Source organism: Homo sapiens, chromosome 7 (assembly GCF_000001405.40).
Source record: "Homo sapiens chromosome 7, GRCh38.p14 Primary Assembly".
Taxonomy (NCBI): domain Eukaryota; kingdom Metazoa; phylum Chordata; class Mammalia; order Primates; family Hominidae; genus Homo; species Homo sapiens.
Genome location: NC_000007.14, coordinates 100,507,134 through 101,032,516, shown reverse-complemented (window position 1 = coordinate 101,032,516; position 525,383 = coordinate 100,507,134). Strand labels below are relative to the sequence as shown.

The 525,383-nt window shown below is 52.4% G+C and overlaps 22 protein-coding genes, 10 long non-coding RNA genes, 1 other non-coding gene and 5 pseudogenes across 122 annotated transcripts in view, besides 125 other annotated features; 18 read left to right on the top strand and 20 right to left on the bottom strand.

Moving 5' to 3' along the window:
* Window positions 1-12,436, bottom strand: part of MUC17 (mucin 17, cell surface associated) — a 38,779-nt gene extending 26,343 nt beyond the window's left edge. For both annotated transcript variants that reach the window (NR_133665.2, NM_001040105.2), the window contains exons 1-3: window positions 12,300-12,436; window positions 1,296-1,397; window positions 1-916 (exon numbers count right to left, since the gene is read on the bottom strand). The exon at window positions 1-916 is cut by the window's left edge and continues 11,303 nt beyond it. Coding sequence is in view for 1 of the 2 variants with exons in the window: in NM_001040105.2 (NP_001035194.1) it covers window positions 1-916; window positions 1,296-1,397; window positions 12,300-12,381 (1,100 nt within the window). In the remaining variant the exon portion in view is untranslated. The remainder of the gene's footprint in view (window positions 917-1,295; window positions 1,398-12,299) is intronic.
* Window positions 13,536-13,685: an enhancer, noted in NCBI's record as "active region_26397". NCBI's record gives its function as "activates an Ori minimal core promoter by ATAC-STARR-seq in GM12878 lymphoblastoid cells {active_cell/tissue: GM12878}" and the evidence as "EXISTENCE:reporter gene assay evidence [ECO:0000049][PMID:35858748]".
* On the bottom strand, window positions 13,581-62,952 carry MUC12 (mucin 12, cell surface associated). Its single transcript, NM_001164462.2, has 12 exons — window positions 62,828-62,952; window positions 26,998-41,886; window positions 25,945-26,046; window positions 23,756-23,883; window positions 23,358-23,422; window positions 20,070-20,221; window positions 19,627-19,698; window positions 19,375-19,537; window positions 18,443-18,604; window positions 16,826-16,902; window positions 14,854-14,942; window positions 13,581-13,922 (listed from the first exon to the last, which is right to left on the bottom strand). Exons 1-12 carry the CDS (start codon window positions 62,892-62,894, stop codon window positions 13,881-13,883), a joined length of 16,008 nt encoding a protein of 5,335 aa, NP_001157934.1. The 5' UTR covers window positions 62,895-62,952; the 3' UTR covers window positions 13,581-13,880.
* Window positions 13,735-14,029: a silencer, noted in NCBI's record as "tiled region #8701; K562 Repressive non-DNase unmatched - State 10:DNaseD". NCBI's record gives its function as "represses a minimal TATA promoter and a strong SV40 promoter by Sharpr-MPRA in K562 cells {active_cell/tissue: K562}" and the evidence as "EXISTENCE:reporter gene assay evidence [ECO:0000049][PMID:27701403]".
* Window positions 14,876-15,025: an enhancer, noted in NCBI's record as "active region_26396". NCBI's record gives its function as "activates an Ori minimal core promoter by ATAC-STARR-seq in GM12878 lymphoblastoid cells {active_cell/tissue: GM12878}" and the evidence as "EXISTENCE:reporter gene assay evidence [ECO:0000049][PMID:35858748]".
* MUC12-AS1 (MUC12 antisense RNA 1) lies at window positions 14,909-18,197 on the top strand. 2 transcript variants are annotated; one of them, NR_120520.1, is made up of 3 exons: window positions 14,909-15,102; window positions 17,250-17,319; window positions 18,078-18,197. It is a non-coding gene; the product is annotated as an MUC12 antisense RNA 1 (long non-coding RNA). The 2 variants fall into 2 exon arrangements; NR_120519.1 differs by having other exon boundaries at window positions 17,227-17,319.
* Window positions 15,096-15,145: an enhancer, noted in NCBI's record as "active region_26395". NCBI's record gives its function as "activates an Ori minimal core promoter by ATAC-STARR-seq in GM12878 lymphoblastoid cells {active_cell/tissue: GM12878}" and the evidence as "EXISTENCE:reporter gene assay evidence [ECO:0000049][PMID:35858748]".
* Window positions 16,578-17,246: an enhancer, noted in NCBI's record as "H3K4me1 hESC enhancer chr7:100658552-100659220 (GRCh37/hg19 assembly coordinates)". NCBI's record gives its function as "activates a minimal SCP1, AML or CMV promoter by ChIP-STARR-seq in primed H9 embryonic stem cells {active_cell/tissue: H9 hESC(primed)}" and the evidence as "EXISTENCE:reporter gene assay evidence [ECO:0000049][PMID:30033119]".
* Window positions 33,489-34,341: an enhancer, noted in NCBI's record as "H3K27ac-H3K4me1 hESC enhancer chr7:100641457-100642309 (GRCh37/hg19 assembly coordinates)". NCBI's record gives its function as "activates a minimal SCP1, AML or CMV promoter by ChIP-STARR-seq in naive H9 embryonic stem cells {active_cell/tissue: H9 hESC(naive)}" and the evidence as "EXISTENCE:reporter gene assay evidence [ECO:0000049][PMID:30033119]".
* Window positions 34,342-35,195: an enhancer, noted in NCBI's record as "H3K27ac hESC enhancer chr7:100640603-100641456 (GRCh37/hg19 assembly coordinates)". NCBI's record gives its function as "activates a minimal SCP1, AML or CMV promoter by ChIP-STARR-seq in naive H9 embryonic stem cells {active_cell/tissue: H9 hESC(naive)}" and the evidence as "EXISTENCE:reporter gene assay evidence [ECO:0000049][PMID:30033119]".
* Window positions 64,170-82,983, bottom strand: MUC3A (mucin 3A, cell surface associated). Its single transcript, NM_005960.2, has 12 exons — window positions 82,832-82,983; window positions 71,872-80,676; window positions 71,580-71,765; window positions 69,251-69,366; window positions 68,765-68,829; window positions 67,674-67,822; window positions 67,170-67,235; window positions 66,651-66,813; window positions 65,958-66,131; window positions 65,774-65,865; window positions 65,566-65,618; window positions 64,170-65,396 (listed from the first exon to the last, which is right to left on the bottom strand). The coding sequence occupies exons 1-12, from the start codon at window positions 82,890-82,892 to the stop codon at window positions 65,355-65,357; spliced, it is 9,972 nt and encodes a 3,323-aa protein (NP_005951.1). The 5' UTR covers window positions 82,893-82,983; the 3' UTR covers window positions 64,170-65,354.
* Window positions 65,933-66,142: a silencer, noted in NCBI's record as "silent region_18473". NCBI's record gives its function as "represses an Ori minimal core promoter by ATAC-STARR-seq in GM12878 lymphoblastoid cells {active_cell/tissue: GM12878}" and the evidence as "EXISTENCE:reporter gene assay evidence [ECO:0000049][PMID:35858748]".
* Window positions 66,163-66,302: a silencer, noted in NCBI's record as "silent region_18472". NCBI's record gives its function as "represses an Ori minimal core promoter by ATAC-STARR-seq in GM12878 lymphoblastoid cells {active_cell/tissue: GM12878}" and the evidence as "EXISTENCE:reporter gene assay evidence [ECO:0000049][PMID:35858748]".
* Window positions 67,710-68,688, top strand: LOC124900622 (uncharacterized). The gene is made up of 3 exons (XR_007060456.1): window positions 67,710-67,797; window positions 68,251-68,414; window positions 68,558-68,688. It is a non-coding gene; the product is annotated as an uncharacterized LOC124900622 (long non-coding RNA).
* LOC105375431 (uncharacterized) lies at window positions 70,202-90,458 on the top strand. The gene is made up of 3 exons (XR_007060457.1): window positions 70,202-70,244; window positions 85,766-85,950; window positions 90,181-90,458. It is a non-coding gene; the product is annotated as an uncharacterized LOC105375431 (long non-coding RNA).
* Window positions 73,043-73,543: an enhancer, noted in NCBI's record as "H3K27ac hESC enhancer chr7:100551103-100551603 (GRCh37/hg19 assembly coordinates)". NCBI's record gives its function as "activates a minimal SCP1, AML or CMV promoter by ChIP-STARR-seq in naive H9 embryonic stem cells {active_cell/tissue: H9 hESC(naive)}" and the evidence as "EXISTENCE:reporter gene assay evidence [ECO:0000049][PMID:30033119]".
* Window positions 80,891-81,436: an enhancer, noted in NCBI's record as "NANOG-H3K4me1 hESC enhancer chr7:100548721-100549266 (GRCh37/hg19 assembly coordinates)". NCBI's record gives its function as "activates a minimal SCP1, AML or CMV promoter by ChIP-STARR-seq in naive H9 embryonic stem cells {active_cell/tissue: H9 hESC(naive)}" and the evidence as "EXISTENCE:reporter gene assay evidence [ECO:0000049][PMID:30033119]".
* Window positions 81,487-82,465: an enhancer, noted in NCBI's record as "H3K4me1 hESC enhancer chr7:100547686-100548665 (GRCh37/hg19 assembly coordinates)". NCBI's record gives its function as "activates a minimal SCP1, AML or CMV promoter by ChIP-STARR-seq in primed H9 embryonic stem cells {active_cell/tissue: H9 hESC(primed)}" and the evidence as "EXISTENCE:reporter gene assay evidence [ECO:0000049][PMID:30033119]".
* Window positions 82,466-83,444: an enhancer, noted in NCBI's record as "H3K4me1 hESC enhancer chr7:100546705-100547685 (GRCh37/hg19 assembly coordinates)". NCBI's record gives its function as "activates a minimal SCP1, AML or CMV promoter by ChIP-STARR-seq in primed H9 embryonic stem cells {active_cell/tissue: H9 hESC(primed)}" and the evidence as "EXISTENCE:reporter gene assay evidence [ECO:0000049][PMID:30033119]".
* Window positions 88,367-88,916: an enhancer, noted in NCBI's record as "OCT4-NANOG-H3K27ac hESC enhancer chr7:100541229-100541778 (GRCh37/hg19 assembly coordinates)". NCBI's record gives its function as "activates a minimal SCP1, AML or CMV promoter by ChIP-STARR-seq in naive H9 embryonic stem cells {active_cell/tissue: H9 hESC(naive)}" and the evidence as "EXISTENCE:reporter gene assay evidence [ECO:0000049][PMID:30033119]".
* Window positions 98,605-99,106: an enhancer, noted in NCBI's record as "H3K4me1 hESC enhancer chr7:100531037-100531538 (GRCh37/hg19 assembly coordinates)". NCBI's record gives its function as "activates a minimal SCP1, AML or CMV promoter by ChIP-STARR-seq in primed H9 embryonic stem cells {active_cell/tissue: H9 hESC(primed)}" and the evidence as "EXISTENCE:reporter gene assay evidence [ECO:0000049][PMID:30033119]".
* Window positions 103,122-104,078: an enhancer, noted in NCBI's record as "OCT4-NANOG-H3K27ac-H3K4me1 hESC enhancer chr7:100526059-100527015 (GRCh37/hg19 assembly coordinates)". NCBI's record gives its function as "activates a minimal SCP1, AML or CMV promoter by ChIP-STARR-seq in naive and primed H9 embryonic stem cells {active_cell/tissue: H9 hESC(naive and primed)}" and the evidence as "EXISTENCE:reporter gene assay evidence [ECO:0000049][PMID:30033119]".
* RPS29P15 (ribosomal protein S29 pseudogene 15) lies at window positions 103,922-104,178 on the bottom strand (annotated as a pseudogene).
* Window positions 104,079-105,036: an enhancer, noted in NCBI's record as "NANOG-H3K27ac-H3K4me1 hESC enhancer chr7:100525101-100526058 (GRCh37/hg19 assembly coordinates)". NCBI's record gives its function as "activates a minimal SCP1, AML or CMV promoter by ChIP-STARR-seq in naive H9 embryonic stem cells {active_cell/tissue: H9 hESC(naive)}" and the evidence as "EXISTENCE:reporter gene assay evidence [ECO:0000049][PMID:30033119]".
* Window positions 115,624-115,733: an enhancer, noted in NCBI's record as "active region_26394". NCBI's record gives its function as "activates an Ori minimal core promoter by ATAC-STARR-seq in GM12878 lymphoblastoid cells {active_cell/tissue: GM12878}" and the evidence as "EXISTENCE:reporter gene assay evidence [ECO:0000049][PMID:35858748]".
* RN7SL549P (RNA, 7SL, cytoplasmic 549, pseudogene) lies at window positions 125,945-126,226 on the top strand (annotated as a pseudogene).
* Window positions 135,276-135,355: a silencer, noted in NCBI's record as "silent region_18471". NCBI's record gives its function as "represses an Ori minimal core promoter by ATAC-STARR-seq in GM12878 lymphoblastoid cells {active_cell/tissue: GM12878}" and the evidence as "EXISTENCE:reporter gene assay evidence [ECO:0000049][PMID:35858748]".
* Window positions 135,523-142,523, top strand: ACHE (acetylcholinesterase (Yt blood group)). Of its 10 annotated transcripts, none has more exons than NM_001367919.2 (5): window positions 135,523-135,964; window positions 138,265-139,352; window positions 139,699-140,183; window positions 141,179-141,348; window positions 142,182-142,523. In NM_001367919.2, exons 1-5 carry the CDS (start codon window positions 135,787-135,789, stop codon window positions 142,301-142,303), a joined length of 2,043 nt encoding a protein of 680 aa, NP_001354848.1. In that variant the 5' UTR covers window positions 135,523-135,786; the 3' UTR covers window positions 142,304-142,523. The 10 variants fall into 10 exon arrangements, 8 of the variants coding, with proteins under 8 accessions (NP_001354848.1, NP_001354847.1, NP_001289551.1 ...); NM_001367918.1 differs by having other exon boundaries at window positions 138,262-139,352; NM_001302622.2 differs by lacking the exon at window positions 135,523-135,964 and adding an exon at window positions 136,388-136,458.
* Window positions 136,192-136,812: an enhancer, noted in NCBI's record as "H3K27ac-H3K4me1 hESC enhancer chr7:100493326-100493946 (GRCh37/hg19 assembly coordinates)". NCBI's record gives its function as "activates a minimal SCP1, AML or CMV promoter by ChIP-STARR-seq in naive H9 embryonic stem cells {active_cell/tissue: H9 hESC(naive)}" and the evidence as "EXISTENCE:reporter gene assay evidence [ECO:0000049][PMID:30033119]".
* Window positions 136,192-136,837: a biological region, named in NCBI's record as "H3K27ac-H3K4me1 hESC enhancer GRCh37_chr7:100493326-100493946".
* Window positions 136,578-136,727: a silencer, noted in NCBI's record as "silent region_18470". NCBI's record gives its function as "represses an Ori minimal core promoter by ATAC-STARR-seq in GM12878 lymphoblastoid cells {active_cell/tissue: GM12878}" and the evidence as "EXISTENCE:reporter gene assay evidence [ECO:0000049][PMID:35858748]".
* Window positions 136,788-136,837: a silencer, noted in NCBI's record as "silent region_18469". NCBI's record gives its function as "represses an Ori minimal core promoter by ATAC-STARR-seq in GM12878 lymphoblastoid cells {active_cell/tissue: GM12878}" and the evidence as "EXISTENCE:reporter gene assay evidence [ECO:0000049][PMID:35858748]".
* Window positions 139,084-139,822: an enhancer, noted in NCBI's record as "H3K27ac-H3K4me1 hESC enhancer chr7:100490316-100491054 (GRCh37/hg19 assembly coordinates)". NCBI's record gives its function as "activates a minimal SCP1, AML or CMV promoter by ChIP-STARR-seq in naive H9 embryonic stem cells {active_cell/tissue: H9 hESC(naive)}" and the evidence as "EXISTENCE:reporter gene assay evidence [ECO:0000049][PMID:30033119]".
* Window positions 139,823-140,562: an enhancer, noted in NCBI's record as "H3K27ac-H3K4me1 hESC enhancer chr7:100489576-100490315 (GRCh37/hg19 assembly coordinates)". NCBI's record gives its function as "activates a minimal SCP1, AML or CMV promoter by ChIP-STARR-seq in naive H9 embryonic stem cells {active_cell/tissue: H9 hESC(naive)}" and the evidence as "EXISTENCE:reporter gene assay evidence [ECO:0000049][PMID:30033119]".
* Window positions 140,843-141,575: an enhancer, noted in NCBI's record as "NANOG-H3K27ac-H3K4me1 hESC enhancer chr7:100488563-100489295 (GRCh37/hg19 assembly coordinates)". NCBI's record gives its function as "activates a minimal SCP1, AML or CMV promoter by ChIP-STARR-seq in naive H9 embryonic stem cells {active_cell/tissue: H9 hESC(naive)}" and the evidence as "EXISTENCE:reporter gene assay evidence [ECO:0000049][PMID:30033119]".
* Window positions 140,843-142,309: a biological region, named in NCBI's record as "NANOG-H3K27ac-H3K4me1 hESC enhancers GRCh37_chr7:100487829-100488562 and GRCh37_chr7:100488563-100489295".
* Window positions 141,359-141,408: a silencer, noted in NCBI's record as "silent region_18468". NCBI's record gives its function as "represses an Ori minimal core promoter by ATAC-STARR-seq in GM12878 lymphoblastoid cells {active_cell/tissue: GM12878}" and the evidence as "EXISTENCE:reporter gene assay evidence [ECO:0000049][PMID:35858748]".
* Window positions 141,480-141,637: a silencer, noted in NCBI's record as "fragment chr7:100488501-100488658 (GRCh37/hg19 assembly coordinates)". NCBI's record gives its function as "represses an EF-1alpha promoter that drives an FKBP-Casp9 reporter gene in an ReSE screen in HepG2 liver carcinoma cells {active_cell/tissue: HepG2}" and the evidence as "EXISTENCE:reporter gene assay evidence [ECO:0000049][PMID:32094911]".
* Window positions 141,576-142,309: an enhancer, noted in NCBI's record as "NANOG-H3K27ac-H3K4me1 hESC enhancer chr7:100487829-100488562 (GRCh37/hg19 assembly coordinates)". NCBI's record gives its function as "activates a minimal SCP1, AML or CMV promoter by ChIP-STARR-seq in naive H9 embryonic stem cells {active_cell/tissue: H9 hESC(naive)}" and the evidence as "EXISTENCE:reporter gene assay evidence [ECO:0000049][PMID:30033119]".
* Window positions 141,799-141,858: an enhancer, noted in NCBI's record as "active region_26393". NCBI's record gives its function as "activates an Ori minimal core promoter by ATAC-STARR-seq in GM12878 lymphoblastoid cells {active_cell/tissue: GM12878}" and the evidence as "EXISTENCE:reporter gene assay evidence [ECO:0000049][PMID:35858748]".
* Window positions 142,729-142,778: a silencer, noted in NCBI's record as "silent region_18467". NCBI's record gives its function as "represses an Ori minimal core promoter by ATAC-STARR-seq in GM12878 lymphoblastoid cells {active_cell/tissue: GM12878}" and the evidence as "EXISTENCE:reporter gene assay evidence [ECO:0000049][PMID:35858748]".
* UFSP1 (UFM1 specific peptidase 1) lies at window positions 142,802-143,796 on the top strand. 2 transcript variants are annotated; one of them, NM_001015072.4, is made up of 1 exon: window positions 142,802-143,796. In NM_001015072.4, the coding sequence occupies exon 1, from the start codon at window positions 143,246-143,248 to the stop codon at window positions 143,672-143,674; it is 429 nt and encodes a 142-aa protein (NP_001015072.2). In that variant the 5' UTR covers window positions 142,802-143,245; the 3' UTR covers window positions 143,675-143,796. Both variants share the same exon structure in this region, with proteins under 2 accessions (NP_001015072.2, NP_001417873.1).
* On the bottom strand, window positions 143,853-157,414 carry SRRT (serrate, RNA effector molecule). Of its 10 annotated transcripts, none has more exons than NM_015908.6 (20): window positions 157,189-157,414; window positions 156,805-156,944; window positions 151,104-151,232; window positions 150,712-150,858; window positions 150,276-150,464; window positions 148,278-148,447; window positions 147,965-148,149; window positions 147,679-147,777; window positions 147,477-147,594; window positions 147,147-147,304; window positions 146,755-146,816; window positions 146,576-146,654; window positions 146,082-146,270; window positions 145,549-145,722; window positions 145,317-145,470; window positions 145,004-145,197; window positions 144,658-144,814; window positions 144,374-144,475; window positions 144,134-144,260; window positions 143,853-144,043 (listed from the first exon to the last, which is right to left on the bottom strand). In NM_015908.6, exons 2-20 carry the CDS (start codon window positions 156,924-156,926, stop codon window positions 143,968-143,970), a joined length of 2,631 nt encoding a protein of 876 aa, NP_056992.4. In that variant the 5' UTR covers window positions 156,927-156,944; window positions 157,189-157,414; the 3' UTR covers window positions 143,853-143,967. The 10 variants fall into 10 exon arrangements, with proteins under 10 accessions (NP_056992.4, NP_001122325.1, NP_001122324.1 ...); NM_001128853.2 differs by having other exon boundaries at window positions 144,374-144,463; NM_001128852.2 differs by having other exon boundaries at window positions 147,147-147,301.
* Window positions 145,980-146,713: an enhancer, noted in NCBI's record as "H3K4me1 hESC enhancer chr7:100483425-100484158 (GRCh37/hg19 assembly coordinates)". NCBI's record gives its function as "activates a minimal SCP1, AML or CMV promoter by ChIP-STARR-seq in naive H9 embryonic stem cells {active_cell/tissue: H9 hESC(naive)}" and the evidence as "EXISTENCE:reporter gene assay evidence [ECO:0000049][PMID:30033119]".
* Window positions 150,737-151,574: an enhancer, noted in NCBI's record as "H3K4me1 hESC enhancer chr7:100478564-100479401 (GRCh37/hg19 assembly coordinates)". NCBI's record gives its function as "activates a minimal SCP1, AML or CMV promoter by ChIP-STARR-seq in naive and primed H9 embryonic stem cells {active_cell/tissue: H9 hESC(naive and primed)}" and the evidence as "EXISTENCE:reporter gene assay evidence [ECO:0000049][PMID:30033119]".
* Window positions 156,933-157,162: a silencer, noted in NCBI's record as "silent region_18466". NCBI's record gives its function as "represses an Ori minimal core promoter by ATAC-STARR-seq in GM12878 lymphoblastoid cells {active_cell/tissue: GM12878}" and the evidence as "EXISTENCE:reporter gene assay evidence [ECO:0000049][PMID:35858748]".
* Window positions 157,199-157,864: an enhancer, noted in NCBI's record as "NANOG-H3K27ac-H3K4me1 hESC enhancer chr7:100472275-100472939 (GRCh37/hg19 assembly coordinates)". NCBI's record gives its function as "activates a minimal SCP1, AML or CMV promoter by ChIP-STARR-seq in primed H9 embryonic stem cells {active_cell/tissue: H9 hESC(primed)}" and the evidence as "EXISTENCE:reporter gene assay evidence [ECO:0000049][PMID:30033119]".
* Window positions 157,303-157,362: an enhancer, noted in NCBI's record as "active region_26392". NCBI's record gives its function as "activates an Ori minimal core promoter by ATAC-STARR-seq in GM12878 lymphoblastoid cells {active_cell/tissue: GM12878}" and the evidence as "EXISTENCE:reporter gene assay evidence [ECO:0000049][PMID:35858748]".
* Window positions 157,573-157,622: an enhancer, noted in NCBI's record as "active region_26391". NCBI's record gives its function as "activates an Ori minimal core promoter by ATAC-STARR-seq in GM12878 lymphoblastoid cells {active_cell/tissue: GM12878}" and the evidence as "EXISTENCE:reporter gene assay evidence [ECO:0000049][PMID:35858748]".
* Window positions 157,865-158,529: an enhancer, noted in NCBI's record as "NANOG-H3K27ac-H3K4me1 hESC enhancer chr7:100471610-100472274 (GRCh37/hg19 assembly coordinates)". NCBI's record gives its function as "activates a minimal SCP1, AML or CMV promoter by ChIP-STARR-seq in naive and primed H9 embryonic stem cells {active_cell/tissue: H9 hESC(naive and primed)}" and the evidence as "EXISTENCE:reporter gene assay evidence [ECO:0000049][PMID:30033119]".
* Window positions 159,063-165,130, bottom strand: TRIP6 (thyroid hormone receptor interactor 6). The gene is made up of 9 exons (NM_003302.3): window positions 164,911-165,130; window positions 164,529-164,656; window positions 164,284-164,409; window positions 163,651-164,022; window positions 162,054-162,147; window positions 161,774-161,943; window positions 160,796-160,974; window positions 159,773-159,893; window positions 159,063-159,345 (listed from the first exon to the last, which is right to left on the bottom strand). The coding sequence occupies exons 1-9, from the start codon at window positions 165,017-165,019 to the stop codon at window positions 159,214-159,216; spliced, it is 1,431 nt and encodes a 476-aa protein (NP_003293.2). The 5' UTR covers window positions 165,020-165,130; the 3' UTR covers window positions 159,063-159,213.
* Window positions 164,343-164,442: an enhancer, noted in NCBI's record as "active region_26390". NCBI's record gives its function as "activates an Ori minimal core promoter by ATAC-STARR-seq in GM12878 lymphoblastoid cells {active_cell/tissue: GM12878}" and the evidence as "EXISTENCE:reporter gene assay evidence [ECO:0000049][PMID:35858748]".
* MIR6875 (microRNA 6875) lies at window positions 164,410-164,481 on the bottom strand. The gene has a single exon (NR_106935.1). It is a non-coding gene; the product is annotated as a microRNA 6875 (primary transcript).
* Window positions 164,883-165,032: a silencer, noted in NCBI's record as "silent region_18465". NCBI's record gives its function as "represses an Ori minimal core promoter by ATAC-STARR-seq in GM12878 lymphoblastoid cells {active_cell/tissue: GM12878}" and the evidence as "EXISTENCE:reporter gene assay evidence [ECO:0000049][PMID:35858748]".
* Window positions 165,393-165,482: a silencer, noted in NCBI's record as "silent region_18464". NCBI's record gives its function as "represses an Ori minimal core promoter by ATAC-STARR-seq in GM12878 lymphoblastoid cells {active_cell/tissue: GM12878}" and the evidence as "EXISTENCE:reporter gene assay evidence [ECO:0000049][PMID:35858748]".
* On the bottom strand, window positions 165,505-205,648 carry SLC12A9 (solute carrier family 12 member 9). Of its 13 annotated transcripts, XM_047420627.1 has the most exons (17): window positions 205,470-205,648; window positions 198,370-198,502; window positions 181,188-181,265; window positions 179,879-180,483; window positions 178,139-178,361; window positions 177,763-177,897; window positions 176,680-176,811; window positions 175,341-175,649; window positions 173,575-173,682; window positions 173,356-173,467; window positions 172,475-172,632; window positions 172,285-172,367; window positions 171,255-171,379; window positions 170,933-171,125; window positions 170,606-170,780; window positions 169,690-169,836; window positions 165,505-166,798 (listed from the first exon to the last, which is right to left on the bottom strand). In XM_047420627.1, exons 5-17 carry the CDS (start codon window positions 178,317-178,319, stop codon window positions 165,912-165,914), a joined length of 2,745 nt encoding a protein of 914 aa, XP_047276583.1. In that variant the 5' UTR covers window positions 178,320-178,361; window positions 179,879-180,483; window positions 181,188-181,265; window positions 198,370-198,502; window positions 205,470-205,648; the 3' UTR covers window positions 165,505-165,911. The 13 variants fall into 13 exon arrangements, with proteins under 13 accessions (XP_047276583.1, XP_047276584.1, XP_047276582.1 ...); XM_047420628.1 differs by lacking the exons at window positions 179,879-180,483; window positions 181,188-181,265; window positions 198,370-198,502; XM_047420626.1 differs by lacking the exons at window positions 179,879-180,483; window positions 181,188-181,265; window positions 198,370-198,502; window positions 205,470-205,648 and adding an exon at window positions 179,499-179,804.
* Window positions 171,109-171,610: an enhancer, noted in NCBI's record as "H3K4me1 hESC enhancer chr7:100458529-100459030 (GRCh37/hg19 assembly coordinates)". NCBI's record gives its function as "activates a minimal SCP1, AML or CMV promoter by ChIP-STARR-seq in naive H9 embryonic stem cells {active_cell/tissue: H9 hESC(naive)}" and the evidence as "EXISTENCE:reporter gene assay evidence [ECO:0000049][PMID:30033119]".
* Window positions 171,829-172,328: an enhancer, noted in NCBI's record as "H3K4me1 hESC enhancer chr7:100457811-100458310 (GRCh37/hg19 assembly coordinates)". NCBI's record gives its function as "activates a minimal SCP1, AML or CMV promoter by ChIP-STARR-seq in primed H9 embryonic stem cells {active_cell/tissue: H9 hESC(primed)}" and the evidence as "EXISTENCE:reporter gene assay evidence [ECO:0000049][PMID:30033119]".
* Window positions 172,986-173,486: an enhancer, noted in NCBI's record as "H3K4me1 hESC enhancer chr7:100456653-100457153 (GRCh37/hg19 assembly coordinates)". NCBI's record gives its function as "activates a minimal SCP1, AML or CMV promoter by ChIP-STARR-seq in naive H9 embryonic stem cells {active_cell/tissue: H9 hESC(naive)}" and the evidence as "EXISTENCE:reporter gene assay evidence [ECO:0000049][PMID:30033119]".
* Window positions 173,487-173,987: an enhancer, noted in NCBI's record as "H3K4me1 hESC enhancer chr7:100456152-100456652 (GRCh37/hg19 assembly coordinates)". NCBI's record gives its function as "activates a minimal SCP1, AML or CMV promoter by ChIP-STARR-seq in naive H9 embryonic stem cells {active_cell/tissue: H9 hESC(naive)}" and the evidence as "EXISTENCE:reporter gene assay evidence [ECO:0000049][PMID:30033119]".
* Window positions 179,568-179,877: a silencer, noted in NCBI's record as "silent region_18463". NCBI's record gives its function as "represses an Ori minimal core promoter by ATAC-STARR-seq in GM12878 lymphoblastoid cells {active_cell/tissue: GM12878}" and the evidence as "EXISTENCE:reporter gene assay evidence [ECO:0000049][PMID:35858748]".
* On the top strand, window positions 179,903-195,203 carry SLC12A9-AS1 (SLC12A9 antisense RNA 1). The gene is made up of 2 exons (NR_146550.1): window positions 179,903-180,003; window positions 194,938-195,203. It is a non-coding gene; the product is annotated as an SLC12A9 antisense RNA 1 (long non-coding RNA).
* Window positions 180,168-180,317: an enhancer, noted in NCBI's record as "active region_26389". NCBI's record gives its function as "activates an Ori minimal core promoter by ATAC-STARR-seq in GM12878 lymphoblastoid cells {active_cell/tissue: GM12878}" and the evidence as "EXISTENCE:reporter gene assay evidence [ECO:0000049][PMID:35858748]".
* Window positions 180,388-180,587: an enhancer, noted in NCBI's record as "active region_26388". NCBI's record gives its function as "activates an Ori minimal core promoter by ATAC-STARR-seq in GM12878 lymphoblastoid cells {active_cell/tissue: GM12878}" and the evidence as "EXISTENCE:reporter gene assay evidence [ECO:0000049][PMID:35858748]".
* Window positions 194,481-195,400: an enhancer, noted in NCBI's record as "H3K27ac-H3K4me1 hESC enhancer chr7:100434739-100435658 (GRCh37/hg19 assembly coordinates)". NCBI's record gives its function as "activates a minimal SCP1, AML or CMV promoter by ChIP-STARR-seq in naive H9 embryonic stem cells {active_cell/tissue: H9 hESC(naive)}" and the evidence as "EXISTENCE:reporter gene assay evidence [ECO:0000049][PMID:30033119]".
* Window positions 194,884-194,963: an enhancer, noted in NCBI's record as "active region_26387". NCBI's record gives its function as "activates an Ori minimal core promoter by ATAC-STARR-seq in GM12878 lymphoblastoid cells {active_cell/tissue: GM12878}" and the evidence as "EXISTENCE:reporter gene assay evidence [ECO:0000049][PMID:35858748]".
* Window positions 194,974-195,023: an enhancer, noted in NCBI's record as "active region_26386". NCBI's record gives its function as "activates an Ori minimal core promoter by ATAC-STARR-seq in GM12878 lymphoblastoid cells {active_cell/tissue: GM12878}" and the evidence as "EXISTENCE:reporter gene assay evidence [ECO:0000049][PMID:35858748]".
* Window positions 195,401-196,320: an enhancer, noted in NCBI's record as "NANOG-H3K27ac-H3K4me1 hESC enhancer chr7:100433819-100434738 (GRCh37/hg19 assembly coordinates)". NCBI's record gives its function as "activates a minimal SCP1, AML or CMV promoter by ChIP-STARR-seq in primed H9 embryonic stem cells {active_cell/tissue: H9 hESC(primed)}" and the evidence as "EXISTENCE:reporter gene assay evidence [ECO:0000049][PMID:30033119]".
* Window positions 196,321-197,240: an enhancer, noted in NCBI's record as "NANOG-H3K27ac-H3K4me1 hESC enhancer chr7:100432899-100433818 (GRCh37/hg19 assembly coordinates)". NCBI's record gives its function as "activates a minimal SCP1, AML or CMV promoter by ChIP-STARR-seq in primed H9 embryonic stem cells {active_cell/tissue: H9 hESC(primed)}" and the evidence as "EXISTENCE:reporter gene assay evidence [ECO:0000049][PMID:30033119]".
* Window positions 202,603-203,398: an enhancer, noted in NCBI's record as "H3K4me1 hESC enhancer chr7:100426741-100427536 (GRCh37/hg19 assembly coordinates)". NCBI's record gives its function as "activates a minimal SCP1, AML or CMV promoter by ChIP-STARR-seq in primed H9 embryonic stem cells {active_cell/tissue: H9 hESC(primed)}" and the evidence as "EXISTENCE:reporter gene assay evidence [ECO:0000049][PMID:30033119]".
* Window positions 204,195-204,990: an enhancer, noted in NCBI's record as "H3K27ac-H3K4me1 hESC enhancer chr7:100425149-100425944 (GRCh37/hg19 assembly coordinates)". NCBI's record gives its function as "activates a minimal SCP1, AML or CMV promoter by ChIP-STARR-seq in primed H9 embryonic stem cells {active_cell/tissue: H9 hESC(primed)}" and the evidence as "EXISTENCE:reporter gene assay evidence [ECO:0000049][PMID:30033119]".
* Window positions 204,994-229,952, top strand: EPHB4 (EPH receptor B4). Of its 2 annotated transcripts, none has more exons than NM_004444.5 (17): window positions 204,994-205,538; window positions 208,244-208,314; window positions 208,586-208,873; window positions 209,850-210,246; window positions 212,221-212,376; window positions 212,628-212,960; window positions 213,873-213,997; window positions 215,160-215,325; window positions 218,496-218,598; window positions 218,801-218,865; window positions 219,309-219,422; window positions 219,523-219,770; window positions 224,937-225,152; window positions 225,948-226,097; window positions 226,823-227,016; window positions 227,196-227,351; window positions 228,927-229,952. In NM_004444.5, the coding sequence occupies exons 1-17, from the start codon at window positions 205,487-205,489 to the stop codon at window positions 229,054-229,056; spliced, it is 2,964 nt and encodes a 987-aa protein (NP_004435.3). In that variant the 5' UTR covers window positions 204,994-205,486; the 3' UTR covers window positions 229,057-229,952. The 2 variants fall into 2 exon arrangements, with proteins under 2 accessions (NP_004435.3, XP_016867305.1); XM_017011816.2 differs by having other exon boundaries at window positions 213,819-213,997.
* On the top strand, window positions 211,253-211,490 carry RN7SL750P (RNA, 7SL, cytoplasmic 750, pseudogene; annotated as a pseudogene).
* Window positions 216,919-217,418: an enhancer, noted in NCBI's record as "H3K4me1 hESC enhancer chr7:100412721-100413220 (GRCh37/hg19 assembly coordinates)". NCBI's record gives its function as "activates a minimal SCP1, AML or CMV promoter by ChIP-STARR-seq in naive H9 embryonic stem cells {active_cell/tissue: H9 hESC(naive)}" and the evidence as "EXISTENCE:reporter gene assay evidence [ECO:0000049][PMID:30033119]".
* Window positions 225,239-226,438: an enhancer, noted in NCBI's record as "CDK7 strongly-dependent group 2 enhancer chr7:100403701-100404900 (GRCh37/hg19 assembly coordinates)". NCBI's record gives its function as "activates an origin of replication core promoter dependent on BRD2, BRD4, P300/CBP, MED14 and CDK7 cofactors, with strong dependence on CDK7, by STARR-seq in HCT116 cells {active_cell/tissue: HCT116}" and the evidence as "EXISTENCE:reporter gene assay evidence [ECO:0000049][PMID:35650434]".
* Window positions 225,239-227,074: a biological region, named in NCBI's record as "CDK7 strongly-dependent group 2 enhancer GRCh37_chr7:100403701-100404900".
* Window positions 226,359-227,074: an enhancer, noted in NCBI's record as "H3K27ac-H3K4me1 hESC enhancer chr7:100403065-100403780 (GRCh37/hg19 assembly coordinates)". NCBI's record gives its function as "activates a minimal SCP1, AML or CMV promoter by ChIP-STARR-seq in naive H9 embryonic stem cells {active_cell/tissue: H9 hESC(naive)}" and the evidence as "EXISTENCE:reporter gene assay evidence [ECO:0000049][PMID:30033119]".
* Window positions 227,075-227,790: an enhancer, noted in NCBI's record as "H3K27ac-H3K4me1 hESC enhancer chr7:100402349-100403064 (GRCh37/hg19 assembly coordinates)". NCBI's record gives its function as "activates a minimal SCP1, AML or CMV promoter by ChIP-STARR-seq in naive H9 embryonic stem cells {active_cell/tissue: H9 hESC(naive)}" and the evidence as "EXISTENCE:reporter gene assay evidence [ECO:0000049][PMID:30033119]".
* Window positions 229,645-230,347: an enhancer, noted in NCBI's record as "H3K27ac-H3K4me1 hESC enhancer chr7:100399792-100400494 (GRCh37/hg19 assembly coordinates)". NCBI's record gives its function as "activates a minimal SCP1, AML or CMV promoter by ChIP-STARR-seq in naive H9 embryonic stem cells {active_cell/tissue: H9 hESC(naive)}" and the evidence as "EXISTENCE:reporter gene assay evidence [ECO:0000049][PMID:30033119]".
* Window positions 230,348-231,051: an enhancer, noted in NCBI's record as "H3K27ac-H3K4me1 hESC enhancer chr7:100399088-100399791 (GRCh37/hg19 assembly coordinates)". NCBI's record gives its function as "activates a minimal SCP1, AML or CMV promoter by ChIP-STARR-seq in naive and primed H9 embryonic stem cells {active_cell/tissue: H9 hESC(naive and primed)}" and the evidence as "EXISTENCE:reporter gene assay evidence [ECO:0000049][PMID:30033119]".
* Window positions 232,696-232,990: a silencer, noted in NCBI's record as "tiled region #9506; K562 Repressive DNase unmatched - State 12:CtcfO". NCBI's record gives its function as "represses a minimal TATA promoter and a strong SV40 promoter by Sharpr-MPRA in K562 cells {active_cell/tissue: K562}" and the evidence as "EXISTENCE:reporter gene assay evidence [ECO:0000049][PMID:27701403]".
* Window positions 232,995-233,054: an enhancer, noted in NCBI's record as "active region_26385". NCBI's record gives its function as "activates an Ori minimal core promoter by ATAC-STARR-seq in GM12878 lymphoblastoid cells {active_cell/tissue: GM12878}" and the evidence as "EXISTENCE:reporter gene assay evidence [ECO:0000049][PMID:35858748]".
* ZAN (zonadhesin) lies at window positions 234,720-298,922 on the bottom strand. 5 transcript variants are annotated; one of them, NR_111917.2, is made up of 48 exons: window positions 298,869-298,922; window positions 298,296-298,490; window positions 296,745-296,797; window positions 295,888-296,034; window positions 295,437-295,708; window positions 295,168-295,255; window positions 293,904-294,056; window positions 285,815-285,979; window positions 284,876-284,967; window positions 284,302-284,380; window positions 284,047-284,193; window positions 281,621-281,892; window positions 281,251-281,335; window positions 279,288-280,805; window positions 277,107-277,291; window positions 274,174-274,315; window positions 273,867-273,986; window positions 272,672-272,796; window positions 271,981-272,126; window positions 270,159-270,302; window positions 268,601-268,711; window positions 268,321-268,490; window positions 266,963-267,165; window positions 265,851-265,992; window positions 265,260-265,507; window positions 264,506-264,686; window positions 263,796-263,907; window positions 262,543-262,637; window positions 260,497-260,673; window positions 259,024-259,232; window positions 258,652-258,796; window positions 256,942-257,189; window positions 256,684-256,848; window positions 255,953-256,077; window positions 252,767-253,071; window positions 247,683-247,894; window positions 246,376-246,520; window positions 244,381-244,628; window positions 243,170-243,299; window positions 241,404-241,575; window positions 240,369-240,551; window positions 239,973-240,112; window positions 238,499-238,697; window positions 238,259-238,397; window positions 237,181-237,321; window positions 235,052-235,151; window positions 234,894-234,940; window positions 234,720-234,810 (listed from the first exon to the last, which is right to left on the bottom strand). NR_111917.2 is itself a non-coding variant. In NM_003386.3 (48 exons), exons 2-48 carry the CDS (start codon window positions 298,346-298,348, stop codon window positions 234,785-234,787), a joined length of 8,439 nt encoding a protein of 2,812 aa, NP_003377.2. In that variant the 5' UTR covers window positions 298,349-298,490; window positions 298,869-298,922; the 3' UTR covers window positions 234,720-234,784. The 5 variants fall into 5 exon arrangements, 2 of the variants coding, with proteins under 2 accessions (NP_003377.2, NP_775082.2); NM_003386.3 differs by having other exon boundaries at window positions 240,038-240,112; NR_111918.2 differs by lacking the exon at window positions 238,499-238,697.
* Window positions 237,943-238,490: an enhancer, noted in NCBI's record as "NANOG-H3K4me1 hESC enhancer chr7:100391649-100392196 (GRCh37/hg19 assembly coordinates)". NCBI's record gives its function as "activates a minimal SCP1, AML or CMV promoter by ChIP-STARR-seq in naive H9 embryonic stem cells {active_cell/tissue: H9 hESC(naive)}" and the evidence as "EXISTENCE:reporter gene assay evidence [ECO:0000049][PMID:30033119]".
* Window positions 247,293-247,792: an enhancer, noted in NCBI's record as "H3K4me1 hESC enhancer chr7:100382347-100382846 (GRCh37/hg19 assembly coordinates)". NCBI's record gives its function as "activates a minimal SCP1, AML or CMV promoter by ChIP-STARR-seq in primed H9 embryonic stem cells {active_cell/tissue: H9 hESC(primed)}" and the evidence as "EXISTENCE:reporter gene assay evidence [ECO:0000049][PMID:30033119]".
* Window positions 287,192-287,241: an enhancer, noted in NCBI's record as "active region_26384". NCBI's record gives its function as "activates an Ori minimal core promoter by ATAC-STARR-seq in GM12878 lymphoblastoid cells {active_cell/tissue: GM12878}" and the evidence as "EXISTENCE:reporter gene assay evidence [ECO:0000049][PMID:35858748]".
* Window positions 307,121-307,300: an enhancer, noted in NCBI's record as "active region_26383". NCBI's record gives its function as "activates an Ori minimal core promoter by ATAC-STARR-seq in GM12878 lymphoblastoid cells {active_cell/tissue: GM12878}" and the evidence as "EXISTENCE:reporter gene assay evidence [ECO:0000049][PMID:35858748]".
* Window positions 307,452-307,686: a silencer, noted in NCBI's record as "fragment chr7:100322454-100322688 (GRCh37/hg19 assembly coordinates)". NCBI's record gives its function as "represses an EF-1alpha promoter that drives an FKBP-Casp9 reporter gene in an ReSE screen in HepG2 liver carcinoma cells and phorbol 12-myristate 13-acetate-treated (for megakaryocytic differentiation) K562 erythroleukemia cells {active_cell/tissue: HepG2 | K562(+PMA)}" and the evidence as "EXISTENCE:reporter gene assay evidence [ECO:0000049][PMID:32094911]".
* Window positions 308,817-312,049, bottom strand: EPO (erythropoietin). Its single transcript, NM_000799.4, has 5 exons — window positions 311,524-312,049; window positions 310,814-310,959; window positions 310,469-310,555; window positions 309,674-309,853; window positions 308,817-309,539 (listed from the first exon to the last, which is right to left on the bottom strand). Exons 1-5 carry the CDS (start codon window positions 311,534-311,536, stop codon window positions 309,384-309,386), a joined length of 582 nt encoding a protein of 193 aa, NP_000790.2. The 5' UTR covers window positions 311,537-312,049; the 3' UTR covers window positions 308,817-309,383.
* POP7 (POP7 ribonuclease P/MRP subunit) lies at window positions 325,031-326,396 on the bottom strand. The gene is made up of 2 exons (NM_005837.3): window positions 326,213-326,396; window positions 325,031-325,696 (listed from the first exon to the last, which is right to left on the bottom strand). Exon 2 carries the CDS (start codon window positions 325,684-325,686, stop codon window positions 325,264-325,266), a length of 423 nt encoding a protein of 140 aa, NP_005828.2. The 5' UTR covers window positions 325,687-325,696; window positions 326,213-326,396; the 3' UTR covers window positions 325,031-325,263.
* Window positions 326,788-327,057: an enhancer, noted in NCBI's record as "active region_26382". NCBI's record gives its function as "activates an Ori minimal core promoter by ATAC-STARR-seq in GM12878 lymphoblastoid cells {active_cell/tissue: GM12878}" and the evidence as "EXISTENCE:reporter gene assay evidence [ECO:0000049][PMID:35858748]".
* Window positions 336,358-337,161: an enhancer, noted in NCBI's record as "OCT4-NANOG-H3K27ac-H3K4me1 hESC enhancer chr7:100292979-100293782 (GRCh37/hg19 assembly coordinates)". NCBI's record gives its function as "activates a minimal SCP1, AML or CMV promoter by ChIP-STARR-seq in primed H9 embryonic stem cells {active_cell/tissue: H9 hESC(primed)}" and the evidence as "EXISTENCE:reporter gene assay evidence [ECO:0000049][PMID:30033119]".
* Window positions 337,700-339,193: a transcriptional cis regulatory region, noted in NCBI's record as "candidate enhancer chr7.3567 targeted for multiplex CRISPR interference". NCBI's record gives its function as "positively regulates GIGYF1 gene expression with high confidence in K562 cells {active_cell/tissue: K562}" and the evidence as "EXISTENCE:mutant phenotype evidence [ECO:0000015][PMID:30612741]".
* Window positions 337,849-338,008: a silencer, noted in NCBI's record as "silent region_18462". NCBI's record gives its function as "represses an Ori minimal core promoter by ATAC-STARR-seq in GM12878 lymphoblastoid cells {active_cell/tissue: GM12878}" and the evidence as "EXISTENCE:reporter gene assay evidence [ECO:0000049][PMID:35858748]".
* Window positions 338,267-353,010, top strand: GIGYF1 (GRB10 interacting GYF protein 1). Of its 11 annotated transcripts, NM_001375766.1 has the most exons (28): window positions 338,267-338,407; window positions 342,962-343,215; window positions 343,799-343,925; window positions 344,002-344,066; window positions 344,210-344,313; window positions 344,407-344,536; window positions 344,634-344,729; window positions 344,901-345,012; window positions 345,111-345,219; window positions 345,471-345,511; window positions 345,698-345,868; window positions 346,084-346,337; window positions 346,438-346,543; window positions 347,036-347,173; window positions 347,371-347,468; window positions 347,623-347,794; window positions 347,901-348,067; window positions 348,180-348,280; window positions 348,360-348,497; window positions 348,599-348,699; window positions 348,885-348,967; window positions 349,073-349,213; window positions 349,287-349,505; window positions 349,740-349,927; window positions 350,035-350,195; window positions 350,282-350,445; window positions 350,524-350,653; window positions 350,746-353,010. In NM_001375766.1, exons 5-28 carry the CDS (start codon window positions 344,279-344,281, stop codon window positions 350,796-350,798), a joined length of 3,108 nt encoding a protein of 1,035 aa, NP_001362695.1. In that variant the 5' UTR covers window positions 338,267-338,407; window positions 342,962-343,215; window positions 343,799-343,925; window positions 344,002-344,066; window positions 344,210-344,278; the 3' UTR covers window positions 350,799-353,010. The 11 variants fall into 11 exon arrangements, 10 of the variants coding, with proteins under 10 accessions (NP_001362695.1, NP_001362692.1, NP_001362697.1 ...); NR_164719.1 differs by having other exon boundaries at window positions 347,901-348,063; window positions 348,177-348,280; window positions 350,524-353,010; NM_001375763.1 differs by having other exon boundaries at window positions 350,524-353,010.
* Window positions 338,449-338,548: a silencer, noted in NCBI's record as "silent region_18461". NCBI's record gives its function as "represses an Ori minimal core promoter by ATAC-STARR-seq in GM12878 lymphoblastoid cells {active_cell/tissue: GM12878}" and the evidence as "EXISTENCE:reporter gene assay evidence [ECO:0000049][PMID:35858748]".
* Window positions 338,719-338,838: a silencer, noted in NCBI's record as "silent region_18460". NCBI's record gives its function as "represses an Ori minimal core promoter by ATAC-STARR-seq in GM12878 lymphoblastoid cells {active_cell/tissue: GM12878}" and the evidence as "EXISTENCE:reporter gene assay evidence [ECO:0000049][PMID:35858748]".
* Window positions 340,601-340,770: a silencer, noted in NCBI's record as "silent region_18459". NCBI's record gives its function as "represses an Ori minimal core promoter by ATAC-STARR-seq in GM12878 lymphoblastoid cells {active_cell/tissue: GM12878}" and the evidence as "EXISTENCE:reporter gene assay evidence [ECO:0000049][PMID:35858748]".
* Window positions 353,160-353,289: an enhancer, noted in NCBI's record as "active region_26381". NCBI's record gives its function as "activates an Ori minimal core promoter by ATAC-STARR-seq in GM12878 lymphoblastoid cells {active_cell/tissue: GM12878}" and the evidence as "EXISTENCE:reporter gene assay evidence [ECO:0000049][PMID:35858748]".
* Window positions 353,348-358,777, bottom strand: GNB2 (G protein subunit beta 2). Its single transcript, NM_005273.4, has 10 exons — window positions 358,594-358,777; window positions 356,195-356,340; window positions 355,944-355,982; window positions 355,718-355,824; window positions 355,102-355,165; window positions 354,857-355,019; window positions 354,699-354,765; window positions 354,218-354,419; window positions 353,903-354,119; window positions 353,348-353,822 (listed from the first exon to the last, which is right to left on the bottom strand). The coding sequence occupies exons 2-10, from the start codon at window positions 356,249-356,251 to the stop codon at window positions 353,716-353,718; spliced, it is 1,023 nt and encodes a 340-aa protein (NP_005264.2). The 5' UTR covers window positions 356,252-356,340; window positions 358,594-358,777; the 3' UTR covers window positions 353,348-353,715.
* Window positions 356,178-356,757: a silencer, noted in NCBI's record as "silent region_18458". NCBI's record gives its function as "represses an Ori minimal core promoter by ATAC-STARR-seq in GM12878 lymphoblastoid cells {active_cell/tissue: GM12878}" and the evidence as "EXISTENCE:reporter gene assay evidence [ECO:0000049][PMID:35858748]".
* Window positions 356,768-357,007: a silencer, noted in NCBI's record as "silent region_18457". NCBI's record gives its function as "represses an Ori minimal core promoter by ATAC-STARR-seq in GM12878 lymphoblastoid cells {active_cell/tissue: GM12878}" and the evidence as "EXISTENCE:reporter gene assay evidence [ECO:0000049][PMID:35858748]".
* Window positions 357,678-357,757: an enhancer, noted in NCBI's record as "active region_26380". NCBI's record gives its function as "activates an Ori minimal core promoter by ATAC-STARR-seq in GM12878 lymphoblastoid cells {active_cell/tissue: GM12878}" and the evidence as "EXISTENCE:reporter gene assay evidence [ECO:0000049][PMID:35858748]".
* Window positions 357,958-358,167: an enhancer, noted in NCBI's record as "active region_26379". NCBI's record gives its function as "activates an Ori minimal core promoter by ATAC-STARR-seq in GM12878 lymphoblastoid cells {active_cell/tissue: GM12878}" and the evidence as "EXISTENCE:reporter gene assay evidence [ECO:0000049][PMID:35858748]".
* Window positions 358,598-358,777: a silencer, noted in NCBI's record as "silent region_18456". NCBI's record gives its function as "represses an Ori minimal core promoter by ATAC-STARR-seq in GM12878 lymphoblastoid cells {active_cell/tissue: GM12878}" and the evidence as "EXISTENCE:reporter gene assay evidence [ECO:0000049][PMID:35858748]".
* Window positions 359,028-359,107: a silencer, noted in NCBI's record as "silent region_18455". NCBI's record gives its function as "represses an Ori minimal core promoter by ATAC-STARR-seq in GM12878 lymphoblastoid cells {active_cell/tissue: GM12878}" and the evidence as "EXISTENCE:reporter gene assay evidence [ECO:0000049][PMID:35858748]".
* Window positions 359,118-359,247: a silencer, noted in NCBI's record as "silent region_18454". NCBI's record gives its function as "represses an Ori minimal core promoter by ATAC-STARR-seq in GM12878 lymphoblastoid cells {active_cell/tissue: GM12878}" and the evidence as "EXISTENCE:reporter gene assay evidence [ECO:0000049][PMID:35858748]".
* LOC105375429 (uncharacterized) lies at window positions 366,091-375,956 on the bottom strand. The gene is made up of 3 exons (NR_133946.1): window positions 375,827-375,956; window positions 372,775-372,849; window positions 366,091-366,415 (listed from the first exon to the last, which is right to left on the bottom strand). It is a non-coding gene; the product is annotated as an uncharacterized LOC105375429 (long non-coding RNA).
* Window positions 375,957-376,068: 112 nt separating this feature from the next.
* On the top strand, window positions 376,069-389,420 carry ACTL6B (actin like 6B). Of its 2 annotated transcripts, none has more exons than NR_134539.2 (14): window positions 376,069-376,187; window positions 376,638-376,714; window positions 376,931-377,096; window positions 377,398-377,498; window positions 382,382-382,479; window positions 383,694-383,788; window positions 383,855-383,961; window positions 384,984-385,073; window positions 385,233-385,294; window positions 385,432-385,546; window positions 385,686-385,766; window positions 385,871-385,966; window positions 386,165-386,268; window positions 389,191-389,420. NR_134539.2 is itself a non-coding variant. In NM_016188.5 (14 exons), exons 1-14 carry the CDS (start codon window positions 376,163-376,165, stop codon window positions 389,269-389,271), a joined length of 1,281 nt encoding a protein of 426 aa, NP_057272.1. In that variant the 5' UTR covers window positions 376,069-376,162; the 3' UTR covers window positions 389,272-389,420. The 2 variants fall into 2 exon arrangements, 1 of the variants encoding a protein (NP_057272.1); NM_016188.5 differs by having other exon boundaries at window positions 386,182-386,268.
* Window positions 382,103-382,647: an enhancer, noted in NCBI's record as "H3K27ac-H3K4me1 hESC enhancer chr7:100247493-100248037 (GRCh37/hg19 assembly coordinates)". NCBI's record gives its function as "activates a minimal SCP1, AML or CMV promoter by ChIP-STARR-seq in naive H9 embryonic stem cells {active_cell/tissue: H9 hESC(naive)}" and the evidence as "EXISTENCE:reporter gene assay evidence [ECO:0000049][PMID:30033119]".
* Window positions 382,648-383,194: an enhancer, noted in NCBI's record as "H3K27ac-H3K4me1 hESC enhancer chr7:100246946-100247492 (GRCh37/hg19 assembly coordinates)". NCBI's record gives its function as "activates a minimal SCP1, AML or CMV promoter by ChIP-STARR-seq in naive H9 embryonic stem cells {active_cell/tissue: H9 hESC(naive)}" and the evidence as "EXISTENCE:reporter gene assay evidence [ECO:0000049][PMID:30033119]".
* Window positions 390,965-412,097, top strand: TFR2 (transferrin receptor 2). Of its 2 annotated transcripts, NM_003227.4 has the most exons (18): window positions 390,965-391,040; window positions 391,289-391,541; window positions 391,645-391,831; window positions 398,961-399,101; window positions 399,177-399,288; window positions 399,394-399,516; window positions 400,319-400,435; window positions 400,572-400,711; window positions 401,465-401,628; window positions 403,145-403,264; window positions 404,211-404,293; window positions 404,381-404,444; window positions 404,543-404,610; window positions 404,697-404,773; window positions 404,856-404,940; window positions 405,026-405,253; window positions 405,614-405,754; window positions 411,391-412,097. In NM_003227.4, the coding sequence occupies exons 1-18, from the start codon at window positions 391,008-391,010 to the stop codon at window positions 411,658-411,660; spliced, it is 2,406 nt and encodes an 801-aa protein (NP_003218.2). In that variant the 5' UTR covers window positions 390,965-391,007; the 3' UTR covers window positions 411,661-412,097. The 2 variants fall into 2 exon arrangements, with proteins under 2 accessions (NP_003218.2, NP_001193784.1); NM_001206855.3 differs by lacking the exons at window positions 390,965-391,040; window positions 391,289-391,541; window positions 391,645-391,831 and having other exon boundaries at window positions 398,867-399,101.
* Window positions 399,105-399,164: a silencer, noted in NCBI's record as "silent region_18453". NCBI's record gives its function as "represses an Ori minimal core promoter by ATAC-STARR-seq in GM12878 lymphoblastoid cells {active_cell/tissue: GM12878}" and the evidence as "EXISTENCE:reporter gene assay evidence [ECO:0000049][PMID:35858748]".
* On the bottom strand, window positions 399,415-410,395 carry LOC124901709 (uncharacterized). Its single transcript, XR_007060454.1, has 3 exons — window positions 409,963-410,395; window positions 401,292-401,361; window positions 399,415-399,594 (listed from the first exon to the last, which is right to left on the bottom strand). It is a non-coding gene; the product is annotated as an uncharacterized LOC124901709 (long non-coding RNA).
* Window positions 399,545-399,664: an enhancer, noted in NCBI's record as "active region_26378". NCBI's record gives its function as "activates an Ori minimal core promoter by ATAC-STARR-seq in GM12878 lymphoblastoid cells {active_cell/tissue: GM12878}" and the evidence as "EXISTENCE:reporter gene assay evidence [ECO:0000049][PMID:35858748]".
* Window positions 404,557-405,319: an enhancer, noted in NCBI's record as "H3K27ac-H3K4me1 hESC enhancer chr7:100224821-100225583 (GRCh37/hg19 assembly coordinates)". NCBI's record gives its function as "activates a minimal SCP1, AML or CMV promoter by ChIP-STARR-seq in naive H9 embryonic stem cells {active_cell/tissue: H9 hESC(naive)}" and the evidence as "EXISTENCE:reporter gene assay evidence [ECO:0000049][PMID:30033119]".
* Window positions 405,320-406,084: an enhancer, noted in NCBI's record as "H3K27ac-H3K4me1 hESC enhancer chr7:100224056-100224820 (GRCh37/hg19 assembly coordinates)". NCBI's record gives its function as "activates a minimal SCP1, AML or CMV promoter by ChIP-STARR-seq in naive H9 embryonic stem cells {active_cell/tissue: H9 hESC(naive)}" and the evidence as "EXISTENCE:reporter gene assay evidence [ECO:0000049][PMID:30033119]".
* Window positions 405,562-405,621: a silencer, noted in NCBI's record as "silent region_18452". NCBI's record gives its function as "represses an Ori minimal core promoter by ATAC-STARR-seq in GM12878 lymphoblastoid cells {active_cell/tissue: GM12878}" and the evidence as "EXISTENCE:reporter gene assay evidence [ECO:0000049][PMID:35858748]".
* Window positions 405,617-405,911: an enhancer, noted in NCBI's record as "tiled region #4647; HepG2 Activating non-DNase unmatched - State 10:DNaseD, and K562 Activating DNase matched - State 5:Enh". NCBI's record gives its function as "activates a minimal TATA promoter and a strong SV40 promoter by Sharpr-MPRA in HepG2 and K562 cells {active_cell/tissue: HepG2 | K562}" and the evidence as "EXISTENCE:reporter gene assay evidence [ECO:0000049][PMID:27701403]".
* Window positions 405,682-405,821: a silencer, noted in NCBI's record as "silent region_18451". NCBI's record gives its function as "represses an Ori minimal core promoter by ATAC-STARR-seq in GM12878 lymphoblastoid cells {active_cell/tissue: GM12878}" and the evidence as "EXISTENCE:reporter gene assay evidence [ECO:0000049][PMID:35858748]".
* LOC124901710 (uncharacterized) lies at window positions 405,767-407,963 on the top strand. The gene is made up of 2 exons (XR_007060455.1): window positions 405,767-406,167; window positions 406,287-407,963. It is a non-coding gene; the product is annotated as an uncharacterized LOC124901710 (long non-coding RNA).
* Window positions 417,140-420,355, bottom strand: MOSPD3 (motile sperm domain containing 3). Of its 7 annotated transcripts, none has more exons than NM_001040097.2 (6): window positions 420,276-420,355; window positions 419,521-419,787; window positions 419,248-419,323; window positions 418,811-419,040; window positions 417,486-417,650; window positions 417,140-417,365 (listed from the first exon to the last, which is right to left on the bottom strand). In NM_001040097.2, exons 2-6 carry the CDS (start codon window positions 419,723-419,725, stop codon window positions 417,334-417,336), a joined length of 708 nt encoding a protein of 235 aa, NP_001035186.1. In that variant the 5' UTR covers window positions 419,726-419,787; window positions 420,276-420,355; the 3' UTR covers window positions 417,140-417,333. The 7 variants fall into 7 exon arrangements, with proteins under 7 accessions (NP_001035186.1, NP_001350345.1, NP_001035187.1 ...); NM_001363416.1 differs by lacking the exon at window positions 420,276-420,355 and adding an exon at window positions 420,043-420,135; NM_001040098.1 differs by lacking the exon at window positions 420,276-420,355 and adding an exon at window positions 420,032-420,087.
* Window positions 419,935-419,994: a silencer, noted in NCBI's record as "silent region_18450". NCBI's record gives its function as "represses an Ori minimal core promoter by ATAC-STARR-seq in GM12878 lymphoblastoid cells {active_cell/tissue: GM12878}" and the evidence as "EXISTENCE:reporter gene assay evidence [ECO:0000049][PMID:35858748]".
* Window positions 420,115-420,384: an enhancer, noted in NCBI's record as "active region_26377". NCBI's record gives its function as "activates an Ori minimal core promoter by ATAC-STARR-seq in GM12878 lymphoblastoid cells {active_cell/tissue: GM12878}" and the evidence as "EXISTENCE:reporter gene assay evidence [ECO:0000049][PMID:35858748]".
* PCOLCE (procollagen C-endopeptidase enhancer) lies at window positions 424,342-430,154 on the bottom strand. Its single transcript, NM_002593.4, has 9 exons — window positions 429,966-430,154; window positions 428,979-429,087; window positions 428,300-428,558; window positions 427,302-427,426; window positions 426,705-426,841; window positions 425,887-426,101; window positions 424,994-425,065; window positions 424,710-424,880; window positions 424,342-424,580 (listed from the first exon to the last, which is right to left on the bottom strand). Exons 1-9 carry the CDS (start codon window positions 430,058-430,060, stop codon window positions 424,414-424,416), a joined length of 1,350 nt encoding a protein of 449 aa, NP_002584.2. The 5' UTR covers window positions 430,061-430,154; the 3' UTR covers window positions 424,342-424,413.
* Window positions 426,648-426,737: an enhancer, noted in NCBI's record as "active region_26376". NCBI's record gives its function as "activates an Ori minimal core promoter by ATAC-STARR-seq in GM12878 lymphoblastoid cells {active_cell/tissue: GM12878}" and the evidence as "EXISTENCE:reporter gene assay evidence [ECO:0000049][PMID:35858748]".
* Window positions 426,748-426,817: an enhancer, noted in NCBI's record as "active region_26375". NCBI's record gives its function as "activates an Ori minimal core promoter by ATAC-STARR-seq in GM12878 lymphoblastoid cells {active_cell/tissue: GM12878}" and the evidence as "EXISTENCE:reporter gene assay evidence [ECO:0000049][PMID:35858748]".
* Window positions 427,536-427,685: a silencer, noted in NCBI's record as "silent region_18449". NCBI's record gives its function as "represses an Ori minimal core promoter by ATAC-STARR-seq in GM12878 lymphoblastoid cells {active_cell/tissue: GM12878}" and the evidence as "EXISTENCE:reporter gene assay evidence [ECO:0000049][PMID:35858748]".
* Window positions 427,866-428,245: a silencer, noted in NCBI's record as "silent region_18448". NCBI's record gives its function as "represses an Ori minimal core promoter by ATAC-STARR-seq in GM12878 lymphoblastoid cells {active_cell/tissue: GM12878}" and the evidence as "EXISTENCE:reporter gene assay evidence [ECO:0000049][PMID:35858748]".
* Window positions 428,253-429,045: an enhancer, noted in NCBI's record as "H3K27ac-H3K4me1 hESC enhancer chr7:100201095-100201887 (GRCh37/hg19 assembly coordinates)". NCBI's record gives its function as "activates a minimal SCP1, AML or CMV promoter by ChIP-STARR-seq in primed H9 embryonic stem cells {active_cell/tissue: H9 hESC(primed)}" and the evidence as "EXISTENCE:reporter gene assay evidence [ECO:0000049][PMID:30033119]".
* On the top strand, window positions 428,479-443,116 carry PCOLCE-AS1 (PCOLCE antisense RNA 1). The gene is made up of 9 exons (NR_038910.1): window positions 428,479-428,679; window positions 429,351-430,177; window positions 430,834-430,897; window positions 431,665-431,794; window positions 432,328-432,477; window positions 432,715-432,846; window positions 439,443-439,692; window positions 442,186-442,287; window positions 442,435-443,116. It is a non-coding gene; the product is annotated as a PCOLCE antisense RNA 1 (long non-coding RNA).
* Window positions 431,400-446,189, bottom strand: FBXO24 (F-box protein 24). 7 transcript variants are annotated; one of them, NM_033506.3, is made up of 10 exons: window positions 445,853-446,189; window positions 442,442-442,540; window positions 442,160-442,343; window positions 440,615-440,850; window positions 439,500-439,734; window positions 437,976-438,134; window positions 437,294-437,415; window positions 436,811-436,942; window positions 432,316-432,486; window positions 431,400-431,983 (listed from the first exon to the last, which is right to left on the bottom strand). In NM_033506.3, exons 1-10 carry the CDS (start codon window positions 445,889-445,891, stop codon window positions 431,618-431,620), a joined length of 1,743 nt encoding a protein of 580 aa, NP_277041.1. In that variant the 5' UTR covers window positions 445,892-446,189; the 3' UTR covers window positions 431,400-431,617. The 7 variants fall into 7 exon arrangements, with proteins under 7 accessions (NP_277041.1, XP_011514324.1, NP_036304.2 ...); XM_011516022.1 differs by lacking the exon at window positions 445,853-446,189 and adding an exon at window positions 445,768-445,831; NM_012172.5 differs by lacking the exon at window positions 445,853-446,189 and adding an exon at window positions 442,724-442,904.
* Window positions 441,759-442,559: an enhancer, noted in NCBI's record as "H3K4me1 hESC enhancer chr7:100187581-100188381 (GRCh37/hg19 assembly coordinates)". NCBI's record gives its function as "activates a minimal SCP1, AML or CMV promoter by ChIP-STARR-seq in naive H9 embryonic stem cells {active_cell/tissue: H9 hESC(naive)}" and the evidence as "EXISTENCE:reporter gene assay evidence [ECO:0000049][PMID:30033119]".
* Window positions 445,511-445,630: a silencer, noted in NCBI's record as "silent region_18447". NCBI's record gives its function as "represses an Ori minimal core promoter by ATAC-STARR-seq in GM12878 lymphoblastoid cells {active_cell/tissue: GM12878}" and the evidence as "EXISTENCE:reporter gene assay evidence [ECO:0000049][PMID:35858748]".
* LRCH4 (leucine rich repeats and calponin homology domain containing 4) lies at window positions 446,388-458,506 on the top strand. Of its 23 annotated transcripts, none has more exons than XM_047420384.1 (18): window positions 446,388-446,636; window positions 450,058-450,202; window positions 450,350-450,476; window positions 450,635-450,740; window positions 453,731-453,867; window positions 454,052-454,118; window positions 454,201-454,358; window positions 454,605-454,695; window positions 454,777-454,853; window positions 454,959-455,020; window positions 455,128-455,244; window positions 455,363-455,431; window positions 455,512-455,615; window positions 455,740-455,823; window positions 456,194-456,279; window positions 456,509-456,646; window positions 456,735-456,812; window positions 457,213-458,506. In XM_047420384.1, exons 1-18 carry the CDS (start codon window positions 446,417-446,419, stop codon window positions 457,408-457,410), a joined length of 2,064 nt encoding a protein of 687 aa, XP_047276340.1. In that variant the 5' UTR covers window positions 446,388-446,416; the 3' UTR covers window positions 457,411-458,506. The 23 variants fall into 23 exon arrangements, 22 of the variants coding, with proteins under 22 accessions (XP_047276340.1, NP_001276863.1, NP_002310.2 ...); NM_001289934.2 differs by having other exon boundaries at window positions 454,006-454,118; window positions 454,259-454,358; window positions 458,161-458,506; NM_002319.5 differs by having other exon boundaries at window positions 454,006-454,118; window positions 454,259-454,358.
* Window positions 446,391-446,820: a silencer, noted in NCBI's record as "silent region_18446". NCBI's record gives its function as "represses an Ori minimal core promoter by ATAC-STARR-seq in GM12878 lymphoblastoid cells {active_cell/tissue: GM12878}" and the evidence as "EXISTENCE:reporter gene assay evidence [ECO:0000049][PMID:35858748]".
* Window positions 446,861-446,910: a silencer, noted in NCBI's record as "silent region_18445". NCBI's record gives its function as "represses an Ori minimal core promoter by ATAC-STARR-seq in GM12878 lymphoblastoid cells {active_cell/tissue: GM12878}" and the evidence as "EXISTENCE:reporter gene assay evidence [ECO:0000049][PMID:35858748]".
* Window positions 447,052-447,565: an enhancer, noted in NCBI's record as "H3K27ac-H3K4me1 hESC enhancer chr7:100182575-100183088 (GRCh37/hg19 assembly coordinates)". NCBI's record gives its function as "activates a minimal SCP1, AML or CMV promoter by ChIP-STARR-seq in primed H9 embryonic stem cells {active_cell/tissue: H9 hESC(primed)}" and the evidence as "EXISTENCE:reporter gene assay evidence [ECO:0000049][PMID:30033119]".
* Window positions 447,566-448,079: an enhancer, noted in NCBI's record as "H3K27ac-H3K4me1 hESC enhancer chr7:100182061-100182574 (GRCh37/hg19 assembly coordinates)". NCBI's record gives its function as "activates a minimal SCP1, AML or CMV promoter by ChIP-STARR-seq in primed H9 embryonic stem cells {active_cell/tissue: H9 hESC(primed)}" and the evidence as "EXISTENCE:reporter gene assay evidence [ECO:0000049][PMID:30033119]".
* Window positions 448,225-448,913: an enhancer, noted in NCBI's record as "H3K27ac-H3K4me1 hESC enhancer chr7:100181227-100181915 (GRCh37/hg19 assembly coordinates)". NCBI's record gives its function as "activates a minimal SCP1, AML or CMV promoter by ChIP-STARR-seq in primed H9 embryonic stem cells {active_cell/tissue: H9 hESC(primed)}" and the evidence as "EXISTENCE:reporter gene assay evidence [ECO:0000049][PMID:30033119]".
* Window positions 448,345-448,504: an enhancer, noted in NCBI's record as "active region_26374". NCBI's record gives its function as "activates an Ori minimal core promoter by ATAC-STARR-seq in GM12878 lymphoblastoid cells {active_cell/tissue: GM12878}" and the evidence as "EXISTENCE:reporter gene assay evidence [ECO:0000049][PMID:35858748]".
* Window positions 448,477-448,771: an enhancer, noted in NCBI's record as "tiled region #8670; HepG2 Activating non-DNase unmatched - State 16:ElonW, and K562 Activating non-DNase unmatched - State 2:TssF". NCBI's record gives its function as "activates a minimal TATA promoter and a strong SV40 promoter by Sharpr-MPRA in HepG2 and K562 cells {active_cell/tissue: HepG2 | K562}" and the evidence as "EXISTENCE:reporter gene assay evidence [ECO:0000049][PMID:27701403]".
* Window positions 456,645-457,198: an enhancer, noted in NCBI's record as "H3K27ac-H3K4me1 hESC enhancer chr7:100172942-100173495 (GRCh37/hg19 assembly coordinates)". NCBI's record gives its function as "activates a minimal SCP1, AML or CMV promoter by ChIP-STARR-seq in naive H9 embryonic stem cells {active_cell/tissue: H9 hESC(naive)}" and the evidence as "EXISTENCE:reporter gene assay evidence [ECO:0000049][PMID:30033119]".
* Window positions 457,199-457,753: an enhancer, noted in NCBI's record as "H3K27ac-H3K4me1 hESC enhancer chr7:100172387-100172941 (GRCh37/hg19 assembly coordinates)". NCBI's record gives its function as "activates a minimal SCP1, AML or CMV promoter by ChIP-STARR-seq in naive H9 embryonic stem cells {active_cell/tissue: H9 hESC(naive)}" and the evidence as "EXISTENCE:reporter gene assay evidence [ECO:0000049][PMID:30033119]".
* A 110-nt stretch (window positions 458,507-458,616) lies between the features above and the next one.
* On the top strand, window positions 458,617-460,289 carry SAP25 (Sin3A associated protein 25). 3 transcript variants are annotated; one of them, NM_001168682.3, is made up of 6 exons: window positions 458,617-458,920; window positions 459,138-459,220; window positions 459,305-459,411; window positions 459,504-459,657; window positions 459,766-459,863; window positions 459,946-460,289. In NM_001168682.3, exons 1-6 carry the CDS (start codon window positions 458,775-458,777, stop codon window positions 460,228-460,230), a joined length of 873 nt encoding a protein of 290 aa, NP_001162153.2. In that variant the 5' UTR covers window positions 458,617-458,774; the 3' UTR covers window positions 460,231-460,289. The 3 variants fall into 3 exon arrangements, with proteins under 3 accessions (NP_001162153.2, NP_001335609.1, NP_001335606.1); NM_001348680.2 differs by having other exon boundaries at window positions 459,117-459,220; NM_001348677.2 differs by having other exon boundaries at window positions 458,617-459,220.
* Window positions 460,685-461,355: an enhancer, noted in NCBI's record as "H3K4me1 hESC enhancer chr7:100168785-100169455 (GRCh37/hg19 assembly coordinates)". NCBI's record gives its function as "activates a minimal SCP1, AML or CMV promoter by ChIP-STARR-seq in primed H9 embryonic stem cells {active_cell/tissue: H9 hESC(primed)}" and the evidence as "EXISTENCE:reporter gene assay evidence [ECO:0000049][PMID:30033119]".
* Window positions 461,116-462,324, bottom strand: IRS3P (insulin receptor substrate 3, pseudogene; annotated as a pseudogene).
* Window positions 462,239-462,438: a silencer, noted in NCBI's record as "silent region_18444". NCBI's record gives its function as "represses an Ori minimal core promoter by ATAC-STARR-seq in GM12878 lymphoblastoid cells {active_cell/tissue: GM12878}" and the evidence as "EXISTENCE:reporter gene assay evidence [ECO:0000049][PMID:35858748]".
* Window positions 462,698-463,369: an enhancer, noted in NCBI's record as "H3K4me1 hESC enhancer chr7:100166771-100167442 (GRCh37/hg19 assembly coordinates)". NCBI's record gives its function as "activates a minimal SCP1, AML or CMV promoter by ChIP-STARR-seq in primed H9 embryonic stem cells {active_cell/tissue: H9 hESC(primed)}" and the evidence as "EXISTENCE:reporter gene assay evidence [ECO:0000049][PMID:30033119]".
* Window positions 464,297-493,314, bottom strand: AGFG2 (ArfGAP with FG repeats 2). Of its 4 annotated transcripts, none has more exons than XM_005250306.3 (13): window positions 492,950-493,314; window positions 483,602-483,695; window positions 482,006-482,121; window positions 479,017-479,170; window positions 478,259-478,424; window positions 476,782-476,907; window positions 475,891-475,923; window positions 470,138-470,258; window positions 469,835-469,923; window positions 469,571-469,654; window positions 468,555-468,683; window positions 468,214-468,299; window positions 464,297-467,585 (listed from the first exon to the last, which is right to left on the bottom strand). In XM_005250306.3, the coding sequence occupies exons 1-13, from the start codon at window positions 493,168-493,170 to the stop codon at window positions 467,526-467,528; spliced, it is 1,479 nt and encodes a 492-aa protein (XP_005250363.1). In that variant the 5' UTR covers window positions 493,171-493,314; the 3' UTR covers window positions 464,297-467,525. The 4 variants fall into 4 exon arrangements, with proteins under 4 accessions (XP_005250363.1, XP_047276263.1, NP_006067.3 ...); XM_047420307.1 differs by lacking the exon at window positions 492,950-493,314 and adding an exon at window positions 486,012-486,086; NM_006076.5 differs by lacking the exon at window positions 475,891-475,923.
* Window positions 464,787-464,946: an enhancer, noted in NCBI's record as "active region_26373". NCBI's record gives its function as "activates an Ori minimal core promoter by ATAC-STARR-seq in GM12878 lymphoblastoid cells {active_cell/tissue: GM12878}" and the evidence as "EXISTENCE:reporter gene assay evidence [ECO:0000049][PMID:35858748]".
* Window positions 472,413-472,462: an enhancer, noted in NCBI's record as "active region_26372". NCBI's record gives its function as "activates an Ori minimal core promoter by ATAC-STARR-seq in GM12878 lymphoblastoid cells {active_cell/tissue: GM12878}" and the evidence as "EXISTENCE:reporter gene assay evidence [ECO:0000049][PMID:35858748]".
* Window positions 472,733-472,782: an enhancer, noted in NCBI's record as "active region_26371". NCBI's record gives its function as "activates an Ori minimal core promoter by ATAC-STARR-seq in GM12878 lymphoblastoid cells {active_cell/tissue: GM12878}" and the evidence as "EXISTENCE:reporter gene assay evidence [ECO:0000049][PMID:35858748]".
* On the top strand, window positions 486,021-489,050 carry LOC124901708 (uncharacterized). Its single transcript, XR_007060453.1, has 2 exons — window positions 486,021-486,109; window positions 488,885-489,050. It is a non-coding gene; the product is annotated as an uncharacterized LOC124901708 (long non-coding RNA).
* Window positions 490,310-490,399: a silencer, noted in NCBI's record as "silent region_18443". NCBI's record gives its function as "represses an Ori minimal core promoter by ATAC-STARR-seq in GM12878 lymphoblastoid cells {active_cell/tissue: GM12878}" and the evidence as "EXISTENCE:reporter gene assay evidence [ECO:0000049][PMID:35858748]".
* Window positions 492,954-493,253: a silencer, noted in NCBI's record as "silent region_18442". NCBI's record gives its function as "represses an Ori minimal core promoter by ATAC-STARR-seq in GM12878 lymphoblastoid cells {active_cell/tissue: GM12878}" and the evidence as "EXISTENCE:reporter gene assay evidence [ECO:0000049][PMID:35858748]".
* Window positions 493,304-493,583: a silencer, noted in NCBI's record as "silent region_18441". NCBI's record gives its function as "represses an Ori minimal core promoter by ATAC-STARR-seq in GM12878 lymphoblastoid cells {active_cell/tissue: GM12878}" and the evidence as "EXISTENCE:reporter gene assay evidence [ECO:0000049][PMID:35858748]".
* Window positions 493,304-493,964: a biological region, named in NCBI's record as "NANOG hESC enhancer GRCh37_chr7:100136176-100136677".
* Window positions 493,463-493,964: an enhancer, noted in NCBI's record as "NANOG hESC enhancer chr7:100136176-100136677 (GRCh37/hg19 assembly coordinates)". NCBI's record gives its function as "activates a minimal SCP1, AML or CMV promoter by ChIP-STARR-seq in naive H9 embryonic stem cells {active_cell/tissue: H9 hESC(naive)}" and the evidence as "EXISTENCE:reporter gene assay evidence [ECO:0000049][PMID:30033119]".
* Window positions 498,840-499,184: a transcriptional cis regulatory region, noted in NCBI's record as "candidate enhancer chr7.3530 targeted for multiplex CRISPR interference". NCBI's record gives its function as "positively regulates VGF gene expression with high confidence in K562 cells {active_cell/tissue: K562}" and the evidence as "EXISTENCE:mutant phenotype evidence [ECO:0000015][PMID:30612741]".
* On the top strand, window positions 501,858-502,155 carry RN7SL416P (RNA, 7SL, cytoplasmic 416, pseudogene; annotated as a pseudogene).
* Window positions 504,783-504,912: an enhancer, noted in NCBI's record as "active region_26370". NCBI's record gives its function as "activates an Ori minimal core promoter by ATAC-STARR-seq in GM12878 lymphoblastoid cells {active_cell/tissue: GM12878}" and the evidence as "EXISTENCE:reporter gene assay evidence [ECO:0000049][PMID:35858748]".
* LOC107986829 (uncharacterized) lies at window positions 510,481-522,753 on the bottom strand. Its single transcript, XR_001745301.2, has 4 exons — window positions 522,716-522,753; window positions 521,381-521,535; window positions 515,761-515,924; window positions 510,481-512,633 (listed from the first exon to the last, which is right to left on the bottom strand). It is a non-coding gene; the product is annotated as an uncharacterized LOC107986829 (long non-coding RNA).
* Window positions 522,754-525,383: the final 2,630 nt, after the last annotated feature.

Below are 525,383 nucleotides of genomic sequence, written 5' to 3'. Positions count from 1 at the left end.
GTGGTCACAAGTGTGCTGGTGTCAACAGGAGTTATTGAAAGTGTGCTCATTTCAGAAGTGGCAACCGGCATGGTGCTGGCAGGCGTACTTGTTAATGGAGTGCTTCCTTCAGTATAAGTTGAGGTTGGTATGCTGGTGCCTTCAGCCGTTGTAGGAGATGAACTGGCTTCAGTAGAAGTGATCACAGGAATGTTGGTGGCAGCAGGAGTTGTTGAAAGGGTGCTAGCCTCAGAACTGACCACCAGCATCACGCTGAGAGGCATTCTTGTTAATGGAGTGCTTCCTCCACTAGGAGCTGAGTTTGACAGGCTGGGACCTTCAGCAGTTGTAGGAGATGAACTGGCTTGAGCAGAAATGGTCACAGGTGTGCTGATTTCAACAGGAGTTGTCAAAAGGGTGATAGCCTCTGAACTGGCCACCTTCATGGTGCTGGCAGGCATACTTGTTAATGGAGTGCTTCCTTCACTGTTAGTTGATTTGGGTATGGTGGTGCTTTCAGGAGTAGTAGGAGATGAACTTGCCTGAGTAGAAGTGGTCAGAGGTGTGCTCATATCAACCTTATATGTTAAAGATGTGTAGGCCTCAAAACTGGGAAGAGGTGCAGTGCTGACAAAAGCCATTGTTGATGAAATGCTTTCTTCACTTGGTGTTGACATGGGCACGTCGGTGCCTTCAGGAGTTGTAGGAGATGAAGTGTCTTCAGTAGAACTGGGGAAAAGTGTGGTGCTGTCACTGGTAGATTCTGAAGTTGTTCTGGATTCTGTTGGTGTCATCCTGGTACTGGAGACACCAGGAGTGTCTGAAGTCACACTGGACTCAATCGAGGTCATCTCAGGGTTGGTGCTGCAACTCAAATACATTCTTGGCTCCACGACATTTGTAGATGTTGTACCTGTGGCGGTGTTTGCCGCAGAACCTGTTTAAGATACAATGATATTTTGTTTAGAAGTTTCTTAGGGTTCTGTATGTCAGGAGTGATTGTTGTAGTTGGGCTTTTTACTGAAAATGTGTTCAGATAAGGGATGTCATCCGTTTTCAGGAAGAAGTGGAATTAGTTTCTCCAGTGTGTTAGTCTCTCCTGCCTTCCCTTCTATGCAGTTAGGAATTGAACTCGACCCCTTTCCTCCACAGTCCCTGCCTGGGTGATTCCACATCTGCCTTGTAATTCCTGGCCCCAGATCTCAAGCCGTCACACACTGTAAAATATGGCAGCTTCACCAGCCTGGCAGGGGTCGCTCTAGCCCTTTCGCAGGTGAGCCACCTTCCCAGATAGATCTTGGAGTCTGTTGCCTTACCTGTCCTAACGTGCTGAGACAGCTGCTGGCACTGACGGTTCAAGACGTCCCCTTGGGAGATGCACCCTCCTCCATCCCACACAGCCCTGTTCACACTGAGGTCTGAAAGAGACAAAGGGGAGTTAGTATCCCAGAGCCATGATCTTCCTTCATTCTCTTGAAGACTCTGAGTCTCTACTCCCTGCCCTGGAAAGTCCCTGGCCCCTGAACCAGCCTGCTGATTTTAGTTAGAAATCAGCCATCAGGACCCTGCCCCAGAAAGTAAAGCAAGAAGATGGTACAGGGGATTTGCTCCCCAGCCTGGAGGAGGTCCAGCAATGTCAAATTGTGCAGGTGGCATGTGCCCGTAGTTCCAGCACTTTGGAGGCTGGGGGGAGAGGATCGCTTGAGCCCAGGAGGTCAAGGCTACAGTGAGCTATGATTGCACTACTGCACTCCAGCCTAGGTGACAGAGTGAGACCCTGTCTCTACAAAATTTTATAAAAATTAGCTGGGGATGGTGGCACATGCCTGTAGTCCCAGCTACCCAGGAGGCTGAGGCAGGAGGATCACTTGAGCCCAGGAGATCATGTTCATAATGAGCTATGATGGCACCACTGCACTCTAGCCTGGGTGACAGAGTGAGACCTTGTCTCTAAAATGAATAAATAAATATTTTTTAAAAGATAGAATATGACCTATTAGAATAACATGCCAACTGACTGGGCGTGGTGGCTCATGCCTGTAATCCCAGCACTTTGGGAAGCTGAGGCAGGTGGATCACGAGGTCAGGAGTTCGAGACCAGCCTGGCCAACATGGCAAAACCCTGTCTCTACTAAAAATACAAAAATTAGCTGGGCATGGTGGCATGTGCACCTGTAGTCCCAACTACTTGGGAGCCAGAGGCAGGAGAATTGCTTGAATCTGGGAGTCAGAGGTTGCAGTGAGCCAAGATCACACCACTGTACTCCAGCCTGGGTGACAGGGCAAGACTCAAAAAAAAAAAAAAAAGCCAACATTGTAATTGCTATTTGAAATATATAAGTGAGTGGTTGATTTAGATTTGTGATTTTCCATTAGAACATTGCTAAGATTGTAAACTGTTAAAACATTTAAGAGAACTTAAGGTTCAACACACGTAAACATTTAATTAGACCCGTAGAACAATCTATGTGTGGGAAAGTTTTAAAAATATATACATTTAATTTGTTAGATTTATGGAATTTCTTAAGTACTTGGGAAGTTTAATTTATTAATCAGACAACTGAAGTCCTTCAATAGAAAATACAATGTACAGTCACATATTCTTAGCTAGAAAATTTACTAAAAAAAAACCTAAAAGAGGTCGGGCACGGTGGTTCACGCCTGTAATCTCAGCATTTTGGGAGGCCGAGCCAGGCGTATTACCTGAGGTCAGGAGTTCAAGACCAGCCTGGCCAACATGGTGAAACCCTGTCTCTACTAAAAATACAAAAATTAGCCGGGTGCGGCGGCGTGCACCTATAATCCCAGCTACTCGGGAGGCTGAGGCAGGAGGATTGCTTGAGCCTGGGAGACAGAGGTTGCAGTGAGCTGAGATCGTGCCACTGCACTCCGGCCTGGCCAACAGAGCGAGACTCTGTCTCAAAAAATAATAATAATAATAATAAATTAATTAAAAAACGGAATGCAAAAATTCCCAGCACCCAACAAGGTAAAATTCACAACATCTGGCATGAATCATTACTGAGTATGAACAGTCAAGAAAACATGAACGATGGAGAGAAAAATAATCAACCTATGGAAACCTACCCAGAATGGACACAGACATAAGAATCTTCAGAGAAAGGCATTTAAGTAGTATGTGTGTGTGTATGTATGTATACATGTATGTATGTATGTATTTAGAGACAGAGCCTCGCTCTGTTGCCCAGGCTGGAGTGCAGTGGCGCGATCTCTGCTCACTGCAACCTCTGCCTCCCAGGTTCAAGCAATCCTCCTGCCTCAGCCTCCTGAGTAGCTGGGATTACAGACACCTGCCACCGTGTCCAGCTATTTTTTTTTTTTCTTTTTTGAGATGTAGTTTTGCTCTTGTTGCCCAGGCTGGAGTGCAATGGTGTGATCTTGGCTCACCACAACCTCTGCCTTCTGGGTTCAAGTGATTCTCCTGCCTCAGCCTCCCGAGTAGCTGGGATTACAGGCATGCGCCACCACACCCCAACTAATCTTGTATTTTTAGTAGAGATGGGGTTTCTCCACGTTGGTCAGGCTGGTCTCGAACTCCCGACCTCAGGTGATCTGCTGGCTTCGGCCTCCCAAAATGCTGGGTTTACAGGCATGAACCACCACGTCCGGACTTATTTATTAATTTTTAAGAGACAGTGTCTCTCTGTATCGCCCAGGCTGGAGTGCAGTGGGGCAATCATAGCTTACTGCAACCTCAAATTCCTGGGCTCAAGCAATTCTTCCACTTCAGCCTCCTGAGTAGCTGGCACTACAGGCATGAGACACCACACCTAGCCAGTTTTTTAAAAGTTTTTTTTTTTTGTAGAGACAGGGGTCTCACTATGCTGCCCAGGCTGCTCTTGAACTCTGGGCCTCAAGGGATCCTGCTGCCTCAGCCTCCCAAAGTGCTGGGATTACAGGTATGAGCCACCGCATCCAGTCCAAAATAGCTTCTATAACTGTTCCATATGTGCAATAATCCAATAGAAACATGGAAAAATGTGTATATAAACAAACAGAACTTCTAGAGATAAAAAAAATACACCAGATGGGATTAAGGACAGATTAGACATTGAAGAAGAAAATAAATAATGATGTGAAGGGATGGCAATAGAAACTATCCACACTGAAAGACGTAAAGAAAAAATGATCTGGACGCGGTGGCTTATGCCTGTAATCCCAGCACTTTGAGAGGCCGAGGCGGGCAGATCACAAGGTCAGGAGTTCGAGACCAGCCTGGCAAATATAGTGAAACCCTGTCTCTACTAAAAATACAAAAATTAGCTGGGTGTGATGGCATACACCTGTAGTCCCAGCTACTCGGGAGGCTGAGGCAGAAGAATCACTTGAACTGGGAGGCAGAGGTTGCAGTGAGCCAAGATCGTGCCACTGCACTCCAGCCTGGGTGACGGAGCAAGACTCCATCTCAAAAAAAAAAAAAAAAAGAATTAAAAAAAAATTTAAGGGTGAGGTGCAGTGGCTCACACCTGTAATCCCAGCACTTTGGGAAGCCCAGACAGGCAGATCACTTGAGCCCAGGAGTTCGAGACCAGCCTGGGCAACATGATGAAACCTCCATCTCAACAAAAAATACAAAAATTTGCTGGGCATCATGGCATGCACCTGTAGTACCAGCTACTTGAGAGGCCGAGACAGGAGAACTGCTTGAGCCCTAAAGGCGGAGGTTGCAGTGAGCTCAGATTGCATCACTGCACTCCAGTCTGGACAATGGAATGAAATCCTCTCTCAAAAAAAAAAGAAATTTTTTTTTAAAGATTATCAGTAAGTGTTGGGACAACTTTAAGCAGCCTAATATATAGGAGTCCCTAAAGGCAAGGAGAAAAAGGGGTAACTAAAAAATATGTGAAGAAAGAATGGCCCCAAATTTTCAAACTTGATAAAAACTATAAGCCCACAGCTCCAAAAAATTCAACAACTCCAAACACAAGACACATGAAGAAAACTACCAGGGCTCTCAGATTCTACAGATGTTAAAATGGAGATCTGTAAACAACTTCATGCCAATAAATTTGACAACTTAGATGAAATGAACAAATTCTCTGGAAGACACAAACTAGAAAAGCTCACTCAAGAATAAATAGATTGGCCAGGCATGGTGGTTCATGCTTGTAATCCCAGCCCTTTAGGGGACCAAGGGGCGGTGGATCACTTGAGACCAGGAGTTCGAGACCAGCCTGAGCAATAGCGAGAAACCTCATCTCTACAAGAAATATAAAATATAAAAATTAGGGCTGGGCATGGGCCCTAGGTGCCCCACCCCCAACCTCACTTACTACCTTTCATCCACACTGGATTCATGCAAATTAGTATAATATAATATAATATAATTTCTTTTTATTACTTTTAATAGACATACAGATGGGGTCTTGCTATGTTGCCCAGATAGTCCCAAGCTCTGGGTCCAAAGTGATCCTCCAGCCTCGGCCTCCCAAAATGCTGGAATTACAGACATGAGCCACTGTGTCTGGCATATTATCTTTCAATAATGAAAAAATAAAATAGGCCAGGCATGATGGCTCACACCTGTAATCCCAGCACTTTGGGAAGCCAAGTGGGGAGGGTTGCTTGAGGCCATGAGTTTGAGACCAGCCTCAGAAACATAGCAAGACCTCGTCTGTACTAAAAATAAAAAAAATTAGCTGGGCATGGTGGTGCGTGCCTGTAGTCCCAGGTACTCAAGAGGCTGAGGTAGGTGGATCACTTGAGGCCACAGTTTGAGATCAGCCTAGGCAACATGGTGAGATGCTACCTCTACTAAAAAACAATTAATCGGGCGTGGTGGTGCTTACCTCTAGTCCCAGCTAATTGGGAGGCTGAGGCGGGAAGACCACTTGAGCCCAGGAGTTCAAGGCTGCAGTGAGCTATGATGGCACCACCGCACTCCAGCCTGGGCAACAGAGCGAGGTCATATCTCTTAAAAACCACAAGAAATCTTTGAACGAAGGGCCTTGCATGTCCATTTTGCTCTGGGCCCTAAAATTATGTAACCAGTTTCGTCTAGAACCAGATGAGAGGTCTCAGCCCCATTATCTCAGCACTATGAGCTGCATGAAGTCGCTTAGTCTGTGGGGTGCTAGTGGCTGGGGTTGGCTACCTAAGACAGAGTGTGCCAGGGATGGAGTGACAAGGCCAAGTTACCAAGGCCAACGAGGCTTCATGGATTCCATAGCCAGCCCTCCTTATGGCAAAGCCAGGCCATAGGCCCAGGCCCACAGCAGGACTTCCTGGAAACAGCATACCCCTGTCCCTGCCTGGGCCTGGCCCCTGCAGGTAAATCCAGGCAGATATAGGAGGCCAAGGGCTCCCCGTGAGCACCTTCACTCCACTGTGCCCGGTAGGCCCTGATCCACTGACCCCTAAGAGGTGGGAAGAGGGTGGAGTCAGAGGGAAGTAAAAAAGCTTTGCAGGGGTGAGTATAGGAGACAAGGGGAGAGAAGGGACTGGGACTTGGACAGTGTTATTGGGGTGAGTCCACCACACACAGCAAGCACTCAGTTCCACAACATCTACCGTGTGGGCTCCTCCATAACTGCTTTCTTTTATTTTTATTTTTTCTTTCTTTCTTTTTTGAGACAAGGTCTCACTGTTGCCCAGGCTGGAGTGCAGTCTTGGCTCACTGCAATCTCCGCCTCCTGGGTTCAAGCAATCCTTCAACTTCAGTCTCCCAAGTAGCTGGGACTACAGGCATGCATCACCATGCCCAGCTTTTTTTTTTTTTTTTTGAGAGAGAGATCTCGCTCTGTCACCCAGGCTGGAGCGCAGTGGCATGATCCTGGCTCGCTGCAACCTCCACCTCCCAGGTTCAAGAGATTTACCTGCCTCAGCCTCCTGAGTAGCTGGGATTACAGGGGCACATAACTACACCTGGCTAATTTTTTTGTATTTTTAGTAGAGGCGGGGTTTCACCATGTTGGCCAGGCTGGTCTCGAACTCCTGACCTCATGCAATCCGCCCGCCTTGGCCTCCCAAAGTGCTGGGATTACTGGTGTGAGCCACTGTGCTTGGCCTATATTTTTTGTAGAGACAGATTTTCACCATGTTAGCCAGGCTGGTCTTAAACTCCTGGCCTCAAGTGATCCGCCTGCCTTGGCCTCCCAAAGTGCTGGGATTACAGGTGTAAGCCACCATGCCAAGCCTCTTTTTTTTTTTTTCTTAAGACGGAGTCTCCCTCTGTCACCCAGGCTGGATTGCAGTGGTGCAAACATGGCTTATTGCAGCCTCCACCTCCTGGCCTCAAGTGATCCTCCTACCTCAGCCTCCCAAGTAGCTGGGACCACAGGCGCACACCACAATGCCTAATTTTTACATTTTTTTGTAGAGATGAAAGTCTCCCTGTGTTGCCCAGGCTGGTCTCAAACTTCTGGGCTCAAGCGATCCTCCCACCTCAGCCTCCCAAAGTGCTGGGATTCCAGGCATGAACCACCCATGCCTGGTCCTCTAATTGTTTTTATGTTGGCTCTGTTCTCCCCAAACCCATTAAATTTTTCTTTTTTTTAGAGACGTGGTCTCCGTCTGTTACCCAGGCTGGAGTGCAGTCCTCAAGTGGGGTGCTGGTGGCCGTGGTCAGTCACCTAAGACAGAGTGTGCCAGCCTCCCAAAATGCTGAGATTACAGACATAAACCACTGCTCCTGGTCAACGATTTCTTTTTTTAAAAGAAGGCCTGCTCCCTCCCATCAAGATGGAGGTGGAGGTTGCAGTGAGCTGACATCACGCTACAGCACTCCAGCCTGGGCGACAGGGCAAGGCGCCATCTCAGAAAAAAAAAAAAAAAAAAAAGGAGGAGACAGAGCAGGGAGGAGGTTTGGGAGTGAAATAAAAGATCAGTGCTCAAGTGCTATTCTCCATTAATTTTGACCAATTACAGAGAAATAGATTGTTCATGTTGAAGCCAAAGCGTTCATCTGATCTCAGAAGGTTAGGGCAATGGGTTGGGTTGAGGCCCCGCAGACCAGGCAACTACCTCCCCACTGGAGGGCCATGGGAGGTGGGAGGATGGGGATGGAAGAGAAGGAGGCAGAAGCAGTTGCGGTCACAACCCCCCTTCTCCTCACTTGTTTCCTCCCTTGCCGTTTTGTTCCAGCTATTAGCAATTTCTTCTTTTTCTTTTTTTTTTTTGAGATAGAGTCTCACTTTGTCGCCCAGGCTGGAGTGCAGTGATGCCATCTCGGCTCACGGCAACCTCTGCCTCCCAGATTCAAGTGATTGTCGTGTCTCAGCCTCCTGAGGGGCTGAGATTACAGGCTTGTCACACCATGCCCAGATAATTTTTCTATTTTTAGTAGAGATGGGGTTTTGCCAGGTTGGCCAGGCTGATCTTGAACTCCTGACCTCAAGTGATCCACCGCCTCAGCCTCCCAAAGGGCTGGGATTACAGGCATGAATCACTACTCCTGGTCAGCAATTTCTCTTTTAAAAAAAAAAGAAAGCCTGCTCCCTCCCATCAAAAAGTGGGCAAAGGCCATGAACAGACACTTCTCAAAAGAAGATCAACAAATGACCACCAAGCATATGAAAAAATGCTCAACATCACTAATCATCAGGGAGATGCAAATTGAAACCACAATGAGATATAGAATATATCCCAGTCACAGTGATCGTTATTAAAAAGCCAAAAAAAAAAACTGCAAATAGATGTTGGCATGGATGTGGTAAAAAGGGAATGCTTATACATTGCTGACAGGAAGTAAATCAGTACAACCTCTATAGAAAACAGTATGGAGATTTCTCAGAGAACTCAAAGTAAATCTGCCATTTGATCCTGCAATCCCACTACTGGGTATCTAATGAAAAGAAAACAAGTCACTGTATCAGCCAGGGGCAGTGGCTCATGCCTGTAATCCCCACACTTTGGGAGGCTGAGGTGGACAAATCAGTTGAGGTCAGGAGTTCGAGACCAGCCTGGTCAACATGGCGAAACCCCCGTCTCTACTGAAAATACAAAAATTAGCCAGGCATAATTTAGCCAGCATTACAGGTGGTGGGCGCCTGTAATCCCAGCTACTCAGGAGGCTGAGGCAGGAGAATCACTTGAACCTGGGAGGCAGAGGTTGCAATGAGCTGAGATAGTGTCACTGCACTCCAGCCTGGGACAGAGTGAGACCATGTCTTAAAAAAATATAAAAACCAAAAATATTTCTTTTTAATTTTGAAAGGTCTGCTCCTCATGCCCCACCCCGGCAGGGTCTCCCCTCATTCCTTTCTGTTGTGAGCTGAACTGAACCCTAATCCCCAGTGCCCCAGAAGTTGGCCTTATTTGGAGATAGGGTTTTTGCAGGGGATCGAGTTAAACTGAGGTCACTAGCATGGGTCCTAACCCAACACAGAGACAGACACACCCACAGCGAGATGAAGTAAAGATGGAGGCAAAGCGTCTACCAGCCCAGGAACGCCAGAGATTGCCACCAACCACCCGCAACCAGGAAACAGGCCTGGGACAGACCCTTCCCTGGCGACTTCAGAGGGATCATGGCCCTGTGACACCTCGGTTTTAGATTCTGGCCTCCAGGACAGCAAGGCAATCCATTTCTGTTATTGTAAGGCACGGAGATTGCTGTGCTTTATAATGACAGCCCCAGGGAGCAAAAACTACAGTTTTTTCTGGTCCCCTGTGGTTGCAGGGGTGGGTTTGAGGCAAGGAGAGTTAGTGCAGATTCCTGGAAGGCTCCCTGGAGGAGGTGGGTGTTTTTGATTTTTTTTTTAGAGACAGGGTCTCACTCTGTCATCCAGGCTGGAGTGCAGTAGTGCAATCACAGCTCACTGCAGCCTCGACCTCCCAGGCTCAAGCAGTCCTCCCACCTCAGCCTCCCAGGTAGGTGGGACACAGGCGTGTACCACCATTTCCAGCTAATTTATTGTAGAGATGGGGTCTTGCTATGTTGCCCAGGATGGTCTCAAACTCCTAGGCTCAAGTGATCCTTCCAACTTGGCCTCCCAATATGCCTGGATTATAGGCATGAGCCACTGCACCTGGCCTGGGAGGAGAGCCTTGTTGATGGGAGTAGGGAGCTGGGGTAGACATTTGAAGTTTCCTTAGAATCTCTCAGGAGGGTACTGGGTGCAGTGGCTCACGCCTGTAATCCCAGCACTTTGGGAAGCAGAGGCAGGTGGATCACCTGAGATTCCGAGTTCAAGACCACCCTCGCCAACATGGCGAAACCCCGTCTCTACTAAAAATACACAAATTAGCTGGGTACAGTAGCGTGCATCCGTAATCCCAGCTACTCGGGAGGCTGAGGCAGGAGAATTGCTTGAACCTGGGAGGTGGAGGTTGCAGTGAGCTGAGATGGCGCCACCGCACTCCAGCCTGGGAGATAGACTGAGACTCCTCCTCAAAAAAAAAAAAAAAAAAAAATCTCTCGGGAGGAGGACAAGAGTGGGATGGTGATGGAAGTGCTAGATGGGGACAGAGCCCTAGACAGGGATGGGGGGAGGGCAAAGGGATACCTGCCATGGACAGGTGACTGAGCACCCAAGCCTTGGTGGCCCTCATGCTGGGTGTAGGGATGAGAGGGCATCTGTGATGGCAGGGCCGGGCTGGGCAAACAGACAGGACATTGTGTTTTGTTGACAAGCAATATAACCAGGTGATCTGCAGGATGAGAGGGTGTGTCTGCTGGGAAGGACCAGGCTGAGGCCACTGCAGCTCTCTCTCTAGACCCACGCCCTGCCCTGGTATCCCCAGCCCCATGACTTCAGCAGGGGTGAGGCTCTGGGTCCCTGGAGAAGGGACATGGAAAGGGTCAGAGGCTGCCCAAAGCTGGCCAGGGTCCCAAAGGACAGCCAATGCCAGGCACAGAGACGGAGGAGCCACAGAATCCTGGAGAGTAGGAACAGGGTCTGAGAAGTCACATTCTACAAAGGCAGACTGAGGCTAGGGATGAAATCAATGATAACACGCAGAAAGTGGGGAGAGGCCAGGAAGGGGCCAAGGAGAGGTGGGGAGAAGAAGAAAGAGAAGAGAGGGGGAAGGAAGGGGCTAGAAGAACCCAGGAAGAGGGAAGGGAGGAGCAGAGAGAAAGAAAGGAGGGGGCCAGGAGCGGTGGCTCACCCCTGTAATCCCAGCACTTTGGGAGCCCAAGGTGGGAGGACTACCTGAGATCAGGAGTTTGAGACCAGCCCGGTTAACATGGTGAAACCCTGTCCTTACTAAAAATATACAAAATCTAGCTGGGCATGGTGGCATGTGGCTGTAATCCCAGCTACTCAAGAGCCTGAGGCGGGAGAATCGCTTGAACCCGGGAGGCAGAGGTTGCAGTGGGCTGACATCACGCTACAGAACTCCAGCCTGGGTGACAGAGCGAGGCTCCGTCTCAAAAAAAAAAAAAAAAAAAAAAGGAGGAGACAGAGGTGAGGGTTGGGGAGGAAAACAAAAGATCATGTCTAAGATGCTGTTATTAGAGATACATCACCAAGGGTCTGGAAGGCACAGAAAGTGCAAGGAAAGGAGTGTTTTCATTACAACGAATGGGCTGGCAGATCTGGGTGAGATTGCCACAGGGTGACATCTCGAGGGGCAGGGACCCTGAGGTCTATGGGTCCAGTTTCTGTCTTGGTTCCCCTGCGCCCTTCTCTGGGGGCAGGTGAGGGGCAGAGGGAGCTCCCAGAGAGTCCAGCTGGAACCCACTGTCATCCCTCCTGCTCTGAGCCCCCCGGGGTCCCTGTGGCCATGAAGCCCAAAGCGGCTGAGCTGGAATGATCCTCAGAGGTCCTAATGCCTTGTCTTTTGGGGAGACTGAGGCAGGAGATGAACTGAGCGGCCCCAGGGTGCACAGCTGGTTCATGGCAGGATTAGAATCTGGGGCTCCTGAAACGCCATTTTGTGCCCATGTGGCTATGTCCCGGAAACATTCCTGGGGCACACAGCAGGGTGTGCTGGTGTGGGAGGTGACAGGGACTTGGCGGGAACATTCACTGGGTAAGGATAGACTCTAATATGGGTTGAACACCAGTCTTGTGCCAGGGATCATGCCTCGGGGGGGGAGCTCTTTTCAATCCTAGCAGCTGCCCTGAAAAGCAGGTGTTATTATTCTTACTTTCCGGAGGGGAGACTGAGGCTCGGAAGGGGAAACTAAGGCTCAGAGACCTCAACTGGAAGAGGCTCCAATGCCCTGGCTCTTCCCCCAAAGCTCGCTGGGGAGAGAAGAGAAGTCCAGGGGGTAGGCACAGGGCTGAGCTCCAGGCAGAGGGCACACCCCTATTGGTGTCCTGGAGGCAGCTCTCCCTCGGGGATGGGCAGACAGAGCAGGCTGGCCCCTGGGATGGGGGCCTCTTGGGCAGCGGGGCGTGGGGGTCACTCACCCTGTTCTGCAGCAGCTTGTGGGGGCAAGAGCGAGAGGACCAAGGTCAGCAGACACAGCGCCATGGTCCCTGGCCTTGGCATCGGAGCTCTGAGCACGTCTCACTTGCCTGTCACCCCCAGAGGAGCTGGCGAAATGAGCCTCAGAGAAGGAAACTGATAAATAAATGGGTGCCAGAGACCTTTGGTCCCTGAGACACTGGGGATCAGGGGCCAGCCTGAGCCTGAGTCAGTCTGGAAGCTTCCCTCATGACTTGGGGCGCAGGGCCTGTTTCAGGCCAAAGGGCAGAGGGAGGGGGTGCCTCTCCCTGGCCCGGCAGCCCATAGGCATGAGGGTTATCAGCTTTATCACCCCAACAGAGGGGCAGCCCAGAGGGCCTGTAGGAGCCAGGGGGGAACTGATGAGATCCCCCGACCGAGGGTGGTGGGAGATGGGCAAGAGGGACTGGGCCTGAGCTGGGAAAGGAGGAGGGTACCACCTGCATTTGACCCTAACCCCTAGCAGGGACACCCCCTTTGTCTCTTTTCTAACCCTTCTTATTGGCCGGGTATGGTGGCTCACACCTGTAATCCCAGCACTTTGGGAGGCTGACGCGGGAAGATCACTTGAGATGAGGAGTTTGAGACCAACCTGGCCAACATGATGAAACACCATCTCTACTAAAAATACAAAAATCAGCCAGACTTGGTGGCGGGCGCCTGTAATCCCAGCTACTCAGGAGGCTGAGGCAGGAGAATCGCTTGAACCTGGGAGGCGGAGGTTGCAGAGAGCCAAGATCGTGCCTCCGTACTCCAGCCTGGGCAACAGAGCAAGACTCTGTCTCGGCAAAAATAAATAAATAAAATAACCCTTCTTATTGTCCTATGAGTATGCCCTGAAGACATGGCCATGCCTGGGCAGGGAGTTCTTGGGTTTGGTCTGTGGGTTCCGAGGTAAGCACAGCTCCCATGGCCATCTGGAGTGACCCTGCCTTGTGCAAGCTCAGCAGAGCCAAGTGCTCACTCCCTGGCCAACTGGGGTTGAATCTGAGGTCCTCTCCTGTCCCCAGAACCTGACATTAGGCTTTTCTGCCACAGGGACCTCAGCAGAGGCAGGCCTAGACCTGTCCTGACTGGAGCCGGGGAGGGGGCTCCCTGCAAAGACACAGGAAGGGGCCCAGAGCATTCGTTCCATGCCCCATTCAGCAGCCAGTCCTGGGAGAAATCCCATCCCAGGAGGGCTCTGACCCCTAACCTGACCCCAACTGCAGAAGGAGGAGAAGGAAACCTCTCACTTCTCATTCTGAGCTTTCAGATTTGCTTTTATTGGTAGGGAAATTCCAGAGTGGGGAGCCACCCAGGAGGAGACAGGGGTGCCGAGGCTTCTGGGAGTCTGGAAGCTCCCGGATGGAGAGGCTTACAGCCCCCAGCCTTCCCCAGCAGGAGCACAGGCAGGGGACTGGCCAAGTCTGTCAGCTCAGAGCAGGACCGGCTTCAGGGCCTGACTTCGGTCTCCTCTTGACCCGCCCCGGAGGCTTGTGGTGGGCTCTGTGTTTGCAGCTCTCCTGAACAGAGCTAGATGAGGGTGGGAGGCCCCCGTTGGCTCACACAGTGGATGCTACCATCTCCGGCCTCTGGATGTGGAGCTGGGGGACGGGAGAGAAGAGGTGAGGCCAAGGGGCAGACCCGGGAAAGGGGGAGCCCCAGGAGGAAGAGGGAGCCCTGGCGGGGAGGAGGGAACCCCAGGGGGAGGGAGGGAGTCCCAGGGGGAGGGAGGGAGTCCTAGGGAGAGGAGGGAGTGGCGGGGGAGGGGGGAGTCCCAGGGGAAGGGGTGGCCCCAGGGTGAGGAGGGAGTCCTGGGGGAGGAGGGAGTCCCAGGAGAAGGGAGGGAGTCCTAGGGGGAGAAGGGAGTCCCAGGGGTAGGGAGAGTGTCCCAGGGAGAGGGAGGGAGTCCTAAGGAGAGGAGGGAGTCCTGGGGGAGGAGGGAGTCCCGGGGGAAGGGAGGGAGTCCCGGGGGAAGGGAAGGGGTCCCAGGGGGAGGGAGGGAGTCCCAGGGGGAAGGGAAGGGGTCCCAGGGGGAGGGGAGGGAGTCCCAGGGGGAAGGGGAAGGGGTCCCAGGGGGAGGGAGGGAATCCAGGGGGGAAGGGAGGGGTCCCAGGGGGAGGGAGGGAGTCCCAGGGGGAAGGGAAGGGGTCCCAGGGGGAGGGAGGGAGTCCCAGGGGGAAGGGAAGGGGTCCCAGGGGGAGGGAGGGAGTCCCAGGGGGAAGGGAAGGGGTCCCAGGGGGAGGGAGGGAATCCCAGGGGGAAGGGAAGGGGTCCCAGGGGGAGGGAGGGAGTCCCAGGGGGAAGGGAAGGGGTCCCAGGGGGAGGGAGGGAGTCCCAGGGGGAAAGGAAGGGGTCCCAGGGGGAGGAAGGGAGTCCCAGGGGGAAGGGAAAGGGAAGGGGTCCCAGGGGGAAGGGAGGGAGTCCCAGGGGGAGAAGGGAGTCCCAGGGGGAGAAGGGAGTCCCGGGGGAAGAGGGAACCCCAGAGGAAGTGGAGCAGCCTCAGGGGGTGGGGGCAGCTCGCAGCTGAGTCACCTCTGTGCCAGAGTCAACAGTCTCCAGGGTGGGCCGGAAGTTGTTGTAGGCGTTCTCAAGGCCGAATCTGCTCTCCCTCAGATTCTGGTCTGTAGGGAGAGGCCGTGATGAGTGATGGGAGCCTTGGTAGGGGGAGGACTAGGGGGCAGAGGGGATTTCCTCTGGCAAAAGGAAGAGTCAGCCCGGCATCTGCCCTACGCCCTTTCCCACTGCCGACCACCCCTCCGACCCTGCATCACTGGGCTGCGGGTAAGTGCAGAGCCTGCCTGGGGAGCCGCCCGCTGGACCCCGGAACAGGAGGGAGCGGAGCAGAAGCCCCCCACATGCACGGGGTGGAAGCGGGGGCCACGGAGGAGCGTGCGTTCAGCCCTGGACTCAGGGGTGAGGTCAGAGTGGAGCGGGAGACAGGGCTGGCTCTGGGTCAGCAGGGCCGCCCTCCTTCATAGCAACGGTAACCATAGCAGGCAAAAAAGCTGCGTCTGGAATCTTCTTCCAGCATCCTCCCGGAGCACAGCGATCACTTACTTCCTGGTCCCGCAGAACCACTCACTCTCTGGACTCCGGGGCTCTCCCTGCACCTCTGACCCCTCTTTTCCTGCGTCCTCCTAGATCGGGGTCCTCATGCCCTACCTGTCCTTCTACGGGGGCTCCTGGGGGGGGGTTCTCCTTTCACCCTCCTCACTTCTCACTCTGCATTCTCCCCGATGAATGGACAAACCTCTATTCCAGTACGTGGTTCAGGCTGCAGACCCCTCCCGGAGATTCAGACAGGCACGAGCCTTGCAGCCTCCTCCTCAGCACCCACCAGCCCCCCAACTCAGTGTGCTCCACCGGCTGCTTCTCCCCCATCCTTCGGGGCCCAAGGGTCAGCTCGGACAATCCCGGAAATCCTCCCTCACTCCCTCTCCCTCTCCCACCCACTCAGCCTCATCTCCACCAGGCTGCGTCTCCTCTCCCTCCCCCCACCCCCTCAGCCTCACTTCCTCCACCTGGTCTCCCTGCTTTAGTGCTCCCTGAATGGCCTTTTGAGTAAAAAAAATTCAAAATGTGACCGGGCATGGTGGTTCACGCCTGTAATCCCAGCACTTTGGGAGGCCAAGGCGGGCGGATCACCTAAGGTCTGGAGTTCGAGACCAGCCTGGCCAACATGATGAAACCCTGTCTCTACAGTCTCTACTAAAAATACAAAAATTAGCCACGCGTGGTGGCATGCCTGTAATCACAGCTACTAGGGAGGCTGAGGGCAGGAGAATCGCTTGAACCTGGGAGACAGAAGTTGCAGTGAGCCAAGATTGTGCCACTGTACTCCAGCCTGGGTGACAGAGTGAGACTCTGTCTCACAAAAAAAGGTGGGCGGCCAAAGCCCCTCAACCCCCCACCCCATTCCCAAAGCCCTGCCAACCTCACGTCCCTCACTCTTTCTTTGTGAGATTGACCTGCCTTCCCTTCCCCGCCAAAAGCAAGCTCCTTCCCAACTGCAGGCGTTTCTCATGCAGTGCCCCCTGCCTGGGGTGCCCTTTCCCTTGTCCTCACTGGGATAAGGCCTCCCTGCTTACTGGGCTCCCACTGTGTTGAAGGAGGAAGCACACCTGCTTACTCACCTATTCAAGAGTCAGTCTCACCTGGGGGCTAATCTGACCCCCTATCCCCACCCAGGCTGGGTCAGGTCCACCCCTCTGCTCCCTCTGCCCTGGGAATGGCCCTATCACCCCGCTTAGCTGAGTGTGCACTGGATGCCCTCACTGAGTTGGTCTCTGGGGGCAAGATCTGGTTCTCAACCACTCCTGCACTCTTGCACACAGCAGGGGTGGTGTCTGGGTCCGGGGCTGCAGCGGCAGGTAGGGAACGGGCTGTCAGTCACAGCCACCCCAAAGGGGGGCTGGACCCCACGTCACCCCCACAGGCACAGGCACCGCCCTGCCTTTCTTCACCCTCCAGCTCTGCTCATCTCCTTGCCCTTAACTAGAGGTACCTTCCCAGATGGCCGTCTTCTGGAAGATGCCAGGGGTGCCTTCCTTTCGCCACTCTTGAGGCACATCATACTGTTCCCTGCAGACAGAAATGCCTTGAGCAGCTGTAGGCAAGGAGGCTGAGGAGGGACTTGGTGGACCCTGACCTTCAGCTTCCCTCGAGGGGACAGTCACAGCCACACCCCGAGTCAGAGATGGCAGCGATGATGGCAGAGAACAAAAAGTAGCATCACCATGGCTTCCCTTCTACCAAGGCAAGCACTGGCCAGGCCTCCTGGCTGCCCCTCACTCCCTTTAGTGGCCCTCAGTTTCCATATCCATGAGATGGGGGCGTAGGGTAGCTCCCTTCAGTTGCTGACTTCGGGTCAGGTACTGTGCCAGGGTTTCCCAGCAACCTTCACAGGTGCATCTTATCCCATTTTACAGCTGGGAAAAGTGAGACCCAGACGCTCCATCTCAGCTTCCCCATGTGGTGCTGTGCTCTGTGGTGGCCAAGGTGAGTGATAACTAACTACAGGGAATGTCATTACATAGTCTAATTTCCACACATAAGCTTCTGTTTCCATTCTCTGTGTTATGGTTTGAATGTGTCCCTTAGAGTTCATGTGTTGGAAATTTAATCCCCAAGGCAGCAATGCTGAGAGGTAGGACCTTGAAGACATGATTAGGTCATGAAGGTGCTGTCCTCATGAATAGATTAACATCATTATCTCAAAAGTGGGTGTGTAATAAAAGCGAGTTCAGACAGCCAGGGGTGACAGCTCACACCTGTAATCCCAACAACTTTGTAGGCTGAGGTGAGAGGACTGCTTGAGGCCAGGAGTTTCAGACCAGCCGGGGCAATATAGTGAGACCCTATTTCTACAACACATTTAATTTAATTTAATTTAATTTAATTTAATTTAATTTAATTTAAGGCCGGGCACGGTGGCTCACACCTGTAATCCCAGCACTTTGGGAAGCCAGGGTGGGTGGATCACTCAAGGTCAGGAGTTCAAGACCAGCCTGGCCAACATGGTGAAACCCCGTTTCTACTAAAAATACAAAAATTAGCCAGGCATGGTGGAATGCACTTGTAATCCCAGCTACTCGAGAGGCTGAGGCATGAGAATCACTTCAACCTGGGAGGCGGAGGTTGCAGTGAGCCGAGATCATGCCACTGCACTCCAGCCTGGGTGACAGCAAGACCCTGTCTCTTAAAGAAAAAAAAAAAGTGAGTTCAGCCCTCTCTTCCTCTCTGTCCATGTGCTGCAGACTGCCATGTTGCCATGCTGTGATGCAGCAAGAAAGTCCTCACCAGATGCAGCCCCTTGATCTTGGACTTCCCAGCCTCCAGAACTGTGAGCCAAATAAACTTCTATTGTTTATCAATTACCCAGTGGTGGTATTCTGTTATAATAGCACAAAATGGACTAAAACACTGCCAAATTGATGTATCCTACAGGAAGGCCGCCCTTTGCTGCACCCAGGGCTGGGAGGGTCTGGGCACCCCATCTGGCCTCAGCTGACCTCTCTGATTGCTGGCCTGGAAGGAGCAGAGCCTTAGGACATTCAGACAGTGGCCACCCCAGGATCTGTCCCCTCTGTGTGGGCCTGCGGTGCTGGCCTCACAAGCTCACCTGTGCCGTTTTCTCTGGGATAGGCTGAATAAGATGATTAGGATGATCAATGCGAGCAGCAGCACCGCCATCACAGCCCCCACGATCCCATACACGAGGCTCTTGGCGATGTTGAATTCACAGGTCTCTCCCCAGTACCAGTGTGTGTTCGTATTTGGGCACCTGGGGACACAGACAAGCTCACGCTGATCCCCTGGGATCCCTCACATCCAATATCCCAAGGGTTAACCCACTCTCCTAAGCACAGGAAACCAGATCTCCCTCACTCCAACGGCTGGAGCTCAGCCCCCAGAGAGCCTGGGTCCCTGACTTCCTCAGGCTGATGGGCACTGAGGGAGTTGGGGGGACCTGGAGACTGCAGATCAGGAATTCAAATGACTAGGGCTCAAGGGGACCTGAGAGTGTTGGGTGTCTCGTCCCAGACACGTACCATTCACCCACCTAATCTCTAAGCATCTGCTACCTAAATGGGCCTGTTATCATGGTTTTTCTTTTGCACCTTAATTTATGGTCTGTGGACTTAGTGCTGTGGCTGCAGCTAGAGGTAATCTTGACAGCATGGCAGAGATGACATAAGGGAAATTAACAATATAGACAGATATAGAGATTGAGATAGAGATACAAAGATAGAGATAGAGATAGAGATACAGACAAAGATAGAGATAGAGATAGATTTGGAAATTGACAGCATGAACTTTCTCAGGAAGGGATTGCCCAGCTTTGGGACCTCTATGTCTATAATCTACTCCTACTCCTCACTCTTGTGGGTGTGGGGGGTGGGAATGAGATTACAGGGGAGAGGTATGTCCAGGAGTGGGGAGGAGGCACCTCCCAAGCTCTACTCAATCCCCCAACCCTGTGGGTGACTGCTGGGGAGGGGGAGGGCCCTATCACCAGGACAGAGTGGGTGCTGGGCTTATGGGGACACTCACAGGCAGCGGGGGCCACTGCGTTGCAGCTGACATGTGCCCAGGTTACAGTTCATTTGCGACTTCGTTCCTTTGGTGCACTTGTTCACACAGGCCAGCTTCCCATCCAAGACATCCACATAGTAGAACTGGGTATATCCTTCGGCAGCCTTCTGGGTGCATTGCTCTGAGGGAGAGGGGCGGGCAGCATGCATGAGCCTGGCCAAAGCATCCCAGCCCCCACTCTTAGTGCCCACGCTCCACGTAGTCGCTTACCCTGGAAGTCAAAGCCCGGAGTCACCGATGAATCCACGAAAGTGTCCTCTTCACTATAGCACAGTATGGCCTCTGCCGAGAGTGGATGGGAAGGAAGATGGAATAGAAACACTTCCCTCTGCCTCCCTGGGGGTAGCCAGGCCTCTCTCTTCTATACCATGCCCTCCCCTGGGCCAATGCCCGTGGGAGTCTTTGCCCACCCTAGACATGCAGCTGGGCTTGTGAGGAGGCTCAAATGGGGATATGATAGCCTCAGCCTGGGACCGAGAGGGGGCTGTTGGGAGCAGCTTTGGGATCTGGGGAAGGCACCCTGGGCCTGGCTTCTGGGTTCCTGTGGCAGAAGTCTTGGGAGTACCAGAAGAAAGAAGACGTAGAGGAGGGAGAGGTCAAGGTCACGATCTCCAAGACACCCACAGGTGTCAAGGGGTTTTAGGTGAGCTTACTTCTGCAGGAATCAGGATCAAGAAGAGTTGTTCTAGTTTCATTCATAATCTTGGCCTTTACAATCTCTGCCAGGTTTTCAAACAGTTCCTCATACTCTAAAGTGTAGTCTGCCTCCAGGATGACATCGTTCTTGACCACGATGCTACCGTTGCTGGAAGTGGGAATCGTTTCATCAGTTACCCATGTCACCACCCAGCCAGCAAGTGGAGCCCAAGCACCCAGAGTGGTAATGGGAGATGAAGCTGCCATGTGACCCAGAGGTGAGAAAGAATACAGAGTCTTCCCTCCAGCAGCTAACCACCCAGACAGAGGGAGGAGAGCGAAACGATTCAAGATCTCACATATCAGTGATCATGATAAATGCCAATGAGTGAAATTCATCTCTCGCAAAATAGTGGCTCTTGGATGAACAAGTGGAGAAATTTGAATCCCTGTGTCCTGTTGATGCGAAAGTAAAATAGTGCAGCTGCTATGGAAAACAGTATGGAGCTCCTCAAAAAATTTAAAATAGAATTAATGCATGATCCAGCAATTCTACTTCTGGGTATATATACAAAATAACTGAAAGCAGGTCTTGAATTTATATTTGTACCCTTGTGTTTTTAGTAGCATTATTTACCATAGCCAAAAGGTGGAAGCAAACCAAGGGTCCATCAACAGACAAATGGAGAAACAAATGTGGTCTATTGTGGAATATTATTTAGCCTTAAAAAGGAAGTACAGGGCAGGAAGTGCGGTGGCTCATGCCTGTCATCCCAGCAATTTGGGAGGCCGAGGTGGGAGGACTGCTTGAGGCCAGGAGTTCAAGACCAGCCTGGGCAACATGATGAGACCCCATCTCTACAAAAAATACAAAAATTAGCCAGCCAAGTTAGTGCACGCTTGTAGTCCCAGCTACTCAGGACGCTACGTCAGGAGGATGGCTTGAGCCCAGGAGTTTGAGGCTGTGTTGAGCTATGATTGCACCACTGCACTTCAGGCAACAGAGCAAGACCCCATTTTTTAAAATTTAAAAAAGAAAGAAAAAGGTAAGTTTCTAACCTAGAAGCTACTCCTTCAATAGCCAATGATGCAGCTGGGGGGAGAGATCTTGAGACAAGGCAAGTCATCTGTCACTGTCATTTTGAAAGATAAGTCAGTAGTAGGACTCAGGAGGACTTGGACAAAAAAAATCCTGAGCCAAAATGGAAAGACCAGGGTGCCGACGCTGAGCCAGGGGCAAGGTTGGGGCACCGGGACCCTCTCTTCCCTGCTGCAAGGACACGGCACCCTTGAAGCACCCTTCCCACCCCTCTATCTGCCTCTTTCCATTCTCCACTGGGGGCTCTGGCTAGATCTTAAATGTTGGTGCTTTCCAGCTTCATTCCTGGGACACCCTCGTTTTGTGCCATGACCCTCCCTCACCCCCGACCTGAGCCATCTCTTCCTACTCCCAGGACTTCCAGTGACATCCAACTGGGGATACCAATGCCTGTGTCTCTGATAATACCCTTTAGAGGCTGGGTGTGGTGGCTTACGCTTGTAATCCCAGCAATTTGGGAGGCCGAGGCGGGAGGATCACTTGAACCCAGGAGTTTGAGACCAGCCCGGGCAACATAGCAAGACCCCATCTCTGCAAAAATTACAAAAATTAGGCTGGGGCAGTGGCTTACACCTGTAATCCCAGCATTTTTGGAGGCCAAGGCGGGCGGATCACTTGAGGTCAGGAGTTCGAGACCAGCCTGGCCAACGTGGTGAAACCCTGTCTCTACTAAAAATACAAAATTTAGCTGGGTGTGATGACATGTGCCTGTAGTCCCAGCTACTCGGGAAGCTAAGGCAGGATAATCACTTGAACCTGGGAGGTGAAGCTGCAGTGAGCCGAGATTGCACCACGGCACTCCAGCCCAGGCGACAGAGCAAGACTCTGTCTCAAAAAAAGCAAAACAAAAAAATTACAAAAATTAGCCAAGCACGATGGCGCAGGCCTGTAGTCCCAGCTACTCGAGAGGCTGAGGTGGGAGGATTGCTTGAACCCGAGAGGTTGAGCCTGCAGTGAGCCATAATTATGCCACTGCATTCCAGCCTGGGCAAGAGAGCGAGACCCTGCCCCCGATCCCCCCAAAATAAGACCCTTTAGGGCACATTCCACTGCTGCATCACGCAACCACTCCATGTGGCTGGGCCCTGGGCACTTGAAACTTGATGTGATGCACACTGAACTCATCATCTCCTTCCCCCATTCTACCCCTCATGACATTCCTCCACGCAGCACAGGGCACCCCACACCTCCAGCCGCCCAGAAATCTGCCCTCGTTCCTCATTCTTCCCTCCCTCCTCTCCTGCAGCAAATCCCAGGTCTGCTGGTCCTGCCTCCCAAAGACCTTTCACACTGGACCTGTTTTCTCCTTTACTGTCACCTATCTGGTGTAGGCCACCATCATCTCCAGTACAGGCTTCTGCTTATGCAATCTCTACCCTACAGCCAGACTGAGCTATCTACTCTGCAGACCAGACACTATCCCTCATGGGTCTACACTGCTGATGCCAAAAGTCTAACTAACTTGGCATGAGCCATCTTTCCAGCCTCCTCCCCCATCACTGCTCCTTTGCTCTTAAGCACCCAGCCGTTCTGAGCGTCTTTAGGTTCCTGGAATCTGCCCTCCTCTCTCTCCCCTCTGGGCTTCTTCTCATCGATTCCCTCTGCTGCAACTGCCTCTCCTTCCCTTCCCTCTCTCTGGATCATTCCTCCTCATCCTTCAAGCCTCAGTTTTGCTGTTACATTTTTTTTTCTTTTTGTAGAGATGGGATCTCGCTATGTTGCCCAGGCTAGTCTCGAATTCCTGGCCTGAAGTGATCCTCCCCCATTGGCCTCCCAAAGCATTGAGATTACATGCATGAACCACCACGCCCAGCCTGTTGCCAGTTTTTCCAGGAAGAATTCCTTCTGCCACACCAAGCTTTGCTTTTGGGACCTCTCCCAGGGCACCCTGTGTGCCCCTTACTGAAACTCTAAGCAGACTGCTTAGCCACTTTTCCATCTGTGTTCTGCCACTCTGAGCTCAAGGAAAACTGGGACTACTGTGTTCCCAGCACCCAGCAGGGGGCTGGCTTTCAACAAATGTGTGTTGAGTGGATGAATGAATGAAGAATGAAAGGTGTCACAGCCCCCAGTGTTCCCTAGCGGCTGCAGGACTCTCTGACCCAACCAGTATTGATATTCTAGCCATTCATGATAGGAGGAGGCAGGAAAGCAGGGACAAGGAGGATTTCCCCACATCTATAAACCTGCCCCCCAATATACTCACAGCAATCTCCGAATGTTCACCCCTCTATACTGAGGAAGATTGTCGCCCTTCAAAACGACATCCATCTGAAAGAAACAAGGCAGCGAAGGTCACACAAAGCTAGAGCATGAAGACTCTCCTGTTACCCTTCTTGAGGCAGCCCTAGGCACCTTTCTGTGGAGCCCAGGTAAGCTCCCATAGGAGGAACCACCAACCCAGGAAGCTCCCTCTGCCATAATGTGGGTCATGTGGGGCTGAAGGCTGGAAGCTCTCAAAGGACCTCCTTTCAAGACTTAGGGAGACTGGTAGGGAGGGGGCTCATGAGCAGAAGAACTCAGATCACTAAGTTGGGGTGCACCCCCCAATTTCCTCTCACGTGGGACATCACCCTGGGGTGTCTGGGTGTGCCCTGGTCTTACCCGATTCTTGAAGAGGGTACTGAAGTTCTGGTATTCCTGGGAGGATGCGTCATTCATCTTTTCTGTGAAATTTCTGTAAGTCACTTTCACTGTCATACCTAAAGTGGCGTTGAGTTTTTCCGGGGTTTCTGTGGGAAAAGGCCATGGTATGCGTGAGACAGCGACCTCCCAATAATGTCCCCCAGGATTGATACATTCTCTGCCTGTGGGTGTCTTGAAGGTGAAAGAAACTTAAGAGGAAGGTGGGGTCACTGTTCCCTGTCTCCCAAAACCCTGAGGAGCCAGTGGCCAGGAGGGAAAGGGACAGAACTAAGTACAGAAGCCCTTTGATGAGGGGGGCAGGTGAGCTAATGGAAAGAGCCCTGGGCCGGGTGCTGTGGCTCACACCTGTAATCCCAGTGCATTGGGGAGATGGGAAGACCTACCTGGGCAACAAAGTGAGACCCTGTCTCCACGAAAATAAAAAAATTAACCAGGCATGGTAGTGCACGCCTGTAGTCCCAGCTACTCGGAAGGCTGAGGCCAGAGGATAACTTGAGCCCAGGAGTTCGAGGCTGTGGTGAGCTATGATCTGCACCTCTGCACTCCAGCCTGGGCCACAGAGTGAGACCCTATCTCAAAAGAAATGGAGGTTCCTAAAACTAAAAATAGAGCTACCGGCCGGGCGCGGTGGCTCACACCTGTAATCCCAGCACTTTGGGAGACCGAGGTGGGTGGATCACGAGGTCAGGAGATCAAGACAATCCTGGCTAACACGGTGAAACCCCATCTCTACTAAAAATACAAAAAAAAAAAAAATAGCCAGGCATGGTGACGGGCACCTGTAGTCCCAGCTACTTGGGAGGCTGAGGCAGGAGAATGGCATGAACCTGGGAGGTGGAGCTTGCAGTAAGCCGAGATCATGCCACTGCACTCCAGCCTGGGCAACAGAGCAAGACTCCATCTCTAAAAATAAAAAATAAAAATAGAGCTACCATACAATCCAGCAATCCCACTGCTGGGTATATACCCAAAAGAAAGGAAATCAGTACATTGAAGAGATCTCTGCACTCCCATGTTTGTTGCTGTTCACAATAGCCAAGACTTGGAAGCAACCCAAGTGTCCATCAACAGATGAATGGATAGAGAAAATGTGGTACATATACACAATGGAGTACTATTCAGCCATCAAAAAGAATGAGATCCTGTCAATTGCAACAACATGGATGGAACTGGAGGTCGTTGTTAAGTGAAATAAGCCAGGCACAGAAAGACAAACATTGCATGTTCTCACTTGTTAGTGGAATCTAAAAGTCCAAATAATTGAACTAATGGAGGCAGAGCGTAGAAGGATGGTTACCAGAGGCTGGGAAGGGTAGTAGGGTGGAGGTGAGAGGGAGGTGGGCATGGTTAATGGGTACAAAAAATGTATAGTTAGAAAGGATGAATAAGACCTAGTATTTAACACGACAGAGTGACTATAGTCAATAATAATTTAATTGAACATTTAAAAACAACTAAAATAGCTGGGCGCGATGGCTCATGCCTGTAATCCCAGCACTTTGGGAGGCCGAGGCAGGAGGATCACCTAAGATCAGTAGTTCCATACCAGCCTGGCCAATATGGTGAAACTCCGTCCCTATTAAAAATACAAAAATTAGCCAGGCATGGTGGCCCATGCCTCTAATCTCAACTACTCAGGAGGCTGAGGCAGGAGAATCACCTGAACCCAGGAGGTGGAGGTTGCAGTGAGCCAAGATCGTGCCATCACACTCCAGCCTGGGAGACAGAGCGAGACTCCCTCTCAAAAAATAAAATAAAATAAAATAACTAAAATAGTACCGTAGGATTGTTTGTAACATAAAGGTTAAATGCTTGAGGGAATGTGTACCCCATTCTCCATGCTGTGATTATTACATATTGCATTCCTGTAACAAAACATCTCATGTATACTCCATAAATATATACATCTACTATGTACCCCTAAAAATTAAAAATTAAAAAAAATCGACCACCCCATTTTTCTACCTTCTACTTTTGTCCCTGAAGGCAAAGGTAGAAGGTTCATGTTCTCCCTACAGTGTTGCTGGGAAGAGTCACACCTCCTCCACCTGCAAGTGAGGCAGTGGCTGATCCTTCCAACACTGCCATGCTGTTTTCAGGGGTGAAAGGGCCTGCAAAGAGCTGCAGGTCTCAGAAAAGGTCATTACCTACAGGGAAGGATTCCAGAGGGGACAAGCACTGGTAACCAACGTAGCCTTGGGGACAGACGCATTGTTTTCCATTCCAAATTTGTCCTTCCTGGCACAACCCTGTGGAGAGATAGAATCCACAGCAGTCACCGTGGGAGCCCAAAGAGCAAAAACACGCACTCCCATTCCAGGTCCAGTCACTCAGCATCGCACTGGAGAGCAGGACGATGCCAGATGACCGCACAGCAATGAAGATGCCTCTGCTGCCACCTCTGCCCCCGGGAGATAGTAAGAAAGGGAGGAGGAACAGCAGAGAGTAAGGAAACAAAAGATACAAGAGGTCCAGCTATGAAAAAAGCACTCTTATGTACCAAAAGAAGACAACTCTACCCATGGGATCACCTGGAACAGGGAGGAGAAAGAGTTGGAAATGTGAAACAAAACCACAGGAGGCCAGAGCAGATGCGGATTCTCATGATGACAGACAGAAGGAGGCCCGGCGCGGTGGCTCACACCTGTAATCCCAGCACTTTGGGAGGCTGAGGTGGGTGGATCACTTGAGGTCAGGAGTTTGAGACTAGCTTGGTCAACATGGTAAAAACCCGTCTCTACTAAAAATACAAAAATTAGGTAGGCATGGTGGTGGGCACCTGTAATCCAAGCCACTTGGGAGGACAAGGTAGGAGAATCGCTTGAGCCCAGGAGGCAGAGGTTGCAGTGAACCAAGATCATGTCATTGCACCCCAGCCTGGGCAACAGAGCAACACTCTGTCTCAAAAAAAAAAAAAAATCCAGAGAAGAGGGGTTCATGGAAGGATGAAAAATAAATACATAAATAAAACCACCCTGGAGTCATAGAGGAAGGAGAGATTGTCATCATACATGTGTGGGGACCAGTGAACGGCACATGAACACTGGAAGTGGTATCGAACCCAGAAACTGGATAATCGGTAGACCCAAGTAAAGTGGAAGACAGAGGAAAAGAACCAAGAGAGGTTGTAATGGATGAAGAAGACTCATGGACAGGCCTGGAGAAGAAGCTAAACGTGGATGAAATGGAAAGAGCAGTACCTGGTGCTAAGGTTTCCAGGCTTTCAGTAGACACAATTGTAGAAGTGAAGCTTGGACTGGTGTGGAAGGTGGTAGATTCCTCAGTGAGGCCTGATGTGCTGGAACTCGCAGGAAAGAGTGTTGTGTAAGTAGGGGATGGGCTGATGTAGAAAGTTGTAGGTTCTCCAACAAGGTCTGAGGCTGTGGAGCGGGCAGGTAAGGGTGTTGTTCCAGTTGCGTCTGAGCTGCTGTGGAAGGCTGTTGATTCCTGACCAATGTCTGTGGTTGTGAGGGTGGCAGGTAACACTGTGTGAGTGAAGCCTGGGCTGTCAGGGAAGGGTGTAGATTGTTGACTATGAATGGACATTGTGTTGCTGTGAGAAAACGCTGTGGTTTCAGTTGAGCCTGGGCTGCTGTAGAAGGTGGTAGATTCCTCACTAAGGCCTGGCACTGTGGTGCTGGCAGGTGACACTGTTGACAGAGCTGAGCCTGGTTGGCTATGAGGGGTGGTAAATTCTTGAGCAAAAGATGAAGTTGTGATGCTGCCAGGGGACAGTGTTGTCTCAGTTGAGCCTGGCTTACTGTGGAAAGTTGTTGATTCCTGACTGAGGCCTGAGGTGGTGGTGCTGGCAGGGAACGCTGTTGTGTGTGTTGACTCTGCTTGGCTATACAAGCTGGTGGGTTCTCCACTGATGCTGGAGCTTGTCATGCTGGCAGGTGAGAGTGTTTGGTCTGGTGATCTGGAGCTACTGTAAAGGATGGTAGATTTTGCACTGAGGCCTGGTGTTGTGGCAGTGCTGGCTAATGTTGTTTCCATTGAGCCTGGAGAGATATAGAAGGTGGTAGATTCTGCAATGCGGCCTGAGGTAGTAAAATGGGCAGGTAAGGGTGTGATTCCATTTGTATCTGGGCTGCTGTGGGATGCTGTTGATTCCTCACTACGGCCGGAGGTTGTGGAGCTCTCAGGAAAGTGTGTTGTTGCAATTGAGCCCGGGCTGCTGTGGTAGCTGGTAGGTTCTTCAACAAGGGCAGATGTGGTGCTAGGAGGTGAAGATATTGTGTGTGTTGTGCTGCTGTGGGAAGTTCTTGATTCTTCACTACGACCTGAAGCTGTGGAGCTTTCAGGGAAGTGCATTGTTTGAGTTGAGCCCGGGCTGCTGTGGTACGCCGTAGATTCTTCAACGAGGCCTGAGGTTGTGGAGCGGGCAGGCGAGGGTGTTGTTGCAGTTGCAACTGGGCTGCTGTGGACTGTTGTCGATTCCTCACTACGGCCCAAGGTTGTGGAGCTGGCAGAAAAGTGGGTTGTTGGAGTTGAGCTCGGGCTACTGTGGAAAGTGGTAGATTTCTCACTGAGGCCTGGCGTTGTGGTACTGCCGGGTAACGCTGTCGTTTCCATTGAGCCTGAACTGATGGGTGAGGTCGTAGATTCTCCAAGAAGAACTGAGGTTGTGGAGCGGGCAGGTAGGACTATTGTTCCCGTTGCGTCTTGGCTGCTGTGGGATGCTGTTGATTCCTCACTACGGCCTGAGGTTGTGGAGCTGTCAGGGAAGTGTGTTGTTGCAGTTGAGCCCGGGCTGCTGTGGTAGCTGGTAGGTTCTTCAACAAGGGCAGATGTGGTGCTAGGAGCTGAAGATATTGTGTGTGTTGTGCTGCTGTGGGAAGTTGTTGATTCTTCACCACGGCCTGAAGTTGTGTTGCTTTCAGGGAAGTGCATTGTTTGAGTTGAGCCCGGGCTGCTGTGGTAGGTCGTAGATTCTTCAACGAGGCCTGAGGTTGTGGAGCGGGCAGGCGAGGGTGTTGTTGCAGTTGCAACTGGGCTGCTGTGGACTGTTGTCGATTCCTCACTACGGCCCAATGTTGTGGAGCTGGCAGAAAAGTGGGTTGTTGGAGTTGAGCTCGGGCTGCCGTGGGAGGTTGTAGATAGCTCAACAAAGGCTGATGTGGTAGTAGGAGGTGCAGGGGTAGTGTCCTTCGAGTTTGGCCAGCTCTGGAAGGTGGTAGATTCTCCCTGACGGGTTGTAGAGCCGGCAGGGGACAGTGTTGTGTGTGGCGATCCAGTGCTGCTGTGGACGGGTGTAGATGCTTCAAGGAGGCCTGAGGCTGTGGTGTTGTCAGGTAAGAGTGTTGTTTCAGTGGAGCCTGGGCTGCTGTGGAAGGTAGTAGATTCTGGACCAAGGGATGATGCTGTGGTACTGCCAGGGGACAGTGTTGTGTCTGTGGAGCCTGGGCTGCTGTGGGAAGCTGTAGATTCCTGACTGACGCCTGGCATGGTGGTACTGCTAGGGAATGCTGTTGTGTGCATTGAGCCTGGTCGGCTGTGGGAGGTGGTGGATTCTTCACTGACGCCTGAGCTTGTCGTGCTGGCAGGTGAAAGTGTTGTGTCCGGTGATCTGGGGCTACTGTAGAAGGTGGTAGATTTCTCACTCAGGCCTGCTGTTGTGGTACTGCCAGGTAACGCTGTTGTTTCCGTTGAGCCTGAACTGATGGGTGACGTTGTAGGTTCTCCAACAAGAACTGAGGTTGCAGAGCGGGTAGGGAAGAGTGCTGTTCCAGTTGCACCTGGGCTGCTGTGGACTGTTGTTGATTCCTCACTACGGCCCAAGGTTGTGGAACTGGCAGAAAAGTGTGTTGTTGGAGTTGAGCTCGGGCGGCTGTGGTAGGTTGTGGATACTTCAACAGGGACTGCTGTGGTGCTGGGAGGTGAAGGTGTTGTGTCACTTGAGCTTGGCCAGCTCTGGAAAGTGGTAGATTCTTCCTGAAGGCCAGTGCTTGTGGAGCTGGCAGGGGTCAGTGTTGTGTGTAGCGAGCCAGTGCTGCTGTGGGTGGGTGTAGATGCCTCCACGAGGCCTGAGGTTATGGTGTCGTCAGGTAAGAGTGTGGTTTCAGTGTCGCCTGGGCTGCTGTGGAAGGTTGTAGATTGTTGACCAAGGGATGAGGCTGTGGTACTGCCAGGGGACAGTGTTGCCTCTGTTGAGCCTTGGCTGCTGTGGGAAGTTGTAGGTTCCTGACTGAGGCCTGAGGTGGTGGTGCTGTCAGGGAACGCTGTTGTGTGCGTTGAGCCTGGTTGACTGTGGGATGTGCTGGATTCTTCGCTGACGCCTGAGCTTGTTGTGGTTGCAGGTGAGAGTGTTGCATCTGGTGATCTGGGGCTAGTGTAGAAGGTGGTTGATTTCTCACTGAGGCTTGGTGTTGTGGGACTGCCGGGTAAAGTTGTTGTTTCGGTTGAGCTTGGACTGAGGCGTGAGGGTGTGGATTCTCCAACGAGGCCAGAGGTGGTGGAGCGGGCAGGTGAGAGTTTTGTTCCAGTTGAGCCTGAGCTGCTGGGAAAGGTAGTTGATTCCTCACCGAGGTCTGCGGTTGTGAGTGTGGCAGGTAACCCTGTTTGGGTGGAGGCTGGGCTGCCGGGGAAGGCTGTAGATTCTTCAGTGAGGCCCGAGGTGGTGCTGTCCTCAGTGAACAGTGTTGTGTGAGTTGAGGCTGGCCGGCTGTGGAAGGTTGTAGGCTCTTCACGACGAACTGAGGTTGTGGTGCTGCGAGGGAACACTGTGGTTTCAGTTGAGCCTGGGCTGCTGCTGTAGACGGTGGTAGATTCCTCACTGAGGCCTGGCGTGGTGGTGCTGGCAGGTGACACTGTTGAGTGAGTAGAACCTGGTTGGCTACGGGAGGTGGTGGATTCTTCACCGACGCCTAGGCTTGTCATACTGGCAGGTGAGAGTGTTGTGGTTGGTGATCTGGGGCTGCTGTAGAAGGTGGTAGATGCCTCACTGAGGCCTGGTGTTGTGGTACTGCCAGGTAACGTTGTTATTTCAGTTGAGCCTGGACTGATGCGTGAGGTTGTAGATTCTCCACGACCTGAGGTTGTGGAGTGGGCAGATGAGGGTGTTGTTCCACTTGCATCTGGGCTGCTGTGGAATATTGTTGATTTCTCACTGTGGCCCGAAGTTGTGGAGCTGGCAGGGAAGTGTGTTGTTGGAGTCGAGCCTGGGCTGCGGTGGTAGGTTGTAGATTCTTCAACAGGGGCTGTTGCGGTGCTAGGAGGTGAAGGCGTCGTGTGAGTTGAGGCTGGGTGGGTCTGGAAGGCGGTAGATTCTCCCTGAAGTCCAGGGCTTGTGGAGCTGGCAGGGGACAGTGTTGTGCGTGGTGAGCCAGTGCTGCTGTGGACGCGTGTAGATGCTTCAACGATGCCTGAGCTTGTGGTGCTGTCAGGGAAGAGTGTTGTGTGAGTGGAGCCTGGGCTGCTGTGGAAGGTTGTAGATTCTTGACCAAAGGATAAGGCTGTGGTACTGCCAGGGGACAGTGCTGTGTCAGTTGAACCTGAGCTGCTGTGGGAAGTTGTTGATTCCTGACTGGAGCCTGAGGTGGTGGTGCTGGCAGGTAACAGTGTTGTATCCGTTGAGCCTGGGCTGCTGTGGGAAGTTGTAGAATGCCGACTGAGGCCTGGCGTGGTGGTGCTGTCAGGGAATGCTGTTGTGTGCGTTGAGCCTGGTCGGCTGTGGGAGGTGGTGGATTCTTCACTGACGCCTGAGCTTGTCGTGCTGGCAGGTGAGAGTGTTGTGGCTGGTGATCTGGGGCTACTGTGGAAAGTGGTAGATTTCTCACTGAGGCCTGGCGTTGTGGTACTGCCGGGTAACGCTGTCGTTTCCATTGAGCCTGAACTGATGGGTGAGGTCGTAGATTCTCCAAGAAGAACTGAGGTTGTGGAGCGGGCAGGTAGGACTATTGTTCCCGTTGCGTCTTGGCTGCTGTGGGATGCTGTTGATTCCTCACTACGGCCTGAGGTTGTGGAGCTGTCAGGGAAGTGTGTTGTTGCAGTTGAGCCCGGGCTGCTGTGGTAGCTGGTAGGTTCTTCAACAAGGGCAGATGTGGTGCTAGGAGCTGAAGATATTGTGTGTGTTGTGCTGCTGTGGGAAGTTGTTGATTCTTCACCACGGCCTGAAGTTGTGTCGCTTTCAGGGAAGTGCATTGTTTGAGTTGAGCCCGGGCTGCTGTGGTAGGTCGTAGATTCTTCAACGAGGCCTGAGGTTGTGGAGCGGGCAGGCGAGGGTGTTGTTGCAGTTGCAACTGGGCTGCTGTGGACTGTTGTCGATTCCTCACTACGGCCCAAGGTTGTGGAGCTGGCAGAAAAGTGGGTTGTTGGAGTTGAGCTCGGGCTGCCGTGGGAGGTTGTAGATAGCTCAACAAAGGCTGATGTGGTAGTAGGAGGTGCAGGGGTAGTGTCCTTCGAGTTAGGCCAGCTCTGGAAGGTGGTAGATTCTCCCTGACGGGTTGTAGAGCCGGCAGGGGACAGTGTTGTGTGTGGCGATCCAGTGCTGCTGTGGACGGGCGTAGATGCTTCAAGGAGGCCTGAGGCTGTGGTGTTGTCAGGTAAGAGTGTTGTTTCAGTGGAGCCTGGGCCGCTGTGGAAGGTAGTAGATTCTGGACCAAGGGATGATGCTGTGGTACTGCCAGGGGACAGTGTTGTGTCTGTGGAGCCTGGGCTGCTGTGGGAAGCTGTAGATTCCTGACTGACGCCTGGCATGGTGGTACTGCCAGGGAATGCTGTTGTGTGCGTTGAGCCTGGTCGGCTGTGGGAGGTGGTGGATTCTTCACTGACGCCTGAGCTTGTCGTGCTGGCAGGTGAGAGTGTTGTGTCCGGTGATCTGGGGCTACTGTAGAAGGTGGTAGATTTCTCACTCAGGCCTGCTGTTGTGGTACTGCCAGGTAACGCTGTTGTTTCCGTTGAGCCTGAACTGATGGGTGACGTTGTAGGTTCTCCAACAAGAACTGAGGTTGCAGAGCGGGTAGGGAAGAGTGCTGTTCCAGTTGCACCTGGGCTGCTGTGGACTGTTGTTGATTCCTCACTACGGCCCAAGGTTGTGGAACTGGCAGAAAAGTGTGTTGTTGGAGTTGAGCTCGGGCGGCTGTGGTAGGTTGTGGATACTTCAACAGGGGCTGCTGTGGTGCCGGGAGGTGAAGGTGTTGTGTCACTTGAGCTTGGCCAGCTCTGGAAAGTGGTAGATTCTTCCTGAAGGCCAGCGCTTGTGGAGCTGGCAGGGGTCAGTGTTGTGTGTAGCGAGCCAGTGCTGCTGTGGGTGGGTGTAGATGCCTCCACGAGGCCTGAGGTTATGGTGTCGTCAGGTAAGAGTGTGGTTTCAGTGTCGCCTGGGCTGCTGTGGAAGGTTGTAGATTGTTGACCAAGGGATGAGGCTGTGGTACTGCCAGGGGACAGTGTTGCCTCTGTTGAGCCTTGGCTGCTGTGGGAAGCTGTAGGTTCCTGACTGAGGCCTGAGGTGGTGGTGCTGTCAGGGAACGCTGTTGTGTGCGTTGAGCCTGGTTGACTGTGGGATGTGCTGGATTCTTCACTGACGCCTGAGCTTGTTGTGGTTGCAGGTGAGAGTGTTGCATCTGGTGATCTGGGGCTAGTGTAGAAGGTGGTTGATTTCTCACTGAGGCTTGGTGTTGTGGGACTGCCGGGTAAAGTTGTTGTTTCGGTTGAGCTTGGACTGAGGCGTGAGGGTGTGGATTCTCCAACGAGGCCAGAGGTGGTGGAGCGGGCAGGTGAGAGTGTTGTTCCAGTTGAGCCTGAGCTGCTGGGAAAGGTAGTTGATTCCTCACCGAGGTCTGCGGTTGTGAGTGTGGCAGGTAACCCTGTTTGGGTGGAGGCTGGGCTGCCGGGGAAGGCTGTAGATTCTTCAGTGAGGCCCGAGGTGGTGCTGTCCTCAGTGAACAGTGTTGTGTGAGTTGAGGCTGGCCGGCTGTGGAAGGTTGTAGGCTCTTCACCACGAACTGAGGTTGTGGTGCTGCGAGGGAACACTGTGGTTTCAGTTGAGCCTGGGCTGCTGCTGTAGACGGTGGTAGATTCCTCACTGAGGCCTGGCGTGGTGGTGCTGGCAGGTGACACTGTTGAGTGAGTAGAACCTGGTTGGCTACGGGAGGTGGTGGATTCTTCACCGACGCCTAGGCTTGTCATACTGGCAGGTGAGAGTGTTGTGGTTGGTGATCTGGGGCTGCTGTAGAAGGTGGTAGATGCCTCACTGAGGCCTGGTGTTGTGGTACTGCCAGGTAACGTTGTTATTTCAGTTGAGCCTGGACTGATGCGTGAGGTTGTAGATTCTCCACGACCTGAGGTTGTGGAGTGGGCAGATGAGGGTGTTGTTCCACTTGCATCTGGGCTGCTGTGGAATATTGTTGATTTCTCACTGTGGCCCGAAGTTGTGGAGCTGGCAGGGAAGTGTGTTGTTGGAGTCGAGCCTGGGCTGCGGTGGTAGGTTGTAGATTCTTCAACAGGGGCTGTTGCGGTGCTAGGAGGTGAAGGCGTCGTGTGAGTTGAGGCTGGGTGGGTCTGGAAGGTGGTAGATTCTCCCTGAAGTCCAGGGCTTGTGGAGCTGGCAGGGGACAGTGTTGTGCGTGGTGAGCCAGTGCTGCTGTGGACGCGTGTAGATGCTTCAACGATGCCTGAGCTTGTGGTGCTGTCAGGGAAGAGTGTTGTGTGAGTGGAGCCTGGGCTGCTGTGGAAGGTTGTAGATTCTTGACCAAAGGATAAGGCTGTGGTACTGCCAGGGGACAGTGCTGTGTCAGTTGAACCTGGGCTGCTGTGGGAAGTTGTTGATTCCTGACTGGGGCCTGAGGTGGTGGTGCTGGCAGGTAACAGTGTTGTATCCGTTGAGCCTGGGCTGCTGTGGGAAGTTGTAGAATGCCGACTGAGGCCTGGCGTGGTGGTGCTGTCAGGGAATGCTGTTGTGTGCGTTGAGCCTGGTTGACTGTGGGATGTGCTGGATTCTTCACTGACGCCTGAGCTTGTTGTGGTTGCAGGTGAGAGTGTTGCATCTGGTGATCTGGGGCTAGTGTAGAAGGTGGTTGATTTCTCACTGAGGCTTGGTGTTGTGGGACTGCCGGGTAAAGTTGTTGTTTCGGTTGAGCTTGGACTGAGGCGTGAGGGTGTGGATTCTCCAACGAGGCCAGAGGTGGTGGAGCGGGCAGGTGAGAGTGTTGTTCCAGTTGAGCCTGAGCTGCTGGGAAAGGTAGTTGATTCCTCACCGAGGTCTGCGGTTGTGAGTGTGGCAGGTAACCCTGTTTGGGTGGAGGCTGGGCTGCCGGGGAAGGCTGTAGATTCTTCAGTGAGGCCCGAGGTGGTGCTGTCCTCAGTGAACAGTGTTGTGTGAGTTGAGGCTGGCCGGCTGTGGAAGGTTGTAGGCTCTTCACCACGAACTGAGGTTGTGGGGGTGCGAGGGAACACTGTGGTTTCAGTTGAGCCTGGGCTGCTGCTGTAGACGGTGGTAGATTCCTCACTGAGGCCTGGCGTGGTGGTGCTGGCAGGTGACACTGTTGAGTGAGTAGAACCTGGTTGGCTACGGGAGGTGGTGGATTCTTCACCGACGCCTAGGCTTGTCATACTGGCAGGTGAGAGTGTTGTGGTTGGTGATCTGGGGCTGCTGTAGAAGGTGGTAGATGCCTCACTGAGGCCTGGTGTTGTGGTACTGCCAGGTAACGTTGTTATTTCAGTTGAGCCTGGACTGATGCGTGAGGTTGTAGATTCTCCACGACCTGAGGTTGTGGAGTGGGCAGATGAGGGTGTTGTTCCACTTGCATCTGGGCTGCTGTGGAATATTGTTGATTTCTCACTGTGGCCCGAAGTTGTGGAGCTGGCAGGGAAGTGTGTTGTTGGAGTCGAGCCTGGGCTGCGGTGGTAGGTTGTAGATTCTTCAACAGGGGCTGTTGCGGTGCTAGGAGGTGAAGGCGTCGTGTGAGTTGAGGCTGGGTGGGTCTGGAAGGCGGTAGATTCTCCCTGAAGTCCAGGGCTTGTGGAGCTGGCAGGGGACAGTGTTGTGCGTGGTGAGCCAGTGCTGCTGTGGACGCGTGTAGATGCTTCAACGATGCCTGAGCTTGTGGTGCTGTCAGGGAAGAGCGTTGTGTGAGTGGAGCCTGGGCTGCTGTGGAAGGTTGTAGATTCTTGACCAAAGGATAAGGCTGTGGTACTGCCAGGGGACAGTGCTGTGTCAGTTGAACCTGGGCTGCTGTGGGAAGTTGTTGATTCCTGACTGGGGCCTGAGGTGGTGGTGCTGGCAGGTAACAGTGTTGTATCCGTTGAGCCTGGGCTGCTGTGGGAAGTTGTAGAATGCCGACTGAGGCCTGGCGTGGTGGTGCTGTCAGGGAATGCTGTTGTGTGCGTTGAGCCTGGTCGGCTGTGGGAGGTGGTGGATTCTTCACTGACGCCTGAGCTTGTCGTGCTGGCAGGTGAGAGTGTTGTGGCTGGTGATCTGGGGCTACTGTGGAAAGTGGTAGATTTCTCACTGAGGCCTGGCGTTGTGGTACTGCCGGGTAACGCTGTCGTTTCCATTGAGCCTGAACTGATGGGTGAGGTCGTAGATTCTCCAAGAAGAACTGAGGTTGTGGAGCGGGCAGGTAGGACTATTGTTCCCGTTGCGTCTTGGCTGCTGTGGGATGCTGTTGATTCCTCACTACGGCCTGAGGTTGTGGAGCTGTCAGGGAAGTGTGTTGTTGCAGTTGAGCCCGGGCTGCTGTGGTAGCTGGTAGGTTCTTCAACAAGGGCAGATGTGGTGCTAGGAGGTGAAGATATTGTGTGTGTTGTGCTGCTGTGGGAAGTTCTTGATTCTTCACTACGACCTGAAGCTGTGGAGCTTTCAGGGAAGTGCATTGTTTGAGTTGAGCCCGGGCTGCTGTGGTACGCCGTAGATTCTTCAACGAGGCCTGAGGTTGTGGAGCGGGCAGGCGAGGGTGTTGTTGCAGTTGCAACTGGGCTGCTGTGGACTGTTGTCGATTCCTCACTACGGCCCAAGGTTGTGGAGCTGGCAGAAAAGTGGGTTGTTGGAGTTGAGCTCGGGCTGCCGTGGGAGGTTGTAGATAGCTCAACAAAGGCTGATGTGGTAGTAGGAGGTGCAGGCATAGTGTCCTTTGAGCTTGGCCAGCTCTGGAAGGTGGTAGATTCTCCCTGACGTGTTGTAGAGCCGGCAGGGGACAGTGTTGTGTGTGGCGATCCAGTGCTGCTGTGGACGGGCGTAGATGCTTCAAGGAGGCCTGAGGCTGTGGTGTTGTCAGGTAAGAGTGTTGTTTCAGTGGAGCCTGGGCTGCTGTGGAAAGTAGTAGATTCTGGACCAAGGGATGATGCTGTGGTACTGCCAGGGGACAATGTTGTGTCTGTGGAGCCTGGGCTGCTGTGGGAAGCTGTAGATTCCTGACTGACGCCTGGCATGGTGGTACTGCCAGGGAATGCTGTTGTGTGCGTTGAGCCTGGTCGGCTGTGGGAGGTGGTGGATTCTTCACTGACGCCTGAGCTTGTCGTGCTGGCAGGTGAGAGTGTTGTGTCCGGTGATCTGGGGCTACTGTAGAAGGTGGTAGATTTCTCACTCAGGCCTGCTGTTGTGGTACTGCCAGGTAACGCTGTTGTTTCCGTTGAGCCTGAACTGATGGGTGACGTTGTAGGTTCTCCAACAAGAACTGAGGTTGCAGAGCGGGTAGGGAAGAGTGCTGTTCCAGTTGCACCTGGGCTGCTGTGGACTGTTGTTGATTCCTCACTACGGCCCAAGGTTGTGGAACTGGCAGAAAAGTGTGTTGTTGGAGTTGAGCTCGGGCGGCTGTGGTAGGTTGTGGATACTTCAACAGGGGCTGCTGTGGTGCCGGGAGGTGAAGGTGTTGTGTCACTTGAGCTTGGCCAGCTCTGGAAAGTGGTAGATTCTTCCTGAAGGCCAGCGCTTGTGGAGCTGGCAGGGGTCAGTGTTGTGTGTAGCGAGCCAGTGCTGCTGTGGGTGGGTGTAGATGCCTCCACGAGGCCTGAGGTTATGGTGTCGTCAGGTAAGAGTGTGGTTTCAGTGTCGCCTGGGCTGCTGTGGAAGGTTGTAGATTGTTGACCAAGGGATGAGGCTGTGGTACTGCCAGGGGACAGTGTTGCCTCTGTTGAGCCTTGGCTGCTGTGGGAAGTTGTAGGTTCCTGACTGAGGTCTGAGGTGGTGGTGCTGTCAGGGAATGCTGTTGTGTGCGTTGAGCCTGGTTGACTGTGGGATGTGCTGGATTCTTCGCTGACGCCTGAGCTTGTTGTGGTTGCAGGTGAGAGTGTTGCATCTGGTGATCTGGGGCTAGTGTAGAAGGTGGTTGATTTCTCACTGAGGCTTGGTGTTGTGGGACTGCCAGGTAAAGTTGTTGTTTCGGTTGAGCTTGGACTGAGGCGTGAGGGTGTGGATTCTCCAACGAGGCCAGAGGTGGTGGAGCGGGCAGGTGAGAGTTTTGTTCCAGTTGAGCCTGAGCTGCTGGGAAAGGTAGTTGATTCCTCACCGAGGTCTGCGGTTGTGAGTGTGGCAGGTAACCCTGTTTGGGTGGAGGCTGGGCTGCCGGGGAAGGCTGTAGATTCTTCAGTGAGGCCCGAGGTGGTGCTGTCCTCAGTGAACAGTGTTGTGTGAGTTGAGGCTGGCCGGCTGTGGAAGGTTGTAGGCTCTTCACCATGAACTGAGGTTGTGGTGCTGTGAGGGAACACTGTGGTTTCAGTTGAGCCTCGGCTGCTGCTGTAGACGGTGGTAGATTCCTCACTGAGGCCTGGCGTGGTGGTGCTGGCAGGTGACACTGTTGAGTGAGTAGAACCTGGTTGGCTACGGGAGGTGGTGGATTCTTCACCGACGCCCAGGCTTGTCATGCTGGCAGGTGAGAGTGTTGTGGTTGGTGATCTGGGGCTGCTGTAGAAGGTGGTAGATGCCTCACTGAGGCCTGGTGTTGTGGTACTGCCAGGTAACGTTGTTATTTCAGTTGAGCCTGGACTGATGCGTGAGGTTGTAGATTCTCCACGACCTGAGGTTGTGGAGTGGGCAGATGAGGGTGTTGTTCCACTTGCATCTGGGCTGCTGTGGAATATTGTTGATTTCTCACTGTGGCCCGAAGTTGTGGAGCTGGCAGGGAAGTGTGTTGTTGGAGTCGAGCCTGGGCTGCGGTGGTAGGTTGTAGATTCTTCAACAGGGGCTGTTGCGGTGCTAGGAGGTGAAGGCGTTGTGTGAGTTGAGGCTGGGTGGGTCTGGAAGGCAGTAGATTCTCCCTGAAGTCCAGGGCTTGTGGAGCTGGCAGGGGACAGTGTTGTGCGTGGTGAGCCAGTGCTGCTGTGGACGCGTGTAGATGCTTCAACGATGCCTGAGCTTGTGGTGCTGTCAGGGAAGAGTGTTGTGTGAGTGGAGCCTGGGTTGCTGTGGAAGGTTGTAGATTCTTGACCAAAGGATAAGGCTGTGGTACTGCCAGGGGACAGTGCTGTGTCAGTTGAACCTGAGCTGCTGTGGGAAGTTGTTGATTCCTGACTGGGGCCTGAGGTGGTGGTGCTGGCAGGTAACAGTGTTGTATCCGTTGAGCCTGGGCTGCTGTGGGAAGTTGTAGAATGCCGACTGAGGCCTGGCGTGGTGGTGCTGTCAGGGAATGCTGTTGTGTGCGTTGAGCCTGGTCGGCTGCGGGAGGTGGTGGATTCTTCACTGACGCCTGAGCTTGTCGTGCTGGCAGGTGAGAGTGTTGTGGCTGGTGATCTGGGGCTACTATGGAAAGTGGTAGATCTCTCACTGAGGCCTGGCGTTGTGGTACTGCCGGGTAACGCTGTCGTTTCCATTGAGCCTGAACTGATGGGTGAGGTCGTAGATTCTCCAAGAAGAACTGAGGTTGTGGAGCGGGCAGGTAGGACTATTGTTCCCGTTGCGTCTTGGCTGCTGTGCGATGCTGTTGATTCCTCACTACGGCCTGAGGTTGTGGAGCTGTCAGGGAAGTGTGTTGTTGCAGTTGAGCCCGGGCTGCTGTGGTAGCTGGTAGGTTCTTCAACAAGGGCAGATGTGGTGCTAGGAGCTGAAGATATTGTGTGTGTTGTGCTGCTGTGGGAAGTTGTTGATTCTTCACCACGGCCTGAAGTTGTGTCGCTTTCAGGGAAGTGCATTGTTTGAGTTGAGCCCGGGCTGCTGTGGTAGGTCGTAGATTCTTCAACGAGGCCTGAGGTTGTGGAGCGGGCAGAAATGTGGGTTGTTGGAATTGAGCTCGGGCTGCCGTGGGAGGTTGTAGATGGCTCAACAAAGGCTGATGTGGTAGTAGGAGGTGCAGGCCTAGTGTCCTTTGAGCTTGGCCAGCTATGGAATGTGGTAGATTCTCCCTGACGGGTTGTAGAGCCGGCAGGGGACAGTGTTGTGTGTGGCGATCTGGTGCTGCTGTGGACGGGCATAGATGCTTCAAGGAGTCCTGAGGCTGTGGTGTTGTCAGGTAAGAGTGTTGTTTCAGTGGAGCCTGGGCGGCTGTGGAAGGTAGTATATTCTGGACCAAGGGATGATGCTGTGGTACTGCCAGGGGACAATGTTGTGTCTGTGGGGCCTGGGCTGCTGTGGGAAGCTGTAGATTCCTGACTGAGGCCTGGCATGGTGGTACTGCCAGGGAATGCTGTTGTGTGTGTTGAGCCTGGTCGGCTGTGGGAGGTGGTGGATTCTTCACTGACGCCTGAGCTTGTCATGCTGGCAGGTAAGTGTGTTGTGTCTGGTGATCTGGGGCTACTGTAGAAAGTGGTAGATTTCTCACTGAGGCCTGGTTTTGTGGTACTGCCGGGTAACGCTGTGGTTTCCATTGAGCCTGAACTGATGGGTGAGGGCGTCGAGTCTCCAACAAGAACTGAGGGTGTAGAGCCGGCAGGTAAGACTGTTGTTGCCATTGCATCTGGGCTGCTGTGGGATGCTTTTGATTCCTCACTACGGCCTGAGATTGTGGAGCTATCACGGAAGTGTGTTGTTTCAGTTGAGCCCAGGCTGCTGTGGTAGCTTGTATGTGCTAGGGCAGCTGTGGTGCTAGGAGTTGAAGATTTTGTGTGTGTTGTGCTGCCGTGGAAAGTTGCTGATTCTTCACTATGGCCTGAAGTTGTGGAGCTTTCAGGGAAGTGCATTGTTTGAGTTGAGCCCGGGCTCCTGTGGTAGGCTGTAGATTCTTCAACATGGCCTGAGGTCGCGGAGCGGGCAGGTGGGGGTGTTGTTGCAGTTGCAACTGGGCTGCTGTGGACTGGTGTCGATTCCTCACTATGGCCCAAGGTTGTGGAGCTGGCAGAAAAGTGGGTTGTTGGAGTTGAGCTCGGGCTGCTGTGATAAGTTGTAGATAGTTTAACAAAGGCTGATGTGGTACCAGAAGGTGCAGGCGAAGTGTCCTTTGAGCTTGGCCAGCTCTGGAAGGTGGTAGGTTCTCCCTCATGGGTTGTAGAGCTGGAAGGGGACAGTGTTGTGTGTGGCGATCCAGTGCTGCTGTGGACGGGCGTAGATGCTTCAAGGAGGCCTGAGGTTGTGGTGTTGTCAGGTAAGCGTGTTGTTTTAGTGTAGCCTGGGCTGCTGTGGAAGGTAGTAGATTCTGGACCAAGGGATGATGGTGTGGTAGTGCCAGGGGACAGTGTTGTGTCTGTGGAGCCGGGGATGCTGTGGGAAGCTGTAGATTCCTGACTGACGCCTGGCATGGTGGTACTGTCAGGGAACGCTATTGTGTGCGTTGGGCCTGGTCGGCTGTGGGAGGTGGTTGATTTTTCACTGACGCCTGAGCTTGTCGTGCGGGCAGGTGAGAGTGTTCTGTCTGGTGATCTGGGGCTACTGTAGAAGGTGGTAGATTTCTCACTCAGGCCTGCTGTTGTGGTACTGCCAGGTAACGCTGTTGTTTCCATTGAGGCTGAAGTGATGGGTGAGGTTTTAGGTTCTCCAACAAAAACTGAGGTTGCAGAGTGGGAAGGGAAGAGTGTTGTTCCAGTTGCACCTGGGCCGCTGTGGGATACTGTTGATTCCTCACTGTGGCCTGAGTTTGTGGAGCTGTCAAGGAAGTGTTTTGTTGCAGTTGAGCCCGTGATAAATGTGACTGACACCCCATAGTCACTAAAGGTGGTAAAAGGGTCGCTTGAACTGGGTGTGGATGCAGAAGTTGTATTACCTCCAATACTGGTGTTTACTGTTGAGCCTGTGATTTGAGAGAAACCAGAGAAAGTGCTATGATTTATGACTGTCTCCTCATGTTTGGTGGCAGTCAATTCTGACACATCCGGGCTGGAAGACACCTGGTCAGCCCATGGTATTGAAACTCAAGTTTCCCTTTTGGGGGCATAGGAAGTGTCAGTTGAACCTGTAGATTTGAAGAAATTTTATTGATGGTGTAGACTAGCAGTCCCCAACCTTTTTGGCACCAGGCACCGATTTCATCTAAGACAATTTCCCAAGGACTTGAGCTGTTGGCTATTGGGGGAATGGTTTTGGGATGATTCAAGCACATTACATTTACCGTTAGATTCTCATAAGGGGGTGCAGCCTAAATCCCTTGCATGCACAGTTCACAGCAGGGTTAGTCCTCCTGGAAGAATCTCATGCCGCTCCTGATCCGACAAGAGGCAGAGCTCAGCTTCGCTGGCCCGCTACTCACTTCTTGCCGTGTGTCCTGGTTCCTGACAGGCCACGGACCAGTTCTGGTCTGGGGCCAGGGGGTTGGGGACCCCTGTTATAGACCCTTGTGCCTTCTGTGGAATATAACCATTTGGCTAGCGGGCAGGGTGTCACTAGATACTTTTCTGAGTCTTGACTGTAATTTGTAACTTGAATTTTTAGGGCCAGGTGAGGTGGCTCCCACCTATAATCCCAACACTTTGGGAGGCCGAGGTGGGTGGATCACTTGAGATCAGGAGTTTGAGACCAGTTTGGCCAACATAGTGAAACCCCATCTCTATTAAAAATACAAAAAAATTAGCCAGGTGTGGTGGTGTACACCTGTAATCCCATCTACTTGGGAGGCTAGGGCATGAGAATCGCTTGAACCCAGGAGGTGGAGGTTGCAGTGAGCTGAGATCATGACACTGCACTCCAGCCTGGTGAAAGAGTGAGACACCATCTAAAAAAAAAAAATGAACTTGAATTGTTAGTAGTATGGCTCTGGGTTTTCATATCTGTATGGTTGTGGAGAACTGTACTTATATGCCTCTGTCCAGTATTGCCTGCTCTTTCCACCCTAGCCACACTGGGACATGTTCATCTATCAAGGTGCTCAGGCATCAATTCCAGCAGAAGGTTGTACTCCCACAAATGCCCCCACACGCGTTCCTTTTGTTCCTCACATTCTGCATTTTGCAGACCTTATATTGTCTGGTTTACACATCATACTTGTCCATTTTCACACTGCTGATAAAAACATACCCAAGGCCAGGTGTGGTGGCTCATGCCTATAATCCTAGCACTTTGGGATGCCGAGGTGGCAGATCACTTGAGGTCAGGAGTTCGAGATGAGCCTAGGCATCATTGTGAAACTCATCTCTACTAAAAATACAAAAATTAGCCGGGTGTGGTGGCAGGCACCTGTAATCCCAGCTACTTGGGAGGCTGAGGCAGGAGAATCACTTGAACCCAGGAGGCAGAGGTTGCGAGGTTGCAGTGAGCTGAGATCGCACCACTGCACTCCAGCCTGGGTGACAGAGTGAGACTCTGTCTCAAAAAAAAAAAAAAAAAAAGAAGAAGAGGAAGAAGACATACCAGAGACTGGGTAATTTATACAGAAAAAATGGTTTAATGGACTCACAGTTCCACATGTCTGGGGAGGCCTCACAATCATGGTGGAAGGTGAAAGGCACATCTTACTTGGCAGCAGGCAAGAGAGAGAATGAGAGCCAAGTGAAAGGGGTTTCCCTTTATAAAACCATCAGATCTCGTGAGACTTACTTATTCATTACCACAAGAACAGTATGGGGGAAACTGCCCCCAATGATTCAATTATCTCCCACTGGGTCCCTCCCACAACACCACAACACATGGGAATTGTGGGAGCTACAATTCAAGATGAGATTTGAGTGGGGACACAGCCAAACCATATCTGGTCTGACAAGTCTCTCTTCCTCATCCTTGACATCTGAGAGACCCCTTTGACCTCTAACCCTGCAGCTGCCACCAACCCAGGAAAAACAGAAGAGCTAAGGCAGTCACCCGTTCCATGGACAATTATCTCTGTCCTTTCTCTCCAGATGCATTTACATACACAAGAGCTAGCCACCTCTATTAGGCCTTTCCTGCATTGCTATAAAGAAATACGTAAGCCTGGGTCATTTATAAAGCAAAGAGATTTAATTGGCTCACAGTTCTGCAGGCCGTACAGGAAGGATGGTGCTGGTGTTTGCTTCTAGGGAGGCCTCAGGAAGCTTCCAATCATGGCAGAAGGTGAAGGGAGAGCAGGCTGGTCACATGGCAAAAGCAGGAGCAAGAGAGGCAAAGAGGGTAGGGGAGGTGCCACACATTTCTTTCTTTCTTTTTTTTTTTTTTTTTTTTTTCTGGGACAGCCTGTCACCCAGGCTGGAGTGCATTGGCGCGATCTCGGCTCATTGCAACCTCCGCCTCCTGGGTTCAAGTGATTCTCCTGACAGCCTCCTGAGTAGCTGGGATTACAGGCACCCACCACTGCACCCGGCTAATTTTTGTATTTTTAGTAGAGACAGTTTCACCATGATGGCCAGGCAGATCTCGAACTCCTAACCTCAAATGATCTGCCTGCCTTGGCCTCTCAGAGTGCTGGGATTACAGGCGTGAGCCACCAAGCCCAGCCAATGCCACACACTTCTTTTTTTTCTTTTCTTTTCTTTTTTTTTTTTTAGACGTAGTTTCACTCTTGTTGCCCAGGCTGGAGTGCAGTGGCGTGATCTTGGCTCACCGCACCATCTGCCTCCCCAGTTCAAGTGATTCTCCTGCCTCAGCCTCCCAAGTAGCTGGGATTACAGGCATGCACCACTATGCCTGGCTAATTTTGTATTTTAGTAGAGGTGGGGTTTCTCCATGTTGGTCAGGCTGGTCTCAAACTCCTGACCTCAGGTGACCTGCTCACCTCGGCCTCCCAAAGTGCTGGGATTACAGGCGCGAGCCACCGCGCCTGGCCCACACACTTCTAAAAGACCAGATCTTGTGTGAACTCAGAATGAGAGCTCACTCATCACCAAGGGGATGGTCCAAGCCATTCAACAGGGATCTGCCCCCATTATCCAAACAACTCCCACAAGGCCCCTCCTGCAACACTGGGGATTACAACTCAACATGAGATTTGGGTGAGGACAAATATTCAAAGGCTAGCATCACCCTTCTTGGAACACTGCCCCCTCTACCTGGTCATCCTGCAGCCCTCGTAGCCTGCCCATGGAGTGCCTCCTGCACCCTGGTTCAGGCCCACTCAAAGGGCTACAACTGTAAAAAAAATCATTAGCTAGGCTGGGTGCAGTGACTCACACCCATAATCCCAGCACTTTGGGAGGCTGAGGCAGGCAGATCACTTGAGGTCAGGAGTCCAAGACCAGCCTGGCCAATATGGTGAAACCCCATCCCTACTAAAAATACAAAAATTAGCCAGGCATGGTAGCATGCGCCTGTAATCCCAGCTACTTGGGAGGCTGAGACAGGAGAGTCGCTTGAACCAGGGAGGCAGAGGTTGCGGTGAGCCGAGATTGCACCATTGCACTCCAGCCTGGGTGACAGAGCGAGACTCTGTCTCAAAAAAAAAAAAAAAAAAAAAAAACCATTATCTTGGCCCTGGACTGGAGGGGCTACTGTATTTTCTCTGTGCCACTTAGAACATGGGACAGTACGTGTAGGATTCCATTTTCCTATGTAAGACGGACATATAATCCCTGGCTTTCTTCATCCTGCCTATGAAATGAATCAGATTGTATATGCACAGAATCTGTGATGGAAGTGCCACCAGCCCAGGAGTTACTAGGAATTCTACAGGATGACATATAAGGGACTTCCTTGAGAGGACAGGGTGTGTGGCCTCTTGTCCCATCTGTCAATCTCCGAGATGCCAGGAGCTGCATTTTTCTCACTTGTCTCAGGAAGGCCAACCTTGGCCCCTGGCAGAGGAGACGGTTCAGTCCTCCAGAGCAGAGGCACCCTCTGCCATCCCAGATGGCCCCAGTTTTACCGAGTCATGAAAAAGACACACAGTCACAGGGAGAGGCTAGGAGCTGGACCAAGACGGAAGGCCGGGGTGCAGGGGTAGACAGAGCACTATCAAATCATTGATCAGTGCAGTTCAGGTGAAAGGCAATGATGCCTAAGATTTTTTGGAATTCTAACTTCATGAAAAAGATGGAAAAGATTGCTTGGTGTTTGGGGGAGATTTTGGGGTTTTGATGGCTTTTTTTTTCTTTTTTTTTTTTGAGACAGGGTCTCACTCTGTTACCTGGGCTGGGAATTACAGTTCAACATGAGATCTGGGAAGGGATAAATATTCAAACTATATCACCATCCTACTTCTAGGCTGGAGTAACTGCAGCCTCAAACTTCTAGGCTGGAGCGATCCTCCTGCCTCAGCCTCCCAAATCGTTGGGGCTACAGGGGTGTGCCACCATGCCCCACTAATTTTAAAATTTTGTTTTTTTTAGAGATGGGATCTTGCTATGTTGCCCAGGCCAGTCTCAAACTTCTGGCCTCAAGTGATTCTCACACCTCGGCCTCCCAAAGGGCTGGGATTACAGGCTTGAGGCACACACCGGCCACATGTTTGTTTTGAAGTCGGTGGACTTTTGTGGTTTTGCCCAATCCTCTCGTTTATGAGCTAAGTTTTGTCTAGTTCAACCTGATGGAAGTGGAGGGGCTGAGCTCCAGGGGCTGCCAAGGTGGAGGTGGGGCATCTCTGAGCCCTGAATACAAGGGTCAGAGAGGATGGCAGAGGATAGGCCGGCACCAAAGTGAGGGTGGCAGGGTTCAAAACAGGCTCACGCAGGCGTTCCTTCCCACAGGCTTCCTCCCTCACTTGAGTGAGGGACCCCTCTGGCCTCCTGGTCTCTGAGGTCACCTTCCCCAATCACCTCTCAAGAACCTCCTCTGTGTCTCGTCCAGAGGCCACCACAATCCTCAGCCACCCTGCCTTTCTGCACCCACAGGAAAACTCAGCCCTCCAGCTGAAACCGCCTTTGCAAAATTATGACTGAGACAGTGAAAGAGATCTCACATAACTGGCTCCACCTTGCTTCTAACCTCCAAGCTGTCCTTGTTCATTCTTGGGAGTAGGCTGAACTAACTTTGGAAGAAACAAAGATGGTAACAGCCCTTTCCCAAAGCAGACTTTCTTCTTGCCTGGGGACTAGATTGCCTTGGTAGGACTAACATTAGCCACAAGATTAGAAATGATGGTTTAGGAGCCATGCAGCTGGAGGCTATAAGATTTTTGACCCTCCCTAAACTGCTCCTAAAATCAGTGCTTGAGATATTTTGCAGACCCCGCACTTGATGGATCAGCTGGCACCACCCAGATGGACAAACTGGCTCAGCTGATCTTGTGGCCCCCACCCAGGAACTGACTCAGTGCAAGAAGACAGCTTCGACTCCCTGTGATTTCATCCCTTTGCAATCAGCACTCCTGACTCACTGGCTCCCCCAACCCACCAAGTTATCCTTTAAAACTCTGCTCCCCTTGGCCAGGTGCAGTGGCTCATGCTTGTAATCCCAGCACTTTGGAAGGCCCTCAATCACCTAAGGTCAGGAGTTTGAGACCAGCCTGGCCAACATGGTGAAACCCCATCTCTACTAAAAATACAAAAATTAGCCAGGCGTGGTGGCGGGTGCCTGTAATCCCAGCTACTCAGGAGGCTGAGGCAGGAGAATCTCTTGAACCCAAGAGGCAGAGGTTGCAGTGAGCCGAGATCGTGAGCCACTGCACTCCAGCCTGAGCAACAGAGTGAGACTCCATCCCAAAAAAATAAAAAGGAGATCCCACGGCCAGCAAGATCCAGACCAAACCAGTAAGGGGTAGCTCCTCAGTGCTAGGCATGTCCGTTAGAGAGAAAAAGTATCTTTAACATAACCCTGTATCATAATCAGCTCATTACAGCTCACCTACGTGGACTGCATATCATGCCTGGACTTAAGATTATGAGATGGAGGCGATGCGCAAGCACACAAAGGCCAAAGTAACTAAATGACACACCTATCAATCAAAAGGCAGATGCTGGCTAGAGATTAGACGGCCTTGGGAAGAGAAGTTAAAAAAAAACAAAAACACATAAAAAGATGAAAAGTGGTCGGGCATGGTGGCTCACAACTGTAATCCCAGCACTTTGGGAGGCCAAGGCAGGAGGATCACCTGAGGTCAGGAGTTCGAGGCCAGCCTGGCCAACGTGGTGAAACCTTGTTTCTACTAAAAATATAAAAATTAGCCGGGTATGGTGGTGGGCGCCTGTAATCCCAGCTCCTTGGGCGGCTGGGGCAGGAGAATCGCCTGAACCCAGGAGGCAGAGGTTGCAGTGATCCAAGATCATGCCACTGTACTCTAGCCTGGGTGACACAGCGAGACTCTGTCAAAAAAAAAAAAAAAAAGATGCAAAGTACACCAAACTGATGCTGATCTCACCTCACAGAGATCAGTCCGCTCTCCCCTCTTTGAGAGTGTAATACTATACGTAACAAACTTTTGCTGCTTGCTTTGCTATTTGTATGTGTCATATCCAATTCTTTGTTTGGGACACCAAGAGCATGGTGCCATCTGGTAACACTGAGATCAAAGGTAGATGTACCCCCCGCCCCTCATGGGGGCTCCTAGACCCTCAGTACAACGAGGAGACAGCAGAGGCCCACATGAAGGCAGGGCAGGGCTCAATGCAGCAGGGTGGACTTTCCTGCCTGTCATCAAGGGAGGCTTCCAGGAGGAGGTGATACTTGATTTGTCATTTTTTCCTTCTTCTTTTAAAAATGGGAGTCTCTTGGGTTTACTCATAAATTTTACTGGAATTTTTACGTTATAAAAGTAGAATGTGTCTATTGTCACAAGTCAAACAATGAAAAAGCATATAAAGGACGTTTATGGTTATCTCCATAACGACTCATGAGGTATGAACAGGGGTGGGGAGAGCTGGCATTTATTGGGTACAGAGCAGATTCCTGTACTCGCCCTATCACAGGACACATTAACTGGAACTCAGTGATTCTGTAACTGCCTAGGAATGTCTTTGCCCTTGTAGGCTGTGAACTCCGTGAGGGTAGAGAACATTTCTGCCCTGTTCAGTTGGCCCTGTAGAGGCTTAATTAGACTTTCTCAGTGAATGAGTCAGTGCATGCTGGGAAGTCTAAAGCCTGCTTTTTCTTAGTTACCAAATATAAACATCACAACATCACAACAAGTCTGCAAGGTGGACATGGCTATTTCTTTTTTTTTTTTTTTTAACGGAGTCTCGCTCTGTTGCCCAGGCTGGAGTGCACTGGCAGGATCTCGGCTCACTGCAACCTCCATCTCCCGGACTCAAGCAATTCTCCTGCCTCAGCCTCCCAAGTTGCTGGGATTACAGGTGCCCACCACTGTACCCGGCTACTTTTTGTATTTTTATTAGAGACGTGGTTTTGCCATGTTGGACAGGCTGGTCTTGAACTCCTGACCTCACATGATCCACCCGCCTTGGCCTCCTAAAGTGCTGGGATTACAGGTGTGAGCCACAGCACCCAGCCGCTATTTCTATTTTACATAGGAATCAAGGTTCTAAGGATAAATAATTTCCAAGGTCACTCAGATTATAACATAGAATTCAAGCACATTCTAAAGATGGCTTTTGACCAGGTGTGGTGGCTCATACCTGTAATCCCAGCATTTTGGGAGGCCAAGGTGGGAAGATTAGTTGAGGCCAGGAGTTCAAGACCAACCTGGGCAACATATCAAGATCCTGTCTTTACAAAAAAATTTTAAATATTAGCCCAGTGTGGTACATGCACCTGTAGTCAGTTCCAGGTACTCAGGAGGTTGAGGCAGGACAATTGCTTGAGCCCAGGAGCTCAAGGCTGCAGTGAGCTATGATTGCACCACTGCACTCCAGCTTGGGTAACAGAGAAAGACCCTATCTCAAAGAAAACAAAACAAAAAGGCCAGATGTGGCAGCTCATGCCTGTAATCCCAGCACTTTGGGAGGCCAAGGGGGGAGGACTACTTGAACCCAGGAGTTTGAGATCAGTCTGGGCAATATAATGAGACCCCATCTCAACAAAAAATTAGTCAGGCGTGGTGCTGTGTCCCTGTAGTCTCAGCTACTTGGGAGGCTGAGGTGGGAGGATCACTGGAGCCCAGGAATTCAGGGCTGTACTGAGCTATGATTAGGCCGCTGCACTCCAGCCTGGGCAACAGAGCAAGACCCTGTTTCTAAAAAAAAAAAAAGAAAAGAAAAGAAAAATGACTTTTACTTTTAGCCCCAATAAAGGGCTAGAGGAATAAAGAGGAGAAAGGGAAGGTTTTCAGGGCAGAAGAACACCATGTGTGGGGTCCCAGAGGTGAGTAAAAGTGCTCACTGTCTGTTTGGGGTGAGGGAAGACAGTAAGGCAGAGGGAAGCTAGGAAAATGGGTGTGAACCAGCCTAGAAATGGGGTTTGGACTTGACTAAGTTCAGTAAAAAGCCATGATCCCAACTGTGCCTTAGAAGCTGTGCCCTGGAGGCTGGGCACGGTGGCTCACGCCTGTAATCCCAGCATTTTGGGAGACCAAGGCAGGCAGATCACCTGAGGTCAGGAGTTCGAGACCAGCCTGGCCAACACGGTGAAACCTCATCTCTACTAAAAATATAAAAATTGGCCGGGCATGGTGGCGGGCACCTGTAGTCCCAGCTACTCCGGAGGCTGAGGCAGGAGAATCGCTTGAACCCGGGAGGCATAGGTTGCAGTGAGCTGAGATCGCACCACTGCACTCCAGTCTGGACAATAAAGTGAGACTCCGTCTCAAAAAAAAAAAAAAAAAAGCAGCAGCAGCTGTGCCCTGGAAGCCACAAGGAGAAGGGGCAATGGAGGGACAGAGGCTGGTGAGGCCAAGGCAGTGACATGGTGGGCCACTGAGGGACCCAAAGAAGGCAGGGACACTGTGGAATGCGGGGGACCATTCCGAACATACCTGCTCTCTTTTGCCTTTGTTCCTGGATTCATACCATTTTCTCTCCGATTTGTTACCATTCAGTTTGTCCTTAACCACTCACATCTCCACAACAGTTGCCCTCGCAGGTCACACCAAGCTTGAGCTCTAAGTGACCGAATCCCCATCCATCTTATCCAGCTGCCCTTCCTCTTTCTGAAATCTCACATTCAGTTCCTAGGACACCCTCACCTCCTGACGCTCCTTCTCTCTGGCTCCTGCAGCCCTTGCCTGCTCACTAAGTGGGAGCCCCAGGCTAAAGCCCTCGGCTCTGCCATCCCCGTCGTCCCCTGGGCTAGCAAACTCCACCAAGCCCAGGTTCTTCACTCGCTGCAGGAGGGACAAGGGAACCATGCTCTGGGTGAAGAGATTCAGACCCCTCCCAACCTGGGATTCTGGTGGCAACGGTGTCCCCAAAGGATGTCACAGAGCAAGTGCGGCGGTCCTTCTCCAGTTCAACCTCCAGGGTCAGGGTGCTCCACAAGGAAGCTAGGCAAAGGAAAACTGAGCTTCTTCTCCAAAGAAACTCAAATAGCCAACAAGCCCAAGAGAAGGAAAAAGCATATAAATTTCACCAGGAAGCAAAGAAATCCAAAACACAGCAAAATATGATTTCTTCTTTGTCAGTCAAAGATAGACGTCCATCATGATAGATGACTATAGTAGCTAGTGTTGGTTGGGGCCTTTTCATGTGATGTTGACTTGGCATCATAGTTCTAAAGGATAATTTGAAAATATGCATCAGGGACCATTGGAAGAGTCATACCATTTTTTTTTTCAGGAGTTGGGGGTCTCACTCTGTAACCCAGGCTGGAGTGCAGTGGCACAACCTTAGCTCACTGCAGCCTCAAACTCCTGGGCTCAAGTGATCCTCCCACCTCAGCCTCCAGAGTACCTGAGACCACAGGCCCCACCATACTCAGCTAATTTTTTACGTTTTGTAGAGATGGGGTCTCACTATCTTGCCCAGGCTAGTCTCAACTCCCAACCTCCAGTGATTGTCCCACCTCAGCCTCCCAAGGCACTGGAATTACAGGCATGAGCCACCACACCCAGCTGCTGATATCATTTTAACGATGACATTCCTAGTTATTCATCCTAAATTAATCTGATGCAGATATAAAATAAAATTTATACAAGAATGTTTATTGCCTCGTTACTTATTATAGTAAAAAACAGAGGTACACATGTCCAAGAATAGACAAATAGGGGACTGGTTATATGACTGTGGTGTTCCATAGAACAGAATAGTAATCAGCCATTAAAATATAAACCATCCATAGAATAAATCTAAATACATAGAAATAAAATGTTAACAATGTTTATCTGAATGTTAAGGTTAAGGGGGTATTTCTTCAGGCTGGGCATGGTGGCTCACGCCTGTAATCCCAGGACTTTGGGAGGCCAAGGCGGGCGGGATCACGAGGTCAAGAGATCAAGACCATCCTGGCCAACATGGTGAAACTCCATCTCTACTAAAAATACAAAAATTTAGCTGAGTGTGGTGGCACACCTATAGACCCAGCTACTCGGGAGGCTGAGGCAGGGGAATCACTTGAACTTGGGAGGTGGAGGTTGCAGTGAGCCGAGATGGCACCACTGCACTCCAGCCTGGGCAACAGAGCGAGACTCATCTAAAAAACAAAACAACAACAACGAAAAAAAAAAAAGAGAGAGAGGCGAGTTCTCAATGTGCCCCCAGACTGGAGCGCAGTGGTGAGATCCTAGCTCACTGCGCCTGGAACTCCTGGGCTCAAGTGATCCTCCCTCCCTCCTGAGTACTGGGGCTACAGACCTGCACCACCACCCCTCGTTTTATAATTTTTAAAACACAATAAATGTGTGTGAATATATAAATGTATGTGTGTACATGTATATATGTTATATATATATACATGTTATTTTACTTTATTTTTATTTTTTTGAGAAGGAGTCTTGCTCTGTTACCCAGGCTGGAGCGCAGTGGCGTGATCTTGGCTCACTGCAACCTCTGTCTCCCAGGTTCAAGCGATTCTCCTGCCTCAGCCTCCTGAGTAGCTGGGACTACAGGCCCCTGCCAGTAGGCTCAGCTAATGTATTTTTAGTAGAGATGGGGTTTCACCATGTTGGCCAGGATGGTCTCGATCTCTTGACCTCGCGATCTGCCTGCCTTGGTCTCCCAAAGTGCTGAGATTGCAGGCATGAGCCACCGTGCCCTGCCTATATACATTTTATTTTATTTTATTTTATTTTATTTTGCTTTATTTTATTCTGTTTTATTTTATTTTATTATAGGTATGCCTTATGTCACCCCTTGGAGAACCCATGGAAAATCATTCACTGGTAACAATTTCCAAGCTGGCACTCCCCAGACCTTTGTAGTCAAAATGCTTAACAAAAATTGCCTATTTGCCTACATTGCAGCCACTGGTCATTAAAGATGCCAGCTCCCTCTCCTGCTAAGCAGGTAAAGTTTGGTAGCTTTTTTCTCTGTGAGAGTAATGACATGGTATCTCATTAAATGAATTAAGTTGAGTCCTTTCTTGCCCATTTACAGTGTTTACTGCTTCTACATTCCACATGTATTTGGATTTTTCTTTAAAAAGATTAAGGTTAGGGACAATGGCTCACACCTGTAATCCCAGCACTTTGGGAGGCTGAGGCAGGAGGTTTGCTTGAGGCCAGGAGTTCAAGACCAGCCTGGAAAACATAGCGAGACCCCCATCTGTACAAACATTTAAAAATTAGCTGGGCATGGTGGTGCACATCTGTAGTCCCAGCTACTTGAGAGGCTGAGGCAGAAGGCTCACTTGAGCCCAGGAGGTCAAGGCTGCAGTGAGCTATGATTGTGCCACTGCACTCCAGCCTGGGCAACAGAGAAAGACGCTGTCTCTAAAATAAAATAGATTATTATTTAATTAAGGCAGCTGGTTTTTCAGGCAAACCTTTCACATCGTGGCATGCTTGGGGACACACATTAGAAGGTTCTTCAAGGACAAGTCTGAAGACCATCACCAAGCTTTGAAACTGTCTCCTCCTGCCACCTCCAGGACATATTTCTGCTTGTGACAAAATCAGTCAATGAAGTCCCCAGTGGCAGCTCCCCTGAAGAGGCAGTGGCAGTGTGGGGAGCCCCCACGGGGTGTGGAGGGAGGGTCCTTGCTATGTCTCCAAGACCAACCTGTACACCGCTGTGTGACCTTGTGCAATCCAGCGAACCTCTCTGAACTTCCATTTCTCCCTCGAAAATGAGAGTAAATGATGCCTGTTCTTGCCACCCTGATCACTCTAGAATATTCTACAATGTTATGGGAGGCACTGGGATGAGCTGGGGTCCCCCAGTTCTAGGTGCACATTCTGCTCTGCCACACAAGAGCTAGATAGCCTGGGTCTATTCCTTTAACATAAGCTCATTGGCTCCTGGCTGAGTTGTAGAGGTAGAGATAGAGCTGGGGCCACCCCAACCCCTGCACACACCAATGGCGGTGGATGGACTTCTTGGCTTTCTAGTGCCAGCAGGCACTGTCACTGCTTCTTAAAAGCAAGAGCCACCAGTTGAGGCTAAAGCATGGTATCGCGCATTGAATAGGATCACCCCAAAATATATCCTCGAAGTCCTAACTCCTGGTACCTGGGAACGCGACCTTCTTTGGAAACAGGGGCTTTCCAGATGTCATTAAGTCAAGGATCTCAAGATCAGATTTAGGATGGGCCCTAAATCTGCATACTTGTCAGAGAAAAGAGAGAGAGGTGTGACGTACAGGAAAGATGCCCAAAGACGATGAGGCAGAGATCGGAGTGATGTTATCACAAGCCAAGGAACACCAGGCGTCAACAGGAGCTAGAAAAGGCTGGCCAGGCACGGTGGCTCACGCTTGTAATCCCAGCACTTTGAGAGGCCGAGGCCAGTGGATTGCTTGAGCCCAGGAGTTTGAGATCAGCCTGGGCAACATAGCAAGACCCCGTCTCTACAAGAAAAAAAAATACAAAAATTAGCCAGTCTCATAATCCAGCCTCTAAATAACGAGATAAACATTTTTTTAAAAAGGAAGAAGCTGGCCAGGCACGGTGGCTTATGCCTGTAATCCCAGCACTTCGGGAGGCCAAGGTGGGTGGATCACGAGGTCAGGAGTTCGAGACCAGCCTGACCGACATGGTGAAACCCCGTCTCTACTAAAAATACAAAACTTAGCCGGGCGTGGTGGCGCGTGCCTGTAATCCCAGCTACTCAGAAGGCTGAGGCAGGAGAATTGCTTGAACCGGGAGGCAGAGGTTGCAGTGAGGCGAGATCGCACCACTGTACTCCAGCCTGGGCAACAGAAAGACACTCCGTCTCAAAAAAAAAAAAAAGCTAGAGAAGGCAAGGAGAGATCTTCCTCTAGAGAGTTTGAAGGGAATGTGGCACTCATGATGACCTTGACTTCAAGCTTCTGGCGTCCACAACTGTAAGAGAATAAATTTATGTTGCTTGAAGCCACCAATAGTGTTTGTTAATTTATTGTGGCAGACCTAGGGAACACATACACACAGGCATCCCCAATTATAGCAAGTGGTAAAAAATGGGGACCCTGGAGCTGGAAAGCTTAGGTTCAAATCCTGACTCCTCCAACTGATGAATGGGTGGTATTGAGCAATTTCTTTTTTTTTTTTTTTTTTTTTTTTTTTTTTTTGAGATGGAGTCTTGGTCTGTCACCAAGGCTGGAGCGCAGTGTCACGATCTCGGCTCACTGCAACCTCTGCCTCCAGGGTTCAAGTGATTCTCCTGCGTCAGTCTCCTGAGTAGCTGGGATTACAGGAACCTGCCACCATGCCCAGTTAATTTTTGTACTTTTAGTAGAGATGGGGTTTCACCATGTTGGCCAGGCTGGTCTCGAACTCCCGATGTCACGTGATCTGCCTGCCTTGACCTCCCAAAGTGTTGGGATTACAGGCGTGAGACACCACGCCCCACCGAGCAAATTATTTATCATCTCTGTGCCTGTTTCCCCACGTATAAAAACCCAAAATCAGTAACACATCCTTCTTCTTAGGAATGTTGTAAAAGTTAAATGAGATAATATTATAAAAGTGTCCAGCACATAGCAAACCCTCAATGAATATTTGCATTTTTTTTTTTTTATAAAGAGTCTCGCTCTGTCGCCCAGGCTGGAGTGCAGTGGCACTATCTCAGCTCACTGCAATCTCCACTTCCTGGGTTCACGCCATTCTTCTGCCTCAGCCTCCCAAGTAGCTGGGACTACAGGCACACACCACCATGCCCGGCTAATTTTTTTATTTTTAGTAGAGACGGGATTTCACTGTGTCAGCCAGGATGGTCTCGATCTCCTGACCTTGTCATCCATCCGCCTCGACCTCCCAAAGTGCTGGGATTACAGGCATGAGCCACCACGCCTGGCCGAATATTTGCAATTTTTAATACATATATATATTTTTTTATTTTTAAGAGGTAATGTCTTGCTCTGTCACCCAGGCTGGGTTGCAGTGGTGTGATCCTAGCTCACTGCAGCCTGGAATTGCTAGATTCAGGAGATCCTCTCCCCTCAGCCTCCTGAGCAGCTGGGACTACAGAGACACACCACCACACCCAGCTAACTTTTTTATTGAAAAAATATTTTTGCCCAGGCTAGTCTCAAACTCCTGCCCTCAAGCGATCCTCCCACCTCGGTCTCCCAAAGTGCTGGGATTACAGGCATGAGTGAGCCACCATGCCTGGCCCATTTTTAATATTAATATGATACTCAGACTATCGGGTCTCTATTGACTTCTCCAACTGTGGTGTGGGTGTCTCTTGGCCTTTCCACACCCCAAATAGTTATGGGTGACCCCAGCTCATCCCACTACCACCCCAAGATTTGATCTTCCCGAGGGAATCTGATTACCAATATCCCAATTCTCTCCCTAGCTCTGTGGAAGTTCAGACAATGCAGTTCTGAATTTGTCTAAGGCCTTTGAGCATCTGTTAATATAATACTTCCTTCCTGTCCTACTCAACTACCACCAAACTCAAATGCTGCCTCTCCCTGTACCCTCATCAGCCCAGGTGGAAGGGCCCCGGAGGCCCCCTCTCGTAGCTCCAGCAGCAGATTGGGCTGTGGCCTTTCTGCCCCAATCCCACCTCATTAACTCTACTATAAACTGTTTATTCACCCTGCCTTATCCAGAGCACCTGCTCAAGCAGAGCCAGCCTTTGGTGTTTGCTGAATAAGTTTATTACTCTTTGTATAAAACTGCATTCCTTGTAATTGCGTCAATTTTTACATCACTTGAGTTTCAAAGGTTGCCCCTTTGTCTATTGTGAAGCAATCTGTTCTCACCTCCACCACTCTCTTCCCAATTTTATAGGTGTTAACCATTTCCACCCCCAGCTTCACCTTTCTAAGCTAAAGAGCGCTGACCCCTTCAGACCCCTGGCCCCGCCCCTCCAGGGCAGACAGTTGGTCCCTCTCCCCTAGCCCATCCCCTCCTCGACCCTTATTAGGAACACTGTGCAACTTCATGTACATAAAACAGGATAGTGGTTCCAGTCATCGTGTGGATCCCTGGCATTTTTCTGGCATTTTCTGGCTTTTGTGTCCTCTGCAGCAGTTGGAAAAGGTAGAATTCTAGACTGTGTCCCCATTCCAGGAGCCTCAGGCCACCAGGACAGCTCCTCCCAGAAACCCCACAGTCATTCCACACTCAACAGGCCCAACTGGAGACCCTTGTCTTCCACCAAAGAGAGGCTCCTGTCCTCCCGGTCAATACAGCCTCCTGGACTGTCCATCTCCTATTCCAGGGTGGCTCTCGGTGCCTCTCAAGAGGCCTCTTTCAAACGAAGATGGTAGAAATAAAAACCATAATATCAGAGATAAAGAGTTCTTTTCTGATTTTTAAATTTATTATTATTATTATTATTTGAGACAAGGTCTCTCTCTGTTGCCCAGGCTGGAATGCAGTGGCACAATCACAGCTCACTGCAGTCTCGACCTCCTGGGCTCAAGCATTCCTCCTATCTCAGCCTCCCAAGTAGCTGGGACTACAGGCGCACACCACCACACACAGCTAATTTTTTTCTGGTATTTTTTGCAGAGACAGGGTCTCCCTATGTTGCTCAGTCTGGCCTCAAACTCCTGAGCTCAAACAATCCTCCCACCTCAGCCTCCCAAAGTGCTGGGATTACAGTTGTGACCCACTGCACCTGGCCAAAGACTTCTTTTCAACAGGATGATCAGCAGATAAGACACAGTAGAGGAAAGAATTAGTGAAGATAAGTCAATAAAAACTGAAAATAAGTCAGTTTTTATCTTCAGTCAATTGATAAGTCAATAGAAATTATCCAAACTGAAACACAGAAAGGGGTGGTGGGGATGTGTGCAGAACAGTATCCAAGAGCTGTAGTCCAATATGGAATGGCCTAACATACATCTCATTGTAGTCTCAGAAGGAGAAGAGAGAGAGAACAGGGCAGGAGAAATATTTGAAGACAATAATCACTAAGAATTTCCAAAAATAAACAAAGGGCCACAAACCACAGACATTATAGTCTGGGTCAAATTCCTGAAAACCAAAGATAAATAGAGAAAAGCTTTTTCTGAGACAGGGCCTCACTCTGTCACCCAGGCTGAAGCGTAATGGTGCAATCACAGCTCACTGCAGTCTCGAATTCCTGGACTCAAGAGATCCTCTCCCCTCAGCCTTCCAAGTAGCTAAGACTATAGGCATGCACCACTATGACTGGCTAATTTTTTTTTTTAAGAGATGGGGTCTCCCTATGTTGCCCGAGCTGGTCTCGAACTCCTGGGCTTAAGGGATCCTCCTGCCTTGGCCTCCCAAGGTGCTGGGATTACAGGCATGAGCACCACACCCAGCCTAATTTTTTTTTTTTTTTAGAGATGGGGTGTCACTACATTGCCCAGGCTGGGGCCTCCCAAAGCACTGGGATTATAGGCATGAACCACTACACCCAGCTGATGAAGAGAAAATCTTGAAGGCAGCCTGTCTTAGTCATCTTGGGCTGCCATAGCAAATACCATTGACTGGGTTGCTTAAACAATAGAAATTGGCCAGGTGTGGTGGCTCCTGCCTGTAGTTCCTGCACTTTAGGAAGTTGAGGTGGGAGGATGGTTTGAGCCCAGGAGTTCAAGACCAGCCTGGGCAACAAAGCAAGACCCCCATCTCTTAAAATAAATTTAAAAAAATAGATTTATTTCTCACAGTTCTGGAGGCTGCAAAGTTCAAGACCAAGGTGCCGGCTGATTTAGTTCGTGGTGAGCACTCACATTTTCATACCTCCTCAGCCTGTAGTAGGGGCTGGGGCAATGGCACTGGACCCATCCTAGAAGCCCAGGACAGCTCCACTCAGAAATTTCACCATCACCCCAAACTCCACAGCCTCAACTGGAGACCTTTGTCATCCAGCAAAAAGAGGCTCCTCTCCCAGTTAACACAGCCTCCTAGACCATCTATCTCCACGTCCCCCAGCCAACCATCAAGTGGAGCCCCCATTTCCAGGGGAGTTGGGTTCTCAGCTGGGCCTTCATGTCCTCCTCCCAGGATAGCTTTGGGTGCCTCTCAATGGCCTCTCTGATGCTGGTCTGCCCTACAGAGGCATCCCCAGCCCTACTCAGCCCACAGAGGTTCCTGTGATGTCTAAATATCTTAGCTTGGTCTTACTGCTCCTGTCATCCACAAATGCACCAGCACCACCACACTCTCCCCAGCAAACATCACGCTCCATCCAGCAGATGCCCCCTCATCTTTCAGGGCATTCCTGCACCGTAGCTCCCCTGCAGACCTGTGGAAATGATTTTTCTGCCTTCTCAGAGTGCTCTTCCCTTGCTCGACTGTCTGCTTCTCCAAAACCTCACCAGTCCACAATGTGCCCTGGAGTACCCAGAAAAGCGTGCAGAGAGTAGGAAGAAAAGCTACAGATGCTGGGCCAGATGCGGTGGCTCGCACCTGTCATTCCAGCACTTTGGGAGTTCGAGCTGAGCAGATTACTTGAGGCCAGGAGCTCAAGACCAGCCTGGCCAACATAGTGAAACCCTGTTCTACCAAAAACACACAAAAAAATTAGCTGAGCATGTTGGCGCACACCTGTAGTCCCAGCTACTCCAAAGGCTGAGGCAGGAGAATCTCTTGAACCCTGGAGACAGAGGTTGCAGTGAGTGGAGATCATGTCACTGCACTCCAGCCTGGGTGACAGAGGAGACTGTCTCAAAAAAAAAAAAAAGCTACAGATGCCACTGATCGTCTCTGATCTGACATCTGAACTGCTCCCCAAGGACCCAGAATCCATTCCCAGAGCAGGGGATGATTTGCAGAGAACTGGGTTCCTCTAGAGGGGTGGAGGAGCGCTGGTGGAGAGAACTGGGATCCTCTAGGGAAGGAGAGGCGCGGGTGCAGAGAACTGGGGTCCTCTAGAGGGGAGGAGGGGCGCAGGACACAAATCCACTGTCAAGTGGTGGCCGTGTTCATTATTTGCTGTGTGGACCCAGGCAAATCACTCATCCTCTCTCTGAGTCTCTACATATCCTCATCTGCCCCGACTTCCTTACACAGATCTCCTCATGAGAATTATATGAGCTACCTGCTGGGAAATGGCTTTGTGAACAGCAGAGCCCTCTGCAAGAGGAGGGCAGGGGGTCTCTGGATCTAATCAGATCTTCCGGAGCCCTCCGGAGTGGCCCTACTTGCCTGGCCTCACTCCCTTCTGCTCTCTGCACTGGCCATAGATAGATGTTTTTCTGACTGTTTTGCACACTAAGGGATTCACCTGTGTTATCTTTGACACACAATTATAAGCACCTGAGGAACGGGGGTTTTTGGTTGCTTGGGGGCCGTCTCTAACACACGGCTGGGTACACAGAGGCAATGCCACCTGCTGACTCCTGGGGCCTTCATCATCGCTGTCATCACCTCCATCACCCTCTCCTTGAATAATCTGACTACAGAGATCTGCTAGGCCAGGCCTTGGGAGCAGGGATGGGGAGGACCCCTCCTAAGACCCATCCAGGCCCACAGTTTCCCACTTCTGTAGGTGAACTTAAAGGGAATCTATGTCTTATTAATAAACTCTCATAATGTCCCCAAATCCACAGAGTTCGTCACTCCAGCCCTTGAAACTCTCCCATCAGCTCCTCCCTGCCTGTACCTCTCTCCCAACATGTCCGGGTGGGGGTAAAGGAGGTCTCATCTGTCAAGGCTTGGCGGGCAGAGGCAGCCTCGGAGGGCCTGAGTCCCTGGCTGGGAGGATGGTGGAACTTCCCTGGTGGGTTACCTCGAAGGTGTCCTGCAGGGCTCCAGAGACCCCCACCCCAGCTCCCCTGCCCCCTCACCACCCCTTCTGCCCACCCCACAGCCTTCAACTCAAGGTCTCCCTCTCTCGCCTCTCCTCATCCCTGTCCACCCCTGCCAGAAAGGAATCAGAAAGTCTGTTCTGTATGAGGGAAATCAGCGGGTCAGAGTCATCTCTCAGACACAGCCACGACCAGGCTGAGCAAGGACCCCTGAGCCTCTGTCTCCTCCTACAGCCCCTCAGCCACGGTTTGTTTTTTTTTTGTTTGTTTCTTTTTTGTTTGTTTTTTTTTGAGAGAGTCTCGCTCTGTTGCCAGGCTGGAGTGCAGCAGTGCAATCTCGGCTCACTGCAACCTCTGCCTCCAGGGTTCAAGTGATTCTCCTGCCTCAGCCTCCTGAGTAGCTGAGACTACAGGCGTGTGCCACCATGCCCAGCTAATTTTTTTTTTTTGAGACGGAGTCTCGCTGTCGCCCAGGTTGGAGTGCAGTGGCGCGATCTCGGCTCACTGCAGGCTCCGCCTCCCGGGTTCACGCCATTCTCCTGCCTCAGCCTTTTGAGTAGCTGGGACTACAGGTGCCCGCCACCTCGCCCGGCTAATTTTTTGTATTTTTAGTAGAGATGGGGTTTCACCGTGTTAGCCAGGATGGTCTCGATCTCCTGACCTCGTGATCCGCCCACCTCGGCCTCCCAAAGTGCTGGGATTACAGGCCATGCCCAGCTAATTTTTATATTTTTGGTGGAGTTGGGGTTTCACCATGTTGGCTAGGATGGTCTCAATTTCCTGACCTCGTGATCTGCCTGCCTCGGCATCCCAAAGTGCTAGGATTGCAGGCGAGACCCTGCAACTGGCAGCCATTTTTTCTTTTTTCCTTTTCTTTCTTTCTTTCTTCCTTTCTTTTTTTTCTTTCCTTCCTTCTTTCTTTATTTCTCTCTTTCTTTCTCTCTCTCTTTTTTTTTTTGGCAGTGTTTTGCTCTTATCGCCCAGGCTGGAGTGCAGTGCCACAATCTTGCCTCACTGCAAACTCCACCTACCAGGTTCCAGTGATTCTCCTGCCTCAGCCTCCCAAGTAGCTGGGATTAGAGGTGTGCGCCACCATGCCTGGTTAATTTTTGTATTTTTAGTAGAGACGGGGTTTCACCATGTTAGCCAGGCTGGACTTGAACTCCCAACCTCAGGTGATCCACCCACCTTGGCCTCCCAAAGTGCTGGGATTACAAGCATGAGCCACCACGCCTGGCCCCGTCAGCCATTTAACTGGTGGGGATTCCCCGGGTGCACCTGAGGCTACTCCAAGTCAAGAGATGATACTGTCACACACCCCTCTGGACTCCCTCTCTCCCGACCAGGGCTAGCAGCATGTGCAGTGCCTCCGTGAGGTTTGGAAAGACCCATCCCTCCAGCAGATAAAGCCCCCAGGATGAGGGCAGGCAGAGATGACTGTCTATGTGACAAAAGCCCCTTCATCCTCCCGGGGGGAGCCTGGAGAGCAGAAGCTGTGGATTTCAGCCGCCCCTCAGCCAGGAGCTGTGTGCAGACCATCCCCTGCACAACCACAGGCACCCACAGGTCTCCACAGTGACCTCTTCAGCACCCCCAAAGCAAGATGAGGTCACAGCACGGGTCTCCAGCCCTGTGGCAGCCCCTTGCCATGCAAAGGGGAGGAGGCCACCTGCAGCCCTGCTGCCTGAGGCAGGGGCATGTACTATTACCACCCAGGAGCACTGGACCTGGAGCATCAGCCCAGGAGCACTCACCTGGTGTCACTGTAGTAACGGACGCGCAGAGCCGGAGAGCCAGCGTCAGAATCCAGATCACCAGCATCTCCCGGGGAACGGGCCCCTGGCTGCCCATCTTCTCTCATCAGGAGGGACCAAGAAATGAAGGCCTCCCAGGAAGGGATCAGCTATAAAAAGGACCCCAGAGAACTTTGCCTTGAAGAAGAGCAGTGCCTGTCCCAGGGTAGAGGTGAGGTGATGGCATTGAGCAGGTAGCGCGTGGTGACCACGGGGAGTTAAACGAAGGGCAGCCTGTCCACCCTTCTTCCTTATAAGTCCTGGAGTAGTCACTGCCCTGAGCCGGGGTCCCTCTCTGTCAGCGGAAGTCAGAGGCACTTTGGGTGGGGCAGCGCAGGAGGGAGGGAGGGAGGCTAGAGGTGTGAGCACACCACTGGTGACAAGAGGTGGGGGCCAAGAAGCACCAGGAAGCGGGTGACCACGGAAGAAGTTCAGAACCGTGGAAGGGGCAGCTGGCAACAGGCCAGACCAAGTGAAGGACCCTCCACTCCCACCCCCGAGAAGCCCCTCTCTCTTCCAGCCAACCTTCCCCATCCCCTGCCTCAACATGGTCCTTGCCAAATGTCCAGGGCTTTCCCTGGGGTCCCCAGTTTCCAGCCCTTCTCCTGGGCAGAGGGCCCACTCACACCTGAGACTTTATGGTCCTTGTCCCCACCCCTGGCCAGACACAGAGGTGACAAAAGGCCATGGCCCATCCCTGCCCAGAGAAAGCATCAAAGGGGCCTCTGCCAAGCCAGCACCCAAAGACCCAAGGGGACACGTTATTTCTGATCACTCTCGACTCCTCAGGCAGGCCTGACTGCCCACAACAGCAGGAACAGAAGGGCCCGGTGCCAGCATAGACAGGCTCTGCTGTGTGAGTTTGCTATCAGGGTTTGGGGGCCTTGTGGGGGATCAAGATCTTTGGGGAGGCTCAGCTTTACCCATCCTTGCAAAAGGTGGCTGGACCAGGCAGCCCTAGCCCCTGGACCACCCAACTCCCTGAACCAACACCAGGGGTCTAATTGCTCCCTAAGCCCCCAGTATCAAGGTCAGGGCAGTGGTGGGGGTGGGGAGAGCACAGATGACAAAGCCCAAGGGGCCCCTGCCCAGAGTCACTCCCCAATAAAATGGGTCCCCCCAACCTCTGTGTTTTCTGTGAGGAACCTCATGGCCCCCAAGGGCTGCCCACAGACCCCCTCCTTTGTCCCCAGGAGACACAGGTGCTCCCAGGATCCTCCTACAGTGCCACCTCTGGAAATCCCTGTTCTCTGATCAAACAGAGACCACTGAGGGGGTGAAAAGGAGACAGACAGAGAGCTGCTGCTTTTTACAATAAACTCTGTATTGTGCACATGAAGACCTGGAGATGTGCCGACTTCCTGTCCCCAAAGCCAATCTTCCCCGCCAAGGCGACTGAGGATTTCAAGGGCTCAGAGTTACTGCAGGAATCCAGGTGACACCAGGAAGAGAAGGGGGAGGAGGGGAATCGGAGGGGATGGGTTTAAAAGGCAGAGGGGAGGCAAGAAGGGAGGGGGATCGAAGGAAATGAGGAGGAGGGAGACTGAGGGGGCTGCCTTTCCTTGGGGACTGGGGAACTCATGCCCTGCCCCCACCCGCAGGGCTCCAGGGGTGAGAGAAAGGGGTGGAGAATAAAGAATTGGGCAGCAGGGTGATGGGGGGAACAGCAGCTGGGGTATTTAGGTCAGGGGGAGTCGGGGGCAGAACCGATGAATGGACGGGCTCAGAAGGGAGAAGATACAAGGAATGAGAGCAAGAGAAACGGGGAACTGGGCAACGGGGTGACGGGGAGAACAGCACCTGGGTATCCTAAGACACAGAGGCTATCTATACCTTGCTAGGGACCAGGATGTGAGGAGAGGAGGGAGGATTTAGGGCTGGGGGACTGGGGTGCAGGATGGATGAAGGAACGGGGTCAAAAGGGGAGGACGTCTAAGGAATGAGAGCAAGAGATGCAGCAGGGAGTTAGATCAGGAGAGGGCAGGAGATGGGATGGGGCTGCAGGCTGCCTCCAGGTTCAAAGTAAGAAACAGGCAGTAGGGAATTGAGAGAAAATAAGAACCAGGGCCAGAGACCAGGTGAAGGACGTGAGGATTGGAGGATCCGAGAGAGGCAATGGCAACACGAGGGCTGAGACGGGAGGGCAGAGTAGGACCGAGAATTGACCAAGTCTATGTGGTTTTCACAACAACGGCGTGAGCTATCATACAGGAATGCTGTACCCGTTTTGCAGGTGAGGAAACTGAGGCTCGTTACTGACTTGCCCAAGATTCCACAGTGGAAGAGCCTGGACGTGAACTGCGTCTCCAGGTGGGTTTCAGCCAAGTTGGAAGGAGAAGGATGGGATTTGGGGGAACAGTCTCATCTTGCCCAAGAACAGCAGGAGCCTGGGCTGCCCGCGTCCTGGGGCCACCTCTTGAAATGGACGCAATGCAGACCCTTGTGTCCGGGGCAGGGCGGAGGGGGTGGTGAAGGGGCCCCGCAGGGCTCACACTGAGGACGAGGTCATCTCGGGTCTCTTGATGTGCACCTGTCAGAGTCACAGTGAGGGACGGGAACGCGGAGCCACTGGTTTGGGCTGACAGGGAGGTCACTGCTGATCCGAGCCCAGCCCCCTCCCTGCCCTGGTGGGGGTCGGGGAGGGATTCTGGAATGGAGGCTGGGAGAGTTCCTTGGGGTCCCCCTCTTTAGCCCCTCACCTTCATAGTGGTGTCCACGTTCTCCAAGGCCACATAGAAATTTGTATCCTTGTCTAGAGAGAGAGAGGAGCGGAGAAAGAGAAGGGGAGAGGGAGGGGACGGAAGGGAGAGGGGGACGGAGTAAATGCGAGGAAGGCAGGGAGGGCGTCTGTCCTCGCAGTGGTGCCCAGGAAAGCCTCTGCCTGCTTCCCCAGGAGGCAGGACTCACCTGTTCCGTCGTCCTCGAAACCCCAGTTTGAAAAAGTGCCCACGACTTCCTCATCCCAGGTCTCGAACCATTTCCTGTCCTGGTCCCAGGACCTAGGTGGGGCCGCCGCGCGGTCAGACAGAGCCGGCCCGCCTGGGACCCCTTGGCTGCCCTCGCCCCCCGGCCCCGCCCCCCGCACGCTCACCGGCCTCGGCGCTGGCCGCCCCACCATCCGGAGCGCACCGCCCGGACGCCCAGCGCCAGCAGCAGCAGCACCAGCAGCGCGGCGCCGGCCGTCAGGCCCCCGACCAGCGCCCTCCAGTGGACGGCCACCTCGCAGCGCGGGCCAGAGAACCAGTGCGTGTCGGTGGAGTAGCAGCTGCGGGAGATCGCAGGGTCAGACCCTCTTCACCTCCGGGCTCGGGGTCCACCCGTGCACCTGGGCCCCGCGGGGGCGGGTGAGGGGGCGGGGCTCCAGCCTAGGGCAGCGGGGGGTTCCACCCTAGACAAGGGGCTGGGAATCCACCCTAGAACGAGGGGCCGGGGCTCTACCCTAGGTGAGGGGGCGGGATTCCACCTTAGATCAAGTGGGCAGGGCTCCACCCTAGAAGGAGGGGGCGGGGTTCAACCCTAGAACGAGGAGGCGGGGCCCCACCCTAGAATGAGTGGGCGGGGTTCTCTCCCAGAATTAGGGGACAGGACTCAACCCCATCAAAGGAGCAGAGCTCCAGGGCAGGGCTCCACTGTAGGGCAACGGGGATGGGCTTGGAGCGGCACTCTGGGGACGAGGCTCCACTGTAGGCCCAGGGCGCGGAGCCGGGGCGGAGCATGGGGCAGGGCTTCATCCTAGAATGAGTGGGAGGGGCTCGGCTGATGCCGATGGTGAGCGGGGCCTTACCGACACGTGGGACCGCTCGTCTCCAGAACGCACTGGCCCTGGTGACAGTCGATGGCGTTGTCCACCCCCGACGTGCATTTGGTGACACAGCGGAGCCGGGTGGCCTCCACCAAGGGGAAGTAGAACTCTTCATAGCCCGTGGGAGCGGCGCGGCGGCAGATGGCTGGGGGTTGGGGAGGGGGATGCACAGAGACAAGGACCTCATCCATTCTATTCAGGGGCCTGATAACGGTGCCTCTGAATATGCGCGAGGAGGATTCCATTTCCGAGGTGGGATGCTGTGGGGTAGACCCTGGGATTCGATGAGGGGAGGCCACCCGCAGCACCCTCACCCTCTCCTCGTGGCCCCTGCTGTCCTCAGGTGGAAGCCACTAACCAGCGCCAGGAAGGGCCGCCCTGGGCCACATGACTTGCCTCCCCCAAAGGTCTCTCCCTGCCCACAGGCTTCAATGGGCAAATGTCCCTGGTAGCCCGGATCATAGCCGCGGGAGACCACTCAGCCCTTTACCCCACCCTTACCTGCCGGGGTCAGCTCTGTCTTGCTGTTGTTGTTCACCTTGATGGAGTCAGGCTTAAAACACAGGGCTGCGGAAACACAGGCACAGATGGAATGGGCGGGGCAGATCAAGGGGTTAAGGTCAAGGGGTTAGCGCCAGGAGGCAGGATAGGCACAGGGAGGGCAGTGAGGGCTCTCTCCGTCTGGGAGAGCCCTCTCCCAGACGGAGAGAGCCACAGGCGAAGACTCCTGTTGCCTGCCTCATCTCCCCTGAATAATCCGAGGTCTTCAGCCATCCGGGAAATGCTGACCATGACAATCAGGGGGTCTCTTTCCCAGTACCGAGGTCACGGGGAGACCCTCCCTAGCCCCACCCTTGACACCGTTGTGTGTGGACTTATTCCCCTTCTCCCAACCTGCCAGAGGTACCACAGGGCTGGCACCTGAGCCCAGTGGCCCCCTGGCTGAGCTGGAGTGGGCTGGGGTGACACCTCAGGCCCTGGCCCCTCCCTCCAGCCTGGGCTCACTCTGGGAGTCCTGGCAGCTGTTCACATCCTGGCTGGCGTTCTGCAGCCCCTCCTTCAGCGTGGTCTTCACCTGCTCATACTCGCTCTCCAGCTGGGGGCTGAAGGGCATCTCCAGCAGGACCAGGTAGTCCACCACGATGCTGCCATTCCTGAGGGGTCCACAGCCTTAGAGAGTGCCCCAGCCAGGAACATATGGGTCCTTGGAGGGGCACCTCCAGAAGCAACCCAAAGTGCACCAGAAGGGGGAAGGGAGCAGAGGTCATGAGTTGGGATGCCACGTGCATCCTTTTCAGAAGGGGCTGCCAGCATTCCTGACTTGGTCTGCCTGGGAAGGCAGGACAAGGAATGACTGACATGATTGACTTCCTCTCTCTGTGTGTTTTATAGAGACAAAGTCTTGCTGTCACCCAGGCTGGAGTGCAGTGGTATCATTGTAGCTCACTGCAGCCTCCAACTCCTGGGCTAAAGTGATCCTTTCTCCTCAGCCTCCCAAGTATCAGGGACTACAGGTGTGCACTACCATGCCTGGCTAATCATTTTATTATTATTATTATTATTACTATTTTTACTGTTGTAGGGATGGGTTCTCACTATGTTGCCCAGGCTGGTCTTGAACTGCTTTCAGGTGATCCACCCGCCTAGCCTACCCAAAGTGCTAGGATTGCAAGTGTGAGCCACCACATCTGGCCTGACGTTCTCTTCTTGTTGCATCAAGCCATCATCCACCGGGCGCCCCTAGACGTGCGTTCTCTCCCTCTCTCTCTTTCTCTCTCTCTCTTTCTAATGCTGACCCACTCAGTAGAGCAGGGGCCAGCCAGAGGGGGACAAAGTCATCAATCCAGGCACCACCTTCCCACATGTCCCTGCAACTTCTCTCCTTCCAGTGTGCTGAAGAAGAGAGGTGCCACCCCTCCTCCAGATAAATGGCCCCAGAAAACGATCCGAAAAAATACCCAGGGAGTGATTCCTTATGTACCCCCTCCACCCCTCTTTATAAAATCTGATGATTACAAAAGAAAGGAATGGGTTTTTTGTGTGCGCACATTTCCCCCACCCAACACCGCCTCCGCATCCCCAGATGGGTCTCCTACCTCAGGGACAGGATCTCCACACCCTTGAAGGTGAAGCCCTGCATGTCTGCAAAAATCTTCTGCATCTGAAACACCAAGGATCCCTGGGCTCACGTCCGAACCTGCAGACCTGAGGGGACCCAGACGCCCAACCCCAGCTCCAGGGAAGACCCTTCAATTCCCCTCCCCGGCCGGGTGCCGTGGCTCACGCCTGTAATCCCAACACTTTGGGAGGACGAGGCAGGTGGATCACAAAGTCAGTAGTTCGAGACCAGTCTGGCCAACATAGTGAAAACCCGTCTCTACTAAAAATACAAAACATTAGCCAGGTGTCATGGTGTGCACCTGTAATCCCAGCTACTTGGGAGGCTGAGGCAAGAGAATCATGTGAACCCGGGAGGCGGAGGTTGCAGTGACCCAAGATCGCACCATTGCACTCCAGCCAGGGTGAGAGTGCGAGACTACACCTCAAAAAAAAAAAAAAAATCCCCTCTCTTTGCCCTTTACCTGATTCCAGAAGGTCTTGTTGAAATCCCTGTAGGCCTGGGAAGTGTTGTCATTGAGGTCCGGCGAGAACTGCTGATCCACAGACACTTCCATGCCCACCTCGGTCTCCACTACATCTACACAGAGCATGCATGTCCCCAGTCACTTCTCTGTCTGCTTTTGTCTGAAGCCACCAACACCACCACCCCAACCCACAGGCTCCTCCTGCTGCTCCCCTCCAAGATCCCTGAGGACTGATGCCCAGAGGCAGGAACAGATGTAGGAATTCCAGGATGCATTATGCCTCAGGAGGCTGAGGCAGGAGAATCACTTGAACTCAGGAGGCGGAGGTTGTAGTGAGCCGAGATTGCATCACTGCACTCCAGCCTGGGCCACAGAGTGAGACTGTCTCTCAAGAAAATGAAAAAGAAAGATAGAGAGAGAGAGAGAAAAAGAAAGAAAGAAAGAAAGAAAGAGAGAGAGAGAGAGAAAGAAAGAAAGAGAAAGAAAGAAGGAAAGAAAGAAAGGGAGAAAGCATTGTGTGAAGATGAGGGAAAGAAGAAAAGAAAGGAAAGAAAAGAAAGAGAAAGAAAGAAAGAAAAAGAGAAAGAAAAAAAGAAAAGAGAAAGAGACAAAAGAAAAGAAGAAAAGAAAGAAGAGAGCGAGAGGAAGGAAGGAATTGTGTGGAGATGAGTGAAAGCAGGCAGAAAGATAGCGGTCAGCCTGTGGTCCCTCCTGGCTGCCCCCATAGTGGGAAGATGTCCATGTCCTAATCCCCAGAACTGTGACTATGCTATACTACATGGCAAGGGAGGATCAAGGGTGCAGATTGAATTAGATTGCTAATCAGCCTAACTTTTTTTTATTGTTGAGATAGGGTCTCATTCTGTCATCCAGGCTGAAGTGCAATAGGGGGATCATAGCTCACTGCAGCCTTGAACTCCCAGGCTCAAGTGATTCTCCCACCTCAGCCTTCCAAATAACTGGGACCACAGGCATGAGCCACCATGCCCAGGTAAGTTTTTTTTTTTTTTTTTTTTTTTTTTTTTTTTTTTTGAGACGGAGTCTCGCTCTGTCGCCCAGGCTGGAGTGCAGTGGCGGGATCTCGGCTCACTGCAAGCTCCGCCTCCCGGGTTCACGCCATTCTCCCGCCTCAGCCTCCCAAGTAGCTGGGACTACAGGCGCCCGCCACTACGCCCGGCTAATTTTTTGTATTTTTAGTAGAGACGGGGTTTCACCGTTTTAGCTGGGATGGTCTCGATCTCCTGACCTCGTGATCCGCCCGCCTCGGCCTCCCAAAGTGCTGGGATTACAGGCGTGAGGTAAGTTTTTAAAATTTTTTGTGGAGATGAGGGTCTCGCTGTGTTGCCCAGGCTGGTCCTGAACTCCTCGCCTCAAGCGATACTCCCTCCTCGGCCTTCCAAAGTGCAGGGATTATAAGACAATCAGCTGATTTTTTTTTTTCTTTTAAGACAGAGTCTCACTCTCCCTCTGTCATCTACGCTAGTGTGCAGTGGCGAAATCTCGCTTTACTGCAATATCCACCTCCTGGATTCAAGCGATTTTCCTGCCTCAGCCTCCTGAATAGTGAGGATTTAGGCATCTGCCACCATGCCCAACTAATAGTAGAGACAGTTTCACCATGTTGGCCAGGCTAGTCTCCAACTCCTGACCTCAGGTGATCCTACCCCCTCAGCCTCCCAAACTGCTGGGATTACAGGTGTGAGCCACCCCGCCCGGCGTAATCAGCTGATCTTGAGAAAATTAACATAGACTATTTGGGGAGGAGGCAAAGTTATCACAAGGGTCCTTAACAGTGGGAGAAGCAATTGAGGAGGCCAGAGTTCATTAGAGGGAGATGAGGCTATGGGAGAAAGACACAGAGAGATGCAGGCTTGCTGTGGGAGGCTCCAGAAGCTGCAAAGGGCAAAAAAATGGATTCTTCCCTGGAGCCGCTGAAAGACAACACAGCCCTGGTGACGCCTTGATTTCAGCCCAGTGACACCCACATCAGACTTCTAATCTACAGAATTCTAACATGATAATGTCGTGTTGTTCCAGCAGCCAGATTTGTGTTTGTTGGCCCGGCAGCAGTTGGAAACTGATACAGCTCCAAGCAGCCCAAGTCAGGAGATGGGCCCAGGAGGGAGGGTAGTCCCAGCCACCTCCTAAGGGTGAGGACGGAGAGGAGCATGACACAGGGCAGCGGAGGGCATGGGAGAGATGGCAGGGAGGGAAGGACCGGGCAAAAAGGCATGGGTGCCTCCAGGCCCCACAGAGGGATAAGTCTGGGGAGAGTCAGTGACACCCTGTGGGAGGAAGTGCAGAAGGCATAGCTCTGGCAACTCACCTAGATCCACCTGTTCCACAGCAAACTCACAACTGGAACCATAGAAGGTGCTGGGGCACTGGCATTTGAGGCCATCCCACTGACCCCCATTCTGGCATCTGGTCTGGAGCTGACAGCGGTCCCCAGAAAACCCCGGAAGGCAAGCACACTGGCCCTGTTCCCAGGTGCCACCATTGTCACAGGTGCCTGGAAAACACAGAAAGAAAGGGAAGCTCAGGATAAAGCCTGACCTCAGTGACACAGGAATTTTGCAGGGGAGGAAGGAGGGGAACAGAGAGGCAGAAGGTCCAACCTGCAGTGGTGGTCAACGTGGACTGTGTGGTCATCTGAGAAGTGATGCGAGTTGTCCTGCGTGATGTAAGGGTGGTAGGAGTCTGGGTAGTGGCCACTGGTGTCTCTGAAGTCCTAGTGGTGGGTGGGGAGGGGTGTGTTGACTTGCTTGAAGTCCTCAGGATGGTCGGGAGGCTACTGCTTGGTTTCATGGTGAGCGGGATGGTAGAGACGCCAGGAAGAGGTAGGGGGATCACAGAACTGTTGCTCAGCCAGGTCTCACTGGTGGGCAGTCGAGTACTTGTGAAAACTGTGTTTGTGGGTACAGTCCCAGTGCCAGTGGAACTGGAAGCATTGGGTGAGATGCTGGACTCACTTTCTGGCATCATGGAAGAAGTGTCCATATATGTAGTAAGAGTAGTTTGGATACTGATGGAGGTAGGACAGGTGACCATTTCGGTAGTAAAGGGAAAGACTGTTAATGGGGTGGTGGGAGGAGAAGTAGCTTCAGTGCTGGGATCCATTTCAACACATGGATCAGTGGGGGAGGCAGGGACTATGGTAATTGTTATAGTTCCTGGACAGGGTGTGGTGGAGGGAAGGGAAATATAAGAAAAGGGGGTTATTTCAGTGAGAGCTGTGGTCAGAGAGGAGCTGGTTGAAGAAGTGCTGGTAGTTGCAGAGGAAGAGAGACTAGGAAAGCCTGTGATAGAAGCGGAGCCCACATTTTCTGTACTGAAAATGTATGGTGAAGAAGGAACAGAATGAATGGTAGTGGAAAACACTGGAGTTATGCTGGCAGAAGATGGAGAAGAGGACATGATAATAGTGGGTGTTGAGGACCAGATGATGGTACTAAAAGAAGTCAAGATTGCATTTGTAGACGTACTTCCCCTAGTGAAAGATTCTGTAGTGAACTCACTTGTAGATGTGAGTGAAGTTTGCAATGAGGGAGTAGAAGGAGTTGTTTGAAGGGTGGAGGAATGTGTGCTAGGAATAGGAACCTGTGATGTTGACACGATCGTGCTCAAGGCTGTTGATGGAGTAAGAGTATGAAGAGTGGACGTGGAGGAATCCGTACTTCCAAAGGTGACAGTAGTAGGTGCAGGAGATGTTTGGGTCCCAGTGGCTGACGTCAGTACAGGAGGGGTCTGTGTTGGGGTTTCAGGTATAACAACAATACTTGTGCTAAAGGAACTGATTGGGGTGTTCTCAGTAATTCTGAGGGTCATTCTCACAGTGGACATGGTGGGAGAGGTGGTGCCCACAAGGGATGAGGTTTCTGTACTTTGGATGGAGGGAGAAGATGAAATGATGTGTGTTCGAGTTGGTAAGGTACTGATATCAGTGGGTATAGAGGGAAAGTCTGTGGTTGTAGTCAATGAAGTGCTGGTGCCCACAGACGAAGGGGTGAGAGTTCGTAGGCTTGTGGTCGGGATGTCTGTACTCAGAGAAGATGGGGTTACAGGTGTGGGAGTCACCGCAGTCTCTGAGGTAGTAAAATGTGAGGTGATGGCAGTTGTGGATGTGCTGACTGTGGAGTAGATGGTTGAAGAACTGAGGCTGGGAGTACTCTCTGAGGTGGTCTCAGTGGTGGTGATTGAAGAAGTGAAGCCAGGAGTACTGTGTGAGGTAGTCTCAGTGGTGGTGATTGAAGAAGTGAGGCCAGGAGTAATGTGTGAGGTGGTCTTGGTGGTGGTGACCCACGAAGTGAGGCCAGGAGTACTGTGTAAGGGGGTCTCAGTGGTGGTGATTGAAGAACTGAAGCTGGGAGTACTGTGTGAGGTGGTCTCGGTGGTGGTGATCGAAGAAGTGAAGCTGGTAGTACTGTGAGAGTTGGTCTCGGTGGTGGTGATCGAAGAAGTGAAGCTGCGAGTATTGTGTGAGGTGGTCTCGGTGGTGGTGATCGAAGAAGTGAAGCTGTGAGCACTGTGTGAGGTGGTCTCCGTGGTGGTGATCGAAGAAGTGAAGCTGGGAGTACTGTGTGAGGTGGTCTTGGTGGTGGTGATTAAAGAAGTGGAGCTGGGAGTACTGTGTGAGGGGGTCTCACTGGTGGTGATTGAAGAAGTGAAGCTGGGAGTATCATGTGAGGTGGTCTCAGTGGTGGTGATCGAAGAAGTGAAGCTGGGAGTACTGTGGGATGTAGTCTCAGTGGTGGTGATTGAAGAAGTGAAGCCGGGAGTACTGTGGGATGTGGTCTCAGTGGTGGTGATCGAAGAACTGAAGCTGGGAGTACTGCTTGAGGGGGTCTCGGTGGTGGTGATTGAGGTAATGTAGCTGGGAGTACTGTGTGAGGTGGTCTCAGTGATGGTATTTGAAGAAGTGAAGCTGGGAGTACTGTAGGATGTGGTCTCGGTGGTCCCCCACCTGTGTGAGGTGGTCTCCGTGGTGGTGATCAAAGAAGTGAAGCTGGGAGTACTGTGGGATGTGGTCTCGGTGGTGGTGATTGAAGAAGTGAAGTTGGGAGTACTGTGTGTGGCGTTCTCAGTGGTGGTGATCGAAGAAGTGAAGCTGGGAGTACTGTGTGAGGGCATCTCAGAGGTGGTGATTGAGGAAGTGAAGCTGGGAGTACTGTGTGAGGTGGTCTCAGTGGTGGTGATTGAAGAAGTGAAGCTGAGAGTACTGTGTGAGGGGGTCTCGGTGGTGGTGATTGAGGTAGTGTAGCTGAGAGTACTGTGTGAGGTGATCTCGGTGATGGTGATCAATGAAGTGAAGCTGGGAGTACTGTGGGATGTGGTCTCGGTGGTGATCGAAGAAGTGAAGCTGGGAGTACTATGGGATGTGGTCTCGGTGGTTGTGATCGAAGAAGTCAAGCTGGGAGTATTGTGGGATGTGGTCTCAGTGGTGGTGATGGAAGAAGTGAAGCTGGGAGTACTGTGTGAGGTGGTGGTGGTTGTGGTGATCAAAGAAGTGTAGCTGGGAGTACTGTGTGAGGTGGTCTTGGTGGTGGTGATTGAAGAAGTGAGGCTGGGAGTATTGTGGGATGTGGTCTCGGTGGTGGTGATCGAAGAAGTGAAGCTGGGAGAGCTGTGTGAGGTGGTCTTGGTATTGGTGATTGAAGAAGTGAATCTGGGAGTACTGTGTGAGGGGGTCTCGGTAGTGGTGATTGAAGAAGTGAATCTGGGAGTACTGTGTGAGGGGGTCTCGGTGGTTGCGATTGAAGAAGTGAAGCTAGGAGTACTGTGTGAGGTGATCTTGGTGGTCGTGGTTACCAAGTTTGTTGTTGGAACTGTGGCTGTTACTGTGGTGAGGAGAGAGGAAGAGGTGGGTCGAAGAGAGGTCACAGTGGACAATGTACCTGTCATATTGGTGGAATAGGTGGTTCTGGTCGTGGAATCTGTGAGAGCACTAGTAAGAGAAGTAGGGTAGGTGGTCTCAGATGTAGGTGTAGAACTGGTGTCGGAATTGGAGAATGTGGTCACCAATGTAGATAGAGGGGTGGTGTTTGTGGTACCACTGGTGATCGCTTCTGTACTTGGGACAGGCGTAGAAGATGAAACGCTACTGGTAAATGATGGTAACGTATTAGTGGCTGTGGGCCCTAGAGGGGTGGTAGTTGTCATCGAAGTCACCGTATATGTGGAGGTGATTGAAGAAGTGATGGGGGGAGTAGAACTCACGGCTGTTTTGAAAGATCCTGTGGAAATGTCAGAGGTAGGAGTCAGTGTGGTGGTCTTAGGGGATGTGGCTGTTGAACTGGTGAATGTAGTCTGACCTGTGCCTGTAGTTGCTACAGTGGATGAAGGTGTTTCCATCTTTGTAAATGTTGTGAATGACATGGTGGTTGTAGGTGATGGGGTGGATTCAGCTGTTGTGTGGAGTGTACTGGTGATGGCTGGGGGTGAGGAGATACTCTGGGTGTGAGTGGTCCCTACACTGCTGGCAGACATGGAAGAGGAAAATGAATGTGTCACTGGAAAGCTTGTCAGGAGGGACCTTGTTGGAGTGTTCTCAGTACTTGTGAAAGTTGGTCCTCCACTGGGAGTGGTAGCAGACATCATGCTAACAAAGATTGAGGTTTCTGTATTCTGGACAGTGGGAGATGAAGGAATGACACTTGTTGGCCTTGCAGACATGCTGGAGACTGTGTACACTGAGGTGAGGTCTGTCATCATAGGTAATGAACCACTGATGCCCACGGATGAGGGAGTAATAGTTGTTGGTTGTGAGGTAGGGATACCTGTACTCACAGTAGATGGGATCATGGATGTAGAAGTCACCATGGTACCCAAGGTAGTGGGAACTGAGGTGATGGCAGTGGTGGGTGTGCTGGCTGTGGAGTAGATGGTTGAAGAAGTGAAGCTGGTGGTACTATGTGAGGTGGTCTTGGTGGTGGTGGTTACCAAGTTTGTGGTAGGAGTTTTGGCTGTTTCTGCGGTTGAGACCAAGGAAGAGGTGGGTGGAAGAGAGGTGGCAGTAGATGATGTCTCTGTCATAGTGGTGGGATAGGTGATTTCAGTTGTGGACTCTGTGACAGTGCTTGTGGGAGAACTAGGGTAGGCGGTCTCAGATGTAAGTGTAGACCTGGTGATGGTAATGGGGAGTGTAGTCACCAACGTGGATACAGGATTGGTGTTTGTGGTATGACTGGTGGTCACCTCTGTGCTTGGGACAGGTGTAGAAGATAAAATGCTACTGGTGAGTGGTGATAACGTATTAGTGGCTGTGGGCCAAGAGGTCGTAGTTCTCATAGAAGTCATTGTATCGGTGGGAGTGATTGAAGAAGTGATGGGGGGAGTAGAAGTCATGGCTGTTGTGAGAGATTCTGTAGAAAAGTCAGTTGTAGGAGTCAGTGTGGTGGTCTCAAGGAATGTGGCTGTAGAGCTGGGGAAGGTGGTCTGACCTGTGCCTGTAGTCGCTACAGTGGTTGAAGGTGGTTCCATCGTTGGGGATGTGGTGAATGAGGTGGTGGTAGTGGGTGCCAGGGCGGATTCAGCTGTTGTGTGGATTGTATTGGTGCTGGCTGGAAGTGAGGAAATAGTCTCTGTGTGAGTGGTCCCTGCACTGCTGGCAGACATGGAAGATGAAAATGAATATGTACTTGGGAAGGTCGTCAGGAGGGAACTTGTTAGAGTGCTGTCAGTACTTGTGATAGTTGGTCTCAAACTGGGAGTGGTGGCAGAGGTCATGCTGACAAGGGATGAGGTTTCTGTATTCTGGATGCTGGGGGAAGATGGAATGACACTTGTGGACATTGCTGAGGAACTGGAAACAGTGAATGTTGATGTGAGGTCTGTTGCTGTAGTCAGGAAACCGGTAGAGCCCACAGAAGGGTAGGTGATAGTTGTTGGTGTTGTGGAAGGGGTGTCTGTACTCAGAGAAGATGGGGTCATGGTTGTGGAAGTTACCATGGTACCTGAGGTAGGGGAAGCTGAGGAGATGGCAGTTGTGGATGTGCTGACTGTGGAGTAGATGGTTGAAGAAGTGAAGCTGGGGGTACTAAGGGAGGTGGTATTAGGGGTGGTGGTTATCAAGGTTGTGGTAGGAGTCATCGTGGCTGTTTCTGTGGTTGGGAGAGAGGAAGAGGTGGGTGGGAGAGTAGTGGCAGTGGACAATGTACCTGTTATACTTGTGGAATAGGTGATTTCAGTCGTGGAGTCTGAGACAATGCTGGTGGGAGAAGTAGGGTAGGTGGTCTCAGATGTAGGTGTAGATCTGGTGATGGTAGTGAGGAGTGTAGTCACCAAGGTGGATAGAGGGGTGGTGTTTGTGGTATGACTGGTGATCATTTCTGTGCTTGGGACAGGTGTAGAAGATAAAATGCTACTGGTGAGTGGTGATAATGTATTAGTGGCTGTGGGCCAATAGGTTGTAGTTCTCATAGAAGTCATTGTATTGGTGGGAGTGATTGAAGAACTGACGGGGGGAGGAGAAGTCATGGCTGTTGTGAGAGATACTGTAGAAATGTCAGTTGTAGGAGTCAGTGTAGTGGTCTCAGGGAATGTGGCTGTAGAGCTGGGAAAGGTGGTCTGACCTCTGCCTGTAGTTGATACAGTGGATGAAGGTGGTTCCATCATTGTGGATGTGGTAAATGAGGTGGTGGTAGTGGGTGATGGGGTGGATTCAACTGTTGTGTGGAGTGTACTGGTGGTGCCTCGAGGTGAGGAGATACTCTCTGTGTGAGTGGTCCCAGCACTACTTTCAGACATAGAAGAAGAGAATGAATGTGTCATTGGAAAGCTTGTCAGGAGGGACCTTGTTGGAGTGTTCTCAGTACTTGTGAAAGTTGGTCCTCCACTGGGAGTGGTAGCAGACGTCATGCTAACAGAGATTGAGATTTCTGTATTCTGGACAGTGGGAGATGAGGGAATGACAGTTGTTGGCCTTGCAGACATGTTAGAGACTGTGTACACTGAGGTGAGGTCTGTCATCATAGGTAATGAACCACTGATGCCCACGGATGAGGGAGTGATGGTTGTTGGTTGTGAGGTAGGGATACCTGTACTCACAGTAGATGAGATCATGGATGTAGAAGTTACCATGGTACCCAACGTAGTGGGAACTGAGGTGATGGCAGTTGTGTATGTGCTGGCTGTGGAGTAGACGGTTGAAGAAGTGAAGCTGGTGGTACTATGTGAGGTGGTCTTGGTGGTGGTGGTTACCAAGTTTGTGGTAGGAGTTTTGGCTGTTTTTGCAGTTGAGACCAAGGGAGAGGTGGGTGGAAGAGAGGTGGCAGTGGATGATGTCTCTGTCATAGTGGTGGGATAGGTGATTTCCGTCGTGGAGTTTGTACCAGGACCAGTCGGAGAATTAGGATAGGTGGTCTCAGATGTAGTCATAGATGAAGCATTTGGAGTGGGGAGTGTGGTCACCAAGATAGATGGAGGGATTGTGTTTATGGTGCCACTGGTGACTACTTCTGTGCTTGGGACAGGTGTAGAAGACAGAGGCATACTGGTCAGTGATGTAAAAGAATTGGTGGTTGTGGGAGGAGAGGTCGTAGTTGTCATAGAAGTCACTGTATTTGTGGAAGTGACTGATGAAGTGATGGGAGGAGAAGTCATGGCTGTTGTGAGAGATTCTGTGGACATGTCAGTTGTAGGAGTCGGTGTGGTGGTCTCAGGAAATGTGGCTGTAGAGCTGGTGAAGGTGGTCTGACCTGTTCCTGTAGTTGCTGCAGTGGTTGAAGGTGGTTCCATAGTTGTGGAAGTTGTGAATGAGGTGGTGGTAGTGGGTGCCAGGGTGGATTCAGCTGTTGTGTGGAGTGTACTGGTGCTGGCTGGAGGTGAGGAGATACTCTCTGTGTGAGTGGTCCCAGCACTGCTGGCAGACATGGAAGATGAAAATGAATATGTTGCTGGGAAGGTCGTCAGGAGGGAACTTGTAGGAGTGCTGAGTGTACTTACAAAAGTTGGTCTCACATTGGGAGTAGTGGCAGAGGTCATGCTGACAAGGGATGAGGTTTCTGTATTCTGAATGCTGGGGGAAGATGGAATGACACTCGTGGACATTGCTGAGGAACTGGAAACCGTGAATGTTGATGTGAGGTCTGTTGCTGTAGTCAGGAAACCGGTAGAGCCCACAGAATGGTGGGTGATAGTTGTTGGTGTTGTGAAAGGGATGTCTGTACTCAGAGAAGATGGGGTCATGGTTGTGGAAGTCACCATAGTACCTGAGGTAGGGGGAAGTGAGGAGATGGCAGTTGTGGATGTGCTGACTGTGGAGTAGATGGTTGATGAAGAGAAGCTGGGAGTACTGTGGGAGGAGATCTCAGTGGTGGTGGTTACCAAGTTTGTCATAGGAGTCGTGGCTGTTTCTGTGGTTGGGAGAGAGGAAGAGGTGGGTGGGAGAGAAGTCTCTGTGGACAATGTACCTGTCATACTTGTGGAGTAGGCGATTTTGGTAGTGGAGTCTGTGACAGTGCTGGTGGGAGAAGTAGTGTAGGTGGTCTCAGATGTAGGTGTAGACCTGCTGATGGTAGTGGGGAGTGTGGTCACCAAGGTGGATAGGGGGGTGGTGTTTGTGATACCACTGGTGATTGTTTCTGTGCTCAGGACAGGTGTGGAAGATAAAATGGTCCTAGTGGGTGATGACAATGTATTAGTGGCTGTGGGCTGGGAGGCGGTCGTTGTCATAGAAGTCACTGTATTTGTGGAAGTGATTGAAGAAGTGATGGGGGAAGTGGAAGTCACTGCTGTTTTGAGAGTAGTAAATACTGGGGTTGGGGACGTGGTTGTATGGATGCTTCCAGTGGGCAGGGGAGTCCTTTCTGTGGTTCTAGTTGTAGACGAGATTGTAGTGTGGAAGGTTGTGTCTGTGGCTGACACAGAGGAGGGTGTCACTGTCACTATGGGAGTTTCCCTTGCAGTGGTGGTAGAGGGAGAAGATGTCATGGCTGACGTTCCTTTCTCAGTAGTGGTCATAGAGTAAGTACTGGTGACGGTGGTCACTGGCTTCTGTGTCACGGGAGTCGAGGTGTAAGAGCTGGTGAAGGCCACCTGCGTCGTGGTCACACAGATGGAGGTGGGGTGGGAGATGGTGATTATAAAGCTCGTTGGATACACGCACTCAGTGGTGGCTGAATAGACCAACACGGTGGGTGGAGTGGTTTCAACCTTGAAGGCAAACTTGGACGTCGGGGTGGTTGAGGTGTTGGAACTGACTGGAGAGTTGAGCAATGTTTCAGAGATGAGTGTGTCATGGGGGGAGGTAGTGAGTGTCATAGGTGCATTTTCCCTGTGGCCAGGAGCAGGAGAGGCGAGCTGGGGGACACCAAGTGGCCACCCAGCCAGGTCTCTGGAGTGTGGAGAATTGCTGAGCACAGCGCTGGCTGCTTCTGCTCTGGGGAAAGGCACTTGAGAGATGGATGTGGCCGTGGATAAAGTTCCTGCATTGGCGGCAGAGCAGAGGAATCCACTGGTAAATCCGTGGGTCATTTTGTTACATCACTCATGTAAGCTACTCACTCACCCATTTTCCAGGCAGCATCACAGAGGGCAGGGCATATTACAGCTGACTCCTGCATCAGAGGCAGCTTGGAGCTGGGTGCTTTGTGGTGCTGGAGACGACTGCCTGTCTGCTCCTAGGGGAGCAGTGGGGCATGGGAGCCCTCATTCCTCACCGGGCCTTGGCCTTGTCATGGCAGGTCCTCCTGTCCTGATATAGCCGAGCTGGGCAGAGCCTCCCTCCCCTCCCTTCCCTCCTCTGGTCACACCCAGGCTCCTCCTCCCTCTGCCCCTTCCTCTCCTCCCCCTGCTACTGCCTGGAGTGCTCCCATCCCCCCATTAACCTTCTGCTCCCACCACTGCTTCTCCCGGCACCCTGCTGCTGTCTGGGCTGACTCCGCTTTCAAAGAGAAAAAGAGAGAACCCAGCCATGTCCTGGCAGGGGGCGCATCACAAAAACCAGGAGACAGGGAAAGCTGAACAAAGAGGGCCAGGCACGGTGGCTCATGCCTGTAATCCCAGCACTTTGAAAGGCCAAGGCAGGAGATCACTTGAGGTCAGGAGTTCGAGACCAGTCTGACCAACATGGTGAAACCCTTTCTCTACTAAAACAAAATACAAAAATTAGCCAGGCGTAGTGGCGTGTACCTGTAGCTGAGGCAGGAGAATCGCTTGAACCCAGGAAGCAGAGGCTGCAGTGAGCTGAGATGGTGCCACTGCACTCCAGCCTGGGTGACAGAGCAAGACTCCATCAAAAACAAAAACAAAAACAAAAACAAAAAACTGCCCAGAGAACACCAAAGAGAAACAGGCTAAGCTCACACACTAATGACTTCAAAGGGCATGGAGTGAGGACTAGGTGAAGAGGCAGAGAGACAGCATAGAAAAGGAAACTTCCAGAAGGAGCTACCTCAGCAGTCAGGCGTGATGAGTTCTGGAGACCTTAAGGCTTAGCAGTGAGTGTTCATCACACAAATAGACATATTTTTCTATACTATTCCCTTTTGGCCGTGGGATTCATTAGTTTACAAGCATGAACCCCAGCATGTGGATTTCAACCCATTTCACAATTTGTCAGAGTTAGGATCAGAGATCCGGCTGTCGGGGGTGTCAGGGACAAGGAAGACAGGCAGCCACAGCAGATGGGAAGTGGGAGGTACCCGACCTGCTACCCCTCACCTCGGGCACAGCCCATCTTGTGGCTGAGAGCTGGGGTGTCACGTCTCAACCTAGCTCGTGGGTGCCAGGGAAGTGGGGTCAGGGATTATGAGAATCCCCAGGCTACAGCCCTTGGCTCCAGGATGTGGCCCTGGAGGTGACTGAGAAGGGGACTCATGGGCCTGTAGGCTGGGTGGCCTGGGATCGGGGATCAGAAGCAGACACTGAAGTACAGAGAAAAGAGAAGTATAGAGGAATTGCGAGGTGTTCCTGCAGGGCAGAAGAGAGAAGCCTGGGACCCCACGACGGGTAGTCTCAGACGCACCCTTGGAAGCGAAGTGGACATCAGGAGCTCCCTGCCCCGGCCCTGGTACCAACAGCTGTACCCAGACACATGGGCCCTGGCCGGGGTAAGAGAGTGACGGCAGAGCTGGGGAGGAGCCGCCGGGGGACAAAAGGCAGAGAGGCTGAAACCAGAGGACCGAGACCAGGGGTAGAAGTTAGAGGGCTGTCAGGGAGGGAGAGGCCAGTGTGAAGGGGACACTCAAGCTGGGGGCGTGAGGCAGGTGACAGAAGGAGTCAAGACAGGAAGGGCACTGCTCTGGGAAGACGTAAATCCCACCCTCTACCCTCCAGCTGCAGATACAGATTGGGGCTCAGCCGCTGCAACCTGCTCAGTGCTTGGTGGAGAGTGGCAGAGACCCAGCTCCCTCACTCTTTCCCAACCTCGGTTTTCCCTGCACCTGGAGCTCTGGAAGAAACCTCTCCTCACCGCCCCCTCCCCCAGTCAGGCCGTGCCTCGGTTCTCCCTGCACCCAGAGCCCCAAGCGGTGCCTTCTTATCCCCCCTCCCCAGGCCTTACAGCCACTTTTCCCTCCCCTTTCCTGGAACATCACATCAGGAGCTTTTCTCCAACCCCCTTCCGCCTCTCCCCCTTACCTGTGGCCCACGGGGAGGCCTTGAGCATCCAGAGGAGGCCGAGGAGCCCCAACAGCTGCATGGGCCCAGCGGGCAGGGGGCTGGGGCAGAACAGGCTTCAGGACCAAGACAGCGGCAGGGACGTGGCCCTGGGGCGTGCACGTAATGAAAGTGCTGGTTATCGGTTTTGCTGAGCGTCAGGGCTGAGCACAGCCTCACCTTTGCACCGCCCCACCTCTCCCCTCTTCCTCCCTTCTCCCTGCACCCGGACAGACAGACGTCAGCGCTGTGGGAAGCGGGACACGGGGGAAAAAGATAGGACAAGTCCAGGAAGTGTCAGGCAGGAAGAGCTGCTATTGGCTCAGCCCCACAGCCTGCCTGGCCCACATGGAACTGCCTGGAAGCTGCCCTTCCTCCCCGACACCCGTGGAGGGTACCCTTGACCGAGGGCTTGGACTCTGGAGTCTGGTCCTACTCCTGCAGCCTCTCCTGAGTTTCAATTCCTCCTGCTGGGGAGACAGTGGCACCTCGCTCTCCTTCAAGCCCCTTCTGTCCCTCAGTCTGCCCCTGCTCCATCCTGTCCCCCGCAGGACCCCATAGGCCAGAAAAAACCGTGGGAGTAATTAACACAGAATTCCATCTGAAGTCATTTTATTATCTGAAGAGTTGGGGCTAGGTCCCAGAAAAGGAAACATGGATGACCAAAGGAAACACTCAAAAATACTAGTCTGGGCCCGGCGCGGTGGCTCACGCCTGTATTCCCAGCACTTTGCAAGGCTGAGGGGTGTGGATCACTTGAGGTCACGAGTTCGAGACCAGCCTGGGCAAAATGGCAAAACCCCATCTCTACTAATAGGCTGAGGCAGAAAAATCGCTTGAAACCAGAAGGTGGAGGGTGCAGTGAGCCAAGAGCACACCACTACACTCCAGCCTGAGCAACAGAGCGAGACTCCATCTCAAAAAAAAAAAAAAAAAAAAAAAACTGGTTTGGACCCAGCACATTGTTTGACCTATCCAGTTTGGGCAAAGGTGTGAAGAATAAACGTTCTTACCCAGCTGGTGGATGTGTAGGTGGGTTGGGTTGTTTTAAAAGAGTAATTTGAGGATCACTTGAGGTCAGGGGTTCGAGACTAGACTGGCCAACATAGTGAAACCCCATCTCTACTAAAAATACAAAAATTAGCCTGGCGTGGGGTGGGCACCTGTAATCCCACCTACTTGGGAGGCTGAGGCAGGAGAATTGCTTGAACCCCAGAGGCAGAGGTTGCAATGAGCTGAGATCGTGCCTCTGCACTCCAGCCTGGGCAACAGAGCGACACTTCATTTCAAAAACAAGATAAAGTAAAACAAATGTTCTTATCCAGCTGGTGGGTGTGTAGGTGGGTTGGGTTGCTTTAAAGGGGTAATTTGGTGGCATCTATTAAAATTTTAAATGAGTGCCTTAGGACCCAGCAATTTCACCCTCCATCTCTGTGTCCAAGAAACCCTTCAAGGCAGCATTCATGAGGATGTTTATTGACTCTCGATTATGGCAATTTTGATGGAAATTGGAAACAGCCCAAACGATTGTTTCAACCCAGAAAGAAGATGGAATAGTCACCCTACAGAACACTGTGCTCAGGCCAGATTCAGTGGCTTACGCCTGTAATTCCAGCACTTTGGGAGGCCGGGGCAGGAGGATCTCTTGAGCCCAAATGTTCCAGGCCAGCCTGGGCAACATGCCAAGACCCCATCTCTACCAAAAAAAAAAAAAAAACACAAAAAAAATTAGCCAGGCATAGTGGTGTGCCCCTGTGGTCTCAGCTACTTGGTAGGCCAAGATGGGAGGATCACCTGAGCCCAGGAGGTCAAGGCTCCAAAGAGTCATGATCGAGCCACTGCACTCCAGCCTAGGTGACAAAGCAAAAACCTGTCTCAAAAAAAAAAAATTATGAATATAAAATTAGGTCAGGGCCAGGCACAGTGGCTCACATCTGTCATCCCAGCACTTTGGGAGGCCGAGGTGGGCGGATCACTTGATGTCAGGAGTTTGAGACAAGCCTGACCAACATGGCGAAACCCCGTCTCTACTAAAAATACAAAGATTAGCCGGGCATGATAGTGCACTCCTGTAATCCCAGCTACTCAGGAGGCTGAGGCAGGAGAATTGCTTGAACCCAGGGGGTGAGGGTTGTAGTAAGCCAAGATCCCGCCACTGCACTCTGGCCTAGGTGACAGAGTGAGACTCCGTCTCAAAAAAAAATTATAAAATAAAATTAGGTCAGACCAGGCACAGTAGCTCACACCTGTAATCCCAACACTTTGGGAGATCAAGGCGGGATAATCACTTGAGGCTAGGAGCTCAAGACCACCCTGGGCAATATAGCGAGACCCATCTCTACAAAAAAAAAAAAAAGATAAAAAGAAAAATAGATCTAAATAGGTCTGACCATCCCTAAGGGAAGAAGCTTTGCGGAGAGAAACTGCAGCTCTTCCTCTTCCCAGCAGGCCCAAGGGACAGGATTGCAAAGGCAGCCAGCGAACTCTCTGAGGCCAGGCCCGCTGGGAGATCTTCGTGAGGGGCTGTGCCTCTCATGTCTCCTGGGGGACCTTGTCCTTATCGAGAGTCACTGAAGGGACCCTAAATAAGAGGCGCTGTGCATACCCACCAAGTGACACTGCCTGCGCATCGGTTGTGCAAATGGCTGCACCAAAATCCAGGGGACACATTGTATAGCCCTGGCCTCAGTGTGTGTGGTCAAGTTGAGGAAGTGAGCAAAGAAATGAAAAGCTAAAGAGTCCAAATGAGGTGGAGCTCAGAGCCCGACAATGACACCACTGGGGGTAACTCAGGGGAGGGGCCAACAGGGAGCAGGGCTACTCTTGGGGTCTTCCACTTCAATTTCTTAATACATTTGATCAAGTTGCCCAGCATGAAGATACTCGTTTGCAAAAAGTTTTGTTGTTGTTTTTCAGAGCAGTCTCTGTGGAAACTGCTGAGCCACATGGTCAAGCACCACAGCCAGCCAAGACGCTGCAAACCAAGCTGGAGGTTTCGGGGGTTTCCAGTCTTTTTTTTTTTTTTTTTTAAGTATCAAACACCATAAAATTCCCATCACTGTTCTGGAGACACAGACGTAAATGGAAAATGGATTCCTGTTGTAAGTAAAGATCACCAGGCTCCTGGGGAGATGGATCCCAGATCTACCCCCATCCACCACCCCTTCTGTCCATCACCTCTCTAATACCCACACCCCCTTCTGCTCCAGCCACCAGACCCCCAACCTCAGCCTCTGCTCCACTCCAGGCCCTTGCCTGAGCCATTCCTACACCTGCAGTGCCCTCCTGCTCCTCCGCTTTCTCTCACCTGTGAAAATCCCACCTTTCCTTTACAGTTCTACACCTTCCTCACCTCCTCCAGGAAGTCATGTGCAATCAGGAAGTGACCTTTTCCAGTCCTGGAATTTTTTTTGTTTTTTGTTTTTTTTGAGGTGGAGTCTCACTCCGTCGTCCAGGCTGAAGTGCAATGGAGTGATCCCGGCTCACTGCAACCTCTGCCTATGGGTTCAGGAGAGTCTCCTGCCTCAACCTCCCAAGTAGCAGGGGTTACAGGCATATGTGCCACCATACCTGGCTAATTTTTTTGTGTATTTTTAGTAAAGATGGGGTTTCACCATATTGGCCAGGCTGGTCTCAAACTCCTGCCCTCCAGTAATCCTCCCACCTTGGCCTCCCAAAGTGCTGTGATTACAGGTGTGAGCCACCACATCTGGCCCACTCCTGAAATTAATGGTGCTCATTACTGAAATCTCTCCCATGATGCAAACTTACTATCTCCTAGCTGGGAGCACAGTCATTTGAACGCCTGCCCAGAAGGGAGAGGGAAAGGTGACATCTTTGCATTCTGAATGGGGACAAGTGGCCACTTTCCCTGCAGAGCCTGGGTAGGAGCCCCGCCCCACTCAGGGAGGTGATGGATGAGCTAAGACTGCAGGAATCCTCTGTCTGCGGTTTGAGAATGCCCCATGCCCACATTGGGGTCCAGCTTTCGTGGGGAAGCTGGAGAAGATGGAAGAGAAAAGAGTGTTCTATTGGGGTTGGGAGACATGGCTGTAATGTCAGATGCTGCTGACTGTAGGCTGCCCACACACAACTGAGACTGGGAGCTGGCTCCAGAAATTAATCAGATTCCAGCCAGAGCTCAAGACAGGCAAGAGGATTGCTGGGGAGAAGGAAGGAGCAGAGCTGTGGGAAGACTATGCTGACGATGGCAGTGTCGGCCCAATCATCAGTGACACTTGCCATCGGGTCCCTTCCTAGTGACACTGAAATGGAATGCACAGGAAGTCAGTGGGGGGCACTGGTCTCCCTCCAAGGTCACTTTTGTCACAGGTACCTGGGGGAAGACGTGAATCCAGAAACGTACAGGCCGGGACCAGCCCCCAAATATCAAGGATTAGGGAGGGACATGTTGAAACTAGGGCTATGGGCTGGACACAGTAGCTCACGCCTGTAATTCCAGTACTTTGGGAGGTCTAGCTGGACAGATCACCTGAGGTCAGGAGTGTGAGACCAGCCTGGCCAACATAGAGAAACCCCGTCTCTACTAAAAATACAAAAATTAGCTGAACAGGGTGACGCACCTGTGTAGTCCCAGTTACTAGGGAGGCTCTGGGACAAGAATCGCTTGAACCCAGGAGGTGGAGGCTGCAGTGAGCCAAGATCATGCCACTGCACTCCAGCCTGGGCAACAGAATGAGACTGTCTCAAAAAAAAAAAAAAGGAAACTAGGGCTGGGGAATAGGTCAGTCTTTCTCCCAGGAGGAGTGAGTGAGGCAGGAGGAGGTTGGGAAGGTTGGCCACTGTGTGATTATGTGAATTGCAGCTACAGTTGTCCCGATAATATCAGCTGATGGGAGTCCAGGGACCCACAAGAGTTGTCTCTGAAGTCATGGTGGCTAGGGTAGGGGGAATCAGCTTGCTTGATGGGTAGATGACAAGCTGATACTTGGCTTTAAGAGTAAAGTTCCTCGGCTGGGAGAAGTGGCTTACGCCTATAATCCCAGCACTTTGGGAGGCCGAGGTGGGTAGATCACCTGAGGTCAGGAGTTCGAGACCAGCCTGACCAACATGGTGAACCCTATCTCTACTAAAATATAAAAATTAGCCAGGCGTGGTGGCAGGCGCCTGTAATCTCAGCTACTCAGGAGGCTGAGGCAGGAGAATCACTTGAACCCAGGAGGTAGAGGTTGCATTGAGCCAAGATCATGCCACTGTGCTCCAACCTGTACAAGACGGAGCAAAACTCCATCTCAAAAAAAAAAAAAGCAAAAAAGGGTAAAGTCTCTCAAAGCCAGCGAGTTTGGTGTAGCAGTCAGAAAGTGTCAGGTTATGCTGCAGTAACAAACAGTCCTAAAGGCTATATGGCTTACAACAGCAAAGGTGTATTTCTTGCTCATGCCGCTTGCCCATTTCAATGTCTGTGCTCTCATCCATGCCATGTTCACTCTGGGACCTGGGCTGGCCAAACCACCCCCGTCTGGGACATTGCCAGTCTCATGGTGGTAGAGGGTGACAGATGGCAAAACCACCAGCTGGCTCTTGAAGCTTCTTTCCAGAGACGATGTGCGTCCCTTCCACCCAAATTTTATTGGCCAAAGCAAGTCACAAGGTCGCCCTGGATATAAAATACTATCAGAGAGAGGCACTGCCAGTCAGACATCAAGCGTGATATCAGCGAGACAGGGAGGTATGATCTACCCAAGGGAGAGAAAGCAAATATTTTCAACAATAACACAATCTACCACAGCTGGGATCCCAGCAGGGGTATGGTTTATGCAAATCAAGATCCCATCAAGCAGGATCAGACCCCTGGTGGGGCCTTGTGTGCCACACAAAGAGATCTCGCCACTGCACTCCAGCCCAGGTGGGCGACAGAGTGAGACTGTGTCTCAAAAAATAAAAATAAATAAAATTTAAAAACCACCTAAAAATTCCAAAGGAAAATTTAGGAGACTATATGTATAATTTGGGAGCTGAGGAGACTATTTTAATCAAAACAAGAAAGCTGAAAGCTGTAAAAATAAAATTACACATATCCTACTACATTAAAAAGTAACATTTTGTGGGGGAAAGTTATCAAAACAATACAAAGTAGTGGCAGAATTGTTTGCAATCTGAATGACAGACAAAGGGTTAATATATGTAATATACAAACAGCATTTACAAATGTATATTTTAAAAACACACTGTTCAACCTGATATTCATGGACATTGTATATTAAATGCCTCTTAAGATACTTTCAGGATCACAGTATAATTTTATTGGGTTTTGGAGTCCTATAGTATGTTTATGATACTGGAATCATAGGCAAAATGTTTTTCAATAAATTTTTTCAAACTTCTGTTTTCGGCCAAGCATGGTGGCTCACGTCTGTAATTCCAGCACTTTGGGAGGCCGAGATGGGTGGATCACTTGAAGTCAGGAGTTCAAGACCAGCCTGGTCAATATGGCGAAACCCCCGTCTCTACTAAAAATACAAGAATTAGCCAGGTATGGGGGGTGCACGCCTGTAATCCCAGCTACTTGGTAGGCTAAGGCAGGATAATCCCTTGAACCCTAGAGGCAGAAGCTGCAGTGAGCCCAGATCGTGCCACTGCACTCCAGCCTGGGCAACAGAGTGAGACTCCATCCCAAAAAAAGAAAAAATCTCATGTTTTCATGTGAAGTTTGTTCCATGTGAAGTTTATTTTTCTTCAATCAGTTTCTCTCTTTCCTTCTCTTTCTGTCCTTCCTTGCCTGTTTCATGCGAGCATCATTATTCCTAAGATAAAATCAAATGCTTAATTCACACTTGCACAAAATCTCCAGAAACCTAAGGTCACACAGGGACATTTCAGAAAGCAGCCAGTACTATTTTTCACGTTCTTTTTGGCAGTTTCATTTATGGCCGCTGCTTTAATGCAGTTTTGAAGAATTCATCACACCCTTTATGATTGAATGCAAACACCCAAGCTTGAGAAGAGAAGGAAGAGAGGGAGAGAGCAAGAGCCTGCCAGTTTCTGTTTGCAATATGCTATCGTTTCTGATTCTAAGGAGGAAAAATAACCTCATAAATTTAAATATGGAACATATCCTCTTAGAAAGAATGCTCACATTAAGAGTAATAAATGTCAACATTTATGGATTTATGGGGTTTTAAAAACAACTCAAAGCTTGTGCAAACATTTCTCATATGGTCATTGTTTTCCGAGGATTGCGTAAACGGAAGCCCAGGTCAGCTTGAGGATTTTTCTGGAGGTTCAGCGAAGTCATATCAAATCAGGGAAATGGGATCTTGCCTTTCTCTGATTAATTTAATTTCTTCTGTCTCCTCTTGTCTTCTTCCTAGAGTCTGGTGCATCTGAAAGTTCTGTGAACACTAGCCTGCCACATTCAGTGGATCTGGAGGCAACTATCGCCCTCCTATAAATACCAAGGGTGCCACTGGCCTGCTCCTTACACCAGACAGTAAACAGTCACCAAGAGCCTGATTGAAGCTTTGGGACAAAACAATGAAACCAAAAGATGGATTTGCTGAGTAGCGGAGACCGTAAACTGCTACTCTCAGTTTATTTATTTATTTATTTTTAATTTTTTTTTTTTTTTGAGATGGAGTCTCACTCTGCCGCCCAGGCTGGAGTGCAGTGGTGTAATCTCAGCTCACTGCAGCCTCCGCTTCCCAGGTTCCATCAATTCTCCTGCCTCAGCCTCCCGAGTAGCTGAGATTACAGGCCCATGCCACCACGACCTGCTAATTTTTGTATTTTAAACCATGTTGGCCTGGCTGGTCTTGAACTCCTGACCTCAGGTGACCCAACTGCCTCAGCCTCCCAAAGTGCTGGGATTACAGGAGTGAGCCACTGCACCCAGCCGTCTCTGTGTTTTAAAAAATAAAATAATAATAAATACATTATTTTTAGGCCAGGTGCAGTGACTCATGCCTGTAATCCCAGCACTTTAGGAGGCCAAGGTGAGTGGATCACTTGAAGTCAGGAGTTCAAGACCAGCCTGGCCAACATGGCGAAACGCGGTCTCTACTAAAAATACAAAAAAAAAATTAGCTAGGTGTAGTGGCTCACACCTGTAATCCCAGCTACTTGGGAGGCTGAGGCAGAAGAATTGCTTGAACCCAGGAGGCAGAGGTTGCAGTGAGCTGAGATTGTGCCATTGCACTTCAGCCTGGGAAACGGAGGAAGACTCTATCTCAAAAAATAAATAAATAAAATAAAAAATAAATATATTATTGTTAAAACTGGTTTTCCACCATTGGTGATCTTAAAGTGTGTGCTTAAAACTTTTATTTTAATGATATTATTCTTGAATTGCAAGCCCAGATATCTATAGCATGATTGGTCTTAGTGAATTTATTGAGGTGTACGTTTTATTTAAAAGTATGTGGTGGCTCACGCCTGTCATCCCAGCACTTTGGGAAGCTGAAGAGGGTGGATCACAAGGTCAGGAGATCAAGAACATCCTGGCTAACGTGGTGAAACCCCATCTCTACTAAAAATACAAAAAATTAGCCAGACGTGATGGCAGGCGCCTGTAGTCCCAGCTACTCAGGAGGCTGAGGCAGGAGAATGGCATGAGCCCGGGAGGCAGAGCTGGCAGTGAGCCGAGATTGCACCACTGCACTCTAGCCTGGGTGACAGAGCAAGACTCCATCTCAAAAAAAGAAAATGAATAAAAAGACAAGAAAATGTGGCACATATATACCATGGAATACTATGCAGCCATAAAAAAGGATGAGTTCATGTCCTTTGCAGGGACATGGATGAAGCTGGAAACCATCATTCTTAGCAAACTATCGCAAGGACAGAAAGCCAAACACTGCATGTTCCCACTCATAGGTGGGAATTGAACAATGAGAACACTTGGTCACAGGGCAGGAACATCGCACACTGGACTTTGTTGGGGGCTGGCGGGCTGGGGGAGGGATGGCATTAGGAGAAATACCTAATGTAAATGACGAGTTGATGGGTGCAGCAAACCAGCATGGCACATGTATACCTATGTAACAAACCTTCATGTTGTGCACATGTATCCTAGAATTTAAAGTATAATAAAAAAAATCATACCACGGTCTTTCCTATAGAAAGATCTAAGCTTGCTAATATGACTGAATTGCTTTACTATTGAATTCCAGCAAACACTTAAGGAAGAAATCATACCAACTGTACACAAACTCTTTCAGAAAATGGAACACTTCCCAACTTTGTTTATGAGCCCAGCATTATTCTGATACCAAACCAAGACAAATACATTACAAGAAAACTAGACCGATAGCCCTAATGAATATAGACACAAAAATCCTCAAGGAAATATTATGAAATAAAACATAGCAATACATAAAAATAATGCATCATGACCAAGTGGGGTTAATCCCAGGGATACAAAGCTGGTTAAACATTTGAAAATGAATCAATGTAATTTCTTATGTCAACAGTCTAAAGATGAGAAACCACATGATCATTTCCATAGATGCAGGAAAAGCATTTGACAAAATCTGACGTCCATTACTGATAAAAGCTCTCCGAAAACTAGTAAATAGAAGGAACTTCCTCAACCTATTAAAGGACAGCTACAAAAAAGAAAAAAAAAATCAGCAAAGTATCTTAGTCTGTTCAGGCTGCTGCAACAAAATACTGTAAACTGGGTAGTTTATAAACAACAGACATTTATTCTCATAGTTCTAGAGGCTGGGAAGTCCAAGATCAAGGCAGATTTTGTGTCTAGTGAGATCCTGCTTTCTGGCTTATAGACAGTTCCTTCTTTCTGTGTCTTCACATGGTAGAAGGGCAAGGGTCTTTCTAGGTCTCCTTTTTTTTTTTTTTTTTTTTTTTTTCCTGAGACAGAGTCTCACTGTGTCACCCAGGCAGGCTTGGGGCTCACTGCGACCTCTTCCTCCCAGGATCAATGATTCTCCTGCCTCAGCCTCCCAAGTAGCTGGGACTACAGTCATGTGCCACCATGCCCTGCTAGTTTTTGTACTTTTAGTAGAGATGTATTTCACCATGTTGGCCAGGCTGGTCTCGAACTCCTGACCTCAAGTGATCCACCTACCTCAGCCTCCCGAAGTGCTGGGATTATGGGTATGACCTTATCTGGCCTCTGGGTCTCTTTCATAAGGGCACTAATCCCATTCATGAGGGCTCCACCACCATGGCCTAATCACCTCCTGATATGGTTTGGGTCTGTGTCCCCACCCAAATCTCATGTTAAAATGTAATCCCCAGTGCTGGAGGTGGGGCCTGGTGAGAGGTGATTGGATCATGGAGGTGAATCCTTCATAAATGGTTTAACACCATCCCCTTGGTGCTATTCTTGTGGTAGAGTTTTCATGAGCTCTGGTTGTTTAAAAGTGTGTGGCACCTCCCCACTCTCTCTCTTCCTCCTGCTCTGGCTGTGTGAAGACACCTGCTCAGGCTTTGCCTTCTGCCATGAGTAAAAGCTCCCTGAGGCCTCCCCAGCCATGCTTCCTGCATGGCCTGCAGAACCCTAAGCCAATTAAACATATATATGACCCAGTCTCAGTTCCTTCTTTTTTTTTTTTTTTTTTTTTGAGACAGAGTCTTGCTCTGTCATCCAGGCTGGAGTGCAGTGGTGCGATCTTGGCTCACTGCAACCTCCACCTCCCGGGTTCAAGTGATTCTCCTGCCTCAGCCTCCCGAGTAGCTGGGATTACAGGTGTGTGTCACCACTGCCAGCTAATTTTTGCATTTTTTAGTAGAGAGGGGTTTCACCATGTTTGCCAGGCTGGTCTCGAACTTCTGGCCTCAAGTGATTCACCCACCTCGGACTCCCGAAGTGTCAGTTATTTCTTTATAACAATGTGAGAACAGACTAAAACACCTCCTAAAGGCCCCACCTCCTGATATCATCACCTTGGGGGTTAAGATGGCAACATATATGGATTTCGGGGAGCCACAAACATTCAGACCATGGCACTAAGTACATCTATAAAGCTAAGGTCATTAATAGGTTTTTTTTATATGTTTATTTGTTTATTTTGAAACGGAGTCTCGCTCTGTCACCAGCCTGCAGTGCAGTGGCACAATCTCACCTCACTGCAACCTCTGCCTCCCAGATTCAAGTGATTCTCCTTCCTCAGCCTCCCAAGTAGCTGGGATTACAGGTACATGCCACCACACCCAGCTAATTTTGGTATTTTTAGTAGAGATGGGGTTTCACCATGTTGTCCAGGATGGTCTCGATCTCCTGACCTGGTGATCTGCCCACCTCGGCCTCCAAAAGTGCTGGGATTACAGGTGTGAGCCACCATACCCGGCCAATCATTAATAGGTTTTGGAGGGCGATTCTTTGTTATGTCAAGACGAATCTTTCAGCTGGGCACAGTGGCTCACACTTGTAATCCTAACACTTTGGGAGACGGGAGGATCACTTGAGCCCAGGAGTTCAAGACCAGCCTGGGCAACATAGTGAGACACTGTTTTAAAAAAAAAAAATCACTGTGATTAAATGCAGCAGTGCAGAATTGCTTTTGGTTTACTATTTTGACAAGAGCCATCCACTGGTCTCATCCTAACATTTCTTATTCTATAGGTTAGGAAGTCAGTGTGGGAATTCTGCAGGGTGGTGAGGATATTAATCTCAATTTTACACTTAGATATTAGGAAAGTGACCATAGGAAGTTTGTGGGCACAGGGGCCTATAGTGAGGCAAAGTCAGGGTATAACTACATTTATCAGGGCTTTTGTTAAAAAGTCAAGAAAGGTCGGGCATGGTGGCTGACACCCATAATCCCAGCACTTTGGGAGGCTGACGCTGGCAGATCACTCGAGGTCAGGAGTTTGAGACCAGCCTGGCCCCCGTCTCTACTAAAAACACAAAAAAATTAGTCGGGCATGGTGGCACACACCTGTAATCCTGGCTACCCGGAAGGCTGAGTCAGGAGAATCACTTGAACCCGGGAAGCAGAGGTTGCAGTGAGCTGAGATGGCCCCACTGCACTCCAGCCTGGGCGACAGAGTGCGACTCCACCTCAAAAAAAAAAAAAAAAAAAAAAGTCAAAAAAAAAGACCAGGTATAGTGGCTCATGCCTGAAATCTCAGCACTTTGGGAGGCAGAGGCTAGAGGATCCCTTGAGGTCAGAAGTTGGAGACCGGCCTGGGCAACATAGTGAGACCTCATCTCTACCAAAAAAAAAAAAATTTTAAATTATCTGTGTGTGTTGGTGTAGTGTGTGCCTATAGTCACAGCTACTAAGGAAGCTGAGGCAGGAGGATTGCTTGAGCCCAGGAGTCTGAGACTGCAGTGAGCCATGATCATGCCACTCCACTCCAGCCTGGGTGGCAGAGCAAGACTTTCCTCATATATTTAAAAAAAAAAAAACAGATGGCAGCAAGGCTGTGGAGAAAAGGGAACACTCATTCACTGTTGGTCAGAATGTAAATTGTTCAGCCATTACGAAGAGCAGTTCGGATATTTCTCAAAGAACTATGAGTCGAAGTACCAACCAACCCAGCAACCCCACTACTGGGTAACTATCCCCCCAAAAAATAAATTGTTCTACCAAAAGGACACCTGCACCCATGGCACAACAGTATTCACAATAGAAAAGACATGGAATCAACCTAGATGCCCATCTATGGTGAAAAATACAGTATACATACACCATGGATTACTACACAGCCATAAAAAAGAACAAAATCATGTCCATTGCAGCAACGGGGATACAGCTGGAAACCACTAGTCTGAGCTAACTAACGCAGAAACAAAAAACCAAATAACGCTTATTCTCACTTATAAGTGGGAGCTAAATATTGGGTGCACATGGACATAAAAATAAAAACAATAGACACAGGGACTATTAGAGGTAGAAGAGAAGGAGCAGGGCAAGGGCTGAAAAAATGATCTACTGGATACTATGCTCACTACCTTGGTGACATATTCATTCATACCCCAAAACTCAGCATCACATCATATACCTTTGTAACAAACCTGCACTTGCATCCCCTTTTTCTAAAATATTAATAGAAGTTGGCTGGCCAGGCGTGGTGGCTCACGCCTGTAATCCCAGCACTTTGGGAGGCCGAGGCGGGCGGAGGTCAGGAGTTCGAGACCAGCCTGGCCACTGTGGTGAAACCCTGTCTCTGCTAAAAATACAAAAATTAGCCTGGTGTGGTGGCAGGCGCCTGTAATCCCAGCTGCTCGGGAGGCTGAGGCAGGAGAATCACTTGAACCCGGGAGGTGGAGGTTGCAGTAAGCCCGGATCGTGCCACTGCACTTTAGCCTGGGTGACAGAGTGAGACCCTGTCTTGAAAGAAAGAAAAAAAGAGAGAAAGAGAGAAAGAGAGAGAGAAAGAAAGAGAGAAAGAACAGAAAAAAAGAAAGAAAGAAAGAAAGAAGAAAGAGAAAAAGAAAATTAGTTCTTCAGTTGCATTATCCATATTTTAAGAGTACAATGCCACATATGGCTGCTGTCTGCCATATTGGATCATTAGAGATAGAACATTGTCTTCATCGGAACAGGGTCTATGGCCGGAGCTGGGTTATAGCATGTCACACACATTTCTAAACACCTTCTTTGGCTCTCTGGTAAACAACCTCTGAAGTTTACAAGCACCTCTCGGCCTGTTACAGTAACAGCCTACAAACAAATTAAAAATTGTGAAGCCCAGGTTGTCCAGACCAGCAGTCCCCAAACTTTTTGGCACCAAGGACTGGTTTCATGGAAGACAATTGTTCCATGGACCAGGAGGGTCGAGGGGGACGGGTTTGGGATGGTTCAAGCACATTACATTCATTGTGCACTTTATTTCTATTATTATTATTATTGTTATTTGAGATGGAGTGTCACTCTGTCACCCAGGCTAGAGTGCAGTGGCACGATCTCGGCTCACTGCAACCTCCATCTCCCGGGTTCAAGAGATTCTCCTGCCTCAACCTCCCAAGTAGCTGGAATTGTAGGTGCCCACCACCACCCCCAGCTAATTTTTGTATTTTTTGTAGAGACAGTGTTTCACCATGTTGGCCAGGGCAGTCTCAAACTCCTGACCTCAGGTGATCTGCCCACCTCCACCTCCCAAAGTGCTGGGATTACAGTCGTGAGCCACCACACCCAGCCTATTTCTATTATTATGTCGTAATATATAATGAAATAATTATGCAACTTACCATAATGTAGAATCAGTGGGAGCCCTGAGTTTGCCTTCCTGTAATTAGATGGTCACAACAGGGGAGTGATGAGAGACAGTGACAGATCATCAGGCATTAGATTTTTCATAAGGAGCACACAACCTAGGTCACTCATGCACAGTTCACAATAGAGTTGGCACTCCTATGAGAATCTAATGCCACAGCTGATCTGACAGGAGGCGGAGCTCAGGCAGTAATAATAGTGTTGAGGAGCCACTGTAAATATAGATGAAGCTTCACTCGCTCACCCATCGTTCACCTCCTGCTCTGAAACCTGGTTTCTAACAGACCACAGACCCGGTCTCCTGAATATTCTTCCATTCTGAGAGAACAAGTAGCTTCTCAATCAGCAACCCAAAGCGATCACTTCACCAATGCTGACAGCCTACACTCAAGGGAAACATGCTAGACACCCCCATAGTTCTCATGTAAAATTCTATTATTGTCAAGTTTTAAACAACCTATTTCTTTTTTTTTCTTTTTTCTGAGATGGAGTTTCGCTATGTCTCCCAAGCCGGCATGCAGTGGCGTGACCTTGGCTCACTGCAACATCCACCTCCTAGGTTCAAGCAATTTCCCTGCCTCAGCCTCCCGAGTAGCTGGGAATACACGCGTGCACCACCATGCCCAGCTAATTTTTATGTTTTCAGTAGAGACAGGGTTTTGCCATGTTGGCCAGGCTGGTCTCAAACTGCTGACCTCAAGTGATCCACCTGCCTCAGCCTCCCAAAGTGCTGGGATTACAGGGGTGTGCCACCACACCTAGCAACCCATTTCTTTGGACTCCAAATTTGCTGATTTAATTTCTAGAAACTGAAAAATCCAGCGTGAGGTCACGGGACTGCATGTGTTTCCATGGGCGTTCTGGTGCAAAAAATAGAATAGTAAAATAAAATAAAATAAACGATCAAACAAGAAAAACCTCAGATTGTGAAAATGCAGAGAGAGAGAGGGGTACAGTATTCTAAACTAAAGCATCATTTGGGAGAAACTTTCTAGATAATGTTGAAGATTGGACAATTCCTAGGTGCCATCCTGTTTGAATCTAATCATCATGAAATTGCCTTTGGAGATTGTCTATAAAAAGAAACCCTGTTTGTTTTGTTTTTGTTTTTGTGAGACAGAGTCTCACTCTGTCACCCAGGCTGGAGTGCAGTGGCTTCATCTTGGCTCACTGCAACCTCAGTCTCCCAGGTTCAAGCCATTCTCCTGCCTCAGCCTCCTGAGTAGCTGGGATCAGAGGCCCATGCCACCATGCCAAGCTAATTTTGTATTTTTAGTAGAGGTGGGGTTTCACCATGTTGGTCAGGCTGGTCTAGAACTCCCGAGGTTTCCCCATGTTGGCCAGGTTAGTCTTATTCTCCTGACCTCAAATGATCCACCCGCCTCAGCCTCCCAAAGTGCTGGGATTACAGGAGTAAGCCCCCCAGCCAGGAAACCCTGTTTTGACAGCAAGGTTAATGGAGTTCTGTGGACTGGCTCCTGATGGGCAGGCCGAATAGCAGCAGGGCTGTGAATACCTCGGCAGTGGCTTTCATGGGTGAGTGGGACCATCTGATGGGCTGGGCAGGGCTCCCTGGATGGGTGGGGTTTCTTGGATGGCTGTGGCTTGCTGGCAGGTGGGGCTTCTTGGGTGGGCAGGGCTTCTTGAGTGGGTGTGGTTTCCTGGATGGGGCGTGGCTTCACGGGTGGGTGCAGTCTTACCACAGGGCCAGACCCCTAGGTAGGGGGAGGTAGAAATCCTCCTAGCCAGGTAGCTGGTACAGAAGCAGATGGTTGGTGGGGAAAGGAGTGGGGAAGGGACAGTTAATCTGGTAACTAAGAGCCTCTGGCCACAGTAACTCCAGAGTTGGACCACAGACACTATATTTGCTGCAAGGAGGGAGGATGGTACCAGAAGACACTGGAGTTGGGAGGACCAACCCCCAGGACCCTAACCCACTGTGCCCAGGTGGGAAACTGGTAACCTGGCCAAGGAGAGTGGTTTGGAGACCCCACTGAAACCGCCTTTGCAAAAATTATGACAGAGGCCGGGTGCAGTGGCTCACACCTGTAATCCCAGCACTTTGGGAGGCCAAGGTAGGTGGAGTGCTTGAGGTCAGGAGTTCGAGACCAGCCTGGCCAACATGGCAAAACCCGTCTCTACTAAAACTTAGCCGGACATGGTGGCAGGTGCCTGTAATCCCAGCTACTCAGGAGGCTGAGACAGGAGAATCACTCGAATCTGGGAGGTAGAGGTTGCAGTGAGCCGAGATCACCCCACTGTACTCCAGCCTGGGTGACAGAGTAGGACTCTGTCTTTAAAAAAAAAGAAAAAAGAAATTATGACAGTGAGTAAGACCCGACACAGGAAAATGATGGCAGTAAAATAATGTAATCTAGCTGACTTCTTCTTGCTTCTAGCCTCTAAACTGTCCTTGTTCATTCCTGGGCATAGGCTAGGTTAACTTGGGGAGGAATTTAATTTATGGTTTAAACTTAAAGCAAGGATGATAATAGCCCTTCCCAAAACTACCACCTGTTTGTTCTGGGACCAAACTGCCTTTGTAAAACTAATGACAACTCACAAGATTAGGATTATGGGGGTGTCTGAACTCTGCTAAAATGAAGCTAAAAGTTCAGCCATTGAGCTGGGTGCGGTGGCTCACGCCTGTAATCCCAGCACTTTCGAAGGCCGCGGGGGGAGGGGGGATGCGGATCATGAGGTCAGGAGTTCGAGACCAGCCTGGCCAACGTGGTGAAACCCCGTCTCTACTAAAAATACAAAAAAATTAGCCGGGTAGATGGTGAGCCTCTACCTCCCAGATTCAAGTGATTCTCCTGCCTCAGCCTCCCAAGTAGCTGGGACTACAGGCATGCACCACCAACCCCGGCTAATTTTTTTGTATTTTAGTAGAGACGGGGTTTCACCACGTTGGCCAGGCTGGTCTCAAACTCCTGACCTCATGATCTGCCTGCCTCGGCCTCCCAAAGTGCTGGGATTACAGGTGTGAATCACCGCACCCGGCCTCTTGAAAGTATTTTTACTAGGTATAGAATTCTAAGTTGACAGTTTTTTTTTTTTTCAGCACATGAATAAGATTCCATTGTCTTCCGGCTTCAAGGTTGCTATACAGAAGACTGAGCTTAATCTGTCAGGCCTTTAATTTTTTTTCTCTTGCTGCTTTAAGACTTTCTGTTTCGTTAATATTCTGAAGCTTCACCAGGATGTTTCTGGGCATGGATTTCTTTGTATTTATCATGCTTGGGATTCCTTGGCTTCTCAAAGCTGATAAGGTCTCTTCTCAGTTTGGGAAACTTGCCAGCCATTCTCTCTTCACATATTTTCTCTTCCCCCGTTAACTCTTTTCTCCAGGAACTGCAATTAAATAGAGGTTAACCCTTCCCTTTCTATTCTTCATGTGTTTTTAACTACTCTTCCGTATTTTCTGTCTCATAGCTGCTCATGAAGCATGTGGTGAGTTTCTTCTGTTCTCTCAGTTTACAGATTCTCTCTTCAGCTCTGTCTAATCTGCCACTAAAACCTCCTAATAAGTTTGTTTGTTTTTTTTTTTTTTTTTTTGAGATGGAGTCTCTCTCTGTCACCCAGGCTGGAGTGCAGTGGCACGATCTCGGCTCACTGCAACCTCCGCCTCCCGGGTTCACACCATTCTCCTGCCTCAGGCTCCTGAGTAGCTCGGACTACAGGCGCCTACCACTGCCACCACACCCAGCTAATTTTCCTTCGTACTTTCTTAGCAGAGATGGGGTTTCACTGTGTCAACCAGGATGGTCTTGATCTCCTGACCTCATGCTAATAAGTTTTTCAATAAACAAATCTACATTTTAATAAGTTATTGGATACACACATGTATTTATTACTGAAAATGGAAATAACATATCAAAATATCCTCCTTTCGCTATTCAAGTTTGTTGGGTTCTTTTGTTTGTTTTTTGAGACTGAGTCTCATTCTTTTGCCCAGGCTGGAGTGCAGTGGTGCCATCTCAGCTAACTGCAACCTCCACCTCCCAGGTTTAAGTGATTGTCCTGCCTCATCCTCCTGAGTAGCTGGGATTACAGGCATGCACCACCATGCCTGGCCAATTTTTGTATTTTTAGTAGAGACTAAAAATAGTTTCACCATGTTGGCCAGGCTGGTCTCAAACTCCTGACCTCAAGTGATCCGCCCGTCTTGGCCTCCAAAAGTGCTAAGATTGCAGGCATGAGCCACTGCACCCAGCCTCAATATTCAAGTTTTTTTAAAGGTAAAGACACATCTAGCTACATGTACCCTTCTCTAATGTTATGCTTTATCCAAACTACCCAATGTAAACTCATTTTATATATTCCTTCCACATAAATTTCTTTACTTCAAGTGTTTGATGTTAGGTCTGCTCTCATCTCATTGACTTCAGGATTCTAAACCATACATGTAATCCATGAGAACTTGTACTACCTGGAGCCAAATCAAAAACTAGAACTGAGATACCAAAGCATCAAATTACAAAGAGGGACAAAGGGAAAAAAAAAAATTTACGTAGTCAAAATCATATTTTGAGTTATTAAAAATTATTGGATTTTTGCTGGGCACAATGGCTCACGCCTGTAATCCCAGCACTTTGGGAGGCCGAGGTGGGCAGATCCTGAGGTCGGGAGTTTGAGACTAGCCTGGCTAACATGGTGAAACTCCATCTCTACTAAAAATACAAAATTAGCCAGGCGTGGTGGCATGTGCCTGTAATCCCAGCTGGTCAGGAGGCTGAGGCAGAAGAATCACTTGAACCTGGAAGGCAGAGGTTGCAGTGAGCCGGGATTGTACCACTGCACTCCAGCCTGCGTGGCAGAGTGAGACTCATCTCCAAACAATAACAATAAAAATAAAAATTATTGGATTTATGCTTTCACTTAGAGTAAAAAAGCCACAAGAGGCTGGGCATGGTGACTGACACCTGTAATCCCAGCATTTTGAGAAGCCAAGGCAGGAGGATCGTTTGAGGCCAGGAGCTCAAGACCAGCCTGGGCAGCCTAGCAAGGCCCCCATCTCTACAAAAAGTGCAATAAAATTAATACATAAAATAAATCCACAAGAGACTATCACTCCTACCATAAAAAGAAGAAAAAGCTGGGTAATCTATAGGTTTTGGCATTTCTTGAGCCCATCAGAAATTTAGGCTTCAAGGCAACCAGGTGAACTGAGGTCCAAAGAGTGACCGCACCCTCTCAGGAGAGACAGGACACATGAAAAGTTCCACCTTTGTCAGAGCACAGGAGGAAGAAGTGGCCACCAAAAAAGCAGGTGATAGGAAAACAACATTTTAATGAATTCTCAGAGGCCAGGAGTGGGCCAGCATGACAACTTAGAATCCCCCTGGGTGCATCAGGATCTAGCAGACCCCAAGTTCACTCGCAATCTCTTTTCCACCTCTTGGTGCTCATGAGAAAGATTGGAGGTACAATGAGACAAGAAAGAGGCTCCCTCAGTGGTTCTCAGGCATGAACCCCCTCCTACCTCCCAGAACCTTGTCTCACAAGAAGCAGAAGGACTTAAGCCTCAGGGGAAGGGGCAGGAATCCTTCCCATCCCCTGAGGACAGGCAAAGGTTCACTCCTGGTGGAAGTAAGGGTACAAGTAAGGCCATGTATTTCTGGGGGAGGGATAGGACCAGCCCCTCATTACATGGTGAGGGAGGGTTGAAGCAAAATCTGCCCCCTTGGGAGGGGCAGGAAATCTCCTGGCTAAATCACAAGCTTTGCACCTGTAAACCAAAAAGAAAATTCTAAGCCCCCCAACCTACTGAGCGGACTCCTTCTCGCCAAGGGCATTCCAAAGTAAACCTGCAAAACTAGTTCAGGCCATGATGGGAAGGAGTGTTGGACATGCCTCATTCTGCCCTCATCTCTTTGGAATTCAGGCACAACTGACCAGCATTAACATCAACACAGAGATCTTAAGGCTGACAAAACAGACTCTTTGTAGCAATAAGATACCAAATTCCAACCTGACTGAAGTACAGCATCACATGACAGATAGCAGGTCCTGAAAGAAACAGAAGTATTTTACCCCAAAATAAATTTTTCTTTGACATATTTTGAAACAGCCCTGCAAATCTGTCTCTTGTAGGGAAAATCTACACTGTGTAGAGAGTCCCCTTCCCTTTCCAGGTCTTCTCCTGATTCAGGAGAGATATAACTAAGAGTCTGGCACCTTTTTAAGTCTGATGAGAAACACTTACCATCTATTCTCTCTGAAGCCTGCTACCTGGAGGCTTCATCTGCATAACAAGAACCTTGGTCTTGGCTCATGCCTGTAATCCCAGCACTTTGGGAGGCCGAGGTGGGCAGATCACAAGGTCAGGAGATCCAGACCATCCTGGCTAACATGGAAAAACCCTGTCTCTACTAAAAATACAAAAAATTAGCCAGGTGTGGTGGTGTGCACCTGTAGTCCCAGCTACTCGGGAGGCTGAAGCAGGAGAATCACTTGAACCCGGGAGGTGGAGGTTGCGGTGAACCAAGATTGCGCCACTGTACTCCAGCCTGGGCAACAGAGCGAGACTCTGTCAAAAAAAAACAGGTGGTCTCCACAACCCCTTATCTTTTTAAAAAATGTTTATTTTATGTGCAAAGAGCTATCATGGTTTTTTGGGGTTTTTTTTGTTTGTTTGTTTGTTTTTGACGGAGTCTTGCTCTGTTGCCAGGCTGGAGTGCAGTGGCGCTATCTCAGCTCACTGCAAACTCCACCTCCCGGGTTCAAGTGATTCTCGTGCCTCAGCCTCCTGAGTAGCTGGGATTACAGGCATATGCCACCACGCCCAGCTAATTTTTGTATTTTTAGTAGAGACGAGGTTTCACCATGTTGGCCAGGATGGTCTCGATCTGCTGACCTTGTGATCTGCCCACCTTGGCCTCCCAAAGTGCTGGGATTTCAGGCGTGAGCCACCGTGCCCGGCCACTATCATGGTTTTTCACTGGGTACATGCGTTGGATAAACCTTTCAAGGAAGGTCAGTTAGTGCAACTTAATGAAACCGATATCTTTCCTGTACTGACGGAAACACTGGCAGTACATATTGAGGGCATATTTACAGATCAGACCATGCCGATTTGGGCCGATGTGACAAGAATGAAAACCCTGGCCGAATATTCACTGGTGGCTCTAGTACAGCTGCTGGTGACCCATCTTGCTCTCAGAAGTGCAACAAGGTAAAAGGCCACAACCTCTTATTTTTAAACCAGACACGCCTTTCTGTTGATTCCAGGTCTTTAGATCATAACTTTACTCTTTCGACCAATTTCCAATCAGAAAATCTTGGAATTTACCTATGATCTGGAAGTCCCCCTGCCCCACACCCCAAATTGTTCCATGATTCCTGAGTGAACAAATGTACACTTTACACGTATTGATTGACGTATGCCTGTAACTTCCATCCCTCTAAAACGTATAAAATTGGCCGCAGGGGCGCACACCTGTAATTCCAGCAATTTGGGAGGCTGAGGTGGGCGGATCACTTGAGGTCAGTTTCACTTGAGTCCGTGTGAAGAGACCACCAGGTTTTGTGTGAGCAATAACGCTTTTAATCACCTGGGTGCAGGCGGGCTGAGTCCGAAAAGAGAGTCAGTGAAGGGAGAGAGGGGTGGTCAGTGAAGAGAGAGTCAGTGAAGGGAGAGCGGGGTTTTATAAGATTTGGGTAGGTAAAGGAAAATTACAGTCCAAGGGGGGTTGTTCTCTGGTGGGCAGGGGTGGGGGTCACAAGGTGCTCAGTGGGGGAGCTTTTGAGCCAGGATGAGCCAGGAAAAGGAATTTCAGAAGGTAATGTTATTAGTTAAGGCAGGAACAGGCCATTTTCACTTCTTTTGTCATTCTTCAGTTACCTCAGGCCATCTGGATTTATACGTGCAGGTCACAGGGGATATGATGGCTTAGCTTGGGCTCAGAGGCCTGATTTTCCTGTCTTCTTATATTAATAAGAAAAATAAAATGAAATGGGGTAAAGTGTTGGGGCGGCGAAAATTTTGGGGGGTGGTATGGAGAGATAATGGGTGATGTTTCTCAGGGCTGCTTCGAGCGGGATTAGGGGCGGCGTGGGAACCTAGAGTGGGAGAGATTAAGCTGAAGGAAGATTTTGTGGTAAGGGGTGATATCGTGGGGTTGCTAGAAGAAACATTTGTCGTGTAGAATTACTGGTGATGGCCTGGATATGGTTTTGTATGAATTGAAAAACTAAATGGAATAAGAGAAGGAGAAAAACAGGTATCAAAGGACTAAGAATTGGGAGGACCTAGGACATCTAATTAGAGTGCCTAAGGAGGTTCAGCACAGCCTTGCCAGCAAAGATTATTTATTTACTTTAAGAGTTAAGAGAGGCGGTTTGGGGATAGCACCAGGAGATACCAGCTGTGATGGCTTGGAGAAACAGTGTAAACTGGCAGTGTAAACAAGAGCAGGGCATTTATGAGTAGTTGAGAACAGTGAATAGGAGTATCACTAGACAGAAGATAGTAGGAATGACAAGTTTTTGGGGGCACAGTCTAAGTTGGTCTGGTGTCTGGAATAAGACTGGGGCCTAATAAAAAGGAGTGTCTATACAGGAGCTTAACTGGGCTGTACCTTGTAGCATTGTGAGGACAGGCCTGAATTCTGAGAAGGGCAAGTGGTAAAAGTATTGTCCAGTCCTTTTTAAGTTGGTGGCTGAGCTTGGTAAGGTGTGTTTTTAAAAGACCATTAGTTCACTGAATACTAAGAGCCTGAGAAACTGCTTGGGTGATTTGACTAATAAAGGCCAGTCCATTATAGGACTAGAGGTGGGAAGGCCAAACCGAGGAATTTTGTCTAAGAGAAGGGAAGAAATGACCGTGGTGGCCTTCTTAGACCCTGTGGGAAAGGCCTTTACCTATCCAGTGAAAGTGTCTACCTAGACCAAGAGGTATTTTAGTTTCCTGACTCGGGGCATGTTGAATAAAGCCAATTTGCCAGTCCTGGGTGGGGGCAAATCCCTGAGCTTGATGTGTAGGGAAGGGAGGGGGCCTGAATAATCCCTGAGTAGTAGAATAGCAGATGGAACACCGAGAAGTTATTTCCTTGAGGATAGATTTCCATGATGGAAAGGAAAGGAGAGGTTCTAAGAGGTGGGATAGTGGCTTGTTCTATAGCATAGCCTGCCTTTACTGGTGTGTGGTGATTAGGCCTGGTGGAACTGCCATCAATAAACCAAGTGTGATCAGGGTGAGGAACAGGAAAGAAGGAAATATGGGGAAATAGGGTGAATGTCAGGTGGATCAGAGAGACACAGTCATGGAGGTCAGGTGTGGTATCAGGAATAAGGTGGGAGGCCAGATTGAAGTCCGGGCCAGGAACAATGGTAATTGTGGGAGACTCAACAAAGAGTACAGCTGAAGGAGCCAGGGAGTAAAAAGTATATGTGTCAGGTGTGAGGAAGAAAATAGATTTTGGAAGTTATGAGAACTGTAGAGAGTGAGTTGAGCATAGTTTGTGATTTTAAGGGCCTCTAAAAGTATTAGGGTGGTGGCGGCCGCCGCACGCAGACTTGAGGGCTAGGCAAAACAGTAAGGTCAAGTTGTTTGGATAAAAAGGCTACAGGGCGCAGTGTGGGTTCTCGTGTAAGAATTCCAACTGCACAGCCCTGCACTTCGGCTGTGGGTAATGAAAAGGGTTGGGATGAGTCAGGGAGAGCTAGGGTGGGGGCAGTCTCTAAAGCTGTCTTCAAGGAATGGAAAGAGGAGTGGGGAAAGGATTTAGGATCTATGGGGTCAGCTAGGTTTCCTTTTGTGAGTTTATATAATGGTTTTGTTAGGATGGCAAAATCAGGTACCTAAAGTCAAAAGTATCTAACCATGACTAGGAAGGAAAGGGGTTGTTGTTTTGTAGAAGGTGCTGGGGTTTGAGAGATCAGTTGGAAACGATCAGCAGGGAGAGCATGTGTGTTTTTATGAGAATTATGCTGAGATAGGTAACAGATGAAGAAGAAATTTGGGTTCAACTGAAGGAATGGGGGCTGTCTGTGAAGCCTTGAGGCAGTACAGCCCGGGTAATTTGCTGAGCCTGATGGGTGTCAGTCAGGCCAAGTGAAAGCGAAGAGAGGCTGGGATGAAGGGTGCAAAGGAATAGTAAAGAAGGCATGTTTGAGATCCAGAACAGAATATTGGGTTGTGGAGGGAGGTATTGAGGATAGGAGAATATATGGGTTTGGCACCGTGGGGTGGATAGGCAAAATAATTTGGTTGACAAGGCGCAGATCCCAAACTAACCTGTAAGTTTTGTCTGGTTTTAGAACAGGTAAAATGGGGGAATTGTAAGGGAAGTTTATAGGCTTTAAAAGGCCATGCTGTAGCAGGCGAGTGATAACAGACTTTAATCCTTTTAAAGCGTGCTGTGGGATGGGATATTGGCATTGAGCGGGGTAAGGGTGATTAGGTTTTAATGGGATGGTAAGGGGTGCATGATCGGTCACCAAGGAGGGAGTAGAGGTATCTTATACTTGTGGGTTAAGGTGGGGGGATATGAGAGGAGGATGCAAAGGAGGCTTTGAACTGGGGAAAAGGGCAGCAATGAGGTGTGGCTGTAGTCCAGGAACAGTCAGGGAAGCAGATAATTTAGTTAAAATGTCTCAGCCTAATAAGGGAACTGGGCAGGTGGGGATAACTAAAAAAGAGTGCATAAAAGAATGTTGTATAAGTCGGCACCAGAGTTGGAGAGTTTTAAGAGGTTTAGAAGCCTGGCTGTCAATACTCACAACAGTTATGGAGGCAAGGGAAACAGGCCCTTGAAAAGAAGGTGATGTGGAGTGGGTAGCCTCCGAATTGAGTAAGGGGACGGACTTACCCTCCACTGTGAGACTTACCTAGAGCGTCTGTGATGGTCCTGTAGGCTTCCAAGGCGATCGGGCAGTGTCAGTCTTCAGCCACTAAGCTGAGAAGATCTGGGAAGGAGTCAGAGAGCCTTGGGCCAGAGTTCCAGGGGCTCTGGAAGTGGCTGCCAGGTGAGTTGAACAGTCCAATTTTCAGTGGGGTTCCACACAGATGGGACACAGCTTAGGAGGAATCCTGGACTGTGGGCATTCCTTGGCTCAGTGGCCAGATTTCTGGCACTTGTAGCAAGCTCCTGGGGGAGGAGGTTCTGGAGGAATCCCTGGCAGCTGCGGTTCAGGCATTTGGAGTTTTCATGTGCTGGAGATGTGGCTGGGGTTTGTCTCACAATGGAGGCAAGGAATTGCAACTCAGAAATACATTGCTACTTGGCTGCCTCTACTCTATTATTGTACACCTTGAAGGTGAGGTTAATTAAGTCCTGTTGTGGGGTTTGAGGGCCAGAATTTAATTTTTGGAGTTTTATTTAATGTCAGGAGTGGATTGGATAATAAAATGTATATTGAGAATAAGATGACCTTTTGACCTTTTAGGGTCTAGGGCTGTAAAGTGTCTCGGTTGCTGCCGAACAAGCCATGAACTGGGTTGGGTTTTTCATATTTGATGAAAGAGCCTAAATGCTAACTGATTTGGGAGAGTTCAGATAAAGAAAAAGGAGCATTAACCTTGACTATGCCTTTAGCTCCAGCCACCTTTTTAAGAGGAAATTGCTGGGCAGGTTGGGGAGGGCTAGTCGTGGAATAAAACTATAAGCCAGACTGGGTGTGAGGAGGGGAGGTGATAAAAGGATTATAGGGTGGGGGAGCAGAGGCTGAGGAAGAATTAGGACCTGGCTCAGCCTGGCGAGGAGCAGCCTGGGGAAGAGGGGAGAAGTCAGATGGGTCTGTAGAAAAGGAAGATTAGAAAGACTCAGCAACGCCTGGGGTTGGGACTGAGAGGACAGGCAGGAGGGAAAGAAGGAGGATTTGGGACAAGTCACATTGGGAACAGACAGTAGGAAGGGAACAATGTGTAAAAGAATGCCTGGATGTCAGGCACCTCAGACCGTTTGCCTATTTTATGACAAGAATTATCTAGATCTTGTAGGATGGAAAAATCAAAAGTGCTGTTTTCTGGCTATTTGGAACCACTGTCGAGTTTGTATTGGGGTCAAGCAGCATTGTAGAAGAAGATAAGGCATTTAGGTTTAGGTCAGGTGTAAGTTGAAGAGGTTTTAAGTTCTTGAGAACACAGGCTAAGGGAGAAGAAGGAGGAATGGAGGGTGGAAGGCTGCCCATAGTGAAGGAGGCAAGCCCAGAGAAAAGAGAGAGTAGAGACATAGAGAGAAGGCGTCAGGGGTGCTTGCCCCCTAGGAAAGTGGAGAAGGGGTAGAGACATGGAGAGAAGGGTTCAGGGGGTTCTTGCCCCTCAGAAAAGTGGAGAAGAGGTGGAGACACGGAGAGAAGGGGTTGGGGGATTCTTGCCCCCTAGAAAAGCAGAAAAGGGGTAGAGACACAGAGAGAAGGGGTCAGGGGGTTCTTGCCCCCCAGAAAAGCGGTACTTTCCACTAAGGGTGAAGGACCAAGGCAGGCATCCCCACATGGTCAGACACCTCTGAAATGTGGGTGAATAATCAGGCAGGCATCCCCGTGTGATTAAACACCAAGGGAGACTCTCTTCCTGAGTCTGTGACCAGTGCCGGAGTTTTGGGTTCATGGATAAAATGCATCTCCTTTGTGTCTACCGGAAAAGGAAAGGAACTGAAATTAAGAGAAGGGAGAGACTGAAGTGTGGCACCAAGATTGAAAGGAGAAAGAGGTTGAGGGATACTAAGAGAGGTTGGAGAAGGGAGTGAAAAAAGGCCACTTACCCGATTTAAAATTGGTGAGATGTTCCTTGGGTGGTCAATCTGAGGACCCAAGGTCGTAGGTGGATCTTTCTCATGGAGCAAAGAGCAGGAGGACAGGGGATTGATCTCCCAAGGGAGGTCCCCCGATCTGAGTCACGGTACCAAATTTCACTCACGTCCGTGTGAAGAGACCACCAAACAGGCTTTGTGTGAGCAATAAAGCTTTTTAACCACCTGGGTACAGGCAGGCTGAGTCCGAAAAGAGAGTCAACGAAGGGAGATGGGGTGGGGCCATTTTTTAAGATTTGGGTAGGTAAAGGAAAATTACAGTCAAAGGGGGGTTCTCTGGTGGGCAGGGGTGGGGATCACAAGGTGCTCAGTGGGGGAGCTTTTGAGCCAGGATGAGCCAGGAAAAGGAATTTCAGAAGGTAATGTCATCAGTTAAGGCAGGAAAAGGCCATTTTCACTTCTTTTGTCATTCTTCAGTTACTTCAGGCCATCTGGATGTATACGTGCAGGTCACAGGGGATATGATGGCTTAGCTTTGGCTCAGAGGCCTGACAGTCAGGAGTTTGAAACCAGCCTGGCCAACATGGTGCAACCTCATCTCTACTAAGAATACAAAAATTAACGGGTATAGTGGTGGGCACCTGTAATCCCAGCTACTCAGGAGGCTGAGGCAGGAGATCACTTGAGCCCAGGAGGCAGAGGTTACAGTGAGCTGAGATTGTGCCACTGCACTCCAGCCTGGGCAACAGAGAAAGACTCCCTCTCAAAAAAAAAAATTGGCCAGGGGTGCTGGCTCATGCCTGTAATCCCAGCGCTTTGGGAGGCCAAGGCAGGAGGATCAGTTGAAGCCAGGAGTTCGAGACCAGCCTAGCCAACATAGTGAAATTTCATCTCCAATAAAAATACAAAAATTAGCCAGACATGGTAATGCACACCTGTAATCCCAGCTACTTGGGTGGCTGAGGCACAAAAATTGCTTGAGCCTGAGAGGCAGAGGTTGCAGTGAGTGCCACTGCACCCCAGCCTGGGCAACAGAGTGAGACTCTGCCTAAAATAAAATAAAATAAAATGTATAAAAGCTGTAAACCAACCACCTTGGGCACCTGTTCTTAGGACTTTTAGGGGCTATGTCATGGGCCTTGGTCACTCATATTTGGCTCAGCATAAATCTCTTTAAATATTTTAGAGTTTAACTCTTTTTGTCAACACATCAGTTGACAGTGATCAGTAGTCTACCTAAAACTGCCTTTGTGAAAATTTTATCACTGAGAAAAATTATAATAGTAAGCAGAGTTAACACCCTCCACCTGCACCACCTTGCCTTTCCCTTGATTATTTGGGGGCTATTGGGCCAAGCTAACTTTGGAAGACATTTTAGGTTATCATTTAAATGATAACAGGCCTTGCCCTGAAACTCCTCTCCTCCCCAAAGCCTTTTGTAAAGCCAATGGGAGACCATCAGGCTTGGAGGAGAGGAGCTTGAGTCCTAAGATTGGCCTTTTGAGATGTCTTTTCAGGATTTTTGCATGTCAGACATCCATGGCTCCACCTGAACCCACCTGAATCCCCCACCAAACCCACCCCTGTGGCCCTGCCCAGAAGCAATTCTGCCTGCAGGAGGCAGAATTTCATCTCCACCCCAACCAATCAGCAGCAAGCACCTATTACCTGGCCACCCTCATCCCTTTGTGGAGTCCTAATTAGGGAAAGGGAACCAGGCTGGTGGAACCAAGAGAAAGCAAAAAGAGAAAGCAGATAAGCAACAAGTCTGTCTTTCTTCATGATCCAGGACACACAGCCCTCCTGCACAAGTAACTTACAACCTTTCCTGCACCCAGCTATCACCAGACACCTGTAAGTTAGCTCACTGCAACTTTGATGTTATCAGTACTACATAAAGCCCTCTTCAACAGAGAGCATAAACACTACCCTATAAAATCTCCAGCGAGTCTTTGTTTTTTGCAGTCAGTTTCTCTTCTGCTGGTAGCCCGTTATCTCTCTGGCAGTGTATTTTCCTACTTTGTCTAATAAATTTGGCTTCCTTTACTTACAACTGTCTTCACAAATTCTTTTACCCCACACCACCAGCTGTCGTTTTCCCATGACACCCCTAACATACAAGCTTTGGACAAGATGATTTGAATGCTAACTCCATCTCCCATGTGGCATGGCGAGCCTTGTGTCTATTAAACTCTTTCTCTACTACAATGCCATGGTGTTTCTTTACGCAGCAGGCAAGAAGAACCTCTCAGGTGGTTACACATCCTCCTGCTCTCCTTTCCAAGCTAGCTGCTGCTGAAGAAGAACTAGAGGCAAAGCTGAGTGCCCTGGTGGAGGGGAGGACAGCTGCTTGCACTCAGAAGCCTGCACAGATACAGAGAGGTCAGCCACCATGGGAGTAGGGATGAGAAATTCTGTCCTGCCAAAACCCCCACCAACCCAAAGACAAAAGGAAAAGTTTGGCTGCCACGAGGAAGGACAGATATGCTGAGAAATTCCATCCCCAAGACCCAGGAGCAAAAAACTTGCCTGAGACAGAGACTAGCCCTGAAGAAATGGAATACCATGCCTCTGTCAGAGGCAGGTGAACCAGAGCAACTCCATCTTGAATAGGAACTGGGTAAAATGAGGCTGAGACCTACTGGGTGCATTCTCAGATGGTTAAGGCATTCTAAGTCACAGGATGAAATAGAAGGTCGGCACAAGATACAGGTCATAAAGACCTTGCTGATGAAACAGGTTTTGTAGCAGGACAAGCCGCAGACACAACCCCTCAGACACTGAGTTAAAGAAGAAAGGGCTTTATTCAGCCAGGAGCTTCAGCAAGACTCACGTCTCCAACAACCGAGCTCTCTGAGTCAGCAATTCCTGTCCCTTTTAAGAGCTCACAATTCTAAGCGGGTCTGCATGAGAGGGTCGTGATTGATTGAGCAAGCAGAGGGTACGTGACTGGGGGCTGCATGCACCGGTAATTAGAATGGAACAGGACAGGGATTTTCACAGTGCTTTTCTATACAATAGCTGTAATCTATAGATAACATAACCAATTAGGTCAGGGGTCAATCTTTAACAACCAGGCCCAGTGTGTGGCACTGGGCTGTCTTTTAGAAATGAAATGTGGATTTCATTTCTGCCTTTTAGTTTTTACTTCTTCTTTCTTTGGAGGCAGAAATTGGGCATAAGACAATATGAAGGGTGGTCTCCTCCCTTAGTTTCAGTAAAGAAGCCGGCCAAAACCCACCAAAACCAAGATGGTGAAGAGAGTGACCTCTGGTCGTCCTCACTGCTACACTCCCACCAGCGCCATGACAGTTTACAAATGCCATGGCAACGTCAGGAAATTACGCTATATGGTCTAAAAAGAGGAGGCATGAATAATCCACCCCTTGTTTAGCATGTCATCAAGAAACAACCATAAAAATGGTCAACCAGCCACCCTCAGGGCTGCTTTGTCTATGGAAAGGCCATTATTTTATTTCTTTATTTTCCTAATAAACTTGCTTTCACTTTACGGACTCACCCTGAATTCTTATGCAAAATCCAAGAACCCTCTCTTGAAGGGTCTGGATTGGGACTCCTTTCCTGTAACACCTCTACCATGAGCCTCACACCAAGTAACCCACAAGAACAGTCCCAAGCTGTTGGCAGGGTGAGGAAAGCAAGAACATGGGAAGAGATCTTGCTTTGAAAGCCCCCAACTAAATGGGGGTTTCCGTAGCAGAGCAGCTAGTAACCCTGCTTTAATGGGAAATGAAGGACATGGTGTTTGCAGTGTCCCTTTCATGGGTTGCTTCTTTTGTTAGCAGCAGCGAATCCACACGGGTCTGCAGCAATTCAATTCTTGCCTCCTCGAAGGAAATAATTCCTCTGAGGGGCATAAGGCAGAGTGAGAGACTGAGGCAAGTTTTTGAGCAGGAGTCAGAGTTTATTAAAAAGTTTTAGAACAGGAACGAGGCCGGGCACGGGACAGCTCATGCCTATAATCCCAGCACTTTGGGAGGCTGAGATGGGCGGATTGCTTGAGGCCAGGAGTTCAAGACCAGCCTGGCCAACATGGCGAAACCCCGTCTCTACTAAAAATACGAAAATTTGCCAGGCGTGGTGTCGGGCGCCTGTAATCTTAGCTACTGGGGAGGCTAAGGCAGGAGAATCACTTGAACCCAGGAGGCAGAGGTTGCAGTGAGCTGAGATCACACCACTGCACTCCAGCCTGGATGACACAGCAAGACTCTGTCTCAAAAATAATTAATTAATATAAATTTTTAAAAAAAGTTTTAGAGGAAAGAAAGGAAGTAAAGTACACTTGGAAGAGGGCCAAGCAGGCAACTTGAGAGATTCAAGTGCACTGTTGAGCCCCTGACTTGGGGTTTTATACATTGGCATGGTTCCGGGGGTTGCGTCTCTTCTCCCTTGATTTTCCCTTGGGGTGGGAACAGTATATTTACTGAAGTTGTGCACATGCTCGTTTGAGGCGTTCTTCCCCTACCAGCTGAGGGTTCCTGGGAAGACATAGATCTGTTGGCCAAGTGCAGTGGCTCACGCCTGTAATCCCAACACTTTGGGAGGCCAAGGCAGGAGGATTGCTTGAGGTCAGGAGTTCAAGACCAGCCTGGCTAACATGGTGAAACCCCCCTCTACTAAAAATATAAAAACTAGCTGGGGCCGGGCGCGGTGGCTCGCACCTGTAATCCCAACACTTGGGAGGCTGAGGCAGGCAGATCATGAGGTCAAGAGATCAAGACCATCCTGGCCAACATGGTGAAACTCCGTCTCTACTAAAAATAAAAAAAAAAAATTAGCTGGGCGTTGTGGTGTGTACCTGTAATCCCAGCTACTTGGGAGGCTGAGGCAGGAGAATCCCTTGAACCTGGGAGTTGGAGATTGCAGTGAGCCGAGATCACTCCACTGCACTCCAGCCTGGGCGACAGAGCAAGACTCCATCAAAAACAAAACAAAAAAGAAATACCACTTAAACTCTGCCATGTTGCCTCTTAGTGCACATGCTTGAGCCCACTCACCCAACTCCTGAGATCTTATCAGGAAGCTGCTTATCACCAGCCTCAGGTGTTTTCTGTCTATTGGGAAACCACCTTTCCCTGGCGCCAGCTACAACCAATTATTATTTCAGAAAGACAGTTTAACAACCACTTGACCACCACCTATTTGTCACTTGACATTACTGGGGAAGGGAATGGGGCATCCTCTCCTACCCTCCTCATGTCTGCCTAGATACCTACTCTAACATAACCAGCCACGGCAGGCCCAAGCTACTGGGGAGCGGGGCGAGCAAGAACATGGAAAGACACCCTGCTTTGAGAGCTACATGAGGGTCTCAGTAGCAGAGCGGCTAGCAAACCTGCTTTAAGGAGAAATGAAGGGAAGCTGGGTGTAGTGTTCACAGCGGGCTTTTCACAGGATACTTATTTACCTAATGGATGGCCTAATGCTTAGGGATCCCTAAAGGTCCCTTACTTGGGAAACTTGCTTATACTGGCAGACACCTCGTGGCTTTTGTGTGACCCACCACGTCCAGTTTATGCCTGCTGGATGGTCTCTCTGGCTCTGGGAGCCCAATCTTATGTTCCCCCAGGCGCCCCAGGGAAAACCCAGCCTCAGATTTCCCCTAGTTCTTCAGATGGAAGTTGAAAATTCAGGAAAGCACTTTTACCGGAAACAGGTCCTAATTCAGTCCGCAAGAGAGGGTTCTTGGATCTTGTGCAAGAAAGAATTTGGAAGGGCCAGGCGCAGTGGCTCACGCCTGTAATCCCAGCACATTGGGAGGCTGAGGCGGGCGGATCACGAGGTCAGGAGATCGAGACCATCCTGGCTAACACGGTGAAACCCCGTCTCTACTAAATACAAAAAATTAGCCGGGCGTGGTGACAGGCATGCCTGTAGACCCAGCTACTCGGGAGGCTGAGGCAGGAGAATGGCATGAACCCAGGAGGCGGAGCTTGCAGTGAGCTGAGATCATGCCACTGCACTCCAGCCTGGGTGACAGAGCGAGACTCCGTCAAAAAATAAAAAAAATAAAAAAATAAAAAAATTGGAGTGAGTCCACAGAGTGAAGTGAAAGCAAGTTTATTACAGAAGTGAAAAAACGTGAGAATGGCTGCTTCATAGACAGAGCAGCCCCGATGGCTGCTGGTTGGCCATTTTTGTTTCGTTTTGTTTTTTATTGTTTGTTCTTCTTTTTTTATTAGTTTGTTTGTTTTGTTGGTTGGCTATTTTCTAATGGTTATTTATTGATCGTATGCTAAAGAAGGGGTGGATTATTCATGAGTTTTCCAGAAGAGGGGTAGGAATTTCCCAGAACTGAGAATTCCTCCCCCTTTTAGACCATATAGGGTAACTTCTGGGCATTGCTATGGCATTTGCAAACAGTCACAGCACTGGTGGGAGTGCCATTTAGCAAGCTAATGTATTATAATTAGCATATTATGAGCAGTGAGGACAGCCAGAGGTCACTCTTGTTGCCATCTTGGTTTTGGCGAGTTTTGGCCGGCTTTTGTTGAGACGGAGTTGCTCTTTCGCCCAGGCTGGAGTGCAATGGCACAATCTCAGCTCACTGCAGCCTCCACCTCCCGGGTTCAAGTGATTCTCCTGCCTCAGCCTCCTGAGTAGCTGGGATTACAGGGGCCCGCCACCACGCCCGGCTAATTTTTTGTACTTTTAGTAGAGATAGGGTTTCACTATGTTGGCCAGGCTGGTCTCGAACTCCTGATCTTGTGATTCGCCCGCCTCAGCCTCCCAAAGTGCTGGGATTACAGATGTGAGCCAAAGCACGTGGCCATGGCTGGCATTTTTTTTATTGCATCCTGTTTTATCAGGGTCTTTGTAACCTACATCCTATCTCATCCTGTGACTAAGAACGCCTAACCTCTTGGGATGCAGCCCAGCAGGTCTCAGCCCATTCTACCCAGTCCCTACTCAAGATGGGGTCGCTCTGGTTCAAATGCTTCTGACACCATCACAATAGGAAACAAGTTCAAAGATTTCTTTTTATTATTATTATTTTATAGAGATGGAGTCTCACCGGCCGGGTGCAGTGGCTCACGCCTGTAATCCCAGCACTTTGGGAGGCCGAGGCGGGCGGATCACGAGGTCAGGAGATCGAGACCATTCTGGCCAACACAGTGAAACCCCGTCTCTACTGAAAATACAAAAAAATTAGCCAGGTGTGGTGGCGGGCGCCTGTGGTCCCAGCTACTCGGGAGGCTGAGGCAGGAGAATGGTGTGAACCCAGGAGGTGGAGCTTGCAGTGAGCTGAGGTCGTGCCACTGCACGCCAGCCTGGGCGACAGAGTGAGACTCCATCTCAAAAAAAAAAAAAAAAAGAGATGGAGTCTCACCATGTTGCCCAGGCTGGTCTTGAACTCCAGGGCTCAAGTGATCCTCCTGCCTTGGCCTCCCAAAGTGCTGGGATTAAAGAAATGAGCCACTGTGCCTGGCCCCAGAGATTTTTTACAGACAATAAATAAGGGCCTCCTAGGCAGGAAGGGCACCATGAGTCAGGAGGGCACCATGAGTTGGGAAAACACCATGAGTCAGGAGGGCACCATGAGTTAGGAGAACAGTCCTCCATCCCCAGGTCAAGTAGAGAAAGAGAGAATAGGAGTAGAGTCGAGTGGAGAGAGCATGTGGCAACTAGCAGTACATATATAGAGAGGGGAATACAGTGCCAGTCACTTGAAGTTCAAGGGCAGATGTCTAAATGCTCCACTTAAAGAAAGTGGTGGGGGCTGGGCGCGGTGGTTCATGCCCATAATCCCAGCAATTTGGGAGGCCAAGAGGCCGAGACGGGTGGATCACTTGAAGAGAAGAGTTTGAGACTTGAGGTCAGGAGTTCGAGGCCTGGGCAACAGGGCAAGACTCTCTCAAAGAAAGAAAGAAAGAAAGAACCTCGTGGAGGTAGAGAGTTCGAGACCTGGCCAGCCTGGTGAAACCCCATCTCTACTAAAAATATAAAAATTAGCCAGGCCTGGTCACTTGCGCCCATAGTCCCAGCTACTCAGGAGACTGAGGCAGGAGAATCGCTTGAACCTGGGAGGCAGAGGTTGTAGTGAGCTGAGATCGCACCATTGCACCCCAGCCTGGGCAACAGAGCGAGACTCGATCTCAAAATAAATAAATAAATAAATAAATAAATAAATAAATAAATAAAAATAAAGGAAGTGGCGGGAATGCAGGGAGCCCAGCCTGCTGGGTGAGAGAGGCGCCTTTAAGTTCATATTCTGGCTACCAGCTTGGCCCATGTGGATGTGGTGATCTACTTCTAAAGTCTAGCCAGCAACCTTTGGTCTGTTGTTCCTAATACCACTGACCTAGGCGTGAGACCTTGTGCATATTCCAACGGGTACCGTTCGAATGGTGTGGATATTAAAGGCTATCAGAGAAGTCTGGGCTACGTGCCATGCTGAGTAAGGCCTTGGATGAGCGTAAACAGTTGAAGCATATGAAGGCACCCAGTTGACCTGAAATCCCATGCACAGCCACCCACTCCACCGCCTAGGGTGGCGCCAAGGGAACAGATCAACTCTGGACCTAGAGCAGAGTGTAATGATGCTGTCACACACTGGCATGGCTTCCAGATTGGCTTGCACATGGCCAGAGTTTCTTTTAGGGATGGATGTGAGCAGAGAGCAAGCAGCGTACTAAGATCATAGCCTATGCAGGCAGGGAGTTCAGAAAGAAAAGTAAAAATGTCCTATGTCCATTTGTGTCTTAGGAGAGGTGAATCCATGGGCGTGACCTAGGTTTACCACCCAAGGAGTGAAGGTTTAGCGTAAGGGGTGAAGTCATCTCTAGTGTCAAGGCCCTGGGTTGGGGTGATGTCGTCTGAGATGATGGCATCTACAGCAGTGAGATTTTGGGGTGATGTTGTCTGGCATCTGGTATGTAGGATGGGGCTCCTTCTTTTTTTTTTTTTTTTTTTTGGAGGCAGGGTCTCCCTCTGTCACCCAGGCTGAAGTGCAGTGGCACTATCATGGTTCACTGTAGCCTCAACCTCCAGGGGTCAAGCAATCCTCCTGCCTCAGTCTCCAGAGTAGCTGGGACAACAGCCATTCGCCACCATGCCTGGCTAACTTTTTTTTTAATTTTTTTTGTAGAGGCAGGGGTCTCATTATGTTGCCCAGGCTGGTCTCAAACTCCTGGCCTAAAGCAATCCTCCCACCTTGGCCTCCCACAGTGCTGGTATTACAGGCGTGAGCCACCACGCCTGGCCTAGTGCATTTTTTGAAAGGTTAAAGTTAGAACCTACATTGTAGAGGCACAAAACCCAGTGTCCTTTTTTATATTTTTGTTATATGAATTTTGAATTTCCAGTTGAATCAAACTATGGAAAATATATTGTATACTAAATTTATCTGTTTATATTTATATTAAAATATTATATATGTATCATATGTATATTATATATGTATAATACATATAATGTATTACATATAATATACATATGTACATATAAGGTATACATATCTACATATATATTGTTACATATAATATACATATGTACATATAAGGTATACATATCTACATATATAATATATTGTATATAATATATACAATATATTTAACCATATATATTGTACCTCTAGGTACAAGGAGAAAATAAAAGGTGACTAGATAAATTATATATACATATATAATGTGTATAGAATATACATGTAGTATACCTATATGGTACATATAATAATATATAATGTATTATATATTAATATATATACACACATATGTGTACATATGTATATATTATACAGTAATATATGTATTATATCACATATATTATGTATGTATATTTTATATGTATATATAATTTAGTTAGTCACCTTTTATTTTCTCCCTGTACCTACAGGTTTGCTCATTAATCAATAAGTAATCTAGAGATAACATTATGTTTGCTAGACCTGGTGTTTGCTCAATACTTAAAGTTTAAAGTTCTCCTTTTTTTCTTGGACTTCTAACTTCCTGAAGCAGCAGTCTCTCTCTCTCTCTCTTTTTTTTTTTTTTTCTTGAGACAGAGTTTCACTCTTGCTGCCCAGCCTGGTGTGCAATGGCGATTACCTTCCACCACCATGCCCAGCTAATTTTTGTATTTTTAGTAGAGACGGGGTTTCACCATGTTGGTCAGGCTGGTCTCGAACTCCTGACCTCATGATCTGCCCACCTCAGCCTCCCAATGCTGGGATTACAGGCGTGAGCCACTGTGCCCGGCTTCTTTTTTTTCTTTTTTTTTCTTCCTTTACGTTTTGAGCCACCTGAAGCCTGAGTTCTTTGTCTCTGGCTGACAAGAGGGAAAGTGGGAAGAGGAAAGGCGCCCTGTGTCTCCAACCAGCAGCCTCTCTGGGGACGCCCCCCACCGCGAGATAATCAGTACCTTTTTTCCTTCTTTTTTTAAGTAAAATGTGTAGAACTACTTGTAATTCTAGGTGGCTAAAATATTTTTTTTCTTTCCTCCCTCTCTCTTTGGACGTTTACCTGACAAGCTCATGGTGGCACTGAGTAGCGTCTGTTGAGAGCAGCGAACAGTCTTTGTTCCCATGTCTTGGTCCTACTGATTATCTTTTTTTTTTTCCTTTTGGAAACAGTCTCGCTCTGTCGCCCAGGCTGGAGTGCAGTGGCACAATCTCAGCTCACTGCAACCTCCGCCTCCCGGGTTCAAGCAATTCTCCTGCCTCAGCCTCCCAAGTAGCTGGGATTACAGGCACCCACCACCACACCCAGCTAATTTTTTGTATTTTCAGTAGAGACCAGGGTTCACCATGTTGGCCAGGCTGGTCTCAAACTTCTGACCTCAGGTGATCCACCTGCCTCAGCCTCCCAAAGTGCTGGGATTACAGGCATGAGCCACCGTGCCCCGCCATCTCTTTTTTTTTTTTTTTTTTTTTTGAGACAGGGTCTCATTTTGTTACCCAGGTTGGAATGCAGTTGTGTGATCACATCTCACTGCAGCCTCAATCTTCCGGGTTCAAGCAATCCTCCTGTCTCAGCCTCCTGGGTAGCTGGGATTACAAGCATGCACCACCACACCCGGCTAATTTTTTTTATTTTTCTGTACAGAGTTTCACCATGTTGCCCAAACTGGTCTCACACTCCTGGGCTCAAGCAATCCTCCAGCCTCAGCTTCCCAGAGGGCTGGGATTACAGGCATGAGCTGCCTCGCCCAGCCTGATTATCTTGATCTAGGTATTTACTTAAGAGAAATGAACATGTATACACACACAAGTTTTGAGTGTACTAATTATAATAGCTAAAAATTAAGAAGGGAGGTTATCAGATAGTGAAGGGATAAATTTTGGTATATCCATACAATGGAATCCTCTTTGGCAATAAGAAGGAATGAAATATATGTGAACTGACTTGGAAGAATTGCAACAACATTAGGATAGTGAAAAAAGTCAAATAGTAGACAATATGACTATTCCATTTATATAAAATTCTAGAAGAGGCCAGCTGGGCGCGGGTGGGAGAGGTGCTTCTAAATTCTCACGCCAGTGAGACTCATGCCTGTAATCCCAGCACTTTGGGGACCGAGGGGGGCAGATCATTTGAGGTCAGGAGTTTGAGACCATCCTGGCCAACATGGTGAAACCCCATCTCTACTAAAAATACAAAAATTAGCCGGGCATGGTGCTGCACACCTGTAATCCCAGCTACTCGGGATGCTGAGGCAGGAGAATCACTTGACTCCCAGGAGGCGGAGGTTGCAGTGAGCCAACATCATGCCACTGCTCTCCAGCCTGGGCAACAGAGCAAGACTCTGTCTCAGAAAAAAAAAAAAAGGAAGAACCTCGTGGAGGTAGAGTAGACTGACAGTTATCAGAGTGTAGGGAGGGGGCAGTGAAGAGAGGTTGGTTGATAGCTACAAAAATACAATTAGATAGAAGAAATAGGCCGGGCACAGTGGCTCATGCCTGTAATCATAGCACTTTGGGAGGCCGAGGCGGGTGGATCACCTGAAGTCAGGAATTCAAGACCAGCCTGGCCCACATGGTGAAACCTCATCTCTACTAAAATTACAAAAATTAGCCGGGTGTGGTGGCATGTGCCTGTAATCCCAGCTATTCAGGAGGCTGAGGCAGGAGAATCGCTTGAGCTCAAGAGGCGGAGGTTGCAGTGAGCCAAGACTGCGTCATTGCACTTCAGCCTGGGTGACAGAGTGAGACTCCGCCTAAAAAAAAAAAAAAAAAAAAAAAAAGGAAATTGAAAAACAGGAAGCAAAAAACAAAGTCATCCACAATCACCAGCATTTTACAGCTTGACATTCCTTCTAGGGTCCTGGGTGTAGGCAGAACATCCAATCTCATAGGACTGAGATCACACAATACGTATTATGCTTTTTCACGCATCATGAATATTTACCCATTCAAAACCTAAAGCTATGTGAGCATTTTGGTAACCAAGAATACACATCACCAACTCAATCTGTTAAGGAAAAAAAATGTAATCCTGCTTTTCTTGAGACAAAAATTTCATAGAAGACAAAAGTGGCAATAGGCATCTAGATAAAAAGCATTGGCAGAGTTCTGATTAAAAGACTGCATTCCCTTAATGCTCAATTTAAAATAAAAACGTAGACCAGACACAGTGGCTCACTTCTGTAATCCCAGCACTTTGGGAGGCTGAGGCGGGCAGATTGCTTGAGCTCACGAGTTCGAGACCAGCCTGGGCAACATAGCAAGACCCCTTCTCTACAAAAAATGCAAAAATTAGCCCAGCGGGGTGGCACACACCTGTAGTCCCAGCTACTGGGGAGGCTGAGGTGGGAGGCTCACTTGAGCCCAGGAGTTTGAGGCTGCAGTGAGCTATGATTATGCCACTGTACTACAGCCTGGGTGACAGAGCAAGACCCTGTCCCTTAAAAAGAAAAAAATAGATTTGGGGAAAAGTAGATCTTTATAGAGCCGAACACCTTTTTATTTATTTATTTATTTATTTATTTATTTATTTTGAGACAGAGTCTCGCTGTGTTGCCCAGGCTGGAGGGCAGTGGTGCGATCTCGGCTCACTGCAACCTCTACCTCCTAGATTCAAGCAATTCTCCTGCCTCAGTCTCCCAAATAGCTGGGATTACAGGCGCCCGCCACCAGGCCCAGATAATTTTTTGTATTTTTTAGTAGAGACAGGGTTTTGCCATGTTGGCCAGGCTGGTCTTGAACTCCTAACCTCAGGTGATCCACCCACCTCGGCCTCTCAAAGTACTGGGATTACAGGCATGAGCCACCACACCCAGCCTTTTTTTTGAGACAGAGTCTCACTCTGTCACCCAGGCTGGAGTGCAGTGGTGCGATCTTGGCTCACTACAGCCTCCACCTCCCAGGTTCAAGTGATTCTCCTGCCTCAGCCTCTTGAGCAGCTGGGATTACAGGCACCTGCCATCATGCCCGGCTAATTTTTGTATTTTTAGTAGAGACGGGGTTTGGTCATGTTGGCCAGGCTGGTCTCACACTCCTGACCTCAGGTGATCCACACACCTCGGCCTCCCAAATGCTGGATTACAGGCATGAGTCACCACGCCTGGCCTTAAATTCTTACTTAAATTTATTAAACTTATTCTTATTTAAATTCTTTTATTCCTCAATTCCTTTCTATAAATTTTCATTATTTTACTTTGAAATATCTGCCAGGACTTTCAAGAATCATAATTTTGGCAACCCATATGCCAGCCTTATGTGTCTCACAATTAAAGCACAATGTTTTGAGCATTGAAAAGAACCAATATGTTGATTCACACTCACAGTTGCAAAACAAACGTGTTAGGCCATTCTTGCATTGCTATAAATGCCTAAGACTGGGTGATTTATAAAGAAAAAAAGTTTATTTGGCTCACGGTTCTGCAGGCTGTACAGGAAGCACGGTGCCAGCATTTGCTTCTGGTGAGGACCTCAGGAAGCTTCCACTTACAGGGGAAGTTGAAGGGGAGCTGGCATGTCACAGGGCAAGAGAGAGAGCAAGAGAGAGTGCGGGAGGGAGGTGCCACACTCTTAAACAACCAGATCCCACTCACTATTGCAGAAACAGCACCAAGGGGTTGGCACTGAACCATTCATGAGAGATCCACCCCCATGAGCCAAATACCTCCAACCAGGGCTCATCTCCAACACTGGGGATTACATCTCGACGTGCAATCTGGAAAGGACAAACATCCAAACTATATCAACAAATGAAGGCTGGAGAAATCCAAGGACTGAAGGACATCCTGGTTATAATTCCTACATTTAAGTCACATTGAGATGTGACATAGTATTGTACAACAGAATTTTTAAATCTTATTTGCCATGCCTTAGAATCTTTTTCTTTTGAGACGGAGTCTCGCTCTATCGCCCAGGCTGGAGTGCAGTGGCACAATCTCGGCTCACTGCAACCTCTGCCACCCAGGTTCAAGCAATTTTCCTGTGTCAGCCTCCCAAATAGCTGGGATTACCAGTGCCCACCACAATGCCCAGCTAATTTTTATAATTTCAGTAGAGACAGGGTTTCACCATGTTGGCCAGGCTGGTCTCAAAATCCTGGCCTCAAGTGATCTGCCCACCTCAGCCTCCCAAAGTGCTGGGATTACAGATGTGAGCCACCTCACTCAGCCAGAATCCCTTCCAAATTAAAAATCAAACAGAAACCCCACAGAATCACATTTGTTTGGCATTGCTCTAGTAATATGTGCATCTTGGGTGCAAGCGTCTAAATTGCTAAACCTGCATCTGCAGTTTTACATTTTAAGATGCTTCCGGCCAGGCGTGGTGGCTCACGCCTGTAATCCCAGCACTTTGGGAAGCCGAGGCAGGTGGATCACTTCAGGTCAGGAGTTCGAGACTAGCCTGACCAACATAGTGAAACCCCATCTCTACTAAAAAATACAAAATTAGCCAGGTGTGGTGGCGCATGCCTGTAATCCCAGCTACTCAGGAGGCTGAGGCAGGAGAATTGCTTGAACCCGGGAGGCAGAGATTGTAGTGAGCTGAGATTGCACCATGGCACTCCATCCTGGGCAACAGGAGCAAAACTCCGTCTCAAACAAACAAAACAAACAGAAAAAAGATGCTTCCGGCTGGGTGCCGTGGCTCACACCTGTAATCCCAACACGGTGGGAGGCTGAGGCGGGAGGATCACCTGAGGTCAGGAGTTCAAGATCAGCCTGACCAACATGGCAAAACCCGATCTCTACTAAAAATACAAAAATTAGCTGGGTGTGGTGGCGGGTGCCTGTAATCCCAGCTACTTGGGAGGCTGAGGTAGGAGAATTGCTTGAACCGGGAGATGGAGGTTGCAGTGAGCTGAGATCGTGCCACTGCACTCCAGCCTGGGAGACAGTGTGAGACTCCATCTAAAAAAAAAAAGATGCTTCCATCCACTGTTCATCTCAGATTAAATGAAGACCAAGGCTAGGCACAGTGGTTCACGCCTGTAATCCCAGCACTTTGGGAGGCCCAGGTGGGTGGATCACTTGAGGTCAGGAGTTCAAGACCAGCCTGGCAAACATGGCGAACCCCCTCTCTACGAAAAACACAAAAATTAGCCGGGCGTGGTGGTGGGTGCCTGTAGTCCCAGCTACTTGAGAGGCTGAGGTAGGAGAATCACTTGAACCTGGGTGGTGGAGGCTGCAGTGAGCCAAGTGAGCCGAGATCACACCACTGCACTCCAGCCTGGGCGACAGAGCAAGACTCTGTCTCAAAAAAGTAAAAATTTTTAATATAAATAATGTGATACTTATTAACCCAGTGATTGGGACAAATCCAAATTGAGGGACATTCTACAAAGTAACTGGCCAGTGGTCTTCAAACGTGTCAAGGTCATGAAAGACAAAGAATGAGGAAGTGTCCAAAACACAGGGCACTAGTCGGGCATGGTTGCTCACGCCTGTAATCCTAGCACTTTGGGAGGCTAAGGTGGACAGATTACCTGAGGTCAGGAGTTCAAGACCAGCCTGGCCAACATGGTAAAACCCCATCTCTGCTAAATACAAAAATTAGCCAGTTGTGGTGGCAGACGCCTATAATCCCAGCTACTCAGAAGGCTGAGGCAGGAGAATCACTTGAACCCGGGAGGCGGAGGTTACAGTGAGCCAAGATCGCGCCACTGCACTCCAGCCTGGTTGCCAAAGCAAGACTCCATCTCAAAAAAAAAAAAAAAGAAAATAGAAATAATGAAAAGAATACAGATAAGGCCTCCAGGATACAGCAAAAGCAATGCTTAGAGGACAATGTATAGCATTAAAGTAATTAGGTCAATAAATAAGAATGAAAATAAATAAACAGCCAAGTGTGGTGGCGCACCTACAGACCCAGCTACCGAGGTGGGAGGATCACTTGAGCCCAGGAATTCTGAGCTATAGTGCACTATGCCAATCCAGTGTCTGCACTGAGTTTGGCATCAATGTAGGGACCTCCTGGGAGCGGGGCACCACCAGATTGTCTAAGGACGGGTGAACCTGCCCAGGTCAGAAGCAAAGCAGGTCAAAACTCCCTGCAGATCAGTAGTAGGATTGTACCTGTAAATAGCCACTGAACTCCAGTCTGGGCAACATAGCAAGAGCCCCTCTCTAAAAAATAAATAAATAAATAAAATTAATTAGAAATCCAATTCCAGAAGTTGTAAAACAAACAATAAAATAAACCTATAAACCTGAGAGAGCACATAGACGTTAATAAAGATAAGAGCGGAACTTAATAAACCGGAAAACTGGAAAACACATGAAAAGATGCTCAAATTTCCTCATAATAGAAAGTAGGCCAGGTGCGGTGGCTCATGCCTGTAATCCTAGCACTTTGGGAGGCCAAAGTGAGTGGATCACCTGAGGTCAGGAGTTCAAGACCAGACTGGCCAACATGACAAAACCCCGTCTCTACTAAAAATACAAAAATTTGCTGGACATGATGGCACATGCCTGTAATCTCAGCTACTCGGGAGACTGACACAAGAGAATCAGTTGAACCCGGGAGGCAGCGATTGCAGTGGGCAAAGATTACACTGAGCCGAGATAGCACCACTGCACTCCAGCCTGGGTGACAGGGCAAGACTCTGTCTCAAAAGAAATAGGAAAAATTAAGCTAATTAAACCCTTAATGCTTACTGAATTAAATATATTAATTTAAAAATTAATTAATTTTTAATTTTTAAAAAAATAAAGTAACTGGCCTGGTGCAGTGGCTCACGCCTGTAATCCCAGCACTTTGGGAGACCAAGGCAGGCAGATCACGAGGTCAGGAGTTCAAGACCAGCCTAGCCAACATGGTGAAACCCCGTCTCTACTAAAAATACAAAAATGAGCTGCGCATGGTGGCGCGCGTCTGTAATCCCAGCTACTCAGGAGCGCGCTTGAACCTGGGAGGCGGAGGTTGCAGTGAGCCAAGATTGTGCCACTGCACTCCAGCCTGGGTGACAGAGCAAGACTCTGTCTCAAAAATAAATAATAAATAAATAAAGTAAAGCTGTACTGAAATACCATTCACCTCTTAAATGGGACAATTTTTTTTGTTTTGTTTTTGGAGTTTGTTGAGACAGGTTCTCACTCTCTCATGCAGGCTGGAGTACAGTAGCATGATCACAGATCACTGCAGCCTCAAACTCCTGGGCTCAAGCGATCCTCCCACCTCAGCCTCCCAAGCAGCTGTGACTACAGGCACAAGCCAGCACACTCAGCAATTTTTTATTTTTTGGAGAGCTGGGAGTCTCACTATGTTGCTCATGCTGGTCTTGAACTCCTGGGCTCAAGCGATCCTCCCACCTCAGCCTCCCAAAGTGCTGGGATTACAGGCATAAGCCACCACATCCAGCCAATTTTATTTTACTTTTAAATATACTATGTTGGCAAAACTATAGGCAACCAATAACTAGTGACCCAGTAATACATGTTGAGGAATTTATCCCAGGGATATACTTGCAACACTGCAAAATTATTTGTGCACTAAGTTTGTAATAGCAAGTAACTGAAAGCAACTTAAATGCTCATCAGTAGGGGACAAATTAAATTATGTTACTTTCAACTGGGCAAGGTGGCTCATGCCTGTAATCCCAGCACTTTGGGAGGCCAAGGCGTGCAGATCACCTGAGGTCGGGAGCTCGAGACCAGCCTGACCAACATGGAGAAACCCCGTCTCTACTAAAAATAAAAAATTAGCCGAGAGTGGTGGCACATGCCTGTAATCCCAGCTACTCAGGAGGCTGAGGCAGGAGACTCGCTTGAACCTGGGAGGCGCAGGTTGTGGTGAACTGAGATCGCACCATCGCACTCCAGCCTGGGCAACAAGAGCAAAACTCCGTTTCCAAATAAATAAATAAATAAATAAAATTATGTTACTTTCATGCAATATAAAGTATGCAGCTTTTCATTAAACAGGCAAAAAATAAAGAATGAGGGCCAGGTGTGGTGGCTTATGCCTGTAATCCTAGCACTTTGGGAAGCCAAGGCAGGTGGATCACTTGAGGTCAGGAGTTCAAGACCAGCCTGGCCAATATGCAGAAACCCTGCCTCTACTAAAAATGGAAAAATTAGCCAGGTGTGGTGGCAGGCGCCTGTAATCCCAGCTACTTGGGAGGCTGAGGCAGGAGAATCGCTTGAACTCTGGGGGGCGGAGGTTACAGTGATTGGAGATCACGCCACTGCACTCCAGCCTGGGTGACAGAGCTAAACTCCGTCTAAAAAAAAAAAAAAATGAGAAAGTCTATGATGTACAAATCTGGAACTATCCTTAAGATACACTGTTAGCTAGGTTTCTTTCTTTTTTTTTTAAGTCAAGTACAGAAGAGTGTGTAAAGGATGCTACAATTATGTAAAAACATGGATTCAGGGCAGAAAAATACCTGTTGATGATATATGCATGTACCTGTTTGGGCTACAGAAAAAAATGAAGAAAAAAAGTGGGTAATATATGCAATATAGGACCACAGTTAACACTGCTTTAGGAATGAATACTGGGTCGAGGAAGGCAGGGAAGAGGAGAACTTTTCACTTTATACGTTTTCAATTTTATGAATTCACTAACTGTCCAAATAAATAAAATATAACTTTTTTTTTTTTTTTTTTAGGACAGGGTTTCCCTTTATCCCCTAGGCTGGAGTGCAGTGGCACGATCTCAGCTCACTGCAGCCTTGACTTCCTAGGCCCAAGCCATCCTCCCACCTCAGCCTCCTGAGTAGCTGGGACCACAGCCACGCACCGCCGCACCCAGCTAATTTTTGTATTTTTGGTAGAGAAGGGGGTCTCCCTATGTTGCCCAGGCTGATCTCAAACTCCTGGGCTCAAACGATCCACCCACCTCGGCCTCCCGAAGTACAGGGATTAAAGGCATGAGCCACTGTGCCTGGCCCAAAATGTAACTTAAAAAAGGATATTCCCCAGCCAGGAAATAACTTCTCCCCACTCATCTAAGATCTTTCCCCTCTCATTTCCCGCCATCACTGTTGCCTGCAGCACAGACATTTGTTAAGTGCGCCCAGGACGAGGATGGGAGGGTGTCACAACTGAATGAAAGTAGGGAAGCCAGGCGCGGTGGCTCACACCTGTAATCGATTCCAGCTACTCAGGAGGCTGAAGGCAGGAGGATCGCTCAAGCCCAGGAGTTCAAGGCCAGCCTGGGCAACATAGCGAAACCCTGTATCTATCCAAAAAAAAAAAAAATAGCCAAGCTTGGTGGCATGGGTCTGTAGTCCCAGCTACTCAGGAGGCTGAGGTGAGAGGATCCTTTGAGCCCAAGAGGTCAAGGCTACGGTGAGCTACAATCGCACCACTACACTCCAGCCTGGGTGACAGAGTGAGACCCCCATCTCTTTTTTAAAAATTAAAAATTTAAAAATAAAGGAGGAGGAGTCCCGCCCTAGATGCAGAGAGCCCCCAGATGTTCTGAGCTGATCCATTTTCTGCTGTAGCTCCCATGTGTCAATGGCCCAAAGCTTCCCAGCACAGCCCCAGCCCCGACCCTGGCCCTGCTGGGCACCTCTCTAGTGAGGAGGGGAGGAAGCACCTGCCACTGCCCACATGCCACCACTCTAGGACCCCAGGGTTCCCCACCCTCCCCTGTGGCAGAGCCCCAGTCTCTAAGTCAGTTAGGGAGAGGAAGGGTAGGGAGACAGGGCAGGCGCAGAGAGGGGCTAGGAAGTAATTGTCATCTCAATATTTAAACTCGGGCCGGGCGCAGTGGCTCATGCCTGTAATCCCAACACTTTGGGAGGCCGAGGCAGGCAGACCACAAGGTCAGGAGTTCAAGACCAGCCCGGCCAACATGGTAAAACCCCGTCTCTACTAAAAATACAAAAATGAGCTGGGTGTGGTGGCACGCGTCTGTAATCCCAGCTACTCAGGAGGCTGAGGCAGGAGATTCGCTTGAACCCGGGAGGCAGAAGTTGCAATGAGGGGAAATCGCACCACTGAACTCCAGCCTGGGCAATAGAGTGAGACTCTGTCTCAAAAAAAAAAAAAAAAGAGGAGGAAGAACTTGGGGGAGAATGGGAGGCAGAAGATAATCATCTCCCAGGAAGCACAGGGACTTGGGCAGGGACCCCCACCCCGCAACAATGCACACACCCCACACCTCTCTCCTTGGAAGGGAGGGGCCAGGAGGGCCTGAGAGACTCTACTTGATTTTCCAGAAGTTACAGGAGAGAGTCGCTGCAAAACAGCCCAGCCCATCCAGGTCAGAGTTCTCACCCAAAGTCCAAAGCCTGCAATTTACCAGCTGATGAAACGAAACAACCTCTGTATGATTACCTGTATGTTAATGCCTCTGGGCATCAGTTTCAGTTTCCCAGCTGTTAAATTGTACTAAAAATAGCCTGGGTGTGGTGGCTTATGCTCATAATCTCAGCACTTTGGGAGGCCAAGGCAGGTGGATCAGCTGAGGTCAGGAGTTGGAGACCAGCCTGGCCAACAGGGTGAAACCCCGTTACTACTCAAAATGCAAAAATTAGCTGGGCGTGATGGCATGCGCCTGTAATCCCAGCTACTCAGGAGGCTGAGACAGGAGAATCGCTTGAACCCAGGAGGTAGTGAGCCGAGATCACACCATTGTACTCCAGCCTGGGTGACAGAGTGAGACTCTATCTCAAAAAAAAAAAAAAAATTGTAATGAAAATACAGCCTACCCACTGGGGCTGGGCGCAGTGGCTCACGCCCGTAATCCCAACACTTTGCGAGGCCGAGGCGGGCGGATCACCTGAGGTCAGGAGTTCGAGACCAGCCTGGCCAACATGGTGAAACCCCGTCTCTACTTAAAATACAAAAAATTAGCCGGGCGTGGTGGTATGCACCTATAATCCCAGCTACTCGGGAGGCTGAGGCAGGAGAATCACTTGAACCCGGGAGGCAGAGGTTGCAATGAGCCAAGATCATGCCATTGCACTCCAGCCTGGGCAACAAAAGCGAGACTTCGTCTAAAAAAAAAAAAAAAAAAGGCAAAGAAAATACAGCCTACCCCATTTGAATGCTACAAGTGAGAATTAAATGAAATGATATTTAGCAAAGCATTCAGGAAGCGGCTGGCAAACAAGCTCTTCTTCCCCATACATGCTACTGTGAAAGCAACATTGGATCTGGGCTACTCTTCCACTCCACCCTGTTGTCCCCAGTGTTGTGGACATTTAAGGGATCCAGCTGACCACTGGGCCAACCTCACAGCCAGCCTGCACTGTCCCCAAGCCAGGTGGCAGAATCCCAAACCAGTCCTCCTCACTTCTGCACCAATCTTGTGTTAAATACTCAGTGTCCCTGGAAACCCCAGCCAAGGTCATCTATGGAACCTGTGCTTCCGGCACAGCTCTCACTTGGCCACTTGATACCTGCAGGGCAGCCAGGAGTGACCAGGAGCTCTCTGGGTGTCAAACATCTATAGCACCTAGTGTAACCTCACCAGCTATTTCCAAGAAGCCATTCAAGATGCACTGCTAACATTTAAACTGAAAACCGAGTCAGGGTTGGCTGGAACCTGTGAGACCAGGAACTGACAGCCAGTTGGACCAGCATGCCAGGGACCATGTCAGATGGATGTCAGGTCATACCAGGGAAGATGAGTGGCAACATGGCGTTCAATGTACTACTGGTGAATTAAATTGCATATTTCACTCCTTTCAGAAGCACTCAAGTTCATGGGCAAAAAGGAATGCCAAGAAAAGTACTGATCAGTTCTGATGGCCGGGCGCAGTGGCTCACACCTATAATCCCAGCACTTTGGGAGGCAGAGGTGGGAGGATCGCTTGAGCCCAGGAGTTCAAGACCAGCCTGGGCAACATAGCAAGACCCCGTCTCTACAAATTAATAAAATATTTAAAAATTAGCTGGGCATGGTGGTGCCACCTGTGGTCCCAGCTATTCAGAAGGCTGAAGGAGGGTTACTGCTTGAGCCCAGGACTTCAAGGCTGCAATGAGATATGATCACACCATTTCACTCCAACCCCGGGTGACAGAATGAGACCAAAAAAAAAAAAATTCTGAGCACAAGGGTATGCCACCCGCACTCCACTCTACCCCCGGCCAGAAAAGAGGCTAAACTAAGCAAAAGGTTATTTGGCGAATTGCATGGGAAATACTGTATACTCGTTAAATAAATAACAAAATTGTGAAAATAAAGTAAGACTTTGTAGAGACAAGCTATAAAAAATGTGTGAAATGCTCATAACTAGCAAGAGAGAAAAGGGTAAAAAGGATGGATAAGCCGCAAAGAGAAATCATCCTATCCTGTGTAGGATGACGTAACTTGGATCCAGCAGGAAGGCTGGCCCAACATTAAGTAGGGGACATAGGAAGGGGTGGGTAGAGGGAGGAAAGTCCTTTGTGTGGCCTCAGGCTCCCAATTCTGCCAGGTTACAATCTCGATTAATGGGGGGTTGGGCAAAGGCTCATCATTAAAGGAAGAGTTCGGCCGGATATGGTTGCTCAGGCCTGTAATCCCAGCACTTTGGGAGGCTGAGGCAGGTGGATCACTTAAGGCCAGGAGTTTGAGACCAGCCTGGCCAACATGGTGCAATCTCATCTCTACTAAAAATACAAAAAATTAACCAGGCATGGTGGTGCGCACCTGTAATCCCAGCTACTCAGGAGGCTGAGGTGGGAGAATCACTTGAACCTGGGAAGTGGAGGTTGCAGTGAGCCGAGTGCCACTGCACTCCAGCCTGGGGCGACAGAGTGAGACTCTGTCAAATAAATAAATAAATAGGAGATACTGTTCTTCAGCCCCTCCTCCTTCCTGCTGGCTGGAATGTAGATGTGATGGCTGATGTTCCAGCAGCCATTCTATGCCATGCGGTAGAAGTCACATGCTGAAGATGGTGCAGTAACAAGATACTGTGCAAGGAGCAACAGGGTTCCGTGTAAAGAAGCCTGGACCCTGACATTGAGGGCACCATGCCAACCCTGCAAGACTCATTTCTAGGTCTCTTTTTTTTTTTTTTTAAGACAGAGTCTCCCTCTGTCACCCAAGCTGGAGTGCAGTGGCGAGATCTTGGCCCACTGCAATCTCCGCCTCCCAGGTTCAAGCAATTCTTGTGCCTCAGCCTCCCAAGTAGCTAGGAGTACACGCACGCACCACCATACCAAGCTAATTTTTGTATTTTTAGTACAGACAAGGTTTTACCATGTTGCCCAGGCTGGTCTCAAACTCCTGGCCTCAAGTGATCCTCCTGCCTCAGCCTCCCAAGTAGCTAGAACTATAAGTATGCACCACCACACCCAGCTAATTATTTTTATTTTTTGTAGAGACAGGGTCTCACCACATTGGCCATGCTGGCCTCATACTCCTGGCCTCAAGTGATCCTCTCTCCTTGTCCTCCCAAAGTTCTGGGACGACAGTCACTGCACCTGGCCCAAGAAATACATTTCTATTATTTTTTTTTTTTTTTGAGACAGAGTTTCGCTCTTGTTGCCCAGGCTGGAGTACAATGGCATGATTTCCGCTCACTGCACCCTCCACCTCCTGGGTTCAAGCGATTCTCCTGCCTCAGCCTCCTGAGTAGCTGGGATTACAAGCATGGGCCACCATGCCCAGCTAATTTTTTTGTATTTTTAGTAGAGACAGGGTTTCTCCATGTTGGTCAGGCTGGTCTTGAACTCCCAACCTCAGGTGATCTGCCTGCCTCAGCCTCCCAAAATACTGGGATTACAACAGGCATGAGCCACCATGCCCGGCCTCTATTATATCTTGTTAAAGCCATTATTTGGTTTTTGGTCTCATACAGCTGAATTGAATATTAACCAATAAATAGAGGAAATAAGAATCTTTTGTGTTAGAAGATGTGGATCAAGGTCTGTAATAGAAGTGGGGTTCCCTGCCAGGCATGGCAGCTCATGCCTGTAATCCCAACACTTTGGGAGGCTGAGGCAGGAGGATCACCTGAGGTCAGGAGTTCGAGACCAGCCTGGCCAACATGGTGAAACCCCACCTCTGCTAAATATACAAAAATTAGCCAGGTGTGGTGGCAGGCGCCTCTAGTCCCAGCTACTCAGGAGGCTGGGAAAGGAGAATCCTTGAGCCCAGGAGGCAGAGGTTGCAGCGAGCTGAGATGGCATCATCTCTACACTCTAGCCTGGGCGACAGAGCGAGACTCTGTCTAAAAAAAAAAAATGGCGCTTCCTTCCAAGGTGGGAGACAGAGATAAAAGAGGGGTAGGGAAATTCTCTGAATTGGCAGAACTGGTAGTAGAAGCAAGGCTCATTCCTGGATAAACAGAAATGGTGAGAGAAGAAATGGGAAAAATCAAGGACATCCCTGCAGTGACAGCTGTGGAGGGTGGGGAGTTTACTATGCTAGACTATGTAGGGAAACGCCTCCTGGCTTGACAGGTTAGGTGCCTGTGTTGACAACGGTTGCTGAGAGCTCAAGGTGAAAAGAGGGATAGTTCCAGGAAATGATAACCCTGGTGATAAACTATCCCTGCCCTCCCTATCTTCATTGTACAGGCCTAGAAACTCGTGACGACAGAGGTTAGGTGACACCTGCGTGGCACAGTTCGTCTGGAGGGTGACAGGGGCAAGCCTTCATCACTAGCAGGGCCAAAAATCCCTAAAGCCTCAGGACTGGGGCAGGCCTCAGAGCACTCGTTCACAGTTTGTTTCCATCATTTTATTTTTTTGCGGAGAAGGGAGTCTCGCTATGTTGCCCAGGCTAGTCTCCAACTCCTGGACTGAAGCGATCCTCCTGTCTCGGCCTCCCAGAGTGCTGGGATTACAGGCACCGCACTAGGGGCCACACGCGGCCCCATCATTTTAATAATTCATAATTACCACGCTTAGAAACCTGCCTCAGATTCATTCCCCCCGCAGCAACACCCACCATCCACCCTCCTGTCCCCTCCCCCATGCACAGCCCTTACATCTGCTCTTCAGGGATCTCAACTAGGGCACATGGTCTGGCCAGTGAGGAGCCTTCAACTAGTGCGGCCAGAACGCTGAAGGCCGGATACAAGGAGCCTCGGTGTCCAGGCAGGGGATTTGGGGTTGCCTGAGATTGGGGCGGGGAAAGCCGGAGACAGTGGGCACAGATGGCGAGGGGTTCACCTCCCCAACACCCCCAACCCAGCCCAGTCTCCGAGGCCCGAGTGGCTGCTTTTTGCGCCACCTGGCGGCCGTCTCCAGCGAGCGGAGCGCGGGTGACCGTGCCTGCGGGACCCGGTTCCCGTGGGGCGAGCGGGCGTGGGGCCCGCCCAGCTTGGAGAGCCGGGAACCGCGCGGCCCAGGGACTGGCAAGACTCCGGATTCAACCCCTGCGAGGCCCCGCAACCCGGTGCCCGCGGTCCCTGGCGGCGGCGCCCGCGTGCCCGAGGCGCTGCGGGGCGCTGCGGGGCGCGCGGCGGTTAGAGCGAGCGTGTGCGCACGCGCCCACCCCACGCCGCGCCCCGCACCGCCGCGCGCGCGCACGCACGCCCGACGCTGGCCTGCGCCGGCCGCTCTCCCACGCGGGGTCTCGGGGGCTCCTGAGCCGGCCGCCTCCAGGAAGCAGGCGCCGCGCGGTATTGCCGCATGCACCTCGGTCGTGGGGACCCCGCTGCAGCAGCCCTGTCCACACGGGTGAACTCCTGGAGGGCGGGGCGGGGGGCAATCTGCGCGGGTCAGGCCCCTCGGAGCAGGCTGGGGGCGCCCGAGCCAGGCCGCTCCCACCTGCCAGCCGCGTGGCCAATGAATGCTAGGCCTGGTGATGTCATGCCCCGACCGGACCCTGGTGACGAAAGTCCGAAGTCACCCGTCAGGGAACCAGCACAGACCCACCCGCGGGGGTTCCAGAAGTTTCCACTGCCGCCGCGGAGTGCGGCCTCGCCCAGCAGCCTTGCGCGTGCTACCACGCTGTCCTGCCTTCTCAGGTGTCCCAAGTCACCCCTTCCTCCCCCAGGGGTCTCCTGTCTCCATGCCCTCCCACCTCATTTCCACTAGCGATCCCATTTTACATCTCCATTCCCACAGGTGTCCTTTCATCCCCAGGAGTGTCCCACGTCACCTTTTCTGCACCCGTGCCACCTGGACCCCTAAGGGGACGGTACTCTGCCACACTCCCACATGCCTCTCCTCCCATGCCACCCGTCTGTGTCGTGGCCGGGGATGCATGACCCCTTGGCCTTGCGCTAACTTCACCAGCCTCGAGCGAGACCGACAGGGTGTCCAAGTGTGTCCGTCCGTCTGTGAAAGTCGTCCCTGCGTTTGTCTGTGCCTGTCACTGCATGAGGTCGTCCGTCTGCGCGTGTCTGTCTCCACGGGCTTCTGTCCGTCTGTCTGTCACGTGGGTGTCTACTCCGCCGCTGCAGGTCTTTGGGTCGCGTCTGTCACTGCGCTCTGTCGTCGGTCGGCGTCTGGCACTGGAGTGCGTCTGGGCCCCGGGGTCTCCGGGTCTCGGCTCCAAGGGAGGGAGAGAGAGGGGAGGTGGCCACCCGGGAGAGCGGGGAGGGGCGGGGGCGGAGACAGTGGGCGGGGGCGGGCGGGGGCGCTGTGAGGCCCGGAGGGGGTGTGTGCGGGGGGCCGGAGGCGGCGGCTGTCAGAGTCGGCTCAGCCTGCGCCGGGGAACATCGGCCGCCTCCAGCTCCCGGCGCGGCCCGGCCCGGCCCGGCTCGGCCGCCTCAGGTGAGTCTCCCTCCCCGCCCGGGACTCTCCTTAAGGCCCGGGTCCGGGGCACCGTGCGCTCCCCGAGGGGTCCAGGCCCCCCTAACGGGACGGCTCCCGCTTCCCCGGGCCTGCCCCGCGCCGCCCTCCGCTGCCCCGCACTCGTCCGGAACTCTTCCCCGGCCGCCTCACACTCACCGACGCCCACGCAGGAGCCCGAGCCCGCGGGAACGGCCGCCGCCTCTGCGCTCCGATTCCCGCGGGGACCCCCGAGCACCCCTTCCCCGATCGCTCCCTAGTCCGGGGCCACTGGAAGACACCCCCTAATTGGGGCGGTACCCGAGCTGCGCAGGTTCCCGGCGCCGGGCTGGGCACCCCCATCCCCAGGGCCACAAGCCAGCGCCCCTGCGCAGCGCCCCGCAGAGGCCCCCTCCGAGGCCCAGGACGCCCCCTCCCGCGGAGACTCCATCTCTATTTTTTGGGAAGGGGAGGCTCGGCGGAAGCCCCGAGTTATAATTAGCGCCACTCGGGTTTCCTAGTTAATCTCCAGCAGCACCACCACCCCCCGCTCAGGGCGGCGGGGGCTGGGCTAGGAGTGACCGGCGGGAGAGGGGGGAGTTCCCACCCGGGGAATTTTGATCCTTTGGCTGGAGATGCCGGAACCGTAGCAGCTGCTGCCCCCAAAATAGCGCCCCCGCCCCTGCAGCCGGGGATCTCCGGAGTCCCGGGAACGCAGGCGTCCCGGCTCGCCCTTCAGGCGGCTCTGCAAGGCCCTCGAGCCCCCAGGCCCCCTCCCCAAGTTCCCGGCTCCTGGCTCGGGGCGGGGAGCGCCGACCTTTTCTCGGTCTCTACTGCCCTCCGCCGGCGGCGGCGTGCACGGCAGCTTCAGACGGATGGGGGGCTCTCGAGTCCTGGGGGACGCGGGCTGGCGAGCCTGTTTGCTGGGGCTGGGCTGGGAGCGTGCGCAGCTGATGGGAACCCGCGGGCATCAGCGCTCGGTGCCAGACATTGGATGAGAAGGGGCAGGGTTGGGTGGGGAGTGGACTAGGCAGGATTTGGGGGACCCCGGGACCTGAGGCTTCCACACCCTGAATGCCCAGCCCACCGCCCCCCAGGGCCCCGGGTCTGGCCGACCCAGGAGAGCGGGGCTGCGCTTCAGGCCGCCGCAAGCTCCCCCAGCGGCGCTGCCCGTCCGTGAGGCCGCGCCCTGTCGGGTGGCCTGTTCGTGGACTGAGGCTTCTGGTGCCCTCACTGCACGAGCTGGGCCCGGCCCAGTTCCGGGAAGAGGTGAGGGCAGTGGACCCCTGCGGAGCAGAGAGGGTGCTCCTCTCTGTTCCCTGCATTTGTCTGGATATGGGTGTCTGCCTGATCTCTTTCCCCTCCTGCCCGCTGGCCTGTGTCCTTGTCTCTGCCTGTCTCCTTCCCTCCCTCCCTCTCTCCCCTCATCTTTGCCAACCTGCCCCACCTCCTCTGCAGCTGAGCGATAACCCTTGGGCCGACAGTGCCCTAATCTCCTCCCTCCTGGCTTCTCGACCGACCCTTCACCCTTTCCCTTTCTTTCTCCCAGCAGACGCCGCCTGCCCTGCAGCCATGAGGCCCCCGCAGTGTCTGCTGCACACGCCTTCCCTGGCTTCCCCACTCCTTCTCCTCCTCCTCTGGCTCCTGGGTGGAGGAGTGGGGGCTGAGGGCCGGGAGGATGCAGAGCTGCTGGTGACGGTGCGTGGGGGCCGGCTGCGGGGCATTCGCCTGAAGACCCCCGGGGGCCCTGTCTCTGCTTTCCTGGGCATCCCCTTTGCGGAGCCACCCATGGGACCCCGTCGCTTTCTGCCACCGGAGCCCAAGCAGCCTTGGTCAGGGGTGGTAGACGCTACAACCTTCCAGAGTGTCTGCTACCAATATGTGGACACCCTATACCCAGGTTTTGAGGGCACCGAGATGTGGAACCCCAACCGTGAGCTGAGCGAGGACTGCCTGTACCTCAACGTGTGGACACCATACCCCCGGCCTACATCCCCCACCCCTGTCCTCGTCTGGATCTATGGGGGTGGCTTCTACAGTGGGGCCTCCTCCTTGGACGTGTACGATGGCCGCTTCTTGGTACAGGCCGAGAGGACTGTGCTGGTGTCCATGAACTACCGGGTGGGAGCCTTTGGCTTCCTGGCCCTGCCGGGGAGCCGAGAGGCCCCGGGCAATGTGGGTCTCCTGGATCAGAGGCTGGCCCTGCAGTGGGTGCAGGAGAACGTGGCAGCCTTCGGGGGTGACCCGACATCAGTGACGCTGTTTGGGGAGAGCGCGGGAGCCGCCTCGGTGGGCATGCACCTGCTGTCCCCGCCCAGCCGGGGCCTGTTCCACAGGGCCGTGCTGCAGAGCGGTGCCCCCAATGGACCCTGGGCCACGGTGGGCATGGGAGAGGCCCGTCGCAGGGCCACGCAGCTGGCCCACCTTGTGGGCTGTCCTCCAGGCGGCACTGGTGGGAATGACACAGAGCTGGTAGCCTGCCTTCGGACACGACCAGCGCAGGTCCTGGTGAACCACGAATGGCACGTGCTGCCTCAAGAAAGCGTCTTCCGGTTCTCCTTCGTGCCTGTGGTAGATGGAGACTTCCTCAGTGACACCCCAGAGGCCCTCATCAACGCGGGAGACTTCCACGGCCTGCAGGTAACTAGTGGCTAGCTGGCGTGAAGCTGGCTCCTCTGGGTCCCAACGGTCCCTCCCCTCCCTGCAGGGACCCAGGCATGAGGGCTTCTCCAGGCCCATTCCCAGAAGTCCCAGAAGTCCTCCCTGAGGGCTCAGATCCCAGGGTGGTCAGCAGGGCAGACAGGAAAGCCACCATGGGTCTATTTTCTCTTTCTCTGCATCCCTCCCCTGATCTCGTCCTCTCTCTGTCCATGGTTCCGGGTCTGTAACTGTTCATCTCTCTGGCTCTTTGTCTGTCCATCTGTTTCTGTCTACTTGTCTGTCTGTGCCTGTCGCTCCATCCCACCCCCCTCTCCCTCACCCCCAGGTGCTGGTGGGTGTGGTGAAGGATGAGGGCTCGTATTTTCTGGTTTACGGGGCCCCAGGCTTCAGCAAAGACAACGAGTCTCTCATCAGCCGGGCCGAGTTCCTGGCCGGGGTGCGGGTCGGGGTTCCCCAGGTAAGTGACCTGGCAGCCGAGGCTGTGGTCCTGCATTACACAGACTGGCTGCATCCCGAGGACCCGGCACGCCTGAGGGAGGCCCTGAGCGATGTGGTGGGCGACCACAATGTCGTGTGCCCCGTGGCCCAGCTGGCTGGGCGACTGGCTGCCCAGGGTGCCCGGGTCTACGCCTACGTCTTTGAACACCGTGCTTCCACGCTCTCCTGGCCCCTGTGGATGGGGGTGCCCCACGGCTACGAGATCGAGTTCATCTTTGGGATCCCCCTGGACCCCTCTCGAAACTACACGGCAGAGGAGAAAATCTTCGCCCAGCGACTGATGCGATACTGGGCCAACTTTGCCCGCACAGGGTCAGCAGTGCAGAGGGAGAGAAGGCTGGGGAGGACAGGAGTCGGGGGCGGGAGGACACACAAAGGCAGACACACGGAGACAGAAAGGACGGGTGGGACAGGGGCAGGATAGAACAGCCAGAGAGGGATATGCTCACAAAGTAGATAAAAGGGGAGAGAAAAAGAAAGGAGACAGAGAAGGCAGAGGGGGTCTTGCAGAGACAGAGGCAAAGGAAAGTGAGGAGGAGACGAGGTAGACATGGAGGGGGCGGGGCACAGTGGCTCACCCCTGTAATTCCAGCCCTTTGGGAGGCCAAGGTGGGAGGATCCCCTGAGGCCAGGAGTTTGAGACCAGACTGGACAACATAACAAGACCCCGACTCTTAAAAAGAAAAAAAATACAAAACTTAGCCAGGCACGGTGGCTCGTGCCTCTAGTCCCAGCTACTTGGGAAGGTGAGGCAGGAGGATTGCTTGAGCCTGGGAGGTTGAGGCTGCAGTGAGCTATGATGGCACCACTGCACTCCAGCCTGAGTGGCCCTATCTCTGGAAAAAAAAAAAAAAAAAAAAAAGGGAGACCAAGACAAAGGAGTTGGAGCTGGATTAAGTCAAACCAGTGATGATTCACTAGCAGTGACACATTCTCTCACACACACACCAGTTTACCTGGATCGAGAAGAGGACAATGAAATCTAGCATTGGATGGGTGTTGTTAAAAAATGTGATGTTTGTAGACATAGGACCCGTCCTGGTTATTTAGGAAAGTCTCAAGACATCCTAGCCATTTTTTTAGTGAGAGAAACAAAGATGGAACAGAAAAGCTGAGGGAAACGGAAGGAGACGGAGCGCTTGAGGAAGGGAAGACCCCAATGACCGCGCACATTGGAGAAAGTGGTGGGAGGGAGGGGACGGGTTCTCTGGGGCTCTCCGCTGAGCTGAAGAGTCCGGGATCCCGTGGAGTTGGGGGCCACCTCCTCCCACTGCCCGTCTGGACTGAGCCTTCCCTTCCTTCCGCAGGGATCCCAATGAGCCCCGAGACCCCAAGGCCCCACAATGGCCCCCGTACACGGCGGGGGCTCAGCAGTACGTTAGTCTGGACCTGCGGCCGCTGGAGGTGCGGCGGGGGCTGCGCGCCCAGGCCTGCGCCTTCTGGAACCGCTTCCTCCCCAAATTGCTCAGCGCCACCGGTATGCAGGGGCCAGCGGGCAGCGGCTGGGAGGAGGGGAGTGGGAGCCCGCCAGGTGTAACCCCTCTCTTCTCCCCCTAGCCTCGGAGGCTCCCAGCACCTGCCCAGGCTTCACCCATGGGGAGGCTGCTCCGAGGCCCGGCCTCCCCCTGCCCCTCCTCCTCCTCCACCAGCTTCTCCTCCTCTTCCTCTCCCACCTCCGGCGGCTGTGAACACGGCCTCTTCCCCTACGGCCACAGGGGCCCCTCCTCTAATGAGTGGTCGGACCGTGGGGAAGGGCCCCACTCAGGGATCTCAGACCTAGTGCTCCCTTCCTCCTCAAACCGAGAGACTCACACTGGACAGGGCAGGAGGAGGGGGCCGTGCCTCCCACCCTTCTCAGGGACCCCCACGCCTTTGTTGTTTGAATGGAAATGGAAAAGCCAGTATTCTTTTATAAAATTATCTTTTGGAACCTGAGCCTGACATTGGGGGGAAGTGGGAGGCCCCGGACGGGGTAGCACCCCCCATTGGGGCTATAACGGTCAACCATTTCTGTCTCTTCTTTTTCCCCCAACCTCCCCCTCCTGTCCCCTCTGTTCCCGTCTTCCGGTCATTCTTTTCTCCTCCTCTCTCCTTCCTGCTGTCCTTCTCCGGCCCCGCCTCTGCCCTCATCCTCCCTCTCGTCTTTCGCACATTCTCCTGATCCTCTTGCCACCGTCCCACGTGGTCGCCTGCATTTCTCCGTGCGTCCTCCCTGCACTCATACCCCCCCTTCAACCCGCCCAAATGTCCGATCCCCGACCTTCCTCGTGCCGTCCTCCCCTCCCGCCTCGCTGGGCGCCCTGGCCGCAGACACGCTCGACGAGGCGGAGCGCCAGTGGAAGGCCGAGTTCCACCGCTGGAGCTCCTACATGGTGCACTGGAAGAACCAGTTCGACCACTACAGCAAGCAGGATCGCTGCTCAGACCTGTGACCCCGGCGGGACCCCCATGTCCTCCGCTCCGCCCGGCCCCCTAGCTGTATATACTATTTATTTCAGGGCTGGGCTATAACACAGACGAGCCCCAGACTCTGCCCATCCCCACCCCACCCCGACGTCCCCCGGGGCTCCCGGTCCTCTGCATGTCTCAGGCTGAGCTCCCTCCCCCGCGGTGCCTTCGCCCCTCTGGGCTGCCAATAAACTGTTACAGCCACGGGAGTGTGCGCGACTAGGGAGCCAGGGGTAGAGGCAGAACGCCGGAATCACGGGGGCCGAGTCTATGCAGGAGCGGGGCTGGAGGGCAAGAAACAGGCGAGCTCCGAGGCGGGCGCAAGGCAAAGGCCAACCCCTAGCCCTGCCCTGCCGGGCGGAGCTCGCGCCTGCGTAATGAGGCCCGCAGGCAGGCTAGCTGGCACGGCGGAGGGGAGGAGAGGGGAGGGGAGGGGAGGGGAGGGGAGGGGAGGGGCGGGGCGGGGCGGGGCGCGGCGGAGCATTGTGGGAGCTCCTCGGTCGGTGCCGGTCGGTGGCTGCCTATTGCGGCCTGCGGTGATCAACGAGGCCCGGGGAGCGCGTCCCCAGTCTGCGCGCCGGTCCTGCGGCAGCTGGCCCAAGACCCGGAGCCGAAAGGAAGTGTTGGAGCCTGAGGTCGCTCCGCGCCGCTAGGAGGACGCTGTGCCTGGCCTGGGACCTCCGCTCCCGCCCACCGCCCTGGAGCCGCTGAGGGACGTCCACGTGGGCCTGTCCCCGCCGAGCCGCGGCCCTGTCCGCCTGGCGCTGCTCTCGGGCCACTACCTCTACTACCACTACGGCTGCGACGGCCTGGACGACCGCGGCTGGGGCTGCGGCTACCGCACTCTGCAGACGCTGTGCTCGTGGCCAGAGGGCCAGCCCGCGGGCGTACCTGGACTGGCCGCCGTACAGGCGGCCCTGGAGGACATGGGCGACAAGCCCCCCGGCTTCCGGGGCTCCCGGGACTGGATCGGCTGCGTGGAGGCCAGCCTCTGCCTCGCTCACTTCGGAGGGCCCCAGGGACGCCTCTGCCACGTACCCCGGGGAGTGGGGCTGCACGGGGAGCTGGAGAGGCTTTACTCGCACTTCGCAGGGGGTGGGGGCCCAGTCATGGTTGGGGGGGACGCAGATGCCAGGTCCAAGGCCTTGCTGGGAGTCTGCGTAGGGTCAGGCACGGAAGCCTATGTCCTGGTATTGGACCCTCACTACTGGGGCACTCCAAAAAGCCCCAGTGAACTACAGGCTGCTGGGTGGGTGGGCTGGCAAGAGGTGAGTGCAGCCTTTGACCCCAACTCCTTCTACAACCTGTGCTTGACCAGCCTTAGCTCCCAACAGCAGCAGCGCACCTTGGACTGAGGACGAAGTTACAGAACTGAGATTCTCGGGTCCCAGACACGCACCTATGTACCTCCCACTGGTGTCCCTGCAAAGCCTGGCGCTTTTGACATCAATAATAAAAGTGGCAGGGCTGAGCAACACCTCAGGAGTTACTCTGGAAGGATGGAGGAGTTATGTAACACACGAGAGTCAGGAGCCCTGTGGAAGTGCTTTTATTAGCAGTAAGGCTGATCGTACAAAAAATTCTCAGAGCTTCATAGGACAAGGTAGTACAAGTATGGATGATACAGGACTGAGGAACGGGGGACGGCTCAAAAGAAATCAACATCGTCTGGGGCATCCAGGTCCCGATATTCCACAATGGCCCTTGGGTCTCCACGAACCATCCTGTGAGGTGAGAGGTACAGGATGAGAGCTGAGGGCTCCCAAAAGGGAGTCTGCAGGCGGCAACAAAGCTTGGGCGTCTGCCCTCCTCACCTGTTGCGAGGTTTCCCAGGATAACCTCCCTGGCCTCGGAAGGCATCATAGTTCCCTCGACCAGCACCATACGGGGCATGGGGGTATGGAGGGCCTCCTGTGGGGACTGCAGGGCGGACAGCACCAGCTATGACAGAGATCAGTGTTGAGTTGCAAAACTATGTCCTCAATTCCATCCTCTGTTTTCTTCTCCCAAAGCCACACACTCACCAAGCCCCTTCATCTCCCTCCTGTACTTACCTCCATAGCCCAAGATCGGGGGCCGGGGCTGACCATAGGGCATCAGGCCCTGGGGAGTCTGGTGTGGGTAGGGGAGTCCTGGGGTCAAACCTGGGGGGAGTACAACACGGACAGGGACATGAATTACTGCGGGGGCGGGGAGGGGGATACGGGTACAATTGACTTCTAGGGCTATGGCCTGAGGATGGGGCAGAAACTTCTCGGGGTGACACGTTAAAGAGAAACAGGAGTCCCTGGGTAGTCAAGGAAGAGGGCACATGCGACCTTCATGGATCGTATCTTACTCTGGGCGGGGCCAGGTGGCTGGGCTGGCTTGATCTCAGGCAGAGCTGGGCGCTTAGCATCAGTGAGGAAGTTGTTAAAAAACGCGACTTCCTTTTTCACTTCCTCAATTTTCTCTGCATGCTTGTTGAAGATATGTTTGCGCACAAACTCAGGACCCTGGGTGGAGAGAGGAGAGGGGTCAGGACAGCCACATAAGGGTTGCCTCGCTCCCAGGCCCGAGCTGGAAGGATTCCCAGCTCCCGCCTGCCAGTGCAGTAAGCAGTTCCCCCACCCCTGCCCAGGGGGCTTCCTGTCTCAACCCCACCTCCCACCACCGTAGCACGGCCATTCTCCAACATCCCACACCTTGAATTTCTTGCCACTGAGAGGACACAGCCACTTATCCTTGCCCAGTTCCTGCGTGTTGGAGGTGACGAACTTCTCCACTTCCTGCTCTGGGTCTTTGCGCCCCATCTTCTGGGCCTCTTCCTCTGAGAGTGACTCCCGCACACTCAGCAACGGCGTGAGCTTCTCCTCAAAAGTCTTCTGCCACTCCAGCACTGTGGTTTGGGAACAGAGGAAGGAAGGTTGGCAAGGGAGCCAGAAGGAAGGATGGTGGCAAGGGGCTGGAGGACCAAGGCCAGGGGCAGCCGGGAACAAAGGGGAACCTGGAGCTCACCTTCCCCGTGACTGATGCGGTTGGGTGGCATGGGCCCCCGAACGTGGATGATCCCACAGCGATTGGGCATCTCGTCCTCGTTGGGGTACTCACAGGTGTTGTAATAATCCAAGGAATGCACGATGCGCAGGTAAAGGAGGAGCTTGTCCAAGACCTAAGGGAAGTGAATGCGAGCGTTCAGCTCCTGCCCTCACCGCCCGAGCCCCCACGTGCCCCGCGCTGCCACTGGCACCTTAATCAACTTCTCATCCCGCTCCACGTTGATCTCTGCCGGGTTCCCTTCCTTAGGAGGCTCCTCAGGAGGAGCGCCCCCGCTGCTCCCCAGCAGCTCCTCCTCCTCGGCGCTTACTTCCTCGATCAGGTAGTCGGTGATATTCTTCAAGATCGGGTTTTGCGAGGGCAGGCTCTGATGGGAGGAAGAGAAGCAAGTAAGGCAGAGAAGACCTTCAGAGGAGGTAACCTGAGACTTTCCACAAGTGAAAGAGCAGCGAGGGGACAGGAGTTCACCGGACATAAATGGCACCTTTTGCCCCCTTGAGATTTGTCTTTATTTTAGCTTTTGTTCCACCCCAGCCACAAATGATCACTAGCATCCCCCCAGTTCTGCTGGAATCTGGAGGTGCTGCTACCCACACACGAAGGGGCAAATGAGTGAGCAGGCGAGTGGGTGCAAGGGTTCAAGGCTACAGATAGGTAAGGTCAGAGGTGCCCACAGCAGAGGCACTACCAGTTGCTTCTGACAAAGTCCTTTGGGGAGTCACTGACCGTGGGCAGGGGAGGCGTCCCTGGTTCTGAGGCCCAAAGCTGTGTCCTGTCATCCAGCGTGTGGATCAGCTTGGCCGCCAGCTTGATGTCGTTGCGCACAATCTGCTTGTGCTGGGTGATGCCGTTGATGTTGCGAACGCGCCGGGTCAGGTCCCTGTTCACACCAGGGCTCAGCTCACACTCCCGGAGCTGGAGGGCAGACATCATCAGCAGCTTACCCCACTTACCCCGCTTGCCAGAGAAACAGCAGCTCTAAGACCCTTCCCTCTTGAGCACCAGCGATTGATCAGACTGCGAGCTCCCTGGGGACGGGGACCACATAGGTTCCGTCCATGCTAACGCCCTAGAGCCTTGCCCAGAGACAACGTAGCCAGACAAAACGGTCAAAGAGTGTGCAGAACAACCAAACTATCAGATGAACAAAGTCACACAGAGGTCCCGTGTGGCACAGAGTCTCCCTTCCTCTTCCCCACAGTCCCACCCCCAGCACTCACACGGATGTTCTGCAGGTTCCAACAGATCTCTTTAATGTTAACACTGCGGTCGAAGGTCACCCAGCCACGACGGAAAAACCTACACAAGAAAGAAAATGTTAGCATAGTCAAGCGAGGGAGTTGGTGTTGGCCATTAACGTTCCCCTGCACTTTTCCCTCCAACGCACCGAGTTACTCACCTCCTCTCTGGCTGGGGCTCTGAGAGCGCCACCCGCATAAAGCCTGGGTACCTTTTACAAAGCTGCAAGAAGCAGAAAAGCAGCCCCACAGTGACTCAAGGATTCATTCGCTTCTTCCTCCAATCCCCCACTGCCCTCAGAACCCTAGGGACTAACTGCCTTATCACTCTTCCCATCCTTGGGCAGGGAAAAACCACTAAAGGGCTTCAGAACACCAGCACCTGAAAGCCAATGGCGCTATCAGGACTAGTCCTCGGAGGCCATGGAACCTGGGGAAGGGGCCTCCCTAGCAGGTGAAACGGGGGCATCTGTCACAGGCAGGGCCCCACTGCCTTCCCTCTACCCTCCACTTCTCCATCAGCCCTGCCCTGACTCCACGGGTCCCCACTCACGGAGATGATCTCGGCCCGGGAGATGTTGGGCGCGATGTTGCGCATGAAGAGGGAGCAGGTCTTATGCAGCGGCCGCGGCTTGCACTCCAGCCCCGCGGCGTCCTTGGGCTTCTCCCATTCTTCTTCCTTGGGCTTCTCCTTCTCCTTGAGCGCTTCTTCTAGGCAGGAAGGGGGGTAGGAAGGAGTTGGTGCATTTTTATTACTGATTGTGGTGGGGAGGATACAGAAGCTTTCCCCTAAAAGCCACCCACCCTCCCGTCAATGTCGCCAACCTCTCACCTCCCCACCCGCATTAGGAGAACGCACTTTAAAGCAGAAAAGAAACCCTACCGGCCTCCTCCTTCTCCTCCTCAGCCTGGCCGCTCTCTGACTCCGACTCAGACTCTGACACGCTGCCCTCGTCAAAGCTGTCGTCACCACTGTGCTTCCGGTTCCGCTTCTTGCTACTCTGTGTGAGCCACAGCAGAGGGGACAAGTCAGCGTGCCAGAACCCCAGCCCCAACACTCTGACCCCAGGCCACAGACACCTCACCTTTTTGGCTTCCTTCTCGGAGTCTTCTTTCTTCTCTTCCTTGTCCCCATCACCCTCCGACTTCTTTGTTTTGTCATCATTAGAACTGTCATTCTCAGCCTATGGTAAGAGACAACCACTGGGGATGTCAAACCTCCCCTCCCACCTTTATCAGAGGGCCCCCACCCCCACAGCTGAGGCCACAGGTTCATTTTCCCCAGCCCCCTACTTCTAGCTCCTATGGACCCCTACCCGCCCCCCTCCCCCAGGCTGCCAGGGACAACACTAGGAGACCCAGGGCTCGGACCTGCTTGCCGTCTTCCTTCTTCTCATCCTTGTCGTTGGTTTTGCGCTCCCCGTCCCCTAGGCCTGCTCCAGCCCGTCCTTCTTCTTTCTTGCTGGGCTCCCCAGGCTTTCCTGCCTGCTCCTCCTCCTCCTCCTGCTCCAGGATGCGAAGATCATTCTCCGTGCCTCCTTCCATCTTAATCACGGCTACCAACAAAGGGAACAGAGGTCATGACCCCAGGGCCCTGGCTCCTGTCAACCGGCTTCTACCTGATCCCCAGACACCCCCACCCCCATGGGGCCCAGATGCCTGCCACCCCTCCAAATCCGCACACCTGCATCCAGCATCTTGACAATGGCATCAGCTTTGTCTATGTCCAGGAGAAGGTTATCAAACCAGCCAGTCTCCATGAGGGACAGGAAGACCCTCAGTCGGTTTTGCAGGGCCCCCCGGGCCTCCTGCCGACGCTTCCCCACCTCATCTGGGTGGTACTTAGACCGAAACCTGGGAACGAAGCGGGGGAGGGAAAGACAAAACAGTTATTGGAAGCCAAGGCCAGGATGTGGGAAGGGGCCCAGGAAAGACAGGGCATATCCCCCTTCCTCTCACAACCACAAAAGGTCATCAAAATAGAGAGATTAAGGGATAGGGGTGCGCTAGAACCACCCAACACCCCAAAAGGAACCAGAAGTTGTGTTCTGTGAAGATTTGGGGGAGAACCAGGAACTAAGAGCTCTGGATTTGGGAAGACCAATGACTACAGGGGGACGCCAGGGTAGGAGAGGCAGATTTACCACTTTAAATCTCTGGGAAACACTAACGTAGTAAAAAGGTGTCATTTCCCAAAGCTTCAGAGAGGAAGGCTCAGGAAATAGCAGGCCCTGAAGAACCTCCCTCTCCTCACCAACCCCAAACTGCAGTCATTCAAAAACTGCTCCCGCCAACTCCCTCCACCCCGAGGTGGAAGACAGAGGGCCAGATAGCAAAAGCCCAGAGGCAGGGCACCTTTCTCCACCCGTGGGAAGATAAGCAAGACGGTGAAGGGACAGGAAAGACCGAAGGGAGACACTGGAGTGCCCTTTAGAGCCTCAGGTCCTGCCCACAGGGGGAGAGAGAGGAGAGGGCTGGAAGGTTAGGGAGAAGAAAAATAAAACATTTCAAATAGGACCTCAGAGGGAAAACAGAAGAAATGAGGAGTATGAGGAAAAGGGGAAAGGGAGGAAAGGGGAGAGTGTGAGAAAGTCCCAGAAACCGAAAACAAAGGGAAAAACTAAAGATCAGAGAGAGAAACTAAAAAAACCAACAGGGAAGAAGGTGGTGTTAGGCAGGGAGCAAGAACAGAAACAGAGAAGAATGAAGGTGCTGAGAGATTAGGACAAAGACACAGAGCAATTCGAGAGAGGGGACAGCGAAGACAGAACAGAACCACGAGTGGGGCAGAAGAGGAAAGGAAAGCCGCAGGCATCACCTCCAGGATCTTTACCTTGGCCGCTTGGTCAAACAGAGCTCAAGATTTAACTAGCGGCGCCCAGGGCCCATGCTGGCTGGTGGGCCACCGGCTGGCTCCTGGCTGGGCGCCCGGCCGAGATGCCCACGCGGGACTCCGCAGTGGGGCCTGACTGGCTAGCTGCCTGAGCAATCACATTCAGCTAAACCGCTGCATTGTGCACAGCAGTGCCCTGGCCTGTCTGCCTGGCCGGGGCCGCGCAGCTCAGCCCAGGGGCTCATGTATGGGCTGGGTATGGTGGGGGTGGAGGTGGGTTTGCTCCGAGCTCCGTCGATGAGCGGGTGTAGTTCCCAGTTCTGGCTCTTTTCAAGGAGGAGGAGCAGAAAGAGGATGAGGAGGAGGAGGAGCAGGAAGGGGGGAAAAGATGGTTGATTAAAATTAAAACATCCACAAAAGGAAAAAAAAATTAAAATTCTTTTTCTGTCAAACGACCGAGATCTTTGCTTTTCTTGTCTGGATTCACTCGTCGCTTTAGGAGGACGCCACAGCCACACAGGGTCCTGGTGATCAGGGATGACAATGACCCAACACCAACAAGTGGGAAGCAGTCTGTCTGCTGCCCCAAGGGGCCAAGTGGCTCTGGCCTGCTGCCTGGAGGTGTCCCACTCTCTGAGGACAGCAGGACAGGAGACAGGGCGGGGCGGGGGCCGTGGCAGTTGCTGAAGTGAGGGGGAGACCCCATCAGCCAATGCTGTCATACTTCCCGACCCCCGCCCCCAGAAAGTTCTGGACAGGGAAAACTGGGAAGAGGACAGGGCTGTGGCTCCACCAGCGGGGCCAGGGGGACATGCCAGGGCAGAGGTCCAGGGAAGTAGGGGCACTCACCACTCCTCATCTTTGTGCGCCAGGAAGAAATCCTGCATCTGTTGCCTCCGGAAATCCAGCTTGTAGTCATTATAGCGCTTGACGGCCTCCGTCTCATCCACCGAGTCATCCAGGGAGAGGAGAAACTCCTTGAAGGTCTTCATCACGGGCGGCGGCACACCCAGGTCAATCTCTGCAATGCTGCCCAGCCTGGAGGGGACCCCGGTCAGGAAGGCTTGGTTTTTGGGGAACGGTGGGAGGCTACAGGGGCCAAAGTAGCTGGGGCCCCTTTACTTTGTCCACCATGGACATCACCCCAAACCCCAACAGCTACCACCCCTACCCCAGGGACATGCCTCTGTGTGCCTGACCCGCTCCCTGGCTTCAGCCATGGCCTTCAGCAACCCCATCCATCCCCCAGGCCTACCAACCCTCTTCTGAGAAGCCCCACCCTTACCTGGCCTGGATAGGCAGGACATGGTGCTGCATGATGTGGACGTCAGGGTGGCCCCAGGGCTGAGGGGGGCCATAAGTTGGGCCCCCACCCCCCCCAGCATAGGGCATCTCATAGCCACTGTGGTATGGGTCAGAGCTGTGCTCATCCCTGAAGGTGGGGGACACAAAAGTAAAGCAGAGAAGGGAGTCACCTCCCCAGAGCATGGAGGATGGACAGACGGGGGTACACACAGCATGGTCTCCCAGACAAGGGTTTCAAGGGACAAAGTAACGATGGGTGATGGGAAGTTGAGAAAAGGAAATGACAAAGATTTAGGCACAGGTGAGGGGAGAAAGGGGAGGCCCAGGTGGAACTGAGGCAAAGGGGAGGAGAGGGAAACCGCTCCATCTCACCAGTCTCTCCTCATGCGCTTCTGTGGCGGGCTGAGTTCGTGGCGAGGTGGCGAGAAGCGCTCTCGCCGATTCCGGTCATAGTCCCGATATTCACCCCGACTACGGCGCTCACGGCCACGGTCCCACTCTCTGGCAGTAAGAACAAGTAACAAAGATTAAAGGCCAGGCACAGTGGCTCATGCCTGTAATCCAAGCACTTTTGAGGCCGAGGCAGAGAACACTTGAGGCCAGGAGTTCGAGACCAACCTGGGCAATAGTGAGACCCCCCCCCGCCCCCCGCCATCCCTACAAAAAATTTTTTATTTTTTAAAAAGGTAACAATAATTAAAGATACAGCTGGATATGCCACAGCCACATTCCTAAACAGGCCCTTCTTACACCCTGAGATACCAGACTAAAAAGCCTACAATTATAAAACTTCGCTCCTAACAGAAAAAGATTTTTCTCTAGTCAGGGCAAGCCACTGCACTCCAGCCCTGGCAACAGAGACCCTGTCTCAAAACAAAACAAAACAAAGATTCTTGTCTAACTCCATGAGTTCAGCCAATACCCAAGAACTGATGGTTCTCCAACTCTTCTCCCAGCCTGGCCTTCCGCCTGTGCTCCAGACCCACATGAATCACCCCTGCTACAGGCCCACTTACGGGCAGGTCGCGGCTGCAGCAAGCTTCGACTGCACCAGTGCACTCAGCCCGGGTGACAGAGGGAGACCCTGTCTCTAAAAATAAAACAGAAAACTTTTTAAAAATCATCCCCTACTAGAAGTCCATCACCCCCTCAAATTCAGCCTGTCAGAATCAAGCCTATTCAGCCGGGTGCGGTGGCTCACGCCTGTAATCCCAGCACTCTGGGAGGCCGAGGCGGGCGGATCACGAGGTCAGGAGATCGAGACCATCCTGGCTAACATGGTGAAACCCAGTCTCTACTAAAAATACAAAAAAAAATTAGCCAGGCGTGGTGGCAGCCACCTGTAGTCCCAGCTACTCGGGAGGCTGAGGCAGGAGAATGGCGTGGACCCGGGAGGCGGAGCTTGCAGTGAGCCGAGATCGCGCCACTGCAAGCCAGCCTGGGCGACAGAGCAAGACTTCATCCCCCCCACCAAAAAAAGAAAAAAGAATCAAGCCTATTCATCCCACCACTATGGGCCCAAATGTCTTTTCCTCCTCCCGCTCCCCACTCTGCTGTATCAACGGAACAGCATCTCTCGCCAGCTGTCATTCACTACCCTCACCGCTAATTACTGCTCCTGCTAATCCTCTGCCTCAAAGCCTATCAAAGCTGTCCCACTCTCTGCCATCCCCACACACCCTGTCCTAGTCTTTGTCCTTGGCCAGTGTGGCTCCTGCAGCCCTGGCTGCCCGCCTGCTTCTGGTCTCTCGCTTCTGTCTCCCCACTGGCAGGCAGACCTTCCTCAAACACAAGTCTCATCACATCACACCGTTACTTCAATGTCAGTAAGCAACACTATTGTTTTAACTTGGGCTCCTGGCTGTCACTCCAGCCTCTCGACCAGTCACCAGCCTCTCCACCAGTCACCAACCTCCCAACCAATCACCAGCCTCCCCCATCCTCATCTTCTTCTTCTTCTTTTTTTTTTTTTTTTGGAGACAGTCTCACTCTGTCGCTCAGGCTGGAGTGCAGCAGCACAATCACTCTCGGCTCACTACAGCCTCCGCCTCCTGGGCTCAAGCAATTCTCCTGCCTCAGCCCCTTAATACTCTTAAAAATGACTGAGGACACCAAAGAGTTTCTGCTTATGTGGGTTACATCTATCGATACTTACTATATTCAAAATTAAAACGAAATGTTCCAAAACCTTCATTTTTAAATTACACAGTAAGATGAAACACATTACATGTTTTTATGAAAAATCGTTTTCCAGAAAAATTTTGGTGAGAAAAAGTGGCATTGTTTTTACATTGTCACCAATCTCTCCAAGTTCTGGCTTTGTAGAGGATAGCTTCTACACTGAATCTGTTGAGATATTTTGTTCTGCTTGAAAAATGAGGCAGGCCGGGCATGGTGGCTCACATCTGTAATGAATGCTAGCACTTTGGGAGGCCGAAGCAGTGGATTGCTTGAGCCCAGGAGTTCAAGACCAGGCTGGGGCAACATGGTGAAACCACCTTTCTACTAAAAATACAAAACTTAGCTGGCTGGCTGGAAGTGGTAGCTCATGCCTGTAATCCTAGCACTTTGGGAGGCCAAGGCAGGCAGATCACTTGAGGTCAGAAGTTTGAGACCAGCCTAGCCAACATGGCAAAACCCTGTCTCTGCTAAATACACAAAAATTAGCCGGGCGTGGTGGCAGGCACCTGTAATCCCAACTACTCGGGAGGCTGAGGTGGGAGAATCGTTTTGAACCCGGAAGATGGAGGTTACAGTGAGCCCAGATCACGCCACTATACTCCAGCCTGGGCAGAGTGAGACTCCATCTGAAAGAAAGAATGAAAGAAAGAAAGAAAAGAAAGAAAAAGAAAGAAAGGAAGGAAAAGAAAAGAAAAGAAAGGAAAAGAAAAGAAAAGGAAGGAAGGAAGAAAGTAGGTTAGCTGGGTGTGATGGCATACACCTGTAGTCCCAGCTAATCAGGAGGCTGAGGTGAGAGGATCACCTAAGCCTGGGGAAGTCAAGGCTGCAGTGATCTGTGGCCATGATCGTGCCACTGCACTCCAACCTGGGCAACAGAGTAAGACCCGTCTCAAAAAAAAAACAGAAAATCAGGCCTCATACTGATAAGGAGTTGGAAAGGCCTTTTCAGATTAACTGTAGATATTCATTTTGGATACTACCCAAAATTCAACAAGAGGTAGGTTCTTTTTTTTCTTTTCTTTATGCTACCTTGTCCAAGAAGGAAGTAGTTTCTCACAGGCTAGTTAGAACCTTCAATCTGAAATAGTATCAGTGAATATTTCTTTCTCTGCTGCATTAAAATCCACTGTTCTATCTTTCCCTTTCAATGGACCTGGATTATGTCTCACCCAATATCAAAATGTACTCATCAGCATCACTGCCTATCTCACCAAGAAAGTCTTTACTTAATGGGAAGCTGTCAAGCTCACATTAGTAGAAGTTTTCCAAAATTTTAATTTCCTTTTTTTTTTTTTGACAGGGTATCTCTCTGTTGCCCAGGTTGGAATGCAGTGGTGCCATCAAGACTCACTCCCACCTCCACCTCCCAGGCTCAAGCCATCCTCCCGCCTCAGCCTCCGGAGTTGCCGGGACTACAGGCATGTGCCACCACCCCCAGCTAATTTTTGTATTTTTTTGTACAGACAGGTTTCACCACGTTGCCCAGGTTGGTCTCAAATTCCTGGGCTCAAGCAATCCACCCACCTTCGCCTCCCAAAGTGTTGGGATTACAGGCATGAGCCACTGCGCCGGCCCAAAATTTTAATTTTCACTGGAAAGTTCTACTTCATCACTGGCAACAAATACCAACAGCTTACACTGAAGTAACAGGTTCTCAGTTCATTTTCAAGATGTCTGCCAAATACCCAAGTATGAACAATCACTGTTTGTCATTCATTCAAGTAAAAATAACATCCCATGGAAAAAAGCTGTTAGTTCAGCTCACTCAATCACATGCGTACTCTTGCTCAAGACAACTAACGCGGGCCTGTAATCCCAGCACTTTGAGAGGTCGAAGCAGGTGGATATGTGAGGTCAGGAGTTCAAGACCAGCTGGCCAACATGGTGAAACCCCATCTCTACTAAAAATACAAAAATTAGCCAGGCAGAGTGGCACGCACCTGTAATCCCAGCAACTCGGGAGGCTGAGGCAGGAGAATCACTTGAACCCAGGAGGTGGAGGTTGCAGTGAGCTGAGATCGCCCCACTGCACTCCAGCCTGGGTGACAGAGCAAGATTCTGTGTCAAAAAAAAATTTTTTTAAAAAAGACGTACAGTCAAGAGTCCAATCTAATCAAATTTAAATGTTTTACTCTTTCATCAAGAATCATTGATGGAAGTGGCTTTTTTTTTTTTTTTTTTTTTTGAGACAGAGTCTTGCTCTGTCGCCAGGCCGGAGTGCAGGGGTGTGATCTCAGCTCACTACAACCTGTGCCTCCTGGGTTCAAGCAATTCTCCTGTCTCAGCCTCCCAAGTAGCTGGGACTACAGGCGCGCACCACCATGCCTGGCTAACTTTTGTATTTTTAGTAGAGACAGGGTTTCACAATGTTGGCCAGGATGGTCTCAATCTCTCGATCTCGTGATCTGCCCGTCTCGGCCTCCCAAAGTGCTGGGATTTCAGGTGTGAGCCACTGGGCCCGGCTGGCTTTTTTTTTTTAACTCTTTGCTGTCACTGCCTTGATGTTTGGTAAAGCATCAGCGGTTTTACCCATCATTGCTATGGCACCAACAGTGGAAATGGCAATAATATGTAAACATTACCACAAAAACTAATTTTAGCCTCGGAGACCCCCTATGGTCTGTGGACATCCTGAGAAACAGGACTCTAACCAAACTAGAATATGCTAAAATCACACGTTATGTCCACAACTCCAAGCTGTTCATGTCACTCGTGTCTGGGGAATTCCCACTCATCTTTCCAAGTCTAGCCAAGTGTCACTTTCCAGTGGGTCCCTGACACACAACCTCCAGCACCGCTCCCCTCCTTTAGAGATCTGTTCCCTCAATGCTTACCCTCTTTATAACTTCCACTATATATACTCATTTACAGAATACATCCACTGCCATTCTGATCCCCCATGCCAAGCTCACTGTAACACCCTAAGGTCAATAACCACATCTTATAATCAATCCAATCAGCACCGCCCTATGAACTCTGAGATTTTAGGCAAAACAGTGACAAGAAACCTAATCATATATTGTCAGGGAAATAATCTGACGACCTCTCCAGTCAGATCAACTCTATATTATTATTTTTCTGAAGCAATCCTCCTAAAATATAATTTACAACCTGGGCAACAGAGCAAGACGCTGTCTCTACAAAAAATAATTTTAGACCAAGCACTGGCTCATGCCTGTAATCCCAGCACTTTGGGAGGTCGAGCTGGGTGGATTACCTAAAGTCGAGAGTTCCAAACCAGCCTAGCCAACATGGTGAAACCCCGTCTCTACTAAAAATACAAAAATTAGACGGGCGTGGTGGCAGGTGCCTGTAATCCCAGCTACTCGGGAGGCTGAGGCAGGAGAATTACTTGAACCCCAGAGGCGAAGGTTGCAGTGAGCCAAGATTGCGCCATTGCACTCCAGCCTGGGCGACAGGGCAAGACTCTGTCTCGAAATAACAATAATAATTTTTAAAAGTTAGGCGGGCGTGATGGCCTCCCCCTGGAGTCCCAGCTTCTCAAGAGGCTGAGGCGGGAGGCTCGGTTGAGCCCGGGAGGTGGAGGCTGCTACGACTGCATCAATGCACTCCAGCCAGGGCAGCAGAACAAGACCCCATCTCAATAACAAAACAAAAAAAAGCAAAAAAGCACGCTTTTCGTGCATGTATAAACAGTGCTTCTTCATACTCAAACTCTTAGCTCTATAGCTCTGATCTGCAGAGAATTTCAAAAACCAAGCCACAGCTAGTTATTTGGCCAACAGCAAATAGGCTGAACCACAGAAAACGGTCCAATGAGCCATTTCATAGGATTCGCCCTCATAAAAATTACAAGGGGGAGAAAGAAAAGCGACGCGGGTGGAGTGAAACGGCATGAAACGGGGACAAGATGAAGTTAAAAACGGCTCACCTGTCATTCCAATCGTCCCCTCGACGTCTTTCATCTCTCTCGCGGGAACGGTCGTAGTCGCTGCGCTCTCTTCTGAACTTGTCCCTGCGCCTTCGATCGTACTCGTCATCACTGTCACCCATGGCACGGTCTGAGGGGGCCTGGGGACCGGGGAGAGGCGGTAGGAGTGGTGCAAAAGGACGAGCGGAGGAAGGGACCGTCCCTCGCGGGCAGCTCGCCCGCTTCCCTCCCGCCAAGGCCAGCCCTCCGCGGCCCCCACCATCCTAGGCCTGAGAACGCGGCTCCAACACCTCCACTCGCCCCGAGTTTCTCCGCGCCCGCCCCCGTGGACCCCGGTTCCTCTCCCGCCCCAGCGGGGCCCCCCAGGCTCCTCCCCTCCCCCACCTTGGTGCGGCCGCGGCCGTTGGACTCGCGCTCGGACGGGCTAGATTTCAGGGCGACCTGGGTCGCGGGCGCGCGACGAGGACTTCGAGGAGGGCGAGACGGAGACGGAGCTCTTGAGTAGAGGGCCGAAGAGAGGCGAACAAAAGTGGGACAACCGGGGATGGGCAGTAGCGCGCGCAGCCCGCGCTGCGCCTGCGTCACCCACGCCTCCGAGGCACAAAGCTCCACCCTCGCGGCCGGAACTGGAACTAACAAACCGAGCGCGAAGGGCGGGGAGAGCAGGGCGTGATGGGAAAGGGGCGGGGATCTCGCAAGTCTCGCGCGGCTTTTCGAGACGATAACGGCTCGAGCGTTAGGAACTACGGGACCTCGGCTGGGCCAAGCGCGGCCTCGGGAGGCGAACAAGCCCTCTGGGCGCGAAGGGAGAGCGGAAGTCGAGGATCGCGCGACCCCAGATGTGTCGGGGTCCTAAGACGGTTCTCATCCAGCCATGTTCCCCCCACGGGCCTCCTGACCTCACCGGGGGTGATTTCGTCCCCTCCTCGGGCAGGGCGTGGGCTTGGGAAGCGCGGGCGCTTAGGGGATGGAAGGTGGAAGCAACCATTTTAAAGCATCGTATCCCACCATTTTCTGCTCCAAATATCCAGCCAAAATTGGGTGCCACAGTGCGCACTAAATGCAAAGTCCGCCGTTCCTGCTTTTCCTCGACAAAGACGCCCCGTCTTTAAGTAAAATTGGCAGATCTCAGTCTTAACCCCGCTCAGTATTTGGATGAAATAGGCTGTAAGTTAACGCCCTAAACAGAGTATGGACCGCCCAGATTCAATGGATTACCACCCCCGGGAGTAACACCAAGGCCCCTCTCAGTGAATTGAGTGTGAGACTTAATAGGAAGACCAGCTGAGATGGCTCACGCCTGCAATCCCAGCGCTTTGGGAGGCCGACGTGGGAGAATCACTTGAGCCCAGGAGTTGGAGACCTGCCTGGGCAACATAGCAAGGCCCCTTTACAGAATATTTAGGGCCAGGCACATTGGCTCACACCTGTGATCCCAGCACTTGGGAAGGTCGAGGAGGGAGGACTTAAGCCCAAGAGTTCAGGACTAGCCTGGGCAACATAGCAAGATCCCATCTACACACAAAAAAATAATAACTGGGCTTGGTGGGATGCCCCTGTGGTCCTAGCTACTGGGGAGGCTAAGCCAGGAGGACTGTTTGAGCCCAGGAGTTCAGGGCTGCAGTGAGCCTTGATTGCACCACTGCACTCTAGCCTGGGGAACAGAGTGAGGCCCTGTCTCAAAATAGATACATAGAGGAAATCTTGCCTCCTCCCTGAGGCGTGCTTGCTCCCAGCACTGAGAGGAGGGTAGTGACGGATTACAAGAGTTGTCAAAAAAAACTGGACCTGAGTCAAAAAGACCCAGGTTCCACCATTTAAGAACCATGCAATCTGGGGGAGTCACCTCTCAGCTCTGACATCCTCACATGTAAAAATGCAGACAGTGGCCAAGGGCGGTGGCTCACGCCTGTAATCCCAGCACTTTGGTTGGGTGAAGCGGGCAGATCACTTGAGGTCAGGAGTTCAAGACCACCCTGACCAAGGTGGTGAAACCCCGTCTCTACTAAAAATACAAAATTAGCCAGACGTGGTGGCGGGCGCCTGTAATCCCAGCTACTCAAGAGGCTGAGGCAAGAGAATCACTTGAACCTGGGAGGCAGAGGTTGCAGTGAGCCGAGATGGCACCACTGCATTCCAGCCTGGGTGACAGAGCCAGACTCCGTCTCAAAAAAAAAAGAAAAAAAATGCAGGCAGTAACAATGACTGGGCCTGTAATGGGCTACTGGGAGAATCAGATGAGACAACAGACTTGGAAGTGTTTTGTAAACTCGAGGGATTATTATTTCTTGATTGGAGAAAGAGAAGACAGCATTTGGTGACAAAGTCATACAGGTGGATGTCAGGGAGAGTGATCAATCAAAGGATGGGAACTGGAACTGAGAACCCAGCAGGTACTTCTAGGAAGACTCAGCAGTCAGTGGTGACGGTGGCTGAGAGCTCCTGGATGCGCCAGGCGCTGCAGGCCTTGCACAAGATGTGCCCATCCAGCGGGTAGCAGCCCTGACACTCGCCCTCAGAGGAGAGCAGCAGCCCACACTCCTGTTGAAAAAGAAGCAACAATTGGCCGGGCGCGATGGCTCACGCCTGTAATCCCAGCACTTTGAGAAGCCGAGGCAGGAGGATCACAAGGTCAGGAGTTCAAGACCAGCCTGGCCAATATGGTGAAACCCTGTCTCTACTAAAAATACAAAAATTAGCCAGGCATGGTGGCCAGCACCTGTAATCCCAGCTACTCAGGAGGCTGAGGCAGGAGAATCACTTGAACCCGGGAGGTGGAGGTTGCAGTGAGCCAAGATTGTGCCACTGCACTCCAGCCTGGGCAACAGAGCAAGACTCCGTCTCAAAAAAAAAAAAAAAAGAAAGAAGCAACAGGTTTCCATCAACCCCAGACCTCTGTGTTCCCCCTCATGCTCTACCCAGCACCCTAGACACTGCCAGCCCCTTGCACGTGCTGGGGGCCCCTGACCTCGCACTTGTAACAGCCAATGTGAAAACTTCGATCCAGAGCAACAATTCTCACAGTCTCCTCCTGACCTGGCTCAGGCATTATGGCCCCACCGCACACTGAGCATCTTGGGGCAAACTTCCTGCAGGGGAAGAGAACCAAGAAGGCCATCAAGCCTTGGGGTTGCAGGGCACCAACAATGGAACCCAGAGAAGGTGGGGCACAGGAGGGAATCAGAGAGGCCAGAGGTATGGCCTTAGGTCTTGGGGAAGGGACGATGTCAAAGAGAATGAGAGAGGCTAGGTGCAGTGGCTCTAGCCTGCAATCCCCCGACTTTGGGAGGCCAAGGCAGGAGGATCACTTGAGGCCAGGCGTTCAAGACCAGCCTAGGCAACACAGCAAGACGCTGTCTTTATTAAAATACAAAGAAGAAGACTGGGTGCAGTGGCTTACGCCTGCTATCCCTGCACTTTGGGCGGCCGAGGCAGGTGGATCGCTTGAGCTCAGGAGTTTGAGACCAGCCTGGCCAACATGATGAAAGCCTGTCTCTACTAAAAATACAAAAAAAAAAAAAAAAAAAAAAACTAGCCAGGCGTGGTGGCATGCGCCCGTAATCCCAGCTACTGGGGAGGTTGAGGCAGGCAAATCACTTGAACCCAGGTGGTGGAGGTTGCAGTGAGCTGAGATCGTGCCACTGCACTCCAGCCTGGGTGACAGAGTGAGACTCCATCTCAAAAAAAAAAAAAAAAAAACGAAGAAAACTAGCCAGGCATGGTGGCGTGTGCACCCGTAGTCCCAGCTACTCAGGAGGCTGAGGTAGGAGGATCACTTGAGCCCAGGAGTTGGAGGCTGCAGTGAGCTATGATCATGCCATTGCACTCCTGCCTGGGCAACAGAGTGAAACTCCGTCTCTAAAAAATAACAATAACAAAGAACGAAGGAGGGCCAGGGTTGGAAACAGGAAGAGACAGTCCTGGGGCATGAAGAGATGAGAGAGACAGGAAAGGTCAGACATTGTGAGACAAGGTGGAGGCCAGGCCTGACCTGTGAAAGTCCTCAATGCAGTGGATCTGGCTCGTAGCATCCACTGTGAAGGGGATGCCGTCGAGGCCGCGGTGACACACCACGCAGGTGAAGCAGCCAGGGTGGTAGGCCTTCCCCATAGCCCGCAGGATCCGGTCCAGGATGGGCTGGGAGCACGTGGCACATTTCTCCAGGGTGGCCTGTTGGGAAGGAAGGCAGGAAGATCTGGGAGCGGGCGGGAGCCATGGCAGCTCAACAGGAACCCCAGCAACCCAGCCATCTAATTTCTGCAGCCTCCTGCATGCAGCCTCCTGCATGTGATTCGGTGAAAGGCAGACTTGAGCAGATCTGAGTTCAGGTCCCAGCACTATACACGGTATTTAAACACTATGAGAAAAACAGGAATCAGGCTGGGTGCAGTGGCTCACGCCTGTAATGCCAGCACTTTGGGAGGCCAGAGTGGGCGGACTGCTTGAGGCCAGGAGTTTCAAAACAGCCTGGCCAACATGGCGAAACCCTGTCTCTACTAAAAATACAAAAATTAGCTGGGTGTGGTGGTGGGCACCTGTAATCCCAACTGCTCGGGAGCCTGAGGCATGAGAATCGCTTGAACCAGGGCAGGCTGAGGTTGCAGTGAGCAGAGATCACCCCACTGCACTCCAGTCTGCGCAACAGAGCGAGACTGTCTCAAAAAAAAACAAAAAACAAAACCAGGAATCAGTAGTAATACCTGCCTCACAGGGGTGTCATGGGAATCTAACACATTCTCTTTAACTGTAAGATGCTCCACACTTGTAAGAGCTGCGTCCTTCCCTTCAGCCACCAGTGTTAAGCTACTTGCTTGATACTTGCAGAATTCCGCCCTGTTTGTACATCACTTTCAGTCGCCTGGCTTTTAGCACCGTTCCTCCTTTGGTCTTGGACGCTCTAGTTACCACCTTGGATGGAAGCCCCCTGCATCCAGCCACTGACTCCCTCCTCCCAGCCCCAGCCACTCACCACGTAGCAGCCCTCGCAATATGCCCTCCTCTCCACGGCGTAGAAATGCTGGCCGCGAAGCTGGGCCCGGCATGTAGAACATACAAAGCAGCCCACGTGAAAGACGCGATCAAGGGCCACAACCCCAGCCCCATCCCCAACCACATCTTCTCCGCAGCCACCACACTGGCCTGAGGACAGGGAGAAACAGCATCAGTCTTCACAGACCCAGGAAGCCACTGTCCCCTCTGTCTCCCAGCCTCCCTTCCCACGTCCCACCCACCCCACAGCCTCAGCTCACCAAAGTACTCCCCGCTGGGCGGGTGGTTCATGTCGTGAACCAGCTTCTTCGTCAGCCTATCCAGCTCATCCTCTGGAGGCTGGCTCAGGGGCACCTGGAAGGTGGGAATCGGGCTCGGTCCTACTCTAGCTCCTGATGCTGTAATACCAGGGCCCTCAGCCGCCAGGCCATGGCCTGTTAGGAACTGGGCCACACAGCAGGAGCTGAGCAATGGGCAAGCAAAGCTTCATCTGTATTTACAGCTGCTCCCCATCACTTGCATTACCGCCTGAGCTCCACCTCCTGTCAGATCAGCAGCGGCGTTAGATTCTCATAGGAGCATGAACCCTATTGTGAACTGTGTGTTCGAAGGATGTAGGTTGCAAGCTCCTTATGAGAATCTAATGCCTGATGATCTGTCACTGTCTCCCATCACCCCCAGATGGGACTGTCCAGTTGCAGGAAAACAAGCTCAGGGCTCCCACTGATCCTACATGATGGTGAATTGTATAATTGTTTCGGTATATATTACATTGTAATATACATTGTAATATATACCGAAACAATTATATATACTATATATTCTATTATTATTATAACAGAAATAAAGTGCACAATGAATGTAATGTGCTTGAATCATCCTGAAACCATCCCCCTCCCACCCCCTCCCATCCCCCTCCCCAGTCCATGGAAAAATTGTTTTCCCCAAAACTGGTCCCTGGTGCCAAAAAGATTGGGGACTGCTATAATGTCTCTGAAGGTGGCCAGGCAGTTCCAGCTAGAAAGCTCATCTGAGAACATCTCAGCCCAGGGGCCCGTAGGCAGTTCTTTTTTTTTTTTTTTTTTTTTTTTGAGACAGAGTTTTGCTCTTGTTGCCCAGGTTGGAGAGCAGTGGTGCGATCTCGGCTCACCGCAACCTCCACCTCCCAGGTTCAAGTGATTCTCCTGCCTCAACCTCCCGAGTAGCTGGGATTACAGGCATGTGCCACCATGCCTGGCTAATTTTGTATTTTTAGTAGAGACGAGGTTTCTCCATGTTGGTCAGTGTGGTCTCGAACTCGTGACCTCAGGTGATCCACCCACCTCAGCCTCCCAAAGTGCTGGGATTACAGGCATGAGCCACCGCGCTCAGCCCCAATGGGCAGTTCTATCCTGCTCCCCCGCACTGCCCTGCCCTTACCTATTCCACGTCCCAGACCTCTGACTCTGCTCCAAAACCAGCCCCTTGGCCAGGCGCGGTGGCTCAGGCCTGCAATCCCAGCACTTTGGGAGGCTGAGGCAGGCGGATCACCTGAGGTCGGGAGTTCGAGACCAGCCTGGCCAACAAACTGGGGTTTTAGTGAAACCCCGTCTGTACTAAAAATACAAAAATTAACCAAGCGTGGCAGCGTGTGCCTGTAATCCAGTTATTCAGGAGGCTGAGGCAGGAGAATCACTTGAACCCGGGAGGCAGAGGTTGCAGTGAGCCAAGATGGCACCACTGCACCCCAGCCTGGGCAAACAAGAGCAAAACTCTGTCTCAAAAAACAAAAAAGCCCCCTAAAACACCACCAGCCACCCCACCCAGTCGGTGTCCCATTGTCTGTAGGGCCTGAAATCCCAGTTCCCCAGGGCTCACCTGGGGCCCGTGCTCGCCTCCTCTTCCTCTTCCTGCAGGGCCAGAGACCCCAGCAGCTTCCTCTTTGGCCCCTGGCCCTGGCTCTCTCTGGCTCCTATAGCCAGGCCCCCAGACTTCACCTCGGCCTGGGAGAGGAAAGTGGGGGCCCGGGAGGGGCCCAGAGGCCTGAGAGGCTCCCCGCCTGGGTGGGCCGCAGCCCCTCACTGGCTGTGCCACCTTCACTTGCACGGGGAAGGCTGGGCCAGCCGGGGTGCTGGCGGTAGTGTAAGAGGCTGGAGTGGGGCCCCCATAGGGAGACGCTGGGAGCGGCGAGGCTGGATTTGGCTTCAGGGAGCCCGTGCGGTAGGCAGGAGGTGGCGGGGGCTCATATGCCTGAGGAGAAACGCAGGCCAGAAGTCGTAAGCAAGGACCCCACTCCAAGACCCACATTTGTGGAAATGACCCTGGCTGTGGGGAAGCACAGGCTTTTTGCATTTGACAAGGTCCCGTCCTCAAGTGGCTGACATGTTGGTACTTGCAGCCACGCTTCCTCCATGCTGGGGTGCACATTACACACATGGGGGATCGATCAGGCTGGGTCTGAGAGTCCAGAGAAGGGGGCAGGGTGCTGACGGGGAGGAGGGGCAGAGTCACCTGTCGGTCTGGTCGCCGTGACGCATGACCCCGACCCCCATTCAGCTCGGCCAGCGTGCTGCTCAGCAAGTCTATCTCGGCGTCCAGGCTTCCAGGGCGAAGGCCCCCCCTGTCTGCAGGGAGCCCCTGAGGATGGAGCCAGGGCAGGAAGAATGCAAATCACCATAGGCCTTCTCCTGTCCTGGGTCCCTCAGACTCGGTTCTGGGGGATCCCACATGTCCCACCCCACGATCCCGGGTCTCACCTGCGTGTGCTGGAGTACTCCATGGGACCCCACCCACGCCGGCCCCCGATCCTCCGGTCCCCCTGGGGCCTGGTAACACTGCTCAGATGGAAGGGGGCAAAAATTGACCCTGGGGTGGGGCTGGAGTGCTGGGTTGAGGGAAGAGAAATCAAAGGTGGGGTGGCGGAGGACAGGAGGGGTGTATATTTGAGGAGCCACCCTCTCCGCCTCTCGTTACCTCCTCCCCCAAATCTAGGGTCCCAAGAGAGCGCAGGCGGCTGTTCCCCCCGCCTCGGCTTGGGGAAGGGGCAGGAGGAAGCAGCCAGGGCGGGAGGCTGGAGCGGTAGGACAGAGGTGAGCGCCACAGCTGGGTGGCTCTTCTGTCTCACAAGGGCTGCCTTACCTGCTCCGTGGGCCGGTGGTGGCCCCGGGGTGCCGCGGGGGATCGCCCTCCCCTGAGGGGCTCTGGCGGGCTCCGGCTGCTTCGGGGGCAGCCAGGTGGGCCCCGACATGGCCTGGAAAGGGGGACTCCAGACAGCGGTCTTGAAGCCCCGAGCCTCTGGCCTTCACCCCCTCTTCCGTCCCGCACCTCGTTTGGGACTCCAGAAAAGAAAACTTTTTCTGGCTTTTTTTTTTCCTCTTCCTCCCTAATTTTGGGGACGACCACGCCTCCGATGACGTCACCACATTCCTGGGGGAGGGTCACGTGGCCCCCTAGGCCCTAAACTGCCATTTCTCCCTGAGTCAGCCCCCTCCTGCCGAGAGGGGAGGGCTCTCCGGGGGATCCCGAGTCACTGGGGGTTGCGGGCAGCTGGGGATGGGAGGTGCGGGCCCGAGCCAGCCTCCAAGTCCACGGATGCGTCCGGGCCCCGCACCCCAGCCCTGCACGTGGCAGCCTCGCGGCGGGAGGCTGAAGGCTCCGATCTCCACCCCTCTGCAGAGCTCTCCATTCCCACCCCCTCCCTCTCAGCTACCCACCAGCACTGCTCAGCCAGCCTGTAGTGTTTTGGTCTTTTATTCATGGTCAGCAGAGTTAGAAAAATAAAACAGAACGAAAACATCACCACCCCAGTGGGCCGGTGAGTCTGGCCAAAATGGGGAAACTGAGGTAGCCCAGAGTCACAGAGGAGGCCTGGCCCCTAGCATCAAGGCACCAGTGAAGGGAGGCTGCGGACTCCCTCCCCTGCACGGTGGGGACAGCCACCCAGAGTTAGTGTGCTGGGGTCCCTCTGCCAAAGGAGGTGGGCGTGATGCCCAAGCCCAGGATCCCCTTCAAACCTCCCCTGGGCTCCACGTCCCAAGGGCAGGGCCACGGGCCACAGTGGCCTCCTCTTCCTCCTCCTCCAAGGATCAGGATAGGCCGCCTGCCTGGGCCCTCTCTACCTAGCCCTGGAGGCAGGGGCATCACAGATCAGTGCAGGTGACTGGAGTGACCCCATGAACCAGCAGCGTGGGGCCCAGGTCTCGGGTTAGAGTCTCCAGTAGCGCCAGGTAGCGGGGGTATCGGGCGGGATCGGCTGGCGGCCGAGGCAAGTACAGGAAGGTGAGGGCTGTGATGGGGCCCTCAGCATCCCCACCCTCCGGCCCACCCGGCCCTCCTCCTGTGCCGCGCCCCTGCTGGGCCCGAACCAGGGCGTTGGCGCTGCGTGCCAGGGCCTCTGCCTCTGCGTCTCCCCGCCCACTGTTCACAAAGTCCCCTTCCTCCTCCGCCTCGGGTTCCCCAGCCCCGGCCCCCTCGCCCCACACCACCTCCTGCACCTCAGCCCGGATCCTCAGTTGGCTCAGCAGTGCCCGCAGCCGCCCCTCGGCCGCCCCAGGCGCCTCCCGAGGCCCCAGGCACAGGAAGATCCGGAGCCGGGCGCTATGCCAAGCGGGCACCATGCCCAAGATGGTTGCCATCTGCAGCAGGAAGAGGCCGCAGACATCCACATAGCCGGGCCCACCCCGGGGCCGCAGCAGGTTGAGGGGCCACACGTCCACATGGTGCAGCTGAGAGGTGCCCCCAGACCCCCGGCTCAGCCGCTCAGGGGGCAAGGCCCCGCTGGCCCGGGCCAGCACCACATTCTTGTTCATCTTGAGGGCGTCGGCCACCGTGGCCACATAGTCCTGGGGATTGAGGGCCCGGGGGCTCCCAGGAGCCCGGGGAGGAGGGAACAGGGTGCTCAGAGCTGGGGAACTGCCCTCCCTGGTGCTGTCTGCAGGCTCAGAGAAAGCCGGGTCCGTCAGGAAATGGTCCTGCGGTGGAGCGTCATCGTAGAAACCTAGGACCAACGTGTTGGGCTTCATGCCACCTGGGGGCAGAGCGGGGAAGGCAGGAACAGACAGGAGTCAGGCTCACAGGCTAAGTTTACACCACGCTCCCACACACTGACAGCAAGGTGCGTCAGCCATAGGTATGACATTCCCACTGTGTACGGGCTCTTACGGCAACATTCTGCATATTTGCATAAAGACTTTTCATTTTTCCTAAACACTTTCACATGCATTTATTTTATTATCTCAGTGACTAATCTCCTCCACTTAAACAGGCAAAGTTCGCCTTAGGATTCTTGCCACTAATGAGCACTCCAATTCTATGGAGAGGAGGATGCTGTCCACTCCCGGCTTCTAGCGGGGCATCTGTTTCACGGCAGGGGATGCGAGTTTGACTCTGTTGTGCAAACCAGACACCCTGATCAGCCAAGCTCATGACCTGAATCCCCAGGGTAATAGCGTCCCAGACTCTGCAATGGGAAGATGAAAAAATGGACCAGGCAGGGCACCGTGGCTCACACCTGTAATCGCAGCATCTTGGGAAGCTGAGGCACGTTGATCACCTGAGATCAGGAGTTTGAGACCAGCCTGGCCAATACGGTGAAATGCTATCTCTACTAAAAATACAAAAATTAGCCGGGCATTGTGGTGGGCATCTATAATCCCAGCTACTCAGGAGGCTGAGACATGAGAATTGCCTGAACCCGGAAGGTGGTGGTTGTAGTAAGCCGAGATCACGCCACTGCACTCCAGCCTGGGCAACAGAGCGAGACTCCATCTCAAAAAAAAAGAAAAAAAGAAACAGGGCTACCCCGTATGTTTACTGCAGTAAACCCTAACCCTAGTAGGTTTTACCAAAACCCTAATCATGGTGGTTCATTGCATGGTATCCGCTTACCAGGGGCTATGTCCTGTAGAAAGCACTTTATATTTTAACTTATTTGAAACTCGAAGTAATGCTATGAGGTAGGTAATATTTAGTCTCCTCTTTTTACTGATAAGGAGCCCAAAGCACCAAGGGATGAAGTCACTTGCCCATAGGCTCATATCTGGTAGGTACTGGGGCAGGTAGGTCAACGCAATCCGCCTCCATCCAGCGTGAGAGGCCACACTCTGAGCCACCGAGCTGGGCACGTGGCAACCACAATGCTCCAAGTCCCTGCTGACAAGCTCTTCGTTCTTAATTTTTGAACAACCCTTGTGGAATCGGATAATTGCTGAGTTTACAGGGAGACGCAGAGACCTCTTCCAAGACCCCTTCTCATGAAACAAACACTGCTCAAGCCATAAATCAAATTTTCTATGACAGGAGAATCCACCATTTAAAGGAACTACTTTTCCTTTTATTGGAATAGGTTGGTGCAAAAGTAATTGTGGTTCTTTTTTTCCCCCATTAAAATGGCATCCCAGCACTTTGGGAGGCTGAGGCAGGCGGATCACCTGAGGTTGGAAGTTCGAGATCAGCCTGGGCAATATGGTGAAACCCCGTCTCTACCAAAAATATACAAAAATTAGCCGGACAATGCTGGCGTATATCTGTAGTCCCAGCTACTTGGGAGGCTGAGATGGGAGAATACTTGAACCCGGGAGGCAGAGGTTGCAGTGAGCTGACATTGTGCCACTGCACTCCAGCCTGGGCAACAGAGTGAGACCCTGTCCAAAAAAAAAAAAAAAAAAAGGCAAAAACCGCAATTGCTTTTGCACCGACCTGATATCTTCCACAGGAAAAATTTCGTATTTCATAAGCATTGTGGTCTCTGCACAAAAAGTGAAGACCAGGCTCTCAGATGTTCTGTGGGTCAATGATGCTTGACGACACCCCAAAACATCTCCGCAGGTGTGAATTCCAGCTGATCTTGCAAAATAAACTAGTCATGCCCCCTCCTCAGTATTTCCCAGGGTTCTGATTTACACTGAACTGGGCAATGTCCAACACTGTTGAACTTTAGCCAGACTCTGAATAGAGAAGGAAGCATGCACTTTGGTGACGGGCACTGGTCCAGGATTAAGGGAAAAGGCAGTGACTGAGCATAGATAACCCTGGTGGCCTCAGCGCTAAAAGCTGAGAATTTACCGCTCCATCCACAGACGTCCGCCCCACACAGCCTCCGGCATCCTTTGTGGCTTTGGGTGGCGGGGGCAGGGGAGACATGTTACATCTCCTACATCCCAACCTCTTTCAAAGTCTGGATGAATTACCATCTCTCCGCAAAACCTTTGCTGGCCACATCAGTGTATAGTGGCTGGCCTGCCTTCCTCTGAACACTGGTGGTTAAAAACCATCTGATTTGATGAGGCAGCTGGAGATTCAAATAATGCTCCATTGTCTCCAAAAATACACTCTTCAGTGCCTATGCCCCAATTTTTGGATCAGAAAAAAAAAGAAGGAAAGGCTGGGCACAGTGGTACATGCCTGTAATCCCAGCACTTTGGGAGGCCGAGGCGGGTAGATCACCTGAGGTCAGGAGCTCGACACTGGCCTGGGCAACATGGTGAAACCCCCATCTCTACTAAAAATACAAAAATTAGCCAGGTATGGTAGCACATGCCTATAGTCCCAGATATTTGGGAGGCTAAGACAGGAGAATCACTTGAACCTGGGAGGTGGAGGAGGCAGTGAGCCAAGATCGTGCCACTGTACTCCAGCCTGGGCAAGACAGAGTGAGACTCCGTCTCAAAAAAAAAAAAAAAAAAGAAGAAGGAAAAAAAACCCACAACATCGCCCACCCCATCACTAGTCCCTAGCATCTCCTATTAGACCTTATCACACACTGTCTGAGGCTATTATCTTTGAGCACTGTCTTATCTCCTCTCGACTATAAGGTCCTTTTGCAGTTTGCAATCTGTGGCTGACTCTCTAGGGGAGGGGAGCGGAGATTTGAAGTGGCCACAGAGGAAGGCCGAGGGCATCCAGGGAGAAGCAGCTCACCGAGGCCGGAGATTCGCAGCAGATGCTGAGCCCCCTGGCGCACGGAGGGTGAGAGGGTTAGATCCACAAAAGCCTTCACCTGGGCACGGTCCACCAGGCTGAGCCATGCCCCATACTGCGGCTGTACAGGGTCCGAGGGCAGGGAGTCTACAGAGAAGATAAGGAAAGGAAGGTAGCCAGTGTTGTCCAAACTCAATGTCTCCTAGAGTCCAAATCACAGACGGGCCTGGGCAGGGCTATGGCTACTTGGAGGGGTCATGGGAAAGGATAAAAGGGGCAGAGGGGCTGGTGTCGGGGCTCATGCCTGTAATCCCTGCCCTTTGGGAAGCCAAGGTGGGAGGGCTGCTTGAGCCAGGAGTTCCAGACAGCCTGGGAAACATAAAGAGACCTCATCTCTACAAATGAGCCAGGCCTGGTGGCACACACCTGTAGTCCCAGCTACTCAGGAGGCCAAGGCAGGAGGATTACTTGAGCCCAAGAGGTTGAGGCTGCAGTGAACTATGATGGCACCACTGCTCTCCAGCCTGGGTGACAGAGCAAGACCTTGTCTCAAAAAAAAGCGGGGGAGGGGTTCTGGCCGTGGTGGCTCACACCTACAATTCCAGCACTTTGGGAGGCCGAGATGGGCGGAGCACTTGAGGTCAGGAGTTCGAGACTAGCTTGGCCAACATGGTGAAACCCCTTCTCTACTAAAAATACAAAAACTAGCCAGGCATGATGGTGTGTGCCTGTAATCCCAGCTCAGGAGGCTAAGGCAGGAGAATTACTTGAACCTGGGAGGTGGAGGTTGCAGTGAGCCAAGATCGTCCCACTGCACTCCAGCCTGGGCAACAGAACGAAGCTCCATCTCAAAAAAAAAAAAAAGGTAGGGGGAGAGAAGGATGGGAGTGAGTGAGTGAGTGGGAGGGCAGCTCACCGAGGTCTCCCAGGGTGACGTGGCCCAGCACATACAGCCCCCCCTTCTTAAGCTGGTTGGCCAACCGCAGCAGAGGCAGGGCGCCCCGGGGGTTCCCCACCAGGAGCAGCAGCTGGGGCCGCCAGAACTTCACGTGATCCTTCCGGACGTCCAGCCGAAGCAGATACTTACGCACCTGGGTATAGGGGTGAGGCAGTGGGGAAGTGGCAGGATCAAATGCACAGCCCCGTTCAGCGCCTCCTGGACGGGAGCACCAACTCCAGCCAAAGAGAGAGGGGGTTCTTTGACCACCTCCCATTTCCCCACCGCCCCACCAGCTCCCCATACCTGGTGGAAAAGCAAGGCCTGGCTGACATAGCCCCAGCTACTGGGGCCTCCTCGCGCGGTGAGCAGGGCAGCCAGCAGACCCATGAGGAGCAGGGAGCCACCAGCCGCGCCAGGACTGATGAGGAACATCATGAGCAGGCAGGAGGCCACCCCCAGCAGGCAGGTGTGCCAGGAGAACAGGCTGAAGGTGGGGCTGCGGGCATGGAGGGGAGGAGGGACAGAAACTCAGGGCAGGCCGCACACGAGGCTGCAGTCCCCAGCCCCACGCCTGAGCCCGAGTCCTCCCTTCTTCTCTCTGGGGACACAGATCTGAGTCTCTCACCGGAAGTTGGGGGCCGAGGCCCACTCCAGGCTCAGGCAGGACAGGTCCACGGCAGCATAGGCCACCAGGTAGAAGACAGTGACCACAGCAGCCAGTGTGTTCAGCTTCCCAGCCAGGAGCACCAGCTGGGCAAGGGCCAAGAGGCGTGCCGTTGTTCCAAAGTGCCAGTGCACCCCCAAAATGCCAGTGAACACCAAAGAATGCCAGTGTACCCCAAAGTGTCAATGAGCCCCAGAAAGTGCCAGTGAACCCTGCAAAGTGCCAGTGCACCCCCAAAGTGTCAATGAACCCCCAAAATGCTATTAAACCCCAAAAGTGCCAGTGCACCCCCAAAGTGTCAATGAGCCCCTAAAATGCTATTAAACCCCAAAAGTGCCAGTGTATCCCCAGTGTCAGTGAACCCCAGAAAGTGCCAGTGTACCCCCAAAGTGTCAGTGAACCCTGGAAAGTACCAGTGAACCATGCAAAGTGCCAGCGCACCCCCAAAGTGTCAATGAACCCCAGAGAGTGCCAGTGCACCCCAAAGTGTCAATGAACCCTGAAAAGTGCCCGTGAGCCCTGTAAAGTGCAAGTGCACCCCCAATGTCAGTGATCCCCAGAAAGGGCCAATGCACTCCCACAGAGTGCCACCAAACCTCCAAAGTATCAGTGAACCCCCACAAAGTGTTGGTACATCCCACAGAGTGCCAGTGAATCCCTCAAAGTGCTGGGGCACCCCACAAAGTGCCAGTGAATACTGAAAAATACTAGTATACCCCAAAAAGTGTCAGTGAACCCTGCACAATGCCCGTGTACCCCAAAAAGTGCCAGTGAACCTCCCAGGGTGCCAATGAACTCTGCAAAGCACTGGGGCAACCTGCAAGGTGCTGGTGAACCCCACAAAGTGCCAGTGAACCCTGCAGAGTGCCAGTGCAACCCCAAGTGCATACGCATTTGTCTTTACATTTGTCTCCCAGCCTGCATCTAACTGCACCCCCATCCTGCCAGCTGGTGGGGTGAGGGAAAGGGCCCCTTGAAGAAGAAGGCTCACCTGCACCAGGCCCCAAGAATAAAGTACAGCTGCCCAGGGGTTTCCCCCTCGGGACACAACCTTGGCCGGTGCCAAGATCACGCCTAGAAAAACAGAATCCACAGCAGACACATCAGCCAGGGCTCAGCGGGGACGGAGAGACAGACAAGGGAGGGCGTGCTCCAAGCCAGCAAGGAGGCAGAGAACCCACCAAAGAGGTCATCCCGGGCCAGGGCATGGAGGATGCGGGAGGCACCAATGAGCGAGCTCATGGACGCTGAGAGCGCTGTGGCATAGATTCCGATCAACACCAGTGGGGGCCACAGGCTGATGGCGCGGAAGAACCCATAGTCTTCCTGCAGCAGGGTCCTAGGAAGGAGGAAAAGGAGGACACGGATGATCATGCGTCACGGGGTAAGAAAATCTCCAGCCCCGATCTTAAGGATCAGACTCAGATATCAAATGTGCTAAAGGGATATGCCTGGTATTCATTGGGCAGCCTTGGATTTAATCACTCAGTGGTCATTCCTTCCTTTTTTTTAAGAGACAAGGTCTCACTCCAACCCCCAGGCTAAAGTGCAGTGCTGTAATCATAGCTCACTGCAGCCTCGACCTCTTGGACTCAAGCAATCCTCCCACCTCAGCCTCCCAAGTAGCCAAGACTACAAGCATTTGCCATCACACCTGGCTAATTTTTGTATTTGGGGGGAGGCTCTTGCTCTGTTGCCCAGGCTGGTCTGGAACTCCTGGGCTCCAGCGATCCTCCTGCCTCAGCCTCCCAAAGTGCTGGGATTACAGGTGTGAGCCACCGCACCCGGCTGTCATACCTAATGGTATATGCACAAGAGGCCAAATATTTGTGGAAATGCAAACTGGGTAGAAAGCCACTACCCACCCTCACTCCCAAGCTAAGTGCCTGCAACAGTACTGGGTCCATGGCAGCTGCTGGCTATAGGTTGTCAATCGCCGGTAGCCACCCTCCACCCCAACAAGCTGGGTTTCTGCTTCCCAGTCCCCCAGCCTGTGTTTCCCCTTGGTGACCCAGGTGCACCAATCTTGTTCGACACTCCACCCCCATCCCTCCCCAGACACCTGTCACAAGTGAAGCTGGAGAGAAAGAAAAGCAGGACATAGACGAAGAAGGTGTAGGCGACGGCGACGATCGTGCCCAGAGGGATCGCCCGGCTGGGGTCCTTCAGCTCCCCTGGAGAGGGGGAGCAGAGGGAGTGAGGTCAGCCCTCCAGCCATCCCCCTGGGTCCCTCACGGTGGCAGCCCCAAACCCCCAGGAGGCAGCAGGCAGGGACTCTCACCTGACATGTTGGCCCCAGCCATGATGCCTGTACAGCCGTTAAAGAGGACAGCAAAGACGCTGGCAAAATTCATCACGGCTCCCGTGGTGTAGTCCTCAGCATAGCCAGCTAGGAGGATCCTCCCAGGGAGGAGAGTGCATCAGCATCCGTCTCAGGGATCCAGGCCTCTTAGCCACCCTCTCCACACATTCCCACGGTCCTCTTGCCTCCCCTGCACTGCCCTCACTAAGACCCCAGCCTGTTCCTGCACTGGCCCTGGGTCAGCCAGACACATTGCCACGTCCCCCCAGTGCTCCGATATTCCTCCCTCCAGACCCTAATCCACGCTCTTTTATTTATTTATTTATTTTTTAGAGACAGGGTCTGGCTCTGTCATCCAGGCTGGAGTGCAGTGGCACCATCGTAGCTCACTGCAACCTCTACCTCCTGGGCTAGAGCGATCCTCCTGCCTCAGTCTGCCAAGTAGCTGGGACTACAGGTGTGCACCACCATGCCCATCTAACTTTTTAATTTTATTTATTTATTTATTTTGAGATGGAGTCTCGCTGTGTCACCCAGGCGAGAGTGCAGTGGTGCGATCTCGGCTCACTGCAACTTCTGCCTCCCAGGTTCAAGCAATTCCCCTGTCTCAGCCTCTCAGGTAGCTGGGATTACAGGTGCCCGCCACCACGCCTGGCTAATTTTTGTATTTTTAGTAGAGATGGGGTTTCACCATGTTGGCCAGGCTGATCTCGAACTCCTGGACTCAGGTGATCCACCCGCCTCGACCTCCGAAAGTCCTGGGATTACAGGCGGGAGCCACCGCACCCAGCCTATTTATTTTTTTGAGACGGAGTCTCGTTCTGAAGCCCAGGCTGGAGGGCAGTGGTGGCGATCTTAGCTCACTGCAGCCTCTGCCTCCCGGGTTCAAGAGATTCTCATGCCTCAGCCTCCTGAGTAGCTGGGACTACAGGTGCGCACCACCACCCCTGGCTAATTTTTGTATTTTTATTTTATGGTGTTTTTTTTGTTTGTTTGTTTTTTGGAGAGGGAACCTCACTGTCTCCCAGGCTGGAGTGCAATGGTGCAATCTCGGCTCACTGAATGGCACAATCTCGGCTCCTCCTCCCGGGTTCAATCAGTTCTCCCTCAGCTTCCCGAGTGTCTGGCACTACAGGTGCAAGCCAGCGTGCCCAGCTAATTTTCGTGTTTTTAGTAGAGACGGGGAGAGGGTTTCACCATGTTGGCCAGACTGGTCTCAAACTCCTGACCTCAGGTGATCCTCCTGCCTCGGCCTCCCAGAATGCTGGGATTACAGGCGTGAGCCACCGCACCTGGTCTCAAGCTCTTTCCTGAGATGCCTTCCCTCTCTGCTCCCAGCTCCTGGCTGAATCCCCCACCTGTCTATCTCAGGCCACCTCCAGCTCCCCGGCTCCTGCCCTCCCCAGCCCATAGTCAGGCCTCCCTTCTCTCCACTCCTGGGTGATCCTGATCTGTTTAAGTCATGCTGGGCCATTCTGTGCTATTTAACTGATTCCTGAATGCATGTCTCTCCTCAGCTAGAACACAAGTTCCTCTAAAGCAGGGACTGTTTTGTGGGCTTCCTCCTGCCCTGCCGGCCAAGCACACGCTAGACAGGCTTGAATTAAATTGCACTGCTCTGCAGTCCAGACCTCCTGCCCTCCATTCCCTCTGACACCTGTGCTCATCCAGAGGTTTTACGGGCCCGGCCCGACGTCTGCCCACCCCTCACCCCGAGATCCCTGCCACGGCAGCACCCAGCTCACCGCCCAAGTTGTCCTTCAGGGTACTGCTGTTGAAGCCGGTGAAGTGGCCAAACCGGGGCGGCAGGGAGGAGCCATTGGGGCCAGGCCTAGGAGTCAAGCGGATGTCCCTCGGCCCCACAGCCACAAAACTGATGAGCACAGAGGCCAGGGAGCCAGAGACCAGCAGGAATGTGAGGAATGAGGCCCGGGCATAGAGGCCGGCTCCCAGGGTGCAGACCCCACCCACAAGGCCCAGCAGCAGGGAGCCATACAGCAGGTTCCAGCCGTAGCCCTGGGGCAGGACCCGGAGCCCACTGGGCCCTGTGGCATCTGGAGAGAGGTAGGGACAGAGTTAGAAGGCCCGATCCTAAGGCACCCCACCAGCCGGGCATGGTGGGCGGCTCACATCTATAATTCCAGCACTTTGGGAGGCCGAGGTGGGAGGATTGCTTGAGTCCAGGAGTTTAAAACTAACCTGGGCAACATTGTGAAACCCCAGCTCCACAAAAACTGCAAAATTAGCCAGGTGTGGGGAGGCATGCCTGTAGTCCAGCTACTGGGAGGCTGAGGTGGGAGAATCGCATGAGCCCGGGAGGCAGAAGTTGCATTGAGCCGAGATGGTACCACTGCACTCCAGCCTTGGTGACAGAGTGAGACCTTCTCTCAAGAAAAAAAAAAAAAAGAAGAAGGGGCAGGGCGCCGGGGCTCACGCCTGTAATCCCAACACTTTGGGAAGCTGAGGCAGGTGGATCACTTGAGGTCAGGAGTTCAAGACCAGCCTGGCCAACATGGTGAAACCCCGTCTCTACTAAAAATACAAACATTAGCCAGGCGTGGTGGTGAGTGCCTGTAATCCCAGCTACTCAAGAGGCTAAGGCAGGAGAATTGCTTGAACCCGGGAGGCAAAGGTTGCAGTGAGCGGAGATCACACCACTGTACTCCAGCCTGGGCAACAAAGCAAGACTCCATCTCAAAATAAATAAATAAATAAGAAGGGACCCAGCCCCAACTGTGACCCAAAGCAAGACAAGCCCTCCTCTGCCCACCTGCTATCAGAGAGTCCACCTTCCCCACTTCCCTCTTAGCTCCATCCTAGCATCTTAGCTCTCCCTGGTGGTCTCTGTCAGTTTTAAGAATCTTAGCCTGGTCTCTCCGATTAGATGGTTAGCTCCCTGCAGGCAAGGACAATCTCAGGGATGTCCATATCTCCTGCACGATGCTGGCCACACAGCAGAAGCTCCAGAAAGCCAAGGTAATGGCTCAGTCTGCCCCTCTGCTGGAGAGGACCTTCTCCCTCATGATCCCACACTCCCAGACCCTGTAAACCCGCAGCACTGCCCAGATCGGACAGAGCACAGACCGGCCCCGAAGACATCAAGCACAGACTCCACCAGCCCCAGGAGGGAGACGGCACAGCCACAGACGTTAGCCAGGTAGAACATGAGCCCAATGCTGCCCCCGACCTCGGGCCCCAGTGTGCGGCTGATCATGACTGAAAGTGGAAGCAGGGGTGAGCATTAAGGGAAAAGACTGAAATGGACGTGAGGAAGTTGCCATAGCTCCAAGCACTGAACCCAAGTGCAGCCAGGCCCCAGCCATGTGGCTTTGCCCAAGTCACTCATATCCTCTGAGTGCCAGTTTCTGCATCTGTAAAACAATCACTGCCTAACAGATGAGATTGTTGGACTAGAAATTGGCATCAACGTGCAGGGCAATGTTGATCTCCTTCACTATACCAGCCTGCCTGCTGCACATTTATTAAAACTTGCCCTGCCAGGCCAGGCACAGTGGCTGACGCCTGTAATCCTAGCATTTTGGGAGGCTGAGGCAGGAGGATCACTTGAGGCCAGGAATTCAAGACCAGCCTGGGAAACATAGCAAGATTCCATCTCTACAAATATTTAAAAATTAAACAGGGGTGGTGGTACATGCCTATAGTGCTGGCTACTCAGGAGGCTGAGATAGGAGGATCACTTGAGCCCAGGAAGTCGAGATCACAGTGAGCTATGATGGCGCCACTGCACTGCAGCCTGGGAGTCAGAGTCTTGCTCTGTTGCCCAGGTTGGAGTGCAGTGATGCGATCTTGGCACGCTGCAACCTCCACCTCCCAGGTTCAAGCGATTCTCGTGCCTCAGCCTCCCGAGTAGCTGGAATCACAGGCGGGTGCCATCATGCCCAGCTAATTTTTGTAATTTTAGTGGAGTCGGGGTTTCACTATGTTGGCCAGGCTGGTCTTGAACTCCTGGCCTCAAGTGATCCACCCACCTCAGCCTCCCAAAGTGCTGGGATTACAGATGTGAGCCACCGCACCCAGCCTAAAAAAATTTTAAGAATGAAAAAAACACTTGTCTTGCCCCTGAGCCAACAAAGGTAATGGCCCCTTCCACACCCTCCCTAGCAGGCAGAACAGGCCAGACCCCAGTCCATCGATGTTGGAGGATACAGTAGGCTCCGCCCCCCTGCACGGCTCCATTGGTGGCGATGGCACAGACAGAGAGGACGGTGAGTGCCAGGATGAAGTAGGCAACCAGCAGCATGGCCAGGGCCTGCAGTAGCCCAGCATGACCCACCACGAACCCTGAGGCAGGAGCAGCAAATCAGGTCACAGGGGACTCACACCCCATATCCCCCACCCCCTGGTTCTGCAGAGCTCCAGGGTGGAGCTAAATGCAAGCCCACAGAGAGCCCCTCCCCAAACCCTTCAGCCAACCGCTTCTCTTGGGTCCCCTTCCTAATCTTATCCCAGTCCCATCTCCACCCCTCCCCATCATGTCCTCCCATACTATAGTCAGTCCACACCCGCCCCAGGACCCACTCACCAATCCTCAGAAAAACAACTATGCTGAACATGGACAGGACAGTGGGCACCACCACACCCAGGAAGGTGGACAGCTTCCGGGCAGACGCCCCTCCAGGACCCCCGGCCCCATTGGCAGGGAGGGCAACCCCCTCCTCCCCCAGGAGCCGGTAGGCCAGCAGAGGTGAGCTCTCGCTGGCCATGGCTGAGCACAGGTAGAGGAAGCCACAAATGGGTTAGGTGACCTGCAAAGGAGATTATGTTGCATCAAAAGCTCCCCCACAGAGCTCGCCCACCCCCAAAGACCACTAATCAAACACCCTGAAGCCTCCCCAAAAGACAGAGCTGCTCTCTACTAAAAATACAAAAATTGGCCAGGCTCGGTGGTTCATGCCTGTAATCCCAGCACTTTGGGAGGACGAGGCAGGTGGATCACCTGAGGTCAGGAGTTCGAGACCACCCTGGTCAACATGGTGAAACCCCGTCTCTACTAAAAATACAAAAAGTAGCTGGGCATGGTGGCTCATGCCTGTAGTCCCAGCTACTTGGGAGGCTGAGGCAGGAGAATCCCTTGAACCCAGGAGGCAGAGGTTGCAGTGAGCCGACATCACACCACTGCACTCCAGCCTGGGTGACAGAGTGAGACTCCGTCTCACAAGAAAAAAAAAAAAATTAGCCAAGCGTGAAGGTGCATGCCTGTAATCACAGCTACTTGGGAGGCTGAGACACGAGAATCGCTTGAGTCCTGGAGGCGTAGGGCTGCAGCGAGCCGAGATCATGCCACTGCACTCCAGCCTGGGTGACAGAGCGAGACCCTGTGTCAATAAAAAAAAAAAAAGAGACAACCGCAAGGAAACAGGAACGCACCCACACCCTGCTTACCGGCAACTCAAAAAAGTCCGTGGGCTGCAAATGGTACCAGCCACTGCCCCACAAAAAAGTGGTACCCCAAACCTGTCAGCAGGGGTTTCAAGGCCCCTCCCGGCTCCTGGGGGCCACCCCTTCCCTTATGTTCCTGAGACTAGGGATGGCACCGGTTCTGGAAAGGGGCAAAGGTTCTCTGACGGCACAGGCTTCTCCAGCCTCTCCTTCCTTAACTAGCAATGCAAGAGGAACCAAATCTCCCAAAAGGGAAGTAAGTTACGGGCAGGAGAGCCTTCCCCATCCTCTCCTTCGGTGTCCTGAGCTGCCCCTACCAAGCCCCCCAATGCAATCACCGCACCCACAGGTAACAAGAAACTTCCAACTCTTTCAAAACCCCACCCTCCGTCAATCCTCTCCCTCAACCCATCTCAAACCCCCTCCTCCTCGCCTTAGCCTCCCCGATTCCTCCCATCCACACGAGGCACCCCTCCCCACAAACTCTACCAACCCAAACACACCCTAGCGAAACAGAAACACAGACCGGCTCCCACCGAGCGACACAAGGTCCCCGGGTCCTCCTCCTCCCCCAATCCGGGCTCCTGCCCCTTTGCGCCCGTTGGGGTGCAAGGGAGCCAAGATATCCTTCTCCCCGGCCAGGTGCACCCCACAGCTCGGGGGCCGCGAGGCGCTCACTCACCCACCCGCAGGACGCAGCGCTCGGGGGCGATCCCCGCGAGCCGGGGGGCTCCGCTCGGGCGGAGAGTGCACGGGGGCCGGAAAAGACAGCTGCGGCTACCGGGATGCCAGGCCTGGAGCCTGTCCCCACCCCCACCAGCACGCGCGCGCTATTGGTCCCCGTCCTCGGCCCCGCCCCATGGCGCGCCCGGAGAAGCCCGACCCTCTCTGCTCTTCCCCAGCCTGCGCTGCTCCAGCTCCACGTGCGCCCGGGGATGCAATGCAGCCCTGCAGACAAGCGTCTCCGGCAGGACGTGGGCCGCGGGTCTCGGAGCCTCCTTCACTTAGGTACAAACAATCGTCGCCGCAGGGGCCGGACCCCAGTCCGAGCTCCGAGGTGCGGTGAGCAGCCACCCCACTAAAGGGGGCGTGTGAGGATGGCGGAAAGCGGCAGGGAGGTGGGCGGGGCTGCAACACCTGGGCCAGGTGCGTCACGGGAAATCCGGCCCACTTCGTTCAGGGACTTCTGGAGTTCTAGTCCTCCAACCTCTCAAAACCCTAGAACCTCCACCGGGTCCCAGCCTCGCCCCTCACCCGCTGCGGGGATCCTCCCTTCGCGCCCGATCCAGCTGCGCTCTTCGCTTCCGCCACCGGAGGGAGCCATTGGCCGCCGATCTGGGCCCAGGGTCGCTTTGCACCGTCTGATGCCCGCTTTCTTGCCTCCCTGCAGTGTTCTCACTTCCAGCAGAAATCCTAGAGCCTATGAACTCTACTGAGAGCTGAGACTCCTTCTTCACTCTTTACAGATCCCATGAACAGCAGTACCACCTGCCAACGCGTCCTCATATGTAAAATGGGCATAAACTCGAACCTCCCTCCTAAGGCTGTGAGTTCAGTGAGCATTTAATGGGCACTTTAGAACAACGCCTAAAGGTTTGATAAATTATCCCTTGCAAATAGCACTGCATTAAATTAGCCACTCTGTGAGGTAGGTACCGCTATTTCAATTTTTCAGATTAGGAAATTGGAGCTTGGAAAGTTTCAGATACATTTCCTTTTTTTTTTTTTTTTTTTTTTGATCCAGGAACTATTACACAGGCTGGAGTGCAGTGGCGCGATCTCGTGTCACTACAACCTCTGCATTTCCGGCTCAAGCATCCTCCTGCCTCAGCCTCCGCAGTGCCTGGAACTACACAGGCACACACCACGCCTGGCTAATTTTTAAATATTTTGTAGAGACCGGGTTTCGCCATGTTGCCCAGGCCTCTCTGGAACTCCTGAACTCAAGCATGCGCCTGCAGTCCCAGCTACTTAGGAGGCTGAGGCAGGAGGATCGCTTGAACCTGGGAGGCAGAGGTTGCAGTGAGCTGAGATCGCACCACTGCACTCCAGCCAGGGCAACAGAACGAGACTCTGTCTCAAAAAAAAAAAAAAAACTTTTTCAGGGTCAGTTAGTTATAAGCACTCCCTTGGCATACCCTGGCCTGTCCGTCACTGAACTCTGCTTCCATAAATCTCAACCTCCACCTTACCTTGTTAGTCTGTGGTTTTGCCTTGGACCTTGTCTTCATCAATGACTGCAGCCCCTCCTCTTCAGTTCACCTCTTCTACTGCGCTTATTAAAGAAAAAAATCTGACTCTTGTTAAAACAGTAAGTCAGACTTTATTCAGGACTATTTTGATTGGCACCAAGAAGGTGGCAAGGAGCTGGGTGCAGTGGGTCACGCCTGTAATCTCAGGACTTTGGAAGGCTGAGGCAGGAGGATCACTTGAGCCCAAGAGCTCCAGACCAGCCTGGGCAATAAAGTGGGACCTCATCTCTACAAAATTTTTTTTAAAAATTGGGCCAGGCACGGTGGCTCACGCCTGTAATCCCAGCACTTTGGGAGGCCGAGGTGGGTGGATCACGAGGTCAGGAGATTGTGACCATCCTGGCCAACATGGTGATACCCCATCTCTACTAAAAATACAAAAATTAGTTGGGCGTGGTGGCACGCACCTGTAATCCCAGCTACTTGGGAGGCTGAGGCAGGAGAATAGCTTGAACACGGGAGGCGGAGGTTGTGGTGAGCTGAGATCTCGCCATTACACTCCAGCCTGGGCAACAAGAGCAAAACTCCATCTCAAAAAAAAAAAAAAGAAGAAGAAGAAGAAAAGAAAATTAACCAGGCATGGTGGTGCACGCCTGTTGTCTCAGCTACTCAGGAGGCTGAAACTGGAAGATCCCATGAGCCAAGGAGGTTGAGTGAGCTATGATAGTGCCAGTGCACTCCAGCCTGGGTGACAGAGTGAGACCCTGTCTCAAACAACAAAAAAGACTGTGGCAAGGTGTAGTAGCTTGCACCTGTAATCCCAGTACTTTGGGAGGCTGAGGCAGAAGGGTCATTTGAGGCCAGGAGTTCAAGACCAGCCTGGGCAACACAGAAGACACTGTCTCTAATTTTTTTTTAAAATCAGCTGGGCATGGTGGCCCATACCTGTAGTCCCAGCTACTCAGGAGGCTGAGGTGGGAGGATGGAGGCTGTGGTGAGCTATGATCCTATGGCTGCACACCCATCTGGGTGATAGAGCAAGACCTTATCTCAATAAAAAAAAAAAAAAAGAAAGAAAGAAAAGGAAGGAAGGAATGAAGGAAGGAAAGAAGGGAGGGAGGGAGGGAAGGAAAGAAGGGAGGGAGGGAAAAGAAGGAGGCTGGGCATTGTGGCTCACGCCTGTAATCCCAGCACTTTGGGAGGCCAAGGCAGGCAGATCACTTAAGGTCAGGAGTTCAAGACCAGCCTGGCCAAAATGGGGAAACCCTGTCTCTACTAAAAATACAAAAATTAGCCGGGCGTGGTGGCAGGCAACCGTAGTCCCAGCCACTCGGGAGGCTGACGTGGGAGAATCACTTGAACCTGGGATGCAGAGGTTGCAGTGAGCCAAGATCACACCATTGTACTCCAGCCTGGGTGACAGAGCGAGACTCTGACTCAAAAAAAAAAAAGGGAAGGGAAGATGTTGGGGAGAGAGAGAAGGGGCACAGTAGAAAGAGGGTAGGATGGATGAACTCGGGATCCAGTGAGGTAGAGAACTGTTGGGCTCAGGCCTGACAGAGACTTTCTCCTTGACTAAATTTTAGTCTTCTCTGGGTCCTCTTTTTTTTTTTTTAGACAGAGTCTCCGTCTGTTGCCCAAGGCTGTAGGGCAGTGGCGCGATCTCAGCTCACTGCACCCTCCGCATCCCAGGTTCAACTGATTCTCCTGCCTCAGCCTTGGAGTAGCTGGGATGACAGGTGTCTGCCACCATGCCTGGCTAGTTTTTGTATTTTTAGCAGAGACAGGGTTTCACCATGTTCTCCAGGCTGGTCTCAAACTGCTGCCCTCAGTTGATCCACCCACCTCAGCCTCCCAAAGTGCTGGGATTACAGGTGTGAGCCACCGCACCCGCCCTGGGTCCTCTTCTTGACTGGGTCTCAATGTTGTGTTCCACTCCCTCCACATCCCACTGCCTTGCCAGGCCTGCCTAGCCCAGTTTAGAGTGAATCTGGGAGGTTGAGGGTGCAGTGAGCTGTGATCGCACCACTGCACTCCAACCTGGTTGACAGAGCAAGACCCCACTTAAAAAAGACATTTAAGCTAGGTAAGAAGGGAAGTGAAGGCTGGGCACGGTGGCTCACACCTGTAATCCCAGCACTTTGGGAGGCCGAAGCAGGAGGATCACTTGAGGTCAGGAGTTCAAGACCAGCCTGGCCATCATGGTGAAACCCCATCTCTACTAAAAATACAAAAATTAGCTGGGCCTGGTGGTACACGCCTGTAATTCCAGCTACTCGGGAGGTTCAGGCACTCCCACCTAGGCGACAGAGCAAGAGTCCATCTCAAAAAAAAAAAAACAAAAAACTAACCAAACAAAAAAACTCTCCTTATATTAGTTGTCTATCCTAGCTCTTTCTTTCTTTCTTTCTTTCTTTCTTTTCTTTCTTTCTTTCCTTTTTTTTGAGATGGAGTCTAGCTCTGTCACCCAGGCTGGAGTGCAGTGGCACGATCTCGGCTCACTGCAAGCTCTGCCTCCCAGGTTGAAGCGATTCTCCTGCCTCAGCCTCCCAAGTAGCTGGGACTACAGGCTCCCGCCACCACGCACGGCTAATTTTTTGTATTTTTAGTGGAGACGGGGTTTCACCGTGTTAGCCAGAATGGTCTCGATCTCCTGACCTCGTGATCCGCCCGCCTTGGCCTCCCAAAGTGCTGGAATTACAGGCGTGAACCACTGCGCCCAACCTCTTTTCAACATTTATACCCAGTCCCTTCACGATCTCATCCAGTCTCATAGTTCTATTTTTTCTGTATTTATTTATTATTTATTTATTTATTTATTTATTTATTTTTGAGACTTGGTCTCACTCTGTCGCCTAGGCTGGAGTACAGTGGCACCATCATAGCTCACAGCAACCTCTATCTCCCAGGCTCAAGCAATCCTCCTGCCTCAGCCTCCTGAGTAGCTATAGGCACATGCACCCATGCCTGGCTAATTTTTTATATTTTGTAGAGACAGGTTCTCACTATGTTGCCCAGGCTGGTCTTGAACTGTTGGGCTCAAGTAATCTTCCCACCTCAGCCTCCCAAAATGCTGGGATTACAGACATGAGCCACCGCACCCGGCCCAATCTGTTTTAATACCATCTATATGATAGTGCCTCCAAGGGTGTACCTCTAGCCCAGACCTCTACTCTGAACTTCAGGCTGTATAGCCAACAATCTACTACCATCTTTTTCTATTTTTTTTTTTTTTTTTTTTTTTTTGAGATGGAGTCACTCTGTCGCCCAGGCTGCAGTGCAGTGGTGAGAGCTCTGCTCACTGCAACTTCCACCTCCCGGGTTCAAGCGATTCTCCTGCCTCCGCCTCTCAAGTAGCTGGGATTACAGGCACGTGCCACCATGCCTGGCTCATTTTTGTATTTTTAGTAGTGATGGGGTTTCGCCATGTTGGCCAGGCTGGTCTTGAACTCCTGACCTCACGTGATCCGCCCACCTTGGCCTCCCACAGTGTTAGGATTACAGGCGTGAGCCATGGCACCCGGCTCTACTACCATCTCTGCTTGGACATCAAATGGGCAACTCAAGCTTGGTATGTCCAAAACTAAATACTCAAACTCCCACCACCTGCTCCTCCTGTGGTCCTCTCAGGCCGGAAACCTGGGGTTACACCGGAATACTCTCACATCCAACATCCACACCATAGACAATTCCTTTGGCCTCCACTTTCAAGTTATAACCAGTCTGCAACCACATTTTACCACCCAAGTCCAAGCCACCATCACCTCTTCCGCTTTCACAATAGCCTCCTAACTGGTTTTCCCACTTCTGCACTTGTCCCAAAATCTATTCTCAGCTGAGCAGCTAGAGGGGTGCTGTTTAGGTAAACATCCATTCCCGATGGGTGCCACCTTTCATAATTCTCCAATGACATGCCTTTCTCCTCAAAGCAAAAGCCAAAGGCCACATCTGTAAATATGATGGCCTGACTCACCAACTACAGTCCTGCTGTATGCCTGATGCCTTGACTTCAATATTAACAGCATCTCCCGGCTGGGCGCGGTGGCTCACGCCTGTACTCCCACCATTTGGGGAGGCCAAGGCGGGTGGATCACTTGAGGTCAGGCGTTTAGGACCAGCCTGGCCAACATTGTATTTCCATTAATGTAGCAGGACGAGCCGCAGACAAAACTCCTCAGACACTGAGTTAAAGAAGGAAGGGGTTTATTCGGCCGGGGGCATCGGCAAGACTCTTGTCTCAAGAGCCAAGCTCCTCGAGTGAGCAATTCCTGTCTTTTTTAAGGGCTCACAACTCTCAGGGGGCGCGCAAGAGAGGGTCTTGATCGATTGAGCAAGCAGGGGGTACGTGACTGGGGGCTGCATGCACCGGTAATTAGATTGGAAGAAAACAGGACAGGGATTTTCACAGTGCTTTTCTATACAATGTCTATAATCTATAGATAACATAACCGATTAGGTCAGGGGTCGATCTTTAACTACTAGGCCTAGGGTGTGGCACCAGGCTGTCTGCTTGTGGATTTTATTTCTGCCTTTTAGTTTTTACTTTTTCTTTCTTTGGAGGCAGAAATTGGGCATAAGACAATATGAGGGGCGGTCTCTTCCTTTATTCCTCCCCTTTGAGACTCACTCAATAGTGGAAGTTCTCACTTTCATTCTCACTACCCATGTCTTCTTGCACGACAGATCGATAGTGATTCATATAGTACACTTGTGCTGAAGCATTTTGGTGAACTAAGGTAGCGATGAAGCTTTTTTTTTTTTTTGAGACGGAGTCTCACTTTGTCGCCCAGGCTAGAGTGCAGTGGCGCGATCTCGGCTCACTGCCAGCTCCGCCTCCTGGGTTCATGCCATTCTCCTGCCTCAGCCTCCCGAGTAACTGGGACTACAGGCGCCCGCCACCACGCCCGGCTCATTTTTTTGTATTTTTAGTAGAGACAGGGTTTCACCGTGTTAGCCAGGATGGTCTCCATCTCCTGACCTCGTGATCCACCCGCCTCGGCCTCCCAAAGTGCTGGGATTACAGGCGTGAGCCACCGCGCCCGGCCTGCAATGAAGCTTTTTATCATTTGAAGAAGTACAGGTAGCAAACAAAGGAGCAGTAAGCAGGTTCCTATTACTATTATAACTCTTATTATAAGACTTTTAAATTCTCTTAGCACTGGGAACCATTTTCTAAACATGGCCTCAGGATCAAATCCATGCCACACTTGCCTAGGCACATGTGCCAGTTTTGTCATATCTCTATGTCTTCAACTACTTGCCTTTGATTATCTATGTGTAGGCAGCAATTAGTAAGGTTAAATTTCTTACAGACCTCTCCTTCAGCTGCTAGCAAGTAGTCGAGAGCTAATCTATTTTGATAGAGAGCATTTCTCATCTGAGTTTCTTGCCGGCCTAGAATAGTCAAGGCTCTGCTGGTTTTATTAGTGATTATTTTTAAGACAGCTTGTAACCATATGATTCAGTTGATTATATAAATGGGGGTCCAGTATCTTCACGAGCCGTCTTGTGTCTAAGTAGCAGGCCTATAATATTGTATGATTCTCTCAGAGGGCCATTTATCATTTTTTGAATTTCCTATGGCTATGCTTCTCTTTTCACGGGAAGCATAGACAGGGAAGCCTAGGAGTTGGCCTGTTTTTATGGGCAGTAGGAAGAAAGATGGTTTAATAGTGCCAATAGGCCGGGCGTGGTGGCCCACGCCTATAATCCCAGCACTTTGGGAGGCCGAGGCGGGTGGATCACAAGGGCAGGAGATCGAGACCATCCTGGCTTACATGGTGAAACCCCGTCTCTACTAAAAATACAAAAAATTAGCCGGGCATGGTGGCGGGCTCCTGTAGTCCCAGCTACTCGGGAGGCTGAGGCAGGAGAATGGCGTGAACCCGGGAGGTAGAGTTTGCAGTGAGCCGAGATTGCTCCACTGCACTCCAGCCTGGGCGACAGAGCAAGACTCCGTCTCAAAAAAATAAATAAATAAATAAAATAAAATAGCGCCAATAACACAACTACTTGTCTGCTGGTCAGGCAGCCTAGCGTAGGCTCTATGTCCACATATCTAGTATAGCCTAGTGGGGGCCGTCCAGTCCTGGTGGGATTCTGGGTGGGCCTAAACGGTCCGCAACTTTGGAAATTTAGTGAATGGATTTTTCTCTGTGTGGTTTGAAGTCCACCATGCAGTCTTCCTACAGGAAGGATGAAGTCCTTCTCCACTTTTGCTATACAGTATTGTCCAATGATTGAGGCTTTTAGGACCTAGAAGTGATCAGGGTGATTTTTTTGTGCCAGGAATTCATCAGGAACTGGGTATGTAGGTACCAATTCTCGGGCTTCCCATGGCCATTGATCTCCTATTACAGCTCCTCCACATATATAACAGGAAGTGACATTGAGAGACTGGGCTGCACGCTCGGCTAATTGCAAAAACAAATTTCTTGTTTTTCCTGGAATTTCTGGTACTGGCACTTTTAGTTTATCATAGAAGTTTTGAAATACTGGCTCAGGAGAGCGTTTATAAACTTCTCCTCGAACTAAGATATTTACTCGAGGATCCAGTCCAGCCCCGTTGATTCCTAAGGTCACACGCTCCTCTTTTTTCTAGCGAGGATCAAGGGGATTGGTTATTACTAGCTCTAAAGGGTTACATTGTCCTTTAGTACAGGAAGGGCCATTTTTTCCTTTCTGAAGGTGGACTGGGTCCTTTTTATTTTTTTTTAATTTAAGTGGCTTAAATGACACAAGACCAGTATTTACATTTATTTCCACACAGTCCTAATTTATGACAGATGTACTTATTTTCTGCCATATAGCCTCTTTTCTAATTAAGAGAACTACACCTTATTCCCAACTTATTACTATTAATGATAGCACAGGCATCAAATTTTAACGTGACTTGTTTGGGCACCTCTTTTTCTTCTGTTTTGGTTAACACTTTACTCATATCGTTTGTGAGCCCCCACCAGTCTTCATTCTTAATCTTATTTTAAAAACTGTGGTCATGGGAGGCTCAGGTGGGTCATAACGCACATCAGGTTGGTCATTTCCTGGGCTACATACCTTGTACAGAATAACATTATACAAACAAGGCTTTTTTAGAGTTCTAGTACACTTATAATAACTGTAAAATAATAGGACCATAGCAACCTTTTGTCCTACCTCAGTGACTTGATGTATATACTGGGAACAGTCCTCAGTCTGAGGAAGGTCAGTTGAAGTCCTTACTGTAAAATTCCAAATTTTAAGGCAAATGAGTCCTGCGATGAGTTTTCTCATGCTTCGGCCATGCGTGGACCAGTCAGCTTCCGGGTGTGACTGGAGCAGGGCTTGTCATCTTCTTCAGAGTCACTTTGCAGGGGCTGGCGAAGCTGCTTCCGTCCACATACTGCTCACAGTCTACTGATGTTTAAGGATGGTTTCGGAGGTTGGGCCTGCTAGGATAAACTGAGTCTAACACCCCTATACAGTTATGTTCAACTGGGCTTTCTGATACTGGCAGCAAGGTGGTGGGGTTTAGGGTGTTGCAAACTTCAATGGTTATGTGGGGATTTTCACATAGCAAGCTTTGGTACTTGGTTAATCTAGCATTTGTAACCAATGAGGTCCTTTGGTAGTCATTCAAGTTACCACAGCATGGGGGGACTTTATATTCAGGTTTTGCCTAAGGGTTAGTTTATCTGCTTCTTGTGCTAACAGGGCCATTGCTGCTAGGGCCCTTAAACCTGGGGGCCAGCCTTTGGAAACCTTGTCTAGTTGTTTTGAGAGATAGGCCACTGGCCTTGCCCAGGGCCCTACAGTCTGGGTTAAAACTCTAACTGCCTTTTTTTCTCTTTCTGACACGTAGGGTGTAAAGGGTTCAGGTAGCCTCAGGGCTGGGGCCGACATGAGTTTTTCTTTTAACTCATGAAAAGCTCATTGCTGTTGGTTGTAATAGATGTAGTTTATCTAATCTACATTTTTATTAACTGTCACTCACCAAAATATTGACTCAAATCCTGCAGCTATTTGATTTCAAGCTTTAAATTGATCTGGTATTCCTCATGGGACTCCAATTGCGTCTAAATAGACATGAGAGTCAAAAGACCCATAAGGGGCTTCTCTCGCTTTACAATGTCTTATTTTTTCTCCCTCTGGTTGATGAAATGCCAGGGTGAAAGGGATAGCCAATTGGACTAAAGTACAAGTGCCACTCCAGTTATTCGGCAGAGTGCCTAGTAAAGGTCCACCAAAATACCACCACACATCCGCTCAGGGATGAACAAGGGCTGACTGATTAATAAGCTCTTGAAAATTCTTAAGCTCATCGCATCCCTTCAGGTCTCCAAGGAATGCTAAGTTTCCTCCCTGTAGTGAGAGATACGAAGTGAACTTAGTGTTGGGAGACGGAAGCTGGATGGCCCTCAGGGGCTGACCCGCAGGGTGCCAGACTTAGGGATACAGCAGAGAGAGCTTGGCATGACTTATTACTCCAGGCTGTAGAATCCTGGAAAAGAGCTACCATGCAACCTACACCTGGTCGACTGGAGGACCACCTTAGTGGAAGGGGGACAGTCTGGGCCTCTGGCCTGCCATGTGCACAAGCATAACAATTGCTTTTGTTTAATGTGCAGATGGAATATTTGATCCATTTTAACTAGGCATTTGCATGTTGGTATCCTGTCTTAATTGCTAAAATTTGTTTTAAGTCTTTAACTTCTATGATCCTCTAGTAAAATTAATGTATGATTTTAGGAAATTATAAAAACCGGTTGGGGCAGTCCATCTTTGCTCTTTAATGGTCCACAGAACATTGGACCAACTATGGCATGAAAGCTCTACGTCGGGGGCAAGACTCTTCGTTGGCACTGGGGTCTTTATCGAAATCTCCCTGGATTAAATGGTCCTAGTTTACTAATGCCCAGTCTGAGGAGAGTCAGGAGAGACAGAAGTGCTTTTCTGAAGTAGAGAGCTGTCTTTGACTTGGCAAGTCCTCACAGGGTATAACAAAGCAATCATTAAATGCAATAGTTTGAGGAGAAATTGACTTGGTTATGTTAATAACTAGATGGTCAGCAATAGAATGAGGAAAGAAGAAAGAGTAATAGAATAGATGAAAAGAGTTAAGTTTTTCTTAGCTTTAGTTTGATAGGGTTTTCCTTTGGGACTATGGCCTACAACTCTGGAGGGGGTGGCACTTTCTTGACTCGGATGTGATGAGTCCATTCTTTTTTTTTTTTTCTGTACGAACAGCAGTCTTGGTGGTTAGCAGCACAAGGCAGGGTCCTTCCCAGGCTGGCTTGAGTTTTTCTTCCACAGTTTGATGAGAATATGATCTTCAGGCTGGTGCTGGTTTACCGGAAATTCTAGGGGTGGTACATGTGCTAAAAGACTTTTAGTTTTTGAGAGAAAGGAAAGTGGAAGGTAAACCAAGTATATGATTTTTAAGAAAATGTCTTTTTGTTTTAAATGTGGGGACCTTGGCCGTGGACTTTATAGTCCTTAGTGCCTTTTTACTGAGAAATTTCCTTTAGCACCTATTTTTATTAGTTTTTAAACTAAAGAAAGCCAAATTTTTTTTACATTTAACAATGCTTCTCGTATGATTTTCATACCAGATAAGCTAAATTTTATCTTTATATTCGTGTGTTATGAATGTTAAACCTAATTTTAATAAAACTTTATAGACATATTTATCTAATTTTTAATGTTTGACCATAAGGTAAGATTTTATAGACTCTTTTTAACTTTTTATAATTTTTGCTAAAGAGCAGGTTGGTGCTTTAAGAAAAACCTGTTATGCTTTTACTTTAATGTCCAGTTCACAGAAAAACTGGATGATACTTCTTTAACTTTAGCTAATATGTTTACATACAGAATTTTCTTTACAATTAACATTTTAAAACTTGCTTAAACTTTTAAAACAATAATTTGTTTTAACTTTTTAACATAGGTAAAAATGTACATTCTTATGCCTCCTTACCAAAGGTATATTTTACTTTTCTTATACACCTTGCACATAAACTGGTTTGTTTTTTTTTTTAAATAGTTTTACATTCAGGAGGCCTAGTTACTTTTAAATTATACTACATTTTTGCATAAATTCTTTTTTATAACTTTTTTTCTTTCATGGTTTTCGCAGACAATTCTTCGATATTCTTCAACTTTTTGACTTATTACAAATATTTCTTTCTTTAAACCAGTTAATTTATTTCAGGACAACAATTTACTATATAATACTCTTTTTATATAAATTCCACCCCCTAAGGAAAAAAAATTCTTTTTTCCTTAGGATACTTCTGAACTGGTGAGGTGTGCTCACAATGAGGTTTCCTCTAAAAGTTTTTTTTTTTTACTTTTTTTTTGTTGTTAGCAAAGCAGTTGCCGCTACAGACTGAATGCATTTGGGCCATCCGCGGGTCACTGGGTTAAGGATTTTTGATAGGAAGGCCTCAGTGCTTTCGGATACGGCTTTGTTTACACTGACAACAAAGTGGTATTGGAGTGTTACAGGGTTACGGAGAATACCTTCAATTATCAATTATAGGTTTTAAATTTACCTTGGCTTTTAAAGGAATAGGGTACACCTTTTTTTTTTCTTAACTGCTTGTATATCTCTCTTTCTTTCTTTCTTTGACTTTGTCTCTCTTTGACTTTCTTTTTGCCTCTGTCTCTTCTCTCTCTCTGCATTTCTTTCTCTCTGTCTTTCTCTCTCTCCTTGACTCCCTCTCTGTCTGTCTTTTCCTCTCTGTCTCTTCCTCTCTGTCTCTTTCCTTTCTCTCTTTCTGCTGGTCTTTCTTTGCCTCTGCCAGCCACTTATGCTGCTGTTCTCAACCGCTGTGTGTTGGGGGCGGGGGGTCTAAAACTAGCTGTAACCAAGTGTCTATGTACGGGAACTGGTCTGGGTTCCCTGGCTTACAGGTTACTTTGTGCCATACCTTTGAAACAAGGGACCTGTCCAGGCTTTTTTCTAATGGCCAACCTACCTCTAATGCTGGCCAGTCTATCTTACACAAAGTTTTAAGTTTTCCTCGTGTCATAGTACTCTATAGTCTCCTTTAAATTCTTTTTTGAAATTTTTCAACATAGTTCCTAGCAGGGTGGGCTTATTTGTGCCTGACCTATGCTTCTTCGACACAAAACACCACACTCACACCACACGCACACCACAAAACAAAGAACAGGTAAAAAGGGCACACACACACTTTCGCAGTTTGCACCAAACTAAAATCAAAACTAAAATCAGAGTATCTAGAAATCTAAGTTAGGTCAAAACCAAAACCAGAGTATTAAGCAATCTAAGTCAAGTCAAAAACAAAAACTAAAGTGCCGGTACAGGCACACCATGGGTGATCAGGCCACGCTTCCACTTAAATGCAGTGGGCAAGTTTCTTTTTTTTTTTTTTTTGAGACGGAGTCTCGCTCTGGTGGGGACTACAGGCACCCACCACCACGCCCAGCTAATTTTTTTGTATTTTTAGTAGAGAAGGGGTTTCACCGTGTTAGCCAGGATGGTCTCGATCTCCTGACCTCGTCATCCGCCCGCCTTGGCCTCCCAAAGTGCTGGGATTACAGGCCTGAGGCACCACACCTGGCCTGGAGTGGGCAAGTTTCAAAGACTAGTCTTACCAAGTTTTAGATGTCCAGACTCTAAGTGCCCGTTCCTTCCTGGTGTTCAGCCACTGTGTTGATCCTCCACAGGGGCCTGCCACACACTGCTCTGGCGAAGCGTCCTCCTGGGGCAAATGCCTACCAGGGAGCACTCTCAGGATCCGCGTCGCCCGGGCTAGTTAGAGTCGCCCGCAGGGATGTTCCACACGGCAGGCTTAAGCCGCCTAAGGAGCTGCCTCGACCATCCGCCATTCACCTCGCTTCCCCATCAGGGAACCAAGAAATGTAGCAGGACGAGGCGCAGAAAACTCCTCAGACACTGAGTTAAAGAAGGAAGGGGTTTATTCGGCCAGGGGCATCAGCAAGACTCCTGTCTCAAGAGCCGAGCTCCCTGAGTGAGCAATTCCTGTCTTTTTTTTTTTTGAGACGGAGTCTCACTCTGTCGCCCAGGCTGGAGTGCAGTGGCGTGATCTCGGCTCACTGCAGCTCTGCCTCCTGGGTTCACGCCATTCTCCTGCCTCAGCCTCCTGAGTAGCTGGGACTACAGGCGCCCGCCACCATGCCCAGCTAATTTTTTTGTATTTTTTAGTAGAGACAGGGTTTCACCGTGTTAGCCAGGATGGTCTCGATCTCCTGACCTCGTGATCCACCCGCCTCGGCCTCCCAAAGCGCTGGGATTACAGGTGTGAGCCACCGCGCCCGGCAATTCCTGTCTTTTTTTAAGGGCTCACAACTCTAAGGGGGTGCATGTGAGAGGGTCGTGATTGATTGAGCAAGCAGGGGTATGTGACTGGGGGCTGCATGCACCGGTAATTAGATCGGAACAAAACAGGATAAGCATTTTCACAGTGCCTTTCTATACAATGTCTGTAATTTACAGATAACATGGCTGATTAGGTCAGAGGTCGATCTTCAACTACTAGGCCTAAGTTATGGCACCGGGCTGTCTGCTTGTAGATTTTATTTCTGCCTTTTAGTTTTTACTTTTTCTTTCTTTAGAGGCAGAAATTAGGCATAAGACAATATGAAAGGTAGTCTCCTCCTTTACTAAAAATGCAAAAAAATTAGCCGGCGTGGTGCTACACACCTGTAATCCTAGGTACTGGGGAGGGTGAAGTGGGCAGATCGCTTGAGCCCCAGAGGCCAGGTCGCAGTGAGCCAAGATCGCGTCACTGTACACCAGCCTTGGTGACAGAGTGAGACTCTGTCTCAAAATAAATAAATAAATAATAGTATCTCCTCTGCTCAGAAGTGTCTCAGAATGCTAGGCATGGTGGCCCATGCCTGTAATGTGGCCTCTCCATCACCACATCTCTCTTCTCACCTCCTGCGCGTGCCCCACTAGGGCCTCTGGGCTGTTCCTCAGACAACTCCAGAACCTCTTTTAGGTCTTCTGGACTCAAATATTATCTTCCTAGTGAAATCTTCCCTGCGAATCCCATTTAAAATTGAACCACATGGCTGGGTGCTATACTCCCAATGCTTTGGAAGGTGGAGGCAGGAGGATCACTTGAGCCCAGGAGTGTGAGACCAGCCTGGGCAACATAGCAAGACTGTCTCCACAAAAAAATTTTACAACTTGAAATAGCCGGGTGCGGTGGCTCACGCCTGTAATCCCAGCACTTTGGGAGGCTGAGGCGGGCAGATCACGAGGTCAGGAGATCAAGACCATCCTGGCTAACATGGTGAAACCCTGTCTCTACTAAAAATACAAAAAAATTAGCCAGGCATGGTAGAGGGCGCCTGCAGTCCCAGCTACTTGGGAGGCTGAGGCAGGAGAATGGCGTGAACCCAGGAGGCTGAGCTTGCAGTGAGCGAAGATCACGCCACTGCACTCCAGCCTGGGCAACAGAGCAAGACTCTGTCTCAAAAAAAAAAAAAAAAAAAAAAAAAAATTGAAATAAATGTTTTAAAAATAAATAGATGAAATAAAATTGGCTCAGGTTTATAATCCCAACACTTTGGGAGGCCAAGTGTGGAGGATCACTTGAGGTCAAGAGTTCGAGGCTGCAATGAGGTATGACCTTGCCCATGCACTCAGCCTAGGCAACAGAGAGAGATCCTGTCTCAAAAAAAGAAAGGAAGTTAAGCTCCACGAAACAGGAGCTTCAGTTTTCTTCGCTGCTGCCCTGCGCCTGGAATAACCAAACATTCACTGTGGCTGCAGGAATCCTCCGGAATCCGCCCCACTGCACGCCAGCAGTCGGAGGCCTGGGGCGTGCTGCCCACGTGACTGACGGCCGGGAAGGAAAGATGGCGGCGACTATGATGGCTTCAGAGAGAGGGCAACCAACGAGAGGACGCCGCCCGCCAGAGCGTCCACACCGCCGCTTTTTCTGCGGTTGCGTCCTGGGAAGGCGCGAATTGTGTGGCTACGGGCGGGTCGTCCTCTCCACCATTTTTTAATGGAAAAAATAATAATTCTCAAAGACGGTTTGGTCTGACCTGCCTCCCCACCTCTTGGCATCCGCAGGATCGCAGGCGTGTAAAAGACGGGATTGTGGGACTGGGCCCAGTGACTCATGCCTGTAATCCCAGCGCTTTGCGGGGCCAAGGCCAGAGTATCTCTTGAGCCCAGGTGTTCGAGACCAGCCTGGGCAACATAGCGAGCCCCCATCTCTATTTTTAAAAATGGTGTATAGATATAGAGGAGATCGTGGGATTCAGTATCTGAGATTTTCTACCTTGGTGTCAACGCCCCTGTCAACCTATTAGGTGACCTCAGAGTGTTCCCCCAGCCCTCAATTCTAGGGATCCCAGATCCTGGAACACACACATGCCCCGTCTGCCCCTTCGGGACAAGGAGATCTAATGGCACTCTCAGAATTAGGCCTTAAATGCTAATTTCCTGGAGATCCGCCCACCTCACCCCCACCCTCCCCCACCCCATTCCTGCTGTAAACTCCCCAGGATTAAGTCTGGTGAATCTGCGCCCCCCTCCCCCAGGTCCCAGGGGCAGATGAGCCCTTGGGCACCGCCCCTCCAATTTCCTGCAGACCCAGCAAACAAAAGACTCTCGGGAAGAGAGGCGAGCTGAGCAGGGCGCCCTTCCTGCAAGAACAGCTGATGGGGCAAAACGGCCCAGGAGTGAGCCGAGGGGAGGGATGAAATTCCAGGGTTCCTGGAGGGCAGCAGTGCGAGGCTAGACCCCTGGATCCTGGGGAGGGAGGGTATCTGGGCAGCAGCTGGATGTGGAAGGCTCTGGCCAGACAGGTTGCTGGGCTGTGGCGCATGGGGTGATGTCAGCCTTAGGGAATGGAGCGGGGGGTGGGTTTTCTGAGGTTCAGGTGAGCTCTCTGGTCCCCAGGCTGGAAGAGTGGGGCCTGGGAGAGGGCTGAGGCCCTGCGTCATCTCCTCTGGGGCCCGGCCTACCTTCCCCTGGCCCGACCTGCTACCCTCGGTGCCGGCCCCACCCGGCCTGGCTTCCTGCTCCTCCCCACACACATCTTTCTGTGCCAAGCTTCCCTAACCAGCCCAAGAGCTTCTTGTCCCTTCCAGACCCCGGTATCCTGGCCTCCAGCCACAAATAGTCCTTCTTACTTTCCCTCCTAGAGCCAGCCTCCTGCCTGCCCCTGCTCCCATTCCCAGCCAGGACACAATAGTCAGGGAAGGGCCACAGTGCAGTCCAGTGGGTGCTGGGATGCTGCTGGCATGGGGGGGCTTGGCCTCATATCCTGCCAGGCTGTCAGGGGAAGAGAGGAAACAAAAGACTTCCCCCTGCTGGGACAATGAGCCTCCCACTACCTCTCCCCAACCCTCCCACTACCCTGTACCTTTCCACTCCACTCCCTGAACAGTCGTTCTTAGCTCTGGCCCCAGCCCCTTAGCCTCTCTCTCCTCCACCTCCATGCCCTTTGGCATCCCTGGCCTCTGCTACAAGCTCTGCCCTTCTCTCATTCTTATCAGCTCACTGATGCTCACTGCCATTTCTAGCTATTTCTCTCAGCCTCTTGCTATTCCAACAGCACTCAAGAGCCCTTCCTCTATCCCCAGCACTAGGGAGGGGAGCAGGATGGGAAAGTCTGCATGAAATGTTAAAGGGTCAATCACACTCTTTTGTGTATGTGTGTTTTTGTTTTTTTGTTGTTTTTTTTTTTGAGACGGAGTCTTGCTCTGTCACCCAGGCTGGAGTGCAGTGGTGCAATCTCAGCTCACTGCAACCTCTGCCTCCCGGGTTCAAGCGATTCTCCTGCCTCAGCCTCCCAAGTAGCTGGGACTACAGGCGCGTACCACCACACCCAGCTAATTTTTGTATTTTTAGTAGAGACGGGGTTTCACCATGTTGGCCAGGATGGTCTCGATCTCTTGACCTCGGGATCTGCCCACCTCGGCTTCCCAAAGTGCTGGGATTACAGGCATGAGCGACCGCGCCCGGCATTTTTTTTTTTTTTAAAGACAGAGCCTCGCTTTGTTGCCCCGGCTGGAGTGCAGTGGAACCATCTCAGCTCACTGCAACCTCTACCTCCCAGGTTCAAGCGATTCTCCTGCCTCAGCCTCCCAAGTAGCTGGATAACAGGCACGCACCACCATGCCCAGCTAATTTTTGTGTTTTTAGTAGAGACTGGGTTTCACCATGTTGGCCAGGCCGGTCTCAAACTCCTGACCTCAGGTGATCCACTTGCCTTGGCCTCCCAAAGTGCTGGGATTACAGGCGTGAGCCACTGCACCCGGCCAATCACACTCTTTTGTTTGTTTATTTTAATTTTTTTTGTTGAAACGGGGTCTCACTCTGTTGCCCAGGCTGCAGTGCAGTGGTGTGATCACGGCGGCTCACTGCAGCCTCCACCTCCTGGGGTCAAGCAATCCTCCTGTCTCAGCCTCCTGTATAGTTGGGATTACAGGCGTGAGCCACTGTGCCCAGCCCATTATTTTTATTTTTGAGACAGGGTCTTGCTCTGTTGCCCAGACTGGAATGCAGTGGTGCAATCTCACTACAACCTCTGCCTCCTGGGCTCGGGTGATCCTCTCACCTCAGCCCCCCGAACAGCTGGGACCACAGGCGTGCTCCACCACGCCTGGCTAATTTTTGTAGAGATGAGGATTCATCATGTTGCCCAGGCTGGTCTTGTACTCCTGGTCTCAAGTGATCTGCCAGCTGCGTCCTCCCAAATGCTGGGATTCTAGGTGTGAGCCACCGCACCCAACCCTTATCTCCTGAATCCTCCCCGGCTCCATACATGCGTGCACCATCCCCCCCAACACACACACACTCACACATACACGCCTATCTGGGTTCAAACCCACATAGTCACTTGGATGCTGCACTGGTTTCCCCGCCTTCAGTCTTCATTCCTTTCAGTCTATTCTCCAAAATTGTATAAGTGGGATCTTTCTCTACAAACCATGCAATGTTGCTTCTTGGCCTAAAACCCTTCACTAGCTCCCCAGAGCAGTCCTGCAAAAACCCGTAATGACCTGAGGCTGGCCCTCACTCACCTCTCCAGTTCACCCATGGTCACTGTCCTTGCCCTCTCTGACCTGGCGTTGTGAACTCTGGCAGCTCTCTGAATGGGGCGACCTCACAACTCTGCCTTTAAACTCCTTTCCTGCCAATCTCTAGGACTCATTCAGACATCATCACCTTCTGCAGAAAGCTCACCTGAAACCTGCATCGGCTGTGCTTCCTGCGTGATCCTGTAGGGTCCTCTGTGCACCACAAGTTAGGCTGTGCGCTTAGCCACCTGGATGCTGGTGAGGCCCCGTGGCTGTTTCTACCCCTGACTTGTCTAATCCTGGAAGGTAGAAAATGACTTGGTGTCCTCCATTTTCAATTTTTCCTTCTTTCTTTTTTTTTTTTTTTTTTTTTTTTTTTTTGAGACAGAGTCTCGCTCTGTACCTGAGGCTGGAGTGCAGTGGCGTGATCTGGGTTCACTGCAAGCTCCGCCTCCCGGGTTCCCGCCATTCTCCTGCCTCAGCCTCCCAAGTAGCTGGGACTACAGGTGCCCACCACCACACCCGGCTAATTTTTGTATTTTTAGTAGAGATGGGGTTTCACCATGTTAGCCAGGATTGTCTCGATCTCCTGACTTCGTGATCCGCCCACCTCAGCCTCCCAAAGTGCTGGGATTATAGGTGTGAGCCACCACACCCAGCTATTTTTTCTTTAGAGCTGGGGTCTCACTATGTTGCCCAGGCTGGCCTGGAACTCCTGGGCTCAAGTGATCCTCCCACCTCGGCCTCCCAAAGTGCTGGGATTACAGGCATGAGCCACCATACCTTGTCTGTTTTTTTTTGTTTTGTTTTGTTTTTTTGCTTTTTGTTTTGTTTTGCTTTGCTTTGAGACAGAGTCTCGCTCTGTCACCCAGCCTGGAGTGCAGTGGTACAATCTTGGCTCACTGCAACCTCTGCCTCCTGGATTCAAGCAATTCTCGTGCCTCAGCCTCCTGAGTAGCTGGGATTACAGGCGTGTGCCACTGTAACTGGCTAATTTTTCTATTTTTAGTAGAGACGGGCCAGGCAGGTCTTGAACTCCCAACCTCAGGTGATCCACCCGCCTCGGCCTCCCAAAGTGCTAAGATTACAGGTGTGAGCCACTGCGCCCAGCCTTTTTTTCAACTTTTTTTTTGGCCTCACACAGTGCTAGAATTAGGTAGGAGTTTGAGACCAGCCTGGACAACATAGCAAGACCTCATGTCTACAAAAAATAAAAATAAAATAAAATAAATTAGCCAGGCCAGGTGCAGTGGATCACACCTGTAATCATAGGACTTTGGGAGGCTGAGGCTAGACAATCACTTGAGCTCAAGAGTTCAAGACCAGCCTGCGCAACATAGTGAGACCCTGTCTGTACAAACACTAAAAATATTAGCTAGGCATGGTGGCACACGCCTGTAGTCTCAGCTACTTGGGAGGCTGAGGCAGGAGGATCGCTTGAGCCTGGGAGTTCGAGGCTGCAGTGAGCCTCGATCGTGCCACTGCACTCCAGCATGGGTGACAAAGGGAGACCCTGTCTCTTAAAAAAAGAAAAAAAAAGGTATAAAATCTTTGGATTGAGAGAAGAAATCACAGCTGACCTCAAATGTTTAAAATATGACAAATATCATAAATATTATACAAGCTAGAAAAATAACAACATTTATAGTAAAGAAGACTGATATAGCCCTGGAATACTTGCATTTACTACCTTTTTCTTAGATGTGTACTCTTTGACCATCTCTTCATATGATGATTTTGTAATATTATTTTCTATTCTTTCTCTGTCTTTCCTCTAGGATGGCTGATTAATTTTTGCTTAGAGATGGGGTCTCGCTCTGTTGCCCAGGTTGGAGTGCAGTGGTGCCATCACGGCTCCCTGCAGCCTAGACCTCTCAGGCTCAGTGATCCTCCCACCTCGGCCTCCCCAGTGTCTGAGAGACCATAGCCACATGCCACCACGCCCAGCTATTTTTTATTTTTTATTTTCTGGTAGAGACAGGGGTCTCACTTTGTTGCCCAGGCCGGTCTCAAACTCCAGGACTCAAGCAATCCTCCTGCCTTGGCTTCCCAAAGTGCTGGAATTACAGGTGTGAGCCACAGTGCCTGGCTAAGTTATTTTTTTTTGGTGGGAGTGGGACGGAGTCTCGCTCTGTTGCCAGGCTGGAGTGCAGTGGCGCGATCTCGGCTCACTGCAACCTCCGCCTCCCAAGTTCAAGTGATTCTCCTGCCTCAGCCTCCCGAGTAGCCTGGCTAAGTTTTTAAGGTTTCATCATTGTTTATAAAAATTTATTTGAGCTTTACAACTCTATTGGTAATGTTGAAAACTCTATCAAATTCCTTTTGTAACAGAGCTGTAAGATTTCAGGTCATTTCAAGTGTTGTCCTGCTGAAACTCACCTTCAAAACTGTTTAAATTATGGCACTTATTAACCAGGGCCGTGGAAGAAGCCAGGCAGGTGAGAGGTGCTGAAGCTTAAACTTCATGAACTTTGGGGTAAACCTGAACTTTGGACCCGACACAGTTAGGTGGCCCAGAAGAGGGGAGACTGAGATGTGGAAAGAGTAATGAGAAGTTCAACAATTTACGGAGAAAGGGGTGATTTGCTGCTTGTTATTTCTTACAATAGGAAAAGCTGTAACTCCAGGATTACTCAAAACAACTGTCACAATCTGTACAAGAAAAAGTAAACTTATTAGCCGGGCATGGTCCCCGCGCGGGGTCCCAGCTCCTCAGGAGGCTGAGGAAAGATTGCTCGAGCCCAGGAGGTCAAGGCTGCAGTGAGCCATGACCGTGCCACTGCACTCCAGCCTGGGCAATACAGTAAGACCCTATCTCTAAAAAAAAGAGCCACGTGCAGTGGCTCACGCCTGTAATCCCAGCACTTTGGGAGGCCAAGGCAGGTGGATCACCTTAGGTCAGGAGTTCCAGACCAGCCTGACCAACATGGAGAAACCCCGCGTCTACTAAAAATACAAAATTAGCCCGGTGTGGTGGCATATGCCTGTAATCCCAGCTACCTGGGAGGCTGAGGCGGGAGAATCACTTGAACCCAGGAGGCAGAGGTTGTGGTGAGCCGAGATCGCACCTTTGCACTCCAGCCTGGGCAACAAGAGTGAAACGCCGTCTCCAAAAATAAAATAAAATAAAATACAAAAGAAAAGAAAAAGAAAACTCCAGTAGCTGTTGGTGGATGCTATGCGCAAGTACCGACAATGCACCGTGTGATAGCAGTATATTGCTCTGGGCTGGGAACAAAGGTGACAGCCTAATATTTTGGGTAGGGAACAGCAAAGTGCTCTAATAATGAGGAAGGGAGGGCTGAGTTTGGTTTGGTCTGCAGAACAGGCATGGATTCAGGTAGTAACGTGAATGTTCACCCACGTTCTGTAATTTAGTGGCTACTGAATTTGCTTGCCTGGGAAGTGGTTCTGGGTGGTCTAAGGGTGGAGGACATGACTTCACACACACAGGATAGACCAAGGGTGGTTCCTGAGAATTGAAGTGAAAATCTCAGATGCCATCTCCACGTAAAGGGGAAATCATGGGATTTTTTTTCTACCAGGTTGTAATTCACCAGATGACATAAAACTATATTAATTTTTACCAGATTCTCTTTGAGGCCAGGAACCATGTTTTACAAATCTTGAAAACTAGCAATGTGATCACTCGGCACGTAGTAGATGCTCAGTAAAGATTTCATTTTTTCATTCTTTGACTGGCATACACTAGATGGTAGAAAATAGATTACTGCCTGGTGTGGGGTGTGGGCTGATGACCTGACATGGAATAGAATGTTTTCTCTCTTTCTTTCTTTCTTTTTTTGTAGACAGGGTCTCGCTATGTTGTTCAGGCTGCCCTCAAACTCCTGGACTGAAACGATCCTCTCATCTCAGCCTCCAAAAGTGCTGGCATTACAGGTATGAGTCACTGTGCCCCACTAAGATGAGTGTTTTCTATTGTTTAATTAATTTATGTTTTGAGACAGAGTTTCACTCTGTTGCCCAGGCTGGAGTGCAGTGGCACGATTTCAGCTCACTGCAACCTCTGCCTCCCAGGGTTCAAGCAATTCTCCTGTCTCAGCCTCCCGAGTAGCTGGGACTGCAGGCCTGCACCACCACACCTGGCTAAGTTTTGTATTTTCAGTAGAGAAGGGGTTTCACTATGTTGGCCAGGCTGGTCTCGAACTCCTGACCTCAGGTGATCCGCCTGCCTCGGCCTCCCAAAGTGCTGGGATTACAGGTGTGAGCCACTGCGCCCAGCCTATTTATTTATTTACTTATTTATTTACTTTATATATTTTTTGGAGACAGAGTGTGGCTCTGTTGCCCAGGCTGGAGTGCAGTGGTGCAATCTCTGCTCACTGCAACTTCTGCCTCCCGGGTTCAAGCGATTCTCGTGCCTCAGCCTCCCTAGTAGCTGGGACTACAGGTGTGTGCCATGATGCCCAGCTGATTTTTGTATTTTTAGTAGAGAGGGGTTTCACCATGTTGGCTAGGCTGGTCTCGAACTCTTGGGCTCAAGTGATCCACCCGCCTCGGCCTCCCAAAATGCTGAGATTACAGACCTGAGCTACTGTCCCCAGCCAGAAGACATAACTTTTAGAGGCTACAGGATCTGGGTACAGAGTGAGAGTGGCAAAAGGCAGGGCAGGGGTTTGGGAGAGGGTTGCAGAGAACCCCGAGGGAGAAGCTGAATAAGAGAAGGGGAGACTGGGCCTGCATCGGGGAGGGAGGAGGGAATTCCCAGCTCCAGCCTGGTCTGCCTGGCTCCAGTGAAGCCGGCTGTTTCCTGCCCTCGGTGACCGGCCCACCCCCCCCAACCCGGGCGCAGGACCCAGGCAGAACAGCAAGGAAGGGCAGGGGTGTGGGGAACACCTCTTGCAGCAGGAAGATAAGTAAGCCGGGACAAGAGGTTATCACAGGCCCGGCTGTCCTTTCTGGGACGTAAGGGCGCTTGGCAGCCCCCCAAGCATCCTGGACTCCAACGTCTCTCTTGCTGGGCTCCAACGTCTCTCTTGCTGGGCTCCTCAAGATTCTGTCCTCCGGCTGGGCGCGGTGGCTAACGTCTGTAATCCCAGCACTTTGGGAGGCCAAGGTGGGTGGATCACTTTAGGTCAGGAGTTCGAGACCAGCCTGGCCAACATGGCGAAACCCTGTCTCTACTAAAAATACGAAAACTAGCCGGGGTTGGTGCCCTGTGCCTGTAATCCCAGCTACTCGGGAGGCTGAGGCAGGAGAATCGCTTGAACCTGGGAGGCGGAGGTTGCAGTGAGCCCAGATCACGCCACTGCACTCCAGCCTGGGAAATAGAGGGAGACTCTGTCTCAAAAAAAAAAAAAAAATCTGTCCCCGCTAATTACTGTGGGAGTCTAAGTCCTTTCCTTCTGCCCCTTGGAGGGGCTGACTCCTGGAGCAGCACCCCCTCCAATCCATCTATCCAGTAACCCATACTGTTAAGTTCCCTGAAGTAGAAGGGGGTTGGTGGGAGGAGCACGGCTGTGCTGGACCCTCCCCGCTAACTGATGGGAGGGTGAGGGGAGTTGGCAGTGAGAGGAAGGGCCCCTCCCAGCCATCCCGAGGGCCCCCAGGAGCCAGACAGGAAACAGCTCAGGAAAGACAGCAGCCGCAGCCGCAGCCCCAGCCTCAGGGGTCATGGCTGCGGGCGGCGGGGAAGCCCCCCCAAAACACGAGAGTGAGAGTGAGAAGGGCGATTTGGAGATCTAGCCGGACCCCTCACCCTCTCGGACACACCCACCTTTTTTTTTTTTTTTTTTTTTTTTGAGATTTCGTCTCACTCTGTAGCCCAGGCTGGAGTGCAGTGGCGCGATCTCAGCTCCCAGCTCACTGCAACCTCCGCCTCCTAGGTCCCGGTTCAAGCAATTCTCCTGCCTCAGCCTCCCGAGTAGCTAGGATTACAGGCGCGCGCCACCATGCCCAGCTAATTTTTGTATTTTTAGTAGAGACGGGGTTTCATCATGTTGGCCAGGCTGGTCTTGAACTCCTGACCTCAAATGATCCGCCTGCCTCTGCCTCCCAAAATGCTGGGACTACAGGCGTGAGCCACCGCGCCCGCCACACCCACCTTTTCTTTACCGTTGTTTCCTCGATTTTTCTCTACTCCCTAGCGCAGCTTAGTGCGCGCCTCCTCTGGACATTTTTCAGGGCTTGGTTGCGCGCACAGTAGGTCCCCAACACTGAATGTTTATGGGGTGACTGTGTGAACGTTCGCTGCAAGGCTATCCAAACTGGGATTGCTCCTTGAGGCCCCCTGGGCGGCCGTCAATTCTCCAAAGCTTCTACTCCCTTTTCCTTCCTTTTCCCCCAAAACGCAGTCCCTGCGCCCACTAGAGGGTGGTGGGCGCATCCAAGAGCGGCATCTAGAGTCCGCAGCAAGGTCAGAGCGGGCTTTGTGTGCGCGGTGAACATTTACGTGCACGCCTGGGCGGCCCTCCGTGTTGCTGCTGGGTGTGTGTTTTCTCTGCTCCCTGGTGCCAGCCGGGTTCGGGCCTGTCCCGGGGGTCCCTGGGCCCCAGCCCCGACATGCTCGGTCCTGGACAGCGCGCACCGCCACGGCGCACATCTGGGCGGTCCCGGGGTTCCTCACCCGCCGCCCCTCCCCCTTCTCCAAACTTTCTCTCAACTTCCCGACCTGCTCCACTCGGTGCCCCTCTCCGCTTCCCTCATGAATTATTCAGTAGCGTGAGCTCCAATCAGCGCGCCCGGGGCTCACTCGCGGAGCCCCCGCGTTGGGAGAGCTGCCCCCGCCCCCCGCGCGCCCCTCCCTCCCGGGCCCGGCGCCGCCCGGCCCAGTTCCAGCGCAGCTCAGCCCCTGCCCGGCCCGGCCCGCCCGGCTCCGCGCCGCAGTCTCCCTCCCTCCCGCTCCGTCCCCGCTCGGGCTCCCACCATCCCCGCCCGCGAGGAGAGCACTCGGCCCGGCGGCGCGAGCAGAGCCACTCCAGGGAGGGGGGGAGACCGCGAGCGGCCGGCTCAGCCCCCGCCACCCGGGGCGGGACCCCGAGGCCCCGGAGGGACCCCAACTCCAGCCACGTCTTGCTGCGCGCCCGCCCGGCGCGGCCACTGCCAGCACGCTCCGGGCCCGCCGCCCGCGCGCGCGGCACAGACGCGGGGCCACACTTGGCGCCGCCGCCCGGTGCCCCGCACGCTCGCATGGGCCCGCGCTGAGGGCCCCGACGAGGAGTCCCGCGCGGAGTATCGGCGTCCACCCGCCCAGGGAGAGTCAGACCTGGGGGGGCGAGGGCCCCCCAAACTCAGTTCGGATCCTACCCGAGTGAGGCGGCGCCATGGAGCTCCGGGTGCTGCTCTGCTGGGCTTCGTTGGCCGCAGCTTTGGAAGGTGAGTTTCCTTGCGGGGGGGGGCGCACCCCGTCACTCCTGGGACCTCCCCCCCAACATCTGGGCCTCGGAGTGGAGGGGCCGGCCTCTGACTACCCCTACCCGGGCACTGCAGTCCCAAACACTTCGGACCGATAGTGCTGGAACGGGAGGGGGGCGGGGAAGAGGCGCCCGACGGGTAGTGGAGTTTTCTTTTGTTTGGGAAAGAGATGGAGTCTGGCTACGACCCGGGACATTCCCCTGCCCGGGCTCCCCGAACTCTCACTGCTGATTACATACGCCCCTGGCTGCCTTTCCTTTCCTCCCTACCCCACTATTCAAAACTATCTGCAAAGTTTCTGTCCCAGTCCCACCTCCCGCCGTACATGAGGGAAGGTTTCTGGAGAAGCAACAGCAGACAAGGCACAACTTTTCGTGCTAGGCCCTAAAACGACCCCCAGCGCCAATTCCTTAGCGATCACACCTTGATCCTCCAGTTCCACACTCCTGCAACAGGATGGCCTCCTTTGCATTCACACAGCAAACCCCCAAACCGCTCTCCCGCCCACTGCTCCTGCCCCTGGTATAGGGTGGCTCCTTGGTTTCTACAGGCTGCACCCCATCCCTTTAAATGCGGTCTAGACCCCGGCCCCAGGTGAGTCCCGGGCTTCCCTTGAGACCTAGGAGCGGGTAGAAACTGACCTACACAGCCCCCAGGTAGAAACTGACCTACACAGCCCCCACATCGCCCTAACTAACCCAGTCTATCTCCCACCTCCTGGTCTCTCCAAGCATTTCTTTGGCCATGGATCGCTGTCCCTCCTGGTCCCCTAAAGGGGGAGCCAAGAGCCCTAGAAACTCTCCTGTGTCCCTAATGTCCTTTCAGTGAGCTGCCAACACCCCCCTTTCTCTGTCTGGTATGAAAGTGGTTATGGGGCGGTAGGCTATGAGGGACTCCCAAAGGGAAGGATTCAGCGGCGTTAGAAAAACCCTCTCCCCCTGGCTGGGCAGGACTGCCCTGGGCTGGGGATCAAAGGCTAGGTGTGGGGTTGGGAGTGAGGGGAGGCTTGCCCAGCTCAGAGAACGGAGAAGGGGGAACAAAAACCATGAACGAGGGGAAGAGGAAGGCCAAAGGGGTGGAAAAACCACGAGGACGAGGTGTGGTGAGAAGGAAAGACGCAAAGAGGAAATGGTGATTGTGACACCTATTACCTGAGTGTTTCCAAGCACCAGGCCTGTGCTGAGCGCCTTACAAATATTAATTTCACCCATCCAGCAACGCTAAGGGTGGTGCTATTATTGCCCCCATTTTTCAGATGAGGAGGCTGGGGCTTAGTTAAGGTTAAGTAGTTTATCCAAGGCCCTGTGCCGCGAGGAACAGCGAGAAGTGGAGGCCGAAAGCGAAGGAGAGATAGTGACTGTCAGAAAGAGAAACGGAGGTGGACAGAGAGTGGAGGAGAGATAGGTGAGAGACATGCGAACTGACAGATCAAAGCGTGGCTGCAGCTGAGCTGGGACGCAGAAAGGGAGCCTGCGCTTGCTCTGGGCTGCGGACAGCCCGAGGCAGAGACAGTGTGTAAATTGGAGACAGGAAAACACTATCCCGGCTGGAACAATGGAGGGTGGAGACGGCAGCCTCTATCCACCCCCTTCCCAGAACCCGGGCATCCTGTCCCCAGTGAGCAGGGCTGTCTCTTGCCACCCATGGGGACCTTGCGCCTCTCACCTCAGGCTGGCTGGCTTCCCATCTGACCCCTAGCTGGAGGACATCATTTGGTCCCCAGGAAGAGGCTGCCTCACCCACCCTCTTTCTCTTCTCTCCTGCAGCTCCCATGGGGTGGGAGCCAGGTGTTCTGGCTCCCCTCTCCACCCTTCCCAGCGCCCAATGCCCCCCACATTGCCGGCCCCCGAGGGGATTCCTGTACCCTCCCTCCTCCACTCTCCACTGCCAGGGGCTGTGCAGTTTTTCCTAATCCCCCCCCTTCCTCCAGTGCCTGTCCCCTCCCCCGATGATCCGAGCCAAGCCAGGTGTGTTCACCCCTCCCATTCATACCGCCCCCCAGAATCTCCTCCCCTCTGCCTTCCCATAACCAAATCCAGATGTGAGGCCTCGGCGGGAGCCTGGGAACCCTAGCATCCCGACCTCCAGTGCTTCCTGATCAGGGCACTCGTGGGGAGGGAGGTACTGGGATGGGGGCCAGGGCTATGCCCCAGGCACGGAGCGCTCCCTTCAAGGAGGGAAGGACGGGGTGTTTGGTCTGAAAGCAGAGAGGGGTCTTGGACAGGGAATGAAATTGTGGGGTAGAGAGGCTGATTCTGGGACTTAGGGGAGGAAACGTGGAGGCTGAGACAAGAGGTTCCCCTCCCACACCAGCAGCCTCTGCTCGTGGGGGTCAGGACCAGGGCGCAGCTCTCATTTTAACCCTTTCTGAGCTGCCGCCCCTTCTCCCCGTACATTTTGATCTCCCTCCCTCCTCCAGGGAGGCCTAGATCTGGGGTATCCCAAGGGAGCCCCATGCCTACCAGATGTTGGGGGTGGGGTTGGCACTTAGCAGAAGAGGCCAGAAATCAGGCGGGTGCAGAGGGCAGGGCTTGCTCCCCTCTTGGCCCCCCAACTCCTCTAGCTCAGAGCTAAGAGGATCCACCTGCCTCGGTTCCCAGGGATCTGGTCTTCCTGACCTCCCTCCCCCACCCCAGGCACTGACTCTGTCTCTCTGTCTGTCTCAGAGACCCTGCTGAACACAAAATTGGAAACTGCTGATCTGAAGTGGGTGACATTCCCTCAGGTGGACGGGCAGGTGAGAGCTGCACCCAGGAGCTGGAGCTCTGGAGGGAAACTGAGGGAGGAGAGGGCGCCTGTGCCGCCTGCTTTCTGTGTGCCACTCCTCTCCCCTGTCCCCCCAGATGACAGCAGCCCCAGCAGTGTCGTCTGAGCCCTTCTCAGAGGCGCCCTCCTCGCAGTACCAGCAGCCCCCCTTTCTCAGTCCCTCTCACTTTATAGGATTCACCCCATGCAGCCCTCTCCCTGGCGGCTCCCCAGCCCCCTTGCTGACCTCCTTCTCTGCACAGTGGGAGGAACTGAGCGGCCTGGATGAGGAACAGCACAGCGTGCGCACCTACGAAGTGTGTGACGTGCAGCGTGCCCCGGGCCAGGCCCACTGGCTTCGCACAGGTTGGGTCCCACGGCGGGGCGCCGTCCACGTGTACGCCACGCTGCGCTTCACCATGCTCGAGTGCCTGTCCCTGCCTCGGGCTGGGCGCTCCTGCAAGGAGACCTTCACCGTCTTCTACTATGAGAGCGATGCGGACACGGCCACGGCCCTCACGCCAGCCTGGATGGAGAACCCCTACATCAAGGTACCTGGGTGCCCCCAGGGCTCAGCCACAGCCAAGGTGGGATTCCAGCCAGCAGGCCCGTGGCCTGGAGGGCAGCCGATGTAGTTGCGAGGCCTCTGGCCCGCGCGCTGGGGGCTGGAAGCAGGAGGCTTAGGTCTGGGGAGGGAAGGGGGTGATCTTCTGGGCGGAGGAGCAGAATATACGGGGGCTGCCTGGCCCGGCCCCCAGGGAGGCCCAAGGGTCAGGCTTCTCCTCCAGTCACCTCAACCACCCTACCCCACTGTGCTCCAGCCACACTGAGTTTCTCCCATTCCCTGACTGCACCTGGCTGGTTTCCAGCTCAAGACTTTGCAGCGGTGATGTCTCCACCTGGGGGCCTCTCTGCCTCTCACACCCCTACTTGTCTTCGGAGTTCCAGCTCCCGAGATCTTGCCTGTGCCACCTTGGCTGACTCTCTCCTCCCTACAATCCTGCATACCTCTGTCCACCTGCCTGTCTCGGCACTCATTTTACTTTATTTATTTTTCTTTTATATCTATATTTTTAAAGCGGGGTCTTCTACGTTACCCAGGCTGGTCTCTAACTCCTGGGCTCAAGAGATTTCTCCCACCTCGGCCTCCTAAAGTGCTGGGATTATAGGCATGAGGCACTACGCCCGGCCTCATGGTACTTTATAACTTCCCCAGGATTCATTCATCGCTGTCTCCTTGACTCTGAGGTCAAGGCCTGGCATGGCGTCAGTGTCAGTAAATGTTTGTAGAACGAGTGAATAAAAAGGGGGAGAGGTGCAGGCCAGAGGCCGGGCATATCGCAGGAGCTTTGCAAGGCTGAATGGACAGTGTGGGGGCCTGCAGAAAGTGTGCCCTGGGGAAGGTGGAGGGAAGATTCTGGAACGGGAACCAAGGAGGTCCGGGAGGGTGAGCTGGGAAGAACACAACAGTCCGCTGGGTCCTCAGGGAGTGGGGACAGCAGCGGTGTGCCTCCCCCCCGCCGGCAGGTGGACACGGTGGCCGCGGAGCATCTCACCCGGAAGCGCCCTGGGGCCGAGGCCACCGGGAAGGTGAATGTCAAGACGCTGCGTCTGGGACCGCTCAGCAAGGCTGGCTTCTACCTGGCCTTCCAGGACCAGGGTGCCTGCATGGCCCTGCTATCCCTGCACCTCTTCTACAAAAAGTGCGCCCAGCTGACTGTGAACCTGACTCGATTCCCGGAGACTGTGCCTCGGGAGCTGGTTGTGCCCGTGGCCGGTAGCTGCGTGGTGGATGCCGTCCCCGCCCCTGGCCCCAGCCCCAGCCTCTACTGCCGTGAGGATGGCCAGTGGGCCGAACAGCCGGTCACGGGCTGCAGCTGTGCTCCGGGGTTCGAGGCAGCTGAGGGGAACACCAAGTGCCGAGGTGAGAGCTGGAGCTTCCCCTGCGACTGCTGCTCATCCGGGGGAGAGTCCTGAACTCCACTCAGGACCCACTTCTTAAGTTTCCATTTTGTATAGTTAGATGTTGAAATGGAGGCTTGCTCTGTCACCCAGGCTGGAGTGCAGTGGCACAATCTCTGCTCAACTGCAACCTTTGCCTCCCGGGTCCCTGTTCAAGCAGTTCTCCTGCCTCAGCCTCGTGAGTAGCTGGGACTACAGGCACACGCCACCACGCCCGGCTAATTTTTGTATTTTAGTAGAGACGGGGTTTCGCCATGTTGGCCAGGCTGGTCTCGAACTCCTGACCTGAAGTGATTTGCCCGCCTCGGCCTCCCAAAGTGCTGGGATTACAGGCGTGCGTCACCACACCCAGCTGGAAAAAAAAAAGACTTTATTTTCACCTGAAATTCATTAATTTCCACTTGAAATTCCACCTGCAGTTGTAGCAGGACCTGACACTTGGGCCCCATGGAAATCACAGGTATTGCCTGACACAGTGGTTCATGCCCATAGTGCCAGCACTTTGAGATGCCAAGGTGGGAGGATCACTTGAGCCCAGGAGTTCGAGATCAGCCTGGGTGACAGAGCAAGACCCCGTCTCTAAAAAAAATTTTTTTTTTTTTTTCAAGACAGAGTCTTGCTCTGTCGCCCAGGCTGGAGTGCAGTGGTGCGATCTCGGCTCACTGCAAGCTCCGCCTCCCAAGTTAACACCATTCTCCTGCCTCAGCCTCCCGAGTAGCTGGGACTACAGGCCCCGCCACCACGCCCGGCTAATTTCTTGTATTTTTAGTAGAGATGGAGTTTCACCGTGTTAGCCAGGATGGTCTCGATCTCCTGACCTCATGATCTGCCCGCCTTGGCCTCCCAAAGTGCTGGGATTACAGGTGTGAGCCACCACACCCGGATTACAAAAACTTTTTAGATAATTATCTGGGCGACCTGCCTGACCAACATGGAGAAACCCTGTCTCTACTAAAAATACAAAATTAGCCGGACATGGTGGCGCATGCCTGTAATCCCAGCTACTTGGGAGGCTGAGGCAGGAGAATCATTTGAACCCAGGAAGCAGAGGTTGCGGTAAGCCGAGATCATGCCACTGCACTCCGGTCTGGGAGTGCACTCCAACAAGAAGGAGTTTCGCTCTTTTTGCCCAGGCTGGAGTGCAGTGGTGGGATCTCAGCTCACCGCAACCTCCACCTCCCGGGTTCAGGCGATTCTCCTGCCTCAGCCTCCCAAGGAGTAGCTGGGATTATAGGTATGCATCGTCACACCCGGCTACTTTTGTATTTTTAGTAGAGGCAGGTTTCCACCATGTTGGCCAGGCTGGTCTTGAACTCAAGTGATCTGCCCTCTTTGGCCTCCTTCTCAGGAAAAAAAAAAAATCACAGGTATTTACAGGCCATTCCAAGTGCCAAAAGATTGTTTTTGCTCATGGTGACTTCAGTATCACAGATGTTAGGAGACTTGCTGCTATATGTTAAGAAAGAAGCACAAATGTTGCTGTAGCCCAAACTTTTTTCCTCATGTTTCATTGCATTTCAGCTTAATTGGTTTCCCTGGTATTCCTATGTATTTTGTGGAGTGCTTTTAAAATCATAAGTTGGAGTAGAGGTCTTTCTGTGGGCTTCACCAGACTGCCGAGATCAGGGTCGAAACAGGTGAGGACCCCTTCTCTGGAGAGAGTCTCCTTTCTCCTCTAAGAGGAAAGGTTTTGAGATCTTTTGTCCATTTTCCCACCTTAGCACTTCATCAGCCTTAAAAGAAGCTGGAATTTTTTTTTTTTTTTTTGGAGATGGGATCTCGATATGTTGCCCAGGCTGGTCTTGAACCCCTTGGCTCAAGCGATCCTCCAGCCTCAGCCTCCCAAAGTGCTGGGATTCGAGGCATGAGCCACCGAGCCCACCGTGCAGATGGATGTTTTTGTGCATGCTTTTGATGAATGCTTTCTCTCTCTCAGCCTGTGCCCAGGGCACCTTCAAGCCCCTGTCAGGAGAAGGGTCCTGCCAGCCATGCCCAGCCAATAGCCACTCTAACACCATTGGATCAGCCGTCTGCCAGTGCCGCGTCGGGTACTTCCGGGCACGCACAGACCCCCGGGGTGCACCCTGCACCAGTAAGTGACCAGCACCCAGGTGCAGTTCACTGGGGAGGGGTCACAGACCTCTGAGGTGGACCCTCACATGGCCCCCATCCTCCCTGGGCTTCTTCCCTTTGTCCCTGGCATGCTTGTCCCTAGCCCGGAGGAACATGTGGAGCCCACTGTCTCCAAGGCAAGAGTCCAGCATGGCTGCTGGTGCCTCCATTGCCCTCTCCCCACCACCGCAGAGCAGGTCGGCCTCTGCCTGACTCCCTGGTCTCCTGCAGCCCCTCCTTCGGCTCCGCGGAGCGTGGTTTCCCGCCTGAACGGCTCCTCCCTGCACCTGGAATGGAGTGCCCCCCTGGAGTCTGGTGGCCGAGAGGACCTCACCTACGCCCTCCGCTGCCGGGAGTGCCGACCCGGAGGCTCCTGTGCGCCCTGCGGGGGAGACCTGACTTTTGACCCCGGCCCCCGGGACCTGGTGGAGCCCTGGGTGGTGGTTCGAGGGCTACGTCCTGACTTCACCTATACCTTTGAGGTCACTGCATTGAACGGGGTATCCTCCTTAGCCACGGGGCCCGTCCCATTTGAGCCTGTCAATGTCACCACTGACCGAGAGGGTGAGACTTGGGGGCTGGGGCGGCTGGTGGTCTGGCGGGAGAGATGTCACTGAGGGCCTGAAGGGGAGAGGCAGGGGCTGTGAAGTTGGGTACCCCGGAAGTGTGAGGGGCTAAGGCTTTGGGGGCAAGAGGCAGAAAGAGGGCAATGGCTGGGCGCAGTGGCTCACGCCTGTAATCCCAGCACTTTCAGAGGCTGAGACAGGCGGATCACTTGAGCCCTGGAGTTCAAGACCAGCCTGGGTAACATAGGAAGATCTCTCTACAAAAAATAAAAATATTAGCCAGGCGAGGTGGTGCATGCCTGTGGTCCCAGCTACTCAAGAGGCTGAGGCAGGAGGATTGCTTGAGCCCAGGAGTCGGAGGCTGCAGTGAGCTATGATCGCACCGCTGCATGCCAGCCTGGGTGACAGAGCAGTGTGAGATCCTCTCTCAAAATAAATGAATAAGAAAGAGAGGGTGAGGAGCTCGTAAAGCTGGGCTGGAGAGTTAAGTACAGGAAGGCCCCCAGTGGGACTGGGGCCAGAGAGAATCAGAAGGAATTCTCGAAACAGCCAGGGGGAAATTGAGACAAGTGTAGCCAGCAGAGGAAGTGTTGGAAAAGATAAGGGACATGGCCAGGCTGATCACAAGGTCAGGAGTTCAAGACTAGCCTGGCCAACGTGGTGAAACCCCATGTCTACTAAAAATAAAAAAATTAGCCAGGCATGGTGGTGGGCACCTGTAATCCACTTGGGAAGCAACCAGAAGAATTGCTTGAACCCAGGAGGCGGAGGTTGCAGTAAGCTGAGACTGCGCCACTGCACTCCAGCCTGGGTGATAGAGCACGACTCCGTCTCGAAAAAAAAAATTTTTTTTAAGTTAAGGGACAGAGCTACCATGCACAAGGGTTCCCTGTGTCTCTGCCTCTCACAGTACCTCCTGCAGTGTCTGACATCCGGGTGACGCGGTCCTCACCCAGCAGCTTGAGCCTGGCCTGGGCTGTTCCCCGGGCACCCAGTGGGGCTGTGCTGGACTACGAGGTCAAATACCATGAGAAGGTAAGGCCATCCCCCAGCCCTGGGGTGGGTGGGCAATGGGTTGTGCTCTCCTGGCTGGGACACCTGGGTTGCAGGCACCTGGCAGGCATTTGAATTCCAGCTCTGCCATGGATTCCCTGGGCAGCCTTGGGTAAGCCCCTTGGCCTGTCTGAGCCTCAGACTCTTCATCTATAAAATAGTTACTGTAATAGTTACCAGCAGCTGGACACAGTGGCTGAGGTTGGGTGCGGTGGCTCACGCCTGTAATACCAAGCACTTTGGGAGGCTGAGGCGGGCAGAATGCTTGAGCCTAGGAGTTTGAGACCAGCCTGGGCAACATGGTGAAACTTCATCTCTATAAAAAACTTAAAATGGGCCGGGCGCGGTAGCTTACGCCTGTAATCCCAGCACTTTGGGAGGCCGAGGTGGGCGGATCACAAGGTCAGGAGTATCGAGACCATCCTGGCTAACACGGTGAAACCCCATCTCTACTAAAAATACAAAAAATTAGCCAGGCGCGGTGGCAGGCGCCTGTAGTCCCAGCTACTCGGGAGGCTGAGGCAGGAGAATGGCGTGAACCCAGGAGGCGGAGCTTGCAGTGAGCCGAGATAGCGCCACTGCAGTCCGGCCTGGGCGAAAGAACAAGACTCTGTCTCCAAAAAAAAAAAAAAAAAAAAAAAACGCAAAAAATACTTAAAATGAAAAAAATTAGACTGGGCACAGTGGCTCATGCCTGTAATCCCGGCACTTTGGGAGGCCGAGGTGGGTAGAACACCTGGGGTGAAGAGTTCGAGACCAGCCTGGCCAACAAGGTGAAATCCCCGTCTCTACTACAAATAGCAAAATCAGCTGAGTGTGTTGGCGGGCCCCTGTAATCCCAGCTACTCAGGAGGCTGAGACAGGAGAATCACTGGAACCCAAGTGATTCTCGACTTGAGGTCGAGGCTGCAGTGAGTCGTGTTTGCACCATTGCATTCCAGCCTGAGAAAGTGAGACCTTGTCTTAAAAAAAAGGAATGATATTATGAATACAGCACATGGCTTGCATGCGTAAGTTCTCCCAAAGGCCTCACCAGTTGCAAGGCAGGCTAGTGATGGGAGTGGAGGGCGAGGGAAGGAGGCAGGAAGAGCAACAGGAACTTGGGTTCCCGGGTGACGGCCACCCCACTACCTCTCCCGGACAGGGCGCCGAGGGTCCCAGCAGCGTGCGGTTCCTGAAGACGTCAGAAAACCGGGCAGAGCTGCGGGGGCTGAAGCGGGGAGCCAGCTACCTGGTGCAGGTACGGGCGCGCTCTGAGGCCGGCTACGGGCCCTTCGGCCAGGAACATCACAGCCAGACCCAACTGGATGGTGAGCCTGGGGAAGGGGGTGAGGGTGGGGGTTGGAAAGACCCCCAAAGTTCCTGGGAAGACCCCAGGTCTCCAAAGTCCCATCATCTTTTTTTTTTTTTTTTTTTTTTGAGATGGAGTCTTGCTCTGTCCCTCAGGCTGGAGTGCAGTGGCACCATCTCCGCTCACTGCAACCTCCGCCTCCCGGATTCAAGCCATTCTCCTGCCTCAGCCTCCCGAGTAGCTGGGATTACAGGCGCCTGCCACCGCGCCTGGCCGATTTTTTGTATTTTTAGTAGAGACGGGGCTTCACCGCGTTGGCCAGGCTGGTCTCGAACTCCTGACCTTGTGATTCGCCCGCCTCGGCCTCCCGAAGTGCTGGGATTACAGGCATGAGCCACTGCACCCGGTCAAAGTCCTATCTTCATGTCCTTCTTCCTGTGGATCACATGGCATGCCCTAGAGAGGAGAGAACGTAAGATGTCGAAACCAAAACCAACAGCTGAGTTTTGTGAAGTCTGGCCTGCTTCACTCTGTACCCCCAGGCTGGAGCGCAGTTGCTCGATCAAAGCTCACTGCACAGCCAGGCACAGTGGCTCACCCTGTAACCCCAGCACTTTGGGAGGCTGAAGCAGGAGGATCACTTGAGGTCAGGAGTTCGAGACCAGTCTGACCAGCATGGTGAAACCGCGTCTCTACTAAAAATATAGAAGTTAGCTGAGCGTGGTGGTGCACACCTGTAATCCCAGCTACTCGGGAGGCTGAGGCAGGAGAATCGCTTGAACCTGGGAGGTGGAGGTTGCAGTGAGCTGAGATTGTGCCAGTGCACTCCAGCCTGGGCAACAGAGCAAGACTCTGTCTCAAAAAAAAAAAAGCTCACCGCAGGCTTGACTTTTAGCAACAACCTGACCCCTGAGCTCCCCATTCCCCATCCAACAAAATGGGAATATCATGAAGCTTCCTGCAGGGCTTTGAGGATTGGAGGTAACAGGTTATTTTTAATATGCTAGGCCAGTGGCTTTCTTTTTTCTTTCACATTTTTTTTTTTGAGACGGAGTCTCACTCTGTTGCCCAGGCTGGAGTGCGGTGGCGCGATCTCAGCTCACCGCAAGCTCCACCTCCTGGTCTCGATCTGCTGACCTCCTGATCCACCCGCCTCGGCTTCCCGAAATGCTGGGACTGCTGGCGTGAGCCACCACGCCCGGCCTAACTTTTTCTTTTTTTTAAGAGACACGGTCTTTTTTATCACCCAGGCTGGAGTGCGGTGGCACCATCATAGCTCATTGCAGCCTACAACTCCCGAGCTCAACCAATCCTTCCACCTTAGCCTCCCAAGTAGCTGGGGCTATAGGCATGTGCTACCGTGCTCAACTAAATTTTTTTTTATGTTTTGTTGAGACAGTTTCCCTATGTTGCCCAGGCTGGTCTCAAATTCCTGACCTCGAGCAATCCTCCCGCATCGGCCTCCCAAAGTGCTGGGATTACAGGCATGAGCCGCCACACCCAGCATTGGACCAGTGGCTTTCTAAACCTTGTAATTTTCTGTAATAGCTTTACTGAAATACAGTTCCCCTGCCATACAATTTGCCTGTTCAAAGTGTACAATCGATGACTTTTGATACATTCACAGAATTGTGCAGTCACCACCACAAGTAATTTTGGGACATTTTCAGCACCCTCAAAAGAGACCCTATAGCCCTTAGCCATCACCCCCCACCCAGATCTTTCTGTTGCCTTAGTCCCTGGCAAGCACTAACCCACTTTCTGTCTTGAAATCTTCCAGTGTGGTCTTTTGTGACTGTTCACCGAGCAGAATGTTTTCAAGGTTTATGTATGTTGTAGTATATATCCGTGGGTTTTTTTGGTTGTGGTTTGTTTTTTGTTTGTTTTGGAAACAGGGTCTCGCTCTGTCACCCAGGCTGGAGTGCAGTGGTTCAATTACAGCTCACTGCAGCCTCAACCTCCCAGGCTCAAGTGATCCTCCCACCTCAGCCTCCCAAGCAGCTGGGACTGTAGGCATGAGCCACCATGCCCAGCTAATTTTTTTTGGTATTTTTTGTAAAGACAGGGTTTCACCATGTTTCCCAGGCTGGTCTCGAACTCCTGAGCTCAGGCAATCCACCCACCTCAGCCTCCCAAAGTGCTGTGATTACAGGCATGAGCCACTGGACCTGGCCTGTTTTTTGTTTTTGTTTTGAACACACGATTTTGCTTTGTCACCCAGGCTGGAATGTAATGGTCTGATCATAGTGCATTGCAGCCTCAAACTCCTGGGCTCAAGCGATCCTCCTACCTCAGCCTCCTGAGTATCTGGGACCACACGTGCTCACCACCATGCTTGGCTAATTATTATTATTTTTTGATAGAGACGGGGTCTTGCTATGTTTCCCAGGCTGGTCTTGAACACCTGGCCTCACACAATCCTCCCACCTCAGTATCTCAGAGTGCTGGGATTACAGGCATGAGCCACTGCTCCTGGCCAATATTTCATTTCTTTTTATGGAGACGTAATAATCAGTTGTATGGAAATAGCTGATTTTGTTTTTTATTGTATCTTTTGGTGAACATTTCAATTGTATCGACTTTTTGGATAAAAACCTGAAAATGTTTCACCTTTAGAACGTTTCATTGAATGGAGATTTTTTTGTGGACTCTGGTATTTATACTAGAACCAAATCAAAACCACTCTGGCGGCTGGGCATGCCTAGGCTGGTTTGAGACTAGCCTGTCCAACCTGGTGAAAGCCCATCTCTACTAAAAATACACAAATTAGCCGAGCATGGTGGTACACACCTGTAATCCCAGCTACTCAGGAGGCTGAGGCAGGAGAATCGCAGAACCCGGGAGGCGGAGATTGCAGTGAGCTGAGATTGCGCCACTGCACTCCAGCCTGGGCGACAGAGTGAGACTGCGTCTCAAAAAAACAAACAAAAAATTACTCTGGCAGTAAGAAAAGATTTCGAAACTTCCTCCCTTGCCCTGAGGTACTTCAGAGGAGCCTGCTGGCCCCTGGGGGAGAGTTTGAAACCCACTGTTTGTTCCCTGACCTTGCCTGCTTGTGTCCTCTCCCTCCACCTGTCCCCTGTACTGGGGACCTGTTCTCAGGAGATCACAGTTCATTGCTCAAAGCCGGGGCTGGGGCCTCCTACAGGACCATCAGTTTCTCCTGATCAGCAGCCTTTCCTTCCGCAGAGAGCGAGGGCTGGCGGGAGCAGCTGGCCCTGATTGCGGGCACGGCAGTCGTGGGTGTGGTCCTGGTCCTGGTGGTCATTGTGGTCGCAGTTCTCTGCCTCAGGTAAGGGCTCTGACACCCAGAGGCCCCTGGAAGCCCTCAGTTGATGGCCACCTGCCTGGGTGCTACAGGACAAGCCTTTCTGGCTGTCCCCAGCCTCTTTTTACTTGAAATCTTCTCCAATCCCTGCTCCTTCCTTTGGTGTGTGTGCCTCATAAAGATGTGTGACTCAGTTTACCTTTTGTTCCTTTCCCATCGGCTACAGGAAGCAGAGCAATGGGAGAGAAGCAGAATATTCGGACAAACACGGACAGTATCTCATCGGACATGGTGGGTTGCCCTAATTTGATGGGAATAGGGGCTTGGGGCCGGGTGTGGTGGCTCCTATCTATAATCCCAGCACTTTGGGAGGCAGAGGTGGGCAGATCACTTGAGGTCAGGAGTTCGAGACCAGCCTGGCCAACATGTTGAAACTCCATCTCTATAAAAAATACATCAGTCAGCCAGGCATGGTGGTGGGCACCTGTAATCCCAGCTACTCAGGAGGCTGAGGCAGAAGAATCATTTTAACCCGGGAGGCGGAGATTGCAGTGAGCCAAGATCGCGCCACTGCGCTCCAGGCCTGGGTGACAGAGCGAGACTCCATCTCAGGAAAAAAAAAAAAAAAAAAAAAAACCACGGAGACAGGGGTTTGGGGCTAAAAGCTATGAGCCGAGCCTCCGAGTCCAGTGGGAGTTAATTCCCAGCTGACGGGGCCCTGCCTGATTTCTCAGGTACTAAGGTCTACATCGACCCCTTCACTTATGAAGACCCTAATGAGGCTGTGAGGGAATTTGCAAAAGAGATCGATGTCTCCTACGTCAAGATTGAAGAGGTGATTGGTGCAGGTGAGAGCCGAAGGCTGCCCGGGCACCTGGGAACGAAGCGGGGGTGGGCAGGGCCACACTGGAGCGGGAGAGCTGATGACCTCTGCGTCCTTGTTTGAAGGTGAGTTTGGCGAGGTGTGCCGGGGGCGGCTCAAGGCCCCAGGGAAGAAGGAGAGCTGTGTGGCAATCAAGACCCTGAAGGGTGGCTACACGGAGCGGCAGCGGCGTGAGTTTCTGAGCGAGGCCTCCATCATGGGCCAGTTCGAGCACCCCAATATCATCCGCCTGGAGGGCGTGGTCACCAACAGCATGCCCGTCATGATTCTCACAGAGTTCATGGAGAACGGCGCCCTGGACTCCTTCCTGCGGGTGAGCACCCTCCCTGGCTTCTGCGGCCACCCGGAGTTCCCACTTACACCCAGAGGCCACTTGGGTTAAGAAGCCAGGACAGACAGTGGGTCCCAGGTCACCTCCTCCAGCCTTTTCCTCTTGGGCTAAGCCCTGGTCCTCTGCCTTTTCTTTTTTTTAAGACAGAGCCTCGCTCTGTCGCCCAGGCTGGAGTGCAGTGGCGCGATCTCGGCTCATTGCTGTCTCCACCTCCAGGGTTCAAGCGATTCTCCTGCCTCAGTCTCCCAAGTAGCTGGTACTATAGGCATGCACCACCATGCTGACTAATTTTTGTATTTTTAGTAGACACAGGGTTTCACCATGTAGGCCAGGCTGGTATCAAACTCCTGACCTCAAGTGATCTCCCCACCTCAGCCTCCCAAAGTGCTGGTATTACAGGTGTGAGGCACCACGCCTGGCCAGCCCTCTGCCTTTAATTTTCCCTCTGGGAAAGGCTGGGCTCCTGGGACCTTCCTTTCCCACTGCCCCATACAGCTGAAGGTTGTCATTCCTTCTTTTTTTTTTTAATTTTGTTTTAATTGAATTTTTTTTTTTTGAGATGGAGTTTCACTCTTGTTGCCCAGGCCGGAGTGCAATGGCAAGATCTTGGCTCACCGCAACCTCCGCCTCCCAGGTTCAAGCGATTCTCCTGCCTTAGCCTCCCCAGTAGCTGGGATTATAGGCATGTGCCACCACGCTTGACTAATTTTGTATTTTTAGTAGAGACGGGGGTTTCTCTGTGTTGGTCAGGCTGGTCTCGAACTCCCGACCTCAGGTGATCCGCCTGCCTCGGCCTCCCAAAGTGCTGGGATTACAGACGTGAGCCACCGCGCCCGGCCAATTTTTTTTTTTTTTTTTTAAGACAGAGTCTCACTCTGTCCTCTAGGCTGGAGTGCAGTGGTGCATTCATAGCTCACTGTAGCCTTGACCTCCTGGGCTCAAGTGATCCTCCCGCCTCAGCCTCCTGAGTAGCTGGAACTACACTCATGTACCACCATGCTCAGCAAATTTTTAAAATTTTTTGTAGAGACAGGATCTCGATAGGTTGCCCAGGCTGGTCTGAACTCCTGGCCTCAAGCGAGCCTCCCTCCTCAGCCTCCCACAGCACTGGGATTGCAGGCATGAGCCACTGTGCCTGGCCTGTCATTCCTTCTTTTGACAAATATTTACTGAGTGCTTTCTACGCACCGGTCATCCTCCCAGTCCCCAGGAATAAAGCTATACACACGGCAAACTGGATTTCTCCTCTTGGGGAGCAGAGGGTCTAATGGGGCAGGGGGACTGAAAATTAGCAAGTAAATAGACAGGCTTTTTAAAAAAGTAAACAAATCATTTCAAATGTGAAAAAAAGCAAACGGGGTCCTTCATGCAGATGTGGCTAGAGAGGAAAGAGAACTGCTTAATTTATTTGGTCACTTTACCAGATTTTACTGACTTTTTTTTTTTTTTTAACTTTATTAAGCTTTTCTTTTTTCTTGAGATGGAGTTTCCATCTGTCACCCAGGCTGGAGTGCAGTGGTGCGTTCTTGGCTCACCGCAACGTCCACCTCCTGGGTTCAAGTGATTCTCCTGCCTCAGCCTCCTGAGTAGCTTGGAATTGCATGGCATGCACCACCATACCCAGCTGATGTTTGTATTTTTAGTAGAGACAGGGTTTCATCATGTTGCCCAGGCTGGTCTTGAACTCCTGGGCTCAAGTGATCCACCCATCTCGGCCCCTCAAAGTGCTGGGATTACAGGCATGAGCCACCATGCCTGGCCTAGGCATCTTTTTAAAAAAATCAAAACATTTTTCTATGTAGCAAAATAACATTGCATTGAACAGAGTTATAGCGATTCCCTAGCGTCATTGAATACCCAGTTGATTTTCACGTTTCTCTAGTTGTTCTAAAGATGTCCTTCACTGCTGCTTTATTCCAACCAGGATCCAGTTCAAGACCGGGCTTTGTACCTGGTTATTATATATATTTTATTTATTTATTTTAGAAACAAGGTCTTGCCCTTTCGCCCAGTTTAGAGTGCAGTGGTGCAATCATAGCTCACTGCAGCCTCCAAACTCCTTGGCTCAGGTGATCCTCCTGCCTCAGCCTCCTGGGTAGCTGGAACTACAGGTGCACACCACCACACCTGGCTAATTTTTAAATTTTTTACGGAGATGGGGGTCTCGCTATGTTGCCCAGGCTGGTCTCAAACTCCTGGACTCAAGCGATCCTCCCTCCTTAACCTCTCAAAGTGCTGGGATTACAGGCGTGAGCCACCACGCCTGCTGATTATTATATTTTCGAGCCTCTCTAAATCTTGAGCAGTTCCTCATGATGACACTGACACACTGAAGGGTTAGGTCCCTTGTCCGCCTGAATGTCTTGATTTCTGGATTTATGAAATTCTTCTTATGGGATCATTTAGCTTGTCTCTCTGTATTTCCTGTAAGAGAAGCTCTATCTGATGTGGGGTTTTTTTGGTTTTGTTTGTTTGTTTTTTGAGATGGAGTCCTGCTGTCGCCCAGGCTGGAGTGCAGTGGCACAATCTCGGCTCACTGCAACCTCCGCCTCCTGGGTTCAAGAGATTCTTCTGCCTCAGCCTCCTGAGTAGCTGGGACTACAGGCGAGTGCCACCATGCCCAGCTAATTTTTGTATTTTTAGTAGAGACAGGGTTTCACCATATTGGCCAGGATGGTCTCGAACTTCTGACCTCGTGATCTGCCCACCACCTCAGCCTCCCACAGTGCTGGGATTACAGGCATGAGCCACTATGCCCGGCTAATTTTTGTATTTTTAGTAGAGACAGGGCTTCGCCATGTTGGCCAGGCTGATCTGAAACCCCTGGCCTCAAGCCATCCACCCTCCTTGGCCTCCCAAAGTGCTGGGATTAAACGCGTGAGCCACCGTGCCTGGTCGAAGAGACAGAAAGGGTCTTAAAGGTTCAGTGACACACACCTGTAATCCCAGCACTTTGGGAAGCTGAGGCTGGTGGATCACTCGAGGCCAGGAGTTAGAGATCACCCTGGGCAACATGGTGAAACCCCGTCTCTACACAAAATACAAAAATGGGCAGAGCATGATGGTGCATATCTGTAGTCCCAGCTACTCGGGAGGCTGAGGCGGGAGGATCACTTAAGCCTGGGAGATCGAGGCTGTAGTGAGCCATCATTGCACTACTGCATTCCAGCCTGGGCGATCCCATCTCTTAAAAAGAGAGAGAGATGGGAAGACCAGCACAGGTGAAACTGGTGAACAGAGGAGAGATGGTAGATGCTGCATTGGGCAGTGTGACGGGAACCCGCTGGAGGGCTTTGGCAGGAGAGTAGTTTAAGAGGATCCCAGCTGGGCACAGTGGCTCACACTTGTGATCCCAGCACTTGGGGAGGCCGGGGCAGGTGGATCACTTGAGGTCAGGAGTTCGAGACCAGCCTGGCCAACATGGTGAAACCCTGTCTGTACTAAAAATACAAAAACCAGCCAGGCATGGTGGTGCACCCCTGTAATCCCAGCTACTCAGGAGACTAAGACAGGAGAATCGCTTGAACTCAGGAGGCAGAGGTTGCAGTGAGCCAAGATCACGCCACTTTACTCCAGCCTGGGCAGTAGAGCGAGACTCCATCTCAAAAAAATAAATAAATAAAAAGACCTCTTTGCTGGGTGCTAGGGAGCAAGAGCAGGAGCTGGGAGAGGCCTGCAGCAGAAGCCTGTTGCCAGCATCCAGGCCGTGGGGTGAAGGGAAGGGTTTGGATTTGGGACATGTCTTGGAAGCATCACCAGCAGAACTTGCTGATGGATTGGAAGTGGCTGGTGAGGGAGAAAAGGGGGTCAAAGGAAACTCTGAGGTCTATACCCTGACCATCTGGCAAGTGGTGGTGTTGCCACAAACTGAGCGGGGAGTAGGGCAGGTGCAGGTCTGGAGGATGGATTCAAAATTCAGTTTTTGGAGTCTATGTCCCTGGTTCTGTAGGGCTGCAGATGGTCTGCCAAATCTTAGCGGAACCCAGAATACGGGATTTGTTTACTGTCTGTGACTTGTTGGTTTCCCTGGTGAGAGCAAACTCTTTAAAGGTCAAGGTTGGGCTTCAGACCTTGGTTTTTGCACCGATCATTGGTCATACTGCAGTTCCTCACTCTTCTCTTGCAAATCCATACACAGCTAGTCCAAGAGAGCTGAACAGCTTTGTGGTTGGATCAGCACCAATGTATCTCCACCTGTAGACGGGTTGCTCAGGTGACTCATGCCTGTAATCCCAGCACCTTGGGAGGCCAAGGTGGGAAGATTGCTTGAGGCCAGGAGTTGGAGACAAGCCTGGGAAACACAGTGAGACCCCATATCTACCAAAAAAACCCCTTTGTTTTAATTAGCCAGGTGCAGTGGTGTGCACCTATAGTCCCAGCTACTAAGGAGGCTGAGGCAGAAGGATCATTTGAGCCCAGGAGTTTAAGGCTGCGGTGAACCATGATCGTGCCACTGCACTCCAACCTGGGGGAAAGAAAGAGACCTTGTCTCTAAAAAAACTAAAAAACAGAAAAGCATTTGTTGAGTATTTCCTGGGTATAAAGCAGTGTACCAGGTTAAATGGAAGGAAAAGTTGAAATAATTTTTCAACTCATAATCCGATTGGGAGAGACTGAATGCTTACCATTGAAGCAGGAACCATTGTAAGCAATGTGTTGTGATACTGTAGCAAGAGCTGAGAAAACTTGGGAAAAGAGAAAGGAGGAAGGCTCACCTGAGGGAGTTGGGGGGCTTGCCCTACAGGTGAGTTGTGAGGTGGGTCTGGAAGTGACAGATGCAGTTTAGGAAGTGGACGGGAGGCTGGGTACGGTGACTCAACATCTGTAATCCCAGTGCTTTGGGAGACCCAGGCGGAAGGATCGCTTCAGGCCAGGAGTTAAAGACCAGCCTGGGCAACATAGTGGGAACCTATCTCTACTAAAAATTAAAAAATTATCCAGGCATAATGGCACATGCCTATTGTTCCAGCTACTCAGGAGGCTTGCCTGAGCCCAGGAGGTTGAGGCTGCAGTGAGCTATGATGGCACCACTGCACTCCAGCCTGGGCGACAGAACAAGACCCTGTCTCTAAAAAAAAAAGATGTGGATGGGAGGGGGAACGGTGGGTGGGCTGTCCTCACCAAGCCCCCACCCTATCTGCTCTCCAGCTAAACGACGGACAGTTCACAGTCATCCAGCTCGTGGGCATGCTGCGGGGCATCGCCTCGGGCATGCGGTACCTTGCCGAGATGAGCTACGTCCACCGAGACCTGGCTGCTCGCAACATCCTAGTCAACAGCAACCTCGTCTGCAAAGTGTCTGACTTTGGCCTTTCCCGATTCCTGGAGGAGAACTCTTCCGATCCCACCTACACGAGCTCCCTGGTAATGCTGGGGGTAATACTGGGTGTGAGCTTCTTAGGGCCAGGTGGGCAGGGCAGGTTGGAAAGGTGGGAGGCTGAGGGTTTGGCAGCCCTGCTCCAGGGAGAGGATACAGGAGCAGGCTGTGGGTGGGGGGACAGTCAGCTCCAGGAAGCCGACTTCCAGATGTCTAGGAAAATAACAGTTGGATAACCTGGGCAACATAGCAAGACCCCATCTCTACAAAAAAATTAAAAGATTAGCCAGGCGCAGTGGCATGCACCTGTAGTCCCAGCTACTTGGGAGGTTGAGGCAGGAGGATTGCTTAAGCCCAGGAGTTGGAGGCTGCAGTGAGCTATGAATGTGCCACTGTACTGCAGACTGGGCGACAGAGCAAGACCCTGTCTCAAAAGAACAGTGGCCAGGTGTGGTGGCTCACGCCTGTAAATCCAGCACTTTGGGAGGCTGAGGCAGGAGGATCGCCTGAGGTCAGGAGTTCGAGACCAGCCTGGCCAACATGGGAAAACCCTGTCGCTACTAAAAATACAAAATTAGCTGAGGGTGGTGGTACACGCCTGTAATCCGAGCTACTCAGGAGGCTGAGGTAGGAGAACCAGTTGAACCCGGGAGGCGGAGTTTCAGTGAGCCAAGATCGCACCACTGCACTCCAACCTGGGCAAACAGAGTTGGAGAGTAGGAGGCTTGGGGCCTGAGCTAGGGGGAAAAAGCAGAGGCAGGTGGGGGACTGGGGGGCAGTGTGCTGGGTCTGGTGAGTCCCTCAGTGAGTCCCCCAGCTCACCTTTTCTCCTTTTTCTGCAGGGAGGAAAGATTCCCATCCGATGGACTGCCCCGGAGGCCATTGCCTTCCGGAAGTTCACTTCCGCCAGTGATGCCTGGAGTTACGGGATTGTGATGTGGGAGGTGATGTCATTTGGGGAGAGGCCGTACTGGGACATGAGCAATCAGGACGTAAGTGTCCCGTGGTCCTACCAAGCTTTCCTCGAGTGTTCTCTCACCTGGGATTTGGGGTGAAGGGTGGGTTCCCAGAGAGTCATCACTGCTGGGTTCTTGAGACCATGGAGATGACAAAAAGGAGAATTGATCTTTGTATCAAAGAGTTGAGATACAGGGCCAGGCCTAGTGGCTCAAGCCTGTAATCCCAGCACTTTGGGAGGCCAAGGTGGGCAGATCACCTAAGGTTAGGAGTTCAAGACCAGCCTGGCCAACATGGTGAAACCCCGTCTCTAAAAAAATACAAAAAATTAGCCCAGCATGATGGGCGGGTGCCTGTAATCCCAGCTACTCAGGAGGCTGAGACAGGATAATCGCTTGAACCCAGGAACAGAGGTTGCAGTGAGCTGAGATCACGCCATTGCTTTCCAGCCTGGGCAACTGAGCGAGACTCTGTCTTAATAAATAAATAAAAGAGTTGGGTACAGCATATTTGGGTCGCAGAAGGATGCAGAGATGGAGGGCAGGGTTGAGAGGTAACATGTCTGTATCATAGCCCAAGAGCTGCTGGGGCCTTCAGCCACAGAGAGCTTCAACTCCGGCTAGGAGGATTCCTGGATCTGTTATTTTTTGGGGGGCTGTGGCTCCTATCCTACCATCTTCCAAGTCACCATTTCCTGGGCCTGTTAGCATCTTTGCTTTTCCTGGACAGCCTCACCCAGAGCTTCTTCCCCTCTTTCCAGGTGATCAATGCCATTGAACAGGACTACCGGCTGCCCCCGCCCCCAGACTGTCCCACCTCCCTCCACCAGCTCATGCTGGACTGTTGGCAGAAAGACCGGAATGCCCGGCCCCGCTTCCCCCAGGTGGTCAGCGCCCTGGACAAGATGATCCGGAACCCCGCCAGCCTCAAAATCGTGGCCCGGGAGAATGGCGGGTGAGGACTGCAGAGAATGGGCCCTCCTTCCCGCTCTCTGCCCCCACTCCTTGCCCAGAAGTGTCCGTTCATTGGTGTTGGGTGGGAGGGCCTCTGTCCGCCTCTGCAAGGCTGGGTTCCACCTCCTCCCCCGGACCTGGGCCTGGTACTCAGCATTCCTCCCCATCCTTGCCCCCTAGGGCCTCACACCCTCTCCTGGACCAGCGGCAGCCTCACTACTCAGCTTTTGGCTCTGTGGGCGAGTGGCTTCGGGCCATCAAAATGGGAAGATACGAAGAAAGTTTCGCAGCCGCTGGCTTTGGCTCCTTCGAGCTGGTCAGCCAGATCTCTGCTGAGTAAGCAGTGGCAGGAGCTGGAGTGGGGCTGGGAGAGCGGGGCAGCTGGAGTCAGGCCCACGGGGTCTCCAGGGGCTTTTGGGGTCAGCTTCGGGTGCCAATGCTGTCTTCTTGCACTGCGCTCATGCCATGCCTAGAAGGGCCCCAGAGGAGCAGTCACAGCCCCATGGAGCTGAGGACCCAAGGACTCTTTGGGGCCAGCCTGCCCGCCTCACCTCCTCCTGCCATCACAGCCCTGGGCCATCGCGCTTCCGCCTCTCACTTCTAGCTATCTTTGTGCATCTATCTGCATTCCAGGCCCGGCTCTCACGGTAACAATGTGTCAACTCGGGTTCTCTTTTTCCAACCATAAAAGGAGAAGATTGGGCTAGGTTTTGGAGATCCTCTTCAGCTTTTATGTGAAATGGTTTTATGATTCCTTGCCTCCCAAAGGCTGCGTATCCCCACTTGGCCTTTGTCTGCTACTCCCCCTTTCTGCCTTCCCGTTCCTCTCCCAAGATCTCCTCTCACCCCAGGTTGAATAACAGAAATAGAAGGAATAGAAATCTGAAGGCCGGGCATGGTGGCTCATGCCTGTAATGCCAGCACTTTGGGAGGCCGAGGTGGGCAGATCACTTGAGGTTAGGAGTTCGAGACCATTGTGGACAACTTGGTGAAACCTTATGTCTACTAAAAATACAAAAATTAGCTGGGCATGGTGGTGCGTGCCTGTAATACCAGCTACTGAGGAGGCTGAGGCAGGAGAATCGCTTGAACCCGGGAGGTGGAGGTTGCAGTGAGCCGAGATCGCACCACTGCACTCCAGCCTGGATGACAGAGTGAAATTCCATCTCAAAAAAAAAAAAAAAAAAAAAAAAGAAATGTGAAGGCCAGGTGGTGGCTCACGCCTGTAATCTCAGCACTTTGGGAGGCTCAGGTGGACCGATTGCTTGAGCCCAGGAGTTTGAGAGCAGCCTGGCCAAAATAGCAAAACCCCATCTCTACAAAACAAAAACAAAAAAATTAGCTGGGCATGGTGGTGCGTGCCTGTGGTCCCAGCTACTCAGGAGGCTAGAGCCAGAGGGTCTCAGGCCAGTCTGCCCCTGCCCCACGGGGCCTGGGCACATCCCTCCCTAATTCTTCCCAGCCTCTCTCTGACCCAGGGGGCCTCCTCTCCCTTTTTTCCCCTTATCTCAGCCTCCAGCCATCAGCAACCTCCTCTTCCTCTCCACCCAGCTCTTCCTCTCCCACTTCGGCCTTTTCTTTCTCACACTCCATTTCCCTCTACGGCAATCTGTGCAGCCTCTTCCCCCAGTCTCATTTTGCGGGCTTTTCTCTCTTTTCTTTCCTTCCCTGGCACCCAAGCCAAAGGCCCTGCCTCTGGCCTCCAGCCCTACCCCCTTCTGCGGTTGCACAGAAGGATGGCTGCCCAGCTCTTAAAAAAACTGCCCGGGAACTGTTGACATCTGTTCTCCCTCCCCCGCTGGCTTTTCTGATTGGCTTACAATCCTGAGGCTAGGACCGTCTCAGGAGCCAAGAGAGGAGAGCGGCCACAGGGAACCTAGGGTCTCACCAAGCTCTCCTTTCCTTCTGCAGGGACCTGCTCCGAATCGGAGTCACTCTGGCGGGACACCAGAAGAAAATCTTGGCCAGTGTCCAGCACATGAAGTCCCAGGCCAAGCCGGGAACCCCGGGTGGGACAGGAGGACCGGCCCCGCAGTACTGACCTGCAGGAACTCCCCACCCCAGGGACACCGCCTCCCCATTTTCCGGGGCAGAGTGGGGACTCACAGAGGCCCCCAGCCCTGTGCCCCGCTGGATTGCACTTTGAGCCCGTGGGGTGAGGAGTTGGCAATTTGGAGAGACAGGATTTGGGGGTTCTGCCATAATAGGAGGGGAAAATCACCCCCCAGCCACCTCGGGGAACTCCAGACCAAGGGTGAGGGCGCCTTTCCCTCAGGACTGGGTGTGACCAGAGGAAAAGGAAGTGCCCAACATCTCCCAGCCTCCCCAGGTGCCCCCCTCACCTTGATGGGTGCGTTCCCGCAGACCAAAGAGAGTGTGACTCCCTTGCCAGCTCCAGAGTGGGGGGGCTGTCCCAGGGGGCAAGAAGGGGTGTCAGGGCCCAGTGACAAAATCATTGGGGTTTGTAGTCCCAACTTGCTGCTGTCACCACCAAACTCAATCATTTTTTTCCCTTGTAAATGCCCCTCCCCCAGCTGCTGCCTTCATATTGAAGGTTTTTGAGTTTTGTTTTTGGTCTTAATTTTTCTCCCCGTTCCCTTTTTGTTTCTTCGTTTTGTTTTTCTACCGTCCTTGTCATAACTTTGTGTTGGAGGGAACCTGTTTCACTATGGCCTCCTTTGCCCAAGTTGAAACAGGGGCCCATCATCATGTCTGTTTCCAGAACAGTGCCTTGGTCATCCCACATCCCCGGACCCCGCCTGGGACCCCCAAGCTGTGTCCTATGAAGGGGTGTGGGGTGAGGTAGTGAAAAGGGCGGTAGTTGGTGGTGGAACCCAGAAACGGACGCCGGTGCTTGGAGGGGTTCTTAAATTATATTTAAAAAAGTAACTTTTTGTATAAATAAAAGAAAATGGGACGTGTCCCAGCTCCAGGGGTGATGGGGGTGATGGACTAGATTTCTAAGGAGAGTGGGGCTGGGTAGGGAGGGCTTTGTGGCTGACCGAGAGGTGTCAGAGGTCTGGAGGCTGCAGGGCTGTAGGGGCTGGAACTTGGTTATCAGCCCCAGGGTATGTTTGAGGTGGTGGGGTGGGGGCCGAGCGAGATGAATCATTCGCAGCTGCTTCTAACGTCTCCAGCTGGCTCTGCCAAGAGCCTGGGGCACCTCCGGGGTGGGGCTGTCCCCTCCCTCCCCTGTCCTGGTTCCTCAGTCCTGGCCAGAGGCTGCTGCAGGAGAGGGAGGGAAGGCCTTGAGCTCCCAGCCCTGCCCGACAGCCACTGGAGAGGGAGGCTGGGGCAGGAGCTGGAGCAGGGGGTTCCGTGGATGGACACAGATGGGGGCCAGATGTTGACAGCTGGGGTAGATTTAGAGGCAGTGCGGGGAGAGTGTCTGCATTGGCTGTGGGGGAAGGGAAGAAGGGACCCCCCCACGTGTGTACACAAGCGATAAGCGCGCGCCGAGGACAATTCTCCCATTCAAGATGCTGCCCGGGCAGGTTCTCCCTGCCTCTTGGAAAGGGGAGGGGGAACCTCCTGTCTTCCCCCAACTTACCCCTCCAAATGCCCCGCTTTCTTTCTTGCCATTTTCTGTGTCCTTTTCTCCAGGGATCTTTCTGGCCTCCCCCCGGGCACCTGCAGGGGCAGGTCTTGACAAGGACCAGCCTGGCTTAACCTGGTCCATTGCTTTTTCTTTTTCTTTTTCTTTTTTTTTTTTTTTTTTTTTTTTTTTTTGAGACAGGGCCTCACTCTGTCACTCAGGCTGGAGTGCAGTGGAATGATCATAGTTCACTGTAACCTTGAACTCCTGGGCGCAAGGGATCCTCCCATCTCAGCCTCCCGAGTGGCTGGGAATCCTCCAGGCACACACTACCACACCCAGCTGATTTTTTTTATTTTTTGTAGAGACGGGTTGGGGGGGGTCTCACAATGTTGCCCAGGCTGATCTCAAACTCCTGGCCTCAAGCTATCCTCCCCTCCCAGCCTCCCAAGGTACTAGGATTACAGGCGTGAGCCACCGCGCCCAACCTTTTTCCATTTCTGCACTTGAGTCGCCCCCTGTTGACGTGTTTGGGTCAGTGCTGGACCCCAAATCACAGCTGGGGCCCTTCCCGGTCCAGGGAGGCTTGTCTCAATTTCCCACCTCTACAGCCCTCTTCTGGAGTCCCTCAGGCTCTTCTCTGTCCCCTTTCCCTTGGTGACACATCACCCATGTTTTGTACCCCTGAGGAGGTGTGGGAGGGACTCGGGGGGTCCATCCAGAGGATGTTGCCCAGGCCCACCCTCTTCCCCTGCCAACCAGACATCCGGGCTAGATAAGGTGTCCTAGAGAGCTGTAGCTGGAGAAAGAAAGGTTAATGGGCATTGCAGAGGTGCAGCAGAGAGGCCAAGAGTGAAGACCCGGTGTGGGGAGCTGGGGTCAGGGCAGGGGGCTGCAGAAGCCCCCTGAGGTCCAGCCCCAAGAGCTCCAGGCTGCCCTGAGCCTTCCTGCCACATCCAGCTCCCCACCATGAATGCTCTTCCAGCTAGGGCAAGGGAGAGTCTCGCTGGGCAGGACCCTCCCTTCCCGGGTTTGGGTCTTGCTTCATTCCCATAAAGGTGACCTCAGGGCGTGTCATCCCAGAGGATAAGCGCAGAGTATAACACATTTCTAGAACTCAGTATCCTCCCTGGTTGGTTGGTTGGTTGGTTGTTTCTTTAGAGACAGGGTCTCGTTCTGTTGCCCAGGCTGGAGTGCAGTGGTGCAGTCATAGCTCACTGCAGCTTGGAACTCCTGGGTTCAAACAATCCTCCCGCCTCAGTCACCCAATAATTCTTTACATTTTTGTAGAGACAGGGACTCGCTATGTTGCTCAAGCTGGTCTCCAACTCCTGATCTCAAGCAATTCTCCCTCCTCAGCCTCCCAAAGCACTGGGATTACAGGCGTGAGCCACCACACCCAGCCTGTCCTCCGTTTTGACATCCCCAAACCCAAATCCCCTTTGGGGTCCTACATCCTGATCTTCCCCCAGCCCAATTGGCAGCCTTCCATTCCTTCCAGTGGCACGATCTCAGCTCACTGCAAGCTCTGTCTCCCGGGTTCACGCCATTCTCCTGCCTCAGCTTCCTGAGTAGCTGGGACTACAGGCGCCAGCTGCCACACCCGGCTAATTTTTTTTTGTATTTTTAGTAGAGATGGGGTTTCACCGTGTTAGCCAGCATGGTCTCGATCTCCTGACCTCGTGATCCGCCCGCCTCGGCCTCCCAAAGTGCTGGGATTACAGGTGTGAGCCACCGCACCCAGCAAGCCTTCCTTCTTAGAGCACAAGCAAGACGTCCCAGCCCCCACTTCCAAGCAAGGACCTGCCTGATGGGAGGCAGAGGTCCCGAGGGAGGGGGCGGGATGTTTGCACCTTGGCCTCAGGCTGGGGTGAGTGGGTCACTCCTAGTAGGATAGAGGTCAGAATTCTTCAGCAACCCAGACCCCAGACCCCGCCCTCAGTAACCCCTAGCCCCTTTTGGAAAATGGAGGAATACCGGGGGTGGGGGCCTCTCCAGAGGGTCACAGGCTGATTTGCTTTTTTTGGAAAAAGCCACTTTTTTTAGCCAGGACGTGGTGACATGCGCCTATAGTCCTGGCTACTTGAGAGGCTGAGGCTTGAGCCCAAGAATTCAAGCTCCCATCTCAGCCTCCTGAGTAGTTGGGAATCCTCCAGGCGCACGCCACCATGCCCAGCTGATGTTTTATTCTTTGTAGAGACAGGGGGCCTCATAATGTTGCCCAGGTTGATCTCAAACTCCTGGCCTCAAGCAGTCCTCCCCCTCAGCCTCCCAAGGCGCTGGGATTACACCACGCCCGACCTGCTTTTTCCACTTCTGCACCTCAGTCGCCCCCTGTTGTCGTGTTTGTGTCAGTGCTGGACCCCAAATCACAGCTTGGGCCCTTCCCAGCCCAGGGAGACTTGCCCTCAATTTCTCACCTCTACAGCCCTCTTCTGGGGTCCCTCGGGCTCTTGAGTCCTCTGTCCCCTCTTCCCTTGGTGACACATCACCCATGTTTTGTTCCCTCGAGGAGGTGTGGGAGGGACTTTGGGGGGTGAACTATGATTGCGCCACTGCACTCCAGCCTGGGTAACAGAGGAAGCACCTGTCTCTAAATAAGGAAGGGAGGGACAGAGGGGAGAGAGAAAGAAAGAAAACAGAGAGAGAGAGAGAGAGAGGGAGGGAGGGAGGGAGAAAGGAAGGAAGGAAGGAAGGAAGGAAGGAAGGAAGGAAAAACGAAGGAAGGAGAGAGTAAGAGGAAGAAAAGGAAGGGAAGGAGGGAGGAAAGGATGGAGGAAGGAAGGAAGGAGGGAAGGAAGGAAGGAAGGAAAGGCGGGCAGGCCACGTTTGGCTGGGTAAGGTGGTCACGTGTATTCCTTGTACTTTGGGAGGTGGAGGCAGGCTGAGCTCTTTGAGCCCAGGAGTTCAAGACCAGTTTAGGCAACATAGTGAGACCCTATCTCTTCTAAAAAATATCAAAATTAGCCAGGCGTAGTGGTGCATGCCTGTAGTCCCAGCTACTCAGGAGGCTGAGATGGGAGGATCGTTTGAGCCCCGGGGGTCAAGGCTGCAGTGAGCTATGACTGCACCACTACACTCTAGCCTGGGCAACAGAGTGAGACCTTGTCTCTAAAAAAAAAGAAAAAGAAAAAAAAGCCACATTCCCCAACCTTAGTCTGTACTTGACATGTAAAATTTCTCAGAATCACCTTGGTGGGGAGCCAGAGGCCACGTCCTCTAAGCACTCGGATTCCTGAGGTGAAGTCTTCTCCTAAATCAGAAGCCGAGGGTCTGGGGCTGCATCCCACCCTCCATTCCCCTGCCCGCCCTGTTCCTTCTGCCCTCCCTGCTCCTTCTGTCTCCCCTAGTGATGTCAGCCTCGCCGGGACTGAATGTGCCACCCGCATGTGGCTTTCTCTAAGGGACAACACCCTCACCTCAAACCTAGGTTCCTCTCCCCTCTAGACATTTTGCACAGAACCCAGCCCTACCTAGGCCTCCACGTGCCTCTCTCCCTCATTTTCCTCCCTCCAAGACCCAACTTCCTCCACTATAATCATGTGGACATTCACGTCTCAAAAATACATAATTTTGGGCCAGGCGTGGTGGCTCATGCCTATAATCCCAGCACTTTGGGAGGCCAAGTCGGGCAGATCACTTGAGGTCAGGAGTTCGAGACCAGCTTGGCCAACATGGCGAAACCTCGTCTCTACTAAAAATACAGAAATTAGCCAGGCAAGGTGGTGTGTACTTGTAATCCCATCTACTCAGGAGGCTGAGGCAGGAGAATCGCTTGAACCCAGGAGGTGGAGGTTGCAGTGAACAGAGATCACACCACTGTACTCCAGCCTGGGAGACAGAGCGAGACTCCATCTCAACAAAAAACTGAAACAAAAATAAATAATTTTGGCCAGACACCATGGCTCATGCCTGTAATCACAGGGCTCTGGAAGGCCAAGGCGGGAGGATTGCTGGAGGCCAGGAGTTTGAGACCAGCCTGGGCTACATAGTGAGACCCGCCCCCATCTCTACAAAAACAAAAATGTTAAAATTTAGCCTTCGTGGTGACGCATGCCTGCAGTCTCAGCTACCCAGGAGGCTGAGGCAGGAGGCCCAGGAGGTTGAGGCTGCAGTGAGCTGTGATCGTGCCACTGCACTCCAGCCTGGCGACAGAGCAAGACCCTGTCTCAAATAAATAAATATATAAATTTATTTAATCTTCTTGTCTGAAGACAGCTCAAAACTGAGCAACTTAACAGGCACAGTCCAGAACAGTATCTGAGGAGAAAGCAAGAAAACCATGTATGAGAGGAGACTCAACTCTAGGCCCCGAGGTTCCGGGCTGTGGGGTTGGTTCTCACCTGTGTCCACCAGCCTGGCCAGTCTGTCTCCCTCCTGCGTTTTCTCTCTAGAAGGCATGGGGGAATAGACATGGGTCCCCAAGTGGCCCTTTACGGGCCCAGCCGCTTCCCGGTTTGCACACCCCACCCGCCCTTCCTCTCTCCTTCCCAGGACTCACCTCTTCCTCCTCGTTCTGTAAATGCACTCTCTGGTCACGGCCAGTAGTACGACCACCACAGGCACCAGCAGTCCCAGTAGGACGCCCACCAGGTTAGATGCTTCTGGGTGCGGGGAAGAGACATTAGGTCGAACGTGAGACGGGAAGGGTGGGGACTGAGGGGTACTCCCTTTTGGGGATTGCTTGCTACCCCAGGGGACCTCATCTCTCTAAATCTCTAGGTGTGTCTGCTTCTTCCTCCAGGAGGTTCTCACCTCCAGGGACTCCAAGGTCTTAGTGCCCCCTCCCCAACCCCCGCAATGTTTTCTGTTTGCCATAAGCCTTTTTAGACAGAGTCTGGCTCTATTGCTCAGGCTGGAGTGCAGTGGTGCGATCATAGCTTTCTGCAGCCTTGAACTCCTGGGCTCAAGCAATCCTCCCCCTCAGCCTGCTTTCCAAGTAGCTGGGACTATGGGCACATGCCACCACACCCGGTTAATTTTCGTGATTTTTTGTAGAGATGGGGTCTTGCTATGTTACCAGGCTGGTCTTGAACTCCTGGCTCAAGTGATCCTCCCGCCTTGGCCTCCCAAAGTCCTGAAATTACAGGCATGAACCACCACGCCTGCCCTCCCTTAAGCCTATTTAGGTGGGCAGCTGTTTCTCTTAGGTCCCCTAGAGTCCAGGTGTCATCTCAGCCAGCATTTCTCAAAGAGTAGCCCTGGAGTCACTTCCATAGTTTCCTGGGCCCTTGTTGAAAATGCAGATTCTGGTTGGGCACAAAGGCTCACGCCTGTAATCCCAGCACTTTGGGAGGCCAAGGTGGCAGGATCACCTGAGGTCAGGAGTTTCAGACCAACCTGGCCAACATGGCGAAACCCCATCCCTACTAAAAATACAAAAATAGCCGGGCGTGGTGGCCGGCGCCTGTAATCCCAGCTACTCAGGAGGCTGAGACAGGAGAATCACTTGAACCCGGGAGGTGGAGGTTGCAGTGAGCCGAGATCACGCCACTGCACTCCAGCCTGGGCAACAGACCAAGACTCAAAAAAAAAAAAAAAAAAAGCAGATTCCTGGGCCCACTCCAGACCTACCAAATCTGATCTTTCAGAGTGTGTCCTGGAATATACATGTACACAAGTTACCCCGTCTTCAATCTTAGGCAAGATAAAGCTGGAGAACCACTGGCCCAGAAGCCCATGGGAATTGTAGTTTGGGATAGGAAAGGACAATGGAAGGTGCTGGAGAGGCACAGAAGGACACAGGAGGAGGAAGCAGCAGGGGTGAGAGATACAGGTCACAGGAGTGGGGAGCTGGGCTTCAGAGAGAAGATTTCACAGTATATAGGTAGGAGATGGGCACAGGAACTAGTTTTTTGTTTTGTTTTTGGTTTTTGTTTTTTGTTTTTTTTGAGATGGAGTCTTGGTCGCCCAGGCTGGAGCGCAGTAGCGTGATCTTAGCTCACTGCAACCTCTGCCTCCCGGGTTCAAGCGGGTCTCGTGCCTCAGCCTCTGAGTAGCTGGGATTACAGCTGTGCACCACCATACCCAGCTAATTTTTTTTTATTTTTTTATTTTTTTTTAGATGGAGTCTTGCTCTGTCACCCAGGCTGGAGTGCAGTGGCTTGATCTTGGCTCACTGCAACCTCCACCTCCCAGGTTCAAGTGATTCTCCTGCCTCAGCCTCCCGAGTAGCTGGGACTACAGGCGCACACCACCACACCCGGCTAACTTTTTGTATTTTTAGTAGAGACGGGGTTTCACTTCGTTAGCCAGAATGGTCTCCATCTCCTGACCTCGTGATCCGCCCACCTCAGCCTCCCAAAGTGCTGGGATTACAGGCGTGAGCCACCATTCCCGGCCAGGACTGGTTTTTTGAGGATGCTTGTCCTGCGAATTTCTAGGGATTATATTATAATTCCTACTATAATAATATATGTAATATATAAATAGATAATTAATATACAAGATATATTAATATATTAATATCCATTATAGCTACAAATTGTTATGTTTATAATATATAATATCTGTAACATAATATTATAATACATATCATTCTATATGTGAATATAATACATATAGAATCATTCTGTGGTTGTCGGCCAGGAAGAGGTTGTGAGGGTACAGGGCCTTGGACGATGCCCTCACCTGGCTTTCTGGGAGGTGGCGCATCTCGAGGCTCCATACACAGGCCTCCCCCGTAACCAACTTCACACTCGCAGGTGAAGGTGGCTCCCTGCTCCCGACACTGCCCGTCATTCTGACAGGGGTTCTGCAGACACGGGCTTTCTGCAAGGACAGAGAGGGTTGTGGGAGGGGGGCCCTGGGAGGACACTCCCAGCTGAGGGAAGGCCTGGCTGGGGGCTGGGACGCCCGGGGAGAAAGCAGCGGCTGCCAGAGACTGGCCAGGGGTCAGCCAGCCTGGCTCCCAACCCTGCCTCACTAGCCCTGGGCTTTGGGGAAACTTCCTTCCTTTGAAACTCTTTCATCTCTTCCTTCCTCTCTTCCTTTCTTCCTCCTTTCCTCCCTCCTTCTCTCCTTCCCTCCTTCTCCCCTCCTCTCCCTTCCTCTCCTCTCCCCTCTCCTCCCTCCCTTCCTTTCCTCCCCTCCCCTGCCCTCCCCTCCTCCCTTCTCTTCTCTTCTTTTTTGAGACAAGATCTCACTCTGTCACCCAGGCTGGAGTGCAGTGGCACAATTATAGCTCACTGTAGCCTCAATTTCTTGGGCTTAAGTGATCTTCCCACCTCAGCTTCCAAGTAGCTGAGACTACAGGAGTGCACCACCACACTCAGCTCTTTTTTTCTTTAATTTTTAGTAGAGACGATGTCTCCCTATATTGCCCAGGCTGATCTTGAACTCCTGAGCTCAAAGCAATTCGCCCACCTCACCTCCAAAAATGCTGGGATTACAGGCATGAGTCACCCACGCCCAGCAGGAAACTGCTTAACCTCTCTGAACTCCATGTTTGTTATGTATAAATTAGGAGTGCTGTGCTAACCATCAGGGCTGAAGGAGATCATGGGAAGGAACGCTAGGGAAGGATTCGGTAGGTCATGGATGCTTAGGGATCGGGAGATCTTTGTCCTTTGTCCCTCCCTACAAAGGCAGGGACAGACATCCTGAAATCAATGTGGAAGAGTCCTGAGGACAAGGAGGGGACGATCCTTGGTCCATGGACGCCCCAGGGCATGGGGCAGCTTGGAACCGGGCAGGAGTGCAGGTTCACCTGGAAAGCAGCCTTGGGTGTGGTTCCCCAGGGTGCAGACCTCCCCCGCTCTGCAGCTGAAGGGCTCACACAGCAGGATCCGTGAGCTGGCACAGGTGCACCGCTGAGAGCAGTCCTCAGTCAGAAAGCTGCTGCCCAGCTAGAAAGGGGAAGGGCCAGGAGGAGACGTTCCAGTTCCATCCCTGGTCTGGCTCTCCTTGGCGCCTCTGCTCCCCAGGGCCTCCTGCTGCCAGCTCAGACCTGGTAGTAGATGCCATTGCTGGTGCAGCCACAGTCAGCCAGGGGAGGCTCTGGGTGCCACTGTAGGCATAGCCTGGGATGCTGGCGCAGCCTTCCACGCAGGGGCCCTCGCAGTCCCCGGGGTCTGCCAGGTTGGCACAGGATGCTGGGCAGGGTGTCATACAGCTCTGATATATGGTACCTGCTGGACACTCCATGGCTGCGGGGACAGTCATGGTCAGAAACTGGCTGGGGCTGGGCAGGCCAAACAGGGGCAAGGTCACCCGATAAAACTCAGAGTAGGCTGGGCACAGTGGCTCACACCTGAAATCCCAGCACTTTGGGAGGATGAGGCAGGTGGATCACCTGAAGTCAGGAGTTCAAGACCAGCCTGGCCAACATGGTGAAACCCCATCTCTGCTAAAAATACAAAAATGAGCCGGGCGTGGTGGCGGGCACCTGTAATACCAGCTACTCGGGAGGCTGAGACAAGAATCGCTTGAACCCAGGAGGCGGAGGTTGCAGTGAGCCGAGATCATGCCACTGCACTCCAGTCTGGGCAACAAAAAGCGAACTCTGTCTCAGACAACAACAACAAAAACAAAAACACTCAGCGTTGCATATAGGCAGGAAGCTAGAACGTGTTGCAGCTTCATCTAGGGTCTTTTTTTTATTTTTTATTTTTTTAAATTTTTTTTAGAGATGGAGTCACTCTGTTGCCCAGGCTGGAGTGCCCAGGCTGGCGTGATCACGGCTCACTGCAGCCTCCAACTCCTGGGTTCCAATGATCCTCCCACCTCAGCCTCCCTGGTGACTGGAGTTACAGGCATGCACCACCACACCCGGCCAATTTGTTAAGATTTTTATAGAGATGGGGTCTCACTGGTTCCCCAGGCCGGTCTCAAACTCTTGGATTCAATTGATCCTCCTGCCTCTGCCTCCCAAAGTGGTGGAACTACAGGTATGAGCTACCATGTCCAGCCTGTCTAGTCTTTTCTTTTTTTAATTTCTTTCTTTTTTTCGTTCTTTCTTTCTTTCTTTCTTTTTTTTTTTTTTTGAGATAGGATGTTGCTCTGTTGCCCAGGCTGGAGTGTGGTGGTGTGCGGTCATGGTTCACTGCAGCCTGGCTGGAACTCCTGGGCTCAAGCCATCCTCCAGCCTCAACCTCCCAAAGCACTGGGATTACAGGTGTGAACCACCACGCCCAGCCCATCCAGGGTCTGCAACATTAGAACATTTGAAGGAACTGGTTGAGCGAAGGTGGACCTTGGCAGGAAGGAGCGGGATGCGGGATGGGGTTGGGAGGCTCCCAGGCAGGGGCAGAGAAGGAGCCAGGCTGCCGGTTGTGCTGACTTGGACCTGGGACTAAGGCAGAAATTCGAGGGATGATGGGACTAAGACAGAAAGCCCGAGATGAGGCAATGGTGGGAAGAGCGTTCAGCAGAGGTGGACGGCAGAGGGGTCAGGGTCGGCACAGGGAGGGGCAACACCTCACCGCAGAGGGTGCGGTCCCGCCAGCCAGCCAGGGCAGCGCCCGCCTCCTGGCAGAGGATGGCGTACCCACTGAGGACCTGGCAACGCAGCTCCTCTTGCTCTCTTGGGTCCTGAGCAGAGCACAGATCCAGCACGCAGTGCCTGGTGCAGAGAGGGGGCAGGAAGGGCACAGTCAGTTTGGGGAGGGGAGGAGACCCACCCCTGCAGAAGAGAGCCTGGAACCCCAAACAGAAAGACATCAGTCGGTGTCCAGTGAGGGTCACAAGGAAATTAGGCCACAGGGAGAACGGAGGAGTGAACCACACAGAGCTTGGGTCAGGAAGCGGGCAGGAGGCCCCAGGGAAAGACCAGAGCAGGCACCTGGGCCATTCCCACAAGTCCTGGGCCCATGACTCACTCTTGGAAGGGCTCTGGGGCCACCGTCTGGTGACAGGCAGCAAAGGGGCCCTGGGGGTCTGCCAGCACCCTACAGGCCTGGGTGCTGTTGCTCGCCAGCTGCTCCGGGCTACATTCGGACACTTGGAGGCCCGTGCGGAGGCCCAGCTCCGCCCCTTGTCCCTCCTCCTCCGCTGGTATAGCCCTGCAGTAGAGACAGCCACGGGGTCAGGTGAGGCCCCAAGGAAGGTGAAGTGGGGGAAGAAGAAGAACTGATTAGCCGGGCATGGTGGTGGCTGCCTGGAGTCCCAGCTACCCGGGAGGCTGAGGCAGGAGGATGACTTGAGCCCAGGAGGTGGAAACTGCAGTGAGCCAAGATCACGCCACTGCACTCCAGCCTGGGTAACAGAGCACGACCCGGTCTCTAAAAAATATATTTTAAAAAAAGAAATAAGAACTACTGGGGCTGGGTGTGGTGGCTCACACCTGTAATCCCAGCACTTTGGGAGGCCTAGGTGGGCAGATCCCTTGAGGTCAGGAGTTCGAGACCAGTATGGCCAACATGGTGAAACCCTGTCTCTACTAAAAATACGAACATTAGCTGAGCGTGGTGGCCCATGCCTGTAGTCCCAGCTACTTGGGAGGCTGAGGCACGAGAATCACTTGAAACTGGGAGGCAGAGGTTGCAGTGAGCTGAGATCATGCCACTGCACTCCAGCCTGGGTGACAGAGGAAGAAGAAGTAGGAGGAGGAGAAGAAGAAGGAGGAGGAGGAGGAGAAGGAGGAGGAAGAGGAGGAGGAGGAAAGAAGGAAGAAGGAAGAAGGAAAAATAACTGGGAAGGCAGGCTGAGGGCAGGGCAGGGGCACAGAGAGAGATTTCCATTGAGCGGGAGCCCCCAGAGTCAGATGAGAGGGAATGACGGAATTGGGAGGATCCAGGCCTATCTGCACCCTCTCCCTGGAGTTTCATCCTCTCCTGAGGACAGGAGGGCTAGCGGCCACCGTGCACAGACATTGTTGTTCACCTCCCCCGCCTCATCCCTTCCAGGCCGTGCACCTGGGGAAGCGCAGGAGTGCGTCCTCGGTCTTCACCTCCCAGCTGTTGCCAAAGGTGTTGAGGTTCTGGGTCAGGGCGCCACTGGGCAGCATCATGTCATTCTTGCGGTTCTTGTCGTAGTTTCCGCACAGGCCACTCACAAGCCCCTCGTACATGCTGGGTAGGGAGATCACTGCGGGAGGAAGGGGGTCCCCAGAAGTGAGACTCCTCACTCTTTTTTTTTTTTTTTTTTTTAGACAGTCTTGCTCTGTTGCCCAGGCTGGAGTGCAGTTGTGTGATCTTGGCTCACTGCAACCTCCGCCTCCTGGTTTCAAGCAATTCCCATGGCTCAGCCTCCCGAGTAGCTGGAACTACAGGCACACACCACCATGCCTGGCTAATTTTTGTATTTTTAGTAGAGACAGTGTTTCACCATGTTGGCCAAACTGGTCTAGAATTCCTGACCTCAAGTGATCTGCCTACCTCGGCCTCTCAGAGTGCTGGGATTACAGGCATGAGCCACCGCGCCTAGCCCTCACTCTTTTTTTTAATTAACTTTTTTTTTTTTTTTTTGAGATGGAGTCTCGCTCCGTTGCCCAGGCTGGAGTGCAGCGGTGTGATCTCCGCTCACTGCAAGCTCCGCCTCCCAGGTTCACTCCATTCTCCTGCCTCAGCCTCACGAGTAGCTGGGACTATAGGTGCCCGCCAACACACCTGGCTAATTTTTAGTATTTTCAGTAGAGACAGGGTCTCACCGTGTTAGCCAGGATGGTCTCGATCTCCTGACCTCGTGATCTGCCTGCCTCGGCCTCCCAAAGTGCTGGGATTACAGGTGTGAGCCACCGTGCCCAGCCTTAATTAACTTTTTTTTAAAGCAGGGTCTTGCTCTGTTGCCCAGTCTGGAGTACAGTGGCTCAATCATGGCTCACTGCAGCCTCCAACTTCTGGGCTCAAGCGATCCTCTCTCCTCGGCCTTTCCAGTAGCTGGGATTACAGGTGTGCACCACCACATCCAGCTAATTTTTTATTTTTATTTTTTATAGAGATGGGATCTTGCTATGTTGCCCAGGCTGGTCTCGAATGCCTGGCCTCAAGCGATCCTCCCGTCTCAGCCTCTCCAGTTCCAGAAGCTGGGATTACAGGCATGCACCATCACACCTGTCTCATTTAAAAAAAAAAAATTTTTTTTGAGATGGAGTTTTGCTCTTGTCACCCAGGCTGGAGTGCAGTGGCACGATCTCAGCTCACTGCAACCTCCGCCTCCCACGTTCAAGCGATTCTCCTGCCTCAGCATCCCAAGTAGCTGGGATTACAGGCGCCCACCACCACACCCAGCTAATTTTTGTATTTTTAGTAGAGATGGGGTTTCGCCATGTTTGCCAGGCTGGTCTTGAACTCCTGACCTTAGGTGATCCACCTGCCTCAGCCTCCCAAAGTGCTGGGATTACAGGCGTGAGCCACTGTGCACGGCCTTTAAAATTTTTTTTGTAGAGACGGGGGTCTCACTATGTTCCCCAGGCTGGTCTTGAGCTTCTGACCTCAAGCGATCCTCCCACCTCAGCTTCCCGGAGCGCTGGGATTTCTGGCCAGTGCCACAGCACCCAGCCAAGACTCTGCCCTCTGCTCTCCACCTGGTCTCACCTCACCTCCTCCTGGTCCTCCTCTGAAGCTGGGTGCCCCACTACCGGGCCGAGTCTGCTCACCAGGATTTGCCTGTCTTAAATAGGATTTTCCCTCCCACTTCCCAGAAATGGCCCTTTTGCTCTTCTTTCCCCTCTCTCCATTACCTGCATTTTTCCTTCCACCAAAGCTGACGACCAGCTCAAAGTCGGTGACCAGGTAGAGCCGTTGGCCCCACAGGGTGACCCGCAGGTGTTCATTTGGCCTGTAGGGGACGGCCATCTTCTGGTTGTTGACCTAAAGAGGGAAGACAGGAGCCACAGACAGGGCTGAATCCTCCTGACCTGCTGCCATTTCCTGGCTGGGCTTCACTTTTCCCAGTCATCTCCATATGTCTCCGTGCAGAGAGTGGAATAAGATACCCCAATGGGCTTTGCTATTCACGTGGCAGAAACCTCTGTGAGGTCCGCCCCCTTCCCAGCCCAAGTCCTTCCTTGCAAAAAATTGGCTCAGTGAGGCCGGGCACAGTGGCTCACACCTGTAATTCTAGCACTTTGGGAGGCCGAGTCGGGCGGATCACTTGAGGTCAGGAGTTCCAGACCAGCCTGGCCAACATGGGGAAACCACGTCTCTACTAAAAATACAAAAATTAGCCAGACATGGTGGTGCACACCTGTAGTCCCAGCTACTAGGGAGGTTGAGGCAGGATAATCACTTGAACCTGGGAGGTGGAGGTTGCAGTGAGCCTAGATGGTGCCACTGCACTCCAGCCTGGGCGACAGAGTGAAACTCTGCCTCAAAAAATAAAAATACATTGGTGTAGTGGATGCCATTGGTTCTTCAGCCCAGGATTGACCTTCACACACCTCACGCTCTGTCCTCCTCCTCTCTTCCTCTTGTTTCTTGCCAGCCTCTGCTGCCTCCCCACATGAAGTGAGCTTGTTGCTGAATTTGTTTTTGATTTTGAGACAGTTTCTCTCTGTCACCCAGGCTAAAGTGCAGTGGCAAGATCTTGGCTCACTGCAGCCTCAAACTCCTGGGCTCAAGTGATCCTCCAGCCTAAGCCTGCCCAATAGCTGGAACTACAGGTGTGCGCCCCCATATCCAGCTCATTTTAAATTTTTTGCAGAGATGTTGCGTCTTGCTATGTTGCCCAGGCTGGTCTTGAACTCCTGGGCTCAAGTGATCCTCCCGTCTTAGCCTCCTGAGTAGCTGAGATTACAGGCGTGAACCACTGCGTCCTGCTGACTCTGATTTTACAACCAGCCCACCCCTGCCACAAACATCCCAGGGAACAGGGATCCCTGACTTCTACTCCAGGTGGCCTACCTGGTCCAGCTGCCTCCCCACACCCACCAGGCCCTGGCCCAGCTCTTACCACAAGCTCCAGACCAGCTTGGAGCTGCACTTTATAGCCGTAGACGGTGGTAATCACTTCCTGCAAGAAGATGGAGCTCCTGGGCGGATCCATCTTGTTGCGTCCTTCCACGAGGAGGGGCTCCACCCCCTCAGGCAGTACGTCCACAGTCTTGATCAGAACATAGGTCATGCGGCCTTGCAAGCGGTAGCTGAAGCCGTCAAATGTGAGGTAACGGGGGTCGCCATAGACTGAGCATTGTTCAGACTCTGCCAAGAAGTCAGACAGTGAGAAGGGGCCGGGCGCAGTGGCTCACGCCTGTAATCCCAGGACTTTGGGAGGCCAAGGCGGGTGGATGACCTGAGGTCAGGAGTTTGAGACCAGCCTGGCCAACATGGTGAAACCCTGTCTCTACTAAAAATACAAAAATTAGCCAGGTGTGGTGGTGCGTGCCTGTAATCCCAGCTACTTGGTAGGCTGAGGCAAGAGAATTGCTTGAACCCGGGAGGCAGAGGTTGTAGTGAGCGCCGAGATCGCGCCACTGCACTCCAGCCTGGGAGACAGAGTAAGACACCATCTCAAAAAAACAAAAAACAAAACAAAAGACTGAGAAGGGACCCTGCCCAGGTGTGACAGTCCCCAGAGTCCCTCCCCCACGGTGGCATCCCCTGTGGCCACCCTCTTAGGCTCAGGCTCCCTGGATCCTTTCTTTTCTTTTTTTAATTTTCTTTTTCTTTTTTTGAGACAGGGTCTTATTCTGTCACCCAGACTGGAGTACAAGTGGTACGATCATAGCTCACTGCAGCCTCCACCTCCTGGTCTCGAGTGATCCTCCTGAGTAGCTGGGACTTTAGGTGCGCACCACCACCCCTAGCTAATTTTTTTCTTTTTTTTTTAGAAATGGCCACACTACATTGCCCAGGCTGGTCTTGAACTCCTGGCCTCAAGAAATCCTCCCACCTTGGCCTCCCAAAGTCCAAAGTGCTGAGATTACAGGCATAAGCCACCAAGCCCGGTACCTAGACTTTTTTTTTTCAATACCTACTGACATTCAATTAGAGGCCCTTTATTATTATTTTTATTTTTTTATTTTTTTGAGACAAGATCTCACTCTGTGTCCCAGGCTGGAGTGCAGTGGTACAATCATAGCTCACTGCAGCCTCAAACTCCTGAGCTCAAGCAATTCTCCTGCGTCAGTCTCCTGAGTAGCTGGGACTACAGGCACAAGCCACTACACCTAACTAATTTTTTAAAATTTTAAAATTTTTTGTAGGGACAGGGTCTTCCTATGTTGGCCAGGTTGGTGTTAAATTCCTGGGCTGAAGTGATTCTTCCACCTCTGCCTCCCAAGTACTGGGATTACAGGCATGAACCACCATGCCCAGCCTCCCTGGATCCTTGATCTTCAATTTTCTCTATCTCCTGGCCTGATTAAAAACCTTAGAGGGGGCGGGCACAGTGGCTCATGCCTGTAATCCCAACACTTTAGGAGGCTGAGGCAGGAGGAACACATGAGCCCATGAGTTCAAGCCCATCTTGGGCAACATAGCAAGACCCCATCTCTAGAAAAAAAATAGCAAAATTGGCTGGGTGTGGTGGTCCATGCCTGTAGTCCCAGCTACTTGGGAGGCTGAGATGTGAGGATCACATGATTGCAGGCATTTGAGGTTGCAGCTAGCTATATGATGGTGCCAGTGCACTCCAGCCTGGGCAACAGAGCAAGACCCTATCTCAAAAAACAAACAAACAAGAAAAGAAAAACTTTGGAGGATCTCCTTGACCAGTCCCCTCTTTTTGCCCTGCAGGTGGAGGGTCCCAGAGGGGATCAGGACCTGGCACATGGCCACAGAGTTAGCAAGAGCTAAACTGGAGGCCAGGCCTCCTGATCCAGTCGCCCGCCCCAACCCCTGACTGTGCTGGGGTTCAGGCTAAGCCCCTTCCCACCCTGCCTCTTCCTCCACCTCCGCCCTGGCCACAGGTGCTCCCCTCTCCAACCTCCCCGGTCGCTCCCCTTACTGTCTGAGACACAATTGCTGTTGCTGTTGTCGGAAGTGAGCTGGCAGTGGGACCCAGAGGGGCATCGGAAGTCCCCGCACTGAATGGCTCCTCCCGTGCAGACACACTTCTCCGTGCAACCGCTGGAGACCCAGCTCTTGCCCAGCTGTAGAAGTTACAGGAAGAGAAAGAGAGTGAGGAGGGGGCTGGGCGCGGCGGCTCACGCCTGTAATCCCAACACTTTGGGAGGCCGAGACGGGTGGATCACCTGAGGTCAGGAGTTTGTGACGAGCCCAGCCAACATGGTGAAACCCTGTCTCTACTAAAAATACAAAAATTAGCCAGGTGTGGTAGCACACACTTGTAATCCCAGCTACTCAAGAGGCTGAGGCAGGAGAATTGCTTGAACCCAGGAGGCAGAGGTTGCAGTGAGCCAAGATCGCACCACTGCATTCCAGCCTGGGCAACAGAGCGAGACTCTGTCTCAAGAAAAAAAAAAAAAAGAGTGAAGAGGGGAGGGCCAGTTCTCCTTCCTCTTGCCCCAGCAGCCTGGCCCACCATCTAAATGGCTTAATTGATGCTGGCCAGAGGCAGCCACAGTGTCATTTGGTCATCCAAAAGACAACTGTGCAGGCCAAGTGTGGTGGCTCACACCTGTAATCTTAGTACTTTGGGAGGCCAAGGCGGGCAGATCACTTGAGGTCAGGAGTTCGAGACCAGCCTGGCCAACATGGTGAAACCCAATCTCTACTAAAAATTCAAAAATTAGCAGGCTGTGGTGGCGCTTGCCTGTAATCCCAGCTACACAGGAGACTGAGGCAGGAGAATGGCTTGAACCCAGGAGGCAGAGATTGCAGTGCGCAGAGATTATGCCACTGCACTCTAGCCTGCTGGATAATAGAGGGAGACTCCGTCTCAAAAAAAAAAAAAAAAAAAAAAGGCACTGTGTTTGTGCTTGGTGACTTACATATGTTGTGCAGGAGGTACTACTGAACCCATTTTACAGATGAGGAAACGGATATAACAGAGGTCATCTGACTCATCAGTGGCACCATCAGGATTCAATCCTAGGTTAGGCTGAAATGAGCCCATGGTCTTTCCACTATACCATGCCATGTGCTGCTTGTTTGGATTCCTCAGATCCAAAACCCAAACCATGTGCCATCAGCCCAGACCTGGCTGGAGATCAATGTGCCACTCACACCAGCCTTCACACCCCCGGGCCAGCTGTAAGTCATGGGTATCCCAGGCTGAGAGAGGCAGAGAAAAGGAGAAAGCACTGCCCTCAAGCTGTGTTGCCTCCAGTCCCATTTCCCATGCCCACTCACAGGGATGGAGCCACCATGGGCATCCTTGCAGCCACACTGACTTCTGGGGACACACTTGTCTTCACTCAGCACATAGCCGGGCTGACAAATGCAGCCCTCAGCGCAGGCAGAGGGGACTTTGGCGCCCTCACACCGGCCATCCAGGTCCCAGCAGGAGGGTGAGCAGGAGGGAAGGCAGTTGGTGTAGCTGCTGTAGGCAGGGCATTCCAGAGCTGTGGGTGAAGGAGACAGTGGGTCAGTGGAGAGGGTCACAGGGGGCCAAGGTGGGCAGGGGCTGTACAAACCAAGCTATGGGTGGATGACCAACAAGGCTTGGGGAGCTTTTTTTGTTCTTTTGTTATTCATTCAGCAAACATTTACTGAGTATGGGTTATGTGCCAGGCTTTGGGGGAAAGCAAGGAAAAAGCGGCTGGGCATGGTGGCTCACGCCTGTAATCCCAGCACTTTGGGAGGCTGAGGTGGGTGGATCACAAGGTCAGGAGATCGAGACCATCCTGGCCATCATGGTGAAACCCCATCTCTACTAAAAATACAACAATTAGCCAAGCGTGGTGGTGGGCGCCTGTAGTCCCAGCTACTCAGGAGGCTGAGGCAGGAGAATCACTTGAACCTGGGAGGCAGAGGTTGCATTGAGCCAAGATCACACCACTGCACTCCAGCCTGGGCAACAGAGTGAGACTGTCTCAAAAAAAAAAAAAAAAAAAGGAACAAGAATGGCTCTCCCAAGCCAGCATGAAGGACGGTGGTCAAACAGCAACGGCAGCAGGACCTTGATGTGTATGATCAGTAGGTGTGTTGACAGCAAGAGCATACAAGGCATGATGGAGGCACAGAGCAGGGAGGTATTAATTCTGTTGGGGGAGTTAAAGAAAGGCCCTTAAGCAAAAATAGTGTGAACAAATGGAAATGCATACCATGTTCATGGATAAGAAGGTTCAGCAACATGGTGATGTTAGTTCTGCCTCAGTGAATGTACACATTTAATGTGATCTCAATAAAATATACATATATATATATGTATATATATATGTGTGTATATATATATATGTGTATATATATATATATATATATTTTTTTTTTTTTTTTTTTTTTTTTTTTTTTGCGGGGGACGGGCAGGGACGGAGTCTCTCTCTGACACCCAGGAATGATCTTGGCTCACTGCAGCCTCTGCCTCCCTGGTTCCAGAGATTCTCCTACTTCAGCCTCCCAGGTAGCTGGGATTACAGGCATGTGCCACCATGCCTGGCTAATTTTTGTATTTTTAGTAGAGATGGGGTTTCACCATGTTGGCCAGGCTGGTCTCAAACTCCTGACCTCAGGTGATCCTCCCACCTTGGCCTCCCAAAGTGCTAGGATTACAGGCATGAGCCACCACACCCAGCCACCAAAAGTATTTTATATATGTGTGTGCTTTTAATAGGACAAGATGATTTCAAAGTTGAGCTGAAGACATAAGCAAACCAGAAAAGCCAGGAACTCCCTAAAAAAAAGAGCCATCAGTAGTGAATGGCCCTCCATAAGTCGTTTATTTTGTTTTATTTTATTTATTCATTTATTTATTTTTTTGAGATAGAGTTTCGCTCTTTCCGCCCTGGCTGGAGTGCAATGGCACAATCTCAGCTCACTGCAACCTCCACCTCCCAGGTTCAAGCAATTCTCCTTTCTCAGCCTCCTGAGTAGCTGGGATTACAGGCACATACTAGCACGCCCAGCTATTTTTTGTATTTTTAGTAGAGATGGGGTTTTGCCATGTTGGCCAGGCTGGTCTCAAACTCCTGACCTCAGGTGATCCGCCCACCTCGGCCTCCCAAAGTGCTGGGATTACAGGCGTAAGCCACAGCGCCCAGCCCAAAGCTCATTTTAAATTTTCAGTGATTACGACTTTGTGTTACTGCTACATGCAAATACAGATGGACCGACAGAACAGAGGAGAAAGCTCAGATATGGATCCAAATATATATGGGAATTTAGTATATGATAAATTGTGGTATCTCAGTCCCTGCGCAAAGACAGACTAGTCATTTAATAATATTGGAACAGCTGGCTAGCCTTCTGGAGAAAAACAAAAACAAAGTTGATTCATACCTCATTTTACACATCAGGATAAATCTTCATGGGTCAAAAACTTAAATACACACACACACACACACACAAAAAAAACCCACTTAAATATAAAAAAATGAAACCATAAAAGTTCTAGAGCAGGCCGGACACGGTGGCTCACGCCTGTAACCCCAGCACTTGGGGAGGACGAGGCGGGCAGATCACTTGAGGCCAGGAGTTTGAGACCAGCCTGGCCAACATGGTGAAACCCCATCTCTACTAAAAATACAAAAAAATTATCCAGGCATGGTGGTGGGTGCCTGTAATCCCAGCTACTCGGAAGGCTGAGGCAGGAGAATCGCTTGAACCCAGGAGGCAGAGGTTGCAGTGATCCGGGATCGTGCCACTGCAGCCTGGGCCACAGAGTGAGACTCTGTCTCAAACAAACAAAATTTCTAGAGCAAAGAATCAGCAAACTCTTTTGTAGCTTCTGTGGGGCTAGCATTTATAGCTATTGCTCAAGATGCAGAAGACATAAAACAAGATTAATATATTTGACCCCATAAAAATTTTTGTCCTGCATGGCAAAAAAAAAAAAAGTCAAAAGATGAAAACAAAAAGGACTGGAAAACTTTGTGTAACTCAGAGCACTAATAAAGGTCTACTTTCCATAACAGATAAAGGACTTCCATGAAATAGTTCAGTAAAGACCAACGACTCAATGGAAAAATGGTGACTGGATAAGAGCAGATAGTTTACAGAAAGGGAAATTCAAAGGGTTCCTAAGTACATGAAAAAATGTCCAATCTCACTCATAATAAAAACTCAAATTAAGTCTTGTTATTTTTCATGACCAGGTGCAGTGGCTCATGCCTGTAATCCTAGCACTTTGGGAGGCTTGAGGCAGGTGGATCACCTGAGGTGAGGAGTTCAAGACCAGCCTGGCCAATATGGTGAAACCCCGTCTCTACTAAAAATACAAAAATTAGCTGGGTGTGGTGGCACATGCCAGTAATCCCAGCTACTCGGAGGCTGAGGCAGGAGATTCACTGGAACCTGGGAGGCAGAGGTCACAGTGAGCCGAGATCATAGACTCCAGCCTGAGCTACAAAGTGAGACTCAAAAAAAAAAAAAAAAAAGTATAGCAATGTCAAATAAAAACTCAGGCTTATAGCTTCTTTCAAAAAAAAAAATCAGAGGATCTGGTCACACTGGACCCACAGTGATGCCCAGCAGCTGTGGGGCAGCTGAGCAGCGGCCCCCTTCTGCACGGGACCTGTGTGCTGCTTTCACCCTGACCCTTCAGCCAGCTCAGGCTGCTGTGCTCATGTTGCCTCCACTGGCCCTGAGAAGCTCTGCAGCACCCCCTGCACCTCTGCTTTGCTCCTGGAACGCGAGAGTGTTTTAAAGAAAAATAAACTTTCTTGGCCGGTTGAGATGTCTCACGTCTGTAATCCCAGCACTTTGGGAGGCCAAGGCAGGCAGATCACAAGGTCAAGAGATCGAGACCAACCTGGCCAACATGGTGAAACCCTGTCTCTACTAAAAATACAAAAATTACCTGGGTGTGGTGGTGCGTGCCTGCAGTCCCAGCTACTTGGGAGGCTGAGGCAGGAGAATCTCTTGAACCCAGAAGGTGGAAGTTGCAGTGAGCCAAGGTCACACCACTGCACTCCAGCCTGGTGACAGAGCGAGATTCTGTCTCAAAAAATATATATAAAATAAAAAAATAAATAAAATAAACCTTCTTATGAAACACTGGCAAAAAAATAATAAGACGTTGTTTTTCAATTCTCAGATTGGCAAAACTCCAAAAGCACAGAGCATATAGTTTTCTTGTCTTTTGTTTTTTTAATTTTTTTGTAGCGATGCGGGGGTCTCATTATATTGCCCAGGTTGGTCTCAAACTCCTGGCCTCAAGCAATCCTCCCTTCTTGGACTCCCAAAGTGCTTGGATTACGGGTGTCAGTCACTGCACCCAGCCACGAATATAAATTTGAATTTGTTTATATATGCATAAATAAGTGGTCTTGGGAAAAATACTGAGACATGAACCAGGCCCATGGGGTGAGGGTGGGAGGGAGACGGTACACTGGTATCTTTTTTTGTTTTTTGGGGAGAATTTTTTTTTTTCTGAGAGTCTCACTCTGTCACCCAGACTTGAGTGCAGGGATGCAATCACAGTTCACTGCCGGGCTCAAGTGATCCTCCCACCTCACCCCCACAAGTAGCTGGGACCACAGGCATGCACCACCATACCCAGCTAGTTTGGTAATTTTTTGTAGAGATTGGGTCTCACTATGTTGCCCAGGCTGGTCTCGAACTCCTGGTTTCAAGCAATCCACCCACCTCAGCCTCCCAAATTGCTGAGATTATAGGCATGAGCCATCACACCCAACCTACTGGGTATCTTTTAATACTTTAAAAGTATTTTAAATTTTTTAATACTTTATACGTTTTTGAATCCTGCAAATGTGTTACCTATTAAAAAAAACTCTATTGAATTCCTGTTTTAAATTGTAAAAGTTTCTGGCGTTATATAGTAGTGATGGTTGCACAACTTTATCAAGATACTAAAAGACACTTTTTTTTTTTTTTGAGATGGAGTGTTGCTCTTTTTGCCCAGGCTGGAGTGCAACGGCGCGATCTCGGCTCACTACAACCTCCGCCTCCCAGGTTCAAGCAATTCTCCTGCCTCAGCCTCCCGAGTAGCTGGGATTACAGGCATGTGCCACCACACCCGGCTAATTTTGTATTTTTAGTAGGATGGGGTTTCACCATGTTGGCCAGGCTGGTCTCGAACTCCTGACCTCAGGTGATCCACCCACCTTGGCCTCCCCAAGTGCTGGGATTATAGGCGTGAGCCACCACACCCAGCAAAAAAAATTTTATATAAAAATTAAAAAATAGTCCTTGTCAAAGAAACAATGAGGGCTGAGTTAGTCAGGAACGAACAGGAAGGAGAGTGAGGGAGCTCTCAGGGAAGCAGAGAGGGAAAGGGGGTTTGGGAGGGGTTTGGGGTGACAGCAGGGCACACTCACGGCAGAAGCTGCTGTTTCTCCAGAGTGGGGGCTTGAGCCCCTGGCTCTGGCAGGTGGCCCCGAAGGCTTGCAGAGCCTGGCAGAGGGCCTGGTAGAGACCTCCGAACTCACAGAGGGTGTTTGCACAGTCCACCAGGAAGGGCGTGAGGTCTATGCGGGAGGCGCACTGGGCCCACACAGGAGCCCGGAGCGCTGCCTCGCACTTTTCCCGCGCCCTGCGGAGGTCGGCCGCCCTGCAGTTTCCACTCGGGTTCTCCTGCTGTTCCGCTGGAATCTGCTGCTCATCTACCAGGAGACTCTGACAACTGGGAAGGGAAAAGAATCAGCCTAGGGACAGCCGTCCCCCTACTATGACACAAAATTTTTTTTTCTTTAGGGGGAGTCTTGCTCTGTCACCCAGGCTGGAGTGCAATGCAACAGTCTCAGCTCACTGCAACCTCTGCCTTCCCTCCCATGTTCAAGCGATTCTCCTGTCTCACTCAGCCTTCCGAGTTGCTGAGACTACAGGCACCCACCACCACGCCCGACCAATTTTTTTTTTTTTTTTGGAGACAGAGTCTCACTCTGTCACCCAGGCTGGAGTGCAGTAGTGCAATCTTGGCTCACTGAGACCTCCGCCTCCCGGGTTCAAGCGATTCTCCTGCCTCAGCCTCCCGAGTAGCCGGGATTACAGCCACCCGGCACCATGCCTAGCTAATTTTTGGTTTTGGTTTATCTGGAGACAAGGTCCCACTGTATCGCCCAGGCTGGAGTTCAGTGGTGTGATCTTGGCTCACTGCAACCTCTACGTCTCAGGTTAAAGCGATTCTCCTGCCTTAGCCTTTTGAGTAGCTGGGATTACAGGCACCCGCCACCATGACCGGCTAGTTTTTGTATTTTTAATAGAGACGAGGTTTCACCATGTTGGCAAGGCTGGTCTTGAACTCCTGGCCTCAAGTGATCCACCCGCCTCGGCCTCGCGAAGTGCTGAGATATCAGGCCTGAGCCACCACGCCTGGCCCTATGACAATGATCTGGTGCTCCCAAATGACCCAGAGAGACCTCTCAGGGATTCCCCACCCTCCTAACCCTTCTGGTGTTCACAGGGAAGCTGGTCTGAGCTCTGGCCAATCTTCCATCGGCCTCGTCTTCTCTCAGATTTCCTTTTTTGCTTCCCAATCTGTCGCCCAGTCTGGAGTACAGTGGTGTGATCAAGGCTCACTGCAACTTCAATCTCCCAGGCCCAAGGGATCGTCCCACCTCAGCCTTGTGAGTAGCTGGGACTAACCACACCTGGTTATTTTTCTTTCTTTTCTTTTTTTTTTTTTTCTGTAGAGATGAGGTCTTGCTATGTTGCCCAGGCTGGTCTCAAACTCCTAGGCTCAAGCAATCCTCCCACATTGGCCTCACGAAGTGTTGGGATTAGAGGCGTGAGCCACTGCACCCGGCTGTTTTTAAACTTTTTAAGACAGCATCTTGCTCTGTCATCCAGGCTGGAGTGCAGTGATGCAATCATAGCTCACTGTAGCCTTCAAATCTCGGACTCAACCAATCTTCCTGCTGAAGCCTCCCAAATAGCTGGGACTACAGGCATGTGCCACCATGGCTGGCTAATTTTTGTTTTTAATTTTTTTGTAAAGATGGGGTCTTGCTATGCTGCCTAGGCTGGTCTCAAACTCCTGGCCTCAAGTGATCCTCCAGTCTTGGCCTCCCAAAGTGCTGGAATCACAGGCATGAGCCTCTGCTCCTGCTCCTCCTCCAAGGTTTCTAAGCGAGGAAAGGAAGCTTTCACATTTCCTCAAGTGGGTTCTAGCAGCCTTGAGATGGATCAATTACACACATCGCCCCAGAATGCCCAGAAGTCATCGCCCTCAAATCACACACACAAAGCAACATTCTGGCCTGTAATCCCAGCACTTTGGGGGGCCGAGGCGGGAGGATCATTTGAGCCCAGGAGTTTGAGACCAGCCTGGGCAAAAGTGGCAAGACCCTGTCTCTACAAAAAATTTAAAAATTGAAGAAGAAAAAAGGAACATTCTGGTCTTCCTGCCCCAGGTGTGCCCTACAGTCTGGCTCCCTAGCTCATGTTGCTATGAAAAGCTGGAGGGGTGGCCAGGCACAGTGGCTCATGCCTGTAATCCTAGCACTTTGGGAGGCTGAGTGGGGCGGATCACTTGAGGTCAGGAGTTCAAGGCCAGCCTGACCAACATGATGAAACTCCGTCTCTACCTAAAATACACAAATTAGCCAGACGTGGGGCGTGGTGGTGTGCACCTGTAATCCCAGCTACTCGGGAGGTTGAGGCACGAGAATTGCTTGAACCCCGGAAGCAGAGGTTGCAGTGAGCCAAGATTGCGCCACTGCACTCCAGCCTGGGTGACAGAGCAAAACTCCATCTCAAAAAGAAAAAGAAAAAAAGAAAAGCTAGAGGGTCCAGGTGCAGTCGCTCATGATTACCCAGCACTTCGGGAGGCCAAGGCGGCCACATTGCCTGAGGTCAGGAGCTCGAGACCAGCCTGGCCAATATGGTGAAACCCCGTCTCTGCTAAAAACTACAAAAAGTAGCCAGGCGTGGTGGCGGGTGCCTGTAATCCCAGCTACTTGGGAGGCTGAGGCAGGAGTATCACTTGAGCCCGGGAGGCGGAGGTTGCAGTGAGCCGAGATCATACCACTGCACTCCAGCCTGGGTGACAGAGCAAGATTCTGTCTCAGAAAAAAAAAGAACGAAAGAAAGGAGAGGGGCCGGGCGCGGTGGCTCACGCCTGTAATCCCAGCACTTTGGGAGGCCGAGGCGGGTGGATCACGAGGTCAGAAGATCGAGACCATCCTGGCTAACAAGGTGAAACCCCGTCTCTACTAAAAATACAAAAAATTAGCCGGGCGCGGTGGCGGGCGCCTGTAGTCCCAGCTACTCGGGAGGCTGAGGCAGGAGAATGGCGTGAACCCGGGAAGCAGAGCTTGCAGTGAGCCGAGATTGCGCCACTGCAGTCCGCAGTCCGGCCTGGGCGACAGAGCAAGACTCCGTCTCAAAAAAAAAAAAAAAAAAAAAAAAAGAAAGGAGAGGAAGAAAAGAAAGAGAAAGAGAGAAAGGAAGAAAGGAAGGAAGGGGAGGGGAGGGGAGGGGAGGGAAGGGAAGGGAAGGCAGAAAGAAAGAAAGACAAAGAAAGAAAAAGAAAGAAAACCTAGAGGGTCTTAGGGGACCACTACCTTGGGTCAATGTCCTTATCTTTCCAACTGTTCACAAATTCACTGTCACTATTTGCTACTTCATCGCTGGGCATCATTAGTTCGTCCTCTTCCTCATCATTGAAGTTCCCACACATGCCGCAGACCTGGCGGGGGAGAGTGGTTTTTCGGTGCTGGGGAAGCACGAGAACAGTTTTTCTCCCTTCCTTCCTTCTTTCCTTCCCTCACGAGAGCAGTTTTCCTCCCTCCCTCCCTCCCTCCCTCCCTTCCTTCAAGTTTCACTCTTGTCACCCAGCCTGGAGTGCAGTGGCATGATCTCAGCTCACTTCACTATCCGCCTCCCAGGTTCAAGCAACCCTCCTGCCTCAGCCTCCCGAGCAGCTGGGATTACAGGTGGGCACCACCACCCCCAACTAATTTTTTTTTTTATTTTTAATAGAGACGGGGTTTCACCATGTTGGCCAGGCTGGTCTCGACCTCCTGACCTCAGGTGACCCACCTGCCTCGGCCTCCCAGAGTGCTGAGATTACAGGCATGAGCCACCATGCCCGGGCAGAATGGTTTTTCCTGTTTTTTCCTGGAAACACTCTTGTCCACCCTACACAGAAAGGCGCACTCCTCCACTGCCCTGCTCCATCCTGAGGAGTGGCCTCTTTGGGCAGGCACGATGCGAACACTGCCCCCCATCCCTGCCGGCCACCAATCTCCCTGGGGCTGCCTCCCCAGCGAGAAGAGCCAGATGTTTTCCTCACCTTTCCATAGTAGGTTGTGGGGATTTCAATCTCTAAGAGATGATTCCCGTCAAACTTGACTTGCACCCCGATCTTGATGTTAACAATGCTGTAGATGCTGCTGGACTTGACACTGACCCCAGGGATCTGGGAGATGGCGGGGAGGGTGACCTGTTTGCTGTTGATCTAAACAGGAGGACAGTGACGGTGAGTAGGAGCAGGGACAAGAGTCCCCTCCCCAGCACTCCCTCCCAGCCCCGGTCACCACACCCAGCTCACTAGCACACGGTGGCCCTTCTGCAGGGTGACCTGGGCATCGTAGATGTCAATGTAGACCTCATGAAGGCGGAAAGCCTCAGTTCCACCTTCCTCCTTCTCATGCTTGGCACTGATCTTGAAGAAGGGCAAGGCCATGGCGGGGTGGCACACTTTCACCAGGACAAGAGTGCAGGCGTCCGGGATAGAATGGTTACTACCATCAAAGCTCACGTAGTGGGACTCCCCTGGGAGCTGACACACTCCCACACCTGGGAGGACAGAGAGACAGCTGGGCTATGACGCTCCTCTGGCAGGTACAGGGTCCCTGGGAAACTAGTCCTGGGTTCTCCCTGCCTTCCAGAAAAGAGTCAAGACCCCAGGTCCGGCTGTGCGCAGTGGCTCATGCCTGTAATCCCAGCACTTTGGGAGGCCAAGGTGGGCTGGTTTGATACCAGCCTGACCAACATGGTAAAAACCCGTCTCTACTAAAAAAAATACAAAAAAATTAGGGTGTGGTGACGTGTGCCTGTAATCTCAGCTACTTGGAAGGCTGAGGCAGGAGAATCGCTTGAACCAGGGAGATGGAGGTTGCAGTGAGCCGAGATTGCACCACTGCACTCCAGCCCAGGCAACAGAGACACTGCATCAAAAACAAACAAACAAACAAACAAACAAAAAACCCCAGGGCCAGGGCTAGGAGGCGTGGTGAGGTTTACGGGTGGAGGAGGGGCATGATTCTTTGGAGGAAGGATTTTTTTTTTTTTTATTTGAGACATGGTCTCTCTCTGTCACCCAGGCTGGAATGCAATGGCATATGGTCATAGCTCACTGCAGCCTCAAACTCCTGGGCTCAAGTGGTCCTCCTACCTCAGCCTCCAGAGTATCTGGGACTACAGGCATAAAGTACCCTATTCAACTAATTAAAAAAAATTTTTTTTAGAGACAGGGTCTTGTTCTGTTACCCAGGCTGGCATGCAGACTCTAATTCCTGGGCTCAAGAGATCCTCCTACCTCAGCCTCCCAAGTAGCAGGGACTACAGGTGCAATGTCTTTAATTTTACTTTTTAACTTTTTAGCTTTTATTTTTTTGTAGAGATGGGGTCTCACTATGTTGCCCAGGCTGGTCTTGAACTACTAGCCTCAAGTGATTCTCCCACTTCAGCTTCCCAAACCACTGGGATTACAGGCATGAGCCACCATGCCTGGCCTCCAGGAAAAGATTTATTTATTTAGAGACGGAGTTTTGTCGCCCAGGCTGGAGTGCAATGGCACGATCTCTGCTCACTGCAACCTCTGCCTCCTGGGTTCAAGCAATTCTCCTGCCTCAGCCTCTCGAGTAGCTGGGATTATAGGCTAATTTTTGTATTTTTAGTAGAGACGGGGTTTAGCCATGTTGGTCAGGCTGGTCTTGAACTTCTGGTCTCAAGTGATCCACCCGCCTTGGCCTTCCAAAGTGCTGAGATTACAAGTGTGAGCCATGGCGTCTGGCCCCAGGGAAGGATTTATAATATCCCATCTAAGTTGGTGGCCGCTACAGGAGAAGGATGGGTGAGCCCCAAGGTTCCCTTCTCAGCAGTTGGAGGTCATCTTACCCACCAGAAGCTCTTGGTTGCAGCAGAGTTACCAGTCAAAACCTGAAACCCAGTGCTACAGGCAGCAGGGAGTCTGTTGGGGAGTTGGGAGAGTGGGCCTCAGGGCTGTGGAGTCCCCCCATCACCGTGGTCCTCCTACCTGAGGCCCGACAATGGAGCAGCCCATCCAGGGCCCAGCATATCTGGTTGGGTTTGCAGGTGCTCTGGAAGCAGGTGATGTTGTTGTGGACGGAGCAGGTGCAGAGCCTGGTGCAGGTGTTCTCTGTGTACCAGCGCTCCCCGACCTGTGGGCCACAGGGATCAGCTGAGCCAACAGAAAGTTGGAATTGGGAGATGGGCCAACGCCCCAGTTGAAGCTGGGTGCAGCATCTGCCCTTCCTCCTCGCCCCCCAGCCTTGGCCAGCCCTGCCCCTCCCAGGTTCTGAGCCTTCCTCCTGCCTCTCCTGAGCTTGCCCTGACCCCAAACATGTGGGCCTGGAAAGGGCGGGGCCCCTCCTAGCTGGCCTCTCACCGGGTGGTAGGAGCCCGCTGGGTCAGTGCAGCCACACTGGCCAAGGGGCACGCAGGAGGTTCCACTCAAGATGTGGCCTTTCTGACATTCACAGCTCTCAGCACAGGGCAGTGCTTTGGGGCAGTCCCTCGGGTTGTTTATGCTGCTGCAGGTGTCTGGGCAGGGGCTGCTGCAGGGGCTGTAGCTGCTGCCAGGTGGGCACCTCATAGCTAAAGAAAATGAGAGCATTAGGAAGAGTGGGGTGGCATGTCCAGCCCCCAAACCTTGGGGCATCAAAAGCTCCTAGTAGTGGCCAGGAGCGGTAGCTCGCACATGTAATCCCAGCACTTTGGGAGGCCGAGGCAGGTGGATCACCTGAGGTCAGGAGTTCGAGAACAGGCTGGCCAACATGGTGAAAAACCGACTCTACTAAAAATACAAAAATTAGCCAGGCGTGGTGGCACACGCCTGTAGTCCCAGCTACTTGGGGTGGCACACGCCTGTAGTCCCAGCTACTTGGGTGGCTGAGACACGAGAATCTCTTGAACCTGAGAGGCAGAGGTTGCAATGAGGCGAGGTCAGACCACTGCACTCCAGCCTGGGCGACAGCGAGACTCTCAAAAGCAAAAAAAAAAAAAAACAAACAAAAAAAAAACAGACATAAAATCTACAATTTTAACAATTTTTTTTTTCTTGTAGACAGTCTCGCTCTGTCGCCCAGGCTGGAGTGCAGTGGCATGATCTTGGGTCACTGCAAGCTCCACCTCCCAGATTCACGCCATTCTCCTGCTTCAGCCTCCCGAGTAGCTGGGACTACAGGCGCCCACCACCACGCCTGGCTAATTTTTTGTATTTTTGGTAGAGACGGGGTTTCTCCGTGTTAGCCAGGATGGTCTCGATCTCCTGACCTCGTGATCCACCTGCCTCGGCCTCCCAAAGTGCTGGGATTACAGGCATGAGCCACCGCGCCCGGCAACAATTTTTTAAATGTACACTTCAACAGCACTAAGTACAGTCACATTGTCGTGCTGCCATTACCACCATCTACTGCCAGAACTTTTTGTTTTGTTTTGTTTTTCACTCTTGTTTTTTGTTTCACTCTTGTTGCCCAGGCTGGAGTGCAGTGGTGTGATCTCGGCTCACTGCAACCTCTGCCTCCCAGGTTCAAGCGATTCTCCCACCTCAGCCTCTTGAGTAGCTGATTACAGGTGCTTGCCACCACACCTGGCCAAGTTTTGTATTTTTAATAGAGACGGGGTTTCACCATGTTGACCAGGCTGGTCTCCAACTCCTGACCTCAGGTGATTCACCCATCTTGGCTTGAACACAGGAGGTAGAGGTTGCAGTGAGCCGAGATTGCGCCACTGCACTCCAGCCTGGGCAACAGAGTGAGACTCCGTCTCAAAAAAAAAAAAAAGAATTTAGAGGAAGAAAGGGAGGGCAGAATTCTGGAGGGTGCCTATGGGCTGTGGGAACAGGTGGCCAGTCACTCACGGCAGAAGGTTCTGTTCCGCCAGGCAGGGGCCTGGCCAGCCTGGGCACACAGGGACGCGTAGGCCTGCAGGGAGCGGCACAGGGCTGTGGTGTCGCCCTTGGTCCCACACTGACCATGCACGCAACTGGCAAAGCTGGACTGGGGAGGCACCACCTGGTGACATTGAGAGAAGGGTCCTGCAGGAAGAGAGAAGGCAGATGAGCCAGGGGAGGGGCCGGGAAGGAACAGGGCCATGTGGCTTCCCTGGGGCTGATTCGACATCCACTTCAGTCAAAACCTGGATTTTCCCGCCAGGCACAGTGGCTCACACCTGTAATCCCAGCACTTTGGGAGGCCGAGGTGGGCAGATCACTTGAGGTCAGGAGTTTGAGACCAGCCTGACCATCATGGTGAAACCCAATCTCTACTAAAAATACAAAAATTAGCAGGGCATAGTAGAGGGCACCTGTAGTCCAGGCAACTCGGGAGGTTGGGGCAGGAGAATCTCTTGAACCCAGGAGGCAAAGGTGGCAGTGAGCTGAGATTGTGCCATTGCACTCCAGCCTGGGCAACAGATCAAGACTCCGTCTCAAAAAAAAAAAACAAAAAAAAAACCTCCTGGATTTTCCAGCCTGAGCAATACAGTGAAACTGTGTCTGTACAAAAATTAGCCGGCCATGGTGGTGCACACCTGTAGTCCCAGCTACTCAGCAGGCTGAGGCAGGAGGATGAGCTATGATTGTGCCATTGCACTCCAACCTGGGTAACAGAGAATATAAACAAAACAAACAAACAAAACCCAGATTTGTGTGGTGGCTCCCGCCTATAACCTCAGCACTTTAGGAGGGCAAAGCAGGAGAATCACTTGAGCCCAGGAGTTCAAGACCAGCCTGGGCTGCATAGCAAGACCTCATCTCCAGAAAATATTTAAAAATTAGGCCAGGCATGATGGCTCATGCCTTTAATACCAGCACTTTGGGAGGCCAAGGCAGGTGGATCATTTGAGGTCAGGAGTTCAAGATCAGCCTGGCCAACATGGTGAAATGTTGTCTCTACTAAAGATACAAAAACTAGCCGGGTGTGGTGGCACAGGCCTGTAATCCCAGCTACTTGGGAAGCTGAGGTGGGAAAATAGCTTGCGCCTGGGAGGCAGAGGTTGCAGTGAGCTGAGATCACACCATTGCACTCCAGCCTGGGCAACAGAGTGAGAAAAAAAAAATTAGTTGGGCATGGTGGTGCATGCCTGTGGTCCCAGCTACTCTGAAGGCTGAGGCGGGAGGATTACTTGAGCCCAGGAGTTCAAGCCTGCAGTGAGCTGTGATCGTGCCACTGCACTCCAGCCTGGGCAACAGAGTGAGACCTTGTCTCTAAAAAACAAGAAAAAAGAAAAAACGGCCAGGCGTGGTGGCTTATGCCTGTCATCCCAACTACTTGGGAGGCCAAGGGGGAGGATCCCTTGGGGTCCATAGTTCGAGAACAGCCTGGGCTACATAGTGAGACTCCCCCATCTCTATTAAACTTTTTTTTTTTTTTTTTTGAGACAGAGTCTCACTCTGTCGCCCAGGCTGGAGTGCAGTGGCGAAATCTCGGCTCACTGCAACCTCTGCCTCCCAGGTTAAAGCGATTCTTCTGCCTCAGCCTCCCAAGTAGCTGGGACTACAGGTGCCCGTCACCAGGCCCAGCTAATTTTTTGTATTTTTAGTAGAGACGGGGTTTCACCATGCTAGCCAGGCTGGTCTCGAACTCCTGACCTCGGGATCTGCCCTCCTCGGCCTCCCAAAGTACTGGGATTACAGGCATGAGCCACTGCGCCCAGCCTATTAAAACATTTTTAATAGGAAAAAAAAAAAGAAATCCCGGATTTATCTACTGCCTGAGACACAAATACAGACCCATCAGTCATAGGTCCCAAGAAGGTGACTGCTGGCTGGCCCTGTGTTCCCATTTGCCTTCCTCATGCTTTTCCATCTGTTTCTGGTCTTGTTGTTTCTCCCTCCCTGACTAGACTCCCTCCCCAGCCTCCTGTCCTTCAGGGAGGAAAAAGGGCCAGCAGGGACATGTCTTACCCTGAGGGTTTATTAAGATCGCACAGTTCTTGTTCCAGGCGTCTGCCATGCTGTTCTCCTGGCAGCTGGAGGGCTTGCCACCCACAAGGAAACAGCTAAATGAGAGAGAATAGAAACTGAGGGCTACAGGTTGGGTGCAGTGGCTCATGCCTATAATCCCAGCACTTTGGGAAGCCAAGGCAGGAGGATCGCTTGAGACCAGAAGTTCAAGACCAGCCTGGGCAACATAGTGAGATCCTATCTCTACACAAAATTTTTAAAAATTAGCCGGGCGTGGTGGCATGTGCCTATAGTCCCAGCTACTCAGGAGGCTGTGGTGGGAGGATGGCTTGAGCCCAGCAGTTGGAGGCTTCAGTGAGCTATGATTGCACCACTGCACTCCAGCCTGGGCAACAGAGCAAGACCCTGTCTCAAGAAAAGAAAAGAAAAAAAGGAAAGGAAAGGAAAGGAAGAAGGAAGAAAGGAAGGAAGAAAGGGAAGAGAAGGAAAGGAAAGGAAAGAAAAGAAAAGAAAAAAAAAGACAAGACAAGACCTGAGGGCCTGAGGAACCATCTCCCAAACCGAAGCAAAAGTGGACAGGGGGCTGTGTGCAGTGGCTCACACCTGTAATCCCAGCACTTTGGGAGGCCAAGGCAGGCAGATCACCTGAGGTCAGGAGTTTGAGACTAGCCTGGCCAACACGGAGAAGCGCTGTCTCAAATAAAAATACAAAAATTAGCCGGGCGTGGTGGCGAGTGCCTGTAATCCCAGCTACTTGGGAGGCTGAGGCAGGATAATCACTTGAACCTGGGAGGCGGAAGTTGCAGCGAGCTGAGATCGTGCCACTGCACTCCAGCCTGGGTGACAGAGCGTGACTCTGTCTCAAAAACAACAAAACAAAACAAAACAAAAAGTGGACAGGGAAAGAGAGAGGGATACAGGAGAAGAGGACAAAACGGTGCCCTCAAGTAGCAAGGCAAGGAGATGCAGCAGGAAGGAAAAAGGCTAGACCTCAGGGTGAACTTCCCAAGTGGGCCCTCCAAAGAGATCACTAAGCATGGGAGAAATCAGCAGGCGTGGGCGTGGGAAGTCAGAACAGCTTCTTACCAACTCCAATCTTGGAGAGTCTAAACAGGAGAGATTGCCAGTTTCCTGCCAGTTGGGAGGTACAGCACAGAGGGAGTGGGGACACACAGAGGACACTTCCAAGCTGCCCCCCGAGGCCCTTCCCAGGCCCAGCCCCTCCTGCCTGGCTCCCCTGACCCCCAGCTCACCCAGGTTCAGAGGATTCAGGTAACTTCCAGGCGGCCCCCAGCTGCATGGAATCGCCTGCAAGCTTTCTGTCGGGGCGCAGGTTGTCATCCAAGCTGTTGTTGTTGTAGTTCCCTAGAGGAGGGAGTCATTAAAACAGGCAAGAAGGGGCCCCCCAGCAGGCCAGGCCCCAGGGCCACCATCCTCCTGGCACCCTCACTTTTCATTCTACATAGCAAGGTTAACCCTTTCTGTCTCTTTTTCTTCTTTTTTGAGATGGAGTCTTGCTCTGACACCCAGGCTGGAGTGCAGTGGCGCGATCTCAGCTCACTGCAACGTCCACCTCCCAGGTTCAAGCGATTCTCCCGCGTCAGCCTCCCAAATAGCTGGGATTAAAGGCATGCACCACCATGCCTGGCTAATTTTTGTATTTTTAGTAGAGACAGGTTTTTGCCATGTTGGCCAGGCTGGTCTCGAACCCTTGACCTCAAGTGATCCACCCTCCTCGGGCTCTCAAAGTGTTGCATTTACAGGTATGAGCCACCGCGCCTGGCCCCTTTCTGTCTCTTCATCTCCGTCTTCCCTTAACTCCTACCTTCATGCCTAATGTCCTCAACGAATTAGTCAGTTGACAAGTACTTAGAACACCTCACAGAGATGTTGGGGGAGCTGGGACCAGGTCACACGCCTACTCATTGTCCCAGCTTTCCCCGCAGGTGCCCAGGAAACTCACCACACAGCCCACAGAGCTGGCCGCCATAGGAGGAGGGGACTGTCACTTCCACCAAGTGGCTCCCGTCGTAGCGAACTTGGAGCCCAAAGTTCGTGTAGAGGAGGACGAGGTTGCTGCTGAGCCTTATGGTCACCCGGCCTTGTGCAAGCCACACAGGTAGGGCCACCCGATGGCCATTCAGCTGCAGAGGCAGGGAGGACGTAGAAAGGAGAGTCAGGAAAGAACTCGGGATAAAGGCAAGGACGGGGGCTCATGCCTGCAAACCCAGCACTTTGGGAGGCCGAGGCGGAGGATCGCTTGAGCCCAGGATCTCGAGATCAGCCTGGGCAACATGGAGAAAGCCCGTCTCTACAAAAAGTGAAAAAAAAAATTAGCCGTGCAGGTGGTGCATGCCTATAGTTGCAGCTACTTAGGAGGCCGAGGTGGGAGGATCACTTGAGCCCAGGGGGTCAAGGCCACAATAAGCTATGATCGCACCACTGCACTCCAGCCTGGGTGATAGAGCAAGACCCTGTCTCAAAAAAAAAAAAAAAAAAAAAAAAAACGGCAAAAAACTGGGAGCAGGAGGGGCTGGTGCTGGTGGGTATTTCACAGAGGGAGGAGGGAGTCCAGAGAAGAGGGTCTGGGTCAGCTGCAGGTGCTTCCCAGGTGCTCTAAGGAGCCAGAGAGGTGGGCATCCGGGCAAGGAGGGGCACAGGAGAGAAGCAAGCAGGCTGGGTGTTCAGGGTCCAGGAGGCAGGAGGAAGACACCCACCATGACCTTACAGCCTCTGAGCAGTGAGATGCTGAGGTCAAAGACTGTCACGTGGACGGCTTTGATGTAGGAGACCTCCAGGATCCCCCCGCGGTTCTCGTTGGTGGCGCTCACAACAAAATAGCTGTCTTGGGACCTGGACCAGCAAGGCCGGGTCAGGACATAGGTGCAGGTGCCCATGAAGTGGTGCAAGGCGCCATCGAAGGTCAGGTAGTGGGGGTCACCCGAGGCTGTGCAGGTGGCGGCACCTGTGGAGAAGAAGATGGAGTTCACAGTCTCACTCCTCCATGCCCCGGAAGCTTTGACTCAGAGCTGCCATCCTGGAGAGCCCACATTGGCATGGTCCCCACGGCCCACCCACAGATGTGGTGTTTCCCTAGGAAGTGTGGTTGGCTTGGCTTGGAGCTGCCTAAGAGAAACACTGACGTCCCCAACCTCACCCTTTGGGTCCCTGAAAATGCTGCCCCTGCTGCCCCTCCCAGGCCCTGGTGGAGACTCAGCTGTCTGGGGAAGCTGCTTTGGGCAGGACCCATCACCTTGCCTGGTGTTGCCTGGGCAGCCCCCAGCTCACCTTCCACCCTGATGGCTCACCTTGGGCATGGCAGCCATAGATACCATCCTGTTGGCCACAGAACTCCTGGGCCCTACACCTCCAGGGCTGGCAGCGAATTCTGTTGTTGCTTTCACAGACGCACAACTCTTTGCAGCCTGGCTTGTACCACCGCTCCCCTACCTGGGGAAGACAGCAGGGAAGGAAGAGAAAGTGTTTTTTTTTGCTTTGTTTTGTTTTTTCCCAGATCTGACACCAGAGCTCACCAGAGCTGTTCAGATCACTGGCTTAATAGTGGGGAGACATCCTCTCTTCCTGAAGCTCCGAGATTCGCTGCAAAAGCTTGGCATCCATTCGTTTTTTCAGTCACTACATCATTTCTGGGTCTGTTCATCATTTCAACCAAAATTGATCTATCCGAGGCCAGGTGTGGCGGCTCACGCCTGTGATCCCAGCACTTTGGGAGGCCAAGGCGGGTGGATCACTTGAGGTCAGGAGTTTGAGACCAGCCTGGCCAACATGGAGAAACCCCATCTGTACTAAAAATACAAAAATTAGCCTGGCGTGGTAGTGCACGCCTGTAATCCCAGCTACTTGGGAGGCTTAGGCGGGAGAATCGCTTGAACCTGGGAGGCGGAGGTTGCAGTGAGCTGAGACCGTGCCACTGCACTCCAGCCCGGACAACAGATCGAGACTCTGTCTCAAAAAAAAAACAAAAACCAAAAACAACAACAAAAAACCAAAAAACAAGGGCCAGGCATGGTGGCTCATGCCTGTAATCCCAGCACTTTGGGAGGCCCAGGTGGGCAGATCACAAGGTCAAGAGATCAAGACCATCCTGGCCAACATGGTGAAACCGCCCCCTACCCCGTCTCTACTAAAAATACAAGAATTAGCTGGGCATGGTGGTGCATGCCTGTAGTCCCAGCTACTCGGGAGGCTGAGGCAGGAGAATCACTTGAACCCAGGAGGCGGAAGTTGCAGTGAGCCGAGATCGTGCCACTGCACTCCAGCCTGGCGACAGAGCAAAACTCCGTCTCAAAAACAAAACAAAACAAGAAACGAAAAGAAAAGAAAGAGCTTGCAGGGGGTGTGAGAGCAGGGAGCAGGCCCTTTCTAGCTGCAGGGCTGAGAGGTCCACGCAGCCGCTCACCTTGAAGTAGCTGCCTGCAGGGTGGAGGCACCCACACTGGGAGCGAGGTATGCACTCGAGGCCACTGAGGACGAAGCCCGGATTGCATTCACAGGCCTCCACGCACCGGTCTGAGCAGAACATGCCGGAGAATCCTGAATGGCAGGTGTCAGGGCATGGCTTCGCACACAGGGAGTACTTGCTGTTGGGCGGGCAGGCCATTGCTGGTGGAGGGAGAAGCTTGGGTGAGAAGGAGACGAACAAGCCACGGGGCTGGGTGGGAAACAGGAAGGACACGTTCGGAAGGGCCCCAGCTCCAGGCTTCTGGCCAATCTCGAGAAGAGAGAGTGACTGTGAGAAGCTTCCCCAAGGAGCCTGGCTGGCTCCCTGGGGCTGCAGGGCCAGCACTAAGGCGCCGGCCCTGAGAGACTTAGATAGACCTATGGTGGGAGCAGATGGACCCACCACTGGCAGCGCTGCTGTGTAGACATGCCCCAGGTGAGCTGTTGGCCCGCAGGGGACCGGGGCCACCTGTGAGGTCTGAGTCAGGGGATAGGCCTGCCCTAAAGCAGCTTCCCCAAAGAGCTGGGCCACACCAGGAGCTGGGAGGCAGCCTCGTTGCCTCCCCTGCCTAGGGCCTGTACCGTGTGCCTGCGTGTGATGACTTGGGCTGCACAGAAACACTTTTTTTTTTTTAAAGACAGAGTTTCGCTCTCACTGCCCAGGCTGTAGTGCAGTGGCGCAATCTCTGCTTACTGCAACCTCCACCTCCCGGGTTCAAGCGATTTTCCTGCCTCAGCCTCCCAAGTAGCTGGGATTACAGGCGCCCGTTGCCACACACAGCTAATTTTTGTATATTTATTTATTTATTATTTTTATTATTTTTTGAGATGGAGTCTCATTCTGTCACCCAGGCTGGAGTGCAGTGGTGCAATCTCGGCTCACTGCAACCTCCGCCTCCCAGGTTCAAGCAATTCTCCTGCCTCAGCCTCCAAGTAGCTGGGATTACAGGTACCCGTTGCCACACACAGCTAATTTCTGTATTTTTATTTATTTATTTATTTATTTTATTTTATTTTTTGAGATGGAGTCTCACTCTGTCGCCCAGGCTGGAGTGCAGTGGCGCAATCTCGGCTCACTGCAACCTCTGCCTCCCGGGTTCAAGCGATTCTCCTGCCTCAGCCTCCAGTGTAGCTGGGACTACAGGCATATGCCACCATGCCTGGCTAATTTTGGTATGTTTAGTAGAGACGGGGTGTTGGCCAGGCTGGTCCCAAACTCCTGATCTCATGATCCACCTGCCTCGGACTCCCAAAGTGCTGGGATTATAGGTGTGAGCCACCGTGCCCGGCCTCTCCTCTGAGTTTGGCACAACTCACGGCAGAAGTGGGGTTCCCTCCAGGGCTTCACAGCGTGGCCTGCGTCCTGGCAGGTGGTGGTCATGGTGGACATGTGTGTGCACAGCAGGTGCTGCAGCCCCTGGAATCCGCACATATCAAGCATGCAGCTGTCGAAGAAGGAAGCGGCCTTCACGTGCAGCAGGCATGTCCTGAGGGGAGTGACCAAGTCAGGGGGAATGCAGTGGAAGGGGGTAGAGCCTTGGAGGAGCCCAGGTGCCAAGCATCGCCCCTGTGCGACCCTGCCTGCCCTCCTTCATACTCAAATGGGCCATGAGTGTCGACCAGCCGTCCACAGAACCCTGGCCCCGACATGCTGCTCTGCAGAGATGAATCACAAGACGGGGAATTCACCACCTGGTACTTCTGACACCTGCAAGAGACCCACCCCAAACTCCCTAAAGACAAAGCTCGCTTCCAGCTCATCCCTAACCCAGCAGGCAGCAAGGCTGGCAGGCCGGGACCGGCAAACCAGCCTGTCAGCTGGGAAACCCCTCCCAGAGGATGTTTGACCACTGAGCCCTGGCCAGGCACTGTGGGAGGCCGAGGCAGGGAGAATTGCTTGAGCCCAGGAGTTCCAGGCCAGCCTGGGTAACACACTGAGATCCCATCTCTTTAAAAATAAATATGAAATTATTTATTTCATATTTCATATGGCGCACGTCCATAGCCCCAGCTACTCAGGAGGCTGAGGTGAGAGAATCTGTTGAGCCCAGGAGTTGGAGCCTGCAGTGAGCTGTGATTGAACCACTGCACTCCAGCCTGGGCGACAGAGCAAGGCCCTGTCTCTAAAAACAAACAAACAAACAAACAAAAAAGAATATTGAGCAACTGAAAGAACAACTTGAAGTCTCCAGGGTAGAGAGGAGAAAGGGGCAATGCCAGTCATTTTTTAAAGGGAGGGCACAGGCTGGGTGTGGTGGTGATGCCTGTAATCCCGGCATTTTGCATTTTGGGAGGCCAGGGCAGGTGAATCACCTGAGGTCAGGAGTTCGAAACCAGCCTGGCCAACATGATGAAACCCCGTCTCTACTAAAAATACAAAAATCAGACAGGTGTGGTGGCATGTGCCTATAATCTCATTGGGATTGAGGCGTGAGAATCACTTGAGCCCAGGAGGCAGAGGTTTCAGTGAGCTGAGATTGCACAACTACACTCTAGCCTGGGTGACACAGCAAGACTCCATCTCAAAAAAAAAAAAAAAAACCGTTGGGGAGGGCCAGCAGCCTGGTCAACCCCCCATCTGGTGAGAACCCCATGTCTACCAAAAAATTTTGTTAAAGTTAGCTGGGCATGGTGTAGTCCAAGCTACTTGGGAGGCAGAGAAGGGAGGATTGCTTGAGCTCAGGAGTTTGAGGCTGCAGTAAGCCACGATCGTGCCATTGCACTCCAGCTTGGAAGACAGAGGGAGATCCCATCTCAAAAAAAAAAAAAGGGCGGGTGGAGGGCTGGACGTGGTGGTGTGGTGGCTCACACCTGTAATCCCAGAACTTTGAGAGGCCAAGGCAGGTGGATCACTTGAGGCCAGGAGTTTGAGACCAGCCTGGCCAGCATGGTGAAACCCCATCTCTACAAAAATACTAAAATTAGCTGTGTGTGGTGGCAGGTGCCTGTAATCCCAGCTACTCGGGAGACTGAGGCAGGATAATTGCTTGAGCCTGGGAGGCGGAGGTTGCAGTGAGCTGAGATCGCACCACTGCACTCCAGCCTAAGCGACAGAAGGAGACTCCATCTCAAAAAAAAAAAAAAAAAAAAAAAAGAGAGTTCCAGGAAGGGGACGGAACCTTCCCAGGGCCCCGGTGGGAGGGCTCCTTGCTCACTCCTGGTCCTCGTCCTGGTCCGTCTGCCAGCTGTTCCCCAGCTCCTCCTTGTCTCCTGCTGGGCTGCCGTCCAACTTCAGGTGGTCATTGTCACTGTTGCCGTCATAGTTCCCACACAAACCACAGAGTTTGCCAGAGTATGTGCTAGGGGAACAGGAGAGGAGCTGGCGTTAATGGAGAGAAGCAGCCTCGGTCCTCGAGGGGCAGTGGCAGAGAAGGCAAGGAGCTGGGATCCTAAAACAGAGGGCGTGAGGAGGATGAAGAGGTGCGGACTGGACAAGAGGACCCCATGGCCCTCCCCCAAGCCTCCTTCCCCTCTGTTCATTGTCCAGCCACAGCAAACCCCTTGCTGGCCCTAAAACACTCCCACTTTATTTATTTATTTATTTATTTATTTATTTATTTATTTATCCTTTTTTTCAGATGGAGTCTCTCTCCGTCACCTAGGCTAGAGGGCAGTGGTGCAACCTCGGCTCACTGCAACCTCCACCTCCCGGGTTCTAGTGATTCTCCTGCCTCAGCCTTCCGAGTAGCTGGGATTACAGGCACACACCACCACGCCCAGCTAATTTTTTTGTATTTTTAGTAGAGATGGGGTTTCACCATGTTGGCCAGGCTGGTCTCAAACTCCTAATCTGCCTGCCTTGGCCTCCCAGAGTGCTGGGATTACAGGTGTCAGCCACCGTGCCTGGCCAAATTATTTATTTATTTTTTTATTTATTTTAGAGATAGGGTCACCCTCTGTGGCTCAGGCTGGAGCACAGTGGTGCAATCTCGGCTCACTGCAGCCTCCAACTCCTGGGTTCAAGCGATTCTCCCACCTCAGCCTCCTGAGTAGCTGAGACTACAGGCAAGTACCACCACGAGAAGCTAATTTTTTTTTAAGAGACAGGATCTCACTATGTTGTCCAGGCTGGTCTGGAACTCCTGGCCTCAAGTGATCCTCTTGCTTCGGCCTCCCAGCATGCTGAGATTATAGGTGCAGGCCACTACGCCTGGCTAATATTTAAATTTTTTTGTGGAGATATGGTCTCACTATGTTGCCCAGGCTGGTCTGGAATTCCTGGCCCCAAGGGATTCTCCCGTCTCAGCCTCCCAAAGTTCAGGGCTACAGGCGGGAACCCCTGCACCTGGCCTCTATAAAGTATTTTTATAAAGTCTTTCTTTCGCCGGGCACAGTGGCTCCCCTGTAATTCCAAGACTTTGGGAGGCCGAGGCAGGAGGATCGCCTGAAGTCAGGAGTTCGAGACAAGCCTGGGCAACATGATGAAATCCCATCTCTACTAAAAACAAAAATTAGCTGGGCATGGTGGTGTGCGCCTGTAATCCCAGCTACTTGGGAGGCTGAGGCAGGAGAATTGCTGAACCTGGGAGGCAGAGGTTGCAGTGAGCCGAGATAGCACCACTGCACTCCAGCCTAGGGAACAGAGCGAGAGATCCTGTCTCAAAAAAAAGAAGAAGAAGAATCTTGCTTTCCCTTGTTTTGTCCATCTGGGGAGCCACTCTTCCTTCGAGAATGGGACCAGGTGACTGCCCTTCAGAAAGCCTCCAGAACTCACTAGTGCTCCTTCTAGCACATTCCCAAAGCATGTACATCCATCCTGCTATCTATCACATGCCCCGAAACCATTTTCTCCTGTCTCCTGGTCCAAAGGGATCCCTGCCACTTAAGCAGGGTGCTTCCCATCCGTGAATGCATAAAGGATCAAGTAGTGGTGCCAGGGATGGAAGGGGAGTGGGCAGGGTGGGCAGCAGGAAGAAGAGGCAGCAGGAAGAGGCAGCAGGAAGAAGTGGCAGCTGCCTGGCTGGGACACTGCCTTACCTGGACACAGTAACATACAGCTGCTGGTCACCATCCCATCTCACCCGCAAACCGAACTCCGTCTGCAGCTCCACAAACCGCCCGCTTGCACCCAGGAAGACGCCTTTAGAGGGTATGGCTGGGAGAGTAACTTGCTGACCCCCAACCTGGAAGGCAGGGCAGAGGCAAGAGACAGACAGAGCTGGGGGTCAAGGAGGACCCCAGCAGACTTTCATTTCCATAGCTGGGAGGCAGGACACCATCCACAGCGGCCTAACAATCTCATCCACCAGGAGTGGACTGGAGCTTCCTCACCACTGTTTTGTTTTTGTTTTTGTTTTTAGGAGACAGTGTCTTACTATGTTGCCTAGGCTGGAGTGCAATGGTGCAATCACAGCTCACTGCAGCCTCGACCTCCCAGGCTCCAGCAATCCTCCCACCTCAGCCTCTGGAGTAGAGGGGACAACAGGCAAGTGCCACCACACCAGGCTAATTTTTTCTATTTTTTAAGAGACAGGGTCTTGCTATCTTGCCCAGGCTGGCTTCAAACTCCTGGCCTCAAGCAATCCTCCCACTTTAGCCTCCCAAGGAGCTGGGATTGCAGGTCACTGTCTTGTTGAACCCCATCCGTGGAAAGGTTCAGGGATTGGAAGGGTTGGCCAGGACACACAGTCAGACCCTGCAAGGATGGTGGGGGTGGAATGGGGCTCACCAGAGTGCGTCTGCCCTTAAGCAGGGTGACGGTGCTCTCGGGCAGGGTCACGTAGACTTTGCTCAGGCAGGACACGCCTTCCTGTCCCTGCTCCTCATTCTTGGCTGTCACCCTGAAGAATGGGTCTGGGTAGGGAGAGGAATGAAGAGAGCCCAGTGGCTCATTTCTGAACATCTGCCGCGAGCAGTGCCCTGAGCCTGGCGCCGCAGGGAGAGATGAGCGCCACCGAGACACCAGCCCCAAAGTCCAGTAGGGGAGGCCGGATCCACACAGGAGCAGACCACGACTGCCTCTTCCAGAAGAGCCTGCAGCCGCAGCGTGTCTGTCTCCACTCAGTGGCTGGAACATCCTCCAGGGCGTCTGTGCTCCCTAACCACTACCACTGCCTTCTTTGCTTTTTTGTTTTTAACTTCATTTATGTGTGTATTTATTTATTTTTCGAGACAAGATCTCACTTTGCTACCCAGGCTGGAGTGCAGTGGTGTGATCATAGCTCACTGCAGCCTCCAACTCTTGGGCTCAAGCGATCCTCCTGCCTCATCCTCCCGACTAGCTGGGACTATAGGTGTGTCCCACCATACCCAGCTGATTTTTTAATTTTTTTTTTTTTCTGAGACAGAGTTTTGCTCTTGCTGCTTAGGCTAGAGTGCAGGAGTGCAGTGGCTCGATCTTGGCTCACTGCAACCTCCGCCTCCCAGGTTCAAGCAATTCTCCTGCCTCAGCCTCCCAAGTAGCTGGGATTACAGGTGCCTGCCACCAAGCCTGGCTAATTTTTTATATTTTTAGTAGAGACGGGGTTTCACCATGTTGACCAGGCTGGTCTCAAACTCCTGACCTCAGGTGAACCCCCCACCTCGGCTTCCCAAAGTGTTGGGGTTACAGGCGTGAGCCACTGAGCCCGGCCTGATTTTTAATTTTTTTTTTCATGGAGATGAGAGTCCTGCTGTGTTGCCTAGGCTGGTCTCAATCTCCTGGATTCAAGTGATCCTCCTGCCTCAGCCTCCCAAAGTGCTGAGGTTACCAGTGTGAGTCACTGTGCCTGGCCTTCAACCCTCACCTTACAGAAGAACTTGCTCCTATCTTGCCTCTTCCCCCATCTGTGCCCTGCCCCTTCCTGCCACCCACCATGCCCCATGCCTAGCAGCGCTGCCCACAGACCCTCCCCCCAGGCCGCAGTGGCATCTCCAGGGCCTACCTGTTGAGTTGCCACAGGGCTGGGCCAAGATGTAAGTGCACTTGCCCATGAAGCCAAAGTGCCTCCCGTCAAAGGTGACATAATGAGGGTCTCCGTAGACCAAGCAGGTGGCAGTGCCTGCTGGGAGGGGGAAGGAGAACAGGCGAAGCTGCTTCTGTGGCTCCTCCAGGCTGGACCGCACATGCTGGCCCACCCGCTGCCCGGTGGCAGGCCCCCAATCCTCTGCTCAAGCGAGGGATTGGGATCCTGGCGTCACGTCTACTCCAACTGGCTGGCAGGCAGGGACAGCATGGGGAGGGGCTCTCACCGTAGGGGTGGCATCCATACTGGCCATTCTTAAGCTGGCACACGGTGTGTGTCCCACACTGAGAGATCTGGCACTCGACCCGACTGCCGGGCCAGCAGCGGCAATGTTCTGTGCAGTTGGGGCTGAACCACTCTGCCCCAGGCTGGGAGAAAGGGATGTGAGGTCACACAGTCATATAGCTCCTAGAGTACTTCTCCCTTTGCCTTTCTTTTTCATTTATTTATTTATTTATTTATTTATTTATTTATTTATTTATTTGTGATGGAGTCTTGCTCTGTTGCCCAAGCTGGAGTGCAGTGGCGCAATCATGGCTCACTGCAGCCTTGACCCCCTGGGCTCAAACCATCCTCCTGCCTCAACCTCCCAAGTATCTGGGACTACAGGCACATGCCACCATGCCCGACTTTTTTTTTTTTTTTTTTTTAACGTTTTGGAGAGATGGAGTCTTGCTGTGTTGCCTAGGCTGGTGTTGAATTCCTGAGCTCAAGTGACCCTCCTGCCTTGGCCTCCCAAAATGCTGGTATTACAGGCGTGAGCCACTGCACCCAGCCTTATGTCTGTCTGTTTTTTTGTTTTTTTTTTTTTTTTTGAGACGGAGTCTCACTCTGTCACCCAGGCTGGAGTGAAGTGGCGTGATCTTGGCTCACTGCAACCTCCGCCTTCAGCGTTCAAGCGATTCTCCTGCCTCAGCCTCCAGAGTAGCTGGGATTACAGGCACCCGCCACGACGCCCGGCTAATTTTTGTATTTTTAGTAGAGACTTGGTTTCTCCATGTTGGCCAGGCTGGTCTCGAACTCCTGACCTCAGGTGATCCGCCCGCCTTGGCCTCCCAAAGTGCTAGGATTACAGGCATGAGCCACTGCACCCAGCCAATATCTGTCTTTACCCAACATCTTAGCCCTCCCATGAGTGCTCTCATTCAGTAAATACTTGCTGAATGAAGGAGTAAACCAAGACCCCATGTGTCTCTCTGAATCTGAGGGCATTATGAGGGCAAGGACCACAGCCTATTCGTGGCGACCCCAGTGCCAGCAGAGTAGAAAGTACTAAGTAGGCTGGGTGTGGTGGTTCACCACTGTAATCCCAGCACTTTGGGAGGCTGAGGTGGGAGGATGGGTTGAGCCCAGGAGTTCATAGACCAGCCTGGGCAACAGAGCCAGACCCCATCTCTACCAAAAAAAAAACCCCAAAAAACAAACCAAAAAAACACACCTTTGAAGAAAGTACTAAATAAACATTTGTTGAATGCATAAATGAATCTATTAGAAGTGAATACAGCCAGGCGCGGTGGCTCACGCCTGTAATCCCAACACTTTGGAAGGCTGAGGCGGGCGGATCGCCTGAGGTCGGGAGTTCAAGACCAGCCTTACTAACATGAAGAAACCCCATCTCTACCAAAAATACAAAATTAGCTGGGCGTGGTGGCGCATGCCCGTAATCCCAGGTACTCCGGAGTCTGAGGCAGGAGAATCGCTTGAACCTGGGAAGCGGAGGTTGCAGTGAGCGGAGATGGCACCATTGCACTCCAGCGTGGGCAACAAGAGCGAAACTCTGTCTCAAAAACAAACAGACAAACAAACACGGCTAGAATGGTTTTTGCATCAATAGAGAACTGTGAGTGAATAGTTTGTCAAAAAAAAAAAAACAAAAGTGAATACATGCCTCCTAGGGCAGAGGGAAGAGCTTCTTGGTGCCAATGGTTGTGACAGATCTTTCTGCCCAGGCTGTGGCTGAAGCTAATCTCAGCAGCAACTCAGAGAGACCCAGGAGACTGGTTAAAGGAGGCAGGGGAAAGAAATAATAGTCCCAAAAGGGACAAGCAGAAGCTCTGATGTCAATGGGAAGAACACCTGCAGCTGGGAAGAGGCTCTGCACATTAATGAATAGCTTAATGCACTTTTCTTTTTTTTTTTTTGAGACAGGGTGTCACTCTGTCGCCCAGGCTGGAGTGCAGTGGCACAATCATAGCTCACTGCAGCGTCAGACTCCTGGGCTCAACCAATCCCTCCACTTCGGCCTGCTAAAGTGTTGGGATTACAGCTGTGAGTCACCACGCTGGGCCCTTTAATGCACTTTTAATTAATAGGTTGCATATATTTATCATAAATTGCTAATGATAATAATTAACACTTATTAAGTAATTGTATGTGTTAGGACTTAATTTCATCTTTACAATAATCTTATATGAGGTAGAAAATCTTACTGTGTACACTTTATAAATATGGATAAAAGATTTAAAGACGTAAAGAATATATGGTGAAACCCTATCTCTACTAAAAATACAAAAATTAGCCAGGGTGGTGGCGTGAGCCTGTTATCCCAGCTACTTGCGGGGCTGAGGCAGAGAATTGCTTGAACCCGGGAGGTGGAGGTTGTAGTGAGCTAAGATCGTGCCACTGCACTCCAGCCTGGGTGACAGAGCTAGACTCTGCCTCAAAAAAAATAAAATAAAATAAAAAAAGAAATGTGCCCAGCCAGACACGGTGACTTATGCCTATAATCCCAGCACTTTGGGAGGCTGAGGCAGGAGGATTGCTTGAACTCAGGATTTCAAGACCAGCCTGGGCAACGTGGTGAAACCCTGTCTCTACCAAAAATACAAAAATTAGCTGGGCATGGTGGCATGTGCCTGCAGTCCCAGCTACTTGGGAGGCTGAGGTGGGAGGATCACTGGAGCCCGGGAAGTGGAGGCTGCAGTGAGCCACTATGATGCCACTACTCTCCAGCCTGAGCGACAAAGCGAGACCCTGTCTCAAAAAAAAAGAAAAGATTGAATGAATAACTTCGCCATCATGTAACCATTGCTTCTGAGCTGACCCCTTGGGACTATCCGGTGATCCCTGTTGCCTTCACATGGGGAGCAGATGGAGCTGGAACCCAGGTGTTCTGCCATCAATCTCCCTCATGGGACCCCAGCATCCCGGGGGGCTTACCTCATAGTAGTCGTTGTTGTAGAAGCAATTGCAGGAAGAGGCCTGGATGCAGTGGTTGTCACTAAACAAAAAGCCAGGGTTGCAGACACAGCCCTCCCGACAGAGGGGCCCACAGCTAGGCCTGGGGCTCTTGCACGAAGCAGGACAAGCACAGGATTCGTAGCGGGCATTTGGAGGGCAGCGCTCTAAGGGGAAAACAGCCTCTGTCATGCTTTCATTCCATGGCTTTCTCAGGGAGTCTCCCTGTCTCTCCTCTACCCCCAAACTCAAGTTCTTCTCTAGGAAACAGGACCATATTATTTAGCCATAAAAAGGCCTGAAGGCTGGGTGCGGTGGCTCACACCTATAATCCCAGCACTTTGGGAGGCTGAGGCAGGAGGACTGTTTGAGGCCAAGAGTTTGAGACCAGGCTGTGCAACGTAGTGAGACCCCATCCCTACAAAACAAATTTAAAAATAAAACAATTTTAGGCTAGGCACGGTGGCTCACGCCTGTAATCCCAGCACTTTGGTAAACCGAGGCGGACAGATCACTTGAGGCCAGGAGTTCAAGAACAGCCTGGCTAACAGGGCGAAACCCTAGAGCCGGGCACAGTGGCTCACCCCTGTAATCCCAAGACTTTGGGAGGCCGAGGCTGAGGCGTAATTACAGGATTACACCCCTGTAATCCCAAGACTTTGGGAGGTCAAGACCATCCTGGCCAACATGGTGAAACCCCGTTTCTACTAAAAATACAAAAATTAGCCAGTCGTGGTGGTGCAGGCCTGTGGCCCCAGCTACTCAGGAGGCTGAGGCAGGATAGTTGCTTGAGCCCCAGAGGCAGAGGTTGCAGTGAGCCGAGATCACACCTCTGCACTCCAGCCTGGGTGACAGAGCGAGACCCTGTCTCAAAAATATAAAAAATAAGAAATACTCCATTTATTTATTTATTTATTTTTATTTTTAATTTTTTGAGACGGAGTCTCACTTTATCACCCAGGCTGGAGTGCGGTGGCATGATCTCGGCTCACTGCAAGCTCTGCCTCCCGGGTTCACGCCATTCTCCTGCCTCAGCCTCCGGAGTAGCTGGGACTACAGGCACCCACCACCACGCTCAGCTAATTTTTTTGTATTTTCAGTAGAGACGGGGTTTCACTGTGTTAGCCAGGATGGTCTCGATCTCCTGACCTTGTGATCTGCCCGCCTCAGCCTCCCAAAGTGTTGGGATTACAGGCGTGAGCCACCGTGCCTGGCCAGAAATACTTTTTTTAAAGGAATGAAGTCCTGATGCATGCTACAGTATGGATGGCCCGGAAAACATTACACTCAGTGAAAGAAGCCAAACACAAAGGCTCACATGTTGCATGATTCCATTTGTATGAACTGTCCAGAACTGGCAAATCCATGGATATAGGAAAGAAATGTGTGGTTGCCAGGGGCTGGGGGAAGGCGGAGTGGGGAGTGGCTGCTAATAGGTATAGGATTTCTTTTTGGAGTGATGAAAGTGTTTGGATTAGAAAGTGATGATGGTTGCACAACCTTAGGAATATACTAAAACCCACAGAATTGCTTTTGCTTTTTTTTTTTTTTTTTTTTTTTAGGACGATGTCTTGCTCTGTTGCCCAAGCTGAAGTGCAGTGACACAATCATGGCTCACTACAGCCTCAGCCTCCTAGGCTCAAGTGATCCTCCCACCTCAGCCTCCCGAGTAGCTGGGACTACAGGCGTGCGCCACCACACCCAGCTAATTTTTTTTTTTTTTTAATTTTAAAGTGGAGACAGGGTCTCACTATGTTGCCTAGGCTGGTCTCAAACTCCTGAGCTCAAGCAACCCTCTCGCCTTGGCCCCCCAAAGTGCTGGGATTACAGGTTTGAGCTACCGTGCCCGGCCTAGAATTGTACACTTTAAAAGGGTGAATTTTATGAAATATGGATTATATCTCAATAACAAACAACGAGAAGGAAGCCTCGTGGTTCAGTCCTGACACCCCCACCCACTCCAGCCCTGCCATCCCTCTCGCTCTGGGCAGTCCTCCCCATTTCCTCTGAAGTCGCCATGGACTACTTCAGCTCTCCTCTGAGAGTACTAGAAGCATCTAGAAGCAACTAGAAGGCTTCTACCAGAAGCATCCCTTTCCCTGACTGTCTCCTAGTCATTGTCTCTGACTTTCAGCCTTGGCCCACGCTCCATCCACCTCATACCTGTACTGGATCTGGAGGTTGTGGTAGTGCCCAGAATCACACTGGTCATAGGGGTACTTGGAGCATGTGGAGACATCACCAAGGCTGCCAGCCCAGTGGCTGTGGGGCTGGGATGGGGTGGCCTCAGGGCTGTGAGCTTCTCTGTGGGAATGGTGGGTTTTTCTGTGGGGATGGTGGGTTTTTCCGTGGGGATGGTAAGTTTTTCCGTGGGGATGGTGGGTTTTTCCGTGGAGATGGTGGGTTTTTCTGTGGGGATGGTGAGTTTTTCTGGGGAGATGGTGGGTTTTTCTGTGGGGATGGTGAGTTTTTCTGTGGAGATGGTAGTCTCTTCAGTGGGGATGGTGGGTTTTTCCGTGGGGATGGTGGGTTTTTCCGTGGAGATGGTGGGTTTTTCTGGGGAGATGGTGGGTTTTTCTGTGGGGATGGTGAGTTTTTCTGTGGAGATGGTAGTCTCTTCAATGGGGATGGTGGGTTTTTCCGTGGGGATGGTGAGTTTTTCCGTGGGGATGGTGAGTTTTTCTGGGGAGATGGTGGGTTTTTCTGTGGGGATGGTGGGTTTTTCTGTGGAGATGGTGGGTTTTTCCATGGGGATGGTGAGTTTTTCTGTAGAGATGGTAGTCTCTTCAACAGAGGTGGTGGTTTCTTCAGTGGGGAGAGTGGGTTTTTCCATGGGGATGCTGGGTTTTTCTGTGGAGATGGTGGTCTCCTCAGTGGGGGTGGTGGGCTCTTCTGTGGAGATGGTGGGTTTTTCTGTGGGAATGGTGGGTTTTTCTGTGGGGATGGTGGGTTTTTCTGTGGGGATGGTGAGTTTTTCTGGGGAGATGGTGGGTTTTTCTGTGGGGGTGGTGGGTTTTTCTGGGGAGATGGTGGGTTTTTCTGTGGGGATGGTGGGTTTTTCTGTGGGGGTGGTGGGTTTTTCTGGGGAGATGGTGGATTTTTCTGTGGGGATGGTGGGTTTTTCTGTGGGGATGGTGGGTTTTTCTGGGGAGATGGTGGGTTTTTCTGTGGAGATGATAGTCTCTTCCATGGAGATGGTGGGTTTTTCCGTGGGGATGCTGGGTTTTTCTGTAGGGATGCTGGGTTTTTCTGTAGGGATGACAGGCTCTTCCATGGAGGTGGTGGTCTCCTCAGTGGGGGTGGTGGGCTCTTCTGTGGGGACGGTGGGTTTTTCTGTGGAAATGGTGGGTTTTTCTGAGGGAATGGTGGGTTTTTCTGAGGGAATGGTGGGTTTTTCTGTGAGGATGGTGGGTTTTTCTGAGGGAATGGTGGGTTTTTCTGAGGGCATGTTGGGTTTTTCTGAAGGAATGGTGGGTTTTTCTGTGGAGATGGTGGGTTTTTCTGTGGGAATGGTGGGCTTTTCTTTGGGGACTGTGGGCTTTTCTGTGGTGACACTGGGTTTTTCTATGGAAACTGTAGGTTTCTTGGTGGAGATTGTAGGGTTTTCTGTGAGGCCAGTGGTTTCAGAAGGGCCAGTGGAAGAAACTGGAGATACGGGAGGAAGCTCTGGTAGCACTTTTACTGCAAAGAAAAATAAGAATCCCTGGAGTTTAGTCAAAACCATACCACCACCCTCTTTACTGCCATCTAACTGGAGTGGGCTCCCATGGGTGGCTTATTCACACCTCTCTTTCTACTCCCAAACCCCAACCTTCATCCACTCAACGAACACTAATATATGTCAGATATTATGCCAGAAATGAATAGGATATGGGTCCAGCCTTCAAGACTGCAGAGGAAGGAGTTCTGGATCCAGCCCCCAAAATCCATGGTATCGAAGCCACATTCACCCAGGCAAACATCTTGAAGTGCAGGGGAAGGAGAGGTGTGTTGAAGATGGAAAACAAAGCCAGCTGGGTGAGAATTCGGGCTCCAGGGAGGACTCACATTTTAAGCAGTTCATAGAGAGAACTCCAGGGAACCTCAGGGCACCGCCCCCTTCCTGGAGCCTGGGCTTTGGTCTTACCTGGACAAGTCCCAGGATTGATCAAGATGAAACCCATAGCAACCACAGAGGCCGTGTTGCTTCCCTGGATGCCCTTGAAAATAAGCTAAAGGCGACAAGGGAGAGAGACGGAGAGAGAAACAAAAATGAATCTCCAGCAACTCTGTGATTCCACTGGGCATAGAATCTGTTCTCTGCCAAAATGTCGCCTTGTTCCAGCCTCAACAGTCCAGCCCCATCCCGGCCCCTTTCTCACTTTCTGTAACACGAAGTTCCCCTTTTCTCGGCTCTCTTTCCAGCTTTCCACCTCTTCAGCACTGGTGGCGCCCCCAGATCCCAGGCATTGGCCCTCTCACCTCACACAGACAGGACCCCCGCCTCCGTCTCTCACCTGCATGGGCTGTTGGTGTCCTGAGGGGACGGTGACGGAGGTGTTCTGCCAGTAAGGGCGCTGAGACCCCACGCGTTTCCAGAGAGGAATCGGGGGACTCCCCGCAGGACTTCCCAGGAGGAGTTCGAGCATAGTACCCTCCCCAAGGCCATACATGTGGTATGCGAACTCCACGCAGATGTCACCTGGGGCGCAGAAGGGCCGGCTCACCAGTCTGACTGACTGGCCTGCCTGGGAGAACTCGTCAGCCTCAAGGTAGATATAGTGACCCCCTAGGCAAAGGAAGGGAACAGGCAAGGTAAGAAGCCTGCACAGGACATGCCAACTGCTGCTTTAGCAAAGCTTTGCTTTCTGAACGGGAATCTGAGCAAACACTCAAATTTCCCAGGTCGTAGCATTATTTTTTCTGCTCATTTTAGACATCTAACTAAAGAAGGTGGGATCACAAAGAAAGGGAAAAGCGGCCAGGCACGGTGGCTCATGCCTGTAATCCCAGCACTTTGGGAGGCCGAGGCTGGCGGATCACGAGGTCAAGAGATCAAGGCCATCCTGGCCAACATGGTGAAACCCCGTCTCCACTAAAAATACAAAAATTAGCTGGGCGTGGTGGCCCGTGCCTGGAGTCCCAGCTACTCGGGAGTCTGAGGCAGGAGAATTGCTTGAACTCCGGAGGTGGAGGTTGCAGTGAGCCAAGATCACGTCACTGCACTCCAGCCTGGCAACAGAGCAAGACTCCATCTCAAAAAAGAAAAAAAGGGAATAACAAACCAGCAACCTAGATTACATTCATTAATGTCGTGTGTGTGTGTGTGTGTGTGTGTGTGTGTGTGTGTGTGTTGTTTTTTTGAGATGGAGTCTCGCTCTGTTGCCCAGGCTGGAGTGCAGTGACACGATCTCAGCTCACTACAACCTCCACCTCCCAGGTTCAAGCGATTGTCCTGCCTCAGCCTCCCAAGTAGCTGGGATTACAGGTGTGTACCACCATGTCTGGCTAATTTTTGTGTTTTTAGTAGAGGTGGGGTTTCACCATGTTGGCCAGGCTAGTCTTGAACTTTCGGCCTCAAGTGATCCACCCGTCTCAGCCTCCCAAAGCATTGGGATTACAGGTGTGAGCCACTGCACCCCACCCTCATTATTGTCTTTTTAAAAAATTATTTCTTTATATATATATATGTGTGTGTGTGTATATATATATGTGTGTATATATATGTGTGTGTGTGTATATATATATATATATATATATATTTTTTTTTTTTTGAGACGGAGTCTCACTCTGTCACCCAGGCTGGAGTACAATGGCGTGATCTCGGCTCACTGCAAGCTCTGCCTCCCGGGCTCACGCCATTCTCCTGCCTCAGCCTCCCGAGTAGCTGGGACTACAGGCGCCCACCACCATGCCTGGCTAATTTTTTGTGTTTTTAGTAGGGACGGGGTTTCACCGTGTTAGCCAGGATGGTCTCGATCTCCTGACCTTGTGATCCGCCCTCCTTGGCCTCCCAAAGTGCTGGGATTACAGGTGTGAGCCACTGCGCCCAGCCTCTTTTTATATATTTTTAAGACAGAATCTTACTCTGTTGCCCCGGATGGAGTGCAGTGGTGCGATCTCAGCTCACTGCAGTCTCCACCTCCTGGGGTCAGGCAGTTCTCCTGCCTCAGCCTCCTGAGTAGCTGGGACTACAGGTGCACGCCACCACTCCCGGCTAATTTTTACATTTTTTTTAGTGGAGTCAGGGTTTCACTATGTTGCCCAGCTGGTCTCGAACTCCTGACCTCAAGTGATCCACCTGCCTCGGCCTCCCAAAGTGCTGGAATTAAAGGCGTGAGCCACCATGCCTGGCCTATTTTTTTATTTTTAATTTTTAGAGACAAGGTCTTGCTCTGTTGCCCAGGCTGGAGTGCACTGGTTCAATCATAGCTCACTGCAGCCTTGACTTCTGAGCTGAAGCGATCCTCCCACATCAGCCTCGCAAGTAGGTGGGACCACAAGCACACACCACCACATCTAGCTAATTAAAAAAAAATTTTTTTTTCTAGAGATGGGGTTCTCACTATGTTGCCCAGGCTGAGCTCAGACTCCTGGGCTCAAGCAATCTTCCCGTCTCGGCCTCTCAAAGTGCTGGAATTGCAGGCATGAGCCACTCATAAACGTCTAGACTGAAAATGAGGTGGTGGGTTTTGAAGCTTTGGGCTCCATGAAGTGAGATGCCTGGGTTTTCTCAGGATTTCAGTGACCCCCCAGCCCTGAGAATCTTTAAGTTACTCTGCTATCTCCACAATTCCAGTACCATGGAAACTTCCGAAAAAACACCTGTGGACTGATCTTCCCACTGCCTGAAACAACGTCTCCCATCAGTCACAGCAGCCAGCCTGCTACCTGGGAGCAGACTGAGTGATTTCTTGGCGTGAGCGCTCCTCAATCTCCTCACCTGCATTAGGGAAACCTCCCGCAGGGCCCATGCCATGGACGGGTCCATTTTTATGTCCGAGGGCCCAGTGTCCACCATCCCCGGAAGTCTGGACCCAGTCACAGAAGGGATGGGCGTTGTCTTCAAAGTCACACTGAGGAAAACCCTCTGGGGGATCAAAATAGGATATTTGAGCAAGTTGAGTGACGCTCTCCAGCCCTCCCCCAGCCCACCCCGGATTCTGAGAGATCCGGGCCTCTCAGGGCCTGCTCTCACCCCCACAAGGAGCAATGCTGGTTGCATCAACTGCCACAGCTGGCTCTGGGGTCTTTCCAAAAACGCCTACCACGGCAAACTGGAGAGAAAGGGAGATGGAGCAGGAGTGAGCACACAGCCCACACCCCCAAGCCCCTGATCTAACTCGACTCCATTCCAGGACCCAGAATCCCTACTCCCTGTGCCCAGACCCTCAATTCAGTTCTTTCTTTCTTTTTTTTTTTTTTTCAGAGTCTTGCTCTATTGCCCAGGCTGGAGTACAGTGGTGTGATCATAGCTCACTGCAGCCTTGACCTCCAGGGCTCAAGTGATCCTCCCACCTCAGGCTCCCTAGTAGCTGGGACTACAGGCACACATCACTGTGCCCGCCTAATTTTTGTATTTTTTTGTAGAGATGGGGTCTTTCTATGTTGCCCAGGCTGGTCTTGAACTCCTGTCCTGAAGCGATCCTCCCTCCTCAGCCTCCCAAAGTATTGGGAATACAGGCATGAGCCACAGCACCAGGCCCCTCAATTTATTTCAACATTGGGTGTGCCTACCATGTGCAAGGACCTGACCCCTTGCTTCTCTGTACCTGTATCCGTCCCACGGCTGTGTAATTGACAGAAACAGCCTGCCAGTTGGGCCCAGGTTGTCCTGAGAAGAGAGTGTGTTTCCGGATACTCCCTGCAGTGAAAGGAATTGGAAGGAGAAGTGAGCTTAAGGGGACTGGGAAACGACTTTGAACTATACCTAGGAGGATGAGGAGCAGAGGGCATAGCTGGGGACGATTACCACCAAATGAAAGCACAATCTTCTTTTTTATTTTATTTATTCATTATTTTTTTTTGAGATGGAGTATTGCTCTGTTGCCCAGGCTGGAGTGCAGTGGCACTATCTTGGCTCACTGCAACTTCTGTCTCCCAGGTTCAAGCGATTCTCCTGCCTCAGCCTCTTGAGTAGCTGAGATTACAGGCGTGTGCCACCACACCTGGCTAATTTTTGTATTTTTAGTAGAGACAAGGTTTCTCTATGTTGGCCAGGCTGGTCTCGAACTCCTGACCTCAGGTGATCCACCAGCCTCACCCTCCCAACGTGCTAGGATTACAAGCATAAGCCACTGTGCCAGGCCAGCACAACTTTCTTTTTTATTTGAGAGGGAGTCTTGCTCTGTCACCAGGCCGGAGTGCAGTGGCGCGATCTCGGCTCACTGCAACCTCCGCCTCCCGGGTTCAAGCGATTCTCCTGCCTCAGCCTCCCGTGTAGCTGGGACTACAGGCAGCTAATTTTTGTATTTTTAGTATGGACGGGGTTTCACCATGTTAGCCAGGATGGTCTCGATCTCCTGACCTCGTGATCCGCCTGCCTCGGCCTCCCAAAGTGCCCTCCCAGCCATGATTTCCACTTCATGGAATAGTCTCGCACATATTCCAGACCTCCCTAGACCCTGAGGGATGCCCCATGTTTCCCCATCAAGCCAACCCTGGGAGATGCGCCCAGATCAGTGTAAATCCCATTAATTCTCCGCTCTAACCCAAGACTGAAGCATAAATGTGGAGGGCTGCACCAGGAGACTGGCCCCGGAGGATGTAGTGGAAGGAAAAGCTCAGACAGCCAGAGGACAGGCTCACGGGGCTCAGGAGGACAGCTTTCTGCCCAGGTCTTGCATTCTTGGGGTCCAGGAGCATGTAGCAGCCACCTGTGAAGCAAAAGGCCAGGGAACTGGGGTGGATGGAATTGAGGGAAGATGGCAGCAGAGATAGGGCCCTGAGGAGGCTGTGGACTTGTCTCTGGGGATCCCCAACAGCAGCCTAGAATCAGGCAGCACTGAGGTGGTCCTATCCCAACTGACTGAGGTCTTCAACTTTTCCTAGAAATGCTTGGGCTGGGTAAGGACCCGGCGCTGCCATGGGAAGCGGCGGACACCTTCTCCAAAGCAGCAACTAGAACTTTGACCTTTGGGTGCTAACTCTTTGTTGTTGTTGTTTTGTTTTTGTTTTTGAGACAGTCTCACTCTGTCGCCCAGTCTGGAGTGCAGTGGCGCAATCATGGCTCTCATGGTTCACTGCAGACTCAACCTCCCCGGGCTCAGGTGATCCTCCCGCCTCAGCCTCCTTAAGTAGCTGGGACTACAGGTGTGCGCCACCACGCCCTGCTAATTTTTGCATTTTTTTTTGAAAAGATAGGGTTTCACCACATTGCCCAGGCTGGTCTTGAACTCCTAGGTTCAAATGATCCACGCACCTTGGCTTCCCAAAGTGCTGGGATTACAGACATGAGCCATCACATCTGGCCTGGGTGCTAACTCTTAAGGTCCACTAGAGTCATAGCCTGTTCCTTTTCTTTTTTCCTTTTTCTTTTTTGAGACAAGGTATGGTTCTGTTGCCCAGGCTAAAGTGCAGTGGCACAGGTCTCAAACTCCTAGGCTCAAGCAATCCTTTTGCCACAGCCTCCTGAGTAGCTGGGACTCCAGGTGCGGACCTGGAGTCCGCCCAGCTAATTTTTTTTTTTTTAAGAGATGGGCGGTCTCACGATGTTGCCCAGGCTGGTCTTGAACTCCTGGCCTCAAGCAATCCTCCCGCCTTGGCCTCCCAAAGTGCTGGGATTACAGGCTTGAGCCACTACACCCGATTGCCTCTTCCTTTTCTTTACCCGCTGGACATAACCTATTCACGCAAACTGGCGAGAGATACAGCGGCTCTGACACAGAGGAGCAAGAGGCAAACCCCCTCTCACCCAACACCACCTCGGCCCCCAGCTCAGACAGCCAATCAGCGTGGACCTCGCTAGGTGACGCAACTGGTAGCGAAAAAGAAAATGTAAGCGGCTGCCACTCGTGGGGAGCGCGCTCGCGTGCGTGCTCACGCCCGAGTCCAAGGGAGTCTTGCCTGGCGCGCGCTCACTCCTGCCGAAGGTGGGATCCTGAGCGGCGGCGAAGAGGCTGGAATGGCGGGAATGGGCGGGAGGAAGGAGAAGAAAGGAAACAACCGGGAAGGAAGAGGGAAGGGAAAGGAAAGGAAGTGGGAAAATGATGAAAGAGAAATCAAGGACACGGGCTGGCGCGGTGGCTCACGCCTGTAATCCCAGCACTTTGGGAGACCGAGGCGGGCGGATCACCTGAGGTCAGGGGTTCTAGACCAGCTTGGCCAACATGGCGAAATCCCGTCTCTACTAAAAGTACAAAAATTAGCCGGGCGTGGTGGCGGGCATCTGTAATCCCAGCTACTCGGGAGGCTGAGGCAGGAGAATCGCTTAAACCCGGGAGGCGGAGGTTGCAGTGAGCTGAGATCGCGTCACCGCACTCCAGCCTGGGCGACAGAGCGAGACTGTCTCAAAAAACAAACAAACAACAACAACAAAAAAAAAACCAAGGAGACCTATGAGAAACAGAAGAGGAGAAATGGGAGAAAAAGAAGTGAAAGGTGAAGAAAATATAAGGAAGCGAGCAAGATGGAAAAGGAAAGGGAAAGAAAGGAAAAATAAAAAGCCAACCAGCATTTACTGAAGCTGCTGGGCGCGGTACACGGTGCTAAATGCTGAGGGGTTGCAGAGAGGGCTGGTCGGCTTTCAGTGAAGGTGGGGCCAGGGCTTCTTAAGGCCTTATTTATTTATGTACGTATTTATTTATTTATTTTTATTGAGATGGAGTCTCACTCTGTTGCCCAGGCTGGAGTGCAGTGGCGCTATCTCGGCTCACTGCAACCTCCGCCTCCCAGGTTCAAACAATTCTCCTGCCTCAGCCTCCCGAGTGTTGGGATTACAGGTGCACACCACCAAGCCCAGCTAATTTTTTGTATTTTTAGTAGAGACGGGTTTCGCTATGTTGGCCAGGCTGGTCTCGGACTCCTGACCTCTGGTGATCCACCTGCCTCCGCCTCCCAAAGTGCTGGGATTACAGGCATGAGCCACCACGCCTGGCCAGGGCCCTTCTAGAAAACAAAGTTTAGGCAGCAGGAAAGATCAGAGACAGGAGTGCAGGAGTCCAAGTGGACACTGATGGAGTGGAGAGAGGAAAAGATGGGGAAAAACAGAAAAGAAAATACGGCAGAGGCAGGAGGATCACTTGAGGCCAGGAGTCCGAGACCAGCCTGGGCAACATAGCAAGACCCCATCTTTACAAATAAAGAAAATAAAATAAAGTGTGGAAATGGTAAAGTGGAAGGGAGGAAATGGATTGAGAAAGGATAAGTATTAAGGGAAAAGAAGAACAAAGAGATATAGGCTGGGCGTGGCAGCTCACACCTGTACTTCAAGCACTTTGGGAGGCCGAAGCAGGAAGATGGCTTGAGGCCCAGAGTTTGAGACCAGCCTGGGCAATGTAGCAAGACCCCATCTCTATTTTTATTTATTTATTTATTTTGAGACACAATCTCACTCTGTCGCCCAGGCTGGAGTGCAGTAGTGCGATCACAGCTCACTGCCACCTCCACCTCCCAGGCTCAATCAGTCCTCCCACGTCAGCCTCCCGAGTATCTGGGACTACAGGTGTGTGCCACCACACTGGGCTAATTTTTGTATTTTTTGTAGAGACAAGATCTCACTATATGTTCCAGGCTGGTCTTGAACTCGTGGCCTCAAGTGATCTGCCCACCTCGGCCTCCCAAAGTGCTGGGATTACAGGCATGAGCTACTGCACCTGGCCTAGTTTTTAAAAACATTTTTTTAAATTCAAAAATAAGAATTATAAACTCAGGAAATTAGGGAGCAGAACCCTCTATGCTTGACCTACAGTGCTTGGCTCAGTGAGGGGTTGAAATGTGGGCTGTGTGAGAAGATTAAGAGAGAAAGTGAATGTTGTGTGAGAGAGAAAAGGAAGAAGTCAACAGTAGAAAGAGAAAGAAGCTCAGCTGAGTGCACAGGGAGGTGGTGGAAAGAAGCTAGGGATAGACTTGGGTGCATAGAAAGAAAGAATATCAGCCAGGCATGGTGGCTTACGCTTGTAATCCCAGCATTTTGGGAGGCCAAGTGGGTGGATCACGAGGTCAGAAGATCGAGACCACCCTGACCAACATGGTGAAACCCCATCTCTACTAAAAATACAAAAAATTAACTGGGCATGGTGACGCACACCTGTAATCCCAGCTACTCGGGAGGCTGAGGCAGGAGAATCGCTTGAACCCGGAAGGCAGAGGTTGCAGTGAGCTGAGATCGTGCCATTGCACTCCAGCCTGGCAACAGCAAGATTCTGTCTCAAAAAAAAAAAAAGAAAGAAAAAGAAAGAGTGTCGCCTGGATTTTTGCAAAAGCCTCCTAAACAGCCTCTCTGCATCGACCCTTGCCTGTTCTCCTCAGTGGATTCTCAACACAAAAAAAATCCTTAAAAAATAAGTCAGATCGTCCCCGTCCCCCTCCCCCTCCCTCTCCCTCGTCTCCGTCTCCGTCTCCCTCTCCCCACGGTCTCCCTCTCATGCGGAGCCGAAGCTGGACTGTACTGCTGCCATCTCGGCTCACTGCAACCTCCCTGCCTGATTCTCCTGCCTCAGCCTGCCGAGTGCCTGCGATTGCAGGCACGCGCCGCCACGCCTGACTGGTTTTGGTGGAGACGGGGTTTCGCTGTGTTGGCCGGGCGGGTCTCCAGCCCCTAACCGCGAGTGATCCGCCAACCTCGGCCTCCCGAGGTGCCGGGATTGCAGACGGAGTCTCGTTCACTCAGTGCTCAATGGTGCCCAGGCTGGAGTGCAGTGGCGTGATCTCGGCTCACTACAACCTCCACCTCCCAGCCGCCTGCCTTGGCCTCCCAAAGTGCCGAGATTGCAGCCTCTGCCCGGCCGCCACCCCGTCTGGGAAGTGAGGAGTGTCTCTGCCTGGCCGCCCATCGTCTGGGATGTGAGGAGCCCCTCTGCCCGGCCGCCCAGTCTGGGAAGTGAGGAGCGTCTCCGCCCGGCCGCCATCCCATCTAGGAAGTGAGGAGCGCCTCTTCCCAGCCGCCATCACATCTAGGAAGTGAGGAGCGTCTCTGCCCGGCCGCCCATCGTCTGAGATGTGGGGAGCACCTCTGCCCCACCGCCCCATCTGGGATGTGAGGAGCGCTTCTGCCCGGCCGAGACCCCGTCTGGGAGGTGAGGAGCGTCTCTGCCCGGCCGCCCCGTCTGAGAAGTGAGGAGACCCTCTGCCTGGCAACCACCCCGTCTGAGAAGTGAGGAGCCCCTCCGCCCGGCAGCTGCCCCGTCTGAGAAGTGAGGAGCCTCTCCGCCCAGCAGCCACCCCATCTGGGAAGTGAGGAGCATCTCCGCCCGGCAGCCACCCCGTCCGGGAGGGAGGTGAGGGGGGGTCAGCCCCCCGCCCGGCCAGCCGCCCCATCCGGGAGGGAGGTGGGGGGTCAGCCCCCCGCCCGGCCAGCCGTGCCATCCGGGAGGGAGGTGGGGGGGTCAGCCCCCCGCCCGGCCAGCCGCCCGGTCCGGGAGGTGAGGGGCGCCTCTGCCCGGCCGCCCCTACTGGGAAGTGAGGAGCCCCTCTGCCCGGCCAGCCGCCCCGTCCGGGAGGGAGGTGGGGGGGTCAGCCCTCCGCCCGGCCAGCCGCCCCGTCTGGGAGGTGAGGGGCGCCTCTGCCCGGCCGCCCCTACTGGGAAGAGAGGAGCCCCTCTGCCCGGCCAGCCGCCCCGTCCGGGAGGGAGGTGGGGGGGTCGGCCCCCCGCCCGGCCAGCCGCCCCGTCCGGGAGGGAGGTGGGGGTGTCGGCCCCCCGCCCGGCCAGCCGCCCCGTCCGGGAGGGAGGTGGGGGGGGTCAGCCCCCCTGCCCGGCCAGCCGCCCCATCCGGGAGGTGAGGGGCGCCTCTGCCCGGCCACCCCTACTGGGAAGTGAGGAGCCCCTCTGCCCGGCCAGCCGCCCCGTCCGCGAGGGAGGTGGGGGGGTCAGCCCCCCGCCCGGCCAGCCGCCCCGTCCGGGAGGGAGGTGGGGGGGGTCAGCCCCCCTGCCCGGCCAGCCGCCCCGTCCGGGAGGGAGGTGGGGGGGGTCAGCCCCCCTGCCCGGCCAGCCGCCCCGTCCGGGAGGTGAGGGGCGCCTCTGCCCGGCCGCCCCTACTGGGAAGTGAGGAGCCCCTCTGCCCGGCCAGCTGCCCCGTCCGCGAGGGAGGTGGGGGGGTCAGCCCCCCGCCCGGCCAGCCGCCCCGTCCGGGAGGGAGGTGGGGGGGTCAGCCCCCCTGCCCGGCCAGCCGCCCCGTCCGGGAGGTGAGGGGCGCCTCTGCCCGGCCGCCCCTACTGGGAAGTGAGGAGCCCCTCTGCCTGGCCAGCCGCCCCGTCCGGGAGGGAGGTGGGGGGTCAGCCCCCCGACCGGCCAGCCGCCCCATCCGGGAGGGAGGTGGGGGGGGTCAGCCCCCCGCCCGGCCAGCCGCCCCGCCCAGGAGGTGAGGGGCGCCTCTGCCCGGCCGCCCCTACTGGGAAGTGAGGAGCCCCTCTGCCCGGCCACCACCCCGTCTGGGAGGTGTGCCCAACAGCTCATTGAGAACGGGCCAGGATGACAATGGCGGCTTTGTGGAATAGAAAGGCGGGAAAGGTGGGGAAAAGATTGAGAAATCGGATGGTTGCCGTGTCTGTGTAGAAAGAAGTAGACATGGGAGACTTTTCATTTTGTTCTGCACTAAGAAAAATTCCTCTGCCTTGGGATCCTGTTGATCTGTGACCTTACCCCCAACCCTGTGCTCTCTGAAACATGTGCTGTGTCCACTCAGGGTTAAATGGATTAAGGGCGGTGCAAGATGTGCTTTGTTAAACAGATGCTTGAAGGCAGCATGCTCGTTAAGAGTCATCACCAATCCCTAATCTCAAGTAATCAGGGACACAAACACTGCGGAAGGCCGCAGGGTCCTCTGCCTAGGAAAACCAGAGACCTTTGTTCACTTGTTTATCTGCTGACCTTCCCTCCACTATTGTCCCATGACCCTGCCAAATCCCCCTCTGTGAGAAACACCCAAGAATTATCAATAAAAAAATAAATTAAAAAAAAAAAAATAAATAAGTCAGATCAAGTCACTGCTCAAAATCCTGCAAAGGCTCCCCATTCACACAGAATAGGAAAGCCACAGTCCTGACAATGGCCTTCAAGGCTCTATGTGATCTGCCGCTCCTGTGGATCTCAGGTCACCCTCTTCATGCTGGCCACATGGCTCTTTGCTGTGCCTTGATCCCCTCCTTCCCCGACAGCCCCACTGCTACCTCAGGACCTTTGCACAGCTGGCCCCTCAGCCTGGAATGTCCTCTGCTACTACCTCACCTTTTTCAAGTTCGTGCTCAAATGTGTCCTGAATGTGACCTACTCTGACCAGCCTATTTAAAATCGGTAACTCGCCCAGGCACAGTGGCTCAACGCCTATAATCCCAGCACTTTGGGAGGCCGAGGTGGCCGGATCACCTGAGGTCAGCAGTTCAAGACCAGCCTGGCCAACGTGGTGAAACCCCGTCTCTACTAAAAACACAAAAATTAGCTGGGCGTGGTGGTGTACACCTGTAGTCCCAGTTACTTAGGAGGCTGAGGTAGGAGAATCAATTGAACCTGGGCAGCGGAGCTTGCAGTGAGCCGAGATAGAGCCACTGCACTCCAGCCTGGGAGACAGGGCGAGACTCTGTCTCCAAAATAAATAAATAAATAATTGATAACTCACGGCGGGGCACAGTGGCTCACGCCTGTAATCCCAGCACTTTGGGAGGCCAAAGTGGGCAGATCACTTGAGGTGATCCTCCCGTCTCAGCTTCCCAAAGCGCTGGGATTACAGGCGTGAGCCAGTGCACTTGGCTCCAAACTTGTTTGACTTTTTATTTTCCCAGTAGCATCGCTCACTTTATAACTATATTTACTTTGTGTCGGTAACTGCCCCCCCGCTACCACACCCTACTCTTCCTTGTCTGTTTTCTGCACTGGTGTATTTTAAGTGCCTAGGACAGCACCTGGCATATTGTAGGTGCTCAGTATTTCTTGAATGAATGAAGAATGAAAGGGGCCAGAAGCAATGGCTCACGCTGTAATCCCAGCATTTGGGAGGCTGAGGCAGGTGGACCACTTGAGGTCCGGAGTTCGAGACCAGCCTGGCCAACATGGTGAAACCCTGTCTGTACCAAAAATACAAAAATTAGCCGGGCATGGTGGTGCACGCCTGCAGTCTCAGCTACTTGGGAGGTTGAGGCAGGAGAATTGCTTAAACCCAGGAGGCAGAGGTTGCAGTGAGCAGAGATCACGCCACTGCACTCCAGACTGGGTGACAGAACGAGACTCTGCTTCAAAAAAAAAAAAAGAAAAAGAAGAAGGAGAAGGAGAAGGAGAGGGAGAGGGAGAGGGAGAGGGAGAGGGAGAGGGAGAGGGAGAGGGAGAGGGAGAGGGAGAGGGAGAGGGAGAGGGAGAGGGAGAGGGAGAGGGAGAGGGAGAGGGAGAGGGAGAAGAAGAAGAGGAAGAGAAAGAAGAAGAAGAAGAGCCACAGAAAGGAGATGAGGAGCTGGCTGTATTGGGTCTGCCAGGTAGAGCTTGTAGGGCGGTGGTGGGGGAGGCTGGCTGGGTGCTTGAAATCAGCTTCTTGCGTGAAACTTGAGCTGGTAAGAGGCTTGAAGCTGTAGGTGTTCATGACAGACCGTCCCAGGGCAATTATCGTAGGGTGCTTGGTGCCCAGAAAGTCAAGGGACAGAAGCATGGCCGCTACTCACTACCAGGGCTAGAGAAGTCGCCATCAGGCCCCACGCCTGGCTTTCCTGATGACCCTTTCTTCTGAGTCCACTTGGCCCCGGAGGCAGTTGGGATCCAGGTCCAGTCACAGAGGTCATTTGGAATGTCAAAGCTGCATGTTTGCATCATACAGACTGAGAGGAAAGAAAGAAGGGAAGATATAATGTTTTCTTCTTTTTTAGAGACAGGGTCTCTGTCACCCAGGCTAGAGTACAGTGGTGTGATCATAGCTCACTGCGGCCTCGAACTCCTGGACTCAAGCGGTCCTCCCACCTCAACCTCTCAAGTAGCTAGGACTACAGGTGTGCGCCACCATGCCGAGCTAATTTTTAAAAAGTTCTTGGCACGGTGACTTAACTCCTGTAATCCCAGCATTTTGGGAGGCTGAGGTGAGTGGATCACCTGAGGTCAGGAGTTCTAGAACAGCCTTGCCAACACAATGAAACCCCGGCTCTACTAAACATACAAAAATTAGCCAGGCATGGTGGTGGGCACCTGTAATCCCAGCTACTTGGGAGACTGAGGCAGGAGAATCATTTGAACCCAAGAGGCAGAAGTTGCAGTGAGCCGAGATCGTGCCACTACACTCCAGCCTGGGTGACAAGAGTGAAATTCCGTCTCAAATAAATAAATAAATAAATAAATAAATTCTTTTGTAGAGATGGGGGTCTCCTTATGTTGCCCAGGCTGATCTCAAACTCCTGGCCTCACACCATCCTCCCACCTTGGCCTCCCAAGGTGCTGGGATTACAGGCCTGAGCCACTGTGCTGGGCCGAGACCTCTCTTTAGGCACGGCTGCTTCCAGAGTCAAAGCCCTAATAGCTCTACCTGGCAGACCCAATACAGCCAGCTCCTCATCTCCTTTCTCATTCTTCTTTTTTTTTTTTTGAGACGGAGTCTCACTCCATCGCCAAGGCTGGAGTGCAGTGGCACGATCTCGGCTCACTGCAAGCTCCACCTCCCAGGTTCATGCCATTCTCCTGCCTCAGCCTCCCAAGTAGCTGGGACTACAGGCGCCCGCCACCGCGCCCGGCTAATTTTTTGTATTTTTAGTAGAGACGGGGCTTCACCGTGTTAACCAGAAAGGTCTCTATCTCTTGACCTCGTGATCCGCCCGCCTCGGCCTCCCAAAGTGCTGGGATTACAGGCATGAGCCACCGCGCCCGCCCTGGATCCTCTTCTTGTTGTGCAAGGACGGAGAGAAAAGGGTCCGAGGGCAGGCGGGAGGAGGGACAGGGACTCACCGCGATTACAGGAGCCCCGGCGGATAGAGAGGGCATCCAGGGCGATGTCCAGGTAGGCAGTGCTACCCCGTGTTCCCTCAAACATCAGCTGCAAGAGGATAAGGGGACCCCAACCCCATGAGCCCCTCAGCCAGGCCTCCTGGCTCCTAGTTTTCTTCCTGAATTCAGATGGCTTGGCCCCCACAATCCCTTTTTGCCACACCCCCACCCTCAGGCTCTCCAACACCCAGACTCCCCCCCGAGGTCCCACAATTTGTCCCCGGCCTTACCCGGGTGGGCAGGGTGAACCCTGCGGGCACAGTGACGGTGGTGAGCATCCAGGAGGGTCTCTGGGTGTTCCAGTGTTTCCAGAGCACATCGGGGCGGCGGCCCTCTTCACCCGAGAGCAGCAGCAGCCTGAGCTGGGCGCCCCAAGACAGCCCGAACATGTGGTGGGCAAAGTGCACACAGAGGGGGCCTTGCTCCCATAGGTCGGGGCTGAGCAGGCGGGCCACTCCCCCACGGTGGAAGCTGTTCGATTCCATATGCAGATAGCTGCCCTCTGGGGGAGGCAGAGCCCAAGACACTGAGGCCCAGCCACCTCTGAGGGCTGCCCCCACCCATCCCCTTCTCAGAGCCCAGGCATCCAGGTCTGGCTGCCTCCCTTCTCTCTCCATCTAGCCACTCCCGCCTCCCAGCCACCTCCCTGCTCATGGTCCCCTGGAAACCATAGCCCCTCACCTCCGTTAGGGTACCCCCCGGGGGCCCCGGTGGAGCCGGTGGGAGAGGGCCCACTGGCTCGAACCCAGTCTTCATCGTCTGCGGACACTTGGGACCAGTCACAGAGGGGTTTGGCGTCATCCTCAAAATCACACTGGGTGAGGACATCTAGGAAGAATGGGTCACAGTGAGGTTTCAGAGAGGGCAGGGGCAGGGCCCAGAGCCACACAGGGAGAGGGAAGTAGCAAGATTGCTACACTTAGAGAAAGCTGCCATGAAATCAGCCGGGTGTGGTGGCGCACACCTGTAGTCCCAGCTACTGGGGAGGCTGAGGCAAGAGAATCGCTTGAACCCAGGAGGCGGACTTTGCAGTGAGCCAAGATCGCGCCACTGCACTCCAGCCTGAGGGACAGAGGGAGACTCCGTCTCAAAGAAAAGAAAAAGAAAGCTGTTGCAAAGCCTTGGGGTCCAGAGCAGAAATTGCTCGTCTGTTTTTTGTGGAGATGGAGTCTTACTATGTTGCCCAGGCTGCTCTCAAACTCCTGGCCTCAAGCCATCCTCCCACCTTGGCCTCCCTAAGTGTTGGGATGACAGGTGTGAGCCACAGCACCCGGCCCAGAGCAGAGATTTGAAAGAGAGAATCTTTTAGGAGAAATTCGGGGCTGGGAGAGTGGACAGAATGACAAGGTCCGGGGTCATGAACTGAGGTTGGAGGGCTGGACTTGGCCTGGCAGGACACATTTTGTAGTCCTGGCTGATGCCCGGAGGGGACTGGAGGTGGCTGCTCCTGCTAGGAACTCAGGAACTGGCATTCTGGTGGCAGAATGTGGGTTCGGAGGAGGGAGGAGAAATCTTAGCACTCCTGGTTTCCAACTCACAGTTGTCCCTAGAGCTGCGAACAACCAGCTTCTGGTCCGGAGGCTTCTCTTTCCTTGGGGGTCGTTTGAAGAAAGCAAAAATGCAACTCGTGTCATTATCAAGAATTATAAGATTCAGTGACTGTGAGCTTTCTGAGTGGTCACGTAAGGATGATCAGTGTTTATGCAGTGAATGTGTCTGACTTGACTTTTTTTCTTTTTTTCTTTTCTTTTTTTTTTTTTCCGGCACCCAGGCTAGAGTGCAGTGATACAATCACAGCTCACTGCAGCCTCAAACCTCTGGGCTCCAGCAATCCTCCCACCTCAACCTCCCCAGTAGCTGGGACTACAGGAGCATGCCACCACGCCCAGCTAATTTATTTTTATTTTTTATAGAGATGGGGTCTTTCTATGTTGCACAGGCTGGTCATGACCTCCTGGCCTTATGCAATCCTCCCACTTTGGCCTCCCAAAGTGCTGGGATTACCGGTGGGAGCCACTGTGCTCAGCCCTCTGTTTTTTGTTGTTGTTGAAGTTCTACTTGTTCAAATTCTCCCAAACACACTGCAGGACACCAAGACATCCATCATTTCTTTTTTTTTTTCTTTTGAGATGGAGTTTTGCTCTTGTTGCCCAGGCTGGAGTGCAATGGTGCAATTTCCGCTCACTGCAGTCTCCGCCTCCCGGGTTCAAGTGACTCTCCTGCCTCAGCCTCCCAAGTAGCTGGGATTACAGGCATGCACCACCATGCCTGGCTAATTTTATATTTTTAGTAGAGACAGGGTTTCACCATGTTGGTCAGGCTGGTCTCAACACCTGACCTCAGGTGATCCGCCCGCCTCGGCCTCCCAAAGTGCTGGGATTACAGGGGTGAGCCGCCGCGCTTGGCCTGTCATCCGTCATTTCTTTGCTGCCTCGTACTTAAGTCTCTCTCATCAGCTGGGTCCACCCTGGGTCTTGTCCGTTTCCTGAGGGCCTGACCCCTCAATCCTTCTCTCCTAGGCTTAGATCTGTCTTCCAGCTCTGCACCTCCTCCGTCCCTTCTCACATTGTAGCCCTGTCCCGCTCCCAGAACCCGCCCCTTAATTCCTGTTCAGCAGTCAAGGTCAACCCATTTCCATCCCACCGGGTTTCCCCCTTCCTCTCAAGGTCTTTTTTTTTGTTTTTTTTTTTTTGAGACGGAGTCTCGCTCTGTCATCCAGGCTGGAGTGCAATGGCATGATCTCAGCTCACTGCAAACTCCGCCTCCCAGGTTCAAGCGATTCTCCTGCCTCAGCCTCCTGGGTAGCTGGGACTACAGGTGCACACCACCACGCCTGGCTAATTTTTTGTATTTTTAGTAGAGACGAGGTTTCACCATGTTGGCCAGGATGGTCTCGATCTCCTGACCTCGTGATCTGCCCACCTCAGCCTCCCAAAGTGCTGGGATTACAGGCGTGAGCCACCGTGCCTGGCCTCTCTCCAGATCTTTTGTAGTTAGCCTGCTCGCCCCCTCCAGCTCTGTCCTTCCATATTCCTTACAGCCACCCTCAGCTGACCCTGGTTTATCATTACCCCCTGGGCCCAGCTTACCTGAAAAGGGCAGCCCCCACCAGAAGCAGCAGAGTCCAGACTGGAGGAACCATGAGGACCCTAAGTGGTTGCTCCCAGGGGAGAGGGGAAGGGCACAGTTGGGAGCCTGGACTCCTTTTATTCCCCCCTGGCCTCCTTAGCTTGGCATCCTTCCAAGGATGCCATGAAGAATGAACAGAGAAACACAGAAAAGCTCTGGGAAATTAAAATTATGAGAGTTGAAAGTTACCATCCAGTAGAAGCATCGTAGATTGAAATCGAGGGAAATAAACTAGAGAGAAGAGAAAAAAAAAGAGAAAGAAACAAAAAGGAAACAGGTTTGGAGGATCAATCCAGGAAGTCTAACCTCAAACGAAAGGAGTTCAAAAAGAGAGAACAAAGGAAAAGAAATTATTATTTTAAAAAGAAAAACGCACAAGAAAATATCCAGAACTGAAATATACAAGTCTCTAGATTAAAAAGGTGTCCAGGGTGATGAAAGCATAGAGACCCATGGAAGCACTGGACTTCAGACTATCAGGGGTGAAGAGAAGATCTGAAACACTTTCAGATAGAAAATAACAAGTCATATACCAAGGATCAGAAATCAACATGGCATCCAGCTTTTCAATAGCAACCATGGAGTCTAAGAGCCAGTGGAACATTGTCTGCAGAATTCCAACAGAAAACCATTTCAAACCTAAAATTCTATAACTGGCAACAGTGGCAACTGGAGAGTTAGGTGAAGGAAGGACTGCAAACGGCTGGACGTGGTGGCTCACACCTGTAATCCCAGCATTTGGGAGGCCAAGGCGGGTGGATCACTTGAGGTCAGGAGTTCGAGACCAGCCTGGCCAACATGGCAAAACCCCATCTCTACTAAAAATACAAAAAATTAGCTAGGGGTGGTGGCACATGCTCATAATCCCAGCTACTCAGGAGGCTGAGGCGCAAGAATCACTTGAACTTGGTAGGCGGAGGTTGTAGTGAGCCGAGATCGCGAGACTCCAAGTCAAAAAAAAAAGAAAAAAAGGACTGCAAATGCCTACTGGCAAATCACGGAGAAAGATAAGTCACAGAGGAAGAGATACAAACAGGCAGCAAACATTTGAAAAGCTGTTCTGCTTCACTAGTAATAAGGGAAATGCTAATCAAAACTATGACTCTTATATTGACCAAAAAAAAATTTTTTTTTCTTTTTTTTGAGACAGGGCCTCGTTCTGTCACCCAGGCTGGAGCGCAGCAGCATGACTTGGCTCATTACAGCCTCAAACCCCCGGGGTCAGGTGATCTTCCCATCTTAGCCTCTGGAGTAGCTGGGACTACCAGTGCATGCCACCAAGCCCAGCTAATTTTTGTATATTTTGCAGAAATGGGGTTTTGCCATGTCTCCCGGGCTGGTCTTAAACTCCTGGGCTCAAGCAGTCTGCCTGCCTTGGCCTTCCAAAGTGCTGGAATTACAGGCATGAGCCACTGTGCCCAGCCGACAAAAATTTGAAAGATTGGTAGTACGGAGTATTGGACAGGATGCAGGTAGATACGAACTCAGTGATGATAAGACTGTAGGTTGGTGGCCAGGTGCAGTGGCTCATGCTGGTAATCCCAAGTGCTTTTTGGAGGCCGAGATGGTAGGACCGCTTGAGGCTAGAGACCAGCCTGGGCAAAACAGTGAGACCCTGTCTCTACAAAAAATTTAAAAATTAACCAAGCATGGCAGTATGTGCCTGTAGGTCCCAGCTGGTTGTGAGGTTGAGGCGGGAGGACTTACGCGTTCAAGGCTGCAGTGAGCTATGATCAAGCCACTGTACTCCAGCCAGAGCAACAGAGCGAGACCCTGTCTCAAAACAAAACAAAAAAAGAATGTTGGTGAAAACTTTTTTTTTTTTTTTGAGACAGCGTCTCACTCTGTTGCCCAGGCTGGAGTGCAGTGGTGCCGTCACAGCTTACTGCAGTCTCAACCTCCCAGGCTCAAGCAGTTCTCCCACCTCAGCCTCCCGGGGTGTCTGGGATTACAGGCACAAGCCACCATGCCTAGCTAATTTCTGTTTGTTTTTTTTGCTTGCTTGTATTGTAGAGATAGGGTCTCACTATGTTGCCCAGGCTGGTCTCAAACTCCTGGGCTCCAGTGATCCGCTTGCCTCAGCCTCCCAAAGTGCTGAGATTACAAACATGAGCCACTGTGCCCAGCCGGTGAAAACTTCTTAGAAGGCATTTGTTTTTTGGTTTGTTTGTTTGTTTTGGGGGAGGAGTCAACCCAGCCTAGAGAGCAATGGCACAATCTCAGCTCACTGCAAACCTCCACCTCCCGAGTTCAAGCAATTCTCTTGCCTCAGCCTCCCAAGTAGCTGGGATTAACAGGCATGTGCCATCACACCCGGCTAATTTTGTATTTTTAGTGGAGATGGGGTTCCATCATGTTGGTCAGGCTGGTCTCGAACTTCTGACCTCAGGTGATCCACCCACCTTGGCCTCCCATAGTGTTGGGATTACAGGTGTGAGCCACAGTGCCTGGCCAGAAAACTTCTTAGAAGGCATTTGACAATGACTGTTGAACTTTCAAATGTGCATATCTTTGACCTAACATTTCTAGGAAACTTGCTACAGAAATACATGCACTTTGCACAAATTTGCGGATACCCAAAGATATTAATTGCAACATTGTTTACAATAGGAAAAGTTATGATAAATATTTATCAGTAGGTATGTAATTGGATCATATTAAGAAATGGCCGGAGGCCGGGCACGGTGGCTCATGCCTGTAATCCCAGCACTTTGGGAAGCCGAGGTTGACAGATCACTTGAGGTCAGGAGTTCAAGACTAGCCTAACTAACATGGTGAAACTCCATCTCTACTAAATACAAAAAATTAGTTGGGCATGGTGGTGCATGCCTGTACTCCCAGCTACTCGGGAGGCTGAGGCAGGAGAATTGCTTGAACCTGGGAGGCAGAGGTTGCAGTGAGCCAAGATCGCGCCATTGCACTCCAGCCTGGGCAACAAGAGCAAAAATCTGTCTCAAAAAGAAAAGAAAAGAAAAGAAAAGAAAAGAAAAGAAAAGAAAAGAAAAGAAATGGCCGGGCGCGGTGGCTTGTGCCTGTAATCCCAGAACTTTGGGAGGCCAAGGTAGGAGGATTGCTTGAGCCCAGGAGTTCGAGACCAGCTTGGGCAACATAGCGAGAACCCACCCTCTACACAAAAAATACAAAAATTATCTAAGCATGGTGGTGCACACCTGTAGTTCCAGTTACAAAGAAGGCTGAGGCGGGAGGGTCGCCTGAGCCCAGGAGTTCAAGGCTGCAGTGAGCTATGATTGTACCATTGCACTCCAGCCTGGGCAACACAAGGAGACTCTGTTTCTAAAAAGAAATAAATAAAAGAAAAAGAAAGCCCTTTTGCAATCCCCAGGACCGCTTCTGCCCAAATGAGGCTGAAGAGCCTCGCCATGGAATGCCAACAGAGCTCAGGCAGGGATCACATCTGAGGACTGAGAGCACCCCCCTGCCTGTTTATGTCAGACCTGGGGATATCAATGGTGTCCATCCCAAGCCCTTGTCCACCCTTCCTCCATACCAGGTTAGCAGAGGAATTAACAGAGGGGCCAGGGCCAGGAAATGGTTAACCCAGGGAAGAGGAGCAGAAGACATTGATCATAGCCACTCCCTGTTGGGCAATAAGTCCCCTGGTAGCTGCTTTAGCTGACCTCCCTTTGGGACCACAGAGCTGGGGGTCACAGCTCCCAATCCGTCTGGAAGTGGGGGTGGGGGGCTCACGGCAGGACAGGAAAGTGGGGGAGGACCCTTGGGCCCTGTATTTTAGGGAGCCAGGAACCAGCAACGCCCCAGAGACTGGCAACCTTGACAAGACTGGCAGCTGTGGGAACAGGTGTGAGAGACCTTGGGCTGTGGAAAAGCCCTTGAGAGAACTGGAGCCCAGTCCTAAATTTGCTGTGTGTCTTTGGGAACTTTTCTCACCCTCTCTGTGTCTTAGTTCCTTCCTCTGTAAGATTGGGGAGGAGGCTCAATCAGTACAGCCAAGATTTTTTTAAAGCCAGAAATCTATGATGTTGGCTGGGTGCAGTGGCTCACACCTATAATCCCAACACTTTGGGAGGCCAAGGTGGGCAGATCACCTGAGGCCAGGAGTTCAAGATCAGCCTGGCCAACATGGTGAAACCCCGTATGTACTAAAAATACAAAATTAGCTGGGCATGGTGGTGCGCACCTGTAGTCCCAGCTACTCAGGAGGCTGAGGCAGGAGAATCTCTTGAACCCAGGAGGGGTAGGTTGCAGTGAGCCGAGATCGCACCACTGCACTCCAGCCTGGGTGACAGAGTGAGACTCTGTCTCAAAAAATAATAATAATAATAATAATAAAAGAAAGAAATTTATGTGTGGCAGTCACTTTTTTTTTTGAGACAGTGTCTTGCTCTATCACCCAGGTTAGAGTTCAGTGGCTCAATCATAGCTCACTACAACCTCAGCCTCCCAAGTAGTTGGAACTACAGTCTATTTTTTAGTAGCCCAGCAAATTTTTTATAGAAACAGGGATCTCACTATGTTGACTAGGCTGGTCTCAAACTACCAGCCTCAAGTGATCCTCTCACCTTGGCCTCCCACAGTGCTGGTATTACAAGTGTACATCACCGCGCCCGGTCACGTAATTTTTTTTTTATCTTGTTTTGCCCTTGTTGCCCAGGCTGGAGTGCAATGGTACGATCTTGGCTCACTGCAACCTCCGCCTCCCAGGTTCAAGCAATTCTCCTGCCTCAACCTTCCAACTAGCTGGGATTACAGGCATGCACCACCACACCCAGCTAATTTTTTATTTTTAGTAGAGACGGGATTTCACCATGTTGGTCAGGCTGGTCTCGAACTCCTGACCTCAGGTGATCCGCCCACCTTGGCCCCCCAAAGTGTTGGGATTACAGGCGTGAACCACTGGCCATTTTTAATAATCAATTTTCTTAAATAAAGAAGGGAGTTTAGAGACATTTGGCCATGACTCCCATAAATTGAGAAACTATACTATCGTCTATTTATTTGTTGCCAACAATCCTTCACAATGCCACAGTTTTATGATGGAATTTTAGTAGAATTAACTTTCACCATCTTCAAATAATATTATTAGCCTTCAGCTTAGATTCCAGTGTCTAAAAGACCCTGTTTAGCTAATGCAACTCCAGCAACAAACCCTACTGTGGTAAGATCACCTACTGAACTACAGTTCAGTAGTTCCAGCAGAACCCTAGGTGACTGGCCAGGCACAGTGGCTCACGCCTGTAATCCCAGCACTTTGGGAGGTTGAGGCAGGTGGATCACCTGAGGTCGGGGTTCGAGACCAGCCTGACCAACACGGAGAAACCCTGTCTGTACTAAAAATACAAAATTAACCAGGTGTGGTGGCACATGCCTGTAATCCCAGCTACTCAGGAGGCTGAGGCAGGAGAATCATTTGAACCCGGGAGGCAAAGTTTGCAGTGAGCTGAGATCGCGCCATTGCACTCCAGCCTGGGCAACAAGAGCGAAACCCCATCTCAAAGAAAAAAAAAAAGAATCCTAGGTGACCTGTGAACTAGGGACAGGTCTTTGTTCAGCCTGATGCTTGGGCCCAGAGGGAGGATTTGAGTCAGTGAGTACCCAAGAGCGAGAGGCTGCAGTTAAGATGGAGAGCTGGGGCTGCAGGAGGTGGCTGAGTTGGCTCCTAGCGCAGTACTCAGAGCAGGGAGTTGGGAAGAAGGGAAGTTGGTAGGTACTTTCTGCCTATGCAGGGAAGAAGCAGGATCCCAAGGCAGGGGATTGAATGGGAAGGAGTCGGTCGTGGAAGATGGACACGCCTTGCTGACCACAGCTGTCTCATTCACTCCATCTCTTCTCTTTCCTCTCCCTGGTGATCCTGGGTCAGAGAGAAAAGGGACTCTCTCTCTCTCTCTTTTTTTTTTCTTTTTGAGACGGAGTCTCGCTCTTGTTGCTCAAGATGGAGTGCAGTGACTCGATCTCTCAGCTCACTGCAACCTCTGCCTCCCAGGTTCAAGCAATCCTCGTGCCTCTGCCTCCCAAGTAGCTGGGATTACAGGCATGCACCACCACACCTGGCTAATGTTTGTAATTTTAGTAGAGATGGGGTTTCACCATGTTGGCCAGGCTGGTCTCAAATTCCTGACCTCAAGTGATCCACCCACCTTGGCCTCCCAAAGTGCAGGGATTACAGACTTGAGCTACCACACCCGGACTTTTTTTTTTTCTCTCTTTTGAGCCAGGGTCTTGCTCTGTCACCCTGGCTGGAGTGCAGCGCTGCAATCATAGCTCAATGCAGTCTCAAATCCCTGGGTTCAAGTGATCCCTCCTGCTTCTGCTGGGCCTACAGGTGCACACCATCATGCCCCACTGCTTTAAAATTTTTTTTAGAGACAGGGTCTCCCTATGTTTCTGGGGCCAGTCTGGAACTCTTGTGCTCAAGCCCTCCTCCTGCCTCAGTCTCCCAAAGTGCTGGGATTACTAGTATGAGCCACTTCGTCCAGCCCCATCTCCGTGTTTTATGACCTGGGCAAGGCCCATAATCTCTTTGGGCCTCAGTTTCCTCCTCTGCAAAATGGGGACCCTCCATCATCCCTGCCTTCCTCTTGGCGTTAGGAGAGCAAATGAAAAGCATGCCAGGAAATCACATGCTTTTCATGTAAATAGCCAAGCTCTCTACAAACAGAAGGCATCATCTTTAAACAATTATGTAACCCCTTGACTCAGAACTAGGCTTTGCTGGCTCCTGTCCCCACCAGAAAGTCAAAAGTGTTGGCTCTGTCACTTTCCAGCAGAACTTAGTTCCCCATCTGACAAATGGGGATGATACTCATTGTATTCCTGCTTCGTGGAGTTCGGGTGAGAATCGCAGCATGCAGATGCCACAGATTGAATGTGTTGTTAATTATAACCATGATCACAGTTCAGAGGAAAGTTCCTTTCCTGGCCTGCACTCGAAGAACCTCTGAAATCTGGCAACACCCTCCTTGGGAATCTGCCTCTCAGCACAGACTCTGGGCCTCGCTTAGTTCTTCTAAATCCTGTGGTTCTTCCCTTCCCCGGCCTCTTGGCATTGCACAGCTTAGCACTCAGTCCCATACCAAAATGACTACGTCTGAATTAATGTGCGTCAAGGCCAGGTGCAGTGGCTCATGCATGTAATCCCAGCATTTTGGGAGACTGATGAGTGGATCACCTGAGATCAGGAGTTCGAGACCAGGCTGGCCAACATGGAGAAACCCCATCTCTACCAAAAAACAAAACAAAAACAAACAAACAAAAAAACACAAACACACACACACAAACTAGCCGGGTGTGGTGGCATGTGCCTGTAATCCCAGCTACTCGGGAGGCTGAGGCACAAGAATTGCTTGAACCCAGGAGGTGGAGGTTGCAGTGAGCTGAGATTGTGCCACTGCCCTCCAGCCTGGGTGACACAACAAGACCCTGTCTCAAAAAATAAATAAATAAAATAAAATGAATTAATGTGTGCCTTTTTTTGCCCCCAGGAGGCTGCCCACTGGCCACTGGGCTATGAGTGTCATTTCATGTCTCCTAGCACTTAGTGCAAAGGCTTGGTTCACAGTAGCCATTCTATAAACTTGGAATAAATGTTTTAAATGTTTCTAACGTACTTGCCTCTCACATCCATCCCAGGAGTGGTCAGACAGTTCAGGTTTGATAACTACTCTTTTTGTGGGGGAGGGGATGGGATCTTGCTCTGTCACCCAGGCTAGAATGCAGTGGTGTGATCACAGCTCACTGCAGCCTCAACCTCCCAGGCTTGAGTGATTCTCCCACCTCAGCCTCCTGAGTAGCTGGCACTACAGCTGCATGCCACCACATCCAGCTAATGTTTAAATTTTTTTGTAGAGATGGGGGTCTCACTATGTTGCCCAGGGTGGTCTCAAACTCCTGAGCTCAAGGGATCCTCCCACCTCAGCCTCCCAAAGTGCTGGGATTACAGGCGTGAGCCACAACATCTGGTTGAAAATTACTATTTTTTTATTATATTTTAGAAACTGAAAGCAGTGAGAAGTCTGAAGACAGTTGTGGAATAAGATCAGTGACCCTGAATCCTGCAGACGGAGAGGAGGGAGGCAAAAGCGGGTTGCTCATTGATGAGATGTTTGAGCCTTAGACTACAAATCAGGCTAAGAGGTGGACAGCCTTTGGGATTAGGAGTCCTAAATCCTGTGCTCAGGTTCTAGCTCAGTCTCTTATTAGCCAGATTCCTTCGGCTTAAGAACAAGCCTCTTAGCTCCGATGTCAGCAGCCTAAGAGGGAGATTTCTCCTTTACTGACTCACAGCATTCCTGGTGCAAGAATCAAATGCCATCTGTGGAAACCACAATATAAATGTGTATTGAAATGTACAAGGTCACAGCCGGGCGCGGTGGCTCACGCCTGTAAACCCAACACTTTGGGAGGCCGAGGTGGGCGGATCCTCTGAGCTCAGGAGTTTGAGACCAGCCTGGTCGACCTGGTGAAACTCCATCTCTACTAAAAATACAAAAAATTAGCCAGGTGTGTTAGCAGGCGTCTGTAGTCCCAGCTACTCGGGAGGCTGAGGCAGGAGAATCGCTTGAACCCGGGAGGCGGAGGTTGCAGTGAGCCGAGATCGCGCCACTGCACTCCAGCCTGAGTGACAGAGTGAGACTCCATTGAAAAAAAAGAAAAGAAAAGAAAAGAAAAGAAATGTACAAGGTCAGAGCCCTAAGGATCTATCGCTTGTAGGTTTCTCTAGCAGTTCCTAGTAAGACCTGAAGAGGGCACTGTAGCCCACGAGCCGGTTAGAACAGAGGGAAAATTCTCTTGGGTCCTCCCCTTTGGCGACTCCTCGCATCCCAGCTCCACACCTACCGCCCCGCTCCCTACACACCTGTCAAGTACCCTCCAACCTCCAAAACCTTCCCGTAATTTTTCCTGCTGCGGATTGCAAAACATTCTCTCCCGTTTGCATATGTGCAGGGGAACACAGGCTGACTTCTCTACAGTTGATGATACAAGCAGAAAGACCGGCCCTCACATATGGGATAACAACCAGGATCGGGGTCCCATACAGTTGTTTTTGTTTGTTTGTTTTTGTTTTGTTTTTGAGACAGAGTTTCGCTCTTGTCGCCCAGGCTGGAGTCCAGTGGCACGACCTCGGCTCACTGCAACCTCCGCCTCCCAGGTTCAGTGATTCTCCTGCCTCAGCCTCCAGAATAGCTGGGATTACAGGAGCCCACCACCACACCCGGCTAATTTTTTGTATTTTTAGTAGACATGGGGTTTCACCACGTTGGCCAGGCTGGTCTCAAACACCTGACCTCAGATGATCCACCCACCTCAGCCTCCCAAAGTGCTGGGATTACAGGCATGAGCCACCGTGCCTGGCCTCCCATACAGTTTTATGACAGCTTTTGCTGTCTGCACAGGTCCCTCCTCAGTGGTCCTTTCCCGCTGAAGCATTATTTTTGAGAAGGAATCTGAAGTTGTGGTCAGAGTAAAGGGGAAAATGAGAAGTAGAAATCAAGAGTGGAAGTAGAGTTCATTTGTTCCATGTCCCCCACCCCAGGGGAGTAAAGGAGCAGGTAGGGATTAGGTAGAAGGAATAAACCAGGCGCAATGGCTCACACCTATAATCCCAGCACTTTGGGAGGCTAAGGAGGGAGGATCACTTGAACCCAGAGTTTGAGACCAGCCTGGGCAACATAGCAAGACCCCATCTCTAAAAAAAATAAGATAAAAATAATTTAAAAATTAGCAGGGCATGGCGATGCATGCCTTTAGTCACATCTACTCATGAGGCTGGGACTAGAGGATTGCTTGAGCCCAGGAGTTTGAGGCTGCAGTGACCCATGATTGCACCACTGCACTCCAGCCTGGGCAACAGAGCAAGACACTGTCACTAAAAACAAACAAACAAACAAAATCACAAATATATAAATGGACCACCTAGAGTGGCCCTTGTCCCCGAGCAGATGCTGTTTATAGAGGTGGCTCCAACCGCACCTGTGTGTACCGCCCCTTTTGTGAATTTCAGAGGCGAGTATTCATGGTGACAGTCCCCAGGTGAGTAAAGGAGGCAGCTGGACTTAGCGAGGATGTGCATTGAGGCGGAAGGCTGATGCTGGGAGTGTGGCATCAGCCGAAGAGACCAAAGAAGAGGCAGAAATTAACAAGGGCCAGTGACCAGGGTTGGCAGCTGTTACCAGCCCCCAAAACTCCCAAAAGGACCCGTCCTCTGGCCTCCCTCTCCTTGATGACAATCTCAGCGCACTGCAGCCTTGCCCTGGGCAGGGTTGGCAGCTGCCTTACTGCGGTGAGGCCTTGAATGGAGCCACCTTATTGACCAGCGTAGGCAGAGCTTGTGGCCTCAGGCCCGGTAGGGTCGAGAGGTCAGACAGGCTGTGTGAGACAGCACGTAGGGCCCAGCCCCCTCCACCCCTCGTTTCCCGGACCTGGACCTGCTGCACTGCTGCCAGGAGTGGGACAGAGCCAGGGGATTTGGAGGTTCCCAGAAAACAGAAAAGCCAAGAGTCATATTGGTGGTTTCAGTTCTTGTCAATGAGGTTGAAGAATACACAAAACTTGGACCCCATGAGAGCCAGAGGCCAGCCCCCATCCTGTCTTCATGGTTCCCACCACCCCGGTGTCAAGGGGGCTCTTGCCACCAAGGGAGTGCCCATGCCCGTGAGACCTGGAGAAGTCACAGCTTGCCACCTAAGTTATCCAGGTCATCCTGTCCCTGATGGTAGGTGCGAAAACAGGTAAATCGCCTCCAAAGCGTGTCCTGGCATCAAATTTTGCAGGGTGCCGAGTGAGCTCAGGCGTCTTCCCAGCATGGCTCTGTCCCTGAGTTTAAAGCTGCTCTCTGAATGCTTCCTGCTCTGGGCCCTCAAGTTGGCCCTGTGACATCCTTAGATCTCAGAGTTGCTCTCTGGACAGTTCCTCTGGCCCCTGAGATGTCATTGCTGGCACTGGAGTGTCCATGGGACAGGCTGGCGCTGAGCTGAGAGCCCCTCGACGGGGTTCAGGAGTGGCGGGGGAGGGTGTGGCACAAGCAATGTTGGTGAGGGAGGTGGTGGATATGCCCAGGTGGACACACCTGGTCATCTGTCCCCTGTCCTGCAGGCCTCCCCTGTGTACAGCTTCAGCTTTCCCCGGAGGAAATTGGAGTAGACTCGGAAGAGTTTGCGGAAAGTGTCAGCAGTGATTGTTCGGAGTGGAGCAGCTGAGGCCGCATCTGGAGGGGAGATGGCTTCCTTCTGCCAAGGAGAAAACAGGAGGTCGCTGCAGTGCCACAGAAAGGGAAGGAATACGGACAGTTCCTGTACTCCTTAGCAAGACCCTTCTCCCCTTCTTACAGAAAGGGCAAGCAGAAGTGTCCGCTCCTACTCACCTGGGCTCCCAGAGCCCGAAGCAGAGTGGTGAGGCTGCGAAGGCCACTGACGGCTTTATCCACATGCAGCTGCAGGGGCTCCCACGGCTGGGAAGAGTTGACCAACAGGGCCTGGCCCCGCAGGACAGCTTCCGACAGCAGGGCCAGGCCCTGCCAGACTTCTACGGCCTGCTGCCCGACCTACAGGGAGTGGACTCTGGGAGTCAGCTGACCCATGTCACCCTCTCCCTCCTGCCCCTCAGCAGCCCCAAGCACCAAGCTGAGCAAACAGAAGGTATGCAATAAGACTTGTTGAATGAATGAATGAATGAATGAGTGAGTGAGTGAGTGAGTGAATGAATAATGAATGTATTCCATACAGCCCTCATTATTTTTCTTTTTTCTTTTCTTTTTTGAGACAGGGCCTCACTCTGTCACTGAGGCTGGAGTGCAGTGGTGTGATCACAGCTCACTGCAGCCTCAAATTCCTGGGCTCAAGCGATCCTCCCGCCTCAGCCTTCCAAATATCTGGGACTACCACCATGCACCACCTCACCTGACTAATTTTTTTAAATGTTTGTAGAGATGGGGGATCTCACTATGCTGCCTAGGTTGGTCTGAAACTCCAGGGCTCAAGCAATTCTCCCATCTCGGCCATCTCAGCCTGGGATTATAGACGTGAGCCTCTGCGCCCAGGCAGCCTCATCTCTGCTGCTCCATTTTACCTTTCCCTCGATCATTCTCCCTTTCATCCAAAATCAGGCTCGCAAATGAGATTCTCCAAAAGAAAGGAAAAAAAAAAAAAAAGGAACTCACCTCCATCCTCTTCCAGGCATAGAAATTAACTTTGGTGTCTGGGACAGTGATATTCTCATTCAAGCTGCAGTGTTCAGCACAGCCCGTCTGAAATGCACACAGCCCGGGGAGTCAAGGGTCCCTGAAGGCTCTGGCCCTGGCCCACAGGCCGTAGGATCTGCTGGCTTTGCTCCTTGCCTAGTTTCCAGGTATGGTTTGGGGCCACCAGACTTATTCTTATGTAGGGGGGCAGTGTCTAGCTTCCCAACTCCACCCCAAACCAAGTGCCAGGTTCCTGGATCTGGGAGGAGTTCCCTGAAGCCCTGAGCGTGAGTTCTGTGGAATGTGCTGGGGAAGGGGTCTCACCGTGATATTCTCGGCCTCCTTGGCCTCCAAGAGGTACCTCTCCAGGACTCGGCTGTCACAGATGAGGCGTGGTGGGGCGCCCAGGACTGGGAGGCCCAGAGGGAGCGACAGCAGGGACAGGAGAAGCCACAGCCAGGCAGGACATTCTAGAACAGATAGCCAGGCTGAGAGTCAGGCGGGGAGGGAGAAGGGTGGCTGTGGAAGGACAGCTTCCTTCATCCCCACGTCTCTGCCCCAGCTCGTCCTTCCTGTCCCCAACCATGCAAGCACTCAGGTGCTGCCTCCCTGGCCTTCATTCAATCCTGCTGCCGTGTGCACACCCCACCCCCAGCTACCAGCATCCACTTCTCCGGCCAAACTTCAATCCTGGTGTGACAGAGGCTTCCCCTCTGGCAGATAAGTGGTGGCTCCAGCGCCCAGGTTATCAGCTTATCAGCTTCCTCTCCACTGGCACAGCAGAACCCCCAAACCTTCTTCCCCTCAACCCCCAAACTGTGTCCCCTTCACAGGTCAGGTTTTTGCCATCCCCAAGGACTCCCCCAAGTCCCCGCTGGCACGTGGAGGCTGCCCCACCCCCCTCCCCCTTCCGGGGTCCTTGACAAGTCGCCGGTCCTTGAACCCAGCCACCTCCTGGCCAATAGCCGGGGCGCTAAATCCCCGCTCAAACAGGGACCCGGGCGGGCGGGAGCGCCCAGCCCGCGAGTACTCACCGTGCACCCCCATCTCCGCGCCTGGCCGGGGTCCCTCAGCGACCTGGGGCGCGCCGGGTGACCACACCGGGGGCCCTCATCCCGGGAAGCTCGGCGGTGCAGGGCCAGCCCCACGGGCCTGGAGGAGAGGGCGGCTGTCCAGGGGGCGCGGTGTCGGAGCAGAGCGGGCGCGGTGGCCCCGGTCCGGCTCCGGGAGGACAGCGCGGTGCGGCGCAGCGCAGCGAGCGGCCGGGGTGGCCCAGGGACTCTGCGGCTCTGGCCGGGGGTCGGGGCTGTTATCTGCATGTGTGCGTGCGCGGGTGGGGGTGGGGGAGAGGCTGTGTGCGTGAGGGGTCGCCAGGGGTAGGGGCCACCCGGGGTCAGAGCAGGGGCAGGACGCCTGGGTTGAGGCTCGCCGGGGCGTGAGCGGGGCTGCTGCAGACGTGCGTGTGGGTCATGGGGGCTGCTCCCGGGCCCTGGGTCGCGGGAGGGGAGTGCAGCCGGTTGCGCACCCTTGGGACTGGCGGAGCGTGCTATCTGGGAAAGGCTGGGCTCCCGGACACCTCCCCTGGGGGGCATCCCGGTCTTGGGCGGAGACTCAGAGATGCCTGGGTTGCTGAGTTCCGCAAAGTAGCTGGGTCTGGAAGCCCAGAAGCTTTAGGGAGGGGCAAATGAGTGGTCTCCCTTCCCACAATCCCAGGACATGTTCTAGAAACAATGTTGACCATGTTGAGGAATTTGATGGGGGCAAATAGGGCAAGAAATTTGGGGTTCTTCCTCCCCACCTCACTCCTCACCGTCTAGTACTCTGCAAACCCAGACACTTAACTTTTTTTTTTTTTTCTGGAGATGTAGCCTCCCTATGTTGCCCAGGCAGTGCAGTGGTGCCATCTCCCGTTCACTACAACCTCTGCCTCCTGGGTTCAAGCAATTCTCCTGCTTCAGCCTCTGGAGCAGCTGGGACTACAGGCACACCTTTACACCCGGCTATGTTTTGTATTTTTAGTAGAGATGGGGTGTTGCCATATTGCCCATACCGGTCTTGAACTCCTGACCTCAGGTGATCCACCCTCCTCGGCCTCTCAAAGTGCTGGGATTGCAGGCGTGAGCCACCGCACCCAGCCCCCACCCCAGACACTTAACTTTTAGTGCACAGAGCACACAGTCCATTGTGCAGGACACACATGCACCTTGACATCTGTTTATTTGACCTGTGGTGTAGGTTAGCTAGGCTGCATTGCTGAGTTCTTAAGAACACTGAAATACAGCTAACACCAAGAGTGATGGGGGCTGGGATTTACAGCTAAGGTTTTATGGCTTCTGGAAACCCTGAGCCAGAGGAGTGAGATTCCCAGAGCAGGAGACCAAGACTAGCTGGTCTCTCACACCTTAGAAAGTGGCCTCGTCCTTGAGCCCTCAATGTCCTCATCTGTCAAATGGGTGTGGTGAAACTACCAGCCTATCCCATTCAGGTTTCATAAAAGACAGGAAAGGTCCAGGCGCCGCAGCTGACACCTATAATCCCAGCACTTTGGGAGACCAAGGCAGGAAGATCCTTTGAGCCCAGGAGTTCGAGACCAGCCCGGACAACATGGCAAGACCTTGTCTCTAAAATAAATAAATAAATAAAAAATAATTAGTCAGGTGTGGTGGCTCACGCCTGTAGTCCCAAATATGCAGGAGGCTAAGGCAGGAGGATCACCTGAGCCCAGGAGTTCGAGGCCGTAGTGAGCCATGATCGTGCCACTGCACTGCAGCCTGGGCGACAGAGTGAGAGCCTGTCTCAAAAACAAAAAAAGACTGGAATGTGTAGATCTGAGCTGTAAGAGTTAGCCGGGAGAAATCAAGAAAGATTTGAGGGAGGAGGTGACAATGACCTCAGCCTTGAAGGGGGGTAGGACATCAATGGGAAGAGGTATGAGGTGGGTGGGGGATTGTCGATTCAGCAAAGTGAATGGAGAGTCAGGTGAGTATTGCGGGATCTGGCCAGCAGCCCGCAATGCAACAGGGCTCTCTCTTTGTTCCCAGGCGGATCAGCAGGTTGAGAAATAATAGACACACACAAGATAGTGAAAGCTGGTCCGGGGGGTCACCGCCTTCTGGTCCCGTGGTGTCAACAATGCACCAGATGTACCATCATTTATTATTAAGTTTAGTGAGGGCGGGGGTAGGTTAGTGAGGGATTTAGGGTCATTTGATTATGAGGTGAGATGGTCACATGGGGATGAATTAATTCTTTAACATAACATTTATATGTAGAAGTACAGTACATTTGTATGCAGAAGTACAGTATACAGAGATAAGAATTTACAATATAGTGTGTGCATCAGTAATTTCTAACAGAGCCTTAAAACAGAAACACAATCTTTCCATAACCTATGATTAGCAAGATACTAATCAGCAGTAACAATTGCAACAAAAGCTGGTTACAGACAATCCATGGAAACAGGACATGAAGCTAGACAACCAGTTAGACCAGAAATTCTCAGAAGGGAGTATGCCTTAACCCTAAAGAGGCCTAGAAGAGCCATGGCAAGATGAGGGCGTTTATAGCCCTATCTTATCCATATGGACAGGTGCCCCCCGCCCCCATGCGTCCGTTTATAGGCTCTCCACAAGGGTCGCATTCCATTCCCAGAGCTATGAACATCTGCTTTTCTGGGATAGAAATCTTGGTGATGTGAAACCTCCCTGACTGCAGGTCCGTTCATAGGCTCTCCGCAGGCGGAAGCACATCACAGGCTGTTGGCTCATTCTGGCAGTCCAACCTGGCATTGTTTGTACACAATCCTGCATGCAATTTTGTATTTACAATAATCAGGAGCATTTCATCTTTTATTCCGTAGCAGTAGTTTCAGGGGGTCTCCCTACAGGTGAGCAGAAGGGAAGATGGAGAAGAGAGAGGTGGAAGATGAGGCCAGGGTGCTGCTTAGGGAGGAGTCAGGCTGTCTATGGCCTTGAATGCCTCTCTGAAGAATTTGGATTTTGTTTGGAAAGAGTGGGAAACATTCACTCATTCATTCAAAAGATATTTATGGATTTCCTACCTACCCCTGGCCAAGGACCTGGGGATAGAGCAGTGAATGATACAGCCAGGAATGCCTGCCCTGGTGGAGCTGATGTTCTAGTGGGGTTGCCAATGATGAACACAAAAATGGGTACAAGACAGAGGATTTTGGCTGGGTGAGGTGGCTCATGCCTGTAATCCCAGCACTTCGGGAGGCCAAGGCAAGAGGATCACTTGAGCCCAGGAGTTGGCTTGACCAGCCTGGGCAACATGGTGAAACCCCATCTTTACAAAAAAATACAAAAATTAGCTGGGCATGATGGCATGTGCCTATAGTCCCAGCTACTTGGGAGGCTGAGGTGGGAGGATCACTTCAGCCCAGGAAGTTGAGGCTGCAGTGAGCTGTGGTTTTGCTACTGCACTCCACCCTGGGCAACAGAATGAGACCCTGTCTCAAAAAAAAAAAAAAAAAAGAAAGAAAAGAAAAGAAAAGATAGAGGATTTCAAATAGCCAGAACTAAGGAGAAAAGGCACAGGCAGGGTTATCTAAAATAAGGTAGTCAGAGACACTAGGCTGAGAAACTGACTTGAATAAAGACCTGTTGGGGGTGAGGGACCATGAGGGTGTGGTGAGGTGAAGAGCTTGATGGGAGGGGGATTTGGGCCAAGTGTAGTGGCTCACACCTGTAATCCCAACATTTTGGGAGGCTGAGGCAGGAGGATTGCTTGAGGCCAGGAGTTTGAGACCAGCCTGGGCAACATAGTGAGATCCCATGTCTATAATTTTTATTTTTGTTTAGCTAGCTGGGCATGGTGGTGCACATCTGTAGTCCCAGCTACTCAGGAGGCTGAGGTCAGAGGATCTCTTGAGCCCGGGAGGTTGAGGCTGCAGTGAGCTATGATCACGCCACTGCACTCTAGACTGGGCAACAAAGGGAGACCCTGTCTCAAAAAAAAAAAAGAAAAAATGAGTGGTTTGGCAAGATGGTTGGGTGGGGGTCAGGAGACAGAGGCTGGTATGCTTCTGGCTGGCCTAATTCCCTCAGACCCTGCTCCCCTGCATCCTCTGCTCACCTTGAGCCTTCCCAAAACTGCTGTCCAGGCTCCCCCAGCCCCACTCGGCTCCTGGTTCTGATCCCTTCCAGAGTCCTGGGACGTGCACCATCACACTCACATCCACACATGGCCGCACGTGCGTTCTGTCTTGGCTGCTCCCCTTCCCCAGCCTCTGCTCTCCCAGGACCCTGACTCCTGCGTCAATGCCCTGACCTAACCATGGAGAGGGGGCCGGAGACAGATGGGTGGGGTGGACACAGCTGGAGGAGGAGGAGCCTTTTGGGCTGTGGGACCTGCCCCTCCCCTCACACAGCTTCTCGGGGGTCCCTGCATCCTTGTCTGCAGTTGAAGAGGAGTGAGAGATGGGCCAGGGGCACCAGCCTCTAAATGCTGTAGCCTGCTGGATAGGAGTAGTGACTGCCTTGTCCCCTGGGGCTTCTGGAGAGAGAGCTGTGATTGCAGCTTGGGAGGGAGGAGAGGATCTTGGTCCACCCCATACCCAATCCGAAGCCATAGTAATTCTCTTTTTGAGATGGAGTCTCACTCTATTGCCCAGGCTGGAGTGCAGTGGTGCCATTATCTCAGCTCACTGCAACCTCCACCTCCCGGGTTCAAGCAATTCTCCTGCCTCAGCCTCCCGAGTAGCTGGAATTACAGGCATGTGCCACCACGCCCGGTAATTTTTGTATTTTCAGTAGAGATGGGGTTTCGCCATGTTGGCCAGGCTGGTCTCGAACTCCCAACCTCAAGTGATCCGCCCGCCTCGGCCTCCCAAAGTGCTGGGATTACAGGCGTGAGCCACCACACCCGGCTTGAAGCCATAGTAATTCTGCTAAGAGGGGAGAGGCTGGTTTGGAGCCCAGAGCCTCTTGGATACTGAGCAATGCAGGGTCCATTCATCTGTCCTTGAGGAACAGGAAGAAAACAAGAAGCTCCATGGGGCTCCCCGACCAATGCCCACCATCCCCCTGCCCAGTGCCCCCCACCCCCGTCATCTGCCTGCTCTTCATCTTCTAGCAGATGCTGACCCACAGGCCCAGGACCACTGCAGAGCATCTCCTCATTGACCCCTCCAGTTAATCCCTAACCCTGCTGCTCAATTAACTTTCCCACTGAACAGCCTCATTTGTGCTAATTCCCTGAGCAGGAACCTGTCACGGCTTCCTATTGCCTCAGAACTGAGACCCTCCAAGGTCTACCATTCACTTCATGTTCCAGGCTGTTCTCCCGCTTTGCTCACTCCCACTCCCTCCACCACAGGAGATGGTTTGTGCCTTCCTGCCCTTGGCTCATCCTGGATTACCCTCCCACACCATCTCCTCGTTTTCTTTAAAGCCCAAATCTGTGCATCGCCTCCTCCATGAAGCCTTTCTTGATCTCCCAGCAGGAAATCGTCTCCTTCCCTGGCACTGCCGTCATTTATGTACATGTCTTAGGCATCTCACTGGCAGGACCGCCATGGACAGCCGTCAAAGATGAGCACTGCCCAACTCCCAGGGGCATCCATAGAGACTCTGAAGGGAATGGTACCGTCTGGAGTCACGTAGTGCAGGTGCCCTAGTCATCGAAGAGAGCGAAGGGCTGCGTATGGAAGTTCTGATGCATTTTTCTGTCTACCAAGCGTCCAGCATGTCCCTTTTCTGTGGTAACCACCCAAGTGTGGATTGCATTATGTGGTCCCTCCACTACATGCTCAGAGAAGAACCCAACCTAGAGGGGGCACTGAGCCATCCCCCGGTCAACCCAGCTCCCTGGGATCCTGGGGCGTGTGAAGCTTCCATGCACTTCCTGAGCAGGCAGCCACTGAGGCAGGGTTTGAAAAGGGCCAGTTGTGACAGGAGGATGGCGGGTGTGGAGGCAGGCTCTGCTCCACGGATTCCTCCTGGCAGTGGATTCAGATTGGAAATCCAAGCAGAAGCAAATTTACAGCCCCCCGAGCTGTCCCAGACCCCCAGGCAGCACGGAGCCCCAGCTGCCTGGAGTCGGACTTGGGAAGGGGGGCCTCCTGGCTTCTCTTTCCCTCCTCATTTCCAAGCAGTGGCTTCTCAGCTCAGCTCGAGTTCAGCCAGAGGCCCAGAAGACCTTCTGTGCTGGGAGGGGAGGTGGCTGGGGACCTTGTTGGGTGGCCTTTGGGGAACTGTGAAGGAAGCAAGAATGCTGGAGGGCCAGGCACGGTAGCTCACGCCTGGAATCCCAGCACTTTAGGAGGCTAAGGAGGGAGGATCCCTTGAGCCCAGGAGTTTGAGACCAGTCTGGGCAACATAGGGAGACCCTGTCTCTACAGAAAATTTGTTAGGCATGCTGGCACATGCCTGTAGTCCCAGCTACTCGGGAGGCTGAGGTTGGAGGATTGCTTGAGCCCAGGAGTTGGAAGCTGCAGTTAGCTATGATCGCACCACTGCACTCCAGCCTGGGCGAAAGAACAACACCCTTTCTTAAAAAAAAAAAAAGATGCTGAAGAAGGGATTCCTGCTGGAGAACCAAAGGAAAATCCTTTGCCAAAGTCCTCAAAGGAAAATCCTTTACCGCACCTGGCCTACCAAAGTTTTATGAAGCCTATTCCTGACTGATCCTTTGTTCTCTAAGTAAGGTGATCAAGGAGTTAGTTATCAAACTGATGAGGGGCCGGGTGAGGTGGCTCACACCTATAATTTCAGCACTTTGGAAAGCTAAGGTGATCATTTGAGGCCAGGAGTTCAAGACCAGCCGGGGCAACACAGTGAGACCCTGGCTCTATAAAAAATAAAGAAGTTATTTTTTATAGAGTTATATTTTTTATATAAAAAATAAAGAAGTTAGCCAGGCATGGCGGCACATGCCTGGTGTCACAGCTACTTGGGAGGCTGAGGAAGGATGATCATTTGAACCTAGGAGGTCGAGGTTGCAGTGAGCTATGATCATGCCACTGCACTCGAGCCTGGGGAACTGAGCAAGACCCATCTCTAAATAAGTAAAAATAAAACTGATGAGATACCTCAAGAAGTTATTTTATTGCCCGTTCCACTAACTAATAAATATCTGATGAATGAATGGGTCAGTGGATACATGGATGATGCAGAGGAGAATGGCTTGCTGTCTCCTCTATAACAAGCCTCTGCTCCCTTAAGAAAAGGCAACCGTCTTGTCACTTGAAGAATGCAAACAGAGGGTGGACTTTCGCCTTCACAGGACCTGCTAGATTCCTTCCAACTCAGTCTATTAGTCTTGTTTGCTATTAGACAAATATACTTCCCTGAAAAGGGAAAAATTATTTGCTGGTTGATGAACTAAGACACGAGCAGAAGAGCTCACTTAGGCCGGGCACGGTGGCTCACGCCTGTAATCCCAGCACTTTGGGGGCTGAGACGGGCGGATCACGAGGTCAGGAGTTCAAGACCAGCCTGGCCAATATGGTGAAACCCCATCTCTGCTAAAAATACAAAAATTAGCTGGGCATGGTGGCGCACACCTATAGTCCCAGCTACTCAGGAGGCTGAGGCAGAAGAATCACTTGAACTCGAGAGGCGGAGGTTGCGGTGAGCCAAGATTGTGCCACTGGACTCCAGCCTGGGCGACAGAGCCAGACTCTGTCTCAAAAAAAAAAAAAAAGCAACTTTTATGATGAACTTTTGCTCATTACAAAAACAATACGTGACCAAAATTAGAAAACAGCGCTAAACTCAAACACATAAACTGAAAAACACCCATAATGTCATTAGGGTCTTGGGACCTTAAGTGGCCATTTTCACAGGCTTCCTTCTGGTAGGATGACCTTTGCCTCATCCCAAATCTCTGTGCAATTGGACATCTGTTTCCTAAGGAACTACAATTGACACGTTCTCGTCCAACCTCTCTAGTGGTTTGAGGGTTTGTGAAACACCATTTTTCCCTCAACTCCTGACCAAGCACCAGAAACTCACCTGGGACAAAGTGCTGGGCTTCTCTAGCAGGATCATCAGCCTGATCAAACCACTTAATATTTCAAGGTCCCGTCCCCTTCCCTGCTATGCGAGCCACAACTGAGTCTGGCTCAGTTGTTAGTTTCTACTAATAACTCAGACTTGAGAATTAAACGCACACAAAATTGCCTTCCTTCACTTCTCCCCATTCCTATTAAGAAGCCTAAAACCATTTCTTAGCAAAATGGCTTCATACTAAACAATACTAGCTCTTGGCCGGGCGCAGTGGCTCACGCCTGTAATCTCAGAACTTTGGGAGGCTGAGGCAGGCGGATCACCTGAGGTCACGAGTTCGAGACCAGCCTGGCAAACACGGAGAAACCCTGCCTCTACTAAAAATACAAAAAGTAGCCGGGCTTGGTGGAACGTGCCTGTAATCCCAGCTACTCAGGAGGCTGAGGCAGGAGAATCAGTTGAATCCAGGAGGCGGAGGTTGCAGTGAGCTGAGATCACGCCATTGCATTCCAGCCTGGGCAACAAGAGCACAACTCCGTCTCAAAACAAACAGATAAACAAACAAAGAAAACAATAGTAGCTCTTTTTTTTTTTTTTTTGCCTGTAGTCCTAACTACCTGGGAGGCTGAGGCAGGATTGCTTGAGCCTAGAAGTTTGAGGTTGCAGTGAGCTATGATTGTACCATTGCACTCCAGCCTAGGCTACAGAGTGAGACCCTGTCTCTAAAATAAATAAATAAATAAATAAAATGTAAAAAGGAGGGCAGGGCATTGCATTTGCACACACCTTCTGCCTCCATCTCCTCACCCCTCTCCCGTTTTTCAAGCTTTTTTCTTTTTGAGACTGAGTCTCCCTCTGTCACCCAGGCTGGAGTGCAATGGCACAATCTTGGTGCACTGCAACCTCCACCTCCCGGGTTCAAGCAGTTCTCCTGCCTCAGCCTCCTGAGTAGCTGGGATTACAGGCGCCTGCCACCACGCCCAGCTAATTTTGTATTTTCAGTAGAGACGGGGTTTCACCATGTTGGCCAGGCTGGTCTTGAACTCCTAACCTCAGGTGATCTGCCTGCCTGGGCCTCCCAAAGTGCTGGGATTACAAAGAGACGTGGCTCACTGTTTCTGGCCTCCCAAGCTTTGATGGAAGTCACTTTGGAGAGCCAGTAGAGGGAGGAGAACAGAGGCTGGAGCTAGCCTCCCTACGGTCGGGCCTGCAGGCAGGGTTCCCTGCCCCACCTGCCCTGCATGGACTCTAGTAGATGCAGGAGCCTGGTTCACGCCCCCCCACACACAAAAGAGTGAGCCCCAGGCCCCACTCTTCCTTCAGTGGCAATGTGGAGGTCTGTTTCTGCAGAACTGCCACTGAGGGAAGCCCCACTGGCAAGCAGTGAGAAAACATGGAGTAGAAACAACAAACAAATAGGCTGCAGGAGGGAACTGCCAAAACAAACCAGATGGGAAAGGCTGCCTGCCACCACCTCTGCTGGGCTCAGGCCCGGAGCACATACGTGCAGGGAGACACAGCTCCATCCAGCTTCCTGCCGGCTCCCCGCTCGGCTACTGGGGGGCTCCCGGGCAAGGAAGCCTTGCAGTCAGGCTGATGGAAAGGATGTGGCCTGATAGAAATGTCCGCAGCCAGCCAGGTACGGTGGCTCACGCCTGTTATCCCAGCACTTTGGGAGGCCGTAGGCGGGCAGATCACGAGGTCAGGAGATCGAGACCATCCTGGCCAACATGGTGAAACCCCGTCTTTACTAAAAATACAAAAATTAGCTGGGTGTGGTGGTGCGCACCTGTAATCCCAGCTACTCAGCTACTTGGGAGGCTGAGGCAGGAGAATCGCTTGAACCAGGGAGTCGGAGGTTGCAGTGAGCGAAGATCACGCCACTGCACTCCAGCCTGGCGATAGAGACTCTGTCTCAAAAAAAAAAAAAAAAAAAAGAAATGTCTGCAGCCTTGTCTCCCAGTACCTCTTGCTTTCTAGCCACCTCGAGTCCCTCCAGTCCCAGAACGTAGCTGCCTATTCATTAATCCCCTCCCTGCCCACTGTTTTTTGAGACAGGTTCTTGCTGTTTCACAAGCCCTCAGTCACGGCTTACTGCAGCCTCAACCTCTTGGGCTCAAGCAATCCTCCCACCTCAGCCTCCTGAGTAGCTGGACCACAGGTGCACACCGCCAAGCCCAGTTAATTTTTAAATTTTTGATAGAGACAAAGTCTTACTCTATTGCCCAGGCTGGTCTCAAACTCCTGAGCTCTAGCAATTTTCTCTCTTCGGCCTTCCAAAGTGCTGGGATTACAGGCATGGCCACCATTCCCAGCCAAATCCACCCATCTCCCCGCCCCACTGTGATCTCTCTGCCAAATATGCCATCTCCCTTCTTTTCTGCCTGGCAAACTCCTATACATCCTTCAACACCCAGATCAAAGGTGAGTGAAACCATTTTGGGTCCCACCAGGAAGTTATTAGCCCTTTCCATCTCCACATTTCCTTATCATTGCTACTCTTATGTCTCACACATCTTACTCATTCACAAAAAATTATGTGTCCACCTTCCCAATTAGATGGCGAGCTCCTTGAACATAGGGACCATTTCATACGCAGATGCCAGAGGAAGGGATTTTGATGAATTAGAAGACTGATCTTCAGACCTCCAAACCAAACTACCTTCCTTGAATTAGAGTGAAATTCTGTTCCTAACCTGTAAATCAGAGGCTCTTAAACTCTTATGACCTCAAACGGTAAAAAACACAATGTACATCCTATTATAGTACATATATATATATATATATATATACACACATGCCTAACTGAAAAATTTGCTGGCCAGGCCTAGTGGCTCACACCTGTAATCCCGGCATTTTGGGAGGCTGAGGTGGGTGGATCACCTGAGGTCAGGAGTTTGAAATCAGCCTGGACAACATGGCGAAACCCCATCTCTACTAAAAATACAAAAATTAGCCAGGCGTGGTGGCACACGCCTATAATTCCAGCTACTCAGGAGGCTGAGACAGGAGAATCGCTTGAACCTGGGAGGCAGAGGTTGCAGTGAGCCAAGATTGTGCTACTGAACTCCAGCCTAGGAGATAGAGACTCTGCCTCAAAAAAAACAAAAACATCTGCAATAAAAACACCACCATTTAAGTTGCACTTTTTTTAAAACTTGGGTTCTTTTTTCTTTTTCTTTTCTTTTTTTAGACAAGGTCTTGCTCTGTCGCCCAGGCTGGAGTGCACTGGCGTGATCTCAGCTCACTGCAACCTCCCCCTCCTGGGCTCAGGTCATCCTCCCACCTCAGCCTCCCAAGTAGCTGGGACCACAGTTTTGTGCCACCATGCCCAGATAACTTTTTATATTTTTTGTAGAGATGGGATTTCGCCATGTTGCCTAGGCTGGTCTCGAACTCCTGCGCTCAAGAGACTGACCTGCCTCGGCCTCCCAAAGTGCTGGGATTATAGGCGTGAGCCACCACACCCAGCCTTATTTTTTTTGTTGTTGTTTTTGTTTTTTGAGACGGACTCGCTCTGTCGCCCAGGCTGGAGTGCAGTGGCACAATCTCGGCTCTCTGCAACCTCCGCCTCCCTGGTTCAAGCGATTCTCCTGCCTCAGCCTCTAGAGTAGCTGGAACTACAGGCATGTGCCACCACGCCTGGCTAATTTTTTGTATTTTTAGTAGAGACAGGGTTTCACCATGTTAGCCAGGATGGTCTTGATCTCTGGACCTCGTGATCTGCCCGCCTCAGCCTCCCAAAGTGCTGGGATTACAGGCGTGAGCCACCGCGCCTGGCTTTTTCTTTTTTTAAGAAGCTGTGACCCACAAATGGGTCACAACCCGCTTTGATAAACATTGCTTTAGTTGACTTTAGTTTGATAAATATGAAAAATCAGGTCATCCCACAAATATCCAAACAGAAAGTATTACCTGTGTGCCCAGTAATTATTTGGAGTGAGGGGTTCCTTCGCCACTGGAGCAGCCCAGTGAGAAGGGTCTGAAGGCCGGGCGCAGTGGCTCATGCCTGTAATCCCAGCACTTTGGGTGGCCAAGGCAGGCAGAACGCTTCAGGTCAGAAGTTTGAGACCAGCCTGGCTGACATGGTGAAACCCCTTCTCTACTAAAAATACAAAAAATTGCAGGGCATGGTGATGGATGCCTATAGTCCCGGCTACTCAGGAGGCTGAGGCAGAAGAATCCCTTGAACCCAGGAGGCAGAGGTTGCAGTGAGCTGAGATCGCACCACTGCACTCCAGCCTGGATGACAGAGTGAAGCTGTCTCAAAAAAAAAAAAAAAAAAAAAAAAGGGTCTGAAGGGCTCTGCACCTGAAAGCCCGGGTATCATCTAGGTAGGCCCTGCAGGTCCAGGAATTAAATGAAGCCACTTGTCAGTCCCTACCATGGAGCCTGACACTAAGAAGGTCCTGAAGTCTTAGTTTGCTTCCTTTTTTTTTTTTTTTTTTTTTTTGAGATACGGTCTTGCTGTGTCAGCAAGGCTGGAGGAGTGTAGTGCGGTGATCACAGCTCACTGCAGCCTTGAACTCCTGGGCTCAAGCGATCCTCCTGCCTCAGCTAACGAGGTAGCTGGGATTATAGGTGCAAACCACTACACCCATCTAGTTTTCAAAAATTTTTTGCATTTGGGAGGCCAAGGCGGGCAGATCACTTGAGGTCAGGAGTTCGAGAACAGCCTGGCCAACATGGTGTTTCCACTAAAAAAATACAAAAATAATTAGCTGGGCGTGGTGGCACTCACCTGTAATTCCAGCTACTGGGGAGGATGAAGCAGGAGAATCACTTGAACCCAGGAGCCGAACGTTGCAGTGAGCCAAGATGGCACCACTGTACTCCAGCCTGGGTGACAGAGCAAGACTTCATCTCAGAAAAAAAAAAAAAGTGGTTTTTTTGCATAGACTAGGTCTCAGTATGTCATCTAGATTGGAGTGCAGGTGGCATGATCATAACTCACTGCACCTTCAAACTCCCAGGCTCAAGCACTCTTTCCGCCTCAGCCTCCGCCAGTAGCTCAGACTACAGGCTGGAGCCACTGCACCCAACTAGAAGACGAAAATCTTTAAAACAAACATTGGGGCTGGGCACGGTGGCTCACGCCTGTAATCCTAGCACTTTGGGAGGCCGAGATGGGTGGATCACAAGGTCAGGAGATCGAGAACATCCCTGCTAACACGCTGAAACCCTGTCTCTACTAAAAATACAAAAAAATTAGCCAGGGTGTGGTGGCAGGCACCTGTAGTCCCAGCTACTCAGGAGGCTGAGGCAGGAGAATGGCGTGAACTCAGGAGGTGGAGCTTGCAGTGAGCCAAGATTGCACCACTGCACTCCAGCCTGGGTGACAGAGTGAGACTCTGTCTCAAAAAACAAACAAACAAACAAACATTGGGATGACTGGGTTTCTGCACTGTACTGTTTTGTTACACTGCTCATAGCATAATCTATGCTCTCTATAGAGGCAAGAAACACTTGGGTTCCCCTTTCACCTAGATACCTGTAGCGTTTCCTACCATCCCTATTCAGGCACACACAGAATTTACACAGGAAAGAATCAGTGGCAGTGGGATGGCAGGACACTAGTGCAACAGGATTTTTTATTTATATGGCAATAGTTACAGACCGCATACACACACTCAGGAAGGCCCACTAACTGGGCCCACCAAGAGACAATTACCCCCACCCTCAATGCAGAGTCCTTTGGGCTTCCAGGGAACAGGCCTTTTCTTACATGGCTCTGGTCCGAGGTCCAGTACTCAGCATGCGAAGAGCCATATCACGGAGGGGATAAGTGGAGGAGTGTCTTTTCAATTACTTGGGTGTGACCCTGAAGACTCGGATGTGGATGGCTGAGTTGTTGCGGATCCGAGTCAGTGGCTCCCGTGTGTCGGTCTCTGGCTCCAGCTCATCAACAAGCTCCACGGTGGAGGTATTGGCAGCCACCTGCAAGGACCCGAAGCTGCCCGCCTGCAGCTGCAGCGCGATGTTGATGGCGCGGTTGATGGCCAGGCCCAAGCCGTGAATGTAGATCTCAGAGCACGCGTTCTGACCCCGGGCCCCTCCGTCCAGCAGCTTCTGGCAGCGGGCCAGCTGGGCCTTAAAGTCCGTCTTCATGTTGACATAAATGTCATTGGGTCTCCGGGGCAGGCGGCTGGGAAGCCTTTTCCTAAGGGTGTATTCCACTGGATCCAGTTCAGCCTCCACAGCACCGCGGGGCTCTCGGTTTTCTGCCATGCTGTGTGCCCTGGCGTGGGAAAGGGACGCGATCAGAGGGCTCAGAGGGACCTCGAAGCCTTTCCTACCCCTTTTCCTGTACAAAGGGTGCACCTGGCCGGGCAGTGGCTCACGCCTGTAACCTCAGCACTTTGGAAGGTCGAGGCGGGAGGATCACTGGAGCCCGGGTGTTTGAGATCAGCCTGGGCAACATAGCAAGACCCTGTCTTAAGAAAAATTTTTTTAATTACCCGGGCCGAGGGGGGAGGATCGCTTGAGATCGGGAGTTCGAGGCTACAGTGAGCCGTGATCGCGCCCGCCACTGCACTCTAGCTTGGGAAACAGAGCAAGCCTCTGTCTCAAACAAAAACAAAAACAAAAATAAAGGGTGCACCCGAGAAGGGACACACTCGATGTCCCTGTTTCCTTCCGGCCCCTCGTCCTCTCCCACTCACCTCCAGATCCCGCGTCTCCCCACCCCCCGTTCCGATTCATTCATCGCGTCGCCCTCAAACTCGCGCCCCTCCGCCGCCCCTCCCGTGCTTACTCTCTTCGTTCCACAGGGCCCTCCAGGCGCGCGAGGCCCGCTCCCCGCCAGGCCACTCAAGGGTTCGCCGGCCAGCCCAAGTAACCGCGACCCCAGGTCCCAGAGAAAGAAGGATGTGGGTGCAAGCAGCCAGCCAGCTCGTGGGCGCCCTGCCCGCGCCGGGGTCCTGAACGGGCTGCGGAGTGCGCACGCGCGCCCGTACCCCGCGAGCTATGAATCGCCTTCCCGGCTTCCGTTCGCCCCGCCCCTTCCCTGAGCGCAAGGGCGACTGCGCGAGGCGTTTGAGAAACGCGAGACTTCCGGGCGTGACGGGATCTACACGTGTACGCCTCGGGAACTGGCGGGCGGCCGAGGGCGGGAACCAGGTCCGAGCCGGGGAGGAGCTAGAAAGGGCCGGGTCGGCGTCTCTAGGCCTGGCGGAGTTCCCGGCCGGCGGAGGGGTAGCGTAGGGAAGACACCTGGAGGGGAGGCTGTTCTAGGGGCAGGGTTCTTCCCCATGGGAGCAGGGAAGGGGCCGAGTTCAGGAGACCGCGGTCGCCAAGGGGCCTGAACTCCGCGTCCGTCGCAGCTCCTCTGGTCAGAAGAGGCCTGGGCAGGGCTGGCAGAACTGACCCCCTAGTCTAATGTCCCTGTGGCCCGAGGACCGAGGGGGAACTGAGGGACATAGCCGGTCCCCACCTCGCTGGAGGACAGCGTCCCGGGACTCCCCTGCAGTTCACGGGAAGCTGTCCGCCTCCTGTCTGTGCTGGGGACCCACGCTGTGAGCCCTAAGCCCAGGCTTCACGGGTCCCCAAGGAACGCTGACCCACCCACGCCCCTCAACCATCTCCCACCAGCTCTGCAGCAGGCGACCCCGGATCAGGGACTTGCCGCCCCCTGGCGGGCAAGGTGGGGAGGACGCGCGCCGGATTCGTGGCTCTCAGGCCAGTGGAGTGGGGGCTCTGCCCAGATGGGCATAGTTTCTGCAGAGTTCCCTTCTGAAATGAGTAGGACCTGCTGCACTGGGGACCTTGAACTACTCTGTTTGCCCAGCATTCAAATGGGGATGTTCACAACAGCTCCACCATATTGCACATGCATTTTATTGAATGGCTAGCTGTATAGCTTCTGTCTACAAACTTGCATGCATTTATTTTTGAGACAGGGTCTCTGTGGCCCAGGCTGGACTGCAGTGGTGTGATCTCAGCTCACTACAACCTCTGCCTACCGGGTTCAAACGATTCTTGTGCCTCAGCCTCTTGAGTAGCTGGAATTACAGGCGCACGCCACCGCACCCGGCCAGTTTATTTCATTTTTTTGAGACAGGGCCTTACTCTGTCACCCAGGCTGGAGTGCAGTGGCGTTAACACGGCTCACTGCAGCCCTGAACTCCTGGGCTCAAGCAATTCTCCCGCCCCAGCCACCTGAACAGCTTGGACTACGGGCATGCACTAGCATATAAAGTTGTATTTTAGAAGTTAATCCTTGGTATTGAAATTTTCGATATGTTGGCCGGGCGCGGTGGCTCACGCCTGTAATCCCAGCACTTTGGGAGGCTGAGACGAGCGGATCACGAGGTCAGGAGATCGAGACCATCCTGGCTAACACGGTGAAACCCCGCCTCTACTAAAAATACAAAAAATTAGCCGGGCATGGTGGCAGGCGCCTGTAGTCCCAGCTACTCGGGAGGCTGAGGCAGGAGAATGGCGTGAACCCACGAGGCGGAGCTTGCAGAGAGCCAAGATCGCGCCACTGCACTCCAGCCTGGGGGACAGAGCCAGACTCCATCTCAAAAAAAAAAAAAAAGAAATTTTCGAAATGTTCACATAATTGTTGGGAGCGATTCATTCCTCCTCACATGATGTGCCTCCTCTCTCCCATATCCTGTTAATTGTAGCAGTTGCGGGCATTTGCGATGACAGGATATACGGATGGTGCCACACTTGACCTTGAGTACTGGAATGCTCTGAGGTCAAGCATATGCCACAGTGCTTGAGACTGTGGGCATCACCTGTAGTGTCTTTTTCTCCAACTCCTGTCTCCTTGGTCCTAGGGAGGTCTGGCTCTAATTGCTAGTTTCCAGAGATTCATTCCTTTTTTTTTTTTTGAGACGGAGTCTCGCTCCGTTGCCCAGGCTGGAGTGCAGAGGCACGATCTCAGCTTACCGCAACCTCTGCCTCTGAGGTTAAAGCGATTCTCCTGCCTCAGCCTCCTGAGTAGCTGGGATTACAGGTGTGCACCACCACGCCCGGCTAATTTTTGTATTTTCAGTAGAGATGGGGTTTCACCATGTTGGCCAGGCTGGTCTCAAACTCCTGATCTCAAGTGATCCTCCTACCTTGGCCTCCTAAAGTGCTGGGATGACAGGCTTGAGCTATTGTGCCCAGCCTCATTTTTAAGCTTTGGATCACAGGAAGAAGCAACAAGAAACTATACCCAACTCAAAACATTTTAGGAGAATCATAAAATTGGTCCATTTAGAAGGTAGAGTTGGGTCCATTAAGTTATTGTTGCAAGAGGTTGCATATTCAATGATCAGTTATATAAAATAATGTTCTCGTTAGTATGCTTTTCATAATCTGTTTTATCATACATGTAACATTCAAACTGACAAATACACTGACTTGGGAATAAAGGATATGAAAACACTGGTTTAAAAAAAATGGGGATGCTAATTCCTTTCTTGCAGTTGAGTTGTGAAACCCAAGGTAATGTTGTAAACTGTAAACCTACACAGGTGAGTTGGCATATTTATGTCTCCCAGGCCCTTCTCAGTTCCCTAGGATGGAGTCTGACCCCATTTGATCAAAGGTTGAAGAGAGTTCAGATTCTAGAGAAATTTGCTCCCAGCACCCCATTTCAATCCCATAGTTCTTTCCTTTACTTCAGATTCTTTCATTAACCACAAGATTGGGATTGAATTGGAAGATCCAACATATTATAGTAAAGATACCAATTCTCTTCAAATTAATCTATAGGGGCCAAGCATGGTGGCTCACGCCTTTAATCCCAGCACTTTGGAGGCCAAGGTGGGCAGATCACTTGAGGTCAGGATTTCAAGACCAGCCTGGCCAACATGGTGAAACCCCGTCTCTGCTAAAAATACAAAATTAGCCGGGTGTGGTGGCACGTGCCTGGTACTAATCCCAGCTACTCAGGAGACTGAGGCAGGAGAATAGGTGGAACCCAGGAGGCAGAGGTTGCAGTGAGCTAAGATCACACCACTGCATTCCAGCCTAGGCAACAGAGCGAACTCCGTCTCAAACAACAACAACAAAAACCCAAATTGATCTATAGGCGTAATGCAATTCCTACAAAAATCCCAGCAGTTTTTTTGTATTAAATATAGATGTTTATTCTAAACTTTATATGGAAAGGCAAAAGAAGTAGAATAGTTAAAACCACTTTGAAAAAGTTGTTGGAATCACACTACCTGATTTTAAGACTTACTATATAAATAAAGTTATCAAGAAAGTATGGTTTCCCCAGTGGGATAGACACAAAAATCAATAAGATGGAATTGAGAGCTCAGAAATAGATTCACACAAGTGCAGCCAACTATCTCTCTTTAAAAAATAATTTTTTGTTTGTTTATAAGACAGTGTCTCACTTTGTCACCCAGGCTTGGAGTGCAGTGGCACAATCTTGGCTCACTGCAGCCTCAACCTCATGGGCTCAAGTCATCTTCCCGCCTCAGCCTCCCAAGTAGTTGGGACTATCAGCACGCGCCACCATACCCGGCTAATTTTGTTTTATTTTTTGTAGAGACGAGGTCTTACTACGTTGACCAGGCTGATCTCGAACTCCTAGACTCAAGCAATCCTCCTGCCTCAGCTCCCTCAAAGTGCTGAGATTACAGGCGTGAGCCACTGCCAAACAACTTGTTTTTGACAAAGGTATAAAAGCGTTTCAATGGGGAAAGGATGATCCTTTCAAGTGGTGGTGAAACAATTGGACAAATAGGCAAAGAAATGAGCCTCAGCCCTATGCAAAAAGTTAATACAAAATGGATAGTAGATTTAGGAAAAAACTTCATGGTGTAGGGTCAGGTGAAGAGTTTTGTTTTTTTGTTTGTTTGTTTTTTTGAGATGGAGTCTCACTCTGTCGCCCAAGCTGGAGTGCAGTGGCGCGATCTCGGCTCACTTCAACCTCTGCCTCCCGGGTTTAAGAGATTCTCCTGCCTTAGCCTCCTGAGTAGCTGGGATTACAGGCACATGCCACCATGCCCAGCTAAAGGCGAAGAGTTCTTAGACATGACTCCAAAAGCACAATCCATAAAAGAAAAACAATTGGGCTGGGCACGGTGGCTTATGCCTGTAATCCCAGCACTTTGGGAAGCTGAGGTGGGTGGATCACCTGAGGTTAGGAGTTCAAGACCAGCCTGGCCAACATGGTGAAACCCCGTCTCTACTAAAAATACAAAAAATTAGCCGGGCGTGGTGGCATGCGCCTGTTATCCCAGCTACTCAGGAGGCTGAGGCAGGAGAATCGCTTGAATCCGGGAGGCGGAGGTTGCAGTGAGCTGAGATTGCGCCATTGCACTCCAGCTTGGGCACCAAGAGTAAAACTCCGTCTCAAAAAAAAAAAATGATAAATTGGACTTCATCAAAATGTTTAAACATTTGCTGTGTGAAAGATCACATTAATAAGATGAAAAGAGTAGCCACAGACTGGAAGAAAATATTTGCAAATCATATATCCAACAAAGGACTTGTTTCCAGCATATATAAAGCACTCTCTAAGCTCGAGAGGTAGAAACCGAACAACCCAATTAGAAAATGGGCAAATCCAGCCTGGGCAACATGGTGAGATCCTGTCTCTACAAAAAATTTAAAAATTAGCCAGGCCTGGTGGTCTGTGCCTACAGTCCTAGCTACTCAGGAGGCTGGGGTAGGAGGATTGCTTGAGCCCAGGAGGACAGCACTGCAATGAACTGTGATCATACCACTGCACTCCAGCCTGGGTGACAAAGTGAGGGTCTGAGAAAGAAAGAGAGAGGAAGGAAAGGAAGAAAAAGGGAAGGAAGGAAGGAAGAGAGGAGAGAAAGAGAGAAAGAAAAAACAGAAAAAAGGAAGGAAGGAGGGAGGGAAGGAAGGAAGCAAGCAAGCAAGCAAGCGGTGGCTCTTGCCTGTAATCCCAGCACTTTGGGAAGCTGAGGTGGGTGGATCACCTGAAGTTGGGAGTTTGAGACCAGCCTGGCCAACACGGTGAAACCCCGTCTCCACTAAAAATACAAAAATTAGCTGGGCGTGGTGGCGGGCGCCTGTTAATCCCATCTACTCGGGAAGCTGAGACTTGAAAATCGCTTAAACTTGGAAGGCAGAGGTTGCAGTGAGCCAGGATCACACTATTGTACTCCAGCCTGGGCGACAGAGCAAGACTGTCTCAAAAAAAAAAAAAAAAGAAAAGAAAAAGAAAATGGGCAAATCTTAAACGGACATTTCAGTGAAAGAGAGTATAAGAATGGTAAATAAGCACATCATAAGATGTTCAATATCACTAGCCATTAAGGAAATACACATGAAAACCATGACGAGCTACCAATAACACGTATTGAAATGGCTGAAATACAAAATACGAACAATACCAAGTGTGGATGAGAATGCAGGGAAACTGGATCTCTCATACATACACTGCTTGTGGAAGTGGAAAATCGTACAGCCATCCTAGAAAACAGTTTGGCAGTTCCTTCTAAAATTAAACGTACACTTACCAAATGACCCAGCAAGAACATTTCTTGGCATTTAAAAATCTGTACATGAACATCCATAGCATTTTTTTTTTCTTTTTTTTTTTTTGAGATGGAGTCTTAATCTGTCACTCAGGCTGGAGTGCACTGGTGCAATCTCAGCTCACTGCAACTGCTGCCTCCCAGATTTAAGCAATTCTCCTGCCTCAGCCTCCCGAGTAGCTGGGATTACACATGCATGCCACCACGCTCAGCTACATTTTTTTGTATTTTTAGTAGAGACGGGGTTTCACTATCTTGGCCAGGCTGGTCTTGAACTTCTGACCTGTGATCCACCTGCCTCAGCCTCCCAAAGTGCTAGAATTACAGGCGTGAGCCACCGTGCCCAGCCCGTCCATAGCATTTTTATTTGTAATAGCCCAACGGGAAGCAACCCAGATGGCTTTCTTTTCATATTAATTTATTATGTAGAGATGGGGGTCTCCCTATGTTGCCCAGGCTGGTCTTGACCTCCTGTACTTAAGCAATCCTCCTGCCTCACCCTCCCAAAGCGCTGGGATTGCAGGTATGAGCCACCGACCTCCGGATAACTTTTGATCAGTGCATGGTAAACAATCTATGGCACATCCATCCCATGGAATATTACACAGCTATAAGGGATGGATCAAGGTGACCTGTTAGGCTGCGAACATACCAGTTATATTACATAATACTGTGCTGAACTGCTCATATTGTAGTGTGCAAGACAAGGTGAGCATGATCGCATGACCTGTGCTGAGGGGACATGAATAGGATTGGGTGGATCCCCAAGGAGAGACAGCCAATATCATCTTGAGGGATCCAAGGTTTTCCAAGAGGAAGTAATGATTAGGCAGAGACAGGAATGTTTAGCAGTAGGTCCTATATCCTGTTCCCTTTTTTTTGAGACAGGGTCTGGCTCTGCCACCCAGGCTGGAGTGCAGTGGCTTGATCTCCACTTACTGCAACCTCCGCCTCCCTGGCTTAAGCAATCCTCCCACCTCAGCCTCCTGAGTAGCTGGGACTACATGTGTGCACTGCCACGCCCGGATAATTTTTGTATTTTTTGTAGAGATGGGGTTTTGTCATGTTGTGCAGGCTGCTCTTGAACTCCTGGGCTCAAGCGATCCTCCCGCCTCAGCCTTTCCCAAAGTGCTGGGATTACAGATGTGAGCCACTGTGCCCGACCCATATCCTGTTCCAATACGGAGGTCTGAGCCCTGGGAGGATGGGGAGAAGAGGAGGAACCAGTAAAATCTGAGAAATAGCAGCTAGTGAGGTGGGAGGAAAACCAACAGAATATAGCATCCAGAAAGCCAGGTGAAGATGGTATTTCTGGAGGGAGTGACCGTCTATGTCACTGGCTGGTAACAGGTCATGTAAGATAATGGACCAGTAGATTTCACAATGTGGAAGTCATTGGTGACTTACAACGCAGTTACGTTTGGTTGAGCAAAGAACTTAGCGCAGGGCCAAAAGTAATTCTGAATGCAGTAAATTAATTTTAACGCCCATTATGTCTGATAATTAACAATAAGCACAGTTTATGAGCTATCACTCCATTACTCAGGTCATGTGTCTTTCCATGGTACCTAAAATATGTTTTGCAAACTCTGATATCCACATAAATATCAAGGCTCGCAATTTAGGTGGATGAAGACAAGCTCTGTAATAAACCGATTTGACAATAAACTGATCTGACAACAAGACAGTCCTTATCTCCTTGCATGCATTTCTTTTTTTTTTGAGACGGGGTCTCGCCCTGTCTCTCAGGCTGGAGTGCAGTGGCCCAATCTCAGCTCACTGCAACCTCCACCTCCAAGGTTCAAGTGATTCTCCTGCCTCAGCCTCCCGAGTAGCTGGGATTACAGGCGCCTGCCACCACGCAGGCTAATTTTTGTATTTTTAGTAGAGACGGGGGTTTCACCATGTTGGCCAGGCTGGTCTTGAACTCCTGAGCTCATGATCCACCTGCCTCGGTCTCCCAAAGTGCTGGGATTACAGGCGTGAGCCACCGCATCCAGCCCTCTCCTTACATTTCATCAAAGGAAAACACTGAAGAGGAATCTGCCATTAAAAAAAAAAAAGTGGGGGCGGGGCGGGCGTGGTGGCTCATGCCTGTAATTCCAGCACTTTAAGAGGCCAAGGCAGGTGGATCACGAGGTCAGGGGATCGAGACCATCCTGGCTAACACGGTGAAACCCCGTCTCTACTAGAAATACAAAAAATTGGCCAGGCGTGGTGGTGGGTGCCTGTAGTCCCAGCTACTCGGGAGGCTGAGGCAGAAGAATGGCATGAACCCGGGAGGCGGAGCTTGCAGTGAGCCAAGATCGTGCCACTGCACTACAGCCTGGGCATCAGAGGGAGACTCCGTTTCAAAGAAAAGAAAGAAAGAAAAAGGGCCAGGAACGGTGGTTCACGCCTGTAATCTCAGCACTTTGGAAGGCTGAGGCAGGCAGATCACCTGAGGTCAGGAGTTTGAGATCAGCCTGACCAACATGGCAAAACCCATCTCTACTAAAAATACAAGACGCTTGAACCCGGAGGAGCGGAGGTTGCACCACTGCACTCCAGCCTGAGCAACACAGCAAGACTCTGTCTCAAAAAAAAAAAAAAAAAAAAGAAAAGAAAAAGAAAAGAAAGGCAGAGGCTGGCTGTTTGGTCTGCGTGAGACCACTCTTTCATCTCCATTAACCTTCCAAACAAATCTCTTTGTTTAGTTAAAAAGTTTGCAAATTTAGAACACAGACCAAGACATTTTACAGAGCAGCACCTGAACAAACAAAAACACATTAGCTCCAAATGATTTCTTTATTTTGAGATGGAGTTTCGCTCTTGTTGCCCAGGCTGGAGTCCAATGGCGTGATCTCTGCTCACCGCAACCTCCGCCTCCTAGGTTCAAGCGATTCTCCTGCCTCAGCCTCCCTAGTAGCTGAGATTACAGGTACGTGCCACCACGCCTGGCTAATTTTGTATTTTTAGTAGAGACGGGGTTTCTCCATGTTGGTCAGGCTGGTCTTGAACTCCCAACCTCAGGTGATCCACCTGCCTCAGCCTCCCAAAGTGCTGGGATTACAGGTGTGAGCCACCATGCCCGGCCAATTAGGTCCAAGTGATTTCTTTGTAATTTTTAAATTCTTCATGGGAGACTCACAGTTCTTTTTTGTTTTTTATTATATTTTTTCACTTTTCTCTCTTTTTGAGTCAAGAACTCATTTTGTTGCCCAGGCTTCTGGGCTCAAGGAAGGACAAGGTTTATTAGCAGCATGAGAACTGACTAATACAATCACGGTGGAAGACCAGAGGGGTCTCCCTGGATCTCCTGGACACCAATGTGTGACTTTGGACAAGTAATCCCCACCAACTGTAAAGTGTGAACACTGATGCTGAAGTCAGCAGAAATTAAAGCCTATAAACTCCCTCTTTGAGAAAGGAAGCTAGCTGGCAGGGCACGGTGGCTCACGCCTGTAATCCCAACACTTTGGGAGGCCAAGGCGGGAGGATCACTTGAGGCCAGGAATTTGAGACCAGCCTGGCCAAAACGGTGAAACTCCATCTCTACCAAAAATACAAAAATTAGCTGGGCATGGTGGCGCCTGTCTGTAGTCTCAGCTACTCAGGAGACTAAGGTGGGAGGATCACTTGAACCCAGGAGGTGGAGGTTGCAGTGAGCTGAGATCACGCCACTGTACTCCAGCCTGGGCGACAGAGCGAAACTCCGTCTCGAAAAAAATTAAAATATTAAATAAAATATAAAAACAGACAGCAGGACAGGCACAGTGGCTCATGCCTGTAATCCCAACACTTTGGGAGGCCAATATGGAAGGACTGCTTGAGCCCAGGAGTTCGAGAACAGCCCAGGCAACATAGTGATACTTCAGTCTGTACAAAAATTTAAAAGTAAAAAATAATAGCTGGGCCAGGCACAGTAGCTCGTGCCTGTAATCCCAGCACTTTTGGAGGCTGAGGCAGGTAGATCACCTGAGTTCAGGAGTTCGAGACCAGCCTGGCCAACATGGTGAAACCCTGTCTCTACTAAAAATACAAAAATTAGCCAGGCATGGTAGCACACACCTGTAATCCCAGCTACTTGGGAGGCTGAGGCACGAGAACTGCTTGAACCTGGGGTCGGAGGTTGCAGTGAGCTGAGATCACGCCACTGCACTCCAGCCTGGGCAACAGGGTGAGACTCTTTCTCAAAAAAAAAATAAATAATAAATAATACCCGGGTATGGTGGTGTGCCACTCCCTGCAATCCCAGCTACTCGGGAGGCTGAGGAGGGAGGATCACTTAAGCCTAGGAGGTCGATGCTGCAGTGAGCTGATTGTGCCACTGCACTCCAGGCTGGGCAGCAGAGCAAGACCCTGTCTCTTAAATAAATAAAATAGTTAAAAAAGGAAAACAGACAGGAAAACTCCAAGTGCAGAGAAGCCTAGTGGTACTTGGTGGGGGAAACAAAAGTTGTTCCAGGTATAATAGTTCCTGAAGTCAACACTCTATCATGGCAAGACACCAGGCACTCAAATTCCAAGTCATGAACTTACCTTTTCCTTGTTTTGAGGATTACATTGTGTTGGGCGACAGCTCTTTTAGGCTTCTGGGAAGTAAGGTATACATTCTGGAGTAACTTCCAAAGAAAAAGGTGAAAGCATACGCGGAACTTTTGAGCCTTGAAAAAGTTCAGCGAGTCATTCTTGAAAAGTCCTTTTTTTAAACAAAGGGGGTTTCAGTCACCTCACATTTGCATAGCAGTTTCTCTCTTGTCAAAGCCTTTCACATTCACTTATTTTAATTCTTACAGCACTCAAGGAAGAGTGTGGAGTTGGGGGTCGGGGGTTGGGTGCAGAGCAGTGTTAACATCCTTCTGTAAGAGAAACGGAGGCTTTTGAGAGGCCAGGCGTGGCGGCTCATGCCTGTCATCCCGGCACCTTGGAAGGAGGATCCATTTGGGTCCAGGAGTTCCCGGCACTTTGGAAGGAGGATCATTTGGGTCCAGGAGTTCAAGACCAGCCTGGGCAACATGGGGGAAACCCTGTCTCTACAAAAAAAAAAAAAAAAAAAAAAAAAAAGCTGGGCGTGGTGGTGTGCCCTGGTAGTCCTAGCTACTCAGGGTGCTTGAGGCAGGAGGATTGCTTGAGCCCAGGAGGCGCAGGATGCAGTTAACCGTGATCGCGCCACTGCACTCCAGCCTGGGCGACAGAGCAAGACTCTGTCTTGGAAAACAAACAAACAACAAATACAATAAATTAAAAAAATTAGTTGGGTGTGGTGGCACACAGCTGTAGTCCCAGCTACTCAAGAGGCTGTGGCAGGAGGATCCCTTGAGACCAGGAGTTCAAGACCAGCCTGGGCAATGTTATGAGACACGCCACCCGCCCAGTCTTTACAGAGAATAAAAAAGTTATCTGGGTGTGATGGTGCACACCTATAGTCCCAACAATTCAGGAGGCTGAGATGGGAGGATCGCTTGAGACACGGGAGTTGGAGGCTGCCGTAAGCCGAGATCGGGCTAGTACACTGCAGCTGGGGCAACAGAGTGAGACCCTGCTTCAAAAAAATAAATAAATAGGGGCCGGGCGCGGTGGCTCACGCCTGTAATCCCAGCACTTTGGGAGGGCGAGACAGGCGGATCACTTGAGTGGTCAGGAGTTCTAGACCAGCCTGGCCAACAAAAATAAGCCAAACGTGGTGGTGTGTGCTTGTAATCTCAGCTACTCGGGAGGCCAAGGCATGAGAATCACTTGAATCCGGGAGGCGGAGGCTGCAGTGAGCCGAGATCGCGCCACTGGACTGCAACCTGGGGGACAGAGCAACACTCTGTCTCAATAATTAAATAAATAATTAAAAAAATAAAGAGGCTCCTGAGAGTCAACTTATTTGCCTGAGCCACTTATTTCACACATCCCAGGACGCCTGATGAAGGGTTCTGGATTTTATTGTCTCCTGTCATCCAGGCGGGCTTCCTGGAGGAAACCGGACCGCCAGGGAGGCCGCGGCCTCGGTCCCAGAGGTCGCGCGTCGCGGGGCCGGGGGAGGTGGGGGAGAGGAGGCCGCTCTGGGGCCGATCCCGCCCGCAGCTGGGGGCCCCCGTCACGTGACCAGCCGGGCGCCCAGGTCACGTGTCGGGGCGGGGAGGGGGGGGGCTGTCGGGGGCGACGGGCGTCCGGGCAGTGGCGCGCGCGGCACGCGAGCAGCGCACGAGGAGAGGTGGCGCGGGCCGGAGCCGCGGAGGGAGGCGGCGGCGGCGGCGGCGGCGGCGGCGGCGGCGGCGGCGGCGGCGGCGGCGGCGGCGGCGGCGGCGGCGGTGGAAGGGGCGGCCCCGCGGCCCCGCGTCCGCGTCACGTGGTGCGAGGCGGGCAGCCATCTTGCTACAAACACAAACACAGAGGAGCGGCCGCCGCGGGAGCGCCAGCGCCCCCTCCCCCGCTGCTAGCCGCCGTCGCCGTCCCCGGCCCCCGCCCGCCGCGCGCCGCCCACGCCCCGGGACCGGACCCTCGCGCCGCCCGCGGTAAGCGCCCAGTGGCCCCGCGGCCCCCGGCCCGCAGCCCAGCCCCGGGGCAGGCCCGCCCCCGACGCCGCGGCGGCCGCGCCGAGCCCGCGAGCTAGAGAAGCGCCGGAGCCAGCGCGCGGGCCGCCAGCGAGGACCCTCCCCCGTCTCCTCCCCGAGGCCGCCGCAGCCCGGTGCGTCCTCCCGCTCTCCCGCCCGCTCCGGCCCATCCCCGCCGCCGGGACCCTCCCCCAGAGCCGGCCAGCCTCGGGGAGGCCCCGGGAGGCCGGCGCCCGGCTTAGGGGGCGACCGCTCGCCCCCCTCGCACCTGGCGCCCCTCCCTGAAGGGCACGCCGTCCTCCCGGGCCGGCGCGCTGCCTTCCACCCCCGCGCTCCTAACGGTCGCCCCCGGGCCCCTGCCAAGCCCTGCCCTGGGCCGCCTGGGGGCCCCCGACCCTAGCGTCCTAGGGTGGCCGGGCCCCGCGCTTCCCGGAGTTCTCCCCAGCGCGCCTTTGGGTTCCCCTCGGAACGAGCTGGGCCTTGCGGTTCCCCAGGTCCAAGCGTTCCACGACTTTGGCCAACATGGAAGCCTTGCCCTCCACCCAGGCACCTCGCCTGGGTCCTCCTCACCTCTGTTTCCTTTCGCTCCGGCGATCTTAGTGCTGGGTCATTGGGGTCTCCTTCTTCCCAGTTGCTCGGCCGCGGGAAATACCTTCCTTAGCAGAGACTGCTTGTCCTCCCCGTCCCAGGCCAGGCCCTTCTCAGCTCATGCCCCTCCGTGCAGCAGCTCCCTGGCCACAGCTCTCACACTTTGCCTTAAAAAAAAAAAAAAACAAAAAAATTTCCGAGTAACTTTTTAAAAGCCCCTCGTCTCTCTTCTCTGTTATACAGTCATTACTCGCATTCCCGGTCAGACTCCAGGTCTGTTGCATCCTAGTGCTAGGAACTAGGAGATGCTACATAAAGACTTGTTAGCTGGATTGGATTTTTTTTTTCCAGCCACCCAAGCCTTACTTCCCTCCTGCCTCTCAAAGTGTCGTTCTGGAAGATCGTCAGCTTTCCCACCCTCTTGTGCACTGCCTCTTCGAGTCTATATAGAAGTTTCAATTTAGAACCCCGCCAACCCCTCGCCTTTGGCATGGAAACACCATCGGTGGTACCAGTAAGGGTCTCTCCTTTGCTGCCGACATGGGGGATTTGGGGTTCTTTCTCCTTCCCATCTTTCCTGTGCCCTTTGCAGACCTAGGCTAGCCACCCTCCACCAGGCTAGCCAGCTCCAATCTGATTTTCTTAGATTGTAGGTCTTGGTCCCCCAGCGGTCTGTCGTGCCATTGGGAAGGATTTGAGGGTAGACCTGGCCTTGGTGTCCCTGCCATTGCCTGGGGACCAGGGGCCCTGAGGGTCCCACGTGGTGGTTAGTCAAGTGGACCATGTGCTTAAACTTCTGGACTAGCTTTTTCTGCTGTTGGACACATCAGTCTTGTGTTCGTGATCTGATGCGTTAGCCCTAACTTTTACATCTGCTATTGGAATTTGGGAATTAAAGAAAAATAGCCCACTTTAGAGGAGAGAAGATGAGAGGAGGAGGCTAGATGAAGGATGTTGAAAGTCTAACAAATGTAAAATGGCTTCAAACTCACAGAATAATGCTTGCGAGTTTGGGATGGTTACTGCTACCGTGCGCACCTCCAGTCTTGCATAGTGTCAAGGATGTCGGGGCACGCTGTCGGAGCAGCTTCCTCCTTCTTTTCCCTGGCTGGAGCCCAAGGCTGGGCAAGTGGGCAAAAGGGATCACAGGAGGTAAAGAGTGAAAATCCTTTGAAAACTGTTAACTTGTAGACAATTGCCAAGCGGTGGTGTGATTTGCTGGGATGGCTCAGAGAGGAGAGAGCTGGGATAACCGACCAGCCGCGAAGAATGCGGGTTTGCATCTCTTTTTTAAGCCTCAGCGTCCTCACCCTACCACGCTTGGAGAATCTCCATCCTGAGAAAGGGCCAGGTCCCCTCCAGCAGGCCTGGGGCTGGGCGGTTGTTCCAGTGTTGAGGAATTGGGGACTGTGCTTCTGTTTAAGTGGCTCTGTTCTGTGCCAAGGCACAGTGCTCTGTGTTGGAGCTAATTTTAGGGGTGATGGAGTGAGGAGATAATGTTCTTAGCTGAATGTGCACTGGGACCGCCTGTTCTCTGTCTTTTCTTTCTCTCTTGAGTTCTGAGCCCCAGAGAGCAGGCTCCCTTTCCCGCGCGCCCTGGCGCCTACTGGAGCACCCGGGCCCAGCGTGTCCTCGCCCCTTGTCTCCGGCAGGGGGCAGTCTTTCAAAAGCATTGATTCAGATGCTGGGGGAGTGAGGGTAGACAGGCCCGAGAAAGAGAAGGGGTGGGGAAGGGGCGAGGAGCCGAAGTAGGCCGAGGCTTGAGGGCAGGGCCAGGGCGGGGGACAGGCTGGAAGGGGCCTGTGAGAAGGAGACCCTGAGCTGAGAAAGCTCAGCCGGGTAAGCTGAGACGGGCAGGTGGCAGTACCCCAGCCCCCGCCACCTCCTGCTCTTACCTTCATTGGACAGGGATCAGATACCTGGCCCTGAGAGCTTGCAATAGACAAACTTAGGCAGTTTTTCTTAAAAAAAAAAAATCTATTCTTTTCTCAAAGATTTTCTCCTGGCAGGATTTCAGATTTCCCTCGTGGGACAGTGTAATTAGGGAATGATGTCCCTGCTGTTCAGAGAGGAGAATGACCCAGCGTGCACACACCTGCCTTCCCTTGCCTTCCCCTTGGCCCAGTAGACCCCCAAGGGCTGTGCCCATGCTCGTGGCGCAGAGGAGGGTGTCTCAGCACTGGCGCACTTGGTATCTGGAGTCACATAGCTCTTGGCTGTGGGGCTGCCCTGTGCACCCCCTGCCCAGTGGTGACAACCCAGAATGTCTCTAGACTTGGCCAAGAGCCCCCTGAGGAGCAGAGGTGCCCCCAGTCCAGAACCTGTTGGAGGGTGGGAGCCCCATGGTGGCCTGCAGGTGTGCCACTAGTTCCTTTAGTCCAAGGAAGGGGCCAGGCACCATCAGCTTCCGGCACCAGACCCTGCTGTGGGGGTGCCTAGAGAGTTAACCTCACTCTCCTGGTTTCTTCCCAAGAAGGCGGGTGGCATGGGCTTTTTCCTGCTCTGGGCCTGCTCTCTCCCCTGTCTTGGTGTCGCTGTCCTCAGTCTGCATGAACCATTCCCCCTTTGTGTGCCCCTTGCAGCCAAGACACAGCCAGGATGGGTGACTTGAGCCGGAGGCACCTAGGAGAGCTGCCCTTGCTGCGCCTGGCAGGGGGCAGTGTGAGGCCATCGCTTTAAATTTTTTTTTTTTTTTTTTTTTGAGACAGAGTCTTGCTCTGTTGCCCAGGCTGGAGTGCAGGGGCGCAATCTCAGCTCACTGCAACCTCCGCCTCCTGGGTTCAAGCGATTCTCCTGCCTCAGCCTCCCGAGTAGCTGGGATTAGAGGCACCTACCACCAGGACTGGCTAATTTTTGTATTTTTAGTAGAGACAGGGTTTTGCCACGTTGGCCAGGCTGGTCTCAAACTCCTGACCTCAGGTGATCTGGCTGCCTTGGCCTCCCAAAGTGCTGGGATTACAGGCATGAACCACCACGCCTGGCCACTTTTTCTTTTTTAAAAAATGTTTAGAATTGTTTCTGTAGAGTCGTGGTCTTGTTCTGTTACTCAGGCTGGTCTCGGACTCCTCTCTTCAAGCCTCCCACAGTGCTGGGATTATAGGCATAAGCCATTGTGCTGGCCAGGTGGTCCCTTTTCTGTTCTACTCTCTCCCACCCTCATGCCTCCAGGATGAGCTTCTGGCCTTCTAGAAGGAATGAACTGGAGGAGGCCCAAAATGGCCTCTCCTGAGGCTGATTTGAAGGAATGTGGGGTGTTTTTCTTGGAGTGGGGAAAACTTAGGTATGCGGTGGTTATCTCCAGATACCTTTTGTTCCCTAAAGCTTTTTTAAAAAAATGATTATTGTGGTAAAATATACAACAAAATTTGGAGACTTTAACTGTCTCTAATTGTGCCATTCTGTGTTACTAAGTACACTCACATTGGTGTGCGGCCATGACCACCAGCGGCCCCAGGATCCCCTCCTCAGTTGAGGCTCTGGACCCTTCAGCAACAGCTCCCTGTCCCCTCAGCCCCTGGTGGCTGCCCTTCTACCTTCCTCCCTCAATGAGTGACTGCTCTAGAGACCTCATGAAAGAGAAGTAAGGGGTAGCTCTCCTTTTTTGGCTGGTGTGTTTCTCTTAGCGTGATGTCCTCAAGGCTCATCCAGTCCCCAGATTGCTCTAGGTGGCCACCTGCAGTCAGTGACAGGCTGGTGGCTTTTCATGTCATGGAACACACCACCACTGGAGCATCCAGCCGAGGCAGAGGAAGGAGAGGTCCCAGGGGAGGCCAGCCTGGCCTTGGGTTGCCTCTGAGCCCGGTGTTTCCCCCTGGAGTGCCTGGACTCTGAGCAGGCCTCGGCTTGTCATGGGCTGCTGGCTCAGCTGGGGCTGATGGCCTTTCCTCCTCAGCACCCTGGTTGAACCCGCTTCCTCTTCTTTCCCAGACTGTGGCGTCCTGGAGTTGATGGGAGCTGCAGCACCAAGCCGGGCCAGCCTCCCTCCCAGCCAGTGACAACACCGCAGCACCTGGACCCCGCCCACCCGCTTGAGTCCTCTGCCTGGGGCCCCAGGGATGCGCCTCCTCCTGAAAGTCCCCTCCATCCTCCCTTAGAGGAACAGGCTGCCGCCGCGCCCCCATCAGCCTCCATTGCCCTGACCTTATTTCCACCTGATGGTGCCAGAGGCTGCTTCCCAGCTGGTATCCTGAGATCCTCGTTCCCTTGGTGGCTTGGTTGTTTAAGCCTCCATTATTGATTGGGGGCGGTGGTCTGGGTGTGATTCCTGTGGGGGAAACCAGCCCGAGGTGCCTTGGCTCAGGCTTGCCTGCCTGGAGTCCTTGTCGTGTACCCGTCTGTGGCCCTAGAGTCACCTCCTGCTCCTTTTCACTGGGTTTCTCCCCAGACCAAGCCCCTGGATTTGAGCTTCTGAGCAGCCAACTGATTTTTTTCATGAGGGAAAGAATTTTGCTCCTAGATTTATTTCTAATCCTTTTCTCCGTAACTGACCTTTTCTCTGTAAGCTATTTGTGGCTCTAGTGGGTTTTTGTTTGCTTGCTTGTTTTTGTTTTATCTTTGCCCTGAACGTCCATCCTGGCCTCGGCTGCCTCCCTCCCCGAGTTCTTCACTACACCTCCTGTCTCAGCCTCCCAGAGAGGGTGGCGAGGGTGCTGATGCCCAGAGACACCATCCGGCGAATGGACCTCTCCTGTCATGCGGGGCAGGGCAGGGCTGCCGGCAGAGCCATGTCCTGAACCCTCCCTCCTCCCCCCTGCTCTCCTTAAGGGTCTTTCCCAGATGTGAAGGTCCCTCCCAGGCTCTACTGAGGTCAGACCAATTCCCAGTGGCTTGGGTACCCTCGTTCACTCCAGCACCAGCCCCTGCCCTCCTTCTTCCCGGGCCAGGCTGCCAGGTGAGCCCCGGGCCAAGGGTGGTTGCCCTGCTGAGGCCGAAAGGACTCGAGCTTCCCATCTCCTCGCCTCCCCCAGGTCTTTCACCGTCTGGACTCATCTCTGGGTAACTCATGGTGTGAGTGGCCACGTGGCTGGCTCAGGTGAGTCCTTTTAGACCCCAGGTGACCCACCAGCTAGTCCGGGGCCCATTGTTGTGCCCACTAGGATGTCCCCCATGGTGTCCTCCCTGCGCTTTAAAGTTCTCCTTCGTGTGCTGTTCTTCATGGCCCCTGTTCCCCCACAGGTGTTTGGACAGTGAACGCCAGGTCCCCTCCTCCCCACCCCCGGCCTCTCAAACACGCCCAGCCCCACGATGGCAGCAGAGACACTCAACTTTGGGCCTGAGTGGTGAGTCACTTGTGCCTCGGCTGCCGTGGAGATTCGAGAAAGCACAGTCAGGCTGCCCTGACCTCTGTCTTCTTCTCTCTGTGTTGTGTCCAGGCTCAGGGCCCTGTCCGGGGGCGGCAGCGTGGCCTCCCCACCCCCGTCCCCTGCCATGCCCAAATACAAGCTGGCTGACTACCGTTATGGGCGAGAGGAAATGCTGGCTCTCTACGTCAAGGAGAACAAGGTGGGTGCGTGGGCGAGGGGGGTTGGCGGTGGTGGCCTCTGCCTGTGGAGGGGATCTGGCAGCATGTGGTGTCTTGGCTGTCCCAACCCACTGCCAGGTCCCGGAAGAGCTGCAGGACAAGGAGTTCGCCGCGGTGCTGCAGGACGAGCCACTGCAGCCCCTGGCTCTGGAGCCGCTGACTGAGGAGGAACAGGTGGGACCGGGCCAGGAGCTGAGGCTGCGGGAGCCTGGGAGGGGAGGCCATGGGTTGGGTTAGGAGGAGAGGGGCCAGCGCTGAGGAGACAGGCGGGGAGGGTGCTGTGGGGTGGGGGTGGAGGTGGTTGGGTGCCTGGGTCCTCACTCCCGCCCCTGGCTCCCTCCTCAGAGAAACTTCTCCCTGTCAGTGAACAGCGTGGCTGTGCTGAGGCTGATGGGGAAAGGGGCTGGCCCCCCCCTGGCTGGCACCTCCCGAGGCAGGGGCAGCACGCGGAGCCGAGGTAGAGGGGTGATGGCGTGTCCTGGGGACGGGCAGATCTGGGCCCCTGACTTCGAGAACGTGCAGCAGGTTTCATTGTGCGTCTGGCCTCTTCTCTAGGCCGCGGCCGTGGTGACAGCTGCTTTTACCAAAGAAGCATCGAAGAAGGCGATGGGGCCTTTGGACGAAGCCCCCGGGAAATCCAGCGCAGCCAGAGCTGGGATGACAGGTGGGGCGGGGAGGGGGCATGGCGCAGAGCCGGGCAGGCCAGGGAGGGGAGGCCTGGGCCCTGTCGCTAGAGGGTAACAGAGGCCCACCAGATAAGCCCTGTCCGAGATCCCGGTGCTCCTGACCCCTGGTTTCGTTTGTCCCCTTCCTCCCTCCACTGCCTCAGGGCACAGTGGACAAGGCATGGGGCGGTTGCACAGGGTGGCAGGGGAGGCTGTACTGTTTCTGACCCACACGTTTCCCCTGCTGCAGAGGCGAGAGGCGGTTTGAGAAGTCAGCAAGGCGGGATGGAGGTACGAGGCTGCTGAGGGCGGCGGCCGGGGCGGCAGGGAGGACCAAGATGGGTGGCCCAGTCTGGGGGTGCTTATTTCGGAGGTGTTGGGGGCAGGAGGGCCTGGAGCTGGCCCCCCCAACGTTTCTTGAGGGTCCAGGCACCACGCTGCCTTTCTAATAACTGCCCCTGTCTTCCCGTCTCCCAGCACGATGTGGCTTTGAGGAGGGAGGGGCTGGCCCAAGGAAGGAGCACGCCCGCTCAGACAGCGAGAACTGGCGCTCCCTACGGGAGGAACAGGAGGAGGAGGAGGAGGGCAGCTGGAGGCTCGGAGCAGGGCCCCGGCGAGACGGCGACCGCTGGCGCTCCGCCAGCCCTGGTGAGATTGGGGCCTGGTAGCATTGGCGGGGGCAGTGGGGAGCAGGAACTGTAATGAGAGGGTGGGCTCCTGTAGCCACGGGGAGGGAGCAGAGGCTGGCTGGTGTGGGAGTGGCCGGGACAGCAGCCCTGGAGGTGCTCCGTGAGCTGCAGCAGAGGGGGCCGCTGGCTTCGCTTGGGTACCCACTCTTCTTCTCCCTGACTTTTCCTGTGCAGATGGTGGTCCCCGCTCTGCTGGCTGGCGGGAACATGGGGAACGGCGGCGCAAGTTTGAATTTGATTTGCGAGGGGATCGAGGAGGGTGTGGTGAAGAGGAGGGGCGGGGAGGGGGAGGCAGCTCTCACCTGCGGCGGTGCCGAGCGCCTGAAGGCTTTGAGGAGGACAAGGATGGGCTCCCAGAGTGGTGCCTGGACGATGAGGATGAAGAAATGGGCACCTTTGATGCCTCTGGGGCCTTCTTGCCTCTCAAGGTATCTGTGAGGAGGCGAGGGTGGGAACCTGCCCTTCCGGGGTCCTCTTCCTCCCCACCCACCCCAGCTGTTCTCTGCTCCCCACCCCGGCCCCATGCAGAAGGGCCCCAAGGAGCCCATTCCTGAGGAGCAGGAGCTGGACTTCCAAGGGTTGGAGGAGGAGGAGGAACCTTCCGAAGGGCTAGAGGAGGAAGGGCCTGAGGCAGGTGAGCCGCGGGGTGCCCAGCGGGCCTGGGGCTGGGCCGGGCAGGCACTGGTGTTCTTTGCCGGGCTGGGCATTGGCTGCCCACCTACCTGTAGAATCAGGCTACTTAGATCTGGAAGAAGAGTGCTGAGAGGTGGGGAGGAACCAGGGGGTAGCAGAGCCATGTCTTCAAGGCAGTGTACCAGATAGAAATCAGGCGTAATCAAAATGACCTTTGAAAGTCCCTTGAAGAAGCTGTAGAACCTGGAGTGACGTCTGCGGTGTTGTGTGGTGTTGTGCGATGTTGTGATATGTTCCTGCCGCGTCTGGCAGCGTGGAGGCGAGGGTCAGGGCACCGCATTCCCTCTGCCATTAGTTGAGTTGACCCAAGTGAAGTGGTGGACTCGGCCTAAGGGAGTGTGACCCGCGGTTCCAGCCACACTCAAGGGCTTGTGCTAACTCGCGTGGCAGGCCCAGCCCTTGGTTCTGAACTCTGGCCATCTCCCTCTTCTAGGTGGGAAAGAGCTGACCCCACTGCCTCCTCAGGAGGAGAAGTCCAGCTCCCCATCCCCACTGCCCACCCTGGGCCCACTCTGGGGGACAAACGGGGATGGGGACGAAACTGCAGAGAAAGAGCCCCCAGCGGCCGAAGGTAGGAAGGGAGGATGGCCTACCTCCCGGGTGCGCTGGGGCTGTGGGAGAAAGTGCTCCCCACTCGTGGGGGTGGGCACACAGGGCATTCACATTGAGGAGCCATGGCAAGAGCGTGGTGTTCTGGAGTGAGAGTAGGCGAAAGCTATCTTGTCTCCTCCCCGCCCTTCTTTCCACCTCCTATCTCATGCCTTCCAGATGATATTCGGGGGATCCAGCTGAGTCCCGGGGTGGGCTCCTCTGCTGGCCCACCCGGAGATCTGGAGGATGATGAAGGCTTGAAGCACCTGCAGCAGGTGTGGGGGCCTGAGAAAGCGGGAGGGACCCTTCCCACTTCTGACCTGACCTGCTTGGCCCCAGCCCCGGCCCCAGCTCAAGCTCCATCCCCATCCCCATCCTGATGTTGCTGAGATTGGCAGCTGAGCCTTTCTTCTTTTTCTGGGCATCCAGGAGGCGGAGAAGCTGGTGGCCTCCCTGCAGGACAGCTCCTTGGAGGAGGAGCAGTTCACGGCTGCCATGCAGACCCAGGGCCTGCGCCACTCTGCAGCCGCCACTGCCCTCCCGCTCAGCCATGGGGCTGCCCGGAAGTGGTTCTACAAGGACCCACAGGGCGAGATCCAAGGTACCTGTGTGGGATGGGAGGGCTGCTCAAGGCCGTTCTGGTTCAGGGTGTCTCTGGCATACCCTGTGACCCCAGTGGTTCTCCCGCTCCCTCGCTCCCTGTCCAGGCCCCTTCACGACACAGGAGATGGCAGAGTGGTTCCAGGCCGGCTACTTTTCCATGTCACTGCTGGTGAAGCGGGGCTGCGATGAGGGCTTCCAGCCGCTGGGCGAGGTGATCAAGATGTGGGGCCGCGTGCCCTTTGCCCCAGGGCCCTCACCTCCCCCACTGCTGGTGAGCCGCTTCTCCCCTGCATGGAGGGACAGGGTGTGAGGGGTGCCGGCAGGAGTCCAGCAGAGTCCCCTCCTCCCTGCTGGGGGCACTGGCCGAGCTCTCACCTGAGCAGGGAAACATGGACCAGGAGCGGCTGAAGAAGCAACAGGAGCTGGCCGCGGCGGCCTTGTACCAGCAGCTGCAGCACCAGCAGTTTCTCCAGCTGGTCAGCAGGTATGGGGGGCCTGGGGTGGGCTGGGAGAAGGCCCGGCGCTGGCTCTGTGGCCCACCATCTCCACTGTCCCATTTGCAGCCGCCAGCTCCCACAGTGCGCGCTCCGAGAAAAGGCAGCTCTGGGGGACCTGACACCGCCACCACCGCCGCCGCCACAGCAGCAGCAGCAGCAGCTCACGGCATTCCTGCAGCAGCTCCAGGCGCTCAAACCCCCCAGGTGCGTGGTGCGTGCGAGCCCTCAGGATACAGGGTGGGGGGGGGATGGGGGCAGACCAGAGATGGATTTGGGGTCCTAAGAATCCACAATTTGCTCCTCAGAGGCGGGGACCAGAACCTGCTCCCGACGATGAGCCGGTCCTTGTCGGTGCCAGATTCGGGCCGCCTCTGGGACGTACATACCTCAGCCTCATCACAGTCAGGTGTGTGGCCTGACTGGTCCCCACCCCCAAGGCAGTCTCCGGGTGAAATGGGGTCTGGGGTCTGCTCCCCACCCCCACACGCCCCTAGCTGCCATTCTGGCTGGGGAGCCCACTGCTGCGGCTGGACTAGATCAGTGGGCCCAAGTGCCCACCTGCAGCCGCCTCTGCCCCCCTGCCCCCTGCAGGTGGTGAGGCCAGTCTTTGGGACATACCAATTAACTCTTCGACTCAGGGTCCAATTCTAGAACAACTCCAGCTGCAACATAAAGTGAGTGGGCATCCTGGGGCTGAGGCCCTGGGAATGAAGGGTGGACCGAGGCAGGCCCCAGGCTGTCCCCTGCAGCTCTCCCCTCTGATGGGCCACTGGTCTCAGTTCCAGGAGCGCAGAGAAGTGGAGCTCAGGGCGAAGCGGGAGGAAGAGGAACGCAAGCGTCGAGAGGAGAAGCGCCGCCAGCAGCAGCAGGAGGAGCAGAAGCGGCGGCAGGAGGAGGAAGAGCTGTTTCGGCGCAAGCACGTGGGTGCTCCCAAGCCTCAGCTGGCTGGGTGGACAACCCTCGCCAGGTCCCCTCACCATGTCCCCCTCTTAGGTGCGGCAGCAGGAGCTATTGCTGAAGTTGCTACAGCAGCAGCAGGCGGTCCCTGTGCCCCCCGCACCCAGCTCCCCGCCCCCACTCTGGGCTGGCCTGGCCAAGCAGGGGCTGTCCATGAAGACGCTCCTGGAGTTGCAGCTGGAGGGCGAGCGGCAGCTGCACAAACAGCCCCCACCTCGGGAGCCAGCTCGGGCCCAGGCCCCCAACCACCGAGTGGTGAGCAGGCCGGGAACCTCCCGGGCTCCCCCTACAGTTTCCAGGGTGGCACAGGGAGGGGGATACTGAACCCAGACTTGTGCAGCCCCAGCCCCAGTCCCAGCCTCTCCTGTGATGGCAACAGCTCTTGTGGCCCTCACCTCACCTGTCTCCCTTTGCCACCTAAACAAGCCTCCCCATCCGCTTTTCTGGGGTGCCTTTGTTTGAGCCACTCTGATCTTCTGCCATCTGTAGCAGCTTGGGGGCCTGGGCACTGCCCCCCTGAACCAGTGGGTGTCTGAGGCTGGGCCACTGTGGGGCGGGCCAGACAAGAGTGGGGGCGGCAGCAGCGGCCTGGGGCTCTGGGAGGACACCCCCAAGAGCGGCGGGAGCCTGGTCCGTGGCCTCGGCCTGAAGAACAGCCGGAGCAGCCCATCTCTCAGGTGGGCGTGGCACCTGGAGGCTCCGGGATGGCCCTGAGGGGGAAGGTGGCAGACCCCCCCAACCCCTGCCAGCTGATTTCCAACCCTGACTCACCCTCCCCCTTCAGTGACTCATACAGCCACCTATCGGGTCGGCCCATTCGCAAAAAGACGGAGGAAGAAGAGAAGCTGCTGAAGCTGCTGCAGGGCATTCCCAGGCCCCAGGACGGCTTCACCCAGTGGTGCGAGCAGATGCTGCACACGCTGAGCGCCACGGGCAGCCTGGACGGTGGGCGAGCGGCTCCCAGGAGGTGGGCGGGACCTGGGTCTCCAGACCCGGCCAGGGGGCCCTGACAGCCTTCGCTCATCCTGCAGTGCCCATGGCTGTAGCGATCCTCAAGGAGGTGGAATCCCCCTATGATGTCCACGATTATATCCGTTCCTGCCTGGGGGACACGCTGGAAGCCAAAGAATTTGCCAAACAATTCCTGGAGCGGAGGGCCAAGCAGAAAGCCAGCCAGCAGCGGCAGCAGCAGCAGGTGAGGCAGCCGGCACCAGCAGCTGGGGTGGGCTTGCCTGGTGCCTCCTGACCTTCACCCTCCTCTCCGCTGCCTTAGGAGGCATGGCTGAGCAGCGCCTCGCTGCAGACGGCCTTCCAGGCCAACCACAGCACCAAACTCGGCCCCGGGGAGGGCAGCAAGGCCAAGAGGCGGGCACTGATGCTGCACTCAGACCCCAGCATCCTGGGTGAGCTGGGCTGGGGCAGGAGCGGGACTTCCTTGGCACAGGGCAGGAGGAGCCCAGGAGAGAGCTCAGACGCAGCTTCTCCCCGGCTTCAGGGTACTCCCTGCACGGATCTTCTGGTGAGATCGAGAGCGTGGATGACTACTGACCAGCCCGGACCCCCAGCCCCTGGGCTGTAGGCCAGGGCAGCCACAGCGGCGTGGACCGAGGGTCCCAGCCTGCAGGCTCCCCGCAGAGAGCACAGGAAGAGGCAGGGGCGGGGTCCCCAGCACTTGTTACAAACACACGATGCACCTTAACTCACCCACCACGAGGCACTTTACAGACTGGGGGAGGGGGTTTTTCTTTTTATTTTTTTTTTTAATTTTAAACGACTGAAGAAAACATTAGGAGAGGCAAAAATATTGTTAAAAACTAGACTCTAAACACCCCTTCCTGCTGTGAGGATAGTGGGTGTGACAATGGAAGGTCCACAGAGGTTTTTGTTTTTTGGTTTTTTTTTTTTTTTTAAGAAAAAAAGATGAAAAATGAAAAAAAAAATGGTTAGGAGGCTGAAAGAAAAAACACACTGTTATTTTGGGGCAGTGGGGACACAGGCCCCGTGGACCTGTCCTGCCTGGCCCCCAAGGCCATACTTACCCCCCAGAAGGCGGGCCATGGGGTAACTGGAAGCTGGGGGCCAGCAGTTTGCACAGGAGGCCTGTCTGAGCCCCACCCGCCAGACCTGTTGTGAGCAGCTCCTGTCACTGAGGCTGGCTGAGGTGTCCGGGGTGGGGCCAAAGTAGCCCCTTGGCTTCGCTGCTTTGGGGGACAGTTGCACAAATTGGACGAGTGGCCCCAGCTCTCTGGCTGCCATCTTGTGCTGGCCGAGTAGACGGGAGGGGCCAAGCCGTGCCAACCTCTCTGGCTGGCAGGGTGGGGCAGCAGGACTCTGGTTCTGGTGAGGGGCGTCTCCCACTGCTGCCATTTTGGGGGACACCCTGGGTTTGAACCTGAAAGCCCCAGCTCTCTGCCTTGCCACGTGAATGTATTCTTTGGGCCACAAGCCCCCGCCTCACCCCTGCCTGAGCTGCCTCACCCCTGTGAGCGGCGGGGGTGGATGATTGCTCCAGAGGCTGCAGAGAGAAGGCTGAGCTGTTTCTCCAGTGAAGGGGGCAGGAGGAGGGGCCTCAAAGGCAAGGAGTGGGTGGCTTTGGGCTTAGGGTTGCAGTAGAGGGGCTGCCGCCCGGGGCCCCAACCTGTAGCCAGCTCGTAAGATGTGGACCACCCAGCTCTGCACCTGACCCTTCCGCTGACCAAATGGGAGAGGAGCAGGTGGCCTTCCGGGTCTGATATGATGCGCTTTTTACCGTTGGGTAAGGTTGGGGTGAAGAGAAGTGTGCGGCTCCTGGGTCAGAGGAGGCTGCCCCTTCTATTGCTCACCCACTTCTTATTCCCGGTCCCCTACTTGGGTTCGTCTCCGCCCATTTTGGGTTTTGTAACAGTTTTGTCTTTTGGGTTTCTCATCCAGCTCCTCCCATTGACCTCATTGCTCAGAGTGCAGTATTAGGGCAAGGCTTCGCCACTGCCTCCCTCCATGAATGTATTTCTCCCTCCTGCCCTGGGGACATGGGGAGTGGCCCGTTTCTTTCCCCATCTAGTCCCAGAAAGATGGTGTTTGGTTTTCTGTTGTTGGATTTTTTTTTTTTTTTTTTTTTTTTTGCACCAAAGTGGCAACTAGGTCAGTGTTGGGGGATCAAGCTGGCCTCGGGGTGGGGGGCCCCCACCTGCCTCTCCCTGGTTCCCACAGTGTTAGCGTCCCTGAAAAGACAATATTCTCTCTAAAGCAATAAGGGGTGACGGGCCGGGGGGAGTGTTTGCTGCTGCTGGCCCCCAGCTCCCCTTCCCTCTTGCCAGGTGTGGGGGAGACTCCTGTTGTGACTGAATGTAACCCCCCCACCCCTGCCGCAGCCAATGCAGGGGAAGGGGGACACTCTTCCTGTCTCTTCTCCCCAGCTAAAGAGACTTTGGACTTAGGGGGCCCATGAGCCTGGAGAGGCCTTAACCCTGTGAGGAAGTATAGGGGGAGCCCTCTCCCACCCCCATCCCCTTCTGAGAGTGGTCAATGTTTACAAGCCCCTGAGCCCCCCTGCCCAGGGACTCAGACCCTGTTGCTGTCCTTCCCCGGCCCCGGTCTTCCTGGGCCCTCGCTGCTCCCCTGCCCTTCCTGGGGTTGGGGTGGGTGCAGGGGTCACCGTGTTCCCTGTCTGCCTTGTACCCACAGTCTCCCCGCCCCCTCTCCACCCTGTGTGACTTCCCTCTCTTTTACCTGCTCCTGTAAATACTCCCTTCTCCCAATAAAACTTGGTGTGTGTTCTCCCGTTCCGCCTCCACTGCTCGTTATCTGGGGAGAGCCATGGGGATGAGTGGCTCTGCACAGAGCTGGGAACTAGGAGCTCTGAGCAGTGCCCGCCTGGTCAGGCTGGCTCTGGTCAGCAGCCTGACGGGGGAAACCATGGTGAGGGCTGCTTATCCGAGAACCTCTGGACGGAAGGCTCTGGGCTGGGGCTTCAGCTTTGCTCTGAGGGAGAGTGGGGACCCCACCCCCAGCCCCAGCTGCCTGGCAGGCCCCATACCTTCCCCACCATCCACCCCCTCAGCAGCCCTCAGGCAACAAAGTCCAGAAACAAGGAGAACACAGCAAGGGCAGAGACCAGGTACAGAGTTGGAATTGGCTCCTTTATGGAAAAACTGAAAATATAATAAAAATTAAAATAAAACCAGTTTTAAAAAAGCCAGCCCCTGGGGTTTCCACCTCCTGCCTCCGGCCCTCCAGAGGGGTGAGGCCCCAACCCCAGGGCAGCAGAAGGATGAGGGCCTCCTGCTCCTCCTCTTCCCCCATTCCATCCCCTTCTTATCTCCACAGTGGGGGCCCCGGGAGGAACCAAACCTGGGTGGGAGGGCAGGGACCCAAGGCCCCGTGGCCCGGGGAAGGGGGCTGGGATTGCGCCAGCCCCGCAGCCCTGGCCTGTAGTGTGGGCATGGGCAGGGCCCCTCCTGGCCTGGGCCCAGTGGGGGTGGGGCCATTAGTTCCAGATCTTGAGGAAGGAGTCCCAGGAGCCCGTGGCCACAGCCATGCCATCGTCGGTGACCCCGAGGCAGCTCACGCGGTTGTCGTGGCCAGCGAGGACTCCTGTGAAGAAGAGAGAAGTCAGAACCCATTGGGCCTGGGCTCCAGGTCCCTGCCCACCCAGCCTGGGCCCCAGCTGTCACCTGCACGGTCGCCCTTCATGGCATCCCAGATGTTGCAGTTGAAGTCGTCGTAGCCAGCGAGCAGCAGCCGTCCGCTGCGCGAGAAGGCAACAGAGGTGATGCCACAGATGATGTTGTCATGGGAGTACATGAGGAGCTCCTGATCGGCCCGCAGGTCGAAGAGGCGGCACGTGGCGTCGTCAGAGCCGGTGGTGAAGGCGTAGCCGTTGGGGAAGAACTGCAGGACACGGGACCCAGATGGGGTGAGGGTGAGGGTGAGGAGCAGGGCCGGGAGCCTGGTGGGGAGGGCCTGGCCTAGCTCGCCCCAAAACTCACAGCCACTGCATTGATGTCGGATTCATGGCCGATGAAGGTCTGTCGGCACATGGAATCCCGCACGTCCCACAGCTTGATAGAGGCATCACAGGCGCCTGACACAAACGTGCGGCCATCGGGGGCCAGGGACAGGGACATCACATCCCCACTGTGTCCAGCAAAACCCACTGTCTGCTGGCCTGTCTCAATGTCCCACAGGGCACTGGAGAGGTGACAGGAAGAAAGAAAAGATAAGAGACAGGGCGAAGAACAGAGTCCCTGTTCTCCCCGCCCCACCACGTGAGCCCAACCCTGTGGAAGGGTCCAGGGAGGCTCTTCTCAGAGCCTTAGGTGGGGAGGGGACGCATCCCTCCCTGACCCCCTTAGCGCCCACCAGGAGAGGGAGGCTACGGTGCATGCTGCATGTTGAGCACTGGGACGGTGGCCCCTGAGGCAGGAAGTGTGGGTTTGCCCAGACTGCCCAGCCCTGGCAGAGCCTCACCAGGTGGTATCCCCAGAGCTGGTGATGATTTGGTTGTCATCCAGGAAGCGGCAACACGACAGGTACCCTGGGGAAGGAGCTGGTCAGCCAGGTCTCCACACGGAGGGCAGTGCACCCCCCAACCCCAAAAAGGGCCCGAACTGGGCCAGGCCCCTCACCAGTGTGGCCAGGCAGCTCCCGGCTGACCCTGACGTTGCCCTCGCGGGTCTTGAGGCTGTAGATGGAGCAGATGTTGTCCAACCCCCCACAGGCCACAAAGTTCCCTGAGGGCGCGTAGGCACAGGTCATTACCCAGGAGGAGCGCAGCGGGATGGCGTGGACCTGCGGAGCAGGGGAAGCGCCGGGGTCAGAGCCAGCCAGGGCCCTGTGGCCCTGCCCCACCCCGCAGCCCGCGCCACCCTACCTTGTTGGTGGTGTAGCTGTCCCAGATGATGAGCTTCCCATCCTGGGAGGCGCTGACCAGCAGCCTGGTGGGGAACGGTGTAGGGAGAGCAGAAGGGTGGCGTGAAAACAAGACACACCCCCTTCCCTTTGGGTGGGAGAAGGTAGGGTCTCTCTCTGTTGTGCAGGCTGGAGTGCAGTGGCACCATCACAGCTCACTGCAGCCTGGAACTCCTAGGCTCAAGTGATCCTCCCACCTCAGCCTCCCCCGCATAGCTGGGACTACAAGGTGAGCACCACCACACCCAGCTCATTTTTCAATTTTTAGTAGAGCCAGGGTCTCACTATGTTGCCCAGGCTGGTCTCAAACTCCTGAGCTCAAGTGATCCTGCCCTGGCCTCCCCACGTGCTGGGATTACAGGCGTGAGCCACCTGAGAGACAGTCTCCAGCTGCAGCCCACAAGTTCTCACCAGCATGGTCCTGCCTGTCCAGGTCTGGCGGACATGTCTGGGAGTCACCGTTTTTCCAGACGTACGCTGGGTATTTTGGTGGCCTGCTTACTCCGCCAGATCTGAGGCTGCTCCCACGGCCTGCTAGAAAGTCGGCCCACAGCGCCAGCCCGCGCACACACACACACCTTGAGTCGGTCCCCCAGTGCATGGCATAGATCTTTGCCAGGTGCCCACGGAGGGTCCTCCGGGTCCTCATCTGGATTCTCCCCACTGGGTCCAGCCCAGCTGTGATCTGGAGGTAGAGACAGAATGCGCTCGGGGAGGCCCAGGCAGCAGGACTGCAGAGGGCAGCGGCCTCTGATCCTTGCCCCTTCAACCCCTAGTTACGCTCTGGCCACCAAGTGCCCTCACCTGGGTCAGTGTTGAGTCCCCACATGCTTTTCGGGCATCCTGTAAGGGATGGCAGAGCCAGAGAGACGCGAGAGAAGACAGGTTGGGGAGGAAAGGGAGAGAAGAGAACAGAAGACAGGAGTGGACAGGGTCAGATTCTGAGCCATTAAGGGGCCCTCCCTCCCCCTTCCCCCACCAACACCCTCACCCAACCCGGTCCAGGGCACCGGGCGGTGTACACATGAATCGCCCGCCCCGCACCAGGCCCTCACCCGGATCTGGTTCCGGAGCTGCTCGGCCTCCTGTCTCAGTTGCTCCAGCTCACTCATGGCGCCGGGCCCGTGGGGCAGGGTTGGGGGCGGCTGGGGGCCGCGGGACGGGGGCTGGGGGAGGCAGCTCCTGGCCGCTGGCCCGAGGCCTGGGGGATGCAGGGCTGACGTCAGGCCCGAGGCCGCCGGGGAAGTGGGGAGAAAGGCGGGGTTGCAGCGCGGCCCGGAAGGGGTAAGCAAGGGGAGGGGGAAGGGGCGGCGCGGCCGCCGTCCCCGGGCACAACCAGGGTCTCCGGCACCAGAGACGTCGCCGAGTAAGAGCCGACTTCCCCAATCTTCCTCCCGCCCCCCGGAAACGGAGCGGGAAGTGCAAGAGGAAGCGCAGGGGAAACCCCTCCCTCGGACACAGCCCGGGCAGGACACCCGCGGCAGGAACTGGGGCGGGGGGGGCGGGGGTGTCCCTTCGAAAACAGACCTGGCTTCTGCCCCAGCCCGCACAGGCACCGCCCTCCAAGCACCTAATTTTAAAAGGGGCGGTGCCTCTTGAAATTCACCCCACAAGGCGCACACCCTCCACACACACCCCCAGCTTCGATGGTGGCGGGTGGGGGGAGAGACCAGAGGGGAAAGCTGGGCTGTTCGTGGGGTTGCCTAGGCAACCGTCACCCGGACCGAGAGCACCTCATTGGTGAAATGCCCCCACCCTAGCCCCGTTGCCAAGGCAACCGCATCCACGGCAGAGACCTGTAGGGTGGGTGACCCCACCCCCGGCCCCATCGCCCCCGCCCGACCCAGCCTCCCGCCCTCCCCAGAACCGGCCCGGGTGGCTGTTTACAGGATTTGGGAAAAGCCGATTGGGCGCTAATAGGTTCTGGACGGCTCACCCCGGATAATCCCCGGTCCGGCTGCGCCCCATTAGCCGTCCGCCGCGGGTGGGGGTGACAGCGGCGGGGAAGGCAGCCCCGAGCCGCTGCTCCCTCCAGCGCAGGGACCGCCCGCCCCGCCGCGCCCGCAGAAAGCCCGTGGGAGCCGCTCTCGAGTAATTACGGCTCCGCAACGAGGTCCCCGGCCCCGAGGCGCGGAGGTGCTCTCTCCCAGGCGCGGGCGGGCGGCCCCAGGCGGCCTGGCCGCGGCGCCCTGGACACCCGGGGGGCCCAGCCCGCAGGCTCGGCGCCCGGGCCCCAGGGGCCCGGCTGGCTCCGCTCCGGGAGCCTGAGTCCTTCCCCGCCCGCGGGACACCTGTGCGATCCGGCCGTACACACTGCACTTGGCCGGCCCAGGCGTCCCCCACCCAGCTCCCACTTCCCCCAGGCGCAGGGCGTTCCTCTTCCCCACTGACATTTCCCCTCCTTGTAAGTTCAGCTTTCTACGCCAGTGCCAAGGGGTGACCCTCAAAATCGGGGGATGGGGGGTGCGGGCAGAACTCCTTACTCTACCCAACCCCCAGGCCCGCACAAAGCCTCTTCCACCTACTAGCAGCCCAGGCCTGGCGGCACCGCCGGAGGCCCAGGGCAGAAGGAAGCACGGCTGGAGGAAGAAACTGGGGGCGGGGGCGACGTTCTCAGCCCTCGGTCCCCATCACCCCCCAGGGCCCTCAGCAGCCCCCAGACTCTAGGGATATAGCAGCCGGCGCTCCATAGAGAAATGAGGGTGCAACCGCCTCCGCAGGTCTGGCGGGGCTCAGGAGAGTGACGGGAGGGTCCCTGGATCTGGCAGCTGGAAGGCGCGGGCTGGTGCGGCGCTGCGAAGCGCAGTGGGCCTGGCCCTCCAGCCCCTACGACCTCCATTTTGCCTAAAAGAAAGCTGGGCGGGGGGCGGGCGCCTGGGAGCTGGGCTTGGGGTGAGGATCTGTAAAGGGAATAGGGCGCCGAGGGCTCCAGTTTCGGCGAGTGGGGCCAGAAACCACGGGCAGCACCCAAATCGTGGGTAGGGTGGAGACGAAAGGAAGGGTGGCGCGCGGCCTTGCCTGCTTCTCCCCGATTTTGGAGTTGTGCAAGGCGAGGGCCGGCAGGGGTGCGACAGTGGAGGACACGAGGGGTGCTCCCCGGGGGCAGGCGGGAGGGTGGCGGTGGGGAAAGGGGGCGGGGCGGGGCCTAGAGGAAGCCCGGAATTTAGCCCCCCAACTTCCGAGGGAGCAAGAGGCAGTCGGGGCTGGGCTGGGGTCTGGGGTCGGGCAAAAACTTCGCTGATGGTGCGGGGAAGCGCACGCACGGTGGGGGGCGAGGGTTCCCCAGTTCCCCTTCCGGGTTTGGGAGCGACCGGGCAAGAGGGGAAGGGAGCGGAGGTCTGGGGAGTTACGTCCGCTCCCAGGAGGCCAGCCCCGGGAGACCGAAGGAAGAGAGGTTCCCCTGGGGGAAATTGGGGCTGGGGGGCGAGAGGACTCCTTTTGCCAGCGAAGGTACCTGTGGCGGTGGGACTCTGCGGCGGAGGTCGCTGGCGGTGCGCGGGCGGCGCTGTCTTCCTCCGCGGCGGAGGCGGCGGCGGCGGCGGCGGCGGCGGCGGCGGCGGCGCGGATGGATTTCCTCAGTGGCCCCAGCCCCGCCGCCAGCGCTGCCTCCCCAGAGCGGAGGGATCCCGCCCGCCAGTGACGCGGCTGCCGCCGCCGCGCCCAGGACCCGGCTGGGCGAGACCAACTGCCTCGCACTTGGGGGAAGCCAGGAGACAAAACCCCACCGAGGGAGCAAAGACGGGCCCAGTCGCTCCCAAGGTTCTCACCCTACGCTTTGTGGACGCAAACCGTACTCAAAGGGTTTGCTTCACGGAAAGGAGTAAGACATCCCCCCTCTGGGACTGGAGGAGGTGGTACTGGCATATGAGGAGGGTGAGACCGCTCGCTGGTCACGTGATCAGCCTCCCGCCCCGCCTGGAATGGGTGGCTCCAGACTGGGAAGGGGAGTTCGACGCCCCAGTTCCCGGTTGGGCCACGCCCCGGCCCTGAGGAGGCCACGCCCCTCACCAGGGGGCGGAGCTAAAGAGACCTGGACGGGGCCGGCCTCGAGGCTGCTGGAAGAAGAAGCGCGATTCCGAGAAAGTCCCCGAGCGGGAGTGGGTAGGGGCTGATGCGGGCGCCCCGGGAATGCCATGAGAAGGGTCGTGTCCAGGCATTTCCTCAGCCTCGCCCACTGGGCCTTTGTAGACCCCCTTTCAGGGCTTGCCACTGAAATAACAACTCATTTATTGAGAGCCACACTTTTTTTTTTTGAGACGGAGTCTCTCTCTGTCGCCCAGGCTGGAGTGCTATCTCAACTCACTGCAACCTCCGCCGCCCGGGTGCAAGCGATTCTCCTGCCTCAGCCTCCTGAGTAGCTGGGACTACAGGCGTGTGCCACCACACCCGGCTAATTTTTTGTATTTTTAGTAGAGACGGGGTTTCACGGTGTTAGCCAGGATGGTCTCCATCTCCTGACCTCGTGATCTGCCTGTCTCGGCCTCCCAAAGTGCTGGGATTACAGGCGTGAGCCACCGCGCCTGGCCCGACACTTATTTTTTAATTGGAGTACAGTGACGCGATTGTAGGTCACTGCCACCTCAATCTCCTCGGCTCAAGTGATCTTCCTGCCTCAGCCTCCCTAGTACCTGGGACCACAGGCGTGCCCCAGCCACCATGCCCAGCTAATTTTTAAATTTTTGGTAGAGGTGGGGTCTTGCTATGCTGCCCAGGCTGACATATGTTAAGTCTCACAATACTGGGAAATTAAGTGCTAACATTCTCCCCATTTTCTTTTCTTTTCTTTTTTTTTTTTTTGGAGACAGGGTCTCACTCTGTCGCCCAGGCTGAAGTGCAGTGGCATGATCTCGGCTCACTGCAACCTCCGCCTCCTGGGTTCAGGCGATTCTCCTGCCTCAGCCTCTGGAGTAGGTGGGATTACAGGCGCCCGCCACCATGCCCAGCTAATTTTTTTTTGTATTTTTAGTAGAGACGAGGTTTCACCATGTCGGCCAGGCTGGTCTCAAACTCCTGACCTCAGGTGATGTGCCCGTCTCGGCCTCCCAAAGTGCTGGGATTACAGGCGTGAGCCACCGCGCCCAGCCTTCTCCCCATTTTCTAATAGTGGAAAGAGACCTGAGGCTGCAGAGTTTAGATATGAACCCAGGCAGCCAAAACTTTACTGTACATTCCAGTTTATCTGTATGAGCCTCTAGATGAACCCCTTCCTCCAGGGACCTTGCCTGTAAAGGGACAAGAACGTAGGTCTAGGCCTCAGTTTCCACATCTGTTAAATGGGGATGTTGACAGCATCTGCCCTCCAAGTCCCGGATTCTTACTGAGAACCCCATCGATTGTGGAAATGCTTTGGGAAGTTCAAGGCAACGAATAGCCTTCACTGAGTCCTTGTAATTTGAAAGTATCAAAACACGCAGCCATAAGAAAGAACGAGATGGGGCTCACGCCTGTAATCCTAGCACTGTGAGAGGCCGAGGCGGGTGGATCACTTGAGGTCAGGAGTTTGAGACAAGCCTGGCCAATATGGTGAAACCCCGTCTCTGCTAAAAATACAAACATTAGCTGGGCGTGGTGGCACACACCTGTAATCCCAGCTACTCAGGAGGCTGAGGCAGGAGAATTGCTTGAACCCGGGAGGCGGAGGTTGCAGTGAGCCAAAATCACACCACTCACTGCACTCCGGCCTGGGCAACAGAGCAAGACTTTGACTCAAGAAGAAGAAAGAAAGACAAAAGAAGAAAAAGTAAAAGAAAGAAAAGGAGGGAAGGAAGGGAAGGAAAGAAAAAAAGAAAGGAAAGAGAAAGGAAGAGAGAAAAAAGAAGAAATCATGTCCTTTGCAGCAACATGGATGCAGAAAAGAGAGAGAGAGAGAAAGAGAAAGAAAAGAGAGAAGGAAGGAAGGGAAAGAAAGAAAGAAGAAACAAAAGAAAAGAAAAGAAGAAGAAATCGTGTCCTTTGCAGTAACATGGATGCAGCTAGAGGCTTTTATCCTAAGTGGATAAATTTCTGCAGGAACAGAAAACCAAACACTGCATGTTCTCACTTATAAGTAGGAGCTAAACACTGGGTACTCATGAACATAAAGATGGGAACAATAGACACGGGGGATTACTAGAGGGGGGAAGGGTTGAAAAACTACCTATTGGGTACTGTACCCCAGGTGACGGGATCAATTGTACCCCAAACTTCAGCATCACAAGATATACCCATGTACATGGGTACATTCATGTGCACATGAGTCAGAATCTAAAAAGATGAAATTATATTTTAAAAAGTATCAAAACATACTCTTCATTTAGTCTCTGTGAAAGACATTACAAATCACTTTTCAAAAACAATTGTTTTTTCTTTTTTCTTTTTTTTTTTTTTCTGAAATGGAGTCTTGCTCTGTCACCCAGAGCTGGAGTGCAATGGCACAATCTCGGCTTACTGCAACCTCTGCCTCTTGGGTTCAAGCGATTCTCCTGTCTCAGCCTCCCGAGTAGCTGGGATTATAGGAGCATGCCACCAGGCCTGGCTAATTTTTGCATTTTTAGCAGAGATGGGGTTTCATGTTGGCCAGGTTGGTCTTGAACTCCTGACCTCGTGATCTGCCCGCCTCGGCCTCCCAAAGTGCTGGGATTACAGATGTCAGCCACCGTGCCCAGCCTACAATTGTTTTTTCCAAATCGAATATGTTATGAACATAGTAGTTGTCTTTGTAATGGGTACACACACTCACACACACAGAATGATCTGCCTGGTGGGGCAGGGAATTGTAAACATGCCAAAGGGAAAATGAAAAAAGAATCCTGTAGGTTTTCATTATTTTAGGCAATTATGTCCATATCACTTACAAAGCTATTGCCAAATCTGTCTAAGGAAGCAGAGTTTGAAGGTGGGCCGGGGGGGACATCTGGGAGAAATTCGAAAATGGCATAACAGAGCTCTCAATATGAGAAACAAAAGCCCAATATTTTTTTAAAGAAAATATAAACAATCGTATTCGTAGTTAGATGCAAATTCTATTTATGCATACCTGCCAATTCAGTGACATATAAGCAATAGATAACAGATGTCAACTACACATGAGAATTTGGGAGGGACCTCAGAGATAATTACGTTGATTTCCTCAATCTGTAGATGGCCACGATGACTTCCCTAAAGTCACTTAACAACAAGCAGCGCAGGACTACAGCACAATTTTGTCAATCTCAAGAGGGCATGTGTGCTGCTTTGGTTTCTGTGCTAATAAGCTTTCCTGTTTTAACTCATTCCGTTGATATTTACTGAACCGGATGATGTATCAGGCACTGCCCTAGGCAATGAGGATGCAACCTTGAATGACAGGTGCACCCTCCTCATGGAGCTTGCAATCTATAGAGGAGGCAGATGGGCATTGAAATATGGATTAGGGTCAGGCGTGGTGGCTCACACCTGTAATCCCAGCATTTTGGGAGGCAGAGGTGGGCGGATCACTTGAGTCCAGGAGTTCAAGACCAGCCTGGGCAACATAGCAAGACTACGTCGTTAAAAAAAAAAGAGAGAGAAAGAAAGAAATACATGGTGGCGTGCGCCTGTAGTCCCAGCTACTCGGAAGGCTGAGGTGGGAAGATGACTTGAACTCCTGAGGCAAAGGTTGTGGTGAGCTGAATTTCTGCCACCGCACTCCAGCCTGGGTGACAGAGCCAGGCCCTGTCTCAAAACAAAACAAAACAAAACAAACAAACAAAAATGAAAAAATAACAGTGCTTGGCCTGGAGGTATTGTTTACTTCGAGCAGAACATTTGAGATGGAACATATTCTGGGAGGAAGATCAAGAGTTTAAGATTGGGAAGTTTTAGGTTTGAAGTGCCTATGGAGAAAATTTTTTTTGGTGTTTTTGGTTTTGTTTTTTTTGAGACAGGGTCTCACTCTGTCACCAAGACTGGAGTGCAGTGGCGCAATCACAGCTTGCTGCAGCCTCGACCTCCTGGGCTGAGATGATCCTCTCACCTCAGCCTCCCCAGTAGATGGAACTACTGGTGCACACCACCATGCCTGGCTAATTTTTTGTATTTTTTTTTGTAGAGACAGGGTTTTGTCATGTTGCCCAGGCTGGTCTCGAACTCCTGGCCTCAAGCGATCCGCCAGCCTCAGCCTCCCAAAGTGCTGGGATTACCGGTGTGAGCCACCGCACTCAGCCGGATCTCGCTCTGTCGCCCAGGCTGTAGTGCAGTGGCGCAATCTCGGCCCACTGCAACCTCTGCCTCCTGGGTTCAAGTGATTTTCCTGCCTCAGCCTCCTGAGTAGCTGCGACTACAGATACGTGCCACCAGGCCCGGCTAATTTTTTGTATTTTTAGTAGAGACGGGGTTTCACCGTGTTAGCAAGGATGGTCTCGATCTCCTTACCTCGTGATCCACCTGCCTCAGCCTCCCAAAGTGCTGGGATTACAGGCGTGAGCCACTGTGCCCGGCCTCTTTTTTTGTTTTTTTTAACTTTTATTTTAGATTCACGGGGTACGTGTGCAGGTTTGTTATATGGGTAAATTGTGTGACACTGAGGTTTGGAATACGATTGATCCCATCACCCATGTAATGAGCACGGTACCCAATAGGTAGTTTTTCTTTTTCTTTTTTTCTTTGAGACAGGGTCTTGCTCTGTTGCCCAGGCTGGAGTGCAATGGCACGATCTCAGCTCACTGCAACCTCCGCCTCCTGGGTTCAAGTGGTTCGTCTGCCTCAGCCTCCCAAGTAGCTAGGATTACAGGTGTGCACCACCACACCTGGCTAATTTTTGTATTTTAAGTAGAGATGGGGTTTCGCCATGATAGCCAGGCTGGTCTTGAACTCCTGGCCTCAAGTGATCTACCTGCCTTGGCCTCCCAAAGTGCTGGGATTACAGGCGTGAGCCACCATGCCTGGCCCCATTAGGTATTAATAGTTTTCAACCCTTGCCCCATCTTCTTCCTTCTTCCCCCTAGTGGTCCCCAGTGTCTATTGATGCCGTCTTTATGTCCATGAGTACCCAATGTTTAGCTCCTGTTTACAAGTGAGAACATATGGTATTTGGTTTTCTGTTCCTGCTCTAAATTCACTTAAGAGAATGGACTCCAGCTGCATCCATGTTGCTGCAAAAAACATGTTTCTTTGTTTCTTCATTTTGTTTCTTTTTATGGCTGCATAGTATTCCATAACATACATGTACCATTTTCTTTATCCAGTCCACCATTGATGGGCACCTAAGCTGAGTTCATGTCTTTGCTCTTGTGAATAGTGCTGCAAGGAACATACGAGTGCATATTTCTTTCTGGTAGAAGGATTTTTTTTCTTTTGGGTAAATACCCAGTAATGAGATTGCTGGGTCAAACTGTAGTTCTATTTTTAGTTCTTTGAGAAATCCAGGAGAAATGTTTAATAGGTGGCTGTAGACACAGTCCTGGAATTCAGCAGAGAAATCTGGGTTGGAATAGAGCCCCAAGAGTGAGTGGCACATTCTAGCAGATGACGTCATAAAGAGGTGCAGGGAAAAGACAAGATGGCCTAAGACCAAGCTCTGAGGAACTCCGACATTTAGAGGTCAGGTGGAGAACAAGTTGCCAAAGGAGAAGCCGGCGAACTAAGAAGAAAATCAGGAGGATGCGGACTTCTGGAACCCAAAAGAAAAGAGTGTTCCAAAAAAGGAATGGGAAACTGTGCTGAAGGCTGCAGAGACATGAAGCAAGCCTGCCCTGAGAAGTGTGCAGTGGATTGGGTAGAAGCCACTGTAGCTCTGCCTACGGCATTTGCAATGGGTGAGTGAGAAATGATGCAGTGGAGAAAAACAACGTGGACCAGACTTTGGGTATCTCAGCTTGGCCGGGGACCATGTACAAAGCTGGTGCAGCAGTGAGAAGAGGAAGTGGAATCAAGATAGTCGGGGTTTTTTAGGCCGGGCGCGGTGGCTCATGCCTGTCATCCCAACGTTTTTGGGAGGCTGAGGCAGGAGGATCGCTTGAGGTCAGGAGTTCGAGACCAGCCTGGGCAACATGGTGAAACCTCATCTCTACTAAAAATACAAAAAATTAGCCAGGCATGGTGGCGTGTGCCTGTAATCCCAGCTACTCAGGAGGGAGGCGGGAGAATTGCTGGAACTCAGATTACAGGGAGTCGAGATTGCACCACTGCACTCCAGCCTGGGCGACAAGAGCGAAACTCCATCTAAAAAAAAAAAAAAAGATATGTATATTTTTTAGGCTGGGCGTGGTGGCTCGTGCCTGTCATCCTAGCATTTTGGGAGGCTGAGGCAAGAGGATCGCTTGAGGCCAGCTTGCACAACACAGCAAGATCTCATCTCTACAAAAAAAATTGTAGAAACCCTGTCTCTACAGAAAAATTACATATATATATATATATATTTTTTTTTTTTTCCTTTTGAAACAGAGTCTTGCTCTGTCACTCAGGCTGGAGTGCAGTGGTGCTGCGATCTCGGTTCACTGCAACTTTCACTTCCCAGGTTCAAGCAATTCTCCTGCCTCAGCCTCCCAAGTAGCTGGGATTACAGGCATGTGCCACCACGCCCAACTCATTTTGATATTTTTAGTAGAGACAGGGTTTCACCATGTTGGCCAGGCTGGTCTCAAACTCCGGACCTCAGGTGATCCAGTCGCCTCAGCCTCCCAAAGTGCTTGGATTAGAGGCATGAGCCGCCGCGCCTGGCCGTTATTTGAGTTTTGATGAGAGCTACTGGAGCTAATTTAGATGGTAATGAGGAGGGCAGGAGGAAAGAGAGAGGAAAAAGAAGTTGGCCAGATGCAAGGAAGGACAGAGTTGCCAGGTGATGACCAATGAGTAGCCAACTTATCTGAGCAGGCAGGACCCTCGAGAGCAAGTGGCGGATGTGGCTCTGATGGGTCACAGGGCCTCCTTCCTCTACCTCTTCTGGCTTCTTAGCATCTCCTCCTCCTCAGGGCACTCTGCAAACATTGTTTTTCCCAGAATACTGACTTTGGCCTCCTCTGCTCACTCTCCATGTTATTCATTGGTGACTTCATCCATTACTGTCTCCAGCCCAGATGTCTCTTCCCCGTGTGCCGACTTGGTGTACATCCAATGGCTGACTGAATATCCCCACTTAGATGCCCGTGGACAGTGGCATGCTGGCATCCGCTCATGCCAGGTCACGAGTGCCCATTGTACACCCAGCTCCTTATTCAGTGAAGGCATCTTGGTAGCAGAAACTTGAAGAGCTGGGCGCGGTGGCTCACGCCTGTAATCCCGGCAGTTTAGGAGGCCCAGGTAGGTGGATCACCTGAGGTCAACATGGTGAAACTCCGTCTCTACTAAAAAATACAAAAAAATTAGCTGGGCGTGGTGGCGGGTGTCTGTAATCCCAGCTACTCAAGAGGCTAAGGCAGGAGAACCGCTTGACCCCAAGAGGTGGAGGTTGCAGTAAGCCGAGATAGCGCCATTGCACTCTAGCCTGAGTGACAAGAGCGAAACTCCATCTCAAAAAAAATAAAATAAAATAAAATAAGATAGTAGGAACTTGAACTCAGCCAAGGTGTGACTGTTTACGTCATGGACATTGGCAAATGCTTCCGATCAGGGCTCCCCCTTTTTGAAGAGCTGGTTGTTAGGAATGGTGGCTCACCACCAGGAGTTTGAGACTAGCCTGGGCAACACAGCGAGACCCCATCTTCAAAAAAAAGATTAAAAATTATCCAGGTTTGGTGGCATGCCTGTAGTCCCAGCAACTCAGGAGGCTGAGGTGAGAGGACTGCTTGAGCCCAGAAGTTGGAGGCTGCAGTAAGCTATGATCGCACCACTGCACTCCAGCCTGAGTGACAGAGCAACACCCTGTCTCAAAACAAACAAACAAAAAACCATTTACTACACACCACTGTTCACAGACATTTCACATTCAACATATTCAAAACTAAGTTAATCATCTTCCCCTGAGCCCAACCCTGCCCAACCTTACCCCTTCCCTGAATATCCTGGCCCAGTTGACAGCACCAGCACCCACTCAGATATTTCCCATGCCTTCCCTCCCCATATCCAAAGGATGGTCAGTTAGGGTATAGGCGAAGCGGCTATAACAAAGAATTCCCCAAAATTCAGTGACTTAACCTCAAAATAGATACTCCAGGACTGTGGGGACATCTCTGCCATCTTTTTTTTCCTTTTGTTTTCTTTTTGTTTTTGTTTTTTTTGAGAGGGAGTCTCGCTCTGTCATCCAGGCTGGAGTGCAGTGGTGCGATCTCACCTCACTGCAACCTCCGCCTCCTGGGTTCAAGTGATTCTCCTGTCTCAGCCCCTGAGTAGCTGGGATTACAGGTGTGTGCCACCACACCCGGCTAAGTTTTGTATTTTTAGCAGAGACGGCATTTCACCATGTTGGCCAGACTGGTCTCGAACTCCTGACCTCAAGTCTGCCCACCTCGGGCTCCCAAAGTGCTGGGATTACAGGCATGAGCCACGGCACCCAGCTGGTCTCTGCCATCTTAAACATGTGGCTTCTATCTCTCTGTTCCATGGGGCCTAGGCAGAAATCACCATCATATCTGAATGTGGGAAGGGGGTTAAAGCAGGAAGCACAGGTCCTTTCCTGATTAAGGACACCACTAACCTGCTCAGAAGTTGTCCAGATGCAGCTGGACACAGTGGCTCATGCCTGTAATCCCAGTACTTTGGGAGGCCAGAAGAAGGTTTGCTTGAGGTCAGGAGTTCAAGACCAGCCTGGTTAACATAGCAAGACCCCCATCTCTATTATTTAAATTTCTAATAAAAAATGAATTAAAGTCCGGGCACGGTGGCTCACACCTGTAATCCCAGCACTTTGGGAGGCCGAGGCGGGCGGATCACGAGGTCAGGAGTTCGACACCAGCCCGACCAACATGGTGAAACCCTGTCTCTACTAAAAATAAAAAAAAAAAAATTAACCAGGTGTGGTGGCACACACCTGTAATCCCAGCTACTCAGGAGGCTGAGGCAGGAGAATGGTGTGAACCCGGGAGGTGGAGCTTGCAGTGAGCTGAGATTGCACCACTGCACTCCAGCCTGGGCAACAGAGTGAGACTCCGTCTCAAAATTAATTAATTAATTAATCAATCAATCAATTAATTAATTAAAATAAAAAGTTAGTCAGATGCAAGGAAAGCTGGGACATGTAGTCTCTATCCATGTACACAGCTAAAACATTATTAATAAACAAAGAAGGCAATTTAGGAGGCCGAGGCAGGGGGATTACTTGAGCCCAGGGGTTCGAGACCAGCCTGGGCAACGTAGTGAGACCCTGTCTCTATAAAAAATAAAAAATAATAAAATAGGCTGAGCATGGTGACTCACACCTGTAATCTCAGCACTTTGGGGGCCGAAGGAGAAAGATTGCTTGAGCTCAGGAATTCGAAACCAGCCTGGGCAACATAGTGAGACTTCATGTTTGCTAAAGATAAAAATAAATAAATTAATTAACCAGATGTGGTGGCTCATGCCTGTAGTCCCAGCAACTCAGGAGGCTGAGGTGGGAGGGTCCCTTGAGCCCAGGGGATTGAGGCTGCAGTGAGCTATGATCACACCCCTGCATTCCAGCCTGGGTGACAGAGTGAGACCCTGTCTCAAAAAATAAAAATAATTGATGATAACAATAATAAACAAAGAAGGGCAATGGGAAATGGTATAAGAGTAGCAGTCTATGCCTAGTGGATCCATCATGTCAATGTTATCGCTCTCTCTTTTTTTTTTTTTTTTTGACAGCCTCAACCTCCTGGGCTCAAGTGATCCTCTTGCCTCAGCCTCCTGAGTAGCTAGAACTACAAGCACGCACCACCACGACAGGCTAATTAAAAAAAAATTTTTTTTTCTATAGAGATGGGGTCTCGATATGTTGCCTAGAGTGGTCTCCAACACTGGCCTCAAGTGATCCTCCTGCCTCAGCCTCCCAAAGTGTTGGGATTACAGGCATGAGCCACTGTGCCCAGCCCAATGCTATCTCTTGAATACTGCTTAAATCCATCCCTTCTACGGTGTGCCAATTGCTATTACCTTGATTCCTGCCCATTTCCTGGCCTCTAACTTAGTCCCTTTCTAATCAATCTACCAAATGGCTGCCAGAGGTATCTTTCTAAAATGCCAGTTGGGTCAATAACCCTCCTGTTCAAAATCTTGCAGTAGTTCCCAGGGGTTTCCAGGAGAAGAGTCAACTTCTTTGCATGACACAAAGGCCAGGTCTTGTCCCCTCAACTCAGAAATGCCTTTCACCCCTCCTCCAGCTCCACTTCCTTGTCTGCCAGAAAAACCCAGGCCATTTCCTGGGACTTAGTTTAAATATTGTTTTAAATGTTGTTTGTGCCCCACTGCAATGCTGGCTCCATTCCTGTTGAAGCCTTTACTGGACTGTGTATTTCTGGGCACTTGCCATCCATCCTGGGACCGGGGCTCCCTGTGAAGCCAAGGCACTTGGTTTATCTGACAGAAGGCTGGGTGAAGGCTGGGTACAGTGGCTCAGGCCTGTAATCCCAGCACCTTTCGAGGCTGAGGCAGGTGGATTGCTTGAGGTCAGGAGTTTGAGACCAGCCTGGGCAGCATGGCAAAACCTCATCTCTGCAAAAAATACAAAAATCAGGCCAGGCACGGTGGCTCACACCTATAATCCCAGCACTTTGGGAGGCCAAGGCAGGCGGATCACCTGAGGTCAGGAGTTCGAGACCCGCCTGGGCAACATGGCAAAACCCTGTGTCTACTAAAAATCCAAAAATTTGCCAGGCGTGGTGGTGCGTGCCTGTAGTCCCAGCCACTTGGGAGTGAGACAGAAGAGTCACGTGAACCTGGGAGGCAGTGGTGGCAGTGAGCCAAGATCATGCCATTGCACTCCAGTCTGGGCTTCAGAGCAAGACTCTGTCTCAAGAAAAAAAAAAAACCAGTTGGGTGTAGTGGTGTGTGCCTGTGGTCCCAGCTGCTCGGGAGACTGAAGCAAAAGGATTGCTTGACTCCGGGAGACTGAGGCTGCAATGAGCTGTGATCACGCCACTGCACTCCAGCCTGAGTGACAGAACGAAATCCTGTCTCAAGAAAGAAAACAAGGGCTGGGTGTGGTGGCTCACGCCTGTAATCCAAGCACTTTGGGAAGCCAAGGTGGGTGAATCACTTGAGGTCAGGAGTTCAAGACCAGCCTGGCCAACATGGTGAAACCCTGTCTCTACTAAAAATAAAAAAAAAATTAGCTGGGCGTGGTGGTGCATGCCTGTAATCCCAGCTACTCAGGAGGCTGAGGCAGGAGAATCGCTTGAATCCAAAAGGCGGAGGTTGCAGTAAGCTGATATTGCGCCACTTCACTCCAGCCTGGGCGACAGAGCGAGACTCCTTCTCAAAGGAAAAAAAAAAAAACAGCCAGCTTGGGAAACATAGCAAGACCCTGTTTCTACCAAAAACAAAAAAAAGGCCGGGCGCGGTGGCTCACACCTGTAATCCCAGCACTTTGGGAGGCTGAGGCAGTTGGATCATGAGGTCATGAGTTGAAGACCAGCCTGGTCAAGATGGTAAAACCCCATCTCCACTAAAAATACAAAAACTAACCAGGCGTGGTGGCGGGCGCCTGTAATCCCAGCTACTCGGGAGGCTGAGGCAGACAATTGCTTGAACCCGGGAAGTAAAGGCTGCAGTGAGCCAAGATGGCGCTACTGCACTCCAGCCTGGGTGACAGAGCAAGACTCCATCTCAAAAAAAAAAGGAAAGAAAGAAACAAAAATAAACAAATAAAAACGGTTGTAGGCATGAACCCATTGGTTTTATTTTTATTTTATTTTATTTTATTTTATTTTTAAGAGACAGTGTCTCACTCTGTCACCCAGGCTGCAATGGTGTGATCATAGCTCACTGCAGCCTCGACCTCATCCAGCTGGTCATTAATTACTTCATCTCATCTCCTCCTGACACTGACCTCTGTCAGCGGCTCACATCCAACCCTCCTTCTAGACTGAACTCCTATTTCCACATATTCCAGAAGTTTTCATGTCCTTAGACCTCTGTCCATGCTGTTCTCTTTGTGGGATATCTTTCCCGCTTTCTTCACCTATGAGCTTCTATTCATCCTTCACGGTTTTTGTTTGTTTGTTTGTTTTTGAGACGAAGTTTCACTCTTGTTGCCCAGGCTGGAATGCAATGGCACAATCTCAGCTCACTGCAACCTCTGCCTCCCAGGTTGAAGTGATTCTCCTGCCTCAGCCTCCCAGGTAGCTGGGACTACAGGCGCCCACCACCACGCCCAGCTAACTTTTTGTATTTTTAGTAGAGATGGGGTTTCGCCATATTGGCCAGGCTGGTCCCAAACGCCTGACCTCAGGTGATCCACCCGCCTCAGCCTCCCACAGTGCTGCGATTACAGGCCTGAGCCACTGTGCATGAACTCATCCTTCACAGTTTAGTTCCAACTTCACTTCTAGAAGATTTCCTGGATTCTCAGCGACAGGTAACCCCTCCCTCCTCCGGGCATCTTTTTTTTTTTTTTTTAATTGAGGTGGAGTCTCACTCTGTCACCCAGGCTGGAGTGCAGTGGTGCAATCTAGGCCCACTGCAACCTCCGCCTCCCGGTTATAATCTATTTTCCTGCCTCAGTCTCCTGAGTAGCTGGGATAACAGGCGCATGCCACCACGCCCAGCTAATTTTTTGTATTTTTAATAGAGACGGGGTTTCACCATATTGGTCAGGCTGGCCTTCAACTCCTTACCTCAAATGATCCACTCGCCTCGGCCTCCCAAAGTGCTGGGATTACAGACGTGAGCCACTGCGCCCGGCCCTGGCCTCCTTTTCACCTCTCTTCTGTGCGTATCTGAGCTCCCCACTGCACCAAAGCTCCTTGAGAGCAAGGATATCCCGTATGTCACCCATCTCAGTATCCCTCCTATGTCTAGCATGGTGCCTGCCACACAGTAGGCATCAAAGATGTTTCTTGGCCAGGCACAGGGCTCATGCTTGTAATCCCAGCATTTTGGGAGGCCAAGACAGGAGGATCTCGAGCCCGGGAGTTCGAGGCTGCACTGATCCGTGACCATACCACTGCGCTCCAGCCTGAGCAATAAAGCAAGACCCTGTCTCTTTATTTTATTTTTTGAGACATGGTCTTGCTCTGCTGCCCAGGCTGGAGTGCAGTAGTATGATCATGGCTCACTACAGCCTCAACCTCTCGGGCTCAAGTGATCCTCTCACTTCATCCTCCCAAGTAACTGGGACTACAGGATCACACCACCATGCCTGGCTAATTTTTTAGAAAACTTTTTGTAGAGATGGGTTCTTGATATGTTGCTCAAGCTGGTTTCTAACTCCAAGGTTCAAGCCATCTTCCTGCCTTGGTCTCCCAAAGTGCTGGGTTTATAGGCATGAGCCACCATGTCCAGCACTTGTCTCTTAAAAAGGAAAAAAGGGATATTTGTTGAATCAATGAATGGATAAGTGAAATGTATTAATTGCTTTACCCTAACCACTTCCATAATACACAGAATCTTATGTCAGATCCCATGACAAAAGAAAATTGGTCACAGTTGACTGGGGTTAAATCAAGTTCTGCCCTGTAGTTAGCCAACTGTAGCTTTCCCCCCAGCCATGAGAAGAAAATTCACTGCTTATTACCAAATAGACTGCAGGTTTCCAACTTAATGCATAATAATATTAAGGCCTTAAAACATCCACAGGGACACTTACTGAATAGTCCTGTATGCCCAGCTTTCAGCCAGACACTGACTCCAGAATCAGATGGGGGCCTCATCGCCAGCTGTCCTGTAGATAGAGACAGCACAACTTGGTGAGAAACACAGAGGTGTTAGGAAACAAAGGCATATCTCAACTGGGTGATAAGAGCTGTGGGTTCTAATCCTGGCTCTGATCCCAGCGGACTGTGTGATCCAGGACAGAGCTCAGGTTCTAGCTGGAAAAAAAAAAAAAAAACAAAAAACAAAAAAAACCTGTAGAACTCCTACAGGCACACACCAGCATGCCTGGCCAGACTGGACAAGTTTCCTTTTGTTTTTTTATTCTTTTTAGATGGAGTCTTGCTCTGTCACCCAGGCTGGAGTGCAGTGGTGTGATCTTGGCTCACTGGCTCACTGCAACCTCCCCCTCCTGGGTTCAAGCGATTCTCCTGCCTCAGCCTCCCGAGTAGCTGGGACTACAGGCGTGCACCACCACACCCAGTTAATTTTTTTATTTTTAGTAGAGACAGGATTTCACAATGTTGGCCAGGCTGCTCTTGAATTCCTCACCTCAAGTGTTCCACCTGCCTTGGCCTCATAAAGTGCTGGGATTAAAGGTGTGAGCCACCATTCCCAGCCAAGACTGGGGAAGTTTCTTTTCTTCTTCATTTTTTTTTTTTTTTTTTTTTTGGGGAGATGGGGTCTGTTTGTTGCCCAGGCTGGTCTCAAACTCCTGGCCTCAAGCGATCCTCCCACCTCAGCCTCCCAAAATGCCGGGATTATAGGCGTGAGCCACCACATGCCCTGCCTGGGCAAGTTTCTAAATCTGAGATGGTTGGGGTGGTGGGGAGGAAAGAAGGGATAGTAGGAATTGGCAAGGTGAACTTCAGAGTAAGCGAGGCAACATCATTAAATGCCAACAAAAGGAGAGGGATAAGATGAATATAATCACTTTCCACCCCAACATTCCTTTCATCCTCACCTCAGCATTTTAAACGATAAGAAATGCAAGCACTCGGCTGGGCATGCTGGCTCACGCCTGTAATCCTAGCACTTTGGGAGGCAGAGGTGGGCCGTTCATTTGAGATCAGGAGTTTGAGACCAGCCTGGCCAACATGGTGAAACCCCGTCTCTACTACTACTACTACTACTAATAATAAAACTAGCCAGGAGTGGTGGCACACACCTATAACCCCAGCTACTTGGGAGGCTGAGGCAGAAGAATTGTTTAAACCCAGGAGGCAGATGTTGCAGTGAGTTGAGATTGCGCCATTGCACTCCAGCCTGGGCAACAGAGTGAGACTCCAGCTCAAAAAGAAAAAAAGAAATGTAAGCACTTTAAGAGATCCACTCAATTCTTCCAGACCTCAATGGACTGACCTAGGGTCACTTTGGAAAAATCTCACTCTCCCAGCTCCTGAGTCGGCCCTCTCCCCTACAGCTCACCACTCCTGCTGAAACCTGGACCCTTTCAGTCTTAGAAGCCAAGTCTGAACTTGGAACCAACCCTAGGCATTGAAATGCCACCGTCGTCAGTAGGTAATCCATGAGCCAGCTAAAGCCATCTGTCCTTTGGCCGGGGAGGGGTGGAGTCTCTTCCAGGGTGGGCATGTGGTGAGCAGAGAACCTTCAGGGGCACGCGGACCTCACATAGTATCCACTTCCTGTGCTATCTCTGGTCTCAAAGCTCCCTCGCCCCCAAACAAGTAGATGGGCATAGTCAACACACACAAGCATTCAGATGTGCATATGTACACACATGCACCCATATGCCAACACACATAGACACATACATACAGACACACACACACCCTCACATAAGAGTCCCTCACCTACCCCAAGTTGTCAGAGCTGCTCCTTTGCCTTTGCTACCAAAACTGTGGTACTGGGAGCCCAGAAGAACCTGGGATCCAAGCAGTAGAAAACCCTGTTGTTAGCCAGGCGCTGTGGCTGACACCTGTAATCCCAGTGACTGAGGAAGCCAAAGTGGGAGGATCACTTGAGGCCAGGAGTTCGAGACCAGACTGGGCAACATAGTTTTTTCTTAAAAAAAAAAAAAAAAAAAAAAAAGCCAGGTGTGGTGGTGTGCACCTGTAAGTCCCAGCTACTCAGGAGGCTGAGGCGAGAGGATCACTTGAACCCAGGAGTTCAAGGTTACAGTGAGCTATAAGTGTGCCACTGCACTCCAGCCTGGGTGACGGAAGACCCTAACTCAAAAAGAAAAGAAACAAAAACCCTCTTGTTGATAAATGCCTCCTCAGGAGAACAGGCGCTGAAGAGAGACAGATGGAGAAAGGAAGCTAAAGCCAGATGGGCTGAATGCCTGTGTGTGAACGTATGTACACATGTGTAAGCATGTGTACACATGTATAAGGCCTAGGTACTGCGGGGGGTGGGGGGGAAAGCAAGGCAAGGAAAAAAGGGGCCAACGAAAGACAAAGGAGGGAAGTTGGACACGGTGGCTCATGCTTTTAATCCCAGCACTTTGGGACTTTGAGGCCAGGAGTTCAAGACCAGCCTGGGCAAGGTAGCAAGACCCAGTCTCTTAAAAAAAAAAAAAAGGTAAAAACAGAGAGAGATGGAGACACACCCCCTTTGGTCCCTCTCTCAATCTTCCCTTCCCTCCCTCTCCCGGTGATTCCATTTAGACCTTGGTGATTCCATTTAGGCCTGGGTGTGGCAGAACCGGGCTCAGAGCAGCCTGAAGATAGATAACCCTTCTGGGAACTGGACCTCTCTCCCCAATCCTGCTTTAAAAAGTAAGGGGGTAGAGGTCGGGCGCAGTGGCTCACGCCTGTAATTCTGGCATTTCGAGAGGCTGAGGTGGGAGGATCGCTTGAGGCCAGGACTTCGAGATCAACCTGGGCAAAAGAGCAAGACCCCGTCTCTATAAAAAATTTTTTTTTAATCCAGGCGTGCTGGCACCTGCCTGTAATCCCAGCTACTTGGGAGGCTGAGGAGGATCGCTTGAGCTCAGGAGTTCGAGACCAGCCTGGGCAACATCACAAGACCTCCGTCTCTACCATAAAAATAAAAATAAAAATAAAAAGCAAGGGGATAGGGACCTCATCAGTCGTCCTGCAGAGTCCTGGTCTCCGCCTCTTCCCTGCTCTCCTCTCTGCCGCCAGTTCCTTAGCGACGGTCTCTAAGTCCCTGCTAGGTGCCCCCTGCCCCATCTCCTCCTGGCCGCTTAATAGAGTGTATCTTCCCCTTTAAAGCAGCTGCCCCCGGTCGGTCATTGTCTCGCCTGGCAGCCAATCGGCGGCGCCGTTGGAGCGGGGGATCCGGCCTCCCAATTGGCCGCTGAGAGTCCCGCCCCGCCAGGGATCCCGGGAGCTGTCCGGCCGCCTCGGTGCTGATCCCGCCACCGCCCACGGGCCGCTAGCAGCGCAGCGGGCACTATGAGCGGGGGCGTCTACGGCGGAGGTGAGCGAGCCTCGGGCCCCCGGCTCCCGCAGCCCTGCGTTCCAAACCCGCGCCATCCATCCGAGCTCTGGGCACCCCGGGGCCTGTCACCTCCGCGCACGAGCGGGTCGAGTCTCAGGCTCGGGTCTCCCGCCACCCCTGCGCTCGGTCCTCCCCAGACGCCCCGCGCGCACAGGGCCCTACCTTGCAACCCACCTCCACCTGGCCCCGGGCCCCTTCCTTTCCCGTCGGGAGGGTGCCCTGAGCAAGGCCATTGGGCAAGAAGGGACCCTGGCGGTGTGATGCCCCCACCCCCAGTCCCAGGACCTCGGACTCCAGGCCCAGCTCCCACCGGCCCCAGACTGGTGTTGAAAGTGGCGAGACTGTGGCTCTGCCCTGACTTTCTCTCGGAGCTACCTAGCGGGAGAGAGTTCGGGGGAGGTCCCCTTACAGGCCTGTCTCCCCGCACAGATGAGGTGGGGGCGCTGGTCTTTGACATTGGCTCCTTCTCAGTCCGCGCTGGGTACGCTGGGGAGGACTGTCCCAAGGTGAGCCTTCCAGTCTCCTCTCCAAATCCTAGGGGCTTCGGACCCTTCTTCAGGCTTTCCAGTGACCCAGGGCTCTCCCAGATCGCCCAGAAGCTCTGCTGAGCGGGAATATGGGAATAAACCCAGGGGCGGTCTGAGGACCCTGCTGTGGGGCTGGACAGGGGCAAGAGGGTGACCTCTCTCCCTGCCAATACTCCCCCAACCCTTCCCCACCAGGCTGACTTCCCCACCACAGTGGGGCTGCTGGCCGCGGAGGAGGGGGGCGGGCTGGAGCTGGAGGGGGACAAAGAGAAGAAAGGGAAGATCTTCCACATCGACACCAATGCCCTGCACGTGCCTCGGGATGGAGCGGAGGTCATGTCGCCCCTCAAGAATGGCATGAGTAAGGGGCCCCCACCCATCACCTCCTGACAGAAAAGGAGCCCGCTCCCCACAATCTGGGTCATAGCAGCCCCCACTCCCCGCGGAGTCTTCCTTGCAGCCCCAGGGTTCTTCTGGCTGCCAGGGTTCTTCTCGCTGGGTTCCCTTCCCAGGGGCCCACCAGGTTTCTGGGAAGGGGGGCGTTCCCCTGGAGCTGGACTCACTGACCCTCCTTTGGGCTTGGCCTTTCTCCCTCCTTTTCTTCCTGTCCCTGTCCCCTGCCTGCCTTCTTGCGTCTCTGCACGCTGCTCTTCTGGCCCCAGTCGAGGACTGGGAGTGCTTCCGAGCCATCCTGGATCACACCTACAGCAAACACGTCAAGTCTGAGCCAAACCTGCACCCAGTGCTCATGTCCGAGGCTCCGGTGAGTGCCTCCTCCATCCTCATGTCCAACCCTGATCTCCACTGCACCTCCTTCCCACCATCCACCTCTCCTCCTCTCCCCTCAAGCCACTGCTCTGAGCCACTTCCCTTCCCTTTTCAGACTCCCCTCACCCATCCCAAACAATTTCCTTCCTTCTTGGCTAAGTCTCCATCCCTCCTGCTCTCTTCTTGCTCTATGCACTCTGCTGCCCTTCTCTGTCTCCAAGTCCTTTTTAAATTTTTTTTTTTTGACACAGTCTCACTCCGTCACCCAGGCTGGAGTGCAATGGTGAGATCTCAGCCTCTGCCTCCCGACATCAAAGGAATCTCCTGCCTCAGCCTCCTGAGTATCTGGGATTACAGGCACCCGCCACCACGCCTGGCTAATTTTTTGTATTTTTAGTAGACAGGGGGTTTCGCCTTGTTGGCCAGGCTGGTCTCGAACTCCTGACCTCAGGTGATCCACCCGCCTTGGCCTCCCAAAGTGTTGGGATTACAGGCATGAGGCACCACGCCCAGCCTCCAAGTCCTTTTTTGACCTTTTCACTTATTATTATTATTATTATTATTATTATTATTATTATTATGGTCAACTTTGGTGAGCTGGGGATGTTGGCTCACACCTGTAATCCCAACACTTTGGGAAGCCAAGGCAGGAGGATCACTTGAGCCCAGGAGTTTGAGACCACCCTAGGCAATATGGCAAGACCCGTCTCTTTTATTAAAACAATAAAAATTAAAAATTTTTTGCCGGGTGTGGTGGCTCACGCCTGTAATCCCAGCACTTTGGGAGGCCGAGGCGGGTGGATCACGAGGTCAAGAGATCAAGACCATCCTGGATAACACGGTGAAACCCCATCTCTACTAAAAATACAAAAAATTAGCCAGGCATGGTGGCGGGCACCTGTAGTCCCAGCTACTCGGGAGGCTGAGGCAGGAGAATGGCGTGAACCCGGGAGGCGGAGCTTGCAGTGAGCTGAGATCGCACCACTGCACTCCAGCCTGGGCAACAGAGCGAGACTCTGTCTCAAAAAAAAAAAAAATTTAAAACCTCATTTAAAAAAATGTTCTTACCCACCTCCTTATAAATTCCTCTTTATAAAAGCAACTGTTTTTCTCCTTTTTAGCTAATGTTGGGGGTATTTTCTTCCATATCTCTAATACTACACTTAAATTGCTGCCTGTGGAGTGTTTAGTTTTAGGTATTATCGCTGAATTTTCCACTTTAGAAAATGATCGCTTAGCTCTCTTTTCCTCCCCAGCCTATGCCACACGTATTTCTTATCACCCTCCTTTAAGTACAGTGGGTTTTGTTGTTGTTGTTGTTGTTGTTTGGGGTTTTGTTTGTTGTTTGTTTTTGAGACTTTGCCTCAAAAACAGGGGGTCTGCTCAGTTTGTCACCCAGGTTGGATTGCAGTGGCACAATTCTTCAGCCTTGGTCTCCTGGGCTCAAGTGATCCTCTCATTTCAGTCTCCAGAGTAGCTGGAACTACAGGCATAAGCCACCATGCCCAGCTGATTTTTAAATTTTTTTTAGAGACAGGGTTTCATCATGTTGTCCAGGCTGGTCTTGAATTCCTGGGCTCAAGCAATCTGCCCGCCTCGGCCTCCCAAAAGGCTGGGATTACAGGCGAGATCCACCACACCCAGCCCAGTTGTATTTTAGACTTTAAAAGAAATCAGTATTCAGTATTTACATTCTTTTTAAATTAGAAATAATTTTAAGAGAATCTTTTGCAGAGATGGGGTCTCATCATATTGCCCAGGCTGGCTTCAAACTCCTGTGCTTAAGCGATCCTTCTACTTCAGCTAACAAAGTGCTGGGATTACAGGCATGAGTCACTGTGCTCAGCCCAATATTTACACTCCTATTACTATGTATGCTAATCAGGCCTGAGACAGGCAATACACCATGATCACCTTTCCTTTCTTGTGCAACTTTTTGTTTTCCTAGAACTGGAAAAAAAATGTGTTCAATTTTTTTTTTTTTTTTTTTTTTTTTTTTTTTTTTTTTTTTTTTGAGACGGAGTTTTGCTCTGTCACCAGGCTGGAGTGCAGTGGTGCGATCTCAGCTCACTGCAAGCTCCGCCTCCCGGGTTCAAGTGATTCTCCTGCCTCAGCCTCCTGAGTAGCTGGGACTACAGGTGCGTGCCACCACGCCCAGCTAATTTTTGTATTTTTAGTAGAGACGGGGTTTCACCATGTTGGCCGGGATGGTCTCGATCTCTTGACCTCGTGATCCACCGACCTTGGCCTCCCAAAGTGCTGGGATTACAGGCGTAAGCCACCATCCCAGCCCTGTGTTTGATTATATTTGGTCTGGTTTTCTATCTACTTAACAGTGTGAACCCTAAATCATTCATCAATTGTATCTTTTGTCAAGACGTCAATTCCATTAGATATTTTATCAATTTCTTTTTTTTTTTTTTTTTGAGACATAGTCTTGCTCTGTTGCCCAGGCTGGAGTGCCATGGCGCGATCTCGGCTCACTGCAAGCTCCACCTCCTGGGTTCTCCTGCCTCAGCCTCCCGAGTAGCTGGGACTACAGGTGCCCACCACCACATCCGACTAATTTTTTGTATTTTTTTTTTTTTTTTTGAGATGGAGTCTCACTCTGTTGCCCAGGCTGGAGTGCAGTGGTGCGATCTCGGCTCACTGAAAGCTCCATTTCTCCTGCCTCAGCCTCCCAAGTAGCTGGGACTCACACCATTCTCCTGCCTCGGCCTCCCAAGTAGCTGGGACTATAGGCACCCACCACCACGCCCGGCTAATTTTTTGTATTTTTAGTAGAGGCGGGGTTTCACCGTGTTAGCCAGGATGGTCTCCATCTCCTGACCTCGCGATCCGCCGGCCTCGGCCTCCCAAAGTGCTGGGATTACAGGCGTGAGCCACCACACCTGGCCTCTCATCAATTTCATTTCTTGAAGAAATTTCTTCAGGAGCCCACTGACCTGGTCCAGTTTGCACTAGTAGCCCTCTGCCAGGGGACAGACCTGTCATGCTGGCATCTTCCTTCACCATCATCTTGTAGAATCCTTTTGCCTCTGTCCTGGTTAGAAGTCCTGTTTCCTGTACTTGACTCCTTTTCTTGACTTATTCCTTTGTTTTCATGGAGCAGGTCCTTCAGTAACTGCCTTAGAAAGGTCATGAGAGGCCAGAGACAGTGGCTCACTCCTGTAATCCCAGCACTTTGGGAGGCCTTGAGTCCAGGAGTTTGAGACCAGCCTGGGCAATATACTGATACCTTATCTCTACCAAAAATATAAAAATTAGCTGGCCATGGTGGTGCATGCTTGTAGTACCAGCTACTCGGAAGGCTGAGGCAAGAGAATTGCTTGTACCCAGGAGGCAGAGATTGCAGTCAGCCTAGATCATGCCACTGAACTCCAGCCTGGGCGACAGAGTGAGACTCCATTTAAAAAAATAATTAATTAAATAATAATCTAAAAAAAAACTTTTTTTTTTTTTTGAGATGAAGTGTCACTCTTGTCCCCCAGGCTGGAGTGCAATGGCGTGATCTTGGCTCACTGCAACCTCCGCTTCCCGGGTTCAAGGATTCTCCTGCCTCAGCATCCCAAGTAGCTGGGATTACAGGCACCTCCCATCACACCTGGCTAATTTTTGTATTTTTAGTAGAGACGGGGTTTCACCATGTTGGCCAGGCTGGTCTCAAACTCCTGACCTCAGGTGATCTGCCCGCCTTGGCCTCCCAAAGCGCTGGGATTACAGGCATGAGCCACCGCGCCCAGCATCTAAAAAAAAAATTTAAAATAAGGTCATGGGAAGTATATTTTTTGAGACTTTTGTGTGTCTCACCTTGAGTTGATAGCTTAGCTAGGTATCCCATGCCAGGTTAGAAATCATTATTCTTCAGAATCTTGAAGGCACTTTTCCATTGTCCTTCTTCCAGCATATATCGTTGCCATTTAGAAGGATGAAACCATCTGATTTCTGATCCTCTGATGTAATGTTTTTCTTTCTGAAAGTTTATAGAATTTTTACTTTATCCTCAGTGTGGTGTATTTTCATTCATGGCTCTAGGCACTTAGTATGTCTCTTCATTCTGAAAACATATGTCTTTCAATTCAGTGAAAAAGAATTATTTATTTAATTATTTATTTCTCTCCATTTTCTCTCTTGGGATTTTCTGTTATTGGATTTTGTTGCCCCCTGAATTGGTCCCCTAATTTAATTCCCTTTTCTCTTATATTTTCCATCTCTTTACCTTTTTCCTTTGGTTTCCAAGATATTCCCTCCACTTTATGTTCCAATCCTTCTATTGAGTTTTTCATTTCTGTTCATGTAGTTTTAATTCCCACAAGCTCCTTACTTTAAATTTTTTTTTTAATGAGACAGCATCTCACTATGTTGTCCAGGCTAGTTTCGAACTCCTGGGTTCAAGCAATCCTCCTGCCTCGGCCTCCCAAAGTGCTGGGATTATAGGCGTAAGCCACCCTGTCTGGCCTGTGCAAATGTTTTAAATGCATGTGTGTGTGACTGTGAGTGTGAATATATGTGTATGTGTGTGTGTGAGTTTGTGTGTGAATGTGAGTATATATGTGTTTGACCGTGTGTTTGTGAGTGTGTTTGCATGTGTGACCGTGAGTGTATGTATAGTGTGAATGCATGTGTGTGTTTATGTGTGTCTGTGAATGTGAGTGTATGTGTGTGTGTTTGAGTGTATGTGTGTGTGTGTGCAAGTGAATGCATGTGTGTATGACCGTGAGTGTATGTGTGAGTGTTTAGGTTGTGTATGTGTGTGCAAGTGTTTGGATGTGTGTGTGTGACCGTGAGTGTATGTGTGAGTGAGTGGGTTGCGTGTGCGTGGATGTGGGTCTGTGCCTCTCCCTTCCTGAATCCTCCCCCTCTGCACTTTCTCCACAGTGGAACACACGGGCCAAGCGGGAGAAGCTGACAGAGCTGATGTTCGAGCAGTACAACATTCCTGCCTTCTTCTTATGCAAGACGGCTGTGCTCACCGCGTATCCTCTGGACTGAGCTGCTCTGACTGGGTGGAGGGCTGGGGTGGGGCCTGTGCTGAGCTCAGCTGTGATGAGCTGGAGGGTCAGGCCTGGTTCTCTGAAGATCAGTGTCCCAATGGGCAGACACCTCCCTCTGCCCCACTAGTGCAGAAGGCCCAGTGGACTGAGCACCTCCGACTCTGGGGTGGCCAGATCAGCGGCCCCTTTCGGTTCCCCGGATCAGGCTGAGCAGACAGTGAGCTGGGCCCGGGAGAGAGTAGGGGCTGGAACTGGACAGAGGAGGGAGACGTGTAGAACACTGCGGCAGTCCCTTCCCAAGAACTCCTTCAACACTGACTGTTTTTAGGATCTGCCTTGCATTGAACCCTGTGCTATGCACTGGGGTGATAGCGACCCTAATTTCAGGGAATCTGTAGGACACAACCAAAAATAAAGGGGCTGGCCAGGCGCGGTGGCTCACGCCTGTAATCCCAGCATTTTGGGAGGCCAAGGCGGGCAGATCACTTGAGGTCAGGAGTTAGAGACCAGTCCGGCCAACATGGCAAAAGCCCGTGTCTACTAAAAATGGAAAAATTAGCCAGGCATAGTGGTGGGCACCTGTAGTCCCAGCTACTTGGGAGGCTGAGGCAGGAGAATCTCTTGAACCCAGGAGGCAGAGGTTGCAGTGAGCTATTGCATTCCAGCCTGGGCGACAAAACGAAACTCAGTTTCAAAAAAAAAAAAATAACTAAAGAAGTAACTGGGGTCGCCGGGTGTGGTGGCTCATGCCTGTAATCCCGGCACTTTGGGAGGCCGAGGCGGGCAGATCACGAGGTCAGGAGATCGAGACCATCCTGGCTAACACGGTGAAATCCCATCTCTACTAAAAATACGAAAAATTGGCCGGGCGTGGTGGCAGGCACCTGTAGTCCCAGCTACTCGGGAGGCTGAGGCAGGAGAATGGCATGAACCCGGGAGGCGGAGCTTGCAGTGAGCTGAGATTGCGCCACTGCACTCCAGCCTGGGAGACAGCAAGACTCCATCTCAAAAAAAAAAAAAAAGAAGTAACTGGGGTCTCAGAGCCTTTCTCCAGGAGATGAGTCATCACCAGGGGGAGAGATTTGCAGACTGGGGATGGGCTGGACCCCGGTAGAGCAGAGAGTGACCAGACAAGATCTGGGCCCAGGCCCCTCACTTGCTGCTGCTGTCTCTTTGACTTACCCATCCGATGCCAGCTTTGCAAACGGGCGGTCCACTGGCCTCGTGCTGGACAGTGGAGCCACCCACACCACGGCCATTCCAGTACATGACGGCTACGTTCTGCAGCAAGGTGGGGCTTCGGCAGGGGGTGGGGGTGCTCCAGGAGGACCAGGTCCTGACAGTGCCTTCCTTCTAGGCATCGTCAAGTCCCCTCTGGCAGGGGACTTCATCTCCATGCAGTGCCGGGAGCTGTTCCAGGAGATGGCCATTGACATCATCCCACCTTACATGATCGCAGCCAAGGTGGGGCCTCTGGGGACATGGAGCTGCCACTAGAGTCCTGGCCACTCGCCCCATGGCCGTCAACCCTCTGACACATGAGATATCAGAGCAGAGAGCAGCAGGCTCCCCAGTGGGTCCTGGCTCCAGTTCCTCCTTTTATAATCGAGGCATCCGAAATCCAGACAGGCTGAGGGATATGCTGAGGTCATGAAACCAGCTGGCAGACAGCAGGATGTGTGAGGGCCAGTGTGGTGGGTTCTAGGGTCCAATATAGACCCAGGTTCAAGTTCTGCCTCTGCCGTGCAAGAGCTGCAGGACCGGTCAGGCATGGTGGCTCACACCTGTAATCCCAGCACTTCGGGAGGCTGAGGCAGGCAGATCGCTTTGAGCTCACTTCGAGACCAGCCTGGGCAACATGGTGAAGCCACGTCTCTACTAAAACTGCAAGAACTAGCCAAGCATGGTGGTGCATGCCTGTAGTCCCAGCTACTTGGGAGGCTGAGACTGGAGAATCACCTGAACCCCGGAGGCAGAGGTTGCAGTGAGCCGAGATCGCGCCACTGCACTCCAGCCTGGGCGACCGAGTGAGACTCCATCTGAAAAAAAAAAAAAAAAAGAGCTGTGTGACCAACAGCATGATATCAAAGCTCCCTGGGCCTCAGGTTTGTCTTATGTAAAGTGGAACGGCAGTAGGCAGTAGCCAGGGTGCTGTGAGTATGAAGTGACACTGTGTGCTTAGCTCCATTCCGTGCCCTCACATGGATCATGACCCCCTAGGAGGCCATTCCCTTGAGGTTCTGTCACTGCTGTATTCCTGGTGTTCTCCAGATCAGCTGCACCCACCGCATGAAAGGCACACATGGAGAGAGAGGCATGCCCCATTCTCTCTCCTCTCCATCAGGGAAGGGTGAGAAACCCCTCTTGCAGGCAGCACAGCAGAGCCTGCAGCGCCAGGTAGCTGCAGAGCTGGGAACAGTGCCAGGAAGGTGGGGGTGGGGGTCAGGTGGGCTAGGAAAGGGTGTTCCTACACTGTGCCCCCACAGGAGCCTGTCCGGGAGGGTGCCCCCCCAAACTGGAAGAAGAAGGAGAAGCTACCCCAGGTCTCCAAGTCCTGGCATAACTACATGTGTAATGTGAGCCTCTGGAGAGGGCCACCTGAAACCCCCCTCCCCTGCCATGAATCGGGGGCGGGACAGAGGCCCCGCATGGGAGGGGGAGCAGGGAGGGGGAGCGGGGCAGGGGGTGCTGCTCACGGGGAAGGCAGGCCCTCACCACCTCCGCTGGGATTTCAGGAGGTGATCCAGGACTTCCAGGCCTCCGTGCTGCAGGTCTCAGACTCCCCCTACGATGAACAGTGAGTGTGGCTCAGGGCTTTGGGGTGGGAGAGAGGGCAGAACCGGCACTCTTGGGGTGGGCTGGGGGGCTCTGGTGCTGCCCACGCACTGATCCTTCTTGAGCACCCCAGGCAGAGTCCTGCTCCCTTCTGGGTAGGGTGGCTGCACAAATGCCCACAGTGCACTACGAGATGCCCAATGGCTACAATACAGACTACGGCGCCGAGCGACTCCGCATCCCTGAGGGCCTGTTTGATCCCTCGAACGTCAAGGTTTGGCTGTGTGGCGAGGACTGGGGTGGGTGCTGGCTGCAGTCCCTGGATCCTGGGGCGTGGGGGAGGCTGGGAAGGATTGCAGGGGTCTGGGGGGAAGGGGGAGAGAGCCCACAGCCCCAGTCACCTCTCTCTGCAGGGCCTGTCGGGGAACACCATGTTGGGTGTGGGCCACGTGGTGACCACCAGCATCGGCATGTGTGACATTGATATTCGCCCGGTGAGGCCAGGCCGGAGCTGAGGCTCGGCAAAGGGGCCCAGGGGAAGTGGGGAGACGGGGTTGGGGGGCTGCCCCCGCAGCTCACTCCTTCTCCCTGCTCTCAGGGCCTGTACGGGAGTGTCATTGTCACCGGCGGGAACACACTGCTGCAGGGCTTCACTGACAGGCTCAATCGAGAGCTTTCCCAGAAGACCCCACCGGTAGGAGCCCACCCCTGACCCAGAGCCCTGGACACCCGTCCTGGCTCAGCTGTCCAGGACTGAGTCCCTTCATCCTTCCCATGTCCTTCCTTCTGTTCTGGCCACCAGAGCAGAACCCCTGCCCCTGTGGCTTCCCAAGTCTTCCCCTCTCCCCCAAGCCCTGTCCCTTCCCAGAACCTAGGTGTCTGCTTCCCCCAGCCCCTTTTTACCCCCAGAGCATGCGACTGAAACTCATTGCCAGCAACAGCACCATGGAGCGCAAGTTCAGCCCCTGGATCGGGGGTTCCATCCTGGCCTCACTGGTGAGAGGAAAGGGACCTGGCCTAGCACTGACTGTGGGGGAGAGGGGAGACCCAGACAGTGCCCGCCACTTTGACTGCCTCTTCGTTCATTCATTCATTCAACAAACATTTAGTTTTGAGAAATGTCAGTCAATGAATGTTCCCAGAAGGGTGAACAGGACACAAATCGGGGGGCAGGGGCCCGGTATGGTGGCCCACACCTGTCATCCCAGCACTTTGGGTGGCTGAAGTGGGGGGATGGCTTGAGGCTAGGAGTTGAAAACCCAGCAGGGGAACATAGCAAGACCCATCTCTACTTTTACAAACTGGGGAGAAGAGGCTGCGCACAGTGGCTCATGCCGGTAATCCCTGCAGTTTGGGAGGCCGAGACGGGTGGATCACTTGAGCTCAGGAGTTCGAGACCAGCCTGGCCAACATGACGAAACCTTGTCTCTACTAAAAATCCAAAAATTAGCCAGGCATGGTGGTGCATGCCTGTAATCCCAGCTATTCAGGAGGCTGAGGCAGGAGAATCTCTTGAACCCAGGAGACGGAGACTGCAGTGAGCTGAGATCGTGCCACTGCACTCCAGCCTGGGTGACGCAGTAAGACTCTCAAAAAAAAAAAAAAATTGGGAGTAGAGGGACAGGTAGTTGGAGAGATTGGTCAGGATGAGATTTTGGTGATACACCCACTGTGCTCAGTCAGCAGAGGGGAGACCCTGATGTTTTGGGGCAAGGGAGTGATGTGGCAATGCAGGCATGATTGGAAAGACTGCCAGGCATGAGTCTTTGGGGTCGGGGTATGAGCTGGGGTCAAGGGGACCTTACAAGGAGGCTGTTTTGATTGTCCCGGAGTCATAGCATGGGTAGCAGTGGGGATGGGGTGGACAGCAAGGGGCAACTAGTAAAGGAGGCAGGCAGGTTGGTTCTGGGGCAGGAGGTGGTAAGTTCAGTCTGGACCTGCTGCTGGGTTCGAAGGAAGGTACTGAGCAGGGAGCTGGAGTTGCAACCCGCATCTGGAGGGTATCAGTCACACAGAGGGGACAGTGGGGCCATGACAGACAAGGAGGACATCCACGAGAAAGGAAGTCCCCCAGGGAGACAGAAACCAGGGTCAGAAAGACAGAGGCTGGCAGTCTGAACTTAGCTCAGGGCTGAAGCATGTCAGCCACACAGTTCTTGTTTTTTTCCTTTTTTTGTTTTTGTTTTTGTTTTCGAGACAGTCTCACTGTCGCCCAGGCTGGAGTGCAGTGGAGCAATCTTGGCTCACTGCAACCTCCATCTCCTGGGTTCAAGCGATTCTTCTGCCTCAGCCTCCCGAGTAGCTGGGATTACATGCGTGAGCCACCACGCCTGGCTAATTTTTGGATTGTTAATAGAGATGGGGTTTCACCGTGTTGGCTAAGCTTGTCTCAAACTCCTGACCTCAAGTGATCTGCCCATCTTGGCCTCCCAAAGTGCTGGGATTACAGGTGTGAGCCACCATGCCCGGCCTGAAATTAAGTATTAATAATATATCCTGGACAAGTGGAGTGGCTCACACCTGTAATCCCAGCACTTTGAGAGGCCAAGGCGGGAGGATCATTTGAGCCCAAAATTTCTAGACCAGCCTGGGCAACAAAGCGAGACCTCATCTCTACAAAAAATTTAAAAAGCAACTGGCAATGTGGCGCATACCTGTAGTCCCACCTACTTGGGAGGCCAAGGTTGGAGGATCACTGGAACCTGGAAGGTTGAGGCTGCAGTGAGCTGTGCCACTGCATTCCAACCTGGGTGACAGAGCAAGATCCTGTCTCAAAAAAAACCCAAAAAAATTGGGTGTGTATTTTCCACTTAGAGCACGTCTCAATTTGGACCAGGGCTGGTGAGCTACAGGAAGCTAGTGGCCACTGCATTGGACAGCACATGTGTGTAGGCTGAGAAAGATCAAAGAAGCCCAGCCGTGGTAGCTCACGCCTGTAATCCCAACATTATGGGAGGCTGAGGTGGAACGATTACTTGAGCCCAGGAGTTTGAGACCAGGCTGGGCAACATAGTGAGACACCATCTCTACAAAAAATAAAAATTAGGCTGGGCGCGGTGGCTCACGCTTGTAATCCCAGCACTTTGGGAGGCCGAGGCGGGCGGATCATCTGAGGTCAGGAGTTTGAGACCAGCTTGGCCAACATGGCGAAACCCTGTCTCTACTAAAAATACAAAAATTAGCCGGGCGTGTTGGCACGCGCCTGTAATCCCAGCTACCCAGCAGGCTGAAGCAGGAGAATCGCTGGAACCTGGGAGGCGGAGGCTGCAGTGAGCCAAGATCGCACCACTGCATTCCAGCCTGGGCGACAGAGCAAGACTCCATCTCAAAAAAATAAAATAAAAATAAAAATAATTAAAATTAAAATTTTAAAAAAATAGAGAGAAGGGACACTCTGAGATGCTCATTGCAGGAACCCTCAAGGGGCAAGTTGTAATGCCGAAGGCTGCAGATGGGGTGCCACAGTGTTGGAATGGTGAGGTGGAGGGAATATCTTCCTTGGGAAAGAGGGAGACTGGCGGTGTTCCAAAGCCCTGATGGAGTGAGAAGAGGACACCTGGTGGGGAAGGACTGTGTGTGTGTAGGGGGTGTTGAGTGCCAGGTGCAGGTTGCCTGGCCTGGGGCTGTGCGTGCCATCCCCCCAGCTCAGGAACAGGGCCTAGCTCAGGGCAGAGACTGCTGTTCAATAATACTTGTTGAATGAATGAATTATTGATTGAATGATATGAAGAGGATACTCTCCCTCTGAATATGAAAGGGGACAGACCGAGGAGGGGAGGATGAGGTGGGGAGGGGCTTCAGAGGGATGTGAACCCAAGGGGTGGTTGGGGCCTGTTGGAGGATTCCCAGGGGCTGCACCTGCCTGTCCACACCTCCCTCCAAGGCCACCCTGACCCTGATATTACCCCCTCCACCCAGGGCACTTTCCAGCAGATGTGGATCTCCAAGCAGGAATATGAGGAGGGCGGGAAGCAGTGCGTGGAGCGAAAGTGCCCCTGATGGCACTCCTCCCCACACACCTGCTCCCAAGCTCAGATGGAAGTCCCTTAACCCCCATGCCACATTGCCCCCCTCCTCCTTTCCCTCTTGTCCTCATTAATGGTGATGTTTCTGGGTTGAAAGAAGTAAAAATGTTTTAAGAAAAAAAAGTTTGGCCTCCGTGGGGTGGGGAGTGGGCACAGGGGTCTGGAGGGAGGTGAGGGGAGGGAGTCTCACTTCTACACCCATGCCGATCCCACAGTGGGTGCTGGGACACAGCCCCAGGGGCCATGGATTCCTCAGGTTTCCTAGGGGTTGTGACCCAGGGAGGGCCACATGACGAGGACCGGGGGTTGGGGGAGTTGCTGGGGGCTAACAGTTGTGGTGGGAGGTGGGAGGGGCTGCAGGGTGCAGTGGAGGGGCACGGCCTGGGGTGAGTGTGGCAGGAGGTGGGTGGAGCAGGAGGTGAAGCCTGGATGGGCGGAACAGGAGGTGGGGCCTGGTGGGCGGGGCCTCAGCGTAGGCCTTAGGTCTCAGGGGAGCAGCACGCCTGAGCACCCCAGGACCTGCGCTCAGGTGAGATGCGCTATGCCTTCCTTCCTGGGGCTCTTGGTGGTGACAGACATGGGGCGGGGACTAGGGCGCTGGTGCATCCCAGCAGCTCGGAACTTCTCTGGACCTGAGTAGGAGCTGATGTTTCCCAGGGGAAACCCGAAAGGGAAACTTGGTGGGACCCTGAGCCCTCCTCTTCAGAGCTACTTGTCTTGGGGCCCTCGGAAGGGTTTGGGGACCTGCGCCCCCTGCCTGTTTAGCAGTTTATGCCTGTGACATGTTTCTGGGGTGAGGCTAACTGGCCTTTCATCAGCCTCAGAACCCAAAGAGGTAGAAACCCATGTGATCCAAGTCCTTCGGTGACCAAACGGGCCGGTGCCCAGGGAGGACCATGACTTGTCCAGGGTCACCCAGCTCTGCCCACACCTTGGCGGGGACTCTGATCACTCCTCCCCACTGACCCACATATCCCTGACCCCAGGACCCCTATCTGGGAGCTCTCGCTGGTCTCATCTGACCATGTGCTCCCACCTGTGCCCCTCCTTCTCCAGCAGCCAGCAGGAGTCTGAGAACGACCTTTCAAAAGAGACACACATGCACACCACCAGACCAGACCCCCAAGTCACACCACTGTGGTGCCTCCAGCTTAGAATGCCACTGGGGCAAGTGTCAGGACAGGGAGGACAGCTGATATGTCACAGGACCGGGGCACTGGGGGACTCTGAAGGCCAGATGAGGAAGGGGCAGATGTCTTAGGGGTGAATCTTCCACCTGGGCATGGCGGGGCTTAGGAAGGGGTCCCCAGGATCCAGGGAGGGGTAAAAGCAGGAGAGGGGAGGGGGCACCCATGTCTCTGCCCTCCCCCACTATCGGCCCCCTTCCCCCACCCCTGATGGGAACTAGGAGGCCAAAGTCCGCCCCAAGGTCAAAAAATTGATTGTTTTGCAGGGAGGAGGCAGGCGTGGGGCTGTGGAGAGATTGGCAGGGGAGAGCACAGCCCCTTGTGCTCTGGCCTGGACCCGGGGGCCACGTCTGGAAGGCTGGACTGAGGCCAGGACTGTGCCCCCACCCTTGGGGGTGGTGAGGAGCAGCCTTGGTTCAGGCTGCCTGCCAGGACTGATAAGGGGCCCTCCTAGGGCTCCCACAAACGGTTTATCGGTTTATCGCTGGGGGACAGCCTGCAGGCTTCAGGAGGGGACACAAGCATGGAGCGGCTTTGGGGTCTATTCCAGAGAGCGGTAAGACTAGTGGGATTGGGAAGACCCCTTAGGCCTTCTCTCTAAGTCCCTCAGCCCCCTCCCAAGCCCCTGAGGCTGGCCCCTCCTGGACCGTGTCCTGACCTCGCTTCTTCCCACCCCTGCCCCTCCCCCACGCCCCCACCACCATGCTCATTTGACACCCCCAAGTCACTGACCTCATTATTGCCAGATGCCTCCCCACCCCCCAGGCCTCTTGCCCCAATCTCATGCCCACCTCGCCTGCACAGCAACAACTGTCCCCAAGATCCTCTCAGACCGTCTACCAGCGTGTGGAAGGCCCCCGGAAAGGGCACCTGGAGGAGGAAGAGGAAGACGGGGAGGAGGGGGCGGAGACATTGGCCCACTTCTGCCCCATGGAGCTGAGGGGCCCTGAGCCCCTGGGCTCTAGACCCAGGCAGCCAAACCTCATTCCCTGGGCGGCAGCAGGACGGAGGGCTGCCCCCTACCTGGTCCTGACGGCCCTGCTGATCTTCACTGGGGGTGAGAGCCGTCCCCCTCCCCAGAAGTGAAGGGCTTGGGCTGGGGGAGATTTCTGGGGTCCAGAGGTGGGCATAAAGAGAATCCCCATCTTGCCACCCGCCAGCCTTCCTACTGGGCTACGTCGCCTTCCGAGGGTCCTGCCAGGCGTGCGGAGACTCTGTGTTGGTGGTCAGTGAGGATGTCAACTATGAGCCTGACCTGGATTTCCACCAGGGCAGACTCTACTGGAGCGACCTCCAGGCCATGTTCCTGCAGTTCCTGGGGGAGGGGCGCCTGGAGGACACCATCAGGTAGGGATGGCCCTGCCCCATCCTGTTCTCGAGTGTCCCTCCCCTCATCCGCTCAGACTGGGCCTCCCTGCCTCCTGGCCCAGGCCTCTGGTGTCTGGGTCCCCCTCCTGAGTCCTCCCATCTGCCTTCCTGGCCCCCCTGTTCAGCGGTCCTGGGAAGGATGGCAGGCATTCGGAGCTGAGGTTCCAGGGGACTGAGGCTCTGAGGGTGGCATATTTGGGAGGTGAGGGAGCTGACTGTCTGAGATCAGAGGGGTGCAGCATCCAGTATCAGACTGGACAGACCCAGAAAAGCCTTGAATGCCTCACCCAGGCGCCTAGATTTGGAGCAGGGAGCGCTGAGGGGTTCTGAGAAGCCGCATTCTAGGGAATCAGAAAACCAAGCAAGCAAGCCTGGGCAATACGATGAAACCCCGTCTCTACCAAAGAAAACACAAAAATTAGCTGGGGATGATGGCGAGTGCCTGTAGTCCCAGTTACTTGGGAGCTTGACGGGGGAGGATTGCCTGAGCCGGGGAGGCGGAGGTTGCAGTGAGCCGAGATTATGCCACTGCACTCCAGCCTGGGAGACAGAGCGAGACCCTGTTTCAAAAACAAAATAACGGCAGGGTGCGGTGGCTCAGGCCTGTAATCCCAGCACTTTGGGAGGCGGAGGCGGGCAGATCACTAGGTCAGGATATCGAGACCATCTTGGCTAACACGGTGAAACCCCGTCTGTACTAAAAACACAAAATATTAGCCGGGCATGGTGGCGGGCGCCTCTAGTCCCAGCTATTCGGGAGGCTGAGGCAGGAGAATGGCTTGAACCCAGGAGGTGGAGCATGCATTGAGCCGAGATCACGCCACTGCACTTCAGCCTGGGCAACAGAGCGAGACTCCATCTCAAAAAAAAAAAAAAAGAAAAGAAAAAAAGAAAAACAAGTAAGCAAATGCATTTGTGGGTGCAGATCCAAAAGCTAGGTCCACCCATAGCCCTCTTTTGGGACGGGAGTAATTTTTCAGTGGATTCGCCTGGGTTTTCTAAGTAGGTAATCAGCTAAGCTACAGATAGTAGGAGATGGAGATTCTCTTTTCCAATGCTTATACCTTCTACGTTTTTTTTTTTTTCATTTCTCATTGCATTTGAGAGGACATGAATTTAAGGTAACCGTGGCAGTAGGTATCCTTGCCTATTTCCTGACTTTAATAGCAATGCTTTTATAATACTTTGCCATTGACAATGAACTTTGCTGTGCTCCAGACAGCTTTTTAAAATTGAATTAAGGAAGTTTCCTTTCACTCCTAGCTCACTGAGACTTTTATTGATTGATTGATTTTTTGAGACGGAGTCTCCCTCTTATCACCCAGGCTGGAGTGCAGTGGTGCAATCTTGGCTCACTGCAGCCTCCGCCTCCCAGGTTCACGCGATTCTCATGCCTCAGCCTCCTGAGTAGCTGGGATTACAGGTGTGTGCCATCACGCTTGATTAATTTTTGTATTTTTTAGTAGAGACAGGGTTTTGCCATGTTGCCCAGGTTGGTCTCCAACTCGTAAGCTCAAGCGATCTGCCAAAGCGCTTCGGCTTCCCAAAGTGCTGGGATTACAGGCATGAGCCACAGCACCCAGCCTCTTCTTTAATGTTTATATAGTAATTTGTGTTAATAGATTTCCTTATCTTCCTGAGCTCAACGCTAACCTTGATCAAGGTGTATGATTACTCTTTTGATATGTTGCTGGATTCACCTGCTGAAAGACCTTGAGTCTGTGGAATCAACAATGTTCAGGGCTTTATTTTTTTGAGATAGGGCCTCACTGTCACCCAGACAGTGCCGAGATGATAGCTCACTGCAGCCTCCAACTCCTGGACCCAAGTGATCCTCCCACCTTAGCCTTTCAAGTAGCTAGGACTACAGATGTGTGCCACTATGCCCGGCTATTTTTTTTTTTTTTACTTTTTTTGAGACAGAGTTTCACTGTTGCCCAGGCTGGAGTGCAGTGGTGCGATCTCGGCTCATGGCAACCTCCACCTCCCAGGTTCAAGCAATTCTCCTGCCTTAGCCTCCCGAGTAGCTGGGATCACAGGTGCCTGCCACCACACCCAACCAATTTTTTGTATTTTTAGTAGAGACGGGGTTTCACCATGTTGGGCAGACTGGTCTCAAACTCCTGACCTCAGATGATCCACCCACCACGGCCTCCCAAAGTGCAGGGATTACAGGCATGAGCCACCATGCCCAGCCTAATTTTTAATTTTTTTTAGTAGAAACGAGGTCTCCCTATGTTGCCCAGGATGGTCTCAAACTACTGGCCTCAAACAATCCTCCCACCTCAGCCTCCCAAAATGCTGGGATTATAGGAATGAGGTACCGCACCCAGCCTGCTCAGGGCTTTTAAATTAAATTACAGGTCAGGCATGGTGGCTCACACCTGTAATCCCAGCACTTTGGGAGGCCGAGGTGGGCAGATCATGAGGTCAGGAGATCGAGACTATCCTGGCTAACATGGTGAAACCCCGTTTCTACTAAAAACACAAAAAATTAGCTGGGCGTGGTGGCGGGCACCTATAGTCCCAGCTACTTGGGAGGCTGAGGCAGGAGAATGGCATGAACCCGGGAGGCGGAGCTTGCAGTGAACCGAGATCGCGCCACTGCACTCCAGCCTGGGCGACAGAGCAAGACTCTGTCTCAAAAAAACAAAACAAATACAAAATTAGCCGGGCGTAGTGGCGCATGCCTGTAATCCCAGCTACTCGGGAGGCTGAAGCAGGAGAATCGCTTAAACCCAGGAGGCGGAGGTTGCGGTGAGTCAACGTCGTGCCATTGCACTCCAGCCTGGGCAACAAGAGTGAAACTCCATCTCAAAAAAAAAAAAATTAAATTACATTAATTTTTTTTTGAGACAGGGCCTTGCTCTGTCACCTAGGCTAGAATGCAGTGGTGCAATCTGGGCTCACTGCAGCCTCGATTTCCCAAGCTCAGGTGATTCTCCCATCTCAGCCTCCTGAGTAGCTGGGTCTACAGGGAGGGGCCACCACGCCCAGCTAATTTTTCATTTTTCTTTTTTCAAAATTATTATTATTATTTAGGGACAGGATTTATTTATTTTTATATATTTGCAACCAATTCTCACTCTGTTGCCCAAGCTGGAGTACAGTGGCATGATCTTAGCTCACTGTAACCTCCGCCTCCCGGCTTCAGGTGATTTTTGTGCCTCAGCTTCCCAAGTAGCTGGGACTACAGGCGTGAGCCACCATGCCCAGCTAATTTATGATTTTTTTGTTTGTTTTTTGTTTTTTTCTTTTTTTTTGTGAGACAGAGTTTCACTCTTGTTGCCCAGGCTGGAGAGCAATGGCACGATCTTGGCTCACTGCAAACTCCGCCTCCCGGGTTCAAGCGATTCTCCTGCCTCAGCTCCCCGAGTAGCTGGGATTACAGTCATGCGCCACGACACCCAGCTAATTTTGTATTTTTAGTGGAGATGGGGTTTCTCCATGTTGGTCAGTCTGGTCTCGAACTCCTGACCTCAGGAGATCCACCCACCTCGGCCTCCCAAAGTGCTGGGATTACAGGTGTGAGCCACTGCGCCCGGCAATTTATGTATTTTTTTTAGGGACAGGGTTTCATCATGTTGGCCAGGCTGGTTTCGAACTCCTGGGCTCAAGCAATCCTCCTACCTTGGCCTCCCAAATTTCTTGGATTACAGGCGTAAGCCATGGTGCCCAGCCTGTTCAGGGCTACTTTTATTTTTTTGAGCAGTATTTGGTCATCTGGGTACAGGCTGAGCAGGTAGATAGTTTGACAGGTCTAGAAGCGGGGTGTGGCACTGAGGCAAAAGTAGCAGTTTTGGGGAGAGAGCAAGGATGTTGCAGTGAGCCGAGATCGCGCCATTGCATTCCAGCCTGGGCAACAAGAGTGAAACATGGCTCTCGGTGGGATGGAGAGGGAAGAGAAAGTGGGGGGAGATGATACATGTGGAGCTATAGGACATTTGTCATGTTCAATGGGGTTGAAGAGCAGGTACAGCGAGGATAACTGGGGGAGTTGGAACCTGACAGGGTCTACTCAGAGAGTAGGATTCTGGATCCTTGAAAACTTCCTGATACAATATATCCTGTCTATCTCAGAGTCTCCAGCACCTACCACAATGCCTGGCACTTACTAGATGTTCAGTAGATCCTCAATGGATAAGTATTCCAGAGATGGAGTGCGGGTAATGACAAGATGCAGGATACGGGCCAGGCACAGTGGCTCACGCCTGTAATCCCAGCACTTTGGGAGGTCAAGGCAGGTGGATCATCTGAGGTCAGGAGTTTGAGACCAGCCTGGCCAACATGGTGAAATCCTGTCTCTACTAAAAATACAAAAATTAACTGGGTGTGATGGTGCATGCCTGTAATCCCAGCTACTCGGGAGGCTGAGGCAGGAGAATCACTTGAAACTGGGAGGCAGAGGTTGCAGTGAGCTGAGATCGCACCAATGCACTCCAGCCTGTGAAACAGAGCAAGACTCCATCTCAAAAAAAAAAAAAAAAAAAAAAAGATGCAGGGTGTGACCAGGGAAGTGGAGTGCCTGGACTGGAGGTGACAATGATGAAGTAATTAATTCATTTATCCAACAAGTATTTTGGGGCATCTACTACGTGGCAGGTACTAAGCTAAGCAGGTGGTGGTGAGATAGAGACTAAAACAGTCTAACTTTGTTCTCATGGTGCTTACAATCCACTGGAGAAAACCAATACTAAACTAACAATCATTCACGACTACATAATTATGACTGGAATCATTGCTTTGAAAGAAAAGCAAAGGATGTGAGGCTCAGTGTGGTGGCTCACACCTGTGAGCCCAGCACTTTGGGAGGCTGAGGTGGGAGGATCTCTTGAGCCCAGTTTGAGACCAGCCTGGGCAACATAGAGAGATCCTGTCTCTTAAAAAAATAATAATAATTTGACCAGGCACGGTGGCTCACACCTGTAATCCCAGCACTTTGGGAGGCCAAGGCAGGTGGATCTCCTGAGGACAGGAGTTCGAGACCAGCCTGGCCAACATGGTGAAACACTGTTTCACCCTTTTTAGGCTCTACTAAAAATACAAAAAAAATTAGCTGGGCATGTTGGCGGGCACCTATAATCCCAGCTACTTGGGAGGCTGAGGCAGGAGAATTGTTTGAACCTGGGAGGTGGAGGTTGCAGTGAGCCAAGATTGCGCCATTGCATTCCAGCTTGGGCAACAAGAGTGAAACTCCATGTCAAAAATAATAATAATAATAATAATAATAATTTTTTAAAAAAGAAAAATAAAAAATTAGCCCAGTATGGTGGTGCATGCCTAGAGTCCCGGCTATTCAGGAGGCTGAGGCAGGAGGATGGCTTGAGCTTAGGAGCTGAAGGTTGCAGTGAGCTATGGTCATGCCACTGCACTCCAGGCTGGGTGACAGAGTGAGACCCTATCTCCAAAAAAAGAAAAGAAAAGGGGCCGGGCGCCATGGCTCATACCTGTAATCCCAGCATTTTGGGAGGTGAAGGTGGGCTGATTGCCTGAGGCCAGGAGTTTGAGACCAGCCTAGCCGACATGCCGAAACCCTGTCTCTACTAAAAAAATACAAAACTAGCTGAGTGTGGTGGTAGGCGCCTGTGGTCCTAGCTACTCAGGAGGCTGAGGCAGGAGAATCACTTGTACCCAGGAGGCAGAGGTTGCAGTGAGCTGAGATTGCACGACTACACACCAGCCTGGGCGACAGAGCGAGACTCCGTCTCAAAAAAAAAAAGAAAGAAAGAAAGAAAAAAGAAAAGAAAAGTGTGTAAAGAAAGACTATAACCAGGATCCTGATTTAGATTGCAGTTCAGGGAAGGCTTCGTTGAGGAACTGACGAGTCTAAACTGCCAAGATGAGTAATTTGCCAGGCAAAGAGACTGTGGAAAAACATTCAGGCTGAGATTCACCATTTGCGAAGGGTCTGAAATGTGAAGATGGTGGCCTCTTGGAGGAAGGGAAAGATGGTCCATGTGGCCGGTGAGGTGGATGTAGCTCAGGCCCTAAAGGGCCTTACTGGCTACTTTAACTGTTTTGAATTGAATTTTCCTGCCTCATCCCTGAGTGATCCTCCCCACTCCCCTCCCCATAAGCACCTTATCTCACGCTTTTGATGTGTAGCTTTAAATACACATATGGGGCGGGTCGTCATGGTTCATGCCTGTAGTCCCAGCACTTTGGGAGGATCGCTTGAGGCCAGGAGTTCAAGACCAGCTTGGGAAACACAGCAAGACTTCTCGTCTACAAAAAATTTTTAAAAATCAGCGGTTGGTGGCGTACACCTGTAGTCCCAGCTGCTCAGGAGGCTGAGGCGGGAGGATGGCTTGAGCCCAGGAACCGGTGATTCCCCTGAGTACCTTGGTGTAAAGTGTCTCCATGAGGCCCACGTGGAGGATGGGGGAGATGAGGAGGGTCTGCTGCCTGCCCAGTTAGCTCTTTCGAAGGAAAGTGTTTGGGTGCTGTGTGTGTGTGTGTGTGTGTGTGTGTGTGTGTGTGTGTGTGTTGACGTCGGGAGGAACGAGGTTGGGGGAGAGAGTTTGGCTTGAGCCGGGAAGAACCTACAGGATGATGGGCAGGACCCCCAGCTATGGGAAGTCAGGTTTTAAGCAGAGTGAGGTCCTGAGAGTCTCCGGCGCCGCCCTGGTGGTGATGGGAGAAAATGGGTCCGCGGAGGGCCCTGCACTGCGGCTCGCGCCTGTAATGCCAGCACTTTGGGAGGCCGAGGCGGGCAGATCACCTGAGATCAGGAGTTTGAGACCAACCTGGTCAACATGGTGAAACCCGTCTCTACTAAAAATACAAAAATTAGCCGGGCGTGATGGCACGTGCCTGTAATCCCTGATACGAGGGAGGCCGAGGCAGGAAAATGGCTTGAACCAGGAAGGCGGAAGTTGCAGAGAGCCGAGATTGGTCCACTGCACTCCAGCCTGGGCGACAGAGCGACACTCCGTCTCAAAAAAAAAAAAAAAAAAAAAAAAAAAAGCGTCCGCGGGGAGCGCTCTTTTCCTAAACTCAGGAACCCCTCGCCGCCCCTGCCCCTGGCGACCCCACGTCTCTGGCATCCTTCCCTCTTCCCTCCCTCTCCTCCGGGCGCCCAGAAAAGTCCCCACCTCTCCCCGCTTAGGCAAACCAGCCTTCGGGAACGGGTGGCAGGCTCGGCCGGGATGGCCGCTCTGACTCAGGACATTCGCGCGGCGCTCTCCCGCCAGAAGCTGGACCACGTGTGGACCGACACGCACTACGTGGGGCTGCAATTCCCGGATCCGTGAGTGCGCGCGCGGGCGGGGGGCGCGCGGGGAGGGGGACGCGGCTCGGGGCGCTCACCAGCCCCGCTCCCCAGGGCTCACCCCAACACCCTGCACTGGGTCGATGAGGCCGGGAAGGTCGGAGAGCAGCTGCCGCTGGAGGACCCTGACGTCTACTGCCCCTACAGCGCCATCGGCAACGTCACGGTGAGCACCCCCTGCCCGCTCCTAGGATGGGGCGCGGCACGAGCCCTTTCCTGGGTCTCGAAGGAGGGACGCGGGGAGCGCGCCTCACCGTCCTCGTGTCCCCAGGGAGAGCTGGTGTACGCCCACTACGGGCGGCCCGAAGACCTGCAGGACCTGCGGGCCAGGGGCGTGGATCCAGTGGGCCGCCTGCTGCTGGTGCGCGTGGGGGTGATCAGCTTCGCCCAGAAGGTAAGTGTCCCTGGACAGAGGGAGGGCTTGAGCCCGGGAACCGGAGGGTCGGACTGCCAGTGAGAATCGTTCAGGGTGCTGTGAGAGGGAGACAGGAAAGAACCATGTGGCTGGATGGTAAGAAAATATAAGCTGGGCACGATGGTTCTCACCTGCAATCCCAGCACTTTAGGAGGCCAAGACAGGAGGATCGCTTGAGGCCAGGAATTCAAGGCAACACGGTGAGAACCCCCTCTCTACTAAAAAAAAAAAAAAAAAAAAAGGTTCTTTTTTTTTTTTTTTTAGTTAGCTGGGCTGGTGGCACATGCATGTGGTCCCAGCTACTCCGGAGGCTCCGGTGGGAGGATCGCTTGAGCCCAGGAGTGCCAGGCTGCAGTGAGCTATGATCGCGCCACTGCACTCCAGCCTGGGCAAGAGAGACTCTGTCTCAAAAAGAAAAAAAAAAAAAAGAGAGAGAAACAGAGAAGGGAGGGAGGGAGGGAGGAAGGAAGGAAGGAAAATGTTGGCTGGTCTGGGAATTGAATCAGAAGGAAAAAAGAAAATGTTGGCTGGGAACAAATTGGGTGTTGGGGGAAATCAGATGGGGAAGGGAACAGAAACATGGGGTACCCTGGAGCCCGGTGGGGTTTGAGGGCTGCCTAGGAGCTGCTGAGGTTGGGAAGACACAGGCCAGGTAGTGCCCCCACATCCTCTCCGTGGGATGGACAGTTGCAAGCAAAGGCCTTGCCATTTCCTGGTTTCTCCTGCCCTTATGAATCGGGTTTTTTTCTGGGAGGAGTCCTCTAGTCACCTTCCTCCCCAGGTGACCAATGCTCAGGACTTCGGGGCTCAAGGAGTGCTCATATACCCAGAGCCAGCGGACTTCTCCCAGGACCCACCCAAGCCAAGCCTGTCCAGCCAGCAGGCAGTGTATGGACATGTGAGTCTGGGGAGGCTGGTCGTGCTGTTCCCAGGTCCCGAGGCCACACCTTCTTGCTCAGAATAGGGCTGGCATGTTTTTCGTTTTTCCTGGAAGCCCAGCTCGCAGCTTTGCGTGGGCACCCCTTTCCCTGCAGGTGCACCTGGGAACTGGAGACCCCTACACACCTGGCTTCCCTTCCTTCAATCAAACCCAGTTCCCTCCAGTTGCATCATCAGGCCTTCCCAGCATCCCAGCCCAGCCCATCAGTGCAGACATTGCCTCCCGCCTGCTGAGGTGAGGGGAGTGTTGGGGACCAGAAGAGGAGGAAGCAGAGAGAGGAAGGCTGCAGCGAGGCCACAGGGTGATTGTGGGTGAACTAGAAAAAGGTGACTCTTGTTTAAGCCTGCAGTGAGCCATGACTACACCACTGCACTCCAGCCTGGGAGACAGAGAGACCCTGACCTTTTTTTTTTTTTGAGATGGAGTCTTGCTCTGTCTTCCAGGCTGGAGTGCAGTGGTGCAATCTTGGCTCACTGCAACCTCCACCTCCCGGGTTCAAGTGATTCTTCTGCCTCAGACTCCAGAGTATCTAGGATTACAGGTGCCCCCCCACCACGCCCGGCTAATTTTTGTATTTTTAGTAGAGGGTTTCACCATGTTGGCCAGACTGGTCTCGAACTCCTGACCTAGTGATCCGCCCATCTCGGCCTCCCAAAATGCTGGGATTACAGGTGTGAGCCACCATGCCTGGCCGGGACCCTGACTCTTTAAAAAAAAAAAAAAAAAAAAAAAAAGTGACTCTTCTGGATGGACACAGCCTTTCTCCAGGGTCTACTGTCTGGCAACTAAAGTTCCCACTGGATTGCACACCTACCTCAGCTGAGAACCATCCAAGGCAGCCCTGACTGCACTGCCCTACCCAGGCAGCGTCCAGAGGCAGCGATCTGGAGCCAGAAAGGGTGGGAGGGAAAGAAATAAGGAAAAGAGTGATTTGGACTCTTCTGGGTCTCTCTACAACTTCCCCCTTTCTGCCTTCCTCCTCTCCAGGAAGCTCAAAGGCCCTGTGGCCCCCCAAGAATGGCAGGGGAGCCTCCTAGGCTCCCCTTATCACCTGGGCCCCGGGCCACGACTGCGGCTAGTGGTCAACAATCACAGGACCTCCACCCCCATCAACAACATCTTCGGCTGCATCGAAGGCCGCTCAGAGCCAGGTATGCTGTGTGTCCAGTATCACTCACAGCTGGTGGTGGGCTGGGGGAATTTCTGCCCATACACCCTGGCAAGATAGGGGGCTGGTGCAGGAGGCCCCAAGAGGGGACAGGAGTGGTGCCCAGAGGAGGGAAGCTGGCAAGTTGAGGCTGAACTGGGTCTGATGGTGGCAGCAGTGAACAGACCTCACCTTCCAGCCTGTCTAGTGATGGAATGGGGGTTGTTGCCCAGTAGTGAGCTCCCCAGCACTGGAAGTGAGTAAGCCTAAGTTGGATGATGTTGTAATAGAAACTCAAGCATGGGCCGGGTGTGGTGGCTCACGCCTGTAATCCCAGCACTTTGGGAGGCCCAGGCAGGTGGATCACTTGAGGTCAGGAGTTTGAGACCAGCTTGGCTAACATGGTGAAACCCCGTCTCTACTAAAAATACAAACATTAGCTGGGCCCGGTGGCATGCATCTGTAATTCCAGCTATTCCGGAGGCTCGGACAGGAGAATCACTTGAACCCAGGAGGTGGAGGCTGCTGTGAGCCGAGATTGTGCCATTGCACTCCAGCCTGGGCAACAGAGCAAGACTTTGTCTCAAGAAAAAGAAAAAAAAGAGAAAGAAAGAAAGAGAGAAAGAGAAAGAAAAAAAGAAAGAAAGAGAGAGAGAGAAAGGAAGGAAGGAAGGAAGGAAGGAAGGAAGACTCAAGCATGAAAGAAAGATCAGATCAGATTAGATAGAAGCATAGATGGCCCTTTCAAGCATAGCTAGATGTGGATGGCAGTGGAGAATTAAAATAAGTAATTGACAGATGGGGCAACAAAGCCAAGACTTCACAAAAAATTTAAAAATAAGAGAAATTGGCTGGGTGCGGTGGCTCACGCCTGTAATCCCAGCACTTTGGAAGGCCGAGGTGGGCGGATCATGAGGTCAGGAGATCGAGACCATCCTGGCTAACATGGTGAAACCCTGTCTACTAAAAATACAAAAAAATTAGCTGGGCATGGTGGCAGGCGCCTGTACTCCCAGCTACTCAGGAGGCTGAGGCAGGAGAATGGCGTGAACCCGGGAGGTGGAGCTTGCCGTGAGCCAAGATCGTGCCACTGCACTCCAGCCTGGGCAACAGAGCGAGACTCCAAAAAATAAATTAAATAAATAAATAAGTAAGTAAGTAAAAGAAATTAGCCGAGCATGGTGGCACACATCTGTGGTCCCAGCTACTTGGGAGGCTCAGGCAGGAGGATGGCTTGAGCCAGGGAGTTTGAAGCTGCAGTGAGCTATGATCACACCACTGCACACTCCAGCCTGGGTGACAGAAACCTTGTAAGTCCAGAATGACCTCAGGCACCCAGCTGAAGGAGCACACCATCCAGGAAGGGCCAAGTGGGGAGGGGCGCCCTCTTTAGGGACTGGAGGGACTGCAGGGCTAGGGTTGCCGGAATTGTGATGGGCTGAGAGACACAGGCAGATGGAGGATGCCCCCAGGGTGCAGGGTGCAGTGTCAGAAGTGGGTCCCAAACATCCCCTCCCCAGATCACTACGTTGTCATCGGGGCCCAGAGGGATGCATGGGGCCCAGGAGCAGCTAAATCCGCTGTGGGGACGGCTATACTCCTGGAGCTGGTGCGGACCTTTTCCTCCATGGTGAGCAACGGTAAGGTCAGGGCCAGGGCCTGGGCCTGGGCTAGGCAGCGGTGGGCCTGTGGCCCGAGGAGGATAGGGCAGAGAGGCAGTGAGGGACACAGACTGGCCAGTGGTCACTTGGACCTCGGCATCCACATTGTACCTGAGTGGCCCTGGGCCAGTCACTTCACCTCTATTTCGTCACCTAAAAATGAAAGTGAGGCCGGGTGCGGTAGCTCACGCCTGTAGTCCCAGCACTTTGGGAGGCCGAGGCAGATGGATCACCTGAGGTCAGGAGTTTGAGACCAGCCTAGCCAACATGGTGAAACCCTCTACTAAAAATACAAAAATTAGCCAGGCGTGGTGGAGGGCGCCTGTAATCCCAGCTACTAGGGAGGCTGAGGCAGGAGAATCGCTTGAACCTGGGAGGCGGAGTTTGCAGTAAGCCGAGATCGCACCACTGCACTCCAGCCTGGGCAACAGAATGAGCCTCCTTCTAAAAAAAAGAAAGAAAAGAAAAGAAAAAAAGTGACATGAATGATAATCATAGTCCATGGGTCTGTGTCAAGATTAAGCATGTTGGGCTGGACGTGATGGCTCATGCCTGTAATCCCAGCACTTTGGGAGGCCAACACAGGAGAATCGCTGGAGACCAGGAATTCAAAACCAGCCTGGGCAACATAGGGAGACTGCATCTCTACAAAAGTTTTTTAAAAATTGGCTGGACTTAGTGGTGCATGCCTGTAATCCCAGCTACTTGGGAGGCTGAGGCAAGAGGATGACTTGAACCTGAGAGGTCAAGGCTACATTGAGCCATGATTGCACCACTGCACTCCAGCCTGGGCGAGAGAGTGAGATCCTGTCTCAGAGAGAGAGACAGAGAAACAGAGACCCTGGGGGACCAGGACAGAAGAAGACAAGGGGAGGGTCTTTGCTTGGCCCCTGCTAAGCCTGTCCTCCTTCCCCTCTGTCCCCAGGCTTCCGGCCCCGCAGAAGTCTCCTCTTCATCAGCTGGGACGGTGGTGACTTTGGAAGCGTGGGCTCCACGGAGTGGCTAGAGGTGATACGGGGTCCCGGGCAGGTCGTTAGGCATTGGGGAGAGGTGGGGGTGGGGGGTTCCCACTCCACACTGGTCACCCACCCACAGGGCTACCTCAGCGTGCTGCACCTCAAAGCCGTAGTGTACGTGAGCCTGGACAACGCAGTGCTGGGTGAGCTGGGGCAGTGCCACCACCTGGCCCCCTGGGGTCCACCCTTGCCTCTGGGGCTGAGCCCTGAGCCTGGCATCCCTCCCCTCCCCTTTTTCCAGGGGATGACAAGTTTCATGCCAAGACCAGCCCCCTTCTGACAAGTCTCATTGAGAGTGTCCTGAAGCAGGCAAGAGCACCCCAGGAATAGGGGGTGAAGGGGAGTAGGTTGCGGGGAGGAGCAGAGCCTGATCAGTGCCCTTCCCCAACCCCCAGGTGGATTCTCCCAACCACAGTGGGCAGACTCTCTATGAACAGGTGGTGTTCACCAATCCCAGCTGGGATGCTGAGGTGTAAGTTGGGGGGGTAGGGAGAGCTGGGGAGGGATGTGGGGGAGCCTGAACCCACAGATCGCTCCAACCCACCTGCCCCCAGGATCCGGCCCCTACCCATGGACAGCAGTGCCTATTCCTTCACGGCCTTTGTGGGAGTCCCTGCCGTCGAGTTCTCCTTTATGGAGGTGAGACGTCCTCCCCCTGCCCCAGACACAGCGCTAGTCCTTCAGCCTGTCTGCCTCCGCCCCAGCGTCCACCCTGTCCTGGCAGGACGACCAGGCCTACCCATTCCTGCACACAAAGGAGGACACTTATGAGAACCTGCATAAGGTGCTGCAAGGCCGCCTGCCCGCCGTGGCCCAGGCCGTGGCCCAGCTCGCAGGGCAGCTCCTCATCCGGCTCAGCCACGATCGCCTGCTGCCCCTCGACTTCGGCCGCTACGGGGACGTCGTCCTCAGGCACATCGGGAACCTCAACGAGTTCTCTGGGGACCTCAAGGTTCAAGAGGCCCACCCCGCTCTTGGTCTCTGGGAGTGGGAGGCACTGCCCAGGCCAGGGGGTCCAGCCCCTTCTCTCTGCATTCCCTGGGGTCTAGGTCCTCTCTGGCAATCCAGCCCATTAACCCCCTGCCTCCAGTCTCCCAGCCCCCAGCATGTGCCATCGCCCAACCTGGCAGGTGCAGGATCTTCTCCCCACTCCCTTCATCCTGCCTCCAGCACTCTGTCCTCGTCTACCTCCTCCCTCCTGCGGCCAGGGGTCCCAGCCCCCTTCCCCATGCTAGGCGGGGGTCCTTGTCCCCATGCTAGGCGGGGGTCCTGGCCCCTGCCGCCAGCCCCAGCCCGCGCCTCCCCACCCCAGGCCCGCGGGCTGACCCTGCAGTGGGTGTACTCGGCGCGGGGGGACTACATCCGGGCGGCGGAAAAGCTGCGGCAGGAGATCTACAGCTCGGAGGAGAGAGACGAGCGACTGACACGCATGTACAACGTGCGCATAATGCGGGTGAGGCCCCGCCCTCCTCGCCCCGCCCCCAGTGTCCCGCCCCTCCCCTGGGGCTCCACCTCCTGGACCTGGCCCCGTCTGCGCGCTCCTCTCTCTCCCCGCCTACACAGTCCCGGTCCTCTGGATGCTCTCTTCCCAGTCCTGGACACGCAGTGCTCATAGATCGGTCAGGCTGGAGGACCCGAGCGATCAAAGTGATGAAATGGACAGGGAGGGCCAGCCTCTTGGCCACAGTCGCCTGGTTTACGCCTGGCAGAACTGGGACAATCCACCCTCCCCCACCCCTCCCCGCTGACTCCCCTCCTATAGCTCCCACTGCCTCCTCGACCCTTCTGGAAAGAAAAAGCATGTCCACACTGGTCCACAATACGAGGTTACAGGCTGGGAAGTGCAGAAGGCTAAAGATATTCAGAGTAAGAGAGCTGTTTTCCTTCTGATAATGAAATGGGTGAAATCCAGAAAGGCTGCCTGGAGGAGGTGTCACGTGAAAGTTAAACAAGAGCTTATTCCCTCACCAATCCCTTCTGCTTAGCTTTGAATCCTTTGCAGCCCACACCCCACCTCCAGTTCCAACTCCTCCACTTCCTTCCATTTTCTTACTCCAAGAACTCAACCCCTCAACCCTTTGATGTCAAGAAATGGGTGAGTAGGGACTGTGGCCATGGGGAAAGGTCTGCAGGGCAAAATAGTAAACAGGATCATCCTCAATGAGTGTGGGGTGAGCTGGGAACTGCAGTGTACACAGAGCCACTTGTGCACACACACTCACGGTTTTCAGAGCCAGCATGGCTACCCCTTGGAGGCTCATGTTATCTCTCCTCCTTGCATTTTCCTGCTTGTGCCCTCTGCCTGTCCCCCTTGGCCATTTACAAACCTATTGCTCTTGCTCGTTCTCCCTTGCCCAGACTAGAGTGCAGTGGCACCATCTCTGCTCACTGCAACCTCCAACTCCTGGGCTCAAGTGATCCTCCCACCTCAGCCTCCCTAGTAGCTGGGAGTACAGGCACGTGCCATGACGCCCGGCTAAATTTTTCTATTTTTTGTAGAGACAGGGTTTTACCATGTTGCCCAGGCTGGTCTCAAACTCCTGGCCTCAAGTGATCCTCCTGCCTCGGCCTCCCAAATTGCTGGGGTTACAGGCGTGAGCTACTGAACCTGGCCTTCTCCTCTCCTTCTTATATCTCTTTCTCCATTCATTCTTCTTTAACCTTTGCCTCCTCTACTGGAACAGGGGTGACCCTGGGGTGAGGCAATAGGTTGGGTATGGTTCATTCTCATTCACAGATCTTGGTTTAACCTCAGCTGTGTCAGCATGCAGAAGACAAAAACACCCACCTTTCAAAGTTGCCATACCCCTGTCCCCACCAGGGATAAAAGGGACCTGCGTGTAAGATGCATGACTTAGGCCAGGCACGGTGGCTTACGCCTGTAATCTCAGCACTTTGGGAGGCTGAGGTGGGCGGATCACCTGGGGTCAGGAGTTCGAGACCAGCCTGACCAACATGGAGAAACCCCGTCTCTACTAAAAATACAAAATTAGCTGGGCATGGTGGCACACGCCTGTAATCCCAGCTACTCAGGAGGCTGAGGCAGGAGAATCACTTGAGCCTGGGAGATGGAGGTTGCAGTGAGCCGAGAGCACGCCATTGCACTCCAGCCTGGGCAACAAGAGCGAAAATCCATCTCAAAAAAAAAAAAAAAAAGAAAAAGAAAAAGAAAAAGATGCATGACTCAGGCTCAGGGATGGAGAGGGAAGGACTCAGGACTTCAGAGCCTGCAATACAGGATTGGGCCAGACCCAGTGAATTTTATGGCTCTAGACCAGGGGTTGGTGAACTACTGCCCATTGGCCAAATTCAAACTGCCGCTTGTTTTTTTGTTTTTTTTTTTTCTGAGACGGTCTCACTCTGTTGCCCAGGCTGGAGTGCAGTAGCATGATCTGGGCTCACGGCAACCTCCACCTCCCGGGCTCAAGCAATCCTCTCACCTCACCTCAGCCTCCTGAGTAGCTGGGACTACAAGGACACACTACCACACTCCGCTAATTTTTAAAATTTTTTGTAGAGATGGGATCTCACTATATTGTCCAGGCTTGTCTCAAAATCCTGGGCTCAAGCGACTCTCCCACCTCAGCTTCCCAAGGTGCTGGGATTACAGGCGTGAGCCTCTGCTCCCTGTTTTTGTAAATAAAGTTTTATTGAAACAGCCATGCTTATTGGTTTTCACGCTCTCTATGGCTACTTTTGTGTAATAGCAGCAACGTTAAGTAGCTGCAATAAAAGCAGCATGGCCTGCAAAATCTAAAATATTTACTATCTGGCATTTCACAGAAAAAGTTTGCTGACCTTGGCTTTAGACTGTGACTTGGATCTTGAAGAACAGGCAGGATGTGGATTGATGCAAAGTAAAGAGGACATTTCAGGGTGGAGAGACCAGAATTCGGGTGTGGCAGTGAAATCAGTCTGGTTTTACTTGGAAGCGGGGTGTGGACCAGCAGAGCCAGAACAGGGGCCCCATGAAGAGGCAGAGGGGAGGGGACCACCAAATGTGGTGTTATCGATCAACTGTGGGGAGCCTCGAACACCAGGATTAGAAGTTTGGATGTTAAGGGTCTTAGCATCAAGGAAATTAGAGAGGTTTTTGAGCAGAGAGGTGATGTGAGCAAAGGGGAGTTTTTATTTTTATTTATTTTTCTTTCTTTATTTTTTGGAGACAGTGTCTTAATGTCACCCAGACTGGAGTGCAGTGGCGCGATCCCGGCTCACTGTAACCTCTGCCTGTCGGGTTCAAGTGATTCTCCCACTTCTGCCTCCCGAGTAGCTGGGACTACAGGCGCGCACAACCATGCCTAATTTTTTTTTTTTTTTTTTTTTTTGGTAGAGAAGGGGTTTCATCATGTTGGCCAGGCTGGTCTTGAACTCCTGACATCAAGTGATCTGCTCACCTCAGCCTCCCAAAGTGCTAGGATTACAGGCGTGAGCTACTGCGCCCGGCTGGGAGTTTTTGTTTTTGAAATGAGGTCTCACTGTGTTGCCCAGACTGGTATTGAACTCCTGGGCTCAAGTGATCCTCCCACCTTGGCCTCCTGAGTAGCTGGGACTATAGGTGCACACCACCACACCCGACTAATTTTTTATTTTTATTTTTGTAGAGATGAGGGTTTCCATACATTGCCCAAGCTGGTCTCAAACTCCTGAGCTCAAGTAATCCTCCTACCTTGGCCTCCCAAAGTGCTGGGATTACAGGCAGGAGCCACCATGCTGGACAACAAAGTAGAGTTTTTAGGAGTGATTTTGGTCAGATTGCAAATGTCTTGAGAGTGGCAGGTGGGAGCAAATGCTCATAGGTGGGGACTGGACCGATGTCAGGTGTTTAGAAGGAGAAATTGACAGATTTGATGTTGAGGGAAGAGGAGGAGAATAATAATAATAGTTGTCTTAGAATAGAAGAATAATAAAATAGCAGTTGCCATTTGTTTTTGTTTGTTTTTTGAGACGGAGTCTCGCTCTGTCACCAGACTGGAGTGCAGTGGCACGATCTCGGCTCGCTGCAACCTCCGCCTCCCGGGTTAAAGCTATTCTCCTGCCTCAGCCTTCTGAGTAGCTGGGACAACAGGCATGTGCCACCACACCCAGCTAATTTTTGTATTTTTAGTAGAGACGGGGTTTCGCCATGTTGGCCAGGATGGTCTTGATCTCTTGACCTCGTGATCTACCCACCTTGGCCTCCCAAAGTGCTGGGATTACAGGCATCAGCCACTGTGCCCGGCCTGTTTGTTTGTTTGTTTGTTTGGTTTTGTTTTCTGAGACAGAGTCTTGCTCTGTCACCCAGGCTGGAGGGCAGTGGCACGATCTTGGCTCACTGCAACGTCCGCCTCTTGGGTTCAGGCTATTCTTGTGCCTCAGCCTCCTGACTAGATGGGATTACAGGGACACATCAGCATACCTGGCTAAATTTTTTGTATTTGTAGTAGAGACAGGGTTTTGCCATGTTGGCCAGGCTGGTCTCAAACTCCTGACCTCAGATGATCCACCCGCCTCAGCCTCTGAAAGTGCTGGGATTACAGGCATGAGCCACTGTGCCCAGCTGCAGTTACCATAGTAGAAGGTTACCACATGCTAGAGGATTTATTTCATTTGCTTCCCCCAGCGCTGAGGTTGCTAGTATTATATCCAGAAACTGGGGCTAGGAGAGGCTAAGAAACTTACCTGAAATCATATAGTTAGTAAGTGGAAGAGCCGAAATTGGAGGCCAGGTAGTCTACCTTCAAAGCCTGTGCTCACCCCATGCTCACTCCCCTTTGAGGGTGACAGCTTGACACCTGCAGAAAGCCATGGGCCACATGAGTGTGGGCCCAACGCCCAGGTTTGGGAAGAGATCGGTACTGATATGTCCAGGTGCTCCCAAACCCAGTGGGGAGGTCCAGATGGCTGGAGGGCAGGATTCCAGTGGGTCACTGGGTGGGGAGATTTGGCATCTGTCCCCACAGAGGTCCTGGTTGACATCAGGGGCACAGATGAGCTCTGTGAGTGAATGATGGAGGCCTTAAAAAGATGTGAGCATCTGAAAATCAGCTGGGTATGGTGGCACGTGCCTGCACTCCCAACTACTCAGGAGGCTAAGGCGGGAAGATCACTTGACCTCTGGGGTTTGGGTTGCAGTGAGCTGTGATTGCACCACTGCACTCCAGCCTGGGTGACAGTGAGACCCTGTCTCTAAAAATAAAAGATGTGAGCATCTGAGATCACCCCCTAGAGATTCTGATTTTACTGGGGCGGTGCCCAGGCAATGATAATTTAATAGGTACAGAGAAGAGGGAGGTGGAACTTTGAGACCTGCCCACGGGTGGAAGCAGAACAAACCAGAGATGGGGCTAGGAGAGGCTAGGAAACTAGGAGAGGCTGGCAGAAAGGAGGGAGGAGATTAGGTCAGGAGCAAGGCCGTCTCAGGAAAGACGGAACAGCAGCTGCGTCAGAGGGAGGAAAGCCAGGCTTTTCATGAGGACTGGACTGTCCCCTTGACCTTCGTCTCTGGGCTGTGGACATTGGTGGGGGTGGAGAATGACTCGGTGTGGGGAGGTGTGGTGTTAAGAAGGGAACAGCAGGGCGATAGATTGTTCTTTGAGGCTTTGAGCATTCACTGAATGGGTGAGGAAGGAAGACTCGGGAGAACTACATGCAGGCTTAGGGGTTCTAGAGATAGAAGGGGAGGCCTAGCGTGGTGGCTCACACCTGTAATCCCAGCACTTTGGGAGGCCAAGGCGGGCGGATCACTTCAGGTTAGGAGTTCGAGACCAGCCTGGCCAACACGGAGAAACCCCGTCTCTACTCAAAATACAAAAATTAGCCGGGCGTCGTGGCGGGTGCCTGTAATCCCAGCTACTCTGGAGGCTGAGGCAGGAGAATCGCTTGAACGCTGAAGGCGGAGGTTGCAGTGAGCCGAGATCGTGCCACTGCACTCCAGCCTGGGAGACAGAGCGAGACTCCGTCTCAAAACAAACGAACAAACAAAAAACAAACACAAAAAGAAAACAAACAAACAAAAAAACAAAAAGACTGGCTGGCGGGAAGGGTGACTCGGGCCTTTGCTCCCGAGCCAGAGCCCCCAACCCTGACCTGATCCCCCTCTCTGCGCAGGTGGAGTTCTACTTCCTTTCCCAGTACGTGTCGCCAGCCGACTCCCCGTTCCGCCACATCTTCATGGGCCGTGGAGACCACACGCTGGGCGCCCTGCTGGACCACCTGCGGCTGCTGCGCTCCAACAGCTCCGGGACCCCCGGGGCCACCTCCTCCACTGGCTTCCAGGAGAGCCGTTTCCGGCGTCAGCTAGCCCTGCTCACCTGGACGCTGCAAGGGGCAGCCAATGCGCTTAGCGGGGATGTCTGGAACATTGATAACAACTTCTGAGGCCCTGGGGATCCTCACATCCCCGTCCCCCAGTCAAGAGCTCCTCTGCTCCTCGCTTGAATGATTCAGGGTCAGGGAGGTGGCTCAGAGTCCACCTCTCATTGCTGATCAATTTCTCATTACCCCTACACATCTCTCCACGGAGCCCAGACCCCAGCACAGATATCCACACACCCCAGCCCTGCAGTGTAGCTGACCCTAATGTGACGGTCATACTGTCGGTTAATCAGAGAGTAGCATCCCTTCAATCACAGCCCCTTCCCCTTTCTGGGGTCCTCCATACCTAGAGACCACTCTGGGAGGTTTGCTAGGCCCTGGGACCTGGCCAGCTCTGTTAGTGGGAGAGATCGCTGGCACCATAGCCTTATGGCCAACAGGTGGTCTGTGGTGAAAGGGGCGTGGAGTTTCAATATCAATAAACCACCTGATATCAATAAGCCACCTGTTGACATCTGTTATTGATAAGCGCCTTCATGCTTCTTCCTCACCCTCATGCCCATCCCATCCCATCATCCCTTCCTAGAGACCTAGGGAATTGGGCAGAAGGGACCAGAGAGGGTGCACACAGGAATGCTGTCTCCACGGGGAAAACCGAGCTGTTTCTATCACTCAAGGAAAATGCCTAAGGAAATACTGAAGGCCCCTTCTCCAAAGACCACCATAAAGCAGGTGGTCTTTGGAGAAGGGGCCTTCGGTATCTTTTTTTATTTTTGAGACGGAGTCTCACTCTGTAACCCAAGCTGGAGTGCAGTGACACAATCTCGGCCCACTGCAACCTCCACCTCCCGGGCTCAAGCGATTCTCCTGCCTCAGCCTCCTGAGTAGCTGGGACTACAGGTGTGCACCACCACGCCCGGCTAAATGTTTTCGTATTTTAGTAGAGACGGGGGTTTCACCATGTTGCCCAGGGTGGTCTTGAACTCCTGAGCTCGGGCAATCTGCCTACCTCAACCTCCCAAAGTGCTGGGATTACAGGCATGAGCCACCACACCTGGCCAGTATCTTGTCCTGGGATGAGGAATGGTTACATAATTTGCAAGACCTGCTGCAAAATGAAAATGCAGGACCCCTTGTTCAAAAGCAGAAACAAGCTGGGCACGGTGGCTCATGTCTGTAACCCCAGTGCTTTGGGAGGATGAGGCGGGAAGGTCATGTAAAGCCAGGAGTTCAAGACCAGCCTGGACAACACAGGGGAGAACCTGTCTCTACAAAAACTAAAAAACTTTAGTTGGGCATAGTGGTGTGTACTGTACTCCCAGATACTCAGGAGGCTGAGGCAAGGCAGGGATAATTTGAGCCCAGGAATTTCAGGCTGCAGTGAGTTATGATCGAGCCACTACACTCCAGTCTGGGTGACAGAATGAGACCTTGTCTCAAAAAAAAAAAAAAAAAAGGAACAAAGCTTTTTTTTGTTTTTGTTTTCTACAATTTCTCAACCTGTCATGGTATTCTTTTATTTGATATTTAATGTTGCACTCCTTTGGATATGGGGACACACTTTCAAAACATAAATTCATGCTTGAACCCGGGAGGCAGAGGTTGCAGTGAGCCGAGATCATGCCACTGCACTCCAGCCTGGGTGACAGAGCAAGACTCTGTCTCAGGGTAACAAAAATTATTAGGAATTTCAAGGTTGGCACAGTGGCTCACGCCTGTAATCCCAGTACTTTGGGAAGCCAAGGCAGGCAGATTGCTTGAGCATAGGCGTTCCGGAGCAGCCTGGGCAATATGGTGAAATCTTATCTCTACAAAAAGTAAAAAAATTGCTGGGTGCGCTGGCTCACGCCTGTAATCCCAGCACTTTGGGAGGCCGAGGCAGGTGGATCACGAGGTCGGGAGATCGAGACCATCCTGGCTAACACGGTGAAACCCCGTCTCTACTAAAAATACAAAAAATTAGGTGGGCGTGGTGGCGGGCGCCTGTAATCCCAGCTACTCGGGAGGCTAAGGCAGGAGAATGGCGTGAACCCGAGGGGCGGAGCTTGCAGTGAGCCAAGATCGCACCACTGCACTCCAGCCTGGGCAACAGAGCGAGACTCTGTCTCAAAAAAAAAAAAAAAAAAAAATTAGCCAGGTGTGGTGGCGTGCACCTGTAGTCCCACCTACTCTAGGGTGCTGAGGTGGGAGAATTGCTTGAGCTTGGGAGGCGGAGGTGGCAGTGAGCCAAGATCATGCCACTGCACTCCAGCCTGGGCAACAGAGTGGGAGAGTGGAACCCTGTCTCAAAAAAAAAAAAAAAAGAAAAAGAAAAAGAAAAAGAATGTCAACATAACAATCTCAGAGCATTAAACCCCAAGCACAGAACCCCCTTCTGAGCATGGGGCCCTGTAAGACTCCAACAGTGGTTACACACATTAGATGATTGGCCCTGCCTGGAACATCCTCCAGGATCCCCCCGCCTCCTTTTTTTTTAGACGGAGTCTCGCACTGTTGCCCCAGGTAGAGTGCAGTGGCGCGATCTCGGCTCATGGCAACCTCTGCCTCCCAGGTTCAAGCAATTCTCCTGCCTCAGCCTCCCTAGTAGCTAGGATTACAGGTGCCCGCCACCACGCCCAGCTAATTTTTTGTTGTTGTTGTTGTATTTTTAGCAGAGACAGGGTTTCACCATGTTGGCCAGGCTGGCCTCGAACTCCTGACCTCATGATCTGCCCTCCTTGGCCTCCCAAAGTGCTAGGATTACAGGTGTGAGTCACCATGCCTGGCCAGGATCCCCTTTGACCAGTCTTTGTCCAGTGAGGGTGGAGACACTGAAGTGTAAGCTACTGGAGGCAGGGAATTCTAAGTGCTGCTGGCACCGTGTGCCTTTAATCACAGCTTCAGGAGGCTGTGGTCTTGACAGCTCTTCAAGACACTGGGAAGTAAAAGCTTCTTGGTCTAAGGCTTGGGATGCCACAGGGCTCTGGATTTCAGGATGCAACTGTACCCTCCTTAGCCCCCTAAGCTTGACTTGTTGAGTTCTCAGAACCCTGAATTAGGATCAGAAACCTCCTGAGCTATTTGCTTCCCTGAGATACAGTCCAGACAAGTGTCCCAAAGCACCTTCTCAACCCTTCTTCACTTTGTCCATTTCTCCCTGTGGTAGACAGAATAATGATCTGGACAAAAATGTCCATATCGTAATCCCTGAAACCTGTGAATGAAGTCCCTAAAACGGACATTGCACATGTGATCTTGAGATGGGTGAATTAAGGATCTTTTGGTTTGTTTCCTTACTTATCGGAAATTTTTAATTTTAATTCAGCCTCCAGAGTAGCTGGGATTGCAGACATGAGCCACCACGCCCAGCTAAGTTTTTGTTTTGTAGAGATAGAGTCTCACTATGTGGCCCAGGCTGGAGTGCGGTGCTGCAATCATAGCTTATTGCAACCTCAAACTCCTGGGTTCAAGAGATCCTCCCACCTCAGCCTCCTGAGTAGCTGGGACTGCAAGTGTGAGCCACCATGCCTGGCTAATTAAAAAAAAAAAAATGCCAGGTGTGGTGGCTCATGCCTGTAATCCCAGCGCTTTGGGAGGCTGAGGTGGGCCTGAGGTCAGGAGTTTGAGATCAGCCTGGCCAACATGGTGAAGCCCTCTCTATAATTATACAAAAATAAGTCAGGGGTGGTGGCGCACCTCTGTAGTCCTAGCTACAAAGGAGGCTGAGGCAGGAGAGTCACTTGAACCCAGGAGGTGGAGGTTCCAGTGAGCCTTGATTGTACCACTGCACTCCAGCCTGGGCGACAGAGCGAGACTCCATCTCAAAAAAAAAAAATTTTTTTTTAGAGACAGGCTCTTGCTATATTGTCCAGGCTAGTGTTGAACTTCTGGCCTCAAGCTCTTCTCCTGCTCTGGCCTCTCAAAGCACTAGGATTACAGGCGTGAGCCCCTGCCCCCAGCCCCTCAGAAAGCCTTCTTGACCACACCAGTAACAAGGTCTTTTCACAAGTACTCACAAGACCATTAACCTATGTGGCACCTCGAATGCGTTTTGGGGACCTGGGCGCATCCAGACTGGTGTGAACGGATATCTTCCATACACATGTAATTTAGCAAAGGGGTTTCCTGGGCTATGGCAAGAGCTGTCCCCAGACTCCTGGACACAAACGGCACACCCATTCTCCATGCAGTATCAGGGCCACACCCCACTGGAGCCAGTTCTGGGTGTGAGAGGGAGAAGACTCCCAGGGTAGTGGAGCAGGTCCCAATGCCCCTAAAGTAAAGCTGGAACAACTGATCACCTTCCAGTGCTGTGACAGCCTGGGTCTGTCTTAATATCTTGCTGATCTTTGTTCCCAGTCAACCATCTGCCCAGAGTCACTGGCTCTCCCTCCTTTTTATTTTTTTTGTAGAAATGGGGTCTACGCTATGTTGTCCAGGCTGGTCTTGAAACCCTGGGCTCAGGCAATCCTCCCACCTTGGTCTCTCAAAGCACTGGGATTACAGATGTGAGCCACTGAGCCTGGCCATTCTCCCTCTTCCTCTGTTTCTCCTCACCCTGCACCTGAAGGAGGGCAGGTGAGCTGGAAGCTTGCTTTTGTAAATCTTATTCTTTTCCTGTACCCTAGTTTTTTCTTTTTTTTTTTTTTTCCTGGTTAAGGTGAGGTTATGTCAAGCAATACTATTTCCCCCATATTGGTAGGGACTTTGGTGTTTCTGATCCATGGGAGTTGAAGCCTTGTTTCTTTTTTTTAGATGGAGTCTTGCTCTGCTGCCCAGGCTGGAGTGCAATGGCACAATCTTAGCTCACTGCAGCCTCCACCTCTCAGGTTCAAATGATTCTCTTACCTCAGCCTCCTGAGTAGCTGGGATTACAGGCACCTACCACCATGTCCAGCTAATTTTTGTATTTTTAGAGACAAAATTTCACCATGTTGGGTGTATTTTTTGTATTTTTAGAGACAAGAGTTCACCATGTTGGCCAGGCTGGTCTCGAACTCCTGGCCTCAAGTGATCCACTCGCCTCGGCCCTGCAAAGTGCTGGGATTACAGGCATGAGCCACTGTGCCCAGCCAAGGGAGTTGAAGTCTTAAAGGAAAGACCCAGGAAAACAGATATAGGGTCCAAAAGGCAGAAAAGGATTCTAGGGGTTGTAAACACCCAGGTAACCCTGGTGAAAGGCTTTGTTGCCTCCAGATGGTGGGACAGGAGTTCCACCGCAGGCAGGATTAGGTGGTATTTTCATTCATTTCTTTTTAGGTTAATACATTGGCTTAGGGACAGGATCCTATTCCAGGGCTGAAGGGGATCTTGAGAATCAACTTGCCCAATGCTCTCATTTTGTAGGTAGAATCTACAGCTCAGAGAAATTAAATAATTTGCTCATGGTCACATAGTTTTTCAGCGCAAGCACCAGGAGTGACCTAACTCTTCTAAATCCTCGCTGGGCCTCATCACTGCCCCAAGTGCCTGGGTCCCCTGGGAACAGGGGTGGGAGAACTAGAGGATGTCTGAGTACCAAAAAAGAAGTGGGAAGACAGGGGCAAGTACCCTACATTTCTGATTATCATTTTAAAAATGTATTTTATTCAACTTGGAAAATGAGTACAAATCCCTGGGTGTTTTTTGTCAGGGAGGAGTGGGGAGTAGGCAGGAAAGAGAAGAGGGTAGGAGGCAAGGTAAGGTATGAGCATCACAGTGGCTGCCTCAAGACCCTGCCCAGGGAGGGTGGGGTGGGCTGGGGGTTGAGCACGGAGCTCAGGTCCGGAGGAACACCATGGTGAGGAGGCCTGGAGGGGGGACAAAGAAAGAATAGGGTCGCATGGGCAGCCCTGGGGCTCTGTTAGCTCTCCTCCCGTCCCTTCTCCCTTTTTCCTGGGGCCTGGGTCCCTGGCCACTACTGTCCTCACCCAAGACGTAGGCGGCCACCAACTTTTGTCCCAGGGAGACGTGCAGGACTTGAGGCAGCTGGCTGCCGAGTTCGTCCGGGAGTGGGAGCAGCAGGAAGGCCACAGACACAATCCCCGTCAGCAAGAAGAGGAGGAAGGAGCTGGTGGCCAGTTGCTGGCGGGGGTCTGAGAAACAAGACTCATCAGATGCTGCAGCCCCCACTCCTGCCCAGCCCAGGTCCTCCAGGGAGAAGCCTGAACAAGGAAGATGTATCTACTTTTTTTTTTTAATTATCTTTTATTTTTTGTAGAGATGGAGTCTCACTACGTTGTCCAGGCTGGTCTGGAACTCTTGGCCTCAGGTGATCCTCCTGCCTTAGCTTCCTAAGTAGCTGGGACTATGGGTTCATGCTACCATGCCCGGCTAATTTTTAAGTTGTTTGTAGATGGTCTTGCTATGTTGTCCAAGCTGATCTTGAACTCCTGGCCTCGAGCAATTGCAATCCTCCCACCACTTCAGCCTCCCAAAGCACTGGGATTATAGGTGTGAGTCACCACACCCTGTATCTACTTTTTTTTTTTTTTGAGACGGAGTCTCACTCTGTTGCACCCAGGCTGGAGTGCAGCCACACAATCCTGACTCACTGCAGCCTCTGCCTCCTAGGTTCAAGTGATTCTCCTGCCTTAGCCTCCCGACTAGCTGGGATTACAGGTGCGAGCCACCACTCCCAGCTAATTTTTGTGTGTTTTTAGTAGAGACGGGGTTCCATCATGTTGGTCAGGCTGGTATTGAACTCCTGGCCTCAGGTTATCAGCCCACCTCAGCCTCCCAAAGCACTGGGATTATAGGCGTGAGCCATCACACCCTGTATCTACTTTTTACTGCCCTCCAGGGGTACACTGCAAGTGTCCTCTCCTTCCTACAGCCTCTGTCCCCACCACCACAAGAACTCTCTCCTCCAGTCCCTCAGCATTCATTTTCTCTCTTCTGTGGACCTATCCGACAGGCAGGGACCTCTCTTGATCTCATACCCAGCACACAACTTGGTACAGGGTTAATTGCTCAATACAGGTTTCTTATTGAACTGAACTGAGCTACCACATGATAGGAAGTACTGCGGTTACAGTCAAGGAAGAACTTTTTCCTCTAAGTAGAAGTCAGAAACCAGGGAAGCTGTAAGTCTTTTCCCCCTCACCTGATATAAAATCTCAACTCGGAGGAATGTTTCCACCAAAAGACAAAAGACTGAACCAGGAGACTTCTTCAAATCCAATTTATCTCATCTCTAGGGAAATGCTAGTTCCTCCCTCCCTACAGAACTCAAGATCCCAGTCTCCCAACTCACGCTCCTGGAAGTGTCTGGCCGTGGGTGGTGGTGTCCCAGCAGGAGGCCCTGGGCGAGGCGCTGGATCTGGCTGTCCCTGAAGCTCAAGGGGGTACGCTGGGGCTCTCAGAATGGAGGTAATGTCCTTGCGTCCCACCACTCGGCCCTCAGCTCCTTCCTCAGACAGCTCAATGCGGAAGCGGTCCTGGACATCATAGTGGCTGGGAATGGGTGCCACATGGCGAATCACACTGGTCCCAAGGTAGGAGAGAAGCCCATTGGGGTGAATGAGGCAGTAATCCAAGGAAATCTGGGCCTCCCCCCAGAAGTCTCTCCCTTAGGGGCACAGGCAGAGGATAGGGCAAATAGGTTAAAGGGGGCAAGGTCTCAGACCTCAGACAACAGGTGGCAGCGACCCCTGGCTTCCACAAGCCTCCCCACCCTCCCAGCTCACTCACATGTCAATGCAAGACTGGGGCTTCACATATCCCTCTGCGTCAAACACCGTGTATTTGGCAGGTGCTGTGCACAGGACTGGGGGATAGAGACACACACAGACAAGCCCTGCCATGTGGGTCATTTAAGTCCCCTCTGCCTTCTGCCCCGGAGGCTGGACATGACTTTCCCAGTCCACCAAAGCTGGACGTGCAACCCTACCCATCTGACTCCTCCAGCCAACACAACCCCCCAGTGTCCGGCCACCAGCCCCCACGAGGCGCCGATCCCTTTACCTCGGAAGCGAAGCGCAGTTCCTGTGGGGTTATAGAGGGTCAGCAGCTGTCGGGGTCCGCTCCGCTGGTCCGCCCTGAATACTAGATCCGGGGGAAAGACCAGGACCGGGACAACGGGTCCCAAGGGAGGAGGGGCGCCCCGGGACCCCCGCCCAGGGGGCCCCGGACCCACCAGCTCCTGGTCCTGGGGCGCCCCACGGCGCATGCAGGCTCTGGGCGGTCGGACATCCGAGGGCAGAGCTCAGGGGACAGGGCCTGGAGTCAGAGCTGGGGGGCGTGAGGGGCGAAAGGGGACAAGATGAGCTCCCGGAGCAGGGCCTCGACTGATGCCGCCGCCGCCTTGGAACCCCGCTAGATGGGGCTCCCGCAGACCCAGGCCCAGGGCCCCCAAGACCTTTCCTCTTCCAGCTCTGCCCCAGGTTCCTTCGGACCCGCCGAGCCCCACCTCGACGGCCACGCCCACCCCGCTAAACCCGGCCCCTCGCAGCTCCCAACCCGGCCTTCTCCTCACGCCCAGCTCACGATCTCCATAAGCCCCGCCCCGCCGCTGGCCTCGCCCCTTCCGGGCGTTCCCGGACGCCCGCCTCCTCTCTCCAGCCAGACTCCGCCCGCTGCAGCGGGCGCCTGCAGAGCGACCTGTGACGCCGCCTGCTTCCTGGGAGACCTGTGTTTGCGTCTCCGGCCCCTCCCTAAGCTCGGACACGGGCCCCATCGGGCTTCTGCCTCAAAACGGTCGCTCGCGTTAGGATGCCCACCTTGTGGTTAAAGCACCTGCCAGTCAGCTTGTGGTCAGATTAATGTTGCCATGTTCCAGAGAGTCCTTTTCTATACTTCCGCCGTACGGCCTCTGTCATTGGCTAGGACGTCTTTGTTTCTGCCGTAACTATACGCCGATTGGTGTGCTGAAAGACCAAACAACGCCCTCCTTCTGTCGTCTGCGATTGGCTGGATTCCGGTGACGTAACAGTTGTACTGGCTCGAACTCGAGCCCTGAAGTAACTCAGAGAACCGGGGGCGGGGTTTCGAACTGGGCTTTGTTCTTTCCTCCCTATTCTTGAGATGGTCCAAGTCAATCTCCCACCGGGAAGCCCTTTTCCTCCTCTTCATTCCAGGCTCTAGAAGCCTCTGCAGGAACCAAGCCTGTTTTCTTTGCTTTTTTTTTTTTTTTTTTGAGACGAAGTCTCGCTCTGTCACCCAGGCTGGAGTGCAATGGCACGATCTCGGCTCACTGCAACCACCGCCTCCAGGGTTCAAGCGATTCTCCTGTCTCAGCCTCCCGAGTAGCTGGGATTATAGGCGTGCGCCATCACGCCCGGGTAATTCTTTGTATTTTTAGTAGAGACGGGGTTTCACCATGTTGGTCAGGCTGGTCTCGAACTCCTGACCTCAGGCGATCCACTTGCCTCAGCCTCCCAAAGTCCTGTAATTACAGGCGTGAGCCACCGTGCCCGCCCTCTTTTTTGCTTTTTTAGAGACAGAGTCTCACTCTGTCGCCCAGGCTGGAGTGCAGTGGCGCTATCATTGCTCACTGCAGCCTCCAACTCCTGGGTTCAAGCGATTCTCCTGCCTCAGCCTCCCGAGTAGCTGGGATTACAGGCGTGCATCACCATGCCTGGCTTTTTGTAATTTTTTGTAGAGACGATCTCGCTATGTTCTGCAGGCTGTTCTCGAACTCCTGGGCCCAAGCGATCCTCCCACTTAAGCCTCCCAAAGTGCATGAGAGCCACTGTTCCTTCCCCAGGCTCAAAGTCTGTTTTCTATGGGTTGGAGGTTCCTCCCATCTGGGACTCCAGACTAAGTCTTGCCTCCTGTTTCTCACCTTCCTGTGAGGGACGTGGGAAATCACTCACATTTGCACAGGGAATTAAGATTTGCTGATTTCAAACCCATGTTGTTTGAGTAATTATATATTTTAAAAAAGGATTTGCTAAACCCTGCCACTTTAATTGCATCGAATCTTCAACTCCTTTTACAGCCTGGATAAGGTGAAGAATCTGGGTCTCTGAGGGCACCCAGTTAGCAATGGAGCAAAGACAAAGTTGATCTTATCTGAAAGTCTCCTCTGAACATCTTGTGTAGAATCCCCGTGTTCTCTTTTACATTTTCTTTTTCTTTTTCTTTTTTTTTTTTTTTTTTTTTGAGACAGTCTTGTGCTGTCACACAGGCTGGAGGGCAGTGGTACAATCATAGCTCACTGCAGTCTCCACCTGCTTGGTTGCGCTCAACCAATCCTCCCACCTCAGCCTTCTGAGTAGCTGGGACTACAGGCGCGCGACTTCACACCCGGCTAATTGTATTTGTTTTTTTTGTTTTGTTTGGTTTGGTTTATTTTTTGAGATGGAGTCTCGCTCTTTCACCCAGGCCAGACTGCAGTGGCGCAATCTCGGACTGCAGTGGCGCGATCTCAGCTCACTGCAAGCTCCACCTCCCGGGTTCACACCATTCTCCTGCCTCAGCCTCCCGAGTAGCTGGGACTACAGGCACCCACCACCAAACCCGGCTAATTTTTTGTATTTTTAGTAGAGATGATGTTTCACCATGTTAGCCAGGATGGTCTGGATCTCCTGACCTTGTGATCCGCCCGCCTCAGCCTCCCAAAGTGCTGGGATTACAGGCGTGAGCCACCGCTCCCTGCCCTGTATTTGTTTTTTTAATAGCACTTATAGTGATACATGACCTCCTATTTTATTGTTTCTCTCTCCTCCAGTAGAATGTTTTTTCCTTTTCACAAGAGCAGGGACTTTGTTTAGTTTTCTGTTGTATCTTTAGGACTTATGACAGTGCCTACCATTTGGAATGAACAAATGAATGAGTGACTAGGATGAACTTTGAGCAGAGATCTGACTGGATTTAGGAAGTGAACCATGAGATATGTCTATGGGAGAGAATTCTGGATAGAGGAAATAGCAAAGGCCTAAAACAGAAGTGTACTAGAAATGGGCAACAAGGCCGGGTGCGGTGGTTCACCCCTGTAATTCCAGCACTTTGGGAGGCCGAGGCGGGCAGATCACAAGGTCAGGAATTCGAGACCAGCCTGACCAACATGGTGAAACCCCGTCTCTACTAAAAATACAAAATTAGCCGGGCGTGGTGGCACATGCCTGTAGTCCCACCTACTCGGGAGGCTGAGGCAGGAGAATCGCTTGAATCTGGGAGGCGGAGGTTGCAGGGAGCCGAGATATCGCCACTGCACTGCAGTCCAGCCAGATCATGCCACTGTGCTCCAGCCTGGGTGACAGAGCGAGACTCCATCTCAAAAAAAAAAAAAAAAAAAAAGAAATGGGCAACAAACTGAAGTTGCCAATGTGACTGGAACAGATGATACATAGGAGATAATAGACATGAAGCTACGAGGCAGGAGAGAGAATGCAGATGATATAGGGCCTTGAACCCTTGGTAAGACTTAGGAAACTACAGGAAAGTTTTGAGTAAAGGAGGGACAAGATGTGACATAATCGGCCGGGCATGGTGGCTCACGCCTGCAATCCCAGCACTTTGGGAGGCCAAGGGGTGTGCATCACCTGAGATTGGGAGTTCGAGAGCAGCATGACCAACATGGAGAAACCCCATCTCTACTAAAAATACAAAATTAGCTGGGTGTGGTGGTGCGCACCTGTAATTCCAGCTAATCGGGAGGCTGAGGCAGGAGAATCATTTGAACCCAGGAGGCGGAGTTTGCAGTGAGCCGAGATTGCGCCATTGCACCCCAGCCTGGGCAACAAGAGTGAAACTCCGTCTCAAAAAAAAAAAAAAAAAAAAAAAAAAAAAAAAAAAGATGTGACATATTTTCTTTTCTTTTTTATTTTATGTTATTTTTTTCAGACGGAGTCTCACTCTGTTGCCCAGGCTGAAGTGCAGTGGCACAATCTCAGCTCACTGCAATCTCCACCTCTTGAGTTCAAGCAATTCTTTTGCCTCAGCCTCCTGAGTAACAGGTGCCCGCCACCACGCCCAGCTAATTTTTTTGTATTTTTAGTAGAGACGGGGTTTCACCATGTTGGCCAGGCTGGTCTCAAACTCCTGACCTCAAGTAATCTGCCTGCCTTGGCGTCTCAAAGTGCTGGGATTACAGGCATGAGCCACCGCGCCCCGCCAAGACATGACATCTTTTCTTTTTACTTTTTTAGAGACAGAGTCTTACTCTTTTGCCCAGGCTGGAGTACAGTGGTGTGATCATAGCTCACTGCAGCCTCAGAGTCCTGGGCTCAAGCAAGCCTCCCACATCAGCCTCCTGAGTAGCTGGGACCACAGATGAGTACCACCATGCCCAGCTAATTATTTTTTGTAAAGACAGAATCTGGCCATGTTGCCCAGACTGATCTCAAACTTCTGACCTCAAGTGATCCTCCCACCTTAGCCTCTCAAAGTGCTGGGATTACAGGCATCAGCCACTGCACCTGGCCTGTGACTTACATTCTTTTTTTTTTTTTTGAGACAGGGTCTCACTGTGTTCCCCCAGGTGGAGTACAGTGGCATAGTCACAGCTCACCGCAGTCTTACCTCCCCGGGATCAAGCGATCCTCACACCTCAACCTGAGTAGCTGGGACTACAGGTGTGCACCACCACGCCTGGCTAATTTTTGTATTTTTTTTTGTGGAGAGGGGGTTTTGCCATGTTGCCCAGGCTGGTCTTAAACTCTTGGCCTCAGCAATCCTCCTGACTCAGCCTCCCATAGTGCTGGGATTACAGCTGTGAGCAGCCACCCCTGGCCACATTCTTAAACGATTATTCTGTATAGTAAATATGTGTTGAGTTAATTAATTAATGAAAAGAAATCCTCAAGATGGACCCCAATACCATAAGCATGGAGATCTGACCCATTCCTCATTAAGAAACATTTATTTGGATAAGAAAGAAGGCCTGAGGGCTAGGGGCCGGGGCTGGCCTGCGTCTCAGTCCTGGGACGCAGCAGCCCGCACAGGTTGAGAGGGGCACTTCCTCTTGCTTAGGTTGGTGAGGATCTGGTCCTGGTTGGGCCGGTGGAGAACCACAAAGCTCTCTGGAGGAAGGACGGGGCCTCTGTTCTCTTCTACCTGGCCCATCAGCAGATAACTGACTCCTGGAAGAAGGAGGGAGGGGTTGAGATCTCTTATTCTTGAGACCTGTCAGCAGGTCTCAAGATTCCACACCTTGATCATTTCTGTGTGGCTTAGCTTGACCCATCCCCATTTCCCCACATCTCTGTTACCTTTCTTCATGGGGGGGCACTGCTTGCAAGGCACGTAAAACTTCAGGGAGGCACCAGTGGGTGGAGAAGGCAGGTCCAGTCCTCCAGTTTTATAAGCACCAATAAGACTGACAGTCACGGCAAGGCCCTCCCCTGGCTCCCGAACCATGGACTTCACTGTCGCAGTCACCACTGTGGGAGAATGGGAGTGAGAGATGAGGAGATGGGAGGTTCCAGATGGCAGGACTGGAAACAGAAGCAGGAGGTGGTTCGAGGAGCTGGAATGGGGTTGGGGGTATTCTTACCAAGGCTGCTGGCACAGAAGTTGCTCTGCAAGGTGCCTGTCCGGCGGCACTGCTTTGGGCAGGTGGGTGCATCTAGGAGGGAGGAGGGTGGAGGGTGACCTGCTCAGCAGGTAGGAGGGAGCACTGTCCCCATAACAGCCTCATTGACTTGAACTGTTCAGAGCTCTGTCAGGCTTCCGGTCCTAGCACCCAGTAGGGGTCATCGGCAGGAAGGAGGCACCAGTGAGTACCAGATGAATCAATGAGTGAATGTAGCCAAGGAAGAACTTTTTTGTTTGTTTAAGATGGAGTTTTGCTCTGTTGCCCAGGCTGGAGTGTAGCGGCACAGTCATGGCTCACTGAAGCCTCGACCTTCCCAGCTCAAGCAATCCTCCCACCTCAGCCTCCGGAGTAGCTATGACCACACGCCTGGCTAAGTTTTTTTTTTTTTTTTGAGACAGAATCTCACTCTGTAACCCAAGTTGGAGTGCAGTGGCACAATCTCGGCTCACTACAATCTCCACCTCCCAGGTTCAAGCGACTCTCCTGCCTCAGCCTCCCGAGTAGCTGGGATTACAGGTGTGTACCACCACACCTGGCTAATTTTTGTATTTTTAGTAGAGATGTGGTGTTGCCATGTTAGCCGGGGTGGTCTTGAACTCCTGACCTCAGGTGATCTGCCTGCCTTGGCCTCCCAAAGTGCTGGGATTACAGGCGTGAGCCACCAGCCCAGCCTAATTTTTTATTTTTGAAAAGACAGGGTCTTGCTATGGTAAACTCCTAGGCTTAAGCGATCCTGCTGTCTGGACCTCCCAAAATGCTGGGATTACAGGTGTGAGCCACAGCCCAGGTCAGAACTTTTTGAAATGGCCCCCTTCAGTCTGTTTCCCCTTCCTCCCCTATCCCAGACTCACCAGGGGCTGAAGGAGATTCCTCTGTTTTCTCCGGAGGTTGGGACTTGGGGGGCAGCTTGACTTTAGGCTCAGTTCCCCGTTTGGGGCCGGGCCCTTGCCCTTCTTTGGCAGTGCCCCGCGGCAGGGTCTTGTAGGAGGCTGAGAAGCCATCAGCGGTGACACTGAGATCTGAGACGAACTGGACGAGGAGTTCATTCCCTTCGGAGGAGATGGAGCTGCAGGTGGCCACCGAGCATTGGGGGAAGTGTCAGGGCGGGCGTGCACCACACTCTTCTCAGCCCCATGACCTTTTTTGTTTGTTTGAGACAGGGTCTCACTTTGTCTCCCAGGCTTGAGTGCAGTGGCTCCATCTAGGCTTACTGCAGCCTTGACCTTCTGGGTTCAAGTAATCCTCCTGCCTCAGCCCCGCAAGTTGCTGGGACTACAGGCACGCCACCATGCCCAGCTAATTATTTTGTATTTTTGGTACAGACAAGGTTGCGCCATGTTGCCCAGGCTGGTCTCGAATTCCTAAGCTCAGGTGATCCTCCCGCTTCAGCCTCCCAAAGTGCTATGATTACAGGCATGAGCCACTACCCCTGGCCAGGTGGCCTTTTAACTTCGTCCCAACTTCGCAGAGCCCCAGTCGCCTCTCTATCCGCGGACCCCAGACCCGGGGCCAAATCTCCTCTTTGCCTGGCCTCCAACCTGCTCCCCTCGCCGGTTTGGAGCCCTGGGGTTCAGATCCCGTCCCTTTAGCTGAACCCCGCCCCTCCAAACAGCCGCGTGCGTGCGGTCCGCCGACTCTCTCCCGGACTCGCCCAGGTCCCGCCCCTCACCCCGGGACTGCGTCGCCGCAGAACTTCCCCAGCCTCCGGGAGTCGTCGCTCACGGCTCCGTTGAACACGCTGACCGAGTCATAGCGGCAGTAGGTGTCCGGCTCCAGGTCAAACTTCTCGAAGGTCAGCGCGATGACCTGGCGGCGGGCGGAGGCGGGGACTGCGCGGCGGGACACCCCTGGGCGCCTGCACCTCATCTCCTACTGGGTGCCTGCAGCAGCTCCCACTCCCACCTCCCGCGTCCTCTGGGCCCCCCTCCTGAAGGCGTTCACACCACAGCACGGAGGACCACACACACCCATGGGACCCTGCAGGGGTGTCGGTCGTCGTGGTTGGCAAGGTCAAGTCCTGGCGCACTCACAAGTGACAGGCCCGCGTGTTATACCAGGACCCTGTACCTCGCTCTCCTGAGACTTGTCTCAGTTGTAATTTTTACATTTTTGTTTGCGTGCATGCAGGGGTTGGGGCTGTTTTGGGTGCCCACCAGCGCAAGCGCAGTGCTCGGGACACAGCAGATCTTCAATAAATCTCTGCTGGCTGCAAGCTGGAGGGCGCCGCCTGGGTCCCCTAGGGCAGCCCGGGGAGGAGGGTCGGTACCTGGTCCGGGGGCGCGATGATGTGCCAGGAACAGCTGATGCCCGGGGGGTAATCGGACTCGGGCCAGTTGGGCGTGGTCAGGGTTCCCTGGGCCTTCTCCAGCCGCCCCCCGCAAAATTGGTGCTCTGGGGAGGGGAGAGAGGAGCGGGGGTGGGGGGCGGTGGAGACCCTCGGTCAGCTTCAGGAGAACTCTAGGCTGGGAGCCCCGGCAGGCAGCTCGGATGTCTGGGGCTCAGGATGAGGGGACGAGAAGAAGGGGAGGTAAGATGGGGGCAGGTTAACAGAGAGCGGCCGGGAGGAGCGCGGCTCGGGGAAGTCTGGGGCCGCAGGGCGCACTGGCGGGCGGTGGAAGCGGGAGGAGGAACTGGCTGGACGCCCCCTTCTGGCCCCTCCCCGACCCGCGGCCGCACCGCGCCTCTTCCCCTAGGAGATCCCATCTCCCCGGCCCTGCAGCAGAGTCCCCTTTCAGGCTGGAGAGGGTGTCCTCGACTTGGGGCACAGCCCCCGAGGACCCCTTTAGGGAGGTCCCCGCCTGAAACATTGCAAGGGAGACTTCTGCCGCCAGGAGGGGGTGATGGGACCGCAATCGGGAGCCCAGGGCTGGGTGTAGGGGCCCCCCGGGGTTGGAGGAACCTAGTCCCCCCAGCCCTGGGGTGCCCCCTCGCGCCCGACGGAGGGAGCCCGATTGCGGACGGGGGCCGGCAGTTACTCACCGTCCCAGTAACCCCAGGCCGCCCATTCCACCCGCGGGTCGGTGACCCATTTCCGCCTCGCGCCTGGGGGGGGCCCTGGAAGAGGGATGGGTGGGTGCGGGAGGAGGGGAGAGAAGACGGGGAGGAGGGACTGAAGGGGCGGTTAGTGAGGAAAATGGGTCAGGGAGGTAGGGGGCCCTAGGCACTGGGGCGCGGGGTGGGCGGGGCGGAGGTTAGGGCTGGGGGCGGGGCTGCGGCCGGGGCGGGGCCTGGAGGGGGGGAAGGCGGAGGTGAGGGAGTTCTCACCAGTGCCCGAGGTGGCCCGCCCGCTGTACCAGAGCAGGAAGCCTCGTCCTCCTGTGCCCTCATCCGTCGTCATCCTCAGGGTCACCTGGTTGCCGGGGGCGACTAGGGGCGCAGGCCGGAAGGTCCCACAAAAGCGTCCGAGCCGCTGGCCGGAAGTCCCAGACCCAGCGAAGACCTCCAGAGCATCGTAGCGGCAGGCGGGGTGCAGCTCCAGGTCGAAGACTCGGAATGAGAGGGACACAGTCTGGCCCTCGGGGACCTGATAGCGGGGACAGAGGCGGGGACCCACAGAGTCAGGCCCCACACAACCCAGCCAGAGGGCAGCTCCCCTGCCCCAAGCGTTTCTTGCAGAAACGGACTGAATGGGAAGGGGCCTCCATGTGAGTGCAGAGCAGAGGGCCTGGTCTCTGCAGCTCTGCTGGTAGCCTGTGCAGGGGACAAGAGCTGAGGCTTTGGAAGAGGAGGGAGGGCCGGGGACTGGAGAATGAAGATTTGAGGGAAGGGTTAAGATGATGCGTGTTACGGTGGGAATGATGCCTTCAGTGACAGAGGGAAGACACTTGGAGCTGCCCCAGGTTGAGAAGGTGGTGCGGGGGGGACGGGGGGGGGGTCCCTTCGCAGTCAGGCCTTTTTGCCTCTGAGACTTTAACAAGGGGTAGTGCCCAGAGGGGTTTCTCACCGTTATGGTCCAGATGCACTCCTTATTAGGGGGGTAGAGGTTGGGGAACCCCTCACTTGCCACGTAACCTGATTCCCCCTTCACATCCCCTCCGCACAGGAACACGGGTCTGGAGAACAGAAAAGGGGTCAGGAAAGAGCAGGGACGGGTGGGACGGGGGAGCACTGGCAAGATGGGGATGAGGTGATGAGGATGAAACTCCAAGGAGGGAAGCTGGGGGATGAAATGGAAAGGCCTTGAGAGACCTGGGGCAGCTTCCACCAGCCAGGACAGGGCTGGGGTGTCCCAGACTCCCACAAAGATAAGGGAAAAGTGGGCCTGGCAACTCGACCATCCCTCCAACCCCAAGAGTCCCCACCCCCACCCCAACAGGAATTCCCGGAATCCTCCTCGGCCCCCCTTCCAGACTCCCGCCTCACTCTGCCTGGCAGTCCAGGGACAGGAGCCGCCTAACTACTTCCAGATGTGGACACAGCCACGAGGCGGTGGGGGGGAGGGGGTGGAGAGATGGAGGGAGCTGCAGTGGCGATGGCCCTCTGATTGAACCTGGAGGCCAGGCTCCGCGAGCTCCACACCTTAGCCCTGCCCCTGTTCCAAACTACTTCAGATTCTGACTCCCAAGTCTCCACTCACTGCCCCCTCCTCCCCCTACAATCCCTCTCGAATTCCTTCCTGGAATCCAGCTACCAGGCAAGTTCAGGAGCTTGGCTCTCTCTTGGGTTCTATGGGGGGTCAAGGATCTGGGTGGGTGGGGAGACTTAAGAGACCAGAGGACGAAGGTGGGGGAATGGGAGCAGTGGTGGCCTGCAGGAGACCAAGGTCTTGCAGCAGATGGGGAGGATTTGGGGGCCAGAGAAGGGTGAGGCGGTGGGGAATCTGGGGAGTGGTGTGTCAGCAAGGGAACCCAAAATATCTCCAGGCATAACCCCAAAGGAATCGGGGGTCTGAAGTTCACTGGAGCTGTCTGGAAGATGCCAAGAGACCTACCTGGTGTAGTTGGGGGTCTGGCCCTGGGCAAAAGGCAGCAGGGCGCAGGCAGTGAGGAGGGGCCCCAGGAGGGAGGCTGTGGCTGCAGGCAGCATGGCCCCGGGGGAAAGGCGCTGGGGTCCTCAAGACAGAGGCAGCAGCTGAATTTTGCAGAGCAGCAGCAGCGGTGGCGGCAGCAGCAGGATAATCAGCGCCAGATGGGGCAGCCTTGGGTGTGTGGGCGTGGGGACTGGCCAGTGGGGCGGGCAATGGGGAAGGCGGGACAGTGGCGTGTCCTGGGACCTCTCTAGGTCTAGGACACATAAATGTTGACCTTAGGAGGGGGAGGAGCAGTGAGGGGCAGAGGCCGTCTCCCAGGCCTCAAGTAACGTCATCGGGAACCCCACTCTGTCCAGTGAGGGAGTATCTCCGGGAACTTCTGAGGACTCCCTAGCCCCCATCCTCCCCCCGCCCCTGCTTCCTCAGCTCAGGAGCCCTCATTGCTCACCCCCTGCCTGACCACCCCTGCCAGCTCATTTTCCACTTCAATTTCTTTTTTTTTTTTTTTTTTTTTTTGAGACAGAGTCTCATTCTGTGACCCAGGCTGGAGTGCAGTGGCGCGATCTCTGCTCACTGCAACCTCCGCCTCCCGGGTTCAAGCAATTCTTGTGCCTTAGCCTCCCGAGTAGCTGGGACTGCAGGTGCATGCCTCCACACCTGGCTAATTTTTGTATTTTTAGTAGAGGCAGGGTTTCAGCATGCTGTCCAGGCTGGTCTCAAATTCCTAGCCTCAGGTGATCCGCCCACCTCGGACTCCCAAAGTGCTGGGATTATAGGCGTAGCCACCACACCTGGCCTCCACTTCACATCTCCATTGCCTTCTCTCCAGACCTGGGCCAGACTAGGCCAAGGAGAAGGAATTCTCACCCATGACCTCTTCCAACTACTTGAAGGTACAGGAAGCAAGGCAGGAGGCATGGGGTGTGGATGAAGGGAGTGTCCTTGTTACTCAGGAAGAGGTGGAAGGAGTAGAAAATAGAGCCCAAACCTGGGAGGTAAACAGAAGGGAGAGAGGAGGGGGGCTGGCTTCAGGCCGAAGGGAGATGGGTGGGAAGCTTTCGGGGGTCAGGAGGAACAGGCTGCCTCAGGATGGGGACAAGTCTAGTGGGCAGGGGATCCCAGTGGGGTAGCCAAGAGCATCTGTGCATAGAGTTGTTCCAGAAGGTAGGGCCAGAACTTCCCAGTCCAAACGACCAGGTGTGCTCTTGGGAGCAGGGAGTGGACAACAATGTGAAGGGTTCAGGCAGCATCAGCTCTGCTGCACCTGAGACCTGGAGCTGCTTGTGCTGCCTGCCCCTGCCTGGGCTCCTGCCCTCCTGCACCCACCAAGCCGGGCACCCACCCACCCCATCCCTGCCCCTGTCCCTCCCAGCCCCCAAGGCTTCCACACCAGGCCTCGCTGCAGCCTTTTATTCTATCCATCAAATCTCTTGTCCATGATAGTCAGGTTGGGGGCCCCTCCTGGGCAGCCCCCTGAACATTCTTACCCTGGTTAGCCGTCCCCACCCCCTAGCAACCCCTTCCCACACGCATGTGCACAATGGTCATTGCTCCTTAGTCCCTGGCCTGGGGCCGGACTCCCTCCTCCAGGGACTAGGCTAGCATGAGGGGGATTAGGTCTCAGGGGCTGGGGGCCCTACACCACCCCCGCCTCCTTCAGCCCTCTGCAGCATGTCCAGGGCCTCCCAGAAGAAGTCCTTCTGTGCGGCCATCAGGGGCATCCACCCTACGATCTCCTTCATCTTCTCCGTGCGGTCCTGCAACGTTTGGCAACTGTGGATCTGGCTGAGGTACTCCTCGCAGGCCTGGGCCATCCCCCCGGGGTCCTGGGGTGCTCTGGCCCCCAGGCTGGGCTCAGGAGTCCCCACCACCCTGCTGGCTGGCAGGTGGCGATAGGGGGCGTGCTGCTCAATGTCGTGGCTGGACAGGATGTATAGGCACTCCCTGGTGGCACAGAGGGCACAGGCACACAGAGGGACCTTGGAGGAGGAGAGAAAGGGGGCATGGCTGAGTGGTGCTTTCCTTGCAGGGTTTCCCAGGGTGCCCGGGCTAATCTGCCTATTGCATTCTTCCCTCTCACACCAGCCCTGAGCCGGCTAAGTCCCAGGGGTGTGTGAGGTTGGGCAAGGCCAGCACAGTCTGCTAAGGGAGAAAGCAGAGAGCGTGGTGTGCGGCAGAGGAGGGAGGTGGGGTGGTGCTAGGGAAATGGGACCCCCTGGGTCCCTGCAGGAGCCCCAGCTACAGCCTGTGGGCTTCCTGGTTCATGGCTCTCATCCTCCCTGGGTGCCCACTCTCCTGACCCCGCTCTGACCTTGACTTGGAGCTTGACGAAGGAGGCACTCCCCTTGGGCCAGCCTGGGAGGCGGCCCCCAGCCCCACAGCCGCAGCCCAGCAGCTCCTTGCTGAACTCTGAGCTCTGGCTCAGCACCAGGGAGTGGTTGAGGCCGCACCACAGGGTGATGGGCCGCTGCAGGTAACAAACCTGGGGACACACGGCCAGGGTCCCTGAGCAGGGAGCACCAAGGGACGGGGGGGCTGGGGTGGGAAAAGGTTGACTGGAAGGCTCGGGGCAGAATGAACTGGGGAGGAGGAAATGGGAGCCAGCACTGTCCCACGCCCCAGGTCTGCCCTGCTGACCCCTGCAGCCCCCATACTCTAACTGGTCACATAGGGTCTTGCACTTCTGTTGGTATCTCATCTATGCCCCCAGAAAATCAGCTCCTTGCCTGAGCCCAGGGCCTGCTGTGGTGTACCCCTCATTCTCAGCCCACCCGTCTATGCCAGTCCAGCCTCTCATCCTGCCTGCCAGCCTCGGGGAGACTTGCTTCTTGTGCAATTCCAGGTTAGACCCCAACACCACCCTGAGGAAGGACTTTCCCTTCCACTATCCCTCCCTTCCTGCTCTAGTATTATCTTTTCTTTCTTTCTTTCTTTTTTTTTTTTTTGTTTGAGACAGAGTCGGAAGGCTGGAGTGCAGCAGTGCGATCTCGGCTCACTGCAACCTCTGCCTTCCTGGGTTCAAGTGATTCTCCCACCTCAGCCTCCCAAGTAGCTAGGACTACAGGTCCTTGCCACCACACCCATCTAATTTTTGTATTTTTAGTAGAGAAGGGGTTTTGCCATGTTGACCAGGCTGGTCTCGAACTCCTGACCTCAGGTGATCTGCCTGCCTTGGCCTCCCAAAGTGCTGGGATTACAGGCATGAACCACTGAGCCCAGCCTCCACTCTAGCATTTTTATTTTCTCTTTTCTTTTTTTAGAGATGGGGTCTCATTCTGTTGCCCAGGCTGAAATGCAGTGGTGCAATCATAGCTCACTGCAGCCTTGACCTCCTGGGCTCAAGCCATTCTTCTGCCTCAGCCTCCTGAGTAGTTGGGAATACAGGCATGTGCCACCACACCCGGCATGTGCCTATAATTTTTAAATTTTAAATTTTTAAATTTTCTATAGAGATAGTGTCTCACTATGTTGCTCATGGTGATCTCGAACTCCGGGCCTCCCACCTCAGCCTCTAGCATTTTTTTTTTTTTTGTAGAGACGGAGTCTCGCTCTGTTGCCCAAGCTGAAGTGCAGTGGCACGATTTCAGTTCACTGCAACCTCCGCCTCTCCAGTTCAAGCAATTCTCCTTCCTCAGCCTCCCGAGTAGCTGGGACTATGGGTGCACACCGCCACACCTGGCTAATTTCTTTTGTATTTTAGTAGAGACGGGGTTTCACCATGTTGCCCAGGCTGGTCCCGAACTCCTGGGCTCAGGCAATCCACCTGCCTTGGCCTCCCAAAGTGCTAGGATTACAGGTGTGAGCTAGTTGAAATGCTTAGCCTAGCATTTTCAACTTATCACATAATTCTTTTCCAAAATGGCCACCCTGTTTTTGAAAAAAAAGCTTCTACTTGCTTCCTGCCGCTTCCTGCCTCTCTCTCTTAAGCAGCAGAGTTGGTTACATGACCAATCTGAGGCTGACCACATTACTGTTCCTTCCCACAGCCAGTCTATCCAGCACCTCCCTGGGATCTCGCTTTTCTCTCTATTACATTACTGACATGCTCTCTCTAGAGGCACTTGGCCTCTCAGTGGCTAAATCCCAGGGCGTCTTCTGCCCCCTCATTCTCCTGAGCCTGTTAGCGCTTTAATTCTGAAGACACTGATAAGTAATTTATGGTCATTCTAGAAAAATTATGAAACATTGGCAAGCAAAAAATTAATTTTAAAATCATTGGAAATCCCACCATCTACTATTAACATCTTGCTAGATATTCTTCACTGTTGGCTAAACAAACAAATACACATAAATTGTATATTTTTTATTTTTTAGAGATAGGGTCTCAGTGTCACCCAGGCTGGAGTGCAGTGGTGATCACAGCTCACTGCAGCCTTCAACTCCTGGCCTCAAGCAATCCTCCTGTCTCAGCCTCCTGAGTAGTTGGGATTACAGATGTCAGCCACCATGATGGGCAAGTTGTGTATTTTTAAACAAAAAATGGGATGGGGCCAGGTGTGGTGGCTCACACCTGTAATCCCAGCACTTTAGGAGTCTGAGGTGGGAGGATTGCTTAAAGCCATGAGTTCAATATAAGCTTGGGCAACATAGCAAGACCCTGTCTCTAAAAAAAAAAAAAACAAAAAAAACAAAAAAAACAAAAACTTATCTGGGCGTAGTGGCGCATTCCTGTAGTCCTAGCTGCTTGGGAGGTTGAGGCGGGAGGATCTCTTGAGCCCTGGAGTTGAAAGCTGCAGCAAGCTACGATTGTGTCACTGCACTCCAGCTTGGGAAGCAGTGGAGACCATGTCTCAAAAAAGTAATAATAAAAATAAAAAGAGGCTGGGTGCGGTGGCTCACACCTGTAATCCCAGCACTTTGGGAGGCCAAGGTGTGCAGATCACCTGAGGTCAGGAGTTTGAGACCAGCCTGGCCAACATGGTAAAACTCCGTCTCTACTAAAAATACAAAAATTAGCCGGGCATGGTGGTGGGCGCTGTAATCCCATCTTGGCAGGCTGAGGCAGGAGAATCACTTGAACCTGGGAGGCAGAGGTTGCAGTGAGCCGAGATCGCGCCATTGCACTCCAGCCTGGGAGACAGAGCAAGACTCTATCTTGAAAATAAAATAAAAATAAAAATAAAAATAAATGGTACTATGTAAACCATTTCATAAAAGTCTTTTTCACCTAAAAATATGGCATGACTATCTTTTCCATGTCAGTAGTAAATGTATCTTACATTGTCACACCATCAATTAACCCTACCACCCACCCCATTTGGAACTTCCTTCTCATGTGGCTTCTGGGACAGTGTTAGAGGGGTGCACGGCCTGTCTTAGAGGCACCTCTTCATCCCCTGTCTACCACAGGGCCTACTTCTCAGAGTTGCTTTTCAGTCTCTACTTCTGTTTGTTCAACCATGTTCCCAGGTAGAATCTAATTGCCAGCTAGACGTTTCCAATTGAGTGTGGTTTTTGTTTTGTTTTGTTTTGAGACAGAGTCTCTCTCCGTTGCCCAGGCTGGAATGTTGTGGCACGATCTCGGCTCACCGCAACCTCTGCCTCCCAGGCTCAAGCAATTCTCGTGCCTCAGACTCCCGAGTAGCTGGGACTAAAAGCACCCACCACCACACCTGGCTAATTTTTTATTTTTTCTAGAGACAGGGTTTCACCATGTTGTCCAGGCTGATCTCATGCTCCTGGGCTCACGTGATCCACCCACCTTGGTCTCCCAAAGTGCTGGGATTACAGGTGTGAGATATCTTTCTTCCAGAGCCACCTCTGTCTTATACCCCTCTCTTCTACATCTAATCAGTTTTGAGGCCCTATTCATTTTCTTCCCAAATAGCTCCTGTATCCATTCCTTCCCATTCTCGCTGCAGCACCAGGCGCTTGTCTCAAGTGCTGTCATCACTCAACAGCCTCCTGGCGGGCTCCCCTCCTTGGCCTCCTCTGCACAAGGCTCCTGACACATTCTCAGTCACCTCTTGGGGGTTGCCTTCTCCTATTCCAGAACCTGCAGTGACTCTTCCCCAAATCTACACCTCTCTAAGCTTGTGCCCACCTGTACCACCTCATACCTCAGTGATTCCCAAGATGCCTTCTGTGCTTTAGTGAGACCCGTCTTGTCACTGTCCCAGGTATGTGCAAGTTTCGTGCCTATCCCCCTCCTCATCACACAGAATGCCTTCTCTATCCCTACCTAAGTCTTATGTAACCCACGATGCCCTGCTCACATCTTTTTTCTTTTTCTTTGAGACGGAGTCTCGCTCTGTGGCCCAGGCTGGAGTAGGGTGGCACGATCTCAGCTCACTGCAACCTCAGCCTCCCAGGTTCAAGAGAATCTCCTGCCTCAACCTCCTGAGTAGCTGGGATTGCAGGCATGTGCCACCACAGCCAGCTAATTTTTTATATTTTTGGTAGAGACGGGGTTTCACCATGTTGCCCAGGCTGGTCTAGAACTCCTGACCTCAAGTGATCTGTCCACCTCGGCCTCCCAAAGTGTCGGGATTACAGGCGTGAGGCTCTGCACCTGGCCCCTGCTCACATCTTACCTCTTCTAGAAGTCTCTAGCCTGCCCAGGTCACCCACCCTACCCCTTCACTAAATTCCTATTGCATTTACAGTGTGCACTGCACAGAATGGACCTCGTAGTGCCAACCCTGGGTAAGACATGGGGTAGTACCACTGGCATTACATACTGAGTGGCTTAACTTCCCAAAGGAACAGAAATTGGATTCTGTGGAATCTGGAGAAGTGGACAGATCTGGGGGTTAGGGAATTGGAGGAAAGGGGTTGGGATGAGAGTTGCTGGGAAATAGTCTCACCTGTGTGGGTTCCCCTCGGTCCATTTTGTCCCCTGTTCCTAGCTGCCCGTATCTGTTATTTCCTTGCATGAAGATTCGGCCAAATTCATCCACCAGGCCAAGGTGGTTGTAGCCAAGAGCACAGAATAGGATCTAGCGTGCAAGATAGAAAGGGGATAGGGATTCCATTCCCTCCAGAGGAACTCTGAGTTCCAGAGTCTCCAAGCCACTAACCTGCCATCCCCAGCTGATCTCTTTCTATATATATATTTTAGAGATGGGATCTCACTATGTTGCCCAGGCTGGTCTAGAGCTCCTGGGCTCAAGCGATACTCCCTCCTCAGCCTCCCTCCGCACCGAGCCCCCAGCTGATCTCTTTTGGCATACCTCTCCCTGGGGATCCCCTGCCCCTCTGGATCAATAATCTGATTCCTATAATACTTCAGACCTTCCAATCCCTACAGCGCCACCCCTCTGGTTTGCCCCGTCCCTCCAGGAGCCTACCTTGGCAGGCAGTGAGAGAGCAAGCGGCATCTGCTGGTCCAGGGGGTCAAAGGCTTGAAGGGTCCCAAAGAGATCGCGATACACCCCTGGGGTATGCACCTCAAAATACACTCCCCCCTGGTCTGGGGGGTCAGGAGCCCTCAGCTCAGCAGCTTTGGGCACCCATTTCCTAGGGATAAGGCCCCACCTGGGATGAAAGCTACAAGATCCAAGGAGTCTCATACCCACTAGGAATGCATCAACTATGATGCCTGGGAACTGAAAACACATCTTTTGAGACCGAGTCTCCCTCGGTCACCCAGGCTGGAGCGAAGTGGCACGATCTCAGTTCACTGCAACCTCTACCTCCTGGTTCAAGTGATTCTCCTGTCTCGGCCTCTGGTGTAGCTGGGATTACAGGCGCCTGCCATCACACCCAGCTAATTTTTGTATTTTAGTAGAGATGGGGTTTCGCCATGTTGGCCAGGCTGGTCTTGAACTCCTGACCTCAGGTGATTCACCTGCCTCGGTTTCCCAAAGTGATGGGATTACAGGCATGAGTCACCATGCCGGCCCTAAACACATCTTTTCACTAGGATGCCCTCAGGGGTTCACCATGCAGCTGGAGTAAGGGTGAAGGGTGTTGATGTTTAGAGGGTCTAACCAAGGCTGCGGGCTTGAGCCGGGGGGAGGTGGTCCATACCTGTGACGTAGAGGGTGCTGCTCTGGTTGGAAGTCATGCAGGCCACGCGCAGGTGAGGCAGGTAGTGGGACACCTTCCTCAGGGCCAGCTGAACCGTGTAGGAGCGTGGCTGGTCAAGCTGGGTCTCATTCACTACCAAAGAGTAGATCTTTCCTTCCTCTGGGGGTAGGGGAAGCAATTAGTTGGGGAGGGGATTCTCCAATATCCACATAAACATCCCAAGAGACTCCCTAGGCCATATGGGTGACACATTTACTGCCCTAGAGTGGGGCTGAGAAAGAAATAAGGGAAGAGTGACCCCAAGTCCCCCAGACTCCAGTTCCCACCATAAATCAGGGAAGTACTTCAGCATGAGAGATGAGCAGAGAGAAAAATCTAGCAGATTTGTTAGAATCCGATTTGAGTGAGAGGTCTGGGGATTGAGGGCCCTGCCTGGCATTCAGAAGTTTAGAGGTGGTCAAGTGTGGTGGCTCACACCTGTAATCCCAGCACTTTGGGAGGCCAAGGCAGGAGGATCACTTGAGGCAGGGAGTTCGAGACCAGCCTGGGCAACATAGCAAGACCCCATCTCTACCTTGCTCCAAAAAAGAAAAAAATATTTTAAGAAAAAGCCTAAAGGGTCTCAGGCCTGGGGATGTGGTTGAGTATAAAGGACATTGGGAAAGTAGGGAGCAGTTTGGAGTATAGTGAGGTGGTTGGCATGGAAGCTGGGGACATCTGATTTTTTTTTTTTTTTTTTTTTTTGGAGATGGAGTCTCACTCTGTCACCCAGGCTGGAGTGCAGTGGCATAATCTCGGCTCACTGAAACCTCCACCTCCTGGGTTCAAGCGATTCTCCTGCCTCAGGCTCCCAAGTAGCTGGGACTACAGGTCCATGCCACCACGTCCGGCTAATTTTTTTTTTTTTTTTTTTTTGAGACGGAGTCTCGCTCTGTCACCAGGCTGGAGTGCAGTGGCGTGATCTCGGCTCACTGCAACCTCTGCCTCCTGGGTTCAAGGGATTCTCCTGCCTCAGCCTCCCAGGTAGCTTAGACTACAGGCACGCGCCACCACGCTTGGCTAATTTTTGTATTTTTTTTTAGTAGAGTCAGGCAGGGTTTCACCATGTTGGTCTCGATCTCTTGACCTCGTGATCCACCCGCCTTGGCCTCCCAAAAACTGGGATTACAGGTGTGAGCCGCCGCACCCGACCTAATTTTTGTATTTTTTAGTAGAGATGGGGTTTCGCCATGTTGGCCAGGCTGGTCTCAAACTCCAGATCTCAGGTGATCTGCTCACCTCGGCCTCCCAAAGTGCTGGGGTTACAGGTGTGAGCCACCACACCTGGACAGGGCCTTTTATTCATATAAAATATTAAGCAGAATCCTAGACTAGGAGACAGAGAAGGGCAGAGCTGTTTAGATGGAGACTAGGATAAGGTGGCATATGGAACCCAGTCTGAGGGGCCTCCCTCCCCCTCCTCTGCAGCAGGGTCTGAGGAATCTGCAGGAAACAGTTTGCAAAAGCCATTGCTTTGGGCCACACCTGTGAGGAGCAGTAGAGCCCGCTGGGTCTCCTGACCAACCAGCACGATCTGCTTGAAGGTCATTGAGTGGTGGAATGTCATCTTGAAGACCCGCTGCCCACTAGACTGCAGATAGACCTCAACACAGTCACAGGCCCGGCTGCTGGTGGTACCCACCACTTCCTGCGGCTCCCGAGTGGCCAAGACGTAGAGGTATTTACGGTAAACTGTGTCACACCTTGGGTCCGAGGCAAACTGGGGGAAAAGATGAGGGCGTCTGGGATCTAGAGTTTCAAAATGGGATGGGGCTGGGGCAGCTGGATCCTGGGGTGGGAAGTGAAATGCTTGGGTCCAGAGTTGGGAAATGAGCCCTTGATTTCAGGTTCCTATGTGGGAGGGCAGAAGTCATAGGAAAGACACCTCAAGACTGATGGGGGCCTGGGTCCTCAAAAGAGAGGTGGTGATATGGTTAGGCTCTGTGCCCCCACCCAAATCTCATCTCGAATTGTAATACCCAGTGGGAGGTGATTGGCTCACGGGGGCAATTTCCCCCATGTTGTTTTCGTGATAGTGGGTTCTCACGAGGTCTGACGGATTTATAAGGCAGTTTTCCCTGCTCTTGCTTGTGTGCTCTCGCCTGCTGCCATGTAAGACGTGCCTCTTTCCCTTCTGCCATGATTGTAAGTTTCCTGAGGCCTCCCCAGTCATGTGGAACTATGAGTCAATTAAACCTCTTTGCCTTATAAATTACCCGGTCTCAGGTATGTCTTTTTTTTTCGAGACGGAGTCTCCCTCTTGTTGCCCAGGCTGGAGTGCAAGGGTGCGATCTCAGCTCACTGCAGCCTCTGCCTCCCAAGTTCAAGCAATTCTCCTGCCTCAGCCTCCCAAGTAGCTGGAATTATAGGCACCCACCACCACACCCAGCTAATTTTTGTATTTTTAGTAGAGACGGGTTTCGCCATTTGGCCAGGCTGGTCTCGAACTCCTGGTCTCAGCTGATCCGCCTGCCTCAGCCTCCCAAAGTGCTAGGATTACAGGTGTAAGCCACTGCACCCGGCCTCTGGTACGTCTTTATAGCAGTGTGAAAATGGACTAATACAGGTGGGCTCTCAGCTGCCAGGGTTCTGCTACTCACATCCTTGGCTCCACGACACAACACAACATAGCGACAGGCCCGCTTCCACTGCATCTGGCCGAGGGTGGAGACCAGGGCATTTTTGAGGAAGAAGAGGGTCCCCACGTAGTCAAGAATGAAGACGTGATCCTTGGTGGGCAAGAAGCGGCGGTAGCCGTGGGCTAGCAAGGGGGCCACGCTCTTGCTGAGACATCGGCGGCGGCCTCCAAATGCCTGGAAATACAGGCCCTTCGTGTCTGGAGGAAGGAAGGAGATGGAAGGTTCAAGGGATGAGATGACACGAGGGAGATGAGTTGGAGCTTGGGTAGATTTCTTAGACACGCTGGTTTGTAGTTCCTCCCCATCCCCAGGACAGGGGAACAAACAGACCCCTTATGAAGGAGATGTGGAAAATAAGCTTAGATTATACTCGACATGTGAACTTTAGTCTCCACCCCACCTCAGCCCAGGGTCAAACATTTGCTTCTTAGTGAGCAGTTCTTTGGTGCAACCTTGCATCAGTGATGTTGAGGAAAACTCTAAGAATAAAGACACAGAGGCTGCGTGCGGCATCCACCCCCCTCACCCTGAGCCCCTCCTCCCATCCTCACAGCTCAGTGAATTTTTGCACGCCTGTAATCCCAGCACTTTGGGAGCCCAGGAGTTTGAGACCAGCCTGGGCAACGTGGCAAAACCCCATCTCTACTAAAAATACAAAAATTATCCGGGTGTGGTGGCGGGAGCCTGTAATCCCAGCTACTCAGGAGGCTGAGGCACGAGAATACTTGAACCCGGGAGGTGGAGGTTGCATTGAGCCAAGATTGCACCACTGTGCTCCAGCCTGGGTGACAGAGCAAGACCCTGTCTCAAAAAAAAAAAAAAAAAAAAAAAATCAAAGAAAAAGAAAGAAAAGAGAAGAGACAGAAACAGGAGTGAAAAGGAATGATTGATGAAGGCCGGTCATCCTCCCTCACCCCTAGCTTTGGATCTGTTTTCTGGGTCCCCCTTCTCTTTTAATCTCCCAGTGAGTGTAAGAAGTACACCCTGGGGGATCCCTGGAGGGGAAGAGGGTTTATGGCATGGTTCTCAGGCTAGGGGTGATTTTGTCCTTCAAGGGCATTGGTTGTCACAATTAAGGGGGATGCTGCTGGCCATCTGGTGGGTGGAGGCCAGGGTTGCTGCTTAAACATCCCACCATGCAGAGGACAGCTCCCCACATCAAGGAATTATTTTGCCCAGAATATCAACAGTGAGTTCAGAAGCCTTGGGTTAGAGGAGGGAAAACTCCAGGTTTGGGGAGTGAGGGATGCCTCTAGGGAAAAAGCGGGAAGTGTCTGTGTACAGAGGGAGACTTGGCAGGGAGGCCGCTAACGGGGGCTGTGGGTGGATTCCGAAGACTTGGAGGAAGTACTCAAGGGAGAATGTTTGAACTGGACCCGTTTCTTCCGGAGAAAGGGGCCCTGGAAGCACTGTTGGGAGTGTGGGGGTCATCAGGGGACTTTAGAGAGCAGGAAGGCTAAGGCGGGACAGAGGCAAGGAGAACGGGAGGTTCTGGGGAAGGTGTACAGTTCAGAATGGCAGCTCTCTTCCAGGGCCGGACTCCAGAACCCTGATCTTGGAGGCGCGGACTGAGTCTGCGACAGATGCGTCTCCACACGCCTTCCCCATCGCACACTTCGTGGAAGTAGCGGCAGGTCTGGCCGAGGGCAACAAGGTCTCTGACTGGGAGGAATGAGATGATATGCTCCACCTGGGAGGGAGGAGGGAAGAAGCGGGGAGTCTTTGGTGGCCCCTCGGTGATCTGGCCCCCAATCCTATTATTCTCAATCCCCCTCCCCAAGGACTCACCAGCTCTGGGGGGAACAACTGGATGGAAATCGGATTTCCTTTCCCCCTCTTCTCTTCAACCCCAAGCTCCGAGCCACAAGAAGGGCAGCTTCTCTTCACCTACCCAAGAAGGGGTGCATAGGGTCCCATGAGGGTCCCACATCCTTTTTTCCCTTCTCTCCGCCTACCTTGGGGCTCATCTGACTCTAGCTGGGCACAGTTATTTCCTCCCCTCTCTCTCCAGACCCATCCCTAACTTCTCCAAATAACTCCTCCCGATCTCCTGCGGCCAATCCCCCTCACCCGGAGCCCCTCCTCCCGTCCACACAGCCTGGTGAATTTTTGCAGCTTCCGTCTCTGGCTTCCCCTGACCATCCTGATTGCCCCCTCCCTGCTCCTGCCCTCCTGTCTCCTAGGCCCTTGGCCCCCCCGTTCCTGCTGGCTTTCCCACACCATGTCCCCAGCCTAGGCTTGGGGGACCTCTGAGGCCCCTCTGCCTCCTAGGCCCCTCCCCCATGGAGTCTGGGGCTAACAAACCTCTCTGTGACCTCACTGTTTGGCCACTGTGACCTGTTCCCTTTAATCTTGCCCAGGACCCATCTCTTAGACAGCTCCTGGGTTCTAGCTCAGTTCTAGCCATCACATGGCTCAAGGGATATGCATTTTACTGGAGAAATAAAGTGTGAATTACTGGTAGGTGACATCTTTATTTCAGGGAGCAGGAGGAAGTTTTCCTATTTGAGGCCCTTTTAGCACTAACTCTGTAGAGAAACACTAGTGAATTCCTCACATTTCAGCAGGCCAAGGCCTCTAGGGATTGGTAGCTCAAGAGTATAGACTCAAAAAACTATAAACTCAGTTTGACAGGTGAGATGGAGAGGTGACTGTGCTAATAATCGTTTAGCTCACAAATGATTCAGCAAACTCTTTAGACTTGTGAAAAAACACATCCAAAAGGAGACTGCAGCCTGGTGCCGGTGGCTAACGCCCGAAATCCCAGCACTTTTGGGTGGCCATGGTGCAAGGATGGCTTGAGGCCATGGGTTTCAAGACCAGCCTGGTCAACATAGACCCTGCGTCTATTAAAAAAAAAAAAAAACTTAAAAATTACCCAGGCGTGGTGATGCACCCCTGTAGTCCCAGCTACACAGGAGGCTGAGGCAGGAGGATTGCTTGAGCCCAGTTTGAGGCAGCAGTGAGCTATGATCGTGCCACTGCACTCCAGCCCGGGCGAGAATGATACCCAGTTTCAAAAAAAACAAACAAAAAAGAAGACTGCTTTTGCTTTCCTGAGGGACAGTAACATCATTGCATGTATAAAGGACAACCTATTAAGGTGGGAGAAAGGGATGGATTTCCTCTGAAAGCTTAGGATTTCTCCCAGGGTCTCTGATATTAGCTTTGTCTTATGTGGGGTGACATTTATCAGGAGAAACAGCAGGGGTCAGGGTTGTGTCTGTCCCACTCAGGCCAGATCTACACCAATAAATCCAAGGAGTGGCTGGCTCTTGCAGGGGCTCAAAGGAGTCCCATCCTGCCAGACCACCAGCCCTCACCACACAGTGTCACAGATCCGTTCATTGACTGCACCAGACTGACCACCCAAATTCCCTTATGTATGGTGCCTAGCCATGGCTAGGCTGGGATGCCTGAGATGGAATTTTAATTCTTCAGCAACTACTCAGGAATATCAACCTCTGAGATGTGAACTAAGGAGAAAGCAACTTCAGTGACTTATTTCTGGGCAACCTACCACATAGGGAGGGGACTGCATTAGGGACTCATGCCACTTAGAAAGGAAGATCTCCAAGTAGACAGAAAGGTATTTTCCATTCCTCTTGCATTTGGGTCCCCTTTATCCACTCCATTTCACCCCAGGAGGCAAACGAGAGGTTGTGAATAGAAAAAGTCCACTGTGGGCCAGGCTTTGTGGCTCACGCTTATAATCCCAGCACTTCGGGAGGCCGAGGTGGGAGCATTGCTTGAGCCCAGGAGTTTGAGATCAGCCTGGGCAACATAGTAGGACCCTGTCTCTACAAAAAATACAATTAGCTGGCATGGTGGTGCGTGCTTGTAGTCCCAGTTACTCGGGAGGCTGAGGTGGGAGGTTGAGGCTGCAGTGAGCTGCGATCAAGCCACTGCACTCCAGCCTGGGCAACAGAGCGACTCTGTCTCAAAAGAAAGAAAAAGTCCACTGTGGGCCGGGTGCGGTGGCTCACGCCTGTGATCCCAGTACTTTGGGAGGCAGAGGCAGGATCGCTTGAGGTCAAAAGTTTGAGACCAGCCTGGGCAACATAGCAAAACCCCATCTCTACAAAAATTGAAAATAAATTAGCCAGGTGCAGTGGTGCCGCCCGTGGTCCCAGCTACTTGGGAGGCTGAGGCAGGAGGATCACTTGAGCCCAGGCATTCAAGGCTGCAGTGAGCCATGACTGCACCACTGCACTCCAGCCTGGGCGACAGAATCAGACCTTCTTAAAAAAAAAAAAAAAAAGGCCGGGCGCGGTGGCTCACGCCTGTAATGCCAGCACTTTGGGAGGCCGAGGAGGGCATATTGCCTGAGCTCCTGAGTTTGCGACCAGCCTGGGCAACACGGTGAAACCCCGTCTCTACTAAAATACAAAAAATTAGCCGGGTGTGGTGGCGGGCGCCTGTAGTCCCAGCTACTCGGGAGGCTGAGGCAGGAGAATTGCTTGAACCCGGACAGTGGAGGTTGCTGTGAGCCGAGATCGCGCCACTGCACTCCAGCCTGGGCGACTGAGCGAGACTCCATCTCAAAAAATAAAAAAATAAAAAGAGGAAGGGAACGGAAGGGAGAGGGAGGGAGGGAGGAAGAGAGGAAGGGAGTGAAAACATCCACTGTGAAAACTGAGGGAGCGGGAAAGGGCTGTGCGTGGAGGATCCAGAGACCTGGTTTCTAGAGCAAGCCAGCTGTCAGGAACTTGCTGTTCGCTCTTGCTAACGCATCAACTTCCCTCTGCCTCAGTTTCTGCATTCGTAGCACCAAGGGCGTGTTCTAGGCGGTGAGATCCTTTCTAAGCCTCTAAAACCCCGTGGTCTGGTCCCCTCTCCATTCCTGTCCAGGGGAGCTCCTCGGGTGAGACGGCAGACCGTGCAACGCTGCACCTACACCCTCCCTCCTCGAGCTGGGCATCTCCAGGCTCTGGGAAGCCCCCCGCCCGCCCCCAGCCCGGGGGTCCCGAGACCCCTGCCAGAGGCTTCACAGTCGGAGGTCCCCCCGCTGCCCCTTCAGCTGCGACAACCGCCAGTGCACTGGCCTCAAGCAGTCGCCCGAATCCCCTCAAGCCCTGGACGCCGGCTAGCCCCCTAACACGTCCAGCTCGCACTCGCCACTGCAGCGGCGAACTGCGTTCCCGGCCGGCCAGGGGCTCCGCGTTCATTCTTAACCTCAGTCTTAAAGTTCTAGCTCACCCGCCTCCTCCTTAGCAAAGGGACCGCCTTCTCGCCCATGCTATTGGTAGGTAGAGCCGTCCCTCAGAGAAGAGGCAGGTCCAGATTCCCTTCGGAGGCTCTAATTGGCCTTCTTGACAGTCACTCGCCTGTATCTGGCTTACGATTGGTCTTTGGGGGACGAGGACTAGGCACCCCCTGCTTGCGGTCCCTCGGCCCGTTTTCCTGCTAGTGGAGTGCCGGTGTCCCCTCCTCTTGGTTGGACCTGATTGGCTCCACCTCCCGATCTGAGCATTGTGATTGGGTGCAGCTGCGCTGGGCGGGACGGCCTGGAGCGTCGGCCGTTGGCGAGCGCTCTATCCTTGTTCCCCTCCCTTCTCTCGTCAGACTCCGGCGCCGGAGCTCCACCCCCACTGACGGGTTCTGATTGGCCGCTTCTGACGCGTCTCGGGGCCACGATTGGTCCGTCCGGTCCCGGACACCGCTCCCTCCCCCTTGAGGCAACTACGGCGGCTCCAAGGAGGGGGTGGGGGAAGGAGGGACGGCCGGTCCCGTCAGTCAGGCAGCGGGAGCCGCCGGGAGCGGATGGCGGCGGCCGTAGCGGCTCCACTCGCCGCCGGGGGTGAGGAGGCGGCAGCCACGACCTCCGTGCCCGGGTCTCCAGGTCTGCCGGGGAGACGCAGTGCAGAGCGGGCCCTAGAGGAGGCCGTGGCCACCGGGACCCTGAACCTGTCTAACCGGCGCTTGAAGCACTTCCCCCGGGGCGCGGCCCGTAGCTACGACCTGTCAGACATCACCCAGGCTGGTGAGTGCAGCCGGGCCCCGGGCCCAACCGGGTCCCTCATTTGCATAGCCCCACCCCGGGCCCCGCCCGGCCCGGGAGTCGGGCCCGCCCCTTCACCTGGCGGCCAGGGTTGCTGCCCCTCCTGATTGCCCTAAACCTGCAGCCATCCTCTCCCATCTTTGAGAACCCCCTAGACAATGAACGTGCTTCTCGTTTGCACAGAACGCCCTGCGCCTCCGAGCGTTGGGAGAGATTCCTCCTTTCTCTTTATTTGCATATCTGCGCACCTGTAGGATGGTCCCGCCCCTCACCTGGTTGGCTTATTTACATGATCTCTTAACCTCAGCTCCAATCGGTCTATGAAGCAGTCCCCACGAGCTCCTCTAATAACTGCTTTCTCTCCCTCTTCATCTACACCTCTTAACCCCCGTCCCACCGAGATCCGAGCAGCCCCGGGCACCCCCTTCCCAGTGACTGGCCCCTAAGCCCGAGGTTTCTGCTTTCTGTGCCGCAACCCCGCCCCCTAAGGTCCTGGCCCTCTCCACTGTCCACGCAGCTCTCCAGCCTATGGGAAAGAAACAAATCTCTACCTCCCCTCACTCTTTTCTCCCTGAGCTCTTCCGCCTATTATCCCCAACCGGCTTATCTGAGATTCCTCCTCCTCCTTCCTAAGCCTGTGAGGTCACTGTGGAGCCTGTGACCTCATAGGGATCTTAGAATTCCCATTTCAGTTTCTGCTTTCCCCCGGGGGAGGGACTTGAGGCCGTTGCTGGAGGGAAGGAAATCTTATCTCCTAGCTGGGAGTGCTGGCCAGCTAGAGACTGTCCTTCCACGCCTCCACCCGCAGGATCTGTCCAACCATGCACCCTCCACCCTGGTGTCTGTGGATGGTAGGGGGTGGGGGACTTAACTGTGACAGGTGAGTCAAGCCTCAGCTACTCAGGAGGCAGCCTATGACCTTGGGCCGGCAGCTGGGGGTGGGGATCAGGATCAGGGAGGAGGACTGCATTCCCGAAGCCTCACCCCAGCCCAGGCCTCTTCCTCCTCTCATCTGCACGGTGGGGGACCAGAGCTGGAGGATAGTGCTTACTTCTCCCTAAGCAGGTGCCTGCTCACCTGGGAACACTCAGGCCGGCACTGGCACACATCCTCTTCCCTCTTCTGGGGAGAACCAGTCGAAACCTCCCCACTGATCTCGCCTGCTCTGCAACACTTGAGATGGGGAATGAGTGAGCTCCAGGAGCCATTCCTGCCCCTTACAGCCCTGTTCCCTCCCACCCCCACCTAACCCCACACTCCAGATTGACCTCAGCAGCTGTGTGACACTCACTGTCTGTTCCCTTCCCCTCCCCCTTGGTTGTTTTTTGACAAAGACCAAATGTTATTCTTTACTTCCTTAGGCTGTCTCTCCCTGTGTGGACTCTTGGGGAAAACTACCCGGAGCTCCCCGGCCCCTCCCAGCTCCCGCCCCCGGCCCCCTCCTCCCCCAGCATTCCGGCTCAGGGTGCAGCCGTGCTCCTGTGAGCTTGGGGGGGGGTCGGAAATCCCAGCTTCCCAAGAACCCTCCTCTGCCCCACTCTCTACACAGGGCCCAGGTTCTAGGCCAAGTGGGGTCCCTCTTGTCCAGAATTCTCTCCTCTGTCCCCTCTCCGCAAGCAGGGACAGAAAGGGGAAGTGACAAAAACATACAGTTGCCCATACCCTGCCCTCCATCTCTCCTCGCCCTCCAAGCAGACGAAAAGCATCAGTGCCTTGCTGCCCGGACTGCCTTGAGCCTTCCCCTCCCGTCTCCCATCTCTTTCTGAGTGTCTTCGCTGCGTGTCGCCTAGTCTTGGGTCCCTGATCTCCCTTGGACTAGGCTCCCTGGGGTGATAGTAGGAAGAATCCTGAGGTGGCGGGGAGGGGCCATCTTGCAAAGGAGAAGTGCAGCTCATTCTCTCCCAGACCACATCCTGTGCCCCCAGTGCCCTGCCTCCTGCCTGAGCTCCCTTCCGCTCCTAGCTTTTGTCCCCGCCACCGCCTACCCCATCAGAACTCTGAGAACTCGGTCTCCACCCCCTTCGTCCACATGCACACACACAAACACATTTGCAGAGAAAGCGGGCAGGTGGAGGCGAGGCTGGGAGGGGCAAATGCCATCCCCCCACCCTCTCCAGAACGGTCATCTCTGAGGCCAGGGCTTCTGTCTGTGCACCAGGGCTGGGCAGAGAGGAAGAGAAAGGGGTCCCGGGGCATCAGGCTGTCATCCACCCTGGTAAACACGGGGCCTACCAGAGCCAGAACCTGACAGATTGTTTCTACTTCATTTCCTGTCACAAGACTCATTTCCTTGGGGGATATACCCGGCTTCTCTCCTCTGCTTGCTTTTGCTGGCCTGCCCTTCCCTGAGAAGGGCCCTTGGAGAAGCTCACCAGGTCTGTGGCCTGGGACTCCGCCTCGCGGGCCCTGGGCCCCTCCCAGGACAGGCTGGGCCGAGGAAACAGAAAGGCAGGCTTCTCCAGGTCTAAGCCGTTAGTGGGTCCGTGCTACAGGGAATCCCAAGGCTGCCAGCCTCCGCATAGCAAGGCAGTGCTCCAGATAAGAGGGCGATTGTAGACCCCAGGCCCTCCCACACTCTCCACCCTCGCCGTGCCTGAGATGCTCACACAGTTGCTGATCTCTTGAAGTCTGTGTCAGTAAGAGAGGAAGCAGAGCCGGGCTGCTAGGGCTAGCAGAGGGTAGGAAGGATGCCTGCCCTGGGCCAGAGAAGCCCAGATGGGAGGGACCTGGGAACTCCAGCTCCCATCTCCAACCAGGTCTTCTTGCCCTTCCCTCCCAGCCCTTGGGAATCAGTAACTTTATGATTCTTTGGACCTGGCTTGCTGGTCCTTGGGGCTGGCGAAAAACTCGTCCGGTGTCGGGGACTTTATCTCTAGAACCAAGATAGAGTGACCTGTGGTTTTTCCCGTGTTGAAAACACACTGGAGTAGGGAAGAAGGGCCCCGAGGAGGGATGGGCACTCCCTGTGGTTTGCCCCAGGGGTTTCCCATCTTCCCTCCGGGAGCCCCCCAGCCCCTCGCCTTACTGTTTTCCCATGAGCACTGACCCCTCCTCTCACCTTCGGTCCTCCGCCTCACCTGGCATCTCTGAACAGGAACCACAGGAGTTAGAGATTCCAGCTGCTCTCCAGGATAGCCCTCCATTGACATTCCCCAACCCCCAAGTCTGAGGCTTCTCTAGCCCAGTGACGCTAAGGCCTTTGCCTTCCCTGTGCCATTCTGGTCACGCCTGGAATGTGCTCCCGTTGGCAGAAGGCTTTGTTATCTCTCCTGGGAGGCCACATTGATGGCCTTGAATCTTTAGGTGTGGAGGTGAGGGAGTGGGCAGCCGGCTCTGGGGGGACTGAAGGTCCTGTCCGGGCTGGGCCTTTCCGCAACTCTCCCCGACACCTCCTTTTCCCCAGACCTGTCCCGGAACCGGTTTCCCGAGGTGCCCGAGGCGGCGTGCCAGCTGGTGTCCCTGGAGGGCCTGAGCCTCTACCACAATTGCCTGAGATGCCTGAACCCAGCCTTGGGGAATCTCACAGCCCTCACCTACCTCAACCTCAGGTAGGGAGGCCGAGCCAGGGCCACGTGGGAGCGTGTGCTTCTCAGTCTCAAGTACTACTGAGTGACCCACCCAGTGACCCCGAGAGGATGGCAGTGCTGGGATGCCATGCCTGGGGAGCCAGTCCGCTGCCTTTCTCCCTTCCACAGCCGAAACCAGCTGTCGCTGCTGCCACCCTACATCTGCCAGCTGCCCCTGAGGGTCCTCATCGTCAGCAACAACAAGCTGGGAGCCCTGCCCCCTGACATCGGCACCCTGGGAAGCCTGCGACAGCTTGTGAGGATGGGGACGGGACCAGGAAAGGGACCCCTGAGCCAGGCAGCGGGACCTTCTAGGGGGAGGTTGGGGAGGGCCTGGAGCAAAGACAGAGATGGGAGGGTGGGTTCTGCTGGGCCTGGTCTCATGGCCCCTTCCCACTGCCTTCCTGATACCAGGACGTGAGCAGCAACGAGCTCCAATCCCTGCCCTCGGAACTGTGTGGCCTCTCTTCCCTGCGGGACCTCAATGTCCGGAGGAACCAGCTCAGTACGCTGCCCGAAGGTGAGAAGAATGAAGAACTGGAGAGGAGGTGTTTGTATGTGCGTCCCAGTTGGCTCAGGCTGCGGTAACGAAAACACTGCAGACCGGGTAGCTTATACATGGCAGGCATTCATTTTTCACAGTTCTGGAAGCTGAAGTTCAGGATCTGGGTGCTTCCATGGTCAGCTTCTGGCAGGGTGCTTTTCCTGGCTGCAGACTGCCGGCTCCTTGTGGTACTCTCCGATGGCGGAGAGCAGAGACAGCCCTCTGGGGCCTCTTTGATAAAGGAGCACAAATCTCACTGATGAGGGCTCCACCCTCATGATCTCAATTACTTCCCTAAGGCCTCGCTTCCTAATCCCATCACTTTGGGGGTTAGGATTTCAGCAGAGGACTTTTTGGGTGACACATTTCAGTCCATAACAGTGTATGTGCTTTGAAGAAGTTACAGGCCAGGAATCTTCAGAGGAGAATTACACCTTCATTGTCCAGGCTTTTGCAGTATATAAAACAAACTGTAAACGATCTGATTTGATCTTGACCTAGCAACCCTCTGATGCTGGCAGGGCGCAGATGAGCAGCTGTGTTAGAAACGTGGACACAGGCACAGAAGGGGAGCTGGTGGGTGCATCAGCTCTAGGTAGACTGGCAAGGTCAGAAGGGGCCTTCAAGGTCACCCAGCAGCCCTGCTCACCCCAGCAGGGGCTCTCAAACACCTGAGTCGGGATGCTCCGCCACTCCTCCCGGAGATGCCAGGGCCAGTGCCAGAGCCCAGGTGGCCCATCTAATGTGCTTGTTGTGATGCACTGATAGCCTCTGCCCCAAAGCAGGCATGCCTTTTGTTCAGCAGGCAGCAGCATGTGTGTGTGTCTGTGTGTGTTATGTCTTGTGTCTGCGTGCATGTGTGTGTCTGTGTGTATGTATGTGTTTGTGTATGTGTGTGTTGTGTCTGTGCATGTGTCTGTGTGTCTGTGCATGTGTGTCTATGTGCATGTGTATGTGTGTCTGTGTCTGTTCGTGTGTTGTGTTTATGTCTGTGTTATTTATGTCGTGTGTGTGCGTGTGTATGTTTGTGTGTCTGTGTTTGTGTGTGTGTTGTGTTTATGTCTGTGTTATGTCGTGTGTGTCTGTGCATGTGTATGTGTGTTTGTGTCTGTGTGTGTCTTTGTGTGTGTGTTTGTGTTTATGTCTGTTGTGTGTGTTTAGGTCTGTGTTGTGTGTGTTGTATGTGTTGTGTGTGTTTGGGTGTGTGTTGTGTGGGTTGTGTGTATGTGTTGTGTATGTTTATGTGTGTGTTGTGCATGTTGTTTGTGTCTGTGTGTATGTATGTTGTTTGCGTGTGTGTGGGTTTTGTGTGTGTGTGTGTGTGTGTGTGTGTGTGTGTGTGTGTGTGATGTGTGTATGATTCCTGTGTTGGGATCAGGTAGATGCGGGTGATGTGACTAAGATCTGGGGCCATCTCTTAGGGATTTAATGGCTTCTTGAGGAGAGACAGTCATAGGGAAGTTCCGTCAGGGGGTTCCCCAGACGGGGGCTAGAGGGAGGTGGCACTGGACTCTGCGTGGGGGTCCTGGGGAAGACTTCACCGGAGGCGCAGGCGCAGTGGGAGCCGAACATTGAAGGAGAATTCCCCAGCCTTCTGCATCCAGGCAGAGGACCCAGCATGTGCAAAGCATGGGGTTAGGAAGGTGAGCCAGGCATGGCAGGAAGGCCTGTGCCATGCTCAAGTGTGAACTTGGTTTTGAAGAACAAGGAGGGAGTGAGGTGGTCATCCACTTTCCCTGTCTCCCTACTCCCTGACCCTTTCTGCACCTGCCCTCTTCCTTCCCAGTCAAAAGGGGTAGGAAGGGCTCTCTCTGGGCCATAAAAAGAAATCCAAGCAAGATGTCCTGGGGACAGAGGCAAGAGCAATGAGTTCCATCCAATCTGGGATGTCTGGAACGATCCACCGAGGAGGTGGTGATGCTTGAGCTGAACCTTGAAAGATGCATGGATGGGGAAAATGGAGTTCTCCCAGCTGAGCAAACAGCACCTGGGAAGGCTCAGAAGCTGAGGGCCCGGAGGGGTGGGCAGTGAGGTGGGAAACGCGGGTGGAGCCAGGTTGTGGAAGCCTTCCTCATGCTGGGTTAGGGAGCTGTGGGTTTTATTCTGTGCTTAGGGCCGCCATGAATCCAGACTGTGCCTTTTTTTTTTTTTTTTTTGAGACAGAGTCTCGCTCTGTCACCCAGGCTGGAGTGCAGTGGCGCAATCTCGGCTCACTGCAAGCTCCGCCTCCCAGGTTCACGCCATTCTCCTGCCTCAGCCTCCCAAGTAGCTGGGACCACAGGCGTCCGCCACCACACCCGGCTAATTTTTTGTATTTTTAGTAAAGACAGGTTTTCACCATGTTAGCCAGGGTGGTCTCAATCTCTTGACCTTGTGATCCACCCGCCTTGGCCTCCCAAATTGCTGGGATTACAGGCGTGAGCCACCGTGCCGGTCCCAGACTGTGCCTTTTTAAGATGAGCAAAAGGCACCTTTCCCTGTGGGCAGGCAGCATTTCATGCAGGGTGCAGTGCTGGGCCCGTGCTGGGGAAAGGGGACTCCCGGGCGGCCACAATCCGCTCAACATCTGCAGCCCTGGTTGCATGTCACAGGAGGTGTTTGAACAGGGTTTGTGCCTTGTGCTGATCATTTGAAAATGGAGGGTGGGTTCGAGTGTGGAGTGGGCAGGCGAGGAGATGAGGAGGACAGACAGGGCTGGGCGGGACCTGACGTCCGGATGGGCCTTCCCGGGGAAGCTGAGCTGACGTCCAGATGGGCCCTCTCAGGGAGGCTCGCTTAGACCGTGGACCAGAATCATGTGGAGAGAGGAGCAGGGAGGTTTCTCCCGGGGAATGACTTGAGCCACCCAGGGGAGAGGCTGTGCTGGGCCCAGGGTGACTGGCCAGCTGGAGCCAAGGGTGAGGGAGTGAGCACGAGGCCACAGCCCTGAGCATGTTCCTGACTTTTCCCTTGCCCACCTGTTCCAGAGCTGGGGGACCTCCCTCTGGTCCGCCTGGATTTCTCCTGTAACCGCGTCTCCCGAATCCCAGTCTCCTTCTGCCGCCTGAGGCACCTGCAGGTCATTCTGCTGGACAGCAACCCTCTGCAGAGTCCACCTGCCCAGGTGAGGCGGGTGCCTGGGGGGCCACGAGGACAGGGGTGTGGCTAGGCAGGAGTGGGGTTGGTCCCCTTGGATAGCTGAGCAGGATCCGGGGAGCTGCCCTCCCTGCCAACTCCCTGGCGTGTGCTGCCCCGCACACAGGTCTGCCTGAAGGGGAAACTTCACATCTTCAAGTATTTGTCCACAGAGGCCGGGCAGCGTGGGTCGGCCCTGGGGGACCTGGCCCCTTCTCGGCCCCCGAGTTTCAGTCCCTGGTAAGTCCTAGGTGGGGAGGAAGGAAGCCCTGGGATACTGAATGCCCCTTCCCGGCCCCAGGCACCCCCTGCTTTCTGGCAGGAGGATGGGGGGCTGTTGTCCAGCATCAGGCTGACCAGATCCGCCTGGCTGGCCCCAGCCCTGCAGAGGATCTATTTCCGGGACATCGGTACGATGGTGGGCTGGACTCAGGCTTCCACAGCGTTGATAGTGGCAGCAAGAGGTGGTCTGGAAATGAGGTAAGGGCGTCCTGTCCATGGGTGATTGAGGGTGTCAGCCCTGGGAGAGCACCTCTGAACTGGGGACCTCCAAATTGCAGGGTGCCAGGCAGAGGCTGGAGCTGTCCTCTTCCTTCCCTCTGCCCAGCATCCCAGGGAAGGGCTGGCTCAGCAGAGACCCTGAGCTTAGTCCCACACAGGACCCCCCAGGTCCTGAGCCCCCATGTACAGAGAGGCCATCTCCCATCTCTGCCTCTGCCTTTACAGTCAACAGATGAATTTTCAGAGCTGTCATTCCGGATCTCAGAGCTGGCCCGGGAGCCCCGGGGACCCAGAGAACGCAAGGAGGATGGCTCAGGTGAGTAGCAGGGCTGGCCGGGAGCTGGGCTGGACCAGGGCCTGGGTCCCCGCTCACTTGCTGACATGCTGGCCTCCCCAGCGGACGGAGACCCTGTGCAGATTGACTTCATCGACAGCCATGTCCCCGGGGAGGATGAAGAGCGAGGCACTGTGGAGGTGAGAGCCCAGCTATGCCTCTCCCAAGGGAGGGGAGCTGGAGGAGGGGACAGGGCAGGCGTGGGCACAGGCCTGCCCTCAGCTGCTCTGCTGTTCTCTCCTTAGGAGCAGCGACCACCCGAATTAAGCCCTGGGGCAGGGGACAGGGAGAGGGCACCAAGCAGCAGGTACCCCAAGCCCCCAAACTGACGCCACTGCCCGATCCTCCCACCCCCCAACCGCCTCCTTCCCTGACCCCGGGGTCTGCCCCTCTTGCCCTGTCTTGGTCCCTCAGGCGGGAGGAGCCGGCAGGGGAGGAGCGGCGGCGCCCGGACACCTTGCAGCTGTGGCAGGAGCGGGAACGGCGGCAGCAGCAGCAGAGCGGGGCGTGGGGGGCCCCGAGGAAGGATAGGTGGGACCCAGGGCCGCCCGGGGCTGTTGCTGGACACTGAGCCCTGGAAATGGGGCCACCGAGCCCCGCTGAGCCGTTCTGCCTTGGGGCTAGCTGACCCCACCTCTCCTTGTTCCAGCCTCTTGAAGCCAGGGCTCAGGGCTGTTGTGGGAGGGGCCGCCGCCGTGTCCACTCAAGCCATGCACAAGTAGGTTTCCTGCCAGCATCCCCTCCCCACTCCTCTTCCTATGACCATCATCCCTCTAATTCCCTTCTGTCTCTCCTCAGCGGCTCGCCTAAGTCCAGTGCCTCCCAAGCAGGGGCTGCAGCGGGGCAGGGAGCCCCCGCCCCTGCCCCTGCCTCCCAAGAGCCCCTTCCCATAGCTGGACCAGGTGGGACAGGGATTTTGGGAGGAGGATGGGGCCTGTGTTGGTGAGGGCTGGTTGGGAGAGAGGGACACAGAGGGGATGCCTGTCTCACCTGCCCCTGTCGCTGTGTCCCTGGTTCCGGCCCCAGCGACAGCACCTGCTCCACGGCCACTTGGCTCCATTCAGAGACCAAACAGCTTCCTCTTCCGTTCCTCCTCTCAGAGTGGCTCAGGTGGGTGTCCTGCCCTCCCCAGTGCTGACCCAGTGCTTGCCAGCACCAACGGCTACATCACCCTTCTGCCCTGGGAGCCCTCTGGGTCTGTTGTACCTTTTGTACCTTTGCGTTGAAAATCCCACAAGCAAGCCGGGTGTGGTGGCTCACACCTGTAATCGCAGCACTTTAGGAGGCCCAGGTGGGAGGATCGCTTGAGCCCAGGAATTCAAGACCAGCCTGGGCAACATAGCGAGACCCCATCTCCATGAAATAAAAAAAAATCCCACAAGCAGAGAGGCAGGAGGTGTAGGTGCCAGGCCACTGGGACCCAGCTACAGAGTCAGTGGTGAGCAGTGGAGGCAGCCCCATGCCCCCCTTTTTCTCCTAGGCCCTTCCTCACCAGACTCTGTCCTGAGACCTCGGCGGTACCCCCAGGTTCCAGATGAGAAGGACTTAATGACTCAGCTGCGCCAGGTGAGCAGAGGCGGGAGCTGCGTGGGCAGGGGCCTGGGCCGGGCACCTCCTTGTGTTGCTGTCCTTGGGACCAGCCTCCCTCCACATCCTCTGTGCCCACTCTGGCACCTCCCCTGAGGACAGGAAGGGACAGGCACAAGTTCCCTGCTAGCCCTGAGCCCCCCACTCTCCCTGCCTCCCAGACGCCTCTCCTTCCCTGACCCCTGCTCTATGTGGTCTACACTGCCAGGTCCTTGAGTCCCGGCTGCAGCGGCCCCTGCCTGAGGACCTGGCCGAGGCTCTGGCCAGTGGGGTCATCCTGTGCCAGCTGGCCAACCAGCTACGGCCGCGCTCCGTGCCCTTCATCCATGTGCCCTCCCCTGCTGTGGTCAGTTGGGGCTGGGGAAGAGGTGGGGGATGGGCCGGGGCGCCTGTGGCCTCTCCCTTACCACATTTTCTTCTTTCACCCACCCCAGCCAAAACTCAGTGCCCTCAAGGCTCGGAAGAATGTGGAGAGTTTTCTAGAAGCCTGTCGAAAAATGGGGGTGCCTGAGGTATGGGGGCTGCTTTCTAAAGAGTGGTGGCATGCCGGACTCAGCCGAGCATGTGGCATGGATGGTGGGCTTCCATTTGCAGCGGATGTCTGCTCTCAGATGAAGGCACAGGCTGCCCCTGCCCTGCCCAGCATGCCCCCTGCCCTGCATGCCCCCTGCCCTGCATGTCACCTGTCCTACACATCCCCTGCCCTGCAGGCCCCATCTTGTCCTGCATGTCACCTGTCCTGCACATGCCCTGCCCTGCACTCCTCCTGCACTGCACTCCCCCTGCCCAGCACGTCAGCATGTGGGCGTGGTTCTGGCCCCAGCACGTGAGGGCAGGGGTGGGAGGGACTGTCCTGCTGCTGCTGCTGACGTCTGTCCCTTGTCCTTGTCCACCTGCTCTCCTCTCCCCCAGGCTGACCTGTGCTCGCCCTCGGATCTCCTCCAGGGCACTGCCCGGGGGCTGCGGACCGCGCTGGAGGCCGTGAAGCGGGTGGGGGGCAAGGCCCTACCGCCCCTCTGGCCCCCCTCTGGTCTGGGCGGCTTCGTCGTCTTCTACGTGGTCCTCATGCTGCTGCTCTATGTCACCTACACTCGGCTCCTGGGTTCCTAGGCCCCAAAATCGGCCCTCCCTCACCCCTTTCCCTTCCTCTCTATTTATAAGGTCCCTGCTCCACCCGACCCCACCTGCGGTGCCTTCAGCCCCAACCAAAGACACTAGTGCACCCCCTTCACAGACACTGACCTCAGAGGCCCCACTCTGGTGCCCCCAGACCCTGGGCCCCCAGCCTCTGGCCTCCCTCCAGTAGCCCCACGAGTCCCCACCTCTCAGTGCTGACGGTGCCTTCATGTCCCCGCCGGCCCTGCCCCTGCCCTCTGTACCCCGTGAGGGGTGGCAGGAGCTGGAGTCTCCCCCTTCCTCCTGTGCCCTCCCCTTCCCCCCCCAACAGCTGCTATGGGGGGGCTAAATTATCTCTATTTTGTAGAGAGGATCTATATTTGTAGGGGTTCGGGGCCCAGGCCGGGTCCCTATCTCTGTGTATAAACTGTACAGACCGTGGCCGCCCTGCCTGTGTGTGTGTGTGTGCGCGCGCGCGCGCGTCTGCTCCGCGTGTTGGTGGCTGTGGCCATGGCTCTGTGCCCACCAGCATCTCCCTCCTGAGATGCCGGCCTCTCATGCTCCCGGAGCGTCCGCCAACCCCCCGTGTCACCTCCCTTCTGTTATCGCTGACAGCTTTCTTGCGTCTCATTTGTCGCCGAGCCCCGAGCGCACGGTGATGCTCGGGTCTGCCCCCGACCCCCTGCCACAGGCCGGAAGCCGCAGGGGGCACCGTGGGGAAGCTAACCCGGCCCCTTCCCCCAGGAGTCACTGTGCCAGCCCCACCACATCCTGGAAGAGGAGGGGGCCCCGGGAAGGGGCCTCCCCTACATCGCTGCTGTCGTCCACGCCCTGCTGGACCGGCCTTAGGGGTGAAGGTGGGGGCACAGGGCCCACCCCGCCCGGGACCCCGGGAGCAGAAGACGCGCCTGGGCTCCGCGCTCTCAGAGAAGCACGTGGTGAGGGTGGCCTGGGCCTGGGCACCCTTGGCCTGCCGGCCTGGCTGCCTCTGGGGTCGAGGGTCTGGGTGGAAGGACCGCGGGTGTCGCAGGTGTCGTGTCAGCCGCAATAAACAGAAGCCAGAAGCCCTCTGGGTGGCCCTCAGGTGTAACTGTGTCTGAGAGCACGTGCGTCGCGGGGTTGTTGGGGGGGCCTCTGTTTCCGGAATTCACCGCCCAGTCGCCAGGGGGCGCCCGCGGGAGCCCGGCGGGGGCACGCGCCACGTGGCCGGGAGACGCACAGGGCGCCAGCGTCGCCGCGAGGCCTCTGGGGTGGGTTCGCCAGGAGGGCACGTTCGCGCCGCGCCGCGGAGGGAGGCTGAGAGGGCCGGGCCGGGCGGCGGGGACACGGCGGTACCGTCCTGCGCTCGGGAACGCGGAATGTTGCCCTGGTCGCCGCCGCGGTGGGGCGCGGGCCCGGAGGAGGCGCCCGAGGGACCAGGCCTTCCGGCGGGCAAGGACCAGGGCGAGCCCTGGAGCGCCGGAGCGGACGCCCCCAGGGAGCTGGGGACACCCCCATGGGACAGGTGAGGGGCTCGGACGGAGCCGTGGGGGGACAGCGACTGGGGGCCTCCATGCCTTCACCACGCGCTCTACGGAGGCTTCTCCATTGTCCCTGCTGGAGATTGGGTCCCTCGGTCTCCCTTGCACCAGGCACCCTTGGGCTCCAGGGGAGGGTGCGTGGGGGCGGTGTGGCTGCAGCCTCAGTCCCTGCCCCTCCAGCCCACAGCCCCCATCCCGTAGCCCTTCCTGGATCTGGAGAGAGCAGCTGCTGCTGCCCCACCACCTGCCAGGCCCGGCCACTGAGCAGCCCCCCGGAGCCCCAGGTAGGACAGGCCCTGCTGCCTCTACTACCCCTAAGAGCCTCTCACTGACTGTGAGCCTGTTATAATCCCCAAGCGTCCCCCCAGATCCCCGTTCCCCCCAGGTGGCCTGGGAGGTGGCCCCCTCGAGGATGACTCCACTAGCGCCCTGGGACCCCAAGTATGAAGCCAAAGCAGGACCTCGGCCGGTGTGGGTGAGTTGGGGGCAAACCTGTGGGACTGGCTGGGGTGCTCAGGGAGCTGTGCGGTGGCCTGAGGCTCCAGTGCTCTGTCCTCCTCACCCTAGGGGGCCAACTGTAGCTCAGGAGCCTCGTTCTCAGGCCGGACGCTGTGTCACCCCTCATTCTGGCCGCTGTATGAAGCAGCCTCGGGCAGGGGTCTCAGGCCCGTGGCCCCTGCCACAGGGCACTGGAATGGACAGCAGGCGCCCCCAGATGCAGGTACCTCCCTTGGTCCCCCGGGGGCGCAAGGCTGCCCCAACTCCTCTGGGAACCAGTGCCCAGGGGTGGGAGCCCGCAGCCCGCCACCCTAGTGGTGTTTCCTCCTAGGGTTCCCGGTGGTGTGCTGTGAAGATGTCTTCCTCTCGGACCCTCTGCTGCCCCGGGGGCAGCGTGTTCCCCTGTACCTGTCCAAGGCCCCCCAGCAGGTGAGAGCTCTTTCCCCTCCCTGTCCTTACCCCAGCCTCCAGGCTTGCCTGGCAGGAAACACATTCCATTCTCTCTCCTCAGATGATGGGCTCCCTGAAACTGCTGCCGCCGCCCCCCATCATGTCTGCCAGGGTGCTCCCCCGCCCATCACCCTCCCGGGGCCCCTCCACTGCCTGGCTCAGCGGGCCGGAGCTGATCGCTCTCACTGGCCTGCTGCAGATGAGCCAGGGGGAGCCTAGGCCCAGCTCCTCCGCGGTTGGCCCCCCAGACCATACCTCTGACCCACCCAGCCCCTGTGGTAGCCCCAGCAGTTCTCAGGGTGCTGACCTCTCTCTCCCACAGACCCCAGACACCCATTGTCCATAGCCTTCTCAGGGCAGAGTGGGCTGGTTGTGTTGACAATAAAACAGTGTTGGTTTGCAAAACAGGCTCCGTGTGGCTGGGAGCAGAGTAAGTCATAGAGGCAGGAATGGGGTCTCTTTCTGTCTCACTGCAGATCACCCCCTGCTGTGTTAGGCGGAGGGCGAGGGTATCCATGACCTAAGGCATTTCTGGGCTGACTGGGCAGAGCCCCTTTAATGAGTGGGTGGGTGGTCTGCATGGCAGTGCAGGGCTGAATGTATAGGAAGCAGGCGGGGGAGTAAGTAGGGGCACCTCACTTTTAGGGGACACTAGCCCCACACCTCTTGTGCTGGGGCTCCAGGAGTTCAGTTCTGGGCTGGGTGGGGTAGTTGTCTGGCTCAGAGGAGACACAAAGAATGCACTGCAGGTGTGTGGGGGAGGGTGCCGGTCCATGTAAATGTCACCACTGGCAGAAAGGTGGCCCTGCCGCAGCCTACCTGAGACTCTAGAGATTCTTGCACGAACTCTGTAGAGAAACAGGATCAGGGTTTCAGCTGAGAAAGCCCAGAAGTGTGTAGTCTCGGTGGTTTGGGCGGGGATAGGTTCTAGAATTTTCTCCCATAAAATAGCCCAACTTCTTGGAGAACCTTCTACTCAAGACTTAGGTGCCACAGCTGGAAGGGACACAGGGGGCAGGACCCCAGCTTGTTGCCCTGCAGGTCACTTGTCCGAGGTGGCATCTGGGCCTTAAAGCCCCTCACACGGTGGGGAGTTAGGAGGCAGGGCGGGGGCGTTACAATGCCATTCCCTCCAGTCCCTCCCTCAACCACCCCCCCATCAGTCAGCAGGAGAGAGCTGCCTGGGTCTCAGGTCTCCTCACCGCATAGCTATGTGGGCGGAGCGTGTGGGCCCTGGGGACGTCACCAAGTGCCCCCAGAGAAAGGACCAGGTCCAGATCGACGTAGCTGAGGCAGCTCGTCAGGGGCTCTGGCCTGGCGGTGCCGGTTCCGAGGCTCTCTGGGGCCGATAACTTGGTGCACACTTCACTCCCTAGCCAGCTCTGAGGGGGGCAGGAGCAGCGCTGAGTCCCTACCCATCCCCAGCCAGCCCCCACATCGCGATGGGCACTCCTGGGCCTGTGTCCAGGCTCCTGAACCCAGACTTGTAGGAATGGGCTCATAGTCACTCCCTGCTCCCTTGGTTATGTAGCCCCCACCCAGCCCCTTAGGGTAGAAGGCTGCTGTCCCCAGCCTCGCCAAGGTCTTAAGGGCTGCTTGCTCGATCCCCTCTCCCAGACACCCTGGACGGCTCAGGCCACTTGACTGGTCCGCAGAAGCTGGGGTCTCAGGGATGGGGAACAGGGAGTCTGAAGGTGCTCATAGGAGGGTCCCTGAGCACCTGGGCCTCGTCATTGTGCCTGGAGAACTCTTTTTTTTTTTTTTTTTTTTTTTTTTTTTTTTTTTTTTTGAGACAGAGTCTAGCTCTGTTACCTAGGAGTGCAGTGGTTGATCTTGGCTCACTGCAACCTCCGCTTCCCCGGTTCAAGCGATTCTCCTGCCTCAGTCTCCTGAGTAGCTGGGATTACAGGCATGTGCCACCACGCCCGGCTAATTTTTGTATTTTTAGTAGAGATGGGGTTTCACCATGTTGGCCAGGCTGGTCTCGAACTCCTGACCTCAGGTGATACGCCCGCGTTGGCCTCCCAAACTAATGGGATTATAGGCGTGAGCCACCGGGCCGGGCCTGTGCCCGGAGAACTCTAAACCTGCCCCTTTAATGTTTGAACTTTCGGCGACCTGGGGGAGGGGCGAGCCACGGAGAAACCACAGCCAGAAGCCCCCGAGGCCCCCGGAAGCCCGGGGCTCGGGCCTCACCGGCATCACCGCGCTCCTCGAGCAGGGTGTTGTATCACGCCTGCTGCTCCGCCTCGCCTGCCGCCGCCACGCGCAGGCTGCTGTCGCGGGTGTAGAGGACGATCAGGTGGTGCTGGCGCGCATCTGCGCACTTGCTGGTGGTGCACGCACCCGCCAGGCTCAGGCTGCGCTGGAGCCGCGCTCGGCACGCGCGAAACTTCTGCTCGCTCTCGGAACACTCGGGACGCGGCGGGTCTGCGCGCAGGTGGCCGCAGAACCGCACGTCGGCAGGGCAGGCCCAGGGCAGCGGCTGGCTGAGGGGCACGGCGGCCATTCCCGGCTCTCCCCGGGGCCGCCGCCTGCGGGCTTCATTCAGGGGCGAAGGCAATAAAGTGGCTGCAGAAGAGGCAGAGACGGCTGGGTCTCGTGTCTTGAGCACGGGGAGAGGCCAGCAGGGGTGGGGGTGAGGTGGCGAACTCGGCGGGCCGGGAGCAGCGGCCGGGCAGGCTGCCACCCGTCTTGATGCCCAGCGTCTCTCCCGGGCTCCCGACTGGAAGTTTGGGGCAAGGACTCTGCGCACAGCGAGTGTCCCGGTGACTGTTGCCCCTGGCCTGGGCTCCCCACTACCTCCCTCCCTCCGCCGACCGCTCCGGAACCCCCACCCCACGAGACTAATCCTCACGTCGCCCAGGAACTGGAGTTTGAGTAGGGAAGTCCAAGAGAGGCGGCCTCGACCCCAAGACTGAGCCTTTATAGGGGCAGAGAGCGTGGGGGCGTCTCTACCGATCAGCTGACTGCGGTCCGGACACGTCGTCGGGGCAACCGAGAAAGCCTCGGTGTGAGGCCAGTGATCGGACTTGTGGCAGCGGTGGTGGCGCTGGCGATTAGAGGGCTTTGGAACGGGGCCTCCATGCACCCTGCTGGCTCCTGCCACGCCCCGCTCGGCCTGTAGGTGTCCTTCCTGTGTGTACCCCCTTCCCATCCAGGAGTGGTTTTGTGCCCTTCCAAGTAACCAAAGGAGCCACCGCCACTGAGCACTGCGCTGGATTATTTCTGAGCTGGAGATTGAGTTTCTTGAAAGTTTGGGGTGATAGGAGGTGACTTGGGCTAAGTAAGCTCAGGGGGTAGTCCCTGTGCACAGACCATACCCGCTGGAACCCAGTCAAGTGGCCACTGAAGGAGACCTCGGAGGAAGAGGCCATCTCTCAGGAAGACCCCTTCGGGCTGCCCCATTGCTCTGGGCCCCTCCTTGCCACCACTGCCCAAAAATACTACCCCGGGACCACCTGAAGGCTCTGACCATGGACGTGTGGACTTCCTCATGGAGGTACCCTTTGCTTCTTGAAAAAATTGCGATTGGGCTGGGGACTGGACATTTTTGCACTCAGTTCTGATCCAAGGACCACTGACCCCCTCCAAGGGGATGGGGGTGAAGGTGCACCAGACAAACCAGCAGGTGACACCTGGTGGGACCTTAGAGGACCCTGAGATATCACCCAAGGCAAGTAAGGTGCCTAAAGGGGAAAGCCGAGGGTCAGGGAGGAGAGGCCAACATGCAGCCCCCATAAAGATGGCATTCAGGGAGGAGCTCCCTCAGGGAAGGAACAAGATATGACAAAGACAGAACAAGAGAACAGATGCAAGGACCCAAACCTAGCCCAAGGGCCAGGGCAGCCTGAGCAGGGTGGGCAGGGCTTCCCGCCACACTTCCTGCTTCCTGGGGAAGGGGCCCCACGTGAGTGGGAATATGGGAGGCAAGTGCTGTGTGCATGGAGCTGGGGTCCTCACACACCTATTCCAAGGTCACATTGAGAGGGAGATGCAGGGAACCAACCAGCACCCAGCCAGCAGGCAGGTGGGACCCAGGGCCTGCTCCAGGTGACCTCTGGTAAGCCAAAGCCCCACTGGGGTGCAGGAGAGGCTCGAAGCACAGGTGGTGTGGTGTGGGGCGGGGGGGCCGTGGGGCGGGGCTCGGCAACTGCCCAGTGTTGGGTGTTGGCCACAGAGGCAATGGCTCCGTAAGTGGCCAACAAAACCGGACTGTGTTCAAGGCCATAGCCCCACGTGGCCAAGGGCCTTGATACAGGCACCATGTGCAAAGGGGCAGGGACACAAAGGACATGTGCACACCCCTCCCCCTCCCAGTCCTGCTGCTGCCTCAAAGAGGCCACCAAAGGGCCCCTGTCCCTGCTGCACTCCGGGCCCAGGAGTCTTTTTTACTCCCTGAGGCTTGAAGATACCTGAGGAAGATCTCTTTATTCCTTCCCCTTCCCACTCCCCATCAACCAGGTCCCCCTGCAGCACCCTTCCTTGTGAAATCACAGCTGCTATGACAGTGACCAGCTCCAAACCACCCTGTGTCACTGAACCTTGGGTGCTGGGTGACACATGGGCAGGAAAGGCAGGAAGAGCAGGGATCTGAGGGCCTGGGGGCTGGGCAAGCCTCAGGGGTGGGGTGGGTGCTGATCAATGCCAGGTGATCAATGCCAGGTGATTGGACCCACTGAGTACCAGGACAAACCTGGAGTCACGCAACTGGCCTACATCAGTTGCCTTGGCAACACACTGCCCTTGACCCTACCCGGAAAAGATTTATTTCAGCCGGTAGCCCTGGTAACTTGAGTGGCTCCCCAGGGACAGGAAGTGGCAGAACCTCAACTCTGCCTCTCCTGACCTGAGGGGTTCACTTTTCATCCCTGTCAGGGACGGGGCACTGCGTTCTCAGCCCCTATGGAAGAATGTTATGGGTTTGGGGGAATCCACGGGGAGGAGACTAGGCTGTTCCAGCGTGCCCCTCCTTCCTCAGCCTGAGGCCTTGCTCCTCTGTGGAAGGCAACACAGGGACAGAGCCACACATTCAGCCCCTACCCTCAGCCCTGCTCCCATCCCCTGGCCCACAGGTCTGACCCGCAAGCTCCGATGTGGAGACACTTGGTGGCTGACTCCTGCTTCCTCACACATGGGGATGGCCCACAGGTGACCGACTGGCTGAATGCTGGGGCCATGCTAGAGGACTGCTGTCTGCAGAGCATGGTCCCTGCATTGGCCAGAAGTTGGTGTGAGCCCAGGTGAGTCACTCTAGCCCCGTGGTGTGTGTGGTGGGTTTGAATCTGCAGCTACCAGGCAATGTTTTCTCCATTTCCTCTCAAGCCAGGCCTTTCTCCATTCTTTGCTACTCTCCAGGAGAGGCGGCTCACTGGAGGGCTGGAGCCTGAGCTGCTGGAGCTGTCCCCGGCCAAGGAGAGCAGCTCCTAGTGTCAGCCTGTGCCCAGGGAACCCTGGGGCCCGAGGCTGACCTGGCGTTAACTTCTTACTGCTCATCCAGCTCTCACCAGCCAGCAGGCTGGAGTCCTTGTGGGCTGGAGGGGAGGGAGTCTGCAGGGAGGACCCGGGCCTGGACCCAGATAGTGAGGAGATGCCGGGAGACAGCACAGGGTGACAGAAGCAGGAGAAAGCCCTTCGGTTTAGCCTCAGTTCCAAACCTCGGCGCTCCTGGCATTAAGGGAAGGGTGATGGAAGCTGGGGGGAAATAACAGAAAGGCTCCTCCCCCTAATACACCATAACAGATTCCAGCTTCCCTCCCTCCGGCTCTAAGCAGAAAGGAAAGAACTGGTAAGAGAATTAGGTAGAGGGACACAGAGATAATCTAGGGTGGCGAAGAGGGGAGAAAGAGAAGAGATGGAACATGCAAAGGCCAGGAGCGAAGCGGGAGACCACCCAGGAGACAGAAGGAGGGCAGAGGCTGGGAGAAGAACAGGAACAGACAGGATGGGGTCCTGATTGTTGGAAAAGACAGGGAGGCCAATCCCAGCCTTGCAAATAGCAGCAGCTAGAGGTTATTTCCAGAAAAATCTGCAAAGTAAATACACTGATCACCCAACTCCCATATCTCTTTGCTGCTCTCTGTGGAAGACTCAGACAAACCCCAAGAATGAATGGCCACGGGGCCAGGGCAATGGTGGAAAGGGAGGGGCCTCACCTGGCCTTGGGCCAAACAGCAAGGTGGCCTCTGCCCAGCCAGGTGAGGTGTTTGCCACCCACCCCCTGACCAGGTCTGTCTTGTCACCACACAAATAGCCCAGACACCACAGCTGGATGTTGTCACAACATCCCCAGGTGGAAAGAGCCTGGGGCAGAGAATGTTCCAGACCCAGGAGGGGTCTACTTCCAGCACCACATTGGCACCAACCTCCTTTGCCCACCCTGGCCCCAGTGGGCATTCCCCTCACATCCAACAAACTCCAGTCCCCGGCAGTGGTGGCTCCTCTCCCGCCACGCTTCTTCTCATTGCTAATGCGGGACTCTTGTTCAGACAGGGACGGGCTCTGCCCTGTCTCTGGCCAATGGCAGCATTATCACTGGCCCAGGCAGTCCAGCCCAGCAGAGCCAGGTCAAGGATCAGTCATGTTGACTGACCTGCAACCCCTCAAAGTGGCCTGAAGCAAAACCACAGGCGCCGTTTTCTCTTTCGTTCAAATGCAGTTCTTTTCCAACATTGCCTGCAATGAGCTTTGGTGCAGAGATTTGGGGACAGGGAGGCACATGGAGAAAAAAAAAAAAAAAAAAAGACCAGGCAATTGCACAAAGCCTTTCCCTGGAAAACCCAGGCTCTGGGGATGGTGGGGGTCAGGACACATGGCTGCCCCCCCTCCAGCCCTGGAGCTCCGGCTTTGATGGTCGAGGCACAGATGGGGATTCATCCCATTCCCCACATACGAGAGCAGTCTGGGAGCGGGAGATCGGCTGGGTGTGTGTATATATGTATGTATGTGCATATAGATAGATCTATTTATATATAATAGGCTATATTAGAAAATCCTCTCTATGTATAAATATAAAACACTGGTATCCAAACATGACACCAACAGCTAACTAAAGTGCTTGACAGGAGCCGGGCCCGGGTAAGCTCGATGGTAAACCGCTCATCCTGGGCGCTGGGGAAGCAAAACAATGGGGGACCCCTTCAGCAGGGGGTGCTGCAGGAGGAAAGTGTGTGCTGGCCAAGCTGGGCCACCAAGAGCACTTGGGCCACCTGGGCCTTCTGGGTCTCAGGACTGTCTGGTCACTGCCCCATCAACACTGTGCCTCATCTTTCCCCTACCTTCCCCACTGCGCTCCCGTCCATGAGGAGCACAGCGCTGGCGAGCTAGGCCCAGGGAAGAGCTGTTCCACAGGGGACTGATCATTTGAAAAAAATCCCTCCCCCTCAACCATCACTCCTCCAGGTCAGGCCCTGCCCGCACTCCTCCTGGGCTTCCTGCCTGGGTGGGGGTGGGACGAGGGAGGGGAGAGAGGCTTTGTGGAATCTGAGGGCAGCCACCTTTCACCTGTAGGCCCCAAGCAAAGCATTAGCACCTCCACCATCCCCAAGGCCCATAGAAATGCCCACAGGCAAGTGGTCACCAGAGCTCTAGGGAGCAGAGGGGCCCCAGAAGGCAGGGAAGAGGCCCCCCAAAAACACAGTGCTACAAGAAGGGGTTGGTGGTTGGAGGTTTGGAGGCGAATGGGCTTGATGAGGGTCCAGTCTGGAAAGAAAGAACAATACATTTTCCAGTTAGGGGAGAGGAACTGGAAGCTTAGAAGAAAGGCAGCCAGGAGTCCTTTCTCCTGAAAAATCGCTATGCTGAGGGCAGTGGGAAAGTGAGGGAGAAAAGGCCAGGCACGGTAGCTCATGCCTGTAATCCCAGCCCTTTGGCAGGCCAAGGTGGGCTGATCACCTGAGGTCAGGAGTTCAAGACCAGCCTGGCCAACACGGGAAAACCCTATCTCTACTAAAAATACAAAAATTAGCCATGTGCGGTGGTGCACACCTGTAGTCCCTGCTACTTGGGAGGCTGAGGCAGGAGAATTGCTTGAACTCAGGAGGTAGAGGTTGCGGTGAGCTGAGATTGGGCCTGGGAGACAGAGTGAGGCTGTCTCAAAAAAAAAAAAAAAAGGAAAGTGAGGGAGAAGGGAGCCAAGGGCAGGGCTGGAACAGCATGGGAGATGCCAGTGCCCAGAAGAGCTGAGGCCCAAGCTCAGCCCTGGCTTGGACAACGCAGACCTTCACGAGGAAGGGGCACAGGGGCCACCTCACATCAGCCTCTTCTGGAAGGATTGTCCCAGAGGGAAAGCCCACGAGCCCTACCACAGCACCCCTGCTGGCACACTCACCATGAAGGGGTTGGTGGAGATCCCAGCTGGCTGGCTCAGTGGCCTCTGCCCCAACTTGGCTGATCCTAAGTCCCCGAAGGAAGAGCCTAGGGGGCGAGAGCAGTCACTCAGCTGACACCAGCCTGCCTTCCTGCAGGCGGACAGCAAGGGGGGCCCTCCTAAACTGGGGGAGTAAGGGAACAGAGCAGTGGAAGTACCCGGGCGGGTCTGGTGCTTCCCTGGTCCCCCCTGCTGGTCAGAAAGGGCACTGCATGGGCTCTGATGAGGTCGGAGGAACAACTAACTGATCTCTATGCAGAGATGGGATGGGGTGAAAGGGTTTGTCCATCTACAGCTCTTACCATTCTGCTGCTGAACAAGCGGGGTCTGCGGGGGGAACAGCGGTGCTGGGAAGGAGCTGGCAAAGGCCCCAGTGGGTGGCACTGCCTGGGGGAAGCCAGGCCCAGCACTGCTCATCCCAAAGCCGGGCCCTATGGAGTGAAAGACGGGAGGCTCAGGTGAACTTCTGGAAGGTGGGCTGGAGAACTGTTTTTCCTAAGTCCCTCCAAGATGGGAAAATGGGATATAGTTTTTTCCTGACATGAGGAACGAGGGACCCAGCCATGGAACTCTTCTGCTTCTCACACCACCAAACAACCCTGCCCTCTCCCTGCCCGGGGGTACGTGGCAGGGAGGGCATGGTAGTTCCAGGCACGGGCGCGGTGCAGGACTGGGCTAGCCTCCCACTAAACTGCAAAAACAGCACAAACTTCTAACGCTGTCTGTGCTTCAGTTCTCATCTCTAAAATGGGGACAGTCCGTCTCATAGGGCTACTGTGAAGATCAAATCAGGGCCACGAAGCCCTCAGCACTGGGCCCACCACACAGCTCTTCTGTGTTTGCTCTTATTCCTCTCTCCCCAGCCTCAAGGCTTCAGCCAGCATGAGTCTGAGGGGAGAGCAGCAGAGGCTGGGGAGGGCCAGGGTGAGAGAAGACAACAGGCCTGGAGTTGATGGAAGCAGGGAACAGCGTGAGTGTTTCAGGTGGCTTAAGCTTCGGGACACAGAAGGGACTGGGGCTGGGTGCCCAAAGGGACACTGCTGAGGGCTGGAGACAGGAGAATCGCTGCCACTGTCAGTCAACTCTAAAACAGTCTTCAGTGCGGTCTCCGGTAAGTAGCCACCTGTGTGCTTCTAATTCTAAAATCTGGCTCTGTGACCTGGGTGCTAGGTGGCCTGGCACCGTGTGGGCAGGGGAAGAACCAGGCTGTCTGCTTCTCCTGACAGCGTGAGACAAAGGGTTAAGGGAGAGGCTGCAGGGTAATGTGTGCCTTGGAAGTCTCAGATGGTCAGGACAAGGGACCATGCTGGAGGCTTACCTGGCGCCAAGCCATTGGGCTGGAACGGGTTGGTGGAAGGCAGCGGGGACTGGGCGGCGGGAGCTGTGAAAGGGTTAGTGAAGGCTGCCCAGGTGGAATGGGGAGCGGCAGGAAAGAGAGAGATGGTTACTTTTTTTCTCACGTGCTTCATCCTGTGATGCCTGAGCATTCCTCTCAATCTCTCCCCTTCCCACCCTGTCCAGAGTCCTTAGACTCCTCCTGGCCTCAGGTCCCCTCCCCTGGGTCTCCACAGGCAGGACTCACCTCCAAAGGCCAGCCCTGTGCTGCTGCCGCCGCCGCCGCCCATCGTGACAGACTGGAGCGGGGGGACCTGGCCAGCCATCCCGAAGAGGCTACAACACGGGGAGAGAGAAGTCATACACAGCTGCCAGGGCCAATCAAACCTGAGCAAGGGGCCAGGAGATGCCAACCCTGCTCTCCAGGGTGAGTAAGGGAGAGGAGGGGAGGGGAGAACTGCCAGGAGATGCCGATGGGGCTGGGAGGAACATGGCCAGGCTTCGGGCGGCTCTCCTGCCCTACAGCAGACTGCCCACTGTCTGTACCTACCTGCTAGGAACACCTGCAGCGGGCACCCCGGGTCCCAGGAAGCTGCCCACGTCTGCGAGGCTGTTTGGCTGACTGGCGGGTGCCAGGGGAGTGGCACCAAATGGAGTCCCCTGGCTGCTCCCTGGGCAGTTGTGGAAAATACAACAGGGAGAGCTGAGGTAAGACAGGGCGGGAGGGGCAGGAGAGCAGATGGAGGTGGTGGTGGTGATGGATTGGAGTCATGGCATGACAGGTGCCTGCTGGGTTCTCTGAGGCAGCCCATTTTCTCAGGGACCACCCAGTTCAGGAGGTCTTGTCTCCCACCAAGAGTTCTGGGCAAGGTGACAGCCCAGCCCTTCTCCGTGTCCCCTGCGCTCAAAGCTGCGCTGCGGAGAGGAAAGCAGCTCGTCCCCAGGTCAGGCTGTCCTCCTCCTGCTCCAGTTTGGCTTTCATGTCTCACTTTTCCCTCAAGAGATGGAAAAGCCTGTCCTTTCCTCAAGCCCGCATTTCCATTTATCAGAACATGGCAGGGAGGGGCAGGCAGAGGCACCATGGAGGACAGCAAGTCCCATCACACTCAGGAGGCTCCTGGCCTGTGCAGCCTCCAGCTATCAGCACTGTCCCTTCCCCATTTAGCCGCTGCTTCTCGGGAGGCCGCCCCAGTGCCCTGAGCCTGGAGGCACTGTTCATGGGGCCAGCCCCGCTGCGGGGTTCTCCTGCCCTGCCTCTTCTTCAGAGCCAAAAAGAAAAAGCACAGAGGGCAAGGCCCACATGGAAATCTTACAAAACAGCTGAGGGCCAAGAGTCCTGGAAATTCCAAGCAATCTTGTCTCAGGGGAAGAGGCTGAGTCCCTGTCATTTTAAGAAAGCCTCCTGTCTGCACATCAAAGTCTCGTCTCTATCTTGGGACCCTATCGACCACACTGGGCTGCTGTGAATGTAAAAGGAGGGTCCAGATGGAAAGAGGCTTTATTGACAGGACGCGGCAGTTCATGCCTGTAATCCCAATACTTTCAGAGGCCAAGGCGAGCAGATTACTTGAGGTCAGGAGTTCGAGACCACCCTTGCCAACATGGTGAAACCCTGTCTCTACTAAAAATACAAAAATTAGCCAGGCATGGTGGCAGGTGCTTGTAATCCCAGCTACTTCGGAGGCTGAAGCAGGAGAATCACTTGAACCCGGGAAGTGGAGGTTGCAGTGAGCTAGGATCACACCATTGCACTCCAGCCTGGGCAATAAGAGCGAAACTCCGTCTCAAAAAAAAAAAAAAAAGGGAGATCTGGCCAGGTGTGGTGGCTCATGCCTGTAATCCTAGCACTTTGGGAGGCCGAGGAGGGCGGATCACGAGGTCAGGAGATCAAGACCAACCTGGCTGACACGGTGAAACCCCGTCTCTACTAAAAATACAAAAAAAAAAAAAATTAGCCAGGCATGGTGGCGGGTGCCTGTAGTTCCAACTACTCAGGAGGCTGAGGCAGGAGAATGGCGTGAACCCGGGAGGTGGAGTTTGCAGTGAGCCGAGATCATATCACTGCACTCCAGCCTGGGCGACAGAGTGAGACTCCGTCTCAAAAAAAAAAAAAAAAAAAAAGGGAGATCTTCCACATGCCAGGCACTATGCATAAATAACAGCGACCCGGGCCCTAAATGGGTGAAGCTGAGAATCTAGTAGGGAAGACGAAGTGCCCAGTGCCTACCTGCTGCCAGGTCCTGAAGCCCCGCTCCCTCTCACTGAGTGTCGGCACTTGTAAGACAGTGCTCTCCTTTGCCACCTCCTTCCTAAATGCCTGGGCTTTCTAGATGAATGAGTGCTGGCTGCCAGCTTCCTCCTGGGCAAGGCTACAATGCCACTGTGCTTACTTGGTCATCAATCCTTTCTAATCCACAGGATGCAAGACAGGCTAGAAAGCCACCTGGGTGGGGCCAGGCCCAGTGGCTCACACCTGTAATCCCAGCACTTTGGGAGGCTGAGGCAAGCAGATCGCTTGAGGTCAGGAGTTTAAGACAAGCCTGGCCAACATGGCAAAACCCTGTCTCTACTAAAAGCACAAAAATAAGCTGGGCGTGGTGGTGCATACCTGTAATCCCAACTACACGGGAGGCTGAGGCACCAGAATCACTTGAACCTGGAAGAGGAAGATTGCAGTGAGCCAAGATTGAGCCACTGCACTCCAGCCTGGGCGACAGGGCAAGACTGTTTCCAAAAAAAAAAAAAAGCCAGCAGCATGGTGTTGGATCCTCTACTGACTCTCCCAGCCGAGGCCTTTCCCTGCCTGCCTGCCTCCAAGTACAGTATGTGGAATTTCCACGCAAGCACGGCTCCCTTTCCTCGGATGGCTGACTCTTTGTGCTGCTGTGGTCCTGCATGTTCCAGGAGCTTCACCCAGTGAGGACCAGGCTGGGAGAGAGGCTGCAGGCCATGCTGTGCCTCCCTGTGGACACTAGGGGGCAGAACCATCCCTAGCCCAGGCAGGGTTGGCCCTTTGCACAGAGGGTGCATTCTCACAAAGGAGGCGGTGGCCCAAGAAACACCTGCACTCCTGTTTGCTTTTCATTTCATGCACTTTTTTTTTTTTTTTTTGAGACAGGGTCTCATTCCAATTGCCCAGGCTGGAGTGCAGTGGCATGATCTCAGCTCACTGCAGCCTCGACCTTCAGGGCTCAGCTGATTCTCCCACCTTAGCCTCCTGAGTAGCTGGGACTACAGGCACGCACCACTATGGCCAGCTAATTATTTGTATTTTTGGTAGAAATGAAGTTTTGCCATGTTGCCCAGGCTGGTCTCAAACTCCTGAGCTCAGGTGATCTGCCCACCTCAGCCTCCCCAAGTGATGGGATTACAGGCATGAGCCACCACACCCGGCCTTCATGCGCTTCTTATACCACGCAGCTAGATTTCTACCCTGCCTTATCACAGTTTGAGGGAGAGAAGCAGTTTTGAAAACCCCTCTCTCCATACTCCCCCTCAGAAATATAAAAATAAAAGCAGGTTTGTCAGAAGAGACACCCACCTCTCAAAATCTCCTCTCTCAGTTCACACCCAACAGCTAAGTCACACTCACGGGAACACCTGCATGATCATGGTGTAGTGGGAAGCGGTTCTGCCAATTATCAGCATTAGATCTGGGCCAAGTTGAGCCAGTTTCCTGCAAAGGGAAGCTCTTTCCTTCCTCATGGACATAATGCATGAAGGCACCCAACAATGGCAGGATCCTCGGAAATGTTCCTTGGCTCTGGGTTTGGCTGTAGATTGACTGTTTTTGTTTTGTTTGAGACAGAGTCTTGCTCTGTCACCCAGAGTGCAGTGGCGCAATCTCAGCTCACTGCTACCTCAGCCTCCCGGGTTCAAGCAATCTTCCTGCCTCAGCCTCCCCAGTAGCTGGGACTACAGTCACGCACCACCATGCCTGGCTAATTTTTGTATTTTGGTAGAGAGGGGTTTCACCATGTAGGCCAGGCTGGTTTCAAACTTCTGACCTCAAATGATGCACCCCACTCAGCCTCCCAAAGTGCCGGGATTACAGGTATGAGCCACTGCGCCCAGTGACTGACTGCTTTTTGAGACAGCCAGATAGTGGACAAAAGGTTTAATGCTTGGGACATCCGTGGAGCTGAGCCCTTCCTTCTCTCTGAGTCTGCCCCAAAAACTGTCTTTACGGTGAAACCCTGTCTCTACTAAAAATACAAAAAATTAGCCAGGTGTGGTGGCGGGTGCCTGTGGCCCCAGCTACTCAGGAGGCTGAGGCAGGAGAATAGCGTGAACCCGAGAGGCGGAGTTTGCAGTGAGCCGAGATTGTGCCACTACACCCCAGCCTGGGTGACAGAGTGAGACTCCGTCTAAAAAAAAAAAAAAACAAAAACAAAAACAAAAAAAACTCTGTCTTTAGAGCAATCAATTGTACTGGGAAGGCATTTCAGAAGGGACGCATCTATAACAACTTTATATAGGCTGTTTCCTCGAGTGCTCCCATTCCTAGGAGCACACCTTTCTTACTAAATCGAATATTCCTGCACCAATGTACAATTCCTGCCAACAGCGCACAAGAAGGTCATTTTCCCCCACATAATACTGGCCATTATCAATCTAAAAATTTTGCCAACATGATGTGCAAAACTATCTTATCCTAGTTTGCATTTCTCTGATTAATTAGGTTGAGGATATTTTCTTTTGTTTTTTTGTTTTTCGAGACAAAGTCTCGCTCTTGTCGCCCAGGCTGGAGCGCAACAGCACGATGTCTGCTCACTGCAACCTCCGCCTCCCGGGTTCAAGTGATTCTCCTGCCTCAGCCTCCCAAGTAGCTGCTATTACAGGCGCCTGCCACCATGCCCGGCTAATATTTGTATTTTTAGCAGAGACAGGGTTTCACCATATCGGCAAGGCTGGTCTTGAACTCCTGACCTCAGGTGATCCACCTGCCTCAGCTTCCCAAACTGCTGGGATTATAGGCATGAGCCACCGCGCCTGGCCTATTTTCATATTTTTTTTTCTGGGTGTTACCTGCTTATATGTCTTGTCCATTATTATATTTTCATATTCACAGGAATTTTAAAAATACTTTATGGATACTAATTTCCATCTGTTTTCCATGTTGTATCTTCTCTCCATCTGTTTCATACCTTTAAGCTTTGTTTGTGTCATCTTTTATCATACAGAATGTGACCTATGGCCAGGCATAGTGGCCCATGCCTATAATCCCAGAACTTTGGGAGGCCAAGGCAGGCGGATCACTTGAGGTCAGGAGATTGAGACCGGCCTAGCCAACATGGTGAAACCCCGTCTCTACTAAAAATACAAAAATTAGCCGGGCATGGTGGCATGCGCCTGTAATCCTGCTACTCAGGAGGCTGAGGCAGGAGAATCGCTTGAATGAGATCACGCCATTGCACTCCAGCCTGGGCAGCAGAGTAAGACTCTGTCTCAAAAAACACACAAACAACAAAACAACAACAAAAACCAAAATGTGACCTATGTGATTTGTCTTTGTTAGAATTTATGGAGATTTTGTTTCCTATAGTTTATTTCTTACTTGTCTATTAGTCATGTGGGAAAGCATATTATAGTCTCCTAGTCCTTTGGCTTATTAAATTCTGATTGTGTCTAATAGTTTTTGCTTCGTGAATCTCATGGGTATGCGGTCAGTTATTTTAAGTACATGATTTTGAGAACCTCTTTGTGAATTTTAACTTTTTTTTTTTTTTTTGAGACAAGAGTCTTACTCTGTCACTCAGGCTGGAGTGCAGTGGCAGGATCTCGGCTCGCTGCAGCCTCTGTCTCCCAGGTTCAAGTGATTCTCCTGCCTCAGTCCCCTGAGTAGCTGGGATTACAGGTGCCTGCCACCATGCCCAGCTAATTTTTGTATTTTGAGTAGAGACGGTGTTTCACCATGTTGGCCAGGCTTATGTCAAACTCCTGACCTCAGGTGATCTGCCCACCTGGGCCTCCCAAAGTGCTGGCATCACAGATGTGAGCCACCACGCCCAGCCAACTTTTATCAATATAAAATGTTTCTTCTTATAGCCCTCCAAAACGATAAAATAAAAACAAAAGCAGCTAATCAGCTCACAGTGGCACAGTGAGAAGGCTGTGGGCAGAGCATGAGTCAAGAAGTCTGGGCTCTGGTCTCAGCTTGGTCGCTCTGTGGCCTGCATGACTAGGGAAATTGCTTAACTGCCTTATCTGTCAAATGGCCAAATTTTAAGGGTTCCTTCCAGCCCTCAAAACTCTATGATCAGAGGCACTTGGGTAGGCTCTGGGGTGGGGATAATAACTTACCAAAGCTGTAACTTTCAGTTAGCATCCGACTGGCTGGCAGTGAGGGTGGAGAAGAGAAGGGTGGGTAGAGGAAGGGAGAAAGAAAGAGTGTATGTCACTGGCTTTTCCCCAGACATCTGAGCCTGACGGCGAGCACTGCAGCTGCCCTCCCATGTGTCCAGGATGTCCAATGGCAGAAGGCACCCAAAGGCTATGAAGACTCAATGTGTAGAGCTTAGGAAGGAGCAGAATGCTTTAAGAAGGCCTGAAGAGTCTCTTGCAATGGCTAAATAACATAGTTTATTTGGTTTTGTTTGTTCGTTCGTTTGTTTTGAGATGGGGTCTCACTCTGTCACCCAGACTGGAGTGCAATGGCACAATAATCACTCACTACAGCCTCAAACTCCTGGGCTCAAGCGATCCTCCCACCTCGGCCTCCCAAAGTGTTAGGATTGCAGGCGTGAGCCATTGTGGCTGGCAGCAACATAGAGTTTACAGGCCTTTGGTCTTAGAGGGATGGATGAGGACTTCTGGAGACTACCTTGACCCTTGACCCTTTGGGACAGCGTACTATGCAGACAAGAGCACCTTAGAGAAAAAGTCACGTCCATTTTCAATTTTTCTAGGACTCAGGTCTTCCATACTTCCTAGTGAAAAGTTTCCTAGTGTATAACCCACACAGCTCCTGCTGCAATCTTAGTCATTTTCCTTTCATGAAAAAGCAGAACAGTAGAGCCCCCTCTCCCTGACAAGAATGTGTCAGACACGCTCATCCTCTCCTGGAGCTGCTTCTCTTTGTGCTTTGCTGCTTTGAGCAGTTCTTTAGGATAGTGAGGATATGAATGGTGATTTATAGACATGAACAAATGGACACGGTTGGAAGAGAAAGGAAGCCAGTGGGGCAGAGTTTACCTGCAGGAGTTGGCTGGGCCTGGAACGAGGCTTGACCAGCTGGAGGGAGGCTTCCAAACACAGAAGAGCTGGGGCCACTGCTAAAGGCATCAAAGTTGGCAAAGCCTCCTTGGGAAGGTGTCTGGCCTGTAGGTGGAAGAAACATAAAGGTTATATAGAAAATTGTCGGGTGTGGTAGCTCACGCCTGTAATTCCAGCACTTTGGGAGGCCGAGGTGGGCAGATCACTTGAGGTCAGAAGTTCAAGACCAGCCTGGTCAACATGGTGAAATCTGTCTCTACTAAAAATATAAAAATTAGCTGGGCGTGGTGGTACATGCCTGTAATCCCAGCTACCTTGGAGGCTGAGGCATGAGAATTGCTTAAACCTGGGAGGTGGAGCTAGCAGTGAGCCGAGATTGTGCCACTCTACTCTAGCCTGGGTGACAGAATGAGACTCTGACTCAAAAAAAAAAAAAAAAAAAAAAAAAAAACCACACACACACAACAGAAAAAGAAAAGAAAATGTATATGCCTATCCATGTAATATAGCTACTAATTCTAAAGGCCAAAGGCCACTCTTATGGGACATCTGCCTTTCCACAGGGTTCTCTTCAGAGGGAAATGGGTGGGGCCTGGGGCCAAGAGCCAGACCCACACAGGGGAACAGGGGCACCCAGGGCCTCCAGGTTCACTCCCTGCCCTCTTCTGTCCTTACTCCATGAGGCATTAACATTTTTGTCAGGGCCTAGTTTGGAGCATGAAAATTTTTTTTCATGGAGGAAGGAGCTTGAATTTTTTTTTTTTTTTTTTTTTTTTTGAGACGGAGTCTCACTCTGTCACCTAGGCTGGAGTCCAGTGATGCAATTGTGATTCACTGCAACCTCCACCTCCTAGGTTCAAGCAATTCTCCTGCCTTAGCCTCCCAAGTAGCTGGGACTACAGGCACATGCCACCACACTTGGCTAATTTTTTTTTTCTTTTTAGTAGAGATGAGGTTTCACCATGTTGGCCAGACTGGTCTTGAACTCCTGACCTCAGGTGATCTGCCCACCTCAGCCTCTCAAATGCTAGGATTACAGGTGTGAGCCACTGTGTCTGGCTTGAAAATTTTTAAAAAGGGAAAACAGATTCTATGCTGCTGAACCCTCTACTGGCTATTGCTGATTTGGGGGAAGAATAATCTTTGGTGAACTGGAACACATGATAATCCCCCTCCTCCCATTTTAACAGAGACAGAAAATAATAAAAAAGGCTATTTCCAGTGTTCTAAAAGGAAGTGCTAGGAGCCCTCAACTATAATGTTTTAGGATCAAACCCCCAAACATAATCCTGGCTGTACTTATTTGACCCCAGTCCTCCCAGCCTCACTGCTTCAGAGTGACCCTCACATTTGTTTGCATGAGAAGATCTAGAGCCATGGTTACCTCCAGGGACTGGATCTCTCATGTTGTAAGCATATACGCTGTAGGGAGGGTCCCATCCCAAAACCCACTTACCCCCAAAGGCAGGGAATGCAGCAAAAGCTGGTGCCATCTGGGGTGCAGCAAAGGGGTCTCCACCGATGTCAGCCAGCAGGTCAGTACTGGCTTTTTTGACAGAGGAGTGGGGAGGTGGCTGAGTGCTCCGGGCCTGGGATGTCCGAGCGTGAGACTGACTGACGGGCTTGGAGGAGAAGGAATGCATACAGCCCTTAGAATCCCAGACATGCCCCAGGCCCTCCTCTGGCTCCCCAGGTTGCCCTCAGATAGGCAGGTAGAGAGAGAAGACAGTGAGTAACTGCCCTCAACCTAGAAGATTCCTGGGCAGGAGCTGCCTTAGCCCCTCTCAGAGCTCATATCATCCTCATCTTCTCAGTACACCTGCTCCAAGAACCACACATTTTACAGCACATGAGCCAAGGTAACCCTGAGATATACAGGAATACTGCCCAATACTGCCCCCAGGGCTGTTACTCCTCAACCTTCCCAGGTATTGGACACCATATTCCAGCCCCTTCTGTGTTTCTTTGATGGAATGCTCAGGTTTGGAGCTGATATTCTGACTTTCCTAAATACCACTTCCTGTTAGGTTCTGACTTCCAAAAGATATGAGGTCCAGAAGTGACAAATACAAGATACAGGTTAACAGCAGAGCCGAGACCCAACTCACAGCTCCTGCACTGTTGTCTGCTAAGTCCGGGGAATCTGATTCAGGAAACTGACACTCCTGTCTCCCAAATCTCAAAAGAAACATGACGAGCAGATCTGAGAGTTACCTGGCTCGAGGTGGAGGCAGCAACTGAGAGAGACGGTGCAGGATCACCCAGAAGTGTCCGAAGGGGCTTCCCTTCTGGGATGGAGCCCTGCACAGGGGTGGAGGCACTGCCTTTGGTATAAGTGGGCCCCTTGACTTGGTCTGGGGGGACATACCTTTGAGAAAGAATAGTTAGGCTGTAAAGAGAGGGATAAAACTTTGGACCACGCTCAGCTGAGATGTTTGGGAAGACACAGGAGTCAAAATCTATGCTCATTTTTCTCTACTGATTCCCTTTTTTGAAGGGAACCGAGCAACTTAGCAAAGTTCTGCCTATCTTGAGCATCCCCTTGAACATCTTTTGGTTTTTTTGAGACAGGGTCTCGCTGTTGCCCAGGGTGGAGTGCAGTGGGGCAATGTTGGCTCAACACAGCCTTAACTACCTAGGCTCAAGTGATTCTCCTGCCTCAGCCTCCCAAGTAGCTGGGACCACAAACAAGTACATGCTACCATGCCTGGCTAATTTTTTAATTATTTGTAGAGAAGAGGTCTCACTATGTTGCCCAGGGTGGTCTCAACCTCTTGGCCTCAGGTGATCCTCCTGCCTTAGCCTCCAAAGTTCTGGGATTACAGGCATGAGCCACCACACCTGGCAAAGGTCCCCCTCTTTTATTTCCTGGGTGTTTCTTCAGACTCCTTCTTCTCAGCTCCATAGAAAAGCTGCCTGCCGCCTCATCCTCTAGGTGCTCACAATCCACACTTCCATCCTGCCAGCTCCTGCCGGGACAATTCCCTTCCACTACAGTGTATGTGGCCCCTACTCTGTAAGTGTCAGCTTAATCCTGAGGACATCCCTAGGAGGGACTCCACAGTGTGGTCTTATCCACATCAATCTCTTTGTTCTCTGCATTCTCTTCTCTACCTCACAGTTACCTCCCAACATGTACACACCCCAGAGATCCCACAAGAAGTGATACCAGGGGAGAGGAAAGGTAAGGGAGAATGGAGATGCTGTTTCCTTCATCAGGAAGACAAAATATAGTTGTCCCATGGTATCCTCAGGGAACTGGTTCCAGGATCCCCCTGACAATTCCATAATCAGAGGACGGGACACTCAAGTCTCTTATATAATATGGTGAAGTATTTGCATCAAATATGTATATCCTCCAATATACTTTAAATCATCTCTAGGTTACTTATAATACCTAATACAATGTAAATGCCATGCAATAGTTGCTATATTGTATTGCTTTTTATTTGTATTATTATTTTTTTTTTGAGACGGAGTTTCACTCTGTCACCCAGGCTAGAGTACAGTGGCACGATCTCAGCTGACTGCAACCACTGCCTCCCGGGTTCAAGCAGTTCTCTGCCTCAGCCTCCTGAGTAGCTCGGATTACAGGTGCCCATGACCATGCCTGGCTAATTTTTTGTATTTTTAGTAGAGACGGGGTTTCACCATCTTGGCCAGGCTAGTCTTGAACTAGTCCTGACCCTGTGATCCACCCGCCTCGGTCTCCCAAAGTGCTGGGATTACAGGCATGAGCCACCACACCTGGCCTTATTTGTATTATTTTTTATTGTTGTATTGTTATTTTTTGTGTTCCCTACTTTTTTTTTTTTTTTTTTTTTTTTTTGAGACAGTCTCTCTCTCTTTGCCCAGGCTGGAGTACAGTGGCATGATCTCAGCTCACTGCAACCTCCGCCTCCTGGGTTCAAGCAATTTTCCTGCCTCAGCCTCCAGAGTAGCTGGGATTACAAGTGTCCACCCCCACACCCAGCTAATTTTTTTTGTATTTTTAGTAGGGACGGGGTTTCACCATGTTGGCCAGGCTAGTCTCGAACTCCTGACCTCAAGTGGTCTGCCCACCTCAGCCTCCCAAAGTGCTGGGATTATAGGCGTGAGCCACCTTGCCTGGCCTATTTTCCCAAATATTTTTGATGTGAGGTTGATTGGATCCATGGTTGCAGAATCTACAGATACAGAGGGCTGACTGTACATATAAATCATGAAACAAGGCCGGGCACGGTGGCTCACGCCTGTAATCCCAGCACTTTGCGAGGCCAAGGCAGGCAGATCATTTGAGCCCAGGAGTTTCAGACCAGCCTGGGCAACGTGGTGAAACCTCATTTCTACAAAAAATATAAAAATTAAGGCCGGGCGCAGTGGCTCACGCCTGTAATCCCAGCACTTTGGGAGCCAAGGTGGGCGGATCACGAGGTCAGGAGATCGAGACCATCCTGGCTAACACGGTGAAACTCCGTCTCTACTAAAAATACAAAAAATTAGCTGGGTGTGGTGGCGGGCGCCTGTAGTCCCACCTACTCGGGAGGCTGAGACAGGAGAATGGCGTGAACCTGGGAGGTGGAACTTGGAGTGAGCCGAGATCACGCCACTGCACTCCAGCCTGGGTGACAGAGCGAGACTCTGTCTCAAAAAAAAAAAAAAAAAGAAATATATATATATATATATATATATATATATATATATAAATTAGCCAGGCATGGTGGCACACACCTGTAGTCCCAGTTACTGGGGAGGATGAGGTAGGAGGATCACCTGAGCTCCAAGAAGCTGAGACTGCAGTAAGCTGTGACTGTGGCACTGCACTCTAGCCTGGGCAACAGAGTGAGACCTTGTCTCAAAAAAAAAAAAAAATCATAAAATGATGGGTTAAAGGAATAAAACTATAGGATGTGTGCTTCCAGCCATCTCTCCCCATACATAAGATCAGCTGAGCTATAAAAATGAACACCCACAGGCCTACCTCCCGACTCCAATCAGTCTACTATCTCTCCAAAAGAGAGGACATAAAATCTGCAGGGTTAGTGACTGAGAACAAGTTGTCCTTTCATGTAGATTTATTTTAGCCGTAACTGAATGTGAGTGGAACAGAATCGACCCAAGTCTAGTCTTTTGTGAGAAGGCCAAATTCAACTCTAGAAACTGGACTGTCAGATGAAGAATGTCTTGAACACGTTTCCATAGCAACCTCTTTCCTACTCCTTACCATCTCTTCTTCTCATATTTTTCCTGGAGAAACTCCTTCACTTTCTGAGGATCCCTGGAATCTGGTACTAAAGATGTCCGAGCATCAAACAGACCCAACCAAATCTTCCGGCAAACCTAAAAGAATGAAGGTGTCAGAGGAGTGGGAGCAGAAAGCAGGAAATACAAAAAATACCACTTCCTTTTTTTTTTTTTTTTTTTTTTTTTGAGACGGAGTCTCGCTCTGTCGCCGGGCTGGAGTGCAGTGGCACGATCTCAGCTCACTGCAACCTCCACCTCCGGGGTTCAAGCAATTCTCCTGCCTCAGTCTCCCAAGTAGCTGAGACTATAGGCATGCGCCACCACGCCCAGCTAATTTTTGTACTTTTAATAGAGATGAGGTTTCACCATGTTGGCCAGGATGGCCTCGATCTCTTGACCTCGTTATCTGCCCACCTCAGCTACCCAAACTGCTGGGATTACAGGCATGAGCCACCGCGCCCAGCCACCACTTCCTATTTATTCATCAGTAAATACATATTGGCTGGATGTGGTGGCTCACACCTGTAATCTCAGCACTTTGAAAGGCCGAGGTGGGTGGATCACTTGAGTACGGGAGTTCAAGAGCAGTCTGGGCAACACAGCGAAACCCACTCTCTAAAAAAATACAAAAATTAGTGGAGCATGGTGGCATGTGCCTATAGTTCGAGCTACTTGGGAGGCTGAGGTGGGAGGATCGTTTGAGCCCAGGAGGTTGAGGTTGCAGTGAGCCAAGATTGCACCATTAAGCTCCAGCCTGGGTGACAGAGCAAGCAAGAGCTTGTCTCTGATAAATAAATAAATAAATAAATAAATAAACAAATATTGAGCATGGACACAGTGCTAGGATCTGGGTCTACCTACAAACCAGATATGATTCCTGTCCTCGCAGAGTTTATAATCCAATGGGGCAGTCATATCTTAGATAAATAAAACTAAAGTTATAATCACATTTTGTGACATGTATTGAAAAAGGAAAATAGAGGGCCATGAGAATTATGGAGAATTAAATTTCACTAAGGGTAGGGTCCAGGACAATTTTCAGAGCTCTGGCTTCCAGGACACCTCCAGAGGCCCTTGAGGATACCCTCTAAGTAAACCAATCACCCATAAGCTGGGGTACTGCTAACGCCAAGGATAGCAACTTCTGATCGGCAGATTTAGCTAGGGAAGGGGTTTAAGTCACTTTCCAGTACAAGATATGCACTTAAATCCAGGTTGTCGAGGCTGAAGGCAGCAGAGCTGGCTCCAGGAAAGCTTCCTCAGAGGGGCTGGCCCAGTCAACTCTGAATGCTCACGCTCTGGAGCTCTGGTCATTCTACCCCTCCATTGCTCAGGTGCCACATCCTACAACGATATTGCTACTTCCCCTGACTCCTGAAAAGGAGGCCTAGACAAACCATGATTTGTATAACAGAATAAAGATTCTGTAAATATACCTAAGGAAAGAAATCATACATATGAAAAAATTAAGAGAAACTCAACCAAAAATAAAACCGTAAGGTTTCCCTACAATCTTGAGGCAAAGCCCCACCTGCAGATAGGTGACCTTCTCACCACTCCATCGGTGGCAGCTCACCTCATTTCCACGGGATTGCAGGAATACTACTTCAGGCTCAGTGAAAGTTGTCATGGAGATTGACTTGACACGATGAGGGGGGTTCAGCCCTCTCCTATGGGAGAGAAACAGGAAGAAAGAGAAGTATAATGCAGTTAGCATGGCAGGCTGTTCATGGGAGGAGGAGGAGGAGGGAGAAAGGGTGAAAGAATAGCATATAAACTAAGCTCAGATAGAACCCCCCCATCTGAAGCTACTTCCTAATTCCAGGAAAGAAGGGAAATATTTGGAATATTTTGGAGATATTAGAAGTCTCCAAAGAGAGGCCAGGCACAGTGACTCACACCTGTAATCCCAGCACTTTAGAAGGCCGAGGCAGGCAGCTCACTTGAGGCCAGGAGTTCGAGACCAGCCTGGCCAATATGGTGAAAACCTGTCTCTACTAAAAATACAAAAATTAGCCGGGCATGGTAGTGCACGCCTGTAATCTCAGCTACTCAGGAGGCTAAGGCACAAGTATCGCTTGAACCTGGGAGGCAGAGGCTACAGTGAGCCAAAATCACCCCACTGCACTCCATCCTGGGCAACAGCAAGACTCTGTCCCCACTCCCACCACCCCCCTCCAACCCCCAAAAAAAAGAATCTCCAAAGAGACAGGGAAGAGAGAGTCAGGAACATCCTGTGATCCCAGTAGTTCTGGAGAGGAAAGGTAGAGCCTGCCCATCCAGAAGCCTCCTCTAGCCTGGCTCAGATCCCAGTAGTTTCAGTGTTCAGCCTGTAGGCCGAGGGGGGTACTTCTGGGAACTCAGACACGTGACCACTTCCCACTTCCTACTTTATCATTGTTTTAGACCTACAGCCCATCCCCAAGGTCCCAGGGCCCACAAAAACACAAATCCTTCAAGCATGAGGGAAGGCAAAAATGAAGGCCCAGTACTATTCTTGATAACACTAACAAAAACAGGATATGGTGACAAAAAACAGTCTCTAGCCCAGCTGGTCCTCCTTGTGTCTACAAAGAAGGGTGGAGTGGTGGTGGGATGGAGAGGGTCCCTCTCTTTCAGGAAGCCATCTCTAGGAAAAGAAATATTTGATTTTCTTATTTCTGTATCTCTCAATAAAGCAGGAAGAAGTCAAGTTCAACCATGAGCTATAAGGCTGGCATGGGCGAGGAATATGTAACCTGTGGCAATGCTTTTGTGCCTCCTCTGTATGTTCTGTTAACTCCCTGGGAATCCAGTTCTGCCTCCAGGAACCCTGTGGAGATTATAAGAGAAGAGAAGGCTTCCTTGTCCCCACTCAACTGGTCTCAGGAGTGTTCTAATACAGGAAACTTGGGGCTAAGCCAGGCAGGGCTTCATAGGTTCCCCTGTCCTTGCACCTTAAGTATTATTCTGGTCTAGGTCTACTACCCTCACTGGATTAAACAAAACTGCCCAAACCAAAACAAGCTAGATCCTGGGACAGGAGGGAAGCAGTCTCAGCAGATGAGGCCTCTTCAGACTTTTACTCTCATGGAAAAAAAAAAAATGGCCAAATCGAGTTGCTCAAATAAAAATCCAGAATAGGGTCCTGGCTGACATCCTCAGGAAGCGCAAAGGGGGAAAAAGAGACAAAAATATTTAACAGATGAAAATCCTGAAAATTCACAAAGAAGGTGGGGAAAACATACATTCACACTAACAGGTGCACACACAGAATCCAAGTGCTCCTGCCAAGTCTGGGAGAACAGCAGCGAGGTGTAAGCAAAAGCAGCGGTGGTGGGGGTGGGGGGCAGGGAGTGGGCGGACTCAGTACAGAGTGAACAGTAAGGGCGGCCACCCTGCGGATGATAAATTACTCATTATGGGATTTTAACAAAGGACAGGACACTGGAGGCTCCAGTTGACGCTGTTTGCAGCAATTCTGCTGCTAGACCTTTAGGTATAAAGGGTCTCAAAAATGCTCTTATAAAAGACAAGCAATATCAAAGAGGACTGATGCCCCCAAGGAAAGATAAGCTCAGGGAAAAACGAAAGCAAGGCTTTGTTACTACATATCAAACAATAGCTCTTAAGCTTGGTCTGCCCCGAAGACTGTCTTCCGATCACATTTCAGAGATAGTCCATTCTCTCTCCTAAGGCCTCTCTTGCTAATGGCTTGGTTTGGTTTTGCTTTTAATTCTAGCCAGCCTGCTTTTAGACTTTCTCACCTTAACCACTAGGCCCTTCCCCTTCAGAATGTCAGGGCTTTCTGAAGTCTAGCCAGACCTCATTGTCCCTGTGATCTCAAAGGTCTTCTCCTTCACCTCCTACAAACAAAATTTACTTTGCCAAAACACAAGGCATTATGGGAGGCACTGTGGGGGATACAAAAATTATAGGACAGAGTTATCTTATCACCAGGAGCTCACAAGAAGAACCCAGGAAGCCTGGACAAAGGTACTTCTTACTGCAGTAGGGTGCTATTCAGTCAGGCACTGATGGATCAGGGAGAACGTGACTCCAGGATGCAGCAGTTGCGGAAGGAAGAGAAACAGTCATGGGGAAGGTAAAATGTATTATGTTTACACTAGAAAAACAGATTCTAAGCCTATCACAAAAAGGTCATTGACATTTCCTGAATGGATAACCAGGAACTGTTAGCGAACTGTAAACAGGGAGGTATGCTTCCTTGTTAGGGGGAGGAGGCAGGACTCAACCCAGGCATCAATCAAAATGGGATGCTTAGAACAGAACTTATGGTTGAGCCTGGACTAAAAGAGTTTATTTTTGGTGGGGGTGGCGGGCGGGGGGGGCGGCAGACGTGACAGGATGATGGGAAGGCAGAGAAAATAAGAAATGATTTAGGTGCTTTGGGCCAAATGAATCTGATGGAACAGGATGTTTCCATAGCACAGTACAAAAAGCATTGCTCTGACCTTGATGTCTGTAGACTGGATTTTGTACAACCAGAGCCACAGTCTGGGGGCAGGGAGAATTCTCTACAAGGCAACACTGCAGCCTAGGAAGGGGGCCTAGTTACATGGCCTATGAGTCAGAGTTTTTCTTTCTGAATCACAGAGAGGCCACTGCTGGCCAAAAGAAGCAATTTAGAAACGAGAGCCCCCTTCCTCCTGGTAGCTAAAACCATGTGGCCTAGGTGTGCTGCATTTCACTGGGTACACACCAGGGTCATGCAGCGGACCAGATGTGAGTCACTGGCCTGGAATTAAACAGGCCCAGCTCTCCCACTTGCACCCAGCTCCCCAACATAACTCTCAGGTTCCTCCCAAAAGAGGTAATCACAGCAAATTCATTCTGGTATTTCTAACCAGGAAGTGCTGGGGAGGAACAGAGATCAATTTATTTTCTCAGAATAGAGTAAGTTTTTCCAATGGAAAGTACATTATTACTAGGACTCAAGCCTCCAGCCAGTCAGGTTGTCTTTATCCACTTCAGTTTCTTTTTCACAGGGCACCTAAAGGGCATATGAAGTATTCTGAATTATTTGGCAGCTGAAGCCACTTGTATGTGTAGCTGCTAACAACTGCCCAGTCCTCTCTCTTTCCCTCCCTCCCGTCTCCTCTCTGATTCCATTAGGCATAGTACTATTTCCACAAATACCACACCTTTTGTTTTTCTGTGATCATCACCCTCATGCTGGCCCATATTTTTGCTTCTATCTTGCTTCATAAAAGCATCAAACCTGCTCAGCTGCTCAGATAAGAAAGTTCTGCCAGGTCAACAATGGAAAAAAACCAGTTCCACCCAGCACCCAAGTTCTTTTTCATTTGTGCCAAATTTGGACTTGGGAAATCCTTGCCTTTGAACAATTGTGTTCAGATTCATACACCCCAGATCGTGTTTCTTTGCTCTGGGATTTCACTCCTCTGCTTCTGAACAGGATACAACTAAACCAGTTTAGCTCTTATCTTGGATGCAAACATCACCATGAAGAGTCCCTGTTAGGAACTTTTAATAGTCCCTAAGAGGAAGGCTCTCCTATTACCCTGCTCCAGGGTCAATTTCACTAATTTTAGGAACCCTCTTCCTGATCTAAATTCTGCTTCAACCCATTTCCTTTGTTCCTCCTCAGCAGCAATGATAAACAGCTGTCCTGTTGATTAGAGCCAGGTAGACTCCTGATAGCATCCAGCCGCCCTTCCCTTTAGGCTCAACCTCAATCTTTTTTACATGTCTCCCTCTGCCCTCACCTCTCTCATCCCCACCCCCCCGCCCACCACCCCACGTCGAGCTTTTTCTCATCCCTTTAGTAATTTATCACTTCCTTCGGGGCTTTTCAAGTGGTTCATGCACCCCTTATGAAACAGCACCTACATCTGTAATTTAGTGAGAGACTCTGTCCACCTCTGCCCAGCAGAGGTCAACATGAAAGGTGACAGAGGAGGGGATGGAGGGATGGGACTAAAACAGGGGCAAGGTACATGTGTACCTCTCCAACCCAGACAGATGGAAAAGTACTGAATTATTGAAGAACATACTGTACCTTTCCTCCCATGGAGATTAAAATGCTTCAACTAAGAACCACCAGCAAGCCCGACAGGGAAAGTAAGGCACAAGGAGGGCAGGAACTTGTCACAAATAAAGAGCTGTCAAGTGCATTCTTGACACCCAGCCCAGAGCTCTGCCCACCTTAATTCTGACTCCTGTGATCACAGTAAAGTTGGGCAGAAATAGAAGAGATAAGTGTCTATTACAAACACCTGAAGAACGATGGATTGAAGATGGACCCAAACAGCCACATCAAGGAAATATGTCATACTTTGCTGAAAAAACTGGGTGTCAAAGTTAGCGTCCATCCTTGTGTCAATGAGATCTCAGGCCTCAACATCCATTTTCTTTCTGAGGAACAGTGGTTCATTCACAGACGCATTCAGGCAAACCAGAACAAGAAAGAACATTTAAAGCACTGCTTTGCAAATAGATGCTTTTTAGCAGCAATTTTTACCACGTCTTAAGATTCAAATGACAGATTCATCCTCCAAGAATTAGAAATGTAACTAAACAAACAAGCATATGTGTATGTTGGGGAAATTAAACAGATCCACATCTAGGTTAAGGAAATTAGGTACTGGAAGAAAACCAAATGAATAAAACTAGGTCAGGTGTGGGACCTACAATTGTGGCAGTATGTATGTAAATTTAGGAACAGCAGAAACTAGCAGCCTTTCTCTCAACCCCTCACACCAACGCTGTAGGTTTTTGCTACAGCTGAGAAAATATTTCTCATTAAAAAAGAGAGAACAAGAATGAGTTCATACATGCAGGGATGCAGGCAGAGTCATACCCACCCACCAATATTAAAATGTGTGTTTTTCTTCAGATCTTAGGAAATTCAACTTTGGCTGGAACCATCAACTTTGCTACATCGGCCAATCCAACCAGCTGGGAATTCTAGTAATTTTGCTCACTGCCCCCAGACGACTCTATCCCCTTATGAAGGAGACATATTTGTAACCCACTGAACAGAAAACTGGCCTTTAAAATAATGTCATCCTGCTGTCTCCTTTCTGTGGCTACGGTGCTAATGTGGTATTTCAATTTCTTCCCTCAATATCCTCTTCATTTTAACAAAGAATATTTCTTCTCGAGGCCAGGCACAGTGGCTCACGCCTGTAATCCCAGCACTTTGGGAGGCCAAGGCAGGTGGATCACCTGAGGTCAGGAGTTTGAGACCAGCCTGGCCAACATGGTGAAACCCCGTCTCTACTAAAAATACAAAAATTAGCTGGGCGTGGTGGTGTGCACATGTAATCCCAGCTACCTGGGGAGGCTGAGGCAGGAGAATCGCTTGAAACCAGGAGGTGGAGGTTGCAGTGAGCCAAGATCGGACCACTGCACTCCAGCCTGGGCGACAGAGCGAGACTCCATCTCAAAAAAAAAAATTAATAATAATATTTCTTCTCTTTGCATCATACCTCAGTTTGGTATCACTCTAACCCACAGAGCTTCATTTTACTTCATAGCTTTTAGCAATACAGAACGATTTCTTTATAGTCCATGGCTTCCACTAGGATGTCAGCTCCGTGAAAATGGGAACTTATCACTACTGTATCTCCAGTACCTAAAACAGTGTCTGGCGCTTGATAGGCACTGAATAAGTTCGTGTTGACTGACCGAATGAATAAACATGCAGGCTGTCAGCCGACCACAATTTTCACTTCCCACCAACACCAAACCCTAATCTACAGGTAATCAATCATGGGGATTTAAGATGCTAATTGGTCTCCGTGCCACCATGGAGCCATGCCTCCAGAAATAAGCATCCCCTGCCTCACATTCTGCCTTACAGCCCACCTGCCAGCTCCCACTCCTTCCCACAGCATATCAAAGGGACACAGGTAATACTGTGTTAAGACCCCTTTACAAGGATTATATGCCTTGCCCTTGTCATGCTAATTATAGGGAAACTCCAGCTTTCTTGCAGAGTTTCTCCTGAAATTTCTCACTCTCAACATACCTTCAATTCAGCTTCATTTACTGGCCTAACCTCTTGATCTTTCATTTCACTCTCATTTCCTACTAACAAAGGGTTGGTCTAGCTTCTCATTTCCCAAACACCAAAATATGCTCTCTAAATCCTCCTCTGTGAGAATCACTCCCTGGTTTAGTCTCATAATGCTTTACCAAAAAGCTAAGCAGGCTGGGTGCCGTGGCTCACGCCTGTAATCCCAGCACTTTGGGAGGCGAGGCGGGCGGATCACTTGAGATCAGGAGTTCGAGACCAGCCTGACCAACATGGCAAAACCCCGTCTCTACTAAAAATACAAACATTAGCCAGATGTGGTAGCGCGTGCCTGTAGTCTCAGCTACTCAGGAGGCTGAGGCAAGAGAATTGCTTAAACCCAGGAGGCAGGGGTTGCAATGAGCCGAGATCGCGCCATTGCACTCCAGCCTAAGCAACAGAGTGAGACTCCATCTCAAAAAAAGAAAAAAGAAACCAGGTTTTTAACGTGTCCCAGATACCTTAGCTTTCTTTGTGTCCTGATTGAGGGGTATTATAAGGGAAATGTTATCTGTGGGACACTTTAACAAAGATCTACAAAATAATGATAACAATGTCAGCACTTCCCAGTTACTCAATTTTATCCATCAGTTTCATCCTTCTGCTTCTCATAGCAGGATCTTCAGGAATCAGCTCTTTCTCTTTCTACTTTACCCTATACATACTCCTTTTTTTTTTTTTTTTGTGAGACAGAGTCTCGCTCTGCGACCCAGACTGGAGAGTGCAGTGGTGCGATCTCGGCTCATTGCAACCTCCACCTCTTGGGTTCAAGCAATTCTCTTGCCTCAGCCTCCTAAGTAGCTGGGATTACAGGCACCTGCCACCATGCCTGGCTAATTTTTGTATTTTTAGTAAGAGATGAGATTTCGCCATGTTGGCCAGGCTGGTCTCGAAACTCCTGACCTCAAGTGATCTGCTCACCTTGGCCTCCTATACATACTGAGCCACCGAGCCCGACCCCTATACATACTCCTAAACGTTGCTCAATCTCTCCCCAGAGTTCTTCACCCACTCTCGAGTCTCTATCCTCTTGCTTCATTTCAGTCCATCTCAGTTTATGACACATTACTGTTTGGGTTCTCAATCATTATCCCAAGAGCCACGATGACTTTTACTTAGACCAAAGTCAAGTTCATCCTTACAACCCACAAGTGAGGTTGATCAGAACCCAGAGAGAAGTTTAGCAAAGGAGGTTAAAACGAAGTAAATAATTCCAAACGGTATCTTGAGAAAACTAAATCCTCATTGCTGGTCTGCCATGATCATCACTAATATCAAACAACAAATGTTGGAAACCGCAATGCCCATATGGCACTGGATAAGTTACGAAACCTCTCTTTGCTTCTGTTCTCCCATCTGTCTTGCAAGAACAATAGTGCTCGCTCCCTGGCTCCTAAAGGTATCAAGACAGGGAAAGCTTTTTTTTTTTTTTTTTTTTTTGAGACAGTGTCTTGCTCTGTCGCCAGGCTGAAGTGCAGTGGCGCAATCTCAGCTCACTGCAACCTCCACCTCCCGGGTTCAAGTGATTCTCCTGCCTCAGCCTCCCAAGTAGCTGGGAGTACAGGTGCGCGCCACCACACCCAGGTAATTTTTGTATTTTTAGTAGAGATGGGGTTTCACCATGTTGGCCAGGATGGTCTCGATCTCTTGACCTCATGATCTGCCTGCCTCGGCCTCCCAAAGTGCTAGGATTACAGGCGTGAGCCACAGCGCCTGGCTGGAAAGCATTTTTTAAAAAACAAAACAAAAACAACAGTGTCTTAAAATAAGACTAAAAAATTGTCAAAATAAATCCCTTGACAAACTTATTAAAAAACAGAGATCCAGGCCTGATATCAGATGTTAATCATGCATCTAACCAAATAATATCTTAATTTGGGAGTAGGAGGAGTGCAGAGGGGAGTGGAGGGGGCTTTACTATATAACCAGAAATCTAGGCTAGAATTGTGGCTGTAAATTCACTCTGGCATGACCGAACAGTACCAATGCCAAGAGTAGCACTCAGATGATGCACCAAAGCCCCCCCAAAATCTAGAGTTTCCTGGATGCTACCACCAGGATCCAGTCATGGCAACAGGGATCTTAAAGGTGTAAATGATTAACCTTCAGGATGGCTCACCTAGACGTGCAAACGTTTGAAAAAGCTAAGCTCTCTACCAGGGTAACCCATTGGCTCTCATCTCTTAGATTTCGTAAGAGTTTTACCTTCTGGGTAACATTTCAAAGCCCTGCTAAGATTAGTATCTACACCTGAACTCTGGACCATGGCTCCCTTCCAGCCACTATCTCTAGGCTGTCAATCGGGGTTAATTCGCTTTTTTTTTTTTTTTTAATCCTGTACTCTAATCATAGGAATTTCAACCAAGTTTCAGCTGGCTTCTGCATCTCACACTCCAGCAGGGACACAAGCCCGAAGGAAGAAAGGTGCCCGTCCATCTCCAGGCCGGCTTTCCCCACCTTTTTCCTTTTTGCTTTCCACCTGCATGAAGTTCCCTCTAAAGGTGCATGTCATTTTCTGGCCCTTTAAGTCCCGACACCCCATCCCACTCCGAGTTCCCTTCCATCCTCCGCACTTTCTCCCTCCCCACTTGCAGTTTGCCTCGACCCCCTCGGGGAGTTTCTCGGTCCCTCTCCGGGCGTCTTTCTGCACCCGTACCCTTCTCTCCGCAGAGCGACTCCGGCCTTGCTTCCTCTCCCCTGCCCTTTCCCCTCCCCACCACACCGCTGCAGCAGACGACCCCGTCCCCACAGCCGGCGCGTTCCCTGACCTCCCCTCCGCCCCTCACCTCGGCCCCCTTCCCTCGCGCCCCGGAGCCCCGGCCTCCCCACCCCGCCCCCGGGTCCCCCCACGCCGACCTCGGCCACTCCCTCCCGGTCACTCACAGGAGGCCGGAGCAGGTGGTGCACACGAAGCTGCCCACGGTGATATCCACGTAGGTGACCCCGCGCTGGGCGCACTCGAAGCAGTGGCGGTTCCCGGCCTGGCTGCAGCCACCCAGCTCCCGCACCCGACGGCACCACACCTCCGAGGCCGCCTCCGCCTCCGCCTTGCCCCCGCTGACCCCGCCGCCCGGGCCCGGGCCCTTCTTCGCCGCCATCACCATCGCTGCCCACTCCCTCCCCGCTAGTCAGCAATCACCCCTTCAACCACTGCCGCCTTCCCGCCTCCTCAGCCGCCTCCGCACGCCCGGCTCCCCTGACAGAAGCTCGGGAGCGGGCGGCATCCGCAGGAGACTTCGCCGTCCACCACCCTCCTTGCCCGTCCTGCACACTGATTGGCTAGGTTTCTCCCACCTCCTTACTCCGATTGGCCCTCCCTGGGACGGCCTCCGGTTGCTGGAGCCGCCAATGCCCCGCCCCACCGCCTTCAGGCCTCAGGCCTCTCCTATTGGCCGGCAGAGACCCCAGCAGCGAGAACCGTGCGTGCCCTCTCCTTGTCCCCGCCCCCTCTCGCCGCTGCCTCCACCGTGGCCCGCCTCCTAGTTCCGATTGGTGAGTCCTCGGCACTCGGGCTCCGACGCTAATTTTGATTGGCTGGCGGGGCTGCAAAGTTAGCGCGCGAGACAGAGGAGGTGCCCCGCGCGTGCGTAGCTGTCGTCCTCCCGACTGATGACGTTAATTCCCGGCAAATTTCAAAGGCTTACTCTAGACTGTGTAGAGTGTCATGCAAAGCCGAAGAGAAGTGGCCATGTGAGGGGCTGAGCAGGAGGGGGAAAGAAGAGAGCGCTTAAGGGAGAGAGGGAGAGGGAGCAAGAGTGCTTTACTAGACCAGTGCTCTAATTCCTGAGCCACAGAGCGAAGGGAGTGCTTTATAAATGTCATTTCATTCGCTCCGCCTATCCCAGAGGTGGAATCCCCATTTTACACCCTTAGGTTCAACAACTTGCGGCAGATCACACGAGTGCGTGGCCCAGGATTCCACTCTGGGTCTTCCAACTTTAGAAACCCTGCCTTTAACCCTCCTAGTAGGTGGACTATTATTCGATTATTCATTTAACAAACACTGAGTGTCTGCTAGGTTTCAGGCACGTTCTAGACACTGGGAATAGAATACAGCAGCGAAGCAATCAAACAAAATATTCTTATAGAGCTTAGTTTCTAGTAGGGGGAAGCAAACAATACACAAATTAAAGAATCACCAGTTAGTAATAAATCCTACGCAGAGAATTAAAATCACATCTTGGAAAAGACTTTTTGGGTACTTTTTTAATTTTTTAATTTAATTTTAATTTTTTGAGATGGAGTCTCACTCTGTTGCCCAGACTGGAGTGCAGTGGCACGATGTCAGCTCACTGCAACCTCTGCCTCCTGGGTTTAAGCAATTCTCATGCCTCAGTCTCCTGAGTAGCTGGGATTACAGGCGGCCACCACCACCCCCAGATAATTTTTGTATTTTTATTATTATGATTATTATTATTTGAGATGGAGTCTCGCTCTGTCGCCCAGGCTGGAGTGCAGTGGCACGATCTCGGCTCACTGCAAGCTTCGCCTTCTGGGTTCACGCCATTCTCCTGCCTCAGCCTCCCGAGTAGCTGGGACTACAGGCACCCGCCACCACGCCTGGCTAATTTTTTTGTATTTTCAGTGGAGACGGGGTTTCACCGTGTTAGCAAGGATGGTCTCGATCTTCTGACCTCGTGATCCGCCGGTCTTGGCCTCCCAAAGTGCTGGGATTACAGGCGTGAGCCACCGCGCCCGGCCAATTTTTGTATTTTTAGTAGAGACAGGATTTCACCATGTTGGCCAGGCTGGTCTCAAACTCATGGCCTCAAGTGAGCCTCCCGCCTTGGCGTCCCAAAGTGCTGGGATTACAAGCATGAGCCACAATGCCTGGCCACCTGTTGGGTACTTCAGATTGGGTTGGTCACCATTTTTAAAACAATTACTTTTTTTTTGAGACAGGGTCTCGCTTTATCACCCAGGCTGGAGTGCAGTGACACAATCATGGCTCACTGCAGCCTCAACCTTCTGGACTCAAGTGATCCTTCCACCTCAGCCTTCCAAGTAGCTGGGAGTACAGCTGTGCACCACCATGCCTGGCGAATTTTTAAAAATTTTTTGTAGAGATTGGGTCTCACTATATTGCCCAGGCTGGTCTGGACCTCCTGGGCTCAAGTGATCCGCCCACCTCAGCCTCCATCTCCCAGGTTCAAGCGATTCTCCTGCCTCAGCCTCCCAAGTAGTTGGGATTACAGGTGCGTGCCACCATGTCCAGCTAATTTTTGTATTTTTAGTAGAGATGGGGTTTCACCATATTGGCCAGGCTGGTCTTGAAGTCCTGACTTCAAATGATCCACCCACCTTGGCCTCCCAAAGTGCTAGGATTACAGACGTGAGTCACCGCACCCGGCCTCTTTTTGTTTTGTTTTGTTTTTTTTGTTTTTTTTTTTTTTTTTGAGACAAGGTCTTGCTCTGCTGCCCAGGTTGGAGGGCAGTGGCACAATCATACCTCACTGCAGCCTCAACCTCCCCAGTTCAAGTGATCCTCCCACCTCAGTCTCCAGGGTAGCTGAGACTACAGGCGCACACCACCATGCCTGGCTAATTTTTGATTTTTTGTAGAGAAGGGGTCTCACTATGTTGTCCAGGCTGGTGGCTGGCAGCCTGCTTTCTCTCTCTCTCTCTTGTTTTTTTCTTTTTGAGACAGGGTCTTACTCTGTCACCCAGGCTGGAGTGCAGTGGCACAATCTTGGCTCACTGCAACCTCCACTTCCTGGGGCTTGAGTGCTCCTCCCACCTCAGCCTCCCGAGTAGCTGGGACTACAGGTGCATGCCACCATGCCCAGCTAATTTTTTGTATTTTTAGCATGTTGGCCAGGCTGGTCTCGAACACCTGAGTTCAGGTCATCTGCCCGCTTTGGCCTCTCAAAGTGCTGGGATTATAGGTGTGAGCCACCGCACCCGGCCCCATTTTTCAATTAATGGCACCATGAGCCACCTAGTTGCCCAAAGCAAAAATCTAGAGCTACTCTCTTCAATACGGCAGCCACTAATCATATGTGGCTATTTAAGTTTAAATTAAATTAAAATGGGCTGGGCGTGGTGGCTTATGCCTGTAATCCCAGCATTTTGGGAGGCCGAGGCAGGCGGATCACGAGGTCAGGAGTTCGAGAAAAGCCTGGCCAACATAGTGAAACCCTTTAATCTACTAAAAATACAAAAATTAGCCAGGCATGGTGGCAGGCACCTGTAATCCCAGCTACTTGGAAGGCTGAGTCAGGAGAATTGCTTGAACGTGGGAGGTGGAGGTTGCAGTGAGCTGAGATCGCGCCATTGCACTCCACCCTGGGTGACAGAGCGAGACTGTCTCAAAAAAAAAAAAAGAAAGAAAGAAAGAAGAAGGAAAGAAAAAGAAAAGGAAAGGAAAAGGGGAGACTAAAGGAGGAGTAGGTTAGGGCAGGGCCTAACCTACTGGGCCATGGACCAGTACCTGTCTGTGGCCTGTTAGGAACCAGGCCACGCAGCAGGAAGTAAGTGGTGGGCAAATGAGCAAAGCTGCATCTGTATTTACAGCCACTACCCATTGCTCCCATTACCGCCTGAGCTCTGCCTCCTCTCAGATCCGCAACAGCATTAGATTCTCATAGGAGCACGAACCCTATTGTAAACTGCGCATGCAAGGGATCTAGGTCATGCACTCCTTATAAGAATCTAATGCTTGATGACCTGTCACTGTCTCCCATCACCCCCAGATGGGACCGTCTAGTTGCGAGAAAACAAGCTCAGGGCTCCCACTAATTCCACATGATGGTGAGTTGTATAATTATTTTGTTATACATTACAATGTAATAATAATAGAAATAAAGTGCACAGGCCAGGCGCGGTGGCTCACGCCTCTAATCCCAGCACTTTGGGAGCTGAGGTAGGCAGATCACGAGGTCAGGAAATCGAGACCATCCTGGCCAACATGGTGAAACCTCGTCTCTACTAAAAATACAAAACTTAGCTGGCCATGGTGGCACGTGCCTGTAATCCCAGCTACTTGGGAGGCTGAGGCAGGAGAATCGCTTGAACCCAGGAGGTGGAGGTTGCAGTGAGCCAAGATCGTGCCACTGCACTCCAGCCTGGTGACAGAGCGAGACTCCGTTTAAAAAAAAAAAAGTGCACAATAAACTTAATGTGCTCAGATCATCCCAAAATCATCCCCCAACTCCCACCCGCCGGTTAGTGGAAAAATTATCTTCCTGGTCCGTGGTGCCAAAACGGTTGGGGACTGCTGGGTTAGGGGGTGCTGATAGGCAGAAATCAGTAGCTTGGTTTTGGACATGTTGATTTGAGATCCTTGTGAGGCATCCAGTGGGCTGATAAGCAGGCAGGTGGATATGTATAGACTGGATTTCCAGGCCAGGCCAGAGCTGGAAATGTAGGTTTAGGAGTCATCGCTTAGAGCCATGGGACTGGTTGCTTAGGTACAGCATGTAGAGAGAGACTAGAAGCAGGCCCAGAAGTAAACCCTAGGCACCCAATGTGTACTTTGTTCCTTTTCTCCAGTTATCACAGCCACATGCATTTCAACATCCCTAAAAAAAGGCAACACCAGACCGGGTGCAGTGGCTCATGCCTGTAATCCCAGCACTTTGGGAGGCCGAGGGGGGTGGATCACCTGAGGTCAGGAATTTGAGACCAGCCTGGCTAACATGGTGAAACCCCGTTTCTACTAAAAAATACACAAAATTAGCTGGGCATGGTGGCGCATGCCTGTAATCCCAGCTACTCAGGAGGCTGAGGCAGAATCGCCTGAACCCAGAAGTTGGAGGTTGCAGTGAGCTGAGATCGCACCATTGCACTCCAGCTTGGGCAACAAGAGCAAAACTCCATCTCAAAAAAAAAAAAATACAAAAATCAGCTCGGTGTGATGGCGCATGCCCGTAATCCCAGCTACTCAGGAGGCTGAGGCACAAGAATTGCTTGAACCTGGAAGGCAGAGGTTGCAGTGAGCCAAGATTGCATAGCTCCAGCCCAGGTGACAGAGCGGGACTCTATCCCCCTCACCCCCCTCTTCAAAAAAAAAGAAGGCAATACCGTCACATCCAGATATGCAGATGGGGCATCTCAGCCTACTAAACATTCCTTCTGAATTGCAGAGTTCACAATTTCCAAGTGCTGCCCATGCCTCCTCTAGCTTCTCATTAGCCAAGGGTTATTTCTTTTTTCTTTTCTTTTCTTTTCTTTTTGAGATGGAGTCTCACTCTGTTGCCCAGGTTGGAGTGCGGTGGCACAATCTCGGCTCACTGCAACCTCCGCCTCCTGGGTTCAAGCGATTCTCCTGCCTCAGCCTCATGAGTAGCTGGGACCACAGGCGCATGCCACCATGCCCGGCTAATTTTTTGTACTTTTAGTTGAGACAAGGTTTCACCATGTTAGCTAGGATGGTCTCGATCTGCTGATCTCATGATCAGCCCACCTCGGCCTCCCAAAGTTCTGCTATACAGGCGTGAGCCACCGTGCTCAGCATTTTTTTTTTTTTTGAGATAGAGTTTCACTCTTGTTGCCTAGGTTGAGTACAATGGTGCGATCTCGACTCACTGCAGCCTCCGCCTCCCAGGTTCAAGAAATTCTCTTGCCTCAGCCTCCCTAGTAGCTGGGATTACAGGCGCCCACCACCACACCCGGCTAATTTTTTGTATTTTTAGTAGAGACGGGGTTTCACCATGTTGGCCAGGCTGGTCACGAACTCCTGGCCTCAGGTGATCCACCCGCCTCAGCCTCCCAAAGTGCTGGAATTACAGGCGTGAGCCACCGTGCCCAGCTGAGCCAAGGGTTATTTCTTATCATCTTGCAACTTTGAGCAAATTGGTAAATTTAACTACCACCAATAGTGAGTGAAAAAAATTAGAACGTTCATGTAGATAGTGATGGTTTTCTGCTGATTTTTGCCACTGGGTGTGGTGGTGTGAGGGCCGTTGAGGAGCTCACCCTCCTCCCATCTCTACTCCACCCAGGTCATACTGGGGAGCAACACTCCCATTTTCCCTTCATAATCAGGGGGAGCACAGCCAGCATGGGGAGACCTTTTGCCCTGGTGGCAGGAGGAGTCCTAAATAACCAGGTAGAACTCTTATTGGGTTCCCTGGCAAGAACCTTGCCCTTGGGCAGTTAAACCACAGAGCATGAGTGACTTGGGGCGTGGAAAGCAAATATCTTTTTTTTTTTCTTTGAGACGGAGTTTTGCTCTTGTTGCCCAGGCTGGAGTGCAGTGGCGCGATCTCAGTTCACTGAAACCTCCCGGGTTCATGCAATTCTCCTGCCTCAGCCTCCCGAGTAGCTGGGATTATAGGCGCCCACCACCATGCCTGGCTAATTTTTGTATTTTTGGTAGAGACGGGGTTTCACCATGTTGGCGAGACTGGTCTCAAACTCCTGACCTCAAGTGATCCAGCTGCTTCCACCTCCCAAAGCGCTGGGATTACAGGCATGAGCCACCGTGCCCGGCCAGCAAAAAAATTTTAGAGAGAAAAATAATAGTGACAGCTACTCCCCACTGTCCCCCTTAACTGCAACCCTTGGTTTCTGGACCTCTCTATTGACTGAGGAAGACTGGGCGCTGCAATTCAGTCACTGTGAGGATCACATATCACTATCAGCGAGGGAGCGTTGCAGCCTCACAAGTGTGGTCTCGTGGATACTGGCTAGATTTGTTTTTGGTACACCAGTTCATTGTTCTACAAGGCCAGCTGTTTCTGGTACATGGGAAATAGGATAATGGGGCCCATGGCTGGCCAACTGTCTTGTTTTTCTTTTCTTTCTTTCTTTCTTTTTTTTTTTTTTTTTTTTTGACACAGGGTCTTGCTCTGTTGCCCAGCCTGCAATGCAGTGGCACCGTCATAGCTCATTGCAGCCTCTAATTCTTCGGTTCAAGCGATCCTCTTACCTCAGCCTCCCCAGGAGGTGGGACTACAGGCGCACACCACCATGCCTGGCTAGCTTTTTTATTTTTTGTAAAGAGAGAGTTTCACCATGTCTCCCAGACTGGTCTCGAACTCCTGTGCTCAAGCAATCTGCTCACCTTGGCCTCTCAAAGTGCTGGGATTAATTATAGGCGTGAGCCACTGTGGCCAGCCCATGGTAACTTGGTTTTGTTTGTTTGTTTTGTGTGTGTGTGTATGTGTGTGTGTGTGTGTGTGTGTATTGAGATGGAGTCTTACTCTGTCACTCAGGCTGGAATGCAGTGGCATGATTTCAGCTCACTGCAACCTCCGCCTCATGGGTTCAAGCGATTCTCCCTCCTCAGCCCCCCAAGTAGCTGGGATTACAGGCACCTGTCACCACGCCCAGCTAATTTTTCTATTTTTAGTAGAGACGGGTTTCACCATGTTGGCCAGGCTGGTCTCAAACTCCCGACCTCAAGTAATCCACCCGCCTCGGCCTCCCAAATTGCTGAGACTACAGGCATAAGCCATGTGCCCATCCTATGGTAACTTTGTATCCCAGATATTTACACTAAATTTCAGGAACAAGTTAGGAGATGTTCCCCGGAAGAAGAATAATTATCTGCTGAAATGTGGTCTTGTTTCAACACCCCAGAGGCCTCCAGGGAGATTGTCTACTGGGCATGGCAAAGGTTGAGTGGGCTAGACCCCTCTGGCACCACTGGATTAGCCAAGCCATAAGGGCATCTTGCTTTGTAACCTGGACTAATTTAGAAACTTCCTCTTTCACACAGGTGCGGTGGCTCATGCCTGTAATCCCAGCATTTTGGGAAGCCGAGGCGGGCGGATCACGAGGTCAGGAGTTCAAGACCAGCCTGGCCAACCAACATGGTGAAACCCCGTCTCTACTAAAAATATAAAAATTAGCCAGGCGTGGTGGCACACACCTGTAATTCCAGCTACTCAGGAGGCTGAGGCACGAGAATCACTTGAATCAGTGAGGTGGAGGTTGCAGTGAGCCAAGATCATTTCACTACACTCCAGCCTGGGTGACAAAGAGAGACTCTGTCTCAAAAAATAAATAAATAAATAAATAAAAAGTAAAAATGCCCAAGTCTATCCTCCAGAAATGAAATCTGGAATGTCTGAGATGAAAAGTACAGTGAATGGGACTAACAGCAGACTAGATACTACAGAAGAGAATATTATGAACTTGAAGACATAACAGTAGAAAGTATAAAAATGATTTATAGAGCTAGGCACAGTGGTGTGCACCTATAATCCCAGCTACTTGGGAGGCTGAGGCTGGAAGATCAGTTGAGCCCAGGAGTTTGAGACCAGCCTAGGCAACATAGCGAGACCCTGTCTCTTATTTTTTAAAATATTGGAAAAATGAAAAAAGACTGATAAAAACCCAAAACCCACAGATGAACAGAACACCAGTGAGCTGTGAGACAACTTCAGGTGGCCCCCTCAGGAATTGGTGGCAACAGGTATAATACATCTGGGGTAAAGGTAGAGGTTAAAAATAAGTATATTGACTGAAAATCAGTTTTATTTTATTTTATTTTATTTTATTTTATTTTATTTTATTTTATTTTTAAAAATTTTTTTTGAGATGGAGTTTTGGTCTTGTTGCCCTGGCTGGCGTTCAATGGCACGATCTCTGCTCTCTGCAACATCCACCTTTGGGGTTCAAGTGATTCTCCTGCCTCAGCCTCCCAAGTAGCTGGGATTACAGGCACCCGCCACCACACCCAGCTAATTTTGTATTTTTAGTAGAGACGAGGTTTCGCCATGTTGGTCAGCCTGGTCTCAAACTCCTGACCTCGTGATCCACCTGCCTCAGCCTCCCAAAGTGCTGGGATTACAGGCGTGAGCCACTGTGCCCTGCCTAAATGTCAGTTTTAAAAGACATTAGAGCCAGATATGGTGGTGTGCACCTGTAGTCACAGCTATTCAGGAGGCTGAGGCAGAAGGATTGCTTGAGTCCAGAAGTCCTGGGTTGTAGTGTGCTCTGCTGATTGGGTGTCTGCCCTAAGTTCAACAACAATGTGCTGACCTTCCAGAAGCGAGGGACCACCAGGTTGCCTAAGGAGGGTTGAACCTGCCCAGGTTGGAAATGGAGCAAGTCAAAACTCCTGTGCTGATCAGCAGTGGAGTCACGCCTGTGAATAGTCACTGTACTACGGCCTGGGCAACATAGTGAGACCCGTCTCTAAATTAAAAAAAAAAAAAGGGCATTAGACTCACACAAACGTTGGTTGCACTTCTATATATTAAATATGAGCAATGTCAAAAGGAAATTACAAAAACAATTACATTGGCCAGGTGTGGTGGCTCACCTCTGTAATCCCAGCACTTTGGGAGGCCAAGGCGGGCAGATCACTTGAGGTCAGGAGTTCGAGACCAGACTGGCCAACATGGGGAAACCTCGACTCCACTAAAAAAAAATACAAAAATTAGTTGGGTGTAGTGGCCCACGCCTGTAGTCCCAGCTACTTGGGAGGCTGATGCAGGAGAATGGCTTGAACCTGGGAGGTGGAGGCTGCAGTGGGCAGAGATCGTGCCACTGCACTCCAGCCTGGGTGACAGAGTGAGACTCCATCTCAAAAAACAAACAAACAAACAAACAAAAAAACCCCACAAAACATAAAAACAATTACATCTACAATAGCATCACACAGAATAAAATACTTAGGGATTAATTTAACCCTAATTAAATTAAGGAGGTGAAAGACTTGTAAAATGAAAACTATACAACATTGCTGAAAGAAATTAAAGAAGACAAAAATTTATGGAAACACATCCCAGTTCATGAATTGGAAGAGTTAATATTGTTAAGATGTGAATACTAACCAAAGTGATCTACAGATTTAGAGCCAGGCTCAGTGGCTCACTCCTGTAATCCCAGCACTTTGGGAGGAGTAGGTAAGCGGATCACCTGAGGTCAGGAGTTCGAGACCACCCTGGCCAACATGGAGAAACCCCGTCTCTACTAAAAATACAAAAATTAGCCAGGCATGGTGGCATGCACCTGTAATCCCACCTACTCAGAAGGCTGAGGCAGGAGAATCACTTGAACCCAGGAGGAGGAGGTTGCAGTGAGCCGAGATCGCACCGCTGCACTCCAGCCTGGGTGACAGAGCGAGACTCCGTCTCAAACAAACAAACAAAAACCAACAAAGTGATCTACAGATTCAGTGCAATCTCTATCAAAATTCCAATGATGTGTTCTGCAGAAATAGAAAAGCCCATGCTAAAATTTCTATGAAATCTCAGCGGACTCCAAATAGCCAAAACACTATTCAAAAAGACTAACAGGCTGGGCATGGTGGCTCACGCCTGTAATCCCAGCACTCTAGGAGGCCGAGGTGGGCAGATCACCTGAGGTCAGGAGTTCAAGACCAGCCTGGCCATGGTGAAACCCCATCTCTACTAAAAATACACAAAATTAGGCGGGCATGGTGGTGCATGCCTGTAATCCCAGCTACTCGGGAGGCTGAGGCAGGAGAATCACTTGAACCCAGGAGGCGGAGGTTGCAGTGAGCCAAGATCGTGCCATTGCACTCCAGCCTGGGCAACAGGAGCGAAACTCCATCTCAAAAAAAAAAAAGGGACTAACAAAATTGGAGGACTCACACTTCTTGATTTCAAAACTTATTACAAAGCCATGTGATCAAAACAGCATGGTACTGGCATAAAGACAGACATATAGGCTCGGGTGTGGTGGCTCATGCCTGTAATCCCAGCACTTTGCGGGGCCGAGGTGGGTGGATCATTTGAGGTCAGGAGTTCAAGAGCAGCCTGGCCAACGTGCTGAAACGCCGTCTCTACTAAAAAAAAAAAAAAAAAAAAAAAAAAAAAAATACAAACATTAGCCAGGTGTGGTGGCACGTGCTTGTCTTCCCAGCTACTCGGGAGGCTGAGGCAGGAGAATGACTTGAACCAGGGAGGCGGATGTTGCAGTGAGCCTAAATTGTGCCATTGCACTCCAGCCTGGGCGACAGAGCAATACTCCATCTCAAAAAAACGAAACAAAACAAAACAAAAAAAACCTGTCTTTTCAACAAATGGTATTGGGATAACTGCATATCTACATGTGAAAGAATGAAGTGGAACTCTTACCTAACACCATATACAAAAATTAACTCAAAATGGATAAAAGACCTAAATGTCAGACCTAAAACTAAGAAAGATTTAGAATAAACCATAGGGCAAGAGCTTCATGACATTGGATTTTGCAATTACAGTTGACCCTTGAACAAAGCGGGAGTTAGGGACAAAGGACTTGAACAGACATTTCTCCAAAGAAGATACACAAATGGCCAATAAGCACACAAAAAGATGCTCAACATCATTAGTCATTAGGAAATGCAATCAAAGCCATGGATGAGATACCACTTCACATCCACTAGGATGGCTGTAATCAAAAAAGGGAAAACTAGCAATTGTTGGTGAGGATGTAGAGAAATTGTAACCCTTGTACATTGCTGGTGGAAATGAAAAATGGTGCAGCTGCCATGGAAAGCAGTTTACCAGTTCTTCAAATAGTTAAATATAGAGGCCGGGCACAGTGGCTCACGCCTGTAATCCCAGCACTTTAGGAGGCCAAGGCGGGCGGATTGCCTGAGGTCAGGAGATTGAGACCAGTCTGGCCAACATGGTGAAACCCCATCTCTACTAAAAATACAAAAAATAAAAAATAAATAAAAATAAAAAATTAGCCGGGTGTGGTGGTGTACACCTGTAATCCCAGCTACTCGGGAAGCTGAGGCAGGGGAATTGCTTGAACCAGGGAGACAGAGGATGCAGTGAGCCGAGATCATGCCACTGCACTCCAGCCTGGGTGACAGAGTGAGACTCTGTCTCAAAAAAAAATAAAGTTAAATATAGAATTACTATATGACTCAGCTGTTTCACTCCTAGTTATATACCCTAAGGAGTTTAAAACAGCTATTCAAATCAAAACTTGTACACGAAAGTTCATAGCAGCACCATCCATGATAGCCTAAAGGTAGAAATAATCTAAATGTCCATTGACAGATGAGTGGATAGAGAAATTGTGGCATATACAGAACGGGGCATGGTGGCTCACACCTGTAATCTCAGCTTTGGAGGCTGAGGCAGGAGGATTGCTTGATCCCAGTAGTTTGAGACGAGCCTCGACAACAAGTGAGACCCCATCTCTACAAAAATTTTAACAAATTAAAAAATTAGCCAAGTGTGGTGGCACATGCCTGTAGTACCAGCTACTTGGGAGGCTGAGGTGGGAGGATCACACAGCCCAGGAGCAAGAGCCTGTCTTAAAAAGAAAAACAAAAACAAAGAGAAGCAATTGGAAAGAAACAGATACTATGTAAAGAGAAGAAAATTTTACCCAAAACCCACTATAATTAATATCCTTGGAGAGATAAGATACCATTTTCATGAAATATACACAGAACGTTATTTTAAAAGGAATATTCAGGCCGGGTGCAGTGGCTCCCGCCTGTAATCCCAGCACTTTGGGAGGCCGAGGCAGGTGGATCTCCTGAGGTCAGGAGTTCGAAACCAGCCTGGTCAACATGGCGAAACCCCGTCTCTACTAAAAATACAAAAATTAGCCGAGTGTGATAGTGGGAGCCTGTAATCCCAGCTACTTGGGAGGCTGAGGCAGGAGGATTGCTTGAACTCAGCAGACGGAGGTTGCCGTGAGCCCAGATCATGGCATTGCACTCCAGCCTGGGTGACAGAGCAAGAATCCGTCAAAAAAAAAAAAAAAAAAAAAAAAAAACAGAAAAAAAGGAATATTCAGAGAACAAGAAAGAAATCCTGGAAATTAAATATATAAACATGAAAACCTCAGTTGAATGGTTGGAAGATAAAATTGGAGAAATCCTGCAAAAAGCAGTTTAAAATATGAGATGAAAAAAATGATTAAAGGTAAATAAAAGAACAGTTCAGTAGATCTAATATATAAATAATAGAAGTTACAGAAGGAGAGAAGAGAAAAATGGAGGGGAAAAATATTACTGAAAAATTTAGCAAAATTTTCCAGAATTAAAGGGCATGAGTTTCTAGATTAACAAGACCTTAGTCAGGTGTGGTGGCTCACATATGTAATCCCAACACTTTGGGAGGCTGAGGCAGGTGGATCACCTGAGGTCAGGAGTTCCAGACCAGCCTGGCCAACATGGTGAAACCCGGTCTTTACTAAAAGTATAAAAATTAGGCCGGGCGCGGTGGCTCACGCCTGTAATCCCAGCACTTTGGGAGGCCGAGGCGGGAGGATCACGAGGTCAGGAGATCGAGACCATCCTGGCTAACATGGTGAAACTCCGTCTCTACTAAAAATACAAAAAATTAGCCGGGTGCAGTGGCGGGCGCCTGCTACTCGAGAGGCTGAGGCAGGAGAATGGCTTGAACCCGGGAGGCGGAGCTTTCAGTGAGCCGAGATAGCGCCACTGCAGTCCAGCCTGGGCAAAAGAGCGAGACTGTGTCTTTTTACTTTTTTTAAAAAGAAGTATAAAAATTAGCTTGCCGTGGTGGCGTGCACCTGTGGTCCCAGCTACTCAGGAGGCTGAGGCAGGAGAATTGCTTGAACCCAGGAAGGAGAGGTTGCAGTGAGCTGAGATTGCGCCACTGCACTCCAGCCTGTGTGACAAGAGTGAAACCACCTCAAACAAACAAACAAACAAACAAAAAAAAAAACAAACTAAAAAACAAGACCTATGAAGTGCCATGGTATAACTGATAAAAACCAAGAACCGGCTGGGCGCGGTGGCTCACGCCTATAATCCCAGCACTTTGGGAGGCCGAGGCGGATGGATCACGAGGTCAGGAATTCGAGACCAGCCTGGCCAACATGGTGAAACCCCGTCTCTACTAAAAATACAAAAATTAGCCGGACATGGTGGCGGGCGCCTGTAGTGCCAGCTACTCCAGAGGCTGAGGCAGGAGAATGGCTTGAACCTGGGAAGCAGAGGTTGCAGTGAGCCGAGATCGCGCCACTGCACTCCAGCCTGGCGACAGAGCGAGATTCTGTCTCAAAAAAGCAAACAAAAAACCTAAGAACCTCACGAAAGCATATCCTTGTGAAATTTAGAATGGTGGAGATAAAAAAATATCTTACAAGTTCCTAAGAGTACGAACAAATGACCTATATTAGGATTTTTAATAGCAACCCTGGAAGGTAGAAGGACAAGGTGCATTGCATTCACAATTTTATAGGAAAGGCCAGGCATGGTGGCCCATGCCTGTAATCCCAGCACTTTGGGAGATTGAGATAGGAGGACCACTTGAGGCTAGGAGTTCGAGACCAGCCTGGGCGACATTTTGAGATTCTGACTCTACAAAACAGAAAAAAAATTTGAAGGAAATCATTTTCAACAAGTAATTCCATACATGGCCAATCTACAACTATGAATTATTCTAGAATAAAGATATTTTCAGTAATTCAAGGTTCAGATGCAAGTGACAGAAAACCTAAAACAATAGTTACAATTTTCTTTCTCTCTGACATAAAAGTCTAGGTCAGTGGCCAAGCGTGGTGGCTGACGCCTGTAATCCCAGCACTTTGGGAGGCTGAGGAGGGCAGATCACGAGGTCAGGCGATCGAGACCATCCTGGCTAACATGGTGAAACCCCATCTCTACTAAAAATACAAAAAATTAGCAGGGCGTGGTGGCACATGCGTATAGTCCCAGCTACTCGGGAGGCTGAGGCAGAAGAATCGCTTGAACCCAGGAGGCGGAGGTTGCAGTGAGCCAAGATCAGGCCACTGCACTCCAGCCTGGGTGACAGAGTGAGATTCCATTTCAAAAAAAAAAAATCTAGGTCAGTATAGTGGCTCTGTTCCATGAAACTCTCAGCAACCCAAGTTCATTCCAGCCCCAACTCTGCAATGCCCAGGGTGTGGCCCTCATCTTCATGGATAGGATGGCAGCATGTGAGCACCAGACACTGGGTGATAGAAGAGATGATGCCCTCTCCCTCTCCCTCTCTTTCCACGGTCTCCCTCTCCCTCTCCCTCTCCCTCTCTTTCCATGGTCTCCCTCTCATGCCGAGCCGAAGCTGGACTGTGCTGCTGCCATCTCGGTTCACTGCAACCTCCCTGCCTGATTCTCCTGCCTCAGCCTGCCGAGTGCCTGCGATTGCAGGCGCGCGCCGCCATGCCTGACGGGTTTTTGTATTTTTTTGGTGGAGACGGGGTTTCGTTGTGTTGGCCGGGCTGGTCTCCAGCTCCTAACCGCGAGTGATCCGCCAGCCTCGGCCTCCCGAGGTGCCGGGATTGCAGACGGAGTCTCGTTAACTCAGTGCTCAATGGTGCCCAGGCTGGAGTGCAGTGGCGTGATCTCGGCTACAACCTCCACCTCCCAGCCGCCTGCCTTGGCCCCCCAAAGTGCCGAGATTGCAGCCTCTGCCTGGCCGCTACCCCGTCTGGGAAGTGAGGTGCGTCTCTGCCTGGCCGCCCATCGTCTGGGATGTGAGGAGCCCCTCTGCCTGGCTGCCCAGTCTGGAAAGTGAGGAGCGTCTCTGCCCGGCCGCCATCCCACCTAGGAAGTGAGGAGCGCCTCTTCCCGGCCACCATCCCATCTAGGAAGTGAGGAGCGTCTCTGCCCGGCCGCCCATCGTCTGAGATGTGGGGAGCGCCTCTGCCCCGCCGCCCTGTCTGGGAGGTGAGGAGCGTCTCTGCCCGGCCGCCCCGTCTGAGAAGTGAGGAGACCCTCCGCCTGGCAACCGCCCCATCTGAGAAGTGAGGAGCCCCTCCGCCCGGCTGCCACCCCGTCTGGGAAGTGAGGAGCGTCTCCGCCCGGCAGCCACCCCGTCCGGAAGGGAGGTGGGGGTCAGCCCCTGCCAGGCCAGCCGCCCCATCCGGGAGGGAGGTGGGGGGGTCAGCCCCCCACCCGGCCAGCCACCCCGTCCGGGAGGTGAGGGGCGCCTCTGCCCGGCCGCCCCTACTGGGAAGTGAGGAGCACCTCTGCCCGGCCAGCCGCCCCGTCCAGGAGGGAGGTGGGGGAGTCAGCCCCCCGCCCGGCCAGCCGCCCCGTCCGGGAGGGAGGTGGGGGGGGTCAGCCCCGTGCCCGGCCAGCCGCCCCATCCGGGAGGGAGGTGGGGGGGTCAGCCCCCCGCCAGGCGAGATGCCCCGTCCGGGAGGGAGGTGGGGGGGTCAGCCCCCCGCCAGGTGAGACGCCCCGTCCGGGAAGGAGGCGGGGGGGTGGGGGTCAGATCCCCGCCCGGCCAGCCACCCCGTCCGGGAGGGAGGTGGGGGGGTCAGCCCCCCGCCCGGCGAGACGCCCCGTCCGGGAGGGAGGTGGGGGGTCAGCCCCCTGCCCGGCCAGCTGCCCCGTCCGGGAGGTGAGGGGCGCCTCTGCCCGGCCGCCCCTACTGGGAAGTGAGGAGCCCCTCTGCCCGGCCAGCCGCCCCGTCCGGGAGGGAGGTGGGGGAGTCAGCCCCCCGCCTGGCCAGCCGCCCCGTCCGGGAGGGAGGTGGGGGGGTCAGCCCCCCGCCCGGCCAGCCGCCCCGTCCGGGAGGGAGGTGGGGGGGTCAGCCCCCAGCCGGCCAGCTGCCCCGTCCGGGAGGTGAGGGGCGCCTCTGCCCGGCCGCCCCTACTGGGAAGTGAGGAGCCCCTCTGCCCGGCCAGCCGCCCCGTCCAGGAGGGAGGTGGGGGAGTCAGCCCCCCGCCCGGCCAGCCGCCCCATCCGGGAGGGAGGTGGGGGGGTCAGCCCCCCGCCCAGCGAGACGCCCCGTCCGGGAGGGAGGTGGGGGGTCAGCCCCCCGCCCGGCCAGCCGCCCCGTCCGGGAGGTGAGGGGCGCCTCTGCCCGGCCGCCCCTACTGGGAAGTGAGGAGCCCCTCTGCCCGGCCACCACCCCGTCTGGGAGGTGTACCCAACAGCTCATTGAGAACGGGCCATGATGACAATGGCGGTTTTGTGGAATAGAAAAGGGGGAAACGTGGGAAAAAGATTGAGAAGTCGGATGGTTGCTGTGTCTGTGTAGAAAGAAGTAGACATGGGAGACTTTTCATTTTGTTCTGTACTAAGAAAAATTCTTCTGCCTTGGGATCCTGTTGATCTGTGACCTTACCCCCAACCCTGTGCTCTCTGAAACATGTGCTGTGTCCACTCAGGGTTAAATGGATTAAGGGTGGTGCAAGATGTGCTTTGTTAAACAGATGCTTGAAGGCAGCATGCTCGTTAAGAGTCATCACCACTCCCTAATCTCAAGTACCCAGGGACACACACACTCTGCCTAGGAAAACCAGAGACCTTTGTTCACTTGTTTATCTGCTGACCTTCCCTCCACTATTGTCCTATGACCCTGCCAAATCCCCCTCTGCGAGAAACACCCAAGAATGATCAATAAAAATAAATAAATAAATAAATAAAAGAAGAGATGATGAAGAAGGCACCAGGGGCATGTGCCAGCTATTTCTTCAGAAAGTTCTTCCAAAGAACTTTCACTTCTCCTTGCATCCCATTGGTCAGAATTTGGTCACATGGCCACACCAAGCTACAAGGTAGGGTGGAAAATGCAGAAATATAGACTTTATTTTGAATTATCTTTTTTTTTTTTCTTTTTTGAGACAGCGTCTCACTCTGTTGCTCAGGCTGGAGTGCAGTGGCACAATCATGGTTCACTACAGCCTGGACCTCCTGGGCTCAAGTGATCCTCCCAGCTCAGCTGCTGGAGTAGCTGAGACTATAGGCGCATGCCACCATGCCCAGCTAATTTTCTCATTTTTTGTAGAGACAGAGTCTCCCTATGTTACCCAGGCTAGTCTTGAACTCCTGGGCTCCAGTGATCCTACTGCCTTGGCCTCCCAAAGTGCTGGGATTACAGGTGTAAGCCATAGTGCCTGGCCTTTGGATGGTTTTATGCCTAGATAAAAACTCTATTACTATGGAAGAATGGAAGGATACTGGTGGAATTAGTCACATTCTCTGCTACACAGTCTTGAACATTTCCTGAACATTCTCAGGAAGCTATCAGTAGAGTACACCACCTACGTAAAGCGATAAAGCAAGAAAGAAGACTTGGGATCCATGAGTGAGGGTATCCAATTCAACAAAGACGAAGGGAGTCCCTAGGGTAATAGTGAGAGGAGACCCCAAAATGACAGCTGAGTTGCTGCCCTAGAAAGCAGCTAGTCCAAAGTAGAGAAGATCAGAAGGTAGGTTTCACAGAGAGCAGGCAATAAGATTTTTAAAAAGGTAAAAAAAAAAGAAACAAATCAGAAGGTTCTTGGAGGGATTCCTTCAAGAAGATGAAACTGACTGAAGACCTAATAATTTACCTTCACCTAGCAGGTGCAGCAATATGCCTTCACTGCCCTGTGACAATCTACTCTGTATGTTTGAACATAATGAGAAGACTTATTTTACAGCAGGGATTCAATTAGGATTAATACCTAGAAACATCGGCAAACCAAAAGATAAGGCAATTATTAACTCCAAGGGAAACAAATGGCTCAATTATGAATAGCATATATACACTTATAAAAATATAACCCTAGGACAGGCGCGGTGGGTCACACCTGTAATCCCAGCACTTTGGGGGGCCGAGGCAGGTGGCTCGCCTGAGGCCAGGAGTTTGAGACCAGGCTGACCAACATAGCGAAACCCCGTCTCTACTAAAAATACCAAAAAAAAAAAAAATTAGCTGGGCGTGGCAGTGGGCGCCTGTAATCCCAGCTACTTGGGAGGCTGAGGCAGGAGAATCGCTTGAAACCAGGAGGCGGAGGTTGCAGTGAGCCGAGATCGTACCATTGTACTCCAGCCTGGGTGACAAGAGTGAAACTCCGTCTCTCTCTCTCTCTCTCTCTCTCTCTCTCTCTCTCTATATATATATATATATATACACACACACACACATACTTACACACATATACGTATATATATGTGTATACATATACACACATATACATATATACTTATATATATATGTATACATATATGTGTGTGTATATATATACACACACATACATAAAATCCTAAATCTCTTTCTAACTAAAATGACAAATACAGAGCCTCCCTGACTTATGATGGAACTGTGTCCTGATTAATTCATTATAAAATCAAGAAAATCCTTAAGTCAAACCATCCTAGCTCCCTGACTTATGATGGGACTGAGTCCTGATTAACTCATTGTAAAGTTAAGAAAATCATTAAGTCAAACCATCCTAAATTGGGGGACTGTCTGTGTTCAGAGGATGGTGGGATGGGAAGTGTGTGTGTGTGTGTGTGTGTGTGTGTGACTGGTGTGTGTGTGTGTGACTGGTGTGTGTGTGTGTGACTGGTGTGTGTGACTGGGAAGTGAAAGAGAGCTAACCCTCACTGTCCACACGGTAAGTCAATAGATAATAGGTAATACTGAAAAAAAAAACCAAGAGCTAAAGACATAACTGTATTATTTAGACATATAAATATAAACCAAATAACAAAAGATCAGCTATAAGAACTGAAAAAATGCTTACTTCTGAGGAGCTGAAAATGGAGGAGAGTTGAAAAGGATCTTCTCTTTTTTCTAACATGTCTTTGGAAGTATTTAACTCTTTAAATTACGACCACGTCCAAATTTATTAAAAATAAGACACAAATTTGGCTGGGCGTGGTGACTCATGCCTATACTTCCAGCACTTTGGGGGGCCAAGGCAGGAAGATCGCTTGAGGCCAGGGGTTAGACGCCAGGCTGGGCAACACAACAAGACTCCATCACTACAAAAAATAAAAAGTAAAATAATTAGCCAGTGTGGTAGCCAGCTACTAGGGAGGCTGAGGTGGGAGGATTGTTTGAGCCCAGGAGTTTAAGGCTGCAGTGAGCCATGATCATGCCACTGCACTACTGCAGCCTGGGCAACAGAGTGAGACCCTGTTTCCAAACAAAACAAAACAAAACAAAACAAAACCCAACCTAAAACATAAGTTTTAAAAAATGAAAAGATAGGCTGGCCGCGGTGGCTCATGCCTGTATTCCCAGCACTTTGAGAGGCCGAGGCGGGCAGATCACCTGAGGTTGGGAGTTCAAGACCAGCCTGACCAACATGGAGAAACCCCATCTCTACTAAAAATACAAAATTACCCGGGCGGTGGTGGTGCATGCCTGTAATCTCAGCTACTCAGGAGGATGAGGCAGGAGAATTGCTTGAACCCAGGAGGCAGAGGTTGCAGTGAGCTGAGATCGCGCCATTGCACTCTAGCCTGGGCAACAAGAGCGAAACTCCATCTTAAAAAATAAATAAATATGAAAAGATAAATTAATCAGATTTTCTTTCTTGGGCCTTTTAGGTGAGAAATGTGGAACCGGGTAGAAGGAGACAAACACTAACAAGTGGTAGGTGGTGGCTAAATCACATTGACACTTGGAGGGAGAGGGAACATTCACCAATTCCTTTTTTTTTTTTTTTGAGATGGAGTCTCGCTCTGTCGCCCAGGCTGGAGAGCAGTGGCACAATCTCGTCTCACTGCAACCTCTGCCTCCCAGGTTCAAGCGATTCTCCTGCCTTAGCCTCCCTAGTAGTTGGGACTATAGGCGTGTGCCACCACACCCAGCTAATTTTTTTGTATTTTTAGTAGAGACGGGGTTTCACCGTGTTAGCCAGGATGGTATCCATCTCCTGACCTTGTGATCTGCCCGCCTCAGCCTCCCAAAGTGTTGGGATTACAGGTGTGAGCCACCGTGTCTGGCCCATTCGCCAATTCCTATTGTGAAGCACCTAGAGTTTTTCCTGGACTCAGAACTTCCTTGGGTTTCAACCTACATGAATTCTGATTCCACTATGGCTTAGTTCTAAGAGATCAGGTCTCCCTTATCTATCTCTTTCTCTTACTTGAGCTTTGTTGAGTGAACTTTTTTGTTTCTTGCAGTGAAAAAAGCCCTGCTAAAATAGAGGTAGATGCTGCTTCCAGAATTCCTTATTAGTTGAAAGTATAAAATGTAGCAAGTTGGCCTGATGCAGTGGCTCATTCCTGTAATTCCAGCCCTTTGGTAGGCCAAGACAGGATCACTTGAGCTCCGGTGTCCAAGACCAGCATGGGCAACATAGGGAGACCCACATCTCTACAAATAATTTAAAAATAATATGACTGTGACAAATGATTGGAAAGAAAAAAAATTTAAAAATTAATAAATAATTTTTAAGGCCAGGCGTGGTGGCTCACACCTGTAATCCCAGCACTTTGGGAGGCTGAGGCAGGTGGATCATGAGGTCAGGAGATCGAGACCATCCTGACTAACACGGTGAAACCCTGTCTCTACTAAAAATACAAAAAAATTAGCTGGGTGTGGTGGCGGGTGCCTATAGTCCCAGCAACTCGGGAGGCTGAGGCAGGAGAATGGCGTGAACCCAGGAAGTGGAGCTTGCAGTGAGCCGAGATCGCGCCACTGCACTCCAGCCGGGATGACAGAGCGAGACTTTGTCTCAAACAAACAAACAAAAATAATAATAATTTTTAAAAAGAAATAAAAATTAGCTGGGTGTGGTGGTGTGTACCTGTGGTCCCAGGTACTCCACAGGCTGAGGTGGGAGGCTGAGGTGGGAGGATCACTTGAGCCCTGGAGGTTGAGGCAGCAGTGGGCCATGATCATGCCACTGCACTCCAGCTTGGGTGACAGAGCAAGACCCTGTCTCAAAAAATAAAATAAATAAAATGCAGCAATTTGTCCTTCATTCTCTGCCCTCCCATCCCCCACATTTTGAAGGAGATCTTATATTACTAAGGAATATTCATTGCTAATTATTATTCATTACTAATGAATATTCATTACAACTTACTATTCATTACTAATGATTTTCTAAGCTCTACTGATGTGACAGGTCCTTGCATTTCTGCCAGTTATATCTCACAACCCCATTACATCCACGTCTCAGCAAGACCTGGGGGATCTTTGATACTTCAAGTCCAAGGCAAATCAGCATGATATTGTCAATGACGATCAGGATGACATCCTACAGAGGAGTCAGTTAGTGTGATCAACCATCCCAGTTTGCCAGGGACCTGGGGGCTTCCTAGGATGCAGAACTTTCAGTGCCCGAATAACAGTTTCAGGTAAACCTAGATGGCTGGTCCCTAGGTAAAGTGGACTAGGTCCCTGTGAAAGGATACTGCTACCCCTTCCAGGTAAAGATAAATAGCTGGGATGGGTAAAGAGAAACAGAGGCCAGGTGCAATGGTTCATGCCTATAATCCCAGCACTTTGGGAGGCTAAGGAGGGAGAATTGCTTGGTGCTAGGAGTTGGGAGACCAGTCTGGGCCACATAGTGAAATGCCATCTCTTTAAAAAAAAAAATTAAAAAAATTAAAAAAAAATTTAGCCAGGTGCAGTGGCATGTGCCTGCAGTTTTTTATTTGTTTGTTTGGGTTTTTTTGTTTGTTTTGATTTGTTTTGAGACGGAGTCTCTCTGTTACCTAGGCTGGAGTGCAATGGCGTGATCTCGGCTCACTGCAACCTCTGCCTCCTGGGTTCAAGCAATTCTCCCGCCTCAGCCTCCCGAGTAGCTGGGAATACAGGTGCCCGCCACCACGCCCTAATTTTTGTATTTTTTTTTTTTTAGTAGAGACGGGGTTTAACCATGTTGGTCAGGCTGGTCTCAAACTGTTGACCTCAGGTGGTCCACCCACTTTGGCCTCCCAAAGTGCTGGGATTACAGGCATGAGCCACTGTGTCCATCCGTGCCTGTGGGTTTGAGGCTGTGATGAGCTGTGGTTGTGCCTCTGTACTCCACTGTGGGCAACAGAGTGAGACCCTTTCTCTAAATTGAAGACAGCATATCAAGTACCCACGTAATTAAGCCCAAGGTAATCCTCCATTATTTTTCAAGTCCTGTCCATCTTTGGTACTAACCAGCCTGGAGAAACAGCCTCCAAGGTTCCCATCCTCCTCTTCAGGAACTCTGGGTCAAGAAACTTATTCAGGGCCAGGCACAGTGGCTCACACTTGTAATTCCAACACTTTGGGAGGCCAAGGCAGGAGGAGACCAGCCTGGGCAGCAGAGTGAGATCCCATCTCTACGAAAAAAAAAAAAAGAGAGAAGGGATGGTTAAGGCTAGAAGGACTGTGACTATGTAGTGTGTTGACTTGACTTAGATCTTTGTTCATTAAGCTAAGGAATTATCTTGTTTTACAAACCAAGCTGAACCCAGGCCCGCCCATCTGCTCTGTTCCTGCCACTACTTCAAACAGAAGCCAAAACCTCAACTCAGTATGTTAGGCCATTTCTTGCAGCAAATTTACCACACCTACTTGGCTTTTGCCTTTTTGTGGCCACAGCCAGGGGTGATATTCAAAATATTTCACAGCTGGTTACCACATGGCCGGCAGCCATTTAGAACAGACACTGATTTTAGCACTAAGTCCTGTTCCTGGAGATCAACAGCTATGCTGGGGATTAACTCTTTAGTTGCTGAAAGAGAGGGAGGTCTGGCCAGCACGGTGGCTCATGCTTGTAATCACAGCACTTTGGGAGGCTGAGGTGGGCTGATCACTTGAGGTCAGGAGTTCAAGACCAGCCTGGCCAACATGGTGAAACTCCATCTCTACTAAAAAAGCTAGCCAGGCGTGGTGGTGTGCACCTGTAATCCCAGCAACTCAGAAGGCTGAGGCAGGAGAATTGCTTGTACCCAGGAAGCAGAGGTTGCAGTGAGCCAAGATCGTGCCACTGCACTCCAGCTTGGATGACAGAGCAAAACTCCGTCTCAAAAAATAAAAAATAAAAATAAGAAGAGGGAGGTCTGGGGGCCTGGAGGCAGGTGGATGGGGTGGGGAACTCAGGAGGCTGTTGGCAGTAATTTACCAACTGCTAGGAAAGCTTTTCAGTATTTCAACAACCAGTATCGGCAGGACATGGTGGCTTATGTCTATAATTGCAGCACTTTGGGAGGCCAAGGCGGGCAGATCACTTGAGGTCAGGAGTTCGAGACCAGCCTGGTCAACATGGCAAAACCCTGTCTCTACTAAAAATATAAAAATTAGCCGGGCGTGGTGGCACGCGTCGGTAATCTCAGCTACTTGGTAGGCTGAGGCAGGAGAATCGCTTGAATCCAGGAGGTAGAGGTTGCAATGAGCTGAGATTATTCCACTGCATTCTAGGCAGGGTGACAGGGTGAGATTCTGTCTCAAAAAAAAAAAAAAAAAAGTATGATCAACCAGGCCACGTGCAGGAGAAGGGAAATGAGGGGATGGGGTGGAGAGAGGGAGAGAGACAAAGAGAAATGAAGGGAGGGAAGAGGCAGGAAGGAAATGAATGTTCTATCCTTGATTTGGTCTGTCTTCCTTGATTACAACCCCACAGGATTCGAGTCCACATAGTTGCTGCTGTAACAACTCCCTAGAAAATTAGCCTCTAATTCCTTTTTTCCCTGCTTGGATTTTGCACACCATCCATGGTTGCATGATATTTCCAAATTCCTGTGATCAGATGTTCCTCATTAGGAAGTGACTCATCACATTTGCTTGGCAATCATGAATACAGGAGAAATTACTTGGAGGGGCCCAGGGGACTGGGAAGCCCCATGCCCTCAAGATATTGCTCTTCCAACCTCCAGGATTTCAGTCTTTGATAATCAAAATCTTAATGTTAACTACAGAAAGCCAGCACAGTTGTGAACTTAGCAAATACTGTGATTTGTCAATTTACAGTATCTTTTTGTATTATAAAATATTTGGCAGGTAAATTTTATAATGTATTTTAAAATATACAAATAACTCTGTATTATACCTGTTGATTATGATGCGTAAAAATAAATGAACACTGGGCTGGATGCAGTGTCTCACGCCAGTAATCCCAGCACTTTGGGAGGCTGAGGTGGGTAGATCACTTGAGGTCAGGAGTTCGAGACCAGCCTGGCCAACATGGTGAAACCATGTCTCTACTGAAAATACAAAAATTAGCCGGGTGTGGTGGCACGAGTCTGTAATCCCAGCTACTCAGGAGTCTGAGGCAGGAGAATCGCTTGAACCTGGGAAGCGGAGGTTGCAGTAGCTGAGATCGCGCCACTGCACTCCAGCCTGGGTGACAAGGTAAGACTCTGTCTCAATAAATAAATAAATAAATAAATAAATAAATAAATAAATAAACAAACAAAAAAACACTGGTAAACCCACCACTCAACATAAGTAGAATGTAGTCAATATTCACTTTAGAGATCTAATTTTTAGTCTTTTCCAATCACTGGCTGATAGTAGTAAATGTGTTTTTTGGTAAGGTACAGTGGCTCATGTCCCAAAGTACCCAGCACTTTTAGATGCCAAGGTGGGAGGATCGCCAGAGGCCAGCAGTTCAAGACCAGCCTAGGCAACATAACAAGATCTCGACTCTACAAAGAAATAAAAAATTAGCCAGGCATGGTGACGTGTGCCTGTAGTCCCTCCTACTTTGGGGGCTGAGGTGGAGGGATCCCTTGAGCCCAGGAGGTAGAGGCTGCAGTGAGCTGTGATGGTGCCACTGAGCTCCAGCCTGGGTGAACGAGTTAGACTCTGTCAAAAAAAAAAAAAAAAAAAAGTCAAAACAACAACAAAGATGTGTTTTTTTTGCTGGTATACAGAATGGCCTTGAATGTTGTTTTCTTTCTCTCTTTTTTTTTTTTTTTAGATGGAGTCTTGCTCTGTTGCCCAGGCTGGAGTGCAGTGGTGCCATCTTGGCTCACTGCAACCTCCGCCTCCCAGGTTCAAGCAATTCTCCTGCCTCAGCCTCCCAAGTAGCTGGGATTACAGGCACATGCCACCATGCCCAGCTAATTTTTGTATTTTTAGTAGAGACGGGGTTTCACCATGTTGGCCATTCTGGTCTCAAACCCCTGACCTCAGGTGATATGCCTGCCTAGGCCTCCCAAAGTGTTGGGAATTACAGGTGTGAGCCACTGTGCCCGGCTGAATGTTGTTTTCTGATTCTACCCAGTCATCCTAATTCCTCCTTTTTTTTTTCATTTCCTTCCTTCTACTTATCTCTCTTTCTCCGTTTTTTTTTTTTTTTTGACAAGGTCTCACTCTGTCACCAAGGCTGGAGTGCAGTGGCATGATCACGGCTCACGGCAGCCTTGATCTCCCAGGCTCAAGTGACCCTCCCACCTCAGCCTCTTGAGTAGCTGGGACCACAGAGTGCCACTACGCCCAGCTAATTGAAAAAAAAAAAACTGTAGTTATAGAGTCTCACTATGTTGTCCAGCCTGATCTCAAGCTCCTGGCCTCAAGCAATCCTCACCACTCAGCCTCCCTAAGTGCTGGGATTACAGGCCTGAGCCATCACGCCTGTCCTTATTTCCCAAAGTGCTGGGATTACAGGCGTGAGCCACTGCGCCCAGCCCAAAACTTTACTTTCAAAGGACATAGTATCTGAATACTAAGACTTTACGAACTGTTTTATCAATCCATGGACTTCTAACCTCCCATTCAGGGACATGGAAATCATCTCTGACTCTCTCTCCTGTGTTACTATGAAGATTCCATGCCTCTTTGGAGATTCTGTTGCTTGCAACCCCGCTCCTGGAATAGAATTCTGTGCTTGTTAGAGTAGTTTGGTATTTCATTTGCAAGAAACAAGAACTAACTGCAAATTTTAGGGGGAAAAAAGGGCTTGGACATACCATAAGGACATAGGTGGGCTGGAACTGAAAATCTAAGAATTTGAGGTTGGCTGGGAACTGGCCACTGTCTCTTTCATCTTTCATGGCCCGCATAGCCTCCTGCATGGCATCCTTTTCTCTCTCACTGTTACCCTCCTAAGCAGTGGGGATTTCATTAGGCTGGCTAATCATTTTTAGACTCTGAATGTCAGAGCCCAAGTCAGTAATAATAATAGGAGACTTCCATACCCCATTTAAATAATGGAGAAGTCATTAGGCAGAAGATCAACAAGGAAATAGAAGACTTGAACAACAGTATAAACTGATCAGACCTAACAGGTATCTATAAAATATTCAACCCGCCAACTGCATAATCTATATTCTTCTCAAGTCCACAAGGACACTCTCCAGAATGAACTATATGTTAGGCCATAAAATAAGTCTCAATATATTTAAAAAGATTGAAATCATACACAGTACATTCTCTAACCATAATAAAACAAAATTAGAAATCAATAATAGAGCCCAGGCACAGTGGCTCACACCTGTAATCACAAAATTTTGGGAGACCGAGGCAGGAGGATCACTTGAGGCCAGGAGTTCAAGGCTAGCCTGGCCAAAGTGATGAAACCTTGTCTCTACTAAAAATACAAAAAATTAGCCAGGTAAGGTGGCATACGCCTGTAATCCCAACTACTTGGGAGGCTGAGGCACAAGAATCGCTTGAACCTGGGAGGCAGAGGTTGCAGTGAACCTCAGTGAACTGAGATTGTGCCACAGCACTCCAGCCTGGGTGACAGAGCGAGACTCTGTCTCAGAATAAAATAAAATGAAATATAAAATAAATCAATAATAGAAATTTGAGAAATTTAAAACTATGTGGAAATTAAACGCAGTCCTAAATAACTCATAGGTCAAAGAAGAAATCACGGCTGGACATGGTGGCTCACGTTTGTAATCCCAGCACTTTGGGAGACCAAGGTGGGTGGATCACCTGAGGTCAGGAGTTCAAAATCAGCCTGGCTAACATGGTGAAACCCCGTCTCTACTGAATATACAAAATTAGCTGGGCGTGGTGGTGCATGCCTGTAACCCCAGCTACTTGGGAGGGTGAGACAGGAGAATCGCTCTAACCCAGGAGGCAGACGTTGCAGCGAGCAGGGATCGTGCCACTGCACTCCAGCCTGGGTGGGTGACAGAGTGAGACTCCATCTCCAAAAAAAAAAAAAGAAAGAAAAAGAAATCACAAGAGAAATTAGAAACTACTTGGAGATAAATGAAACTGAATGATATACCAAAAACTTAAAGGATTTAGCTAAAGCAATATTTTGAAGGATATTTATAGTTGTAAATGCCTACAGTGAAAAAGAAGAAAGATCTCAAATTCAACAACCCATTTATTTATTTATTTATTTACTTATTTATTTATCTATTTACTTATTTTTTGAGACAAAGTCTCGCTCTATCTGAGGCTGGAGTGCAGTGGCGCAATCTCAGCTCAATGCAACCTGCGACTCCCCTGTTCAAGGGATTCTCCTGCCTCAGCCTCCTTAGTAGCTGGGATTACAGGCGCCTGCCACTGCACCCAGCTAATTTTTGTATTTTTAGTAGAGACGGGGTTTCACCATTTTGGCCAGGAGGGTCTCGATCTCCTGACCTTGTGATCCACACGCCTCAGCCTCCCAAAGTGCTGGGACTACAGGTGTGAGCCACCACACCCGGCTAATTTTTGTATTTTTAGTAGAGACAGGGTTTCTCCATGTTGCCCAGGCTGGTCTCAAACTGCTAACCTCAAGTGATCCGCCCGCCTGCCTTGGCCTCCCAAAGTGCTGGGATTACAGACAGGAGCCACTGCGCCTGGCCTGCATGTCTTCTTTGATCTGGCCCCACCCTCCTTTACTTACTCTGTTCCTTCAAATTGGAATGTCCTTCAGCCTCCACATCTACAACAATGGCTGGAATTGTCTCCGTTCTTCAAGGCCTGATTATAATTCCATCATCTTCATGTAACCTTTTTTTTTTTTCTTCATCCTACTCTTCAACTGATGGAGCACAAAGTCTGGTAGAGGAGATAAAGGAGACAATTGGGTTCTGTCTTGCAATGTGATAACACTCTGGTGGGTGTGTGCACAGAGTCCTAGGAAGGCAGGAGGGTGAGGTAGAAACTGTTGGGTTAGTTGAAAGATAGAAAATTGCACACTCCAGTTGACTTCCACTTCTGAGGGCTTAGAACTCCATGAGGAGGCATCGATTTCATCTTAAAGGATCCCTTTCTACACTCATTTCTTTTCTTTCTTCTCTTTCTTTTTTTTTTTTTTTTGTTTTGTTTTGTTTTTAGAGACTGGGTCTTATTCTGTCACCCAGCCTGGAGTGCAGTGGTGTGATCGTAGTTCACTGCAGCCTCCAACTCCTGGGTTCAAGTGATCCTCCCATCTCAGCCTCCCAAATAGCTGAGACTACAAGTTTGCATCACCATGCCTGGCTAATTTTTTTTACTTTTGGTAGACACAAAGTCTCACTCTGTTACCCAGGCTGATCTCGAACTCCTTGCCTCAAGCAATCTTCCCACCTCGGCCTCCGAAAGCACTAGAATTTCAGGCATGAGCCACCACACGTGGCCTAACCTGCTGTTTTCTCAAGAGCAGGACAGTTTTTAATTTCTGGACCTATCGCATCTAGCAAGGTTCCTGGCCAGAAAAAGTGAAAATAATTTTTTTTTTTTTTTGGAGACAGAGTCTCGCTCTGTTGCCCAGGCTGGAGTGCAGTGGCGTGATCTTGGCTCACTGCAACCTCCACCTCCTGGGTTCAAGTGATTCTCCTGCCTTAGCCTCTAGAGTAGCTGGGATTACAGGCATGCGCCACTACGCCTGGCTAATTTTTTTTTTTGAGATGGAGTCTCACTCTGTTGCCCAGGCCAGAGGGCAGTAGAGTGATCTCGGCTCACTGCAACCTCTGCCTCCCGGGTTCTAGCGATTCTCCTGCCTCAGCCTCCAGAGTAGCTGGGATTACAGGCACCCACCACCATACCCGGCTAATTTTTGTATTTTTAATACAGACAGGTTTTCACCATCTTGGCCAGGCTGGTCTTGAACTCCTGACCTTGTGATCCACCTGCCTTGGCCTCCCAAAGTGTTGGGATTACAGGTGTGAGCCACCACACCCTGTTGCCTGGCTAATTTTGTATTTTTAGTAGAGATGGGGTTTTTCTATGTTGGTCAGGCTGGTCTCAAACTGCTAACCTCAAGTGATCCGCCTGCCTCGGCCTCCCAAAGTGCTGGGATTACAGGCATGAGCCACCACACCTGGCTGGGACTTGCTTTTAATAAACTAAATGTGATGGAAATGACAGTGTGTGATTTCTGGGGCTAGGTCATAAAAGACATTGTGCTTCTGCCTTGCTCTCTCTCTCTCAGAGCCCCCACTCCGGGGGCAAGCCAGCTGCCGCATCACGAGGACATCCACGCAACCTATAGAGCTGCTCAGGAGGAACTGAGGCCGGCTGCCAATAACCAGCACCAACTTGCCTGCCGTGTGAGTGAGCCATCTGGGAAACCAAGCCTCCAGCCTCCATGAAGCCTGCAGGTAACGTCAGCCCTCCAGTCTTCCGGTCTTCCAGCTGAGGCCCCACACGTCGTGGAGCAGAGCCAAGCCAATCCCGTCATGCCCTGAATTCCTGATCCACAGAACTGCGAGAGAATACATGAAAATTGTTTTAAGCCACTACGCTCTGAGATAGTTTGTTATGCAGCAGACAACAACTGATGTAACAGTGGCAGGTGTACACGGAGTGCCAAGGGAATGCAAAGAACGGACACTTAGGGGCTTGGAGTGGTGGCTCATGCCTGTAATCCCAGCACTTTAGGAGGCTGAGGCATGAGAATCACTTGAAACCAGGAGTTCAAGACCAGTTTGGGCAACATACGAGACCCCTGTCTCTACAAAAAAATTTTAAAAATTAGCTGCCCACACTGGCACATGCCTCTAGTCCCAGCTACTCTGGAGGCCGAGGCAGGAGGATGGCTTGAGTCCAGGAATTGGAGGCTGAAGTGAGCTATGACTGCACCACTGCACTCCAGCCTGGGAGACAGAGTGAGACTGAGACCCTGTCTCAAAAAATATATATATTATAAATACTTAATTCTAAATTTTATGATATAATTGTATTGAGAGGATAGGGGAAGGGAAAGAGTTTTGTGTGGGGGTGTAAAAGTTAAATCCTCATTTCCTGTTTTAAGAAATCATAGATCGTATCTAAAATAGAAAAATCAAGGAATAGCTATACAAGCAAGTTATTTAGAAACTGGAGCTGGGCTCATGCCTGTAATCTCAGCACTTTGGGAGGCCGAGGCAGGAGGATCACCTGCGGTCAGGAGTTCAAGGGTAGCCTGGCCAACATGGTGAAACCCCATCTCTACAGAAAATACAAAAATTAGCCGTGTGTGGTGGCACGCGCCTGTAGTCCCAGCTACTCAGGAGGCTGAGGCACGAGAATCGCTTGAACCCAGGAGGCGGAAGTTGCAGTGAGCCAAGATCATGCCACTGCACTCCAGCCTAGGTGACAGAGCAAGACTCTGTCTAAAGAAAAAAAAAAAAAAAACAGAAAAGAAACCAAGAGGCATATACTGGAAGAAACAACTGAAGAAGTTGGTTGAATCCAAGAAGCAGGTCAAGAGTAGAAAGAGCAGGGATTGCTTTTCACCATTGTTAACCTTTTAGTACAATTTGACTCTTAAAATTATGTATGTGTATAACTTGACAAAATAAAAACAAACTAAAAAAAGGTCAGAGAGAAGGAGCAATAAAATAGGAGATTTAGGTGGAGCGATGGAACATGTTGTTCTTTGTATTTTATTTTATTTATTATTATTATTATTATTATTATTATTTTGAAACAGAGTTTCCCTCTTGTTGCCCAGGCTGGAGTGCAGGGGCGCGAGCTCAGCTCACCACAACCTCTGCCTCCTGGCTTCAAGCAATTCTCCTGCCTCAGCTTCCCGAGTAGCTGGGATTACAGCCATGTGCCACCACGCCCAGATAATTTTGTATTTTTAGTAGAGATGGGGTTTCTCCATGTTGGTCAGGCTAGTCTCGAACTCCCAACCTCAGGTGATTCGCCTACCTTCACCTCAGGTGATTCACCCTCCCAAAGTGCTGGGATTACAGGCGTGAGCCACCACACCCAGCCTGTTCTTTGCATTTTAAATTAAGGGGCAGGGCACATCAAACTATTTAATATGTGCAATGAACAATAAAATATATCCTTAGGATTTATATGGGGCAATTATAGAGCAAAGATACAGGAAGAGATCGATGTCAGGAGACAGTGTGATGGAGAAACAAAGGACAGAAGGAAAGAGAGGGGAAGAGATAGAAACAAATGCCAAGACCCAGGAAAACACAGAAAGACATAACCCAGCCTCATATAAACTCAAAGTGAGAAGGTGGAGAGACATAAAGAAATCCACAGGTGGCTGGGCGTGGTGGCTCACGCCTGTAATCCCAGCACTTTAGGAGGCCGAGGCGGTGGATCACCTGAGGTCAGGAGTTCGAGACCAGCCTCGCTAACATGGAGAAACTCCGTCTCTACTAAAAATACAAAAAGTAGGCGTAGTGGCACATGCCTGTAATCCCAGCTACTCCAGAGGCTGAGGCAGGATAATTGCTTGAACCCGGGAGGTGGAGGTTGCAGTGAGCTGAGATTGGGTCACTGCACCGCAGCTTGGGCGACACAGCGAGACTCCATCGCAAAAAAAGAAAAAAGAAAGAAATCCATGGGCTATGGAAGTATGTACGCTCACTCAGGCACACACCACCAAGCGTGATGAAGACCCAAGTCTACATAGATAGCACCTCACACTTTTGTTAAATAGCACAGAATTAAAGAATTATCCCAGCCTGGACAACATG

What these genes read in the sequence shown, in the direction of transcription:
- MUC12 (NM_001164462.2), bottom strand. Translation starts at nt 62,894, where the DNA reads ATGCTGGTGATCTGGATTCTGACGCTGGCTCTCCGGCTCTGCGCGTCC. An exon ending in CCTGGAAACCTTAGCACCAG is followed by an intron (nt 26,047 to 26,997) that starts GTACTGCTCTTT and finishes ATCTCTCCACAG; the next exon opens with GGTTGTGCCAGGAAGGACAA. An exon ending in TCCGGGCTTTGACTTCCAGG is followed by an intron (nt 19,538 to 19,626) that starts GTAAGCGACTAC and finishes CCTCTCCCTCAG; the next exon opens with AGCAATGCACCCAGAAGGCT.
- MUC3A (NM_005960.2), bottom strand. Translation starts at nt 82,892, where the DNA reads ATGCAGCTGTTGGGGCTCCTCGGCCTCCTCTGGATGCTCAAGGCCTCC. An exon ending in ACAAGACCTTCTGGAATCAG is followed by an intron (nt 68,830 to 69,250) that starts GTAAAGGGCAAA and finishes TTGGTGTTTCAG; the next exon opens with ATGCAGAAGATTTTTGCAGA. An exon ending in GGCGGCCAGCGCCGAGGCCG is followed by an intron (nt 65,866 to 65,957) that starts GTGAGCGTGCGG and finishes GGCCCCACCTAG; the next exon opens with GTCCTGGGACCAGGACAGGA.
- ACHE (NM_001367918.1), top strand. Translation starts at nt 135,787, where the DNA reads ATGCTAGGCCTGGTGATGTCATGCCCCGACCGGACCCTGGTGACGAAA. An exon ending in ACGCTGTCCTGCCTTCTCAG is followed by an intron (nt 135,965 to 138,261) that starts GTGTCCCAAGTC and finishes TCTTTCTCCCAG; the next exon opens with CAGACGCCGCCTGCCCTGCA. An exon ending in GAGACTTCCACGGCCTGCAG is followed by an intron (nt 139,353 to 139,698) that starts GTAACTAGTGGC and finishes CCTCACCCCCAG; the next exon opens with GTGCTGGTGGGTGTGGTGAA.
- SRRT (XM_005250405.3), bottom strand. An exon ending in CCCGGGCCGAGATCATCTCC is followed by an intron (nt 146,817 to 147,146) that starts GTGAGTGGGGAC and finishes TGCTTCTTGCAG; the next exon opens with CTTTGTAAAAGGTACCCAGG. An exon ending in GGACGCCTCCCCTGCCCACG is followed by an intron (nt 145,723 to 146,081) that starts GTCAGTGACTCC and finishes TCCTCCCATCAG; the next exon opens with AGCCTGCCCTCGCAAAACCC.
- TRIP6 (NM_003302.3), bottom strand. Translation starts at nt 165,019, where the DNA reads ATGTCGGGGCCCACCTGGCTGCCCCCGAAGCAGCCGGAGCCCGCCAGA. An exon ending in ATTGCGAGGGCTGCTACGTG is followed by an intron (nt 160,975 to 161,773) that starts GTGAGTGGCTGG and finishes CCTTCCCAACAG; the next exon opens with GCCACCCTGGAGAAATGTGC. An exon ending in TGCATTGAGGACTTTCACAG is followed by an intron (nt 159,894 to 160,795) that starts GTCAGGCCTGGC and finishes CTTCCCCTGCAG; the next exon opens with GAAGTTTGCCCCAAGATGCT.
- SLC12A9 (XM_047420627.1), bottom strand. Translation starts at nt 178,319, where the DNA reads ATGGCCAGCGAGAGCTCACCTCTGCTGGCCTACCGGCTCCTGGGGGAG. An exon ending in GCAGGGGGGCGGAGCCTACT is followed by an intron (nt 176,812 to 177,762) that starts GTATCCTCCAAC and finishes TTCCACTTTCAG; the next exon opens with TCATGATCAGCCGCACACTG. An exon ending in GCCTCGGCCCCCAACTTCCG is followed by an intron (nt 171,126 to 171,254) that starts GTGAGAGACTCA and finishes CCATGCCCGCAG; the next exon opens with CCCCACCTTCAGCCTGTTCT.
- EPHB4 (XM_017011816.2), top strand. Translation starts at nt 205,487, where the DNA reads ATGGAGCTCCGGGTGCTGCTCTGCTGGGCTTCGTTGGCCGCAGCTTTG. An exon ending in AGGTCAAATACCATGAGAAG is followed by an intron (nt 213,998 to 215,159) that starts GTAAGGCCATCC and finishes TCTCCCGGACAG; the next exon opens with GGCGCCGAGGGTCCCAGCAG. An exon ending in TGAAGAGGTGATTGGTGCAG is followed by an intron (nt 219,423 to 219,522) that starts GTGAGAGCCGAA and finishes CCTTGTTTGAAG; the next exon opens with GTGAGTTTGGCGAGGTGTGC.
- ZAN (NM_003386.3), bottom strand. Translation starts at nt 298,348, where the DNA reads ATGGTTCCTCCAGTCTGGACTCTGCTGCTTCTGGTGGGGGCTGCCCTT. An exon ending in GCCCTGTGGCAACTCAACAG is followed by an intron (nt 272,797 to 273,866) that starts GTAGGCCCTGGA and finishes CTCCCTACCCAG; the next exon opens with ACCCATTCTTCAGGGTGACA. An exon ending in TCAGAGGCTGTAAGGTCATG is followed by an intron (nt 264,687 to 265,259) that starts GTGGGTGTCTTC and finishes CTGCCTCTGCAG; the next exon opens with CTGAATGGCCATCGGGTGGC.
- EPO (NM_000799.4), bottom strand. An exon ending in AGGAGGCCGAGAATATCACG is followed by an intron (nt 310,556 to 310,813) that starts GTGAGACCCCTT and finishes TGTGCATTTCAG; the next exon opens with ACGGGCTGTGCTGAACACTG. An exon ending in ATGCCTGGAAGAGGATGGAG is followed by an intron (nt 309,854 to 310,468) that starts GTGAGTTCCTTT and finishes CACTCCCTGTAG; the next exon opens with GTCGGGCAGCAGGCCGTAGA.
- POP7 (NM_005837.3), bottom strand. Translation starts at nt 325,686, where the DNA reads ATGGCAGAAAACCGAGAGCCCCGCGGTGCTGTGGAGGCTGAACTGGAT.
- GIGYF1 (NM_001375760.1), top strand. Translation starts at nt 344,279, where the DNA reads ATGGCAGCAGAGACACTCAACTTTGGGCCTGAGTG. An exon ending in AGCCAGAGCTGGGATGACAG is followed by an intron (nt 345,220 to 345,470) that starts GTGGGGCGGGGA and finishes CCCCTGCTGCAG; the next exon opens with AGGCGAGAGGCGGTTTGAGA. An exon ending in AGAGCCCCCAGCGGCCGAAG is followed by an intron (nt 347,174 to 347,370) that starts GTAGGAAGGGAG and finishes CATGCCTTCCAG; the next exon opens with ATGATATTCGGGGGATCCAG.
- GNB2 (NM_005273.4), bottom strand. Translation starts at nt 356,251, where the DNA reads ATGAGTGAGCTGGAGCAACTGAGACAGGAGGCCGAGCAGCTCCGGAAC. An exon ending in GGGACTCAACACTGACCCAG is followed by an intron (nt 355,825 to 355,943) that starts GTGAGGGCACTT and finishes CTCTACCTCCAG; the next exon opens with ATCACAGCTGGGCTGGACCC. An exon ending in ACAGCTACACCACCAACAAG is followed by an intron (nt 355,020 to 355,101) that starts GTAGGGTGGCGC and finishes CCTGCTCCGCAG; the next exon opens with GTCCACGCCATCCCGCTGCG.
- ACTL6B (NM_016188.5), top strand. Translation starts at nt 376,163, where the DNA reads ATGAGCGGGGGCGTCTACGGCGGAG. An exon ending in CGGGGGCGTCTACGGCGGAG is followed by an intron (nt 376,188 to 376,637) that starts GTGAGCGAGCCT and finishes CTCCCCGCACAG; the next exon opens with ATGAGGTGGGGGCGCTGGTC. An exon ending in GGCATAACTACATGTGTAAT is followed by an intron (nt 385,074 to 385,232) that starts GTGAGCCTCTGG and finishes CTGGGATTTCAG; the next exon opens with GAGGTGATCCAGGACTTCCA.
- TFR2 (NM_003227.4), top strand. Translation starts at nt 391,008, where the DNA reads ATGGAGCGGCTTTGGGGTCTATTCCAGAGAGCG. An exon ending in AGCAGGCAGTGTATGGACAT is followed by an intron (nt 400,436 to 400,571) that starts GTGAGTCTGGGG and finishes CTTTCCCTGCAG; the next exon opens with GTGCACCTGGGAACTGGAGA. An exon ending in GCTCCACGGAGTGGCTAGAG is followed by an intron (nt 404,294 to 404,380) that starts GTGATACGGGGT and finishes ACCCACCCACAG; the next exon opens with GGCTACCTCAGCGTGCTGCA.
- MOSPD3 (NM_001040097.2), bottom strand. Translation starts at nt 419,725, where the DNA reads ATGCGCCGTGGGGCGCCCCAGGACCAGGAGCTGGTGGGTCCGGGGCCC. An exon ending in AACTGCGCTTCGCTTCCGAG is followed by an intron (nt 419,324 to 419,520) that starts GTAAAGGGATCG and finishes TCTATCCCCCAG; the next exon opens with TCCTGTGCACAGCACCTGCC. An exon ending in GGCCAGACACTTCCAGGAGC is followed by an intron (nt 417,651 to 418,810) that starts GTGAGTTGGGAG and finishes CTTGTTTCTCAG; the next exon opens with ACCCCCGCCAGCAACTGGCC.
- PCOLCE (NM_002593.4), bottom strand. Translation starts at nt 430,060, where the DNA reads ATGCTGCCTGCAGCCACAGCCTCCCTCCTGGGGCCCCTCCTCACTGCC. An exon ending in GCGGGCCACCTCGGGCACTG is followed by an intron (nt 427,427 to 428,299) that starts GTGAGAACTCCC and finishes TCCCCTCCCCAG; the next exon opens with AGCACCAATTTTGCGGGGGG. An exon ending in TCATCGCGCCCCCGGACCAG is followed by an intron (nt 426,842 to 427,301) that starts GTACCGACCCTC and finishes GCCCGCCGCCAG; the next exon opens with GTCATCGCGCTGACCTTCGA.
- FBXO24 (NM_012172.5), bottom strand. Translation starts at nt 442,876, where the DNA reads ATGGTGTGGGAAAGCCAGCAGGAACGGGGGGGCCAAGGGCCTAGGAGA. An exon ending in GAGAGCTGCCATTCTGAACT is followed by an intron (nt 440,851 to 442,159) that starts GTACACCTTCCC and finishes TCCTTCCTCCAG; the next exon opens with ACACGAAGGGCCTGTATTTC. An exon ending in CTCTCTCACTGCCTGCCAAG is followed by an intron (nt 436,943 to 437,293) that starts GTAGGCTCCTGG and finishes CTTGCACGCTAG; the next exon opens with ATCCTATTCTGTGCTCTTGG.
- LRCH4 (XM_047420378.1), top strand. Translation starts at nt 446,417, where the DNA reads ATGGCGGCGGCCGTAGCGGCTCCACTCGCCGCCGGGGGTGAGGAGGCG. An exon ending in AGAGGTGGTCTGGAAATGAG is followed by an intron (nt 454,359 to 454,604) that starts GTAAGGGCGTCC and finishes CTGCCTTTACAG; the next exon opens with TCAACAGATGAATTTTCAGA. An exon ending in GGGGCCCCGAGGAAGGATAG is followed by an intron (nt 455,245 to 455,362) that starts GTGGGACCCAGG and finishes TCCTTGTTCCAG; the next exon opens with CCTCTTGAAGCCAGGGCTCA.
- SAP25 (NM_001348680.2), top strand. Translation starts at nt 458,775, where the DNA reads ATGTTGCCCTGGTCGCCGCCGCGGTGGGGCGCGGGCCCGGAGGAGGCG. An exon ending in GCAGCCCCCCGGAGCCCCAG is followed by an intron (nt 459,221 to 459,304) that starts GTAGGACAGGCC and finishes GCGTCCCCCCAG; the next exon opens with ATCCCCGTTCCCCCCAGGTG. An exon ending in GCAGGCGCCCCCAGATGCAG is followed by an intron (nt 459,658 to 459,765) that starts GTACCTCCCTTG and finishes GTTTCCTCCTAG; the next exon opens with GGTTCCCGGTGGTGTGCTGT.
- AGFG2 (XM_005250306.3), bottom strand. Translation starts at nt 493,170, where the DNA reads ATGGTGATGGCGGCGAAGAAGGGCCCGGGCCCGGGCGGCGGGGTCAGC. An exon ending in ACCACCTGCTCCGGCCTCCT is followed by an intron (nt 483,696 to 492,949) that starts GTGAGTGACCGG and finishes TCTCTCCCATAG; the next exon opens with GAGAGGGCTGAACCCCCCTC. An exon ending in TCTCCACCAACCCCTTCATG is followed by an intron (nt 467,586 to 468,213) that starts GTGAGTGTGCCA and finishes CTTTCTTTCCAG; the next exon opens with ACTGGACCCTCATCAAGCCC.